Here is a 576716-nt window from a genome sequence, read left to right as displayed (position 1 = left end):
AAAACATCATTTCGTACATATTTTTCATTGATAGTACACCCTCACGCCTGAGCTCGCAATGACTACTAAAATAATAAACCAATGCTGAATGTACTTACGTGGCAGAAAGGAGGTAAATAAACGCACAACTGTCACGAAATACGCATTGTAGGATCTTATGTAAATTGAAATTACCTGACTGGCACTTTCCGAATTTTCATCGTAACACGAAAAGTTCACAGAAGCGCCACGCAAATTTCTATTACGTATGAGCAGTGTTTGTAAAGCAATCTAGTTGAGTGATTTTATCCGACAACCTCAATGCTGTAGTGTCTAACACACTGGTAGTGTTAAATATTTTGGCAGAAAACGAGCGAATAAATAAGCGTCCTAAATGCGGAATGCAGACTAGCTCTAAGAAATAGTCTCAGTGAAAAGAGTTCCAAGTAAAGGCGCCCTTGTAATTGATTCAAGTTGAAATTTCATCTACGTTCATGCTGTCATGCCCGTATAATACGGTCGCAAGTATAATGTGCGTATCAAAAGTTGTGTAAGCGTAAAAGAAGCACTACATGCTAAGTGCTGTTAGATATTACAGTGAGGTGGTTGTGCTTAGTCGCGTAACTGGGATGGTGGGGCTATTTGTGAGATATTCAAGATGTGTGTGCCGGCCTCGTACCGGCATGATCAATCTTTAGTTGGTAGACCGAAGTGTGATTAGACAGCGCCTGCGGCACGCAATATTGGCGTATATGTCGTTCAGTGGATGAATCAAAAACACGCGCGCCAACAACGTCCTTCTGAATTTCCACGTCACGCTGTAAAGAGCAGGTTGCCACGAATAGAACTTGGCTAATAGCTCAATTGTTCCTTTTATTTATGCTATAGACGAAGGGTTGTCGAATGTATATTAAAGTGGAAATGTTTTCTGTTATCCCAGCTGTAAGGATTTCCCGGTACAGCGGCTTCAATGAGATGTTATTCTATGTAAGGTGCACCACAAAGGTGAAATTTTAACACTGCATTCCCCCGGTCTGCGTGTTCAGAAAAAAGCCCCTTTTGTAACGACTGTAGGGGTGCTGTTTCTTTATTATGCGTGTTTCGTAGACTACTCCCACGCAATTCCATATATTCTGCACAGAATATCATTTTTACCAATCAATATTCTATGCTACTCACAATAAAACAGACTTCAATTAACATTTCTTCATAGCTTCTTTCGGTCTCGAATATGTTACGGAAGTGAGAAAACACTGAGTATCTCTAGAGTCCTGTTTCGAGCATCTGGCACTTGTGTAGTCCATTCAGACGGTTACCAAAGATGGCCTGCGCTCTGCGTGGATATATCGGACACTTCACATATGCCGTACGCGTGTTGCCACACTTCGAGCAATTTTTCTGTCAGCAACGATTTGTCTTCCCGCATGCATGTTTTCCTCTGATGCGACTGGGTCCGCAATCACTCTGAAGACTCGCAGTACGGCGGCCGACAAAATGCTCCGGTGGAATCCACGACACATAATGGATGACAATAATGCTCTAGATGGATGAATCGTTGGGGTAGTTGGTGTTGTATTTCGACGAGGAATATAAGTGTGTGCAAAAACAACTCACAGAGGAAACAAATATACAGACTACGCTTATATTACTAAGCGCTACCCTTATAATAATAAAAAATACAATATAATAAAAATACAAAGTGCCACTCTTATAATGTGATTTGCCAAAGAGTAACGGTTGCCTTTGTCTTATCTTGCCGTGCCAGTTGCCATTATTTTGTTTGCGTTATTTTTCCTGGTAAGCGGTCATACAAATGGCCAGGAATAAGCCATAGGCTTAGGCCATGTCGAACGTGCCTTCATTTATTCCGTTCATCTTCAAACATCATCGATGTCACTTTCCTGGTTTATGAGATGATTCACGTAGAAGCTTACGGGTGCCGCCCGCGCTAAGCACAGAGTCCTATATATGGTGCCCTAACCTAATAACATTGAAACAGGTAACTGCCACTTCCGCTAGAGGTGAGGTATGTGATGGCGAACGTGAAGCGGTGGTTGAACGTCTGAACGAAAGGACTGTGCATTGAGTACCGGTGTATACAGATGGATCGTATACTGAATAATCTTAAGCTTCTACTCTGTTCAACCTGGAAGTTGGCGAAAAGCGATTTCGAGAACAGTCACGTTAACTTGTTCAAGAAAATTGCAGTTACACGCTATTTGGATGTTGTTTATGTAGGAAATAACACAAGCAAACCATTGGGTCATTTGTTCTGAGAGCAAATTGGCATTTCGAATAGTCGTGAATGCAGGATGATGATGAAAACGGTTTATTGAAAAGGGGAGGGGAGTGAAGAGAAGGATGGTCGGATTCTTATTCCGGAATTCTGTTGGCTAAGGCCGCCGTCCTGGCTATTTCCGCAAAGGCTCGCTGGTCCGCGAGGTATGCGCTGGACAGGGCTGCCGCCCATCCTTCGCACGTTGGCTGTTGTATAGTGTCTAAGGCACTGATAGCCTGGCAGGCCCATACCATATGGTACAAATCTGCTTTCTGCCCGCAGAAATTACACTCGGCCGAAGAAAGCAGGTACAACTTTCAAAATAGTAGCAATAGTTCACTCCATTGCTGAACTTTTGAAGGTGGCTAGCCTTTCAGAGGATGCTCAGTCACATATAAATAAAGGGTAGTACACCAATACACTTGCCGAAAAAGCGACCGTCGTTCCACGAGGTTAACCCGAATTTACACCAGCGTGCTTTCTCTCATATTTGCCGTTGTTGTTTATCTAATTATTCTGTTATTGTTTAACAAATTTTTTATACTATAGTTTGTCTAATTAGTCTTCTTTTGCTTAGCCCACCTCAAGACAGCAAAATTCCGTACACTGTTAAATGACTCTTTTATTTTCCACCTCATTAATTAAGATCGGTAGCTGTTCTTGTTTCTTCGTGTTCATCTTCAATCCACAGCGATGATTTCAGGATCCGCAGACTCACGTTGTTCTAGACGGTACTTCCGTGTTACCTCGGTCCTTCTAGCTCGCCGTTCAGCTACAAGACCATGTGAAGGACCGGCTCCATCCATACGACTTCACAGCGGCAAAGGGCCAACTGTTCTATCCAAGCACCGATACAGAACTGATTACGTGTCCCTGCGAGCCCCGAGTTACGTCGAGCTCTGAAGCCACCTGCTCCGCGCCACGCCGCACTGCTTATGCTTGTTGGCACTGCGCCAGCTGTGCTAATAACGTCATCCGCTGCACCTCTCGCCTATCCTTATCTAAGTCATTCATTATCCGCCGTCATAGCTGCGCCGATGACCTCCTGTATGGCGCTGTGGCGACTGTTATCGCCGAGCTTCATACACTCGCATCACAAATTTTTAAGGTTTGGTCCCATCCTCGTCCTGTATGTTTCTAGTCTGTGTCCGTGTCCCTTCGCGCTGCAACCCAAGACACATACGCTCACGCGTAAAAAGGCTCTCAACGAATAAAACTATTGAATGATATTCAAGTCCACCTAGTCGAATACCCGGAATATTCTGTCCGCCTACTATTCTTAGGAGGAGTTAGTTACTCGACAGTGGGAAAGCAAAATAGTCAAAGGTATATCAAATTGAGAAACCAAAAAAAAAAATTAAACATTATAGCAGATATCCCGCGACATGTAGCATAATTCAATGGCTTCGACTGGAAGTGGAATACACAAATGGCTTACTGTGCAGAATAAACCGGTCTACAACTCCTGAGTGCCCCTGTGAATAAACGAAGAACGTTTGCCGCGTTCTTCTAGATTCTTCAAAATGCATAGCCGCAAGAAAAATATTAGTGAAACTTAGGAAGTTTTGGGCAAGCGCTTGTTTACAATGCAAATATTTCTTGAACTGAGGCGAACAAGTCATTTTTGCCAGAGAGCAAATATATTTCTAAACACCTTCAAGAAGCATGTAATTAGAAGAGCGTTTGTGAGAAGTGGTACTGTTCAGATATATGTAAAGTGATGTGGTTACGCTCTGTACTGTGCACAGAACCGGTGCGGAGGCCTGCGTTCAGCCGTACCATCCATTTAATACGTGAAAGAATTTTGTGCAAATGTATATACGATCTACAATGTGTCTATAATACTCGGGAGGCAATATGGTCAGGCGCCAGTGAACTCCCTGTTGCAATAGTACATTTACCTGTTTAATTTTTATGTAATATATTTATTATTTGAGCATTATCATATGTTCCAATAATTTCTTCTGACATAATATGAAGAAAAGGAGCGGCTGAGGCATTTCTTACCTCAATTCCTCCGCGGCAACAACTGTAGTACACCAAAACAGAATAAACTGATGAAGCTTTATGTCTGGTTATGGGAAGAAAATGAGAACTTCTTGCACCAAGTTTCCACAGACCTACATATCTCCTGGCATGACAAAACATTGAGAAACTAAGAAAAACGTCGCAGTTTCCGCCGAAAGGCGAAGCATCGATTGTGATAGCAAGTTATTAGATAGCTACATGAAGCAAGAATAGTAGTTTTATATTTATAGTTAGAGTTACATAAACTTGTAAACATTCCCTCACTAAATAAACTAACAAGTATGGTGCCACGCGCGCATAAGCCAACATAAACACACCACACTCAATGACCGCGGAACCTGGCTGTCAAAACGCTGGCATGAAGAAGCGTGGCACCCACAGTGATCGAAGTGACCTTCGTGCATCCTATCGATTCAACGTAAACTAAGTGGCGAGAACAGAGCGCACACGAAGCTACAAGCTGTCGGCGGACCTAGAATCTGTCGCAATAGCAGATCGCTTTCAATATAGTGACTGCACCATACTTAGTTACCGTCGGAGTGGAACGCCGCCCCCCTCTCCTCCTCCGGATCCTTGGCGTGACCGAAGACAGCGTGATTCCTCCCCGCTTTCCTCCCTGGCGCGCGCAAGATTAAGCCACCATCGCTGACTCACCCTTACAAGCTTTCACTCGCACATACAGCATATGGCGCACAGCGACAATGTTATAGCCATTTGACTTTATAGGGCACATCACTGCGACGTCGACAGTGACGACGATGGCATCAACGTAAAACAAGTCAAGACTAGCATCGCCTTCCCGCTTCGATCGTCACTATCAGAGATCATGACGTGTTTAAGTCGGCTATCTGTGACCGTGTGCTGCCTCAATAGCCATTTTTCTTGTTTTTCTATTGTCATTCCTCTCTGTAATGCGTGTACGGTATTGAGTGTAAATAAAGGAAATGAAATGAAATCCACCCGCAGTGTGCGTATAATTGCTGTCGCAATAAATATCGTTGCTGTTAGAGAAAACAAAAAACAAGAAATAAGACAGTGCCACCTGAACCATATGGTTCACTCCTAGCCTTGCAGTCTCCAACGACAGCTGGAAGCATTGACCTGGCTTCCTAGAAAGACTCGAGAATGTGAGAGACTTACTTGCAAAGAGTAAAAAAGGAGACAAAATGAAGCTTCAATAGAGAAAACAATTTTACCTCCCCAATAACACACCGGCTGATAGAAACCATGTCGTCTAGTTTTACTGCAGGTGACACCGTAAAAGTGGAGTTGCCGCCAGCTGTGAGACTCTGAACTTTCTCCTTTCTTTCGCTGTTGTTATAAGCTCTCCTATTCTCTCTTTACTTTGGTATCAATATGAAGCTATGTTGTCACTGGTTGCAGTATTCACCCTACCTCTTTATTGCTAGCAAGATAAAAGGCAAAATATCAATTCTAGTGTGTGCCGTGCGACCTTACGTATTCTTTTACTCAAGAACATGGAAAATGTTCCTGAGGTTTCAAAGAGTCCGCAATAGTGAGAAGTAATTCTGCTGTCAGTGCCAATATATGAAACTAATAACTTGGAGAAGGGTCACGTGCATAAAGCTTTAGATGTTCTGGACACCTACGCACGTGGTCCACGTGTGTTAATGATCGTCCAAATTATGCGATACCCAGGTTGCCAGAAAATCTGCTAAAACATCTGTATAAAGTTAATTTACAGCTTTGTTTTGAGATATGCTTGCTGTCGTCATTGTCGAAAGCGGTCTCAGAGAAGGTTCTTGGTCTTGGTACTTAGCGATACGAAGTCGATACAAAACGTCTTCACCTCATAATTAGAACTGTCTAGGAATTCATAAATGTATATATTAAACAGCCCGTGGCTTCCCCAGTTGGCACTTAAGATAGGATATTCTACCAGATTCGATTTCACTGGCTCGTCAGTGCGATAATGAGACCAAATTGATATAAATGTTTGAGACGACAATTACATGCAGCACACTTTGACTAGCACCTTTTCAACAAGAATTAGTAAAGATTTGCCCATATTTGTCACACCAATATAAAACACCATTAGTGTTTTTTCACGACATTGAAGGCCTGTTTTTTTTAGCACATGTTATTTCTAAGTGTATTCTGTCTGACAATATATAGTTACGGGAAGGCTGACAAAAAGAGAAAACGTAGTTACAATATGTTTACAAAGCGATCAAGCGCTGAACCATATGATCAAAAGTGCGCGCAGATCATAAGTGTCTTCTTCGTTGGCGCTCCTCTAGAGGAATAGTACGAGAATTCGGTTTCGTAATATTTTCCAGTGGTCCCATCTACAAAATTAAACCTCTCATACTCTTAGAAAGGGAAGCCCTACGATTATGCGTTGGACTACCTAGATTTGTTGCCAACACTGTTTTACATCAGGAAGCTCACATACCCACCATACATTGCAGATTCCGCATGATTACGGTTCAGACATTTTTAATAATCTTTGACTTTTTAAAAAGACGTAATGTTTATTTATAACTGAACCGTCTTAGTTTTTTCAAGCATCGCGGTCGAGATTACACAGTCCTCAGATAATATTTGTGCAAGCACAGTTACAAAAATTGGATGTGTCCATACGCGAAATTTGCCATTAAATGATGCCTTACAAGACCTCAAAACTGAGTTCGAGACATATTTCCAAATTATGCTAAACTATTACCAGGCAGACATTTAATTAATATCTTACACGGCCACCTGCACTAGCAAACCACTGACAATGTAATAGCTACTGAGGCTTCTGTGTGCAATGAGAAGGCAGGAGTGGGGATCTTCTCTGAATCTCTTCAACGGTCTTACTCCCTTCGCCTTCCCGACTTCACATCCATGTTTCACGCAAAATTCTGAGCAATTAAATTAGCATCACAAAACTCCCCGAAAATGAGCCATTAGCTGTTATTGTGACCGAATCCTTATGTGTATGCACAACACTTACTGCCTCTTTAAATTCAAGAATTCAACGAGCATTTCATTCGATGGTACCTCCGTACTTAGCGAAAATATGTTTGCTTTGGTTACCGGGACATCGGGGATTAAACTTGAACAGTATGGCTGATTCACTCGCACGAGCATCCCTCAATGGCCCTATCATATCTGTTTTGCCAACATCAGCTTATGTCACCGCGGCTAGGTGCAGAAATTTCTCTATATCGCAAAAATCCGCAATATATAGGCTAACACCACCCAACTCCGGGCTGTCCAGAGTGCCCGTGTGACGGCAGAGGGGCTCGGCCTGTCTGTACCGACGTGGGAGCGGCATGCATCAGTCCCATACTGATCCCTCAGGACCTAAATAAAGTTCTTCATACCATACCGCCTTCTGAATTGCACCATCTTGGCTTCCCATGGAATAATAATTGGTGTCCTTCAAGGCCATTGGAAGTTTCCTTTACAAAATTCAGGTGCCGTATACCGCCTCTTAATTTTTACTTACACAGGTTTGGTCTCTATGTTCCTTTTGCATTGTACCTGAATCCATCGAACATTACTTTCTCTCGTGCCGCCGCTTTCATAGACAATGAAAACTCTTAGAAAACTATTTTAGCAAACATGTGCTATCGCTCACCTTCCCAATCAATCTTTCTTTTGGGGCGAATTCAAAGGGATCCAGCCACAGCGATGCTTTTCTTTCAGTTTACAAGTTTATTAGAAAGAGAAAAAATTACCTTGCTGAATTTCTAAAATCATCAATTATTTCTATTATTTCGTCTCTTAACGTTAACTTTATTTTATCAGAATTCTTAGCAATCTTTTATTACACTTATAAAGTACAGTTCTTTAGTCCCATGCTCCACTGTTCAAATCTAGTTTTCCTTTAATTCTAACCATACGGAAACTGCCTGCTCCTTGGCCAATCCCCCATAGTGGGCATGCGCCAGTGTTTGGAAGACGAGACAAAATGAGTACCGTGCCCTAACACACTGGTGCTGAAGTACCGTTACGGTGCCTACTAGGGTGTGGGCGAGCGGTAAGGTTTTAGGTGGGATACGTGAAAAACATCTGTCGGTGGCGAAACGGAAGGGCAGGAAGACTCGAGCGGGTCAATCTCGTGCGTGATGTCGGCTACACGTATTATTTCATGGTAGCGTCAGCAAGTGCTGGGAAGACAGTTTTTCAGAGTCAAACACGCCGAATCTGAGTGCACAGAAGCAGAAGCGCACGTGGGGTATAGGTAACGTCGCGATGATGGAAGCTATTGCGGTGCTTCTGGTGGTCTTGCGATATAGTAAGGCGATGGCACGCAATCTGGCGTGCCTCGTCAGTAACGTTGAGTCCCGGCCAAACAGAAGTTAAAGGGGTGAAAAACAAGCGGCACCTTAACGGCAAGAATTCAAGGCAAATGTAACGAAGAGCAATACAACGTCTCAGTCTTGATGATGAGAAGAGACATACGTAGAAAGCATGTCAGTTAATGTTCGGTTGAATTGTTCAGTGAAGCCACTGGTTTGCAGGGGGTAAGCAGTCGTAAAATTGTATTTTGTCTCGCAGAAGCGTGCAGGTCATCGATAACTCCAGGAAAAAAGTAGCGGCCATGGTCGGTAATCAGCAATGTACATAGCGCAGCTGGTAGCGAGAGTGCGCACGATGCTATGAGCCAGCGGCGACTCTGTCGCCATCAACTTTCTCCCCATCGACCCTGCACCATCTGCATCCCCATCGCAGACTCTGTACCTATCGCTGATCCGTCTGGCCGCCTAACGCGATGGGTCCCACGTCTACAGGAATACGACATAACAATTCTCCACCGTTCCGGGCGCGAACATTCGGATGCCGAAGCTTTATCACGTTCGCCGATTTGAACCGACGTAGACAGCGTTTCGTACCTGACGCCCACTTTGTTACGTTTCCGCATCGCCGTCTTGCCTTGAGAACAGCAAAATGAGTCATGGAGAGCCGCCTTTCTAAACCTGCTAAAGAACCCTGTGGGACTACCGGTGTCTCTGGCACCCCGCCATCAAGCATCACATTTCGCAGTTCGATATGCACTTCCTGATAGCCGAAATTACCATTGCGATGGCCGCGCGTGCCTTCTAGTGGTCCCGCGGCAACTCAGTAGCATTATGCGATTCATTACGCCGACGCACAGTGCGGCCATGGCGGCGTGTCCAAGACCTACAGGTGACTTTGACTTCGAGTTTACAGACGGGGCATTACATTTACGTCAGCAAATACTTCCGCTCGTGCCCCGATTGCCACCGTCGCAAATTCGCTGTTCATCCAGTCGCTCCGTTGCAACCACATAAATGCCCGGTCCGCCCCTTTGACCGTCTCAGGGTTAATTTGCATGGTCCTCTCGCATCTACGGCTGCTCGCAACCACTGGGTCATAGTCGGTGTCGGTAACTGATGCGACATGCGGAAACCACTGCCCTCCCAGCGGCCGCAGCGCACGACGTCGCTTCCTTCATCCTCCATCACCTCGTTCTACGTCACGGTGGTCCTCATGAAGTCTTGAGTGACCAAGGGGCGTGTTTCAAGTAGTGAAGTGTCTACTTCACAAATTCAACATTATACATCGCAGCACCACCGCCTATCAACCCCACGGGCATGGTCTGACGAAGCAGTTTGACTGTACTCTCGGCGACATGCCGTCCATGTATATCGCCTATAGGATAATTCCAATGGTACATTGTTCTGCCGTTCGTACCATACGCCTACAAGACCGCCAAACAAGATATAACCGGATTCCCTCCGTTTGTCTTTTGTATGGCCGTGAACGTTCCTGTATCATCGACACAATTTTTCCCTGTCATCGAAAGGCTTCAGAGTGCCCTCCTGTTTCAACCATCGTTAAGCGTGCCGAGGAATGCCGGCAGCTAGCCTGCTCACTCACTGCCACAGAGCCATCCCGCCAAAATCTTCGACGTGATGACGGCCGACCTACTCCTGCCTTCCCGACCGAATCCCTTGTGTCGCTCTGGGTTCCACCTACGGGTCCCAGCCTCTCTTCCAAACTACTACCGAAGTTTGATGGCCCTTACCACGCAATAACCAAACTTCGCCCGTTAAATACATAGCCGAGCCACTGACGCCCCTAAGTGACCACCGCCGCCGGGGACGGGAAATTGTTCATGTAGACAGGCTCAAGCATTATTATGAGTCCATACTTTCGGCGTCGCCGTAGGTCACCGGGATGACTCCTTTCACTGCCCGGTGGCGATTTCAAGGAAGAAGAATGGCATTGCAAAGTCCCGTTGCCATCGCGTCTCGTAGACTGAAGAAAACGCTATAGAAGTGCTGGCGCCATCCCGTGTCGCGCGCCCAGTTAGCCCATTTGGCCGACCAATCGTTCCTGCCGCTGTGTTTCTGGCTGCCGCTTGACGAGTGCAGTAAACCTCGTCACACTCTGAATTATCTCAGCTCTATAGATATCACTCTATATATAGCTCAGAAATGGAGATAACATTGAAGTTCGCCCTTACTCTTTGTACACAGAGCACATAAACACGCAAAAGCAACAGGTTCTCATACAAGGGCGCAGTCTTGTTGTTGTGGCCATAATTTCGATAATATCCTCCGTGGATGCCGATAACATATTACTGTGAAATAAATCTTCAGCGGCTTCGGTGTGGTTATAGCACCGATTCTCAACCAATGCACAATCCCCCCAAAACATGTAGCATTGCAAAAGTGTTGATCGACGTGAGATCAGAAGGCCAGGTTTGTTGGGACTTGGTGGATCATATGCCGTAGTTGAACTGTCACAGTGTCCGCATATGTACCTCAAACGGGGACTGACTATAAAATTTGGCATTTTTTTTCTACACGAGAGGACGTGAACAGCTTGAAAGATATAACAAAATTTTCTGATGAGGATCCAATACGCGCTTCTGTAGGACTTATACTAAAGTTTCAAAACTTCCCACAGATTTTACTAAGCTTACTATTATAAAAGCTCCGGCTCAGTGCTGCTTCAGTTGCGTTAAAAGAGAACCAACGCTTCTCACATATGTATTCTAGAACATTCCTCCACTGCACAATCGAACTCCACTCGAAGAAGTTCATAGCCGCAGCACCCCTTAACAGGCCCCTCAACAGGTCGAGCCATTTTGAGCTAACAAGTGACGAACATACTGTTATATTCAGTTTCGTTATTCATTTCAGTTCTTTATTCCCCAGGGGGCGCTTCTGTTCTTCATTATATATATTGGTTGTATATGTTAAATAAACAGCTTTTTACTTCGGGACGGCTGGAGTTTAACTTCCACCTTCGGTCAATACCACACATACATTGTGTGATAACAATCGTGTCTGCAAAGTATTACATCGCTACGCTCTGCAGAAAGAGCTCAAGTTTCAAACCGAATGCCGTTTTTCCTTCTCGTCGCGGCCGCCGCGCTTCAAGTAGGAGAATGACGTAGTCGCATCCCTGCGTCTACGTACTCGAGTCCGCAGTGTGACGTCGCTCGTGGTGACTTCGAGAATTATTCAAGGTACCATCTGTCATTTGTGTGATCTGTTGCTTGAATTGATGAATTGAAGTTTAGAGATATAAAAAAAACGCAAACAGAATGTATGCCTGTTTTTTCTTTACTTTGCCCCGAAGCAAGATATATGTATTTCTGCTTCGTCTGCTTGTTCCCATGGTCATGCGCAGGTAAAGAAACTATGTCATTGTTTACGTGTTTCCGCACATGATCATGCTCTGCGATCCGCTTGTTAAAGATTAAATTATGGGGTTTTACGTGCCAAAACTACTTTCTTATAATGAGGCACGCCGTAGTGGGGGACTCCGGAAATTTTGAGCCCCTGGGGTTCTTTAACGTGCACCTAAATCTAAGTACATGGGTGTTTTCGCATTTCGCCCCCATCGAAATGCGGCCGCCGTGGCCGGGATCCGATCCCGCGACTTCGAGCGCAGCAGCCCAACACCATAGCCACTGAGAAACCACGGCGAGTGATCCGCTTGTTCTGCCTCAGTATTCGTGTAGCATTGAATTATGCCCCTAGTCATGTGTTCTTGTGCACAGCGCGCAAAATCGTGCGCTGCGCGAAACGATAACAGCTCACGGGCAACGCCGCCAACGAAAATGCGCATCGCCAAAAAAAAAAAAAAAGCAGGAGAAAAAGAAAAGCGAAGGCGGAGCCCATAACGTATGCGTCACGCGATCCTAGAGGTCTGGTGTTGGCGAACGCAGAGAAGGAATTTCGCTTGCGAAGGCTACATGAGCGAGTGGAAAGGGAGTCTCGCTATGCAGTGGAGCCCACCTGCTGAAATCATGGGTTCGCGGCACTGAAATATTTCTATCTCGGCTATTAATGAGCCGACTTGACAAAGTTTTGCAGCAGAACGCTCCCTATAGAGGACACGTAATAGCTTCCAGCGTATAACCAATATTTTATTTGGGGCCTGGTGAAGGGCCCTTTAACAGAAGTGGTCACTGCGCTTGAATGACGAGAAACTCCACAGTAATTCGTGAGAGCCACGGCGTCTTCCTCAGTCGAGGAATCGCACTGTGCTCAACTCAATAGAGATGATGAACCGATTCCACTCGGGGATCGCTTGACAACATGGAAGGTAACGTAACACGACATACATTCCTTGGCAGAACCTCTAAAAAAAAACTGTAGCAAAAATTGATTGCGATGTGGACGGACAGGGATCCTTTATATTTTTTTCTACCGGGTTGCAAAAATAATGTTTCTAGACAAAAAACGTGATAAATTACTCTTGCCCGGCCCCTTTGTCTGTCATCCAAGCTCCCTTTATCTGCTCTAGTTTCTCATTAGTGCAATGAATGACAGGGGGGTGTTTCATCTGGGCCGCTCCATGATCTCTTACAGTGAGTATAATGGGCTAGCGGGCTTCGCATATGCATTTATACTATGATTGGTGCGGCACAGAGAAGTTTCACCGAAAGGAACGCTCACAAAGCACCAGACGACATACGCGATGATCTTCAGTGATGGGAGGCTGGCACGATAACATAGGATGTATACGGAAAGAAATGTGAGGAATGTATTTTTGTTACCTATAGAAACATCGGTATTTTGTTATAAAATCCGGCTTTCGCATTTGGTTGCCACTTTGGTTTATAATTTGCAGTTTGCCACGGATATATTTATTTCAGGTCACATACGTGAAAATATTTTTTGAAGTGGAGGAAACCAGCAGCTAGCCGCCTAGCGAGTTGCTAAGAATATGATTTCCTCATTCTTCTGGAAAAATGTTCGCTACGTCGTATGCCAGACCATCTATTTAAAAACTGACGTCACCGTTGTTTGAATAAGCGTATAAAAGAAAAAGTGAGAGATATGGACGCTTGACTATGGCGATGTTCCTTGTGTTCTTCTCGTCAAAACATATCATGAATTAACAACGAGGTATCGATCTTAGTTCTTCCCTGATCGGCAATCATTTATGCGCTGCTAGCGTGTTTGCCGTGGGACGTGATGTTCAAAGTAAGCAGGCTCTCGTGAGGAAATGCAAAGTAATGGGTATTTGGTCCCTTGAGTGCTTTAAGCGTAAACAATATAGGATAGACGAGCACGAATGAAGTCCTTTTGGAGCTAACCAACGGGCATGTCTATTTTTAGCACGGTTGCATACACTGTCCGTACTCTGCAGTATTAAGAAAGCTTTTTTCTATATGCAGAAGCATACTGACGTCATTCATTTGAACGCCTGGTTTGGGGTTTTAATAGAAAGCATATTGTTGACGACAGATCAAAGAGAAAATGTGTGCCTGTTAACTGTTATATATTTATTGGTATATGCCACTCAAAACTAAGTTACTCTACATATATTATATCAATTGACTTATGTCGACTCAATCGCTTGCACAACTTGAAGGGGAATGCGACTTGCCCTTCTGCATAATTCTCAACAGCAACACAATAAGCAGTGGGTAGGCTGCTTGAAGGTATCCCGCACTTACCAGTATAGCACACAGCTGATGTGATGTTATCCAAAAAGTGTATATAACATCCCAAACTGCCGTATTGTGTCCAACCAGGAACGCTGTATCAGTCTTTAGTGCATTGCGAGGAAAGTTACAATTTAATGCAACATAGATTGTAAGCGTCAGAAATCGGTTGTGCTTCCCTCCTGCAATGCTGGGCCCATTTTAAGCACGGAAGGGTTTTAGAGGAGTACCTTGGAAGTTTTCGTTAGGCCAGCTGCGATATATAGTCACACCTTATCTTTTTACTTCAATGAAGCAATTTCATTCAAGTAGTTTGAGCCTTTTTTTTTCTGAAGCACAAACATCACGTAAACTTGGGACATTCCGCATATTTAGGGCTGCTATAGCTTATGTCTAAAAAGTTTATATTACTGAAATTATATATTATTACATGTCAACAACAAGATGTGATTACGAGGCACGCCGTAGTAGGGGATTCCGGAAATTCTGACCACCTGGGGTTCTTTAATGTGCATCTAAATTTAAGTTCACGGATGTATTTTGCATTTCGCCCCCATCGAAATGCGGCCGCCGTGGCCGCGATATATTATGTTTTACTATTATGCGTTGTGTCATTTTGCCCACCGAGCATGCGAGCGTCACGGCCGAACATAAAAGAATGTAGTGTTTCAAAGGCAAAAAAGAAAAACGTGGGGATGCGCCAATATAGCGACTAGACAGTAAACTCCATAGCGAAATGTGGCTGCGTCCTTTTCGTCAGGCGAGCAAATCTAATGTGCTGTAGTAATAATGTTGGAAAAAATGATAAAACCATCCGCATAAGCCCGTGCACACACTCGTAAACTCTTGTGGTGGTCTCTTCAGACAAGTTAAAAGGGCCCTGAAGCACATTTTGCTGAAGTCGACAAATACATTTGAAGTTAAAATAGACTATTGAAAGAATACTTTGGTGTGGAGCGCGCTTCAATGCGTGCTGTAGACGCGGAGTCGTTGGCATGCAAAGAGAGAGAGAGAGAGAAAAAAGTTTAATGGTATGAATTGGCATGCAAAGGTCACCTATGAGCCCCTTCCTGGGGCTCCCGCTCCTTCTTCAATGCCTTGTAGTGCGAAGGCTACGGTAGAACACGACGTGGCCAAAGCGCACCGCCTACTGAACGTCACCGTGGCGCGCAGGTCAAAGTTCATTTGGGATGTTCACGCAGACGTCCCACTACTTCCGATTTTGGTGCCTACACCCCTCCAAACGCCAAACGCAGTCGTACTGAGCGAGCGGACACGTGGCGGCACACCGCGGCGGCTGCAGTGTTTACGCTACATAGTAGAACGTAGCTACATGCAACTCTAATGCGCATGCGCAGCGTTTGATTGTGCGCGACAAATACGAGTGGGCGCCCAAGCTCATGTCCTAAAGTTTGGCCGCTTAACGTGGTGCGTACCGGGTTTGTCCTGCACCTGCTCGACCGACGGATGCTAGCCACGTCCAGCTTGCGCACTCTCAAGCGCCGTCAGTAGTTCACCACAAAGCCAAGTCTACCAAGGCGCCTTAGCAAGAGTGGCCAGGAGTGAGTGCTCGCTGGCAAGTGTGGCTGTGGTCTGACGCGAGGTCGCGCGTGATTAAAATCTAATTACATGTTCGAAAGTAATCAACATTAGCGAGACGCGACAGCTACGACAACAATAAGCAGTGTGGCGAAAGTGTAGTCCCTACGCTGGCGGCCGCCGTCGAGCGTGCGCTGATTGTAGTAGGCGTCTTCCGGAAGTCGGTAATTCTCATCGAAATTCGAAAGCTGGTGTTTACGTACGTCAGCCTGTCTATTGAAGGGCGTCAATAATGCCTATATGGCGACCACTGAGCTCTCAAAAATGATTGATATCGATACATCATTACGATGGTGCAAAACACATTGTGATCGTTATATAACCTTCAACGCCACCTAGAACAAAAAAAATTCAAAGTCGAATTTTAGAGTGACGCTGCATATGGCTAGGTTCTGGAAAAAATGTGTGCGTCTATCGAGCCGTGTAGCTAATGCAGTACCATATATATATATATATATATATATATATATATATATATATATATATATATATATATGTATGTATATATATATTCCTTAACCTGCATTATTTCAATTCAATCTTTCTTCTACTTGTGTATGTCTATGAAGACTCACCCCCTGCTTATGTAAAGGGTCCATAAGGGTCCAATAAATGACCGTGGTGATGATGATGATGATGATGACATGGCGTGTCGCCAACGCCAAGTGTATGCAATGCACCCATCAGGACCCCGAGTACCGCGAGTTGGAAAACACAAGGCCACGACGTGGCTACAATCCGTCGGAACATTTCCGGGGGGACGGCGAGGTTCGAGCGAGAGTTTGTAGCAAACCCGTTTGCTGCCGCGTGCGCGGTGTGTGCAATGTCAAACCACGAAGTAACGTGTATGTGTCTTTATTCATTCTATATAGCAATACCAACATAAATCAATATAGTTATCAATATAGTCATACCAATAAGGATTCACAGGTAGGCTAGTTAATAACGCATATTATTACAACAATAGAGCGCTAAAAACACGAAAGACGCGGAGAAAGAAACGCGCACCACGTGCGCTCACTCACAATTTTTGTTTAATGCACGTATGGGAAAATAAATATACTGAAAGTGGACGCTCCATGCATGTCAAGACGAGGCATAAAAACAGCATGCATCTAATATATATCAAAACGTTTATTTAAAAGAAAAAAAATTCAGAAAGCGAGTGGGTGGAGCCCCTAGTCCAGGGCCCCACTGGCTTGAGCGGTCCGCCGTGCTTGGTCGAGGAGCGCTAGTTGCATCTCCCGATCCTCGCTGGCGAGCCAAGTCTCCCACTGCTCTCTTCCGGAAAGTTTGCCGGCTATTTTTGGTGTATTAATTTTGGGTGGCCTGTTCTGGCAGTCCCACGTAATGTGGGCGAGAGTTGGCCGGCCTCCGCACCAAGGACAGCGAGCGCTGTACAGCGTTGGATGAATGGCATTTTGCAAATAAAGGTTTGGAAATGTGTGCGTCTGTATTCGGCGCCAGTCATAAGAGTCCTGCCTGGATAGGTCAGGGTGTGGTGGACTGTACTTTCTTCGCTCGCGCCGCTGGTGCTCAAGGATGTCTCGTGGTAAAAAGGGGTTTTCGTCAGAGTGGTCGGCCGCTCGGTTGACAAAAGCACGAGCTGCGCCGTCCGCTCTCTCATTGCCCTCGAGTCCTGCGTGACTCGGGCACCAGATGATCATGTGTTTCTGCGTTAGGTTGGATCCTAATAGGTGAATGGTGCTGTGTGGTAGCCTCCCGGTGAGGAATCAATTTTATTAATCAATATTCACACGTACCTTAGATGCATGCTACAGATTCCCAAGTCGCATGTAGCATGCATCTAAGGTACGTGTGAATATTGATTAAAAAAATTGATTTCTTTGTCACGCAGTAATATGTATGGTTGGTTTACACACAGCGCTGCATTATTGGTGATATGATATAGGCATCCGAGATTTCTCCTGTGGTTTGGTTAGGGTGACAGAACAAAATGACTGTGCTTTCGAAGATGGGTTTACACAGACATGATTTACAATGTACGGCGAGATAAGAGGATGGTGCGCCATTTAATGAAATTCTGTGTTCACTTAGGCGTATGTTGACATACGGCGTATGTTGACACATCTGCCTGTTTGGCCAACGTACGTATGACCATAGCGTAGGGGAATTCTGTGTACTACTCCTGAGACACAATCGATAAAACGATTAACATGTCTCTCACTGCACCGGCTATCACCCATACGTTGGCGTGGCCTGTGCCCTTCTGCGCACAATGGAGCAAATGCAAACTAAGCCTGTGTGGTGCAGAAAATGTCACCCGAACGCGACAATGCTTCGCCACAAATTTCAGGTGGTGTAAAAGTTTATGTACATAACGGATAACTGCCAATTTTTCGTTTCCTTCATTTTGAATACAAGGATGACGCCCGCAATTTTCTTGCTTTACAATGCGCACCAGCTTTTCACAAACTGATGTGATGAGGTACATAGGGCAACCCGCGGCCTTCAGACGTTCCACTTGCATTCGGAAAGCCGTGCTCAACTTGTGCACGCAAGTCAAACAGGCAGATTGGCTAATGGTCAATCAGGCACGTTGACCCAACAGGCAGATTTGTCTACATACGCCTAAGTGAACACAGAACTTCATTAAATGGCGCGCCATCCTCTTATCTCGCCGTACATTGTAAATCATGTCTGTGCAAACCTATCTTCAAAAGCACAGTCATTTTGTTCTGTCACCCTAACCAAACCTCACGAAAAATCTCGGGAGCCTATATCATATCACCAAGAATGCCACTCTGTGTGTGAGCCAACAATTCATATTACTACATGGTAAAGAAATCAATTTTATTAATCGATATTCACACGTGCCCTAAATAGATGCTGTTTTTATACCTCCTTTTGACATGCGCAAAGCGTCCACTTTCTATATATGTATTTTTCCATACGTGCAATAAACATAGATTGTGAGTGAGCGCATGTGGTGTGCGTTTCTTTCTCTACGTCTTTCCTGTTTTTAGCGCTCTACGTTTTTATTAATAGTCATATCAATACAGCTGCAATGGTTTTCTTTCTTCATGCACAGAGTGGAAGGACGCCTTTTTGTTTTTGCAAGGTGCAAATACACCAGTGTGGCCCTTTTTTCTTGCGCTATATATGATTTTGTTTTCTTCACAAGAGCTACACATATATCTGCAAGATTGTCCTGGTACCGTATGACAAAGTCAGCTGGTGATAATATTGCTGAAATTTTGTCAATTCCTTATCATCTGTCATCTGATATGGCGGTGCAATGCCGGGCGATTGAGTGTAAAATTCGTAAAATTTTGCAAAGCCCGGTTTCTATTGGATCATCTTATATTGAATCAAAATAGCCCGAACTCTTTAATGAAGACATGAAGCAACTGCATTTTGTTATTACATTAATTAGTAGTGGCACTTATGTTTCCGCGTATAGTAGGAAAAAGTGCCCCACACAGTAGTTCTGCAAGGTGGACCAACAAAGAGGCGAACAAATTTTTGTAATATGAAATCATTATCTACGATATAGTCGCGGTGCCGTTACATCATCATCATCATCATCAGCCTGATTACGCCCACTGCAGGGCAAAGGCCTCTCCCATATTTCTCCAACAACCCCGGTCATGTACTAATTGTGGCCACGCCGTCCCTGCAAACTTCTTAATCTCATCCGCCCACCAAACTTTCTGCCGCCCCCTGCTACGCTTCACTTCCCTTGGGATCCAGTCCCTAACCCTTAATGACCATCGGTTATCTTCCCTCCTCATTACATGTCCTGCCCATGCCCATTTCTTTTTCTTGATTTCAACTAAGATGTCATTAACTCGCGTTTGTTCCCTCACCCAATCTGCTCTTTTCTTATCCCTTAACGTTACACCTATCATTCTTCTTTCCATAGCTCGTTGCGTCGTCCTCAATTTGAGTAGAACTCTTTTCGTAAGCCTCCAGGTTTCTGCCCCGTAGGTAAGTACTGGTAAGACACAGCTATTATATACTTTTCTCTTGAGGGATAATGGCAACCTGCTGTTCATGATCTGAGAATGCCTGCCAAACGCACCCCAGCCCATTCTTATTCTCCTAATTATTTCCGTCTCATGATCCGGATCCGCCGTCACTACCTGCCCCAAGTAGGTGTATTCCCTTACGACTTCCAGTGCCTCGCTGCCTATCGTGAATTGCTGTTCTCTTCTGAGACTGTTAAACATTACTTTAGTTTTCTGCAGATTAATTTTTAGACCCACTCTTCTGCTTTGCCTCTCCAGGTCAGTGAGCATGCATTGCAATTGGTCCCCTGAGTTACTAAGTAAGGCAATATCATCAGCGAATCGCAAGTGACTAAGGTACTCTCCATTAACTTTTATCCCCAATTCTTCCCAATCCAGGTCTCTGAATACCTCCTGTAAACATGCTGTGAATAGCATTGGAGAGATCGTATCTCCCTGCCTAACGCCTTTCTTTATTGGAATTTTGTTGCTTGCTTTATGGAGGACTACGGTGGCTGTGGAGCCGCTATAGACATCATTCAGTATTTTTACATACGGCTCGTCTACACCCTGATTCCGTAATGCCTCCATGACTGCTGAGGTTTCGACAGAATCAAACGCTTTCTCGTAATCAATGAAAGCTATATATACGGGGTGGTTATATTCCGCACATTTATCTATCACCTGATTGATTGATATCACCTGGTGCCGTTACGGGTGTGCCCAATCCGTGATTTTCTCCACCCACCGTCCCCCTAATTGCCGCAGTAATCGAGAGTCAGCCTCTGCCGGAGCCGGCCCCTCCCGCAAATAGGGTGTGTGCCGTAACCAGTTCTCGGACCGTCCTTATTGACACCGGAGAGAAATGAGTCTCAAGTGGACAAACATTAATCACAAGCTGTTTTTTCTGAATAATCAGCTTACGAATCAGCGAAGAATCAGCTTATGATGAGTAGAAACAGTAAAAGTTTAAACCTTCTATATGCCCTTTACTTATATTATTCCGGAATTCAGAAAGGTAGATGGTTGAACCAGTCGGCTTGTGTGTTGTTAACTTTTCCTCGCGGGCAATTTTGTTTAGTTGTTAGAATAAGGATTATCTTTATTACTTTGTTAGCATTGAATGCAGTTTATTGCAGCGAAAAAAAAGGTGTAGCACTAAAGTACTTCGACGTAGGCACTCACAACATGTTCACGTGCTCGCATTCACTAGGAAATTAGGTAAATGTGGCGTTTCGTATGCGCAAGTTCTAAAAAAACACCTGCCGCATAGCAGTACGCGTTCAACTTTGACCGCATTCAAAGCTTCAACTACATCAATGTTAAACTGCATCAGTGTTTTCAATGTGAAGAATTCTGTCACTCATTCCAAGCACTTCACGGTAGTTAGCGTTCACGTTCCTGTCAGACCTTATTTTGGTCCTATCTAATAACAATGAATAAAAATACGTTTCGGACTGTATAGTCGGACTTCCATTTCCCCTTACACCAGTGCGATGCTGTAACTATACTTCGTTGTTCGTCCTAAACATTGTGTTTGTGCCGACAGATGCTCGTCATATCTTCGCCTATTCCCTACTCCTCTGTTCTGCCGTTTCCCCCACCTCCCAGTGCAGAGTGTGCGACCAGACAATCTGGTTATCCTTTCTTTCATAACCTATTTTATTTCTCTCATTCCTTGCTCTCTCTCTCTCCCTCCCTCCTGCCACCGCCACAGCGACTAGCTTTTTGAGAGGATTCGCGCGTGCGCCGCGCCACAGCCCCATCACGAGATAGAGCACGTGTGTTCGCGGCTCTTTTTATTCATCCATGGACTAAATGTCCCTACTGTGTGTAATATGCGGGAACGCCCAAATTGCTTTCAGTCTTGCTTCCTAGCAGCTAGCGCTTTGTGATTATACGTTAGACAGCACCGCTGTTGGGATCAGCCCGTAATTTCCGGTCGTTTTCTTGTAGCAGATAGCCCTACGAAAAACGCAGTGCAACATTGTATGCAGGTCGTCCACGAACAGGATGTAACGTTTGTGTGCTGGATTAACGAAAACGTCACCAGACCGCACCATGATTACACAGAGTAGAATGTTCAGCGCCTGTATGCCACCGCCAAGTTCTTTTCTTACGATAATGATGTCGACGATGATGATGGTGTGAGCGTTGCCTGGGGAGTGCGGGCCACAGCGCGTTTGCGCTTGTGAGGCGTCCGAGGTGGCGGGATCCAGGAGCGGTGCGACCGTCTTGTCGTGTCAACAGGCCAGTAAGTGTGCCTTCTTTAACCCTATCACACTTCAGCTGGCAAAAATATACCGCGCAGGTAATTCGGCGAGAGCACTCTGCAGCAGTGTCTGCTTCGACAGAGCTGAAACGTCGTGCAGGTGACATAGCTTTTTCGGTTAGATCTGCGCATTTGTGCATGTTTTTGTGAGTGAGGCAGCAAAATGGAGTAGAAGACTTATACTTGATATTTATCAAATATACCTACCGTATTTTCGCGATTCTAAGCACCCCCTGATTCTAAGCACCCCCCCCCCCCCCTCTATATTCGCGAAAAAAGTAGGAAAAAAATGGCTGTGGCTTAGCTAAGGTTAAGCCCAGGATGCGAAGCATACTAGCCTTTATTTTAGTTGTTGAACCACTGTTTAGCCTGGTGAACTGCTGTTGCTTGGCTATATTTGGTTCGGCTAGACGAAGAAACAACTCATGCGTTACTCTGCTTCGCCTTCAAGAGTGGAACGCGACAGCGTTCCCGTCGACCCGCTAAAGGGTGTAAGACAATGGGCTACGGCGCAGCGACTAAGCGCCCCGCATTGGACCCGGTGAGCGTCGAGCAACGCAGCGTTCGGCGCGGCAACGAAATGTGCGCCTGAGCAAGCGACGCACGCCTGAGCCTTAGAAACAGCTCGTTTCTAAGGCAACACTTCATTCACTAGAGGCGCTTTTGTACCGCTTCGAAGCATCGTACTCGTGGCTCAGTGGTAGCGTCTCCGTCTCACACTCCGGAGACCCTGGTTCGATTCCCACCCAGCCCATCTTGCAAGAGTTGAGCCAAAGCCACCTAGAAACAAGCGCAGCTGTTTACATACCGCCGCGACGCCGCGAGCGACGGTGCGAGTTGGAGCCCCGTTTCTCCTCTGTCGTGACGTCACGGTGTCACGTGGTATGGCATGGGGTCAAAGGTCATTGAAGGCGACACCACCGCGCCTGAGGAGCTGGGATGAGCTCTCGTAATATGCTTCACATAAAAAGTTTGCATGCGAATCTAAGCAACCCCATATTTCTTGGAAGAGAGCCTAGCCAAGGCCGCCAAACGCACTTGCTCACTCTGGAATCATTGCTCGGCGGACCTGCAGGCACGCGGTCGATGCTTCTGTTGGACGCGTTTCGCGGCCATCTGACCCCGGAGATAAAGACAAAGCCTCGGAACATCAATAGCGACGTGGTTGTGATTTCGGGTGGCATGACGCCAGTGCTGCAACCCCTCGACGCTTCAGTCAACAAGCCCTTCAAAGCCAATCTCCGACAGGAGTACAAATGCGGGTGCGAAACCCTGACCGGAAGAAGACGCCGACGGGAAAGCTGCAGAAAGCGTCCCCATCAGCCATAGCAAAGTGGATTTCGGACGCGTGGAAGAGGGTCCACGTGGACGTTGTGGTCAAATCATGTAAGAAGTGCTCGATCACAAACAACCTCGACGGAACGGAACACGACCTGCTGTGGGATATCCAGAGCAGCGGTTCAAGCGGTGCGACGAACTCGAGTGGCAGTGATAGTGATTCAGCATCCTACACAAACGGTGGGTACACTGTCTGCAGCGATTTTTATTTTGAATGTTTGCAAAATAAAATGTTATTTCTCGCAGCCATCTCGTCGTGACGTCGCAGCGAAAAGGGGGGGGGGTCATTCTAGATTTTTTGAATCTAAGCACCCACCCTCACTTTGGGCATCGCGATCGTGAAAAAAAGGTGGTGCTTAGAATCGAGTAAATATGGTATGTACATATATTGTTACGGTGGAAAAAGAGGACAAGGTTGTCGACGGTGAAGACGACGAAGTTGAAACAGCCTCTCGGCATTCTGGGCTGCTCTATATATACGCATCGGGTAAATACGTCGTGTAAATAGTTTTATACCCGTGACATTTTGGTGGAGGTGAGGGGTATTTCCCCGGTTACTTACCCTTCGGTCGTGACACTGTATTACCATTGGACACTTCACTTCCCTTGGTGCAGGAGTCGAGGACAGAGTGTGCTTGCGACGCCATCGCCAACACTGACCATGCGCGCCAGCTTGCCCGTACTCGTCTGTTGGCATCGCAGTTATCTCAACAGCACACTTACAATCGCCGCCATTGTGACATGTTTTTCACCAGGCTCTCTCGTGCTACTTTGGTCTCCTTGCCGACGAGTAGGGCTCTCCGAGAAACTCCTTCCGTGCTACAAAGGCCCTCACCGTGTTCTACGCGAAGTGACCAATGTCACGAGATAATCCCCGTGACTTCCGTCATGCCACCTGGTGCCACACCACCTGACATGGTACACGTTTCTCCGCTTAAGTCTTACTATGCCCTTACCGATGGCCCCGTCTGAAGCACAGGGATGGTGCTTTTTCTGCCAGGGGTCGTGTTACGGTGAAAAAAGAGGACAAAGTAGTCGATGGTGAAGACGACAAAGTAGAAACAACCTCTCGGGATTCTGGGCTGCTGTATATATACGCATCGTGTAAATACATCGTGTAAATAGTTTTATACCCGTGGCATATCATACCTGTGACATATCAATATCATACACATGATATTCTATAAAGGCTATACCTTAATATTTAAAAGGCGAGTAACTCTTCTGTTTGCCCGATACCACCATACCTTGCGACGCATTTAATCCCTGCATTGTCATATCGATCGTGCTTAGCTTTAACCATGACACGATCGAGGGGAGTACAATAAAGCTATTTTTTATCCTTTAGCATGGTTCACGCAGTCGCAGGGAATATTCTATCACCTAAGAGTGTACGTAAGGCCTTGGACATGAAGCGAAAAGGAGCAGCATGAGCTGTATAGTCTGTACTCACGCTCAAAACCAACACACTCAACAACATAACCAATAAGTGGGCCAGTGGAGTGTTCATAAAACCGAAGCATTACAATATAATCTGCGTGCGCTGCCAGAGACAGACGTTTTATTGTTTTTTGCTTCGCGCTCAATACGGAACGAAATTTGTGTGCTCACGTAAGACATAGCGGAAGGGGGCTGCAACTCTCTTATCAACTCTCTTAAAGCTATCTTATATGCTTCTCGTATAGCTGAGTGTGAGCGGCGCACAAATATAGAAAACCATGTACTTAAGCATTGCAAAAAACGAAATTCTAGTGGCGCATTACATCGCGTGTGGCCCTGCTTTTGTGCATGCAGTAATTAGCTGATTTATCGCTTCGTGGTCACGAGTGTCCGAATGCGGATCATCCATACACATGAAAAACAGAGGATAAAAAATCTGTCTAGTTCCACGAATACTTGTTGCACTTGCCGCAAGAGAACAATTCCTGCGCAAGTTACATATTAAACATGCACACCCGATCGCTTTCTGGTAACCTTTCTTTCGTATCGAAAATGCAGAGTTTACTGTACCGGTAGACCTCCGTGGTCTTTCCTTCTGAAGAAAGAACCGAGAAGAGCAAAACAAGACTGGCCTAAAGGCTCAAGTGGCACTATCACAGCTAGTGGGCACCACCGGAAAGCAGGACGTGTAGTTTCCGGAAGCAAAACGAATACACACGTGGGCACACTTTCTGGAAACGAAGACTTTCCGGTTTAAATTCACTATCTAATGGCGTTCTTCAGGTGCTGCGAGTAGTTCATGCAGCTAATATACCACGTAAGGACAAGCTTCCCATGTGTCTGCCTACGTTGCAAGTTTGTTGCATATGCGGATTCCCCTTTCTATGGTTGGCGGTGCAGCCAATGACTGTAAAGGGTCACCGCAGATGAAATTTTAACAAATTTCATCTGCGAATGTTCGATAAATTAGCTGCTCCGCAGGTGCAGCGGGAACAGTTTTGAAAACACAAATGCAAGCAAATACCCACCACCAGTACCGCCATTTTCTCTTGTCTCCCGCAGTTCGTGTTGGAAAGTAGTACCTGGTGCCGAGAATAGGGCATGGCTAGAGCTCTCACTCCGAGGCTAGCAAATGTCATTTTATTCATCTCCATTGGCGTCGTCTTGCTAACGTCGTCATAGGCAAAAATTTTTAAATGCACAGACAAGCTGGCCCATTTGGCAGCTCTTTGAACAAAACAAAATGATGCTGGATATAGCCAGGTACCTGAGAAATGCGTCGCACATCGCTTATTGCTTAAGAGCGTGGTATCTACATATTTTTTTTTTTTGCAGTTAGCATTCTTTGGGAACCTTACACAGTTCAGGGTGCACCTGTTTGTAGCTAGTATCTTTCGCTCTATGACCAAAGTTGTCTACTAGTTTCGGCCAGATGGTGTGTGCTGACTGCCGTCTTGCCAAGCAGACAACGTGAGCTATTATGTGGCTGAACAGACAACATACTTCCAAGTGCCGTTGGTTTAGTAGACAACCTGGGTCACTGGTTGTGTGCCATTGTTTACGTGACCTAACAGACAACGTTGGCCCTGCGCATGCGATACTGGCAGGTGCCCTTCCTGGCTGTTTCGTCAGAATAAGAGCGCCACGGTGATGCAGGATAGCCTAAAATATGTTAAAGCTATAGCGCCTCATCGATAACACAAACCTCCACGTTGTCTACTAGCTTCGGCCACAAGGTGTATGTGCTGATTGCTGCCATGCCAAACAGACAACATGAGCTATTATGTGGCTGAACAGACAACTTACTTTTGATTGCCGTCGGGCTTGGTAGACAACCTGGGACACTGGTTATGTGCGATTGTTTACGTAAACAAACAAACAACATCGGCACTGCGTATGCGATAATGTTATATGCGCATTCTTGGCGAATTCCTCAGAATGAAAGCGCCACGGTGATGCAGGATGTAGCCTAAAATATATTAAAGCTATAGCGCCTCATCGATAACACAACCTCCACGTGGTCTACTAGCTTCAGCCACAAGGTGTGCGTGGTGACTGCTGTCTCGCCAAGCAGACAATATGAGCTGTTGTGTATGTGGCTGAACAGACAGCTTACTTCCGGTTGTCGTCTTGCTTAGTAAACAACCTGGGTCAGTGGTCACGTGCAATTGTTTACGTTACCAAACAGACAACGTGGGCACTACGTATGCGACACTGATTGGTGCCAATTCTTGGAATTCCTCAGAACGAGTCTGCCAAGGGGAAGCAAGGGGTATGCAACCTAAAACATATTAAAACTATAGCGCCTCATCGATAACACACACCGCCACGTCAAGCGCAAACATTTGATGCAACTGGTGTTTTGCAGCTAAGTTGCCGCCAAAATACTAAGCATACGGAGCTTCAACCGGCGGGCAGCGCCTACAAGATATGCTGTGTCGCGTTATGACTGGATGTTGTGGTTAGCACCAAGATTGTCACTTCGTGAATCTGCTGATGGGCTCATACGGTTCAGTGACTCGCGAATGCCTGTGAATATGAAACAGAGTTACAATAATTATTATAAAAATCCCAAATAGTAAATATATCATGACCAAATATACACCCATCATAAGAAAGACTTTATTCACAGTGTCGTCATCAATTATCTCCAAAATATGGATGCATGGCCATTGTTAAATTCTTTTTCGCTGGAAGGACGTATTACAATGGCAAAATTTTAGCCAGTTTTAAGCTTGCCTGCTGAGTAGGGGGTTGCTTATTTTATCTAGTAATTTGCAACCATTTATTCATTTACATGCAACGTCATCAACGGTAAAAAAGAAATCGGACGAATATATTATCTAGACAAAAGTAATTTATTGAACTGAAAGTTCAAGTGGGGAGAATTAGCTGAAGTAAGCTTGCCATCCTCTCCTAGTGAGTGTGCTGACACCAGCAGAATTTCAGATGCCTCCGCTTGCCAGCAATGCGCACGTCTGTACATGATGAACAATACAAATGCATGCAATTGTGCGCAAATTACAACGTCACTGCTGTTTACCAGGAACTGCCTCGTCAGATACTGGCCAGGAAAACAAGCAAAACAAAAAACCATACATTCTTTTAGAAACCGCAGCCTGCAGGCATAAAGAAACTAGGGTTTCCTGCTAGGATATCGCCCGTTAGGCAAAGGCTTACAGTTTACGTTTTTTAATTTTTTTGGCAGCCAGCCTACAGGCAGTTTGTCACGAAGCTTTCACGAGCAAGAGTGAAAAAAGTGAAGGCGAGTTCGAAATAAACCTTTGTGCCCCTTGGAGGCCACAGGAGGAAGCCGCGAGAACGATTTATGATCCCTTGACGAAGATTGGAGCCTCGTCTTCCATGCTTCGCTTGAACTTGTCATAACATCTTGCTACTCTTCATACTCCACAGCAGGCACTTATCCCGATTGCCTGCAAGCACAGTGTCTTCTAAAGGATCCAAACTTCGAGCGAATGTTCAACACCCCGAGAAATGTATGCCATGACATCACAGCACCTTGTTGGAAGAGAAAACTTAAGAAACTATCCGTCGTTCAAAATTTCAGAAACCAGGAATTTGCACAGAGTTCCTTCGGGAGCGCAAGAGAAATGCAAAAAGAAATACAGAACTAATACGTTGCAGAAAACTCTTGCTCAGTCTTGCTTTCTTTTTTTCTCATGTTTGGTGAAATTGTATTTTGGCAATTACGCTGGTTACACGACGACTTTAACTTGAAACTACAAAGAGGGCAACGCAGCCCAACGTACGTTATACCACGAAGGAATACTTTTGTCTCGTCTGCATTTAGGTAGCCGATAGCAATGTACTTTGAAACGTAAGCTGCTTTGACTAGTAACTAACCCTAACTAAGGCCCTAAAGAATCTCCACGACCTTTCATGCAGCGGGCTTACACTTCCAGGGGCTCGCTTTAATACGTATATACAAAGTTCTAGTGAAACGGGCTAAGATAGCGATGGCCGCCACCACGTGGTACATCGCAGGCGTCAAATGGAAGTCGTGGGTTCTGTTCCCGCTCGTGGCAATTGAGTTCACTTGAAGCGGATTTATGACACGAATTTTATGTTGGACCTCTGTTATACTTTACAATAAAAGAAACAGCTCACTGATTATGGATTAGGCAATTTCAATGAAGAAGTCCTTCGTTTCCATTGAGTTTCCTTAGCTTCATTTTGTCAGCAGGCTTCGTGTTGTTGTCCCCAAAGAATCACGTGTGTCCTTGCTCACGTATATAAGAACAGCAGGATGCTAGACAAAAATATTGAGCATTCTTTGTTCATTCTTCATACGAGCTGCATAGCATAGGGGACAGGCGGCTGGACGGGGATGTTTGAAAGAGGAAGAAACTACTTTAACCCAATTTGTGTTTGACAGTTGAAAAAACAACAATAACATATACCGTCGTCTTACGATAGTGTCCATCGTAATCCAGGGCCGTTTCACCATGGTAAGTGTGGATGAAAGGAAAATTGACTTTCTCTAGTCCAAAAGTAGCCAACGGGTTCGGTATTACCACTCTATGGCAAAAAACTGCCAGAGGGATGGGCCGATAAATAAAGTGTCGAGAACGCCCATGTCTGGAGCATATTCTGCCGGTATGTTCTTAAGTATAAGAGACGACTAGAGTGGACATGTAGTGGGAAACAATGTTCCACCTAAGTGCCAGCGAAATTTTTATGGCCTTCTATGGCCTGAAAATGCGCGTGCTTATATATATATATAAGCCTGAAGCAGCCAGTCGCGCGGCAGTATTGCTTCGTTCGCACTCATAAAAGCACGTTTAGGTAGCACGTATCGAGAAACAGAAAGCTGGGGCACTAAAACGTAAAGCTATTGCAAACTTTTCTATTCCAATTCTGCTATCAGCCCTCCACGATTGCTCAAAAACTTTTTCGACCATGCCCACTTCCCCTTTCTGTCACGCGACGTCACGAAAACTGTGATACCTCCCCATCTGATATGATGTGTACACACTAATTATGTATGATTTGACGGAAAAAAAAAACAGTTATTTCTGATTCGACCCCTTTTCGCCATTAGCCCTCGGCTATTGGTAAAAAGTTTTCGGGCTCCACCCACTTCACCTGCCTGTCACGCGGCGTCACAAAACAGCACAAACTCACCGCGTCAAAGTGACGTGTACGCGATAAAGATGCATTAATATGCCGAAAAAAACGGAATTTTCTTCTGAATAGCTGCAGGCTGCCCCGTTCCGAAAGGAATAGAAGATGGCTGCCGCCGATCGCTGAGACGCTGGCTACTCGCACCTTTCGGAGAGTATGGGTGTATTTGCGTATAATAAAACTTCTTGCGTGGCCGTGTAACATTTTCGATCCCTTTCGGCACGTTTACCACCTCATTCTGCGAACTCTTCTTTGCTGAGGGTTAGTTTTAGTGTCATTCTTAAGCTTCCGTTGCATGCCGCCGTTATTTACGGTCAGCCACCACAAGCTACGTAAGGGAAAGCCGACCAATCGCAGACGTCGGCACCACCCTCTTCATCCGGTTATCGATTTTCAGTGCACTGGCTCTGCCCCAGTGAATCCCTCTCCACTTGTGCGTTCACCTCGCCTCTTGTCAGCCAATTAGATACGACAAGCCACTCAGTGCAGGCAATGTTATTCGTTTTTCAAGCAAACAAAAGTGACCTCCTATGAACGAGCAGAGCGTTTGATTGGTCTGTTCAGACAACCCTGCGGGTGACCGCCCAGTGCTTGCGTCGGTGGTTACGCAAATTTGACGCCAGGAGATTGGAATAGAAGCATATTGGAATAGTTTTACGTTATAGGGCCCCTGCATCGGCAGTTTTTCATGTTGCCTGCAGTTTTATCATTGACGCTTCTCATCTATTTACAATATTTCAGAAGTTGATTATTTATTAAGGCTATTAATGGAATTAGGCGGAATGCAAGAAATAATCTGAGTATCTCCAAGTGACAGCAAACAACATTACCTCGTTTCTGCCATGCTAGGTGGCATTTGCATCTTTTTTTTTTTTGAAGTCTTGGTGCGTGATAGTTAGGACACCCCGCATAATGTACAGTCAACAGCAAAAGTTTACGGGATTCGGTTTCCTCTTCAAATGTGAATTCCTGCACTGTTAAGGCATGACACATCGTATTTAATGAATAACTGCGTAGGTGGAGAAGGCTACTACATGAACATTTAATTCGAGGCTGTGTGACCACGCTTTGCGAGAATTCAGCTTCTTGGCAGATCCTCCGGCCCGTAAACCTTTGCGGTTGACTGTACATGTCACTTAAGCAAGTATAGCGAACGCGCTATGTTATATACCTCCTACGATAACATGTTAGCAATACGATCTTCGAATATTATGGAAACCAAGGAGGAGCGTCCTGAGATCCGTAATGGCCTCCACGTGTCGTCCCCATTTCTGAAGTAGCTGTACGAGATTCACCTGATTCCGAGCCCTGACAGAAATAGCCGTAGCTGGACATTATTTTTAGTGCGGCCCCGTTGCCATTAATGAATGAGAGAAACAACTTATCTAGAGCCCTGTCAGAGGGAGAACGGGACTGTTCTGCATGTAAGAGCTATAGCGAAAACCAGGTGCACAGTGAACATTACGCCGTCTTCTGATACTTGGTGGAACTAGTATCATATAGGATCTCTCCTTGAAATGTCAATTAGCGTTTGCCTTGCCGTATTAATTTAGCTCCCAGAAGCACTCGCTGTCGCTGGCGGCAAGGGTACTGATGCTTGTGAATGGTATCCCTTCGTACAAGTAAATGATTTGAATTTCAATAATGATAATGACCTTCAAGCAGCAAACACCACCGAAGATAGTGCAGGAGAAGCCAACCGCAAGGGGCCGGCCAGAGGTGACGACCCTTGTAGCGAAGAGGAGGAAGCGGCGAAGAGATGTCGAAGTGCTATATCGAAAGCTTAATGGCTACTCAATTTGTGTGGATTGGTTGCGATGACACTACCCGTCTGGTCATTGTCGATGGATTCAATGTAGATGTGTCGGGGCCGAAAAGGGAGTGTTTACACGTTTTGTTCTGGAGACATTTTGCTTGCGATGCCACACCGATCCGGCCCAACTGACCCCCCCAATGGCGTACGTGCATCGATATTACATTATCGAACAATCTGTCTGCAGTTGCGAGTATGTCCATCAGTGTTTAATATAGCGACCCCGAAGTCATTGTGGCCGTCATTGCTAAGTGACAATGAGTGATGCAATAAAGTCATCATAACAAGTTTTTTTACCACAATGATTACAGCTCCGCTGGTCATCCGCCTTCACAAGGAGAAATGCCCTTAAATTGTTTTCAGGCATGCTAGTATTTGCAGTACAATGTTAATTACACGTTACTCTGTTCGTCTAAAGTGTTATGGTACGTGTGAGGAACTTTAACATTGTCATTGTTAATAGTTTGTAATTACTATTGATAGTTTGTATTGTTTAAATCATTCTTCGAAGCAAACTCATTCCATCACAGCCCCTCTGCCTTCATTTCATCAAGTTATCTTTGCTATAAACAACACTGCGTAAACGCGAAAACAAATCGGGATTGCTGGAACTAGTGTAAGTCTTCGGAATGTGGTTCGGCTTCATAAAAAAAAATTTAACTGACCAATTCTTGATACCGTTTCTGCTATTCGCACCGCGTGGTTCACACTGTAATCGACCTAATGGTACCGTATGGTAACCCTTAAGGGAGCTCCGCCAATGCATACTTTGTGGAATCTAACGATGCTTACGAATGCTCACGTTGTCCACTTTCACGCTTTTGCAATCTGTAGGTAGAGAGCGAATGATGGGGAGGCTTGCATGCAGGACATTCAGTGCTTTCTCTTTTCAAGGTTGTTCACTTAAGCGCTTTGCACATGGTGACCCAGCACTGGCAAGCACTAACGAAAGAGTCCTTCCTCCGCAGAATACGACAGCTGTAGCAAGGGACAAGCATTATCATTACACCGGCGTCGCCTGGCTTTGGTACGGTGAGCTCTTGCGTCAATAGGCCCACTCCCTTCGGAACCGTCCACAACCCGGACGTGATTCCACTGCACAATCTTGCTCTACGAGGGCCTTTCCATGGTGTAGAGGAACAAGCTGTGAGAGCCAGCCAATAATCACTGCTGTGCAGCCAGGTTTTTAGGTTTGTACTCGGGAAACAATGAGCCACTATTTAGGTACATAATAACGTTTCGCCATCATTCTTTACTGTTTACTCTCCGAGGTAACATGTCTCCAGACACAAGTTCTCTTTTTAATCAAAACCCGAGCAAATACGTCTTTAAACTCTGTCATATGCGCACGAGTATAGAAGTTCTCTACGTAAAAGAAGCACGACCAATGATCGAGTAAGATGGTGGTTCATCGTTGCCCATGACAGCCATAGTGCCCCCTTCTTATGCATGATTTCATAAACGAAGCTGCTAACGACACTTGCCGCGCCATTCCACAGCGATTCTCCTTCCAACAACGCAGAGTAGTAGTGCATTGGATAGTTCTTCATTCTTGAATAGTAGATTGCGAAAGAAGCGACGTGAAGAGTGTTAAATGCTAACGTCCGAGCATCAGTAATTAAATAAATGATGCGTATTCATTTTATAAATTATTCTGGTACTTATGCAAAATGCATGGTACTAGCTTGAAAGGAATGTTCCTATCCACAGCTGCGTAACACAAAGCCACGCGTGTACCACAACGGATAAAGTGCAAGCAAAGCTTCGTTAAGAAAAAAAATTTTTTCCACAACTTCGAAGCTTTCTTTGTGAAGGTGCCCTACGTAATTTATGGAAACCCCATTTCTCTAATCGGGTCAACGCCCTACCTTTTGTTTCATAAATCCTTTCTCACTTTCCGGGTTCATTAATACTTTGCGTCATTATGTGATTGCTAGCAGTTCTCTATAATGTAGAGTCAGTAAGTCGGCATATGCACTACCATTGCGCTTTCGTAAACTGTCATCTGGCATTCATATAAGCTCTCCTGTTTGTTTCTTTCTTTCTTTATTGTACCGGTAATGAAACAGCTCATAATTACAACCAATATTTGCATTAGTGCAATAAGCACAGCGTCTTATACTGCCACTGAAAAGCCAGACCGACAGCGTTCAATGGTCATAGTGTTCTGTCAATGAACAGAAGCGTTCATGGACATGTAATAAAAAAACACAGGCACCCCTTCACATTTAGAGCCTTGAAGATAGCTTGGCCAGGGCGTTTCTGCTGTGGCGTTATCACACCACCCTTCACAAAAGTAGAGGCATTTTGGGCTTTCGACAGTCCCGTTTAATTTCAACACCGTAACATCGTGTTGACCATTTCGTACCTTGATATAAATATTTTTACGTAGTTACCATGACCTTGTATCAATTTGCGCCGCTACTAGCAGTTAAGCTCCGCCAGGAGAAATTAGCATGTTAAGTCGAACATACATTTTTATAATCTAATCTTGGACACTCGTCTAAGAAATATCAAATGTCCCCAGCGCAACATTTTAAAGTTTATTGCCCTATAAGTGGTCACAAAGAGCCTTCACGGTAACTCATTTTTGAATTTGTGAAAGTAAAAAAAAATACATGTCTCTTTTAAAATACTTTCTGCGGAAAGTGCTAATCAATGAATTAGGAAACTGCTCGACCCGGCACACTACGACCAGTTTTTACTGCTCGCGAGGCCTCGAGCAACAGCCATTCCAAACATACTCCTCGGCAATGCATCTGAAACTGACACCAAGTGAATTGTTATGACATGTAACAAACGAAAGTTACACTTCTCAACACCAAAGTTCTCACTTTCATGGCACAGTTCTGCTTTTGCGTTCATCCGGGTCACGTGGTTCTATGCGAGTTGCCCCCTCACGCTAGTTACATAAATCCTCCAAGAAAAGCTTCGAGGGAGCACCGAGCAATGCCTCATTAAGAGCAAGTACTGCTCCACGGTAAGGGTCAATCGTCCGTGTTGACGCAAAACAGGTTTTGTGCCCTTTCAGATTGTCTTAAAGTACTGTTTGCAAAAAAGGAGGTTATAAGAAGGCATTAAGTTAATTAGAGCGCAGTTTATTGAACTTGTGTTTGTACTGAACGATGTGGTGCGGGTAGCGGCCAACTCTTGGCCACGTCACCTGTACATGTAAACTATGGCCTCCAAATTCCAATTAGCCCCTTACGGCGCAAATGCCAAGTAACACGCAGTGGGAAGTTCAGATTGCTAGCGAAGATCTATAGAGAGAGCCAGAGAACTCTTCTCGACAAAGCCCAGCGAACCGCTGGGACCAGCGGAGCCCCGTACTGAGGGACCCATCTACCGCCCCAAACTCCTATCATAAAGTTTATAGTGGCGAATGTGCCTGGTGACGGTGGAATGGTGACGGGGGACCGTTCGAGCATCATCGCTTGGCTATTGCTGTTCAAATGGAGGCTGGAAATGAGTGAATGAAACCACGTTTATTCCACATTAAAATGCGCCGAAGACGCTGCGGTGGAAAGGGGAGGGGTATTATTGCAAAAGGGGAAGGGTAAGGCTTCCTCCGGTTTATTAGCGAACGTCCTGGAGGCAGCTAAGTGGGGGCCACATGACGCTTGTGGCTGTCGCCTCGTGCTCTGTTCGCAGCGATAACTGGCAAATGGCGGTCGTAGAGGCAGGAGATAATATGATTACATGTTCAAGGGAATGTGTTCACGCGGCATGTTTACGCTGCAGGCAAGATTCTGTTCTTAAAGTAGGCGATAGACAAGCCGATCGACTTCGCCCGGGCGAAGCCCGCGGCCTCCCCAATCGCGCGGTTCAGGATGGGAAGTGTACACCGGTGAAACATAGCCTTCCGTGTTGGAGACGGAAGGTGTTGTTGTCGTGTTGGGGCAAGAGCGGCGGCCGCGATATCCCGGACAGGCGCAGTGGCGCCGTCTTGCATTGAAGCTTGCTGGCCTTCATGGCTTAGTTCAGCGTCGGGTTGCAGAGGTGACGTGGTGCTTACTTTGGACAAGCGCCCATGCACAGCCGTCCTCGCTGGATCGGGAAGTTTTGTCACTAGTCGTGGTCGCGGCCAGAATCCTACCCATAGTCGCTGCAGCTGTCACAAGCACAGCGTCGGTAACAACTTTCTCGGACGGAGCGGCCTCCACCAGGAAATGGCGGGTACGATCAGAAAAAAAATCACGCAGAGAAAAATCGTTAAAACAGATTGGATCGTGCTTGAAAGAAAGACGTTCTCATTCTATGCGACGCAGATTGTGCAGATTGGTCAAAAATGCATCACTGTGCTCAGTCAGAGTTCCCGGAGATCGCCGTCGGCAGGCGTGAGCTTCGACCACGCTTAGGCTTAGCGATTACGTTAGGCGGCTGAGGCTGCAGTGACCTCCAAGAGCTGGGGGAATTCAGACAGACAACAAACGGTGAAAATGTCTCTCACTGGGGCCGAGGGTGGTCTCAAAATGATTCCGGTAACTTGCCGCGTCGACTGAAGGCAACGGCCAGGATACCGGAAAGGCTCGGCCTCAGAAAATGAGTTGGAAAACGAGATCTCATACCGAGCACGTCCCACAACTTCGGAGGAACACCACGTCCCCTCTAAAGAAGAGGAGGCACCGTTTCCTGCAAACCCTTAAAAAGCACAATTAACAAAGGTGTGATCGTGTCCTCGGTATGACTTGCACTCTCCACGTTCGACTACACGACTGTATGCATCGACAAGAGGCAGTTTCTCTTAAAAATTCCCTTAGGAATTCCTCAGGCGATGCGAACACCTTGAAACGCAAGGCGCGTTTGGACTTGGCTTTACCTAGGCGCGGATAGAACGTAGGCGAGAGCTTACGTTCGAAGGAACGCGCGGAGCATGCAAGCAACCAGTGTACTGCGTCTGCAACAACAGGAAGCCGCTTCTCAAGAGGACGCGTTAGAACGCAGGCAAGCATGTCGGCGGGCAAATTGTGCGAGAGAAAAAGCACAACATCTATTTCATTTATCAGGCACAAGATTGTTGGTTAAAAAAAGCGGAATGCGCCCAGTGTACGTGGTATTACTTGGCTTTTCTTATCTCTGAATTTACGGCAGTCTTGGTTTTAAGGGTAGAATATATAGGCTTCATTAGTAAATTTTACAAGAATGCTACGTGCTATAAGACAATTCACCAGCGGAAAATATCTGCCCTAATTTTTTTCGCTGTTTTTCTAAGGTAACCGAAAATTCCTAGAACCTCATTGCAGTAAACCACTTAAATCACGCACTCACTACAGTCTAGATATTTTTTTACATTTCTTGCGGCTGTTTTCAACGTGATTACAGTATCGAACTTGTTAGTAATTTTTCTAATCAATGCTACACAACCTTGCTTGTGAAACGTTTAGAATTTCTTGCACTTTATAGGGTGGCCATACTTTACTAGCTTGATGCAGCGTTTAAATTGGCTCAAATCCTGCGTATCTCATGAACGAGCATGGCACTTTATACCAAACGCCACTTTTAACTGACAAACTTTTAATTTGACTGCTCACCACCTGCGCCTTACTTTCGTCGGACTTAACGTGTCCTAATTATTGCACAGTAGACACCGGGTGAATGATGTATCATGCCTGAAAATAGCCAAAAAAGGTGGTTTCAGGAATTATTTGTAATGCGTATAATAAAGCCAGAAACAATAAAATTGGGCTGCACATTACATTAAGGATGGCAGCTGTTTAGACTAACCATAAAATTTGTGTCACGCGAAGTTCTTTTGAGACTTCGGAAAACAAAGCTGATGACCTCGGCGAAAAACTTGTGTAAACACTGATTTAAAGAGATTTTGCTGAAACTTTATTTCAACCACAAGCATTTAACTTCAGACATAAGTTTATCATAATCGAATTGAGTTCTGGTGTTTTATGTGCCAAAACTACGATTTGATTATGAGGCACGCAGTAGTGGGTGGACTCGGGATATATTTTGACCACCTGAAGATTTTTTACATGCCCTCAACGCACGGGACATGGACGTTTTTTGCATTTCGGCCACATCGAGATGTGGTCTCGCCACGATTTGATCCTGCAGCGTCATGCTTAGCAGCGCGGTAATAGCCTGTAAGCCACCGCGGTCGTCGGGATTGACCATAGAGGTCCACCCACTTTCAATAGGTTTCATCCTGGAGGCATATGTATACTTTACGGCGCGGGCAGATGGGGTAAACTTTGCGCCCCTCGAAAAGCCCTCATATTGCTCTGGATTACTTATCAACCTAATTTATCGTGAAGGACGCAACCAGGGCTCACATTTAAAATATTGCGCGAATATTGCTAATAAACTGGCTTTCATTTTTACAAAATACCAACAAGGTACCTTGTCTAGTTTACCGAAGTCAATGGAGAGACGAAGTTGAAGCCTACACGAAAACAAAATAAAAAGAATGAGTGTTCATTAATTTTATGCTATGGTTTTAGTTTAAACCGGCACGAGAAAGATTCAGCATACATTGGGCTTAAGAAAAACTGTAGTTGTCGCATAAATAGAAGATGGTGTGATTGCAGTTTTCTTAGCAATTTGGGAAATATAGCGAGCGATGGTGGTAGAGCACTCTTGAACGCTTGAAGTGGTAGCCTTCTAGAAAGAGTGTAACGTAGATCAAACATTTAGCGTTCATCACGCGCAGAATACTTCCTACTGCAGTTAAATTCAAACACCGTGCCTCGCATAGTTAATCAAGGAAAACAGAAAACACCAACTGTATGCTCTGTATAGAGTATAAGAAATAAGGGAAGGTGATTACTGCGTAATTATTTCAAACACGGGATTAATATAGGCACTTCAAACTTTCGGGGTGGGATTATGCATAGAGTGGTCCCTATATATCCTCCAAATATGGCACCTATCACGTTTACGAGCATGTCATAGAAAAGAGCAAGCATTTTATGTCTATCATGTGACGCTTCTGAAGAATTTTTATTTATCCCGAAATCGACACAGACATTCTGAAATTTGCCTGTATATTACCCTTGAAAATTACAAAATTTTCTCAAAACAGTGTCTTTAAAAGTTTTTGAATTTTCTGTAAAACTTTTAAAACTGCTACATAATGTTTAGGAGTGCTTGTAGTTCACAGCGTCGCTTTACTGTACGAAAGTATTTTCAATAGGTTTTACGCAGGATGCCTAGCCGGTGCAAACAATTAGCTTTACTTTATTTCGTCGTTCTTGATGTTTCCATCATGCTAAGACGAAGGTTAACAAGGGGCTAGGTGTTTATTTGATTACGGGGGTTCTAAGTTTTCAAGATGAAACTGTTACAACAGGGCCTAGCTTTGCGCTGTGGTCTGCCGATATTGAAATGCCGTGCCTGTGTTTAGGCTGCACTGTTCTAAATTTTTTATTGTAGACATCAAAATGAAAATCATGTTGCGCATGCCTGGTTACTGTAGCTTCAATGTTTCTTTTTTCTTTAGGTTTCCACAATGCAGCGTTGAACCCGTTTGCAATAACTTAAACGACCGTACCTAAGTGTGGGTAACTCAAAAGGAGTACAGAAGGCCGTCTCAATGCAACACAATCTGCTATTCAAGCCGCTCGCAGATATGCAATCGATTTTCCCGAACCTTCGTTGTTTTCGTTATTTATTCGGCTATACACGATGCGATAGAAACCCTTGTCAGCCTGCTAACATCAACGAAGCCCACGTCTATACTGACAGCCTAAGCGCAGTTAAGCATCTCAAAGAAGCTGCAGAAATTTCGCAATTCTGCACGAGTGAACATTACTGTCCAATGGGTGCAGGTACGTATGTTGTCGTGACCAAAACAATGACCTTGCGGACTTATAACTCGACATCCGTAACTCCTCCTATTTCCCTGACCTCTGACCACTGCTCTGTGTTCATTGCCCGAAAATCCATCCTCGTGAGTGACACGCGTACCCTGATCCCCCACGTGGCTTCCCCCTTTCCCACAATCATTCTCGAGTGGAGGAAGGCTCTCTGTCCAGAGTCTTCAGGCCGGGGCGAGCCTTACACCAGTCGTCATTTGTGTTTGTAGTTAGCTATTCGCAGACACTGTCAAGTGTCTTCTGCCTCAGCATCGGATGCCGGCCCTGTTCATTGGATGCGACCTGGGACAAGCACGATTAGCGAAAGTGTACTTAAATATGAAATTGAGCTGTGATTAAGCTAAAAGCTATGAAAGATGGATTATGGACAACACATTTTATAAGTCAATATTGCAGTACCTCCATGAAATGGGCCTGCGTATACTTATGTGTAGTTTCATACTGAGATTATGCCCCGTGGCAACACAAACAGAAAAGAAATCGCCTTCATGGCATAAGGTTGAAGAGAAAAAAGAATAACGTGGTAGGAGAATATGCCGTTAAATCTACGGGTTATCTGTTTGTGTATGATTTTGTAAATTCGAACAAAGATTTTATAGGACAATTTTCGCGATTTTAGGGTGCGCTTTTTCAAGACACACTTTTGGCATGGGCCAAAGATAAGGAATTTAGCTGCCTCTTAGAGAGATCGCAAGGCGCACGGGCCTTGCCATAATACCCGGACGAATGTTTTCTGATCTTCGAATCTTTTTACAGCGAAGCTGTTAAGGGCTACTTTCCCCATTATCGTGTGCGCATGTAGGAAATAATCCCGAAGATATTACAATGCCGGGCCGACCCACGGCGTAGGTGAAGTAGGCGTTAAGCACTTCCCATACGTGGGCCGATTCCGAAGATGGTGCAGTGCCAGGCCGACCCACGGTGGAGGTGCAGTTCACCATTAAGAGGCCCACCTACCCAGCTTCGCTAGTCATCCTTCTTCAGAGAGTAGAAGGGCACTGAGTTTTTGTGAGAAATCCGTATGGGTATTCTTAGTATAGGTTCGTACTATATTCGAGTAAATTACAGTTTTCCCTGTCACACTATGACAATTCGTATCTCTAAATATCTAGCACTCTGTGTTAAACAAATAGGAACTCAAAAACGCTCAACCACTCCTAACTTATCGTTAGTGTCAAAAAGCAGAGAAAGTCATCACAGAATGGAATAGTATCTTGTGAAAGCTTCTTCCTGATAGCCTTCATTCTATGATGCTTTCACATTTGTTATCGACGTTTTCTGTAGATTACCCTTTCGTGTGGTCGCTATTCAACATCGAAATGAGACGACATCTGGGCTGCTCCTGCCGACCAGGTAACATTACTGTCACCTGAACGCCAGAAGATCGATGCTCCAAGCTCTGATTTACGATGGCCAACCAGAGGAAGCGCAATCTGCGGGAAAGAAATTCTGCCCGGTTGCTGGCTTTCTCTTATTTTTGCTGGCTACACGGAATGCGGTAGAGCCATGCAGAAGACCATAAGTCTAAAGTATCCTCGCGCGCCTTCTGAGGATGTCTATGTTTATCGTGTTCGCGAAGTTTCTAACTCTTGAGAAGTCACATTTTTGATAAATTATTAGCCCATCTAGGTGGGCCGGCTCGACGCATGGCCATTACAGGAAGGTTAGAAAGGATTCCATCCAAAATGCATGCCCTGCGCTTATGGACGTCTAGTCTTGCTTCATCGTTGCATTTTAGGCGCGCCAGGGAAGCCAAGTCGTGTATACAGAAGGCGCCACCTCCGAGAGTCTCCAAGAATTTCTGATTCGACCGTCCGTGTTCGTGCATATTTCATTTTAAAATAACCGACGTCCGTCCACACTCTTCGCGATCACTCAGCTGGAGTCAGTGGTGTTACTAGCTCCAGCTATTTTAAAAACCTATTTCAGAAAGATGTACCCCAGCGTGCATATTTTTGCATATTTGCCTTTCGATGGTACGAAGTGTTTGTTGCAATAAAACCTAACTTTCATTTTCGCTCACATACCGAGCAAAATATGGGGACCTAACCAATGTACTGAAATTTTCTTAGTGGTTTCACTTTATTTTATGTCCCATTTCAATTTTTTGTGGAAAAATTGCAAGTTCAAATGATTGTACATGTGATATTTAAGATTCAAGCTAACAAGTTAAATTTTGCGGAACACGTAAGCACGTGCAGGATGCACATGGGCTCTAATTTACCGTTCTATACCACTGTCTTCCCCGCCGTTTTGTATAAAATTTTTTATGAAAGTGCTATGCTAGACCTTCTAATAAACATGATACTTGCATGATTTCATCATGGCATAGCACGAAACAGATACATGACTCAGAAAAAGCGCGGCCCCGTTGAATGGGAGGGCACATACGTCCTATAAATTGCTAAGACCTAAAAACAACTCGGCGACCTAAGCGCTTTTCAAGATGATGCTTATTACAGACTATAGCATGTTAAGAACTTGAAAAACATTTCCCTGAATACCACCGTTAGATGCCAGAAAAAGCACAATCAGGTACGTGAATAGTATAACAGCCTCGTCATGTTTCAAATTGTAAGCAGTGCTTTTCTTTGGCCCTAACAAGAGATAGATAGGTAGCATTGTGTGGTACTGTCCGGAATGTTTCGTATGCATCCTCAATGCCATTGTTATATTGCCACTTTCTAAACGATTTTATGGTTCCTCTTGGTTATCTGTGAAGACACAGTACCCTACAGACGTAGTTAGTGCCAATTTTGTCTGTCGCTGGCACCAAATCACCTCTAAGCAGTTAGGCATGCTTAGATAAGGCATCCTATCAGGGGTGAACATTTTACAAAATCTCTTCCAAGTAAATTTCCTGACGGGTCGGAAGCAATATGAAAAATAAATAATGAAAACATTTTTTTTGTTAAGCTCCCTGTATTCATCACATGTATGTATTCATCACCTCACACATTCATCATCGTATGTCACTGCAGGTACAACGACATCTCGGTTTAATCCACAAAAAGCCTTTGATAGTCCGACTACGCAACGTAAATATATGAAATAGTTATGTGGAGAAATGAGGGATGAAACGTGTAACTGGAAATATTGCAGCACTAACGCAGAAATCGGCTGTGATGTATGGGGTCCACGAAGGTGCCAACAATATGTTGCCATGAAACCTACGTTAGTAATTACGATTCAGCGACAACCAGTTCATGTGCTCATGACGTCATCACCCTTGTGGCCATCGCACGCATGGTAGCCCGCAATCGGTTCTCTTCATCGCAGGCTGCACAAAAGTCCCCTTATGATCGTCCACGCAGAAATTCCCATTTCCCTCCGGGTGCTCTCGTCCTGCTCTGGCTCCCATCTAGTCGCTTTGGCCGTTTCGAGAAGCTCCTACCATGTCTGGTTCGACCTGGAGTCCTGCGCTAAGTGACACCTGAAACCTATGAAATATATCTGCTGACACTGAAGTTATCGATTCCCGCACAACAGAAACACGCCATACACGCTTCCCGCCTCATGCTTTATGACGCCGATACGCCGTCTCAACTATAGCAAGCATCGCCACGGGGCTTTGTCCCCCGGGGGTTATGTCACGGTTGAGCAATGCAGAAAACAAGGATGTGGGCATGACTGAACGCGCGAAGCTAGGCGGAAGCCAGTGTTTATTGTGCTGTGTAGCTTGATACCACAAGCTACTGCCGATTAAATATTCCTCGTAACCCTGTGATCAAAATAAGCGTCAGAACTGGAGTCCAGTTCTCTTGTTTTCTTTTTTATGACCTGATTATATTCAATATCAATTGAAACTATTTTTGCAATACTTTTTATTCAACTCTCCCATTGAAAAAAATAAAAAAATAAATTATAAGCTTTGTCAGTGTATTACTATAAGACGTGCTCAGTAGCGCGTTTTTTTACAGTATATTAAGGCGACAAGAGCACAACTTTGGAAGCAGGGCGGTGTTGTGAAAAAAAATTCAGAAACAATTCTTCAGTAACGTTAATACACGATTTCCCAGCCTGAGTGTGTCTGCAGTACCTTGTTGCTAGGTACTTCGCTCTTTTAATCCAGTCGCCACTGTTGTTTACCTTGTCATAAATTCGAAAAGATCAAATAAGCACACCGGCATTCATGGCTGCTCAAGTAAAATTTATTTCATGAAGGCGGCCCTAGCTAGCTGTCGCTCCGTGTATGCAATGAGATAAGGCGTTGATGCCTTATTTTAATGTATTCATCGAGCTCTGCAAAGCATGGTTCGCCTATTTTGAAAGGCTGTGTGCCGGACTCTTATCTCTTGCGTTAACGGTACAGTAAGCTCTCTAACCGATCGGTGATCCTTCTTCCAACCAAATATAAGCGTTCTGTTGCACGAACGCGAAGCGCGCTATAGCGGCCTTTCATGTTATTACTGACTTTGAAATGGCAAGGCCACTGTACCATGGTAGATTAACAAACTTTAAGTCAATTAAACTAAAACAGGCCCAACCTACTATTCTTTATGTGAACTGAACGAGGGAAAGTGGCGTCTACTGTGCATAGGTACTGCAATAGGCTGCGCTACTAAATACATTATGGAACTAAAGATAAGCTTCTGGTACGCTTCCAAGAGTTCATAAGGCAGATCGTTGCCTACGTTAACTTCCTGTATAGCGGGGGCATGGAATTTTGTTCCTTCGTGAACCGTAATAGAGAAGTATGTCCCCATGGACTTGGGCGGGCCGTGACAGAATGACTCGCTGCAGATTCAGTGGAAGTCGTCAAGCTCAATGTGTGCTATACTGCGTAAATTCACTGCGAGACTGTAGGCGCGGTCTTTCACAAAGTTATGCTTCTTTGGTTACATGCTTGGAGCAACAGATAAAACCTCATTCAAGCAACCGTAATCAGTACCCACGCTCAAGCATGACGAAAAATTAAGATAAACAAAAAAACGAAAAGCATACTGTAGACGCGGCTAAGCAGTGTTCCGACAGGTGACGACGGTGCCATCACCATCTTCAGCGGGTTTTTGGTGCTTTGTTGACTGACCGGTTTCATGTTCGTTTACAACCAGACTACTAAAATCGATACTGGTGCCACCTCTATTTGCGGCAGACGTGCTGAATGACACCTCCTGCTACCAAGAATTGCTAAACCTAACGAGTGATTCTTATTTTTGTAATGGCCGGTGTAGTAACGTATTGCGCGCGGCGTCATCACCATGCCCATGCTGCAGATGTGGCGCACTGACCAACTACGCCTGCGTCTGGTTTTTGAGGAGAAACCGGTGCAGAAAGGCACTTTCCTGACGGAAGCCGGCGCTGTGTCAATGGGACGGAGAGAATGACGGCTGTATGAATGAGGTATGATGAGTGTACTAACTATGGCGTAAGCAGTACAAAGTATGAAGAAATTTCGCACTGCCACCACCAAAGCTTATAAACATTGCCACCTGGAATAAGGTTGTCATCTAACGGCAGTTGTCACATTATCAGTCAGAATTATATATTTGGGGCAGACAGATAAAAATGGAAATGTTTACAGCAATTTCACCCAAGATACACAACAGTAGTTAAATTACCAACAGTAACTCCTAAAATCCCCGCGTAATATTTCTCTTGCTAAGGCCTGACTTCGTCTAAGCTGATATGCCTGCAATGCCGCAGCATGGACGTCCTGTCTACGAAATTAACGACCGCGCGCCAATTGGGAGTTGCACAAAAGGTCCACGACTTGACGCACAATGCGTAGACGACAATGGAGATGGCAAGACTTAATAGCAACCTGCGGCGGTATTTTCTGTGGTGCGTCATTCACTTGTCACAGGCCTTGGTAAAGGCCGGCATACCGCGAAAGTAGCCTGTCTCAAAGGCCACCAGAGCATAAGGAGAAGTTTCTATCGATAACATGGTGTCTCTAGCGAAGTAACCGTTTGTTTTCTCAGTACACTACTACGCAAAAAAAAAAAGAACAGGCGGCGCTTAAGCTCTGTCTTTAAGAGCGGAACACGATAGCATTCAAAGATCCCTGACTGCTTTTCACGCTTCCCGGCAAATGCAGCTTCTGTCCCCGTAATGTTTGCCAGAATGTGCTGGCGGCGAACACTATGTACGATGGCGAGCTTTCTGGTAGAAAGGCGGCCTGTTACCTCGGCTGATCCCGGAGAGAGTGCACAACCGCGCCAAACTATTACATCATTTTTCAGACTTCTGTTATTGTTTCGCACTTCTTAATATTTCAGACTGAGATTTACCATCAAGTACATTCACTGTCGGTGTTTCCGTTCATGGCACTTGGTGGGCTGTCATTCTCATAAGTCGCAGGAATACCTTTGTGGAGAATGGAGAACAAGGAATGAACACCTTTAGTGGTGGAATGGTGTGGTAATATAACCCGCATATAGCGCATGTTAGATAGCAAGGCGTGGCATATATACACAGCAATATATAGGGCAGATTTCGCTCACAGGACGCCAACGCCAGCTGCAACGCCGACACAGGATTTTCTGTGACACGGGACCTTTAACGCTATCGCGTTAAAATGCTTCTGTCCGGGCACCAAATTCAAGTACAGCTGACAGTGTTTCTATAATGTATGCGTGGCAATGGAGTGACATGTATCGTCTCAGTAGTCATGAAAATTAAATTATGGTGTTTTTCATGTCAAAACCAAGATATGATTACGAGGCAAGTCGTAGTGGTGGACTCCGAAGAAATTTTTGCCACCTTGCGTACGCGCTTGCATTTTGCCCCCATCGGAATGCCATCATCACTGCCGGGTTTAAATCCCGTGCCCTCATGCTTAGCAGCATAGCGCCAAGGTCATTACGCCACCAAAGCGGGTCTTATTGGTCCTTTCTATTTCATGTTAGAACGAAAAATTCCTGCCAAGGCAGAAATACTTCAAGATTACGTGGCTTGAGGATAATAATGTATTCCTTTTCGGCGCTACACGCAACGCATGTATCAACAACGCACAAAAATGGGGAGCTCTCACCCACTGAATTACTGAACTTGTGAACACACTTGGGAGATTCTCTCATTGTGTATTTACACATTTCCTTAAAGATACTACTGTGTGCTAAACATTAAAATTGTGAAGAAGAATCTTTAGCTCGAGACCAACTTCAATTACTTGGTTCAAATGCCTTAAAACGCAGAAGTGCTCTGACTACACAGCAGCTGAACCATTTCGAAGTATATGTGCGCCATTGTATGAACGATGCTTCATTCCACCAATTAAAAAATAGAAAATCAGGGATGCGCCTCTCTAAGCCATTCACCAAATTTTTGTACAACATTTTAACCAAAAGTTCAAGAATTCGCAGTTCCGATCCAAAAACAGATATTACCGTAACTAATGCAGCATATGCTAGAACAACTGTAGCGAACAAATTTGAAATATGAATGCACAGCATAAGCGAGACGTTTACAATGTTCATGAAGGTCTTAATAAAGGTCCTGTTCACAATTCAATCGTATATTTCAGGGTTCTGTGTAATAAAATTCCACTTCAGAAGTTTCGTAAGCACAGCTTACAGAATTGTGGTATTGTTTTTTTATTGCTGTGAGGAAAATTCACAACTTGATTGTTCAGTTTATTTTTAACCTCACAATTTTGAAGAATTTGTGCTCTAGTTAGATTGTAACTTAATCTAACTAAAGAAAACTTAAAAATTGTGAGGCCAGTACTGAGCAATACAATTTCTACTTTCTTAATTATTCAGACAGGCGCTTCATAAAGTAAAACTTTCTGTTAAGTTCAAACTGGAGAATGCTGCATGCGGGCTAGACTCTTCCTCTGTGTACTTTAACGTCTTCCACAAGTGCTGCCCTACAGATGTACGTGTTGTATGAACTAAAATACTTCATTTCCCTAGCGGTACACTCCTGCTCGTTCCCCAATAACTTTGTTATTCTTAAGCAGATTAACCATTTCTTGGCTCCGACCGCCCATGTTCCCTGGACAGCTTCCGGGTCGTATTTATCAAATTACGCAATATTTTATTCTTAGGCGAGCTTTCGTTTTTACTGCACTAGCATTGGGTCAATAGTCCTTTGCTTGAGTGACTTCTCGCTGTCGTCGAATGTATAATGGTATTCCTCTGTGCTCTCATCGCTGACTTTATACGGACTTCTCAATAACTCAACGATACCCTTCCCACGACAAAGGTGGTCTCACGTTCGGCAGTAGAACCAGATAGAAATCACTTACAAGAACCCGCATGTGAAATCAAATTATGGTAATATAGCTTCCTATAGTTGTGTGTTCTCTCTCTATTTCGAAACATCCGAAGTTTTGGCTCACTTTCCCTGGAATCTCTTTTTTAGTTCACTTCTGATCGGTATGTTTTGCTGTGCTTTTGCTGGTTGCGGTTTTATCCAAAAAAGGTTAGGAAAACTGAGATCTAACTTTGAGGGCCATATATAAACGTAATAAAACGAGAATTGAGAACCAATCCAGCTAATAAATTTTATTTTTCTTTGTAAAATATGAACGTGTAATCTAAAAATTCGCAGTTTCTATCTGTGTGTTCTTTTCTCATTCTTCTTAAAGATATTTGTTTTGGCAAAACGGTAAAGAATACCTGGAATGATAATTCCAGGACAAACTTTTATTGAGGCGTATGGGATGCAGAGCTGCAGCGGTAGTTTATAGTATATTATCTGATAGGTGGTGTGCTCAGTGGGCCCACCCACCTACTAGTTCAAATTTCATTATCTTCATGGAAGCAGATTTTGTGAAATGAATGCTTAAAATATTATATTTATGATTAAAAAAAGGGGCAAGTTGAAATTAATAATTCTTTCAGAGATGCCAAGATATTGCCTGTTGAATACAAAGAATGTCGCACTGCCTCCAAATATCGTAAGGCGGGTCCAAAAGTAGACAAAAATGGTTAGGTCAGTGGACAGGAGGTATAAACAAACGCTTGCGTAAGAACATTTCGAATGGTTTTCCACAGGAAAAGATAATGCAAAGTCGAACTCACGATCACTGTCGACGGAATTAGGTGTAGCATCGATTAAATATTGCTACACAACGCATTGCCACCGACGAAATGAACTATGTATGAGGTGTGTACTGCAGCGGGACTCTTCTTCTGCGCTTCGACGATGATGATTATTATTAAGTGGCATCCTCTTTGAAATTGAACGGCGGCAAATGGGCACCTTGCCTACATGGTTTATTCATGTATGGTATAAAAGTTTATTTTAATCTAGCACATTTCGTATATATCACCTCAATCTTTTTTTTTTCAAAATCTACCTTGTACCGTTAGCTATGACTGTAAGAGATCCGGTCGTATCAATCTCTTCCCTGCATTTTTCCACCAATGCTCTAAACGTCTCCTGCTTATCTGGACTGCTGACCGGTTAACGCTTCCGTCCACATTAAACCGAAGCGCTTCTGGAAGGTGTACGTTAACTATGGCTATCACTAGACGAATTCCTTCGCTTTCCAGTATTATTTTACAATACTGCAGACTCTCTTAAGTCCAGGCAGGAGTGAGCGGATACAATGAAAAAAAAAAGAGTGTTGAGTACGCATTCACTATAAAGATATGAAGAGAATATGAAGAGATAAAAAAACGATGCATCATTCAGACATAGTTCTCAATTTTGTGTGGAACACTTCAACATCGCAGACCATTCAACACATGACGACGCATTGAGTGGTCTGCGAGTTTTCGCCTGCAGCGTACGCATGCGCCATCTAGTTTCGAAGATTTTCTCCGGTACGTCTTAGTTCTTAAGCAACCGGCTCGAGCCTCAAGTAGCAAAGCACTGCTCTTTGTGTTATCATACAGATTTTCTCTTCTAGTTTCTTTTTTCTCAATCTTGTAAATCTCCATGATCCTTCTTGTTTCTAATCCGTGCATTCAATTATTTGTCTCTGTTTCTGTCACTTTGTGATGACTGTTGATTGTCTATTTACAGTTTTGATTAGCCTGTACTTGGCTGCACACTATCTTGACCTCTTCATTCATTCTGTGTCCACGCTTTTCAAGTACAGACGCTTGTGCACTTTAGCTGTCCCTTTTTTCTCGCTCATGTTTCTGAGTCTTTCTATAAAACTAATTTTGCTCTGTGCTTCTCTGTATTCAACAGAGGCCGAACTTATGCACCCTGCCCTCCCTAATTTGTGGTTTTACAGTGGGCTCCCAAAGCTAACCAGCCTACGGATCTTTGGTTAACTTCCAACCCCAAAAATATATCTGATTTGAAGCATGGAATGGCATTTGCGAACATTAGCGCTGGCACCATTACTCTTTTCTATACTTCATGTGGCTCCACTGTGCTCTGTGTTTCATTATTGGAGCTGTGCGCTTGCCTTTATTTTCATATCATCTTGATGGGTGCTTGAGTTAAGTCTTTCCTTCGTTTATGTATACGCCGAGTCATTTATATCGCTTGACTATGGGCATGACTAGCTGTTGAATTGACACCCCGTAATTACTCATCTCTTCATTCAAAATCAGCATTCAAGATTTCTCCGTGCTAAACTTGAGACCTAGATTTGTTGCTACGTTTCCAAAGATTTTCGCAAGCGGCTGTATATCCCTTTTATTGTCCGCTGACAGCAGTATGTCGCTGCAATACATCATCAGTCAAGGAAGCTTCCGTTGCATCATTTGTCCATTACACACGCAGGAATAATGAAGCCTTTAATTTGCTGTTTTCCAGCCACCTTTCTATGCTCTTTACAAAAAGCGTGAACAACAATGGAAACAGAGGACATGCTTGCTTCAGTTCTTGGTGAATGTCCAACATTTCATTACTTTTCCGACCTTCCCATGCAACTTGTACTCGGTTGTCTCTGTATATGTCGCTCAGCAGCTATATCAGACCGTCCTCTATGCCTTCTTGCTTAAGAACACCCTATAACACTTCCCTGTCTACGTTGTCATAGCCTCGTTTAATGCCTATATAGAAATGTTGTCGCTAGACGTCTATTCGGAGTTACTAAGTCTCTACGCACGGAGTTATACAAACATATGCTCTAAGCACCTGCCTGGCCTGAACCCATTCAGCATTACCACCCAGTGCATCATTTTTCGCCCGTCACTTCGACAGTTCCTACTAGTGTTCCTATATATGCTCCCGGAGGGAGCAGAGTTGCGCATAGGTCCCACAATATGTTCCAGCTATGCAGTGAACCACTCCTCGCGCGCGCAGAAGGCACATGCCGTGCAGGGTACCTTTGCTTCTTTTTTTTTGTCTGCTGGTTGCGAGCTACATGCGCGCCAATTGTTGGGAAGTGCTGAGCAATATGACATTTTTTGATGCAAGCTATACTGACAACGCCGGTGGCTCAACAGCTCAAAAGTTCGCATGCAAAAACGCAGTACCTTACAACAGAAAGCGGTGCAACGTTCTTTCAGCAGGCATATGAAGTTTTTTGCCGAGGACAGAAGGCGAGAAATGTTTTAAAGTGTATTTAAAGAAAACTTTACACACCTAATGTATACAATTAGGTGAGTGGAGTTTGGCTGCCGAAACCAGCTGATTATTGATCGTCGGGAAGCGAACCATCGTGCCTACAGTTACGTCAGCGACCGTTAACCGAGCGTCGTTTATCACTAACCGTCGTTCACAGCAGCTGCACGTTTTCGATATATGCGGTGCAGACACGTAGATTTAAATGCATTTCAGATGTTCACATCAGCACATTTAATACAAAGCTTGCTTCTACAATTCATTCATACAACGAACTAAGCAGATGATTCGTAACAGCAAATCTGCAAGTGGAAAAAAATTCGACATGCAGGGGCTTCTACAGATCAAATTTATTTCACACAAAGCAATGAATATCGAATCGCTGCTGGCAGCAGGGCAAAAGTGCCGGTTCTTGGAGCCTTGGGGGGCAGAATTTAAAGCAACTGGAGAGGCAACAAGCTATTAGGAGTAACAATAGGTTATTTTTTTTTTGCACTAATCAAATCAATATGGCAAACTTGCAAAGTAATTATTCACAAATTACTCACTGTAATATGACAACACATTTCTCTTGATCTCTTCGTACTACTCAGGTCAGTTTACTATAACATTGCGCTTCTTAAACATACAGGCAGAATCTCACATTCCTCATGTCGACTAAGGCTGTACTAACTAGAAAGATATTGCGGGCGGTAAATGCTCAAGCTATCCCAGCTGTCTCTTAAGCGGGAGCAGGCAAGGTTTTATTACAAAAAAATGAACAGGAGCACATTAATCGCCGTGACATGAAAACTAAAATGCAAAAATATTAAAATAAACTACAGAGGAGAGAAAGACCAGGGTGCAAGGAGAAAATTGTATCTTCTGGTATTTACTCTGCTTTGAATGCACTGCCTAGATCCGCTTAGTCAGAACAATCGCAAAAGCAACGCAAAGAATTTGGCGTATCTGTAAGTTAACTTTCTTGGCGTATGTTTGCAGCACGACACAAACGTGTCGTTCATTCTTTGTCCCGCGTCTGTGTCGCGCTGCACATATAACCCCAAAATAGCACAAGGGAACAAGCTCTCATGCCAGGGGTACGCATCTCAGCGTTTACAGGGGTGTTACTCGAGATAAATGTTGCTTTAGTGCAAACAAGGCGAACACTCCTCACACATCGTGGTTCCTTTCGGAGCCGACCGGTGTCGGTCTATACGCAGTAGTCATACCAGTCGCCGGCACACATCTGCTGCATTGCTACCACCCATGCGCTTTGTGCAATTTGGCGCGCTGCACCGCATCATGTCGGAACACAAGTGTCAATATAATATGTTTCGTATCACTTCACCAAGCTTCTTCGCTTAATATCGTCGAATTCCACAGCTGCAACTCGGAGCCAATGAATGCAACGCACGCTTGACCGTTCGTTGACTGCAATGTCCATAGCACTGACGGGAACGACGAGTCGGTACCGCGCCCGTAAAGCTGACTTCGCAGCGGCGCGGTTGAACATTTGACATCATTTTGCACCACGTGATAGCGCTCGGTGAATAGCGGTACCAGTGGCGCGGGAATAGTTACGCGCAATTCTGCTCCCTGCAGGAGCATGTACAGAAAAACTGGTTCCTACGAACACTTAGCGCCTTCTAGCAGCGCCGCCACGAAGCCTTTGCTTGGCCTCCGATATAGAAGGCACACTGTTGCGTGCGAAAGCTGAGAAACACACCACGAGTAAACCGGGTTCCTCTCGCGCGCTTCCTTGTGAACTCACTGCGCTATGCGTGGCGCTGCCGAGAAGTCAGCGCATGGCCACCTAAACGAGAAGCGTGGCGCGCCGGGACGTGAGAACGCTAAGCACCATTCCCTCGCTTGCTGCGCACGCAGTGGCACATACTCATTGACCCAAAATGGCAGGATGCTCATTGAAGATGTGCATTCATGATGCAGATCACCAAAGCATTCATTTGAAAGTCGTTCGTAGAAAAGTGGCACATAACCAATGCACTTGAGGCGCAGCCTGCTAAAGCCTCTGGTTCGGGTCCTTGAGGAAGCCTTGTAACACGAGTTCAATTCCCCCCAGCATCAGAGAAACCAAAAGGAAACTATTTTTTTTTGTCATTGTAGGGCGGCACATCCCAGTGGCACATACATAGTTACTCATGTTGGCATCAAAGAAGTTCGTTGAAGAGTGGCACAAGACTACTTGCACAAACCCGGTCACCAAAGTTGCGTGGTTGCATGAAACAGGTTCACTAAACACCAGCACAGACCGAGGGGCACATGTACAGCACCCCAAGTCGGCCTCAAGGTTTCATTGAACAACAGCACCTACCCATGCCCCATCTACAGGGACCCTCGCCGGCGTGTAAGAAGTTCGTTGCAGAGCGGAAACTTTGTAAACAATGCCACATACTCAGTGACCCAAGTTGGTCCAGCGGTTCATATAAAACCATCTTCCTACAACACAACAGCTAGATTTGCTACCCCAGCTATCACAGCCTACCCAGTCATACAATGAATGCAGTGACGACTGAGGTTTTACGTCCAAAACCATTATTTGCCTATGAGGTACGCCATATTGAGGGACTCCGGATTAATTTTGACCAGGAGGGGATTTTTAACGAGGCCCTAATGCACGCAACACAGGCGTTGTTGCATTTCACCACCACCGAAATGCGGCCGTCGCGGCCAGGATTTGATACCGTGGAAGCTATTTGGATGGACGAATGGATGGACGGACGGACGGACGGACGGACGGACGGATGGACGGACGGACGGATGGATGGATGAATGGATGGATGGATGGATGGATGGATGGATGGATGGATGGATGGATGGATGGATGGATGGATGGATGGATGGATGGATGGATGGATGGATGGATGGATGGATGGATGGATGGATGGATGGATGGATGGATGGATTGATGGATGGATGCATGCCAGAAATTTTTGTGAAATAGGCTAAGAATGCTCACGCATTAAAATAACGATGTTTCTTTATGAACAGGTAGAAGTCATACTTTCTACTCGTGTAGTCCGTGCAATTTCGCTCTCCATTGTTTTATTGCTTACTACATTAACGCTGGTATTCATTAACGGCGGAATTTGCTGAATGGTTTACAACAACGACGACCGCGCAACTATAGATACGGGTGCCTCAGGTTTCACATACATGGCCATACTTGTATGATTGGTGTGCCCAAACTTCATTCTAAACGCGACAGTGCAGAGTGGCGCTTGAAGCAGCAGTAGATATACTTGGCATTTGTTCCTCTGTGTCCGAAAAACGCAAGTTCAGCCTAAAAAGTACATGTGTTTACACAGTTGAGAAAACTAACTTCTCGCCACGAAAGCAGACATACGCACTAACAAATAGCTCGTTTCTGCGCCATTGACGCTTGGCGAAAGGGGGGCCGCATAACTGCCCACATGTTTGGTTGCCTTCCTCAACATAGGAATACAACTTTTCGGGAGACGAAAGCGAAGCCGTCCAGACCCGGGGTGTCATTCTAGACATCGGCCAATACCGCCATAATGTCAAATTTTGTTGCGATGGAACTTTGAGCAAATCAGAAAGAGAGATAAAAAGTAAGGCGGGGAAAGCCAGGGAGGTCCACCATACAAGCAACCGGTTCGCCTTCTTTCACTGGAGGTAAGATACGGTCACAGCAGCCTTCTAGGCTAATAACGCCAATCAGAGTTGACAAGATAGCAGACTCGACAATAGTTATTTTACAAAACTGCATGAGACTCCGTGCTTTCTTCTTCCTCCTCGCTAGCAGCTTTCAAGTTGGTAGTGAAATCAGGCGCCAGCGTCATCGCCTTGGAAACGCTGGTGGGGTTTGACCAGCATGTCGTTGATGACATCTCGACGGCTGCAAATTACGATGAGGTGACAAGTGCACGACGACAATGTGAAGACCGCATAGTGGAAATGGAGTGCCGATGATGAATTGGCATGTGACGATTAAAAAAACGACAAAAAAGTCACGATGATATATTGATGATGATGCAGTAAGCGACGACCATATACATCCGGTTTGTGCTGCGCATTATATCGCAAAACTGAGTATTTGAAATCACGTCGGGGCTTGCGTATATCACACATATTATATAGTGTACGTCAGGCCATATCCACCCCGACCACCTCGCTTTGCGCAATATTTGATGCTTGCTCTCCAATATACCCCAAACGGAAATTATGCAAGCCAGGAGCCAGCACCGACACATTACCAGTGGCGTATAACCAGTGGCCCGATTTGTATAATTGGCTACAAAGCAGCAGTCAGCACCCGAAAAGTGGGCAGGAGAGCCGAAGAAACCTTCACTTTAAATTTCACAGGGTAACCGCAGGAGAAGGCACGGGAACGCAGCACACAAGTTGAGCCATTCGAGAAACGAGACATGCTTAAAGAAAAGAAGGAATGCCGAGAACAGTCGAAAGATAGGCAATCTAGCCTTCGCGCGGCGTATTCGTGGAAGTTTGACCTTGAAAATAAACATGTAACGTACCCAGCAAGTGTTTCAGTGAAAAGTCTCACATCTGAATAAAGCATGAGACGTATATGACTGCAAAATTATCCAAGTAATACAATATTTGTAACTGAAAATAAAATTGGACTAGGTATAAAAGTGAGAAAGAACAGTCCAGTATACCGAAGTGTAAACGAAAGGTCTAAATAACAGGTTCAATACGGACGATGAACCACCATGCCAAACAACCATAACAACGTGCTCCATAGAGACTTTATTTGACTGCAAATTCATTTCCCACGTAAAACTAGTTCCCTCGAAACCTTGAGCTGGATTACCCACATCTGCTGTCACCTTGACTTGATCATTCAGGACAGGCAAACCTCAATAGTGTTATCAGTGCCCAGCTTCTAAAAAAATAGTTATGGAGTTTTACGTGCCAAAACCACTTTCTGATTATGAGGCACGCCGTAGTGGAGGACTCTGAAAATTTCTACCACCTGGGGTTATTTAACGTGCACCTAAATCCAAGTACACGGGTGTTTTCGCATTTCGCCCCCATCGATATACGGCCGCCCGTGGCCGGGATTCGATCCCGCGGCATCGCGCTCAGCAGCCAAACACCATAGCCACTGAGCAAGCATGGCGGGTGCCCAGCTCCTACGTCTCTGGCGGATATTCACCACCATGTAAATATCCGACTGCACCCTAGTACTCAGGGCATTAGTCCCAAGATATTATAGGATGTCAAACTGAAATCACACGTTCCTTGAGACTAATTACCGTATTCAAGAACGTTCCTCTAGTCAGTGCTTCCTGTCGACCCGAGAAACTAAATGACAGTGCCACCCCTTCAAGAAAGTATACAGTATGCGGTGTTTTCTTTGCACTATATCCGGACAAAAAAGGAATGACGCGACAGTGTGTGAAATGAATTAAGCGTCGTAACTAGAGGGGTGGTTACGGTGCTTCACTGACACTCAACGAAAGTTCTTAGAAACTGCACGGACTGTACGCGTACACTGCTCAATAATCTAACTGATTTGAACTTGTGGATAAAGAAAAGTGCCTTGCTTAATGTCTTTGTGACAGCAAGAAGAGGAGTACGTGATTTCCGATCATAAGCACTATAGAAGTCGTTGTTGTATAATTCTTACAGGTATATTAGTCGAGTTTTGCAACTCCTGAAGTGTGCGTATTACTCGATTAATCTTCTGCAGGGATACGTCAACATAACAACCTCTCCGTCAAAAAAGTCGTTCACCACACAGCTTTTCCGAGGCACTGAAAGTTGCGCGTGGAATGGTCTTGTGCAGATCCAATAAACGGCACGCGTCATAAAGTGGACGTACAGTAAGCATTTGTATCGCTAATACAGCAAAACCTTATTCGTGTGCCATCCTGGATTTCCCGGGTTATCGCTGCTGACTCTTGCTACCATACCCAACAACTCACACTCTAAAAAATGCGTTACGTGCCCAATGGTCTGCTTGAAACTTCGGCCTCATTGCACAGATTGCACACTATCCCGGTGCTGTAGCTATTATTCTATAATCACTCGCATACTTTTCGTGTATCAATGGAAACTAGCTCTTTGAGATTATCGCCCCCATGCTACATTTCGAGTAGCATGGGCGCACTAGAGCCAGTTTCCTTTATGCAGAGACAAAAAAATTGATAGCGTTTCGTTTGCCGCTCCACACAGAGTCTACCTGTTGAGGCTGCATAATCATTTTTAACTACAACACAAAGGTTGCGTTGTGAAATAGGCACGCACTTCAGTCTATACAGAGAATTACGTTGGCATCGTCCGGCTCTCATAGAATGGCAGGCGTATTGAAAACACTTATTCCAACTATATTTATTATAGAACTACAAGATAAAGCCTAACTGGCTGCTGAGTTTCAAATGACGCTTCGCGCATCTAAGGCGGTCAATGAACTCCGAACATTATAAAAAGCACAGATCGATCATTCGCCTCCTCCAAACGTATGCAACTGTAGAAACTATTAAAAACCACAGAGACGACCGCTCTCCGAGTTTCAATTTGTTTTTCATCATTTCTTTATCCGGTAAATTCTGAATATCTGTCAGAATACGGCTGAACATGAGCGCATTAGGCCAACGCTCGCCGTGTCGCATCAAGAGAGGCTTGCTGCCGGTGTTTGTATCACCTGTCTCCTGTAGGAGAATAATACCGGATAAAACCCAAATACCATAGGTTGTTCATATGTCAAGTGAAATTAATTTCGATAGATGCATTTACCTAGTGATACCCCGTCAAGGCTATATTTGCGTACTGCACATCTACCAAGATCCAAAGGTCATTGTGTAGTTCAACGACTGTGCTACAAATTTCGCGCTGATTTTTATACCAGCAGCTTGAGCGTGGACCTTGTCTTGTTCGTAACCTCCGCGAAGTTTTGGGCCAAACGTGCAATGTACGTGCATATTTACAAAACAACCCGCCGTGGTGCCGTAGTGGCTATAGTGTTGTGCTACTAAGCCAGAGGGTGTGGGTTCGGAGCCCGGCGACGGCGGTCGCAGTTCGATGGGGGGGAAATGCAGAAACGCCCCTGTAGCGTGTACTCGGTGCATTTTAAAGAACCACAGGATGTCAAAATTAACCCGAAGTCATCCCGAACTACTTCGTTCTTAATAATCAAATCATAGTTTTGACGCGCAAAACCTCAGGATTTGGTGTTATTTTGTTTACAAAACAACAAAATGTGGCACAAGTGGTCATATCTTTACTAGAATCTTTTTCATATTACGTCGGAAGGCCTGAATAGAGTATTTCTGAGCTCTGCCTATCAAGGTAGCTTTCCTGTGGCCTCTACATATTTTTTTTTCTCAAAACACGTATTTTACTTGGTATCACTGTTTTTTTTTTTTGCTAGGCCATGTTGTGACAAGTTGTGTTGCATCTGTGAGGTAAATGGCTGCAGGCTTTATTTATGCAGAAGCTCGAGAAATAGCGTACCATAGGGAATGTCGAAGAACAATGGTACAATGTTTTGAAATTTGCCTGGCCCTATCCTTAGGGCTCCAAAGAATTTTAGGGGTAATTCTTGACCTTAATGATCGGCGTTTACTTTCATATGAAGAAAACCGACAGAAAGTAAAGGCAAGAAATACCGTATGAGTTTTCACATAATTTCTTAAGTATTAAAATTTGATCAAGAGCAAAGCAGAGAAGTTCCTTATTCGCCTAATTTACAACTGAAGCCACTTTGTTACACTGTTCCCCAACCCACTTTTGCAAGTATTATCGGTGCAAATGTACGTGCGAAGCCTTTTCTTCCTGGTATTCCTTTGCTTTGCTACACTCAAAGCGGATGTACAAATCAAGCAATAACAGTGGCACGAGGCCGCGCGAACGCACACCAAAGGGCAATGGGAATTTAATTAAAGTAATCGAAAATTCTGCTCACTCAGTTTAGGCAAAATACTTCCCAGAAAAGAGTTGAACCACTTCCTTTGCAGTTTTACGTTACATTTAAACGTCTACGCTGAATTTCCTGGACACTGCTGCTGCGTTCATGCGGAAAGGAAAATAGAAGTTTCTTTTCACGGAAGGTACCGTAATTCAGGCGTTCTGCAAATGAGTTTCACGACGTGAAAGAAAAAAAAACAACAACACCGCACCAAAGAGAACAGCTGTGTGGGTGTGCACCACAGTCCAGCTTAAGGTGGGCTCGCAGAGTGATTTAGCGTGATTACCGGAACAGTAATTGCCTCCAGTGACCATCGGGCAGTGTTACTCCACGCTGCGCTCCACCCACGGCCTGCATACGACCGACACCAATTCGCCGACGGTCGTCGTTTGTGCCAGCATGACATTAGTGTCAGCTCGACTGGCTCTAATCGCCCTCGCTGTGCAAGTTCTGGGCGAGTACAGCGCGTGTCTTGCGCTGCTTCGACGGCCGCCTAGACGCAATATGGCGAGAGTTTTCGAAGGCCTTCTATATAAGCTGGTTTCGCGCTGTATCACTTGCGTCTGTTGAACAACTTCAAGAGTGAATCAGATGTTTACCATCCAAATACTTGCGTTAGTTTCTCGGAAACCAGTTGGCATATGCATGTACACTATATCTAGAAATACAGTTTGACGGTCAATAGAGTTAGCAAAACAACTGCAGTTACCTTTTTTTTTGGTAGTGACTCATTATACTATCCTTTTATCCACCAAAATAATTCCGTGAATGAGCACTAAGCTTTCAAATTTTTCATGTGGTCATGAATATCGATTCCGAAAATACATTACTTCATTCTTGATACCTGATTACATGTTCATTCCCCAAAGCAAATCACTGACCATAACTCGTCTTTGACAGTTAGAGTAGCATATATTTAGGCTTAACGAATGTGATTCGTCATTCATTACACTGGTACAGCTTCCGATGACGAGTACAGCTCGGTATTGGGGGCTAAAGGGCGATCTAAAGTATAATTATAAGTAACTGACATGACAGTATCAGAAATCCCAGATTATTCATGAAAAAGGCATTAGAGCTCTTGGAATTCAAGTATCCGTTTTTACCGCTTTTTATTTTGTGTATTTCCATTATATGCGTTATAAGCGGTATAGGAAATATTGAAAAACAGAAAGTAAGCAATGAACAGTAAAACGCGAGAACGTAAGAATATTATTTTTTTGCGTGTCCAAGCATGGTGACCAAAGTAAAAGTCATACTTTGAATCTGCCTCACAATTTATTAACTCATTCGAATATCTTTATAGCTGAACTTGGTCCACCTCGTTAATTCAATGTCTATTGTGAGCAAATTGGACTAGAGTAATAATACTCCCTTGATAATACCTAATAGCCTGACCCTCCTTCTACTTGGCCTTAGTGTTTTAACCTGTACAAGTAAATATCCACTATAACATACCAAGCGTTTTTTACAGCGAAGCCGTATACATCGACTGTAGAAGGAAATTTCGGTGTCGTTGGCGTGGTAAGCAAGAAACTCCCCATACGTGGACCGATCCCGGAGATAGTGCAATGCCGGGCCGACCCATGGCGGAGCTGCAGTTCGCCATTAATAGGCCCACATACACAGCTTCGAATGGTCATCCTTCTTCACAGAGTGGAAGGGTATTCAGTTTTTCATATATACACTATGACAAAAACTTAGTGACGTGACGCGATTTGACAGTTATTCCAGCTGTTAAGGATGCAACTCCTTTTGTCCTTAATAATATACTAGCGTATTTGTTTCGTCTATGTGCGCTCGCACACTATTCTGGTCTGGAGGTGTAGGCGAACTCCCGCAAAGATTCTGGCGTTGGCTCGCGAAATGAAAAGCGCAAACACCGCTAGCATATAAGATATTGCGTATAGCGACTGCCGGGGACATGTTGGAACCACACTCGGTACGTCTTCTACAATAAGGAACTAGCTGTTTGGCAAAATTCGAACCATCCCATATTCCGTTCTGCAGCACACCACACTGAGTAAAGGGCAGAAAATCATCGGTCACCTTTACCACACGTTCTTCTTTCTAAAACTACAGGTACTATTGAATGCGCTTCATCAGCACATGAAAACCACGCTCCACCTTCCATTAAGGGTACAAGCCAGCACTTAAACCTCTATTTAGAAAGATTTTCCTGGGAGTGGACGTCTACTTGGTGATCAGTACAGCTGTTTTACCTTCATTTTCCTTCGCGTCTTTATTAAATATTTATTTCATCTGAGCTCCATGCTCAGTTTCATGCCGTTGGCGATTCCGCAACGAAAGACGTAATCGAGATAGCTGCTACAGGCGAAAAAGGCGCGTCCTCCATAGAGAGAGGACAGTTCGGTCACGTGACGCGAAGCTCAGTTGCCTGCAACACTAGCAGATGGCGTTACCCTCCGCACACATGTAAAGGCTCGGAAAAATAAGTTTATATTTCAAGGAATTCACGCATAACGGACGACAAAACCCAGTGATTGCGCCCGCAGTATCACCGAAGTTCTCCTTCTAAAGTTTTGCGCGTCGCGTTGACGCCTCGCATCTCCCTTCGTAAAAAGGTGACGTTGCAGCGTTCGCCACTGCGTCACTTTAACCAGGTAGCACCTAACCTACCGGCAGCTGGGACTGCTGGAAGTGGTACTTTGCTCGGCACGGCATTGCACCAGCGTATGCCAATGCCTAGGAAGGCGGCGACAGCTTGAACAATAGAGATGAGCGTAGTAGGTTGAACTATAACGTTGTAAAAACGTCGTGTAGACTGAATGGTCCTGGAGGAAGCAGGTCCTCTCGGTCCCCATGTTATTCGGCGAGCTCGAGATTGTGAGAAAAAGGTGCTTAGTCCTTACCACAGCCTACGCATAAACATACGTGCTCTACACTCGTAAACGTATGGTAAGGTTGATTACCCTGAAATCTTGCGGTCTATAGCTATATACATACTCATTTTTTTAATATTCGGGCGACTTGTGTGAACTGTTAGCAGCTAGTACGATCCTAGCGCAGTCTTCACTTTTCTGTTTTCATCTGTATTACCCAACTACAGAGAAAAAACATATGTTTGTGTTACATTGCAAATCATACAACGAAATTCCTCGAATACACTGCAATCATTCTACTGCAATAAAAAGTAGCACGCCCATAGGACATGCATCTTAACAGAAATGTATCTTTGGAACAAAATATTAATTTGAAAACTCGCTTTGTCGAATTCTCCTAACCCTCTTCTGCCCAAGACCAAATGAAGAGGAACGCCTATAGATTTCTCGATGAAAGAGCCAATGTGCGTCTTCCTTGTAGTCCTTTCAATTCAGAGCCCCCACCCCCCGTCGCTTTCCCAGTTCGTCATTTCCGGAGAGTGCAAGGCTGTCCGAAAATAGACAGCTTGCTACCATTGTTGCAGAGGGAGTTGTCTCTTCCGCACAATGGAAGATACATGTAAGAGAACATGATACAAAGGGACCCGCATTGCGGTTTTCTCCTCACCCTTACGCATCGCTTCGTTCATTGTCCCATTCGGTGTTGTGCTCAGGAATGTACCAGATTGATAGGAATCCTTTCGAGACGAGATATGCTTTCTCTCGGCGTGTGACTGGAAGCGGTAATGATTACTCACATCAAGGACACATCCCAACTTCAGTACATTTCGTCCCCAACACAATAGAAACGTGATAGGTGACGCCGTCTTCGTTGTCCAATAATTTATGTCCTTCTGGAAAATTAAAGCTTAGTGCTTGACAAAATGAATAAACTAAAATCACTGTACAAAACTTATTCTTGCAGCTGAAGTATCTGTTGTTTGTGTGATTTATTGTGCGAGGAAGTGACGTCGATCACGCAATTACTCTTTGACCGTAGGAGTACTAACGCGACTTGATTTATATTTATGCAGATAACTTTTTATTTGAAAACAAACAAGTAAAAATAACTCATAACTCATCTCATACAAATAACATAACTCAGATCATAACTAACCATTCCTGTAGTACGTAGCTCCAACATGATCCTGATCATGATCCTTATCAGCAGCAGCAACAGCACATTGCCTATATCCACTGCAGGACAAAAGCCTCTGAATCAGGGCTTGGGTTCTGTGTTTGACGGTTGTAGGCAAGCTGGGAAAAGCCTCTACCCGCGATCTCCAGTTGCCCCTTTCTGTCCTGAACTGACCCAATTTTATGGCTGCTGAATTCCTAATTTGACGGTGCCACCTACTTCGCTGCTGTACGCAACGGCGCTTCCCTACTTTTGGAAGCCACTTTGTATGTCTAATTGATCACCAGTTATCCGCCGCTCACACTACATCACCTGAAAAGCTCCATTTCTTCCTCTTAGTGTAAACTAAAATACCGGCTACCCACCCACGCATAATTTCTATTACTAAGCGTTGTCTTCCTTTCTCACAGCGCTAGGCCTAATATTTTTATTCCATCACTCATTGCGTGAACCTTCACTTCTAAAATTTTATTGTGAATTGCAAATTTCGGCCCCATAGGTTAACCGCAGCTGAATGCAATGATTGCGCGCTTTGCTTTTCACGTGCATTGGTAAGCTGCCGGTAAAAAACTTGATAACATCTGCAGTTTGTGCTCCAGCTCATTTTTATTCTGCTGTGAATGGTATTTTGATGACCATGGTCCTCTGAGTGATTTACCTAGAGAAACCAACAGATTCTAGGCTGCAGGCTGACTGCCAATCGTAAATATCCGTGCTCTTATCAATCCATCGAACGTTACTTCGGTGCATAGCCTCCTCCATTTGATTTTGTGAGCACAAATGGAGTGTATTTCCGCTGAACTTCTCCTCTTATATCTGTTCTAGATATTGACGTGCATCTTAATATCATGATATTGCTTTATTTTGCTGCAATATAGTAATTCCTCAGACCCCCTAACCTTCACTGGTGGTTACAATAGAGTCTGTGAGTTTGGGACTTTCTTGCGTATTTCATATCTATGGAATCCTATAACCATATTGAAGCAATCAGCTTACTTTAAACCTTCTAAACCTACTTCTAAGCGTTTTTGCATATTACAATTCGCCGCTCCAACCACTCGGTAATTAAACAGTTACAGAATACTGCTCAAAACGTGTTGTGAAAGAAGTATTTACACACAGCTCACACTTAGTTGATGAGACCATCCAAAGAATTTTCCGCCTTACATAGTTAATGCCTGATAGATACAACCTTCAGGTCATGATACTATGCCTATGAACTGTAAAGCTGACATGTAATGTAGCACAAAAAGAGCACGAGTCAAAAATATATGCCGCTGTGTATTGGAGTAACCAGCACTATACAAGATAACCGGCCTAATGGGCAGCTTTATACCTTATTCACGAGCCTAAATCTGCTCAATCACTCAATTCTAAAGGCACGGAGTTGTCATGCATAGACATGTATGTCAGCAAAAGAAAGGCTGGAAAAAATTAAGGGCAGGGGAATGACGGCTGCAGAGAAAACAATTATGCCAAAATATTTCCTGTTGCCTGGAGAGAGCAATCACTGAGGCGCATATATCGACGGCACCTACAGGAGGTCGAAGGAGGTGGCCTTTGCATCTGGTGATGATGACGTTGATTGCAAGCGCCAGACTTTCTACGCCAACGATGAAATTATTCATTTCTCGTATACTATCATTGTCATGCAGCGCACTATCCTAGCATTCATTCGAGCCAAGAAAGAGAAGACATGAAATCTTCGAGGGGCATTACCACTCTAAGAAAACTTGCAATCCTTTTGCATTACACTCTAAGAAAAGTCTACACCCTTTGAGGTGTATATTTGCCACACAACAACAATCGCCATCTGTCTTGCCCGCATGTTTGTGCCGTGTTATGTGCTCCCCCTATCTCTTCTCCCCACCTTTCATCCACCCCAATCCCACTCCCACGTGTAAGGTAGCAAACCAGTTAAGCTAACTAGTTAACCTCCCTGTCTTTCCTTCTCCACTTTTTCCTTCCTTCCTTCCTTTCTTGAAAACGCTGCGCTCGTTACTTTCCTGTCGAGAATGCTCTGTCATGCTCATAACGCGCATGCCGCTCGTGACTTGAAGTACCGGGCTTTCAGCGTTAAAGAAAGGAAATGTGGGCAAGACAAATGACGATTATTGGTGTGTCGCAAATATACACCCCAAAGGGTGCAACTGTATGTCTTATTGTAAGGGGAAATACCTCATTTTTTTCATTGGGGGGACCGCAAAGTGTGTGAACGTTGATCCTCAGTTTTTCGGGGTAGGCGTAACGTATAGGCGTACTGCAAACGAAAAACGGTAGTCTCCGCACATTCTACGATTGCAGGCTGTGACTGGTTCAGGACCACAGGACACAGCGCTGAGTAGCAACGAAACACTTTATTTCCAGGAGTGGCATAATAACATGGCGGAAATAATTTTTCATTTACATTTATTGAGATTGGCCATGTGTACCCCTTCGGGAAAGAGTTTGTTTGCTTATCAAGGCTCTTTTCTGTGTTTCTTTTATTTTGTCCAGTGTCGCGCTGTTTAAAGCTGCCCTTTACCTAAATGCGTTAGTTCAGTTTACTGCATTCTTCCCGGTATGCCCCGTCTTGAATTGTGCAAATTGAAATCTTAACCTAACCTGCATATGTTGACTTAAAGAACCTCGGCAGATGCCACTTAGCGCGCTTAGCCATGACATGTCTACTTGCATTCTAAAGCAAGTAATTTACAAGAAATGTTTGTGCAGTTCAGAAGCCAGATTTACATGAAAAAAAAGCTGGGTGAGCCTAGTTAAACTACGGTTCTGCCCTTCACGTGAAGCATTTTTTTTAGAGAAACTCCATGAAACTGCGTACCTATAGCATGCAGAAGAGTATAGGCTTGGGCTGGTTGGTGCCTTTGTTGGCGTTTGGTGCAGAAGAGTATAGTCTTGGGCTGGTTCGTGCTTTTATTGGCGTTTGGTTGGCAGGTTACTGCATTTTGCGTGCTTCCATATATGCCTAGTGTACATTTGAATTACAGCATTGGACGGTTTCCTGAAACAAACCATAGTTTGTTCACTTCAGCAACACTGTCCTTATATGATAGTATATGGTAAGGAAGAAAACAGCGCGAAGAGCTTTCTTGTCCCGTTTCTTGAGCAATTTTCGTCCTTAACTCTATGTATCAACTATATCCCAAAAGGAAGCTGTCCTGTTTAAATTGGATAGAATTTACTACAAGCTAGCGTAAGAAATCAATAGTGTCCATTTCTTGATGGGTGCTTTATTATACCTTCTTCTTGCAAGTGCTACGGCACAACCTATGGAAAAGAAAGTTATCTTGGTGCAGTTCAAACCGACGGCCATGCGTTTTTGAGCGATTCTACAGCGAAACTGGCGATCCCTACTTGGCCGTGATTCTTTGTGTCTGCGTGCGTGGTGCTAAAACTCAAGAAAATGGCAGCGGGAAGTCTTTGTGTTTGAGTTTCCGAGTAACAGAGGTTTTGTGGCATATTCTGAGTACAATTCGATGCTACTATGATTGTAGGTTTTTCGTAAGTCGTAGCTTAAGACATTTTATGACGCATTTTACTTTGAGAATTTCAATAATTTCAGTAGCCTACTTACGCTAGGTGGTGGGCCTAGAAGAATGACGATGCATGCTGCAATTTCGCCCACGTACGCGTGCGCGTTACGTACGTGGCATGTAGTTGTAGTGCTTGTGGAACGCCGTCTGATGTCGGCAACAACTTTGCCGTACATCCAATTTCACAGGCTGAAATACAGGCGATTTTTTTCTTCTTTTCTATTTGCTTTTACAAGCGAACAGATATTATTGATCGTACCCTTCGGACTTATTTCTTGCACTGTACTTTTATACAGCTTTATACACGTTACGTTGTTGTGTTTGCCCTAAACCTAATATGTGGCAACAAGCTCGATGAAAGGCACTTTTGCGTTGAAGCGCACCTAGCTCAGCACAGCGTTGACATGGATCTGGAGCTTGAAACGCTGGTGCATGTTTATTGCGTCAGGATGTGTATTACTTCCAGCTCTGTTGACTTTGCGCGGAATGTGCGTTTTGGGAAAGCGTTTCTAAAGCAAATTCATAGAAGAAAGGTGAAGAGCAAAGGTAAACTTCGTAAGAGTCCCCTCGAGGAGGCGTATCTGAAGAGGATGACTTTTACATGTCCTATGTGCCAATGCACAACGCCTACGGCTGCTGGGGCATAAAGGCTGCGTGTTTGTCGAGATTGCCAAAGAGCTTGACATTGTCCATGGGTATACAGAAACCCCTAAGGTGGTAATGTAGCCCTTTCCAAGGTTTAGGAATTTACTAAGGTTCTTTTTATTATATCTTGCGATTCCCGAAACGCACACCAAGAATCTTAGGTACTGAATTGCAGAACAAAATAATTGATTTAGAGGAATCGGAGTCACTGAGTCTGGGTGTTTTCGTTTTTTCCCCTAATAAGTTACGTTTGTAATCGCATTCACTGCTTTTGCGTGCTTCTAAGAGTGCAAGCCTGTAAACAACTCGGATAGTTGCCGGTTGCTTATTTTCGATGCAAGCCAAACTTGTACTATTACTGAATGTAACTGCTGGACATATGAAATTTTTGGAGGATAATAGGCCGAACTAAGACGCACACATAGTCAAACGATTGAAGAGACATTTTTTCTTATCAGCAAAATATATAGCTGAAGCAACACAGGAGATTGTATTGTGTTCAGTATGGTCACCGTGACGCATTGTCACAGGAACATTGCCATAATTTGTTACCTCCTATAAAAATGGTTTGAAAGCAATATATGGGTAATATTTCGTGTATCTTCAGTGTAACTTTGCTGATGTTCTAACTGCGGTTTGGTAGCAGCAATAACAACCATATATACATTTTTACAGCATGCGCCATTGCCACCAGGCTTAAGAGTTGAATGCAAATCTTGAAGGTCATTACCTTCAAGATTTGCATTCAACTCTTAAGTGCATTCAGAAACATAGCACTTGGCCATTGTCTCACCTATTAAAATAAACATCCTTGATTGTGGGCGAAAAGGAAGGAAATAAGCCGAAGTCATAAAATCAAAGCGCTCATCAACTGCTATTATTTAAAAAAAAGTACAAGTCGAAAGCAACTGTAGACGGCGTGAATTGCATACCTGCAAAAAAAAAAAAGTTCTTTATGCAATGTCTTTTTTTGCCTTTGCAGAAAACAATGCTATATACACAAAAATTACGGTCCATTAAAAGCAATTTTAGTACATTGCGCTTCTAGTGTTTTATCTGGAAAGTATAACACTGCGTATCTGCCAGAACTGAGGGAACAAATGTATTAACCTCTTGTGAAGCTGCAATCTATACGCACCCCAGGGGATACAACTGCTATAATACTTGTGTCATTTCGCTCATATCGCTGGAGCCCTCAATGGTAATGGCAGCACAGTTCTTCCGAGTACAATAGCCGTACAAGGCAGCTCCTACGTCCTACTCGAGAGCGGTACTCTTCGTAGTAAACGTCCTGGAAACTGCCTGGTCCCTGGAAGTGGCTATAGTGTTGCAATATTTTTAAGGTAACCGAGGGTCGCAATTCCTGGATATCAAGTGGCTGGGTAAATTGCCCATCTGAGCTGCTTGTCCATCCCGAAACCATTACTTCAAGTGGGCCACAAATCATAGGCACTAGGTAAAATTGCCGAAAAAAGAAATAGCGCATTCTTTGTGAACCTTTTGTCTGTGAGAGCGAAAACGTGGTGCGGAAAGATTTCTTAGAAATGCCCTATACCCATAGCAACAAGATTTAGAGCAAAAATATTTAAACACAAACCTGTGTTTTCTTTTTCTAAAGCATTGCTCTAAGGGTAATGTTCTGTCTTCTTTTCCGTATAGAGAAAATCACGCTCTGTTTCTTTTCTTTCTTCAAAGGCTTTTCAATCAACCACCTTTTACCTTGCCGGCTTTGAATTTCCATAGGAACTGACTTTTAAGATCAAACTAATTTTAAACGCAAACACTTTTAAGACTGTTCAACATCAAACACAGACGACTGAATGAAAATATTACCAGGAATGGTGCCGCAGCGCCACAGGAACGTAGGCGCCACATAGAGGCACTGCATATGAACTAAAATTTTAACGCTTGCCAGCTATATTGCTGACTAAAAGTAGTGCCTCTTCACTGGTTTTCTATTCCTTGCACTTCACCAGAACTATGCTGCGCTAGGCGTAGCCTAGAGAGAGTGACTGTTCATGTGCCCACCATTGTTTCGCGCAGTAAAATTGTTCTCCATGGCACAGTTGCTTTCTGATTAGATATATTGAAGGGTTATATTAGCAACAGCGTGTATATGGGGAGGCTGCTACTCCAGCTGTCATAGAGCTGCAGCACTAGTAGATTAAAGGACATCACAACTATGTGGCTCATCCTGGCCGCGTCGATTAAAGGTCTGAATTATTTTGTTTCTCTTGGATGAGCATCTTCCGTAATGTACACCGCGTTCCAAGTAATTACTTTGTGCTTTCTCCCAGTGTATAATGAATGCTGGTTGTGGCATAGGTAGTGAAGGAAAGTGCAGCAAGTAATTCGTTACTGACACGTCCAGCTGAAGCGCTTTACTGACAGGGCGTTCGACGTCAGGCTTGTTCAAATCTGCGATGTTCCATTTGTTTTCTAACTCTGCCCAGGCAAGGAACTGGGGAAAAACAAAAACGGCTTCCGCCGCTTCATTTCTTTTTGTCCACGACTCTGCTTCTTTGACTGCTCTCGCACTCTGTGCTTGGTAGTGCCGCAGGACTATATTTTTGTTCTTTGATGTAAATTGCGCGGACGCACCAGCTACGACGACAAAGCTCAACTTGAAGTCGGGTAGGGTTGTGCGAGAACGTAACATAGGAACCAAACTTACAATGACGCTCTGAAGGCAAATCTTCCCCTTCCTATTCTTTTTTTACTTTCTCCTAGTTCTTACCATTTCGAAAAAAGTTCGCCTGATTATTAGGCATCACTCTTTAAAAGTGCTCCTCAACGTGCCTTAATTGCACGAGTACATCAGCCTGCCATCTATATTGGGGAATTTTCGCTGTTGCTAAAATATTGTTACTGTGAATTACAGGGGCACACCGGGACAAGGAGATTAACCTACTTTACTAGCGTTACTACGTTACTTGCGCGGTATATTAAATAGTCTCAACTCAGTGCTCGTCTCGCCAATTCCTGTCCGAATACCAACTAGCACGTTCTCAAACCTTATCGCCTAAATTTTGGTCACTACGTATGGGCGGAGAATATTATCCTGGACTCTGCCATTGCTATAGATTGCCGTTCGAGATTTAGTGTTACCTCGTTTCATACTAATTCACATCCTCTAATTTACTGATGGAAACGCCTAGATATACTTTACTGCACTTTTTAAATTTTGTTGCGCAATAGACAACAAAAATAAATATGTACTGTTGATATGCATATATACACGTATACCGGCATGCAGAGAGGTGTACATATATATGCAATATATGAATATATTGAAATCAAGCGATGAATTTCGGCCCTGCATTTAACCTAACTGATTGGGACAGCACATCGGCAAAATGTAGCAGCTTTTTATTAAACAGTTTCAAGGAAACGTGGTTTCTTGTTTGAAACAACGGCTAGTCTGTTTCTAATATAGGCAGCAGGAAGTCCGAATGTTATTCAAAAAAGTTCGCATATCCTACAAGTTCGCTTGAACGAAACTCTCAAACTGCTTTATCACTTGGAGTGGCAAAGTTTGTTCCATCACGCCTAAAGAAATCCTGCATACGTTAGATTGCCTTCTTATACTCCTCCATATAAAACACACTGTGCAACACTCTTAACAAACAGCTTCATGAGCCATATGAGCACATCGAAAGAAAGGCCTGAATGATAGAAAATGAAGAAAAGGCAGGCTAGGAAACACCGGTCGCAGGCCCTTTGATCGCTCGGTGCGCAGGACTGCGAAAGGATTACGAAGAGCGCTTCCTCCACAGAGTCCACGGAAGCGTTAAATCCTGGGTATCATTTAGCGAAGTGGCGAACTGTTACTCGGTGCTTTGGTTTTGATCCCCGGCTGTCAGAAGCGATCGTACTTCAACTATCCAGTGAAAGCAGCAGGTAATCTCGACCCGGCATTCCCTCAGATCTGTGCCTAGTTCTTTGAATCCGCCTGCCACATATGGCTGCTCGAGTTTTTTTATCCGGACGTTTACTCTGATCTGTAGTATGTCGTGACAAAAGCGGTGGCTTGAGACACTACCAAACGGCTACTCTCTTGCCGAGTTCGTATCTAGTCTTTTTCTGACTTTTAGTCGCGGGGTGCAGTTTTATTTAAGCCTGAAACTGTCTTTATCACAGCCATTTTGCTTCAGCAGTTAGGCAACCTAGTGACCATAATGGCAGCGGAGTGAGGTGTCTTACAGTACTCTAAGAGGCATGAAATTGCACAAAATGAGAATGGGTTTTACCATAAAATTTGAAACGTTTACTGACTAATTTTCTCTAAAATGTCTGTGTTCTTACTAGAACTCTGCAGTGGCATAATGTAATATTTTTGTAAAGTTACTCACATTACAGAACAAGCACCACATTTCTTAATACCACTACAAACCTTTAGCCCAATTTGCTAACTGTGCGGAACATTACCGGGATGCCATAAATTTAGACAACGCCACAGTATGCGCTGCAAGCAAGTTACAGGCTACTTCAAGATATATACGATATTTGAAAACATTCCTTCAGGCCCCATCTCACGAGGATTATCGACATTGAGACATTGTGTCGCTGAAGATTCTTTTATTTAGAATCTGTTGTGGCCATTTGAGATTTCTATTGCTTCGGCAATATCTACCTCAAGCTGCATGCGTGGTCTCCGCACTTTACAATGACACTCGCCTGCCAAGGTTGTCAAAGACTATGAGAGCATGACGATGACGCCATCACAGGAGAATCTGCGATGACAAATAGAAAATAACGAGAATGAATTGACAAGTACAGCATCAATAGGACGGCATAATGGCAATGGCGTAAGGGTTCTGAAATGCTGAGAAGCGTAAAATGAGATGGCGTGATGCCGATGGTGCGAGTAGAAAGGCATGACGACGAATGGATGAGTACGATGACGTGATGGTGAAAAAATAAATACAATTGTATGACAAAACTCGCTAAACGATGATAAAATGACCATGACAGCATCAAGAGAATGATGTGACAGTGGATTCATTGCCACAACAGTATGACGGCGTCAAAATTGTGGCTGTGACAATGCAGTGGTAGCATAATTTCAAATAATGACGATAAAAAGATGACGCTTGGGTGATGAGAATAGGGCGCCGATGGTATCACGAAGTAGGTATTACAGGAACCGGTTGACAAAACTGAAATCGCGGTGATGGAACGACGACGATATCATCACTACGACGGTGTGGCAAGGAATACATCACAGCGACTGTAACACGACGTCGAAATGACCAAGGTGGCATAGCAGTGGTGGCATAATCGCAGCTCAATAACGACGGCATGGTTACGATAAAGTGACGAGGGAAGAACGTTGTCGATGGAATGACAAAAGTAATGTGATAAAGATGGTATGAAAACCATCGGATTAAGTTTTTAAAATCATTGCGACGGTACACCACAGCAAAATGACGACCGCGACATGTTAATAAGAGAGTGAGGACTCTAGTACAATGTCCGTGTAATAGCTACCGCATGACGAGAGCCGGATGACGAAGCTGAAATGATGGAAATAAATGACTACCATGGCATCACGGCGATAAGCATAAACGTTGTGGCCGAAGCCCGTAGACTACTTTGACCACTGGACGGGAAAACGATTAGAGAAATCACAAGGAAGTCAGCGCTTCCAGCGACATATCGCTTCAGCAGCAGAAGAAAGGAACCGTTTCCTAAGAAACCTACAGGCTGCAAGAAAGAGCCGTAAGGGCAGTTTGTAACCTACGCGTTCTTGCACACACTAAACCGTTTTTTGATAAGCTTGGCATACTCCATATCGACCACCTATTTTTGCATAAACTGTCGCTCGAGGCGTTTCGTCTCCCTCAAGCTGATTACATACAGTTTATTCAGACCTTTGCCACCAAAGAAACTCCGTATAATCTCAGACATGACGCAATCTCTATACCGCTTACTCGCACAAACTACGGGAAACAGGCATTACACTTCCAAATATCAACCTTACTAAACAATCCCACAATCCTGGAACAATTACAAACCTCGAAATCAAGCTTGAGGTTCAAGAAAACTGTTAAAACGTATTTTCTTTGCTGCTTTATTGCATAACTTCCTTATGTACCACAATGCCATTGTTTTGTTTTCATTTTTAACATGTTCTGATTGAGATTCGAATTGTCAATCGTTTTTTATATGTTATCATATTTCGAAAATTGTAACACTTGTTGTGCTGTTTTTTGCTTCAGAGTGCCAACATGCTTTGGGTGCTGCAGCCTTTGTTAGGCAAGCATACCGCCTTTTGCTGCAGCACCTGAGACAGCTGTATGTCTCAAACAACAAATAAATGAAAATGAAATGAAACATGTCCACTAGGCGCGGACAATAACTGAAACCCACCCCTACAGGTATGTGTCATTCGTGAATGGGTGTCTTTGACGCCAACACAGGTAATTAGCTCCTGAGCATGGCCCGGTCTACGAAGACGAAAAAAACCCTTTGAAATTAATCGATCCTGAGTGGGATCAAATCCACGTGGGATCAAATCCTGGACTCCTCGAGGCCAACCCGACGCGTTAGCAGGCTACAGCGGCACAGGTAAGGTAAGCGCCACTTTTGCAGAAACGCTTTTTACGCCAACGCTTTCTGAAGCTGCTCAATAAATTTCACTGGGTATCTGCCCCTCTCTATGAACCTTTTGCCAACTTGAGTTACTACTGAATATGTGCCACTTAGTGGGTGAGACAAAATTCTGAGCATTCACAGACACCGACGTGCCATGTTTCTCTTCTCCAAACCTACGCGCGTACTTCTCTGCGGTGCCACAAGATGGCATCGCGTGTCCAGAACGGAGTGCGAGAGAGGAGACCAGCTACCGCATGACGCGTTTGTCATCGTTCGCACATACAGGTGAAGCATGTATTTCGTAGAACACGACAGGCTTCATGGCGGCGGCGTCAGATGGGACTGAGTGTTAGGGAAGCGCTAAAGAGCAGTCCCGCTGCAGCACTCTCCTCATGCTGAAAATCGTTTCAACGATGAAAATGCGTTGTGTCGCTACACTGATTCAATACTAAAGCATTGCCGTGGACAGTCTTCATCAGACGGGTTCTGCCACAATTTTCTTTTCATATACCTCTGGTCTTTATTGACAAAATTCTTCTTTCGGCCTCCCTCTTTGACAATCTCTTATAGATTTGTGCCTGTGAATATTTTATTGCGATTAACATTGTTGGCATGATTCACGCACTTTCCTGTGTCTATGTTTGAGCTTGTTTGCCTGGTTGAGCTGCTCACACACAAGTTCATGGTCTAATGGGCAGAGCATTGGGTCTGTTGTAACTGGGTCAGTGCCACAGGATATGGGCCACTCCTAAATGATGCTCTTTTTCCCTAATTTAGATCACTGGGTGTGTGTCAGTCTTCAATGACAAATAATTTAAACTTGGTCTTGGGCTGGGGGAACTGAAGTCGCGCCATATATATTCAGGCATTCATCTGAATAGCACCGCGCAAGCACCGCCATCCAGCGGAGCCAACGTGTCCAGATGGAAACGCGAGAGAGAAGGCAGGCTGCCATACACGCTTCACATATGTCGCGCCTACGTGGCGGCAATACGGCTGGTTGCTGTGTTGTTTCAGGGTTATTCGCATTAACGTGGACGTTAATCCTGAGATGGATTCTGCCGATCTTTTATTCAGGAATCATTGAACAAGAGTGAGTGTTATTGGAAACATTAAAACAGCCAGCAGAAAACATTATTTGCATGGCACTCCATCAGCAAAATGGAAATAGAATTTTTGGACACAATAGATGTGCCTTATTATGTTGTACACTTTCATACGTATGCAATAAATAATAACCTCTTCCCAATGAAAACTCCATAGACAGTCTGCAAGTTTATTTTTCAACATCAACGAAATTCGTTTATTCGCCGCTAAAATACAATCGCATCCCCAGAAAACACCATTCATAGCTTCATGCGCAGGTCTCGTCAACTGTCTAACGCAACCTTGAACAACTTAGGATGACAAAAGAGATAACTGACAGTTCGCAATGTAAGAAAATGACAATTTAGACGTACACGACCCGCAGTGCACATCATCATCATCATCATCAGCCTGGTTACGCCCACTGCAGGGCAAAGGCCCCTCCCATATTTCTCCAACAACCCCGGTGATGTACTAATTGGGGCCATGCCGTCCCTGCAAACTTCTTAATCTCATCCGCCCTCCTAACTTTCTGCCGCCCCCTGCTACACTTCTCTTCCCCTGGAATCCAGTCCGTAACCCTTAATGACCATCGGTTATCTTCCCTCCTCATTACATGTCCTGCCCATGCCCATTTCTTTTTCTTGATTTCAACTAAGATGTCATTAACTCGCCTTTGTTCCCTCACCCAATCTGCTCTTTTCTTATCCCTTAACGTTACACCTATCATTCTTCTTTCCATAGCTCGTTGCGTCGTCCTCAAATTGAGTATCGTCCTCAATCTTTGTGCATCTTGCGCAGTGCACAAGATGCACAAAATAAAGGGTGAGTGCAACGTTTTCATGTAAAAAAATTCCAACCTTATTTTTGCGATCTACATTGTTGTTCCTTTCAACGATAATTGTTCATTAGTCTTTTCGAGACAATGGAGTGTACCCTATTTTCCCCGTGCGAAAATACGTTTGTACTGCCCAACGCCAAATTGACATTAGTATTTTTGACAACAGTCTTCGCCATTTCATTGTTTATGTTTGGACGATACGCTACCGTTGAGTTCGAGTAGCAATAGAAAGTTTGGTTTTCCCAGCGATGGCTATGGGGCCTGAAAGAATCTCAGAAGATATGGGACAAAAAAAAATTGCTCTGACCTTTCTAAAGAAAGTTTTTTAATTTGCCTATCACAGCAACGCAGGTTCAATTTGTTTCACGCGCTTTGCTTTTGAGCTGGTTTTCAACGCTGTTCCTAATGCGGTCAGTTCGAGAGTGGACGTTTAGCAATAAATCTTCGAGACCGACGTGCGATTTCTTGATCGTTTCATATAATTTTAAAAATCTATATTTTAATGTGCCACAGAGCAGTTCAGGCCATATTGAGCTGACAAGCGGAGTGAATACAATGCGCGCTAACGACCATGCTTGCGAAGTGTTACACTTCACTGCGCCCCGAAAACAGCTGAAATTTCAAACTAAATACGATGCGCTCTTCCAGCGGGTGGCACGTTCCCTGCCGAAGAGAAGTGAGTCTACGTAATTCGCAGTGCTTTGTCGTCACTCACAATGACAAGTAACTTTGGGGATTATTCAAGGCTACAGCAGTTATGTGTTCAGTCGGTTGCTTCAATACCTCAATTAATTTTTAGAGAAATAATAAAACGTAAGAACCGAACATTCTGCGCGTGTTTGTTTTACTTTGTTGCGTAGTAAGCGTGATGTAGTCCCGTTTTTTCTGTTTGTTACCACGTCGTGCAGTCGCGAGCACAGAGGACGAAACTCATTTTCTACCATGTTCCAACGCTCGATCATGCTCTTTGATCCGCTTGCGGATCAAAGAGCATGTTTGCATGTTCATGTGGCGCTGACTTATCATACCGTTATATAGTCTTGTTCAAAGCGCTGCAACGACGCAATGTATCACAGTAAGGATCCGTGAGCCGGATCAGCCTCTCCAAACGTGTGCGCATTGAGGGATTCATTTCGCGGAAGCAGCAAGAGAACAACTTGGGTGCCCTCGTGTACAGCTAGCAAAACATTGCAAGGACTTCAAGTCTGCTGGGAGAGAGAGAGAGACAAAGAGGAGGAAAGACAGAAGTCTGCTGGGAGCTTTTGCCGAGATGAGGCAGATCATTGGAATCTATTTTTCGACTGCAATAACTTCTGACTAATTTTATAATGCGCCAAACAAGAACTATTCTCAAGGTAATGGATCCGGAAGAAGGGCGGGGGGGGGGGGGGAGACCACTTACGCAAATCTGCATCTGCTCTGTTCTAGTACACCGGCTGGATGATGATGATGATGATGTGTGGTTTTTTTGTGGCGCAAGGGCCAGGTTTGGCCAAAGAGCGCCATGACAAGTGGTAATGTTGACGATGTATTATGGAACATGTAACTTGGCTGTAAAGTGGCCTAAAAATATTCGCTGTAAAGTGCGTAAAATTAACTTGTTATAAAATTATGGCGATGACAGATGACGAATACTACGAACATTAAAATCCATCGCAAAAGAATGATGCAGAATAGAAAATATATGAGATGGTAAAAATGCCTGGAGCACTGTTGCCTCGCCAGAGCCCTTGGAACATAAGGGCCTAGAGGCACGTGCTACACGAAAAAACTATCGCAGCGCCATCCTCTGAAGAGAGGAGACGCTACGAACATGTTGGGCTAACAACATGCAACACAACATCTTTCAGATAACTTAGGACTGCGTTAGTGTCGAAGAGCGGTTCTGGGCCGAGTAACATTACAGGATGAAGGGGAATATGCTGCCGGTATGCTAACGGAAAATGTTTCTTTCTGTCAGATTCGGCTTTCCGACACTCCAGGAGGACATGGAGGACGGTCAGCCTCTCTCCGCATCTCCCACAGGCTGGAGGCTCACTTCCGGTGAGTAGGAAATTGTGGGTGCCAAACGTGTGTCCTATTCTGAGACGACAGAACAGGACATCCGTTCGGCGCGATTTTGTAGTAGACGGCCAAAATCCTAACTGTGGTTTTATCAGGTGGAGCTTATTATCCGTTTCCGCATCCCACATGTGTTGCCAGTGATCTCGCAGCCTCCTTCGCAAGAAAGGCCTCAGATCTGTGACAGGCCCTGCAGCGGTAGGGTTAACGGCTTGCAATGTGATTGACGTGGCCATCTCGTCCGCCAGAACGTTACCTTTGATTCCCCTATGGCCAGGGACCCAGCATATTATTATGTTCTGGTTAGTTGAGCACGCTTTGCACAAGACCGAATATAGTTCATTAAATACGGGATTTTTATGTTTGCTGAGTGACATTAAGGCCTTCACGACGCTGAGAGAGTCTGTATAGATCGCTGCTTTCGGAAGTTTCGATTTTCTTATGTGCTTTACAGCAGAGAGTAGTGCGTAGGCCTCGGCCGTAAAGATACTTGTTTCCGGATGCAGTACATCGGATTCCGAAAACGATGGGCCGACGGCTGCATAGGATACCCCGGCATTTGACTTCGAAGCATCTGTGTAAAACTCTGCGCAGGAGTGCTTGTGCTGGAGCTCTAGGAAATGCATTCGGATTTCGGCCTCAGGAGCGTGCTTTGTAACTTTTATAAAGGATATGTCACACTGTATCACCTGCCACTCTCAAGGAGGTAAGAGCTTGGTTAGGTGCATTAATCGATGCTCGAGGAGTGGGACATGCATTTCCTCGCTAAGCTCCTTCACACGCAGCGAGAAAGGCTGTCTTATAGAGGGACGATTGCTGAAAAGTGTAGCGCACGTCATATCGGTAACGTTATGAAAACATGGATGTTCAGGATTGGAGCGTATTTTAAGGAAATATGTAAAGCTGATGTATGATCTCTGTAGGTGGAGAGACCATTCATTTGATTCTACATATAGACTTTGTATGGGACTCGTTCTGATAGCGCCAGTGGCCAGCCGGATTCCTAGATGGTGCACTGGGTCTAGCATCTTTAGTGCGCTCGGGGCGGCAGAGTGATAAATCACGGCACCATAGTCTAGTCGCGATCGAATGAGGCTTTTATATACATTCATCAAACACTTTCTGTCACTACCCCACGTAGTCTGGGATAGAAGTTTCATTATATTCATTGTTTTCAGACATTTTTCTCTAAGATGTTTAATGTGGGAGACGAAAGTGAGTCTGTAGTCAAGTATGATACCTAGGAATTTGTGCTCTTTGCTGATAGGTATTCGTTGTCCACACAGTTCTAAGGAAGGGTCCGGAACCAGGCCTCTCTTTCTTGTAAAAAGAACGCAAGAGCTTTTGTTAGGATTTATCTTAAATCCATTCTTGTCTGCCCACACTGAGACTTTGTTCAGGCCATGCTGTACCTGTCTCTCGCAGACTGCGAGGTTACAAGATTTGAAAGGTATTTGAATGTCGTCCACGTAGACAGAGTAAAAGATGGCGGGTGGTAATGAAGCACGAAGCGTGTTCATCTTCACTATAAAGAGCGTGCAGCTGAGCACGCCTCCTTGGGGTACACCCGTTTCTTGCGTAAAAGGGCGTGAAAGTGCATTGCCGACTTTTACTCGGAAGGTACGATTTGACAGATAGCTTTCTATTATATTATGCATATTACCGTGGATGCCCATTTCTGACAAGTCTCTTAAGATTCCGTAACGCCACGTCGTATCGTACGCCTTCTCCATATCGAGGAATATGGATAAGAAGAATTGTTTGTGTACAAATGCGTCCCGGATATTTGCTTCTACACGTACAAGTTGGTCAGTTGTGGAGCGTCCTTCTCGGAAGCCGCACTGATAAGGATCAAGAATTTTGCTCTGTTTAAGGAAAAAGATGAGTCGCCGATTTATCATTTTTTCGAACACCTTACAAATGCAACTTGTGAGGGATATCGGGCGGTAACTTGCCACTGAGGAAGGGTCCTTGCCTTGTTTCAAAACAGGGATCACAATGGCTTCCTTCCATGCAGCTGGAAGGTACCCTGCATCCCAAATGGTGTTGAAAAGTGTGAGTAGTGTAACCTGCGTGTCATTGTGTAAGTGTTTGAGCATTTCATACATGATTCTATCAGATCCTGGTGCGGAGCTGTTGCATGCGCTCAAGGCAGCTCTCAATTCGGCAATACTAAAAGGACGGTTGTAAGGCTCATTCTCTCGACCTTTTCTTGTAAATGGCTTACGTTCTTCTATTTGTTTATATTTTAGGAAGGATTGCGTATAATGATTTGAGCTTGATACACTCTCAAAGTGCTCTCCGAGTGAGTTGGCCTGATCTTGCAGTGTATCTCCCTGTGTGTTTACTAGGGGGAGTGAATGTGTTTGCCGCCCTCTAATCCTATTTACTCTGTTCCAGGCTTTGGCCTCATCCCTAAACGAGTTAATACTTGATAAGAACTTGTGCCAACTTTCTCGTCTGGCCTGTCGGCGGGTTCGCCTGCCTTCGGATTTTACTTTTTTAAAGTTGACTAGATTCTCTGCGGTGGGAGAAGCACGTAGCAACCCCCACGCCCTGTTCTGTTTTTTACGAGCGATCCTACAATCGTCGTTCCACCATGGGACACGCCGTTTGCAGGCCAAGCCTTTTACTTCTGATATGCATATAAATGCGACATCTATTATGAATGCTGTAAAAAACTCGACTGCAGCGTCAATTCCTAACGAAGACAGCTCAGCCCATGAGATACTAGTTAGAGATCGAAATTTCTCCCAATCAGCTGTCTCAATCTTCCACCTAGGAGCGTATGGTGGATATTCGTTTTCTTTATATGATCTTAGGAGTATAGGGAAGTGGTCGCTACCGTAAGGGTTGTCGGTAACTTCCCATTCAAGTTCAGGCAGTACAGACGGGGAGACTATACTGAGATCTATTGAAGAAAAGGATCGGTTTGCAAGAGAGTAATATGTGGGCTCTTTTTTATTGAGAAGGCACGCTCCAGAAGAGAAAAGGAACTGTTCAACAAGGCGACCTCGCGCATCTATACGAGAGTCGCCCCACAGGGAGCTGTGCGCATTGAAATCGCCAAGAACAGCATAAGGTTCTGGCAATTGATCGATCAAGGAGTGAAATTCATGTTTGTTCAGTTGGTAATGCGGGGGTATGTAAAGGGAGCAAATGGTGATGAGTTTGTTTAGTAAGAGAACTCGAACCGCCACTGCTTCAACGGGCGTTTGTAGCTGTAAAGGTTGACACGCAATACTTTTATGAGTAAGAATCGCAACACCACCCGATGATGCGACGGCATCATCGCGATCTTTGCGAAACGTAGCATATGTACGGAGAAAGTTTGTGTGTTTAGATTTTAAGTGAGTTTCCTGTAAACACAGCACTTTTGGATTATGTTTGTGGATGAGTTCTTGCAAATCATCAAGGTTTCTAAGGAGACCTCTGATGTTCCATTGGATGATTTGTGTATCCATGTTTAAGGTGAATTGGTGCTGTGTTTACGGAGACGGAGTGGATGCCTTATATTACAGAGCCCTTTCGAGGCCCTGTAATAGGTGTTTTGTTCTTTCTGAAGCGTTCGAGCGATTCTCGACGCTCCTTAGGCGTTTGGTGCGCCTTGGGGTCAGGTGTAGTGTCCATTGCCTCGTGTGAGGCGCCGGACAAGCGCTCTTGCGAGCGAGAGGTTTTCAGAGGGAGTCCCGCCTTGGAGGGCAAGACCCCTGCGCCCACCAGCCCGGAGGTCGATGGGGTTCCCTGAGGGATTTGGCTGCGCTGGACGTTGCCAGCGCTGGAAGGGGCCTCGGAGGTTGGGGCAGCCTCGGCTGCACCCACCTTTGGGGTGGATGGTCCCTTCTCCTCGGTTGACGGAGCAGCGCTAGCTGCAACCGCCGCGGGGGCATATGGCGTAACTGCCGACTCACTGCCTGTGGGTCTGACAGCCGCCGGAGGCCGTTGCGACGCTGCCCCCTTACGCGCCACATCGGCAAAGCTGCTCTTAGACAGGTATGACACCCGCCTACGTGCCTCCTTGAAAGATATATTTTCTTTGACTTTGATTGTCACAATCTATTTTTCTCTTTTCCAGGACGGGCAGGCGCACGAGTATGCGGCGTGCTCGCCATCACAGTTGACACAATGTGGAGTCTTCTGGCATGTTTCGGAGGAATGTTCAGTGTCACTACACTTGGCACATGTCAGCCGGCCTCGGCAGTTCTGTGAACTGTGGCCGAACCTTTGGCACTTAAAGCATCTGAGAGGATTTGGCACGTATGGCCTAACACGAAGCTTGAAATAACCGGCCTCGATGGACTCGGGGAGGACACTTGAACCGAACGTGAGTATCAGGTGTTTCGTGTTGATCTCTTTACCGTCTCGCCTGATCTTAATTCGCTTAACATTTATTACATTCTGTTCACTGAAGCCCTCCAAGAGCTCAGCCTCAGCGAGCTCCAGCAAGTCATCGTCTGACACAACGCCGCGGGTGGTGTTCATTGTACGGTGCGGGGTAACTGTTATGGGGGTCTCTCCAAATGACACTAGTTGCGGTAGTTTTTCATATTGTTTTACATCGCGGAGCTCCAAGAGGAGGTCGCCGCTTGCCATCCTCGACACCTTGTATCCTGGACCAAAAACATCAGTCAGGGACTTTGAAACAAGGAATGGTGAAATGTTTCGCACTGCTTTGTTTGGCTTTTCGGAATGAATAACATGGAAGCGGGGAAAATTCTGAGTTTGGCGTCCAAAAAACTTGAAAACATCTTCGGTGCGCCCTCGTTTCTGAGGGCGATCAGCAAGGGAGGGGAAAGAAGTTTCCATGAAAAATGTATACATTCGGCAACAGCGCCGACCGCCCACCACGGAGCCCAACGAGGGGACGCGGCAGAGCTTGCATACAAGTCTGCACGACGCCAGTCGTACGCTGTCACTATAACCGAATATGGTGTACCCAAGGTTGGATAGCCACACAGGGTTAACCCTTGCCGCCAGGAGAAAGGAAGTAAATGGAAAAGAGGAGAAGACAGGAAAGGCGGAAAGTGAGAGAAAGACGAAGGCTGGAGGGAGAGAGAGATAGGAAAAGGCGACTGCCGATTTCCCCCGGGTGGGTCAGTCCGGGGGTGCCGTCTACGTGAAGCAGAGGCCAAAGAGGTGTGTTGCCTCCGCCGGGGGGCCTTAAAGGTCCGAACACCCAGCATCGGCTCAACCCCCAGGATCCCCCTTTCCCCGGACACGGCTAAGCCGCGCACGGCTACACGCGGGAGGGGCCAACCCTCGTGTGCTCGGGTCCGTGGTGACGCAACGCACCAAACGCCTGCTGACGCAGACGCCCCTGCGGGGACCGGCTGGATTGATGTACGCAGGGCATACATTCGTCGGCTGCTTTTGTTTGTGTTCTACAGCAAATAATAATAATAATAATAATAATAATAATAATAATAATAATAATAATAATAATAATAATAATAATAATAATAATAATAATAAGAATAAGAATAAGAATAAGAATAATAATAATAATAATAATAATAAATATAGTAATGTATATAGCAATTATAACAACAATAATCTAAAGACAAAGGGACACAGAACAATAATAACATTAATTATTTGGAGAAAACTGAAACTTTCCAGCCTGTTCTTTCACTTTCCAATTTTTCCGCGTATTTTAGTTCATTAAATTCAGTTGGTTCAGTCAATTTCTTGCGTCATGTGGAAGGCCTGGATGTAGTTGGTGTGAAAATATTCCTGCCGTAATGACGTCCGACACCTTACGTTCTACGCCGGACGCTGGCGCCGATTCTCTGCGGCACGGGTTTCTTAACGCTACTGCGTTAAAACATCGACCCTGCTCCTCCTCCCACTTCCTGCATGAAGCAAACTTGGGCAAGAACGAAAAGAGGATCGTGTTCTCCACTACAGCCATGGAGGAGCGGGCGCGTGACTGAAATGTGAGACGAGAACGTGGCGCCACCAACACTGCAAAAAAAAAAGAAAACCCACACACACACGTGTCCAACTTTCAGTGTTGCTACACATGCCAGTGCCCGTCGACTGCAATAATAACGTTTGGTGTTCTCACATATCAAACATGTTAAAAAATTTCTGCCTTGCGCTGTGTCATGCTGCCGCCACAGCCGCAATATCCGGCGAAAACGCAATCATCGGCACGAGCAGCCCGATGGCTAACGCACAAGAAAGTACACACAATGGGAAACACAAAACGTTTATTCCCAAGCGTTGGGCCACCGATTATCCTGCAGTAAAGACAAAGGGCTACGTAATGTCACTTTCGCTAAATTTGATGTAAACGAGCAATAGATGGCACTGAAGAAACCTTGCTTAAACCGCAGGGCTGTGAATCGTAAATTGTAAATTGTTGTCTGTCTCGCTAGCAGCCGTTAAACAAAACCAAAACAGACGGCGCGCGCATTTGTTGGCGAATGTCTATGACGCAGGTCCCTGCACGTTGCCACAAAAATATTGCAGTGCACCACAAGCAGCCCGGGGCGCCTTCTAATCTTGTAGGTCATGCCTAGCAGCCGCGCTTTTTGATTCATACGTCACTTCTAGCAAGCGGTAATGACGGCATATTTCTTTTTCAAAATTTTATCAAAAACAAATTTTTGAGACCTTCTTGTTGCACTTCCTGTGGCTTTTCAAACGCAAATTTTCCATATTTAAATATATTTAAATATTTAAACACAGGCTTGTATGTGAGTCAATATTTTATTGAAGTTAGCTTTTTTCTTGAGGTGGCCCAATATTATTTTCTTCATAGAAATCAAGCACAAATAGCAAGCACGAAACATCAAATCAAATGTTGAAAAGTCAAACGCAGACACAACATTGTAGTAGGCACAACATTAGACACATTAGCAGACACAACATTAAAAGTTCTCATTCGAAAACAAGACAGAGAGAGAGAGAGAGAGGAAGCAAGGATAGGCAGGGTGGTTAACCAGAGTTTGTTCAGTTTGCTAGACTACGTGCGACCAGGAGGATGGGGGAGTGAAAGAGAGAGAGATGACACGAATCAATCGCATTTTCACTTACACTAAGCCTGGTGCAGCATAGCTAAAGTCTCGCAGTCAAGTCTGTCGCCTTCAGGTACATTCAAAGAGGTCGAACAGTTCTCTGGACTGATTAGCTGCGAGGCCAGGCTCTTAAGGCCTTTGCATCCCTAAATGGCCTATCATCCACTCTATTCAAGGCACAGATAGCCTTTCGACTGTTTTAAAGCCTGGTTACAAGCAATTATTCTGACAATCACTGAATGTTGTGTGAGTAGCTTTCGAAAAAACTGTAAGTTGTTGACGCAAGAAGTTGACATGTCATGGAAGGAGAAAAATAAAATAAAACGCTGTTGATGGACTTGTGTACGACAGAGACGTGAAACAGGGCCGGCTGCAAGGAAAACCCCGCGGGCTTCTGCGTACAAGATAAAACTGCTACATTGCTTAAGTACTAAACACACAAAATGACAGACTGCAAAAAAAGATCACAGGTTTCCATGCACACTTGCGACATAAGATCGACAACAGAGCTTCTATTAACCTTTCTTTTTTCTGTATTAATTCCAAAACTTTTGTCGTTGTTTCACTTCCGAAAACTTGCGACACTCGATTTAAGATACCCAGAAGGGTAACAATAATTTACTGGTTGTACTTTTGCAAAATATTTCATAAATTTTGAATATTCGGACAAATTTCCGAATGCAAATTTTCACCCACCCCTGCATTTATCACAGATTCCGAAATTGAGCAATAACTGTACAATTTCTTGCAAAATGCGCGTTCTGCAAGTTAGGATGAAAAAATAAATAGCACCGCAAATGTGATAAATCGTTTTTGTCAACGGTTACAGAGTCTGTATAGTGACGAAGAATATTTTTTTATGCTTACAAACCTCACGCACACAGGAGCGAATCAAAACTTACAGCGCTAAGGTTCGGTGTTCATAGCAAGAAAGACTATGACAATAACTTTTTTTAAAAGAGAGGGCCAATAAGTCTATTTAGTCGTATCTACAATCCTTCAGTCTCAATAACTGTTTATGTTCAAATGTTTTCATGCTCGTGTTCTTCTGAATCATGCAGTGTCAGAAATCTTTCAATTGCCCATCTTATGAGAGGTAGAATTGTTGCTTTATAAAAATAAAGCATGCTATATTTCCAACTTACTGACGAGAAATAAAACTTCTATCGGGGGCCCTATAACGCGAAACTATTCCAGTATGTTTTTATTCCAGTCTCCTGACGTCAAATTTGCGTAACCGCCGACGCAAGCATCGGGCAGTCACAAGCAGCATTGTCTAAACATACCCATCAAATGCTCTCCTCGTTTAAAGGAGGCAGGTTTAGTTTGCTTTAAAAACAAATATCATTGCCTACAGTGAGCGGCTGTGTTATCTAATTGGCTGATAAAAGGAGAGGAGCCCGCTCAAGTGAAGAAGAATACGGTGGGACCAAGCCTGTGCACTGAAAATCGATAACGGGATGAATAGGGCGGTGCCAGCGTCCGTGATTTGTCCGTTTTACCTTACTTAGCTTGCGGTGACTGGTCGAACATCGCGGCGGCATGCAACGGAAGGTTAAGAATGCCGCTAAAAAGGATCCTCAGCAAAGTTAAAATGACTGAGCGAGGCCGTAAACGTGCCGAAAGTGCTCGAAAAGGTTACACGGCCACGCAAAATGTTTTATTCTACGGAAATAAACCCAAGCTCTCCGCCAGGTGCGAGTAGTCGGTGTCCGACCGATCTGCGGCAGCCATCTTTACTTCCTTTTCAGAATGGGGCAGCCTGCGGCTATTCAGAAAAAAAAAATTTCCTTCGGCATATTAATATAAATATTTAACGCGTACACGTCACTTTGACGCTTTGAGTTTTCGTGGTTTTTGTGACATCACATGACAGGCATGTGAAGTGGGTGCCGCTCGAAAAACTTTGGCCAATATGCGAGGGCTAATGGCGAAAAAGGCGTCGAATCAGAAATAACTATTTTTCTTTTGTTCAGTCCAATCATGCATAATCAGAGGGCGCACGTCTAATCAGAGGGTTGGGCTATCGCGGTTTGCGTGACGTCACGTAACTGATAGGCGAAGTGGGGGGTGGCGCAAAAAGCTTTTGATCAATCGCGGATGGCTGATTGTAGATTTGGAATAGAAAAAGTTTGGAATAGCTTTACGTTATAGCACCCCCTGTTGTTACTTGTGAGGTTCTTCTAATCAAATAATGCGAAAAACAATTTTGATTCGCTTCTTCCGAGAGATATGGTCCAAATATTTTGAATGCACTCGCCGCCTTTAGGCAATGGGTAAGTTTCCCAGCAGCGTCTCAACAAAACCTACATTCATCAGTCATGTGTCAGTTCTATAGTATGTGTTGAGACAATTGAAGGTGTGCTTCTGTGTGCGCTAACATGAAGGATAGTCTCGCTAATTGTAAGAACTGCGAAATGATAGCAGGAAGATATTAGTACAAGTTAGCGTGGAACAAAAAGAAGACTAATGAGAACTGGTGCAGTAGAAGAAAAGATTACATGCACCCGCATTCTAGGGATTCTGCCTGGTTCCTCACGCACAATGGACGTGCAATGAGCTGGAACTGTTTTCTGGAGAAATGCCTGACTGGTCACCGGGAGTATTTGTAAGTCTTGCTTCCGCGTAGCTTCTCGGGATATAGACAGTAAGATTAGTAAGGACGGGTAGAACACAGGAGTCGAGACCGAGTTCCCTAATGGACCACCATCCGATAGTATCTCGCATCAATGAAACAGAGATAAGTTCCGAAGACCTCTGTATAGCGCATTCTTTATCCCTGTACTAATCCTTCCTACCATCATCATGTAAGCTAGACTAATACATGCAAGCTACCGGATAATATTGCCCCCAACATTTGTTTATTTAAGTAATGTCACTATGGGAAGTAAACTATATCTGACAAATGTTTATTGCTCCCAGCCGTAACGCTTTCAGATATATGGTATGCTAGTCAGCGCAGACTCATCATTTAGGCGCATGTGTCAAGGATCTGAGAATGACAAAAAGGAACACGAACGTGCTTACAATTATGTTTACCTGTAGCCCAATGATGTCGATCTCGACTAAAGAAGGACGAAATCACCTCAGTGGTTGCTAAGAGCCCAGAGCGAAACTGGAGCAAACAGTTCAGTCACCTACAACACCACAACCTTGACCGCGCAGAAACAGACTTTGATACAGAAAGCCCTATTCAGTGCCACTTCTGAGCTATGTAGAAAAAAAGGGTTTCACTATAGTATAAGCCATCTTGTGTTAGTATCACTCCTTCCTACCCACTTCGTCAGCCTCCCAATGCTTACGCGTAATTCCCTTTTTAATAACGGCCACAAAAAAGGTATAGCAAGCGTAGCGCAGCATATTGAGAAGATTTCTCGCATTCAGTTGTAAATCAAACCGTCGAGTAGCTGTCTCATCCTTTTGTAGTACCGACATGTTACTATGCCTAAATCAGTTGATAAAAAAGCTGATGCGCTTAACAATAAACTGGGCTGAAGAAAGAACACGGCTTTTAATCCGTCTCTTTGTTCCTTGAACAGTTCTCATGAGGGTCTCGCACCTAATAAAAACGTCAATAAATCATAACATACAAGAACAGGTTGGAAACTAATAAAGAAATCATGCTTTAAGTTATTGAAAGGCTAAGATTTACACAAGTTAGGAGAATGCCGTATTTTAATTAAACTTATCGCATTGCTCACTTACCTGTCACTCAAGGCTGCTGTACCGCAGTATACGTGTTGCGAATACAATGCGAAAACAATGCACCATCTGATTGTACATATTTAGAATCGTTTCCAACGAGGAGATGATCTTTTTCATAAAACGTATTTCATGCCCTATCCACGTAAATTATATTTAATGACAAGGCGCCTCCTGTAGCTTTCGTCAAACAAAAAAACATACATGGGCATGGGCATACACGTGGCAGAGCTGGATGTGTATGATTGTAGTTTGACAAGTTTTTTTGTCTGAATGCGTTGTAAAGAGGAACTACTTCGTTAGACAAACATAGAAAGCATCGAATACCAAATTTTTTACTGTTTAAAGTATTTTATTTCTGCCTTTCCTTACATCGAACGACCTGCTACAGAGTCAGGGAGATTTATAAGTTCTTTAGCTAAACATATCTCACCTTGCGCTCACCTTCGCTGTTTAGCGTACTGCAATGTGGCTGTGCAAAACGCAATGTCTTTATCATAAATATGTTAAGACCCCTCTAAAAAGCAGACAGTAGAATTTCACCTTTCTTTTTCAATTTTTTTTTGTAAATTTCATCGCATTTGTCACCAACTTTAGTAAAATTATGGCACATAATTGATACCGAAATTAACAAAGTCATGTTTTCACATAATCCAAAGCCTTTTATGTAGACGAAAAAAAGTAGTTTAAAGTCCCTTGAACTTTCAGCTTATTTTTTGTTCAACTAAATTGAATTATTTATAAAAAATTAATGCTACACGTGTAGTGGGTACCATTTCAAATCGCGTAAGGGCGGCACCCCAAACTTGGCCGCCCCAAATTAAAAAACAAAAATAAATTTCAATGGAGAAGCAGTCGCTTGGTTCACCAATGCCGCGAGCGCACAACAGCGACTTTTCGCTCGCTTCGTACTTCCGCATGCCGCTACTAGATGGCGAGAGCTGCGTGTTGATCTCTGAGGCAGTGGTACATCCAGGGATCCAGGCTACGCAGAAATCAAGGCGGCGCAAGCACCATTTTGACGCAAAGGTTCAGTCCCGTGTAAGGGCCGCACCTCCCCAAAATCGTGAAGAAAAGGTGTGGCCGTTGCACGAGCATATACGGTATATCTGTGGCCGATAGGAGAATGGTAAGTTCTTAAGCCGATAACCCTATTTTATATACTTGAATGAATGTCCGTCGTTTATGAAAACAGTTCATGCAGCCGTTCATGTGAGGCCCGTAATTTTTGAACAAACTCCGAATAGTCACTCGAAGAGAGTGCCTACGTGTGCAGCCTCGGTCAACAAAGTAAACATAAGTATTGGCGACGTCCCATTCGGTGTCACCAAACGTCAGTGCTCGTAGACCTTTTCTATGAAATATTCAGAGTCAAGAAACAACAAGGATCGATGTGAAAATTTTCACATAGTAAATAGGCACTGTGTAGATTTCGGCGAGGCCCTTCAACAATTTCTCCAGTATTCCGCCGTCTTTCTACGTGGCTTTAAGAGCTGCACAGAAAAAAATCGGCTTTGTTTTTAAGTATTTCTGAGTCATTTCATACGCGTTTTTTCTCACGCACATATTTTCATTTTTTTGTCACGCGTTCTCCCCCAGAATATTTCAAAGGTAGTGTGTGGTGTTCGTCAGAGTATTATCCTTTTCTGTATGCTGTGCAATGCGACTAAATTTATAAACATACTTTGGTAGGCTACTCAAACTTGGTTCTAGCTGAGGTAGCTGGGCCTCCTTTTGATATCGCTAAATAGAAAGAAAATGGCTATGCATTACTGAACTTTCTGTGGGTGGTGGTAACAACTTTATTGGGATTCTGCTCAGTTATGATCTGGCCGGCCCGGGTCCTAGGATTGCCCTTCACGAGGGGCGACCCTTTCGGCACAGGCAACGAGGGCTTTTTCTAGTTTTTGATCCGGCGTTCTGTTTCTGACCCATAGCTTAACACTGGTAGAAGGCAATGAACGTACACTTTCCGTTTCAAGGATAGTGGTATGCACCCAGTCTAGATTTGGTAAAGCCTACCGTATGCACTCTGACCCATTTTTATTCTTCTGTGAAGTTCCTTCTCATCATCAGCGTCCCTTGTTATTAATTGACCTAGATAAGTGTACATTTGCGCGTACTCTAGAGGCTGAGTGGCGATCATAAATTTTTCTTCACTTGCCAGGCTAGTGAACATTACCCCTTTTTTCTGCATATAAATCTTCTACTCCACTCTTAGACTGCCTTCGTTAAGAACCGCAATCGTTTGTTGCAATTCATCCCCAATGTTACTGAACAGGACGTTGTCATTTACTAACCGAAGTTTGTTGAGATATTCGTCATTGACCCTCACTCCTAAGTCTTCCAAGTCCCACAGCTTGGACACTTCTTCTAAGTCTGCGGTGAATACCATGGTAGAGATTGTCTTCTTGTCTTATTCGTTTTTGATAGGTAATATGGTAATTTTCTTGCGGGAAGCAAGGTAGACGTGGGATCTTTTTAGATATTTCCCAAGACATTCAAGGATGCCTCCTATACTCCTTGATTAAGCAGTGCTTTCGTGACTGAAATCTCTACTGAATCAAATGCCTTTGAACAGTCTGTTAAAGACATGAGAGGTTATTTCTAATCTGCCACTTTTCAATTACCTGTTTAAAGATAGACGTGATCCATCGTAAAATATGCCTTTCTGAAGCCATCCTGTTCTCTTGGTTGATTGAAGTCAAGTGTTGCTCTGATTCTACTCAAAATTATCTTCCTAAATATTTTACACACTACGAAAAGCAGGCTAATCTGCCTATATTCCTACGATGATTTAGAGTTTTTTCTTATGAATCAGTATAATGTAGACATTCTTCCAGCTTCCTTGCGTAATACGTGCTGGATCGTATTTTGTATTCGCGGGTAACAAATGACCGCAAATGTTCGGCACGCGTTTGTTGCGATTATGTTTGTTTCGAAGCTGGTCACCACAAAATCTACAACTCATGGTCTCTAAGCGTACGTCTTTCTTTCAAAGGTGAGTGCAGGCTGTTTATTTTACAAAATGTGTGCCCTATTAAACGTGTTTGATTTCTCGACTATGAAAGCGTTCTACCTATTTCCGTGCTGCACAAGCTATCCCTCGCTCGTTTAGTCAGGCGTTTCCACTTGATGATTGCTAGTCGGTATCCTGCTTGACCAAATGCCCAATCCTAGTCTTCGTTTTTTTTTTTTTGCTTCTTCGGTGAACAAAACTACATCAAACTTGTCGAAATTTTATTCAGATATCCAAGTATAGCGACGCTGGTAACTTTTCAATTCGACATACAGACACGCTATTGCGCAGCGTCCATATCCTGTCTTGCATGAACTCGACGCCGTGAAAAATGACTTCATATGCATATAGAAATGGCTTGCGAGGAAGTGAATATCAAGCACACCTTGCAAAGGATGGCAACTCAGTCTAAGCACACACGCAAATATCAGCAAACCTTGTCGGCTCAGCATGCACATTTCCAACTCTGTAAATACTTGCACGTCTCCACGCAAACTTCCAACGCTATGGAATAGCATTTTCCTAGCACAGTTTACTAAAAAAATAATATTGTAAATAGTGTTCTGATGCCATTCAGCACGGCTGGACGCCAGTGCAATCTGTCTGCCTTGCATTGCTGGATTGCGAAAAGAAATTGGGCACCACCAGACGGCAACATGCATTTCGAAAATGTAGAAATACTTGAGCATAGCGAAAGCCGATGACAGCCAGTGAAACATGCTGGCTGTCTTACGGCATATCCGAGTCCCTCTATCAAGTGCAGATGAATAACATCTATTTGCGCCGCCATAACAACCCGGAATGTCTTCCCGAGCCTACACCGAAAGGATATGCTGCCACCGTATTTGTCCTGCTGATGTCGTTTCCGCGCGGAGATTCATATGGAAGCGAGGTTGTTGGGAAACATGGATAATGAATTTGAAACTTCCTAACAGTTTGCTTGTTGTACAGTTATACAGGTCCACCCATTACGCCAGTAGGGCACATTTTTTTTACTTGCGCATCTCTGCAATGATTTCAATGCCTTCAGAAGGTATAAAAAAGATACAGATGACAATGCGCCCATACTCGAAGTACAAACACGGACGTCACAGAAGTGACAAGGTAATATATCTACGAGCTTTTATGTCAAAATAAGTCCAAAGCATATTTTGTGCCAAAGCATGTCATTCACGTATGGAGTTTTCGAAAGGCAGGCGGCGTATGTTTGCCTGAGAAGATCAAAATGTTCATTGCGTATTTTATGCATCGAAGATGTAAGAGTGCTGAGTATTATTTTTTCTTGCATTAGGGCTTGGCCAAAAAGATCAATTTTCTAATTTCCCGCATTTTGACAGCCCATTTCTTTAGCCCATAGAATACATTTGACACTTTGCTGTAAGTCACTTCCAAAGTACATATTTGTTTTCGCTAGACTGGAAAGTGAGCAAGCCCCATCGTCTACTATTTATCTGGTATGAAGGTTTCATCAAAGAATTTGTTGTTGCTGGAAGGACGTGTTTTACAGGGAAGTTGTTTATGCGGACCATGTGCCACCGTTGTCGGACTTCACTGAAAAGGGGCCACGTGACCTAGCCTGAGAGGAAAATAGCTCAACAGGGGGAAAGGGGTTGGAGTGAAAACGTTCCCCTTGTGAAATTGCTATCTCATACGCGAATCTTATACAGCTGTCACACGGTGCATTCGCTTGATCGAGCCAGATCGGCATCAAATTTATCAGCGATAGATATGAAAAAAACGTACATTTGTGAAAGAAATAATGATAACTTATGTACGATTTTTCTAAATTATGTGCATTGAGACAGCGCTCTAACTGATATAAAAAATTAAAACCACACACATGTTCATGACTTCTGTGATCGCCATTTTTTCATACCGCCTTTCAAACTCTCACCGCGACTGAATGGCAATAACCTAAAAATTTCCGCCAGCATGATTTCCTTCGTTGCATATGTTTAGTAGCAGCATAGCCCCATATTTACAGTTTCTCCATTACTCTTGAACTTTCAGCTCTCAATTCTGCTATGAACTACATTTCCGATGAGCCGACCCAGAAATGCTTCATGTTTTGTGACTCAAAGCAAGTGAAATTATCGAGCCTGGCGTAAATCACAGAACATACAAGCGGATGACGTAGCACATTAGTAAAATACACCACCATGTCCTAGGAAGAGGGTTCAACATAATCTTTCACTGGATTCCTGCTCACTGTGGCTTTAACGGTAAAATGCACTGATTGCATACCTTTCTTTTCAATAATACTGGCAAGCTTCCAGTAAGGAGCTGGCAGTGTCTGCCTTTCTTCTCTAACTAATTTTTATTCTTCTGTAAATTTCCTTCTTATGAACAGGGTCCCCTGTGAGTAATAGACATAGGTAAACGCACTACTTCACAGACTTGAAAGACTTACTGGCGATCGTTAACGCCTGTTCCCTTGCCAGGCTATTGATCATTATATTTGTTTTCTGCATATTAATCATCAAACCTACTCTAACACGTTCTCGGTTAAGGTCCTCAATTATTTGTTGTAACTCATCCCCAGTGTTGCTGAACAGCACAATGTCATCGGAAAACCATAGGTTGATGAGATATTCGCCGTTGACCCGTACTCCTTAGCCTTCCCAATTTATAGCTTGAATACTTCCAAGCATGAAGTAAATAACATTGGAGAGATTGTGTTTCCTTGTCTGACCCCTTTCTTTATAGGTATTTTTCTACTTTTCCTGTAGAGAATTAAGCTATCTGTGCAATGTTTGTAGCTATTTTCCGAGATATTTACATAGGCCTCCTGCACTCCTTCATTACCAAATGCCTCTATAACCACGGGTATTTCTACTGAACCAATTGCATTTTCGTAATCTATGAAAGACATATAGAAAGGGCGATTGTTCTCCGGATATTTTTCGATTACTTGATCAATGACATGGATGTGATCCATTGCACAGTATTCCTTCCTGAAGCTAGCCGGTTCTCTTGGTTGACTGTAGTGAAGTGTTCCCCTTATTTTATTGGAAATTATCTTGGTGAATATTTTATACAATACTGGAAGTAAACAAATGGGCCTATAATTTTTCAATTCTTTAACAATTCTTTTTTTGTGGAATAGTATACCGTTGGCATTCTTCCAGCTCTGTGGGACCCTTGAAGTCGTGAGACATTTCGAATAAAGGGCCGCAAGCTTTTCAAGCATAATGTCTCCACCATTTTTTAATAAATAGACTGTTTTTCCATCTTCTTCTGCCACTTTTCCTCGTTTCGTGTCTTCTAAAGTCCATCTAAGTTCATCGCAAGTCATATAAGGAGCCTCATTAACCTGTCCATTAAGACTTCGAATGGAGGTATCGTGGCGTATCTGGGTATTGTACAGTTTAGTATAAAATTGCTGATGGTATTACCCTGATATGTTTCAGTGCGTACATTTTAGGTTGTCCTGTGCCAAGTTTTCTTCCCACTTGTTTCCATGGTGCGTCCATTTTTTTACTGCTTGCTCAGCCTTTCTTACGCTATAATTTAAAGTATCCTTCATTTTCTCCGTGTTGATCAGGTTTGACAATGCCGCAAATTATATCTGACCTCTTGAGTTGGGCCCTTTCATTCTTTGTCATTTCTTCATTAGGTCCTTCGTTGCTTGGGAGAGCTACCTATTGGTTGCCTTGTGGCGTTATTTCCCATTTCCGTTCCTGCTTCTGATGCCAGTCAAGTTACGGTTTCATTCCTGACCTCTATGAGTTCTTCATCTCGCTCTCCATAATTGTTTACAAGTACCAGCCTCAATTGGTCTGATTTTACTCTTACTGCATCTTGGTTGGCCTGTTTCTTCTTGATCAATTTTACTCTTTCTTTGTTCCAACTGAAGTGAATCCTAGACCTCACGAACCTATGATCACTGCATTTCATCAAACCTATCACTTCTACATCCTGCGCTATGCTGGGATCGGCAGAAAGTATGAAATCGATGTTATTTTTGTTTCACCATAAGTGATTTCCAGGTCCACTTTATGTTACTACGCTTCTTGAAAAAAATGTTCATTGTTTACAGCTCATTCCTTTTCGCTAATTCTACCAACATCTCTCCTCTAGCGTTTCTAGAATCGACACCATAGTTGCCGATTGCTTGTTCACCACCCTGCTCTTCCCCCATTTTTGCATCGAAGTCGCACATTACTATACTCTACTGAGTTTGCATTTTTCTCATCGCTAATTGCATATCTTCGTACTTCGCCTTCATCATGACTGCAAGTTAGAGCGTAGCCTTGTACTTCCTTTATTCTGTACCTCATATTCAGTTTTATTGTGACTACTGCTACTGTCTCATTAATTCTGTAGAATTCGTCGATGTTACCCGCTATGTCGTTATAGATTAGGAATCCTATTCCGTATTGCTTTTAATCTCAAGGTTCTCTTCTGCAGAGGACGTGGCCATTAGTCAGCACTGCATAATCTTCACCAGTTCTTCTAACCTCCCTAGGGCCGATGATATCCGAAACAATTCCTTATAGTTTCTCAAAGAGGCCTGTTAAGCTAGCCTCGCTAGCGAGAGTTCGGGTGTTAACTGCTGCCAGGGTCAAAACTCTGGTCACGGGCAGGCCGCCAATGGAAACTGAATAATAATGAAAGCAGCCATACTAAAAGGCATATTGCGTGGAAAATTCTCCGTGCCGTCTATTATCCCGACAGGACCAATGAAAAAGCATTTAAGGGGCAACGTGCGCAGCGGGGCTGGATCTTCGTACATATGGAAATGCCGGGGTTTTCTTGTTCAGATCAAATTTTCAAGCTAAAAAGGCGCTTCTTCAGTACCGGGTCCCCATAAAGGACGATCTTGATATTCAATATCATTTTGGTGGCTTCCACGATTATGTATATTCCATAGAGATAGTTGTTTTGATGCATAAGTGATACTGTAAGGTCAAGTCGTAGTGGCTTGATTTCTTCGCTTCGCTACTGCACTCACTGGATTCGCATAGATACAGATTCTTATCACAAAGCTACATCGGCAAGACTTCCAAACATGCTGGCGCTTATTGGACGTGGAGACCACGGTGCGAGGAGGCGCGCACGCTAGCACTGCTTCTCTTCGTGTCTTTTTATTTCAGCAGGGACTGCGAAACTACAGCCTGTGGCACCATCACTAACATCAAGGCGCTTCTAGAAGCTCGTTGCCAAAGTAAATCACGACAGCCTGTGAGTACAAAAAATGTACTCGTGGTTCCGGCCCTGCGATAATGTATGTCTGATGAAGCTGCTGAAAACCACCGCCACAGCTGCTGACGGGGGTATGCAATCCGTTATGGCTTTAGAGTATTTGTAGTAATTTCTTTTAAGGCATAGTGGTAATGGGAGTAATGATAATTTTGACAGGTTGCCGCCGCCCATAGCGGTGCTGCAGCAACTTTGAAATCAGTTGCTAGGCTGGTTATTTTATTTACGATATGCTACGGACATCATTCCTCACGTCGCAAGCTACCACCATGGCAGCTTGTACAACAGTAATCTTTACCGGGAAACGTATGCGGGGAGCGCTGCGTCTTTCGGATTGTTATCAGGAGCACCTTATCATCAATTATGTGGTTCGAATACTTGTTTTGAGCTTGTTGTTTATTGAAACGTATGCTGATCTGTATATTGTACGCGTGATTCCAAGGAATGTATGCACTGTTCGTCTCACTTTGCTTAGTGCTTATAGCTTCTGCATTACGGGCGTATGTGCCATTGCATCTTTGCTTGCTTACGGAGGTACGAGCGTCTGATGAGTCACTTCTTGTAGCCTCCGCCTTACGAGAGTATCAGCCATTGCTCTAAAGCATAAACATTGTACAACATTAAAATTGTAACTTGTGCGATGCGTTAACACAATCATTGCACGAGATGGTCTCATACGATGCGATTAAAACAACTGCATAATTCCCATTCATTCTTATACCAATAATTTAGGCGCTTGTATGCAAAGCACAGGTTACAATGTCTGCGACAGATCCATAATCAGGTTTCTCGTTTTCTCTCTAAACGTATCCGATGTTGCTGCCTCGCTTCTCTCTCGAGTCATTATTTTGACTAGAGCTGTTACCAGCTTTCGTGTCATAATTGATGCCCGTCGTCATTGTCCTCGTAAAAGAGAGCAGCGTTATTCATTTGTCAACGGCGCATTTGAAAGAATAGCTTCCGTTGACAGCTCCAATGGTGGAAGGCTTTCCGCGGGATCTGATGCTCAATTCGCTTTCCCCTTCTGGCGGGACATTTATCTGCGTCACTGAGACCAGGCAGCCGCCTGTTTGCCGGTGCAGACGCCAACAAACGTTCATGCTTCGTTCGATTTCCCACCCTTTCCTGTGTAAAGCGATGTACCTTGCTCGAGTGCACGCACTTGTTTTTCTACTTACCCTTTCTTCTTGTGAATGTTAAGTGTTATGAGCCGCATTGAGTGAAGTATGAGCGACATATTGTGCACGCACAAGGATGAGGCCAATTGAATACAACGCAAGAAATGTGGTTTGTTATGATGCTGTTTCTTGTCCTTTTGATTTGATGTAAAACGTTCACTAGATAAACAGCTTTCATAAAGAATTATTAAGGAATGGGGAAGTATGCGCAATATTGTTTTCTAAAGTATTAAGTAACGCGTGTAGCACTGTGCGCAAGAAAAAGGTAAAGATCAGCAGGTGCCAAAATAACAAAGCTGTCAGCTCCTAACTGCTCTTTGGCATTGAATGGCGGTCTTGGCCTGTAAATTATGAGTCCAGCTTCTGGACCAGCAAGAATTTTTTTCTTACACACAATTCTATCCCGAAATATTTCTGTGACCATGGATCATATTTTTTTATATATATAAATTGTTGTGTATGAGCCAAGCATAGTGCTGCAGACCGCTATAGGCACGCGCCCTGTTACGTCATAGTCTATTTTGCTCCAATCTTCCTCAAAGTGGCATAATGTTTGATCTTCTGAAAGACTAGTCCAATGAGAGTATTTAACTGGTCGTTAAGTTTATAGATGACATAATGCATGCGTGGTAATGGTGCGCATTTTCGTTTACGCTGTTGAATGATTTAATAACGCCACTCTCATAGATCAAGCCTACATCAGTAGCAGCAAGTTTGGTGACGTGTGATAGACCATACTTCAGTATCAATTTGCTGCGAAACACTATCACATTTTTAGAGTATAAGCTTCACTATATAAGAGTATTTATGACAGGATGCCTGAAACGTAACCATTAGTCTTTGTAGACAGTCGTAGTAGACACGATTCCACGTAGCGTTCTATGCATCCAATATCTGTCAGTCTAATAACAATTTTGTAGCATCCTTTGCGATGGTCATAAAGGTGGGAAAAATGCATACAGCATTAAATATGGTGTTCATGTGTCTAGAAATAGATGTGTGTTCTTCGTACATTAGTTGTAGAGCGATTTCAATAGATGTTTTGTATAGCACACGTTTATTCAGCATGACCACTAATGAAAATACAGCAGTAAGTGTGATTGTGATGAGTGGAGAGAAACTATAGCATTCATTGCTCAGCCTCGTAGGAGAGGCTTTTCTTCTAATAAAGAGCTAACATAATTCGCTTGGCGAGAAGGCACCGCCAGTATTGCAAATGCGAGGCTCATTATTGAACATCTTCTCTCCTGGAGAAATGGTGGATGCACATAAGTGCGGTTAGTTCTTCGGCGGCCATATAGAATTTAGTTTGACCTCACCGAGCCTGGTTAGGCTGACTGCAGCGTCGTGCTCATTACACTCGCGCGTCATACAAAGGCGTCTTTATTGGTTTCAGAAATGTCTGCTACAAAAAGAATATTCCAGCACAGACGATCGGTTAGCGTATACTCGAGCCCCTGACCACATACTATGTCAGCACATTTTTTACATTTAAATTTATTTACTATCAAATAATGTGGATTACTTGAGGCGGTGCTGATGCGCTCGGTACATCCTCACAGAAAGGGCTCTCATTTTTACATAGCCAGAAAAGAGAAATTTACAACAACCAATATGTGAGCACATACGTAGGAAACCTTATAAGTAATGCTTTAAGTACACTTTATTGAACATTGCGCTTCAAAGACCACTCGTGAGTCTTGCAGTGGAGTTAAGTGCTGCAGCTCGGACAAGTGATGGTAGGTAACGAGAACATATATGCTAAAATTGTTAACGTCATCTAGTACAAGGCTGTGTCTTCATACTAAGTGGATGTAGGGGGGGGGGGGGCGGCGATAGTGTGAGAGGGACAGGGCGGAGTGCAGACTCTTGAACGCATCGAATAAGCCGTGCACTTTGATATGCGTGACAATGGTTGAGCTAGTTCTGGTAGATCTCACGCAAGGGCGCTGCGTCTGTCAAGCACGACAGCTCTGCCGAGATACAAGCGTTATCGCTTGACCCGCGTCGCCGGGTCTGGCCTCCGGCTTTGCTGTGCTTAGAAGGGCGCGTTCTCTACGCTTGCGTAAAGGACTCGGACGTGATTCGAGTAAGAATGCGCGTGGCGGTGTGTTACCATTGAAGGAATGCGCGTGTGGAGAGCACCAGCGAACGATCAGTGTGGCGTAGTCGGCCTTGTGTAGCTGTATTTGGTGGCACTACGAGCCTGTAGTAGGGGATAACGTGGCAAGTAAGTTTCCTTTAGAATTTGTCGCCCCAACTTGTGCGCCAATGTGAATTAGTTACTTCTCACTTGCTTGATATATTCGTGTGTTGTCTGCAGGCAGCATCTGCAATTATTCTCTTGTGCGAAGCAATAGCGGAACGCGTGCTTCAAATGAATGCGTAACATCATTCAGAGCACTTTTCGCAATATTACAATGGCAGAAATTCACTTAATAAAGCAGATGAATCAAGTACACTTTCTTATTTTGCTTAACGGAGGTATGGTGTATTTGCACCGAAAAATGACCTTGATATGCGAGCAATCTGTATATACCATAGTGAACCAAAAGATATTGTGCTTTTGGGCCCCGTGAGCTGAACTGCTGATAATTTTGGTGCTGCCGTTTGCCAGAGTGATAGCTTATGCCAACGAACTCCAGAATACGAGCTGCCATGTTACGTTACTCATACCGCATAGTCCACCTCCTGTTCGCACATGCTGGGCATTCTGAGAACGTATGACACTGAAATTGAATACATCAGAGAGTATGTCAAGAAAGGTAAGCGCTGATGAGTAACATTTCAATGAGAGCTGGAGAGGGTGAGCCAAACAAAATTATTGTCATGGTACTACTGTCCTAATGTGTGAGAAGAGATCAAACGAAGAGAGAAAAGAAAAGAAGAAACCACGCGCGAATCATAATGCACATCAGCTTGGAAATGGGCGCAGTGGGCTCCATGAAATTAACGAACTGGATAGCGGAGTTTTACGGCACTGTCAATAAGTAAAGTATCATAAAGATTTGTGGTGCAGCCACAGGGACAGAGATGGATAATGATCGCGCAACCATGTCATTCTTGATCACTATTGTGTCGAAGCCGCAACTTTCGTCTCCTACGCCAGCTTCTTATAGAGCACACGTGGACACATCAAAAACGCATAGATAAAGCAACCCCTGGAGTTGAACGTGGCTCACAAAGCAATGCACAGCTAGCGTTGCCCAACCGTAGCGACAAGGCGACAAAGAGAACACCATATTCCAAACCACACATTCGTGACACTCGCCAACAAAAGCCACCAAATTCCAGAGAAAGGGAAATACACAGAAAGGAATTTAAAAAAAAGAAGTCACTGCGACATAAAAGAGATATGTTTCAGATGAAATGAGCACTGGAGGCACCCGAGCATGACGACGCTCTCCTAGGAAACGTGCTCTGAATGAAATGTTTCATGGCACCATTGTCTCTTTCTAGTTTTTCCTCTGTTTTGTTTCTTAATGCGAAATCGAGATCGCAACATCCTTTTTTTTTTGCCTTTTAAGTGGAACGCTGTTGTTTAGTTCAGGGTCCCTGAAGCGTGACAGCCACTGTCAAAGTAATTATATTGTCACGTGGTAGTGACGGCGAAGAAAGGAGCAGTACGGTGGAATACAAAACTAGCTTTTATTGGGCGAACTGTGCCCACAAAACAGGCTACACTTATAGCACAACGAAAGCGGCGAACACAGTCGGCGATCGTCGAAAATCTGATCAGCGGGTCAAGCGCGTCGGCTTTTATAGAGCAGTCGTCGAATGTTCCAGACTAATCGTTCGGACCCGCGTTCCTTCCACAAAGTTCTACACCATTCACGTTACGCGATGAAATCAGATAACCCAAGGTTCGGCGACAACAAACAGCGGATAGAAGCATTGATAACTTTCCAGAAACTTCGGATACATGCAGACGCGTCCCACGCTGTGCGATAACAATTGCTAGACGGCAAAACGTGTCGCCCGATAAAGACAAGTACACGTGTCAATATGTCTGGGCGCCACACTCTACATGTCGGAGCCTTTGTGCGAAGAGAAGTCAGCAAAGTTGGGGCACTGATCGGTGTAAAACTGCATTCCACGCTTAACCACCAGACACGTGCGAAAATTCAGCATCAAAACTGCATCTTGTCACTTGTAAGTGATTGCTCTCATAATACGTTCAGGCAAAGGTGGTGGAAAACTATGTATGCACCCTAGTTTGACGGCTACTGTTGAAACTTCAACCTGTTTAAATACATATGAACAAGCCAAAGAAAGAGCTCTTGAAGATTCAACTATCTTATGTGCTCGAGCTATGCAAAAGTTTATAAAGACGAAAACAAGACGGAAAAAATTGACAGACAGCTATTGACTTGTGTAGCCATAAACATCCATTGGCTAATTGCATAGACTGTCAGAAGCATAGAAGTCTTATGTTAAGAGGATATATAGCCGACTGGTGAATAGATAATTCGGTTTTCATTGTTTCTACATCCGTAGTGGGCAAATTGTGTTTCCTTGCCTGAATAACTTAAGTGGGCAAGGTGTCTATTTGTCACCACCCCCTTGTAAACGGAATGCCAATAAACCATCCTTATCATAACCATCACTTGCAGGTTAGCCTTTCGCAACCAGATGTCTTTCGAGTCTCACATTCCTTCCGTGCACCCTCAAGTCTAATTTTCCGGTCGGGTTCTACTGCATCCTGCCGCTTGAATGGGCGATGCATCAAGACTTGGAACAGAGTCTATATGGGGCGTTATGTTTCAAGCATGAAAAATTGGGCGCTGCTAGGTAATAGGAATGTCGTCTCCGACATGGACTTGAAACCGAAGCCTGAGGCTGGGGAGATTGTATTATTTTTGCCTAATTGTGTTATTGTCTCCATTCAACGCTCAGCCACTTCAGGTACACGTAGTGGCACTTGTAACAAATATCATTATTAAATGAAGCAGCTTGAACTACCTAATCAAACTTTTCAGAAACAACGTAGAGTGAGCCAAGACGTTAAGAAGCTAACAGCGCCATTGATTTAGGACATATATCGGAAGGCGTGCCTATTTGGCAGCACCAAGTTTCACTGCCACAAGCCTGTGCTGTCTACTTAAGAAAGAATTTGTTTCGTTAGAATGCCAAGCGGCGGCGTCGGTGTCTGTCCTCGTTTAGAGCACAGTTCCTAGGCGCCGTTCCTACGTTGAGCGTCGGCGTGCCTCGGCGTAAACAAGCGAACGATGACAGTGAAAGATGAAGGCGAAGGCGGAGTGCAGCCGGAGATGAAAGATGAGAGGGAAGAGGAAAGTGGAGGGGAAGGTCGAAGTGAAAGCAAGAGGCGGAAAGCGCCGGAGAGGAGAATGTCGAAACAGGTGAGAAGGAAAGCAGAGTGGCACCTGAGACTACGAGATGGGGCCATAGTATTTGTAGTCTGATTGTATGCGTGACGCGAACTGTGTAGTACATTCTGGAAGCCACGCGGGCACCAGGGAATACACTGGAATCTTCGACGATTCGTGTATGAAAGCTGACGCGCTTTCCCGCAGGTGGGATTTTCTACAATCTACGACTTTGCTCGCCCCTATCGTTGTACTTGATTGTCATTTGTTTTGCAGCGCGTCGCTCCGTTTGTGACGTGCCGCACGAGGCAGATTGTCGGCACCACCCAATATATTGCGAAATGAACACACGTCTAGCCCTGCGCTCAAATTTCACATTAGATAGTATAGTAATCGTCGGTGGATTTTTCTTGAAGTGCCTTTTACTTATGCTAAACGTGCCGTCATGCGACGCTGTTTATCGGATGTCTATTCTGAAGCGAAAAAATAAAGAAAACAAACGGGCACACTTGGCAGAAGATGCGACGTGCTAAACGGAAGCACGGTGAAATACCTCCGGCGCTGAGAATCTCTTGTCAGCATGAAGGAAGCATCACTGCGTCGGGTCACAAGTTCTCAGGGTCGTGAGACAACAGCAGGAACTGTTCGAGGTGAGCAGCCCTACAGTATGGTCCCCGTAAAGTGTTGTAGCTTCCATCAAATTCGTGTTATTAACAACGCACTTTTGCGCCAGTGGTGGCGGTGCCCCAATTCTTTCGACTTTCATCTTTCATTATGTAATATGCCTGAACTTATGAATTTCCACTTCTTTTTTTTTCTTTTAACGAAACTGCTGTTGAGGGCATGTGTGCAGCACTACTAAGGGATGGGCGGACTTGTCAGTTTTGTGGGCGCTGATGGCGTCAAACGCGTAATTCGTGATTAACGCGAATGCGTTGGCGATCGCATGAACTCAATCAAAGGCACTGTTGTGCCTCGGAATATCAAGATAGAATTGAAGAAATAAGCTCCAATTTTTAGTCGACAGAGCATATCGAGTCACCCAAAGGCACTCGATATGCCTTTGGGTGACTCGATATGCTCTGTCGACTAAACATTGGAGCTTATTGTTGCCTTCGTGTACGCTTACCTTTTCGTTGTAAATAAAATGCGTATAAAGTATTCGTTTGCGCACCATAGGCGTTTATGCGACTGCCGTGTGCAAAACAATAATCTGTCACAATAAGGCATTCGGTTAATATCTTTATGTGATGTCTATGGGAAGAGTCTACGCGAAAATAATGCCGCTTCATCTATAAACCAACTTCGATGCAATGTCAAATGCTATTCGCAGTAAAAGTGAAATATCGCTTACGGCGGAGGTAATGGGCGCGAAGCGCAAATAATTTCGCGAAGCACGATGTAAGAGATACTACTTATGAACCAAAGGCGAGTATGTGTGTCCGCCTTTCTAGCTGACTGAAAGAGCCAGTGCCTAGAGGTTGCATACGACCTGATTCCTGGTACGCGGAGATTTGAGTACCAGTCTATATACGTTGAAAAGAAAACCTAAAAAAAAAACCTAGATCACATGGACATAGTGTCTGGTGCCTCGTTTTTAAATAGAAGATGATCAACCAAATCTGTAGTTACGCGCACCTTAATAAACGGGTCGTTTAGTTTATGCCCTATAGCACAGGGTCACAGTATTATCCCCATGGGGGTGGACTGATCCCGCTAAATTGATTGCTTTCTCGCCAGACACGTCCAAATTTGCGCAATGCAATTTTCAGTCTGAGCAGGTGTAATACATTTGGTTTTATTTAACTCATGCCAGCTCATCGATAACGTGTCTCAAAATAAGGTATAATAAACTTCCAGCAGATGGCATATTATGGTTCGCACGTCTAAGCAGACATTCAAGCACGCTTTGTCATTATGGAAAGCATGTGCAAGCGCCGTTGGATCTGCCGTGCAACGCTCACATATTGCATGTTTTGCGCACAAAAACGTTCCGCAGGCTCAACCTCCCACCCTCAGACCCAGTAAAGGACTCTACTTACCAGCTCTAGTTCAGTACACTCAGCTACCTAACCAGCGCAAGTTCTACGAACGACCCGGTGATCACCGATTCAATGTTCATGATATCTCTTAGCTTAAACGCGACGCTGCTTCCTGCCTTTGCAAGAAAACAAATTATTTCATGATTTCGCGGCACAGCTTACCAGTCACACTATCTCGGAAACGCTATAATAGATAACATGCAGGGAGAGCAACAATGCTGGCCCTTATTCCAGGATATCAGTTTGAACGAAACCAGTGTTCGTGTACGCTGTGTGCTCTCTACGTATGAGTGTAAGAGGGAGGTGGGGGGGGGGGTGCACGTATGGTGTCAAAAATCTGGGGGCTACGTGGCGGTTAAGTGGCTCTGGAGCTCTGCTGCCGAACACGAAGTCGCGAATTTTTGTTTCCTGCCACTACAGGGAATTCCGATGGCGATGAAACGCAAAAGCGCTCGTATACTTAGGTCTAAGTGTACGTCATCGAACCGCACATGGTCAAAGTTAAGTTAGATCATTAAAGTTTTTCCTAACCCACGATGTAGTTTCAGGACGTTCAGCCCCCAAATTTAATTTCCTGAAGCTGTGAGAGTGAAGAACAGGCTAACACTAATGAGCATGCTAAGCTTTGTGGTTCTCGCAAGGCGGATCTGGTGGAAGTCTTGTTTGGTTAACAGTAATTTTGAGGATTAACTTTCATCACGAAAGGAGGCACTGCACATAGCGGTATAGCGCCTGTGTCACAGCTTCGAGACATTTGTTTCTAAGCAAGATAATCTGCAGGATTTTTGTCTTTTTTACAATAACACGGCATTGAAGCTTGGCCTTTCCTAATATTAGAGAGACAACCGGATTCCGCGTCCATAACTTACAGCAGCAAAGGATGGGTAGAGGCACAAAATAAAGAGCACGTGGACACGTGCTCGTCTTATTATTTATAAAATTAGTCACAAACGGTCACAACGATGGGTGTACCTTAAAAAACGCAGCAGTGCTTTTGTGTCTTAGCATCGTAGCCACACGAGACCACGGTGCCAGAATCTTCTCCTCTGGTAGATGCATTTCATCCTATCACCCTAAAACGGCACGAAGGGCAAACCTTTACACGCTGCATGATGAACAACATTAAAACAGCTACATTAGTGTTTCTTATGTAGAATGTGTTACAAATTACCAGAGTGCTCCTCTTCACTTAGAAATGACCTAATGCATCTAAGGGCACTGTAGGCTTTTTGATACGGTAAGCTTTTTAAATTCCTAGAAACGATTGATAAATGTCATATCTCTAGTCGCCGCGACGGTTCATTAACAATGGCGTTCTGCGTCTGGGCACAATGTGGAAGGTTCAGTTCATAACCCAAGCGCACCCATTTTAGAATGGCGCTCTCAGGCACCCATTCCTGGGTTGAGCGTCGGCGTCCCTGGGTGTAACCTTGCGAACGCGCTCGTGCTAGCGCTCGCGCGTTCACCGTCGTTTTCTACCACACAGCTGGCTGCGATGCGGCTCATCATAGCGCCAGTCCCATGCTGCCCCTCGCACTCGTGCCACTGCTCACGCCTTCGTCGTCGTCGTCTTCCACAATTCGCTCCGATGTCGCTCTTTATGCCAGCGTTCCCATCCTTTCTTTACCTAATTTTTACTTATATCTGTGATAAAAGATATTGAGGCCATTGGCAAAGTTTATGATGTGTCCTAAAAGGTAGCATTTGTGTGCATGAAATCAGCCTGCCTTTTTTTATAGAAAATGCACCAATTATGTGTGTAGATGGTGCTTCAGATAAGTGTCAGCTCCCATTCAATGCAGTCATGCTAATGAAACATTTGCATGAGCAGTTGCTCAAACCTGTAACGTACACGCATGCTTCACAACATATCGAGACTGTCCAAAATGGCTGCACGCCATCTGATGTAGCCTCAAACAGCACTTTTGAAAATGAAAAAAATACGTTTGCTCAGTAATGCGGCATTACCGCGACTCGGACGATAGGAGCCCCCCAGTATATCTATACATACAAAAGGAGCAATCTCTATGACAAATGCACAGAGAGCACTCGTTAGAAGTACAAGATCGTATTCTTGTAGAGTTTTGAAACAGACAGCACTGAACTTTTTTATATATACAGCAAGGCTCAACATAGTTTCTCCACAATCCGTGGAATGCTGTGGTTATGACATCAGATCCCAAGCTTTCCGTTTCCGGAGAGGGCCTTGCCTTCACAATATAGCTCGATTTTGTCATTGCTGCAATATGAGTTGAGAATTGGGCACAATAGAGGAGTATATATAACGGACATCTTACAAAAGGGAAAAGTTGTGCCCTTGCTTTGCTTTTTCGCATCACTTATTTCGCCCCATCCATTACGGTGCCGTGAGATGTGACAAGGCACAGGAAATTACTTCCAGCACACCACAAATTTTTATATCAGTATTTTTGCCGGGTGATAGGGCATTATCTAATGCCAGGACATGTTGTCGAAAGTTTATTGCACTCCTTTTTCATTGGAAAAATATCTCGATGATGGGACGTTCTTGAGCTCAAGCTGTCTGGTTATTTCTTATAATAAAAAAGTATTGCAATGTTACTCTAAGTATTCTGGTGTAAACAGGCGCCTTCTTCTATACAATTTTGCTATGCTCAATTATTTCGCACAACCAAGCTCAAACTGGTATGCAATTCGTATTATTGCACTTGAGTGCAGTTCCTCTCTGCAATCGAAAAGAAGCTCACTTATTTATATCAGTTGGATGTATATGGTTGCAGCTGTAATGCGTTTCGCTGGCATAAACCCCTCGACAAGAGGCTCCAAATTTCGAAACGTTTCCATATAGCTGTGTGGTTCAGACGGTTGGCATTGCTTCCTGCTCTCCATGCGTATAATCGCCAGACGATCTTTAGGAAGAAATAAAGAAAGATCTCCACAAAGAAGCACAATTTCCTTCGGGATGGCATTATAGCTCTCGAGTGACACCAGATTTTACGTCCTTCAAGCTTTCGGTAAAAGACGCGTTATAACATGGCAGAAATTTTTCGTTTCATCCACTTTAATTCAATTTAATTATTCACTTTAATACAAAATGCGCAAGTGCGTTAGAGTATATTTATGGAAGAATAAGCACGAAATAAAGTGTATGGGTCATTCCACGCAAACTGCTCGAGAAAAATCACCGCTCTCAAAAAATAAAAATGAACAATGACAAGTAGATAAGCATTACTTGCACAGTATTTTCCAAACATATTTTGAGCGAAAAAAAAAAGAGAAATTCTCCCAAAATCGACAGTTTTGCACAAGCTTTCTAAGTTTGGGTTATTGCGTTGTCTCACAATGCTCTTTCATTATAAACAGTTTTACAAAATGACTATGTTTTTACCCCTTAGCACCAAGGTGTAAATGCTTCATTTATGGCCTTTTTTGGGAAAGTACTCACGAAAAATGATCAGGGGAGAAAACGTAAAATTCCATCTATAGAGCTTTTCCTGAAACGTGCTGCCTTCTGAAACGTTATTTTCGCCTATGTGCTGCGCAAAGACTCTAAAATAAAAGCCTGAATTCGAAAAAAAAATGCTGCCTTGGGCTATGTTTATGCGTTAGTAACATACTAAGGTGATCTATGAAAAAATAAACAGAAAAGCGGATATAATTAATAAGCATCGCAACTTTCTCGATGGAAATAATAATGAAGGTGATTTGCGTTTTTATTGAGAATTTTTTTAATGAATTTGAATCCCATCATTGCCCTATTATTCATGATTCGCAGTTCGACTTCACCTGATAGCTAGTTGGCGGTAAATACAAACGAAGGAGGTGCAGACGGGGGCCTGTGCGGTGAAGAATTGAAGCTGAATTACCAGATGTTCGTAGCAATTTGAATCTTGACAGTACGCTTACTTAAGGTAGTTCTACATTGCGCACTTCCATGCTACTGGAAGAATACAAATTCGCGAAAATATACTTAAAAGTATGAAATAGAACAGTGATGAACCTGAAGACTAGGGCGGATGGATTACAGACAGCACATTTTATAAACCACTGTTGCAGTATCTCTATGAAGAGGGCTTGCATGCTAATATTTTGTTCCATTATGCCGTAGTGACGCGTGGCAACCCAAGCAAAAAAGAAAAAGGAGCTCATAAGTGCTTAGGTGCCCTGAGTCTTTTTTTTTCATAGTTACCATTCAATTCTGTCAAATCACTCCATAGCCGTAAGCAACAATTAGGAACACGTTGTTTTCGTAGCACGCTGACTAATACCAGAAGATATTGAATTCTGGGGACTTAGACAAGCAACAAACGGAACATTGAGCAATCGTCACTGCTAAGTGGTGCCCCCCCCCCTTTTTTTTTGCGATGAAGGGTTAATGTCGGTCGCACGCGTTGCAGCCTTTCTGAGCCTTAGTCGATTTAGCATAGATGTACATTTAAAGATACACTTTCGCCAGTAAAGTAAAGTAGGGACGTGATAGCCAGTCAAATATAATGCGCGGTAAGTCTTTGCGGATTCGTGCGATGTTGTATAGCAAACATGTGGGTCCTTTTGCTGCGAATAATTCCTCTGATATGTTTTTGTCCTTAGTCAACCAGCTCGAGCCTCAAGTATCATGACACTACCCTTTGTGTTATTCTACAAATTTACGTTTCTAATATTTTTTCTTCCCATTCTTGTAAATCTCCATAGTCATTTTTGTTTCCATTATTTGCATCCAATTTACTGTCCCTCTTTCTCTCACGTATTTCTGATGACTTCTTGTCGTCTATTTACACTTTAATTACCCCATGCTTGGTTAACGACTTTCTTGACCTCTGTGGTGGAGGTGAATTGTAGCAACAGGTGGGTTTAGCCTGGCGATCAAGGCAGGCAATTGCTCCGCCCGACCTCTTCTTCAATTCTGTGTCCACGCTTCTCAGATACAGATACTTGATCTCTTTAGCCACCTGTTTATTTTCATGTTCGCAAGACTTTCTTCAAACAAATTTTGCTACGTGTTTTTGGACTTCAAAGAGGCCCAACCCATGTCATCCTGCCCTGCCTCATTTGTGCTTTTGCCGTGGGCTCCTTAAGCCAACCAGCCTACCTATCTTTGGGTAACTTCCAATTTCGACAACATATCTGCATTTAGGCACAGACTGACCTTAGCGAACGTTGGTGCTGGCAACAATACTTCTTACCAGATTCCACGCACCACCTCATATACGCGTATATTGTGGCCCCAAATAGCTATTTGTTTCGGTATTGCGGCACTCCGATTCCCCTTTTTTTTTTCGGATTCTCTTGATGGGAGCTAGAGTAAGCCTTTCCTTCGCTAAGTATACGCTGACGTATTTGTATTGCTTAACTATGGTTATCACTTAATGTTGAATTGATACCACTAATAACTCGTCTCATCATAAAGACCACATTTCCCAATTTCACTGCGCTAAACCTAAGGCTTAAACTTGCCGATGCGATTTCACACATATTCACAAGTCATTGTAAATGTCCAGCATTGTCCGCTAGTAAAACTATGTCGTCAGCATACATAATTTCAGTCGCCTTGTGTTACACCACTCGCCTGTTTCACCTGCGGGTAATTCAATGTAATTCAGTGTTCTCTAGTCGTCTTTCTCTGCCCTTAAGATGAAGTGTGAACATCATTGCAAGCAAAAGACATCCTTGCTGGAGTCCTTGGTAAATTTCCACCCCTTCTATACATTTTCAGCCAATTTGTATGCGGTTGTCTCTATATATTCTCAGAAGCTCCACAACATCGCCATCTACGCCTTTGTGTATGATAATATTCCATGACAATTCCCTGTATACGTTGTCGTAGGCTTCCTTAGTACCCAGAAATGGTATACACAGATGTGTATTCTTTCCTATTGAAATCTCTATGCACTCTGCGAGTATAAACATCTTATCCCATAAACGTATGGCTCGTCTAAACACCGAGGGCGGCGTTTTTATCCAGCCACGTTATTAGTTCTCCACCCCCGTTTGTTTGCGGTAGTAGCGCCTAGGCAAAAGTAAAAGGCAAACTCCGATTTTTTTTATTTCTGGTTTTACTTATTAGAACTTAAGAACTGATCGCTACTAAAGCAACCCTTTGGGTTGCTACTGCTGAACCTTTTAGGCTTTTTTTCAAATTGATGTTGGGCTTCCTAATTACAAGGCCTCACACTGTGCTAAAAAAACAAGAATAAATCCATCCGGTAAACATGAGAAGAAGCTAAGCCATAGAAGAAGGCTAATGATAAAGCCGAGATGCTGTATAATTGTCATTGCACGTAGAAGTAGAAAACCTAACTTAAGTCCGCCTCCGTGACAGAGAAAGCGAATTTCTACAACACGCAGAATGTGTGGCGCACTGTGGCTTTACAGTACCACGCCTATCGAACGTAGCACTAACACAGGATTCCTATTTCACTCGCGTGTAGCCACGATAGTACACAGGCGTTAAGTAGTCGTTAGCAAAAAATGACAGAATCCTGCAGTGCCAATTTGTTGGGCATCACTTCAAATGTTCGAGCCCAAATTGGATGGTTTCCTTTTTTTCGCAATCAATTTTGGGACTCCAGTGACGGCATCGGCGGACATCAACACGAATGGAGGAATGAGCGCATAATTTCTATCGCTATAAGAAACACTGTGAACACGGGGCTCTGAATGTGTTTATTCTTAGATTGACAAGCCTGCTTAGCGTGTGTGCTTTAATAGATGGATAACTTTCAGCGAGAGGCTCTGCATACGTAGGCAGAACAAAAAAAAAATGAATCACTCGCGCTGTCCTTCTAACCAGAGAAATTACTGACGTACACTCTAATTTCTAAAGCTCTCGCTTTACCACTGAGCGTATATAATCGTATTCGAAATTTATACCGATATATCAGATAACAAGTGTGGTCGCCACGAGGCCGTACTTCTGGAAATGGCGAGGAAATTTCGTACCCTTTTGGCAAAGTTCTGGTATGGAAATTGAAGGGTTAAAACGACAAGTAATCCATGGCTTGTAGATTACAAATATTGAGTTAAGGCGAAACTGAGAGTGCTCGACATGTGAGATGTCTGCCGTACTGTAGTTTCACTTCCGTGAGTGCCACGCCGCCCCCCGCCCCCCCCCCCCCCTGCTTGTTTGGCGTGCCACCACCATTACTGGAGTGCTCATAGCATGGTTTGTGAGAGGTATAGATCCAGTGCTACGTCTAATTCAGGTCGCCTAAACACTGCAGCACTGTGCTAAACGGACCTGTTCCCACCTAGGACATGCTATGATAATATCATAGCAGCTCCACTGGAAGAAATCATGGGAAAACCGCACCGTCTTTCAGAGCCTTAGGTTGGAAGCAGCATGCTTTTGTTCGGATGTTCCATAAAAAAATAAACAATAAACTATATCTGATGAGATTTGGAAAATGCAGATTTTCAGCACGGCAAGAGTGATATACAACTGCTATTCGCCAACATTATTCCGAACTGTTGAACACATAAAGTCGCAGATCATTTTTATCTCTTTAAAAAGGAACTGACCTTCCCTAATTATTAGTACAGACGTGTCCCCAACAGATAATGGTTCCTTTCATTTAGAAAGCATCTTAAGCGCCTGCTCAAAAAATTAAAAAAAAACATATTTATTTCTGCAAGCTAGAAGAATGATTATTAGTATAGGTAATTCGCCGAAGTAAGTAGATCGCCGAAGTGGAATGTTCCGGACGAATTTTGACTTTTTGAGGTATACTTACATGCACCCTAAGCACTACACACGAGTGCTTTTGCAATCTGCTCCCGGCGGAATCCGTCTGCCGTCGACGTGGGATTGAACCTGCAACGTCTTGCTTAGCACCGCAACTGCACAACCAGAGAGCCATTGAGGCGGATACTAGGGTCATTGAGGTTGGTGTGGTAGTACCCGTATACATGAGTGCTCCCATTATAAAAATGCTTGTCGATAGGACAACAAGTTACAAGGTAATTGAAAGTATGATATTAAACATATATGTTTCATACTATAGTACTCTGCGTGTGATGTTTGCGGATGCGAGGAGAACATTGGCCCCTTATTGTGCCACTGCCCTCAATTTCAAGCACAACGACCATCTTTGTCCAACACATTGAGGAAACTTGATGATCGTCTTCTGAGTGAACAGACAGTACTAAAGCACCGTGCCCACCGATCACTGGCTCAGTCGGCAGTGAAGGCACTTTTGCGCTTTCTGAGAGCATCTGGTTTGCACGAGCGGCTTGGACTTAAGTACTGTCCGCGCACCGCTCTATATCCTCTCTCTCAACCTTCCCTATTTGCCCCTTCTCCCTTTCCCCTGCGTACGATAGTCAACTGGACTCTTGACTGGTTACCATCCCTGCCTTCTTTATAGCCATCTCTCTCTCTCTCTCTCTCTTTACGTATTTACGGCAATATGAGGTGGCAGTGCATTTTTCCTCGGTTACAGTTTTTTTTCTATAGTGCTCATGCGTCGAGGCCTACCTCTCACTTAAGACATACCGTAAAATTGAAATATCTAGAGCACACAAGTCGGCCAGTGACTTTTTGAAACGTGACTGATCCTAAAATGTAGTCGCCTGCATTGCCAAAGATACGGTGATGCCACCTATTGGTCCTTGTACCTGCAAGCTTTCCAGACATTAATTTGCTTCGCTTGTGTATGAGTATGAGAGTATGATGTAGTATCGTTCTTTCTATCAATATATTTGCAAACGTTCCCGCGTGTATTTCTATTTGTACCGACAACAAAGGGAATTGGCGTCACAGAGAATCATACACATAATAACGGGATTCTGAAAAACGTTGCTCTCATTACGAGAAAAGCATGGTAAGCAACCGACAGACACAGGCCACCTGATGCGACAGGCGTAACCAGGGGATATCACTAGGAAATTTTACTGGGATTCCCCCCTCCCCCCTTTTGGGCCTCACAAAATATGTTGCTGCAGTGATATACTGCTCCGCACCGCATATTTCCGCAAAATCTGGCGTTTGTTGTTTTAACACACACTTCTAACCGAACCTTAAGCATCTATTTGTTGCCTCAGCCAGGCTTTAAATTTCGAGAGTTCAAAAATAAACCCCATTTATGAAAGTCTTTATGATGCTTATGCCTTCGAGCTTCGATTTCTTCTTAAGATATAGTTATCTCATGTATCGATAATTACATACAAATTGGGTAAATAAACACATGCTTCTATTGTTATTGTAGTTCACTTTATTTGTGATTAGGCTTTCATATATGTAATTTTTGGTGAAGTAAAACTACTTTAAATGTGCTAGTCAGCTATTATATATCAGCGATGTGCCTGATTCACGCCACAACATAACTCAATATAAAATGTTTTGCAATGGCCGTCCTGTGTTCTCGCATGATCTGACATACGCCAATATTAAGGATTACAAAAGTGGGGAAGAAAATGTGACCGGGCAATCTAGTCATCCAGGAAAAGAAATTATGCCATAAACTGCGCCAGTCTACACTCAAAGAAACAAGAGCCTCCCGATAACCGGGTGCATGCTCAATTCATGACATATAGGTTTGTTCACTGTTTGGTCACTCGGATATCTTTTCTCGCCATCTGCTAATCAGGCAACCGAACAACAATAGGCAAGGCAGTCTTTCCCGCTTGGATCGCTCAGGTACACCATGAAAATTTGAAGCGTTCTTATTGTGCAATGATACACGAGACTTCACGAGGCTTGTAACGCCCCTACTTTTGTTCCTGGTTCAACAGCGGTAGCACAATGACACTTTGTTTTACCGTGTACGAGTCTGGCCAGCAAAGAAATGGCCAGCACGGCTCGCCGTCATCAAACAGCCAAAGCCGCCATCCCAAAAGCAGTGCCTCGGACAGGGACAAGAGAACGAACGGCCGAGGTGGACAAATGAGAACTCTGCGCGCACCTAGATGGGCTCAGAATGAGCGGCTCGAGGATAATACCCCCCCGTGCTCGTCGCAAGACGTCGTCGGCGTAATAAAAATGATATCTCGGCAGCACACTCATGCCTTCTCTTGGGCGCAGATATAGCGGAACAAGAGCACGCCGGGACGGCGGTGGTGGAGAATGCCATAGGATTGACCGAGATCAGTGGCATCGCGCTGTCAGCCAGAGTGGCCTGCTATGGGGGGAGCAGGCGAAAGAAAGCGAAGAAAGGTAAGGGCCTAACCAACGAGGGCTTCAGAAGAGGCCGCAGTGATGCATCATGCGGGAACACGCGGCGCTCCCACCCATTGGAGGCTGGCCTGCCTCTGGAGGCCCTATTGGGGCCAGAGCGAGTGCTTTCGTATCTGTGGGAAAGCTTTGCTCGTTTTTGTTTGTGTGTGTGTGTTTTTTTTCTCCCCCCCCCCCGCGCTCAACCACGCTTGATGAGAGAGCGCAACGAGCGAGTATGATTAACGGTGCGGCACCTTTCATTGCTCGGAAATCTTTGTGCCGAAAAAAAGTGAGGCCGGGAAGAAGTATCGAGGTACAGGGCGCAAAAAAAAAGAAAAACGGAGAAACAAGCACGGTGCCGTCAAGTGGAGCGCTGCTAAGTTTGTGATAGGTACTACGCGAATGCAAACTTTTCACTACATTAAGACAAAAATGCGCCAAAGTTTAGGTACCAAATGGCATGCCCTCGGGTTATTTGGTTGGTTCGCGCTTTTACAACTTCAAAAACTAGCAAAGTTGTGGAGATGTGATATGAAATACCACGCACACACCACTTTACCGGATCGTCAAAGTAAGCGGCCGGATATTTTAACGGAACCTAATGAATTGGAGCATTCTGAAGGGCTGATCCCAGCTTTTAAATTTCTCGAGAGCGAAGCGCGCTTAGAGCGACTGAATACTATTACAGAACCTAACTGCAAAAATTGGGAATACAGTGAACATATATAAGTGTACAGCTTAATGATATTGAAAGAATACGAAAAGAATAAAGACTCATGCGCAAAAACCGAAAATTCCTATTCTACATGCCACACCGTTCCGCATTCACACACAGTCAACGCGTTTGTCAGTTTAAAAGATACTGTAGTTATTTTTCTGTTAATGCGATCGATGGATGTCTGATGAATCTGTATTGTGCTTTGTGAATGTGATAAGTTTCAATAATCATGTGGGTTAAGTAATCTTTATGTCTCGCGGTTAGGTTAGTCTTACTCCAGTTCGGCATACGGTCGCATACACGGCAGTGTAGGTTAAGCTGGGTCGGTTCGTTATTGTTTTTTCTATTTATATGTACAAGACAGATCCACCAGTCATTCATCAATAGTATAGAGAGAAAAAGAAATGCACTATCTCGAGAAGCGCGAAACGCGTTGATTTTATTTGCACGTGGGGCTGTGTGGCAGGTGCAAAAGGAAAATTTTCTGTTATTGCGCATTAGTTCTTATTCTTCAAATCTTTGTTTTTTTCCTTATATATGTCAGTACGTATACAATAAACATTTAATTGCAAGTTCAGCTTTTATGCGCGCCTTCCCTTCCTTTGTCTGCCTAAATGCTGCGCTGTTTATTTCCATCATGTACCTCTATTCTGATTCATTCCCTATCGAACATCAATATTGTTACGTAGGAAGACGCAGACGAAAACCTATGTACAAATATATTTACAAGGAAAATACGCTGCGCTTGGCCAAGAGGCGACAGCCCGCGCAAGCTTCTAACCGTCGTCGTCGTCTTCACACTGCTGGCCTTTCATGATCGCACATATTGTGCCGTAGCACTACCCCCGGCTGCAAAAGCGCCGTCCCGGAGCGACTAAATATCGGACTCGGAAGCAGTGTAGTAGGCCTTGAGCCTACTGACGTGTACGACATCACTAGATGCCACAGGAGAGGACGAGGTTGAGCCCACAGGAGCAATTTCGTAAGTCACAGGCGTCACCTGGCGCAGCACGCGGTAGGGCCCTGTGTATCGCGAAAGAAGCTTCTCTGAAAGTCCGACGTGACGAGAGGGCGACCACAGGAGCACGAGCGCACCAGGTGAAAACTGTACGTCACGATGGCGGGCGTTGTAGTGACACTGCTGAGTGGTCTGTGAGGCCGTAAGTCGAGCACGGGCAAGTTGGCGTGCATGGTCGGCGAGGGCGATGGCGTCGCGCGCATACTCGCTTGTTGAGACCGCAGCAGGAGGAAGTGCCGTGTCTAGGGGCAAGGTAGGTTCGCGACCGTACAGTAGATAAAAGGGAGAAAATCCGGCGGTGTCGTGCCGGGAAGAATTGTACGCAAATGTTACGTAAGGAAGGGCAATGTCCCAGTCGTGGTGGTCCTTGGAAACGTACTTGGCCAGCATATCGGTAAGAGTGCGGTTTAACCGCTCTGTCAGGCCATTGGTTTGAGGATGGTATGAAGTAGTCAGTTTGTGTTGAATGGAACAGGAACGCACAATGTCAGCGATAACTTTCGAGAAGAAGTTTCGACCACGGTCAGTAAGCAGCTGTCGCGGGGCGCCATGAAGCAAGATAATGTCACGCAAGAGAAAGTCCGCGACGTCAGTGGCGCAGCTGGTAGGGAGAGCCCGAGTGATAGCGTATCGGGTGGCGTAATCAGTCGCGACGGCTACCCATTTGTTCCCAGAGGATGACGTGGGAAAGGGACCGAGCAGGTCTAATCCAACACGAAAGAACGGTTCCACAGGGACGGTGATCGGCTGGAGATGACCGGCAGGTAGCACCTGAGGTGTCTTCCGACGCTGGCAGGGATCACAGGCAGCAACATAGCGTCGAACGGAGCGAGCGCGACCAGGCCAATAGAAGCGGCGGCGGACGCGGTCGTACGTGCGGGTTACCCCAAGATGTCCTGCAGTGGGTGCGTCATGCATCTCAAAGAGCACAGTCTGTCGTAGATGTTGTGGCACGACAAGAAGAAGTTCAGGGCCATCAGGGAGGAAGCTCCTTCGGTACAGAATGCCGCCCTGGAGGACATATCGGCGAACGGATGCGTCGGTAGGTGTAGAGCGCAGACGCTCGATGAGTACTCGCAGCGATAGGTCTCGGTACTGCTCCTCGGCGATGTTAGCGAAGGCAGACACAGAGAAAATGCCGTCGGCGGTACTACTGTCGGCGTCGTCAGGCTCGTCTACCGGGTAGCGAGACAGGCAGTCAGCGTCCTTGTGTAGTCGGCCAGATTTGTAGGTGACAGAGAACGAATATTCTTGGAGGCGTAAGGCCCAGCGACCAAGTCTTCCTGAAGGGTCTTTCAATGAGCATAACCAACAAAGCGCGTGATGGTCTGTGACAACGGAAAAGGATCGGCCATATAAGTATGGGCGGAATTTCGCAACCGCCCAAACTAGGGCCAGACACTCACGCTCAGTGATGGAATAGTTGCGCTCGGCGGGTGAGAGGAGCCTGCTGGCGTAAGCGATAACACGGTCGTGGCCACGCTGGCGTTGTGCCAGTACTGCTCCAATTCCGTGACCGCTGGCATCAGTACGGACTTCGGTAGGCGCAGAAGGATCGAAATGGGCCAGAACGGAAGGCGTTGTGAGAATGTCGATTAGGTGAAAGAATGCAGAGGCCTCGTTATCGCCCCACTGGAAAGGAGCGTCTTTTTTCAAAAGGTCGGTTAGTGGTCGTGCTATGGCGGCGAAATTCCTCACGAAACGGCGGAAGTACGAACAAAGGCCGATGAAGCTGCGCACATCCTTGACACACTTCGGAACAGGGAAGTGCGCAACAGCATGGATCTTGCCTGGGTCCGGTTGCACTCCGTTCGCGTCAACGAGATGTCCAAGGACGGTAATCTGGCGACGGCCGAAGTGGCACTTCGATGCGTTGAGTTGCAGACCCGCTCGCCGAAAAACGTCCAGGACTGCTGAGAGGCGCTCGAGGTGCGTAGCGAACGTTGGGGAGAATACGATAACGTCGTCCAAGTAGCACAAGCACGTGGACCATTTGAAACCGTGAAGAAGGGAGTCCATCATGCGTTCAAAAGTGGCAGGAGCGTTACAGAGGCGGAACGGCATCACCTTGAATTGATAAAGACCGTCGGGTGTTACAAAGGCAGTCTTCTCGCGGTCGAGATCGTCCACGGCAATCTGCCAATAGCCGGAGCGAAGGTCAATAGAGGAGAAATAGCGAGCACCGTGGAGGCAGTCAAGGGCGTCATCAATCCGAGGTAGGGGATACACGTCCTTTTTGGGAACCCTGTTAAGGTGCCGATAATCCACGCAAAAGCGCCATGAGCCATCCTTCTTTTTTACCAGCACAACCGGTGACGCCCAAGGACTACATGACGGTTCAATAATGTTCTTGGCAAGCATTTTGCGAACTTCTGCGTGAATAACTTGACGCTCAGCTGGGGACACTCGATACGGGCGGCGATGAATAGGAGGGGCGTCGCCGGTATTAATGCGATGTTTGACAGCTGTAGTTTGGGCCAAAGGACGATCGTTAAAGTCAAAAATATCGTGGTAGGAAAACAGAACGCGGTAGAGACAAAGACAGCCCACGTGGCAGCACTTGTGGCGTCAAGCCAAAGTTGGCCACTGGCAGGCAGACGCAATTCGCCGTAATAGATAAAACTGTATGGGGTACTGTGATCCCGTGTGTAAGGAGGACGTCTTGCATAGGAGCCGCGATGTAGTGACCGTCGGGGACTGGTGGGGATGACACTAGGTCAACGTAGGTCAGTGCCGAAGGTGGCAAGCGAACGAAGTCGGCGGAACTGAGGCGACTGGGGTGGGGTTCAGCAGGATCCAGAACATGCAGGTCAAGGCGGAGAGTACTGGCGGAACAGTCGATGAGAGCAGAATGTGCGGAGAGGAAGTCTAAGCCGAGGATGATGTCGTGGGGACAGTGGGCGATGACTGTGAATAGCACGATTGTTGAGCGATCGGCGAAGGAGACGCGGGCGGTACACAGGGAACGTCCACCTCCACCAGATATGTTACGTAGGAAGACGCAGACGAAAACCTATGTACAAATATATTTACAAGGAAAATACGCTGCGCTTGGCCAAGAGGCGACAGCCCGCGCAAGCTTCTAACCGTCGTCGTCGTCTTCACACTGCTGGCCTTTCATGATCGCACATATTGTGCCGTAGCAACATTATATTTTCACCTTTGGGTATTGTGACGACGACGGTCTCAGAAGGAGATATGTTTCTCTCTTGCTTCCTTTTTGTCACTGTTAATAGTTTATTGCGAAACGTTTTCAGCCAAAGCATACTGAGGAAGCCGATTGATCCTTGAAGTATATGTATCCGTCCAATTGCTACTTCACGTTTTTTTAAAAGAAATTTACAAGTACTTTTGTTATCTGTTCTTCTGAGGACCATTTTCAGATCACCGGTATCACTTTACAAGAACCTGTATTAATATTGTCACCAGTAAATGCAGAGGTTAAGCAGGGTTCTGAGTTGAAGCACAGCTTCTGAACCTTATTGCGCTTGTGCGCTTATTCGTTTTTGATAATACACGGGGAAGAGAATTGATTGATTGATTGAATAACTTTATTGAGTGGTCCTGCGAGCTACGGGACGCAAGGTCCCATAGAGCGGGCTACTCCCACGTTGGGACCGGGAGTTGTAACTCCCTGGCCGCATCGTGGGCTCGCTGGATGGCCCAAAGCTGCTCCGCCAGGTCCGTGCTGCGTAATGCTTCTTGTAGCCTGGCGGAGTCTTGATCCTTGTTTGCGTGGGTCCGACCACACGGCCAGAGCAAGTGATGTACGTCTAGTGTGCTATGGCAATTTTCGCAATATGATGTTTTGTATAGGTCAGTCATGTAGTGAGATAGTCTGTTCTGCGTGGGGTACGTGTTTGTTTGAAGCATTCTGAACGTGAGGGCTTGAGGGGAAGAGAAAAGCTTTTGGTAAAGGGATAGTCGGGTGCGGAAAGACACAGTTGGCAGGAAAACAAATTTTGGTAAAGGGATAGTCGGTAGCGGAAAGACACAGTTGGCAGGAAAACAAATTTTTGAACCGTCATCACGGTGTTATTTCGTCATAGGATCGACGGCTCGAACTGCTCTCGTTCGATCGTGCAATGAAGCCTATTGCAATGTCTTTCAACAATTTTATTCCAGGCGACTTCAGTGGGAATGGGTTTCCATCTACAGGACTGCGTTCAGGAAAGGTTCTTTCGAACGCAATAAGTCATGCCTCCGGTTTTGAAAGCCAATATCATCTAATACATTCTCCCAGTGAATAATGATATTATGCAATCATTAATATACAAGACAAACGATGTCGCAGAAAAACAATGTTTGTGCACGATACATAAACTGGAATAGCTGTATTTTTATTGAGCTACTCAACTTACTGCCGCCTGAAGAAAGCGAAAACTGAAGCACACAAAGTAGTAATTTGAGAGAGATTTAATAACGCTGTAGTAAACATGGTTCACTTGCGTAAAAAAAAAAGCAAAGGCATTGCATATCACCTCCCTGATTCGTATCCCAAGCCTTCCAGAAGCCTTCAGACCTAATACTCAAGAAATATAGAAGCAGGAATTTCGGCTTTTTAAAACGAACATTTCTTCGGCATGCCCTCACATACCGAAGCAAAAGAGGCGCTGGCGTTTCGATGGTCTAATGCGCTGAAAGGAGACAGCCTCGCGACAGTAATATTGCAAAAGCACGCAACTTTTTCGCTAGGCCATTTGAAGTGTCTCGCTACACTATAGCCAAGCCGTCACGTGTTCGCACTTACTACTACCAGAGCCTAAAGAACTCTCAGGTACGCGCAAATGTTTTAGCTACAACATCGTTCAAATGTCTCATCGCATACCCAAAGCTTACTGGGGAAGAATCAAGAATCTCTTGCGAGATACATGGCGGCATATTTCTAACAAAACTGGTATCAGAAAAAATCAGTAGACCAAAGAAAAACATTAACACGCTTAAATCTACTTAGGTGTGGCAATGCGAAAACCTTATAGTCGCTTTATTGAAATAAATATTTTTTTTCTGCACATTCTTTGTCCTTGCAAGCTCTGGCCTGCGTTTAAACTGCGCCTTCGTAAGGCCAGATGAAAACGCCCCAAGCATCTCAACGCGCTCGCTTGCCTGCGAGGAGTTCATAACTGGAAGGACCGCTCAGCGGCGGCGTTCAATTGGCACATTACTGCTTTTTATTTTACACACTCAGTTTATACATTCATGACGTGTCGCCGCCGCCTACCCATTGGCTGCACCATCACAAGCCCAACGACAGCACGTACTCAGCGAGATGGCTTACCCGTGACGTCTGCAATGACGCACGCGCTAGCTTTAGTCAGCCAGAACCATGGAGCCCACGAAGCTTAGGAGAAGCCTGCTCGTCTGGCAGCCCGAACGCCCAGGTTTTATTTCCACCCAGACATAGGCTTACATAATAGTCCTTTCAGAGGCATTAATTTAATTTGTTTACGGGAACCTCCCGAGGAACTTAGACGGCGATTCGAGTATTTTTTGATGTGCCTTTACTCCTTACCGTCGGCCATTTTTGGTACCATCATGGGGTCACGCCGCAGCCTACAACGCCGGATTTTGGCATAACGGAGCATTCGATGCTTTTGCACTAAAAGAAACCTACAGGGATAAGTTTTTGAGAACACTGAACGCAACACAAGCAGAAAAGCACACGACTGTGCCCCTTCGCCGGTGACTTGCCCCGCTGAAGCCAATTTTGGTAAAGGACTGCACGATTTAAGTACGGTTCGTTGTTAAGGGAACCTCTAACACCTATGAATAATATTATAAATGGAGCATTATTTTGTCGGAAATTAATTGCTAATGAAAGCGATTTCACTTTCCTTGGCGGTCATAAAAGATGAGTCGGTGGGTCTTTGTCATATTTAAGCAACAAACAATGACAAAGTTCTAACTGGTGCAATTCCTTATTAGTGCACCATAGTGAGCACACTTCTCACTTTATTTAAGGACATAGTCCTGGTTTCATCACCGTGCGTCATAAAACCAGGAGCACTAAGTTTAGCGTCAGGAAACCTTATGTTTTGCTAAGACAACACCACTAAACTTAGCTGAATGAATGATTCCCTATTATTTCTGCTCAAAAGAAACCCGGAAAGTTGCAGGGAAGATGTTGATATCCTCCTCCGAACGACCGAACGTACGTAAAGAAAAACAAAGTTTTGTCCCACCGGAGGAAGGCACGTAATTCAACGCCGCTACACTTATTGATGTTCAAAAAAATAATGAAAAGAAAGATAGCTGAGTTACCAATTCACCAGACACGCTTTAATCTGGTCATTGGCAAGTACTCCTCAGCAATTGCGATGATATTTTTTTTATGTCGGTGATTATGTTGTCTTTCGGATTCTTGTCCCTTGATGGCACTTTCTGTTTTTGTTTCGGCCCACCAGCAAGCTTCTTCGCGCCCTAATGGATGATGGCCGTGGTGGCAGAAATGAAAGGGAGAAGGGCTGGCCGTTCATCACAGCCGCATTGAAGGCAAGGGCTTCTGCTGACAGCGCGATCGACATGGGGCTCGCCCCGGGCCTTGAAGCACAATTTGTTTTCGCCGTCAGCATGAGCCCTCGTCTTGCCTCACAGGGACCACAGGCGCCGCAGCTTTGTCGCCGGCGAACGAATGAGCGCCCCTCACTTCGCTCAATTTCTCATGCCTTCGAGTGCGCATTGGCGCAATAGGCGAACGACAGTCCTTTTTTTTTTCTTGTTCGTATCACCATGAAAGCGACAGCGCCTGGGCATTCGCGCAACTTCAAAGAGAAAAGCAAGAATATGCAGAGTAATGAGAGCACTAGAGGGTAAGCCACATGCTTGAGAATTGCCGGTATTACGATATTATATTTGTTAGAAATGAAATCCCTTTTTACTACCCGCCGTGGTTGCTCAGTGGCTATGGTGTTGGGCTGCTGAGCACGAGGTCGTGGGATCGAATCCCGGCCACGGAAGCCGCATTTAGATGGGGGCGAAAACACCCATGTGCTTAGATTTAGGTGCACGTTAAAGAACCCCAGGTGGTCAAAATTTCCGGAGTCCTCCACTACGGCGTGCCTCATAATCAGAAAGTGGTTTTGGCACGTAAAAACCCAAATATTATTATTATTTTTACTAGCATAAGTTGGAAGATTGGAAAGAAACAAAAAATCGCCCCAAAAGTGTGTAAAAAGTGTCGAAGGTACCCTCCACGAAGATACGAGTGTAACGCGACGCACTAACATACACGCAGATAAAAATTATCGCAGGCTGCCACCTATGAGCGAAAGAAACTTTGTTGAGCCTTTGTTTCAGTGGAATAGCATGCAATTAAGCTCGTGCTATTACGGTTATTAAAGCTACCTACGCAAAAACGTGGCACAATACATTTGGCTCTTTTTAGCAGCAACGAATCATGCCAGTACCTTAGTTTTCTTTGCAGGTAGGAAATCTGTTCCTCTATATGGCGTTTTCCTGCTACCAAAAGACATGGTTACCCACTCCCCAATGCAGTGCATGGCTTCCTATTTCCTGGAAAATAACGGATGAGCAGTGAACTCCGGCGGAATTTCATATGTGATAGCCATTTTATTTATCAGAAGCTGTGTTTGCTTGCCTGCCCAGTTTTTCTGAATCTCGTGTCATGGAAGAGTAAACTAAGCAATTCCTGAAGACAGCAATCAGATATGGTGATCGTAGCCCATTCCTGGCACTAAGGCCTGACCTATGTCTTCTGAAGCGTTTTAGACTGATGAGTTCCGTGGGCTGATCAGGAGGTAGTGCAACAAAGGTTCGTGGATAGGGCAATCCATGAAGTACTATCGCGTTGCAATCACTTCGGTGCTACGTGCGATAGTGTTATTTTAACCATCTCTGGAGCAATGCCTCCTATATCGCCCCTGCAATAAAATTGGTAATTTCGAGGGCGCGGCCAAGTTCCTATTCTGTCTAAGCGCGCAGGCGCAGACGAAAAGATGAGATTCAACCGAGACGCAGAATGAAAGCAATCTTGAGTCTATCTTAGCTGTTGGCGCCATCTACTTCTGGTGACTACATGCTCATACTTTTACGCACCATAAATCTGACACCCTAATTTCATATTTAGCCAGTGGATCTTTAAACATATACATACAAGGAATGACCGCTGCACATGCACATTACGAAAATGCACGTGCAAATGCTTGTTTTGGCATCATGTTTTCAATATATTTAGCGTTACAGAAGGTAAGGTAGAAATAAGGCACTCCTTTAGCAGCTGCCACATTTTTTTAAAATTTTTTGGTCCAGTTCTCTTTTTATATTCTCTATGTGCCATGCGGTACCCAACTTTCCAGCCTATTTCACCGGGCTTGTCATCTATATCTCGCAGGGCTAGCAGAACTAGCAGAGAGGTCTCTGGGAAAGTCAACAGTGAACGGTGATAAAGCTGGCATGAAAGGAGTTTGGAGAGGAATCACTTGTGTGGTGGCTGTTCTTTAATACGTCGGAAATGGCGCTGGTGTAGCTTAGTGGGGTTCTAAAGGACATTTATCGACCTTTCGGATTGGAGGTGCCAGCGATTGTCAACTATGATGCAATGATTCGGAATAAGTTTGCTCGACGGATATTGAAGTCAGCTTGACTTATTCGCGCGTAAACATGAAACGGAATCATTATAATCAAATGCATAGCGTTAACATACCACAAATTGCGCACAATGAGAACTGCGTAACGTCACGTAGGTTACCGTAAAATATCAGTGTCAACGTATTTACCCGTAATACAAGCAACTACTAAAGATATGTTCAGGTCCCCCGATCGTCACGAGGCATATGTTCCTCGTAATTTTTTAAGCGAATATTCTTGGCCCTTTCGCTCGCTTTCTTGGTTGATGATTGGTTAGTGGTCGGATGTCGGACTTAAACTACATTCGCAGCTGTCATACTATGGCACGCGCTCGTCTCCGCACGCCTACATCTATAGTGCTATCAGAAGCCCACGCCGTCCATCTATAAAGCCGCTACAGTTAAGCTGCTTGTCGGCTCAGTTTTCTACCAGGTATTAATCTATAAAACAACAGACGGTGCCGAATTATTCTCGCTAGGACATATAGGCACCATCAAGTGCATGATTCCTTCAATAAAGCTAATAGCCTTCATGAATCATATGGTTATTCGCTTTCGCCCAAAATCCTCATCGATGGTTACAGCAACAAATATTTTTGTGAGAAATATGCCAGCACGCTAGCAAAGGTAAAATTATCGATACAGGTGTTGAAGTAATGACAGAGGGTCTACTTATTGTTCATTATGTGCTGTGTTTATGGAAGGAAATTCATTTACTATAAAAACCTTTATGCTTGTTTTCCACATTTCTTAAGCAAAGATTCACCGGAGGAACGCACACATAAGTACCTAATTACACGACGAGCTATCACACTCGACGCTCACTCAGGACATGAGTTCGCTGTGAATTCCGCTCGTACGACACTATATTGCTTTGTCCATTGTGTTCGATAATTCGACAGACCCTATACTTGTTTTTATAACAAGCTCTGTCGCAGAGAAATTGCAGGGCGAGTGCACAGTTTATGTGCACCTGCCAAGTTACGCCTAACAGTACGCGCAATAATCATAATCATTGTGCATAAATTTAGTATACTGGTTTGAAAACTGCATAGCTGCGTGGTGACGGCATCGTCACCATTTATTCAGTGTATTTCTCCAGCAGTAATCGTGTTATATTGAAGTACTTCTAATTTTTGCACTCTTATACAAAAAGTAGAAGATCCGGTTGACGTACTACGTGATCACATATATCAAGACAGAAAGCACTGCTGCATCTCGCCATAGAGCACCTTCAGCATTTCCTAATATACCATTACTAACGGTCCATATTTTAGGAAACTCTGGCGCAAGTCTCCTGCCACACGAAGCCAAATTTCAGCTTACAAAAGGCTTTTCTGCTGTTGCATATAAATTGACGAGAGAGCAAAGCCTTTTCTTTGATGTTTTATATATTTTCTGACTTACGCCCCATAGTGCTTACGCAACAACGCTTTGAGTAAGAAACACGACAGCTGCAGCAGGGTGCAAGCATCGTCGTTTGACCGGCGTCGCCAGATTGGACTCCGTTTAACTGCGCGCGGAACATAGCGTTCCCTCCGCAGACATAAATGGCCTGGACGTGATCCGAGTAGCAATCCGCCTGGTAGCACGAAGACATTGGTTGGAGGCGGTGTTGAGAGGGTAAGCAAGTGATCGATGTGGTGTAGCTGCCATTCTACCAGTGTTCTTGAGGAAAAGCAAGAGAAGCTGGAACACGCTGAGGAAACAAAATGCCTTGCCTTTCAGTTTGTATGTCGCACACGAGCAGGTTCCCGACGCAGATCGACAAGTACTTCACAAACACCAACTTTTCTTAGCTTACAATATCTACATGCTCGAGCCGAGCGAATGTTTCAAAATGTCCACCTCGTTCTCTCTGTTTCAGTCCGAAACAAACAGTCTCAAAATACATTTGCAGGCTGGCTGGCATGTGCGCAGTAAAAATAAAATCTGCTCGAAAGACTATTGTCGTAGTCATGGCAAAACCCGCGCTTTCTATGTTTTAGTTGCAGCTGATTGGTGAATGCAAGGGCTGAATTCTGCGTGTGCATATACCTGTAATAGCACATGTAATTTTTAGTGTAATATTTTTAGCTAGCGCTCTTCAACATGGTTTGCCTTTTAGGCTCAAAATGACAGCTTTATACCCGTCGATATTTCTCTGGACTGCAAATTGCAACCAATGTTTTGTCATCACTATGTGATATAGTCACGTTACTACATATATGACCAAAACTATTAAGTTTAATCTAATGGAAGAAGACAGGTCCCGTTCAACACCTTCACTGAGAATGCGTCTTCGTTGACGTCAGCCTCGGCTTTTCCAGAAGCGGCAAGCCCACTACACAGCCAACTGTTATGCTCGCGGCATTACCCCCCTTCCAGAAAGCACCGTCTCGATGCTTTAAAGGCAAAACACTGGGAAAAAAAAACATATTCACAGCAGCACTTATAAAGTTTGTGAATAGGAAAGTGTCACGCAAGCGGGACGAAGGCGAGTGCAAGTGAGAGTGGCCTCGTCAAGGTGAGTGGTACAGTTTCATCCTGGAAACATGGACGACATCCGTAGGCTGCACGCGACGGCATCACCGACTTGTGTCTTCGGGGAGAACTTCGTTGTTCACCTCGCCGAGGCGATGGAGGAATTTGTAGGGGCCAAAGTAGCGGCGCAGTAACTTTTCCGACCAGCCGCGTTAATGAAGTGGGATCCATACCCAAACTTGATCACCAGGTTGGAAGACAAGCTCGCGATGGCGAGGATTATATGTCAGGGAGTCTATGAATTGCTGATTCTGCATTCGCTCACATGAAGGATAGCGAACTGAGTCTTCGAGCCGGGTAATTTCCTCTGCGTCAATGGTAATGCATTGCTCAGGGAGGAGCATGGCGTCCAGCATGGTGTTTGCCTCGTGGTCGTGGAGCAGACGGAAAGGAGCGAGCCCAGTAGTTTCTTGAACGGCAGCGTTGTACGCGAATATAACGTGAGGCAAAAGTTCGCCCCAGTTCTTGTGTTCGCTGCCGACATACATGGAAAGCATGCCGGCGATTGCGTTATTTAACCTCATCGTGAGACCGTTGTTGGTCTGAGGATAGTATGCAGGGGCTTGGCGATGAGCTGTATCACTAAGCATCATGACGTCTTGCATGAGCTGAGCTGCGAAAGCTGTACCACGATCTGTAATTACTAATGCTCGTGCACCATGCCGGAGGGCTATGTTGTGGATAAAAAATTGCGCAACGTCACTGGTAGTGGCTCGCTGGAAGGCACCAGTTTCGGAGTATCGCGTCATGTAATCAATCGAAACCACGATCCAGCGGCTGCCAGCAAAAGGCTTAGGGAAGGGCCCGAGCAAGTTCATGCCGATTTCTTGAAATGGTTGTGTTCGTGGTGTAACAGGCTGCCGGAAACCGGCTGGCCAGGGTGCTGAGGTGGAGCCTTTCGGCGCTGGCAGTAGCGGCAAGTTTTCACGTAATGCTTGACTTCCTCGCCAAGCTTAGGGCAGTAGTACCGTTGGCAAATCGGGCCAAGGTGCGCGCGAATCTCAAATGGCCTGAAGTGGGCTAATCGTGGCAGGTGGACCGAATATCTGCGCGCAGCGCGGATGAAACGACATAGAGATGTCCAGTCGCTGACAGGTAGAAATTCATTTTATACAAGACATTGTTGCTGAGACAGAATGAAGATGGTAAACACGTGAATGCCCGTGGAGGAGGCGAACTTCCACCCTCGAGAAAGTCGATAAGTTATCCGACTTCTAAATCGTCCCGCTGTTGCCGAGCCAAGTCAGATATATTGACAGCGCAAAGGAAACGAGCGTATTCATGAGCATCATTTGACACCGCTGCAAAAGGAGCACGCGAATGACAGTCAGCGTCAATGTGCCTCCGTCCAGATTGTAGACGATTGTTACATCAAATTCTTGAAGACAAAGGCTCCACCTGGCAAGACGTCCTGAAGGGTCTTTGAGATCGGCAAGCCAACAAAAGGGAATGATGGTCGGTAACCACTCTGAACGGACGAGTGTGTAAATGTGGCCGAAACTTCTCTGTCGCCCAGACGACAGCTAAGCATTCCTTTTCAGTGGTAGAATAGTTCATTTCTGCAGAGGTTAAGGTGCGGCTAGAGTAAGCAATAACTGCTTCAACGCCATCTTGCCACTACACCAGGACTGCCCCGAGGCCGATGTTGCTGGCATCAGCGTGCAGTTGAATGTCGGCATCTTCATGCAAGCGTCCAAGCTAAGGCGGTGTCTGGATGGACCAACTGTTATGCTCGTGGCAATATTTATGCTTGTTATACATTTGCTCGATACGTATCATTTGTTTCAGAGAATAAACGTAAAAAAAACATCAATACCGATACGATGTTACTGAGGAACATGTGTCTTGTACTTGAGGCAAAACGAGATTGAAAGCAACAACTTTTTTGAGGGAAACGTCTTCAGTTTTGTAAATTGGGAATGTCCTTTAGTAACTCATGGCGGCTTTCACATATCGCATAGTATGCTTAAATCTCAATTATATGCACGAAAATAATAACGCATTACGTTGCGGATTCACTAGAACTGGCGATGCGCCTAATTAGACGGGCGGATGCTGCATAATAAAGAGGAATGCTGGTACATGCACACGTAACTCCCACGCCTAGCCTGACGCAACACGCGACTATTAAAAGGGGACTCTTATGCATGCAATAAAGCGGACCGCAGCGCAGGTCTCAAACACGCTAGCAAGCACTTTCTCTTTCAAAACCTATCACGCAGACGAACTTTCTTTTGTTTTTTTCGATGGCTAACGTTAGGAAAAAGGACACACCGCAAAAAAGGCAAGCATGCGAGATAGCGACTTGCAAACAGCGCTGACTTACAACAGTTTATTCATGAATCCACGATGGAATAAATACATAGGGTGCCAGCTTAAATGCGCAATATGTGAACGATCAGTAAAAAAACCTGGAACATCCTTTGCAATGCTGATAGTGATAGCCACGTTCCTACAGAGCACACGGAATGCTTACCATTCAAACCCTGTCAAGATACGGCATTTCCAAAGATGAAGGTGCAATCGAAGGAGAATTGATACACGAGCTGCCAAACCACCTAATGAAATCTGCCTAAACGATTGCACGCGTCAACTGTGAACTTTGTTTAGCCAGCATTTCGCTTTTTTGAAAGTAGAGCTTACGCCCATGGTCGCACCAATGAATACCCAGATGGCCCTGTACCGTGTTGTACACATTGTTATGGTGCTCCCTGAGACGATTATTTAAGCCCCTTCCTCTCTGTCCCACGAACTTTCTTCCCCATATGAGAGGAATCACATGCACCACGCCAGTGATGCAGGGCTCTAAGCCCTTTCTGTGTTTCACAATGGCTACGCCTGGCTTGTGAAACAAACTTCGAAAGCTTTCCTAGTTTTTCTCGAGCGAAAAAAAACGCTACAACACCGTTACATTGCCGTCGCAGTGTGCCGAGCTCCGTCTTTAGCATACTGCATCCGTGTTACAATCTTGCCACCTAAGCTGAAATTTCTGTGCGCTGGCTTCATACCCTCCATAGGGAATAGAGTGAGGATATGCAAGATCCTACGTTCAGAATGACAACGCCAAGCTCGTCTATACCGTGGCAACTTTTACCTTCAGCTTTAAGGTTTCGAGAGACTGTCCACGGCGAAAAAGAAATGGCGTGAGTTGCGCGCGCTATCCGACAGAACGACTGAGTTCCTCTGGCAGCGGACGCACACCACATTACGAGACATCACTCCGAAGAAGTCGCCGCAGTCAAGTAACTGTGTGCACATTGTAGGTGACGTGGAATTGCTAAATAAAGTGACACGGCTTCTAAATCTTAGACCGAAACTCGCTTTGGAACCTCGGAAAACACCGCATGAGCTACTCACGCTTGTTAGACAAATTTCTCCACGCATTCCGGAAGGCGAATCAAATAGGTGTGTATCTGAAGGTGTAGACGTTTCGTTGCGACAAAAACCACCCTGCAATGCTCGGCCGACTAAACATGTAGCTTCCTTTTTGAAGATGCGATGCCTGATGCGTTTACCTTCGGAAATGAAGGCGGCTTGGCTTTGTTGCCTTCCCGTAACTTCAATACCAAGGCCACTCTAGATATTGAATCCGTTTTTCGACGAGAGGATATTTGTCTCACTAAAGTAAATCCGAAGTCAAGAGGCTTTGCAATGCACTTGGCCTTGGCAAACTTGCAAAGTCTGTCGAAAAATGAGCAAAGCTGTACGGACTTCCTTTTTACCCCTAAAACTCAAAAGAATGACTGCGCTCTACGACTAATTGTAATCTAAAAAGGGATTTGGCAGAAATCTGTCACCATATTTCTTCAGGATAAGCTTATTCTACTGAACATTGACCACCCCTATCAGGTAAGAGACTCGGACGCTGTCATGAGGTTTTTAAAAGGAAGCATTAATGGTCTGAGGGCTTTTTCGATCGATGTAAAAGACATGTGTTATTCTCTCCCACATGATGAAATGCTAAAATGTGCAGATGAATGCATAGACAACTTTGGATCGACAGCATTCCAGAACGAGACAGGAATTGCGGTTAGTAGGTATTTGGAATTGTTGTCGGTTTATGTTAAATATACCTTTGCCTCTTGGGACGAAAGCCAGTACATTCAAAAAAGTGTAATTTGCATAGGTTCATGGCGTGAGCCTCTCCTCAGTGATATTTACCACGCGCATGACCACATTATTTAATCTCTTCTTCATATGACCCTGCTTGCAAAAGTGTGCGGATATGTGGGCGATTTTTAGTTCTCGTTGAATGTCCGGAAGAGGTGTTTGGATGCTCAGGTTGACCGCTTGTTGCCTGCCGGATACACGAAAGCTTTAGTGTCAGTTGTCGCGGGAAGTCTTTCTAAGCAAATCAAGAATGACGAAGCTGATCGAGCACCATGTCCGCCAGTGGGGAAAAAAAAACTTGCAGTACTTCCGTATATACATGTGTCCCCAAAACTGAAGAAAATAGGGCAACACGATGGCGTTGCGGTGGTTTTCTCCGTTCCAGAATGACTAGCAAAGCTTTGCAAGCTTGCTTCACAAGCCAGGCGTGGTCATTGTATTGTTAAACACAAAAAGGTTTTAGTGCCCTGCATTACTGACGTAGTGTATGGGATTCTTCTCTTCGATGAAATAAAAAAGTACGTGAGACAGACAGGAAGGTGCTTAAATGATCGTCTCAGGTAGCACCATGGGTGTAAGCCCTACTTTGAAAAAAGTGAAGTGCTGCCTAAACAGAATTCACAGCTGACACTTGAAACTATTGAGGCAGATTTCGTGAGGAAGTTTGACAGCTCGTGCGTCAGTACTCCTTCGCTTGCACCTTCATCTTTGGAAATAGCGTATCTTGACGTGGCTATCATTATCAGCATCGCAAATGATGTTCCAGGTTTCTTGCCGATCATTCACATATTGCGCATGGTAGCACCCTATATGTTTATTCCTTCATTAATTAAGTCAGCGCTGTGCGTGTGTCGCTCTCTAGTGTCCTTGTCTTTTTTACGCTGTGTCCTTTTTCCAGTGAATCACCAACAAGCCCAAGCTTCCACGCTAAGCGTAGCGCTTGTTCTAGCGTATTTGACGTAAATTACGAATTCACTAATGAAGAGCTGTGGCACACAATACTTAAGCACTGACACTGGTATGAAATGCGTAAATTTTATTGGCGTATAACACTCACGAAATGCTAACCATGTCAGTAGTGGCGTTCTTGCTCGAGTATACACCCTAAACGTAACGGCAATCGAAACCTACGGTGTCGTGATTTCCTTGCGTTACCTCTACAATTTTGTATAGATGGCAAAACCTGTACGTACGACCCTATGACAAATTACGACGTTGGACATATTTCTCTTAGTGAAGAGTAGATTATAGCAATTCACAATAATAAAAGATGGCCTCATTTTGCCTCTCACAAGATAGCGCCCTAAATTAGAGAACACCGCTTCTGTTATTGCATTTCTTCAGGCAACGGGGCTATTGGCAGGTCAGTTACCGGCGTAATTTTATTAATTGCTTCAATAACTGCTGCGTAATCTGTTGGAGAAACACATGCGCAACCTATTTAAGCTAACGGCAGATCCCGCAGTGTCAGGCTATCAGCATAAATACATTTACCCATAGAAGTCCTACGCTTTACATCTTTTACAAAGTAATCACATTCTCTCACTCGTAAAAATCTGCAAATATAGCCTTGCAAACTTTTCTGTGAATTACACACGTTGTGATATAGCATTATACCCCTATATTACCTAATAAATGCCAATTTTACCAAGATGCAATAAATAGAAAATTAATTTGACGGAAATTGTATACTAGTTATGCTAATCAGAAGACTGTTTTTGATCCGCAGCTTTCTGGAAGATAGTACCATTAGCCATAAAAATGTTTAAGGTTCACGTACTGAATAACCAAGAGAATATATTCTGTCCCATGCTGATGCTTAGTTGGTACTCATAAACGTTCTTTCAGCGCTTCTTTATTTAGTTTTAATTGTGACACCCTACTATTGCTGTTTGATGGGCTTCTTTGGGCATATGTATTCGAGTTCGCCATTCAGGCTATTTACGTATTGTCATCTATACGGTTAGCTTATAATATTGTCTAACGAGATTAAGCGACAGTGCTCTTTCCTATGCCTCTTTTTCATGGACGTTATTTTTTTTTTAATATGCTATGTATGTTTTATACCTCTAATTGTTCCTTGTTCACGATTTGTTGCTATTACTTTAATGAGTGCGCTATTATGTTTAATTTGGAAAGCTGGTCCTATTGCAGTCTTTACCTTGGGGACACCCTTCTGTACATTAACATCTTTTAATCTTTCTAATCATTCCAATAAAACCGTTTCTGATTCCGTGACAATGCTTAATTCGTTGCGACGCATTGTGCGAGATTGAATTCAGATTATGGGGTTTTACGTGCCAAAACCACTTTCTGATTATGAGGCACGCCGTAAATTTCGACTATCTGGGGTTCTCTAACGTGCACCTAAATCTAAGCACACGGGTGTTTTCGCATTTCGCCCCCATCAAAATGCGGCTGCCGTGGCCGGGATTCGATCCCGCGGCCTCGAGCTCAGTAGCCCAACACCATAGCCACTGAGCAACCACGGCGGGTCGAGATTGAACCTTAGTTATAAATGTATCACAGGCTATCGAAGTATTTGTGCACATTTGCAGCGTTTGGTAGACGCTAATTACTGCCATGACGAAGAAACATATTGTTCTTTTTTTGCATAAAAGAGTGCACATTTTAGACGTAGAGAGCGCATTGTGTGAGAGTTTGAAATTCTCTCAGTGGCAGTTGGTTATGACAAATAGGTTACATAAAGCACCTAAAGGCATTGCTCCTCACAAGGAGCGCTGGCTGTGATTACTGTTCTTAGACATCAGCGTATTGTATAGAACGTGCATACTAAATCGCCACCACATTTTTTTAATACTTAGAAAATAATTAGACATTCGGATCTTGCAATTACCTATACTCCACCTTATATCGTTACTATATATTTATAGAGCAATATGCCGGACAGCGTATAAATATGACTATCATAGTTAAGACCGAATGCTCAGCTATTTTGTTGCATAATTAATAAGACACGTCTGCAGAGCTCAGTATATAACAAAATAGGAAATAGAGGAAACTGCCCTCATCCATTATATGCAATGTTCCATTTTCAGAGCTACCGATACGACAAACAATGAATAGTGCAATTCATCTGCCACTTCCAGCCTAAATGCTGCGCCTGAAGAAAGACCAAAAGAAAGGCTAATGTACTACATGTCAATGAGTGGAGGGGCGTAGCTCTGCTCTGTGCTCGACCAACCCGAGTTTAAAGCGTCCTGAAGTAACGCATTTATTTACCAGGTCCATTACACACACGAGAAATGGTACAAGTCCGTTTCCATATAGCTCTCAGCACCACTGTCATCTCGTGGTCACTATGTTCGTTTCCTCAGGCTCAGAGAAAAACAGTTTCAGCTTCTTTACGCTCATACCGCGTAGGACATGTTATCGCAGAATATATTGTGCGTCCTTGTGCAGTGGATACCGCCCTTCGTCGTACGGAAGGGCTGCATCCAATCTCAAGAAAGACGCTCACAACAACAAAAAACTGAATAAGAACTACCGGATTTCAGAGGCATCTTGCTGCTCGATCACTCCGTGTGCAGAGCATCACCACACTACGAGGCACTCCTCCCCGGCCGTCCACGGAACCGTCCAAGCCCAGGATTATTTTACTAGGTGGAAATGCAATGCTCAAAACGTTGCTTTTATCCCTAGCTGTCAAGGTTGATCATCCTTCATCTGGCCAGCGGGAAAGACAGCAAAACTCGACGCTGCCCTCTCGGACATCGATGGGTTGGTCCTCGAAGACGCCAGCTAAAGACGTGATCTATACGGCAGCAAGGCAACTGGGTACCTCCTTCAAGGCACAGCGCATCGCCGCAGGGATTTTGATGGAGAGCGCAGACAGAATAAGTCACTTGCTCAGACGTTCCTGCAAATTTTGCCTCACCCAGAAAGTTGTGGTGCACTGTGTTTGAGTTACTTTCATTTCCCCAACATTTGTTTCGTCATGTATGCTTACTTGAACCCCATTCTGGATTTTGATAGTGCTGTCGTACAAAATAAGCAGGAGTCTTGTTTCTCTCACTAACAAGTTGATTTGGTGGTCCTAAAATTATTTCTATAAATAGTCTGGCGAATTTTAAACGGGATGCGGATTATCATGTCTTCATTTGTTTTATTAGTCATGGTTTATTGTTATTTCTCGCAACATTAAAATGCCTCTATATGTTGCACAATAAATTGGCACCTCTGGCTGCGTCCATTAAAAATCGAGAGTAATTGCTTTTCTACTCGTTAAGTTAAGCCTCAGTGTGGTTAGTAGCTTAGTAACAAAAATGATAAAGCTACAAGTGTTTATACTCCCCGAAGAGTAAGGCATAACATAAGTGAAATTTGCTGTAGGTCGCCAACACAGTAATTATTTGACGTGACTACGTTTCCCGTCTGAGTCCCTTCCGGATCGAGTGTAAAACTGACCAGTCCTAGATTCGGCGTAATGAGTTGCAGCCAGCTCCCAATGTAGCGAAAAAAGAACGTCCTTCAATGTGACGCCTAACTGCATTCAGAAAGATGTCGAATGGGAAGTCCCAATGGTGATCCACACGCGGGCAGTTAGAGGATGTCCAAGTGCGCATTCTGTGCATCCACATGTGCGTTGCGAGCCACAGGTTGGAACACGCAAGTCATGGCGCATAACCGGCTCGCACTCGGTATTTCGCGAAGCGATATATTGAAACGCTAGTACTCCCCCCCCCCCCCCGAGCTTGTATACAGGAATAAATTATTCGATCTTCACCAAAACCTTGTTTCACGAAGATTCAAGAATACTCGTTGCATCTGCACACTGTTTAATGACTATTCATAGGAACTCCACTCCAATGATAAAAGCCGTGATTGTTCCTGATGCGCTTTTCTAAGCATCCGGAAATGATGTCTACGAATCCACCAATAATATTTATTGGCACCATTTGATTACACAACCAAATTGTAGGTTACCGCGGAAACTGTGACCACTAATACCATGGGATAAGTGGAAGTAATTACTAGCAGGTTTAGTAAAGTTTGTTTTAATCATGGAAGCAGATCACATTTCATAAGTATGGGCCAGTGATCAACATACCATTTAGAGCCGTGAAAAAGTGACCCAGCGCCGGTGCTGATTACAGCAGTCAAACAAACCATGTCACAATTTCAATGTTGACTCGTGTCAATACAACTCCGAACTGCTAGCAAGACAACATGCGATCAATGAATAGGACAGTCGTAACGCCAGCGAGCGGCAGCACTGCACCTCGGATTATATTTGCGATATAGATAATAGAAGAAAGTGCAACATAAGAAAAATGAACGCTACGTTATAGTGACAATAATACTGAGCCAGCGCATGGGATTCTTTCTTTGCTTATAAAGGAAGTGCACGTGGCTCTGGTAAATTTTTTCCAAGTTATGCTTTCTTCCTAGGCATTCCCAAGTTAGGCAACAACATTCGCCCACAACAATAAGCCGGCGATGTGCATAGCAAAATAAACATCACTCTCGCTTAAGTTCAACGATACAGCTAGTATACATTGAAGAGCTCTTTCTGTGGTATCGCGACAGGAAACAAACGTTCATATCTAGTGAACCATATGCCCTGCTAGGAAAAATCGCGGCGCAAGAAACTTGGCAATCAGAAAAACAGACCCTAAGAGTTGAGCAGACTGAAAAAAACTTTTTTTCCTTCAGCAAACTAAGCAACCAGGTCTATTCGGCAGTTTTATCGAAAGAGTGCTTTTCATATTTTCCTCTCTTTCTTTCAGCCCTTAATGAGAATTTCACATCATTACCTTTCAGCGTTGGGACACTGCTCTTCAGGATGCTAATACGACTTTAATTTGGCCACTTCGTTCCAGCAGTAATTAAACGTTCACTAATTTGTTCTGACGTCTCTCTTATCACCCTATGGCGCTCCGCTCGTCAGACTGCGACCCGCCTAATCTGTCTGAACAAACACGGGGCAGGTGGCAGAAAAGAAGGGGGATCGTTATCTATGCGCGAAAGTGATTCCAGCCTTTACCAAGGGGTGCATGAAAAATAAATTGTCGCGTGTGCAGCAATAAATCTAAAAAAGCGGGGATCACAAAGCAAATGCAAGCCAGTAGAAACCCCTATCGGTTCTCAACCTTTCGAGCACATCTCTAGAATCAGGCAATAAATAAAAAAGGCATGAAAAGTTTTACACTGGCACGCACTAGAGCAATAAATCTAGTATTTTTAAGTCCGTCTAATACACTGATTTTGAGAGTATTAACTTTTTATGGTATAGAGGCGTTGATCTTTACTTGATATAGGAAATTTGTCTTGTGCACAACGGGACGGTTCTCAGCACATGGGCAAAAGACGTGAACATAGGCCGGAAAAACTTACACACGTTTATAACCTGAAACGAAAATGCAACAGGCTAACGAAGGTAACTATAATCTGCCATGAAATTATATCCCATCTGTCGTGACATAATTTTCAGGCAGTATCATTTTTGACAAATCACCAATTAGTCTTTCTTGTCAAGCAGATGTCCTGCTTGTTACTGCAGACTAGATCTTCGTTGAGCGTTGCCGTCGCCTAGGATGAGGTTGTCCCCATTGCATACGACGGGGCTGCTGTAGTTGAAACAAGACTTCGCTGGAGACCACTGCGCACAGCCGCAGGAGGGGACATAGGATCAAGCCATACCAGTGCAGTGCCATTGGCGTCCCACTCGCACCCAGGTCATCGGTTCCGGGACAACCTGGTCGCCTCGTCCCACCAAGTGCTATGCCGCACCTCTTGCCCGTTCTTAGGTCACGTTGAGTCCGCTTTTCCTTCTTTTCCCTTCTTTTCCTTTTGCTGCTGCAGCATATATATATATATATATATATATATATATATATATATATATATATATATATATATATATATATATATATATATATATATATATCATAAGCGAGAAACACTGACACCAAGGACAACATAGGGGAAATTACTTGTGCTTCATAAATGAAACAAACTAACGATAAATTAATGGAAATGAAAGTGGATGAAAAAACAACTTGCCGCAGGTGCGGCATGATCCCACAACCATCTGACGCGATGAAGGCAGTCCTTGCGCGATCCCGATCGTCGACTTCTATTTGCCAGTAGCCAGTCTTGAGATCCATCGATGAAAAGTATTTAGCGTTGCAGAGCCGACCCAATGCGTCGTCTTTCCATGGAAACGGATATACGTCTTTCTTCGTAATCTTGTTCAATCGACGATAATCGACGCAGAAACGAAAGGTTCCATCTTTCTTCTGCTGGATGATGTGGTGTTGTGCTGTGATGTTTTCTGGCTGGATGATGTTGTCGCACAACATTTCTTCGACTTGTTGCCGTGTAGCATCACATTCTCGCGTTGAAACTATTTATGGGCTCTGGTGGAATGGTAGACCATACGCTTGGGTTATTATGAGATGCTTTGCAAGTGGTTCTTGTCGAAAAGCAGTCTTTTTTTCATCGGAGAACACCTTTGAGCTGTTCCTGCTTACTGAAAGAGAGACCTGGATTTATATCCAAGTCTGATTCCGGGACTGCGGTCGACGAGATGGATGCCGCAGAATCCGAGAGGACAAACGCATTGCTGGTTTCCTGACTTTCCTCAATGTATGCGACCATGTTGATGTGCTTGAACTCCTGACTCAAGATTGTCAGCAACATTTTCCGCGTTTCCTCCGTCCAGTCGAGCGATCGCCCTTGCAACGAAAATTTCACGGTGGAACAGTAGACATTGGTTACCCTCGATAACGCCTTCTACGTCTGTAGGTGTTTCGGTGCCGATGAAAATGACAATGCTGAGCGGTGCGGATGCCGGCTTGATTTTTGAGCAAACTCAAGGCGCGGTGACTACAAGAGCTCTCCAGCGTCACCACTTGACCTTCGGATAGCGTTACCGATTTCGACTTCAGGTCTAAGACTGCACCGTGTTCGTTCAGGAAGTCCATGCGGAGAATTACGCCTCGTGAACACTGTTGGAGGACAACGAAGGTGGCAGGGTAGGTGTGATCATGAACGGTAATTCGGGCCATGCAGATTCTTGTCGGCGTTATAAGGTGTCCTCCAGCTGTCCAGATTTGAAGGCCTTTCCATGCCTGCGGCTACCTCGCTGGTTCTTGACGACGTTGGTCTTGTCTTCCGCATTCGGGCTTGGGTTACGGCTTTGTGGGGCGTCTGGTACATGAGCACAAAGCACCCCCCCACCAGATTTCACGTTGTAGTGACGGTAAAAAACACAGTAGCAATATTGTGGATACCGAAACTAACTTTTATTGGGCGAACCTGTGCCCACAAAAACAGGCTACACTTGAGGCACAACGATAGCAGCGAAAACAGTCGGCGATCGTCGAAATCTGATCAGCGTTTCAAGCGCGTCGGCTTTTATACATCAGTCATCGAAGGTTGCAGAGTAATCGCTGGCAGTCACAATGTCCTCTATAGTTCCCTTGGCAACGCCACAATAATCCCCCTAAGGATGTAATCATCTGTAACTCCTCGTATAGTGACTACTCGAAACCATGAGGTCAATAAACGAGTGAATAATGTCCTTGCCACTGTTCACTCGCACTTCCCATACATGGGAGAGGGCCGGAGAGGGAAAGCGGGACTTAAGAAGGCAAGGAAACGCTACAGTATCCAGTTTGTGGGGAAACTGGATGAATTTACGTTCAAGATGTGGTATGGTAGGCTTCTTATATTTCTAAAAAATGAACACAGTGCAAGCTTGTAAAGCGGACAACCGATGCAGGGCGTGCTGACACACTGCCGCATTAAAGCACCGTAGCGTCTAGGTGACACCACGGAAGCCGCCGCACATCGAATCAGCACTTCGGAGCCTAGCGCGGTAGTTTGCAGCTACTGCGCTGTCAACGTCCCGGGTTAAATCATGACCACGGCAGTCGCATTTCAACGGAGCGGAAATGCAAACACACTCGCAACCACGTCCGCAGCGGGTGCCCAGACCCACTAAAAAAACGCCGGGCTCAAATGTCGTTGATTTGAAAACAAAAGTTTACGCTCTCTCGTATACTGAGATTTAGGTGCACATTAAAGGGTTCTAGGGGTCAAAATTATTCCGTGGTCTGCAACCACGACTTGCCTCGTAATCCGATTCTGCTTTTGGCGAGACACAGACCCACATTGAAAATAAAGTTTAACACTTCTGCCACGATGCGATGCGCTATGAGTGGCAATTAAAATTATAATCTTCTCGAACCTTATGAACAATAGCGCACAACGCCTCAAGCAAACCCGTCTCGCTGTGTGTTCTGCGTACTATATAAAACAAACAGCCAAGTGCACGCAAGGTAAGTTTAGCATGAACTCACCCCGCTCATACGCTTGTTTCTTTACTCTCTGTGTTCGCAGCATGCGATACTTTCTGACCTTTCACATGACGCAACAGCAGTGATGACGGTTGCACTACAAATTTTTTATTCTCACTTTGGGTCAATCAGCTCATCTTCTAACTCGTCACAATAAGTACAACCATAAATATTGAGTAACTTGCATGTAGGATATGGGTCCCTTCGCGCTGGTGCGCTGAGATTCGCATGTGGCAAGACTTAAAACAGAAATAAAATGCTGCATACATTTACATACATTCACGCTGCCATTATCACAATAATCCCAATAGCACCTGTAGCACAGGCTTTCCCTTCAGGTTTACACAAATACATTGTCTTTTTTGCATTAACCTCCCCCTGTGTTTTTCATTATAAGGATACCTAATGCTAGAGAGTAGCAATGTTTGTTATCCGCGACGTAACGAATAATAGTTTAGGCTCTTCGGGCGTTTTAAATGCATTTGGCATGCCGAAATGCGACGAATATTAAGGAGAGTGATGCTTGAAGTACTTTTTCATCAAAGGCAAGTTTAACAAAAGCTGTTCAAGATCTTTCATACGCCAAAGACAAGGTCACTTCTACCTACAAAGAATCAGGATCCTCTGTTAGAATCAGTATAGACGAAATTTACTTTGAAATATATCTCCAACGCTGACAAGCATGACGCAGACTGAGCCTTAGTTTACGAATCATTGTATGGTGCTTAAGAGAGTAACGTCCGAAATAAAAATAAAATAAATCGAGAAATTTTGATGTTGTCTTATGTAATGTACCTAATATAGGTCGAGTTGTGCTTTTTGCCTTCGACCACACTTTCCATTTCGATCATTTCTCGTCTTCTCCTTAAAACAAACCATTTCTTCGTCCATTACACCCTTGTTACCTTACTACGCCTAGTAGTCTTTTCAAGTACCGTCTTTCTTTTCGACCTTTATGCTGCAATAAAGCAACCAATAAAGGTGAACCAAAATTTGCTCCTTAGCAACTGCCTAGGTTCTATCTTTCATAAGGCTCGTAAAGAAGCCTTAAATTATTGCACTTTTTTGATAATGCAAGGCTCATGCATAAGATTGCGAACGTCAGTTTCAAACGCAGTCTGTAACTAATTGCTCGCGACATTAACTCCTTACAAGTCATTCCAGACTGCGTGCCATCGGGACAAATGTTACTGTTTCAAATTATGCAGATGCTACGACACTGAACAAAATATTTGAAAGCCAATTTCGTGTCAACCCTCCAGCACTTCCGAGAAACATTCAAAGGAAAGACCATTGAAATGTTGGCCGAACTATGTCCACTGTGTGAGCTCCTACGCGATAGTCAATGCGGCTCATATTTTATTTGTATTATCTTCAACTATCTTTGAAATTGTACATGCTACAGGGGTATACAACAAGATGTTTGTAAGCGCACAGTTAGAGTGCTGGGTGAATGATTCCATTAATACTGTATTTATGTGCTATCTGTTTTAAGCTAACATATTACAAAACGGATCGTCATACATTTCGCTGTTTTATTAGTGGTCCTCTCAGTCGATATTGGTATGCTGTCGGGGAGCTTACTCAATGCAATATGTGCTACGATAAAGGCAGCACACAAGATAAGAAAGCTTAAAAAGTACTACTATGCTGCCCACACAAAACATTTTTGTTTATATTTTTGGTGGTGCAGTGAACGGATCACGCGAATGAAAAATGTTGTGATTCATGAGTAGGAAACACAATTTTATCCTAAAGTAGTTATCAGAAAAAGCAGTTTCAAAAAATCGACGCCAAGCGAAGGAGAAAATTAAGACCAGGAAATTATAAAGAGAGGTGACAGCTTATCTAGAACAGTTGAATTCAATAATGAGGGCTCACATGTAAAGCTTCATATTTTCCATAAAAAGTAATATATAAAAAGAAAGCTTTTACATATCTTCCTAAATAAGAAACATACAAGAAAAATTTTGGACCGAACCATTCACGCGGTGTTGGGTCAGCCAGCAAAGCTGTCGATCGCAGACCGATCAACTACGAACAAGTTCCGCGTCCAGATACATTGTCGTGAATTTGGTATTCGCCCCGATGAAACTCGAAGCAGGTGGCGACTCGCGCTTCTGGCGCTTGGATGCAGACTAGAACTACCTAGCTTGACGCTTACGAGCGGCCTCTAGAGCGCGATCTTTATCGGTAGCTTGCGTTTGACGCCGACGATTAGACTATCGCTTCTTCTCTCGCTGATGTTCTTCGGAGGCAAAGTAACTGGCCGTAATCTCCGCTTTCTCAAGGGCGCGTCGTCGTTGATTATAGTCGATATTCTGCTGTCGATGCCACTACTCGTACTCGGCTTGTTCTTCGGCCGTGCGCGCAATGCGTGCTCTTCCCACTTTTCCCATTTTTGTTGAAGTTGCAACTGTCGCAACGGTATACCTCCGCAATGTACAGTCCGGTTCTTACGCACCACGGCGCCTACCGGGGCGCGCATCCCTCAGTTTTTCCCGCCACAACTACCGCGTCGTTCTACTGAACGCAGACGAAAGCAGACATGGCCGGCAGCGACGGCGGCCAGGGTGGGTTCATTCCCCTACTGCGCATGTGCGGCACGCGGATAAATCAGGTGTAATTTCTTTCTTCTGAGCCGTACTATCGTTTGTTATCTTTTTCTTTGTTAGCTTTACAGGCGTCAGTCAGCCCAGATGCTGTGACGCCCCTACGAGATCACGCAGCACCGCCATCTTTTTTGTTCACTTTCCGGACGTTATAAGACAGCCTAGATACCTCCTCCGAGACCATGCATATGGCTCATTCATACAGGTCCGTCAGGTAAACAGCTTCGCTGTAAAAATGACTTGCCATCCCGGCCACGCGAAAGCGAGTGTCCAGTGAAGCTGTTGAAAACCACCACTACAACTGCTGAGCGGGGTATGCAATGCGTTATTGCTCAATTTCTTCTCCGGCGGATTATTCATCCACAGGACAATGTTGACAAGCGGACTTACCCTATTCTAACGTTACAGCGCGATGTGACTAGCGCCAGCGCTGTGCCGCTGGCCGTATTGCCGCTTCTTTTCGAAACCGTGCCGCCTCTAGTGTTCACGTTGCTCCTCAGGAGTTCTAAGTATGCGTTGCCTACTCATAGCGAAGCGGCAGCAACCATAAGATTAGTTCCTAGGCTGGTTCTGCTATATACGAAATGGGAGCAACGTCACTCCTCACGACTCAAGCTGCCGTCGCCGCGTCAACTTCCGCACCAATAATCTCTACCGGAAAGCGTATGCGGGAAGCGCCACGCCCTTCGCATTGTTAGCAGTGGCACCTCATCATCAATTATATGCTCTGGATGCTTGTTTTGTGCTTGTTTTTTATTCAAATTAGTGCTGTGGAGTATGTTGTATGCGTGATATCAAAGAATTTGTGCACTTTTCGCTTCAATCAGTGAAGCTTTTTCTGTTTTTTCTCCCGAGGACGACGCCGTGCAAAATCCCGAACAAGTAGAGGCTAATAACTTCACTGTAAAAACTCGGAGCCGGTAGAAATCTACCCAGCAACCTCCATAGGCGCATGCGATGCTCTACATCGATCGAGCTATGGCTCCACCGTACGCCGTCTGGGGCGTTCATGTGTCTGCATAAGACGTACTCCTGGGAGTCTTAGCTAGCACCACTGCCAGCAAGATGCAGGTGTCCGGTAGTATACGTAAACTTAAGTGCACGCACCTCACCAATACAGAATAATACGGTGCCTCAAGGCATCTAGATTGCGAGAGTCAACTCTGGTTATTGAATATCCGAAAGCGGAAGAATAAATGGTTGCTGCTTTTTTTTCACTGTGCCTCTCCTAATTTACTGTAAAAATAAAGAAAAGCACTTGTACAATATTCACGCTGTAGACTTTTTCGACAGTGGGTACATGTTTCGGCAATGTACCTGCCTTGTTAAAGTTTGCATGACCTCACGTGGTGCCATGTCCTGAGGTCCTCTAAGCGACACGTGGGAGCGAACAAATAAGGCAGATAACTTTTTTATGCAAATGTGCCATACGCTTGGCATACAGCGCTAGCATGGACTAAAGTACACAAGTCATTACCTAGTCGTCCTGAACACTGACTTTCCGCATATGTCAATACTCTTTCCCGCCTAAGTTCACCTGTAGAGCTCACCTGAACAAGGCCTAAATATGGCAGCTATGCAGGTAGTAAGTTTTGCTACCATTAATCATGTGAGTTTAGTGCCTGTGCTATTCTAGATCATACATGCCACAAACCACTCGTTGTGGCTGCTTTTTTTTTCTATCGCGATTCGAGTTCCACGTAGCGAAAGAAATATTTTGAGGCATCTTGGAAGGAATTCAGAGCCCATTCAAAAACCGTGTTCTCACTCTAACTTGGGGAATATTATTCTGCTGCATTTCTCATCGGCCATGGGGAAGCTGAACGCACGGAATATACCTGTAGAACGCTGAACTCACTTCCAAATGGTCACTTGTTTACTAAGATTCTCTTGATGCGAAATCTTCAAATTGTCATTTGAGCGAAAGTGCCGATGTCTGTCCTCTGTAGCAGCGAAATGGCAGGTAAATTCTCATCGGCTGTGACATCACGTTACGAGCGCACCTCGACGGAGCGGAGCGGGCGAACTCGATCACCTGATGCAACGTTAGCGCGCCAGGCGTTGCGTGAGGAGAGAAGCCATTCGCGCAACGCCACGTCACCCTCGCTATCGCTGTTGGAAGCCCGTGTTATCCGCGCGTTCCTTGACCGCGGAAGCTCTCGTCTGCTTTCTAACTGCGCTTCGGTTTCAACGCGCCAAGAGTCTCAAACGCACTCGACTGTCCGCGAGGAGCTCATTAAACGAAGGACCGCTTAGCAGTGTTGACTTGGAGACAATGCTTTCGCAATCGGAATTCGTAAGAAGTGCTTAGGTGTCCTCGCACTTTTATCGAGAAGCTTCCCCCTGCAACATAGATATCCCTAATATATGGAGGTTACATTGCTAGGTGGATATCTGCAATCACCTGCCTCCGTGTGCGTCTATGCACGCTTGTGCGCGCGCATGTGTGTTTGTGCGTCTGTCTTCGGCGTGCGTGTGTACAGATTAGTAGCGTTCTTGCTTTCCAAACGTGCCAGTGACAGCACTGTGCAAGGTAAGACATCGAGGTGCTCCACGAAATTGCCTGACACGCTGTATGGGCGAAAAACAATTTTTTTCTCAGAGACTCTGACGGCAGAGTCACTTGTCTGACTTACTGCGCACTGGTTTACATGAACCTCTGAACGATGAACCAACCTCCGCAGACATGAAATTTATGGCCGATTTTAAGAAGCGGATGGATAATTTGTATATTTGTTTATCTTAGCGTTGCAGTCATAGAAAAACTTCTGAATTGAGAAAAGCCCCATGGCACTGAAAATAACACATTTTCGTGGTTGAATTGGGCACCTCTAAAACCACCTGAAAAGTTTTTATTGGCTAGCAAAAATGGTTCTGGGGATATTTGAAGAAAACGCTTACTGAGCGCAGACTTCCAAAAAGAAAATTAGGATCAAATTGAACTAATGAGAGCTGGTATTCACAAATACCTAGATATTTTCGTAAGAACAAACCGCCAGTCAATCCTGATGCTAAAGGTATTTTCACCGATGGTGGCTGGCCTATGAATTACACTGGCGAAGTAAAACCGCCATTGTAACGCGTTATCCAGCCGCCACTGAAAATAGGTGCCGAAAATACTGTAAGCGATTACTTCGGGCTGCAAAGCAGCACAATACAAAAGTCATAGGGATAGGCGTCGAATACTGTGGTATGATCGCTATAGCATCAAATAGGAAAATAATTTCACAAATAGCTTTATTCCTGCATCCACAACAGCGCCCAGCTCCCGTTTCAAGGAATATGCGCTTTAAATATGAACATCGAAATATTCAATGCTGTTACACCTACAACATTCGCAAACTACACTTTTCCGATATGCCTGGCTATTCCGCTGTGTATTTCCTAATATCTTGTTCAGCACAAGAAATCTCCCTAAAAGGCTTTGCATTTGTCAGTTCACGGCTTATATTCAGCAACAGTATTATGCGACCTAAATGTGCTAATAAATAGCTGTTGGTTCATCACCTGTTGCCCATATACTCAACAGCACATGCACGCTATGTGACGTACGGCATCGTTCCTAAAAGAAAAACAATGCGCACAGTAGGGACCCTGAAAAAATGGCAATTAATGAACATATACAACTTATTCGCAGATAGAAATTCTAATTGTCTGAGTTAAAGGAATTGGCACGCTGGCTGATCGCAAAGTGTACTCAGGAAAAAACAGCACCCAGTGAACAAATACAAAGATTTTCCTTGGCGAGGTCCCTTTATCATCAGTTGGATGCATTCTCTAATAATACTTCAAGCACAAGGACAGCCTCTAAATTTTGCTTGCTATATAGAGACCCAGTTATGTAAACTTGCAATGCCAAGAAAGACAGAGTAAGGTGAGAGAGCTAACGGCGGGAAACAGAAAGGAAAAATAAAGAAATTTCGAAAAAGCTTTGTTTCTCTTTGTTAAAGTGGAGTTTCCCCTCGTTTCCTTTTATTTATTTATCCTTAAGCTTCTCCAGCCTTCTTTTATGGGGCGGAATTGGCAAAGGTTTCATTCGTAAGCATTTTTTTCTGGCTGGTTGGTAGCCTTCGCTAATAATGCGCCGCTGTGCGTATTGTAAGGTTTCTGGTCTTAAGAACTTTACTAGCGTAAGAACTTTTTTTTAATGCGGGCGCAGATTCTTTCCGCGAGTTTATATTGTTACCGGCGTGACATACGAGTGAAAAGCCATTAAAATTGATTTCTAATAATAATATTTTGGGGTTTTACGTGCCAAAACCACTTTCTGATTATGAGGCACGCCGTAGTGGAGGACTCCGGAAATTTTGACCACCTGGGGTTCTTTAACGTGCACCTAAATCTAAGCACACAGGTGTTTTCGCATTTCGCCCCCATCGAAATGCGGCCGCCGTGGCCGGGATTCGATCCCGCGACCTCGTGCTCAGCAGCCCAACACCATAGCCACTGAGCACAAAAAATTGATTTCTGTGGATTATTATTATCCTGTCCTAATGCTGCTTGTCACGAAGAAGATTACTAAAGCATAAATTACCCTCTTTGTTAGTTTGCGCTTATAGTATCGCTGCTTACTTTCGCTATATATATACACCGGGGCATGCCTCACGTTTAATGCCACACATGCTTCCTCATAACAATCTATCTAAAGGAAATTAAAAATTGTGAAGTCTAATTAAAAAAAAACCACTCACACATTCAAGGGCACCTGTAGCTAGAAAACAAAACACCTATTGGCCACTTATTGATCTTTAATGTAGATCCAAAAAAGGATAGACGAGTTATTTTTCTGCACTCCATAGAAATCAGCTCGCCATGGTCGGCAACGCGAACCATGACACAAGCATCAAAACGCCATGTATATCCTGAGGTATCGCTGTATACTTTCATCAGGATATCTGCCCTATTAACTAGCTTCTAACACTCACCATATTTAAAAACAAATCCATCAAGATTTAGTTTAATGGGGTCCAAGGCAAAGCTCTTACGAAACTCACTGCCCGAGCATTCCGCACAGATGGTAAATCAGCAAATCTGAAACGTGTGGCCCCACTGTTTATCACTGGGTTAATCCCAATGGTTCATTAAACGACGGCCTGGTAGGCTGCCGGATCCTCGGAACGCAGCATGTGCTTGCGCTCAGCTGCACGAGCCTCTTCTTGTGCCCGGGCTGCAGCATCGGTACGGCGTAGACGAGTTCATTCCCGGTTCTCCTCTACGGCGTTGCTGATCCACAGCAGCTTGCTCCTCAGGAGTACGTATGACACGTAGCCTACCCATTTCGGAGCCGGAAAGAAACTTCTGTGTGCGCACTCGGCTGCGGCGGAGAGCAACGACGTCAGTAATGACGCAGCTAATCCAACACCACCTAGATAGCATAAGTCCTTTTCACTCCGATCCATGACGCCATGTCACCTCGGGCAACTGCCATAGAATCTAATGGGGATGCTCCCAAGTAGGCAACAGTGATTTTGACGTCACTGCTTTCATCACGCCTGCCTTGTCAATGGAAATTTCTGGTCCGGTAGCATGACGTCATGAATAGGGCTTGGGCTATCTAGGGTGTTGGCTAATCGCGTGCCTCCCTTTCTCTCTCTTTTTTTTTCCGCGCATGCCGATGGGGTGGCTCCGGAGGGGTTTTTGGCGTGCAGGCGACCGACAGATGGACGGACGAACGGACCTACGAATCGGCTTCGCGGTAATATGTTTCTATTCTACATGTGTGCCAATGGATAATTCTCATACTAGGTACTCCGAGCTGCTGGGCAGAACAAATTGCTTTCCATATAATAAGTGTTTTGTAGTTGCAGTAGAACTTTGTTGAGCCCTTTTGGCAAGTACAGGAAATCACTCCGCCAATTCTTCTTCGCACAGATTGTGTTTTAGCGGCGTTTTTAAACTCCCGATTGAACGCCGTCGCGATGGTATGGTCACTAGATGAGTAGGTGTGTCGACCGACCATAGACGCCCACTTCTCACCATGACGCAAAAATAGCGCTGCTGTCAGTAGGTGCGCCTGCACGCGTCATCGTCCACACGCAGCGAAGAGTACGGTGTAGACAAGACGCGTGTTTGAGGATATTACTGCTGCTGACTACAGCTATGTGTACGCTTAGAATACTGTTCTGAGACGTGCAAGCGGAGCCTAATGGGAAAGTTTATAATTGTAAATCCAGGAAATATTTCTCCAACTTCTCCACAAGAACTCGGCACCGCATTTCTAGCGGCTTTGAACAAGTGCGGAGTTGTTTTGAAGTTTTAGGCTGTGAATTCGTTCATAGTATTTTTGTAGATTTGGTTAAGCCAAGTATTGTTTGAATCAAATAACGTCTGGGTTTCAACGAAAACAATCAACTAATACAAGGGCTATCAGACACACCGCGGTGGAGTACTCCGGATTGCTTTTTCACCACCTGAAGCCGTTTAACGCGGGCCTAAACCTAAATATGAAAGCGTTTTGCATTCCAACACAATCAGAATGCGCCCGCCAAGGCAGGTGAACGAGCCACGACCTTATCATCAGCAGCACAACCATGACCACCAAGCCATCGTGGCGGGTAAGAATTCCGTTTGGAGGAAGGATGATACACTTGGTGCTTAATTTAGAGTTCCCTCGCAATTAGGCCTTGCTTTCGTTCGCCTGTTCTAAAGCTTAGTGAAAGTTATTTACAGCCGTTGACGCCGCAGCTGGCAACATTTTGTCTATTTCAGCAACAAGTTTCGGTAGCAAGCAACAACAATGTTTCCGGCAGAGATATAGGGTGCAGTCGTCGTATCCTTGCATGCAAATTCATACACTTCCAATCGAACTTTGTTCAAAGTGATGTTCGTAACTAATTTCGCACAAAGAGAAAATGTGGCAGCCGTGGAACCTTCCACTCTAAAATCCGGTGACCGAGCATGAGGCAACACGTACGTGATTACAAGCCCCACAAGTGCCGGCACAGCAAGCTTGACGTAGTAATTTGTACACGTTTCACTGACAGCTTGTTGCTTTCATCTCCCGGAGTGTTTGCAGTCATAATCACTTTGTGTGATCACAGTACAAAATATTATTCAATCCTATGTTTTCGGGCGTCATATTAGTACCACATGACTTGACTGTTCCTAAAAGCGTCCTTCGTCCACAAGTGGTTTCTTCTGCGGCCCTTGTCGGGGCTGAAAACAATGCTACATTAGGCTCCCCTGTCCTAAAGTTTGGAGCAAGTAAATTAGTTAGCATGTTGATCTTCTTTGAAGCAAAAATACCACTGCTGTTTGCTGAAGAATCTGCTCATTCGGCCCCGAAGATAACCTTGCACTAACCATATGGCACTCACCTTTTAATCGTAGCAGCTGCAATGTCTTCTAGCAACTTGCAAACACGCAATAACGGAAAGCCGTATCTCCTCACTACTCAAACTGACAGCTACAGTTGACACTTTTTCCCTCTGCGTGTTCTATTGATTGCGCGCCGTCAGACACAAGTACCAGAAGACATGGGCCGCTGAACACCGTTGTACTGATCGCAGTGTCACTTGCCTCATGAAGCTGAGAAGGGCTGAACTATGCTTCAGAGGGGTCGGTCGCCGCACCTACTTTTCCAGCCACCATAGCAATGGGATGCAGACCAATCGCAGACGCCGGCACCACCATCTTCCCCTGAATGTCTACTTTCACTGCGCTAGCCGAGGCCCACAGTCAACTCGTTCACTTTTTTCATGCTTCTGGCCTCTTATTAGTTATGAAACGTCTGTCAAGGTAGTCAATGCTACTTTCTGTCAAAGCAAACAAAAGTTACCTCGTGCAAGGGTGGCTATGTGGGCTTGTTGGTGCTTCTTAGCGACTGTACACATAATGTGGCTTCCCTTGTCCTTGCGTTTCCCTGCGTTCAACCAGATTTGCCTCCTTCAAACGAGGAAAGCGTTTGAGTAGGCAGTTCAAACAACGATGCTGGTCCCCGCATCGTTGTTTACATAACGGCCTGCGTCTGCACTTACGTAATTCGACATCGTGAGATTGGAATGAAGTCAGAATGGAATAGTTTTACGTTATATGGCCCCTGCATGTTAAATTGAAGTACGAAACCAGTATATGTAACGACAGTAAGAAGTTATTGTCATTGGCTATAAAGTTTTGTGTAATGTATAAGGTATTTGGTCTGTCTGAAATGTCACTGGCCATACACATTTCCGTAATGCAATTTCTTTAATGCAACCCAGATGAAGTAGCGGGTTTAGCTTGGTGCCCGCGCTCTAAGTTACTTAGGCCATCTTGACCTGCAAGGTGTTTAAGAAATGCGATATCTGAAAAGCCATGGGTGGCATCAAATATGCTGGGCTGTTGAGAGCGTTAGGAGGCATGATAGTAATGAGTAAATAGAATATTGGTTGTTGACGGTGAAGGAAACTTTTAAAATGCCAACAAAAAAAAGAAACAACAGAATTTTTTGTAACCTAAGTTACCCGAATGAGAACGTTTAAATTGGGACGCAAAGCAGGTCGCATATGCATGCCTATTTGTTTATGTTTTGTGTTTAATATTTATACGAGGAAAAGGAAGTGTTTACCGTTCTGTTTTTGAAGCCCTTAGCACCAAACAGTAATACTGACGGCAAAGGGTGTTAGCGTTTGAGAACGAAGTAATAATTAGGTTTTCAGTCTTGTAATTTTTTTTTACCTAGCGAATGTTGATTTTTCTGGCCTTGCCAATAAATAACTTTGTTTTATGAATCTGTTGGGTCTGGCATATGTATTAATTATTTTATTGCAGATGTGGCCAGCTTCTTTTCAACGCTAAGTATTGTTACAGTGCATGGTGTTACGGGCAGGACCATGCGTGCAACAGGAAGAGGAAGATGAAGTGGTAGGCTGTCTCCTGGAGCCGTGACATTTGTAGCAGCCTGCGCGATTACCGCTAGCTTTCCCCATGTAAATAGTTGTACGTACATTTGTGCATGGGGTTTCCCCTTTGTAACATCTTGTGCAGGTGCGGGGTACATAGTTGAGGGACGCATGGCTTCCGGCTCACGGCGCACGATCTTCGTCAGCTGCTCTGAAGGCTACTGCTGCGGCGAAGGAGAGTCCTATCGGGATTCACAAGACGATGTTGCAGCCGTATTAGGAAGCCGCGCCAATGACTGATGGATACGACGGCTTTTCATTTGCTCGAAACGCTTGCACTCCGCGATAATGTCATCCTTATAAATGTCATCCTTACAGTCCTTACAAATGCGTAAATTGAAGTCGTCATCGGCGCTACCTTTTAAGACACGCCCGACTTTTTCAGACTCCGGCATTTCAGACTCCACCTCGCGGCAGAGTGCCAGCACGTCTTGTATATAGGCGACGTAGCTTTCGGTGGACATCTGAACACGTGATGCCAACTTTATGGATAAAACAAACGCGAAGTAACCCGTGCAGGTATTAGGCTGTTCACTACCACACAAAGGTCAGCCATTTGGAACAGAAATGGAAAAGAAATATCCGCCTCCATTCAACTCTCTGAAAGAGGATGTACAGGTCGGTCCATTGCTGGAGGGAACACGCGAGCTCGGGGCTCATGGTCCACGTAGCGCCATGTAAACGAAGCGATGAAAACCAAGCACATGCGTGACACGGAGCAGAGGTGGCGCACGCCGCGCGTCTTCAGCAACTAAAATAGCCCTTGGCGTTGCTTGCGTGTGGTCACCCTGCCGTGTAATCGCGCGTCAAGAGGCTCCCCTCCAAGGAGAACTATTTATTTGCGTGCGCTGCCACCCGTGCGACTTAGAATGCACATGAGTGCACTAATTTCTACTGAAGTTACGTTGGGTGCGAATAATTAGGGGCAGAGCTATGCTTTGGAGAACTGTATTTTTGGACAGGACAAAGGATTGGCGCTGCACTCCATCTCGTGCGAGCATTCCGATCACGGCAGCATATCCACAACACCGTCCGTAACTGCAAATTCTTCTGCATGTATTCGCATATATACGTTAGTGTCACTCCCTCTCTATCGTTTCGGAAGAGGGATACATTCGAATGACTATATACATGTTCAGGTTACCTGATTCGCCAATGGTAGTTTTACACAGGGTTTTGTATCTTTCAACAACTCAACAGACTGAGTGCGCCGTCGTATCCAGACATCACTGAAACATGCCGCGCGTAACGGTGCCAAAAACAAACTACGGTGTTACTCGTTTCGTTGAGTCAATCGCCACGCTCCATCCACGAAGTGAATGTGTTTCGATCTGTCATGCGATAACGTCCGAACACGAAGCTTCCTCCACAAAAACAGCGCTTCATCTCGCCTGTAACAGGTCTTTACAGTAGCTCCTCACGATTAAATAAAGTTTGTTGTTTGGCTGTATGTCTGTCTGTCCATCATTTCTATGCTCTTGCATCCGGATGGCTGGCAAGTGAAGATGGCGTTCATCGCAACAGCACCACAAGACGTGTGATTGCACAGCCGCACGCCGCGAGCAGGCGAAGCAACAGGGGGGTTACCAAGCGCTGTGCCGTTTCGCGCATGCGCTTGGTTGTCTCCGCTTCCCGGACATGGCGCTGTGCTGAGCAGGAGCCACGCGCTTGCGTGTTCCCTCTTACAGCGAACCGACCTGTACAGCGAAACTGGTGTGTACGTTAGGCTTCGTTACACATGCACCACCATCACCACAAGCAACGCACTACGTCACGCACGCACGCATGTGTGCGGAAGCGCAGCGTGCATCCTTATTCAGCTAAGCCATCCGCCATGCGTGAGTACCTTACTTAAGTAAATGAATATTTAAAAGTTATTTGCGTCAGAAAATGCGTAACGTGCGACATACACACAAGCTGCAGACATGGTAGCTTCGGATTGTTATACGAATATACAACAAAACATAAATATGTTACACGGAAAATGAAAGACAGAGCCCTTTTCGATCTATATGCGATTTGAGGCCTGTCTGAGTATAGCCGCTGCCGTTGCGTGGCGATACTGTTAGTTCAGCGTACATCCCCATTCTCGAAGGTCCTCCACGTAGTGCAAGTGCGTTTTTATGTAAGTGAATGTCTTAAAGTAAAATGTGTCAGAAAATTTGTAAAGTACCACTTACATACAACCTGCAAACGCTATAGCGTCGCATTGTTATTCGAATATACAAGAAAGCCTAATTCTGTTGGGTGGAAACACAAACCAAACCCTTTGTCCAGCTGACGTTTCTTGGGTCAGCTGGACACTTCAATCTCGCACTAGAAGTTAACTGCTTTGCTGTAATAAAAGTTAGCTTAAAACATTACAGCATCTTTTTAAAGGCTGTTATAGAGACAGTAGAGAAGGGGCGTCTAGAAAAAGATTGTCACTCGCAACTTTATATAGATAAAACAGGAAAAAGATGCTTGCGCAATGATTTGCAATATGCCATGAAAAGCGTCAGTCTCATTAACAAGATCAAATACAAGAATTCACACACAATGGAGATATAACCGTATTTACTTCCGTTTACTGCAAATTGAAGAACTTTTCATTTCAATCAGATTGAAATAACTATTTCTGCGAAGTTCAGTTAAGGTACCACATTTTTTCAAGGCAAAACCACTCAATCAATATTTTTTTATGAAAACACCGGTGAAAAGCCAGTAAAACGTTTTGACGATATAATGGCTTTGGCAATTACACGTGAAAGTACAGAGCAGAAATCCCTGTACATCCAATGATACAGAGACATGTCTTAACGGCTGCGCATAATAACAGAAGTTACAGAAGGCATAGCTGACAATCAAACGTTTCTATCAACTGTGAAAGATGGTAGCTGAACTTCATTTTTCATAGTTAACGATACACACGTTCGAGACCCTATTTGAGAGTGCTCATCATTCTTTAATGTAACGTTGAAAAAATACTTGAAAATAAAAGCATTATCGTTTTAAAAATTTCATCTATAAAACATCGATACTGTAGCAATAGATGAAATACTTTAAGTAAGGTCCGATTTCAAGAAATAGAGAGTTCTCAAATAGTTTCTGTGTACCTGGCTACCTCGCAGGTTATAGGAAATCATTCAGCGAATAAAACATCCAGGTTGATAGCAAATCATGAAGGAATAAAAAGCAGAGTATTTGCATAGTCACTTCACTTTTGCATTAAGTTTGGATGGCTGACAGGAAGAAGTCGGAAAATAGTGTCTGTAGATCACATACATTCCGAAGCAAACGGGCTGCTGTCCAAAGGCAGGGGCACGCCGCGGGGCTCATAAGCTGTACGTACGACGCAAGGAACGGCAGTTCAAAGCTGTCATTTCTCACGGGTCTTCCAGTGCTCTCGTACACAAAGCTCATGCAGCCCGAGATGCCCCAGTGGAACGGCACAAGCCTATATTTGTTCAGGGTATTCTTTGTATGCCTGCTAAACGCGTCCTCTTTCGAGGTCGTTTGTCAGGTGGCCGCGCAGACATTTATAGGAAGGAAGCGGCTAGAAAGAAACATCACACCAAAGAAACGTGACCCATGATGACCTGATATATGGCCCAATATCTTGCCGTGTGGGCTACTAGCTGCAGCCGATGGTCGCTGTGGCCGGGTGTCTCGACATAGCGGCATGAGAGGACATCTGATGGGGGTGGCCTCGGCAACTCGTAGTGACGTATTGTTCTCTCATACCAATGCGCACCATAGAGGGCAGTCTAGTGTTTACGTTTGCTAGGATATATTCAGGTTTCCTCCATATCCCGAGGCTTCAGAAATTGATTTTGGACCCTACGGTAATCTGTGTGTGTGGGGGTGGGGGGGGGGGGGAGGAGATAGCCATGTATTCTACGTGGCTGCTCATCTTTCATGCATGTCGCTACTGCTTTTTTGTGGTTAATGAACGATTTAGTGTGTTTGTTTTTGCCAGAAAACCTGCAGGATCGTTTATTATGGGGGAGAGAAAGATTCCTTCGAGAAAATCTTTAATCATTAAGAACTATATTATAGTGACCCGCTGCAGGGTAAAGACATCGATGTTCGATGCGACAAGCTTAGCAATAGAGGCATCACCAATGCTAATCTAAGAGCACGATGCCCATGGTCCAATAGGAATCCTATTTAATCATCTAAAAATATCAAGCCTGTGATTAATAGGCGTATAAGTTGTTATATTTTAGTATTGTAATATTATTTATCATTAGACAGCAAAATCTGCGCCTTCTGCGAACCCTTCACCAGTGAACACACAATGACGTATAAAGGAAAACAAATACGCTAGCTTTACGGGTCAAAACCACGATCTGATTATGATGCACTCCGTAATAGAAGTCTCCGGATTATATTCCGGTGGCATGGAGTTTCATACCGGGCAGCTAAATCTAAGCACATGAATGTTTTCGTATTTCCCTTTCCCCTGCGAGAATGTAGGGTAGCCAACAGGGCACGTCCTTGGTTAACCTCCGTACCTTTCCCTCTTCGTTTTTCTCCCTGGCTCCACCCCCATCGCAATGCGGCCGCAGTGGCCGGTAACGAACCCTCAACCTCGACCTAAGCAGCGCAATGCCATTGCCGAACAACGCGCTACGAAACTCTGAACAGTCAGACACGTGAATAGTGCGCTGACATTGAAAATCCATGGTGACGCAGTGTGCTGGCCCGGGGACTTCCACGTAACGTCGGGCAAGCATATATTATAGTGTCACATTATATTACATTATACATTATGTCATTACATTATATCACATATATTATAGTGTCTCCGCTCGCAAAAAGGCTTACCTTCCTGACAACAACAAAAAAATTCATTTTATATTTTCGCCATTTATTATGCATTTACTAATGCCGCTTTACATAGCGCTCTCTATATGTGTCTCTGTAATTAAAGTGATTATTTTCGCACGTTAACAGAATTCATAGGTTTGAGTAATCAGTTCGCATTTTGTTTCCCTTATCGAAACGCCTCAAAATGCCTTTCGGATGCACTATCAAGGAGCGTGAAAACGCCGCACTAGTGTGTGCAAGAAACGGTTTAAAATAGTGACAGCATGTTTTATACTTCTCAGTTTAATTATGGCGGGCGCATTACGTGCTCACTTGCAAATTAGGCACAATTTACTGCCTCCCAAAGTGCTTGCGGAGGTTATTCAGCTGCGAATTATTGCAGAAGTCTCCAGGCTTGAAAAGAATGTTTCGCCATAAATTAGCCGGAATTGAATAGGCACTATCTCAGATAACTAAACTAACATCCTCGTGCATCTTCACTTTTACACAGACGTCAAGAAGCTTGTTTGCGGCGCTTTCTGCCTCCATGCGTTAGCAGCCGAGCCTGTTTCCAGCTCCAGCCCGAAGTGAATTACGGCAATCTAACTGCTACGAACAGCCGTCACCAGACAATCAAGTATATGCAGGAGAGGGGATTAACCGGCCAGTGAGTACATATTCATGGTTGAGCGGAAGGGCAAACACACACAACGAAGAAAGAAGGAGACACAAGAAGCGCACAATAGAACGAACTTTCATTCAGACGCGGAATAAACACGTGACAAAAACATGAAGAAAGGAGGAAACAAAAGGGAAGCGAAAATTGAACTAGAAACACGTGTCGTCAGGAAATTAAATTTCACACGCTGACAGACATCGAAGGCAAACTCAGAAAAGTGTCCCTCTGGGTGTGTTCAGGAGTTGTCGTGCACTTTAGATTTGTGCCACAATAGGGACTCGCAAACTAGGGAGATAGCGGCAGCTTTCTTTATAAAAAATGCACTTACACTTGCGTGAGGTAACAGGTAACCTTCAGTGCCACTGTTAGCGTGTGAAATTTCATTTCTTGACGGCGCGTGATTTTAGTGCAATATTTCACGGCCCCTTTGTTTCCTCAACTCTTAAAGCTTTTTTTCATGCATTTATTCCTTGCGGAAATGAAATATATTTCCAATCAGCATTCGTTGTGTCTCATTATTTCTTCGTTGTGTGTTTTGGCGCTTCCGGTCAACGATGCATCAAGTATATCTAGGCTATCTAGAATTATTTTGAACATTATTCAAACCAGCTATGTCGAAGTGCTTGTAACATCTTATGAGGTTTCCAAAAATTAAATAGCTATATAATTGTTCTGCGCACTAGAAGGACCGCGATAGAGTTGGATTCTACGGTGTGGAATTCTATTAATACCAATACATGTAACGTAACAGAAGCCGTCCATTGTCGATTCGTTCGCAGCTACTTCGGCAGACATATTCCCCCAACGCCGACTATGACTACTCAGTCTTTGCTAGTAAACTTATGTATGATTTTTTGTGTGACAGGAGACTCGCGCTTGGCTTAAAGTTCTTACAACAAGCGGGCCGGGGCCTGATTGATTGTCATATGTTACTAGCATCGTTGTGGTTTTGGTTTGCGTCACCGAAAATCAGCTAATGTTCTGGCATGTTTTACCCCACTCTTTCTGTAACTGTCCCGTCACATGGTTGCAGCAGGTGCGCAATGCCAGTTTACCTCACATCAATATTTTCAATTGAGCGTCGGGCAAAGAGCTTCGTCCACAGGTGCCACAGAGATTCATTGAAGAGCGGCGAGTAACCATTTTCTCGTAGCTAGTGACCCAAGTCGAAATAACGGGCTTCCTTCGTTATTTTTCATTGAAAAGCGGCGAATACGCCGATACAAATACACAGTGAGCCAAGTTGTTGTTTTTTTTCTTTTTGGTGGGGTTTTAGGTGCGAAAACCACAATTATGAAGCACGAAACAGTGGGGGAGTGAGTGAAAACGTTATTCTAAATGTCCGGCAATTTGGAGGGGGTGGGGCCTTAAGCACCCCAGCCTATGCAAAGGCCTCGAGTCCTTGGACACGGGCGGATTCCTGGGCATTCAGGACGGCACACAGCCGATCAGCGAGGTCATTGCTGAGCAGGGCCGCCCCCCAACGCGCCCCTTGGTTCGAGAGTGCCATGCCTACCACGTCCGTCGGGGACTCCTGGTGCACGCTACCAGTGTATGGATTCATTTCGACCAGCTGGGGTCCTTTAACGCTCACCGAATGCACGGCACCTGGGCTTTTTTGCAATTCGCCCCCATTGAAGTACGGTCGGCGTGGCCAGGATTCAACCCCGAGCCCGACCCAAGTTGGTGCGACAGAGATTCATTAAAGAGCGGCACGTATACTTTGAGGCCCAAGCACCGTCACGCATAGCCAGTGACCTGAGTTTGTGTAAGAGGGGCTCATTCAAGAATTACATATAAGCGGTGGCGCAAAACCAGCGACTCAAATCGACATCAAAAGATATTCATTTAATGCGGCGAAATGCTAGCTCCCGATACTCAATGACTCAATTTGGGTTGAAAGAGATTCGTTGAAAGCCAGCACATAGGCACTGATGCACACAAAGTAACACGAGTTGAATTGAAAAGGGTTAACCCATGAGTGTTACATGCCCAATGTCACATACCCGTGACCAAAGTTGGCCTGACGACTGGTTACGAACACGGTTCCGTCATCGCAGTAGCTCGGTGTCCCAAATCAATAGACCGTAGAAAACGCACTGAACGAAATTGACTGGAATACGGCTAGATACACCCACAGACAGAAATAGAGAGGTCGGAAAGTGTGTGAAGTACCCTAATAATGCTAATCAGCTCAAAGTTTACGACAGGACAGGGTTAGTTGCGACTATGTGACCTAATAATGCGATGGTCCCTGAAATACGTCTGTCGATTTATGTATCCACTTCAGCAGCAACAAACTGCGGTTTCAAAAAATACTTTGATTATCAATCGTTACAATATGACCCGAGGTTGCCATTAGGGTCATTTGCTGTGAATACTTATTTTAGCTCTCGAAACACTGTTCGCTCTTCAAATGAAGCATCTCATCCGGCTTACATGTCGAAAGTGCCAATTTTCGGCTACAGTGTTACGACGTCAACACAACGATTCTGCTAAACAGCTTAATTTGACAGATCCACCAGCCCAAGTAGTTCCAGGTTTCGTGCATGGATATAACAAAAAGAAGAAAAGAAGAAAAAAACGTGAAGGCCGGAGTTTCAGTTTGCGAGTGAGTCCCCGTAGTGCATAGTGGGAAATGCGGCCGCACACAATAACGCCAAGGGGATGTAGCGTGGCGGAGTTTACTGGCGCGCTTCGCTCGTGATTTAGGGCGCTCAGCGACGCCCTAATTGCACTTTCCCTCTGGTGACGAGCGGACATCCACGGCGCACAGCGGCGGCGAATGCCCACTCAGACCAGTTGGCAGGCGAATCCAATTCTCGGAGGCGCTCCGTTTGCGATGGCGTGGCATTAGTTTCAGATAGACCAATGGCAACGGCTTTCGCGAGTAGTGTTTGCCACTCTCCACTGACGCCCACAGCGTTGTATTCTCTATGCGCTTCGCCATGATTTGGTAGACAGGGCTCCCTTATTTTCCAGTTGGCTTTAATTGGAGAGTGAGATTGCAAGAAAAAAAAGGAACTAAAATGCCCTTATTTTATGAGGTGGCCGAATAGCAAAAGTAAAATATAGTCAAATCATAGTAAGCGAATGACGACATGAAGGAGAGCATAGGGGAAATTATTTGTAATTCGTAATTGGCACATATATTAACATCTATATATATATATATATATATATATATATATATATATATATATATATATACGCAGGAAAGAGACGACGAACTTTTTGGAAGCCTTCTTTTACTTAACGTTTTCGGCTGGTGGACCAGCCTTCGTCAGAGTACAGACGAAGGCTGGTCCACCAGCCGAAAACGTTAAGTAAAAGAAGGCTTCCAAAAAGTTCGTCGTCTCTTTCCTGCGTATGCTACGTCGGGTCCTGCGTGCTGAACTTTGAAGAAAACCCCTATATATATATATATATATATATATATATATATATATATATATATATATATATATATATATATATATATATATATATATAGTGCTGAACTTTGAAGAAAACCCCTATATATATATATATATATATATATATATATATATATATATATATATATATATATATATATATATATATATATATATATATATATTGGAGAAGTAAGGAAACCTGGAGGCCTGAGTTCTATTCGCTATACCGTAAAACGCTAACAAACACTCGCTCCAAGGACAGCATAGGGGAAGTTATCAGCAGTTCTGAGTTAAATAGATGATATAAATAAATAGTAATCAAAGCGGGTAAAGAAACAACTAGCCGCAGGTGCGATACGAACCCCCGTCTTTGCATAACACGTGCGATGCTTTTATCAATTGTGCTAACGCAGCGCTGTTTTCACGTCTACTTTCCGGGGCATTTATCTTTATCTTCTAGAACTATCCCTGGCAATGCTAGCCAGCGCCACCACTCAAAGCCTTGGCGGTGGATGTGCAACGTCCTCTCTGCCGCAGATGTCACGTCTACGTCAACTTTTTGGGCGAAGGCAACAAGCGAATAAATCCACACACGCTAACCGAAACTATCAAAGCTGCCTCATTCGTGAGACGGATTCTAATTCTAGTAGATAAGCATAAGTACACCAGGAAGTACATGGAAATGCGGCGCCGCGGTTGACGAATTCCTAAGTGCATCGCACGCGCAGTGCGAAGCCATGGGTCCGTGTTCCCCCTGCGGCCAGTTTTTTCATCCACTTTCATTTCCATGTGCTAATGCGAAAGCATTATATGCCCAATTGAGCCGAAAATCCGTCGCAGACGGTGGGACCGAGAGATGGTACCAAAAATGGCTGACGGCGCAAGAAGAAAAAAACACGCAAAAAATGCTCGGACTCTCGTGGAATTCGTTAAGGTCGTTCCTGCAGACAAAGTATATTTATAAAAGAAACTTTTGCAAATTTTGTTTAGATTTAGAATTTAACGCGGGCCCCCGGCGTGCGAGATGAGTGCGCTTCCTCGACGCCACGGTGGCGTCACGGGTCTTTTTGACCAAAGCTGTGTTTATGGTGTATGCGTCATTGCATACGTCACGTCGCAGCCATCTGGCTCACGAAAGGTGTAACCCAGTTCGTACGTCATTGGGCACGTGACGGCGTATTTAATGGTGTGGAGGTAGAGCTACGTCTCGAGTGTGTAAAATGAGCCGGTTCATGGTGTTACGAGGTTTACAAGCAGTATAATGCTTTCTCATTCTTCTCACGTAAGCAGTCTTAAGTGTATGTGCCAAAATTTTCTCGGTTATTTTTAAATTGGCAACAGCTGATAATTTCCCCTGTGCAGTTCTTGGCGTCATTATTTGTTGGATTCCAATGATATGACTAAAATATGCAGCGTGCGCCAACTATGCTGCACGAAGATTTAAAAATATGCGAATGTTACGTATCGGACAAAACCAAGGTAATGTTCTTTGAAGTCGCTCGGAGATACTCAGATAATTTTTTTTTAAATTTCATTCCGCCTAATTACACAATTAGTCATAATGAATTATTAAACTTCTCAAATGTTACAGTGAGATGAAAAGGGTCAATGATAAAATTGCAGAGCAACGTGAAAAGCTGCAGATACACCTTTCTGTTGCCCAATAGATGCGACACAAAAGGGTTTTTCCGAGCGTGAAAGAAGCCTGCGAGTACACGCAGCATTGTCGCTCGATTGGCCACTCAAAGAATATACGGGTATTCGGGGCCTTCTTTCACGCTCGGAAAAAACATTTTTGATTTATTAACTAAGGCTAATTATGTAATTAAGCTGAATGCAGGAAAAAAAAAAAGAAATTCGAAGCCATCCAGCCCTGCTAAGGTAGTTGGCCAAGCGTAGCTGTAAACATCGCGGTTAGAAAACTTGTGGTAAAGACGGCACTTCATTTCTCGTTGGCACTTAGTAACGATGGTGACAGTGGCTTCGTAGTCGTTATGATATACACTTATCGGCACACTCGCAACTGCATACACATTATTTGATAATGTCAAATCAGTCCACGTACGGCGCTGGGTGGTCGGCTGGGCCGGCTCGGTGTGGCATCGCAAGCGACATATCTCCAACACGATACGCGTAAACCACTCCATTTTCGGTCCCGACACACCCACATTGAAATCAGCGACAACGACCAGAGGGGTATAGCGTCATCGCAACTAACCCACGCAAGATGAGTAGCCATGGAGCTTTCGACATTTAATTTCGACATCGAATATACTTTTTTACGTTTCTCTGCTGCATTCTCCGACTCGCGACACCTGTCGTCCCGTCTGGCCTGCCCCTTGCGGTCGAGCACGATGGTCGGTGGTGTGTGCGGCATGCCGTCGTGGTATGCTGGTCCTAATTTCGCGCCGTTGCGCTTCGTAAGCGAGCTGCTCGTTCGGAGTACTAACCAGGCATAGCCTCCCCATCGCAACTCATATTCAACACTACCCAACTAGTTTTCTCCGAGGCAGCCGAGGACAGTTTTCGACGTGCTGTTCTGTATGTTGTTCTGTGATTCCAAAGAATGTAAGCACTGTTCACTACACTTTGCCGAATGCTTGTAGTATCTTCCTTACGGGGCTATGAGCCATTGCATTTTTTTGCTTGCCCACGGGGGTATGAGTGCTTACGCGAGTATGATCTTTGAAGATGATAGTCTTTGCGTGCGGACATAATATTTTGATGGTACCATAGGCATGCAAAAAATGCAAAAATAGCGTGACGCACAAAATACAAAATTAAGCGAAATGCATTTGGTCTTGTCGTCTTAGAGTGCATCGGCATATTTTTAAACTCTGGCTAAAGTCAGCTGAAACACCCTGTACATTGTCACATCGTAAGAGGCCAACCAAGACACCAAGGACAACATATGTGAAATTAGTTCTTCATACTAATTGGATTAAAGAAATGAAAATTATTGGAAATTAAAGTGGATGAAAAAACAACTTGCCGCAGCTATAATACGGACCCACGTCTTTACATTACGCGCCCGATGATCTTACCAACTGAGTAACCGCCAGCACCGTTTTCCTATTCCCTTTCTTGGGAATTAATTTTGATCTACTAGAACTAACCTTGGAAGTGTTAGCCTGTGCTACCACTCAGAAATATATACAAATATATATTTTGGGGGGGCATTAGTATTCTCTATCGTGGGATTTTGCTCCCATTTTTTTCCTTAGGGCCTTCAGGCTGCTACTACTACTTCATGCAGTAGATCTAGGTTGATGCAGAATGACAATTCACTGATCTGAAAACTCACTGTTATATATAAACGCGGATCATTGTACGTGGAAATGTGTGACTGTGTGACTGGCGCTGTTATGAGATGCCTGTGAAAATACAAATACCTAATAAAGTGCGTAAACCGACTTTGAACTGCACCAACATCAACCCGGCCTTGGCGAAACGCGTGATACTATGCATCAGATCAATAGAGCCCTGGGATGTGGGATTGGACGGTGCTCAGTCCGTCATTCCAATTAGCCACTGAACTACTGAGCCAGTTTGGTTGTTTCCCTTGCGCACCCGTAATTAGCGTCCTCACATTCAATAGTTTTGTGACTGTGATAGGTTTTGAGGAGTTTCAGAAAGCATCCCACCTCTGAGATTATCTGACGTACGGCTTGCGGGCCATTCTTGTGCATAAATGCACATTTAGCAGGAGCGCTCACTTTTGAGAAATATAGGGGTGGAATGGTTATGACTTAAATTATTCCATGGCCTATTTTTGAACATGCCGTTGCCTAATATGGTAAGTGAATTACTTGCCCGGCAAATACAGCATTTTCGGTATGTAACCCAATAAATGCTTAAAAACAATTGCCTATCAACGAAAATTTGACTAAATTGTAGGCATTCATTTATGGCCCTGGAGAGTACATATGCAGCAAAAAAAGAAAAACTAGTTGTTTTTAGTTTTAAGGCTAATAACTGAACTAATTAATAATAATTCGTTCGTTAGACTTGCCACAGCTGAAAATTTGCTGCAGCGTATCAAAATGTAGCTATTGTTTTTAAAACAAGTATATCTGACACTTCAGTCAGCATTTTCAGGCATCAAACAGCACAGCATATATGATACGTTGTGTCCCCCATAAAGGATTACGAAGCACCACATTATAAAGTGTTTATATCAGTATTTGTTACTTCTAAATTCATACTGAATCTAGTATGAAATCTTGTAGTATGGCTCAGCGTACCATATTGCATGGAGCCGCGTTCACTTTCGCGCTAACCGCGAACGTCGGGGAAATTTGTGCAAGGTGTTAGTGACCTAACAAACTAAACCAATTACACAAACCTTAACTATTGCTTTGAACAGCGGCATGATCTACCCAATAGTAGTAAGGACATCTATAGTATTGACCCTAGTTCAACACTAAGTCCATCAGTAATATTGTAAAGAGTCAGCTATATCATGACAAGAATAAAACCAGAGAAAAGGAACATAAAAGAAACGCCTAGAACGATGAACCTGTTAACATAGCAATGAATGCGCACAAAAATGCCGCAGTCAGCATGCACGAAAACAAAATTTAGTTTTAGAATGGAAGAAAACGAAAACAAAACATGGAAGCCACACTTGTTGAGTCAATTTGTAATGGTTGGTTAGCGTACTCTGCATAGACAAGCTATCTGTTTTGTTGTACAGCAGCCCAATAATATGGTTGCTTGTGTTCGGCTTTTTTAAAAATTACTTTTACATTTCGGTTCTATCACAGATTCATGCTCCCCATACAAATCCTACTATTGTTAGCACCTGTGTCCCGTTGGCTTTCAATTTCGGGTGTCAAAATATTGCGTCTTATTCAACGCTTATACCACATGAACTCCACATATCTATGTTGCTTTGAACGCTTTCATGCTTCTGCTTTTCCACAAAATAAGCAGGTCGTGCAGAGATTTCTAACTGTATTTTGATGAATGAGAATATGTTCCTTGAGGTATTACATTTTCAATGTTTCATCCTGGCTCAGTAAAGCACGGTGTTCGTTGTCTTCTTTTAATCAGAACCGATAGCTTGCGTATCCGGGCTGCAATAGGCGAGCGAAACCGCGTAAAAAGATATCTACACACACAAAAACATTATCTGCGGAGGTTGTAAAAACATAAGATATGATCAATGATGCACCTACCTTGAACCAATGCCGGAAGTTGTGCATTCCACGTAGAAAATAAGCGAATAGGTCACGTGAGGTTGTCAGGAACCTGCGCAAAACAGGTGCCAGCCCCGTAGTTACGGGCCTCCATCAGGATCCCATCAGCATTTCGCGTGTCACTCGGCTGCCTAGCCTGCTCTTAGCCTGATTGCTCAGAGGCGTCGTCTCCCCAGGGGAAACCCGCTACTGTCATGTCTCCTACACTTCGCGCCAATAATTTTGTGCAGTGAGTGAGGCACTGCAGCCACCCTCTTCTTATCTGAAAAGAAATTGTAACTACGACAGCGTTACAACCGCTAGGTTGTTCGCGCCTCCTCCCGAGCCGTTGAGCGGCTGGTTACCGTAACTACTTAGCTCAAGAGCCATCAACGAATAAGACCTCTGTGCTGGCGTCGCTGCAAACTATACGCCCCCTTATACTGGCTAGTAGACACTTTCCGTTTCTAGAGCACTGCACGCGTTTACAGAGACCTTACGTAAAAGTAGTGCACGCAAAAGAACCAATCTCTTGTTTGCGTCATTTAGCGCGCACACGCTTCAGTATTCACGATGGAACGCCATCTATAGTTATATACAGTGCGAGCTTCTTTTTGCTTCAATAAGATACTACAAGAAAAAAACGAGAGAGCTTGAAAACATTTTATCGTGTACTTCCCTAGCATCAAAGCCAGTCCTTTCGGCGTAGTGCAGTAGTAATGAAGGAAGGATAATCATAGAAAAAAGAGAGAGATAGGAACGTGATTCTAGCAGCCGCAGTAGCAGCAGGGTAATATCAGCGACAAACCGAAGTGTTTTTTTTTTTATGGAGCGAATTACACAGTTCATTTATTCTGGCTTTCGTACTCGCTTTTTATTGTAGTTTATCAATTCTATTCCTTCCCCAAATCAATGCATTTACTCAAGAACAGTGCGCAGCTCAAAGCAATGTGGATCCGAGGAATGCGGTTTTCTTTGTATAAACCAACAGTTTAAGAAATGTAAAAAAAAAAGAAGAGTGACAGCAGGTTTGTAAACGGCTAGAGTTCTGTATCTCATCAATACCACATCAGCAATTATGCGTGGATGTCATGTGTAAATCAGCATATCGCACCAAATACATACTCACACCAAATTATCTCTAAGAAAAGCTAAATAAAACAAAATTTAAGCATCCCCTTTCTGAGCTGTTGACATTGCCCTAAAGTAATACGTCTGGTCTCTAGGCCTACATGTAAACGTAACAAATTGGTTCTTCAAGGCGAGGAAAGATTTATAAAATGGAAATATGTCATCCACCTGAGAGTGGCATGCGTCTACGAAGAATGGAATGAAAAAATAAGGTTCAGCTATACACGTCGACAAACGTGTGGTGAGACAATTATGCGCGTCAATTACCCGTGCATTTTGCAACAGTCTAGTCTGCTTTGCTATCCACCTGACTGCTTTGTGCGACAGCGAAAAACGTAATTGGGCCTGTGTGTAGACAGATTTCTCGTGTGGAAAGTAATGAGGTCGAAATATCAAAGGGGACCAAGTTAGTGACCAGCCTCTACAGCCAAATTTACGGTTGGGACAGCTTAAGCGACATTATACTGTAAAATAGAAAACATGAAAGAATGCAGACAAGTGTGTTCAGGTTAATATGGCATGCGCCTTAAAGTGGCCAATATGGCGCAAGATCTTGCCACTTCATTTTGCTAGCCTGTGTTTCTTCGCGCACATTAGTTTACCGTATACGAGTAATATCTATAAATATTTTAAGAGAGGGGTCAGTGTGAGTAATATTAGTGTGTCGAGAACCACCTGCGCAAACAAATTTTTAGAAGATGCGTGAGCTCATCTGCTGTGCTGCCGTAATGGCTTTGGTGTTGCACTGCTAAGCCCGAATGCAAAGGATCAAATCCCAGCCGTGGTGGCGGCATTTCTATAGGGGCGTAATGGGGACAACGTCCGTGTACCGCGTAATGGGTGCACGTGAAAGGGTGCCAAGTGGTCAGAATTAATCTAGAGCCCCCCACTATGGTGTGCCTTCTGATGATGTAGTGGTTTTGGTGCCTCAAACCCCGAAAATCTCTTTAACTTTTTATGGGAGTTCATTTTGATCATTGTTTACACATCTCATCCGCATTCAAAAGAAGTGAGTGTCAGATCTGAGAGTTCCGAGAGTATATTCCGTAGGCCCCTTTCTCTCTATATATGAAGTCAACAAAAGGAATTATCCCACAGGGTGGGTTTAAACTTACGCGAAAGATTATGTGTTTCACGTTACATTCCATCTTCCTAAGGCAATTGATTTGCAGATGAAACAGGTAGAACATCAGATTCAAAGAGTCGGTGCATTACAATCATACATAAAGGATGGACTTTGCTAGTCGATTTTGTCGCAATGCGCATCGTTATAACTAGATTATTGGAATCGCCCAAGTTTCACTAGCACCAAAGAGTGCACGCTCTGAAATCGTCACTAACAGCGTTGACCTCCAGCCGAACTTCTTCGTCACGAGGCCACTCGCCTGTGTAGGCTGTGGAATGGAGTTGCGTTTACAAAAGCATTCTACACTCCCTTTGGAGGGGCCGACAGTATGGCGGTTGTTATCTACTATTGTGTCAAGAATAACAGCTGTCTGGGATTCGATGAATAAGAGCAGTTGCTTTCCTACGCATTAGCACAAATGGATGATCGTCTATTATCAAACAGCATTATAGCGGTGCACAAGGTTCAAAATTATCTCTAATGCACTGGCAGTCTGAGTCAGCCTACACCTAAAGAAGCTGCGACTTTGTTTGCCTTCGTTACTCTTTCTACTTTCTCCACCCTTCTCTTCTTTGCAGTTTTGCACAGCCTCCTTGCCGCGCAAAAAACTAGAAATTTTCATCTGGTCGTGGAAGGGCAAATGAAGTGCCAACATTGACGTTATATTTCGACAGACTTGCTATTGTGTTTTTAAATTGTCGCTTTATTTATTGTACCTGGAATGCATGTTAAAACTGTTATATTACCTGTTTCCTTGCGTTCCTCCTACTACACCTTAATGCCTGGTTCTTTTAGCTTTTCTTTTTAATATACTCTTCTTTTCTGTTAGGACCTTTGCAATGCAAGCATTATCTTGTTTTTATTCATAGCATCTTAGGTCACGGGCCTATCTCCAACGGTAAACAGAATATATTGCCCACTACATATAAGCCCCCAAAGCTCAAAACGATCTGCTTTCCGCAAACTGTTGCTGGGCAACAGGCATTGGGACACCGAGAAAACTAACAACCTAGGTGGATAAGCGTGGACTTTCAGCGCGCCTACTCGTACGCCGTATGAGTTGGATGGCATACTGCTGAGCTTTCTGGAGGACATCGCCATACCTGCAATAAAAGTGTTATCTTTGCAGGACACTCGTGTATTTTCTGTTCATAGATGCAGAAGAAAAAAAAAAAGGGGGGGGGGGGAGCCAAAGGACGCTAACGCCACAGGACTGACCGAGGGCGGTAGTATCTCGCCGTCAGGCCGAGCGGCTTACATGGAGCGAGAACCAAAGAAAAGGAAAGTGTGGCTATCAGCCAATGCTTCCATCGTTAGTGGATGCAGCGATACGTCAAGTTGGAACACAGGCGGTACTAGCAACTCTAAGCTACATCCTGAGACGATCCTATTGGAGCTAGACGAATACATTCATAACTTGTTTGGGGTATTTACTTTTTCACGGGCTTGCTGCGACCCATGACGCCTGAAAGCGTAATCAGTATGATTTATGGGGGAAGTTTCTCAGCCCCTTGGTAACTTTAGCGCTAGACAGGAGAGAGGCCGACAGCAACAAAAAACATGATGAAGCTCGCACGAAAGTTAAAGTGACTGGAGAAAAAAAGGTGGGCGGTGTGGTGGGGGCATCAAGATAGGCACAGCGCCGTCAGTGCTAGATAGTAAACGAATAGACACATCTTGTACAGGCAGAGATGGAATGAGAACATTGAAGTAAGGTTAGCCTCTTCGCCCCCCCAAGCACTCATTTATACGACTATGCATGGCAGGTATGCATGGCTCTTCATGCGAACGGCATGGAAAGTGCGTGACTGAAACGTTCATCCTCGATCAGTTATTAAATTGCATTCACTGTGTTTTTCAGCTGATTATTTGACGATACCGATTGAAAGTGTAAAAAAAATATTCTTCCTCTTGGTCAGTTGTCGTGGCGTGTAGCTAACATATCGGACAATTGTTACAAAGCTTTTCATGTTAATCTTATAATTAGCTCGGATACGGAGCTTCGTGGCTTTATTATTTTTTTCTTTCACTGCATCAGCACACTTTTCAGCTTTAGTCTTGTACATACTAATGTTACGTTTATGTTATAGTAAAGCGTATGAGTTCCGCTGTAAAGTTCGTCACCGATAAAAATATAATTACGGGGTTTTACGTGCAAGAACCACGGTCTGATTACAATGCGCGCCGTATTCCGAGACTGCGGATTTATTTTCACTATTTGGGGTCCTTTACCGTGCACCTAAATATAAGTACACGTGCGTTTTTGAATTTCGCCTTCATCGAAATGCGGGCACTGCGGCCGGGATTCCATCCTACGACCATTTCTTATCATGAAACCCTAAGAATTAAAACAGGACAAGTTCCTGTACTGACATCTAGACATCTCTTGGAATTAAAGAAAGATTAAACACAAAATTTCACTATCTGTGCGCACTTGAATACAAGCTTTGTGGAATAACTATTTCGAAAATATTTTTCAGAAAATAACCTCGCTCTCTACAACACAAGTTGAGTTCAATCCATGGAGTCATGATCATCGGCTAAAGCAGTTTTCCTGAGCCTTACCTCTAGTGGTGACAAACCACCTCCCCTCCCCCAATTGTGTTCTCATGTATACTTCCAATAACTGCTGCAATCAACTTAGTGGTCCAGTCAACGCCTGGCGTATGCTTTTTCTCTTGATTGTGGATAGCACCGATGTACTACAACAGAGACATACTTGGGATGTTCCTGTTGCACAAGGTGACGATTGTAATTTCACGAGAATTGTTGCACATGAAGCATTTTGTTTTAGAACGCAGCTCTTATGCGCCCGTTCCTGCATTGAGCGTCGACGTAACCGAGCGAACAAGCACAGCAAAAGAAAGCGAACGCGGAGGGCAACTGCGGATGGTCTGCGATAGCGAAGAGAGTGCGAAGAGAAAAGCGGGGGAGGAGGGCGCGCGCAAAACTATGGGGCAGAAACTGGAGGAGGAGGGTATGGTGAAAGCATAAGTAATATGTAGAAAAATTTCTGAGTGTCTAGGTTAATTGTGACTTTTGCAATAAATTATGTATGCAACTCCTCCAGGAGACTTAAGAGTGTATTCTACGAGCGGCGTTATACTGAGCACGCTGCCCTAGCAGAAATTAGAATTTCCACCAAAATAACATTTAGCGAACACAGAAATGATGCTCTGAGAAAGTTGTATACAAATCTAAATGCGTGTGGATTGCATACAGCCTTTGTAGAACGATTCCTTTCGCAAGGTGGTTATACGGTTATTTCAGTTTGTTCTGAGAGAACTATGTACTAAAGAATACATCTCATTTGAGAAGAATAATGTGCACGTAGCGAGTTGTGCGTAGGCAAACTTGAAAGTGTTGCGAGCGATTATGGCCTAGGAAATTAATTACTATCGCAACCAATTTGACGCGGTTTCTATGCAGACTCCTAAAAATTGGTGTAGATAATACACTGTCTTTGAAAACAATTTATTAGACAAGTGTTTGAAAGCGTTGAGCTACTGTTAACTGCAATGTTTATTCCAGTCTTAAAACAGCTCTACAAGCCATCAACTCCAAAATGAGTGAACATAGACGATATTCAGAGCTTAATTTGTTTCGAAACTAGCACGATCTTGGCCAAATTTGAAGTGTTGGAAATAATTATAAACACCCTCGTTTCCTCCTTTTTTTTTGTAGTTTCGTGCGCCATATGAAGTTTGTAGTTGTTTTCCTGTTTTCCGTCGCCTGTACTTAATTTGACTATCGGTGAAACATTGGCAAGAAAAAATGGAGAAATCAATTCAGATCGCCAGTTAGAACAGACAAGAAACATTGAGGCTATCTTCTCCTTCCATAACATTTCTCACAGGTTTAACAGAGTCTCCCCAAAATTTTTATTAACTTGATGTTTTGAGCTCCACGCAAGCTTTCCAGCCTCTGCACCCGCATCTCCGGTTGTGAATGAGATTCAGCCTGCAAAACCCAGCACCAAACAGACTTCACTTAAGTACGCTGCGGGGGAGGTTTATGTAATTTCTGCGCCTTGTGGAAAAGTATCTGTCGGCCAGACGAGGCAGTGTAGAAATGAACGCCTCAGAGAACACGACTACACGCTTCGATCGGGCACGGGGAGCAACCTGCGTTTGCATGTGTAAGATTGTAACTGCTTCAGGCCTTTGTTTCACCAGACTGGCATCATCGGCAGTAGGAAATCAAAGCACAAGCGCGAACTGCTTGAAGTGTTTCACATCAAAAAGAACGAGCAGGTTTGCATGAGAGATCCATCTGTGTTTCTCAAAGAGAAAGAGTGGCTCTTTTTATCGTGGTTTGTATGACATCTTCAATGTGTTCGATTCGTCTTTGATGTGCGCTTGCGCAGGAGAAACGATGTTTAAAAGTCCGTGCGCCTTTCAGTAAATCAGTGGTAAGTTCGGCGACTGTGTGTGTGCGTGTGTGCGTGTGCGTGTGTGTGTGTGTGTGTGCGTGTGTGTGTGTGCGTGTGTGCGTGTGTGTGTGTGTGTGCGCGCGTGTGTGTGCGTGTGTGTGTGTATGTGTATGTGCGTGTGCGTGTGCGTGTGCGTGTGCGTGCGCGTGTTTGTGTTTGTGTTTGTGTTTGTGTTTGTGTTTGTGTTTGTGTGTGTGTGTGTGTGCGTGCGTGCGTGTGTGTGTGTGTGTGTGTGTGTGTGTGTGTGTGTGTGTGTGTGTGTGTGTGTGTGTGTGTGTGTGTGTGTGTGTGTGTGTGTGTGTGTGTGTGTGTGTGTGTGTGTGTGTGTGTGTGTGTGTGTGTGTGTGTGTGTGTGTGTGTGTGTGTGTGTGTGTGTGTGTGTGTGTGTGTGTGTGTGTGTGTGTGTGTGTGTGTGTGTGTGTGTGTGTGTGTGTGTGCCTCTTTCTGGTTCTGCGTTTTGGTTTATGGTATTTTTTCCCCGCTTTAAACATGAATCAACTGGCCCAACAATTCGCGTTTCTTTCCCTATGGTATTCTCTTTTTGTCTTTCTATTCCCCCTTTCTATTGCCCACAATGCAGGTTAGCAAACCGGACGCTCGTCTGGTTGACCTGCCTGCGTTTTCTCCGTCTTGCTTCCTCTCTCTTTTCTCACTCTCCCTTCGTGAACTAAACAACTCACCTTATTTGTATTTAGCAAAAATAAGGCATAGTATGAGCAATTTTTCGGAAAAGTTTGAAGTGCGTGGGTTCATTGGGACTTTTTCATTAAATTGCGTGTGCCGGTATCCAGGAGCGTATAGCAGTGTAATAAAGAGCGTTAAGAGATCATTGCTCAAGGGGCACAACATTGAGTGCGCTGCCCTAGCATAATGATAAATTTTGTCAAGATCCAACTTTGAAAAACGGGGCTGATCACTTAGACAAATCTGTTTTCGAATTTGAATTTCTGTGAATCTCGTACCGATTTTGCGCGAAATTCTTTAACCAAGCGTTAGAAAGTGTCACGCTGCCATTTTCAAATGCGTTTCACAATGTTCCGAGATAAATCTGTGACTTCTACATTTTATAAAGAGTCAAACTGGGGTCCATCTCACGTGCGATATATCGCGAAAGCTAAACGTTTCTGGCTCATATGGGCGTGTAACAAACACCTAATGAACATTTCGGTGCTTTGCTTTTTCGACGTAGTATATGGGCTCCTCCCGGCATCCTCGCTGATATGAATGAGGCACCTTGTTTAACTTTCCTAAACGTCAAGTCCATGTAAACGCAGATGAGTGGGAAACATTTCAAGTAAGTAAATAAAGTGCATCCTTTGCAAGAAATTGGGTATGCAAGCTCTCCTGAGCGTTATGAGTGCGTCGCACCAGCCACGCAGAGTTGAGGTCGTTTCTCTAGCAGAACGCCAAAGAGCGGCAATATCAAATTAAGCAGATATGGAGCAATTTTTTTTTTACGAATTTCTGTGCAAACTTAAAAGTATGTGTGTGCACCACTGTAGCCTGGCAGCGAAATTCTTAATCATATGTTCTTTCGTTTGCTTGTAAATGTCCCTTGATAACTCTACATTATACCATGTTTATACTTTGTGAAAATGAAGGCCTTCTTAGGTGCATTGCGTGGGAAACGTTAGCGTGACTGGTTTGCTGGAAGCATTGTAAGAAATTACTAAACCCTTGATTTCTTTCACTCTGCATGCTACCTTCCTAGTAGGTTATCCAGTGGCCTCGGTGAACAAAACAGCGCAATTTGTTTAAATGAGTTTAGATTTAGGAACAGGCTATGAATAATATCTAGGTGAAGTTCCAGGTGTGTTGACTAATTAGGTCACTACTAGTAAAGTACATATGCAAATGATACGGAAAGTTGCAGGGGTTTTACGAAAAACGCAGACTTTATGGTGCTAACCGACAGGATGTAGCGCGAAGGTCCCATTACAATGAAGAGTCACAGAACACGCCACAGGCGTTTCTTCCGCTAGCCTGGTAAAAGTATGAATGCCACCAAGACCTGATCTAGCGAAACATATGTTCGGATGCGTGGAGCTTATGGCTAATGTTTTGTTGATGTAAATGTTTTGGGTGGCTGAATAGCTGCTGTTGTAAAAATTTCTTAGAACTGCCCGAAAGTATTACGTGCGGCCGTAGTTTCAACGGACAAGTCATATACGGGCAACATTTTAAATTATGTGGTTTATTTACAGGTGATTGGAATTATAATGGCTACAATGGGTAAGAAAGATCTGCTCTAAAAAAACGCATTGTGATACTGCAGTGTCACACAGGCCCACTGCACAATTTCTTTTGCTATAGATTTCTTTTGCATAAAAATACTGCATCGCTGCATTCGTTGAACTCTCTCTAGGCATATGTAAATAACGTTGCAAGGTCGGGAATAGCGTACGGCAGGTTATATTTATATGTTGTATTTTGTTACTTCTTATTACACGTAGACAGCATCCAAACAATTCAACCAGAAACTTTTGTTACTCCACTTTCAGTGAACGTTTACCATCTCAGACATACACACTACTGTAACACATTGCAGCTCGCCAAGAAATTAGGTAAAGTTCTGTAATAATTTCGGGTGCTTCTTGTCACCACTGGCTCGTTCACAGTATTTCTCGAACGGGTTTCAGCCGGTCGACCAGGTATTATATACATGTGGATATTGAACTCTCAACCACAAAAGCTGAGTGTGCTGCAATTTTTTATAAACCTTCTACAGTGTCATGGCTTCGTAACTTTCTTTCATTCCGCCAACAGTTTACGACAGTTTACTACAGATCACAATTTTACTTGATCACTCTGTGACGTACTCCTACACGTGTACCTCAAGGCAGCATTCTTGCGCCTTTATTCTTTCTCATATGCTGACACTAGGACATGTTTATATTTTGCTTACGGTGAGTGCTTTTCACCGTCTAACGAATCTTTGTCGCTCAGCGCGGGACGCTCCTGCATGTATCGGAAGTTTCTCGAATGTTACTGCTGGCTCTGTTGTCACCGAAGCTTATGTAATCTGACTGCATGCGCGAATGGTGTATAACTTTCTGGAAGACGCGCGGGCACCACGGATCACTCTGGGACCTTCGATGACTCGTGTATAAAAGACGAAGCACTTGACCGGCAGATGAGATTTTCGACGATCGCCAACTATGTTCGCCGCTGTCGCCGTTCTTTGAGTGTTGCCTGTTTTGACAAAGTTCGCCCAATAAAACGCTATAGTTTAGTAATTCTCAGTTTTGCTGCTTTCTTCACCGTCACTACTACGTAAGAACACAATAACGACCAGCCTGCTAGCATATCTGCTCGCTTACGATTATTTGCTGACGGCTGCGTCCTTTACCTCTCCATTAATTCCATGGATGATCATATCGCCCTAGAAAGGGACCTTAACATCATTTCCGGCTGGTGTAATAACTGGCAAATGATACTTGACTCGAATAAATGCAAGGTTATTTCTTTCAGCCGCTAACGCACCAATTCTAACTCCTCCTATCTCATAGATAGCACGGTAGTGCCTGAGGCAGCTTCATGCAAGTATTTAGGTATTCATCTCAGACGTAATCTTTCGCAAACCACGCATATCAATGCCATTTGTGCCAAAGCTTCCAGGACACTAGGGTATTTGCGCCGCAACTTGCGGAGTTTCCCTAAGAATGTGACAAAACTGGCCTACCTAACACTTGTGCGACCTCAACTATAACACGCAGCCTCGACATGGTCCCCACATCAAAACTACTTAATAAACCTGCCAGAATCGTTACAAAGTAGAGCCACTCGGTTTATCAGACGTAACTATAGAGTCACCATTTGAGCATCAAACAAATTGAGTTTGACATTTCTCTTGAACCATCCTATATTCGTCGTTCCGTCACTCTTTACGCTTATTTCATAAATATCGCCACAGCATCCGGCCACCTCCATTACCACTTGAAGTGCCCTCACGCACTTCGCGCAGTTTAAATAACCAGTACAGCATCAAGCGCATACACTGAAGAGCACAAGCCTGCAATTCATCCTTCCACGTGCCATTGTTCTTTGGAATGATCTTCCCGATATTACTGCATCCATATGGAAACATCGATCATTTCCTTATCAGCTACGCGAGTACTTACAAATGACATCGTGGCGTTAAATATCCTTGTCTTAAATATAATATTGTGTTTTTGGCTATAGTGATTTTTTAAAGCCCTGCTTTTTTTCCCCTTTAGACCTCTATCTGCCATTTGTGCTGCATTCCTACGCTTCTTCAATTATAATTTTTGTTTACATTGCACTTTTGTCTGTTACTGCTCTATAATCTGATCCCTGTGCGATATTTTCCCTTTCCCTTTTTTGCGCTGCATGTTTTGCATTTCTTTATGATATCCCGGTTCGTCCCTCTTACTCAATCACATATGGGTCACGTGAGGTATAACAAATAAGTAAATAAATAAATAATTAAATAAATAAATAAATCACCAAGCACGTAGCCATGTTGCACTGACGTTCTGATGGCAACCGCGATGTCGCTGATTCATTTACCGAACACTGTGGCCACACTCCAATGCGGAAGAAACCGAAAAATAGAGGGTACCATACCATGAGTAAAGGTTGATCATCATCATCAGCCTACTGTTATGCTCACTGCCGGACTTCACTGAAGTCCTGCCTTAGCGATCTCCAATAACCCCTGTGTTGCGCTACCTGATTCTACCTCGTGCCTGCAAACTTTTTGGTTTCATCTCATCACCTTACCTGATTTTCTGCCATCATCGACTGCGCTTCCCTTCCCTCGGCAGCGATTCTGTAACTCCAATGATCCACCGGTTATCTGCCCTATGCACTACACGGCCTGCCCAGCTGAATATTTTTTCTCTCCTACTGTCAACTAGAATATCGGCTATCCCTGTTTCCTCTCTCATCCACGCCGCTCTCTTCCTCTCTCATCCACGCCGCTCATAGTGCATTTCTTAAATCGTTCTCTAGCTTCTTTTTTAACTCCATAAGTCTGTGCTAAAGTGTACGTTTACCTACGTGCATTGCTCACAGGGTATTCTGAGCATGAGCAGAAAACTTACAGAAGAATAAAAGTGTGTCGGAGTGCATGCTACAGGCATTGCCAAATACTGACTGGGGGGCCTTACCAGTGTAGTTGAAAAAAAAAGCATACAATCATTGCATTGTACCGGTGCAAACACATCGGGCCGTAGTGCAGGTTAACAATCCTCATGCCGTCGAAATAACCGGCATGCTTCGACTGTAGCAACTCCAATAGCTCTCGCGTTTATAGGGGCAGCTCAGCGACATCAGTAATGAATCTTTTATAGATCGATGGTACGGTTCTTTGCTATACGAGGTGCTTTTTAAACATCGGTGATAATTTTATTTCTATTTGCTCGAATTTATTCCCCCCAAGTTTATTTATATTACAAAAAAACACTCTGTGCATAGGCTCTCGCGCTAAGCCATATTTTTGCAGCAAAGATTCCATTTTCCTACACCGATACTTGTGTGTGCCGCAATCATTTTAAATACCTGTGCGATTTAAATAAGAAGGAACCCATAAGTATTATGAAGCACATCATACGAGTTCATACTGTATTACAGCAATATTTATTCACCTTCTTTCGGCTTTTCACATGAAACGATGTCGTCTGCGCATATAATGCTCCATAATTCTTATCCCGTCTAACGCTCTCGCGAAAAATTCATTACTACCATCTCTAACAGGAAAGGGTATAGCGGAGGGCAACTGGGGAGCCTGAGTGCTGCTTCAACTTTCAGTTTCAGAGCCTCCTATCTTTTTCGTTGCTGTAAATTTCTTTCATTTAACAGGCGCACCATCTATTCTGCAAGTTTGCACATCGAACAGCACGTCGACGAATTGTACATTAAGCTATGCAGGATGTAACATAGCTACGCTGAGATCGCCTAAAAAACGTTAACTTGCCTTCAATTCCTTCATGTCAAAACCAAGCACAGTGAAGACACTTCCCAGCCTTAATCGCATCCATAACTAACGCTAAAGCATTGAATACTGTTGATTGTGATTACTTTGGCTTAGAATGTTGGTTCGTTTGTCAGTCTCATGCTTTATACACGCTCTCCCTTTATTTTAATCTTATGCAGTTTTATAACTACCACCAATTTCTGTAACCCGTCAGACTTGAGATTAACTTATTAAAACAAAAAGCTAATTTAAATCCGTCACCACTAACCTGCAGGTACAATATCGATTATATAAGATGCCGCTACCGCTTGCCCCTTTTGTAACTTCTGTTCTCATTAAACTGACAATAACCCTCTACAACCGACAATAAATAACTAAAAGAAGTACCCCCTTTACTCGAGTGGCAGATGATGAGGTGCAACTTTGCCGCTGCCTTCTTTCGTGAAGCGGAGCTTAAGGTCAATATTTGTTCATCGCTTGTCGCGACGGCCGGGTTCAATGTGTTGTCGCATCTCTCGCAGCACTGAATGCTGTGAAACCACCATCTGCAGCAGCCTTACCTGCTCATACAGTAAAGCACACAAGGAGGTTCAAAAGCAACACAGTTTCTAGACTCGCAGTTAACAACAAAGTGAGGAAACTTGCGTCCCCCGCCGGAAAACCATAATTCGCAAACTGTCATCTACGTTCCGAAGGATCTTTGCCTTGCGAAGACGGTTGGTCTGCTTCACTGACGGCTACCGTGTTGCCTTTTGACTTTATTTCCTTATTTTGTTTTTATCCTGGTCTTTTATTCTCCGCCTAGAGAAGTGATGCGCCTTTAACGAGGATACGCCCATAAATGAAAAGGCAGACGTACAGCGACATAGAGAGGTAAACGAAACAGGTTTCTATTCTTTCTTTTTTTAGTGCACCTTCAGATCATAGAGGTTAATGCTCTAGCTACTCTGTCAGGAAGCAGATGATCTTCCTTGTAGCGTTCCTACTTAAAGGACACAGTAAACGTAAAGCATTGCTGTGGAACTGGCGTCCATCTTGTCTACATTTTATTCTCACTTCCTTCTTCTCTTCTCCTGAACCCAGACTCCTGCGCTTCTTCATCTTCTATTCCAAGGCTCATACCGCTTCACCCTTCCAGGTTTCTTTTGCTAACCCCTCCTGGGGTAATACTTGAAAACGTTTCCAATCGAAGCACATTCAACTGAGCCACGTTCGCCAATGTACCACACAGTCTTCAATATTCCTTTCTGAGTGGCCGTCTTTGTCACAGAGTAAGGACCATAAAATTTGGCATTGGATTCTCTTACTCCTTTCCTAACTAGAATGAGGTCGGTGACTTGAATGTCTGGAATATCTGAGCAATGTCTCTTGTCAAAATTTTTTTTCATTCGTTTACGGTACCTCTCCTCCTGCGATTTCTGTTTCCTTTCCTCGACGATCCGGAGATTTTCTAACAGCCCAAGTTCACGGTCCGCCTGAAGAATAGGGGTTTCTCCTGAAGAAGCGAATTGCGGGCTGCATCCCAAGCCGCTGGTGTAGGAGCGATTGTGATGTCTTACAGCTGCTTCTAAAGAGCATTTCCAACCACCAGGGAAACTATCGTACATCCTGATGTATTGTTTAACATCTCGTATAGCACGCTCTGCAAGCCCATTCGCTGCGGGATGGTATGGCGCACAGAACTGGATTGATATATTATGGTCTCGAGCCCATCTTGCTAGCTTTTCGCTCTTGAACGCTGGACCGTTGTCACATACAATTGTCTTGGTTGTCCTAAACATATCCCGTTCGAGAAGGGCGATGACACTATTCGCATCTTCTTTTCCTGCCCGTGCCGCGACCATCCTGGTGCATTCATCTATGGCCAGAAGAAAAGCTTGCGTTTTTCGGACTCCTTCTCGTTTCTTATTTAGCTCGGCGAAATCCAGGTGTATAACTTCAAAAGGCACGTTTGAGTGGCAAGGTATTATCATGGCGTCCGTAGGCTGCTTATATTTCACTTTGTTGATTTGACAAATGTGGCATGAACGAACGTATCGATTGACGTCGTCTTTCATGTGAGGCCACGTAAATCTCTTGACTAGCTTGTTGTAGGTGCGCCAAAATCCGTCGTGTCCTCCAGATTCTGGGCTATCGTGGTACAAATAAAGCACCCTGGAAACCAGCGTTGGCGGGACTTGATAGCGACCTTCCCTAAAAATCAATTGTTCAGTGCCTTCCCACAATTTAATTTCATTGATTTCTGCCGATTGTTCGTTGTTGGCCTGTATCATCAGTCTAGACAATGCATCTGCATCAGTCAAAAGGGGTCCAGGTCTGTGGGAGATGGTGAAATCGAACTGCTGCAAATAGTTCACCCATCTGGCGATACGTCCCTTAGGTTGGGTCATATTCAAGAGATGAGTGAGGGCTTGGTGATCGGTGAACAAAGTAAACTTCGCACCTTCTAGGTACGTACGGAAGTACTGAATTGCTTTGAGGACTGCAAGAGCTTCCTTTTCAGTAGTGGTGTAGTTGACTTCAGGTGGCTTGAGGGTGTAGCTGTAGTAACCTACTACGTGTCGCTTTTCTCGGCCGGATGCTTCTGGACATTTCTGGTACAAGACTGCACCTGTCCCATAGTGTGAGGCGTCGGTATTCAGTTCAAAGGGTAAAGTGAAATCTGGTATGCGTAGAATAGGGTCAGCAGATATTCTGTGCACCAGATCACGGTAGACTCTCTCACATTCCTCATTCCACTCAAATGGAACTTCTTTCTGTGTTAGGCGCGTGAGGCATCTTGTTTTGATGGCAAAGTCTTTTATGAAGGGCCTGAAATGTCCTGCTAATTCCAAAAATACACGCAATGAGTGTACGTCATATGGTTTTACCAGTTGGGATATCCTCTCGACGGACTCTTGTTTCGTGCTTTTGGTAGTCCCATCAAAGACTCTTCCAAGAAACATCACTTTTCTTTGAAAGAACGCACTTTTCTTAAAATTAACCTTGAGGTGTGCCAAGCTCAAGGCATTTAATACCTGGGACAGGTGTGCCTGATGCTCCGTCTCTGTTTTGGAGAAGACGATAATATCGTCTATGTACACGTTACAAAAGACACCTAGGAAAGGCTTCAGGACTTCGTTCATAATCTTCTGGAACCATGCTGGTGAGTTTTTCCAGCCGAAAGGAAGCCGGTTATACTCGTACAGGTCGAAGGGCGTGATAAAAGCAGTGTACATTTTTGTTTCTTCGGTTAGCGGGATCTGCCAGAAACCTTTGCACAAGTCAATACGTGAAAAACATCGGCAACCACCTGTCTCATCTATAATCGTGTCTATCTTCGGCATGGGAAATGGTATAAGTTCTGTCTGTCGGTTGAGAACCCTGTAATCTGTGCACAGTCTGAAAGTTCCATCTTCTTTCGGCGCAATAGTTATGGGAGAGGCGAAGGGTGACACCGAAGGCCGGATTATATTGGCGTCTAGCATCTCCTGCAATTCCTTCTTCAACCATATCTTGCACTCTCTTGACATGTTGTAAGGTGATTTTCGGATGACGGTCTTGTCGGTGAGTTCGAAAGGCACCTTGTGTGACGTCATCGCCGGTGGATAGCTTCCTATGCATACTAGTTCAGGATAGGTCGTTGCAATATCCTCCGCGCAATTGACAACTCGCAGGTTATCCTTTCTATCCGGCTGTGTCTCTTGCCTTGATAGTCCTTCCACTAAAACCGCATCGTCCCAGTATACATTGATTTTTAGTTTCTTTATATCTGGTCTGGATAGCAGAAAGTCATACGTCACCCCCTCAATCACCAGTACTTCACTCGCTATTTCATGACCTTGGAACTCTATGTTTACTGAGGCCCACTGATTATGCATTGTCACTTTTCCATCGTAGCCTTGCACCCGCAGTACTCTTCCACTATGCAGGTGACTTGCATCTACCAGCTTGGCATTTATTATAGACACAGAAGCACCGCTGTCAACCAAAGCCATCATGTGTCTGTTTCCCACTTTCACAGGGATGTGAAGTAGGCTGGAGCAAGTTAAATAAACAGTCTCAGTTGTGGTCATCGGGTCGGACTGATCACCCTTGTTTATCAGTTTTTTGTCGTCGGAGCCTCTTCAGCGTCCGAAAGTAGGGGAACAGGGTCGCTGTCGATGTTATGCACCCGACCTCTGGGAGCGCGCCAACCCAAGCTCTCTGTGCCGCCTGCAAGGCGGCGCGGTTCTCGCTGATTACGGCTTGACCAATCCGTGCCGGACCGTGTGAAGTGACCGCTTGAGCTAGCGTTTATATTTTCTTCTGAAGTAAATAATATGTCGTGAAGGCACTCCAGGAGCCCGTCCATAGTTTTAGGTGACCGTAGTTGCACTTGCTTCAGGACTTGCGCGTGCAGTCCGTGCATTATTAGTGCTACTACGGCAGACGGAGGAAGCATAGGCTCGGCCAGCTTTAAAAGGCGGCATTTGTCAAAGAAATACTCTACGAGGGAGCCTTGCTTGAATTTGAAATTAAGCGCGGCGTCCCACCTTTGCACTGGGTTGCTTCGGAATGTCGTCAAGAATTTTTCTTTCCACTGATTCCAAGAGTTGCCAGCCTCTTCAATAATGTGCAAATCATACCACTTCCGTGCAACACCGCTTAAGTAACTACGCATGTTAGTAATCTTGTCCTCATTAGAGTGCCAGTTGTTCTTTCCAGCGGCATATTCATAGAATTCAAGCCAACCTTCTGGACTTGATGACATGCCGTCGAATGCATCAGGTTCTACAAATTTAGTCACTGGCTTCTCAGCGTTTAAAGAGCTTATAAGCGATGTCACCAGCTGGTTTTGTTGCGAAATCTGTTCTTGTTGTAGCCGAAGTGCTTTCAAAACGAGGCTCACCTCTTCCGTCGACGACTGTGATCCAGAGTCCTTCTGACGCATCGGTTGAAGAACTAATTCGTCGAAGATCACCAGAGGCAAGTTCACGTTCACAGCACCCTTCCGACGTAGTTCATCAGGGTCCATGGAAGCCTTCTCTAAAACCAGGTTCATGAGTTCTGCCGAGTTGAGTTCGCGAGGTAGTTCCACCGCTGGTTCATCTTCAGCTTGGTATCTCGAAAAGATGATCTTGTCCGCGGAGGTCTCCTCAAGGAAAAATCTCACCCACATGTTGGAGTTCGCTGTCGGCTGCGCCAAAATAATGTAGCGTTCCTACTTAAAGGACACAGTAAACGTAAAGCATTGCTGTGGAACTGGCGTCCATCTTGTCTACATTTTATTCTCACTTCCTTCTTCTCTTCTCCTGAACCCAGACTCCTGCGCTTCTTCATCTTCTATTCCAAGGCTCATACCGCTTCTTACGCTGGCTTAATATAGATTACATATGCCGTTAACGATCCACTGCAGTGTACCATTAATGAGCTCACAAGTACAGGCTAACTATTCTACATTTCGTTGAATATTATGCCTATCTCTGCCTGCACTTCTCTCTCCCTCACTATATTTTATTATCAATTTCGATGTCTAATTTAAGATTGTTAGCCGTCATGAGTATACAGGGCCATTTTTCAGCTGCACAAAATTTTTTAAAAATTCTCTGTGGCGGTTAACACAGTTATAACGCTTCATATAAATTATTCCATTCATTGGCCATTGCATCAACGAGAAATCAATACGATTAATCAGTTTAACATAATTAGGCCTAATAAATTGGTAATTATTAACTTTACGGCTCGTTTATCAATCTACCAATTCTCAGGGCTACGCCAATTTAGAGATACTAATGTTAAAAGTGTCCGCCGTTATGCATTCCTGTTCTAGTTACTTATGTGCTTCAATGCACACAAACGCGTTGTTTGGAGAGCAAATGGAACAACAGTGCTTTTTTACCTATACTTTGGCCGTGCGTATCTCTAAACCTGTGCCATCCTCAGAATTCGTTCCAAGTCGACCTGCTTTGCATACTGACTACCTGCAATTGGTGGATTGATATATATGCCATAAAGATATCAATCAAATCGTTACTAGCCTTATTGTTTGAATTATTCAATTAGATATTTTTTTTACGAGTAGAAGTAATGGCAGCCTCATCGAGTAATATAGATCAAGGGTTAGAATTGTGCTGACAAAGGAACTTTTTTTTTAAAATTTGGTACAGCCTAAAAACCCCCTGTGTGAACAGATATGCATGTGTGCCTTCCATATACCGTTGAGCCCATATGCATCAGCCTGTATATGAATAATGAAGCCGCCAGATAGCCAATATTCTACTTGAATTTGGGGGGGAAATGGAGCTGGGCACCATTAGAGTTAAAGAATGGGTACCAAGGGAAGAGAAGCGTCATCGAGGATGGCAGAAAATTAGGTGGGACTGACGAAATCCTGAAATTCACCGACGCAACTAAGTTGGAGTCCGTTGTGCGAGACCAGAGTAATTGGAGATGGGTGGGCTTGGCCTTCACCCTGCAGTGGAATAGCTTACTGCTATTGCTGTTGCTGCTGCTGATGATGATGACATTTGCAAGTACCATGTCGTAATTTATTGTTTGAGGCCACAAAATGTACATGTGTTCACTTGCACGAATGTTTGGGGTGAAATTGCACTTTTAAATTAGGTGGTTCACTGGCGCTTAGGTCATCTGCAACGTGACCGAGGGGGGGGGGGGGGGTTCTTTACGCCCTGTAGTGTTATGGGGAAGACATAAAGACATACACATGACGTTACAAAGTGCATTATCCTGCATCTTGTGTTCGCATCACGACTTTCTGCAGCGGGTGAGCTTATTCGTCTTTCTCCGTTATTTGCACACAGTGTGTCATATTTTTACAGAATTATCCAAGAACAATATGGTAGTAAGCTAGGTCCCATGTAATGGCGCACAGTCGTCTTCTCTTGCTGCACAACAGCGTCAGTAGCACGGGGTCTGAATCGCTTGCCTTGAATGAACATTCCAACAACGATGCAGTGACGAGAATAAGTCTGAGGACCGGACATCAACCATATAGATATATATATATACATATATATATATATATACATATATATATATATATATATATATATATATATATATATATATATATATATATATATATATATATATATATATATATATATATATATATATATATATATATATATATATATATATATATAGTAGGCAAAGAGGGTTTCTTCAGGCTACCTTTCTTCAAGTCTTTCTACAAGTTGCCGCTCTTCTGTCTTCCTTCTGGGCCCCTTCTCTATTGTGCCCCCCGCCACCCGCTCCCGCTACAACGGCAGCCCACGCACTGGAGCTGCGGAGCGACCGCTTTCTCCCTCCTTGCCTCGGGTGCACGGGAACCTAGCTGCCGCTACTTCCCGTCCCCCTCCCTCTCCGTCTTACGTTTCCCTCCTCCTGAGTGCTTTTTTCTTTTCCTTTCCGTTTTCTTTCTCTCTTCCTTTTTCCTTTTTTTTCTTTTTTTTTCCTCCTCACACACCTCCTTGCTCTAGATACATGTGACTCCGCCTTCCTCTTGCCCTGCATAGCTGCCAAAGGCCGCTGTAAATCTGCCAAGGCGCCGAAAATCAATCACTGTCACAACTGTTCCTCTCGGATTGATGTATGTAAGAACGACCGGGTACCCGGTCTGGTGTCTTCCCTACCACGGCCGAACTGCCATTTTTTTGTAAACCCTGACGAAGATCGGTCCACCGATCGAAACTGTCGAAATTAAATACTTGTTCTGTTTACCTTGTAGCACCACTCAAGTTCTATATATATATATATAATGTTACTCTTTCGAAGCATTGCAAACGTCCATTGCACAAGCTCAGGCTAAACCAATTTATTTGAGCCCCGTCTGCGAACTAAACAATAAAAAAAAAGGTTTCCGGCCCCATTTCTCTCGAAAATTTTGCTTGCGACTTCATATTGTCAAAAATATTTATAAATATGCCGTCTGGTATCTAGAACCTCTAGTAGCAATGAATAAAGTTTCTAAACAGGGATAAGGTGCCTGAGAAAGGCTGGCCAACGTTTCGATAGGAGGACCTATCATCGTCAAAGGCGGCCTCGTCATCCTCGCCATGTTACCTTTAAAGGGTTAGTGAACTAACATGCCAAGCATGACGAGGCCTCCTTTGGCGAAGATAGGTCCTCCTATCGAAACGTTGGCCAGCCTTTCTAAGGCGCCTTATCCCTGTTCATAAACTTTATACCACAGTGTGCTATTCCATCTGGCAACCCCTTTCTTGATTTTAGTACATACGAATTTATTTCTTCCATCTCATCGATGTATTCTCTTCGCCCAGCACTTCTTTTTCATCGTGCTCGCCGCTTCCACTGCGGCCACGAGCGGCCTCTTTCTGCCTTAATGTACGCTGGTCCTGGTGGTCGAAGGGAAAAGCAGAGCGCGCGCAGTCATTCATCACTGCCGGATTGAAGGGGAGGGCTTCTGCTGTCAGCGCATTCGATATGGGGCTCACCCCGGGCTATGATGCGCAATTTGTTTTCCCCCTATAGTGCTGCTGCCGTCTCACGCGTCAAAGGGGACCCCAATGTCCCGAGCGCTGGCATGGCCGCCCGCTTAATGCGAACGCCTGCGTCAGCGGTCGATTTCTCTCGCTCTTTCTTGCGATGACTCTAGCATGCACTTCCAAGATGTTTTCTACTTTCATTCCTTTACCCAAGACTGAGCTTTCTTACAGTATATGAGCAGCAATGAAACAACGAAAGCGTAATGAATAATCAACGCGTTACGACCTGGCCGAAATTCACAGCTAGAGCAGAAGCGTCGTGATACAATATGCCAACTTACGTTTGCCTTCGGTGTGATTAGGAGAACACCACATTGTGTCGTGATGCGAATGTCGATGCACCGTTACTTTTGAAAAAAAAACTTGCGGTTCACCCAAAAAAGCGAAGCATCGACAGTGATAGCAAAGTATTAGTTATTTACAAAAAGTAGCGTTCTTAGCGTATCCGTGGTGTAAACTGAAGCCAACATTTGCTTACTAATGAAATTGTCGAGCACGGTGTCACGCCCGCACAAAACACTTCTGCAGAACCAATCTCGTGATGACTGTCGACGGTAATCGGTTTGCTATTGAAGCACTGTAGCGACACATAGTATTGGCACCATCGAAACGCCTTATTTATGATGCGTTTACTGACGTGCGACTCCCTCTCTCGGGCTTCCCTATGCACACTCAGCGCTATCAGCGCAGAGCCTGCACGTTACCTCCAAAATGCATGGCGCGCCAGTACGTGTCGCTGAGAAGCGCATCACGCGGCCGCCGGGCTCTATTCTCGCGCTCTTTTCTGCGCAAGTTGCGGCACCGATTGGCACTGCCGAGAAGTCCACGCGCGGCTTCCGAGGCGAGACACGTGCAGATTCTGAGAGTCATTCTGTCGCTAGGCGCAGACCTAGTGGCACGTACGCAGTGACAGAAGTTGGCGGCAGGTTCATTGAAGAACGGCACATACCAACTGCATTGCAGCCGCAGCTCGGTAAAGCGTTGCCGTGACAGAATTCATTGAAATGAGGCACATACCGATTGCATTTGGGGCGCGGCTTCGTAAAGCGTCGGACTGCTGGCTTTAAAGGACGCGTGTGCGGTGGGCTCGATTCTGCCTAGCACGGAAGTTCAAAGGTTTTCTAATTGTACGTTCGGCTTGCCGAAATCACTCATAGCAAAATTGGCTCGTCCAAATGCCTCTTCTCCAGCTGCACAGCTGCTAATGCACACTTCTGCCCACTGCACACGCAGCGCCGCCTACCTGCGCCACCGTTAACGTCTCCTCTCGGCACGGGTTAGATTCCGCAGATCATCGAAGGAATTTAAAGGATCTTTATTTGTCGTTATAAAGTTGCACATTCTCAGAGGCAGCTACCTAGTTACCGAAGTTGGCGTCAAAGACGTTCACTGAAACGTGGCCCACATCTGCCTAGTGACTACTCCACTCGCCTACTCAAGTTGCTATAAAATATTGCGGTGGAACCCAGCTCACGATGACTGTCAATGTTAATGCGTTAGCACTCCTTCAATATAGTTACACGACGATGTGACCTCACTGAAACGAATCATGTGAGAGGCGCTTACTGCAGCGGGGCTCCTGTTTCGCGCTTCCCCAGTCACCGGGGCTCGTGCGCGTAGCGTCCGAAATGCATGGCGTGCAGGTACGTGCGAACTTTGAGAAACGCACCATGCGCCAACTGGTCAAGTCTCCCTTGCTGCGCCATCTAGTGGCACTGCCGAGAAGTTCATGCATGGCCTCTGAGACGAGAAGCATGTAGCACCGGTGCCTGCTAACGCAGAGAATTTTCCCCCCGCTTGCCGCACATCCAGTGGCACATACTCAGTGACTCAAATTGGCGAGAGGTTCATTGAAGAGCGGCACATACACAGTGCATTCATGACGCAGCTCGCTAGAGTGTTGATATGAAAAGTATTCTTTGAAAAAATGGTAGAAGCCCAGTGAATCTGTGGAGATGCTTGCTAATGCATTAGATTCATGTCCTTGAGAAACTCTTTAGACATGTGTTCGGTTCCGTTCTTCCTCGGCGCAAGTTAAAGGCATGTCTTGCGTCACCGTAGACGGGCACATTGCCACTGGTACATACCTAGTTCCCGAATTTGGCGTCAAGGACATTATTTGAAGAGCGGCACGCATCTACAGGTACGTACCAAGCGACATAAGTTCATATCAAAGAGGTTCACTGAAGACCAGCACAAACCGGGTGGCACGTATCCAGTGTTCCAAGTCGGTGCAAAACAGTTTCGTGCAATGGAGGCACCTACCTAGTTCCAGATCTCAGCAGTGACCGATATCAGCGTAAAAGAGGTTGAATAGCGGCACGTATGTCCTCATAGCCACATAGCCAATGATCCAAGCTGGTACGATTGTTGGTGTCGAAACCTGCTACCTCAGCGCAGCGACTCGATGGGCTACCCACTTAACCATGGACTGCCCAGGGATACATGTGGGAGGGGAAAATGGTTAGACAGAGACTTACATATATAGACAAATGGCCCCTGAGAGTGCGTGAAGTACTCTAAGAGTGTCAACGTATTAAATGTTCATTAAAGAGCAGCACAGACTGTGTGACAACTTAATTACACAGCGCTTCAAGTAAGTGGGACAGAAATTAATTCCAGTGACCCATGTCGGCACATGGATATACAGTGACAAATACCCAGTGACTCTATTTTGTCCAACAGATGGATTCGAACAAAGTTCCTTCCGCACAGCAAGCTAACGCTCCACTCATTCGACCATAAACAACCCACACACTTATGCAGGTTTACTGGAAATTGGTGGACGGACGGATGGACGGACGGAGGGACCACAAGTGCGTGACGTACCGAACGAATGCTAATCGCATTGAACACAGCAACAGCTCTTATCAACTGTCTGAGAGCAGTCATGTTCGAAACTCGGGCGTGATGAGTGCCGGTAGAGGGGAAAAAAGACTTTTTGTTCCCGCTCGCTTCACCACGTCCTGCGAAATTACGCGACCTCCATCACTAAACGCACGGGACGACAGCGCGCATGAAGCCACCAATCATCTAGGCTAGCAATTAAGCTTAGCACACGTCACAGATAACCTGCGATCACAAAGCAAAAAATATTTACGCCCCTAGGGCCGTGTATTAAGGTGATCGCGCTCAGCCGTGCGGACAAACGCGTGCAGCCTCGGCCGGGCTATATGAGAACACGCGCACTCACTTGCTTCCCCCCCCCTCCTCTCCCTAACGCGTAATTTATAAGGTGACCAAAAACACTTGGAGCATGGGAAGACAGCGCTCAGTCTCTGCTCGCCCTCGCACGCTTTCCCTCGCGCTCACAGCACACAGCTCGAGGACAAATCCTTCTGATCTACGAATCTAGGATTATACGGAAAATCAAGGTGACGGTGACAGCGACTACAACAACACAATCACTGCAGTGCCAATACAATTGATATCGCACAAATATTCGACAGCTTTAGTACGGCGTACGTTGCGTGCGCAATGTCACTGCCTACGACGTGAGATCAATACGTTCTGCACAGGGCGCTTGTGCGGAACCGCACACGAATGGCACGGTGATGCGTACATGGCCACCGAGTACGCACGCATCCCATGCTTGCTCACGCACTTGCGGGGCCTCGGGTGCTGCTCCCTCCAAATAGCTTTTGTTCAACCGGTACAGCGCCAGACTCTTCGTTTACGCAAAATGTCGGCCACTGTACCACAACCTGGCTAAGGATACGGCTTTGGCGTTTAGATAAGCTCGGCTTCACTGTACACATCACATCACATCACATCACTTTATTACCTTAAAGACCCCGGTTAGGGGGTCTTTAAGGTAATAAAGGTATTAAGGCATACAACAAGTGCATTAATTTTTATCTCACAGATTACGCAGCAGGTTTACGTACATTTACGTTCGCGAGCACCGAGTGATGGCAAGTAATCTCAGAATTCACTGAATCATAGGGCGAATGGATCGTCTTGTCACGGGATTAGGCACCCATACGGACTCTTGATATAGACTCTAAAATCTTCCTAGACCGCCTTGTCCGCTATGACGGTACTGCATGGTGCCCTCCATCCGCGCTGCGTTGATAAGAGGGGGTTGGAAATTTTATACGCCACCTCGCTTCGCGTATGCAAACTTAGACAATTCCTCCGAAGGAAGATGCTGTTCTTAAGCAAGCATAGTGGCTGTGGGTAGCGCTCCCAGTAAAATATATTAATTGGGTTCACTTTGTCTCAAATCGTATTCATGAATCGCCCGGAACGCCCTCGCCAACTTGTTGTGGATGTCGATGCGTAGCAGCATTTCGTTTGTATGTCACGCTCTCCCTGTCTCATGGGCAACCGCACGCTATGGAGGATTCACGTGGTCTCTCGTGACCGGAATAATTAGCTGCGCCACCTCCAAACAAGCGTTGATGTTGAGTCACATTTCCGACAAACAAACCTTTTATGGAGCATTGCAGGGTTCCTCCACCACCTGTTGCGGTGATGCCTTCCAGACTTGACCTTCGGAATAATAACTAGCGGCTTGTGGTCCCTGAGCTTGCGCTAGCCCCGAGCACGTGCAATCACTTCGCGCGCACTGGGGCGCCAAACTAGTCCTTCAGAGATGTGGCTCTTGTCATTCTCTTCGGGGCGATAGGCTTGCGTAACTGCTAAAGTGTCTGCATGAAGAGCTTCCACGCATCAGTAAGCTTTAGCTCCTTAGTTACCTTCTGCAGCTCCCTCAGGTGATGAGTGCTTCCCCTTAGAACCGGTCACCCACTGAAGTTGCCTATCAGGACCAAAGGTACCGACTCTTGAAGAAGGGATCACGCCTATCTTAACACTTATTCCAAGGGTAAGTTTTACTGACACCAAACACGACCTTACTACCGGTATACACAGTAGCCAGAGGTTGAACTCAAGAAAGAAGTTGCTAAAAAGGGAAAGTATTATTGAAGTTTAAATCGTTTGTGTAACAAGGACTGCTGCAAACTCACATTTTTCTACACTTGGCCTGTTCACATATAGGCACTATGCGCACAGTGATATCCCACTACTGTGACCTGCAGGACAGCACTAACACATCTGTATACCAACAACATTAACAAGAGAGAAAAGACGACAATAAAACAAAAATGGCCAAGAGCAGGAGGGACGGAGAGGCTGATTTATTGGCCCTCAGCATTTGCCTGACGAGAGCATAAATAAGGTAGCACGGGCAACGGCAATTTTCTTCTAAAAGCGAAGCTTGTGTTTACAAAGTATTTTAACAGAAACGGATTATATATATACATTACAAAACTATTTCGTGCTTTTTTCTAATACTACAAATTTTCCTGCTAGCTTTAATCTAAGCGCCATAGAAAGAATCAGTGCGCCACGCTATTCAGTCTAAATGACAAATTATTTAATCCTAGCGCCAGCGCAAGTATTTGCAGCGCCAACACAAATAGGCCTCACGCAAGTGACTTTACTGCAAACGCCAGCATTTTTAATTAAAACGCAAATAGCTTTAAACAAAGTGCCAGTCAGTTTAAGCCGGGCGAAAAAAGGACGGCCAGATTTCGAGTAAAAATGGCACGAATGTCGAAATGAAATTCCTGGAAGCCAATAGCATTAATTTTTGTGGTCGCTCCTAACGTTTATGAAATGAATGACTGTGGTATTATGATTCGGGCCGACACATCGTAAACCAAGCAGTACACTTCTATAAAAACAATATTCACGCAAAAATTTAAAGATTCCATTACGAATCTCAATCTTGGAACTGGAATTAATTGCCAGTGTGCAATTATTAAAAAAAAGGAACGGTGCTAATTTTTATTGGGTAAAAACTTTATACGTTAGGATGGTTGGTTGTCTATCCTACGACGTGTCAACGGAAGGGAAGCACAGTGCTGTTACGTAACATGAACGGAACACTACTTTGCGTACTCCAATTTGCTTGTATTAAGAAAGACAACAACTCACAAAGGTGAATAGTATTAAATTATTCACTTAATTAATGACGGCATGAGGACAACGAGATGACGATACTTAAAGGGACACTAAAGTGAAAAGTGATTTCTTCCGCATCAGTAAATCACCGTTCTACAACACCAAAAACACCCCTCTTACAACGATAAGACGTTTGGTAAGCCAGAAAAAGCGCAAGAACGAAATACGGGTGGCGACGCCTACTTGAGTTCCCGCACGTGGGGGCTGTGACGTCTTGGATTTTGATGGCATCTTCTAGGGCCTACTAATTATATATAGCTGTACAGATTGACTACATTGTGTTCTAAAGGAACCAAATATTAAACATGCCAAGTTTCGGGAACCTTTATTCAGCCAACGCGGCCCAAATGCGAAAACAAACTTTGGAATCCCTGACGTCACGCTGACGTACCGGCGCTGGCGTTTCGGCGCGAAATTCAAATACTGATACTTGGACCTTCATTTTCTCATCTAATATTCAAACTATTTTCTTGAAATGACTGCCTGCAGGCTTCTCAAACAATGCTTTATTAGTCTAAACTGATTTATTGTTTTCCTTTAGTGTCCCTTTAAATGATGACAAACAATGGCACGACTGTAACAGCGTAACAACTACGACATGACGACTACAGAATGAGCAGAAGTGTACCGCGACGATGGCGTGACGACTGTTCGATCGCAACCGAACGACGACGGTGCCCCGACACCGATGGCATGAAGCCGACAGTATGACAACGGGTGCGTGATAGCGACAGTATGAAAAAAACGCAGTGATGACGATGCATGACAACAGCGTGACAGTTGTGACTGAATGACGACGTCATAATCACAATTCATTGATAGCGTAATTATGATAAAGCGGCGAAGAAAGGATGTCGATGCATTGACGAATGGGGGGTAACGACGACGGCATGAGTATAATAGGACGACGTTAGTCACGTCATGACGCTGGTAAAACGACAGCATGAAGGACGGGAGGAAGGAATAAAATGAGGAAGGAAGGAAGGAAGGAAGGAAGGAAGGAAGGAAGGAAGGAAGGAAGGAAGGAAGGAAGGAAGGAAGGAAGGAAGGAAGGAAGGAAGGAAGGAAGGAAGGAAGGAAGGAAGGAAGGAAGGAAGGAAGGAAGGGTGGATGGGTGGACGGGTGGACGGGTGGATGGGCGCAAAATTGCTGAAGTAGGCAATGATCACCACATGAATATGTTGAACTGAACAGGTTGAACTTGCATATGATGCGACTTGCTCCCCAAAACGGAAGCTGTTGAATAAGCATGTCTTAATATTTACCTTATTCTTCCGCGCCCAAAAGACGGCAGACATTTTTAAAATGTACAAGTCATATTGGAGTTCAAGTTATTTTTGAATTTCGACTCGGGGTGTCGCTTCACGAGAGTGCCCATTTTACCTATACGTGTTTTTATGGTAGCTTAAGTGCCATGATACCACATTTGAGTTAAGGTTCTCCGCTATCGCAATCGACTTAGAGTTTGAGGAAAAGCGCCGTATGCCGAAAGTAAAGCGTAACCCACTGGTGCATTCACAAATATAGTGAATTTTTATATTGATTATTGTATTTTAGTGATATTTGCGCGGGATGCACGTGCAGATTTCTTTTTATTTTGGAGATTTTGTAACTGCGGTTGCGGCTTATACGCAGAAATTTACGTATGTTCGTTCGTTTACAATACCTCGATAATTTCGATAGGAAAATTCAAGCCCAATGAAATATCGAATAGCGTAAGATTCGAACGATCAATCGAAATTGTCTATCACTCGCAGAAGCCTAGAAATTTGAAATAATATCACGTTGACGACAAATTATTATATCAGTGCATGCACACAGGAGCTCAGCAGAAACGCTAGTGTGCTTCTTGTAAGGCCGCGCACAATGGACGTGCCTGTAACGGATGATTAGACGATGTCATCGTTCCATCACCGTGGCGATTGAGCACAGCGTTGAGACTGCTTCAACTTCGCGATTTTGCAGCCAGATGTACTCCACGTTTGGGGACCCTGCAGACCTCCTCATGCGACCTGTGCGTGTACCGTCGATATCAGTGGAGCGCGACAGTACCGGCGCCGGTGACCCTGATTACTCGCCTATATGGCCTGTACAATTACTGTCGGAATGCAACTTTAAAGGAATATGATCATTCACATGTGTATGCCTATCTGGCAGGCGATCCATCAAAGAAGGCGAAGCTAGAAAGCAGGCAGCGTCACCTTTCGGCAACACTAGTGAACTGCTTCCTGGCTAACGCTCTTGCTAGAATATAGCATCAACGCACTGTTGCTACTGCGCTCCAGCCAAGGAGGGCGTAAATATAGGCTCCGATCCACGCTGTGAAGGTGTGAAGGCTAGAGAAGCTGTGGTATCACCTGATCCGATAGACCAATGTGACGTAGCTTTGAACTGCATGGGTCCTGACGAGCCTGAGCAAGACGTCCTTCTGCATTTTAACGTTGCTATTCCTTTCGCAGTTCATCGTATATACGCCACTCTTCAGGCGTTCTAACTGTGCGTGACTTGCTTTGGGCAGGAACCGCTGCGTCCTACCAAGCCTGAGCACGACGTTGTTGTGCACATTGGCGTTGTTGTTTCAGTCTCCTCTCACCGTGTTCACGCTGCTATTCGGGAGTCTTAACTGTGCGTGGATATTGCCCAGGAGGAGTTGCGTGCGGTGCCGAGCCAACATGCCCCACCCGTGTACAACTATTAGAAGATCGCCCCAAGAGTTCAAGTCCAATGGAAAATCTTGCTAACGCTGCCACTGCCTTCGACGAAGCTAACTTTCCCTTCATCTTTTTTTTTTTCTTTTTTTGAAAGGACGATGTTAGGCCAGCATTTTTTATAGTAGTTATGTACGTTTATGTGTGCAATTAGGAAATTTTGTTCTGTAATATGGAAGAGACTTCAACTGACATGTTTGTTTGCACTTAACTTCCATTTAATATAAGCTGGAGGACGGTGGGAACAAATTGTAAGACAAAAGAGTTTAATTTTTTAATCGGTTAGCAGCATGGACAGACCTCCAGCGAACTTGTTATTTTTGGCAGCTCTATTCGCATATCGTTACAGTATCTATTTTTGTTATTGTCATTTGTTTCCTTATATTTACCGTATAACATAAAGAAATAAAGTAGTTGAAGTGATCTCTACATCAATCCTCCACAACATTGTACTAGAAAACAGGATAAGCTTTTTTTTTATAGATGGTACAGAATAAATGGTACGAGGTTAGCATACTTCAAGGCCTGTATTAAAAAAAGTATTTTATGACGTAATTGTTTGAGAGAGCTATAATTCCAGCCAATCGTGACGCTAGGCTTATTATCAGCTAAGGTGGCCAGTGATTGGCAAAGAGTACTTATGAACGATGAGCCTTGTGAATTCGGCCTCACAAGCACCTGGTATTCAGTGCCAGAAATAATTAAAATAAATTATGGGGTTTTACGTGCCTAAACAGCGGTCTGACTATAGGGCACGCCGTAGAGGGGGATTCCGGAAATTTGGACCACCCGGTGTTCTTTAACGTGAACTTAAATCTAAGTACATGGTTGTTTTCGCATTGTCCACCAGTTCACCTAAAAATAGAGATGAATCTGTTATTCAAAGCACAGATTAGGATTAGTTACGTGCCTAAATATTGTCAAAAGATCACGTGTTTTATGCCCGCTTTCTGCACATGCTTCCTGTGCTTTTATTGCCATGATTTGTTTTCTCATTTTCCTGTCAGTAAACGAAAATTTCATAGAAGTGGTCGCATGTGCCAAGTTATCAACCCCGCCCTTACCCGTTTCGCTCTCACTTTTATCCACACTTCTGTTTTGATTTTTTTTTGTGGCGGGATATCTGCTCAGTGCAAATGACAGCTTTTCCTTCTTCTGTGGCGCGCCGACATATTGAAGTATGTGCTTCTCTCTTATCATGATTGCTTGCGTGTCTATTCACTCTATAATTCGCTGTCTTTCGCTACCCAAGCAACAAGAACTTGATCTTGAATTAGAAGTCAAAAAGCTGTACTTACTTCGACATTTGAGCATCTTTACATAATCTCCATACCCTTTTTGTCATGATAAAAACGTTTGGCGGCCAGAAGCTCAGCGAAAAAAACGCCAAGGGCGGATGCCACTTTTTCGCAGCTACCCAAAGCATGCTGAATGGAATGACGCCTGACATATTTATTTCATTCATAACCCCTTTGCTGCAAATTCACCTGTTGGCTTACCAGAAAGTTCAATTTCGCAGTCTTTTATGAGCTGATAAGAACGCGTCTCCAGCTTCCGTTTAAACGGTCCACATATTACAGCTTTTCCATGCGACTGCACCATGATTAAGGCACCTACACCCACTAGTTCCACTATGCGATGTTGCGGTGCCACTTCGCAAGTAATGATTACAAAGGCATTCACACCATCACCTTACCTCTAAAGCATGGTAAACGAGCGTTTTCAAGTTTAGCTGGTGTTCAGAATTCTTTGCCACCCCCAGAACTCAACTCCGCGACGTGGTTCTCACAAATATGATGTCGTCCTCAGTGAGAGTGCCTGCGCGCTCCGTAAAAAGCACTTTTGCATCAATGAAGCACAGAAAGTAAAATTTGGATTTGTATGTAGTGACAAACAAACCTGTCATTCCATCCGCGTTTTTTCTTCGTTCATACTCTGAGCCAGGGGCTCCCGTTCACGCAGATTCTCACATAAATAGGGGCATAGCTGGGGAAAGAATGCTGGTTTGCAAAATGGGTCAGCTGATCCAACTAAAGAAAGGACCATCCTCTTAGGCGAAGTACTCAAAGGTACGTTTTGCTGGGGCTAGTTGGTTGACGTCTTGAAGCTTAACTTAACTGACGCTTTGAATCAAGACGAACGTCCTTGTCTTCGCTGAGTCTTTCTATTCGTCACTGCTCAAAATACGTGATTTGGTAATCCTATAGTCCTGAACAGCCGACAATTCCCCTAAGCCGTTACTCTATGTAATTGATCAATAAAAGCATGAACAAATCGGTCATGTTTTATTGCTGGCTTATTTTATCGTGCAGCAGCTCCCGTTGCCGAAATGAATTTACAAGAACTTGGGAAATAGTTTCTATTTTCTGTCAGAAGACGCTATTTATCGCCGACATTTTTTTACACACCTTTATCTATAGAAAGAATTCGACACCGATCTACTCTACGCGCGTTTTTTACACGACGGAAACATCAAACTTTTTGTCACGCACAGCGTTTTGTAAGCGAATCGCCTTCTTACCAGCGCACATTTGAGGACCAGCCGTAAATACAGGCACAGCGTGACGGTAGATCGCATGTCAAAGGACACGCACGCCCACTGGCGTGAATATAATGTCCGCGTGGAATGGGAAACCCGTGCTCCGGCCACAGTCGAGGGAGCCCACGCAACGAGCACCTGTCACGCCATGCTGAATCCAGGCAACGCTCTCATACGTGCACGGCAACGCTTTCATACCAAATAAGCGAATGGCATGAAAGGGAGGGCCTTGCGTGCAGGACCTTCGACATTTCTTCCACGCCTTCCCCCACGTGACGCGTGTTCCATTCGCTGACTTAGATCCGGAACAGTTGAAGCCAGTTCAAGCAGTACTAGAGCTCCGGGTCTGCAGAACCGCGACGGGTGTGCTGCGCGACACGCATTATCGTTTGACCCGCGCCGCTGGGCTTGGCACCGGGCTTCGTTGTGCGTCGATCAGCACACTGCCTTCGCAGGCGCAAATGACGCGGACGTGATTCGAGTAACAATGCTCTCGGTGGCGCTGCGTCACTGGGTCCAGCCATGGTCCCAGCGCGCCGTCGAATGATCAATGTTGCGTAGCAAGCCTTTTTTGCATCGGCCCTCGGAAATAGCCCAACCACTTGGTACGCTGTGGCGTGGCAGCATCTGGCAGCGTTTGCTTTATAATTTGCGTGCTCGATCTTTCCCTGATAGCTTGTACTCTCTCTCTCTCTCTCTCTCACTTTGTTCACGTTGCTTGGCGAAGTGCATGTGCCCAGAAACTGAAACTTAACGTCTTTGCTGATCATGTTGATCTTGCAATACATGCTTGGTTCGAATTCCTGAGGCAGCTTATAAGGGGGTCTGTGCTACTAGTTCAGAGTACTGCGATCGCTTCCTAAGCTCAGGATTGAGAAAGGCGCAGTGTCAAGTTAAAGGCAAAGCCCGATAAAGAAGATCCATGAAATTTGCTCTAATGCTATAAAATGATGCTACGAAAGCTTACTTTATTTATTTATTTATTTGTTTATTTATTTACTCTCATACCCACAGCGCCAATTAGGCATTACAGTGGTTACGTACATCAATGTAAACAGCTTAAGCCATTGAATAAACAGCATTATACTATACAATACAATGAAAGAGAAAAAGAAAAAAAAACGCAAAAATGACATGACAGAAATGGTACATCAGGATGTCAATGTACAGCACGCAGGAAACGGCATCATACAATTAAGTAATTAAGCACTATATAATGATAGCAAACTCTGCAATTACTACGGCAGCAGGCAGTCGATTCCATTCTAAAATGGTTTTGGGGAAAAAAGGTGCTTATGAAAAGTTTAGTTATACAAGTGTGTTCCCTAACCTTGAGCTCGTGATCTGTTCGTCTGGATATATAATGTGGCTGAAGAATATACTTATTACGGTCTATTCCAATTTGGCCATAAAATATATTGTGAAAAAGTTTCAAGCGTAATGCCTGCTTTCTCTTTTCTAAGGTGTCCCATTTTAATTTTCGTTTTACACTAGTAATACTAAGGTTTCTGTCATAGTTGCCGATTACGGTTAAATAGGCATTGGTGTTTTTCACGTTCGTGCAACTTCTTCGAGCCTGTTGTCATGATTTCTCTACCTATAAAATCTGAGCTCGTAAATCATAGCGTGACGCTTAAGCGAGAACATTCCTAATTTTGACGCCACGTGCAGCCATCCACAAAAACTATGTTGGCGTGTTGCCAACCGTTACTAAAAAAAAAAGAACAGTACTCGGCACAGAGGGATCCCAACGACATCAGTAAGTGTCGTCAATGACACCAAACAATGGTCATCACTCTCTATGAGATATTGTTTACAAGTTGATACACCGTGCGAGATGGTTGACCTGCCAAATCTTAGTTTGTGTTGTGCGAAACTTGCGAATATAAAGGAGATTCCGTTGCGCCAAACACCCATTTCCCTTTTTCTGAACATGCTGGGAAACTTCACCGACGGGTGGCAAATGCTGCAACTGAAATGTATTTCCTCAGGAAAAAGATTTGTGTTGTAAGAGGTTTGCTTAAGAGGAAGCTTTAGCTCGGGTCCAACTCCGACGCGGCCTATTCAAATACATGTAAAAACGCAAAAACGTTTTTCTGAGATAACCCCTGGACCGATTTTAATGAAATTTGTTGCATTTGAAAGATAAAGTTAAATTCTAGTGACTGTTGGAAGCGGAATTTTGACTTAGGGCTTGAATTTTGTTAAAAAGATTTTCAAAAATTCAGAAGTTTGAAAAAAATAGAAGCACGAAGTTTACAAACTAATAGCTCTGCATCAAGAACAGATATCGCGGTTCTACAAACGGCATCCATTAGATCATTCAAAGCGGACAAATTTCATACGTTATTTTACATCTTACGTGAATTTGTTACGTTGTTTACGAGGGTTCTGCAAAAGTTGTAGCTACGTATTAATAAATTTCTTGAGATTCATGTGTAAGATGTCCAATTTGTCCGCTTTAGATGTGCTATAGGTACAATTCACAGAACTGCGATATCATTTTTTCTTGCTGAGTTACAGAGTTGTAAACTTGATAGTTTCGTTTTCTGAATATTTGCGATTTTTGCAAATTTTTGATAAGACATTGACGACCTCAATCGAAAATTCGAAACAAACAGTCACTAGATTTCAAGTTTCTCTTTTAACTGCAACAAACCCCGTTAAATTTGGTGCAGTGGTTGCCGAGAAAAACGAATTCTCCTTTTACATGTATTTAGATAGGAGCACCCGAGCTAAAGCTTCCTCTTAAGGACAAATCTAGTTTAGCCAAAAAAGTAACACACTTTAACCTGGCATTATATGTCATTTCTGTGCGGCTTCGGCCTTCTTGTCCTACTGCCATTCGCGTACTAAGCTGAGATAAATATGCTAAGAGCAAAACCACAAATCAGCATGATAATTTATGCGCAATCATAAACAACATGCGACAAGTCTAAGGAGGCACCTGAAAGCACAGATATTTAATCGAAATCTGGCGTCACCGCCATTAAATATTCGTCTGCAAGAATTCACACTCGGAGCATCAGCTTCTTTAAGATGACTGAAGCCTACTTAACTATGCCACAAGGTCATCGGGGGTATTGCGGAGTGACCTTTCCCTCACGTTATTCACGCTGTGGTTTTACCATCGTCATCACGTCAATAACGTCGTCCTATAATTGTCATACGGTTGTCGTTACACCACCTTCAGTGGTCCATCGACATCATTCCTTCTTCGTCAGTTTATCGTAATTATGCCGTCATCGTTCAATTGCGATTGTGCTTTCGTCATTCAGTCATAAGTGACTCTAAATCTAGAAAATTAGACACAAATGACTCTAATTTGAAATTTAAAGTTAAGGGGACCCGAATTATTCTGCACGAGGACTTCTGTAAAGCTACAAGACATTCGCGCAGCAAATAGCCTGACTTAGGTAAGAAAAGCGGACAGAAATTTGCTGTAAAGTACAATAAACCCTACATAAACAAACATGCCCGCTATGGTTGCTTAGTGGCTTAGATTTAGTAGGCGCACGTTAAAACACCCCAGGTGGTCTAACTTTCCGAAGTCACCCACCACGGCGTGCCTTATAATCAGAAAGTGGTTTCGGCACGTCAAACCCCATATTTTTTTTAATAAACAAACAATGTTAAGTGTACTTTTTACTCACAGACATGATTTGTGAAATTGAAACACAGAATACTACGGCTGTAAGTGGTGGGCATCGTGCCTTTTGAGGGCAGTCTTCTAGCTCTGCCTAGGAACCCGCAGCCACTGAGGTGACACGTAGCCGTGACTTCCGTATTTGCAAATATGAGAAGTATCACAAAAATAACGCGAGGCCCTTTGCTCACTTAGTGACACTTCCTGCGCTTAGTCATCGTCTTGACCGAAACGTGTCTATCTGACAAGATCAACAGCTGCGAGCTGTTTCGTTGCGCAAACGACTATAGAGTTTATAGGCACGACCATCGCGATCGTCCTGGTGGCGGCATTTTGACAGCAGTATCTCGTGATTTACAGTCTTATGAATTTCCCGATCAATAACCCATTGAACTGATTTGTACGCCTATTCGGCTCTATCATAAACATAAGATTTTTGGGGGCTTATTATCGACCGCCAAATTCTTCTACTCCTCTTTTTCGATGACTTGTATGGCTGCCTAAACAAAATTTGTGTCCGGCTAACGAATCTACCACTGTTCCTTCTAGGTAATTTTTATCTTCCTGGAATTTCGTGGTCCAGCTCCATTCATACAACTACTACAGGTTTATCAAAGAGTTATGCTGTGGTTGTTTTGTGTGCCACATTTAATCTTACAAAAACGGTTAGCAAATCCACTCGTGCTACATGATTATTAGCAAACATACTTCATCTCGTACTAACCGCGTCTCCGCATGCCATTTTGCCTTTAGCGGTTTTACCAGGGTGAAGGAACTCTTAAGTGATACATTTCACTATGCTATCGTGTTCACCTCGCCGCTAGGAATAGCAGAGGAGAGTTATTAGTAGAGTTTGCAGAATAGAATTATATGCGGATAATGAATACCTTCTTCCGCAAGCGGTATAGCCGAAAGTGGACGTGGAGGAGCCCGAATGGCGAGACTAGAAATGAAATAGATCTTATACTCTGCGCTAACCCTGGCATCCTACAAGATGGGGACGTGTTCGGCAAGGTGTGCTGCAGTGACCACAGAATGGTAAGAACTCGAATTAGCCTAGACCTGAGGAGGGAACGGAACAAACTGGTACATAACAAGCCCATCAATGAGTTTGCGGTAAGAGGGAAAATAGAAGAATTCCGGATCAAGCTACAGAACAAGTATTCGGCTTTAACCCAGGAACATGACGTTAGTGTTGAAGCAATCAACGACACTGTCACGGGAATCATTAAGGAGTGTGCAATAGAAGTCAGTGGTAACGCCGTTAGACAGGAAACCAGTAAGCTATCGCAGGAGGCGAAAGATCTGATCAAGAAACGCCAATGCATGAAAGCCTCTAACCGTACAGCTAGAATAGAACTGGCAGAATTTCCTAAGTTAATCAACAAGCGTAAGACCGCTGACATAAGGAAGTATAATATGGATAGAATTGAACATGCTCTCAGGAACGAAGCAAGCCTAAAAGCAGTGACGAAGAAACTAGGAATAGGCAAGAATCAGATGTGTGCGTTAAAAGACAAAGCCGGCAATATCATTACTAATATGGATGAGATAGTTCAAGTGGCAGAGGAGTTCTATAGAGATTTATACAGTACCAGTGGCACCCACGACGATAATAGAAGAGAGAATAGTCTAGAGTAATTTGAAATCGCACAAGTAACGTCGGAAGAAGTAAAGAAAACCTTGGGAGCTATGCAAAGGGGGAAGGCAGCTGGGGAGGATCAGGTAACAACAGATTTGTTGAAGGATGGTGGGCAGATTGTCCTAGAGAAATTGGCCACCATGTATACGTTTTGTCTCATGACCTCAAGCGTACTGGAACCTTGCAAGAACGCTAACGTAATCCTAATCCATAAGAGAGTGGACGCCAAAGACTTGAAAAATTATAGGCCGATCAGCTTACTATCTGTTGCCTACAAAGTATTTACTAAGATAATCGCAAATAGAATCAGGAACATCTCGGGCTTCTGTCAACCAAAGGACCAGGCAGGATTCCGTAAAGGCTGCTCACCAATACACCATGTTCACACTATCAATCAGGTGATAGGGAAATACCAACCCTTATATATAGCTTTCATTGATTACGAGAAAGCGTTTGATTCAGTCAAAACCTCACCAGTCATGCAGGCATTACGGAATCAGGGTGTAGACGAGATGTGTGTAAAGATACTGAAAGATATCTATAGCGGCTCCACAGACACCGTAGTCCTCCATAAAGAAAGCAACGAAATCCCAATAAAGAAAGGCGTCAGGCAGGGAGATGCGATCGCCCCAATGCTATTCACAGCATGTTTACCGGAGGTATTCAGAGACCTCGATTGGGAAGAACTGGGGATGGAGTTAACGGAGAATACCTTAGTAACTTGCGATTCGCTGATGATAATGTATTCCTTAGTAACTCAGCGGACCAAGTGCAATGCATGCTCACTGACCTTGAGAGGCAAAGCAGAACGGTGGGTCTAAAAATTAATCTGCAGAAAACTAAATTAATGTTTTACAGCCTCGGTGAAGAGAACAGCTGTTTACGATAGGTATCGAGGCACTGGAAGTGGTAAGGGAATACATATACTTAGGGCAGGTAGTGACCGCGGAACCGGATCCTGAGACTGAAATAATCAGAATAATAAGAATGGGCTGGGGTGCGTTTGGCAGGCATTATCACATCACTAACACCATGTTGCCATTATCCCTCAAGAGAAAAGTGTATAACAGCTGTGTCTTACCAGTACTCAAGTACGGGGCAGAAACCTATAGGCTTACAAAAAGGGCTCTACTTAAATTTAGGACGACGCAACGAGCTATGGAAAGAAGAATGATGGGTGTAACGTTAAGGGATAAGAAAAGAGCAGATTGGGTGAGGCAACAAACGCGAGTTAAGGACATCTTAGTTGAAATCGAGAGTAAGAAATGGGCATGGGCAGGACATGTAATGAGGAGGGAAGATAACCGATGATTATTAAGGGTTGCGGACTGGATTCCAAGGGAAGGGAAGCGTAGAAGGGGGCGGCAGAAAGTTAGGTGGGCGGATGAAATTAAGAAGTTTGCAGGGACGACATGGCCAGATTAGTACATGACCGGGGTAGTTGGGGAAGTATGGGAGAGGCCTTTGCCCTGCAGTGGGCGTTACTAGGTTGATGATGATGATGATGATGGTGATGATGGTGATGATGATAATGATGATGATATTGTCCTCTTTCTTGACTCAGCTTTTACAGTTGAACATGCCACTGGGTCACTGGAAGGTGGGCAATGTGATACCGGTGCACAAGTCATGTGACGTCTTATCGCCCTTAAACTCCAGACCCATATCTATAACATCAATACCTTGTAAACTAATAGAGCACGTAGTTTATTGCCATCTAGCCACTTTTCCAGAGACCAACCAGATTTTTTTGTTTGTTTCAGCATGGTTTTTGAAAACACCATTCCTGTGAAGTACAATTGATAGCATTTACTAACGACTTGTTAGCAGCTTTAGACTGCTCACTAGATGTCAAGTGCATGTTTTTAGACTTTGCCAAAGCCTTTGACGCTGTGTCCCATAAACTACTGCTCCTCAAACTTAAAACGCTTAATATTGATCTCAACGTTATTTAATGAATAGAGTGTTTTTACACAATTGTGCACAATATGTGATAGCTGAAGAAAATAATTCACATTATTGTCCAGAGGCGTCAGAGCTTCTTCAGGGTTCCGTGCTCGGTTTCCTTCTTTTATTCGTTTTCATCAACAATCACCCCACCTACGTTTTCTCTAATATAAGATTACTTGCTGATGACTGCGTAGTGTACAGAAAAATTACAAACTTATCTGATGCCTGCATATTGCTATCTGATCCCAATGGCATTTGTCGGTGTGACACGAGGGAAATGAAACTGAACACTAACAAGTGTAAATTAATGAAAATAACATGGTCTGCTATCAATTCTAGCCCCAATTCTTACATTATAATGGTTCCTTCAAACCACGATAATTTTGTGCAAGCACCTAGGCGTACACATCATTTATAATATTTCGTGGTACGCGCATGTCCAATACAATAAGAAACGTGCAATCGCATGCTTAGGTTCCTTCGCAGGAACTTTTCTGAAGCCCCAGTATCCTTACAACTGCCACTATACAAGACCCTATTCCAATCCAAGGTAGAACATGCCTCGTCTGTCTAGGATCGTCCAACTAAATCACGTCCCTAGAATCACTTCTAAATCGTTGTGCCCGCTTCATTATCTTTAACTATTTGCGCTGTTTCAGTGTTTCACTGATGAAAAAAAAAAAAACTTTAGCTCTTCCTGACATTCCTGCACGACGCCGCCAAGCTCGACTGTGCGTATTTCACAAAATTTATTACTTCAATGAAAACTTGCAACAACTTCTGTTCACCACTCCTCATTACGTATTATCGCACGTTGACGATCATGCCAAAACTGGGGTGCCGAATTGGAGTACTAAACATAATCGCGAATGCTCCGACTTCTGTCGTTTCCTTCGATGCAGCGGCGTCCATCAAAACTGCAAACGAAACAAATTTGTAATCAACTGTATTTGCCCCTATTTACTTTGTTCTATACTTGTACCTGCTCTGATATATATATATATATATATATATACACTCATATGTTCTGTTTGCTCACACTATACCACTCCTCTCTGTTATGCCTCACACCCTTGAGAGTATACCTGGAAAACCGAAATAATAACTAAACAAACGAATAAATAAATATTACGTCTGCTGTCATGCCATCGTCATCACTGCGTTGCTGTCAGACAGTCGCTATCATGCATCCATTGTTATACCGTCGCCATCAGTCCATCGTGACTGTGACATCGCAGGGATTCCGTTGCAATCATACTGTCATAGTTAAACCATTGGCACCATACAGTTGTCCTCATTCCATAGCTCTCATGTCCTCGTCGTCACGATGTAATCGTCATACCATCGTCATCATTTAGGTATCGCCATCTGATTGTACTAAAGCTGTCACGAATTAGGTGAATGATGTTTACACTACTCAACTGCATAGGTTGTCGTTCTTAGAGCGAATTGGGGTACGCAAAATAATGTTCCCTGCAAGTTACGTAGCACCACCGTGCTTCCCTTCCGTTGACACGTCGTTGAAAAAAAAAAAACTTCTTCCCAGCAAGCTTAGCACCGTTTCTTTTTAGGAATTGCACGTTGATAATCCCAGTTGAAACTTTGGGATAATTGATGAAATCTTTAAATTTTTTGCGTGAATATTGTTTTTATAGAAGCATACATGTTTCGTGCACCATGTATCGGCCATAAGCAAAATACCGTAGGCCTTCATTTCATAAACGTTAGCAACGACCATAAAAATAATGCTGTTGTCTCCCGGAAACTTTATTTCGAATTGTGTGCCGTTTGTTTCGAAATGTAGCTGTTTTTTTTTCGCGTGGAATAAATATACTCGCACTTCTATTAAAGCTACTTGCTCTTGAACTAAACATGTTTTCACTTGGAGTAAACTCGCTGGCGCGAGGGTTATTTGTCATGGCGCTTTGCACACTTGCGCTTGCGCTAGGATTAAATAATTTGTCATTTAGACTAAATAGTATGGCGCATGGATTCTTTCTTTGGCGCTTCCATTAAAATTACCAGAAAAATGTGTAGTATTCGAAAAACAAGCATGAAACAGTTTGTAATATCTATGTAATCTGTTTCTGTTAAAGCACGTTTGTAAAAACAAGCTTCCCTTTTAGAATAAGATTACCGTTGCCAGTGCTACCTTACTTATGCCCTCGTCAAGTAAACAGCGAGGGTGAATACATCTTGCCTTCGTTCCGGCTCATGGTAATTTTTTCTTTTTTTTTCGTCCTTTCTCTCTTGCTTATGTTATTGGCATACAGGTGTGTTAGTGCTGTCCTGTAGGTCACAACAGTGATGTATCACTCTGTGCTCATATTGCCTACATGTGAACTGGCCAACTGTAGAAAGAATCGGAGTTTCTGCATCAGTTTTTGTTACACAACGATTTAATGTTCAATAATACTTTCTTTCTCTAACAACTTCTTTCTTGAGTTCAACCTTTGAGAACTCTGTATTCTGGTATTACATTCGTGTCTGGTGCCAATCAAACTTCCCCTTGCAATACGTATTAAGACAGGTGTGATCCCTCCTTCAAGGGTCGTTACCTTTCGTCTTGGTTGGCTGCTCCAGCTGCGTGCTGGACTCCAATTGTAACGTCCAGGGCGCAGGACAAGGGGAAGCGCGCATCACGTGAAGGAGCTGCAGAAGGCAACTTAGGAGCTAAAGTTTACTGATGCGTGGACAGCTCTTCATGCAGACACTTTAGCAGTTACGCAAGCCTATCGCCCCAAAGAGAGCGGGAATGACAGGAGCAAGATCTCTAAAGCACTAGTCTACAGCCCCAGTGCGTGCGAAGTGATTGCACGTGCTCGGGACTAGCCCAAGCTCGGCGGCCACAAGCCCCCGGTTATTATTCCGAAGGTGAAGCCTGGAAGGCGTCACCGTAGCTAGGTATTTATCGGAAATGCGAGTCAACATCAACACTTCTTTGGATGAGGAGAAGCTAATTATTTCGGTCACGAGAGACCATCTGAATGTTCGATGGTGTGCGATTACCCAGAAGGAAGGAAGGGCGCGACATACAAACGATATGCAGCTGCGCATCAAGATCCACAACAAGTTAGCGAGGATGGTAGGCTCGATTCGTGAATATGCTGAGACTGAATAAAGCCAATTATAATTTTTTACTGCGAGAGCGATCCACAACCCCTAGACTTTCCGAAGAACTGCGCGTTTGCACAGTGAGCTGATGTACGGAATCTCACACCTCCTCTTATCAGCGCAGCGTGGTTGGAGGGCACCAGTATCAACACAAAGGACAAGGCGGTCTATGGAGATTTTAGAGCGTACTTCAAGAGCGTGTATGCGCTGCATATTCACGTGCACAAGGCAATCAATTCGCCGAAGTATTCAAAGCATCCTAAGATGACTTGTCCTCATTCTGTGCTGTTCGAGCTCCATCCTATTAAGCTAACATGGGAATTCTTATGGTAAATGTTAAGCGAGCAAGCATTTCTGTTGAATACCTACTGAGTGATTACTGCGCTCCAAACCACTAAAGAATAAAAAATAAGCATGTTTAAGTGGGTTCTATCGTCACAGAACCTAAATTTTCTTTTTATGTATTCACCACATACAATGACGTGTAGAATTCACATGCTTGCACAGCTCGATTCTAAATTATCGCACTGAAACTGTTTGAGCGTCCCGGCGTTGCAGTACAGAATTTCGCGAATTACCTATTGGCCACTGTAAATGGTATGAAGCGTGGGAACGAGACTGGTAAGCGGCCAGCAAGAAGTTTTAAATTCTCCTTCAGCGATAAACTGCATAGTTTTTACAGAACTAGAGCATTCGTTCCTTCGTAAACAACCACGTCAGCTTATATAGAGTGCAGGCACGACTTTCACCTTGGAGAGCTCAAGTTGGTTTCTGTGCACGTGGAGATACGGACCGTCCTTTGGACCGCTTTCTTCGAAACCTTGTAAGCTTAACGCAAAAGGAAGTCCCCGTTCTGTTGCAGAGCATGCAGTTGCGGCGGCAAAAGTAGCTAAAAAAACACCTCGAACAACAAAAGCAAAATAACATGTAAAAACACGATATAAAAAAAGCCATACTGCGACCGGCCGATACCCGGTTCCCCTATTGCTCACTTGTAGAAGATGGCCCTAGGATTAGGAAGTGCGCCTCCTCGACGATTCCTAGGAGCGTTAAATCCCGGGATTATTTATCGAGGTGGCAATGTGGTGCTCCAACGCCTCCTTCATCCCGCCTCCTCTTCTGTCAGAGACGATCATCCTTCAACTGGGCAAAGGAAAAAAAAAAAGACAGCTTGCACGACGAAGCTTTGCGGAACATGAATGGCCTGGTCTTTGAAGACGTCACCCCGGGATTCCTTCTGCTTCAACTTCTCTACCGGATGCCCGGATTCCGCCGGCCAGATACAGCGCGTCAGGCAAGTTACGCTGATGGACCACCTCCGGAAGCACCAGTCCGCTGCTTTGGGTCGCACCCGAACCTTCTTGCTTGCTCGAACCCGTCACATTTATCTTGTGTTCCGTGTTACGTTCCATCAGCGCATTTTTTATTTATTTTTTTGCCAGCCACATGCACTGGATACTGTCATAGACATCCGCTCCGTCGTCGTCTCCACTGAGGCGCAATATTGTCGCTTTCTTTAGCAGGCTCGTGTCTGGAGCTTAGCCTTTTGTACTAAATGTACAGAATAGATAAGCCCTAGCCGAACCAGTCTTGTGCAGCCTACACTAAACCTTTTCAGCTTTATTGGTACTGTGTAATTGGAGTTCACTGAATTCATTAAGTACCGCCCACTGTACATCCGTTAAGTTGCGGTCTGACCATTGCGCGGTGTTTACGACGAGTGATGCTCGAGTTGTTGTTTCTCGAAAGAGTAGTAACCCAGGCAAATAGGTCTTGTGTTTTTATATATTGAAGACGTCAGTGCCACTCGTCAATCATTAATTATCCTTGTTGTATTTCTGTGTCTTCTTTAGTTGAGCCACCAAACCTTCTATGTCACTTCTAGACAGCGAACGTCACTGGAAATAATTCGATATCGCCTTAACTTAATCACTGATGATTCTAATACAGGCTTGTTATAGTTACTTTTGCATACCAAAAGCTGTGCTGCGCATCTCTCGTGGATCTCTCGCTAAAATATGCGCGCTATATATAGTGCCGATGAGTGCTTGAGTACTTCAGTGTGCTCTAGCACGACATTTGCAATGAATGAACCATTCAATTATCATCGAATGGTCACAGCAGCTATATCGACTCCTAGCGCATGACGCATAGATGAGTGCAACTATAAATTTATAAATAATATAAATTTTAAATTTTAGATATTACATTTTTGCTGCTATGGCGCAAGTTTTCTGTATTATGCGGACTCCTTGATTTCGGTATTCGAAGAATGTCTCCTTGAAAGCCGCGGTTACACCCGATGTACACACATGCTGCAGCTTAAAATAAGAGTCCTATTTCCGTGCATTGCATCCTAAGTATATTGCATTTCTTTGTTCGTTTTCTGCAAACTGTCCTCCCAATTTTAGCACGCCTAGTGCATCTCCTTTCGCAAATTAATCGGATGAAAGCATTATATTTTACTTAAACACAATAACACAATTTCTCAAAGTCTTAAGCCTAATCAATGATGTGGCTGTAAGGGTGTGAGGGTAGGACATGACAAAATCTTTAAGCGCACAGCCAGAGAAGGACGGTGAAAGAAGACAAGAGACACATGAGCGCTAACTTAATACAATTTAATTCGCCCCGCAAAGCGGAATATAAAGGCGTGTCGTGGCCGAACATCATGGAAGCCCAGCCAGAAAAAAATTAGGGACGATGCAAGTATTGTAATTCATCCCAAGATAAAGCAATCGACGGCTTGGACGCACAGTTATCCCCAAACCCCCAAACTGTAGGAAGGGTGAATCTAATGATGATCCTAACGCTGTTTCCAGTTCCGGTCAACGTGAAGACTCCGGTGTAAAATGTAGCTGCGGACCAATGTAGCAAGAATGCGCCATGATCACGAGAAGCAGCTGCCAACGGATGGGTGAAATTAGCGAGGCGGTGACGATGGTTGATAGTTTAGGGGATAACTGGGTGTCCAAGCCGTCGATCGCTTCATCTTCGATGGAATTACAATAATTGCGTCGTCACTGATTTTTTTGCTGTCAGCGCCTGATCTTATTTGCTGTCAGCGACATGATCTTATATTATGCTTTGGGGGTCGTAATAAATTGTCTCGAGTTAGCGCTCATCTGTCTCCCGTCTCCTTTTACCGTCCTCGTCTAGTCGTGTGCTTAAAGTTTTTGTCTTAATGAATTTTCTATTCTTCTGATTATTTCCGTCTCATGACGGCGGATCCGGATCATGAGACGGAAATAGTTAGAAGTTTAAGAATGGGCTGGGATGCGTTTGGCAGGCATTCTCAGATCATGAACAGCAGGTTGTCATTATCCCTAAGGAGAAAAGTGTATAACAGCTGTGTCTTACCAGTACTCACCTACGGGGCAGAAACCTGGAGGCTTACGAAAGGGATTCTACTTAAATTGAGGACGACGCAACGAGCGATGGAAAGAAGAATGATGGGTGTGACGTGAAGGAATAAGAAAAGAGCAGATTGGGTGAGGGAACAAACGCGATTTAATGACATCTTAGTTGAAATCAAGAAAAAGAAATGGGGCATGGGCAGGTCATGTAATGAGGAGGGAAGATAACCGATGGTCATTAAGGGTTACGGACTGAATTTCAAGGGAAGGGAAGTGTAGCAGGATGCGGCAGAGAGTTAGGTGGGTGGATGAGATTAAGAAGCTTGCAGGGACGACATGGCCACAATTAGTACATGATCGGGGTTGTTGGAGGAGTATGGGAGAGGCCTTTGCCCTGCAGTGGGCGCAACCAGGATGATGATGATGATGATGATGATGATGATGATGATGATGATGATGATGATGCATTTTCTGTAGCATGGTAGCACTCTGCTGTTTCTCACATTGAATAGGTTAAGAATTTTATCTCTTCTCTCTATAGGGGATGAAATGGGCTGGTGGCTTAAGCTACATATCATGTTTTTTTTATTTACTAGAATGTAACTCGTTCATTATTGTTCATAAATTGTCTCATCTCTGATCACTACACAAATTTAGATATGTGTTGAACTGAAAAACTGATTGCTGCATGACAAGAAGCAACAGCGTCAAGGAGTGATAGATGATAGGTGACAAAGGCACATGACTTGCATCGTATGTGAGTTAGCCATCTGTCCTGTAATATTGCCATTCCTCGCATTTAGTTCCTTTCTTGTTACATTTCTTTTTTTCAAATGAAGTTCTGGTTACTTTGCAAAGAATATATGCTTTCTAAATTAACTTAGTGCTCCACTTTGCCGATATCATTGCAAAAAGTCGCATGAGAAGTAACATAGCATGCACCACACCGTTATATACGAGCTGTCTCCCCACAATGATTTGTTTTAGAAGGCCGAGTAGAAATAATATCTGGATGCACCCACAGAGTGCACACATCTTGCCTATGAAGAGGGAAGGCACAAAGCCGTAATTTATTAATTACACATGTTAGAACTTACGCTTGGAAAATTAGGTTGATTGTCATATAACAGATTCCAAGCTCATTTTGCCACAATAAGTTATGGTTTCGTGCGCCAAATAAATGTTTCATTCTATCGCAGAGTCATTTTTCGCTTCTCGGTGCTTTGCATGCTATCTCGCTACACCTGCGGAAGTGCGAAAGAACGTGCTCTACAAATGAAGCTGCATGTTGCAGTCTGTCGCGTCGTATATATTACCTTGACCTACAGATATAACACTTGTGTGAGACCCCATGACGTTGCTTGCAGGGGATGGCATATAATACTGCACGCTTTCACTGTACTACTTTCTTTGATACTTTCAGTGAGATGCGCACTAAACAATATTCAGCACTACTACCCAATGCTACATTAACAGAAGGCAATGAGAAATCAGGCATGTTACGTCATCCCCTTAACTGTTTGCTGTGGACGCTTACTAAAGAAGTTGCAAGGTGCAATAGTGACAATGATACTTTTATTCAAAAGGACAAAAAAAAAGATATGAAATATACACCTGAAGTAAAAATAGCGAGACTAAGCGTCTTGCCAACAACAGCTCTTTTCCAAAATATATTCATCTAATAAAAACAAATGATCAAGTGTAAGAAAGCGTTACCACTGAGCCAAGAATGAGCTCCGGTATTACTTAGCACAAGTAAATTGTTTTTCATTGCCTTCTACACGAGACAAGAATCAAGGGATACCTGCGTTTCCTATTTCCATATGAAACTTTTATTGTGCAAAAAAATTATATTTTGTTTACGTGAACGGTGGAGAAGATGCGAGTTCTTTTTGCTGGTGCTTCTATTACGCCCACAATGTCGAGGCCGATTATCAGTTCACAGGACAGGAAGTAGCCAGCGCCCCTTATACGCAGCACCTTTTTAATACAGTTTATAGATATCGCATCGTGGCGTGGGCTTTCAGACGCTCTGAGGCCGACATTAGCTGACACCATTTTAATGAGCATGCATTCAATTTCTGGTGATCGATTTTCTAGCGCGGCCAGCTATAACGACGCTTTAATTTGATTGACTGTTGGCGGCGGTGCTTGAAATCTAATTAATTCGTTTTGAGTTCCGTCTTATCACCCACGCTTGCTCCGCGAACACATCAGGAAGTATGACAGCCTGCACAAAAACAACACAAGTGATAAAAGAAGAGCGTACTTGCTTTGAGTTAGGCTTTTCTGCAATAAATACTGACTGTTAAAACCTTCAGGAGGCTAATTTAAAACATATGTGTAATGCCTTTAAGCAGCGGGTTGAAATTGCTTGAAAAATAACAATAGCGGTGTTGGTATAGGGCCTCTCACCCGCCCGAATTTCTGAACTAATGCCTATTACGTGCAATTTTCTCTTCTATTGCCTTTTTACAATGCATTCATTTGAATGCGTAAGCTGAAAACTTCCTGCATGAGGTAGTCGACTCAAACAATTATACACAGAAAAAGCGGAAGTATTCGCAGTTGGATTCCAGCTAACAAGCTCGAATCAAGTTTCCTGCAATTCATAGAAACTAAATTCTAGAGACACTCGGTACCGCACATTTTATTCAAGCGCGTACTTATTAAAACGCTTGTATTATTAACGAAAGTTGGTTGAAGTAATGCTCTATAGTCACGCATTTTACCTTATTATAATTTTGTTACGTATGTTTTGTGGTCATAGGATATATCACTAGTCATTTTCATTATTTCAATTCTGAAATATTTTACGCACTTTACAGCGACTAATATCTTAGGCCCCTTTACAGCATAATACTTTTACCGATTATAGTAAGACATTTATTTATTGGCAGCATATGACAACTCGCTCGGCGCTCTTTGACCCTCCTTCGCTTTTGCGCCACTAAACACCACCAATAATCATTATCACAATAATGAACGTTGCAACTGTCAAACCTTTCTACATTAACGAATAAACGCAATCAAAGTTCAAACGCATGTATTTATTAAAGCTAGTAAAGTCCACCTATACGTGACTGACGTGAAACTCGTACTTCGTTTACGCCATTCTTTACACAGCTTAGGATGTCCAAAAACAAGAAAGGGGCTGGCAGATGGAATGGCACACTGTGGTATAAACTTTTTTAAAACAGGGTTGAAGTGCCTCAGACAGGCTGGCCAACGTTTCGATAGGTGGACCTATCTTCGTCAAAGGCGGCCTCGTCATCCTCGGCGTGTTAGTTTTAAAGGGTTAGTGTAGTGACGTCACGTGCGGGTGTTGTCGCTGGCGGCTGGTTTTAAAGAGAGAGATTACAAGAGGGAACAGGCGTTCTCGTCCGACGTCTGTGAGCCTCATTCTCAAGACGAAGGGACAAGAGTGTGAGAGTGGGCACGCGGGGAGGAAAGAAAGGAAATAGAAGCGGACAAAAGGGGGGAAAAAAGGAGAAAAAAAAAAGCAGGGGCAGCCAGGGCCGTGCCAAGACACAACAAAGGGGGGGGGGGGGGGGGTGAAAGAAAAAGAAAGAGAAAAATGAAATCTTTAAGAAATACGGGGGCTTGGGAGCGTGTTGGGGATGCGAAGGGTTAGGAGGTATTCTGGGGAGTCGTTGGCGGCATGTTTTTGAGGCATTAGAACGGCCGGTCAAGCAATAGGTCGAGTAATTTTGAAATAGTTAAGGTGGCGACGCGGAGTCTGCGGTGCAATGTGCGGGGTGCCTGAAAGGCAGCGGCATGGTCTTTCAAGGGGCACTGCCCCACGCGCTTAACGTAGGTGTCGTTACGGCGGCATCCAGAAGGCGATACTCCGGGTTGAGGCGCCGAAAAAGGCATATTGACTTCGGAATGTGTTGTCGAGGGGGTTTCAAAAAAAACAGACTAAAAAAAAAAGGGGGGGGCAGGGGGAAGGGGGGGGGCGAAATCGGTATAGGAAACAGGAGGGTGGCGCGTGCAGAAGCGGGCGCGGGCAAATGTACATGGAAGAAGGGGATCGTTCACTTGGTGTAGACGTAAAATCCTGAAAGAGTACATTTAAATTGAGTAGTAAGCATTCCTCCGAAATGAAAGAGTAGGTGACTACTCAATTTAAATGTACTCTTTCAGGATTTTACGTCTACACCAAGTGAACGATCCCCTTCTTCCATGTACATTTGCCCGCGCCCGCTTCTGCACGCGCCACCCTCCTGTTTCCTATACCGATTTCGCCCCCCCCCCCTTCCCCCTGCCCCCCCTTTTTTTTTTTAGTCTGTTTTTTTTGAAACCCCCTCGACAACACATTCCGAAGTCAATATGCCTTTTTCGGCGCCTCAACCCGGAGTATCGCCTTCTGGATGCCGCCGTAACGACACCTACGTTAAGCGCGTGGGGCAGTGCCCCTTGAAAGACCATGCCGCTGCCTTTCAGGCACCCCGCACATTGCACCGCAGACTCCGCGTCGCCACCTTAACTATTTCAAAATTACTCGACCTATTGCTTGACCGGCCGTTCTAATGCCTCAAAAACATGCCGCCAACGACTCCCCAGAATACCTCCTAACCCTTCGCATCCCCAACACGCTCCCAAGCCCCCGTATTTCTTAAAGATTTCATTTTTCTCTTTCTTTTTCTTTCACCCCCCCCCCTTTGTTGTGTCTTGGCACGGCCCTGGCTGCCCCTGCTTTTTTTTTTCTCCTTTTTTCCCCCCTTTTGTCCGCTTCTATTTCCTTTCTTTCCTCCCCGCGTGCCCACTCTCACACTCTTGTCCCTTCGTCTTGAGAATGAGGCTCACAGACGTCGGACGAGAACGCCTGTTCCCTCTTGTAATCTCTCTCTTTAAAACCAGCCGCCAGCGACAACACCCGCACGTGACGTCACTACACTAACCCTTTAAAACTAACACGCCGAGGATGACGAGGCCGCCTTTGACGAAGATAGGTCCACCTATCGAAACGTTGGCCAGCCTGTCTGAGGCACTTCAACCCTGTTTTAAAAAAGTTTATAGCTTAGGATAAGAAATAACTGGTATATTATAAGGGCATGATGCATGACGGTTGAGCGGTTGCAGTGGCGGCCGACTACCGGATCCCCATCCATCGCTTGACTAAGTTCTCAAAACAGGGCACTGTGCATCAGATTCGTCCCAAGGTACCACAAAGGACAGTCTCTTGAGTGGCCTAGGTATGGTATGTAGTAATATTGCATTACCTACAAAAGTCGTTTTTGTGATACACAGCTGGAAAAGTTGGCGCATTTATTACCGCCCCACTGCCAACCTACGACCATTGTCAGAAACAGGCTTCTAGAAAAACCCAAACGCCTGTTTACGTTACACAGTGTAGCACAAGTAGATATCTTAAACCTCTACTATATGCTCAATTTCATTTCGAAAAGCTAAATTTCAAGAGAAAGCACCCTCAAAGTACTGCAACATCACTACTTAGCTGCCACAAAGTGCCTTGCCCCAATGTAAGCTTAACAATGGATGCATCGACTGCGCACGTAACCAAGAAAGCAATGAACATGTTTTTTTTTTATTGCGATAGCAATTAGGTCGACATTCTGGGCACATTTTTGCCGTCGCCGCTGGCGTCGCCGTAATGTTCCGTATGAAGTCCAAGTGCGATAACATCGTTTCCGCGCGACGTATACTGTAAGTGCGAGTGAAAGCATACGAGGGTGAGTCGCTGACGGCGGGTTAATCTCGCCGCTCAAGGGAGGCGTGTATGAAGGAAGTGGGCTGTCTTGCGTCACCTGTAAGGCACCGGGGGGAGGGGGGCGGGCTTCTATTGGGCTGGGAGTTCAACGGTTGAGCGGTTGCAGTAGCGGCCGACTACCGGATCCCCATCCATCGCTTGACTAAGTTCTCAAAACATGACGCCGCGCATCAGATTCGTCCCAAGGTACCATAAAGGACAGTCTCTTCAGTAAGTGGTCAATGTGAATCTGACAATGTGATTTTGGATATTATGTTAGCCTTGAATTTGGATCAAATAGTGAAAGTGTCTACTCATGAAAGTGCTGCTCTAGATTTGTTTTTTGTTAGTGAAATTTTTTCGCATGGATTTTTGAGCGTTGAACGTGGTATTTCTGATAACGAATTGCTGTCATTTTGTTCGTCGCTTAAGAGTGAAGAGTTTTCTCGAAATGTGCCACCTGTAAGTATTCGATGTGGTAATCGTGCAGATTACACGGATATAATTGACTATCTAGCAACAACCCTAATTAGTAACGACAGCGGCAGTAGTCGCGTTCTTTGGAATATGTTTTAAAAGCAATTATACTTGCTATTGCCAGTTTTCTCCCTCTGAGAAAAATGCAACCGTATCGAAGAAATCCTTGGGTTGGCCAGGATATTATTCACCTTAAATGGAAAATAAAACAACATCGTAGGCTACACAAAGCACCAACGGCATCCTTTGAAGAAATAAAATAAGTGTTAGTACGAAAGCTGACAGTGGCAAAAGCCAGTACAACAAACTTACACTTCCTTCATTAGATTCTGGCGCCATCCTAGTGAGAGGAAGGAAGCGATAGAAAAAGTAAACATAAATGGGACCATGGTAGTTGAACACCAGGAAATCGCTAATTCTTTTAATCGCTATTTTCGAAGCGTATTCACTCGGAAACCGCTTCTTAATAAAACAGGAACAATGTCTAGGTTGCAGGAATATTCCTACCACCTCAGCTGAAGGTGTCTTATCATTGCTATGTCAGCTTGACATCAAGAAAGTTTGCGGAGCTGACGGTGTTCCAAACACGTCTCTAAGACATTTCTTTACAGATAGCGGGGTATTTAGCCAACATGTTGGCAGTTTCTCTGCGTTCTAGTGATCTACCTTTAGAATTAAAAGTGGCCACCGTAGTACCCACTCAAAAATTAGGCGATCAAATAAATATTATCGGTCAGTATCAATAATTAACAGTTGTAAAATTTTACAGTACATACTGGCGGGTGTATTTAGAGACTTTTTGAGTACCGAAAGGACACTATCTCCTTTCGAAGATGGATTGGTGACTATCGTTCATGACTTATCATGTGTACTTGACACTTCGGGACAAGTTGATATATTCTTTTTAGATTTCGCCAAGGCCGCCTATATCGTCCCACACAAGAAACTTAATATTAAATTAGAGCTGATTGGTCTTCCCTAATAGATACGTCAATGGATTGCTGCGCACTTAAAGACAGGAGCCAATTTGTAGAGGTGAATGGTGCTGTTTGCGAGAGTCTGGGTGTCACTTCTTGTGTAGTGCTGGAAAGCGTACTGGGTCACATACGGTTTTTTATTTATATTAACGATTTATCTGATGTTATCCCCAACTCTGTATGCATACAATTATTTGCAGATGATTGCTTATTGCCTAAACAGATAAAGGAATCCACCTCCCCCCCCCCCCCCCCCCATCTGAGAATAGTATTCTCAAAGATTCTTTGACCGCTATTTGCTGATAGTGTGTGGGATATGGCATGTCTTAGCATCAAGAAAACCGTGTTCCTACGTGCAACGAGATAAAAACACACAATAGTTTGTTTCATTCCTCTTTAAAAGGTTCTGGTATTCAGGAAGTAACCGCACTTAAATATACAGGGTTGACACTTACCAGTCAAATAAACTAGACCGCACACATCGCACAAATTTGCTCTGCAGCCTTCTCGACATTATGTTTCTTAAAACGTAAACTAAGTCATTCCCCTTCCACTAATACACTCTTGGCCTGTAACACATTACTTCGTACTAAGCTCTAGCGCATCTCTGTCATTTGGGACCCGCATACAAAGAGCATAAACTCTCTTGAAGTAATTTAAAGGAAGGCAGTAAGGTTTATTTTCCACAGATACAGCAGATTTGATTCTCCTACAAAACTAAACATTGAAAATAACATTCCGCTTCTTTAACAATGCCGCAAAATAAATCGAATTTTTTTTCCTGTGCACGATTCTCTCACAAGAAGTAAATATTCCAATACCTGAGTCTATTCAACCCTCATCTGCCAGACTAACGCGACACGGCATGCAAACCACTTACAGCCAATTTTTGCCTGAACAAATTCATTCAAGCACATTTTCCCCAAATTATCTCAGATTAGAATTCGCGTCCAGAATCACTTTTTCAGTCTGGTAACTTCAGCAAAGTTCAGCAAGCCATCGGAACGTCATTTGCTTGGCTATGTTGTCTGATGTCGTACAGTTATTAGAAATTTTTATTCGCTTATCCTCGCGGAGTTGTGTTGTCTGTTGTATTTTTCTTTCTTTTTATTATGATTCTTATGTTGTATGCCCCTCCAGATTGGGTCACTGGACCTGCGCTATGTTGAAATGAATAAATAAATAAATTCTGGCAGCTGCGGCCTATGGCGCGGCTGAGCGAGCCCGCATGGGCATTATCTTGAGAGCAATCTGCGATTACTACAGAGTCTAGGTTCGCCGGGAGCTCATAGCTTTGTACGCGCTGTGTTCTTGCCACTTACTTCGCGTTGAAGCGAGAGGCAGCACAAGAGTAAATTTTCTTCCTGCTGCAGTAGCTATTCCTCACGCCAGCGCTTTGACAGCGACTGTCTGCGCTCATCAAATGTAATGTTTTTGTTTGCCTGTGCATACGTGACACCATGCTTGGTAATTACGTTCGTAAGCGAATGTTTTTGAGTTTATGCGGCAGAAAAAATTACCGTGTCTATTAATTTGCAACCGCAATCGATGCTTCACCTTTCGGGCCAAACAGCAAATTTATTTTTATTTACTTAAGAGCCCTCTGCAATACCACTCACGAAAGAAAAGCATCTAGAAAGGATGTTATCAGGCCAGCATTGAAAAAATGGTCGGCTCTCCCGTAATCAAGATTAGATGTAAGCATGAAATGGCAACCGGCAAAGCAGTTGGTTGGAGATGATACTAGCCACAATCTTATGATGGGTGTAGTGCATGTTCACAACGGCACGCCCTGCCACACCACCGCGCACCACGCCATACTGTGCACTGGTTCACATAAACGCTGTCCACCTAGAAAAAAAAAAAAAGATGGCAGTGGCTTAGCTCGGCTATGCCAGAGTATACGTAGGGAAAGCTAGGACATAGCATGGTTAGCCTTTGTTAATCTTGTTTGCAAGTCCAGGTTAGTCTGGTTGTCTAGATATGTTGCGCCGTTTAGCCAGTCGTTCGGCGCGCTGATCATCTGTTTCATGGGCGATTCGTTTCCTCTTCATCTCGTTCCGATGACGATTCCAGGCTTCCTCCTGCTTATCAGAATTTGCGCCGTCCATACAGCCGCCTCAACTGTGGTTGCGGCGCATGCGAGCTCTCCTTTTCAATCTTCCGACATGTTATCAGGCATGCGACGCATCTGGCGAAGCGAGCGGAGGCGAACGCAACGACACTAGGAACGCGATGTGACGTCATGTGCCTCCTCGGAGCATGCCCATGGCGAAATCACAAGTTCGCGGTCAGTAAAGTTTTCGCTTTAAAAAGAGACTCGGATGAAGCAGGGGTCACGCTGCACGTCGCCATCTCTCGAGGCGGCGCAAAACCCGTGCCGTGGAACCCACGGACCGCTGCCGTTCGATAAAGCATAGACAACCCGGTATCAGCGCCAAGAGATCACGATGAATTGTATGGTGCCCTTATCTGTCTTTTGAACGTCGCCCCCTATTTGAAATGAGAAATAAAACTTCAGCGTACTAGAAGTTACAGCTTGAGTGATATTGTGAACAAAAAAGAGAGAGAGAGAAAGATTTATTTACAGAAAGGCAGAGTGGTTGGCCTGAGCTATCTCTTGCTCTGGCCTGCTACTCTACACTGGGGAAAAGGGACGGGGAGGGAAAGTGCTGATGAATGATGATGGTATAAGGAAGAGATGCGTATGTACAAATTCACAGAGTTGTGGCATCTCTAAAACCGTGCGTCCAGCCCAGTGGCTTCGAGAAAAGCTATAGCGGCTGTTGTTACCAAGGCTGCGCTGTTTGCATTAGGCCAAGGACCTAAAAAAAACTCGTCTGATAGCGGTCTCTCATGGACCTTTGCAATGGATGAGACAAGTTGCTGTCGTTCTTGCGCGTACGCGGGACACACACTAAATATATGTTTAAGCGTTTCTGGCACCTCACAACATTCGCAGTTTGGGCTACTATCACTGGCACCTATCATATGTCTATAACGATTGGTGAATGCGACACCAAGGCGAATCCGGTGCACCATGCTCGTGTGGCTTTTTTTGAGCTTGTGAGGTACACGAAATTTGAGAACAAGCATTAGGAAGAACTCCGAAGCAATTTTTTTTTTTGTAATTTCTGTGGGCAGCAACTAGCAAATGTAATGCGTACCTCACAAAACTTTGGAGCACAGAGACCAATTTTTCTTAAGTTTTGACTGGTTGCCCGGATTATCTCATTTTGTTTTCGCAACCTGCCCGGATGTTCTCGCATCCATCCGATGTTCTCGCACAAACACGCATCTTCCAATCTCTTACGCCGTAATGGGCTGTCTGCATTGTCCACTACAGCAAAGCTACGTAGCTTGAAATATTTATATACGTAATGTTGCTAAATGGCCGTTTCTTGATAAATAGCGCTGCATTGGGAGAATTAGCTCGTACAAGAGAACTGCATCATAAGCACGCTTTGGCAGTTGAATAATTTTACGATTTTGTACTTCTTTCTTTTTTTTCAATAATCAATAAGTTCGAATGCGATAAATTGGTTTGCCATCGTTAAGGTAACTGGGGACAAGTTTTTGCGGAAGCCTGAAAGTGAGTATTGTCAGCACCACAACGCTAGTGTCGTATATATTGTGTGCACCACCTATCTTCTGTTTTTTTTTTTCCGTAAACCTTAATACGTAAGACTTTTATACATGTCCTGCATTTCTGTAACGCTCACTCCTGTAAAATAACTGCATGAGATTAACAGCATCCTGAAATCGCAAATAAAAAGATATCTTGTATTTTGAATGATAGCTAGTTCACGTGGTTGTTATGGGGAAAATATTTATGACCTGTTATTGTCCCTGGAGTTAGAACTTGCGTGGAGGGATATATGCCGGTGATCACTTGACGACGATGACCACAACAATGCACCATATGCAATTTTGTGCTTTTAATCACTCTATTATACAGCGGCCACGCAATTCAAGAGAAGGAGCACGTGAATAACTTTACCACCCCTGATCACTTTGCTTTCTGCCAGCTTAACCAGACACGACTTGAGCATTTACACTTCCCTGCCCTTTGTGAGTGTGTCTTTGTTTTGCCAGGTCCTTCCACTTCTTATCACCAGAAAAGCCTGTTTTCATCGCCATCTTTGACGCCACTCAATGCACTAGGGATTTGTTGGATGCCCAGAAAATTTGCGGGAGCCCTGCGAAGCGTAGAAAATTTCCATTCTGTGAAATACGTGCCGGAACTAAAGCAACAGGCTCCTATTGATGCAATTATTCCACATTTTCACCTCACACGAAGCTTCAGTTTAGGATCTAGGTTAAAGTTGTTTTAGTGGAGACATACAGGGCATTTGTCGGGAGCAGATTACACGACACCGTGTGCCTCGTCTACGTGGTCATATGTTGTTTTATTTTAGTAGCCTTTTTTAAAGTGCAACTGCACGCAAAATTCTCTAGAAGAATTGAAAAAAAAAGGAACTGGGTGTTCTATAAGCTACCCGCAATTTGTTCTTTATATGAAAGGAAGCTTCTGTAGGGTAGAATTTACTCATGATATGTGACCCCCCCTCCCCATAAAGTGAAAATTTTAATGATGCGGATAGACTTTGGCACGCAGATTTTAACTTCGAGGACTAGCCTCATATATGAACTTAATCTTTTGGCTGTGCCTAAGAACACCGTCCTCCTCATGAAACGATTTCACACAATTTGAATTCTGAACGCACCATAGACGCTTACACGGCAGTGGTGTAGAAAAACTCAGACGGGAGCCATGGCGCAGCAACTGCGCATCCCGTCTTAAAACTGAAACCTAGACTGTCTCCTTTGTCTCCAGAATAATTACCCAGAGTTTCCAAACTTTCCTCGCTATCTGCTAACCGTACAATATCGTCCGCATACATCAAACCCGGCTGCCTATGCATGTAACGGATCCGATCACGTCAATCTCTCCTGCTTTTTTTTCCATCAATACTCTAAATGTTTCTTGGTTATCTCGACTGCTGATCTGCTTCCGTCCACTTCAGATCCTAGCGCTTCTGGAAGGTGCACGTTACCTACGGGTCTCCGTCTTCTTTCTTTTCTTTTCTTATGCTGACTTACCGCGTTTATTTGACTTCTTCCTTTTCTACGTTATTTCCCACCCAAGAAGCACTGTGCAGCTCCAGTTGATGCAGAACTAGAACTAGTCACTGAAAACTTTGCCGCATTCCGTGTTCATGCAGCAAGCCCGCAACAATCTATCATCGCAGGGATATGCTTGCTTTGTTCGAGTCCAGTGACCAAACGCGTCGAGAAATTCTGCCGTCTGGCTGTGGTACGACGTCGCGCATTTTCCACCGTTCCCATGGTTTCCACAGGTGATCAATAATTTGACGGTAGTGAAACCTGCGGATACGATCTCTACGAGTGGCCTGCGGCCACTTCGAGGTGATGCAAGAAGTGGGGTCGGGATAGGCGATGATCGAATTGCCCACCTGAGAGTTGGCCGGGTGTACTGAGAGTGGCTCTCCTACTTTTAAATAGGCACAGGTAAAAATGTGGCAGTTCGACGTAGCCTTCACTTGTAGGCGTAAAGTCTTCTACTTCTCAACCTATGTCTACTCGTTTGAGTTCAGTCCTCACACATTGTTAAACCTGGGTCGTCCTGTAATCTGCTACTTCAGTGCACCACTCCCTCAAGTTTGTTTACAGTTTCTTCTGGCTTTTAGAATCCTATGAGATTGCCAGATGCCATAACATTTGCTATAGAAGCTTTGAAGTTGCAGTAACAAGCGCGAGAATGCCAAGGGGATAGAATAACTCGAATGGTCTTCTGAGTGAGATGATCTTCGAGTTAGTCTTGGCCGAAGCTAGAAACTGCATGGTTCACTGTGTAGAGTATCGATGCTTAGACGGCAAGGAATTGGAAAAACTCATTCGGGAGCCATGGCGTAAAACCAACGTGTTCTCTCTTCTTTCGTTGCTTTACCTATACGCTGGTTGGCAGCGTTTATTTAACTTCATCTTTTTCTACAACCACAGTATTTTGATCAGTCTATCACTACAGACTGATTTTCAAAATCAATAATGATATCACAGTATTGTTATCCTAAAACAAAATTGTAGGTCACAAGAACGTTATTTGTTACTTCGAAAGTCCTTATTATACGTCCAGAAAAGACGGGTTTTCGTCCCGTACGCTCTAGCCCTCGCGTGGTGGTGCATGTCTAAAGACTCATTCACAGAGAAGGGATCGATCCCGTCTAGTCACCGTCACGGCGCCTTTTCCTGTCCCGGCAGAGCATTTCCTTGACGGTTTTTCCCCGAAAGCACCATGTGCGGACGTTGCTTCCAACATCACCAGTGTCCTATTTTTTTTTTTCAGGAGAAACCGCCGAGAAGGCGCTTTCTCCTAACCAACTACGTTGTCGCGATTGTGACGAGACGGGGAGGACGACGTATGCGTGAATTAGGTCTAATGCTATGGCCGCCCGATCAGACTGCGTCCAGCATCGGTGCCGTTCTTCTTGATCGCAATATCAAATTCACCGTGAATTTTCAGTGTGGCTTTACCGCGTTCTAAGATTCGCGTTTTATGTTTACTATCGGTTTCAAAGGAAACATGAGCATAGGAGCGCGTGCCCAAAATTCCCAAAGCACAGATGATGATATTGTGCGGGCCATCGGACACTCATAACCATTCACAAGGGTGCACATCCGGTTAGGCCACACTGTGCAATGATTCTCGCCCTATACTACGACATTTTCGTTTTCGTTTTGTTTCTCTTTAATTTGGCATCGAGAAAACAAAAAAAACGAAGAACACAGAAGTAAGAATATTGTGTTACATGTGAAGATTATTTAACAGTGCAGTCAGAGCGGATGTCACTGGTAGTGACTACGGACGACGTGCGCTATACCTTCAGTTATGTTTAGGCCAGGCGCTCAGCGCGAAAAAAGAAAAGAGTACCGAAAAAAGAGTATCTATTTATTTATGTACATTCTCGAGCAGGAGCTCACGTACGTATGCTCTGTCAGTAACTGAGCCACGCACTTGGAAACCTTTCCGAAGTGCTGGCGGCTGCTGAGTACTTAAGAATTTATTCCTAAGTGACAAGGCTCTCCAAAAATAAATCCTTAATATATTTTGTTGCATTTCCTCCAACCTGTCTGCTAATATAGGTGAGCTTGAGGTGTTCGCACTGAGTTGTTTTTAGATTTTCTATTACTTAAGTGTTAAAATTAAGCAGAGTTCGTCGTTCTTGAAAATTGGTAATCATATGTAAAAACACGCAGTTGACCATGCAGGACAACCTGTAACTTCAAATAAAACGGCAAATGAAGCGAGGTATAGGAGAATGTTTCGGTGAATAATAAGGTAGTATTCTAAAAGGATGCGTAAACGCTTGTGTTGCACCATAAACGGTATGATGTGAGATGTAGAACACATGAGAGAGACAACGGAATGTTGTTCCAGGACCGAAGAACAATCTCCACTGATATTTTTTGTCATTTCTTCCGTGCCCAGCGCCAGCTAAGCTCCCGGGTCGCTCGTGGCATCGCCTGACTTTGTCCTCTTTCCTAGGTCGATTGCGTTGATGCCGCTGGCGCGATAAGAGATTCTTGTCACGCGACTGAATTATTTTCTTATCGTACGCTGTTGCCGATGGACGAATGCCGGTGATTACTTGGGCTAGGCAGGAATTTATGGAGAAAGCGTGATAAGGATTACCATAGTAATAGATTAATCTGTTTATCGCTGTTTGTGAATCACCAAACACCAACTCGAGCAAACTCATTTTACAGCGAATCTGTTTACCTCTAGACCCCTTGTGCATCCCCCGCATGCGTTCCCAAGGGGGGTGCCCTGGCCGGCTTACGGTCGCATAGCGGCGCTGGGAGAGGAATACGTTGGTCAATCCCGGAGATAATGCAATACCGGGCGCCGACCCGTGGTGGATGTAAAGCAGGCTTTAAGCCCTCCACCAAGTTCCAGAATTGACATTATACATATATATATATATATATATATATATATATATATATATATATATATATATATATAAATGCACCTTGGTGTAGCAGGTTGGCCTTTATGCTCTTTATTTGAGTTGAATACTGTCTGCAGAATAATAACAGGGAGAAAGAGTGTGGCGAGGGCACCTGTGCATGTGGCCTGCGCGGCTGCAGCAACGCTTGCGATAGATGCATGGGAATTGCGGTGACCGCGGTGGCACTCGTGTCGGCGTAGTGTGGCGTCGTATGAAAAAAAAAATGCCTGATTTCATAATGCATGCAGCCAAAACAGGTTTGCTGGTAATCTGTCCCCATATGAAGTTGCGGCCGCACGAATTTGCAAGATATGGCCACAGGGCAGAATTTGTGAAGCGTAGGTGTATTTACAGTCTATTTACAAACCGAATCATCTCTACATACAGAGGATGGCTGCTCGAACCTGCCGCAGGCTCTTCACGCCAAATCGTGTTCCTTTTTAATACTCGCACCATGCCTCACTGCTCCATTACAACACGCCCCGGTCGGAAAGCCGTCATCTCTGCGCTCCTATTTATGGGGGAGAGATCACGGTGAATTCAGAATTCAGAAGGAAGAATTCAGCCTAGACACATCGACAACCTCAGTGGGCCCAGTGGCAGACCATGGGTGATATTCCAGTGGGCATACTTCATAGTTTACTTCGCCGAGCTTGTGCAGGATCCTGTGCAGTGTAGCACGAGAGAAGTGTTTTATGTATGGTTTCCATAGAATGTTGTCACGCAGGCGAGAAATGAACTTCCCGGTGGCGGCTGTCATACCTCATTGTCTTAGCAACCTGTGAGGCAGTGAGCCGTGAGCGTGTAATCTGGTGAGCTGTCTGAGCCCAGACGAAAATGGGTGGATGGATGGATGGATGCAAAAACTTTACTGAGGTCCATTAGGCCACGCTGGTTGCCTAGCCCGAAGAGAGGCGCTCCCACGTTGGGACTGAAAGGCCGGGCGAAGATTTCGGAGGCATATTCAGTTAAAATGTTGATCCCGAGTGGAAATTGCGTGCCGAAGGGCAAGATTGGGAGGCAGCCGAGCAGCACATAAATTGTAGAACAACCAGTTGTATTATGACGGGAATGAAATATATGTAAACCTTGTGTAGGTAACGTGTCATCCCAGTCACTGGGATCAGGAGAAACGTAAACGGATAGCATAGCCGTCCACGTCCGATTGAGCCGCTTAATTAGTCCATTGGTTTACGCGTGACATGCGGTGAAAAGTTCGTGCGTGGCAGAACAGCAACGAAGAATATCTTCGACAACGCGAGACAGGAAGGTGCAACGATGGTCAGTAAGCAGCTTCCCTGGTACGCCGTGGTGTAACATGTAGACGTCATACAGAAGGAAGTTCGCAACATCAGTACCGACAGTGACCCACTTGTTGCCAATTTTACACGTAGGAAATGGGCCTCTAAGACCGATGCCGACGCGAAAAAAGGATTCGGAGGGGACCTCGATGGGGTGTTGACGTCCAACGGGTAATACATAGGTCATTTGCGGCGCTCGCATAGCTCGCAGGCACAACGTAGGGGCGCACGGAGCGATACAAGCCACGCCCGTAGAAGCGGCGTGCTACATGGTCGTAGGTACGGGAGGCACAGAGGTGGCCGGCGTTGGGTGCGTCATGTAGCTGCTCAAGCACATGTATCCAAAGATGTCGTGGTAGAACGAGCAAAAGTTCCGAGCGTTCAGGCCGAAAATTGCGTCGGTACAGGACGCACGGGTTCACGGTGCGCTGAAGCTACGCGACCGACGCTGAGACGTAAAAGTCATCTCGGCATTGTTCATTCCGAATGTAACGCAAGCATGAATTGGCTAGGACGCAAGCATCGCTGTCGTGGGCGTCATGGTCTGAATTGTCGGCCTGGTGACGGGTGAGACAGTCGGCATCCTTCTGTAAATGGGCATATTTGGGCAGAGTAGTAAATGTCTATTTTTGCTGTCAATTTTTGCTCACCAACCCAGTCGTTCTGTTGGGTCTTTCAGCGACGAGAGCCACGCAGGGCATGGTGATCAGTGATAACAAAAAATGGTAGGCTAAATAAGTAAGGGTGGAACTTGGCTACTGCCCAAACCAATGCCAGGCACTCACACTCCTTGACAGAAAACTTCCGTTCTGCGGACGCGAGAAGATGGCTAGCGTATGCAATTACGCGCTGCGCGTGGTACTGCTGTTGAACGAGGACAGCTCCTATTTCATGGCCACTGGCATCTTTGTGTATTTCAGTCGTAGGAGGAGGAATAGGAACGAAGGAAAGGTAGGGAGGTCAACAAGACGCACGTCTGGTTTCCCATGCACCCAACACCAGGGAAGGAGTTTAAGGGAACAAAAGAAAGGAGAGGGAGGGAAGAAGGCACTATCGGTGTGAATACGTGCGGATGTCCATAACTTCCCGCCTATAATCAGTCCATGAGGCCAGTCGCTTTCATGAAACGTAGCAGTGTCCAGATCTCTTTGTAAGCCTACGACGCGTGGGGCATGGTCCGAGGATCTTTATCTCTGAAAATGGTCTGTTATCTAATCGTTTTAACACCCTCCGAAGAACGTCGTGTTCGTTGTCATAGAGATTACAAAAACACAACAAGTTCTCGACCATCTCTTCACATTTGCACGACCCACAAATCGGTCTGTCGGACATTCCAACAAGGAATGAGTAGGTTTTTGTAAAATCCACCCCTAATCAGAGGCGGCCGAGTATAATTGCATCACGGCTGATAAGTGCGATGGAATCTGCAATTTCAATGTAGGATCCAACCGGTGGAGATGGCAGTTGGAGAAAATCGGGGTGTTCCACAAAGTTTCCGTCTCGGTTTGAGAAAGTAAACGAAGACCTTTGCAGAATCTGTCCTTAATAAGGGTATAGGAAATGTCAGGCTTTCTTTATAGGTGGACAGGGCGGCACCATCAGCAAGGTCATTTCCGACGATGCCACAGTGCTCCGGAAGCCATTGAAAGACGATGTTATATCCGTTTATGAGGGTATGATGGAGAATCTCGCTGATCTCAAACAGTAGTTCATATGGATCTTGCATCGCAGGGCTGAGCGCAGACTCTGAAGAGCTGCCTTGTAGTCACAAAAAACGACTCAGTTTGGCTTGTACGACATAATTAACAGCGGCACGTAGAGCGGCACGTTCTGTTGCCGTAGAGGTCATTATATTGGACACTTTGACATTATTTGTAACTTGTAAGTTCGGGAAGAGCCCCTGTGGAGCTGGTGGCTGGGACCATCGGTGTAAATGTGCGTTCTTTGTTCATATGCCCCGTTCAGCAATGGCAGTGTGAAGTGACGTAGAGCCACTGTTGAATGACGGGTCTTCTTCGTAACGGCCGGGATTGTCAGGCGTACTTGCGGTTGTCGTAGGAACCACAGGGGTAAGAGTTGTCTTGCTGCTGGTGTAAGGCCCGACGGAAGGTAGCCTTGATGTATAGCAACAAGTAGGAAAATGTGGCTTGACGTCTTTCTGCTGGCAAATCAGCAATTTAGTGACTGGGTACGAGACACAGATGTCGAATGTGTGCTCTAAGGTTGCCAATCGTTATATACATGGTGTTTCAGCGAACACATTCAAAAGTTTTTAAAGGTTGCCTTTGGCAGATAGCTCAATTCTAGTTAATGAGCTGGTCTACTCAAAGCGGCGGACACTGCTTGCATAAAAATTGACATACAAAATCGACTAATTAACACGAATTCACTAATTACATTCTTAGCTAATTATATTATGACCCATTTGCAAGGTACAAATTCGAGCAGTGAACTACGCAAGGCGGATCCACTTGGAACGAATTCTCAGGACGGCACCAGTTTCGAGATATAAATTGCCGAACTTTGCGGAGAAATGCATTGGCGTTCCAGTTACTTGTGTGCTTCAGTGCATGAAACTACGTTTTGTTAACAAATTAACTGGAACGCAAGGAAGGCGTACACTATCGCTAAACCGCTCTGTAATGTGCGCGGTTAGTTCTTGCTTGTCCCTATTTTCTCTGTCTCATCCTGCCGCTCCCTTTCTCTTTTAATCCCCCTTCACCCTTCCCCCGTGCAGGGTAGCCAACCGGAACTGCCTCTGGTTAACTTCCGTGCCTTTCTATGCATCCTTTTCCCTATATCGCTCCCTGATCACATGAGTAATCTCCTTGATCACTATTTTTTTGTTTTCAAACGTTGCTTATCACTTCCTTATCAATCTACCAGTCAACAACATTTACACTATTATAACAATTAAATGTCTTAAACTAGCAAATTACGCATTTTGATGCAGACACAAGGCATTACACTTCACGTGTGACGGACAGATTTCGCTGGGCTACTCGCCAAAGAATCATTACGCATTATTACAATTGTCTTGATGTCTCAAATTAAAATTTACGATATTCGTCATTGCAAAAGAAAGTTGTTTGAATTTTTGTTAACATTTTTTCGATGGCTCTAATTGTTCGGGAAAATGGAGTCTGCGATAAAAGGGGAGAAACCGCATAAATCCGTTATGCAAGCAGATATTTTGAAGTTAGAATAGCGTTTTTATTGTGATAGCAACTATATGGACCCTCGAGGCGCACTTTCGCGGTCGTCGTCACCGTCACCGTGGTGTTCTGTTTAAAGTCCAAAGGCGATAACATCTTTGCCGCCCACCGCATGTTGTATGTGCGAGTGAAAGCGTGCGAGGGTGAGCCGACGACGGTGGCTCAATCACGCGAGCGCAAGGGAGTAAAGCTGGGAGGAAGCACGCCGTTTTCCGTCACACGAAAGGCACCAGGGAGAAAGGAGGGAGGGGGGCATCTACTGGCAGAGGCTGCTGCGTATAGCCCGGCCGCCCGGGCCCTATCTAGAGAGCGAACCACAATGTGTAGAATCTGCGACGAGTAGGATGCGCGCCGTCTTTCGTCACACGCAAGCCACCAGAGGGCGGCAGCGTTCTACTCGGGTGGCTAATGGGTATACCACCGCCGCCCGGGCCGGATCTTGAAAGTGCTCTGCAATGTGGATAGAGTGTGAGTGCTGATAGCTTCGTGTGCACTGTGTTCTCAACGCTTAGTTCGCGTTAAAGCGCGAGGCAGCACGAATGCGAGTTCGCTCGCTGCTGCTGCCACGCTTCCTCACTCACTCCAGCACTTTGACAGTGAGTTTCCGCGGTCATCGTGTGAGATGTGTCCATCTTTGGTAGTATCCACGATACACCTGGGTTCAGAAGTACTTCAGTTTGGCCTAGTTGGTGTTTACTGCATAGCATATCATACCGCCCGAGTCGTTTTTGTGTTCTCCTCCGCTGTCCCCGTCTTTATTTGCGGTGAATATGATCTACACCTTGCTTGTTAATTTAGTTAGTAAGCGAATGTTTGCAAATTTAGAGAACCAATGAAACTACTGTCCCTACTTCGTACAGGTGTCTACTCGTTTGCTATCGCAGTCGATGCTTCGGTTTGGGCGAAACTGCCTCTTTCATTTTTCTTTTCTTTTTTGCTAACATTAGTATTTGCTTACCTTAAAGACCTTGTATAAGTAGTGCTCGTCCTGTTCATCAAACAACAACGGGAGAAGTTCGAGGATATACATGAAGCCCTCCTATTTTCTGGGAAGCTCTTGCCGATTGTTGAGTCAGTCATTTGTCCCGCCCTCATATCGACTTGTGTAGGGCCGATTATTACATCCCATTTAACCCGTCTCTATGCTGGATGTCCTTTCTTCTACTAGGCACAATATTTGCAGGCTTACTGAGGATCAAATTATTATTACCACGAGTTTCATGACGTTCACTTCCCAGCTCCACTCTTTGTATGTAAATGAGACATCATTCGCAGCTTTTCTTCTGGTTCGTTTTATATTTTAATTTTATATATTTCGATCAATACTCCTTTAACCAAAACCTCGCTTTCTCGTATGAACTTCTACTTTACTTGAATATTTTTTGTTCTTTTTTTTCTTGACAAGAACACTGTCGGTGGTTAGCGTAACATCGCACTCTCAATTAGCGCAAGGGCTGAATAATTAGCGCAGATCAGCGTCGAAAAACTAATTGCGTGGCAGTGGCTGCCTGATGTTATGGCCCACTTTTGTTTTTTTCCTATCTGAACTTCCCTTATATTGCAGGGACTTTTGCTTCCACGCCAATTGGGATCTCACTACAGCCCCTTATTTTTGGTTGATGGTTCGTTGGCTGCCTGTCAGGGGCAGTAAATTTCGTTAGTGGCACTGAAGCCGGATAGGATGAAGAAAGAAAGAAACAAAAATGTGCATCTCATCAACTTTGTTGTTGTCTGCCAGCGACCACGTCCGTAACAGCAATTAAAAGCTAAGGACGTTGTATCTTCGAGTTTTTTCTTGTTGGATCCATCTCGTGCCTTATAAGAAAGTATGTAGTTTAACGAGCGGAAACCACGATCTGATTATGAAGCACGCCTTAGTGGGGAACTCGGGAAATTTTGACCGCCTAGGGTTTCTGAACGGACATCTTTATGTAAGTACCACGGGTGTTTACGCATTTCACCCCCACCGAAATGCGGCCGCCATGGCCGACGATTCAATCCCGCGACCTCGTGCTTATCCTTGGATCGTATAAGCATAGGCCAAGTGTCCAAATTTAAGTTTTTAGTTTTTTGTCTGCTACCTTTATGGTAGAATCTCCTGCTCTGTAGTAATGAACAAGCTTAAGTGGAAAAAAAAACTTGGCGGCTAAAATTTTTTGTGGCACTAATAGATGCATCGACATCATTTAGGCTGCTATTTTGCGTATGATAGCCGTCATCTACTTAAAGGTACTCTGCGGTAGTTTGCTTTTGATTTGACTCGAACGCGTTGTCTCGGAACCTGAGCTGGGAAATGATGGAGTCGGCGGAAGGCACACGTGGATAGAACCTGAAGTGGCGGATCTAAAGTTCTCGACAGAAAACGAATCCACACAAACCATAGGGGATGGTAATTGTTACGCTTACTATCAATGTAGAAATCACAAGATAGAGAGCAATGAAACTGGACTAAAAAAATACATTGACGAAGGTGGAAGCCGAACCCATAACCTGCGCATTACGCGCACGGTGAATTACCAATAAGGCTACCGCGGCGCTATTTTATGCACTGTGTTGTTTCAGCGAGTAAGTGCAGCTGCACATAGGTGGCTTGTGTGACAGCGTTAAGTGTATTCGTCTAGCGAAGTAGTTTATTCTGAGCTCTTCGGGGCAGCGCTGTAAAGGAAACAACGAGCACATTGACGAATGCCGCGATTACTGCTCGAATATTTCAGCCATACCACGTGAACTACAGAGGCTGAAAATTTCAGGAATAAATTACTCTCGTGGCGCATTCAGTGTGCAATAATCAAGTTATTGGTCCTTTCTGTCGTTACAATTCGCCCTTGGCATCGCCTACTCAGACCCTCGAAGAGAGACAGCCGCAGTGACGTGGAAATCCCAGCGCGTGAGAAACTCGCCATTCCAAGCACAACAAATAGTGGTTTTCACTCAAGGCTGTGCGTATAAATTAAAGGTGACAAAGCTTGTCTTCGCTGTATTGTTTTAGTTCATTTCGCTTGTTTCATATACGCGTGACGCTAATTTCAATAAGTACAGTTAGAAGATGCTGCTAATGTCTATTACGCTCGTTTTCGTCCTCGCTAGCTTGTAAGCTCTATTGTTCAATTGACGTATTCAAGCACATGACCTCTCAACACATCCTAGCTCCCATAGATGCCGGCTTGCATGGGGAAAAGAAAACATCGCAAATCACCGGAGCTACCTACAGTGAATATAAAAGAGCATTAACTCATTCAAGGATGTGAAAATAAGCTTTTGAATCACAGCTATGTAGCCTGCAGGAGCACTACCGTGAAGACAAATCACGGGTCTACTATTTTCGCTTAGAAATTCAGAGCGGTCTTCTGGACCACACTTGAAACTCGAAACGACAGGCAAAGACCCAAACTTTCAACTTAAGTTCTGTGTCATACACTTTATATAATATACAGACCAACACAAGTAAAAAGGAAAAAGAAGAATTAAAGAAACGAAACCAGCCCATCTAACGGTACCGCCACAACGTGTGCATTGCCAACAATTACTGAACTGTCACCAGTGGCCATCTATAAAGTCCATTCCCTTATAAATAATATAGACGGCGAGCTCACGCACTCATAATCGCCAGTCATCAATGACGTTGCCTGGACAACCTAGTGCTGCTTGCAGCAGTTGAGCTATGGATTCTGGAATGTAAGAGCTATGTGCTACCAACAAGCCCAAAGTAACGCCTTGACAAGCTATGACACTGCTCAGCGTGCTTTCCATTTATTTAGGAAGAGCGTGGTTTCCAACAAACTTTGAGCCATTTCGTTCAATACTATTCAGCCCAAGAGAAAGCACTTAGTGAGCTGGAGTTCCTCTGTTAGCCTAGTAATAGTAAACAAAATCATCTGAACCATACCATTTTAAAAATGCCCTCGCATGCAATAACAGGGATAAAGAGAAGTTAAAGTAAGTCTGTTGCATGTACAAAAGGGTGTCATAACCACATTTTGTGTCATAATGGTCAAAGTCACTCGAATCTATGTCGCACTAACTCCGTAGAAATGACAAAAAAATTTAACAAGTCCATTCAAAAGTTTATAAAATAATAGTCCTAATAAGAATAAAGTAAGGTCCCTTGTGGGGAACAACATAGAAAATTAAAAGCGCGAATATCTGTTCAGACGAAGAATGGCTACGAAACGTAGAGGAAGCGCCATACCAATAAACCGTGACTATGTGTTCTTGGAAATGTTCCTCAGAATAGAATTCTTGCACATCCTTGCGCTGCATTACTTTTTATGCCTTTGATACTGCTATTCGTATTTTTTTTTCTCTTTAAATGAACGTGACATCGTTATCGTCGTACGTGGTATTAAAGTGAAAGAAGAAATATAGCCTTTCAAATTGGAATTCCTTGTGCGATATAGAGTGCACTCATATTCTCGTTTTCCTGGAAAAGAAAAAGAACAGTTGCTAGCTGGCGCTTTGTGTCCTGTGTGTTTGTACTCGCTTCCGTCTGTCGATTCGTTATACTTGCGTGAAAACTGGAGTATATACCATACTATTGGCTGATGGCAAAAACTATTCGGACTAAATTGAGCAAAATAAATATACACGAGCATGCAGCAACCAGCTTCATCAGCGATAAGAGACACGTTGCTCTAATGAAGCGGAACTTTTTTACCGCAAGCAAAAGCGAGACTCATGACCTATGAGTGCAAAGTTCAGTAATCAACAGGGGAAAAATAGAGTGGTAGGCATCGAGAATGAGATCAAAAGACACCTAAACAAATACAGCGATTAAAAAATTGACAAAGTAGATAAAAGTGAAACAATTACAAAGAGAAAAATGAAATACAATGCGATAGGAAGGCATTCAACAAAGTTAGCAAGGAAAAAAAAAACACTAAAGAGGCCATTAGGGCTAGATCTATTGCCTCGAAAAAACAGCGTAAGGCCAAACATACTATAGCGCCAGAAGAACCAACGGAGAAAAGAAGACATAGTGCAGAACAGTTATAAGTGGAACAGAACAGTAGGTCAAAGGTGTCCGTGAAAGGACTAAGCGAACACAATGAAAATTCTGGAACTCGAACAAAAGAATATACGGGGCAGATATAAGTAGCAAACGTTGAACACAATAAGCTCACAGGTTACGAGGAGGGCACATTGCAACAATAATAGCAGGTACTTAAAGGTACAGCTGCACACTTTGGAGCCATTTACGTCATCCTTTTGCATACGTGACCAGCACGCTGTTGACGCACCAGCTCCAAGCGCTTTCTTCAGGCTATGGACGATTGTAAGGTGTACACTATCACAGTACAACTCCCGACCCTCACAGGCAAGCACCGGCATTCTTGTCGAGTAGGAAAGCAAGCACAGCACGTCCCATACGCACTAACTACGCATCCCAGCCCGCGGCAGCACCAGTCTGGATGCGCCATCTGGTGCTATTGCAAGAAACCCAGCGACACACGTGGAAAGACCATTGCATCAGCGCCCAAAAACTAGGGGGAAAGGCAAAGAAAGCTTCGCCACTCTCTATGGCTTCGCTCTAAAACAGATAAGCAAGATATTTGATCCGTGCAGGCTGGCGCGCGGCTACGAGTGGTGTTTTTGTCGAAGTCAAAGTCTCACCAGCGCCTCGTTTGCCGCCAGCGTTCCAAACGATGTGCAATGTCCCAACAAAAGATAATCGCGCTGTGATAAGCGCAGCTGACTGGCGCATTTCTTTCCAGCATTTGCTGAACTTGTCCTGAGCAGCGACGCGTAATATAACACCGGATTGCCATGGAGTGCAAGGCGTGGCTGGCATCTCTGGCCGCGCTTTCACGCATTATTAGCAGCTGTGAGGTATACGCAGGAGACATGTCAGGAGACGCAGTCAATGCCGATATAAGCTCTTGTAACTATACACTATGCAAATTACCAACGCAAGAGCGCATCAACTACATTCTGTGAGCGGCTAGACGAACTGCCTAGCAAGCACCGGCCAGGCAATTCGGCGATAAATTTTAATTTCCCAAAGGCGATAGAGTGAGCTACGCCGTTCATTTGCATGCCCGGAAAGAATGGCGACAGCTGAACGTCACATAAGCACTCGCATGAGGTCTAGAATATTAACCCACAGCAAGGAAGCATGCCATTAGAAAGGCGGGCGCACTGGAAGGTGGTGGATCAGTGATTCGTAGATCAACAGCTTTCTGACACAACGAATAATTCAACTTCATTCGAACTTACCGTGCAACCCTTTCACAGGAGCCGGAGAATCGACAACGCTGTATGGTCGGACCTTACAGCAGTGCGAAACGCGGGAAATGCTGAAACCCGGGACGAAACTGCCGCTGCTCGCTCGTCCGAAACCATCACGGAAACCATGTCTGCGTGCGCTTGGCCGTGTTATTCCGCGCGGTAGCGTAGTCGCGCAAGTTCCGAGCGAAAAGTTAGTTCGATTGAAGTTTTAATGCTGCCTTAGCAAAACGGTTGTAGCATTGGCTTCCTGGCAATCGCCGACAATAACGGTACTCACCACGTCAGTCGCACTAAACGTAACTGCTTATGATGCCCCAAAATAAAGTTCCATTGTGAAATGGATTCCGAGCCGTTGAAGCCCGTTAGAGGACGCGGCAGGTACGGCGTTCGTACGGCTGCAGTCGCGTAGGATGTTCCTGTAGTTTTATGTTTTTTGAAACAGTATGTGATATTTTTTTTATATTGGTGAACCAGCGAATATTGCTAATATTTGGGACAAAAAGGTTACGCTTTCTAAGAAATGCTTCAAGAATAAGCAAATTTGAGCAATCTGATGCACAGAATGGGATGAGAGAGCAGCTGTGACATGTGACTATGAGATAAATTTAGAAGTCTCTCACTGAAAAATTAATGTTTAGAAACAATGAATAGCAGAGCACTAAGCGTCGCAAATGTCCCCTCAATAACACGTGTGCTCGATTTCTTCTCGCATTACCCTAAGCTCAAAGCGCGCAATCCTTATGTGATTAGACGGTGCAGAAATATTGCGCGAGAGAATTGCCGATGATCTATACCACATCCAGTCAACTTTTCCATATATGCTGACGACATATGCATATGGGCCTTAGAAGTTACACGTCCCCAGCTGCGTGCACGGCTCAAAAAAGCAGTGACAATAACATAGTTGAACCTGCGTGCTCAAGGTCTCAGCATTTCAACCAAGAAGTGCGCCTCAGTCGCTTTCACCCAAAGCCTGTATACTGGTACCCCATTTCTATTGACCACCAATTTTATACGCGAAATCTCACCGATTCCTACGCGTTATTATCGACAGAGACCTCTCATGGAGCCCCCACATGTCATACTTGAATAGGCATACCTCTATCGCTCATATACTAAGGTTTCTTGCCGGTAAAATATGACGCACATCCGTGGCATCTATGCTTCAACTATACAGGGCGCTCTTCCTAGGATACTTGCGATGTAGCACATCAGTGAGTTCCAATGCTAACAATATTAACATACATGTCTTACTGAGCATTAAAGGCCATGCCCTTCGAACTTGTGTGGGGCTACCTCGATGTGCTTTAACCGTGGCAACAATTGCCACCGTGAGAGACTACCCAATAAGGACCTATATAGATATCCACGCACTCCGGGCGCATGTTCGCCATATATCCAGAGACCCTGACCACCATCTCGCTCGCTTGCTTGAGAAAAGACCCAAGGCGGCGTTCTCCAGATCAGTTGCTGCTAACCAGCACTCTTTGCCATTGAGATACTCGCCAGCAACAAGAACGCCATCCCCTCTGTGGTGCTTGAAAAAGCTTCCAGTGTACCTTGTTGTTCCAGGAGCTGCGAAGAAGGCTAGCCTGCCCACCGCAGCTCTGAAGCAGATCTCATTGGAACTTTTGCATTGTTCGTACGCTAATCAAATTCATGTTTACGCTGACGGCTTGGTCTCGGGAAGTTCGACGGGTGCCATTGTTATACCATCTCAATCGGTCGTCATCAAGTGTCAGACTTCACACGTAACGACATCTGCAGGTTCCGAACTGGCCGCTCTTCGCGCTGCTGTCGAATACATTGAAAAAGAACCGCCCAACAAATGGGCAATATTTTGGGACTCGAAAGCAGGCCTCCAGAACTTGCGAGGTTTACGACGTGGTAATTATGAACAGCTGGTGTCCCAGATCAACGAAATTTGCCATTGCACCTCTGAAGTAAGACATGATATAATAGTTCAGTGGCTGCCGGGACATTGTGGCATTGTTGGTATTCACATCGCCGATGACGCTGCCCGACGTGCCTAGGCTGGAGCACCGACACTCCTTGTACATTTATCGAGAGTAGCTGCTGCAAGAGAGCTTCGCAGTCTCGCTCGTACTATCTCGCTCAGTTATTGGCATACACCACAGAACTCTAACTGTTGTTTATACAGCCTCGATGTATCACCGAAACTGAAATTAGCAGCAAGCCTTTCACGATGTGACGCAACGCTGCTGTGTCTTCTGTGGCTAGGAGTAGCCTTCGCTAACTCCCACAGCTATCATATCAGAATGGCGGACTCACCAATGTGCGCTAAGTGCAAGGTTTAAGAGACCATCAGTCATCTTCTGTGCCACGGTTCTCGCTTTGAGAACCAACCTCAGGCTCTCCAGTGTGCTTTGAATAGACTGCACGATAGGCCATTCAGAGAAACAACGATCTTGGGAGCCAGGCCTTAAAGTTTGTTAGCCCAGAAAGTCATTCGAGCACTTCTTCACTACCTGAAGACAACAGACTTGAGTGCCCGACTGTAGATATCCCGCACTTTACTTAGTGCATGTGAAAGTGCGATGTACACTCATGTTTTCTCTTTCTCTCTTTGACTCCCCTGTCCCCCTCCCACGTGTAGGGTAGCAAAGTGGATTGAGTCAGGTTCTCTCCTACTGTCCCCGTCTTTATTTGGGGTCAATATTATATGCAGTAAACACCAACTAGGCCAAACTGAAGTTCTTCTGAACCACTACTCATGCTTCACATACGGACAATATCGTATAGCGCATTTCCAGCCATGTCACTTTTAGTAAAATGTTTTTTCAGTAATTTTGAAATTCCTTATGGTTTCATCCGACTATGTATTTTCTACTACTTCGTGCACTTCACGCTCATATACAAGTGCATTTCGCTTGTTCTCTTCATTGCCACATGATATTATATTCTGTAAAATTGACAATTTGTATTCGAATTGATCGTTTTTTAAGCAAATGACCGTATAAATTTATTCGTCTCTCCTTCACGCTGTCATTTCCATGGTGCAGTCATTTTATTATAATATGTATTTTACTTGACAATGAACGTTATTACGTTTTACGTAGAAATATTGTTTCTAAAATCTCAACCCTTCAATTTCCTGCCAGCAGTAATAACAGTCCTACTTTGCTTTCAGCTATAGAAGAAGTCATGACGCTTGAGTGGACTCGCAATAAGAAATATGGTAATAACTTTACTTTCATTTTCATTTAGCACTTGAGATATATAATAACACAACAAAAAAGCCCAGGCAAGAAGCGCTCAAAAGCGCTGACAGTCTCTCCTGAGCTACAAGCAAAATGAATCTCAACCACCTCGAACAGCTGTCTGTGTTGAAACCTTTCATTTCTTTTCCTGGACAGTAATATATAAGCGCCAACTTTTATGTTTATTACAGCAGTGCTCAAACCTCTTGTTTTGAGAGCCGCGAAAATGTAAGTTGCGCTACCCAAATATTGTCTGTTTGCGTGGATTTCGAGCTCCATTCTTCAGTTTTCATTTGCATTCACACGTCATTATGGTGCGCCTTGGGACTGCAGTATACTACACCATAGGATGAAAAATAAAGAAGCGCATTCACTTGCAGCACAATGGAATTGTATACGAAGCGCCGTGATGAATTGGAGCATATGTGTTCCTCTTAACGCCCATGCAGCTCTCTCATCATTATCTTTGTTTCTTACTTTCTGGAAGATCATTGTCCCGCACTTTGCTGCTTTGAGGCGCTCTCAAAACATTGCGGCTGCAACGAGGCATCATTATGTAGCGAGCATAATGGACTTAGAGGTTATCTGGGTGCACTCGTGTCATAACTTTTGGAACAAATGAAGAGGCCGATGCCAAAACAACCATCACAAAGAGGACGGGAGAGAATGCAAATGTATCATTTACTAAAACTTTCTAAACGTAAGTACTGCCATGGGATTAAGGGCATGACGCGTAAAACTAAATAGTTATTGCGACCTGTTCGTTAGAGAGAGCGGAGCAAGTAGCACTAGAAGAAGGTTTTATTCATTTGAAAGATATTTACAGTGGAGTTCAACACTTCATGTTGAACTTTCAGTTTATGTTAAAGGAAGATGCGGCTCAGGGCATGTTTGCTTCTAGGAGCCTAATCATTTTTTTTCTATGTTTGTGCATTGTAACTAATTGCTGTCTGGGAGCTTACCACTCCAGTTGAAAAAAAAAAAACTGGGCAATCATTGCATACTACGGTTACTAACTCATGGGGCAGGACTTTGAAGGTTATAATGGAAGCTCCAGAACAAGTTAAGGACCCCGCAAAGAGTGATGAAACAAAAAATGTTACGCGTATCGTCAAGAGACAGGAAGACAGCAGTGGCGGATCGGAGAGCAGATGGAGATAGCCGATGTTATAGTCGACATTAACAGAAAATAATGGAGATGTGCACGCCATGTAATACGTAGGGTAGATAACCGGTGGATCATTAGTTACAGAGTGAGCGCCAAAAGAAGGGAAGCGCAGTCAGGGACGGCAGGAAATTAGGTGGGGTGGTGAAACCGGGAACCTTGCAGGCAGAAATTGGACTCAGCTAGTGCATGGCAGGTGACTGGTAATCACTGCGAGAAGCCTACGTCCTGCAGTGGAAATAAAAATGTGCTGCTGCTGATGATGATTGTCTCAACGACTTCAGAGTGCTTCGCGGTCGGACTATAGAGACTCTAATATGCGCATCGCTTTCTACATGATCGTGTGTGTATTTTCAAGCTCGTGGTCACATTGAACTTTACGCACTAAAGTGTACTGAATCGGAAGCAGGCCGTAAGAAATTATCTGATGAACTCAAGTGCAAAACGGCTCCACAATGGAATGGGGGTGATATTTTGTTCCCCTGATGGCATTATATAATTAGAAGGTAGGTGCTACGATTCCTTCTTATGCTCCTCCGTGATACAGGATTTGGATGTAAATGGTGAACCGTATGAGTCGTCGTGGTTCGGGAAACGCGTACTTTATCTGTCTCCGAGTGAACTTGTTTCTGATGGTTGGTGATGTTAGTTGTGTTGCGAAGTTTGTTAGGCCCTTTGATGGTTGACAGGCGTGTAGGCGGAGCAACTACCGGCCACCTTTGCAAGGTTCGCTCCACCTGCCGCAAGAAACAGCCGTCCTCTTCCTTCTCTTACAAAGTAAACCCATCGTTCGCTCCAAATTATTGATTCAGTAATGACTAAAACACTCATCTCCAGGTGCCTGCAAAGAGTGGGGAAGTTTAACAATATATGAAAGGAGGAACACAACACTGTCAGACAAGTAATACCAGCTAGGTTGCTCAATCGGTCGCGTAAGTTTGTTGTGCCTAGACATCGCGGAGCAGCCAATTTATCAATGAGGGCGCCAATATACGAAAGCTCAATGAAGCGTGAAAGTGAGATGTCACACTGATATGACGTCTGTGAATTGCGTGTTAAGTATATGGGAGGGGCTGCTTACAGTTTTCAGTGTCTTAGTCAATCTTTAGTAGCAAGTGTGGAAAAAAATTATTGACTGGAAGTCATGCCAATTCTTTCTTTTTTTCTTGTTGATAAGCAACAGTGACCGACGAAGAGAGGTCTACGGCCAACGTTTTTGCAAGGCATTTCTCTTTGTCGGGCAGCCGCTGCTATCTTTGGCAGCTTTGTAAGTTCACTCTCCCTCACCCAGACTGGAGTCGAGGGAGGGTGAACTAGCTACGTAAAGTCACATCAGGGAAGTTAGACAGATAGTGGTGAAAGAGTGAGAGGAGTGGGCAAGAGCGTGACCGCGTTTTTATGGCTCACTCTGCCAAAGGTGGAAGGGCGACGGGTGGGATGAGCGACATAAACGCTGCCAAAGAAAGTAGTTGTTCCAGCAGTTGACAAGCCGCCTTGTCGAAACGGTCACTCCAGAGACACCTGTTTTTCGACACTCGTTGCTCATTCTCATTCTCCATCTTTCTGTGAACTTCAGGCCTGTTTATATTTTGCTTTAAAGAGAAAGACGCGACGTGGTATTAGAAAGAATAATGCATTCAGGTGGCACCTGCCGCCACTAAGTTTTCACAGTTATGCTCGTATTATTTCTTACGCCCCTACATGACACTTTTCTGAAGACAACTTGTTCACAATACGGAAACCTACAGTTAAAGATTATCTAAACACAACCAGCCTACAAGAAATGCAGCCCACCGTATAAAGAAATTTGCAGAGTTATTCCTATAAAGATTCGCATTAACAGCCGTGGATTACATGCCTCAGAGTGGTTATCGCTATCCTTACAACAGCTATTCACAGGCCCGAATTCCGAAGTCGTTTGAAGAGCTGTTCCTTGAGTGAAAACCTATGGCTTTACCCGCACTGTTTTCATGAGAAATTTCCTAGGTAGTCTTTGACAGCATCAGTGTGTTGTAATAGCTTCATCTAAAGAGAACAAGGGCATTAAATTACACTGCCACCGACAAGATATACGCAACTATACTCTTCAAGTAAGGTAGCTGACTTGGATTCCTTTCAAACCATACCTTCGTTTTCTTTTTTTTTCTTTTTGTCCCCTTAATGCGAAAGCATAATATGCCTCATTATGCAAAAATCTGGCGTTGTAATCGAATGATGGTACCAAAGATGGCCGACGGTAAAGACTGAAACCACATTGAAACATTCTCGAATTGACGTCAAATTTCTCAGGGAGGTTCCCGTAAACAAAGCAAATTAATGCCTTTCAAAAGAATATTACGTAAATTTCGATCTGGGTGGGAATCAAACACGGTCCTCCGGGGTGCGAGACAAGCATGCTTCCCCGACGCCATGGCCATTCCACGGCTCTGGTTGACTAAACGTGTGGCCTAGACCGTGCGTCGTTGGCCACCTGACGGGGCAGCCAATTTGTAGGGTGTGGTGCCACGCCATGAGTGTATGAAACGAATGCGTAAAATAAAATGCATGAATGTCCCATTGGATGCCGCTGAGCGGTCCTTCGAGTTTTGAACTCCAGCGGGCAAGTGACCGTGTGGAGACACTCGGCACGTTTTAATTTGACTTTACAGAGGCGCAGTTAAAACGCAGGTGAGAGCTCACGCGGACAAGGACCACGCAAGAAAGAAAAAGCATTTTCCCAAAGCAACTATAATGCTTTCGCACACGTAAGCAGCCTTAGATATCTATGTCGATTTTTTTTTCATTTTTATTTGTATCCGCTAACCTAGGATCGTTCTATGTCCTCCTCGCCCGCCGTTCCGTGGAGTGGCGGGCGAGGAAGACATCCAGGCTCTTTAGGTTACACCTTTCCTCCATATCATGGTATACAACAATGCGTCGGTCTTGTGCCTGCCTTCCCCCTCTCTCTGCCATGTATTCAAGCTTTCAAGTCACAACAGCAATTTGCGCGTGCGTCAATCATTTAGCAATCAGCACCAACCAAGAAAAGCAGGACGCATATTTTTTCGGTAACATTATCGACCTTCACAGCTGCTAGCCCTTGAACATGGACAAGCCGTTCTTAGCGTGCTCGGTGTGGTTATGCAAGTAAGTTAGAGATTAGCACAGCGCAAATTCCTCCCCAAAGAAGAACGGTGTGCAAATCCGTTGTGATGCAGCTTCGCCCGCGCTTCTCGCAGTGATTTAGCGCGCTCGCCGACGCACTAATTGCCCCCGGTGACCGGCGGGCAGCCATCCCAGAAGCGGTCACGCACACCCCAGACCACGGTGCGGGCGAAGCCAATTCCCGGACCGACCTCGTTTGCGCCAGCGCGGAATTAGTTTCAGCAGGACTAATTGTGATCCCCATTCAGCGCACGCTTGGCGCCTCTCGTTGCTCCACCGGCCTTGTGTCTCGGAGTTTCGGCGCCTCGCTTTCCGTAGTCGCGAAGAATATTTTTTGCTTTTCGCATGTTTCCCTTCTCTCCTATGCATTAAGAAAGGGTAAAGCATTCTTTCATTGCTCTGCGGTTGGTTGAGAGATTTCGCAGTAGCGTTAGTATTTTCCAGAGCTTTAAAGCGATGCAATATAATCGCGATGAGATGTTCGCCCTTCTATTGCAATGAACAGCTTTTATGTGAAGTTTCAAGTTCCGTTTCCAATAGGCCATCATAGGCCTTTGTTGCAGTTTCCTGGTAAATATCCATGCTAGCCATCACATAAAAAGAATAGAAAGACACTCTTATAAAAGAAAGCACCTCAACTGGATTCCAAAGAGAGGTCTGCACATCCATTAATTTATTATCCAATGATGTGCGCCGCAGCGACATCTGTTAAGTGAGATACCTATGAAGCAATGTCCTGCGGCACCATGTTGGCGTTGCCCGCTGGTGTGGCACCAGTACGTAATCAATCAACTCAAATTTACAAAAGAATGAGAACAGAATATGCAGCAATACGAAGCGAAGGACGGAACTGGAATGATAAGTCCAGATTTTCTGATGAGCATTCGTTTTTCTTCGCTGCAAATAACCTGCCCTCTTCGTCAGCGAGCAATAAAATGGCATCTGGAACAACCAGTGGGTAGAAAACGTTTGTCTGTCCAATAGGACGAGACAACGGCGAGCTTTCGCAAAAGTAGTAATTTTGCGTACGCTGGAATACCTGAGTATGCAAGCGCGGCTATTTATGGGAGAACAATGCAATACATCAAACTGGGCGATACACACAGACAAAAGAATTACATTATGGGGCTTTATGTGCCAAAATCACTTTCTGATTGTGAGGCACGCCGTAGTGGGGGAATGCGGAAATTTCAACCACCTGGGGTTCTTTGACCTGCACCTAAATCTAAGCACACGGGTGTTTTCGCATTCCGCCCTCATCGATATGCGGCCGCCGTGGCCGGGATTCGATCCCACGAACTGGTGGTCAGCAGCCCAACACCATAGCCACTGAGCAACCACGGCGGGTTCTGGGTGATACATAGCATGTCTCTTGGGAAATTGACTATGGCCATAAAAGCAGGTTTGTCTACGGCATAAACATTCGGAAATTGCAAACTGACAATGGCCCAGATTTATTCGCTCTCTAAGCATGCAGCTCGAGAGTGTGAAATGTTTGGCCGCTATGGTGTACTTTTGAGTGGCGTGACACTTCATACTTAAATTGAATCCATCGGCCTTCTTTTCATATATTACTGCAAATTATTAAAGAATCCCAGCGTTTCAATGCAGAGAATGAGGTTAGTGCTAAAGGGTGAAATTTAGTTAAAACTTAATACGCAGGAGAACGCCATTTTGATTTTTGTTTGTAATTATTATCGTTGCACAAGCAGCATTACATATAGAGCTCTAAACATTTTCTATGTATTGGTTGTCTTCAATTGTAGTTTGACTGCGTATTTGTCGGAGAATAGAAAGGGTATAATATTTGTACTGGCTAAGGATACTGACGCCGTAGCTCTGTGCTTCTTTCGTTGCCCGCGGCTTGCAAAAATCCTACCCGTGCGAAGTCGATGGTTCAATCCTGGACACAGCGGCAGCATTTCGATGGGAGGTGACAGGAAAAAACTCCTCGTGCAATGTAGATTGGGCGGACGGTAAAGAACTCCAGGTGGTCAAAATAATCCCGAGTCCCCTACTACAGTGTGTCACATAATCACCACCGTTTATAGTGTCCCTGTGTATAGTGTCCCTCCCAAAGGGAGAGAGCAAGAACTCGGCGCCTACTCTCTCCCTTTTTTTCTCTTTCTATTCCCCTGCCCCCCCCTTCCCCCCCCCCCAGTGTAGGGCAGCAAAGCGGGTGCTCGTCTGGTGGCCTCCCTGCCTTTCCTGTCCTTGCTTTCTCTCTCTATAATCACCACCTGGTTATGGCACGTAAAACCCCAGGATCTAAATCATAATTATTATTTGCTTCGGGTTATACGGGCATTTATTTATCACTGAAAGTTGTAGTCTACGCAAACCATTTTTTCTTCATTTGTACTGAAATAGAGAAGTGCAATGTGCGAAAAAAATGCAGGCTGGACAGTGTCGCAAGCTACGAGCCCTTTCAATGCTTCAGAAATTTGAAAAAAATATATTTGCTACAAAATCACTATAAAACATATCGTGCTGCTCTCTTGGAACTATTCCTATAAGCTTAGCGGAAAATATTCATGGAAATGATGGATGAATACTGATACACAAGAGAAGCATTCACAACACTTACAGCCTAGTAAACCAGAACAAGAAATGCGCGAACAGAAGTTTCATTATCTATAAATATGTAATTGGCAGTTGTTGATAGGTAGGTTGTGATAGGTAGGTACATAGTAGGTTGCTGATAGGTTGTTGATAGGTAACGGTGAATAAGTGAAAATGGGGACGCTAGAGAACCGATTGCAAAAAGCCACTGCTTACCAAGATTTAAATAAACTGACGGTACAACTCAGCTTTTCCCGTGTTGTGTAGTGGAACTTTAAACGGTGTTTTGTTAATAAGGTACCATACGGAAGGTATTTACGTTATCCTTGCTCAATGTTTTTAGATTTGATACTACAATCATACTTTACAAATGATGTATGCAACTAATCTGTAGTTGAAGATCTATGATTGCATTATCAATAAAGCCAACGAATTTTTTTTCACACCTTGTGACCGCGTTGTAGATTTGAGTAAGGTGCAGTCGCCCACACAAGATGACCATCATTTATGCGCGAACAGAACAAAAAGGCATAGAACAGCTTTTTAGCTTTTGTAGAAAGCAAGTGTCGGGGACAACTAATTACACCAGTCACCAAGACTATTTTGTTATTGTTGTTTTTGTTGTTGTTGAAGGAGAAGAGGTAGGAGGGGGTAAATACTGGTTGTTTTTGTTTTCATGTTCACCAAAGTTTTAAAATTTCCTGGGGAAATCCACACAATACTAGCACTTGATACAAATTCTCAATAAGGCGGCCACCACCTTCACAAGAAATCTGAATCCTTAATTGAAAAATTAGCAAAATTACGATAATTCACTTTTTATGGAATTACCTTACAGCCCATACTTCAATCTACGAATTGTAGCTACTGGGTTTACTAGGAATATCGACTTGGAACGTATCTTGAGAATGATATTAGTTTCGAAATAGGCGCTGTTTACGAGAGTTGCTGTAAGAATGCGCTGTTGTTCCAGTTAACTTTTTAAGAAAATGGCTCTTTTCTACATTGAAGCACAAAGGCAACTAGAAGATCAATGCATATCACCGAAAATTTTGAAAATTAATATCTCGGAACTGGTCGTGTCCTAAGAATCCATTCCAAGTTCATAAGCCTTGCGAGCTCACTGCCTACGCTTTGATGATTGCAATATGTGCCGTAACATATTTAATTGAAAAGTTAATCAGCGTAATTATTCTAATAATTTAATGAGGTATTTTGATTTCTCGTAAAGATTATGGCCCCCTAATGAACTAAGATCAGGGGTCAGAATTGTGCTCCCACAGGCAATTTTTAAAAATTTGGTCCAGCTAAAAGAAATACACCCTGTATATAGAATATCTGACTTTATAACTTTTTTTATACGAGAAAGAACAATGCCAAGGCATATAAATTCTTTCATATTTCAACAATATTTATTTTACAGGAGTTGGTGATTATGGTATCACGTGGCGAAATGAATGTGTTCTTTTGTCTAAATAGAACAGGCTCTCCCTTCGCACTAATCCGCATGCTATTCGAGGCAGACAATTTTGCTTTATTCAATAACGTGTTTTTACAACAGTTCTATACCGTTGGTAACAAAATTGTTACAATCGTCAGTATATAATATATGTACAGATATGGCGCCCAGCTAATTGTTTACCATGTCAGTTATATATTTTTTGAATAGCACGCTGTCTACTAAACTGCCCTGTGGTACTCACTCTCCGCGTAAAGGTGTTTCTCCATACCAAGTACTCCCCACAGGCTTCCCGAAAGGGACAGCCTGTAAAAAAGAACGAAGTATACGCAAAATAACGGTGCAGATACGTGCATAGATCTTGTTTTTATGTTCGCATCTATAGGAAACACTGCTCAAAGTACTGCCATGTGCAATTAGAGTTACCATGTTACAAAGCTCTGGAGAAGAGCGAGCAATTGTACACGACAATTCCTTGAGGGTAACCCGGCAGAGCAAAGGCTTGGAGCGCAGCCTTTGCTGCAGTGAAAGCAAAGGCTCGAGAATATATCAATGCATGCTGAATTTTTGGCACAGACAAAGTCAAACAATTCGCGGGAATTGGAAAACAGTTTGGCAGAACCTCGTCTGCCTGTATACATTGTTGCTTTACCACAGACTTGTAGCAAAGCGATCTTTATGTTTTGTCCTAATGCAGCACAGGCACTATTAGAGCAGGACACTGGCCGCTGTGAGAAAACAAATTTTGAAGTTTCGAGATGTATGCAGGTCTCTTGTTCAGAATGAGCCGGTCAACACAGCATGGCTCACTTAGGTAACCACAAGATTCCTTCTTCTCTGCTTGAGCACTTGTCCCTGCGCTCCAGAATACACGTGGTCGAGATTGGTTTGCGTCCTGCCTAGCATGCTTTCTGTGGTTTGGACAACCAGCGATTCAATGCGTAGTCTTGGTGAAACGTTTCTTTCCATCAAGTTTGTGTTATACGACATTGGAAAGTGATCTGTTCTGCTAATAAAAACACGGGAAGTCGGAAGATGGAAATTCAAGACGATGAGCAATACGAGAACAAGGTGAAAGCAGGAATCAACGTTTCGACAAGTGGACTTCTTCAAGGCGACATATGCTTTCCTCACCACAGTGTATATAAGTGGGGTTCTTCTAAACAAGAGAGGGCGTAAAGTGGTAGGGTGAGGCAATGAGCGAAGGTGTTGACACACCTTCGCTCATTGCCTCCATTTAGGCCCCGTATACTTTTGAAGAACCCCATCTATATATACTGCGGCGAGGAAAGCATATGTCGCCTTGAAGAAGACAAGTATACTTGTCGAAACGTTGGCTCCTGCTTTCACCTTGTCCTCATTTTCCTCACTGTTCTACAAATGGTGCCTTTACTTGATCGTGTGATGTTCCCTAGAACTGTTCTTCTGTGACCTAACCTCACAGAAGAAGGCCGTGCAAGCACTATAGTGCTCGCACGGCCGACACACACACACGCCTTTGTGCGTGTGTGTGTCTAAGTGTGTGCATATTTTTTAACACTTTCCTCTCTGTCCTCTTTCTAACCCCTATCACCCATCCCCAGTGTAGGGTAGCAAACCGGAGACTGATATCTGGTTAACCTCCCTGCCTTTCCTCTTCATCTCTCTCTCCCTCTCTATTGCATCAACAGTACAACATAGGAAAAATTCATCCGCCGCTCATCCTGAAGAGTTTTGGGCGTATACTCAAGCATGGCACATAAAAAAAAAACTACTACATTCTATTTACTAACACGTAGAGCGCTAGCATGTTAGAGGACTCAGAGTAAGAAAAACTTAGCTGGATCAGAAAAAAGCGCATTGATGCGGAAAATGATCAAGGGAAGATATAAAAACATCTATTTTCCTAACGACATCAGCTGTAGCACTAACCAACAAAAATCATTGACTGCTGTTTGCTCGCACATCTGGGTGATTCTGTTCTGTTGGCCGTGCACAATAGAGGACCGCCAAAGGAAGGTCGTTTTTCTTTTCTTGTGAAGAGTGCTTGACCACGTCCCTAGAAACATCCTCGCACTCGTCTCATGCAACTCTAAAGCCTACCCGGAGAGAGATTAGGAAGAATAGAAAGATTCCGGAGGGCGAGCGGTAGGTCCCCTAATGACCGCCACCCGATAGCAACTAGCATCGAGAAACCTGTGGCCTAAGCTCTCGGCGCGGCTGCAGACACCGCTTTGTTTCCCGGTACTAAATCCACTTGGTGTCGTGACGTACGCACCGGGCCTTGGCACGCCGTCAGGCTCTAATGTGCGTACTTTGCAGAAGCTGAGTGTCTCCCGCTTTCCCGCATCTCTTTATTACTGCGGAGTAATTAGATTTTCTGTACAATAGTGGCAGCTATTTTGGAGAAACACGTCTCGTTGCAGAGTGAAATGTATGTATACGTCTGCTGTGTATATTACAGCGGACGCCTGAAGACAAGCTCTTCGAATCATTACCCTCCCCACCGCTCTCTTCGCAATAGAATGAGGTGCTATTTAGGATGGAAAGTGATAATGTAGCATTATGTTTTTTAAATCTCTTAAACACTCAGACATGATATTCTTTGTTCTATTTCATGCGCTAGTTCATTCATTTATATATTTATGGTCTTAGCCAAATGATTAGTTTACACGTACCAATGAGTACAGACAAGAACATTGCTCAAGGTGTTACCAATTTACTAAAGAAATATTTAAAAAGCTAACCTAAAGTAGCAGACGCAACAGATTAGAAGGTTATGGAGTAATAGGGGCATAAGTTTTTCTGACTTACCTTTCATTTGTTTTACTAAATTCCGTTAACGCATTAAGGACAATTGCAGAGGCCGACAAAAGTGATGGAGATTATTATCTCCTATATGATGATTACACAGAATCCCATATTTAGCACAAGGAGTTCCAACGAAACTAAGAACAGAAAATATCCCGCGTATACGCATTTGGTAATATAGCTAACGACCCCCTAGGCAATAAATAAGGTAACACTTGTAACGTGGTATTGAAACTAGCAGATGCCGTTTATATAGTCTGGCACTTCACGAGTTATGAACTTCACGAGCTATGAAAGCTTCTAATCTGCGATACTAAAGTGGTCACAACATGAAGGAAAATTTCAATCTTTTATTTATTTCTACTTGGCAGTAATAGGTTTTGTAAGTATCATTAAGGGTTTCATTTATATACGTGCCACAAAGGATGTTACTAGCTGTAATTAATGTAGCTAGTTGATTAGTGAATGAACTGCTTTGGTTTTTCTTGCAAATGATGCCAGCCTGGGCAGATAATTTACCTGTAGTTACGTAGCCTGAGCACAGCCAGCTAGTATTTTTCTTTAATTGTCGAAGGGAAAAATTGTATGGAACCTCCATCCATGGGAACTGTACAAGATATGTGCAGCAGTATATGGTGGTCGACATGGTGCGGAATGTGTTATGCGGGGAAATGATGAGTCTAGGGGTTAGGCCGATGTAGTATGCGTTATGTATGTATGCGTGAGGAGTACGAGCCGGGAGATCCCATATTCATATTACCGAACATATCCATTCGACACCACGACGACCGCCATTATATTGCTACGCATGTCTTCGACATTTCCCGTTCAGTGAGGTCCCGCTTAATTAGTTTGCGCGATGCATAGGGCGGCATACCCAACGCGTTAATACCGTCATAGGCAGAAAGGGGGGGGGGGAGGGGAGGTGATGGCGCGTGAATACTGAAGTAACGCGCGAGAGGCGTAACCTCTCATTATGGGTTCCCGTTAGTCACCAGTCACCATTGCTTGCTGTCACCCATTTCGTATAAGCTTGAGCACTTGAGGCCTAGGTTTAAGGTCGCGTTTCCAGTACGGCGTATAGGAAGCGTCGAAAGAGGACGGGCTCGTTGAATGTGTAAACATCGCGTATAATGGGCCGTTTGTTACTGTACTCCCGATAGCAGCTGTGACGCAACACAGCGGGTTTAAACTGGACACTTTCGCACTCTATTGAGGATGGGGTTTTTTTTTTTTTGGAATCGCATGTAGTTTCTTGACCAACTCGCCATATAATGCTACGAATTAAAGATTATGCGGACCCCACGCACTGCGGGAATCGATGTAAGCGACGCTTTCTTTTCTGTTTGCTTCGAATGACGATAATTGGCGGTGATGTAGGTGGCGAGTCTGTAATTTCTTCAGCGTTTAGTCCAATACGAGCGCGGTGAGTTGATGTTCGACGTTACCGTGCGTGCACCGTTGCCGTTTGTCCGCGTAGTCAGGCTGTCCTCGGCGCCAAGTGCACGCTTTGGAGCCATTTTGCTGGTGCGTGTTTGCGTGCTCCTTCCGCATACGTGGCCAGCACGCTGTCGAGACGCCAGCTGCAAGCGCTCTATGAAATCTGGGGACGATTGTAATGTTTGCGCTGTCACAGTCCAGCACGCGATCACCACAGCCCGGTACCTGCATTTTTCTCGCATAGGAAATTAAGCACAGCACGTTCCATACGCATAAACTGTGAAACGCTGTCACGGCGATGCCAGCCGGGATGCATGGTGGCGAACGCCATCTGGTGGTGTTTGCGAAACCCCCTTAACCTGCCTGTCACGTGGCGTCACAAGACCAAGGTGACGTGTACGCGTTTAACATTCATTAATATGCCAGTGAAAACTGAATTTTTTTTCTGAATAGCCGCAGGCTGCCCCGTTCCAAAAGAAATAAAATATGGCTGCCGCCGACCACTCAGCCACTGGCTACTCGCACCTGCCGGTGAGCATGGGTTTGTTCACGTACAATAAAACTTTTTGCGGTGCCGCGTAATGTTGAGGAGCATTTTCGGCATGTTTATGACCACGCTATGCCAACTCTTCTTTGCTGACGATCCGCTTTAGCAGCATTCTTAACCTTCCGTTGCATGCCGCCGAAATTTGCAACCAGCCACATTAAGCTAAGTAAGTAAAAGCGTAACCGATCGCTGATGCCGACCCTCTTCATGCGGTTTCAGTTTCAGTTTGTTATTCTCTAACTACAATGAACGAGTAAAAGACAATATACAGACGAGGTTCCCAAAGTCAAAGACTGCAACGGGATCCTCGATTTTCAGTACACTGGCTCGGCCCTAACGAATCCCTCTCCACTGGAGCGTTCTCCTCGCCTCTTGCTTGGCAATTGGATAAGACAAGCCGCTCAATGTACGCAATGTCATTCGTATTTAACGCAAACAACAGTGACATCCTATAAACGAGGATAGCGTTTAGCGTCCGGTCACCACCCGATGCTTGCGTCGGTGGTTATGCAAATTTGACGTCAGGAGATTGAAGTAAAAACATACTTAAATGGTTCTACGTTATAGGGCCAATTGAGTGCGTGTTGCCAACGCCCGCACCTATATTCTTTAAATTTCTTACGGTAGTTAGCACTTCTCCAGCTGTACAAGGCCGTAGGAAGCTAGATTGTGGCTGCCTTACCAGCTGTGGAGGCCACAAGTTGGATTCCGAAGAGGTAGAAAACTTACGAAACACATTATTCATCTCCTCCGTCTTTTGTATGACCCAGTTTTCGATAGTGATAGCCTTCACGATAGTTGTCCTCTTGTCTCGATTTAGGATATGATTAATAACATCTCATATCTGTTTAATGTTTGTGCACGCGATGATATTGCGTTCAAAATATATATATATTTTGCTTGCTTCTGAGCACTGTCTAATTGCGCAGAAACAGTCGCGTAACGTGCTTTGAGTTGTGTGTTAAACGGTTGCCTTTTCGTTTTTCGATAGAGATTATCATTCTTGCGCAAGCAATCTATGAGACATGTAGAAACGTACGGGCAACGTGGTGCATCGTACTTCTTGATAGAAAATTCATCTTTTGTGCATGCTATAACCGCATATGTAATTGAGAAGCGAAATTCGCGTAACGCCAGTTCCCGATCACAAAAAGATCGAATGTTAGAAAAGTCGGTACGCTCTCTTTTCTCAACGTAATCGGAGAGATTGAATTTCGTCCTGTGTAGTCGTATTTGGGAAGGATTTTAGGTAAATCAAAATAAAGAAATACCGGGTAATGATCCGTAACATCTACTTGTAGAATTGATGTATGTGGGCATATATCGAGATTGGAAAGTATGTTATCGATTAAGAATTTAGAACTTTGCGTTGAACATCGATTTGGGGCATTAATCAATGCTTCAAAGCTTAAACCCATAAATCAACTGGTGAAGCCTACATAGCCACTGCAATGATTGTCTAATAAACTAGTGTTAAAACAACGTAAAATAAGCACATTTTCGATTTCTCGTCAAATTTTCTTTAGCGATGCTGATAATGCTGGACAAAATTATTTCATTGATGGGGACGGTGGGTGGTAAATTGTGCCAATGTACGTTTGTTTTCCTGTATTGTGGAAAAAGATGTTTTCTATTTCGAGCCATACGGATTCACATTTCGAAACATTGGTACCGAGATCGGCACATCTTTTGTAAGGTAAAGACGGTGATATGAAAATAGCAACGCCGCAATATGGGCTATCAGCGTGGTGACAGTATTCTGACACGTATTGTTGAAAAGAGTGTGATGTTTTATCCCCAACCGAAAGCCAAGTTTTGGTTCCGCAAATGAGTTTTTAATGATGACCTGTGCTAGGTAGTAATATATTAAAATAATCAAAAATGCATTTTTAAGCTTCGGGCATTAACATTATAGCAAAAGGGAGTTCACGTGAATTTATTTGAATTACTAATTCTTGCGGAGAGAAATATTCTGTGCTGCTATTGTTCAATTAGCATGAAAGATTTGCAAGTCATCTTTGCTAACAAATTGAAAGACCCTGCCGTCCGCATTTTCCCTAGGTTTAATTACATAGTTTTCTGTCGACAAGTAAAACCACCCTTCTTGCATTTTTCATGCGCCAGTGCCATAGCAAACAGTTTCTTTTTTGATGGCGTCAAGTGTTCCTTGACATATATTCCAGTGTGAGTGCTGCTTGATAAACCAAGCCTCCCTGTTGTCAAATGTGTATTTCATGCTTTTCGCAGAAAGTCTGTTCGCTTAGCACGAGAGCAAAAGCGGAAGACAGGGTTTCTCTTTCCAGCATCTCACGTAGGGACACGGTGAACAATGTCTACATAGGTCCTCCAGTTTCACAGACCTACCAATCCTGTCACCAATATTCTGAATTATTTGGAAGCAGTCTTTGCCTTGAGTTTGAGGGATGTCACTTATCTCACGGTTTTTCAGACGGAACACTCGTACAATTCTTGCGCTTGAAGAAAAAGTAGCTCATTTTTCGTCTTTAGTATTTTGCTTTCGGTTGCGAGGGTGGTATGAGCTGATTTGGGGTCACCGAAAGAATTGCTGATGATTCACCTGCTCTTTTTGAGGCTGTCAAGCTCTTGTTGCAGCGTTGTAAAATCTGCCTTATTTTCCTGCACCAGTTCTTTTTTTTTTTAGAATTAGTGATCACCATCAGCAACTCTTTTGTTTTCGATTCAAAAGTACTACTCAATGTTTCTAGGTCTTTTGCAAGTGAAGCAACCGTTGAAACCATACTGCACAGGCGATCGGTAGACAGTGATGAGCGGAAAGTCTGCAAAGAGACAAACGGTACCTGCGGATAGAAGCGGTATTATATCGTTGCCAGGGGCAGTCTGCTGTCTCAGATCGCCCATGCAGTAATAGTGCGTGGATTTATGCGGCGGTGGTTTATATGGCCAGGGCCGTTGATAGGTGTCACTGGAACTGGTCATCAGGGCGCAGGCGTACACGACAACGTACTTCACGCAAGTGTCATGCTCGCACAGCATGTGTGAGCATGACAGCATGACATGGATGCACATGAGCATGATATGGGTGCGCATGAGCATGATGCACAGCATGGGTGCACAGCATGATAAGAGATGGATGCACAACAAGAGCATGACATGGATGCACATGGATGCACAGCATGTGCATCGATGTGCGGAGCCAGACAGCAGTCGATTTCCAACGATGTGGCTTGCATATAGGAACAGTATTAGATCATTGCCAGGAACAGCCTGCTGTGTCTGATCACCCGTGCAGTATCGTGTAATGGGCAAGCACAGCCGACCAGAGTGTCTCATTGGGCCAAGGTGGTGTGAACTGTACAGGGAAGAGGCAGCACATTTCTATAACCAGTGCTTCAAGAACCATTGCAATCTTTAAGGGCACCTTCATGAAGTCATTGCCCTCCTTACGTGCCTCAATATAGCCCAACCATCTTCTTTGAAGCAGTTGAAACCGTTGAGCGGGTGGGAACAACCAATATCAATGTGTGACAGGGCGCCACTCGTCAGAAGCCTTGTCACTCCGGCTAAACTCTGTAAGGACTCTGTAAGGATTTATTGCGGCATGGGACTGCAGAGTCCGATAATAGTAAAAGTCGCCAGCCCGGGCAATAATTGGACCACTCCTTTTTTGTGTGTGTGTGTGGGAGGGGGGGGGGGTGCTACCCACACCTGTGGCCGCCGAAATTGCTGTCAGCGACGCCTCCGTCGAAGGAGGTAGCGCCGCATAAAAGGTCCTTTGTGTCGCTTCTTCTTTATTCACAAATATATCTTGCCCACAAGCGAGGTAAGCAAGCCCTCAACCAAAAAGTGGGATGTGAACAATCAATTTCGTTCACCCATTGCTATTACCTGGACTTGCGTGGGTGTCATGTTTACAACAGACTGCTGCTGGGAATAAGAAGGCCAAGCGAAGGAAATAAACAAATGAAAATGAAAAAAAATAAACATTGCTTTGACCAGCTGCTAGCTCTCGGCTGCTAGATAAGGCACTGTGAGGAGTACGGGATGCGGGTAACTCGCACGAACTCGATGGCCGGCGTGCGCATTTCATTTAATCTAAGTATTCACTTATAACTCTTGCAAATGTTAGAGGTGCTTAACCTTTCGGTACAGATTCGGCATCCAGGAGCACAAGACTTCGTTAATTTTACGCATTGTGCGGATTTGTTCTTAGAGCTCGCCAGTAAGGTTATTCAAAAGTTTATGCTTTACATCACAGTAACTTTTCACATCCTCTATTTTTGCTCTTACAATGCAACTGCGATGCAAAAAGAAAATCGAAATGGGGTAATCTCAAGATTGAAGAAGTTTCCAGCACCGGTAGGCAGACAAGCGAGGCGCTATAGCTACAGCGCCTCCCTGAATAGAGGCGAAAGCTTTCATCAACATTAAATTATAAATGATGTGTAGATGGCTTTTGGAATACGCAGAAACCCTGGTGTAATGGTGGCGTGCCTCTATTGAACGTTTCTTATTAATGACTTCGATGCCACCGTGGTGCCCTTGAAGGTATTGCTGTTCTTTAGGAACTGGTAGTATTTAGCTCACCCCTGAGTTTTCAAAAATTCGAGAAATATTGCCATCACGCAAGTACGGTGGTGTGTTGAACGCGTCCAGTGCTCTAAACTAATTCGTATTTGGCGTAAAACTGACCAAAAATGCAGAAACAAACAAAGAACTCGTCAGCTGAATAGCAGTTACAATTTATTATCGAAGCGCTAGTTGGCTGAGCGGTTGATTGACCCTAAGACATGCGGGAGTAAACGCATGAATAAGAAATCGCGCATATAAACTCGACGACCGCCATAGCTTAATATAAATCTTCATTATATCAGAAATGGTTTCCATCGGTAACATTGTGATATATTACTTACTCAATGTTCACTTTCGGCCGCCACATTTATGAGGGGGAAGAAGATGGCGGCGGCTACAGGTGGATATAGCCCTGCAGACGCATGCCCGCAAATGCTCTTCCCGACAGTCTTCTTTTGTAGTTGGGGAATAAACATGCCACAGTTTAGCGCAACATGAGCAACTTTAACGCTACAAAGATAGATGAAGGCGACTATAAGGAGCCCAGGAAGAATGCTTCCACTCCACCCAGTTCATACCGCAGCCAATGAGGACATCGTCCTTGTCAAGTTTCTAACGCTCGTCCTGTTTTTAACTGCGCCGTTTTCAGTAATTGCCGCATCAAGCAATCGGTGACATGTACCCTTACTTGCCTGACGTCGCCATTCAGTGAGTAGACCGGCATAATAAGGAACCTTACACATCTTCTTCCCAAAAGCCGTGCATTGTACCTGCGAGAGGATTAAATGCACCGTGCTAGCCTGCATATTGACCCTATGTTTTAGCCTCTCATTAAGTGTAACATTCTTTAACGATTTCTGATCATTCTAGCAAGAAGGTCGCAATATGGGTGGCAGGACGACTTGCTAGAATTCGTTTCCAACGTTCTTTGTATTATCGGAAAATATAAATATAAGGTTTCTCTTGTTTTGTCTGTTTTTCCTCCTCAACAACGTTATCAATGCATCTTCCTGAGTGAATTTCTGATGACAGATGATGTTGCTGCTGTTATTTCCAGGGATAAAAATTTTCCCTCGTGCACCAACAGCGCTGGTTCTAACTCCCGCTATAATCAAATTCTTTGCGCTCGTAACTGTACCGCCTTTTCCTTGAGAATATCTATGGGCGAAAAAAAGTTTATTTTAGAAAATCACTTTTACTGTTACGAGCTGAGACACGGGTGAAACTTACCTTTTCTTAAACTTAAGTTATTATTAGTCTATTTACCATCCGTAATCTGTAAGTGAAGTTAAAGATGCAGCGTCAGTGAGAAATGCTGGAAGCCAAATATCGCATTAAGTTGCACAGCGCGAAACTCGATCGAAGACGAGTAGAACAGACGCGAGTCGAAGAAAACGAAAAATAGCGCACGTAACAGCCTAATCACGCAGTAAAGACCGCTTCTACATTTGATTGAGGATACCGCAGCGTTAACATCAATACAACGAAAGAAGAGCACTGGGTTCGCATTTACGAGAAAGAAGGGAAACGTCGACCAGGGTTGAAGCATAAAACCCTCAATGATTCAAAGGAGCCGCTGCAAGCCATATATGTATTACATTGTTTGCGGACGCCAAACACAATATACCGGCGGAAAAAAAAAGAAACTTCATTGATTGGCACTCGTGACCAAAACATAATGTTTAGAACTATGGAAGTCCAAGCAGAGCAGTCACGTGTGATATTCGTTAGCGTTTAACGATGCACCGCTGAAAGAGACATAAATAAAAAAAAATTAAGGGTGGCGCGTTGCGAGAAAAGAAACAACAGTAATGAGTCATATCGAACCCGCAAAACGCTGCAGTGCACCAATAGCGACGAGCTTCTCTTGATTACTTTGCAACACGTGCGGCGGAAACTATATCGTCAGTTTTACTACCGGCGGCACCGGAAAGCAGGAACCGTGAAACGTGTAGGAGCCAGTCCGTTCTCACGTTTCCTCGCAGTAATTGCGGGCCGGTTTGAACGGTGTTCCGTTTACTGGCAATGTAGGGAGGACGATGTCGCAGTGACTGCAGCGCGTGTGATGGGTCGTGGCGAATTTGTTCCCCCTTTATTCTCACTGAGACAAGACAGCCGTTTGTACTTGAAAGCAATGTCGATCGCGCTTGCGATAGAATATATATGCAAACCTAACGCACATTTTGCAATTTATGCGAAGTGCAGCTTTTGTGAAGCGGTAAATAAAAAAAAGCTGTAAATTTGCTCATTTTATTCATGCGTCGTAGGCGTTAAAGAATCTGGCGCGCGCACATGTGCCGTCGCACACCCGTAGAACTCTTCTTTATGTTTGTATATTCATTTTTATCACCTATTTTAAATGAAGTAGCCGCTTCTTGGGCGATGTCTTGCTGTGGGAATGTGTAATATCATGGAAATCATCGTCATAATGAAGTAGCGGCGATAATCCGAAAGTGCTAGATGGTGTTGGCACCATAGAAGTATATGTGCGATTTGTAGCTTAATTAAGATCAATTCTGGTTGAGGCAAACAGTCTGGCGCAGTTGTTTGCGAGTTTTGTTCTTCCACAAACCTGTGGACACTTTCTTTCAATTATAATCGCTCAATGTTATCGACTGAATACGAGCATGTTATAAATCATGAGGTATAGACAAAAAATTATTCTTGAGGTTCCTCTGTTGAATATCCCACGAACATACTGGATCCCACCATTCTAGAAGCACATGCCCTCAGTTGTTCTATGTGATTTTTTTTTAGAATTACGTTCTCTAACTTGGGAGAAACTTTTTAGGACTTTACTATACTTGTTATGTTTTTTTTCTGTGTATCTTGAAATTGGTTATAAAGAAAATTAAATCGATTGTAGCCGAAATGACTAAGGCATTGGGCTGTTCTACGCGGGGCCGAGGTTCCAATTCCGCCGTCGGGCACGCTTGTTTTTCTCTAGGGCGCTGGAGTAATCTACTTGGCGAGAACCCGACCATCGATCAATAGACCACTCTAGACGAAAGCAAGGGATGGAAGTCAAAGAAAGCATCGCTTTAAATTTCAAATATGCACACCGTCTTTCCACTTCTAAACACTTCGCCCTGTTCCCGCGTGTTGTTTATCGCATACAGTATCTCTAGCCAAAGTATGCACGTTTTAAGAATTTGTACAAAAGGAAACATTAGTTTCTAGTGGTGCTTTCTAATCAAGTTGCAATTATTTTAACTAATAACCCTGGTTTTGCATTCATGCCGTCAATGTAAATCAATGCAGCATACTACGGTGTGGCTTTAATAAGTTTCACAAATACTTTATGGTCGCTGACCTATCAACGTTACCGGAGTTACGGAAAAGTCTATCATTTTGGCTAATACAGCGCAAACAGCAAGTACAACTCATGCTAGCACCATTGTCTAGGAGCTTCCTGTGATATCTAGCGCAAATGTTATTAAAAGTAGCAAGAAATATTGTTTGCACAGATGGGGCATCTGTTAGTTTAAAATATGCAAGCTAAAATTTTCTTTGCTATTCCTTGAAATGACAACAGCTCAGTGTGCCAACACTGTTATATTTCATACTTAGGAAAGGTAGTGCTGCACGCTATCCGAAATTAAGTTGGAAGATCGACGACATAGAATACCTCCATCCGCGAGTTTTCATATCTTTTGCTGAACGGCATGTATATCACCCACCAATAAATCAACCAAAATACTGACATTGAAGAAGTGCCGCAAGAAGTTTACTCCCTAACGGGAAATGAAATGTACGAGAAGGCGGAACTGGCTTATTTAGAACATCTTCGTGACGTGGAACCGCATGAAATTGTCATAGCAGAGAAAAAAAGAGATGATACAAACGCGGCCTTCAAGTAGGGTGGAAAAACACAACATTAGTACGCAAAGTGGTATTCAACAAAGAAAAAGAAGACGCGAAATTGATGAAAAACCGCATTGCAAATTGGAACGAACTCCACCGCGCGAGGTTGACCTACCCTTAAGCAATCACCTATGCGTGGAGATAGATTGTTGGCTGACATATGCCTGCGTATGCATGTGAATATGAAAAGCTTCAGCAATATCACCGCTGTGACGTTGCTTGTTTGATATGATGGGCGAAACTTCTGGTTCGCCCCCGTATACAGGCAGTAAGTTGGTAAATGGAAGCTGGCGGTACCTTCGAATACTTTACTGTATTTTTTCTCGTCCCTCTCCGTTTCTTGCACTGCTACATCCCAAAGTAAGAGTAATTATTGATAGAGTTGCTTATTTATGAAAAGTAAACAAATTTGTGTAAATCCTTTGCGTGCGGTGTGTGTGTGTAAGCGCGCACATGTACAGTTTAAATGCAAACATTTCATAACAACCAGATTGCGGCGGCACGATCAGCACATGCTTCAAACTTGTCTGCACTGTCTTTCAGATTGCCGCTTGCACCAAATCCAGATGTCCTCAGGAATGTGCTGCCTCTGAGCATGATCCCTCTGGCCCATCCTTCAAAACGTTAATCGGAACCGTCAGATCGTATAATGTGATACAACCATTGCATCATCGTTGGATTGAATCACCAGATCTGCATGGCTCAACCTTTGGCAAGCCCTTCTGTGCATGGAGTACTACTACAGCGTCACCTGGTCGTTTCTACAGTGCTATAAAGCCGAGGACAGACGCTACCCGCTTCAGTGGGTTTTGTGGCGGCACAATCAGCATATGGTTCAAATGTATCTGCACTGTCTTTCAGGTAGGCCCGAAGTACGATTTTCCCTGTTATAGAAGTGACAATCGATGTGTAGTGCTGCTGCCTGGCCCACTGATGAGAGCGTTATCTGTTTTTTTCTGTCCGTAGAATGTTGTTGATGTTACCTGGTGACGTCGAGACCAATCCTGGTCCCAATATGTTACAAGAAACACTATCGCAATTGCTCGCAGGGCAGGAAAAAATTTGTTCCGAAATATCTTCTCGGATAGCCAAGTTTACTTCCATCGAAGAAAGGGTAAATAGGCTTGAGACGTCAGTACTACAAGTCACGAAAGTGATTCCGTGCGTTCAGGAACTTGAAAAAGCTGTCGCTCATCTTGCAAACCTGATATTGAAGCTGGACAGTCGGTCTGACGATCTTGAAAACAGGTCGCGCAAAAATAACCTTGTTGTCTACGGACTACCTGAACCCCATACTGAGCCCTGCGGGCAACCACTTGATGCGTTTCCAAACTTAATATGCAGACATTGAACGTTGGAAGAGGCGTGGGGCGCGTAGAGGTGATAAACCACGTCCTGCTATCTTCAAGTTTTTGGACTACAGGCCAAAGCTTGCAATAATAAAGAATGCCCGAAAGCTTAAAAGTACAGAAATATATATAAATGAAGAGTTCTCTGAACGAGTTCGAAAGATACGCAAAGCTCTTTGCAGACTTTCTGTAAATAAAAGGAAGAATGCCCCTACGGTTCGTCTGCAATATGATTCCTTGCTGATAGACAATTTATGTACGCTATATGCTGAATGAAGCAGGTGATTCAATCATCAAAACAAAAAGCGAACCGCTTCAGAACATGAAACTTGACTGCATTCCGATACTAACTTCTTGCTGGTAATTGTTAATGCCAGCAGTCTTCTTAACAAAATTCAAGACTTTCAACACTTCGTTGCATTTTATGATCCGTCTGTGATTTGCGTGACTGAAACGTGGCTTGGTGAACACATCTTAGATTCCGAAATTTTACCACCAGGTTAGAGCGTCCTCAGGAAAGATAGAAGTTGCCGGCGCGGTGGCGGTGTGGCACTCTTTGTGAATCAAGATATTGAGTTTGCAGTATTGCCTGACGTTCCAAACTGCGAATCTGTACGGTGAAAAATCAGGCTTTGTGGTCTCACTTTGGCTGAAGGGGCTGTTTACCGACACCCTGACACGGATTTTAGTGTGTTTTCTCACCTTACCGATTATATAACAAAACACAAACTTAACTGTTGTAAAATGTTACTTGCTGGTGATTTCAACACCCCTGGCATAGAGCAGCCAACGCTATCTGCAAGTGGCCGTCACTAAGTCATTTGTGATTACCTGATTAACATGACTATTTCTTTCGATGTGACGCAAATTGTAAATTCCGCAACCTGCGAAAGCTCAATTTTAGATCTTGTTTTCATAAAAGAGCAACTTGGACAAAATGGTTACGATTGCAATATTGTTGATGGCCTGTCGGACCATAAGGGGGTCATTGTTTATTTGAAATTAGCAACTATTGCCTCAGCTTCCTTCACATCAGACAGTATTGAATTTTGAGCGTGCCTATGACAACTCCATAACTGAGTTACTCGCATGCTCTTTTCATGAGTTTTTGAGCTGCCCGAACCGTTCCTCTGTTAACGTGTTAGTGAACCCTTTTTGCTCAATTGTCAATCAATGTATAACTGATTATATTCCAACCAAGTGTGCAAAGCGCAATCCCACGCACCCATGGTAAACACGGGAAATTATACACGTGATTCGTCGCATCAAGCGTCTCCGCAAACAACCCTAAGCAAACAATCCAATGAAAGCTTCAGTATTGTCCAAACTTAAAAACAACTTAATATCTGCTATGTCAAGTGCGAAAAGCTTATATTTTAATAGCATTTTGCCAAACTTCTTAAAAAACAAACTATCAAAATACTGGCGAACCATCAGTCCACCAAGTCAGAGCTCTCCTTTATTCATTATTGCCAATCAACCATACTCAGATAATCTTAGCATCACTGAAGCCTTTATTATTTACTTTAAATCAGCGTTCACGTGTAAAGATGGACTTACCCCCACGTTTTGCACTGTTCTTTTGTCATCACCTTTTCCTCGTGAGGTAATCACTTCAGCTGGTGTACATTATGTTATACTCAAGATCGATACTATGAAAAGTACTGGTCCAGACAATGTACCAGATATAATTTTACGGCTATATCCTGAATGGAGCTGTCGGTATTTATCCCTAATTTTTCAGTCTGTGAATCATGTAATGTTCCACTACTAAGTATGTAAAATCATCTACTGTTACAGTACTCTGGAAATATGCTAAAGTTTTTCCCATTCACAAAGACGACAATAAGCAGGTAATGTCTTACTACAGACTTAATTCTTTAATATCAACATCTTGCAAACTATCCAAACACATTATTCATAAATATATATTTGAGTACTTATCTGAACATAATGTTCTCTCGCATGCTCAACATGGCTTCCGATCTGGATTCTCGACGGGAACACAACTTCTAGAATTTCCCCATGATATTGCATCCACGCTTAAACCTTAGAGGACATTTGATGGCATTTTCATTGATTACAGCAAAGCTTTTGACACAGTGTGTCAATAAAGCTTCTCATTAAACTCAAGGCAATAATTCATGATTTTAAACAACTAGGTTGGATACAGGACTACCTAAGTACAAGAAACCAGTTTATTACATTTAACCATGTTCACTCATCTCGTGTCAATGTTACATCCTCTGTACCACAGGGGTCTGTCTTAGGTGCTTTGCTGTTTGTTGTCTATGTAAATGATGTCATTGAAATAATTGCGGGCACGTCTGTCAAAATGAGACTATATGCTGATGAGTGCGTCTTTATTCTACTATAACTAGTAATCATGATCAGTTGGAGCTGAATGAAGCTTTCGCCCGTTTTTGCGAATGTAGCAGAACATGGCAAATGTCACTTACTTTTAAGAAAACCATATCAACGACTTTTTCGAATAAAAAACAACCATTAAACTTTACACATTTTAATGAAGCGCACAAGCTTGCAAGCGCCCACACGTTTAAATATCTTGGTGTTACTTTCTCCCCTGATCTGAAATGGCATGCTCACATTAAATGTATAGCCAAAAAGGCGTTGAGAAAATTGGGTTTTCTTAAAAGAAACCTACGGACATGCAAGTAAAAAATGTAAATTAATGGCATACAGATCACTAATAAGGCCCCTACTTGAATCTACTCCACGGTAGTATGGTCGCCGCATCATTCCAAAGGTATAGACATGCTCGGGTATACTCATAAAAAAGCCATAAGGTTTATATATAATCATTATGATTGCCATTTCTGACCGACATCACATGGTAGTAAGCCGCTACTAAAGCCTCTGGCCCATACACGTACTTGTGGCCGTGTTGTTCTGCTACATAAAATGCTCATGGGAAAACTTATGTCAATGCACTTTTTGTTTTCACTAACCCTTCTTCTCGGCCCACCAGAAGAAGTCATCGTCTTAACATTGTTCCTTTAACTGCATCATCAATTGTTCTAGGTTTTCCTTTCCACATACAATTACGATTTGGAATGGCCTTTAGGGGTCCTTGCGCGAGTTATCGAGTGATGAATTCGCCGACCTATTGCCTAATTATGTTCATTAATCAACTAGCTCTTCCTGACATTGTTCTTTATATTGTTTCTTTTATTTTTGCCACTAGAGTGCACTCACTCCTGCAATATCTTGCTATACAAGATGGCAGTGTATATAAATAAATAAACAAATAAATAAATAAATGTCCTGCTTGTCAGGAAGCAGGAAGCACCACGTCCGCATCGCGCCAACGTCACTCCGCGTATTGTCAGAAAGTAGGCCGAGCAGCTCCTATGAAACGCAGATTGCACTGAAGCAATAAAGGTCCGCACGCGCGCCAAGATCACTCAGTACTCCCCAAGCAGGAACAACGTGCAGCTGCGGGTGCGGCACAGGCTGCAACTGCACGGTGCAAGCGCCTAGACGCGGCGTTGCGGAAACAGGAGGCCAAGGCTGAGCGACGACTTCGACAAAATTCTCTACGTCAAAAGCGCCAAGCGGACGAACATCGTGTCTGCCTTGAGCCTGTCGCATTACGGGAAGGCGAGGTCGACGCAAAGCGGCAGCGCCGACAAGGCCCTTTAGCCAACGCTGCTCGTGGTCGTCGAGTCGTCTCCGTTCACGCGTAGCCACACCACGTCTGTTTACTTAGTCGGCATATGTTTACTGTAGTCCATACTGCAACTAAAGCTACGAGCATTACTTCGTGTAATATTCTAACATGTTGCTATCACATTCATCACTTCGCTTTAAATAGCGTAAATGTGATTTTTATTTCACAGAAGCCCCATCCTGTTCCCATTGCACCTCGGACACTTTTCATCCAAAATGGTGTGCCTCATAATGATATCGTAGTTTTTGGCATGTGAAACCCTAGTAATCATTTGAAATAACGATCACGTCATCATACGCCAAAATGTGGGTCGATCTGGGAAATAGCGCACTATAAACGCGTAAACCATTCCCGAAGATAGTGCAGTCAAAGAATGTCTGCCGATTCCGAAAGGAGGAGTAAAAAAGTAATTAAGAGTATGACACCCCTCCTCCCCCCTACCCCCCTACCCTGCCCCCTTTACATGAGGAGGGACGCCACTGAGTGCCGTGGCCAGTGACTCCGGGCCTACTTCACCCATAACTCGCACAGGGAGACATTGTCCTTTTTTGACTTCAACTGGAGGTTGAATCGCTTTCCAGGTTTTCATTCTTTTGGTGAAGCTGCCACGTTTTCTTAGCTCGCACTACCTAGGGCATTGCATAAATAAACTGCGACATGTCCGAAAGGGGGTAACAGTGATTTTCCGAATTTCTCAAGTACACAATAAACCTAATATTTTACCAGCGAATGTCAGTATAATAAGGGTCGCTTGAATACTATTGGTGCAATAATCGCAAATGTTTCCAATGATTCTTTCTTTTATACTTAGTCAAAATATATTTACCAAATCTTCAAAATCGCGCATTTTTATTTTTTCCTCGCGACCCTTAATTGATTACATTTTTATATCTATATTAGTATTTTACATCACCCCGCCTGATTACACCAGCACATTGCCCTACTTAAATGTATCTAATAATTTTATGATGTTGGCGGTCATGAAAATGAATACTACTAAAATAAATCATTATTTCGCCCTGCGTATAATATCAGGGGTTTATTCGCAGTGCAGTGAAAAACAATCAAGAATTAATGCTCGCAACTTAATTCCGTAATTGTCCGCTAGAAATACATTTACTTAACGATTATTGCTTCTAGTTGCGTTACTCGTATCGTAATTAAATTATTTTATGAAATAAATTTCAGTGCCTCACTTCGTGTCACTCATAATTAAAGCAAGTTCTCATTTGTAACTCCGAAGTTTCATCCTTACGCTGTGGTATCGTATGTTGTCTTGAAACATTGGGCTTGACTATGCGATGACTTGTTCACGCCATGCAAGTAAGGACCAGTTACTACTGTCCGCTATCCATTACCAAAAACCCTACAGTACGTTTTAGCCAAACAGAGCTTTTCCCCAACAGAGAAAATCCGGGCTATCATTTCTTAATATCCCCGACAGAAAGACCAATTTAGAAGAGCGCGCAGATCATACATATGAAACTGTCAAATCTCCTAATACCTCCATTATATAAATCATATATATAATGCGTCGCAGATAAAACATAAATTCGGCTTTGGAGGATATTGTCACGTGGTAGTGACGGTAAAGAGAGAACACAGTAGCAGTACTGTGAAAGACAGACCTAGCTTTTATTGGGCGAACCTGTGCCCACAAAACAGGCTACACTTAAAGCACAACGATAGCGGCGAACACAGTCGGCGATCGTCGAAAATCTGATCAGCGGATCAAGCGCGTCGGCTTTTATACAGCAATCATCGAATGTTCCAGATTAAACGTTGGGACCCGCATGCCTTCTAAAATGTTCTACACCATTCGTGTCAAGCGATGAAATCAGATAACACAACGTTCGGCGACAACAGACAGCGGATAGAAGCATCGATAACTTTCCAGAAACTTCGGACACATGCAGGCGCGTCCCGCGCTGTGCGATAACATTTGTTTAGGCGACAATACTTGTCGCCCGATAAAGACAAGTACACGTGTCAATACCCCCCTCTTAAAAAGCATCGACCCGATGCTGCAAACAAACGAAAGTAATAAGTAAGCACTCATAGCAAAGAAAAAAGCAAAATAAGGAAAGTTCGTTAGCGTCCGTAAAATGGTTTAAGACGCACCACGTGGACCACTTCAGGTCGTGCGCGACGTCGCTGTGAATGCGAAATGCCGTCTGGCACAACCTCATAGTCCAGAGCGCCAATACGTCGGATGACCTTGTAGGGTCCGAAATAGCGTCGGAGTAGTTTCTCACTGAGTCCTCGTCGGCGTATCGGTGTCCAAACCCAAACACGGTCGCCGGGCTGGTACTCAACAAAGCGTCGTCGGAGGTTGTAGTGTCGGCTGTCGGTTCTCTGTTGGTTCTTGATCCGTAGGCGGGCGAGCTGTCGGGCTTCTTCGGCGCGCTGGAGATAGCTAGCGACGTCAACATTCTCTTCGTCAGTGACGTGGGGCAGCATGGCGTCGAGCGTCGTCGTCGGGTTCCTGCCGTAAACCAGCTTAAACGGCGTGATCTGTGTTATTTCTTGCACCGCCGTGTTGTAAGCGAATGTCACGTACGGCAGGACGGCATCCCAGGTCTTGTGTTCGACGTCGACGTACATCGCTAGCATGTCGGCGAGGGTCTTATTCAGCCGCTCCGTAAGACCATTCGTCTGCGGGTGGTAGGCCGTGGTCCTCCTGTGCCTTGTCTGACTGTATTTCAGAATGGCTTGGGTGAGCTCTGCTGTAAAGGCCGTTCCTCTGTCGGTGATGAGGACTTCTGGGGCGCCGTGTCGAAGCAGGATGTTTTCGACAAAGAATTTTGCCACTTCGGCTGCGCTACCTTTCGGCAGTGCTTTAGTTTCAGCGAAGCGGGTAAGGTAGTCTGTCGCCACGACGATCCACTTATTTCCGGTTGTTGACGTCGGAAAGGGTCCCAGCAAGTCCATCCCGATCTGCTGGAATGGTCGGCAAGGAGGCTCGATTGGCTGTAGTAATCCGGCTGGCCTTGTTGGCGGTGTCTTGCGTCGCTGACAGTCTCGGCATGTTCTGACATAACGGGCGACGTCGGCGGTCAGGCGCGGCCAATAATACTTTTCTTGTATCCTCGATAGTGTCCGGGAAAAACCGAGGTGTCCAGCGGTCGGATCGTCATGTAGGGCGTGCAATACTTCTGGACGAAGTCCTGACGGGACAACAAGAAGGTAGTTGGCGCGGACTGGTGAAAAGTTCTTCTTCACGAGGAGATTGTTTTGAAGCGTGAAGGAAGATAATCCGCGCTTAAATGCCCTGGGGACAACGTCGGTGTGCCCTTCCAAATATTCCACCAGGCCTTTTAGCTCCGGGTCTGCCCGTTGCTGTTCAGCGAAGTCTTCCGCGCTTATCATGCCAAGGAAGGCGTCGTCATCTTCGTCATCTTGCGGCGGCGGGTCAATGGGGGCGCGTGATAGGCAATCGGCATCGGAGTGTTTTCGTCCGGACTTGTAGGTTACAGTGATGTCGTATTCTTGTAGTCTGAGGCTCCACCGCGCCAGTCGTCCTGAAGGATCCTTTATACTCGCTAGCCAACACAACGCGTGATGGTCACTGACGACTTTGAATGGCCTGCCATAAAGATAAGGGCGAAATTTAGCTGTAGCCCAAACGATGGCGAGGCATTCCTTTTCGGTCGTAGAATAGTTGCCTTCCGCTTTTGACAGCGACCGGCTAGCGTAAGCTATCACCTGTTCTACCCCGTTTCTCCTCTGGACTAGAACGGCACCGAGGCCTAGGCTACTGGCGTCAGTATGGATTTCTGTATCGGCGTACTCGTCGAAGTGCGCAAGTACAGGCGGCGACTGCATGCGTCGTTTGAGTTCTTCAAATGCGTCGGCCTGCGGCGTTTCCCACTTGAACTCAACATCACATTTAGTTAGACGTGTCAACGGCTCGGCGATGCGTGAAAAGTCCTTGACAAAGCGCCTGTAGTAGGCACACATGCCAAGGAATCTACGCACTGCCTTCTTGTCGGTGGGCTGCGGGAACTTTGCGATGGCAGCTGTTTTCTGGGGGTCGGGGCGTACTCCGGATTTACTGATGACGTGGCCTAGGAACAGAAGCTCGTCGTAAGCGAAGCGGCATTTTTCTGGCTTCAGAGTGAGCCCTGATGACTTGATGGCCTCTAGTACTGTCGTAAGCCGCCTAAGGTGATCGTCGAAATTTTCGGCGAAGACGACGACGTCATCCAAGTAAACAAGGCAGGTCTGCCACTTCAATCCTGCTAACACCGTGTCCATGACGCGCTGGAAAGTTGCAGGTGCCGAGCAGAGTCCGAATGGCATGACCTTGAACTCGTAGAGGCCGTCTGGCGTGATGAAGGCGGTCTTTTCGCGATCTCTCTCTCGTCGACTTCTATTTGCCAGTAGCCAGACTTGAGATCCATCGACGAGAAGTACTTAGCATTGCAGAGGCGATCCAATGCGTCGTCTATCCGTGGAAGGGGGTATACGTCCTTCTTCGTGATCTTGTTCAGACGACGATAATCGACGCAGAAACGTAGGGTTCCGTCCTTTTTCTTCACCAGGACAACAGGGGATGCCCACGGGCTTTTCGACGGCTGGATGATGTCGTCGCGCAGCATTTCGTCGACTTGTTCTCTTATAGCTTCGCGTTCTCGCAGCGAAACTCGGTAAGGGCTTTGGCGGAGTGGTCGAGCGTACTCCTCGGTGATTATGCGATGCTTGGCGACTGGTGTTTGTCGAATCCTCGATGTCGTCGAAAAGCAGTCTTTGTATCGTCGGAGCAGACTTCTGAGCTGCTGTTGCTTAATCACTGGGAGACTTGGATTAATGTCGTAGTCTGGTTCGGGAACCATGGTCGTCGGAGTAGATGCGGCGGAATCCGAGAGGACAAACGCATTAGCGGTTTCCACAATTTCCTCGATGTACGCGATTGTCGTGCCCTTGCTGATGTGCTTGAACTCCTGGCTGAAGTTTGTCAGCAACACTTCAGTTTTCCCTCCATGCAGTCGAGCGATCCCTCTTGCGACGCAAATTTCACGGTCTAGGAGGAGACGTTGGTCGCCTTCGATGACACCTTCTACGTCAGCGGGTATTTCGGTGCCGACCGAAATAACAATGCTGGAGCGGGGCGGGATGCTCACTTGGTCTTCGAGCACACTCAAGGCGTGGTGACTACGAGGGCTCTCCGGCGGTATCGCTTTATCTTCCGACAGCGTTATTGACTTCGACTTCAGGTCGATGACTGCGCCGTGTTGGTTCAGGAAGTCCATACCGAGAATGACGTCTCGTGAACACTGTTGGAGGATAACGAAGGTGGCAGGGTAAGTCCGGTCATGAACGGTAATTCTTGCCGTGCAGACTCCAGACGGCGTGATGAGGTGTCCTCCAGCGGTTCGAATTTGAGGGCCTTCCCACGTAGTCTTAACTTTCTTCAACTGGGCGGCGATGTGTCCACTCATGACGGAGTAATCAGCCCCTGTGTCGACTAAGGCAGTGACTGCGTGGCCGTCGAGAAGCACGCCGAGGTCGGTGGTTCTTTGTCTGGCGTTGCAGTTAGGTCGTGGCGTCGGATCACGGCTGCGTCGTGTTGAACTGAAGTTGGAACGTCGCGTCGTCAAGTCGTCGTTCGTCGGTGTAGTCTTGCCTTCCTGACTTCGTCGCGGCGGCGGCGTGTCGTTGTTATGTCGTCGAGATCGTTTCGTCGTCGTCTTCGTCGGCGGCGGAGGATCTTCGTCAGTTCGACGAACAGCAACCGCACCTCCATCGGTTGCTGCTTTTAGTTTTCCGGATATGGGCTCGCTGACCGGCCCCGGGCTGGGCCAGTGTATGGTCGGCGCTGCGGCGACAGGTAGCGTCCTGGTGACGGCGAACGGGATGGCCGTCGAGAGCTCCACTGAGTAGCGGCGAGGTAATCGGCGATGTCACGTGGGCGCTCTCCAAGCTGTGGACGCGGCGCGTTGACGGCGAAACCTCGCAGTCCCATCTCCCGGTATGGGCATCGGCGGTACACATGCCCGGCTTCCCCGCAGTGGTAGCAGAGCGGGCGGTGGTCAGGAGCGCGCCAAACGTCTGTCTTCCTCGGGTAGGTGCGCTGGGCGACGGGTGGTCGTGCTGGCGGCGGCGGCGGCGGCGGACGACGAAACTGCGGCGTGACAGGGCCCTGGCGCGGTCGCGGAGGGGGGCCTTGACGGCGTGCGACGGCGGCGTAGGTCATTGCTTGGGGCTCGGGCTGCGGCGATTCAGGGGCTACTCCAAGTTGTTGGAGTTCCTCACGCACGACATCGGCAATCGAAGCCACCTGAGGCTGTGATGATGGGAACAGCTTTTGTAGCTCCTCCCGCACGACAGCTCGGATAGTCTCGCGCAGGTCGTCGGTGGCCAGTGACTGAAGTCCGGCGTAGTTTGTAGCGTTGGTGCGGCGGTCGAATTGCCGGTTTCGCATCTCGAGTGTCTTCTCGATGCTAGTGGCCTCGCGAAGAAACTCGTCGACAGTCTTCGGCGGGTTTCGTACCATACCGGCGAAAAGTTCCTCCTTAACACCACGCATTAGTAGCCGGACTTTCTTTTCCTCGGACATTTCCGGGTCGGCGTGGCGGAATAGGCGGCTCATTTCTTCTGTAAAAATCGCCGTGGTCTCGTTGGGCAGCTGCACTCGGGTTTCCAGTAGTGCTTGGGCTCGTTCTCGGCGAACGACGCTTGTGAATGTCTTCAGGAAGGCGCTTCGGAAAAGGTCCCAGGTCGTTAACGTGGCTTCTCTGTTCTCGAACCACGTCCTCGCAGCGTCTTCCAATGCGAAGAAGACATGTCGCAGTTTGTCGTCGCTGTTCCAGCTGTTAAATGCAGCGACCCTCTCGTAAGTCTCGAGCCAGGTTCCCGGGTCCTCGAATGTTGAACCGCGGAACGTGGGGGGCTCCCTGGTCTGCTGCAGCACGACGGGGGACGCTGGGGCTGCCATTGGGGAGGACTTGGTGGCAATCTTCCTGCTCGTCTCAGGTACGAGTCCGTGCTCTGGGGGCAGTCCTTGCAGCCGGCGGCTAGCTCGCTGGTCTTGGTTGGCTGGTGGCTGGTCTTGGTCGACGTTGGTTTTGTCCTCGGGCTTCGGACTTGGATCGCGGCTTTGCGGGGGCGTTCGGTACATGAACGCACCCGCACCTCCACCAGATGTCACGTGGTAGTGACGGTAAAGAGAGAACACAGTAGCAGTACTGTGAAAGACAGAACTAGCTTTTATTGGGCGAACCTGTGCCCACAAAACAGGCTACACTTAAAGCACAACGATAGCGGCGAACACAGTCGGCGATCGTCGAAAATCTGATCAGCGGATCAAGCGCGTCGGCTTTTATACAGCAATCATCGAATGTTCCAGATTAAACGTTGGGACCCGCATGCCTTCTAAAATGTTCTACACCATTCGTGTCAAGCGATGAAATCAGATAACACAACGTTCGGCGACAACAGACAGCGGATAGAAGCATCGATAACTTTCCAGAAACTTCGGACACATGCAGGCGCGTCCCGCGCTGTGCGATAACATTTGTTTAGGCGACAATACTTGTCGCCCGATAAAGACAAGTACACGTGTCAATATAGCATGTCCTCCGCACCCGAATTGATAACGTTCTCTTCAAATGTACTCCGGAGGCTGCCAAAGGATAAATTTTTGAAGGAGCGCTTGGAATGAGAGTATATAGCATATAGGGTTTTCATATTGAACTATCGGAAGTAAGAATACGCCCCCTGGGCAAAGTCTACAAAGAAATGCGCTGGTTCGCACTACTCGCCTGGGTCTCTAAAGATATTGTTTCTTGGATCGCAGGAGCAAGGCATATCCGTATATTTCACATCACTATACCTTTTGGGATAATATGACGGGCAGCTATATTTAGAGAGAAACCGAACAGCCCATATTTCAAGATAGAAGTTCATGCCGCTGTTTATTTTTGACAAAGGCGGACGTTAGCATTTGGGCGTATTGTAGTACTTGTTCTGCGCCTGCGAAATTTCTGTCATACGTGGTTGCTATGTCTCAAAGACGTGACCAACTGTCAAGAAGAGAGAGAGAGAAAGGCAAAGGAAAGACAGGGAGGTTAACCAGAGATTATCTCCGGTTGGCTACCCTGTACTGAGGGAGGGGAAAGGGGAAGCGATAGGTGAGAGGGAGAAGGATTAAAAAAAAAGAAACTACACACACACGCACGTACACACAAACTGTTTCTGTGGGCACTGTCACGCAGCTCGCAAAGGCGTTCCTACTGTGATGCAGTGCACCGTACAATCCTGAGTCACACAGTGAAGTCACAATCTGTCAGAAAGTCCAGTGTCTTTTAAATACCGCAGCAGCGCCTTCATAGCCGATCGCGCTGATGTTCGCGTAGGCCAGTGTCCAAGGATCTTGTTTTCTGACAGTGGGCGCTTGTCCAGTTTGTCTAGGGTGGCTGAGAGGACTGCTCTTTGCGGGTTGAAACGAGAGCACTCACAAAGAAGGTGCGCGATTGTTTCATTGCACCCGCAGAAGTCACAAAGTGGGTTGTCGGACATTCCGATAAGAAAGGAGTACGCATTTGAAAATGCTACTCCAAGCCATAGACGAACTAGAAGGGTACAGTCACGTCGTGGAAGCTCGGGCGGAATACGGAGTTGTAAAGTAGGGTCCAGGGTATGAAGTCGTGCACTTGTGAAATCGGATGAATTCCACTGAGCTAATGTCAGGTCGTTTGCCAGTACGGCAAGTTTTTTCGCTGCGTCGGCTCTCGAAAGAGGAATGGCAACGCACCTGACGCCGTCATGGGCAGATCGGGCAGCTGCGTCTGCTCGATCATTGCCGTGTATGCCACAGTGACTAGGCAACCACTGATATATGATATCGTGTCCTTCGTCAACTATGCGATGGTGTACTTCCCTGATCTCTGCGACGAGCTGTTCATGTGATCCATGGCGCAGTGCTGAGAGTACACTCTGTAGGGCTGCCTTGGAATCACAGAAGACTGACCATGCATGCGGTGGTTCCTCCTGAATGAAATGGAGAGCCGCACGCAAGGCTACCAGTTCAGCAGCTGTCGTTGATGATACATGCGACGTTTTTAGCTGTATTTCTATGGATCTTGTTGGTATCACCACAGCAGCAGCTGAACTTGCAGATGTGACTGAGCCATCGATGTAAACGTGTACGCGGCCGCTGTGCACCTCATGTATAAGTTGTAATGTGGCCTGCTTCAGGGCAAACGACGGCATGTTAGCCTTTTTAGTGATTCCTGGGATGGTGAGGCGTACTTCAGGTCTGTGCAGGCACCATAAAGGTGTGGATGGTCTTGCTGCAGGCATGTAGTTCATTGGCAATGAGGTGCGATTGGCAACAATCATACGACTGAAAGCTGCGTGTGGCCTTTCTGCGGGTAGAGCGGCAAGGTGGTGAGAAGGTAGTCGGGCAACGTGGCGAATATGCGCTCTGAGAGCGTCGGTTACCAAGTACGTTGTTATTGGGTGATCTCGAGCTATGACAATCGTTGCCGCTGTAGACGCACACCTCGGAAGGCCAAGACACGTCCTTAGGGCTTGAGCTTGTAGTCCCTGGAGTACACGCAGGTTTGTTTTGCAGGTGTTTCCAAGCACAGGGAGGCTGTATCTTGCGAAGCCGAGGAACAAGGCGTTATAGAGCTGCAGCATTGATCGCACCGATGTGCCCCATGACTTTCCGCCGAGAAACTTGAGGAGATGTATTATTGTCAGCAACCTCTTCTTTAGGTAGGAAACGTGCGGGCTCCATGATAGGTCGCGGTCGATAATTACCCCTAAAAAGCGGTGTTTACGTGCATGTGCAACTGCTTGTCCGTTGACACTTACAGAATAACGCTTCATTGCCTTCCGAGTGAAAGTAACAAGGCAGCATTTCTCTGAAGACAGCTCTAAGTTCTGTTTTCGGAAGTACAGTGATGTTAAGGTAGCTGCCTTTTGTAGCCGTGCTCGTACCTGCAGTCGTGTTACAGCAGACGCCCAAATGCAGATGTCGTTGGCATAGATGGATACTTGAATAGTGTTGGGCAAGCATCTGACTAGGCCAACGAGCACTAGGTTGAATAGCGTCGGGCTCAACACTCCGCCTTGCGGTACTCCACAGAACGTTTGGTGTTGAGTAGTGGCGCCTTCCTCGGTCATCACGAAGAAATGCCTGTCAGTCAAATAACTGCACAGCCACTGAAAAGTGCGGCCACCGATTCCTGCTTTAATCAGAGCCTCTATAATGGCATAATGTGCTACATTGTCATAGGCGCCTTTTATGTCAAGGAATAATGCCGCAGTGAGTGGTTTCATCCGTTTATGATGTTGAACATACGCGACCAAATCGATGACATTATCGATGGATGAGCGCCCACGCCGGAAGCCAGCCATAGCATCTGGGTACACGTTGTAACTTTCCAGGTACCATTGCAGGCGCGTCAAAATCATTCGTTCCATTATTTTCCCTATGCAGCTGGCCAGAGCGATGGGGCGGTACGATGACAAGCTTAACGGTGATTTACCAGGTTTGAGAAGTGGAACCAAGCGGCTGCATTTCCATTCACGTGGAACCAAACCGTTGCGCCAAGACTCATTGTAAAGGTTTAGCAGCATGAGGCGTGCATTCTGCCCAAGATTGGCGAGCGCCGCATAGGTAACGCCGTCCGGCCCAGGTGATGAAGAGCGCCTGCAAGTCGCTAGTGCCGCTTCAAGCTCCTCCACCGAAAACATTACATCCATGCGGGAGTCCCGTGGCACAGGAGTGGCACAAGGTGTAAGGGCGCGTTGTGGCTGCGAGCTGCGAGCTGCGAGCTGTCAAGAAACAAAGCAACGGGTCCTTCGAATTGACGCGGCGTGTTAGAGCACATCTTCTTCCAATGTTGTAAATCCATCCAGTAAAGGTCGTCAAATGCAGTTGCTAGCATATCGGTAGGACGCCATTAAATCCCCATTGAGGGCTATTTCTTCATTTCACCTTGCAGGCATCAGCGTGTGTTACGTTGCGAAATAACGTATTTGTGACCATTATTTCCTATAATAATTTACGGTAATAGGGTGTGCTATAGTGCAGATATAGCGTGACGCTTCTTTATTTTATTATCCGAAATATATGTTGGCATCAACGGCTTGGCAATCTTACGAAGGAACCTGGCTCAATTTGCGTTGCTTTAGTTGGCGACTCTGGGAGAAGGGAAAATTAGGGCAGGAGAACTCAACGCAATAGCAACAAAAAAGAAAGGTGAAAGTGATGAGAAAAACAAATGGAGTCCTTGCATCTGCCGTGTCTTGCCAGGCCGGATGATAGAATGTTGTTTTCAAAATTAAAACATGCCATCACATTTTGCCATGAAAATGAGTCAGGATTTCAAAACGAAGCACCGCTATTGTCGTTAGGAACGCCGTAAAAATAGCGGGGCTCTCAAGTTTATCTGCGTAGGAAAATGATAGGTGCACCTCGTTCTACCCTGGTAAAACGTAATATTGTACACATAAGAAATATTCACACAATCCAAAAAGTTGAGCGATTCTGAGTCAATATTTGTCAACTAATGTCTCCATCGCCTGAGTAATATAACAGTGAAGCAAAATCGAACCATCAATAAAGTGCCCCAGTGCTTCATGCATAAAATATTCCGCGTGTTTTAAATGATCATGAAATGCTAAAAGTCAATTGCGTATTTCCAATATAAAAAAATAGGTAGACATCGGGTGACGTCACTTTATGCAACATTAAGGAGAGCTTTGCAGAAAAATCTGAATAAAATACCTATAATAATAAAATAAACATTGCGGAGTGTGACCAGCCAACGGGAAGCGTTGCCATTTATGTTTATATGAGCACATGCTAAAACGCACTAAAATTGTAATTTAATTCGTTCATCTTATTTGCGGGCATCGTAAATACAATAATATCTCGGTATAGTTCGTTTTTTTTTACTGTTTGAATCAAACGCACTTTCTTTCTGCAACTTGAGTCGAATGGCCCAGCCACATGCAATATAATTTATGAAACCAGCTAGAAACAAAAATAGTGAGAATTTTTTTTCATGTTGTCAGGGACGACTAAAATGTTCGAGAATCAGAAAGCACGGCTCTTGTCTTTAGAAAGGTGTTAAATGAAATATTCACAGAAACAGTCTAAAAGAACATGGGAAACTGCACCGCTCTTAGAGCATTGTAACAGTGCATGCTGCATTCAACAGAAGCATTAATGAAATTTATTACGAAGCTGGCGCTAAAAAAGATAACTCAGCAAAATCAGGTAAGTTAATTTAAATTCTACAGTGCCACAGTCCTTTGACTCTTGTCTGGCAAGATTAGGTTTACTCCGCTTTTAGACATTAAGGTTGATATTCAAGATTTCGACAGTGCTAGTAAAATAGCTAATCTTGATTGAGAATTGCTGTTGTTTCTATGATTAGTAAGTATTTTCCAACAGAACTAAATGCTTATCTTCTTCCCAAGATGCTGGGTCTAGTGGTACACGCTTTGGATAAAATGGCGCAATAAAGCTTGGTGTTTCTATATTATGTCGCAGAGGACACATGATAATATACAGAATGGTTAATGTTTCTGGCCGAGTAAAAGCATACGGCTAGTTGCTTTTCAACTGAAGAAAACTGCACGCTTGTTTTGTGTATGACTCTAAGGTGATTAGGGACGACTTTGCAGAGGTGGTCGCTGTGTATACCTGCAGCGATTCCATCCTCGTAACACTGGCTTCGCAGAGTGCAGAGCTTGTTAGTTGTTTCTTCAAACCAGTTGACCTCACAAAATTCACGGATATTAGCCTCGGAGTTTAATCTGTGGCTGTGTGGTTACCGGAAATTTCTGATCGGCAAGCAAAAGTACCGAAAGGTTGAGAGACTATGAGCTCCTGTTTCGTGTACGACTCTTCTCTGAATTTTGCCAAAGGTGAGTAGCAAATGCAATTTGTGTGAGCGTGCATCTACTCGCTAGTGAGCGCAGCCTTCAATGCTTTTGAAATAAAGAAATCGAGTAAGGTCGACCTAAGAAGCAAGAACGAGCCCTATTAAAAGAAACATCTGTGCTGTCTGGTCTTTCCAAACTTAGAGTAATAAGCGTGGGGTGCATAGCAAAATATTGACCATGACAGGCACATTTCTAGGTGACAATATTTGTTGTGGTTGACTAAATTAAAGTAACGTTTCCTTTTTTTTTGAAGCAAGCAGCTTTTTTGCCAAGAAAATAGATGAAAGATTAGGGAAGACTTTCTTGCGCACTCAGATTGGAAAGGCTTCATAAGGAGAGATTAATTAAATTTACGTGAAGGAGGGGGATGAAAAGGAAGGAAGGAAAGGTAGGGAGGTCAACCACACGCACGTCCAGTTTGCTACCCTACACAGGGGAAGAGGCTTAAGGGAAGAAAAGAAAGGAGAGGGAGAGAAGAAGGCACTATCGGTTTGAGTACATGCGGATGTCCATATATTCACGCCTATAATCGGTCAGTGAGGTCAGTCGCTTTCATAAAATGTAGCAGCGCCCGCGTCACTTTCTAAGCCTGCGACGCATGGGGCCATGGTCCCAGATTCTTAGTTTCTGAAAATAGAAAATAGCAATGGCCTGCGAACTGTAGTTCCATTCTCTAGACCGGACATCACATGCCTCCTGTCGGAATTATTGAGGAGTGCGACGAGGAGATACTGGGCCTAGCCAGACGCTCATCACGTCCGCCTTAAATGGATAGATCTCGATAGGAAATTTCCTATTCTGCGTGGAATTTCACGCCCTCATACATGCCTGATACACAGACTGCGATTAGGCGTCGCCTTCACGCGCAAATATTTGCACATTATTGGACGGACAGACTCCCCGGCCTGTTCAGTGTGTGGCGCTGTAGAGACTATAGAACATGTGCTCATGGTGTGCCCTGAGTATGCGCGCGAAAGACTGACAATGGCAGATACATTGAGACATTCACACAATGGACCACTGTCGGAGGACCTCTTGCTAGGCGCATGGCCACAGAGTTGGCAGACGACAGAGACAATGCGTGCATTTTCACGTTTCCTAGGTGACACGGGCCTGGACTCACGCCTGTGATACCAGTTGTGTAATGTGTCCTTCACCTCGTTCCCCCCATTATCATCCCCATTGTGACCCTTTTTCTTCCCCTCTTCCCCTTCCCTTACGTAGAGTAGCAGGCCAGATGCTCCATTGTCCGGCCATTTTCCAATCATTAAAATACTTCTTCTTGATGAGATCAGAGCTTTTTCGGTGCGATCGGTCGTTTCGGAGCGTATTTAAGCTATTGTTTAGTGTTTCTGTCTATATTTAACTCCTACAACTACAATGTTTTCAACGAATCCTCTTGCAGTGGCTTCCTCTAAACCGCTCGATGGCATCTCACAATGCTATCCCCATGTAGAGCAAATGAAACAAAGAGAACGCACAACAAATACACATAACCGGCATACCAGAAAATATGCTCAGAATCGGTATCTTCACACAATAGTCATTTTCTGCGAGGGGAACGTCTGCTTTCCTAATCGGAGTGGCGTATTTACACTTCGTGTGCGGAAGCATAGTTAGACTCTTTGGGTGATGCGCCAGTGATGGCGAGCACGTCATTATACTTTCCATGACTTATTGCACGCCAGATGCTATCAATCTTGACCCTCGGCACATTGAAGCGGTCCAAAATAAATAAAGCGGAACGAATCGTTCGCCTCATCCGCATTTCGGGCTTTTCATCGCCGGTGTTGTCGCAAGCAGAATGGTGATTTTCGCTTTTTATTCTTTCTTTTTTACCGCTATTATATTGCTTTCACCCTTCACTTCCGCCTCCAAGACTAGCGAAAAGGCAGGCAAAAGTTTTCGAGCCCGTTGTCCTTTGTTCGAAACCATGTTGCCAGGAAAAAAAAAAGCGCCACCACGTTTCGTTTATCTCCATCCGCTCTGCTTTGCCGTTTCAGATTTGACGCATTTACTTCGCGAATTCGCGACCTCTGAGAAAGCAGCAACTCTGTAGTGGTGCTTTGTGTTTTTGTGTACATCTTCGCCTGCGTGAGAATGTCTGTGTGTGACTGTGTATGATCTGGGCAGGTTGTGGTCGTTGTTCGAACGCCTTCCGGCCGGCCAATACACATGTGCGCCAAGATGACGCCGCCGCAGCAACCGGAACAATGCGGCCGGAATTCTAGAGAGGCCGGACTGGGGTTATTGTGTTGTTGCCACTCTTTAGGTTGCTACGTTGTTCTATAAGCGCAAGTCGGGTTTCTTTTTTTTCGTTTTTTCTTTCTGTGTGTGCGTTGTGCGCTGCAGCTTCCCCTGCCGCCTCTCTGCTATCACTCTTGCATGGTCACCATGGTACTAGATCAAAATATTTTGAAAATAAGGAAAGAAATGGTGTGAGATCTGTTAAAAAAAATTGCCTGTGTGGGGTGAGACGCAGGAAGGAGAAGTGTCAAGGTTTCAAAATTCAGATAGCTTATCGTAGGTGGTGACTTTTTTCTGATATATTTCTTTTTTTTTATTATTCAACTCCTGCTGGCCGCTTCAGCTCGTGGCATCCACCAGTGTTTGTCGCTGACGATATGGTATCACATTGGAAAGTGGAATTCTTTATCCGTAAATTACCTTTCGGCATCACAATTCTTTAGTATTTTGACCCCGAAGGCCACTTTTCTCTACTATATTCGCTGTTACAAACATGGGAATATATTTTGTTCATAGCACACAGTGACAAAAATAATTATTTATGGGAAACATCACTTTGAAGAACGAAGTTGCGCATCCAAAAAAGACAACCGCAGGAAGAGGCGAAGGAAACGGAAAGAGCGCATTACCTAACAATACAGTTAACTTTACCTAACCACTTTTTTCTGAGTGCTAAAGCCCTATTGATACCTTGTTTCTGTAAGGCGTTTGCACGCGAAGTAGGATTACAGTGGCTTCAGTTGGAATTTCACACCTCCAAAAATAAAATACAGCGGTTGCTTCGCGCTTTAGTTTTTTTATATAACGGCCGCGCTCATTACAGCACCTAGGTTTCTCACTTGCAGTGAGAGAGACACTTTCTTATAACGACAAAGCTTCGTTGTTGTAAGAATATTCGCAGGTGCAGTTCCCCTATGATGATGACACGTGCGGGAGGCGTTTTCCTGAAGAGGGCACGTAGAAGGGGGTGAGCTCCAATCGGGTCGATGTCGAGACTTCGTCACCAGCTTGCGACATATATTCTGCGTCATCATCCAGGAATAGCCATGGCTCATCACTTACTGAAAAGCCAGCGTGCCCGGCATAAGTGTAGCGATGTACTGAGGAGCCTTTTTGCGAAGACAAGAAACAGCAATAAAGAGTCACGGGGAGTACAAGTGAAGAATGAAATATGTTGAATGTCGTCTGCTCAGTGGCGTCAATGCTGTGGTAACGTCTCACATGAAGGGGGTTCCAAAATCAATAAAGAGGCTGACAGATGGAACAGCACACTGTGGTATAAAGGTTATAAAAGGGATAAGGTGACTCAGGATGGCCAGCCTTTCTGGGGCACCTTATACCTTTTTATAACCTTTGTACCATAAAGGGGGTTAGCGCTCATGTCTTATTTAGGACCTATGTGCCTCCCATAATAGATATTGGCCTTCTGCAGTCTCCTAGAAAGACAATAATTTGTAAATTGCTCTGAGAATGCATGCACATTTATGAGAACTTGCAATACCCTGTGCTTTATTCTTTGTCATGTGCAAAGTTATTTTTTACTTTATTTCTCGTGTTGTCAGTGTGCACAGATATTCACTATATTGACATCGCACGCTGTGGCGCGACGTACTCATGTCGCCGATAGAGCGCCCTCTGACTATGCATACTGTAAAGCGTGCTACGCCTTTATGGGCACAGTCATCATCTTTGCCAATGCCTCCGCCCCGTTGTCTGACTAAATACCGCCCGCAACAGCCGCGTCACATCAGGGGGAGCATTGTGCCGATCCCAACTATTTTGGATGCGTAATCATGCGAACGGCAATTAAAATTTGTGGTCGGATATCTTGGAGCACCGACAAGCTAGAAGAATTCTTCCAACTGATACTGTGTAGAAGCACCACTGCTTCTAACTTTTCAACACAAACACACCCACTTACTATAGTCAACAAAAAAGTTAAAATTATTCCATTTTGGTTAATTGGGTTGCGGACAGCAGTAAATGTCATCTCACTTTGTGTCCCCTTGGCCACATGACTTACTTGCACAGGTGGTCTTCATGTGTCTCCCAGTAGCTAATTTTAAGAAAATCATAAAGCTTAATTTTGAACACACTGTATAATCTCTTGGCAAAGTTCCACTGGTGGTTTATCCTCATATTTGATAGGCATGACCTATATAGATTTATATCCGTGTTTCACTGAAAACACATGGAAGACGTTAATTAAAAACTACAGATCTTCGCAGGAACACGGACGCTTGAAGTGTGCAACAGTGGTGGAACAAGAAATGTTGCTGGAGTGTTATAGGCTGACTTATGGGGCCCCTAAACAAGGAGACGCATGTTAAACAAGGAGACGCATGCTCACCTGCACGCCCTCCCTCTCCCGCACACACCACTAGGCGACTGGCAAGAAAGAGGGCGCCAAGTCACGATCCTTCTAGAGCTCACTCTCGCACTCTTTCTCTTACACCTAGAACATACGGCACGCGGGCTGCGATATGATCTTATGGTACTTGGACTTTATACGGAGCATCCTACCGACGACGAAAACCGTGGCGGCGGAACTTCTGCGTCATTGTCGCTATATATTATATCGCAATGAAGTTTCATCTCTCTTGAATTCCGTATAATATCTGACACTTCATGACGGCTTTTAACGTGACAGCGTTAAGGAGCTCGTGTCGCAGAAAAGCAGACATCTGCGGCGTTGGCCGTGAGCGAAAAAATGTATGAAGGTAATTCACAAATAAAAACTGCTTGCAAAATGGGCTGGGTTGGAATCGAACCAGGGTTTCCGGAGTGTGAGACGGAGACGCAACCACTCAGCCATGAGTTCGATGGTTCAAAGCGCGACAAAGGCGCCTCTAGTGAATGCGTTGTTGCCTTAGAAACGTGTCGTAGAAAGTTATACTGCGGTGTATATCTGTAATTATGAGCATGTAAATTACAGAAGTCGCAGTTAAACGAGTAGCGTAGTACATTTCCGCTACATTTCTTCTGCGCTTGACGCACGTGCAGAGCCTTCTTCCGGCAAACACAGAAGACTCCCTCCTCGCAATGTACGGCGCGGCCCCGATAGAGGGAGCGCCACTCGCCCGCTTCTCCCTTTCGTCTCGTTTGAGCGCATTGGGGACGTGCGGAGACCGGTGCGAGGATGCCCCAGTACCCTTGCGTTTAATAAGTTTTCTTGCTCTCTCCCTTCCAACTTCCAGCATGCGTCACTCGAGCCCTCGTGTTTAGGCGACGCGGCTCCTCTTTCCGCTCACAGCGCGATTCCTAGGTGCTGCGTCCGATGCGGGACGCCTCTGACGTGATCGCTGCGCCGTAGCGTGTCTGGTGGGAAACCATCCCCTGCGATGTGTGCCGTGCTGCTGGCGAGGAGTCATGCGTCTTCGTGGTGCTCCCAAGCAAGATAGAGGACGATACCATCGAGGCATCAGCCCCATGATCGCGTCCGCCTTCATGGCACGTTGCGGCCCGGCTGTCCGTGCCGATCACGATGTTTGGCTCGCGTATATCGTTTCTCCCTCCGAGACACGGAGTTCTTTGGTTCGTTCCGCTTGCTCAGGCGCACGTTTCTTTGTGTGACTCAAGCGCATGCCGAGCGAATGAGTGGGTGGTGCGAACGGGGTGTGATAACGCTATCGCGTTCCACTCTTGAAGGCGAAGCTTAAGCGTCCTCGAATTTGTTTAGCCTAATACCTCATTAAAGAAACAACATTTAGAGGATGCATAAGCTCTGCCTTTAAGAATGGAATGCGATAGCATTCAAAGACTAATTGCTGCTTCTCATGCTTCCCGGCAACTGCGGCTTACGTAACCCTAACATTTACCGGGAAACGCTTGCTGTAAACGCTATGCACGAACGTGAGCCTTCTGGTAGAAACGCGTCTTCTTGCGTGGGTCTATCTCCCGTTATTGTTTCACACTTTTAAGTCTGAGAAGAGCTAGCACAAAGGACATGCGATGTCAGTGTTTTTTTTTTTTTCATTAGCTCGTTTGTGGGCGCCGTTCTCAAAATTCCGAAGAATAACTTTGTAAAGAATAAAATGCAAGGTGTGAGCAACTTTGATGGTAGAGAAGTGCTTGGGTATGCCTCGTTTGGAATTTTTTTCAAAATTCTTCTTGCCAAAGCGACGCCCAATGCCGACGCGGGGACGCCAGCACGGGATGCCAACGCTGGATTTTCTGCGACAAGGGCTTCTTAACGCTATCGCGCTAATATTTTACCCTTGTCAGGCGCTTCACTGCAGTTGTGATCGCAAGGTGGATTGTTCTCTGTTAGCAGAATTTACGTGTTTCAAGAGCAATAGGTGTGGCGAAAATACACTAAACAACGCCCTCGTCAAGGAAAAAAGAAGTATGTGCGTTGTTGGGGAAACACAAGTACTTCTTTGATGAGCAAAACCTTGTTCACCTTGTTCTTGTTTTACTCATCGTCTTGAATTTCCATCTCCCGCATTCCTCGTGTTTTCCCTCAACTACTTTCTTAAAATTATGAAGACAACTGGGCACAGGGAAAAGGCAGAAGGCTATGCACTACAATGCTCTTAAGACGATATGTCCAAAAGTTCATCCAAGGAAGTTTAATGAGGAGTGCTTTACTTGAAACTAACTGTAAAGCATGTTAGGCTTTCAATTTTTATAGCAAGTTAATGCTCATGGATGCACCTCTGCGAAGTACACATCCTTGACTTACATGAAGAAACTGACGCAGAAGAAGTGAAGACGTGGAACGAAGTTGAGCAATGACATTTACCTGACATTACGTGTGGTCCTACTGCTGACTGTGGAACATAAGGAAATTTCTTTTTCAGGTTATATACTTCAGTGTATCCACGTTGCAGTAGTCTTTATTTTTCGGGGCGGGGAGAGGAGAGCGGAGAGGGGAGAAGCAGTGGACTCATGACGCCATTGTTACTCATCACAGCTCTTCTCACATAGCTCTTCTGACAGAGCAATTATGTGGACACTCCAGGTGCATTTTTGCCGTCGGCGTTGGCCTTGGCGCCGGCGTCACCGTGACGCTTCGTACAATGTACTAAGTCGATAACGCCGTCGCCAGGCGCCGTATGCTGAGGCTAAAAGCGCGCCAGGGGAGCCGGTGATCGCGGCTGCATTTGACGCGCGGGAGAGATGAGAGGAAACGCGCAGTCTTCCATCGCGCGAAAGGCCATGGGGGCATGGGAGGATGAGAGAGTGGCGGCGTTGTTCTGCAGCAGCAACTGCGTATTTAGCGACCATGCGCAAAGAGAATCGACGATGGCGGCTCAAGCTCGCCAGCGCTAGGGTGGAAAGCGGAAAAGCATTGCGAGAGCGAGGGGGGGGGGGGAGCGGTGGTATACTCCGACAGCAAATGCGTATTTGGAGCGGCCGCACGCGGTCCCGCGCGCCTTATCTCCAAAGCGTTCTGCAAAAGGCGCGTACCTCTTTGCGTGCTGTGTTCACGACGCTCAGTTGGCGTTGAATCGACAGACAGCACGAAGGTCACTTCACCCACTGCTGCTACCGCGCTTCCTCATGACAGCGTTTTGCCAGCGCGTCTCCGCCGTCATCGAGGATGCTGTGTTCATGTTTTCTGGTGCGCCCTGACAGCATGCATGTTAATTTATTTGATGAGCGTAATCTGTACAACTTTTTAGGGCCGGTAAAACTACTCTTCCGTTCGTATAGGTGTCTACTAATTTGCTATCGCAATCGATGCTTCACATCTGGGGCGAAAGTGCGATATTTCAAGCCGCTTTATACTAGCCATTTATAGGATCACTCTGCAGGCTTTCGAGAGGGCCTTTGTCAGCTTCAAGCTCAAGAATCAGCAACGGCTGGTCGCGAAGGCCCAGGGAGACGGCCGGAGCTTCAAGTATTCTGGAATGAGGACGCCTCTTCAAAGGTACATTTTCGTATTAAGATGTTTATTCTCTCTCTCTCATAGAGTTTTTACGAGTAGGGCGTCCAGCCCGATAATTTCAATCACACAATATTGCAAGGGTCTCAAAACAAACAGAAGCATAGCTACGACCTGCATTAGCATGGTGTCCATTTTTCGCCTCGAACTCTTGTGTTGCTTTGGTCACCATTTCCTAAAGTTTGCTTTTGTAAAAAAGTGATCTCCTGTTGTCACCTGCAGATATTGCGTGCTCCACCAAATGACAGATTTGTCTTATGGAATCATTTAGCCACTCCCACTACGTCCTCCGTTGTGACAACCTGTGACATGGTCCACGTCGCCAGGCTTAAAGCACTACAGCTCACCGCGCGCCATAGATCTTTAACAGCACCAGGACAGCGCTGTTGCCGTAGGTGGGGGGGGAGGGGGAGGAGCGGAGTAGTATTACGATAACATCAGCAGATACTCAAGAGACGAGCTGCTGCGGAAAAGACGCTGAAGTGTCTGGGCTCTTGGCGAGAGCGTGTGTCTGCCTGGTGACCTGGTTCTAGTGTAAATACAGTGCCAATAGTCTCTTTTGCCCGTGTCTTTCCACACGTAACAATATTATATAAATTTCGTGTCTAGTGGCAGGATCTGGACAAGGATCCATAAGAGGAGAAGTCCGATGTTCTACCCGTTAACCCACAGACACGATAATGAAGGAATGAATAAATGAATGAATGGACCTTTATTTGAAACAGGGAATTGTCATTTGAGGGGAGAGGGTCCCTTATTCCAGGAACCCTCTGGACTGGACCGACCGCCTGGCCAATACAAAACTTAATGCTCCCCGCACAGTACAGTAGAACTGTGCTGTGCGAGGAGCACAGTATGCGACGACAGTTACCGACTGTGATTGTATGTCTATGCTCCTTTCTTTCTTTCTTTCTTTCTTTCTTTCTTTCTTTCTTTCTTTCTTTCTTTCTTTCTTTCTTTCTTTCTTTCTTTCTTTCTACTTTGTCATCCCGTTACTTCCCCCTCCCCTTTCTTCTCAGCGTAGGATAGCAAACCGGATCTTCCCCTTTGGTTAACCTCCCTGCCAGTCCCCTTTCCTCTGTCTCTCTCTAGTGCTCCCCGCGCACGAGTTACTGCTTTGAGACCCATGGCGCGCTCGCCGCTTCATACAGCAACAATTTAGTTTAAAAACCCGAGAGCACGCTAGTTTTGCGCCATACTTCCCTTTGTGGAAACTAGCGCTTTGGGGCACTCCGTAGCATTGCGCCGCCTCCGCTATGATCTATGGCCGACGGTAGAAAGGAACCGCCTGGCGCCGGAGTTGCGTGTAGAATAACACTCCACAACAAAAGCGACACACACGCCTGAAGCGCAGCTAATGCACAGCCCTGCGTCTCGCTGTGATGCATGCGTTGAACTGCGTGATGCAGCCGTGCAAGTGCCGCACAATACGACGATACTTCGATGTTCGGTACCAGCGAGCACATAACGGCGCCAGACCAAGTTAGCAAAGGATATTGAATTCCACATGAACGGCTATCAAAAAAGAGATACGAACGATGCGTCTTCTTGCTATTAGGCAATGGTTGGCATAACGTTTATTGGCATAAAGCGAGATATCTGCGTAAATTGATTTGTTTATGGAATCGTTTACCAAGAAATTTTAGCTACGTAGACCACGCCAGCAATTTGTGAATGTAATTTGAACCATGTTCTTTGTCTCTCTTTCGTACAGTGCTAACAAGATAGTATACTTGGGCTTAAAATTTTATCTTCTTTCTCTTTGGTATGGTTGCAGTATGCTTATAATTCAGTATCTTCCCTTAAAAACTGTATAAGCAATGGGGAGATGATGAAATGAGTGCCCGGCAGAATGTCGTTCAAGTAAGTGTTGCCTTTATTGCGGAAATACACCTCCGGGGTGCGCTTATCTCTTAGTCCGCAATGGACGGCCACCAACTCGAGCATCTGCTAGGTTCGCTGACGTCGGCAACATCCACGTCCGGAGACCCGACCGGCCTTAGCGGTGACTCTGGCAGCGACGACACCCGTGTTTAGCCAATGAGCAGCGACATGGGTTTCAACGATGGCTTCGCACTCGTAACCATCCGTGAAGGGCTGAACGAAAGAGCGCAAGAAAGCCCTGTGACTAACGACATAAATTCTGTTACTACGGTCCCAAACGACAACTTGAAGCGCCTCAACAGGCAATCTGTTTTTGCTGTTGCCGGAAGAATGGCTGTCAAATGAAATTACCGACATAAGTTTGCATATGCCCAAGGACGTCCTGACGAATTGATGTTCCGCACACAGCCACGCTGACCGCACTACTCAACGTCACAGACTTGGATGTATTGAACATCCGCTCGCCTAACCCTGCTGGGCTCAGACGTAATAGCCAGTGTCATAAAGATGTACACACTGCTATACTGCCGCCTTCAACTTAGAGTAGTGCTCAAGTCTCCTAGTGAACTTGCCATTATCGCGAATATTGGCCGTGTGGGCAAACCACGCTGTTTATATATATATATATATATATATATATATATATATATATATATATATATATATATATATATATATATATATATACGATTTTCTGACAAGCGTCCATGGGGAGACACGTCTTCTTAGTTAAAAACCCTGGCAATCCTGACCATTGGTTCTATTTCTGTTTTATTCCAGACGCGACATCTACAGTTTAAATTTACTGCCGGAATTACATTATCTAATGCAGGCCACATATTGAATGCAAGTCAACGCAACAAACAAACTGTACAGAAATGCTGTGAAACCAAGCTCATATTCGCGTGGCAGTCGTCGTAACCGCTTATTTCTTGACGTAGCTCTTATAGATCTTCGAAATTGCGGAAATAAATCACACAAAAGGAATTAATGTAAATCAATAAAAAATGAATCATCGCTGTGCCACAAGGAAGGTAAGGTCAAAAGGGGGATCCTTCAATATTAACGAGCTGGCGTCCGACTTCGAGGACACAGAGAGAGAGAGAGAGAGAAAGGCAAAGGAAAGACAGGGAGGTTAACCAGAGATTATCTCCGGTTGGCTACCCTGTTCTGGGGGAAGGGAAAGGGGATGCAATAGGTGAGAAAGAAAGAAGGATAAAAAAAGGAAAAAAAACCTAAGCACACACACGCACGTACACACGAACTATTTCTGTGGGCACTGTCACGCAACCCGCAAAGGCATTCCTAGTCTTACGCAGTGTCACCGTACAGTCCTGCGCCACACAGTGTACTGTCACAATTTGTCAGAAAGTCCCGTGTCTTTCAAGTATCGCAGCAGCGCCTTCATAGCGGATCGCGCTGATGTTCGCGTAGGCCAGGTTCCAAGGATCTTGTCTTCTGTCATTGGGCGCTTGTCCAGTTTGTCTAAGGCGGCTGAGAGGACAGTTCTTTGTAGGTTAAAACGAGAGCACTGACAAAGAAGATGCTCAATCGTTTCGTTGCACCCGCAGAAGTCACACAGTGGGCTGTTGGCCATTCCGATAAGGAAAGAGTAGGCATTTGAAAATGCTACTCCAAGCCATAGACGGATAAGAAGGGTGCAGTCACGTCGTGGAAGCTCGGACGGAATATGGAGCCGTAAATTAGGGTCCAGAGTATGGAGGCGTGCACTTGTGAAATCGGATGAATTCCACTGGGCTAATGTCAGGTCACGCGCAAGTGTGGCAAGTTTTTTCGCTGCGTCGGCTCTCGAAAGAGGAATGGCAACGCAGTTGACGCCGTCATGGGCAGATCGGGCAGCTGCGTCTGCTCGATCATTGCCATGTATGCCACAGTGACTAGGCAACCACTGATATATTATATCGTGTCCTTCGTCAACTAGTCGATGGTGGACTTCTCTGATCTCTGCGGCGAGCTGCTCATGTGATCCATGGCGCAGTGCTGAGAGTACACTCTGTAGGGCTGCCTTGGAATCACAGAAGATTGACCATGCCTGGGATGGTTCCTCCTTAATAAAATGAAGAGCCGCACGCAGGGCTACGAGTTCAGCAGCTGTCGTTGATGATACATGTGACGTCTTTAGCTGTATCTTGACGGACCTTCTTGGTATCAGCACAGCGGCAGCTGCGCTTGCAGATGTAACTGAACCGTCGATGTAAACATGTACGCGGCCACTGTGCACCTCATTTAAATGTTCTAACGTGGCCTGCTTAAGGGCAAACGAGGACATGTTGGCTTTCTTCATGATTCCTGGGATGGTGAGGCGTATGCCAGGTCTGTGCAGGCACCATAAAGGTAAGGATGGTCTTGCTGCAGGCATGTAGTTCGATGGCAATGAGGGGCGATTGGCATCAATTAAACGACTGAAAGTTGTGTGTGGCCTTTCTGTGGGTAGAGCGGCAAGATGGTGAGAAGGTAATCGGGCAACGTGCCGAATATGCGCCCTGAGAGCGTCGGTTGCCAAGTACGTTGATATTGGGTGATCTCGAGCTATGACGATCGTTGCCGCTGTAGACGCACACCTCGGAAGACCGAGACACGTCCTTAGGGCCTGAGCTTGTAGTCCCTGGAGTACACGCAGGTTTGTTTTGCAGGTGTTGCCAATCACAGGGAGGCTGTATCTTGCGAAGCCGAGGAACAAGGCGTTATACAGCTGCAGCATTGACCGCACCGAAGTGCCCCATGACTTTCCGCCGAGAAATTTGAGGAGATGTACTATTGTCAATAATCTCTTCTTCAGGTATGAAACATGCGGGCTCCATGATAGGTCTCGGTCAATAATTACCCCTAAAAAGCGGTGTTTTCGTGCATTTGCTACTGCTTGCCCATTGACCTTTACACTGTAACGCTTCATTTCCTTCCGAGTGAATGTAACAAGGCAGCATTTCTCTGAAGACAGCTCTAAGTTCTGTTTTCGCAAGTACAGAGATGTTATCGTAGCTGCCTTTTGCAGCCGTGCTCGTACCTGCAGCCGTGTTACGGCAGACGCCCAAATGCAGATATCGTCGGCATATATTGATACCTGAACTGTGTTGGGCAAGGATCGGACTAGGCCAACGAGCACTAGGTTGAAAAGCGTCGGGCTTAACACTCCGCCTTGTGGTACTCCACGGCACGTTTGGTGTTGAGCCGTGGCGCCATCCTCGGTCATCACGAAGAAATGCCTGTCGGTCAGATAACTGCACAGCCACTGAAAAGTGCGGCCACCGATTCCGGCTTCAGTAAGAGCATTTATAATGGCATAATGTGCTATATTATCATAGGCGCCTTTTATGTCTAGGAATAATGCAGCAGTGAGTCGTTTCCGGCGTTTCTGATGCTGAACGAATGTAACCAAATCGATGACATTATCTATGGATGAGCGCCCACGCCGGAAGCCAGCCATAGCATCTGGGTACACGTTGTAACTTTCCAGGTACCATTCCAGGCGAGTCAAAATCATTCGTTCCATTATTTTCCCTATGCAGCTGGCCAGAGCGATGGGGCGGTACGATGACAAGTTTAACGGTGATTTGCCAGGTTTGAGAAGTGGAACCAAGCGGTTGCATTTCCAGTCACGTGGAACCAAACCGTTGCGCCAAGACTCGTTGTAATGGTTTAGTAGCATGAGTCGTGCTGTCTGCCCAAGATTGGCGAGCGCCGCATAGGTAACCCCGTCCGGGCCAGGTGACGAAGAGCGCCTGCAAGTCGCCAGTGCCGCTTCAAGCTCCTCCAGCGAAAAAATTACATCCATGCGGGAATCCCGTGGCACAGGAGTAGCACATGGTGTAATTGCGCGTTGGGACTGCAAGCTGGAAAGTCTTGAGCAAAATTCTTCAGCAATGTCAATTTCGCTGCGACCTTGGTGCAAAGCGAGGGCTTTGAAAGGGACACGCTGTTGTGGTGATACGCGAAGCCCACGCACGGTTCTCCATATTTGAGATAATCGCTGACGTGGATCCAAGGACTCACAGAAACGTTTCCATCTTTGAGATTGTAGTGCATCGATGCGACGTTGAATCTTCTTTTGCATCCGCCTTGCCTCTCGGAGATCATGGATGGATTTAGTTCTCCTGTATCTTCGTTCAGCCCGCCGGCGAATTGCTCGTAGTCGCTGCAGTTCTGCTTCAAATTCTGCATATTTCGGGAAAGGCTGGAAACTACGCGTAGCCTCTTGCATGGCTTTTTGAATTTCGTGTTCCGGACTTGAAGGGTTCCCTTGCTGACATACTCCCTCCATGTGCGACCGAAACGCCGACCAGTCAATTCGCCGGAGCGTCATGGAGGAGTATTTCGATAGTCCCTTGATCTTCAGGTACGTAGGAATATGGTCGCTTCCATGTGTTTCAATGTCTGTAAACCATTGCACGTTTCTTTCAAGAAGCCGAGAAACCAGGGTCAAGTCTAGGCAGCTGCTGTAGGTAGGCCCGCGTAAATATGTCGGACTACCATCGTTGAGGCAGTAAAGGTCGTGCTGTGTGGCAAAGGATGCTATTCGCCTTCCCCTGGAGTCCATCTTCAGGCTCCCCCAAAGCGGATGGTGAGCATTAAAATCTCCTGTGAGAATCGTAGGGCCGGGTGTCGCTGATAGCACGTCGTGTAGTCGTTTAGAGTCGAAGCCACTTGAAGGAGCAATATACACAGCAACGAGTGTGAACGTAAGCTTATTCGATTTCACGATTAAACAAACGTACTGGTTGTCGTCGTGAGGCGGAACTGGGTGCAACACGTAAGTCAGATCACTTCTAATATATACAATTACCTTGCTTACATCACCACAGGTAGAGGACATGAATGCCTCATAGCCAGAAATACGTATAACATTCTGCACGTTCGGTTCGCAAATTACAAGGATGGGAAAACGGTTTTCGAAAACAAAATGTCTAAAATCTGAAATTCTTGATTTGAGACCATGGGCATTCCACTGCAGTAAAGATGCTTTCTTGACTTCCTTGTGGAAGGGCAGCGAGGGGCGGGCCATGGTGCTATGCGATGCTTTCAAGTACTGGAGTCAGCGCGTCCAATACTTGCAGTGCGCTACGAGCAGCTGGAGTGTCCATGTTCGTCAGTAGCAGACGCATGACATTCGTGAGCGATTTGAGCATGGCAATCACTTGTGAGTCCTTGTCTCGCATTTGGTCAACTGTAGTGACATTTGACTGAAAATGGCGAGTCATTTGCTGTGGCTCTGGCGCGTGGCATGTTCTCGGCAGTGCCGGCCACGCATCACTTGATGAAGCATGGCCACTTCTTTCGTTGACATTCGTGCTCTTACTCGAGACAGATGGAACAGCAGGTGGCGTTGCCGGAAGAGACATTTCCCTTGAACCGGAAGAGGGTTTCATGGACTTTCGTTTCCGGGAGCGATGTCGCCTTATCGCTTCAGAAGCATCTCTGTGTGACGATCCGTCTCTGGCCATTTTTCTCAAGATTTTCTGCTCTTTCTTTAGGCGTGGACAGTCTTTTGAGGACGCAGCGTGCGATCCTTGACAATTTGGGCACTTGAGCTCTGTTGCACGGCAAGTGTCGGTGTCGTGATGTTCGGAACATCGTGGGCATATCGTTGTATTTCGGCAGACAGCACTCACATGTCCAATTCTTTGGCACCTTCTGCACTGAAGTGGTTTTGGTACGAAAGGTCGTACCACATGACGAAAGTGGCCGACCTTTACATGTGATGGTAGGCAGTCACCTTTAAACACGAACCTTACACAGGTCGACTTGCCAAGGCGCCGGGCTTGTAGTAAGGCAACACCATCTGTCGCAGGTTTGATTAAAATTGGCAGGTCGCTGTCGTTAATGGATGTGTCAATGTCATAAACAACACCGGCCGTTGTTTCGTTGTCTTGCGGAATGAGGTAGTGGACATTAATGTTGCCCAGGAGCTTGACTACCATCAAAGCATTGATTGCGCTTCGGTTGTGGACGTCAATAGCCAGGATGTTCTTTCGAGTATTAATTCTGATATCTTTGATTTCTCCTGGGACAAGAGCCTCCAGAGAAACGGAAATAGCTTGTCGATTAAGGCGGTTGAGGTTGTCGGCGGGTGCGTCCGGCACAAAGAGAATTGTGTGCGCCGATGGCCTGCGCTGTGGAATGACGGTAGACTTACTTGACGAAGACCGTCCGCTGATGTTTCTTCTCTTGGCCTTCCGGAGTACCACTCTTTCGAAGCCTTCGTCATCTGAGGCGTCATCGCTTGAGTAGGAGTACAGCGCAGTGTCCTCGCTGTCAGCTTGACTCGGTGGGCAATTTCTCTTCCTCGGGCCGGTACCTGACGAAGCAGTCACGTCGCGTCGGCATTCTGCCGACTCCACTTCCATTGCCGTGGCAATGAGAGCGGCGTCTCCCAGTAAAACACGGGAAAAAGCCGAAAATACTGCAGCGCGAAGGAATAGTGGTCTCTACGAGAATCACTTCGTCTTCCTCATTCGAGGAAGACAGAGAAGACATTCGAGGACACAGAGACCTCAAAAAGGAGCCATAGGCTGAGCCGCTCACCAAAATCAAGGGTATGCGGGAGAAAAAAGAATATATATATGGATATATGGCCCATAGAAAAGGGGATGGCGTACAACCTTCGTGCGTTCTTTACTCCAGTTTCACCGCTTCTGTTGCGGCCGAAAGAGGAGAAAGGCAGTGGAGCCCTGCAGGAAAGAACGAAGCGTGGGAAAAAAGGGAGGAAACAAGAAGGTAAACGAGGGAGAGAAGCAATTCGGCGCATGCGCACCGCCCGCTCTCCGAAGCCCGGTGGCCGGAGTTGCGCGCGGGTGCCGCTTCGTGGCTCCACCGCGTTCAGTCGCGAGCGTGCCTCGGCGTGATGGGCACAGCCGGGGAGTTACTGTCGCGACGGTGCCACGCTGGCCGCGAGGTCCTTCACGCCGGCGGAGTTTCCCACGCCGGTGACAGCAGTGCCATCACCAGTGCTGCCTAGGAACTGGGTCCCACGGAACTATGATCCGGCAGCGTTGTTTCGTGGATAACTGTATTCCATTTCGATTAAACGTGCGCGGACTACCGCCAGTAGGGTCGCGTAAAGAAAGCACGTGCCACATCTGATTTCGGATTGTCGTGATTGTCGTCCCTCCATGGTCACTCTCAGCTCTTGTGACGGTCACCGGTTGGTGGAGTGTACTGCGAGTGTATGGGAGGCCATGAGTTAGGCACGATATCGTCCCGTGGTGAAACGTGGTTTCGAATGACTGGATCCGTTGTGTAAGAGCGACATTTTTGCAGGTACTTGGAGTGTCTCACAGGTGCGTGGAACGCCGCTAGCACCAAAGTCTTGCATGTGCTCGAAGTGACAAAGTTGCCAGTGACTACCGTACCCGTCTGCAAGCCTCTGTCTCTGTACAGGAGCCTTTGCGGTCTTCGAGCGTCGCCGTGTCTGTGTGTTGCAACTGGTCAATGATGGAAACTTTACAATCGCGCCACTGTCCGGCGTGGACGTCCTGCCCTATTAGCTGCTTAAACTTCGTCGGAGTATGGACGGTGTTGGTTTCCCTGCTCAGCAGGAGCGTGAACGGACAACACGGTAAGTATAGGCGGCTTTTCGAGCGCACCTCTTTTGTTAACTTCATCCACCTGACGATCAGGCAGCGTTACAACACTGCTGGAGTGTTGTCAGACACCGCTGTGATATATTCTAGCTAAACAAAGTCAAGCCTCCACGATGAAGCCCATACATAGAGAAGAAAGTGAGTCATACTTAGACTAAGGAATATATATTTTCAAATGTTTTTTTTTCTACGATAATAGCAGCGAAACCTATCAGTGGTTTAGCACAATTGAGAACGAAGAAGGGAAGCACACACCAAACAATATCAGGAAAATTGATGGTTTTTTTTTACAAACGTAGTAATTTCACTCTAATATGATTAGACGGTTGCGTCGATACACTACACTCTTGGTGTGTTATGTGTAATGCGAGTGTAATGGACACAGCTGACGGCAACGCATATAGTGTGTACCAAGACCCCAATTTCTGACGACAGTGCCACGTTTAATGCAAAGGCCTTCAGCGTAATTTTAGTTAAGATATTTGGTAGTCAATGTTACTTAACAGAATAACTGTTCTCTATTGATCACCAATATTTGCGCGTATATGCTTTGAAACAACCATTAAAAATACATAAGTTATTTCCTCAGATATCAGTCCAGTCCTTAAGTACCTTACTCATTAATATTTTCGTCCATAATGTGAAGCCTCAAATTGCTTGAGCGTCTGTTGTCATTAAACTTCCGCCTGTATTTGTAGTGGTACACATGCGAAACTTCAATGCCCAATGTCTGTGCGAAGGAACCAAGCTCCGCGCAGTGTGGTGATATTCTTTAAAAATGAAACGTGAAACCTTGAAACAGTGTGGCCCTATTAGCTGTTTAGTGCGGTTGTATATTGAAACTAGGATACGTATACAAAACATATTCTATATGATAACAGAAAGAAGTGGAAAGGAGACTATTGTAACAGCCAGAAATGTTCACTATTCCCCGGTGCAATTGATGTGGTGCTTTAGACCGACACCCTTTCTGATATCGTTGCCAAGTGCGGAATTCGTATTCTTTAAACTGAGAGAATGGGAACACATATTTGGAATTGGTCGCCACTAATATTTTGCGACGTATTTCTTGGTTTCCGCTGTCTACTGAGAAGAATGCAAAGTGAGAATACAGCTTATGGTTAAAGTTGTTGAGAAGTTTTACAAGTTGAAATCTAGACAAATAAAAGAAAACCTACCTCGAAACTTCCCATGAGGCATTTTGTTGGTTTTCAGTTTCCTCTGTGGAGAAGCACGAATGTTTACTTAGCACCAACGGCTTTTCGGTTACGTTTTACGAGCAGGCGTCATTTTGCAGTTTTGCATTGGTATTTTCAAATCCGTTGTTTGCAGCTTTACGGTACGCGGAGAAGCGAAACGCGCGTTTAAAAGCCCGTCATCGGCAAGAAGGCTCATTTGTCCTCGCTTAGCGTCAGACAATACAAACCTCAAAACTCTTTTCGAGCTAATGCGCAATCGAAGAGATCCCAGGGACCAAAAACCCTTTGCAAGAAACACACAATCAGCCGCAAATACACACACACGCAAAGAAAAAAAAAAGGATCCTAAATGCTGGTGAAGCCGGAAGAAGTGGTTATTTTGTAGTTATTACTTTCTTTGCGACTTATTTCATGGAGATTCAGTGCAATACAAGATATCAATCAAGGAATAGTGGTCATGGAAGGGCAATTTTCCCGCTTTTCTTTACTTAGATTTGTTTGGTTTTTTCTTTTTGCGAAATTAATGTCGGCGCCTCTTTTGAAGCATAATTTCGATAGAATTGCAACGAGGTGACATCAATGTACCCGAGTGAATACTGCGTACTGCGTTTTTTATTCTTATAAAGAAGTTTTTGGCGTTACCATGCTTATTGCGAAATTTTAACTACGTTGTCTAGGAAACAACGGGCGGAGTTTTCATTTTCGGGATGTTTTCATAATGGCGCCAATAGTATTTGAAGGAATGGGGAGGGCATTACAGAGTGACGCCCTCCTTGCACAAGCTCGTAAGTGTATGTGCTGCGGCTCTACGTAATCATTGAAGCGCAGGTTCCTGTTTACCTGTTTCACACAATGGGAGCAAGGGGCAATCAAAATTAGTGCATAACTTCACCGCTAACTCTGCAGTTCCTTGCCTAGGCATGGCAGCAAAAGATGCTTGAAGTGAACACTGGTGCGTGGTGATTTTCACGTGAGCGTTGCGAGCATGTCCCTTTAATGTGCGCAGAACTGCAATTCTAGCGTGAAAACGTGCACATGCTATTTGCACCTCCAGGACGTTTAACGTTTGACATCATTTGAACGGCGGTTGCTTTCAATTATACTATGTCCATGTGGTTGCGTTTCGAAATCAAAACACGTGTTAATCATGATCCAAAGTAAGAGCACTTCGCTTGTTTTTACGGCCACGCATATTTGGACGTAGGGCTCTGCGAAGAGCCGTTAGCTGTCACTTGGTCCAGAGCGGTTCCATCTTCCGCTCGTACTTTGGCATCCTACGGTGGCTAGTCACAATCAGCTGCAGGGTCGGCAACTTATTCATGGATTTATTCTCACTTCAGAGAAGCATTTGGTATCAGGGTGAACGTTCTGCCACAGGCACACGCTGCAACGCATCTCAAACATTGAGCCCTGTAGTGTACGGAAAAGCTTTATTTCCTTTGTCAGGGCAGTTATGGTAGAAGTCCGTGAATACTTCTTCTTTCTCTACTTAGAAGTCTTATACACTTACCATCAGGATTCACAAATGTTAGCGCTAATCATGTCCCCATTATATACTTGTATGCTTTCGCTAGCTTGAGAGAAACCGGGCGGAAACTGCATGGCCACGTTTAATTGCGAGGTGTTTTAAGTAGGCTTAAGCCCTTACGTAATGTTCTCGGAAATGTACGTCTTGTGCGAGTGTCCGTTGCACCGTCTCCTTTGTCGCTAATACAATGCTGGAGGTCGGCTTCGCTGTGAGCAAACATAAAACGCTCTTGATTCCTCGTTCTTATAACGCATAACATCGTCTTCGTCGTTCTCTTCATCGAAATTTCTCTTGTACTGCAACGAAAACTTATAGAACTGCCTCGTCACCCTGCTGTTTCCTTATCACTAGGAGGACACGCCTTCCCTTAACTTACTGCGCAAGCTCCGTACGTGGCAGTCTGTTTGGGAGAGCAAACGATAGCGCTTACTAGCGAATCCCCCGCAGTGGTAAAGTGGCCTGCGAAACTTGACATGATCGCCTGCCGAGCACAAAATCAGAGCACAAAATCTTCAGCTTCATAGTTACCTAACCTACAGCACGTTTACACGTGCTCGTGGGTAAGGGCATGCCAAGAAGGTACGGGCACCGTGCCTCGGTGAAGAGGAATTGGGGTGATTGCGCGGTGACAGCTGATTTAGCTTTATGTTACTCAGGGGCAGGAGTTTCAAGTCTTTGTAAGAAAACGACAAAGCTTCCACGTCTAGATGGGCTCCTGTACATCCGGGCTGAAAAGGTATGAGGTTTTGCCTGCCAAAACCACGATTTTATTATGAGGTACCCCGTAGCGGGGGCCCACGGAAATTTGGACCACGTGGGGATCTTTAACGTGCACCTAAATCTAAGTATTCGGGTGTTTTTGCATTTCGCCCCCATCGAAATGCGGCCGCCACGGCCGGGATTCGATCCCGCGGCATTGTGCTTAGCAGCCGAACACCATAGCTACTAAGCAACCACGACGAGTGTGTGGGCTGATACAGTGACTTTTAGAAATTTCCGACTAGCTTTCTTAACGGCAAAAGTGCGCATGCAACGGCCGGAAAAGCATGGACAAGTTCCGTTTCCGCTCAAGAGATGGCGCTACGGCCGCGCTGGCAGCCGCCTCGCGAAAACGCCGTATAGCGCATTTCAGCGATGCACATAGCTTGTGCTATATAGTAAGTTAGCGACAGTTAACAGTTCAGTCGCAAGGACAATACAATTATGGTTCCGTCTGCGCCATTCCAGATGAAAACGTCTTCACATTATACAGGATTCCCCACTGAGGCAAAATACGAATGAACGACTCTTTGCACATTTTTTGTCACTTAAGGAAGGCAGGAAGGAAAAAGTGGAGAAGGAGAGGCAGGGAGGTTAACCAGTTTAGCCTAATCGGTTTGCTACCCTACACATGGGAGAGGGATCGGGACGATGAATGATGAGGAAGGGAGAGAGAGAGCTTAAGATGTTCTTCATCAGTTGTGAAGCAGTGGTTCTATTGAGGCTGGCATGCTTAGCCATCTGAAATATCGACAGATTGATTTATACATATGATTCATTTCATTATATGTTGCCACAGTAATGGCGATTTTGAAGTAAGTAATGTGCATATTTTCGGACAAGAATAAGTACTTAGAAATTTACAGCTCTATTTGACCACTTCACCTTCCCACCTACGAATAGGAGCCCTTGCTTATGCGCAGTGTTATTTAATTGCATTATTGCAAAGCTGAAACTAATGTTTCAGAAAAGAAAATCACAGAGCGACGTGTCTCATTAAGAGAAACAGCGTAGTTTGTTAACCTGGAGGCAATAAAAAAAAGTAATGCCACAATACAGTTATGATAATATTATCAACATTAGGTAAATATTATATAGTAAATATGTGATATATATATATATATCAGAGTATATATATATATATATATATATTCGAAGGCTCATACCGCTTATATATATATATATATATATATATATATATATATATATATATATATATATATATATATGAAGCGGTATGAGCCTTCGAATAGAAGATGAAGAAGCGCGAGAACCGGGAGACAGGAGAAGAGAAGAAGGAAGTGGGAATAAAAATGTAGACAAGATGGACGCCAGTTCCACAGCAATGCTTTACGTCTACTGTGTCCTTTAAATAGGAACGCTACATTATTTTGGCGCAGCCGACAGCGAACTCCAACATGTGGGTGAGATTTTTCCTTGAGGAGACCTCCGCGGACAAGATCATCTTTTCGAGATACCAAGCTGAAGATGAACCAGCGGTGGAACTACCTCGCGAACTCAACTCGGCAAAACTCATGAACCTGGTTTTAGAGAAGGCTTCCATGGACCCTGATGAACTACGTCGGAAGGGTGCTGTGAACGTGAACTTGCCTCTGGTGATCTTCGACGAATTAGTTCTTCAACCGATGCGTCGACAGGACTCTGGATCACAGTCGTCGACGGAAGAGGTGAGCCTAGTTTTGAAAGCACTTCGGCTACAACAAGAACAGATTTCGCAACAAAACCAGCTGGTGACATCGCTTATAAGCTCTTTAAACGCTGAGAAGCCAGTGACTAAATTTGTAGAACCCGATGCATTCGACGGCATGTCATCAAGTCCAGAAGGTTGGCTTGAATTCTATGACTATGCTGCTGGGAAGAACAACTGGCACTCTAATGAGGACAAGATTACTAACATGCGTAGTTACTTAAGCGGTGTTGCACGGAAGTGGTATGATTTGCACGTTATTGAAGAGGCTGGCAACTCTTGGAATCAGTGGAAAGAAAAATTCTTGACGACATTCCGAAGCAACCCAGTGCAAAGGTGGGACGCCGCGCTTAATTTCAAATTCAAGCAAGGCTCCCTCGTCGAGTATTTCTTTGACAAATGCCGCCTTTTAAAGCTGGCCGAGCCTCTGCTTCCTCCATCTGCCGTAGTAGCACTAATAATGCACGGACTGCACGCGCAAGTCCTGAAGCAAGTGCAAATACGGTCACCTAAAACTATGGACGGGCTCCTGGAGTGCCTTCACGACATATCATTTACTTCAGAAGAAAATATAAACGCTAGCTCAAGCGGTCGCTTCACACGGTCCGGCGCGGATTGGTCAAGCCGTAATCAGCGAGAACCGCGCCGCGTTGCAGGCGGCACAGAGAACTTGGGTTGGCGCGCTCCCAGAGGTCGGGTGCATAACGTCGACAGCGACCCCGTTCCCCTCCTTTCGGACGCTGAAGAGGCTCCGACGACAACAAAACTGATAAACAAGGGTGATCAGTCCGACCCGATGACCACAACTGAGACTGTTTATTTAACTTGCTCTAGCCTACTTCACATCCCTGTCAAAGTGGGAAACAGACATATGATGGCTTTGGTTGACAGCGGTGCCTCTGTGTCTATAATTAATGCCAAGCTGGTAGATGCAAGTCACCTGCATAGTGGAAGAGTACTACGGGTGCAAGGCTACGACGGAAAAGTGACAATGCATAATCAATGGGCCTCAGTAAACATCGAGTTCCAAGGTCATCAAATAGAGAGTGAAGTACTGGTGATTGAGGGGGTGACGTATGACTTTCTGCTATCCAGACCAGATATAAAGAAACTAAAAATCAACGTTTACTGGGACGATGCTGTTTTAGTGGAAGGACTATCAAGGCAAGAGACACAGCCTGATAGAAAAGATAACCTGCGAGTTGTCAAGTGCGCGAGGGATATTGCAACGACCTATCCTGAACTGGTATGCATAGGAAGCTACCCACCAGCGATGACGTCACACAAGGTGCCTTTCGAACTAACCGACAAGACTGTCATCCGAAAATCGCCTTATAACATGTCAAGAGAGCGCAAGATTTGGTTGAAGAAGGAATTGCAGGAGATGCTAGACGCGAATATAATCCGGCCTTCGGTGTCACCCTTCGCCTCTCCCATAACTATTGCGCCGAAAGAAGATGGAACTTTCAGACTGTGCACAGATTACAGGGTTCTCAACCGCCAGACAGAGCTTATACCATTTCCCATGCCGAAGATAGACACGATTATAGATGAGACAGGTGGTTGCCGATGTTTTTCACGTATTGACTTGTGCAAAGGTTTCTGGCAGATCCCGCTAACCGAAGAAACAAAAATGTACACTGCTTTTATCACGCCCTTCGACCTGTACGAGTATAACCGGCTTCCTTTCGGCTGGAAAAACTCACCAGCATGGTTCCAGAAGATAATGAACGAAGTTCTGAAGCCTTTCCTAGGTGTCTTTTGTAACGTGTACATCGACGATATTATCGTCTTCTCCAAAACAGAGGCAGAGCATCAGGAACACCTGTCCCAGGTATTAAATGCCTTGAGCTTGGCACACCTCAAGGTTAATTTTAAGAAAAGTGCGTTCTTTCAAAGAAAAGTTGTGTTTCTTGGAAGAGTCTTTGATGGGACTACCAAAAGCACGAAACAAGAGTCCGTTGAGAGGATATCCCAACTGGTAAAACCATATGACGTCCACTCATTGCGTGTGTTTTTGGGATTAGCAGGACATTTCAGACCTTTCATAAAAGACTTTGCCATAAAAACAAGATGCCTCACGCGCCTAACGCAGAAAGCAGTTCCATTTGAGTGGGATGAGGAATGTGAGAGAGTCTACCGTGATCTGGTGCACAGAATCTCTGCTGACCCTATTCTACGCATACCAGATTTCACCTTACGCTTTGAACTGAATACCGACGCCTCACATTATGGAACAGGTGCAGTCTTGTACCAGAAATGTCCAGAAGCATCCGGCCGAGAAAAGCGACACGTAGTAGGCTACTACAGCTACACCCTCAAGCCACCTGAAGTCAACTACACCACTACTGAAAAGGAAGCGCTTGCAGTCCTTAAAGCAATTCAGTACTTCCGTACGTACCTAGAAGGTGCGAAGTTTACTTTGTTCACCGATCACCAGGCCCTCACTCATCTCTTGAATATGACTCAACCTAAGGGACGTATCGCCAGATGGGTGAACTATTTGCAGCAATTTGATTTCACCATCTCCCACAGACCTGGACCCCTTTTGACTGATGCAGATGCATTGTCTAGACTGATGATACAGGCCGAACAATCTGAAGAAATCAATGAAGTAAAATTGTGGGAAGGCACTGAACAATTGATGTTTATGGAAGGTCGCTATCAAGTCCCGCCAACGCTGATTTCAAAGGTTCTTTATTTGTACCACGATAGCCCAGAATCTGGAGGACACGACGGATTTTGGCGCACCTACAACAAGCTAGTCAAGAGATTTACGTGGCCTCACATGAAAGAAGACGTCAAGCAATACGTTCGTTCATGCCACCTTTGTCAGGTCAACAAAGTGAAATATAAGCAGCCTACGGACGCCATGATAATACCTTGCCACTCGAACGTGCCTTTTGAAGTTATACACCTTGATTTTGCCGAGCTGAATAAGAAACGAGAAGGAGTCCGAAAAACGCAAGCTTTTCTTCTGGCCATAGATGAATGCACCAGGATGGTCGCGGCACGGGCAGGAAAAGAAGATGCGAATAGTGTCATCGCCCTTCTCGAACGGGAAATGTTTAGGACAACCAGGACGATTGTATGTGACAACGGTCCAGCGTTCAAGAGTGAAAAGCTTGCAAGATGGGCTCGAGACCATAATATATCAATCAAATTCTGTGCGCCATACCATCCCGCAGCGAATGGGCTTGCAGAGCGTGCTATACGAGATGTAAAACAATACATCAGGATGTACGATAGTTTCCCTGGTGGTTGGAAATGCTCTTTAGAAGCAGCTGTACGACATCACAATCGCTCCTACACCAGTGGCTTGGGATGTAGCCCGCAGTTCGCGTCTTCAGGAGAGACCCCTATTCTTCAGGCGGACCGTGAATTGGGGCTGTTAGAAAATCTCAAGATCGTCGAGGAGAGGAAACAAAAATCGCAGGAGGAGAGGTACCGTAAACGAATGAAACAAAATTTTGACAAGAGACATTGCGTAGATATCCCAGACATTCAAGTCACCGACCTCATTCTAGTTAGGAAAGGAGTAAGAGAATCCAGTGCCAAATTTTATGGTCCTTACTCTGTGACAAAGACAGCCACTCAGAAAGGAATATTGAAGACTGTGTGGTACATTGGTGAACGGGGCACAGTTGAATGTGCTTCGATTGGAAACGTTTTCAAGTATTACCCCAGGAGGGGTTAGCAAAAGAAACCTGGAAGGGTGAAGCGGTATGAGCCTTCGAATAGAAGATGAAGAAGCGCGAGAACCGGGAGACAGGAGAAGAGAAGAAGGAAGTGGGAATAAAAATGTAGACAAGATGGACGCCAGTTCCACAGCAATGCTTTACGTCTACTGTGTCCTTTAAATAGGAACGCTACAATATATATATATATATATATATATATATATATATATATATATATATATATATATATATATATATATATATATATATATATATATTATTAACCTGCTATAACGCGGTAATAAATTGGGACCTCTCAGTCGTTTTCATTGCCGCAATCCCCACTACTGTTGCAGAATTTGGACAAATTTCTCAGTCTGCTTCCAGCATTCGATCCCGTAGGTGAAGCACAGAAAGCAGCATCTGCTATGCATCATATCTGGATTATTGCGATGTACCGCAAAATATTACGCGCAGTACAATATTGGCAGACTTCCTAACGGTGCGCAATATGAAAAGCCAGAAAATGCTTGTGCGGGACCATCTTCCTTCCTTTGACGGCAGGTTTGCGTATTCTTCTCTCTGTCGTCCCGTTTTTGAAGCATTTTGGAAAAACACCTAATCAACCAGAACACGAACCAGGCTTGCGGAGAAAAAGGAAAGTAATTTAATCATCCCTTCATTCAAGAGGAACGTCGTTAACCGTTTGTACATTCGCATTAATTTCCTCGGCAGTACCGGAAGTGCTTATCGCTTTAATCTCATCCCTGTCCTCAAGAAACGTTCTATCGCTATACTCCAAGTGCAATGTGAACGCAGCGCCTGTACGCAGCTCCCGTATTGCCAGGCACAACCTGTATACGCTACGTCATCCTGACCCTCATGCTTGACCTCATGCTCAAAATTAATCTCCAGTCTTCCACTATGGCATGCCTCATAATCAAATTGAGGTTTTGGCAGGTAAAACCCCGAAAATCAACCTCTGAAGACAAAACAAGCTTTAAAATGTTTGCACTGTTACATGTGACTATAGCCTACGCGAAAAAATTTGCCCCTTATCTCTAAACAATGCCGAAACGCAAGCTATTTTAGACTGCGTAATCTAGTGGGATAACTTACGCGTGATTGTCGTCAAAACCGTATCAGGAGTTTGAGCAGTGATGGCTGAATGAAGCCCTAGCATAAGCCAGGTAGTTTACCGAATACATCCACACTAACAGGCTAACTTTTTGAGTCTGCACGTGCCTGCATGAAAAGCAAAAAAAATTTGGTGCAAATGTGTAGCAGATATATGATTGTCGCACAGGCACCATGCATCTTGCGTCCTGTGCTATTGCTAACCACACTGCGGCCGCTCTTTCGGTTAGTTTCTGCAGTTACCATTTATTTGTAGAGTTTGTAAATTAAACCCATGGCAACAACAGTCTGACTCAATAATTTGTCCAGGAAGTAGTATGGCTTACGGGCATCAGCAGCTTTCAACGTTCGGTGAAGCTGGTATAGCTGCGACAAGGTTATGTCGCTCCCCATCTAACGTTGTTAAACCTCCAACACATTGCTGGGGAAATTTGTCCATTTCCTATAGTGATACTTCGCTGTGACTGACGCATTTCTGCTCAGTTTTAGCCACACATACGCTATTTTTGTTTACTTAACGTGGCTTTCGACAGAGCGTGCTCCAAATAGCTACAGTCGTGTTCACATTCAGCACAAAGGGGCGCTTGCTTCATAGACACCGACCACGACTGGGACGAAAAAGATTATGCAACACAGTTCCACAACCCGGACGGTGATGGTGCAAATTCGTCGAGAAAAACACGGGAACTTCAAGCAGAAGTAAGGTGGCATTAACCTTGATTATTGCAGTTTGCGGCTTCGAACAGAGAACAAAAGTCCCCGCTATTCTTTTTTTGAAGGAGATCTGCAGTTGCTTTTGTTTGCCACAGATGTTTCGGTTTTAGTTGCTTGGTTCTAGTTATTCGTTCTGACAGAACAAAAACAAAGAACGCTATACAATAACTCCGGAGGATCTCGCAATGAAATACCCCTAGCAGAGACTACTTATTTAGACCTCCCAGACTTTAACATTCCTATTGCCGGTTTCTAAAAAGAAATGAGGTTGAAACTATCCCGAAATATTCCTTTATGCTAAGCTCAATACACCTCCTTATCCACAGCGATAAATGTACGACCCTTCTCCACTTTTCGTTAGAGAGACGACAGAATTACTACATTCCCGTTTCTCCCTTGCAGTAAAAGGCACATCCAACCCACTTGTCTTGCTGTTTTTCACGGTCGACTTATTCAGCCTGTGGTTTGCAGATGAATTTACATTCAATCCTGTTTCGAATGAGCACAGACACGCACATACACACACAAATGAGAGCCAGTCCTTCGTTTGCGATCATAATGAGGCTCGGTGCGACAAGTTATTACGATGGATTTGCACCGGGAAAGCGTCAACGACAATTCAAAGTTAACTCTCTCTCAAACACCTACAAAATAAACTTCTGGTTCTCGAGCACGCGCATTTCTCTCTCTCCCTCTCTATTTCTCTCCACCCCGTCGACAATAACGGGCAAAACCATCGCAAGGCGCCGCACTTCAGCCTACGTCTCCCAGAAGACTAATCCTCTCATCTCGACGTTGCCGCCGCCGAAGGGGACATCTTCTCTTTTTGATCCCACTTCGTATGGCGCGCAATAGAAGCGAGCCAACACCGAAAGCAAAACTCAATTACGCTTTTTTCTTTTGTCGCGCTTATAACCAGTAGCCCCACGACGCTCCCAACGCCACCGCTATTATGGCGAATGCCGCGCCTTTCTAAATCTCCCGCCAGTTTGCTTAGGGCGTTTGAATTTGTGGTGGCATGGCTCAGCAAATAGGACATTCTAGCAATCCCGTTTTTTTCCCTCGCATCTTGCTCTCTTTTTCGCTTTGTTTTCCCTTTTCCTGGCTCCCTAAACTTGCTTGGAAAGCAGCTTTCCTTCGCACCCGCTTGTCTAATTGCAGCGATCCATTGCTTACGCGGCCCGCGTCGGCGGCTTTAACCTAAGGCGGGCATTGCCTACGGCAGTGTAATAGAGTCGGCTGCATCGGCGTGGCACAAAGAAGGGACGACAGAAAGAACACTCGGCTCGTAGAGTGTTGGAAACCCTCCCTACGACCGTGCACGGCCTCCCTGGCGGGAAACCGCAGCTCTCTAAACCTTGGGGCTTTCGCATCTCTTTGCCACTGTCGCGTCGCAGGGAAACCGGAAACAAGAGAGGAATATCTTGATTTTGCCTCGGAAGTTCGTGCTCGGTAAAGTTTTGAGCAGAGAGCAGTGAAACCAATCGCGAGAGTTTGTCACTGGAGACTGGTCGCGTGAAAGATGGTTTAGCTTTCATTCAGTACGGCAAGTATGCCAGTTCCTCTGGAACTTGACAATTAAATCCCTACACATTTTAATATTTTGCGCAAGCATAAGGAATATATTTTCAAAAAATATGCGTGGTCGCTGGTAAACATAAAAGGAAATAGTGCGAGTGTTGCTCAAGACTCCGGGAAATATTTCTCTCAGCGAGTGAATCAATGGGCGAAGAACGTGACGGTGTTAGAAAATAATTTATGCATAACTTATTAGTGGCACGAGTACCGAGTGAGGCTCTTGATACTCTTCCGGTTCACCTCCTGGGACGAGCGGGGACGAAATTCAAAATAAATAAGCAAAAACAGAAAACTTGTACAGTACAAACTTCATGGTTTTCACTATAGATATGATATCAGAGCATAACTTTAGTTACAATTTGAGTTATTGAAATGTCTGGAATAATTATAATTATTTGAAATCACTGATTACCGCACACCAAAGCACAGAATGGTAGACCTTAGAGAGCCGCCACGTGCGCACGACTTTGATGAAATTCCTGAAAACCCGGAACTAGAAAGCGGTAGAAATGAAGTCACTAACGAAGTCACACGCTAGAAGGTGGCATGATATTTACCCGGCTAATTTTGAGAAAAGAGTTGCCTAGCATAAACTGAATATCTGTCCAGCAGAGCGGATGTGACGTCACCCCTTCCTTTCTCGCTTCTCCACTGCCGGCGCTCACCTGCTCGCTGGCTTGCTCGCAACAGCTGCGCACGTGCGCTGGTTACGTGCTCTGACGTCAGCACCGGAGAGAGCAACGTTACTAGACTAGCTTCAGTTGTAGAACTCCCCGCCCGCTCGCTTACAGTCACTGTCGCCAGTTCTGTGACAGCCGCCAGAGGGCAACGCTGTTCCATCGGGCTCCACGGCAGACGCCTCGTCACAGCCTTGAGCTCGTGCGGACGGGCAGTTTGCGCGTGTTTCACGCTCGCTGGCGTTTTACCTTGTCCGAATTAGTGATACCACGAGAAAGCGGTATCCACCTACAGCATTAAGAGTTATCGCGCCAGTTCGTTAATACTGAAAGAACTGCACGAAAGGAAGAAACGCAGACAGCGAAGCGCAGAAGCTGCGTTTCTAAATGTCGTGTGTTTCTTCCTGTCGTCTTAACGTTTCGCGCAGTTTAGAGCTCACGAGCCTGAATATCTGGCCAAAGTGTGCGATTGTAGGATGATCTTCATCCCCACCGAAGCTTCTCACCACGCCAAAGAAGCGCTACAAGAAGAAAGATGAGGTCGGTCTTTGTACACACAAGCCACAAAAAAAAAAGAAGAAAGATGTCTGATTTTTCATTCCGTGAAGCTGCTTAATCAGCGAAGCTGAAACTTGCGGCCCCTGTGTTTATCACTGGGTTAATCCCGAGGCTTCATTAAAGTATTTCTCAGTTATGAGGTTACACACACAGTCGGCTGCGAGAAAGAACGACGTCACTGACGGATATATGCCCGCAGTCCGCAGTTGTCGCTTGCGTTCGATGTCTCGAGTTTGCTCGGCGGCGTGGTTAGCAGCCATCGCCTGCGATTTGCCACTTGTGATTCTTTGAAATTACATTTCTTCAAAATTAAATATTTCCGTTACGTAAGACCATGAGTGGCTCATACTCCCTTAAGCAATGGCTTATACCCCCGTAGAAGCAGCCTCCCGATTACGACGACAGAAGTGAAGTGAAATTCTACGCTGGAAAGATGAACGGCCACGCAGCCAGCTGTGGAAGACGACGACGAACGCGGGAGCAGTGGCACGAGCGCGTGCCGTTGATTTCGCAGAGAGATCCCGGTCGGCACGAGGAATCGCTCTGTTTCACGCCGATCGAAGCGTCGCATTGCTGGGAGCACAGAAAAAGTGGTGTGCCGAACTGTTGACATCGTTCCGATAGCGGCCTATTCGATAGCGGCCTATTCCGAATTTGCTGTCAACAACGAACCACAGAATACACCAACACTGCACCGCGTGCTTAGTCCGGCCCGCCCGCGTAGCCGGCTAGTGAGGAAGTGAAGCCGGGTGCGACTGCAGCACCACGAAGGCGCGGGTGGGTGACGGTTCCGTGCAACGGCACCGAGTTTTAAAACTAAAGCTAGTATAGTAACGTTGGGAGAGAGTGCCTAAGGTGCGCTTCGTGCGCCACTCGCTAAAGCGCATGCCACCCCGCCAGGTGGCATGCGCTGCGCTTCCTCTTCGCCCTCCCTCACCCGCATATCGCGCCAGGAGAAAGGCGTTCACTTGCTTAACCTAAAGAACACCAACACAGAGGTGCGCGTGCCATTAAGAGACGCCAAAGTCAAACCTTAGCGTCGCCTGCCAATTCTGCATGAACCAGTCAAATTAAAACATAAAGAACTTATAATTTGTGTTTAAGCATAATTTTAGTCGGTTGCTTCTGATACTGAATATTCAAATGTTCGAGAGCTTTCCATTCGCCAAGACACACCATAAAAATTATTCTTGGGTGTATAGTTAGAATGATATGCATGTTTGCCAGACACCACAATGAAAAGTTGTGCCTGGCTCTGCTATCGCAAACACCAGAGACCAGTGGTGCTGGTGCAAGACCAGTAAAGTAGTGCTAAACCGCACACTTAGCCTAACTTCTGCTGGGATTCCCCAAGCTCCGCTGGTCTCTGGTGTCTCCGACAGCAGAGCCACGCATATTTTTATTTCACTGCAAGAAAGAGGACCGCTAAAGCGAGCGCGCGGGTTTTTATCGGAGAGAAATGACGTCATATCACCTGTGTCACCGCCGCGCCGCTCCTTCTCCCCCTAGGCTTCACACACCGTCACCACGTCACTATGCTGCGCGATGCTATTTTTATACTCTGCTTTCACTCTCTCTCAGCTGTCTCTCCCCCAGCTTATCGAAGCTGCGGACGTCAACAGAAACCCAGAGAGGTTCTAAGAGCTCCACTGTAAAATAGAGGAATAGGTGCATGAATGGCCAGCTGGTCAAGCAGGCGTTCGTTGAGTTTGCCACCCTACGCGTGGGCAAGAAGGTTAAAAGAAAGAAAGAAAGAAAGAAAGAAAGAAAGAAAGAAAGAAAGAAAGAAAGAAAGAAAGAAAGGAAGAAAGAAAGAAAGAAAGAAAGAAAGAAAGAAAGAAAGAAAGAAAGAAAGAAAGAAAGAACACAAGTGATGCAGGCCGGGTGTGCCGTTGTCCACAGGTGCACAATAAAATGTATTTCTCACTGAGGTCAATCGACTTCAGGAATGAAATGACGCACAGGATATGTAGCTCCATTTCACTATTATTGGGCTGTAAGCCGAATATAAACCCAAAAGATTATTTGTGTAGACATTCAAAACCCCTGAGGGATTTAGAAAACCGTGGGAACTAAACTCCGATGCCATTAGAAGTGCTGGTGAGGAATTTCATTATAACTGAGAAAACGGAGAAGCCTTGTTGGCTACCTGAATATGTACAAATAATTGCGTGAGCAATGACTGTATGAAGGCTGTAATTTTATATGGAAGCGCACGAGTGATTATTCTGAATTTTTACAATGTGGAGACGAGAAAATTATGAAGATAAAGATGGCACAGGCAAAGTCAAAGGAAACCAAGAAGAACGAACGTCATAAAACAGGTACTGACTCGAATCATATCTACAAATTCGCTAAAATATTTACCTAGCAGCAAGCCAAATCAAGCGGATCGTAGAAATCAATTGCAAATGGAGCTGATGGTCGGAGTAATGAAAAAACTAGGAAGAAACTAAAAATTTGAAAATTGTTTGGAATAGTGCTGATTGTAGAAAGAGAACGTCGGTGCTGCGGTAATGCATTCTCTAATGCAAACTATCCCAGATTATCATGTAGAGAAAGCGTGACAAATCGAGCTTATATCACACGCAACGCAGATTGCCAAAAACAGCACAGGAGAAAGAAGTATGTAATCGCAGCAACCTTTATTCATGGATGTTGGGTAAACTTACATGCACCTTTTGGCCTGGTACCAGTGTCTGAAATGTAAGTTGCACGGAATTGCAAATTCTAGGAGGATTCTGCTGGGCTGAATACGATATGGCTTCGCAAGATGTCTACAACAGCACTACTCTCCCCAACTGCCAAAACATACAGAATCTCACTAACCATCTAGACGCTCAAGCTATATTATAACGCTCTGTAGCCGCTTTTCTTGTTTTCAGCTATACGAAAATAGGGATCGCCTACAATATCATTCAGCGCAGAACTGCTAAATAAGACGCATGAGCCTAAAGCAAGCAAAAAAAAAGTCCCTTTGTCAAGTGTATGATCGCCCCGCTTTGTGACATGTGACTTGCGGTATGTGGAGTTTGCACCGTCCCCCCATCATAGCAGTTCTCTAACCAAGCTTCACTTGGCATTCATTTAAAGCTATACCAAAGTGAGAGCCACCGAAAATAGTATTCGCTTTAAGAGTGGATCGAACTGTACATTTCGAGTGAGCCGATCGTGCAGGAATGAGCGTGGTGGTGTAAGGCCTATAACGATCGCCTGACCTTTCGACAGCGTCATCAGTTTTGTTGAGTGCGGGACCATTACGGCGATTGCAGCGTTTAAATGCGTTGCTAAGCATAAAAATACCGCGCCGTGCTCTGCAATGAATTGCTTTCCTCGTAACGCCACTAAATTAAGACGAGGAGATATTCGAGCACACAGGCAAGAGCAGAACTACCAACGGAACATGTGCTGAATCGATTCGCGAGAGAGTGCCCGTTCTTCCATGTTAAGCTTAGGTTGGCAACGTAAGCTGCAATCGGCAGGGCATTTCCATGGTACGCGCATTCTAAGAAAAGGCAAAGCGACTACAATTGATGATACCTATCTGCTTGTTCAGCGCGCTCACGCATTAAGATCGACCCCCGTTCAGTGAGTGCGTCATTTTCCTTTCCTCGCATCACTCTTCAATTTTTTTTTATTAGTTTTATTTTGGAGGGCTGTCGTCTCTACTGCACGAAGCATCACATCACATTAGCCAGTCTGTTATTGAGGTCTGCACTCCACAAGCGCAGCTGAAACATTGATCGTTCAGCAACTGCGGCGAGCGTTCACGTGTTTATTCTCCAACTTTGCCTTCCTCCACAACGAGCCAGGGCGAGAACTTGAAAAGTTCTGGCAGCTTACTTAAGAAGATCTGTATATAGATCAAACCAGAAGAGCCCCACTAAGAAGCATATGAAGTTATCGAGATCAGGGTCGCGAAAAGTACCGTTTTTTCGTCCTGCGCACTTTGTCGGTAAGTTGCCATGCATAATGATCTTATTGAACAATAGGTGCAAGCCGCCCAGTATCAAATCTAAGCAGGCAACACTTGCCCGACACGCGAAATAACTAAAGATACCCTTTCGTGACATTCTATGCTTTATATTTATTTTACAAAGATTTGACCTGCTGATGAGCGCACCTTTCTCAATGACGGGGTGTTGTCACACGTGCCAATTTGCCCTCACGGCAGTCACCACTCGTAACATTCAGAGACTACAGCTTCGCGCCATTTAGTTCTCGAGCACAAAACTTGCAATTAGCCTCATTCGAAAATAAACTGTATAAGACAGATGCTGTTTTCTCTATTTCGCATGTGTTATATTGGCTCGAGAAGACATAGATGAGCACCATGCTGACGTAATGGCGCACATGTGTCTACGGCATTGTTCGGAATTGTACGAACTGATTAAGTGTAGATTATATGGTGACCCGCAAAATGACGCAAATCGCAGTTTCGAACCGATACTTTTTCTTTTTGTTCATGTTTCCCCCCTTCCGGTTCTGCCAAAACTGTTGAGTTCTGGTTCAACTGCCGAGCGAGAAAATAACACTTCAAACCAGTTTGGACCGGTTCAAGTTCATTTCCATTGCATAACGCAAGAACAATTATAGGGAAACAGCTTAACAATTTTATTGTGTAAAAAAGTTCTAAGCTTCACGGAAAGATTGCGCGAGTCATTACTCAGGCCACGCCTATATTAAGTAGCTACAAAATAATTTTTGCAGATCCAACAAAAATGCTGGAATCTATGCGTAGCCATCATTTAGTTAGACTGAAATAGGGCACTCTAATGAGAAAACACAGAGAAGACCTTAGACTGCCACTTTTTTTTTGAGGAGAGAAGGGGAAGAGGAAGAAAAAGAGGGATAAGAGGTGTACTAACAAGGATAGGCTGTAAGATGCCGCTGTACGTGTGTTCTTATCCAAAAGGCCCGCTCACTGCCTTGAATATTGGCATTGTGTACGTGCCTTGTATTCACATGTGTACATGTGTACCGCTTCCTAACCGGCTAATAAATGATAAATGCAGCTGCTCGGCGCAGGAAACGCCTGCATGTATCAGACGTTTGTCCGAACGTTATTGATGGTTCTACCCGTTGTTTGTCGTCACCGAACCTTGAGTAGTCTGACCGTATTGCGCCATGCAAATTGTGTAGGTACTTTCTGGTAGGCACGCGGGCACCAGCGATTACGCTTATACCTTCGATGAGTCATGTATAAAAGCCGGCGCACTTGACCCGCTGATCAGATTTTTCACGATCGCCCACTGTGCTCGCGGAACACAGGAATAGGATCCTGGACTGTCGTTGAATTTTCGTGCGAGTTATTAGTGTCCAGTCAATTTTAACTTAGCCTATACCCTATGCTAGTCTCTCTCTCTCTCTCTCTCTCTCTCTCTCTCTGATTTCTCCCCCGAGCACCACTAACAAGAGGGCAGGTCATACACATTAGGTATAAATAAACCATTTTGCAACAATCCCGGGAAGTAGGAAAAGAAAACTTTCAGTGAAAAATCACGTGGCGGAACCACATGTCAGAAGCCATGTGTCATTTCTGTGGCATCTATGTCAATTTGTGCGATTAAAAGCCACCACCCTGCTAGAAATAGCTTCCTTATTTCGACGGTAACACGGTTTGCTACTAAAATTCTCATTATGAAATTTTAGCATGCCAAAACCACGATATGATTATAAGACACGCCGAGGTGGGAGACTACGTAATTATTTGGCCCATCTGCGTGGATTCTTTCACGTGCACCCAATGCACTGTAGACGGCCGTCCTTTGCATCTCGCGCCCATCGAAACGCGGCCTTCGCGGCGGAGTTTTAATCCCGCACCTTCGAGCTTAGCAGCGCAACGCAAATCCATTACGCCGCCACGGCGGGTGAGGTCTCCAACTATCGGAAAATTCTTTGAAGATCCTTAATTTCAAAAACTTACGTCTGCATAACACCTCTGCCCGCGACGCAATACGCCGAAAACCATACTAATGGGGCTGGTATTTATCAAATCATGCTAAGATTATGAGTATATGCAAGCGAGGTAGCATAATTAAGCCTCAAGTGGAGGCAATGCATGAATGAAAACCTCCAGAAAAGGTAGCCAGCATTAACCAAATACCGTTATTGTTTTATTTTTGGTTTCACTCCAGAGTGAAACAAATTTTACCTTCAAATTCAGCTTCACTTTGAGCAATAGCAATGGTTTTCTGTAGTTTTTCGTTCTGTTTCAGTTTGATACTCTAGTCAAAACACTGCCACTGCAGTTGCAGAAGAATTACGCACAGTTCAATCAACGGGAAGACATTGTAAATAATTATCAAAATTTTGAACCGTTGATGTAGTCATTGGCATGGTTCAAGCAGCGTTACACTCTTCTCTTAACCGTTCCCATGGCCCACTTCTTAATCAGCAATAGCTCTTCTATTCCAATCTGGTTTGAAAACGCTACACGTGTTCCTGTACAAAACAGTGGTCGAAAGTGTGTTCTATTTACCTAGCTAATTGTACCTTTGATGCTTCTCTATAGGTCTTTGCAGCGAGCGAGGATGAAAGGGTGCGCCGTTACCTTTTTCTCCTCTCTGGCTTGCGAGAGCCGTTGCGGAGCTGCTTGAATGGTGTCGCAGCCACGGGCTGTATAACGGTCTTCTCATTACGTGTGCTCGTTCTCGGAGAAAAGCACGTGCTGTCAATTCACACAAGGTCGTCGGGGAACCAGTGCGTCGCCTTTGGGTGCAGCAGTGACGTTATTACACATAAATTTCTCTTGGCTGCGCAAGCGTCCGACGAGCATCACTGTAGTAGGGACGCAATCATGCAACGAATTTTTTGAAATACAAAAACTGATCTACGAAGCCGATTGTGTAGGCTCGATCGAAAACGCGCAGATACATCGAGACACATCGTCCGCGTCACTGGCTGTAGAAACAAAGGTGATGCCAAGGTAAATGAGTTCAGTACGTCTCACATAGCCGTTTCAGACGTAGATGCCGCTACGCCATACTAAGTAAGCCAGGCGAACCCCAAAAACCAACCACCAGAAGTCACCGCCGAGCGTACTTATACCTGGCATACAGCATGGTGCGTTCACCCGAGTTAGCGTGGCGACTGCTCATGGATGGTACCACTGCCTACGCAATACGGCGACACACGTGAAAAAAAAGCGGTCTATACTTTTCGAAGAACAAAGCTAGCAGCGCCGCATTTTAAGCGCAAATGATAATGTCCACAATTCCTAATGGCTAGGAAACCTAAGTCAGTGATTAAGAAGGGAAGCACCTAGCAGGTGACCTAAATGGGTTCTCCACTAGGTGAGAAGCAGATAAACATAACTCAAAGGTTACCTGCAAAACATCAATGCATGTTTCTGGCTAGCAATGGAAGAAACAAAAACAAAACAAATTGAATAAACAGCACCTGTCATCAATAACTACACGTAGACGCTGATCTACGAAGCCATGCAGCGCCTCATCTGTGCTCAAGCAAACAGTCTCATTTTTTCCTCACGCAGCCTAATCGTCTATGCAGTGTCAAACAAAGACAATATGGCCGGATTATGTGTCTAACTGGCGCGCTCACACAAGTATTCAAGACTGTGTTGCCTAATGGCTACGTTGCCACAATAAAATATAACCTACGGGTGCCACTTTCAGCCCTGCCCAACACACGCGACAGAACACGCCTTCCGATCACTGCCTGCTAGTGGAACGCCCCAGCGACATTCCTCGGAGGAGATACGCAATGTCATTTTTATTTCGTTTACCCTTACGGCAGCTCTTTGCGTGTCGTTCGTGGCTGGGCACAAGCTTGTTGCTACGCGATTTTGCACCTCGTCATCCTCTTTACTACCTTTATCTTCCCCCACTCCCCTTGAAACAAAACTAAAACAAATAAGAACAAAAAAGAAGCTCAAAGGCGCCGTTAGTGCAATTCTTGCACCTCTTGCTCCTGGTCCGAACTGCGACGTGGCCGGCTCTCCCCTTCATTATCTCCTTGTTTCATTTCCGGTCACCCTTCTCACGTCCACTCGCTCTGCTGTCAATCTCTTTCACGCTGTTCGGCCACCAACGGGAGACAAGGGAGCTGAAAAAGGAAGGGTCACCCATTTGGAACTAGCTTAGTCACGTGGTTACGGGTCATTCTCCAGGACGGCTCCACTCTCCACGCAAGCCGCGGTGGCCGGCGGTCCATGCACGCTCCGGAAAGTCTGTGATCGCTTCGACCTTTCTTTTTTTTTTCTCCCCGTCTTCTTTTCATGCGTGGCTCTTACATTTTCCTTTCAAGTGCCGACCCTGTGCAGCCAACCAAACTCGGTCCTTTTTTTTTTTGTTCTTTGATTACTTCAAACAGATGGCACCACCTTACTTTACACTCAATAATTACAGTCAACCGTAGCATTGCCACTTCCATTATTCGGTCACTTCCTCGCTCTCTTCCATTTCTCCGGCCCACATCCACTTGGTCTTCTTCTCCAGCCTACCTCTGATTTTCCTTCAACGTGCTTCCGTTTATACGGAACACTTCCGCTCCACCGACCTCCGAATTTTTTGTTTAGTAGCTCATTTCGTCGACGAAGTGCGCGCTTCCCAAGCGCTATCGCACAACCCAGCTTTCTAGAGCGGCAAGAAACCTTGGTGCCGTCAATGGCATTTATAACAGCTGAGCACTTTCATTGCGCGCATCAGCAGTCACCATTCAACTCCTGAGGAAACAAGAGGAGTTTCGGGGGGAAAGAGCACTGTCGCGGGAGACTGCAACCTCGAGAGATACGGAAGCGAAAACCCGGAGAGGGCAAAAGTGGAAGCAGTGTTGGCACTGGGAAAGGGGAAAGATGGGGAGCATCCACGACACGTAATGAGATCAGTATAGAAAAGCGGGAAAAAAAGGTGCTGAGGCTCACAAAGACTCCCTAACCAACCAAGTGCAGATAATGGTGTGACTTTCGAAATATGTGTCTTGAGTAAAGCAGCGCTTTTCGCGGCATTGTTTCTTTATCTGTGGTAGTCGAGGTCATTGCGGTAGACTGAGGCTGGTAATGACAGTGGGTTGTGTGCGGTAGACGCAGGTTGATGAAACGCACTGTTCCCTTCGCGTTTAAAAAACGAGGAGACTAGAACACAACCTCTCGGGGGAGTAGAAATTTAAAAAGTAAATCATAGGGTTTTACGTGCCAGCACCATGATCTGATTATGATGCACGCTGTAGTGGGGGACACCAGAAATTAGGACTACCTGGAGTTTTTTAACGTGCACCTAAATCTAAGTACACGGGTGCTTTCGCATTTCACCTCCATCGCTCGTTGAGGTAAACGTAGGGCTCCGGCCGAACTTCGCCTGGGTGCCTTCGTGGCAGTGTAATCTTTGACTTGTCAGTTTCCTCATTTCGTATTCCGGCGAATACGGCAAATAATTATTGAGCGCGTCTCTTGTGGAGAGGGAAGTACTTCTAAATAAATTTTATGCTTCTATTTGAGAGCTATATAACAACTACAAGACAGCCCCCTTCTATACCGAAGTTTTGCTGATGTGGGACAGTGCCACCTCTACTTATAAACTTATATATAAAGGTAAATTTTATGAGTGATTACGGAAATTGTTTATTTCCTATTGTTTCCGTGTTACGCAGCTGAACGCGCATTCTTACACTTAGAAGTTGCGCGTTCTGCCGGAATAAAGCCAAATTTGTGCGTAAATTTTAATGCCACGATCCGATTAATAGCTTTAAATATGATTCCATTGTGAGTAAACGATACGGCTAGAAAATCACAAATTTTCGGGTGTTGGGTCGCGAGGCGATCTCTGCTAGAAGAGAACAAGACCAGTGTAAGTTGGAATAACCTGTTACAGCGCACAGACCAAAACAGAGCGTGTTGCTGGTGAGTGAACTGTACTACAATAAAACAAAATGAACAAAACTAAACCTACTATAATGCTGCATATTAAGTAAACGTTGTGTAAAATATTTTTCCTATGGATTAGGGAAAAAAAAGATAAATGCGCTCATTTGCCGTGATTGGTCTTCCAGTACTCAATATTCTCAATCAATGAAGAAGTTTATTTGACTTGAGCATGCGAAAAGCTGCGTATTTTTTGTGCGCAGAGCTCCATTTTGGCCTCTCAGCTGGTGCTCAACATCTGTCGGGCAAGCAACTGCGCAGAAGCTTTAAAGAGCTAAAGGAAACAACCAAAGGAAAAGAAGCTAGAGCACAAGTAAACACAACATCTCGGGACAAATTCGCGCTGCAATTGAAGGAACCAAGAAAAAAAAACAGCGCTCGAAGAGCGAACACGGCCTCGCCACGCTATTCCGGAGGCGCCACAAAGTACACAGAAGACGGAACAGCGGCTCACTCAACGGAGGCGTCGCACAATAGAACGCCGCTGGCCTTTGGCCAGCTCTCACTTTACAATGACGAGGGACTTAACGATGCGCTCGCCGTCCAATTACAGATGCGTGCTCAGCATCGTCGTCGCCGCGTTGTTCGCGATGATAGCATCCTTCTATTCTCCTGATGACACAACTACTCGAGCCAGAGGGGACAAGAGGCTTTGAGGGCTCCCTCTCGCGCGGGAACAAGGGAAAGTAGGGAAGGAAGGAAGAGCGGCGTCGCGCTTAAGGCGACCGCCGCTCGAGTAGAGCGCGCACGTGTGGTGCCGGCTGCGGCATAGGCGGCGGTTCCCCTATTGAGCAAATGCGAGCCCGCGGCATATATGCGCCGCGCAGGAAGGAGCCAGCTGTCGATGCCGCCCAAAGAACCAGCAAGCGAGCCAGTGATATGCGGCGAGACAGACGTAATGAACTCGGCGACAGTCCCACAATGGGAAGGAGAAATTGCTCGATTGAAACCGCCCCTCCCCATATGCCGAAGCGATGCATTGTTGGCGCTATCTTTGCGAAATGGAAGCGCGCTGTCTTTTCCATTGGCGGAGACGAGTGTCGCACGCTTGTGCTTGCTTGTGAAACAGAAGGGGCTTACTACTGGATAAACCCTCGAGCCTTTTATTCGTCTTCTCTTTTTGTCCATGTCTTAGTGTTTCGTGAAGTTTACTTTTAATTGTGCGTACGCGAAAAGAAGAACAAGAGAATGAATATTTCTGGTCGGACGAAGAGCTTTGTTGATGAGGGCCCGAGGCGAGGAGTAGAACTATTGAAATCTGTCCCCAAGTGAGACGGCTAAGAGCAGCGCCTTTCATTTGATTTAAAGAAGCGCTTCAGGGAATTCCTACGAGCTTCAGTGGATACAGAGAAAAGTTCATAGCCGGCTGCTGTCTGAACGCTTCAGGTCTTTCAGCTGGTAGCGTCCAAGGCATTTTAATCACTGTGGTAAACGTTTCTTGACGATAGGCATGTCTCCTAGTTCGTCCATTGTGTTTTTGTATGTGGCATCGAAACACGTTCCCCATTTTTTGCGCTTGCGAGCGCTGAACAGTGAGTGTTCTAAGACGCACCAATTCCACGTTTGCACGAGTAAGATCAAGAAATTTTGAGCACCACAAAGGCACTCACAATTTACACTTAGCAGCTTTTACTGCTTCATGAAATACTAATTTTTCTTTGTACAAATAATATTATCTGTTTGTCAGTCATTGCATTCAACATGCTTGGGGGATTCAGCTACCGCTTTAAAGAGCTATGAAATGCTTCAGCACTCGTCCTTCGATGCACACTTCCGGCTGAACGTCGCCAACTGTCGTGTTTGTTGAAAGTGTTATATTTGTCCAGTGCACCTAGAGTTTCTTTTTTTTTTCTCTCAAGTATTAAAACGTGAGTATTGCCGATTACTTTCTTGCATAGGGCACTCGAGTGCATACAGAGGTTGGCTGAGACATTTAAACTTACTTTGGAGGCAGAGACACACACACTCCTTCCACTAAGCCCGTATGAGTGTTGCACAATAGAACGCTATCCAGTCGGCGAGTTAGAAGTCCCATTTTCGCATGGTGTTGAACGCACAGGTGTTGCTAGCGAAATGTTTGTTTGCTTATTTATGGACATCTAACGGCAACTGCCCGAGGGTCAAGAAACACTTTGTAATCGCTTTTCGCACAGGTACTAAAAGATGCCTCCCAGTGCAACTTCGTCTCACTTTTAAAGCTCAGTGCACAAATTGCCTTCCACAAGCGCTTGTTTGATTATGGCGTAAGCCAGCATTCTTAATTGCGAGTGTGCAAGCTCCATAACTATAACTCATCGTACCAAGATTGCAATACCAACCAGACCAAGGAGGTAACATTGTTCAATTTTGTAACATACACATTCTCCTAGGCTGACACTAGAACAATACTTCCTGAAAACAGCATGACAAATGGGCTAGTTAGTGAACTTGAACCATGTTTTAAGTCAGCGCAGCCATAAGACCGGAACAAGAAAGGCCATGCATCCGTCGCCATTCTTTGTTTCTTTGTGTTTGTCCTGAGTTGACGCTCAGGTCAAACGTGATTTTTATAAGGAATATCAGCCCAGGTGTGCACCTTTCAAACTGTCACGATGGATCGCAAAAATATTTACTGGCCACAGAAACGTTATACGAGACCCACAAAAATGCTTTCGGGCTAGGTACAGATGCCTTCCGCTTTTCCCCCGTATGCTGTTTTTTCGGAGGTTCACAGCTTTGAGCTTAATTTAATTTATTGCGGAAACGGAGAGTTCTTGCATTGGGATTATATTCATAACACAAAAAGTTTGAGTGACGTTTCACTTCGTGAACGCGGGTGACGCGCAAGCGGATGAGTGCTACAGCGCACACGACGCCGTCGGCCCTTGGTGCGCATAAATGGCTACACTGTCTGCCTCGCAGATCGTATTCAAGACAGGGCTCGCGCGGCCGGACGATACGCAGCAGCCGCCGGAGTAGAACGCATCCTTGTAGACATTCGCTTACTAACCAAAATAACTAGCATGGTGTCAGCGCGCACACGCAAACATAAACATTTCACACTCGATGACCGCGGACACTCGCTGTCAAAACGCTGGCGTGAGGAATCGCGGCAGCAGCCGCGAGCGAAGTTACCTTCGTGCTGCGTATCGCTTCAACGCAAACTGAGCGGTGAGAACACAGCGCATGCAAAGCTACGAGCCGTCGGCCCACCTAGGCTGTGCCTCCAAAGCAGATCGCTTTCAAGATGAAGACCGCGCGCGGCCGAAGTACCTCGTCCCCCACCCCTCTCTCCCCTCCGCTGGTGCCATTCGCGCGACGGATGAGAGCGCGCTTCCTTCCTTGCGCACGCGAGATTGAGTCGCGATCGTTGACTCACCGTCGCACGCTTTCACTCGCGGACGCAGCGGACGGCGCGCTAGCATGATGTTATCACGAGACGCATCAAAACCTGAAGCAACTGCCCGAGGAGGTCAACCTGGCGAGCCTCTGCCTACCTTCGTCCTCCGCAATCCTTAGCCTCGTTTCTCCTTGACCTCTTCGCTCAACGTTACCTACACTTTGGTTGCGCAATTTTGCCGTGCACTCGCGCTCCTTCGTACTTTCGCCGGCACGTAGTTTTCGTCACCTCCAGGCGCGTTCTTCGTTCGTTTGCTATGTGGCTTCGTTCTCGGCTTCAGACAGACACCCTGTATTGCGCTAGCTGGCCAGTTACACTTGCGCGTAAAGATTGAGTAGGTGAGATGGCTCGTAAGTGCGAAATAAAGAGAGTCCCAGCTTGTTTTATTCTTGCGTGCTGCTTTAACTTTATACCTTGCTTTAAATTACAGCAGCTGAAATAAAATACGACATAAACACATAGAGATGAAGGTGGTGTCATTACAATCACATCATTAAGTTAATGCTAAGAATAATTGCACTGTCACAATGTATGCAATGCTCGCGCTCCCGACCAACAATGTTCTCTTTAGGGTTTTACCGACAGCGATAGCTGCCGTTGGGATTTCGACTGCACAAGTGCTTTTATTTGTGAAAGCGGCCCTGAAAAAGTGGTTCAAATGAAGGTATCAACGACGATGTGCTCAGGCTTTTCGAGGAGAGTAAGTTCTGGTGATCTCTTTGCTTGTTCTTTTAACATGGGATTCAGCCGTTATGCTTAAATCCTGGATAACGGATAGAATCGTGCACCACCTTATAAAAGCAGAGCCGCCGAGCCGCCGAGCCGAAGTCCTCTATTTGATTGTTCGTTTCTTTGTTTGTTATTGTTAATGTTTTCTTAGTTTTATATGGAAGCCAGCTTCTTCAGAAAAAGATAGCAGGTGTCATTCGTACAAGAGCATTCCAATCTTCCCCAGACTTAGAGGCCACCGTTTATTTTTATTGGTGCTTGCGACGGGGCATAGCCTACAACAGTGAACCTTTATATGTGCATGTTTTGTTTTGGGCACACTTGCCTTTACAATATTAACGGGAGCAGGATATTTCAAGAACGAAGAAATCGGCATTAGCGTGTAGTGAGAGCTCCATTGGTAAAAGTTTGGCATTTCCAATCTACTTCTCCTATAGAAGCAAGAGCGGTTTCCTTAAACATTGCGTGAAACTCTTTTTTCGTGTGCAGGAAAGATATATCGTGTCTTTCAATCTCTATTTGAGTCACTGCCACGCTCAAGAAAGACGGTACTGAAAGTCATCACGCCAAGTTTCCGACGGATAGCGAACTCGTTTGCTTCCTTACGCTAAGACTCGAAAACGACTGTTGCTAAATCCTCGTCCAAAACACCGAGCTGAAAACGAAATGGCCCCCGCACAAGATTTTGTGCACGCAACATCTTTGCTCACTCGCACAGTAAGAAAAGGCGAATTTAGATGAGATAAAAAGAATGAAAAGCTAGGGCGGGCACCTTCCTGAAATGGGTGCGAGATAAAGCGCTTGTAAACGACTTTCACCACCACCCGCGGGCTCCAAGTGGGAAGGAATTGCTCACTTTGAGAAAGGAAATAGCACACAGAACTTACTACAGGGGGAATGTAGGATGTACGCCTTTGAATGAGAGGATTATAGTTCGCTGTTCCAGTCTTTGTTAAATGTTTCATGGCTCTTCGAAATCTGCTCTTGTTTTGGTCTTGCGTTTTGGAGTTCACGCAATTTGTCATTCCGGTAAATTCTGCCCTGGACACTGTCACTGTTTCTTTTATTTCTTTTCCCGGCAGAAGTTGATATAAATATATTTTATTTGCGTTGACGTGGTTGTTACTACCTCGAAGACGGTACCAAAAAATAAGTCACCGTTTCGTCCGAAAGACAAAGCATAGGTGGTGTTCGTAATCCCGTACTGACTTAGTAGCTGTGGTGTTGCGGTACTAAGCACAAGGTCGCGGGATCAAATCCCATCTGCGGTGGCCGCACTTCTATGGGGAAGAAGTGCAAAAATGCACACATCCCGTGCACTGGGGGCACGTGGCCAAAATTAGTCCGTGGTCTCCACTACGCCGGGCGTCGTAATACAATCACGGTTTTGTCACGTAGAGAACCCCAGAACTCATCGATGGCGATACCACATTATTAGACAGCTATTTGCAGTAATGTTAGTAGTTTTATTAGCTGCATAACCTGCTGTGCATCCGCTTAATTACTAAATTGACAACATGGGTTTACGCGTGGAATCACTACAGTGCCACACCAAGCCCTTATGTTTCTCGGCTACCCTCGTACGCATTATGCCTTTATCGCGTACTGACGCAGCCCAACACTTAGGCAAGCTAGCGCACCGTATGACATTGGAGAAGTGGCACACACCTGGCTTCACTGAACATCGATTGCATTCCCTCGATCCATCTATGCAACTGCGGCTGTTACCAGGGCTTCCGCGTAATGAGGAAACAATGCTGTGCCGCTTACGCTTGGGCGTCGCATTAACGAATGCATATACGTTTTTGATTGGAATAGCTGATAGCGCCGAGTGCAATGCCTGCGGTGTCGAAGAAACTATAGACCATCTACTGTGCTACTGCCCATCATTTGAGAATGAAAGACAAAATCTCTTCACAGCTCTCAACCAGTTAGACAGAAAACCGTTCACCTTGAACAAGATCTTGGGGCCATGGCCTCGCATATCGCAGCTACAAATGGCCACAAAAGCGCTGCTGCGATATTTGAAAGATACAGGATTGAGTCAGCTTCTGTAATCCGGACTGAGTGACTGAACGATATCCTCGGTGGACTTTCTCTTCTTTCTTTAATCTTTCCGTCCCCGTTTCCCTTTCCCCAATGTAGGGTAGCCAACCGGGTTCAGTCCTGGTTAACCTTCCTACCTTTCATTTATCATTTGCTCACTCTCTCTCGTACGCATTCTCTCGCCGCTGCCACATCAGGTGCGCGGGCGCGATCTTTTCGCACTTGGACTTCATACAAAATTCGCGCACGGAGCTTTCCCGCTGCGTTTGTTCTTGACAGCTGAATAGTAACGCAAACGGCACTGTTATGTTGGGGATGCACACTGAAGTATATGCAGTGTTACGTGCATCGTTATCCACGTGTCCGTAAGTTCACGGATCACATTCATTTCGCAATGGCATTTCGGAAAAGTTAAAGTTTCCCGATGGACGTAACGAAAGAGGCACTATGTTCAATACCCTTTCTATCGGACACTTTGTTAAGTGCGAACATTCATGCTTTCCGCAAAGTAGCGAAGCCTAATCTGTATGGCGACATTCCCTAAGAAATCGGCCAGGTCGCACGACAAATGAAGACGCATCCCAGTACATATTAGCCTGCGATACGATGCGTTCAGCGCCCTGCGCAGTTTGCATAACTGAGTACACGTCCACTGTTGTTTGCCGGCAGGACAAATGACTCTCAAGTAACTACGGCCGATATGCTCCTTATAAAGTTGACGGGTAATAGTTGGCGCACTTGAATTATCGCACGTCGTCTCAAGCTGTAAATTGGCCGTGAGCTTCTGCAACCGTAATTCACGCAGCGCTCTTCACGAGGTAAAACGCGCTAGCGGCACTCTTGCAGAATGCGACGCTTTGTTGCAGCTCGACGGCATTTACGCCGAGTTAAGGTCATTTCTCACAAGAAATTACCAGACAGCGGGAGCCATTGCCGGCTCGTGCCATAAGACACCCGGAGCGGAGTTGGGTTCTTCGCCGGCAGTCAGAGCTTCTGAAAAAGCAATCTTTTTTTTTTTTTCCTCCATCGAGTAGAATTCTTGGAAGCAGGATTCGCTTCGAAGCGAGACTAACGAGATGTCTAAATAACGCCAGTTACGTGTTCCTGTATCATTTTAGAAAATGGGCTGCACAACACAGCTAGACAAGTAAATCTTGATAAAATGCCGGCAACGCAAGACAGAGGCAAATAAAGGACATTTATGAGTATAGCAAGGGCTTTTTGGGGAAACGACCGTCGAGCTTCAAAACGCCAGTCCATCACGAGAGACCGTAGCTTTCCTTCACGGTACGCCCAGGGCCGCCTGCTAACATTGCCGCCTGACGCGCTCGTTAATGCATAGTGTTAAACGACGGTAATAACACGGCGTCCGGCGCCTAGGCCGATAATCTCGACCCCCTTCTCGTGAAGACGTCGTCTCCGCCTAGCCGTCATAACGCTTCCCAGAAGATGGGCCGTCCGGCGTTTCGCGGGGCCCGGCATCCTCCTGTACCACGTTGCTGCTGCTGCTGCTGCTGCTGGTGCAGTCGCTAGGCGGCGCGTGGTGGAGCTCCTTACCAAGACAAATTGCCGCCGCCGTGGCCCTGATCGTTCGCCCCTTCATCCTTCGCCGTGGCGCCCTCTACCCTCCTTGCGAGAACCACCACTCTCCGATGTTCCCTGCATACGTCATTCTAGGAACCCTCCCACTCGCCCTCAGCCCGTTCTACTTTGCTGCCCATATAGGCGGTATTCCTCCACGGGAGACGCACTTTCTACCGCGCGTTCATTGTGCTTTTCGGTTTTATTGGGCCTCGTTCAGCGCACACGGCTCTTAGTTTATGGGGAGTCGCTTGGTGAGGCGAGGATGCTCGCCCTAGCGCTGTAAGAAGGGGGGGGGGGGGGCGTAAGGGGACGCCGAGGGCTTTAGCCCGTGAACCGCGGTCACTTTCGCTTCCTTCTTTTGCATATGAAATTTGAGCCCCGTTCTCGGCCAACTTGCTTTCGCCTTTACTGGCCGCTCTTTTGTTTTCGCCTCGCGTCGATGGCGCCTTAAGTCTTCGAAAATTGGTTGTCGCGCCGCAAAAAAAAAAGGGGGAGTCATTTTCTTTTTTGTTCTTTCTCGCCTAAGCACTTTTTATTTTTTTCAGCCAGCGAGGCCGACTTGGATTCTCGTTGCACTTTGCGCAGTGGATAAAATATTGTTGATCGTTGTACTTGCTTTGCTTTTGTTCGTCTAATAAAATGGCATACTTTGCGACACACGAGGGGAACAAACAGGAACGTAGAAAGAAATGTAACTTAGTTACTTCGTGATTTCTTTCGAGCAATACCTAGAGCATGGGTCGCCTTACTGAACTGTTATTATTATTAACGCTGACTGTATACGTGCTCAACCTCCGCACAAAATCCGTCTATTTCAGAAATAAAACAACACGTTAATCGCAGAGAATAATTTAGTTTCGAGTTTTTGTTTGCCTGTGTGCATTGATAACCTGTTTATCATACTCAGAGTTCTGTCTGATTTCATTCAAAGGGAGATTATGCGAAGTACATAAAATTACGCCATATTTTACTGCAATTTGTTATATAATAACTTATACGTCTAATATCCATAGTGATTATTATTATTATTATTTTTAGCTTGTGATCGCTGGTAGTTTGTCTTTCCAGTTAATGTGCGTATCATAAGTTACTTTTTCTTTCCCAGACGTCCAACTTTACTTTCTTTTAAACTTGATTCCCAGTCCTACTATGCTTAACACGGCGTACGGTTGCAGACAGATATTTTCAGAGCAGCGCAGCGGTGGCGTAGAGGTAGAACACCCGCCTCGCGTGCAAGAGGTGCGTGGTTCGAATCCCGGTGCTGCGCAATTTTCCACCGGAAAAAGGAAAATCCGCATGTTGAAAAAATTGCATAAACAGGCCTGGAGTGTGGCCTGATCTCGGTGACCAGAACCGGTAGCGCACTTCCTCACCAGGGCAGGATTGGCCACCCTGGTGCAGTACTTGGCCACAACAACCTCCTATATGAACACAACAATCAAACCCTCAGTCTCCAGCAGCTGCAAAGCAACTCACCACGGCGGCGGTTAGACCTGCGACGCAGCAGAGGGTGCTAAGAATCATACATGACCGGGGTTGTAGGAAAAGTATGGGAGAGGCCTTTGCCCTGCAGTGGGCGTAACCAGGCTGATGATGATGATTTTCTGAGCGTGTGAATGGTTCGCTAACAAAAAAGTATCCTTGCGCCATCTAGTATATATAGGCCTCCTGGTTCGATCCAATAACTTTCTTTCAGAAGGCTTTGCTGGATGGTGCCACGCCAGTGCTCGGCCTTCTTGCGCTGCGTTTAGCATTAACAGCCCTCTTTTATCATCCCATCGTCCTACTGCAGACGGGGGTCAATAGATGTCAGGTTGCAAAGCGAAGGCGAGTCTTATGACCTTATGATAATAGTGGTTCACCGAAGTGAGTGTCTCCGGATCCTGGGGTAAATAGTAAGTTTGTTACCGGCTGCACGAGGTTTGACTGACCGTGCGCTGGGTAAGGCATCCGGCAGAGGCGCAGAGGCGCGTCCGGCAGAGGCGGAGCCCCACAGGACATGCTCGAAGTCCGCATAATTACCAGACAGCGGGCCAGTCCAGGCTTCGGAACCGTTCGGGGTACATTGTGTGCTGTGCCGTGGGGCTCGCGTAAGTGCTTGTTTGCAGAAGTCTGAGAGTGACTGCCTGGGCCCTGCACAGCGACGAGTCCGGCAACGGAAGTAGTCTTCATAAGAGATAATTATGTTTGCAAATCTCGTTGTACGAGCAGAGGGGCTCGGGTCGCCCAGGTGAGGACGCGTTACCCAGCGCACGGTCAGTCAAACCTCGTGCAGCCGGTAACAAACTTACTGTTTACCCCAGGATCCGGAGACACTCACTTCGGTGAACCACTATTATCATAAGGTCATAAGACTCGCCTTCGCTTTGCAACTTGACATCTATTGAACCCCGTCTGCAATAGGACGATGGGATGATAAAAGAGGGCTGTTAGTGCTAAACGCAGCGCAAGAAGGCCGAGCACTGGCGCGGCACCATCCAGCAAAGCCTTCTGAAAGAAAGTTATTGGATCGAACCAGGAGGCCTATATATACTAGATGGCGCAAGGATACTTTTTTGTTAGCGAACCATTCACACGCTCTGAAAATCATCATCATCAGCCTGGTTACGCCCACTGCAGGGCAAAGGCCTCTCCCATACTTCTCCTACAACCCCGGTCATGTATGATTCTTAGCACCCTCTCCTGCGTCGCAGGTATGACCGCCGCCGTGGTGAGTTGCTTCGCAGCTGCTGAAGACTGAGGGTTTAATTGTTGTGTTCATATAGGAGGTTGTTGTGGCCAAGTACTGCACTAGGATGGCCACTCCTGTCCTGGTGAAGGAGTGCGCTACCGGTTCTGGTCACCGGGATCAGGCCACACTCCAGGCATGTACGCCAAGACTGAAGCGGTCAAAGACTTATTTTTGCATGATCGTATAAGCGCGCCTGAACGAGGATGTAGAAAGAAACAGATACACAGAGACAGTGCCTAAAGCCTGCATCACCTCCGCCGCGAGTTGGCCCGGTATTTCGCTATCTTCGTGAACAGCCCACATATGGAGAGAAATTATTCATCTACACGGCTCGATAGGCGCACGCAATTTTTTCCAGAACCTATACCTACATACAGCTTCGCTGGTAATGAAACAGATGACAAAGAATGCTGGGGATATTGAGCTCGAAGCAGAGATTCTGGCGAATATTCAGCAAGCAGCACTCGCGGGCATCTAACGAAAAACACATCTCTCTTACAAGAAAATCTAGGAATTAACTTACACAGGAATTACTGTTAACAGAACGTTATTCATATCTCGTCGTCGTCGTCGTCATCGTCATCATCATCATCACATTTTATGTCTACTGGAGGATGAAGGCCTCCCCCTGCGATCTCCAATTACCTCTGTCCTGCGCCAACTAGCGCCCGCGAATTTTCTAACTTCATCGCCCCACCTAGTCTTCTGCCGTCTTTGACTGCGCTTCCCTCCTCTTGGCACCCATTCTGTAAGACTAATCGTCCACCGCTTATCTGACCTACGCATTACTTCACCTGTGGGCTCCATTTTTTTCTGTTAATGTCAATTAGAATATCGGCCACACCCGTTTGCTCTCTGATACAAACCGTTCTCTTCCTGTCTCTTAACGTGATGCCACCATTCTTCGTTCCAGCGCTCTTTGCGTGGCCCTTAACTTTTTCTCAAGCTTCTTTGTCAGTCTCGAAGTTTCTGCCCCATATATCAGCACCGGCAAAATGCATCGATTGCACACCTTTTTTTTCACTGATAATGGGAAGCTTTCGGTCAGGAGCTGACAGCGTTTGCCGTATGCACTCCAACCCATTTTTATTCTTCTGTAAATTTCCTTTTAGTGAACAGGGTCCTCTGTGAATAATTGACCTAGGTAAACGTATTCCTTCACAGACTCTAGAGGCTTACTGGCGATCCTGAAGTCTTGTTCCCTTGCCAGGCTATTGATCATTATCTTTGTTTTCTGCTTATTATATTCAGCCCCACTCTCTAAACTCTCTCTGTTAAGGTCCTCGATCATTTGTTGTAACTCATCCCCAGTGTTGCAAAACAGGACAATGTCATCTGCAAACCGAAGGTTGCTGAGATATTCGCCGTCTATCCTTATTCCTAAGCCTTGCCAGTTTAATAGCTAGAATACTTTTTCCAAGCACGCTGTGAACAGCATTGGAGAGATTGTGTTTCCTTGTCTGACTTCTCGCTTTATAGGTATGTTCCTACATTTCTTGTATAGAGATAAGATTTGTGTGAAATTGCTGTAGATATTTGCCAAGATCTTTAGGTAAGTTGCCTGTACTCCTTGATTACGTAATGCCTCTAGGAGTGCTGGTATCTCTACTGAACCCAATGCTTTTCGTAATCTATGAAAGCCATATAGAGAGGCTGATTGTATTCTGCGGATTTCTCGATTGCCTGATTAATGACATTGATGTGATCCATTGCAGAGCATCCCTTCCTGAAGCCAACCTGTTCCCTTGGTTGACAGTCCAGTGTTGCCCTTATTCTATTGCAAGTTATCTTGGTGAATATTTTATGCAATACTGGGAGTAATCTAATGGGCCTATAATTTTTCAATTCTTTAAGGTCTCCCTTTATGTTGATTAGTACAATGTTTGCATTCTTGCAGTTTTGTGGGACCCTTGAAGTTGATAGACACTTCGTATAGAGAGCCGCCAGTTTTTCAAGTATGCATAGAGTAGTAGAATATTTGTGCAAGAGGGGCAAGCATGTAAGCAACAATTTTGACTTGATACCGTGGTATACATAAATTTTCGTCATAAAGACGGAAGAAAAAAATGCTTCGCAAGGTAATTTTTTACTTCTAGGTGCACTACGAGCAATGCCCGCTCCTGGGCTCTTGGAGCCTTACATATGGTAGCAACACCAATTGGCTAAACGGAATAATCTCCCGCCAACACGCTTGTCATTGCAAATAATGTCATCGTTGCAAGCTTGCGTGGAGTGACAACACACGATATTTATACACGTATATAATGTGTTATTATGCTTGTCCCGTAATTTCGATGTGCGCAATTCGAAAGTCGCCGGACAATAGGGAAAAAAGAAGGTATCTCCACTGGAAAAGAGAGAAATGTACAAAATGAACACGCGGAAGCAACATGCAGCAAAAGTACTGATTCTATCCATATTCAAAAATTTCGGGTTCTTTTACCAGTGACTTTATTTCTTTTGGCATCAGTATTCGAAGGGGCACACATTTACTCACACATTTAATCAGTTCTTGTTAATGAATTTGAACTGTGTACCCTTCAGTTCAATGATTGGAAACGGCAATCACGAAAGTGAGCTCATACGGCGCTCACGCAGAAGAGCCTCCTTTGATGCACTGCGAAGAGCCGCGATTCTCTACCGTTAGCAAGCAGATTGGAGGGCTCTTATTTTCCATTCAATGAGCTCACTCTCAAATCAATAGTCTACGCTTCACTATTCACAAGAAGATACACCTCTGATAGCACTTTCGTTCCCATAAAGGTGTCGGTACTTCATTTCACTCTTGTTTCTCAAAACTGTTCGTTGTAGATTGTTTTTTTTTTCTACTCTAAGCTATTCTCTGCTAGTCTCGAAGCTCATCTCAGCGACTGAGGGCTCTGATAAGAAATTAGTGTTCTGTTATTTAGTCAATTTGCACTCTTCTTTTTTAAATGCAATATAATTTGTTTTATGCTCGCAAATGTTAATTTCTAGTTTTTGTTTCTTTGTATCTACAACGATAGGACCAAGAATAATATTTATAGCAGATAGCTATGTAGTTTCCAGTATTCATTTTTTTCATATATTGAAGTATGCTATACGGAACAGAAAGATAATTGAACTCATAAGCATCAAAAGTGCTCTCAGAGGCCTTGTATTTGCGTTACCTTAGAAGTGAATTTTAGGACTACTTTTACCGACTGAGTGAGCGAGCTGTTTCTCAGAAGCACGCTTACGCGTAAACTCAAAACAATGGCCGACATTGCAGCTGTGCCACTCAGTGACACTAAAAGTTGTTAAAAGATATTTACTTGGTTAGCTTCAAACGATGATAATTCGTGCTATTTATAACAAGTTTCCAACCCCACATCAGTTCTATACAGCAGAAAAAACTAGAAAAAAAGGTGGAACAAAATTTGTATGCAGGGTTCCTAGTTTGTCATTGCATAGTTATAACCTGTGGCGAACCATAACTGGCCTTATTGCGGGGGAGAGGGCCTCACAATTTTTGTCCATATAATCTCGTAAAGTATATTCAATACTATACAACACTGAACAACATTCTGAGGCTCGCTTTTTTTTTTGCACCTGATTTTCCATGGCAATACAGCGCTCTCGTATGCGGACAACCAAGCCCATGTACGGCTTCGGAAAGTCTAAAACAATGGCATTAAAAAAAACGCTCAATAATCACTCTTAGAACCCACAATGATCGCAATCTCTAAGTTGAAGGGCTTCGGCAAACGGAATAGATCGACCGTAGTCACTGACCAGTCTTTTTCAGGATCCAAAGCTTTGACGTAACAATGGCAAGAGACCACACGACAACCCTCTATTTCAATGACGTGGAGTAGCCCCCACCCCCCTCCTTTTTTTTCTTCATTCGTTCCTGTCTACATGTACAGGTGTATTTGCACTTCTCGTACGGCGTCACTGACACCAATTCCGGGCTTTATAATATACTTCTGTGTTTTTCTTTAATGGGAACTGCTTCCTAGAAAAAAAAAAAAACAGTTGCAAAGGTGCAAACATGAAGGCAGGCAAGGGGATTGTGCGCACAGTTTACGAAAGGCCTAGCAGCATGACGTAGCCCGAGCACCATTCCTCGACCGTGGCCACGTAATTGGTTTTTGCAACTCATCGTTCCAAGCCGTTCTGGGCCTCAACGCTCTCATTGTTTTGTTTTTGTTTTTCGCTAAGAAGTATCGCCACCGGTAGGCCCCTCGGTCACCCATAATCTCCCGTAATCGCCAAAGAGATTGGAGTCACTGAGGCAAAATTGAAAATCGACCGCCTTCCTGTCCTTGCTCATACTGCAGAACGCTCCCCTTTCCCCTCTCCCCCATTCTATGTTCTTTTTTCTTCTTTCGCACCTCAGGTTGTTGTTCACTTCTCTTTCTTTTTTTTTCTTTCATGCTCAACCAAAAACTATTTCATCTGCTTTGATTTCTTCGTTTCGGTGGTGTCCACAATTTTCCGAAGGGCCTATTCTTACGAGAGAATATCTCATATCGCTGAACACTACTATTTGATTTCATGCGATTAACTTTCGCACTGGTAGAGCGCTAATCAGGAGGAAGGAAGTTTAGTTGTCAATGCGTACTTTCACTATTTCATTGTGCAGAAGCCTTGCGAATACCTAAATGAATATTTACTTATTGTTGATTTTTTATGATAAGCAGCAGCAGCAGCAGCTTTTCATTTGTGTGGGTAGCTTTTACTCTAGGAAATACTGCCTTTAATGTGCACACCCTCTCTCAGAGAACATTTAGTTGCTTAAGATGTAGCCTTGTATATGCGCTTACATTATTTGCATAGAAAATAACGCTATATGAGATGTAGCCGCATCTGTTGCGCACAGCAAGGCAGTCAGTCGGTCATGTAAGATAGCGCCAGCCTTAATATTCACGTTGTTGATTATGCAAATGGTTTGCACCTTCTGGCAGTGTAGTCATCAAAACCACATAAATTGACGAGAATCCCCATTGCATCGGTCATCGTAATTGCTGCCTGGCTCTTCCACGTTCATCGTAGTTAAAACTAAAATTATTCGATTTCAGCATATTGCAGTATTTAGTTTATTTTAGTGTGATCTCAAACTTTGTCAGAATGCCTCATGATCCTACAAAATTGGATACCAGTGCAAGCGGGGTATAAGAAGGGCACAATGGGTTTAAACTTTTACTTACCTTTAAAAAAACGCCGTATACGTCGTAAACCAGATTCGTAACTAAGAGTTCAATTTACAGAAATGCCGCAACTCCTGTATAGTGCATGTACCCTACCTTTGTGCGTGTATACGATGGTAGGATGTTTCCGTGTCCCACGAAAAGAATTCTTACAGCGCGATAACGTTCTGAAGAAGCTTCTCCGGAAAACTAGCGTCCCATTACGACCGCATAACGATGTGCATTCTCTTTGCCATAATTTCTTATGACGAATGTAGGCACTACCAACGATGAAAACACTGTGTTCAAAAAGGAGAAACGAATAAAGCTAACGCTACGCTACTCAAAGGGTAACACAGGCAGACCGACCACCTTCAGTCTTTGCATCGTGCGTTTTGTAGCATAGAGACTATATAAAATATAAGTGCCTTCCTCTCCGTTTCGCTAGCTCAGCATTCAACGAAATGGCTGGACGCTTGCTGCTCAAGCAATGGAAGAGACGAAGGAAAAAAAATTGCATGAGAAGGAGCAGCAAGCACTTTTGGCACAAATATGAGAGCAGGGTCTTCCCGCTGATTGTGGTAGTAACGAGACCACTGGGTGTGGTGCCGCCCAGGGAACGCGCCTCTTTCCTGTATCTTCGCTTTCTAGTGCTCTCGAGCGATCAGAGAGGCTGGCGCGATAGCTGCCACTGCGCTGGAGCCAGGCAGGACGAGGCGCGCTTTCCCTTGTTCCCTCGCGCGATATATCAAAAGGAGCCGGGAGGAGATAAAAGCAGTGGACCGGCTTCCACAAAGGGCTACGACAGAAGCCTGCGACGGCTGCTGTGATCCCGCAGTGCCATTGGGGCTGTGCCTTACGGTTGCTGTTGGCTTATTTCACTATCGGTTTGCGAAGTTCACTACAGCGAAACCATATCACGGTCTGCTGGCGACATTTCCCTCAACTGTGGCACTGGACGTTCTTTATATTTCATTTCTTGGAAGATGAATACGAATTTTCAGTTAGCGATAAGAAACTAATGTGTTATAAGTTTGTATTCTGTCAAATCTTCTCATGAGCGTCGATATGGTGACGGCACGATGGTGTTGATGCTCTATGGACCTACCGTTGGCACGCATACCCTGCCCCTGCCCAAGGGTTGGCGCGTGGCCAAATATAGGTACTCGCTGATCATGCTGCTGGTCTGAGTTTCGTTCATCGGAAGGCTTAGATAACATTTCTATGCGGTCATTGTATCGAGGCCACATAGACGGGCCATGGCGAGCTAGAGTAGCTCTAGAAATATTTTTTCATGTGGAAAAAGTGATGGAAGTTACAAAACATTCTAAAAACAAGTATATCGGCTGAAGTTACATCCTCCATGTCTTTTTGCATATTTTTGCTTTCACGTGCGTATTATCTGGAAGATCTAAGGGTGTCATTCCATCTTGCTTGTAGAATAAATAGTCTAGCAGCGTTCTGTTCGAAAGTTGGTACTGGTACCAGCCTCTTGAACAACTACAATGAAAACCATGGAACCAGGCACGTGAAAGTTGATCTCTATATAGCATTCTTTAATAAAAGCGAATAGCGGTTTGGTCAGTTTCTTTCTTTGTTTCGTTTACAGACCGAACAGTGACAGAACACTTGGACATCGTTCGATCATATGTCTTTCAGAGCGCCATGTGGACGCAACCCCCAAGTTTCTTGTCATGTTCGCCACCATAAATGACAGCAGCCATCAGTCTCTTCTTATCAGGGAGCAGATGCCACGAAGATGACACTTTGCTTGGGTGCCGGATTCGCTTGGGCTGGTCCGAGAGAAGAAAAAAACACGCGCACCTACAAAACTCTTTCCTCGCTGTCTGCCAGTTACACTTGTGCTCGGTAATAGAAGAAAAATAAGGAGGACATGGGAGGCAGAAGCAGCAGGTGTCCATCCGACTCGCTTCTGCCAAGTCCATTCAAACCAAGCTTGCTTGGCGAGTGCAGTGCAAGTCTCAGCCCATTCGCTGTCTTTTTCACTCACTGCCCCTTTTCTGCCTTTTGAAAATCGGGACGTTGCATGACAGAGAACGACGAGCTTTCGTTCTCCGAGATTACATTTCAGAAAAGTGCCCGAGGCTCCGCCTATAGTGCGCGACGATCCACCGCTGGCTCTGCCCGCCCCGCCAGAAGCTCTCTTGCGGTGTGGAATATAAACTCTTCCTCTTCTTTTTACCGCAGTCCCGCCTAACCGCACTCTTTTCAACGATTCTTCAATGCATCTTCGAGTCGGCTGACTCTGTACCCTTTCCGTTCTTTCACTTACAGTTCTTCCTTTTTTTATTACTACATTTTAAGCGCGACATAGTGACGACGGTGAAAACTTTCGCGTTCGTGTAGACACTGTGCTTTTCTCTCTTCGTTCGCGCGCCTCGTCATGGGATTCGTTTTGTGCAGTCTACCGCGGCAGCCAGGGCTTTCCGCGCACACTAAACATTTTTACGCCCTTATGGGTGTGAATAGGGGTGCTTTCGGCATTTACACCCATGCCCACACCCTTGTAGCACCCTTTTCGGCCAAAGCACCCTATCACAAGGGTGGATACCACATATAAGGTGTGACTTTGCTCAAAGAAGGGTGTTAAATCGACGCCTGAAGGGTGTTGAACGTATTGATGCATAAATCTGAGTAACGTGTACACGTCCACGCATTAAGCAATGTGTGTATGTATTGCATTTTTAATGCGAAAGCGTTTCATGGCCTTTCAGGTAGGAAAGGTGGCGTTCTCCGCAACAACAATCCATACGGGACCCTGCTCATGCCAATCTTGCCATTTCCCTTGAAAGCATTCAGAACCGCGCCGCCCGCTTTATTCTCTCAAATTATTCACTTCATTCAAGCGTCACGTCCATGAAAAGAACACTAGGTGAACCTGATCTTTGGTTACGTCGCAAATACTTTCGTCTCTGTCTTTTTCATAGAATATGCTAATTTAACCCTTCTCGTAAAGAAAATTTTTTCACCACACCAAGTTCTCGTCTCGCATCGACCATCAACACAAAATTGATGTGCCATTCTTCCTTTTTGCCAAGAACAGCCACTGAACGCAACCGCCTTCCCGCCTCCACAGTCTCAATTTGTGACACCACTAATTCAAGGTCGCCGTTCAAATTATCGTATGGTTTGATTTTCTATTTTTGCGCTGCATTGCAATTATTGCATATTTTCACCACTTCTTTCTGTTGTGCCTACTAGGCCTTGAATGTATATAATAAATAAATAAAATGTGAAGTCATCACCGTCTTTTATGACGTCAGTAGTGATACAGAAGGTAGTAAATACAACAACGTTAAGTATGAGCAATTATGGGTAAATAATGTGAAATAATGTGAATAAGGGTGGAATAAATTGCATTAAGGTTCGTACAAACTATAGCACGGTGGATTACGGGAGATTAAGGTAGAATTGTGAAGAACACGTGACAATGTATGAACTAACGTATCATGGTCACGTGACAATTGCAAGTGTAGATGCGTGAAGCGATTAAGTTTTCCCATTCCTAAGTGACTGTCGATATTTCTTCAAGTATTGTGATGTTACTGGCATGACGGCCACTCCAAAAATGTATCATCCAGAAAAACAACGCCCTTTCACTTACAATTCCATTATCATTATTTTTCATGCTCACAGGAATATTAACATGCAATTAAACACTTCTAGAAAAACTGCAGTAGCAGAGCGAAAACACGAGAGCAACTTGCGCAATTCTGCACTAATATTTCGGTGCCCTTAATAGTCCAACAAAAAGTGGTGAAATGGAAGAAGCTGTTTGGATACATTGCTGAACAAACAGGGACGTGCTGTTGGACGAGCCTCTGCTGTACAATGGCATTAACGTACAATTTGCATGGTGAATCCATAAAGAAGACTTATAGAGGCGAGATCACGTTGGAAGTTCTCAAACCCGAATTTCCACGTACCTTGCCTAATTCATTCAGAGGTTTACTAAGCTACTGATCTGCTTTCTAAGTGCACCCTCAAATACAGCTTGTAAGGCTGAGCCGATATATTAAGGGCTGGTGTCGTCAACGCTGTAATTTCTTATCCAGAGCATACGCACTTGCAAACGCAGTCTTCAGTCTCCTCATGAATGTTTACGCGTCGCTGTCACACGACCAAGATGTGAGCGTCTTTATCGAGCCATGATATCGCTGAAACTACGCTGTGACCTCGCAAAGTTGCTTCGTTCGGACGCAGCGAATAATCTAATCGCACCAGCAGAAGAGCGCCGATCGTCTCGCTCACGGTCCCGATTTGTGTACTGTACCCTCAGTGATGCAGCACAGACTGCGCCCCCCACCCCAAAATAAAATGCCCGGCACAAAACGTAGTAGCAACTACCCGCCTCACCGCTCTAGTTAGAGACCACAACGAAGCAGCAGCAAACAGGCAGCCATGCGAGCAAGCAAACCTGTCAGAATAAACGTTCAATTTGCGCGGCCGCCCCATGCCCAATGAAAAGCGACCGGAAGTGACGGCCGACGCTGTACCATCACTTCGGCGCGCGGCAGGACGGGAAGGCGGAAGCTGCGCCATCATGCTCGTTTTCGCGTGCGTTCGCGTCGCGCGCTGTGCGAAGTAATTTTAAACGTGTGATTAGTTTTGCGCGCGGGGTAGAAAAATATGTGGCCCATGCTTTGTGTATTACTCGTGCCCCACTTCAAAGCAAAGCGTTCGTACGCACTGGGAGATGGATCCACGAAGGCTGAAACGAGAAGTTGCAACGTGCCCGGTCGGTAGTACTGGCATGATGGAAACTTTCAGGCAAGTGCCCGTTTATTTGGTATTTGTTTTGTTCGCTTTAGAATTATCTCACTGTGATCTCGTAGCATAATTCATAATTCGCTAATGTAAGAGCAAGAGCAGCTGCACTCCTACTAGGCCAAGTTAACTACCTCGATCCCGTCCCGTGTGACTAATGTTTGTCAAATTTACATCGGGTGTGGTGCGCCTGCATAGTTACGCTTTGTTTCTCAGCGCTTGAATGTTCATTGATGTGATTCTCTTGTGCGTTCAGCGCGGCTGCTTGTAATGCGGTCGTTCGCGCTTCAGTTAAATGTGGTCGACCACTTTTGCGTCGCGTAGAAAAGGACTGGCTTAGCCACCTTTCGAAGGAACCGGCGCGGTATTGGTTCTCCCTGAATCGGTCGCGTGCGGCTGTTGCTGCTTGCCGGACGCCTTCGGCATTTTCTTCGGCTCGCTTTGTCTGTGCGTGTGCGCGTGCTCGCGCTCGGCTTGATTTGTGTGTGCGCTCAGCTCTGCTCGCTTTGTGTGTGTGTGCGTGCGTGCGCTCGGCTCGCTGTGTGTGTGTGTGTGTGTGCGTGCGTGCGTGCGTGCGTGCGTGCGTCCAGTACATGCCGGTTTGTATGGGCCGGCGTGTTTGCGCGTGTCTAGTGCGTACGTGTTTTGTGAGTGTGTTGTCTGTGGGTCGATGTGTGTGCGTGCACGTGTTAGCGTGTCTGCCTGCATGCATGTATGTATGTGTGCTTGTTTGTGTTCATCAATGTGCGCGTGCGCGCTTTTGTGTCTGCGCTTTGAGAGTGCGTATACTTGTGTGTGCGTATGGATGCGTTTTGTGTGCGTGCGTATGTATTGCATGAGGCCGGTAGAGTTTTACTCGCAATAAAACTCTTCCGATTTGGTGCAGCGAGTGTTCCCGCCTGAAAGCCGAGTTTGGTTTCAAGCCACCCTGGACAACTGCTGTATGAGGCGCCGTTTCTCGGGAGGACCAGTGGGAAGGCGCCAAGTATACGCTTCGTCCTTTTTCCTCCCATGCCCTAATGAATCGATATCCTTGTTTTTTATTGTGAAAGGAACGTTACATCCAGAGCATAAATAAATGATTAGGAAATCTGGTAGTGTGTTTCGCCATTACAATAATTCTGATCTTAAAGACGTGGATTTCCCATTAGCCCACATTTTTGATGCAGACAACCGCTGAAATTGTTAGCGGCAGGTTATTCGAGACGTTCTACGTATATAGCAATTGTCTTCAGGAGCTTTAATGAATATTGAAAATTTGAAGTGTTGTGCTTTAGAGGTATCATATATAAGCTTTAGGTCTCCGGGTAATTTGCATGCCCTTCAAGAGCTGTCGCCTATAACCCTATTGAAATTCGTAACTACAGTTTGGAGCACTGGGGAAGCTAGAAGGCTTGTCCTGGCTCTCGAGAAAGTGTTTAAGCTGGAGGTGTAGGTTGAGGAGTTTGGGGTTGGTAACACAAAGGATTTTTTATGCCTTAGCAGTAGGAGTGACACAGGATAAAAAAAATGTATGTGTGTCAAGCACAGGAAGCTGCTCATGTGGTAGAAGCATGTGTGCGTGTGTGTGTGCGTGTGTGTGTGCGCCCATGCATGCGTGCGTGTGTGTGAATTCTCTCCTCAAAAGGGAGTATGTGTGTGAGCTATTTCATTGCTGGTCTGTTTGCCAAGAATTGGAAGAAAACACAATAATCAATTTAACTTGAAATAATAAACTTCAAAGCCTACTGGCGTACTGGCGACAGCAGCATACAAGCATGCAGCTGTGTGACAATCTTAATGCATGACTGCAACATCTGGAAGGAGGCTTGCTTCTTCAGTAAGCAGCACAAAGTCCATATTCTTGGCTTTTCTCGTGCAAACCAAAACGACGCTCATTGCCAATGATCTTGTCTTTTGCTCTAATAGCATTTGTTTATCTTGTACTTAGAGCGTTGTTTCTCGCAGGTCATGCAGATGGTAGCAGCGATTTCACAATGCCCAGCCTTGGCGCCCCCCATCAAGAGCAAGCCACTTGCTTTCGCCTTCAGACAGATGGTTAACGTCTTCTTGAAAGCGGTTGAGAAGACAACATTGTAAGTAGATATAGTTGTGTAGTGTAATATAATAAGTCAAGTTATAATTTAAAACTCGGGCTCCTTGGCCGCCTAAGCTTGATATGATGTGCAGTTGTCGGTGGTTGTAAATATTGCCGATGGTACAGTGCATACTGCAGGTATGACTGCTGATCCAAAGTATACATTTGCATTTTCTTGATGGTCTTTCATAATGAGGATTTTCTTTGTGCAAGAATATTCACAGAATGCCGGGGCATTGTAGCATCATATTCTTTATTGTGCATTAACTGCTAATTTCGTATGACCTTCCTGCTACCAATTTATTTGCAGGAAAGGAATATTTGTTTACTCTCTGCAATGAGCTTGTTATTTGCTCATTGCATTACACTCTTCTACCTTTAATTTATTCCCATACAATTATCAAAACCTTAAAATTTCAGCTGTTTTTATTTTGAATACAATATCAAAATCAAAATGCACCGGATTGCAATCTAGACTGCACGGGATTTGAAGAAATTACAAGAAACCAGGACCTCTCGGGAGCGTTAAAAAAACGTTTCCGCAGGTAATGTGCCTAATTATACTGAGCTAGCTGCTCACGAAAATTGCAAGCATATTTCATTTCACATAGTTTTGCAGGATATAGCAGGCCTATCATAGTCTCTGAGCACAACCTTACCTCATTTGCATCATGAAAATGTCTCATGCTTAATTTGGGACAAGTTTTGAAAAATGAATGTATCATAATTTTGAAACTACACAAAGTATTGGTTGAGGCTAGACAGTTTTCAAACAACTTGACCATGTTGAACTTAGCCATTACAGACGGAAAAAAAAACATGCACAGGAGCACTCATTCAATGAAATGTGATGCTTGTGGTTATTTTTCACATGCAAAATGTACTTTTAAGCGAGAGAGGGCAGGTAGCCAATTTACAACCATTGTGACTCATGCGGATAGTAGCAACACAGGATGAGAAATGGTTGTCTCTGAGGTTCATTGAATATGTGAAAACTCATATACAGTACCCTCCCCCCTATGAGGGGTAACCGTGCAATATGTTTTGGGCAAGAAAGACGATTGTTCTAGGAGACAAGAAATTTCAGGCTCTAGTTGAGAGGCTACAGAAAGAAGGACCATGTAAATAGTCACAGATTAACATAAGCTGCATCGGAGTGGCATCACAGTTTAGAGCATGAAGTGGGAGCATGAGGAAGGATCATAAGCTTAAATAAGGGAATACTACTTGTCAGTGCATTGCCAAGCTAACCCATTGAAAGAAGGGGGCGTGCTCTAAGAAAAATAGTTAACAACACATGCTAAGTTTTCGAGGAAAGTATGCCAAAATGCCCATTCTTACTAAATTAGTAAATAAGAAATACACGATAAATTTTAGGATTCAGAAAGTGTCTAATAAACCGCATTGGAGAGTTGGATATTGTTGGGCTGGATGCATGTATTGCAGGGCAAATGAGAATGCCAGTGGGGATTCCCTCATTTTCATTTTGTGTGCACTCTCTGTAAAACAGTTCTCTTTGTCTCCTAGTGTAATAATGTTGTGTAAAAACAGTCATTTTTTAATGCCTCGTGCATTTCACTCTTAATGTGCAATATCCCGTAAGCTTCTCACCTGCAGTACTTATAAAGTGTAATGCAGATATATTGCAGATTTCATAATGTCAATTTTGTATTAAGGTAACATACACACTCTTGGACAAATGTCTATTGTTGAGAGATGTCATTGGTAGTCTTTAAACTTTATTCACTCTTATTTTCTATGGTGAAAAGGCTACTGTAAATTTATGTTTTTGCTGCTGTATGTGCCTTGTGTTCACAATGACACAGTGGTTTAGCATTCACAGTAACATGCAATTCCTTAATTTGCAAAATAGAAACTTCTCCTACCTTTCACTTGTCTTGCCCAGTTGCCTGAGCGGTGCATTCTGCCCAGTCACATTAAGTTTGTTACTTTGAGGAGCTTGTGGCTTTATCAAATTTTCCGCAAAGTACATGTGTAATTGCACGGACTGAATTCTCATGATTCTCTTCTTATTTTGCTAATGCAGGCTGCAAGATTCCAGCAATGCCATGCGCTGCATTTATTGGTCAAGATGCTCAGAGAATGGAGTCCCTGCACCTCGTGATTAACCGTGAACATTTCTTTTTCTTTTGGAAAGCTAAAGGCCATTTGCTGCATCACTTGCATTTTTGCAGCTCAGATGTGTACTATATTTTTCTAATTTTGAATCAATATTGGCTATTCAGTATAAAAAATGACGTACAGCGTGAAGGACAAGGACTGCGAGAGACACACTCCACTGACTTTCAACAATATTTTATTGCGTTGCCACATCGTATGTGTATACACAGAGGGGTCATGCGCAGAAAATGAAAGCCAGACACAAGGGGTGTTCTAACAGCAAGTCATTGTAAAAAGAACATGGTCACTTGAAAAAAAAAACATCACAATTTCTATCTGTTTGATACAAAATTTCACTAGGGGTCAGCGTGATAGAGGGGGCACTAACGCACACACTACCCAGTTTTCTGGTGAAATCAGCTTCAATAATTTACCGGGTGAGCTGTGTCTCGCTAAAACTTCGGTATCTTAAAGAGGGGCATGCAGCCGCAGTCCCGGCAATGAATGCCCAAGTGGCCTTGAACAGTGTTATGGATGTTGTTATAGTGCTCTCTTAAACGATCATTTAGGCGCATGCCTATCTGTCCAATATATTTACTGCCTCAAAATGGGAATTTGGGAAACCACATTCATTGCACACATCGCAAAACGTTTTCTGTGCTCGGCAGAGCAACAACTCTGACGTGATTTAGGCGCGTTTACACACTTACAGAGCCTTGCCAGCTTTTCCGGGGCTGAGAAAAGGACTGTGATTTCTGCAGGTCCCCTAATCTTTTTTAGCCTATGGGAGACATCATGAACATACGGTAGCACTGCAAACCTGTGTCTTTCAACCGGCTGGTTCCTTGACCGAGCGTGCTCATCATGTTTTGTGCCCTTCAGAAGCTGTTCCGCTATGGCTGAAATTAAGGCCAAAGGGTAGCCAACCCAAGAAAGGCAATCAGCCTGTGCAGCAACGCTATGTTGCATCTCTTGTGAGCAAGATTTATTGAGGCTGTTAAGGAGGCAAAGCTTCACAATATCTCATTTGACTTTGTTGGACAGACAGGCAGGCGCCTAAACAATCATTTAGGAGAGCACGATAACAACGTCCATAACACTGTTCAAGGCCACTTCGGCATCCATTGCTGGGACTGCGGCTGCATGCCCCTCTTTGAAGGTACGGAAGCTTTAGTGAGACAGGTCATCCAGGAAACTATAGAAGCAGATTTCACTAGAAAACTGGTTAGTGGGTGCGTTAGTGACCCCTCTATCGTGCTGACCCCTAGTGAAGTCTTGTATCTCAACAGATAGAAATTCTAATGTTTATTTTTTTCAAAGGACGATGTTCTTAGTACAGTCACTTGCTGTTAGACACCCCTTGTGACTCATATTCTGCGCATGCCCGCTTTTGTGCAAATATACTCGATGTGGCAACGTAATTAAATATTGTTTGAAGTCAGCGCAGTCTGTCATCTCTCGCAGTTCTTGTCATTCAAGCTGTACGTAATTTTATCTCATTAATTGCAAACTATCCCAAGGAACTACCCTTGTTCAGTATAATTATAATGTTTGATATGACCATTTGCTGGCAAATGTTAACAGTGTGATATTTAACTTGAACTTTTGCATGACTGCCTATGCCTGTGTTCTTTTAGTAACCAGAGTATGGCTAATTTATTAAACCATATTTGCTAATTTGCATGCTCACATGCTATAGCATGCCTTAATCTTGAATTACTGCATCTAAGTGCAAATAATTTAGAAATTTACTATGTATTTTAAAACACTGTCCACATTTTGTGCTCAGCAAAATCGTTTAATCAACAGTGGTTTGTTTTTATCAGGCCTCCTGCTGCACTTTGCACCCAGGCACTAGTAGATGTGGAATATGCACTCTTTTGATTTATAGTAAGCAAAGAACCTATTTTCAAACTACATATTGTATATGTACCAGTGCCTTAGAGTTACAAAACAAAAGTTTATAGAAACTGGTATTGTAGTTAGAAAAACCGCTGCACAGCACCTTTAGCCCAGAGAACTCTCATTTCACAAAAGAGGACAAACTATGTAGGCGCTAAAAAATTCTACGTATTTTTTGTGCTCAAGTAATCTTGTTGGAAATAGAAAATTAGCAATAAGGCTCCTGGCATAAACCTCACTTAAAGCATGTCTATGCTTGGAAAGTATTCTTTCAGTCTGAAAAATGTTGGCCAGTTATGCTTTACATCGACTTTCCAAACTTTTCATAATGCTTTGCGATTACATTAGTGTACAAAATAACAGGTGTCTTTCTTGTGCGTTTGCTCTGCATTTCAATTGCTTCCCTAATTCACCTTTGCAATATGCCTTTTTTTAAGGCATCAAAACTTGAATTTTTGTTCACTGGAGCCTAATACTAAAAATTTATTCCTTTATGTGGCCCAAAACACTGCGAATCAACCCAGGCTCTTTCAGTGCCGCTATACATAGTTTCTTCTCTAATAACAGATTTGATCAATACATATATTTTAGGTACCTTTGTGGGGAATGTACATGTTCTTGTACTTACCGATGTGTTTGGTGATTGTGCATGATTATATTTCATGTGATTTATGTATATGTTGTACTCTGTATTGCAGCATGCAATAAATATATTTGCATTTTCTTGAAAATGCAGCATATATCTTACCAGTCTGTGTTGCATGTTATTTGGATATGGAAATCGTGATAACCTTGGTGTTGATATACATGCTCAAAAGTGTCCAAGTTTGCTAGGTTGTATTTGTGCAGCGAAGACAGGTTTTCCAATATACACCATGAATTACTAATATGTAATGTGATCCACACGTATAGGTGTTGTGTATGCCCATCGAAGCTTCAAGGCCGGCTGTTCGACAGTGCGTTTTGTAGCCGAACTTGAACCTTCTGGCACACGCAGTAGTTGCGCGTGGATCGCTGTACATAGTAGTAATTGAAGGCGTGTACTGCCGAATCTGCCTTCCATACACGCTAGAAATAAAAGGGTCTACACCCTTCCAACACCCACACAGATGGGTGTTAATTTGGATGAGCAGCCTTACACCCTAAATTTATTTTGCTGGACACCCTTCCTTTAGGGTGCTATAGTGGCACCCCAACTGTAGGGTGTAGACAACAGCACCCTTAGGGTGTTCGTCTGGCGACAAACTGATTTACACCCTTAAGGGTGTTAAAATGTTTAGTGTGCGCCGCTAACGCGCACGTATAAACGGGTGCCGGAACTGACGACAGCACTGGAAGGAGGCGTTTTTCAAAGAGACGTTGAAAGACCGCGTTTCTGCTTTGAAAGCCTCCTATCCGTGAAGGCACGGATGCGAGGCGGCAACGTGAGCGCCTTTTTCTTCCTTCCGTTCTTGCTTTTCGCTGCGCTGGCAACCGTGAGCGGACATCATGCAACTAGCGACGCGACATGCTCCCGCCCCCGACGGTGTTGACAAGAGAGAATTGGTACGTGCTCTTCCCTGGCCGTCATTACCAAGAACCCTGCACTTGGGGGTTTATGCCGTTACTTTTGATTGCAGGTTGTTCGCTTTCTTTGAGTGACCGTGCGTCATCAGTGCGTGCGCTCTGGCGTGCTAGTGTCTAATCGCCACAAGCTGCTTTAAGAGATCTTGTTTTACCTTTTATTTTATTTTGTAAATACCCTATACAAAGGAACTTAGAGTTAGTACCCAACAGCCAGTGAGTAGTCGCTAAGGAAGTAGCAAGAAATATATACGATAGTTCCATAACATTAGCACATGACTTTTACGTTTCGGTAATCTAGCCCCTTCTTTAATGCACACTTTCTTCTCTGTTCGGACGTTAGCTCTACACAATCGGTGCTTTTACTACAGAACTTTGCTAACTGCAGTAGAGCTAGGTTCTTATTTACAACCTTGGTTCTCATACGCCATGAAATGTTTGCGATAGTACACGCACTGCATGGACTGGATTCTTTAGCATGTCACTCTTTCACTCAAACATGTCTGCATGCATAAAACAGCATAAAATTGTTTAGCGATGCGCTTTTTCAAACGTACAAACAATATTCAAGCCAACGGCAAAAAGGTGCAGACGAACACAGCGAACCGGGGAAATAGAAATGGATATGTATAAAACAAAAGCATTTCAAGAATCACACAATGACCTGCCTGAATGGTAGACAGCAACATGGTGCTTCGTTAAATCACGCATAAGTAGGATGCCATTTATGCACCACAAAAGCGGAGCTGAACATCAGTGGTATTAGCATTACGAAAATTCTTTCGACTGAGCCATCGCGTGCCTTAATTCGTAGGGCCGAATCGCAAACGAATGAGATATTGTGCCAATTCATTTAGCTTTACATGCTCAAGGAGGGATTCCCTGAAAATGTTTAGGACTTGGCGAGGTATTTTCGACGACTGGTTTGATTCATTCATATTAGACGCAACCAGCACAATTTATTGCAGTCTAAATAGAGCATCGCGCGCATAGCAGTCACACACGCAGAGTCAGAAAAATATTCAAGGGTACTTAGGTATCCCTAAGTGTATGAAAAAAAAATCTTTTCATTCTGTAACAAATTACATCAAGTCGGAGAGTGGAGTATCTGGCTTGGTGCGATTTGTTATTTCGCCAGTTAGATTTCTTGCCCAGGGCCCCGCTCTTTCGGTACTGACAAAAAGAAAGTAATTGTTCATCCCAGGAAAGTGGAAAGCAAAATTGTTCTCAAAGGAGTTATAACTCCGTGTGCAACCCTTTTCTACCTCAATGTGTCTTCCTTCATCACTACGCTCATATCTCGCTTCAAGTTCTCTCACATTTCATATCTCTTATCCCTTCAATGCCTCACAGTTTGCAGCTTCTCACTTGCTAGACTGCTCCAATTCGACATGATAGAGAGCCTGTAAGACTTGCTGCAAGAAGAGCCTTTCCCGGCTTAAACGATTACGAGGGTCTTGGCTTTTCTTGTCTTCTTTTTTATTGCCCAGTTTCTTCATTTTTACTGGTATTACCCCCATGTATTGTGCATTCCAAGTTCAACGTGCGTTTGCAATCCTGCACACACAAATGAATACGTAATCGGGACAATTCAATTTGTTAAAATGAAACTTTAAAGGAGCAATTCTTTCTTGGTAAACGCTGTTATTGCGAACGAAGATGACTCATTACCTTGACCTTTCGTGAAAGCCTTAGTGGTAGGGACCCACTGTTGGGTTATAGGGCATCTGAACAGAACACATGCTCCTCGACGCTAGCGTTCATCCACGGCTAGTCCCTCGTTAGCCACACGAGTGCTAGGCTTTTAGTTTACCCTAATTGTTGCTCGCCGTAGCAATTGCACTCTGCTCAGGTGTTTGAAATCGGGTTGAGCTGACCACACAGGCAACAGTTCAGTAAAGTGAGAAATTGGATTATATTTGGGCGTTTGTTCTTACACACAAGAACAGAAGAGAACCGATTCCGCTTTGTTGTCCTTGATTGGTGTGCACCATCGCGATGATTAGGTTTACTTTGTCGCGCTCCGCGAATCCCAAAATAAGCGAGCAACATGGCAGGCGCATGTGCTCACTTTTCCTAGCCTTGTCATCGGCGCCACTGGCCATGTTATTCTAGGTCCGAGAACTCACGCAGCGTTAGCACAAGAAACATCGCTAATTTCGTCCAGGACTACCTCTGTCATCCCAGTAAGTGCTTCCTCTTTTTCAACGCTACGTTCATGTTCTAAGCTCACCGCTTGCTACCACCGTACGTGTGCTTGCTCCCGTACAACAAGCATTCTTTCTCACAGCAGCCTTTGTGTGTGTGTGTGTGTGTGTGTGTGTGTGTGTATGTGTGTGTGCGTGCGTGCGTGTGCGTGCGTGTGCGTGCGTGTGTGTGCGTGTGTGTGTGTGCGTGCGTGTGTGTGTGTGTGTGTGTGTGTGTGTGTGTGTGTGTGTGGTGTGTGTGTGGGTGTGGGTGTGGGTGTGTGTGTGTGTGTGTTTCTTTTTTTTGCGGTCCCGATATTTGCATGATTCGCAAGTTCACTTTCTGCAGGTAACGCCTGTCTTCGGCGTTTTGCTGCTTTCTTTGTTACCGAACTTTTCCTCGAACAGCAAGCGAGAAACCCTTTATTGAATTCTTTTTTGCGACCAAACACGCTGATATATTCCTAAGCAATATAAGATGAACCCCTGATTTGCGCTTTTTTTTTTCTTTCTTTCTACTTTTCTGAAAACATCGCGTAAGTAGCTTCTTGTCGCCATCATTCTCAGAAGGATGTTTCTGCGGCACTGAGTACCTTTGCCACAAAGTTAAAAAAAAGTCCTTCGACCTGCGATCGTTGTCTCAAAGTTTATTTTGTTTTGCTTCATCAAACCAGGCCTGCTTTCCTACTCGCCTATGCCGGCGTCTTTTACCAAACCTTTTGTTCGAAATCTTTTTTCGTTTTCCTGGCAGTTATATTGAGAACACGGGTAGCACAGGGTTGCCAGTGCTTGTATTTGCATGTATGCTTCCTCCGCTCATCTTCTTCGTGCTCCTGCAACGCGCTTATTGAACATTCCTCGAACCTGTTCAACGTAACGAGAAATCTCGGTTTCTCCGAGAAGACTGCTGTACGAGCTGCTTTCTTGCTTTGTGATTACCGTATTTCTTTCACACGCGTAGTGTTCGCCTCTAGCTGTCTTGCAATTTCTTAGTCTCGCGTTGTAAGAAATCTTAAATTGCTACTACCGTTCCTGTTGCTGGGAGCCCTTCTGCACATTTGTTTCTTGCGTGCTTGTCGTATCTCCCAGCGTTAATGATTCATCGCGCCGCCAGATTATGCGCGTGCCCGCGTTCTACGCGGATACCTTGATGCACGTGTATTCACGTCCCAAGCGCGAAAGGCTAATGCAATATTTCCAGCAGTCCCCCTATCTCTTCGTTCCTTGTTACACCCTAATTTCTATGCAGATTCTCAACCTCTTATCAGTTTCTGCTTGCTATTTTGTGGTAGCGACAATTTTCGCCTGAGTTTGCGCAAGTTGTCAGGAGAAACATGCACCGTGTTCGCGAAATTAATCTCGGCAGCTGGAAGAAATCGCTGCGAGAAAGTAAGAAAACGCGCAATCTAAGCCGCGCTGAGAACTTGCAGGAACTCGAAGTTTTCTCAAGCGCGTTGCATAGTGCGAGATACTTCACAACAAAGTTAGATGAGCAACGAAGCTTTAGGCGAAACACTAGCGTGATAATAAATAAAATAAAGCGGTATCTGTAACTTTTGAGATGATTTAAGACAGGAAGTTGTACGAATACGGAATACGGAACTTGTACGAATACGTGCATTCTTTAGGGCTTATCCCTGAGCTAGCCTAGGAAGTGTGTTTTGTTTCCTCTGTGCTTCCGGAATCTAGGTATAGCGGGTGTCATAAAAATTATACGAGACAATGTTCAGTGTCAGGCCCTGTCTTCTGCATCCACTTACGGTCAGCAACGTCAGCAAAATACGGCAGCATAAAATGACCGTCGGTTTCACGTCCGAATTCACTGCAATGCTACTGAGTGGAACTTGAGCCTGGAACTCGAAAAAAAAAGTGTGGCATGAATGTTTGACGTTACTGATGAGAAAAAAATAAACGCGGAAGAGACAGCGAAGCTGACAGCTCTGCATCTTCATTTCAAATGATGCCGTGTGTTACAAATGAATTTTTTTTCTTTCATACATCTATTGTTAACGAGATGGACCAATAAAACAAATGTTTAATATTTATGTAGATATAGGAGTATACAGAAATTCTGTGTTTGTCCGCCGATTCCTCGATCATTTTTTTTAGGGAAAGATGGTGATTAAAAGAAAATGCCAAGGAGAAAGTGGTTGATTTGCTTTGCGCAGGGCAGCTTCTGAATTGAAAAAAGGGTTATGGCACCGACTACGCCACTTTATTGATATGTTACGCACCATCACATACTAGAGCTCAACTCTTCATAAGAAGATAGGACGCATCCGCTTTTTTCGTGTGAGTGTGGTCAGCGCATCTTTTACACGAAGGAATTATTTGGCTTCGCAGCTACAATAATAACTCATTGCATTGATGATCTGATAGTTGGTAAACAGGTAATTTGTAAACAGGTACGTAAACAGATATGTAAACAGGGGCCCTATAACATAAAACTATTCCAATATGTTCTTATTCCAATCTCCTGAAATCAAACTTCCGTAACCGCCGACGCAAGCATCGGGATGTGATCCGCAGGGTTGTCTCAACAGACCAATAAAACCCTCTCCTCGTTTGTAGGAGGTCACTTTTGTTTGCTTTCAAAACGAATAACATTTTCTATACTGAGCGGCTTGGCTCATCTACTCGGCTGACAAGATGCGATGATGCACGGTCAAGTGGCGAGAGAATCAATGGGACCGAGCCAGTGCACTGAAAATTTATAACTGGATGAATAGGGTGGCGCTGGTGTCTGTGATTGGTCCTTTTTCCCTTACTTATCTTGCGGTGGCTGGTCGAAAATCGCGACGGCATGCAGCGGAAGGCTAAGAATGCTGCTAAAACGGATCCTCAGAAAATAATAGTTAGCAGATTGAGGTTGTAATCATGCCGAAAGTGCTCGAAAACATTACATGGCCACGTCAAAAGCTCATGCAAATAAACCGATGCTCTCCGGCAGGTGCGACTAGCCAGTGGCTGAGTAGCCATCTTTTATTCCTTTCGGAATGGAGCAGCCTGCGGCTATTCAGAAAAAAAACTCAGTTTTGTTCGGCATATTGCTGCATCTTTAACGCGTAGACGTCACTTTGACGTGGTGAGTTCGCGCGGTTTTGCGACATCGCGTGACAGGCAGGTGAAGTCGGTGTCGCCGGAAAACTTTTGACCAATAGCCGAGCGCTGACGTCGAAAAGGCATCGAATAATAAATAACTATTTTTTTTCTTTCCAATCATGCATAATTAGTGTGAACTGATGATCGGGAACTATCGCGGTTTTCGTGACGTCGCCTGACCGACAGGAGAAGGGGGGGGGGGTTCAAAAACGTTTTTGACCAATGGCGGAGCGCTGATAGCAGAAGGGTAATAGAAAAGTGGAATAGCGTTACGTTAGAGCACCCTAGGTACTTTATATTGATTTGTGCTAATTTTTGGAGCTTATGCAGAAGGCGTTCTCATAATCGCGACCTATTGCGCAGGCTACAAGATTCATAGAATCCAAGCCATACAAACCCACTGAAGCTCTGCCGAAATCCTTCGTATCACCAACACATCACAGCAACCGGAATAACATGATTCCATTTCTGTCCCATTTCGAAACTTTACATCTCCTGCCTTCCAAGCAGTCCAGTTGGCCCGATGCGGCCCCTCCGGGTTTGAATATATATTTCGGCTACCGGCAACAATAGAGTCGTATCGGCAGCAACGAACCGCTGTTGTAACCTGCCGTCAGCTTCTTGGGTTCTTGGGCAAAGCAAACGCTGGTTCTATAGGAGCCCGAACGACGAACATGGTACATAAAACCGATTTCGATCAACGCTGTGGCGTTAGCCGCATCAACATCGAGAATATGGCCACAAAAAAAAATTATAAAAAAGATGAAGGCTGCTTTGGCGGGGGACACCTGCGCAGTGTTACTTGACTCCCAAAAGATCACAACCAGAGCCCACTGCCGTTGGCAGCAAGAAACCATCGAGCAAAGCACCGACCACCGCTCTTGGTGCGGTGGTTGGCTGTGTGTCACCGCAAGCCGCTATAGCTCAGCTTACTCCTAGTGTGTCGTTTCCCCCTAATAAAGAGTTCTCATACTGCGTCCCACGGCTTCTTCTTGCAGTTAATGTTTCCTGCCCAAACGACAGCCGAGTGTCCAAGAAACGGCCGCAGTGCTTAACAGGACTTCGAGCTACCAACAAGCCGCTGTATCTCACTACGCAACGTGCCACTGGCATTTCCAACCTTCGCATTACTCCCTCTCTCTCGCTCGTTCATAGCCGGTCTGCTAGCTCAACGCCTGCTTCTTTCAGTTGTCCGTAGCCTAGTTCACGCTTGCGATCATATTTCTAGGTTACTGCGTTTTTGTGGTGACTTACTTAGATACAATAAGTGAACTAGTTAATGTTGAGATAACTAGCGAAACTTCCTAGCCTCGCTTACGCGTAGCGCTACTTCTGCGAGATGAGAGGCACCCACTTTCGATCAATTTAAAGTTGTTCAAAACCCACCACACTTGACTGATTACAGTCATCAAGGGAGAATCACGCCCTACAAAATAAGGTGCTCGGTATTGGAGTGGTGATTTACTATGACATCGTAGTAACACTCGCAGAAAAAACATGCGCGAGCCTCTGTACGTGTACGTTTAAATTTTTAATCTTTTCAAGCACATTTACAATTCTTCAATCTTTGATGGCCTTATTCTGAACAACTTTGTCCGTCTGCATGTATTTATGCAGGATATATTATTTAAATTCCGGAATAGACTAAATATATGGGTCTTTTTTGTAAAATGCTGAACTTTAGTGCGCGTTAACTTTAACCTAAACTAAGGCCCGTAGATTTGTTGCTCAAATAGTGCGACAAATGCTTCGGCATCTTAGTGTTTTTTGAAAGTCAGGAAAGAAGCGACATATTGTTCTTCTCTGTCGCGATATGAGCTTTTTTTTATTTGTACAGAAAGCAGAGGGGGTAGGCGCCGCAATACGGAACATATATTAGGTCACGTATAAAGATGTGAAGTTATCATTCTGTACTGTAAAACATGCTGCCTAAATTAATTGGAAAATATGTTAGCAGATGTACAGGCTCCTCCTAGCAGTTCTTTGTATGATTCGATAACATAAAAGCCTGCACTCTGTAAGTTATCGCTCCAATACAGGCTTCCAATACAGGTATGCTTCAATAGAGGCTTCGCAGTTAGCCATCGATGACGCGGGTCGTTAAGCAATCATGCAGATCCGACGAACTGTGGGAGTTGGTCCAAGCGACGCTGCGATGAGGTTGGAAAACATTAATCGGCGCATCTCGACGAGAGACGCTCAGCGGATATCGGTTACGAATGCGTCCCGGAATATTGTTGGCAAAAGTATACAGGGTGTCCCGGCTCATTTTCCCACTGTCGGGCTCACTGTCCCGGCTCAGTTTAAAAATATGCAAATGTCATGTAGGGGGACATAACAAAGATGCATGATGGAGTTTGCCGCTACTTGGAGATACTCAAATTATCTTTTTCATTCAGCCTAAATACATAATTATTTTTAATTATTTAATCAACTTCTCAAGTATTATTAGATGAAAAGTGTCAATGATCAAATTGTAGAGCGACATGAAAGACTCCCGATACAGCTTACTGTTGCTCAATACGCGCTACGTTATTTTTCCGAGCGTGAAAGAAGCCCGCAAATGCAGGCAAAATTGTCCCGCAACTAGCCGCTCGAGGCACTTTGCGTCTATTCGCGGCCTTCTCTCACGCTCGGAAAAACACTTTTATGTAGCACGTATTGAGCAACATTAATCTGTATCGGGAGTTTCTCATGGAGCTCTACAATCTCATCATTGACACTTTTAACCTAAATATAACATTTGAGAAATTGATTAATTAATTAAAACTAGCTATCTAGTCATGCGGAATGAAAAGATCATTTGATTATCTCCCAGCGACGGCGAAGATCTTTACCTTTGTTCTGTCAAGTTACGCGGCATTTGCACATTTTTCAACTCTGGCTGAAGTAAGCAGAGACACCCTGTGTAACCGCATGTTAGAGGTTATATACCATTAAGGCAAGCACATCACCTTCGCGATACACTAAGTAAAGTGCATTCTGCATTAGCTGAGTGCAAACTTCAACGAGATAAAGCAAGAATCTCTCAAAGTTAACAGCAAGAACGGCGTCCCAAACCATAGTAATCTCACATGAAACGAGAAAAGACACATTTTTCATCGGCCTGTGTCATTCTTCGAGTGATATTTTATAAAACGGCATGTAAAAGTATTACATCTACAGGTACAACCATGATATATTCGAATCTAGCAGGTGACCCTCGTACTATTACACCAGCGCTCGCGCTATAACGCATTTTACACTTTCTCGAAGAACATACTTAGACAGCTCTCCTTAATTTAAAACACCAGAAAACGCTTAAGTTTATAGGTTTCCACGTTTCTTGTTTGTGGGGCATCGAACAGATGCCCTATTTCTTCCCACGAAATGACCCGATCGGCTCATTCCGCTCAGCGAAATAGTTTCGCGCTGAGCCTTTTTGCACAACTGTTTCACTGAGCCGTTTATTGAAGAGGGGATTACGCCCCGTTCCATGCTGCTCCGGACCGTTTTATTCGCACCATGGAAAACAACCAGTCTAGTTCTCGTTATAGGAGCTTTTTGTGTATGCCTTCAACAGTCCTTATTAACTTTATTCACTTGGAAGATCCTATGGGCATGCATGTTGGAGGCGCAGAATGCCTATATGCAAGGACCTAGGTAAATAATAAAAGTTATTATGCAGCGCTTTTATACTGGTCAATCTACTCTACTTTTTTTCATCCTCGGAACCAGTTTCCTCCTTACCCATTATAGGATAGGCTACAGTAAATATCCTATGCTAAACGTCCATGTATTTTTTTCTCTCAGCTCTCTTTCTTTCTTGATATGCAGCAACAGTTTTAAATATTTCGATGATAAAGGCTCAGCTTTACTTGGAAAGCAATGACTTCTGCATATCAGTTTTTGAAAATTTACCGGCTGCTGGCGCTTCCTGAAACGCTATACAAACATTGCAGAGCGTACAAAAAATTGTATGACAAAACTGGAATTTCCATGCACTGTAGAGACAGCGCCAATTAAGAACCATCAATTATGTTTGCTTAGCGGTGCATAAAACTTGCACACTTGGCAATTTCTGTTGAACGAATTGGAGCGTTAAGCGCAGTGCGATTCAAGGTAAGCATTAGACTAAAATTAGCCGTGTGAATTTTTTTTTCTTTTTTCCTCTTACGACTGTGCGTTTTCCTTGTCACTAGATAATTCATTTGTGCGCGGTTTTTCTCAGCAGTCAACTCCATTTCCACATTTGTTTCCGATATTTTATAAGGCTCTCGCTTTACACTTTGACGGCCGCTTATTAACACAAGAGGGTTCTCTTGGTATTCATACCCATTCTTGATATTTTTCGCATATACTGTGTTGTTCTCGGGAATTCCATGACGCTTTGCTGCTCCATTTCTTTCAGTTTAGATTAAGAATTTAGTAACGCAGGCTACCGTCCGCATGCCCATCGCGGTTATTTAACATACACAATGTTTGTTTGCTAACTTTTTGTAAGCGCGCAACTAACCAACACGTTTAGTAATCTCGGCTGCATGTCACACATAACCCATTCCGTACTTGAGAAGCTCCGCCATGATCCGTCTGTTTGTTGTTTTGCACTGAGTGCGGAAGTTAGCCACTAACTCGTTACCCATGAAATTGTCCTCACGCTCTTGTCGAATTCAGGTGCGCTCAACAGCTTCACTGGAAAAAAAAATCGTGGCAAGTTTTTTGAAAGTTGTGTGGAACATTGTAAACACGAGGTACTATATAATGGCCTTCATCCTGCATTTCTAGCAGCAAAGCTGTCTATTGTTACGATCCCTGGATTTTCTCGCGTTTTTCACGTCGACAGAAAGCCCAGTGCGCCAATCCCGGCTGCAGTTGAGGGCCAAGAGCAATGGCTCGTACCCTTGTTAGGTAGAGACGTGAAACGAACATACAGCACGGCTTTCGTTTCAATACGAAACATACAAAAAGAAGGAAGCGTTTAAACCACATGATTGAATGCGAGGCGCGCGCACTTCCGCGTTGATCGGCATACGTTTCCACCATTACCTAGCCGTTTATTGTTATCGGAGGCTTTAGCGTAGCCATCTCAAAATCCGAAACAAAGCAGTGGTTCACCCACTGGCGTGGAATACTTTGGCCTCGGTTGCTTCAACTATCTGATTCAATCAGCTACGACACACGGTTCATACATTCATTCAACTTTGACCCCGAAAAATTCTCAAAGAAGAACGGAAAACACCTGTGTGTATCATAACGACCACAAAGCAGTTATGGCACTAATTTCAAAGTAAGAAATAAAATAAAGGTTTTTATAAACTGCATTCAAACGTGTGTTTGTGTCCTATGTCACATTGAGGAAACATGTGCGTAATGGGTGCGCATCATGGAAAACATGATGCGCGAATGGAAAACAAGTTCACGGTTATTGCGTACATACAACAGGTGTGCAAGGTTAACTTGGTGAATTACTAGCGATCGTGTGGAATCACACGATCACGTTAATAGGGGAATAGCCAACAAAGTGGCTTCCCACACCTGATGTGTTGTAGGCGGTCATACTTTATTCCCTTTACCTTTACTTTCTTCCCCACCAAAGCGCTTGCATATATATATATTTACGAATACAAGCGATAGGTCTTGATTTGTAGATTGCATTGTCTAAAATATTTGATAACCACATCTAAACCATAAACTTCCAAAATTAAGTGTCATTGCCTTGTGCTTATCGGCACTATCCGATCAAATGAACGCACGCGTAATGAGGTATGCGTATGAAGACGCACGTGCACAATTATCATTTGAATCGAAGATGAATTACAGTTACCTACATTTATCGATGACTCTGCGAAGCACGCCTATTTTCGAACATAAATGATAGTCTACTTGGAAAAAGCTGTTTTCCGACTGTGTTGCTTTTCATATACTTTTTTGTAACATTGTTTTGCTTTGCGATGCCATAGAATAACCTTTGTATTGTATAGCTTTCCTTTTTTAATTTTATCGAGAGAAGCCTGCTTTTTTAGAGGGAGGGGGGAGGGCAGTCATTACTTCCAGGTAATTACGCTCAGAAGGCTTATATCGACCATAAAAGCTAATTTCGCTGTTCTCAGTAGCCCTCTCTTGACTTCTCTATGAGCGCCAGAACGCGAAATTATATCTTCCAGGCTTTATATCTGTATGGTGTTGAGCTAGCGAATCTTCATTGACTTATCCTCGCGACTATTTCCGCTCTGTCACACACACACACACAAAAAAAAAAATCAATCAGACTTGTTGGTACTTCCGTACCATATTCTTGAGAATCCCGTTATTATCATAGCTGCATCGAATGTTACATTGTTACAATAAGAATGCCAGGTTCTCAGGAAGCGCAAAACGAATGAAAGTGTTGTTTTGTATTTCATCATTTAAACCGTAAGCAAAACAAATTAACAGTGGATTTTGTCGCATTAACATTGAGCTGACCATCATGGGTCCCTGTTTTCACTGACGAAAACATTAGGAAATGCCGCTCTCTCAATTCATCACGTATCTAGCTCGTGAGGTTATGAAATTACTAAGAGAACAAACAAAATCTAAAAACAGTTGTAGGAGCTAGAGAAGTTAACCAAAGTCAGTACCTAAATTTTTCAACGAAGCTAAACACAAGCCGTAGAGCCGCATGAAGGAAACAAAAATTATAACGACTTACAAACAAGGAGCATTGAACTGAGCTGCCCCATACCAGTAATCTGTACAAAGTACAACATGCAGCCACACAGCCTCTTTAAGGTCAGACAACAAAGTGGACGTCGATAGACAGTAAAGCTATCTCTCATTTCAGCAGCAACATGGTGAAGCACAAATACACTGCTTTTTGTTTTAACGTGTGCATCCATTTGAAGGCGATAACTATCAGTCAGGTAGTGGTACGAGTGAAACCATGCAACTTAGAACATTTCAGTTATCAGTAAAATTCCTTTTTTTTGTAAAGTTCATAAATATTATACATACATTTTTTCCATGTCGGATGAAAATATTGTTTCCTGCTCTCGTGCGTCTTCTAACTACGCTTTTTAGTTTCATCGAGCTGTTCGCGACAGGATTCTGTCTATCGCAAATCGTCTAGATGATACACTTCACGATTAATAGTTACGTATTACATATCAGACAGAAACTTTGGTGCTCGTTCAGAAGCTTTAACATAACCTAAAATCTGCGCAATGAGCAACAGCACGAAAAAAATTATAGGCGTATCGTTCAGAGACCAGAAAACAGCTTTGCGGATTAGATATCAAACGCGAATAGCCGATATTCTAGCTGAGATTAATAGGACGAAATGAAGCTCGGCAGGCAATGAAATGCATAGGTATAGGAGGTAGTACGATGTACTAGAAGTATAGAATGTAGTAAGCTGGTGGCGCAAGTCAGTGGCAGTTGGAGACAAATGGGAAATGCTTTTGCCTGCAGTCAACATATAATGAACTGGTCATGAAGATAATAACAGTGATTGTGAGGACTGACGGGTCCGGGACACTGGTGGTCAATAGGTCAGTGTGCGAGTGGCTTCCCTGACTCCGCTCCACAGTTTCAGCACATTGGGCTCTTGTGGTAGTTAATAATGGTTGCTGCGCGTGCAGTTTCTTAGTGTTTCTCCTTGCTATCTTTTCCGCCTTTTAATTCTACACTTAGTCAGGTCACTTGAACGGTAATACAGCAGAGTTTTGTTTTTTGAGGCTGTGTAAATATCTCCAATTGTCCTGACTTATCAGCGTCGACTCTCTAGCCATTACCTTTCTTGTGGTTTTACTTGACAGCAGTTAGGCATTATGGCCTTGGAGTGTTCTGTTGTGGTCAGTGCGACCTGCGTTCAAAATTTGCGAAGAGCCCTGTGTTATTCTTTCTTTAAGTATTTGGCAACTAAGAGGATCCGTTCTATGTAATCGCACCTCTAGTTTGAAGCAATGCTATTTCATGTCTATCAGTTCTAGGGGCCACTCTAGGACTAAACCTACGAGAGCGATAAATCAAGTACAAACCAGTTGTACCTTGAATGTTGTGTGTTTAACTAAATACGCGTCGCCATTCACTTGTTTTAGATATGCACAGTTGGCACATCGTAGCCAAATTTTCCTGTAGATCAAGAACAAAAAAATATGGCATAAACCATCCTCAATGATTATCTAAGTCATTGCGAAGAATTTCTCCCCTAGAAATGGGCCACAGGCCAAGCATACTGACGTACACCCGGGGAATCACTTTCTTGAGCACTGCCGCATGCGCGGGGGGCATGACACCCTCACGACGTGCGATTGGAACCAGAGGCGATCACGGATGCATACATGCATGCTACACAAAATCCGTCGTCGCTAAAGTGCTTTCGAAAGTGCGCGTGCACGTTTTGAAAGTGCCGGTACTCCAATCGAAACAGTTTGGTCTCGGCGGCCGTCCGTTTGGTTTGTCGCTATTCTTCGGTTGCGCCTGGCTTCTTGACAGCGCAGCTGGCGGAGGTGCTGTTTCATGGCCGCGCGCATCTCGTCGGCTCGTCGCTTCGCCTCCTGTCTCACCGCCCTCGGCGCTTTGACACGCATTCAGTACCTGCGTCGCAACAATCCTGGAGTAGCATGTCAGGCGAACAGCCAAGCTAACATCTCCCGCATGTCATAAAATGCGCGGATCCGACGCACTGTGGGAATGGGTGTAGGCGAAGCATTGTATGCTGTTTGTTGTGACTGATGGTAATTAGCGGTCATGTTGGTGGCGAATATGTAATTTACTCAGCGATTAGTGCAATACGAGAGTAGTGGGCTACTGTTAAACGTTATCTTGCGTGCTCCACTGATGTTTGCCTGCGTAGTCCACAGAACACACAGGGGGGACGTGTTTGCTTGTGGAGATGTTGTCCGTCACTTTTCAATATCTCTGAGAAGGCTGAGCAGTATCATTGACTCATGTGACACATCGCATCGTGGCATAAGTGTTAATTTTTATTTGAATTGTGGAGCGGTACCTAATTCAATTATTTATTATATTTATATGTATGCATCGTATTTGCGGACTGCACCACGTCTCGATGCTTAGCGAAGACCCCTCTGTTCCACGCGACGCTCCTTTCGTGCCTCGATGTGCTCAACGCTGAGTGCACGCTTTGGAGCCATCTTGCTGGCACATTTTTACGGGCTCCTTCGGCATACGTGGCCAGCACACTGTTGAGACGCCAACTCCAAGCGCTCTCTTCAGCCTGTGAACTATTGTAATGCTTACACTATCACAGCCCGCCACGTGACCTCCACAGCATATCACCTGCATTTTTGTCGCATAACAAAGGAAACACAGTGCGTGCCATAGGCATGAACTGTAAAACGCTGGCGCGGCGGCGGCGGCCGGGATGTGCCGAGGCGAGCGCCATCTGATGGGGGTGCAAGAAACCCAGCGGCGCGTGCGAGCAAGACCATTCCAGCGACAGCTGCGTCCGGAAAGTCGGGAAAAGAGGCAAAGCAAACTTCGCTTTAAAAGCTCGTATCTATATCTCTCTCTGCTCTGCAATGCCTCTTCTGCAGAGCCTTTACACTCTTCCGTCTCTCCTCCGCTTGATTATCTCGAAGGCCCCTTGTTGTATCTGCAAGTAGACGCCTGCACGCAACATAGCGTAGCTAGCGCAACTGAGCAACGTGTGTTGGTAGCGCGCACACGCGCACCGGCGAGTGCAGCAAGGAGGCGCCGAGCCAACAGCGGCGATCGGGCGGGCACACCGCCACACGAGCGCTCTCGCGTTTGACTTTGGCTCCGCCTAGGCAAAGAAATGCTTCGCAATTAAAACGCGGTGTGGGAATTCAGAACGCTTTACTTGCATCGAAGGGCACGCAACAGCAATATGCAACGACTGCGCCAACAAGCACGTGGTTTGTACGCATCTGATAGTAGCCTGGAAACATGTTTTCTAAACAATTATTTCCCTTTGATTCGGCTCACTTATTATCATCCGCTCCACTGAGTGACCAGTTCTGGCAATAGGGAGATGTAGTAGCTTCGGTGTGCCAAAGGAAAGCGAGCAGACATATTTGAAAACAAGAATGGTTACAATTTATGTTCCTGCATCAATTATTCTCTCATGAGCGCGCGCGAGGCTGCTTAAATAATGATGTTCTAAAGCTACTTAAGAGTCATCTAGGCACCCACTTCCTTATAGACTAGAATTTTAGCACTAGCCTTGATGCGTTATTTAGTGGGACCATTTCTGCCAACGTCGCTGTAACGAAGCACCGTGACTAAAGAAAGCCTACGAAATATCTTTCCTGAGACGCTTTGTAAAGTGAAGGTTTCTTTGCTTACCCAATCGTGGTTTCCATTCCGTTGGTCCACCTCTCTCAGGGAGTGTTTGTTGATGTTCTATATATTTGATGCACGATGATCGTCAAAGTAGTTCGAGTCAGCGTTTCTGTTCTCTTCGTAATCAAACAATATATCACGACATAACACCTCCATGTAAAATTTAGCCTTGTATTTATCTTTAATGCAAACATACCTCATAATGCAAGAGCGCTATAAAGGGATTATTTCATTTTTGTAATTTGGGCTAACCCATTCATTAAAGCTGTATATGAACCATCGGACGCTCCAGCGTTTACAGCATGGAATAAGCAACAAAGTAGTCTCAGTTAGCGCACTTAGGTTCTGCATTTTCCGACAATAAACCCGTACATAACACCGGAAAGTATGTCGGGTAATGGGTACCTTGGAAGAGCACACACATCTTCCTAGAATACACACGACTTTTCAGCAGCTTGTTTGCTTTTCGTATAGTTCATATATTTGTGCTACCAGATTTTTGGAACACTCGGTTTGCGCCACTATGATACAAGGGGAGATGACAGCCTTAAATGTATTTCTTATGGATCAAGTTTCTCCCAGCTCCAATCTCCCCTCACCCCTCTTCCCTTCAGAAACACTACACATCACTTCGTTCTCTTAACATATCTGCGTCGATGACTCACATTGTCCATCTGAATCAACAGCTGTGTGAATTCTGGCATAGATTCCGAACGTCATAGTGCATAAACACAAACATTACAAGACATTAGAAGTTGCACTTCTGCTCTAAGTAAATGCTGCATAAGATTGTACATTGCACTGCATTAAAATAACGTTTCCCTTAACCTAACGAGAGAGATAGAGAGAAAGAGAGTGATTAATGCGATATCAAAGGCCGGGAAATTAAGCGGATTATCGATATGCAGTTTGCTACCTTGCACTGGGGAAGGAGTAAGGGGAGGCAGAAAGATAAATACAAATGCACAGACATAGAAAGTGAGGGATATTACAGAAAAAAGCGGAAACACACGCGCGCACACACACACACACACACACACACACACACACACACACACACACACACACACACACACACACACACACACACGCACGTGTGTGGACTCAGGAGTGTCACAGCTGTCACAGTCGTTTGAACAGGTCGCTTGTCCGCAAAAACTTCAGTAGTGCCTTCATCGCTTTTTGTATCGCATTAGCCGGCACTATAACATTGTCTGCTCAGAAAGCGGCTGGTCGTCGAGGCGTGCTAACTCCGTCACGAGCGACTGTCTCTAGGAGCTGTAGCGGGGACAATAGCCGAGGATATGTTCGATCGTTTCCTCGCCGACGCAACTATCACAGGCAGCACCGCTAGCCATTCCGATGCGGCAAGCAAATGTATTCGTAAAAGGCCCTCCAAGCCACAGTACTCAGAGTTCCAGAGAAGTGCGTTTGATCCAGACAATTTGCATACATCAAGTGTTTCTTCGCAGTAGATTCGTATTAGATGCTTCAAGACACCTTGCGTTAACGTTGGTTTCTACAAGCGCGTTATATCTACCTTTATTTTTTTAAATAGCACTATTACGAAAGATTAGCATTGCTAAAGAAAGAACACGTGCTAGAAAGAAAAGCAGCAACGGCAAAAGCAAAAAAGAACTATCGAGCTCGAAGCAGTAATGCACCAAATTTCGTTGTGTTTAACTAAAAGGCGAAAACTATGTCAGGCGCGCAAAATTGGCAAAAGAAATCAAGATGGTCCAAAACTTGCGAGGGTGGCGGGTGGGGGGGGGGGGCGGGCACAACGTTATGCTCATCCATTAGTTACATGTTTCCGCACCGTCAGGCTGTAACTACCCGCTTTTAGCAACTTCCACTACACACGCTGCAGTACGCGCATCCTTGGCGATGCAGCTCCTTTATTAAGTCGGCCCAGATTGTAAACAGGCCAGTAAACATTCGCGGCGAGAGCCAGCATACCATCCCTTTGGCGACCAACCGCGTCTCCGCCGCTGCATGGTTGTGGCCAAGTGTTCCGGCAGGGGTCGCTTAGGCGTCTTGGGCGATTTCCACTGGGCCGCAGGAAGGAAGCAAGGCGAGAAGAATGCAGACAGTTGAGAAAGAGAAATGGACCCACGGAGGAGGAGGGCACAAATTATCAGTGGTATAGCCACGGGACGGGAGTCGCGACCGGCGCTTGGCAGGCCGTTTCCTGTCCGTCCCGGAAGAGAACCGGAAGTGCCACGCACTGAGGAAGCGGAAATTAATCCCGCCGAAGGAGAAGCCAAGGGCAGCGAGATAAGCGTGGCAAGTCGTCGGTTGCCGCCGGAACGAGGGCGACATTGCGGAACAGAAAACAGCGCCCGAATTGCTGTCCCTGGTTTTTGGAATTCAAAGCGAGACGTGTACTTTTCGTATGGAATGCGGCGCCTGAAAGACCTTCATTTTTCTTCTTTTCTGCGATCTTGTTGGTATCCCATACGTAGAATTCCGGACTGAAATTGCCCTGAGTGGCGTAATGGACTCATGCTTTAGGTTTTTAAGCTTTCCTAGCATCGGACGTATATGTTCTGTTTGACGCGTTTTATAATCATCTCTTAGAACGATTTTTGCCTCCTTCACCTTTAAGTCATCTCGGTTCGTGCTCCCAGCAGCCGTGGACCTATTACTGTAGATTAGGATTCGTTTTTTTTTTTGTAAGAACATTGCCCTGCAACTCCTCTGAAGTTTCACTTCTCCGTGCATTTAGAACGAACGTGCTAAGAAATTATATGATGCTAAGCATAACTTAAATTTGTTTGCATAACAAAGTTTGCCTCATGACAAAACCAAAATGACGTGTAGACGCCTTCAACTGTTTAAAATCGACAGTTTCATTTTATGCGAAGCATATTACGAGGGCTCAACCCAGCTCCTCAGGCGCGGCGGTGACCATGAAATCACGTGACACCGTGACGTCACGACAGAGGAGAACGAGGGCTCAACCCAGCTCCTCAGGCGCGGCGGTGACCATGAAATCACGTGACACCGTGACGTCACGACAGAGGAGAAGTGGCTTTGGCTCAACTCTTGCAAGACGGGCTGGGTGGGAATCGAACCAGGGTCTCCGGAGTGTGGGACGGAGACGCTACCACTGAGCCACGAGTACAACGCTTCAAAGCGGTACAAAAGCGCCTCTAGTGAATGCGGTGTTGCCTTAGAAACGCGCTGTTTCTAAGGCGTGCGTCTCTTGCTCAGGCGCACATTTCGTTGCCGCGCCGAACGCTGCTTTGCTCGACGCTCACCGCGTCCAATGCGGGGCGCGTAGTCGCTGCCCTGTAGCCCATTGTCTTACACCCCTTGGCGGGTCGACGGGAACGCTGTCGCGTTCCACTCTTGAAGGCGAAGAAGTAATGCATGAGTTGTTTCTTCGTCTAGCCGAACCAAATATAGCCAAGCAACAGCAGTTCACCAGGCTAAACAGTGGTTCAACAACTAAAATAAAGGCTAGTATGCTTCGCATCCTGGGTTTAACCTTACCTAAGCCACAGCCATTTTTTCTTTTTCTTTTGCGTGAGCACCGTTCTTTATTTTTTATACCGTGCATTGATTAATGCACTTGCACAAGTACTCTCTTGGTTGCAAAGAGCGCCTTAATAAGCACGGTGGCACAAACGCCACTTATCGTTCGTATTACATTTATGTGCGTAGACGCAGGGGTCATTTTTATATAGGGATTAATTCAGCCTATACGAAGCTGATACAACACTCAGTAACCTTCGTATGAAAAATGCGCCTTGAAACGGACGGGTTGTTCCCATGAACCCTCTCGAACAGTAGATTCAACTCTCAACCAGCATTCACCGCTTGATTAGTTATTCGAAATGATTTTGTCCTTGAACATGCGCGCTTTACCGCAGTCAGCATTATTCGTTGCGCCGGCTCAGTTATCAAGTACATAGAGGTGAAAGCATGCAGAACTAGATGTAGGGGAAGAGAAGGGAAGGCAACAGCGGACACTGAAAGCAAGCAAGAAACGTCGAAGGCAACAAGTACTGCTTGATACAACAGAGGCAATGTAAATCCAGAATTTTACATATGTTGAAAAACACATATATCCCGTTTCACCTCGTCGTAACAGGTTACTGTTACGTTCTACTTGATCCTGCATTCCCAAGTAAACCCATATGTTACTATGGCATCAGAGCGAACGAGTCCTAAATAGACTTTTAGCAGCAGGGATGCTACGGGGGCAAACATTAGCGCAGCCTTCCCGTCTCATCTTTGTATTGTTCAACAAAAACAGACACTTCATTATTTTGGCATTTGTAACGTCAGCAAGCACTTTCTTGTACGTAGGCCTCATTTTTTCCTTTTTCTTTTTCATAATTATGCTAAGAAGTGTCAACAAAATATTGTAGTCGACCAGCGTCGAGAACACATGCGCTATTACACCCGCAGTGAAGACAGGCAGTAGTCGCTATATGTCTCACGCAGAATATTTCCTCAAATGAGGTACCGGAAATTCAGCTCTACAAACAATTCTGCTGCAGTTCTATGTGAACGTGGTTTATTTTAACGCGATAGCGTTAAGGAGCTCGTGTCGCAGAAAAGCCGGTGTCGTCGGCGTCGGTGTCGGCGTCGGGTGTCGGCGTCGGTGTCGGCGTCGGCGTCAGCGTTTTAACGCGATAGCGTTAAGGAGCTCGTGTCGCAGAAAAGCCGGTGTCGTCGGCGTCGGTGTCGGCGTCGGGTGTCGGCGTCGGGTGTCGGCGTCGGCGTCAGCGTTTTAACGCGATAGCGTTAAGGAGCTCGTGTCGCAGAAAAGCCGGTGTCGTCGGCGTCGGTGTCGGCGTCGGGTGTCGGCGTCGGCGTCAGCGTTTTTAACGCGATAGCGTTAAGGAGCTCGTGTCGCAGAAAAGCCGGTGTCGTCGGCGTCGGTGTCGGCGTCGGGTGTCGGCGACGGGTGTCGGCGTCGGTGTCGGCGTCGGCGTCAGCGTTTTAACGCGATAGCGTAAAGGAGCTCGTGTCGCAGAAAAGCCGGTGTCGTCGGCGTCGGTGTCGGTGTCGGCGTCGGGTGTCGGCGTCGGCGTCAGCGTTTTAACGCGATAGCGTTAAGGAGCTCGTGTCGCAGAAAAGCCGGTGTCGTCGGCGTCGGTGTCGGCGTCGGGTGTCGGCGTCGGGTGTCGGCGTCGGCGTCAGCGTTTTAACGCGATAGCGTTAAGGAGCTCGTGTCGCAGAAAAGCCGGTGTCGTCGGCGTCGGTGTCGGCGTCGGGTGTCGGCGTCGGGTGTCGGCGTCGGTGCCGGCGTCAGCGTTTTTGCGGCGTTGACCGTGAGCGATAAATCACGGCAGGCACTCCATAAATAAAAAGCAACTTCCAAGATGGTCTGGGTGGGAATCGAACCAGGGTCTCCGGAGTGTGAGACGGAGACGCTACCACTCAGCCACGATTTCGATGCTTCCAAAAGGTACAAACGCGCCTCTAGTGAATGCGGTGTTGCCTTCGAAACGAGCCGTGGAAAGTTATACTGTGGTGTATATAGGTAATTATGAACATGTAACTTACAGAAGTCGCAATTACACGAGTAGCGAAGTGCGTTTCGCTGCATTTCTTCTGCGCTTTCCGCACACGGAGAGCCATCTTGCGGCAAACACAGAAGAGCCCCTCCTCTCCATGTACGGCGCTGCCCCGACAGATGGCGCGCCACGCGCGCATTGGAGCTGTCGCGGTTCGGACTCTCTCCCCTGACAACGCTTCGCCTCGCTCCCTCCGCAGAATCAAGCGTCCTTCCTTTCTTTAGATCACTATCTCTCTATCTCTCTGCCCGTGCCGATCACGGCGTTTGGCTGGCGTGCATCATTTCCCCCTCCGGGATACCGAGTTCTTTGGTTCGCTCCGCTTGCTCAGGCGCACGTTTCATTGCTGCGCCGAACGCCGCGTTGCTCGACCATATGGCTCGACGCTCACCGCGTCTGATGCGGGGCGCCTCGTAAGTGATGGCTGCCCTGTAGTCCATTGTCTTACACCCATTGGCGGGTCGACGGGAACGCTATCGCGTTCCACTCTTGAAGGCGAAGCTTAAGCGTCCTCCAATTTTTAAGCCATCTTTGTAAAGTTCATAGCTCGTTTAACCCAAACTCTTTAATCTTCAGAATTAGGCGAGATGTTTACACTTGTGAAAGTGACCTGATTGCTTGAGGTAATCCCCCTTGTAACTAACGCGTTAATCTTTGCTCTTCAAGGAAACATAAATGCCAGCAGCATGGAAAGATTTCTCCTTGCATCGTCGTCGTGAACGGACAGCCTTCTTTACTTCATTGTCTATGGTGAACTGCAGGTCTCTCAGGAATATTTCAGTGCTGCGAACAATTGAAAACGGCTTGCAGCGAGGTCTGCACTGCATGGCACATACGGAAGTACCTCCCAACTGAGATCCCGGAAGGTGCACATTGTGCGGTGCGCTGTATTCCGGCGTGCATTGTACAACGGTGGAGATAACGCCCATAGTAATCAAGCAAGGCCTTTTGTTCCTCACAGTGCGCCATCTACACACGTTGCAAAACCTCACAGCAGTACCTCTTGCCGATAATCATAAAGGCTAGGAGGAAACCAGCATAAAAATTCCCGCATTTTTTCGCAAAAGATCATGGTCTTGTGTTTCACTGCCAACGAGCCGTGTCTTCCGAGATCATATTCCACAGACGCCCGACCATTTCTAAACCGCTTACATCACTCAAATACTGTGCTGCGACTTGCTATCTCGACACGACGCTGAGCTCGAAACGTAACACGAACCTGCTTAGTTTTCAACCTTCCATTTGTGAATAACTTGGTTACAATGCTTTATTCTACAAACGCACGTACGTTCTCAGGCTGCCCAACCACATTGGTTGACACGTCATTTCCAGCGCCAAGCGAGATGAGCGCACGCCGACTTGATTGGCTACGTGGGTCTCGGGTAATGCACTCAAAGAAGATGCGCGTGTTGTAATTGTAAGCGCATACTACGGGAAATTCGGTGTTCTCATGAGCGATCGTAAATCAGCATTTTCCTACACCCTAAGGGTTTTATTATTCGTTGCTTGATAAGTGTAGACGTAGATAACGTAACAATTTCCTCAGGAGTACCAAGAAAATGAAAGTTTTTGCGAATAGCTATCGCAGTAGAAGGCAATAGTGCTTGCACACTCATTTTGAAACCAAAATGATCTGCATGGTCGCACAAATTAGCTCTCCCTCTTGGTCGAGGAGCTTGTTCCAGCAGCGCAATAAAGCAAGAAAATGGCGCATAACAAGTTGACTATTTATAGCTATTGTTTATTCTATAAGTCATTTTTTTTCCTGACAGCTTTCTCTCCTGCAGAACAGCGTACCCCACCAGTACACTCCTAAAAAGCTATGCCTTCACAATTTCGAATCCATGTAACAAAAGCTACTTATACATTTTATAAGGGGCGCTGGTATATGACAGGATAAAACCACTCGCAAATGTATGCAAATTCTCAGGCCGCTAGGGCACCTACCTACGCTGTATAAGAGAGTTCCTAGGCACTTCAGTCTTAGGTGTATGGTTTACGGATGCCCGAAGACCCAAGACACTGCAAATTCTTTGCTATATTCATTCCAGTTCCTTGTAAGAACGGGATATTTTCAAACTCTTACTACATCTAAGCTAAGGTCTTCCATGCTTCCTGCTGTATATTCTGCGCATGTTTCCATATGCTACGTCCGCTCCACTCTCTGAATGTACCTAGGCATCCTCCATTATGACTACGTCACCGGCCCCACAAGAAAAGCGTTGGAAAACTCCCCTAGAGAGCATCGCTCAAAAAAGCACGACATCACGTAACTACAGGCAGTGCTTGTGTACCACCTGTCGGGTTCACTACCTGCTCTATTATAAGCATCATAATCGGACACTCGTAACTTACCATCTTGTCAGCTGACAAGGCTTAATGCCGCTTAGTTAGGCTTCTATGACCTTCCTATGTTGCAAAACACTTGAAATAGAAAGAAATCGCCCTTCACTTAGCTGTTTACCTGCAAGCATTCATGCATTCAATCTCCAGAACTCAAGTGTTATGCAGGTGTCCCTACCAAGACAGCTAAAAGGTGCCCTCGTTTTTTTTCTCCTCACAGCGTTTCTTTCGTGTAGGGAGTTTTCGTTTCTCTCGACTGGACTTCTTCCGGACGACGGCAAAGGTTCGCTTTTACGACGACGCTTAACACGGCGTGGCTGACCGGAAGAATTGGTGACACGGCGTGCGGTTTATGCCGTCAAAACCAACGTGCAATCCCGATTACTCCGTTACGTTACTCAGTTTCGATGTGGGGAGTGGAAAGAAATGACGTACGATTACGCTGTCTCAACCTGATGGGCGAGGGAAGGAAATCATGGATTAGTCTTGTTCGCACAGCGTTTCAAGGCACATGTGGTCGGAGTATCCCATTTACATCAAACCTTATCCGATGCGCTAGCCCAGTGGCCATCGCATTCAGCTACTGGTTTCGAGTCCGTGCCACGATGCGGCGTGTTTAGATTCCGGCGTAACACTAAAACGCTCGTATACCTAGATTTAGTTGCGCGTAAGAAAAAGAAGTAGCAGGTGGTCAAGACTAACACTGAGTCCCTCACTGCGGTTTGTTTCAAAGCCACATCACTGCTTTGTGACGTAAAGTCAACCACAAAATTTCTCTGAGAAAAAACTGAGTATCTGTGCAACCCAGCATTCGCATTTACAGCCCAGCATTGGGACTCTCGGTTTTACTGACTGCTGTTACTGGCTGCACAGAAAGGGAAAGCTTTCTAGGGTCCACTGTTTATCTATCTATCTATCTATCTATCTATCTATCTATCTATCTATCTATCTATCTATCTATCTATCTATCTATCTATCTATCTATCTATCTATCTGTCTATCTGTCTATCTGTCTATCTATCTATCTATCTATCTATCTATCTATCTATCTATCTGTCTGTCTGTCTGTCTGTCTGTCTGTCTGTCTGTCTGTCTGTCTGTCTGTCTGTCTGTCTGTCTGTCTGTCTGTCTGTCTGTCTGTCGGTCTGTCTGTCTGTCTGTCTGTCTGTCTGTCTGTCTGTCTGTCGGTCGGTCGGTCGGTCGGTCGGTCGGTCGGTCGGTCTGTCTGTCTGTCTGTCTGTCTGTCTGTCTGTCTGTCTGTCTGTCTGTCTGTCTGTCTGTCTGTCTGTCTGTCTGTCTGTCTGTCTGTCTGTCTGTCTGTCTGTCTGTCTGTCTGTCTGTCTGTCTGTCTGTCTGTCTGTCTGTCTGTCTGTCTGTCTGTCTGTCTGTCTGTCTGTCTGTCTGTCTGTCTGTCTGTCTGTCTGTCTGTCTGTCTGTCTGTCTGTCTGTCTGTCTGTCTGTCTGTCTGTCTGTCTGTCTGTCTGTCTGTCTGTCTGTCTGTCTGTCTGTCTGTCTGTCTGTCTGTCTGTCTGTCTGTCTGTCTGTCTGTCTGTCTGTCTGTCTGTCTGTCTGTCTGTCTGTCTGTCTGTCTGTCTGTCTGTCTGTCTGTCTGTCTGTCTGTCTGTCGTTCTGTCTGTCTGTCTGTCTGTCTGTCTGTCTGTCTGTCTGTCTGTCTGTCTGTCTGTCTGTCTGTCTGTCTGTCTGTCTGTCTGTCTGTCTGTCTGTCTGTCTGTCTGTCTGTCTGTCTGTCTGTCTGTCTGTCTGTCTGTCTGTCTGTCTGTCTGTCTGTCTGTCTGTCTGTCTGTCTGTCTGTCTGTCTGTCTGTCTGTCTGTCTGTCTAGGATACACAGACCTAACGTAATGTTGAACTCTAAATGACGCGAAGGTTGTTTGAGTTAACGAGGCGACTAACTCGCTAACTCAAACACGAGCCTGAGCGCATTCACTTGAAATACTCTGTAGGACCAGAAAGCCTGATGGAAATGCAGGCTCGGTTACTGCGTGGTCGTAGCAAGGAAGGCAAGAGTTAGCAAACGAGAGACGAAAAAGTAACAGTTTCACCATACGGCACTGCCAATAACATCCAGTCCCGCTCACATCTCCCTGCTACCACGACCTACCTTACTTTCAGTTTTCTTAGGTTCCTCAGATGTTAAACAAACCGCATTCGCTCTGTTCATCTAACTGGTGCTACCTCCTTACGTTTTGAGATAAAAAGGCTTAGAAAAGGCAACGATTCTTCATCTTGCCATAAAAGAAGTGTGCCACGGTTCCAAGTTTGCAAGTAAAGCAACTCCTATACCTATCGGTTTCCAAATATCACGACAACAACCAAATAGCCGTTGCTGATTCTATAGCTCAACTTCTTGTTTCTGTCGGATAGCGTCTATTTCCTAAGGCTATACCTCTACTCCCAAAGGCTTTCGCGTTGCGTACACCGGCAAGGCAATTTTTTTTGTAGAGTAATTTTTTTGTGTGTGTGTTCCATTTCCTTGTACACATTGTCTCTTGGGAGCATTCCGGACAGGCTCACAAAAAAGGGAACAAAAAGAAAGTAGACGCATTGTTGAGAAAGGTCGTAGCTCTAAGACCAGCGGCATCCATCACGCAGCTGGGAAGCATCACGTGCATTCCGCAGATTTTTGTCCCGTTGACTGTCGGAATGCTGGGCACGCGAAAACTCCACTTGAGGGAGGAGCTTACTTGCAAAGTAGCAGGCTTTCCATGAATCAGGTTGCTGTCGTTGCTGTCTCTGCGGTTTCTATTCGAACCTACATAGATGACAACGTCCTTACAACTCCTGCAGTTTCTTAAAGGGAGAAACTGAAGTGATTTTTAAACTGTGCCGTTTTCAATAGTTTGTGTTTATTTTACGCTAAACTCTTCCCCTCAATCCTCGGGACCAGCTTTTCTTGCGCGCTGGAAACTTTCGTGAACTTTATGGTCGCTCAGGCAATCGGCAGCAGGGAAGTAAGCATAAGCACCAATGATGAAGAACAAAATGAGGTAGTTGACACATAATTACTCAAAGCAATCTATTAATAATAATTTTACATCAAATACAGGCGCACAGATATTTCATTGGGGCATACTGTGTCGTTACACGACATGGTTCACATCAGCGGAATCATGACTTGGCCAGCTTCGGACACAAGCCTTTAAATAAGTTTTCTTTTTTTTTTTTGCACCTAGGTTTATGTAACAATGGCGCATTTCCAACACACATTGCTTGGTCACGTTGCTTACAGAGTATCTTAAAGGCAAAAGCGTGGTTTTGAATTATTTAAATATAAACAATGCAAACGGCAAGATGCCCAGTAAGTGAGCTTTTCTACAGTACGTTAGTCAGGTAAAGTAGATATTCCCAATGAATATATATTAAAATATATTGCCGGCTCTTCGAGGCATTGTGTGAGGGGGAGACTACACTAAAAGATTATAATATAGAATAATTAGCATACATATGTACGTACAGATAGAAATGATACAATGTAAGAAATGCGCTAACATACAGTACTGGGGTGGTAAAATTGTACAATAGACAATTATATGTGGACAATATATACATATATATATATATATATATATATATATATATATATATATATATATATATATATATATATATATATATATATATATATATATAGTAGGAAAACTGGACAAACATGTCGTCACCACTAGGAGGAAGAGCCCACTCGCAACCGGCGCGGCAAAATATTCGATTGCGATTATCTTCCCTGATGACACTCAGTGCAACAAATAGTGGGTGTTTCAGCGAACACTTTCACAATTTTTTAAAGGTTGCCAGCGGCAAATAACCCAATTCTAGCGCATGAGCTGGTGTACTCGAAAAGGCGGACATGACTTGCATAAAAAATAGAGATGCATAATCAACTAAATAATTGAAATTCTCTAATTAAGTTTTCACCTGGTTACCGTAAGGCAAATATTGCAATTAACAAATTCTAGACGTGAAGTTCACAAGTTGGTTTCACTTAGGACGAAGCCGCAGGATGATACCAGTTTTGCGATATTCTCCAACTGGCGAATCTAACTTTCGGACTTTGGGTCTAGAATTTGTAAATTACAATATATATCCTTTTATTACTACTGAAATATGACCTTTACTAGCCATGAACAAATTACTGTACGTGACTTGATTTTACAGTTCAGGTAAAGTAGCGACAAATAAAAACTTTCCGGTATTGAGGGATGGTCCTTCTTTATCCTTCTAATTACTCATTGTGGATTCTATTCCCTTCTACGTGTTGAGAATGACTAAACAAGACAGCTTTACAGGAGAAATGATCGTGTTTGGCGTTATCTTCGACCTCCCGCCTTACGTCAGCAGTGGCGAAGAATTAAAAGTTTTATTTTCTGGATCTGCCCGACTCTACCTGCGACAAGTGGCAGAAGACCATACGAAGCCTGCTCCTACAACACAAGCAATGGGCCGTCCAGCAGGCTCGCGCAGCGGCCGCCATGTACTCCCTGTCGCTCCCTGCGTGGGAGACGCCCACTGCGCGCTGAAGGGCGTCCAGCAGGACCTTTATTAAAGTTCTTGCAATCCAATCCAATCTCAAAGCGAACAATTTATTTGTAAATGCGCTTTGAGCCAATATTTCAATGTTTTAATGAAACGAAATTCTTCGTATGACGGCCCGTATAGACTAAATAAGTGATAACTCGGCAATTACCAAGACCGATTGAGAATTGTATCGCTGACCATTCCAGCAGCTCAAATTTTTACATTAGAGTACGAAGTGCATTGAAACGTTCACACAGCTGTGTAACACATTTAAGCGCAGCAACGCCTCGTTTGTTATTTAAGCGTGTACGACGCTTGTATGCCACTCGAATAAACCATTCTGAGGCACATCCTCATCAAGCACAACGCGTATCTTTCTTTTTTAACATGTTATTCTTCAAGGTGTCGACAGACTGAAGGCGGCATTTCAATGAGCGAAGGCGACCGTTCCAGAACGTACAGTAAAAGCGCTCCTGCTTGCCTTTTTATAGGAAATAACCATGTCGTGCAATTTGCGCATGTTTTGTGCCTGCGCATTCGTACATGCTCGCGTGCGCCAGCTTCTATTTGAGCAGCGGCGGCCAACGAACCCCTCGTCCCCCGCATTTGGACGCGTCAAACGCACGCTCCCGATGCCTCTGCGTGGGACGCGCGTCGCTAATGAGCCGATGCCGTCGTCGCCTCAGAGGTTGCGGCGTCTCCAATGGGCGTCAGCGCGCTTGCCGATTTGCGTATAAGGATAATAAAAAGAAAAAAAAAGGTCACGAAGTCAATGGCGATCCCGCGCCGCCTTTGCAATTTCAAGCGCTCGCCTCCACGCCTGACTGCCTCTGCGAGAGAGCAGTGCTTTTGCCCTGCGCGCGCACGTATTCTTTTGACCCGCGTTTCGCAGAAACGTCGCGAAATCCGTCGTTCGGCTCTCAAATGGTCGCGGACAACGAGCGACCGACCGACCGAAGGCGCTTTGAGACGCGCAAATGACGACGCCAGCCTGTCAGGATTGGGGGCTCAATCCCTTCGTCCGTGGTCCTTTGCCAAGATTGGAGTACGGCATGAATTCGAAGGTAGCTGGCCCATGCCGTCGTCCAACTTATTTACGCTGAGATCGTTGATGAAGTGAAGAACTGCTTCTCATCGAGAACGAGGAAAAAGGGGTTTATTTACAGAAAATTAACTCAGTCTAACATGACTGTTTGAGAAAAATAGTATTAGTCCAACAGGACTGCATGAGAGAAGTGAACCAGTCTAACATGACTGCTCAAGAGAAGTGCTTCCAACAATCGCACAACCACAGTTTTTATACACTCGATCCGCCCGTCCACGACGCGGCGGATACACTCGATCCGCCCGTCCACGACGCGGCGGCTGTTCGTTTACACACCACCAACTCGCAGCTGCTCTGAAGACCAGTTTACAGACACAAAGGCACACACATTCCGAAGCCCAAGCGACGGCGTTGAAGGTGGTGCCGTTCCGGAAAATCGACGTTGTCGATCGCGCGTCGCTCATTGTTCCGAGCCACTCCAAACCGTGAGAAGCACAAAAATAAGTCTTCCCGCGGTAGCTTCTCCAGGCGTGTCAAATCAGCCCCGCGTTGAGGAACTCTGGAATCATTGTCCACCCACCGAATTCGTCCCGTCACCATGTCGAAGGGGCTGGAGGAAGGCGGCGGGTTCCAGCGCAAAGGTCGCTTCTTTGAACGCCTCGCAGCTGCAGCACGGAGAGGTGCAGGTGCGCGTCTTGCACCCCTTGTCGTAATCAGGTGGCAAGGTGGCAGTCTTGTTGTGCAACCCGCCGTTCTTTACAGCGCCTCCATGGCCCCAAAAGTCTCGACTGTCTAGCGCTGACAACCGCTAGGCAGGAAGAGAATGGCTGCTGGTCAGGGGGGGATTGATGTCTTGGCTCGCAGCGACCACCTGTGCATTGATGTCACCGCCCCAAAACATCCAACAAGGACAGGCAACTGCAAAATGAACCCCACAACACGGCTCTGCGCCGAGATGACGTGCATTGGCTCTCACTTTAGACTCGCTAGGCTTCAAAAAAACAACAACAACATAAGTGCAGAAACAAAAAAAATGCGGCATTTCACTATGCCAATTTCTGAAGCAAATTCCTGCTGACAAATTCAGCAATCATGGAGGGAATCCTGCTAAACGAGAGGGGATCTTCTTCGCTTAATAAAATTAACACTAGTAACCCTAAAATTTAGGCGGGACCCCCAAACGCAGAATTCAAATTAGCCTGCTCAAACCATCCGCATTGCTATGCAACTTTCCCTTTTTATATCTAACGGAGAAGTTGTACTCTTGGAGAGTGAGGCTCCATCGGAGCAAGCGGCCGTTTTTGTGTGACATTTGATTGAGCCACGTCAGAGGACAGTGGTCGGTCTCGAAGATGAACTTCGCTCCGTACAAATAACACGACAACTTCTGGGCGGCCCAAACCAAACAAGCGCATTCCTTCTCTGAAGCGCTGTAGGCTTCCTCTCTTACATTTAGTTTACGGCTGGCGTAGAGGATAGGATGCTCCTCGTTATCGTCGCCGACCTGACTAAGTACCACGCCCATACCTCTGTCGCTTGCGTCGCATTGAACTATGAATTCCTTTGTGTAGTCTGGCGCGCGAAGCACAGGGCGAGAAACCAATAGCGTTTTCAAACTTTGGAAAGCGTTCTCTTTGTCCTTATCCCAGAGTACGTTACTCGGTGCTCCCTTTCGGAGGGCGTCTGTTAATGGACTTGCCAATTGCGAGTAATTCGGAATGTACCGTTGATAGTACCCCACAAGTCCCAAAAATGAACGAACGTCCGTTTTCGTGCGCGGCTGAGAAAAATCTCTAATCGTAGCTATTTTCAGCTCAGCCGGCCGTCTCATGCCCTGACCAACAACATGGCCCAGATAAGTAACCTGCGAACAACCAAACCTACACTTTTCCGCTTTCATCGTTAAGCCGGCTTCCCTCAACCGTGAGAACACCTGTTTGAGGTGCGATACGTGTTGTTCCCAGCTGTCCGAAAAAATGGCCACATCATCAAGATAAGGTAAGGCGAACTCCTGCAAGTCCTTTAGGACAATATCCATTAACTTAGAGAAGCTAAACGGCGCGTTCTTCAGCCCGAAGCTGAGTGCGAGAGGGCGAAAAGTGCCTACAGGCGAGATGAATGCGGCATAGCGGCTGGCACTTTCTGAAAGGGGAACTTGCCAGTACCCCCGCACGAGATCTATAGTTGAAATGTATTTAGCAGCGCTAACTCTTTCAATTCGTTCCTCAATGTTGGGTATCGGGTACAGCTGATCCCTAGTGATCGCATTTAACTTCCTGTAGTCAACACACGGACGAGGGTCCTTGTTAGGGGTTTCTACGAGTATTAGCGGTGACGTGTAGTCACTCTCAGCGGGCTCAATAACTCCCAACTCTAGCATGCGCTGTATCTCTGCCTCCATAATCTCTCTCTGTCTTGGAGACACCCTGTAAGGTTTTGATCTTACTGGTTCGGCAGAGGTCAGCTCAATTTCATGCGTTATCAGTTCGGTTCTACCCGGCCGATCGCTAAATCTGTCGATATATTCCCCTAACACCCCTTTTAGCTCATCTAGTTGCTCGGGTCTTAGAGCATGCGAGCTTACCGAGTGTTCTACTACTTCTTCTAGGCCGATTTCAGAGTTGGATGTCGTCCTATACTCCTTAAACTGGGTACCAATGCCATCCGGCTCTTTGACAGTATAGTTAACGACTCCGCTCCGCTCTACATACGGCTTCATCAAATTACAGTGATATATCCTCACTTCCTTCCTGCGACCGGGCATTCTCAAAGCATAGTTAGTTTCTGAAAGTTTGTGCAACACTTTAACGGGCCCGTCCCAGTGAACTTCAAGCTTGTTCTTTCTTGAAGGTTTGAGGATCATTACCTGGTCTCCGGCGTTAAACGTACGAAGCCTCGCATTCCTGTCGTAATAGAATTTGGCGTTCTTTTGAGCTAGTGCCATGTTCTTTCCGACTAGTTCTTGGGTTGCGCTTAGCCGTTCCAGTAAATTCAGCACGTATTCAACCACGGTTGGACTCTCCCCACTTTCCTCCCACATCTCTCTTAACATTCTCAGTGGAGAACGGAGTGTCCTCCCATACACTAGTTCTGCTGGAGAGAACCCTGTCGCTTCATGTGGAACCGTTCGCAAAGCAAACAAAGTTGCCGGCAGACAGTTCTCCCAGTCCTCCTTGTGCTCGTAACAGAGCGCACGCAAAACTCGCTTAAGCACCGAATGCCACCTCTCTACACTGTTTGACTGAGGGTGATAGACAGAACTGTGTATTAACTTTACCCCGCACTTTTGCAAGAATGTGGAAGTCAGTGCGCTCGTGAATACTGACCCTTGATCTGCCTGAATTTCGGCTGGAAACCCAACTCGTGCAAACACTGTCAAAAGCGCGTCTACTACTTCAGTGGAGCTGAGCTCTTTCAAAGGGATTGCTTCTGGAAACTTGGTGGCCGGACACAGCATGGTAAACAAGTACCTGTAGCCTGATTTTGTTTTTGGAAGAGGCCCTACCGTGTCTATTACAAGTCGTCTGAAAGGCTCTGTTATTAAGGGCACTACCTTCAGTGGGGCTTTCCAAGTCTCTCCTGGTTTACCAGAACGCTGGCAGGCGTCGCATGATCTTACAAAGTTTTCTACATCTTTGAAACAGCCAGGCCAGTAGTATTCCATAAGCAATCTTTCCTTTGATTTGTTTATGCCTAGGTGGCCGGACCACCCATTTCCATGACAAAGACTCAAAAGGTCCTCCCTATACTTAGTAGGTATGACTAACTGATCTAAAATCCTACCCTTTCGATCTCTGTAATGCCGATACAACAAACCTCCTTTCTCATGTATCGTTACGTTGCGCCTAGCAATGCCTTCTTTAGCTGTGTTACGTAATTTAGCTAAGCTCTCATCATTCTTTTGCTCAGCTGCCAGTGACTCTCTATCCACGCGTAAGAGTTGATCAAAGTTCTTTGAGGCCGGTGATAATAACGACCCTGTCTCGCTTGGGAGCGCGTCTGCATGCTCTTCCTGCAGGCTAGAACTCTGACACTCTAGTGCTACGCTCTCATTGAGCTGGTCAACTGGCAGGCTCTCCTCAACTGTTCTTTTGTCCCTCGGGCCTAGCTCGGATTCGAGGATTGAAGCTATCCCCTTTTCTGCTTCAGCTGGAGGAGCTTGAGCATTTTCAGCCGAAAGCGCCGAGATCTTACGAGCTTGGCCTCTGGTCAATGCCTGTACTATGCCCTCTCCTAGTTTGAGCCCTCTGTCACGCAGTAACTGATTCGAACGATTCGAAAAGATGTAGGGATACTGCAGTGACAAAAATTTGGAAACTGCAGCCTCAGTCTCTAGCTCCCCGAATGGTCCACTGATTTTGACTTTGGCCATGGGCAGACATACGCTGTGTTCTTCTACAACCTGTTTTATCCATGCTACTTCTCCGGTGAAGTCCTCTACGATCACGTAAGACGGATGGACAATGTCCAGCGTGGCGGCACTGTCTCTTAGCACTCGGCATGGTTTTCCATTAACTTGCAGGTTGTGGAGATACGGACTTAAAAGTTCCATATTCTCATCTTTTTCCTCCACGTAGGAAAAAACTACGCTAGGCTTCTCGCAGTTTACAGCTATATGTCCCAGTTTGTGGCATTTGTAACAGCGAATTGGTCTAACAGATTCGAATTTTCTTTTCTGTTCTTTTTGTGCGGTTTCTCCGTTAAGTTTCTCCTCGCTCTTTTCTGTGGGCTTTTCCGCCAGGTCTACAGGCTCTGATCGTCTAGTTTGCGCACCCTTTTTGAACGGAAATGGTTTCCGCGGTCCATTTCGACCGTCCCAGTTTCCCTCCTCGGCGTTCAACTTTCTACGGGTTGCGTACTCTTCGGCTAATTCAGCCGCCCTTTCCACAGTGTTTACATTACCTCTGTCTTGCACCCACAGTTTCACAGCTTGGGGGATGGTTTTGTAAAACTGCTCTAGACACATGCATTCAATGATCATGTCTCTGCTGTCGTACGCTTCCGCGCTTTTAAGCCACTCGACTAGGTTGGCCTTTAAGCTATATGCAAACTCCGGATAGCCCTCGCTATCTTTCTTGCCTGTGCTCCTAAACCTTTGCCGAAAAGCTTCGGCTGAAAGGCGGTATTTCTTCAGGAGACTAGCCTTAACTTTTGCATAATCATATGCATCCTGCACACTCAGTCTGGCGATTACTTCCGCCGCCTCACACGGCAACATAGACAGCAACCGCTGTGGCCATGTACTCGGGCCGAAGTTCATCTTTTCGCAAGTCCTTTCAAAATTGCTTAGGAACAAGCCTATGTCGGTCCCGACCTCAAATGGCTTTAATAGCCTGTCCATGCGGTACGATTCTGCCTCACTTGATCGACCCAGAGCGCCTTCACTTCCTTGAGGCAACTCCAAACGTTTGCTTTCAAGTTCAAGTTGCATTTTCCGTAACTGAAACTCGCGATCTTTATCGCGTTCCTCTCTCTCTTGCTTTTCTCTGTCCCTTTCTTCTCTTTCTTTTTCCCGTTTCTCTCTCTTTTTGAGAAGTTCCAATCCCATTTCAATATCTTGCTCACTGGCCTGATTGGAAATTAGCTCCAATAATTCCGATTTGAGCATTTCCTTGCGTACATTTAGGCCCAGTTCCTCACCAACAATCAACAACTCGTCTCTCAGCAATGTCCTTAACTCCATGACTGCTGCTTTACTGCCTTGATTCTGCTCTCTAAATCTAGCTAGTAAAACACAACCTAGCTAACACACAACAATCTAGCTTCCCTACTGTTCTAAACAGAACAACCACAAAATGAAGCCTAGAGAGTCAAAGCAAAAACCAAGCACTCACCGCAGATACAGCACCATGTCGCAAAGTCCATCCTACCGCTGTCAGCCAGTTGTCAGGATTGGGGGCTCAATCCCTTCGTCCGTGGTCCTTTGCCAAGATTGGAGTACGGCATGAATTCGAAGGTAGCTGGCCCATGCCGTCGTCCAACTTATTTACGCTGAGATCGTTGATGAAGTGAAGAACTGCTTCTCATCGAGAACGAGGAAAAAGGGGTTTATTTACAGAAAATTAACTCAGTCTAACATGACTGTTTGAGAAAAATAGTATTAGTCCAACAGGACTGCATGAGAGAAGTGAACCAGTCTAACATGACTGCTCAAGAGAAGTGCTTCCAACAATCGCACAACCACAGTTTTTATACACTCGATCCGCCCGTCCACGACGCGGCGGATACACTCGATCCGCCCGTCCACGACGCGGCGGCTGTTCGTTTACACACCACCAACTCGCAGCTGCTCTGAAGACCAGTTTACAGACACAAAGGCACACACATTCCGAAGCCCAAGCGACGGCGTTGAAGGTGGTGCCGTTCCGGAAAATCGACGTTGTCGATCGCGCGTCGCTCATTGTTCCGAGCCACTCCAAACCGTGAGAAGCACAAAAATAAGTCTTCCCGCGGTAGCTTCTCCAGGCGTGTCAAATCAGCCCCGCGTTGAGGAACTCTGGAATCATTGTCCACCCACCGAATTCGTCCCGTCACCATGTCGAAGGGGCTGGAGGAAGGCGGCGGGTTCCAGCGCAAAGGTCGCTTCTTTGAACGCCTCGCAGCTGCAGCACGGAGAGGTGCAGGTGCGCGTCTTGCACCCCTTGTCGTAATCAGGTGGCAAGGTGGCAGTCTTGTTGTGCAACCCGCCGTTCTTTACAAGCCGTCGAAGGGAACTCGTTGTTACGTCACCCTCCTTTCCTTCCGCAGATGTCCTTCAGTCGCATTCGGAGCCGTCCAATCGTTAGCGCGAGGCAATATTTGCGCAGTTTGCTAGAGCAGGGCGTCGGACGGGTCGCTTAGCGGCAGCGCGGGCAAGAACGAAGGGGGGCCGACGCGAGGGTGGACCGAGCGGGGTAATCTGCCCAGCGAATCGTTTGCCGAGGATTAGTTTCGTACACACGCGCCGGGCGAGTGGGCAGAAGCCGCGCGGTGAACACGAGTGACGCTTTGATTGCCGCTCTGGGCGCAAAGTGTTCGCCGTCGGAGGCGTAACGTTCAACTTGCGTTCTTGTTTTTCTGCCGCAAAACGCTGTTCTTTTACTACTCACATCATGTGTAGAAGCGCTAATTTTGAACAGCGAAGTCGTTCATAGCTGATGGCAACTTGTGCGAGTGATTGGCTCTGTCACCAGTCACAATTTGGTAGGGGTGTGCGAATATTCGAAACGTTGCAATAGCGGATTGAATAGGGTCCTATCTGATTCGGTCTTTCAATCGAATAGTCACTATTCGAAAATGCGAACATTTTTTGAATGTTTTTAGTATATTGCATAATGTACACGGCGCGAAAAAAAGAAAACGATAATTGGAGCATCCTCGCGGTAAACGTGCACCGCCTCCTCCCCCCGGCTATAGTATGGACATCAAACATGAGAACTTCCGTAGTGGAGCAGGCTACGTCGCATAGGTAGCCGTACTTTATCAGCTTACAGCGATCGTTCGCGCTCTCTGAAGAGTCATGTACATGTGAACAAACTGCCTGTTTGCTCCTAATGGCTCCATTTGTTCTTTTAATGAACATTGCTTTGTAACGTGCCATGTAATGTCATAAACTTGTGAACTTTATCAATACTGGGATGTGAACGAGCTTTTGCATTAATTGTGATAACGGCTGTTCATTATTCGAAAACTATTCGAAAACTATTCATTACTCGCTTCTCATCGATCCGCGTCTGCAATTATTGAACTTGTGTTCGATTACGTCTCCAAAATCATCATTTGCAAAACCATACAATTTGCATACAAAATTTATGTTCACTCTGCGTCGTCACACTGTGTACCATTCTTTTATTTTTTCGCAAATGTCGATAAAAAGAACCGCGGTTGTTTCTTTCATCTCCACGAATTTCAAATCGCTCTTTCCTGCGGCACTGGAAACAGACTGACTTGTGTGCTAGACGGCACCCGTCGTGAGAAAAGAAGTGATGTTAACGAATTGCGACAAGCAGCGTTATCTAGCGAAACACTTTTTGAACCACTGCAGTTATTGTTCGCGAGTGGCATTCTACATACTTTACGTAGGAGTTCTCAGTTTTGCAATTAAAGTTGTCAAAGCTTCATTGAAACTGTATGAATATACTGTTTTAGCGACTGTGAGGGCGAAACACGAAGTTTGTGCCAAACTCGTACATCTCAGCCTCTTCTGTTTTTGATCATTTGCGATAAGAATATATAAAAAATTTATTAGAGTGTTCCGTGGTCCCGACTTTGCAACTTCAATTTATTCAAAATACTCACAAACCATCCTTCCACGCTTTGAACTGTTTTGTACATTTCGCGCGGAAAGTTACTGTCCTGTGATGTCACGTATCACCTAACACTCGGCACCCATGCAGGTCGACGTAAAAAGTGCAAGTGGCAGAGTCACATCTTAAACTGGCACTAAGGAGAAATCAAACCAGGCTAGTAAATAATTCTTTCGAAACTATTTTTTTTTACTTTGACACTTAGCGGCTCGTCATACGATGAGAAACTAACGATCAAACTTCTACTCATTAGAGAACGCTCAGCAACCTCAGCGCTGGCACATTAGGGTGATGTCTAGGATTTCAATGTTTCTTACTGTATATTGCCCGCTGTCATGCCCTAAAGGTTCTCTAAATATGGTAATTTTAGTACTTGGTAGTTTAATATACAATGTGGGTCACCTTAGCCGAGAAAAATTAAACTACCCTTCTGCAGACGTCGTCAAATTGTGATGTTATTGGGCCGGATCACTCCAGAAAAAGGGAGAAGCAGCACGCCAAAGCAAAAACACACATCAGACATGTATTGACGTACACAACACGGATACGGTACACACGCGTCACGATGTCCCAAAATGCCTCATAGGCGACATGCACTCTATGTATCGGTGGATTACGATCGGCCTACAGTTCCGGCGGCAGCTTGTGTCGCCGTGTCTTAGACCTCGTTGAACCGATGCCGGCCAGTGGGGTTGGACAACAGTGTAGGACGGCCGGGTCGGACAGCTGCGTCGGACGGCCGGGACGGTCGGCTGGGTCGGACAGCCGGGTTGGATGGCCGGGTCGGACAGCTGGGTCGGACGGCCGGGACGGTCGGCCGGGTCGGACGGCTGGGTTGGACGGCCGGGTCGGACCGCCTCGCGGCGCTCAGGTAGCCGGCCGCAGTCACCGGGTCGCGTCCACAGCTGGCGGGGTAGCCCTGTGGCCGCTCACCCGAACGCTCGAGTGCCCTGGTTCCGGACCGCCAGCCCTCCTGGACCAGTGCCCAGCGGAAGAGCGGGGCGAGGTAGCCTCCCAGCGGGCGACAGTGTTGCTTCAGGTGTGGCGTATTGGCGTGGTCGGCGATAGCTCCTATGGGCCAGACGCCCAGCGAGGAAGCTACTTTTCGACGACCGCCGAATCTCGCGCACTGCTCACGCCACGGGCCACGGGCCACACTCTCGCGCCACGCTTTTTGAGGCGCCACTGCCGGCGCTCCCAAATCGGTGTCGATGATGATGATGGTCCTCTTCGCCACCGCACGGCGCACCGTCTTCATATGTTTAGGCTTCGCACTCCCGCGTACCATATATTATGACAATACCCCCCTTTTCGAGAAAGTTGTTCGCAACTATTCTAACACAAGGACGCGGGATGAGAAACAGAAAAAAAGGAAAATTGTCATGTACGTCTGTCCGATTGTTCATATGAGTACACGACACATCTTGCTCACAGGGCATTGCACCCAGTCAAAGAACGAACGCACAAGTCTGTTCGCTTTCAACTAAATACTAAGCACTTGAGATGTCGCAATGTCTAATCACATTTTGATATATAAACAGGTGATTACGCGCGACTCGACTCAAGTAGTCGGCTCCCACATTGTCACAATCTTTTATGTAGTTAACAGTAAAAGAATACTCCTGGAAAAGGAGACTCCAAGGCAACACTCTGTTGACGTGCCTGGCGTGCTCCTCTGTGGGCTTGTTTCCGCTGGCCTGGTCCTCGGCGCTTTCTCGACTTCGGAGGGTCTTGTGTCGGCGCTTCTAAGACTTCAGGACCGAACGAACTTGTCGCATTCTTGCACGCACACACAAGCACACATTGACGAGGAAGTGGAGCGGCCTGTATTTTCCCTTTAGCTGTTGTCCTTTGGCACTTGTCGCACGACTTCACAAAGCGTTTTACGTCTTTGTGTACATCTGGCCAATAATATTCTTGTAGGATACGATTGGTTGTTCTCCTGATACCTTTATGCCCTTCTATGATGTTTCCATGTGCCCCTTCTAATATGCCAGATCTAAATGCTTTTGGTATGACCACCTGCTTAAAGGTTCTGCCAGTGGCCCGGTGGTAAAGGCGATACAACAATCCTTTTTCTTCCACGAATTCGTAGCCGTGGCCCTTTCCCGAGTTAAACGACTTGCTTATTTTCGCAAAAATATGTTTCAGCGTCGGGTCTTTCCGCTGTTCTTCAATGAGTTGTCCTTTTGTCACGTCACGTAAGGCGATTGTCGGAACGCACAAGGGACGAATCTTGCCTTGGTCTTCAGTTCTGGCTTCAGCCACGCTCGATACATGCTGAGGCTTCCTAGGCGCCTTATTCAGCTTCATTTCTATCGGCGACGACTCCAGGTTGGGAGCATCGTGGTGCTTCCAGTCAGAGTCCGGATCGTATGGTCCTCTGACGCCTGGAAGATTTCCCAGAACAAGGTCGTAGAGGGGCTCGTCCATACATGCCACTGTTAACGTGCCTGTAAAATACGGCGTGTTCACTGGCACGACAGCCTCAGGCAGGTAGCTTGTTGAGCCATCCAGAAGAACAACGTTCCTCTTTCTTCCTGTCATATATACCTCTGGAACGAGTTCCCGTCTGACAATTGCGGTATTACAACCGGTGTATCGTAATACACGAACACTTCTTCCCAGCAGCCGGCCTTCAACCACTGGCATCCCGTCGATGGGAAAAGTTACAGCAGTCCCAGGGTTCTTGTCGTCGCTGTCGCTTGATCGGCGAGTCTTCTTTCCTGGACGCTTTGATTCATTCACTCGACGAGTTCGGACTGGTTGAGATTTGGCGAGTGCACACGCTGAACTTGGTTTGTTGTCCCCGTACCCAGTTCGGCAATTTTCAGCTGTGTGCCTCCCTGTCTTTCCTCCTCTTTGTCTCTCTCTCTTTTCAGCTGTGTGTCCCGTTCTGTCGCACAATTCACACTTCAGCATACGCTTAGGTGGGGCACGGCAGTCAGGAGCCAAATGTCCAAACCGATGACAAAGGGTGCACATAAGTTGCGGTTTCCTGGGAGCTTCAATGTTTTTTCCATCAAAATCCTTTGCGTTATCGGGACCCTTTCCTAGGTTTGTCCAGTTCTGCGCTTCAAGAAAGCGATCCGTCAAGCTAGCAAATTCGTCAAGGGATTTGCACTCTCGCTCCTTCAAGAAAATGACTAGCTTTGGCTCACAACAACGCAGAAACTGTTCAGAGATCATGTGATCTCGTAGACCTTCATATGTTTTAGGCACATTAGCCATCTCAATCCAATGGTCAAAATAGGCTGAAATTCTTGCTGCTAACTGTCTTCCAGTTTCGCCCTCTACTGCTCGTGCTTTACGAAACTTCTCTTGGTAGCCTTGAGCCGTGAATTGAAACCTTTGTAGCAAAGCTTTCTTTGCCTTCGGGTAATCTAATGAATCGGTGGCAGTCATCCGACCGATCACAGTTAACGCTTCCCCAGACAGACACATGCTCAAAGCAAGAGCCCATTTTTCTTGTGGCCAGTCCTGCCCTGTTGCTACGCGCTCAAATCGCTGTATATACGCGTGTAAGTCATCGCGTTTCTCGTCGAACAAAGGAAGTAACTTCTGTGGATTGAGGGATGACGAGGAGGTGCTGGGCGCAGTCAAAAGTTCAGAAGCCGCTGCCGGCACATTCCGAGCTCCTTCCTGAAGCTGCAGCTTTAGCTGGAGGATCTCACGCTGCCTCTCGTCAGCTAAGCGCGCTAACTCAGCAGCTTCCTTCGCTGCCTCTCGCTCCGCAGCTCTCTCGTCCTTTTGTTTTGCCTGTTCGGCCTCAATCCATCTGCGAAGTTCTGCGCCTGACAATCCTATTTGGAGTCCTATAGCCGTGATTTTCTCTAAATCCATGGTGCCGTCTACTAATGTGTGTCTGCGCTCAAGCGAAACTGCCCCCTTTCACTGTATTTACGAGTGGATCCTGGCAGGCTCGCCAGTTTGTGATGTTATTGGGCCGGATCACTCCAGAAAAAGGGAGAAGCAGCACGCCAAAGCAAAAACACACATCAGACATGTATTGACGTACACAACACGGATACGGTACACACGCGTCACGATGTCCCAAAATGCCTCATAGGCGACATGCACTCTATGTATCGGTGGATTACGATCGGCCTACAGTTCCGGCGGCAGCTTGTGTCGCCGTGTCTTAGACCTCGTTGAACCGATGCCGGCCAGTGGGGTTGGACAACAGTGTAGGACGGCCGGGTCGGACAGCTGCGTCGGACGGCCGGGACGGTCGGCTGGGTCGGACAGCCGGGTTGGATGGCCGGGTCGGACAGCTGGGTCGGACGGCCGGGACGGTCGGCCGGGTCGGACGGCTGGGTTGGACGGCCGGGTCGGACCGCCTCGCGGCGCTCAGGTAGCCGGCCGCAGTCACCGGGTCGCGTCCACAGCTGGCGGGGTAGCCCTGTGGCCGCTCACCCGAACGCTCGAGTGCCCTGGTTCCGGACCGCCAGCCCTCCTGGACCAGTGCCCAGCGGAAGAGCGGGGCGAGGTAGCCTCCCAGCGGGCGACAGTGTTGCTTCAGGTGTGGCGTATTGGCGTGGTCGGCGATAGCTCCTATGGGCCAGACGCCCAGCGAGGAAGCTACTTTTCGACGACCGCCGAATCTCGCGCACTGCTCACGCCACGGGCCACGGGCCACACTCTCGCGCCACGCTTTTTGAGGCGCCACTGCCGGCGCTCCCAAATCGGTGTCGATGATGATGATGGTCCTCTTCGCCACCGCACGGCGCACCGTCTTCATATGTTTAGGCTTCGCACTCCCGCGTACCATATATTATGACACAAATTTTATGACTCCACGAAGAGCTCGCGCGGAATGTTCAAGGAGGTTTCGCGGAGCCACCCGTCTTTCGTTTTTTCGTCTTTGCTGGCTTACCAAACTTTTGATTTATCGAGCAATGCAAGCCGTATAATGCAAGCCGTACATACTAGTGTGAGCTCTAAGCTCATTGTTGTTTACTAAATTTGTCATAAACTGAGGCACAGCGTGTGCGACTTGCTATCAGGCAGCGAAAGCTGCCTTTAATCTTTTTTAATCTCTGGACAGTCTTCATGCCAAGCAAGAGATTGCATACGCTCTTATTCTTGTTTGACGTAGTTTTCGCTAAAGAAGGGTGTAAATTAAATTATAGGCTTTTGAGTGCCAAAACCACTCTTTTATTATGAGGCACGCCGTAGTGGACGACTCCGGAAATTTCGACCACTTGGGGTTCTTTAACGTGCACATAAATCTAAGTACACGGGTGTTTTCGCATTTCACCTTCATGGAAATGCGACCACCGTGGCCGGGATTCGATCCCGCGACCTCGTGCTCAGCAGCCCAACACCGTAGCCACTGAGCAACCACGGCGGGTAAGGGTGGAAGACTCCTACAAATATGTTCCACTCAGTTGGTGGGACTTATGTGAAAAGAGATTAAGTGCTTTCACTGGCATATCGATCTTATGCGGAACAATATTAAGAGTTACGTGTAGTATTTGGTGGCACGAGACATGACCGAAGAAAAAGCGGACGCTATTTGGTTCCGATATGTCTCACTTGGCGTGATGAACATTTTCGCAAGCATGTTCCATTTTCTAAACATGTTCCAGTTACAGTAACAATGCACCCGACTGTTCGATACGGTGCTTCAACCCGGTTTGATGCGATGCGGTGCCCTCTCGCGATGTGAGCCAGAGAAATGCCTGCTCCAGCCGAACGTGCCATACGCGCTTCCAGAGCGGTACGAGTAACCACGTGGTCTAGTTTCTGTCACGGAATCTATCTAGTTTCTATCTGTCGCAATCTCAGGTTGAAGGCGGCAGCGAGTCCGAGAGCTCTAAGCTGCAGCATGGAACTGTGAGTAAACCGGGCCGATGTGTTCCAAGCACTCGTTATCGACCAGTCCAATGTAAACCGCGCCGCTAGAGCGCTTAGGAGCGCTCGAAAGCGACCATTAAGATTTACGGGAAGAATGTAGGTCGCGCAAATTTGTTTAGATTGTTGTTGCTGTTGTTTTCAATTTTTGTCTCTGATGTCTGCATCCACCCACAACCATTACCTTCGAATAGAAAAGTACACATTTCCTGCGCTGACTACCACTAAAAATGCAGTAACGCTGTGACCCGCGACACACTTGGAAAGGGCTCACTATGCGTAGGGCTTTACTTTTATTTGAAAGAGAATTCCTTCCTAATTACAACACTCTATTTTTTTCCCACTACTACACGAAAAAGAAAAAAAAAAGTCCACTCCTACACTATCGGAGGGCGCGTGTATTGCGGCAACTCGCAGTTTCAGTCTCTCAGCGCTGGAATAATCCTCATTTATCTTGCCAACACGTCGTGCTATCATTTACAGCTATATATTTTTTTACCCTTCTGTTTCTCCTTTTCTCCCGGATTACGCAGTAATTTGCATAACTCCTACGCCCATCGTGTTTCTGTGCCAGCTTTTTCCCCCCCAATCTTTTTATTACTCAGCCACAGAAAGGTGTTTCTATATACTTCTTTCTCCTTGGTTCCCTCATCGGTGCGTACGTGCTTAAGACCTACTTTGGGTGCGGATAGAGAGACGTACTAGAAAAGGTGTGCTTTTCTACACTTTTTCTGTTCACACCTCTTTCGCTGCTTCTGCGATTACGTGCTGTTATCGTTATTCCGCTGGCTGCGCAAATCCATTCTCCAGAAGCAACCCACGTCTCTGGCTCATCGTGTATTCCGTGTAAATCGCGAACGCCTGCCGCAACTCCGTTTTGATATCGGGCGTTTCCAATTTTCTTCTTTGTTTACTTGCATCGTGGCTGTTTCTTAACTTCTCTTCCCGAACCGTGTCTCGTAATTTTCTTTCTGGCTCTCTGCAAGACGAGCCTCCTCTCGGTGGCGAAAGAAGGAACAAGGGAAACGCCGCGTGCCCACAGCTGGCAGAGATTGCGGTAACCTTCTCAGAGAGTCACACTGGGACAGTCGCCGAAAATATCCCCCATCGCTCAACCTTCGCCTGCAGCGAAAGCGGCTTCAACGCAGAAGTGAATAATAACAGACATTAAAGGAACCAGCAAAACAAAAAATATATTCTCGGTGTTTCTCTTTCATATTTCATTTTTTTATTCAAATATATTCGCTATCAAGTATGTTCAGGAAACGTGCTTTATCAATGGAATTTCTCATTTTTGTTTCATCTTATGTTATCCTTTCACATTGTAACTATTCGCTATGTGCGGGAAAGCTGGGGCAGCACCAATTGTGGCAAACACTTCCTATTTCATCCGAGTAAGTATCTCACTCACTTCATTACAATGATCGGCTCCTTTTCTAACCTGGGCTCTTTCCGTTGTTGCGTGCACATCTGCTCACAGCGACAGTTGTAGTTGCATTCTTTTTCTCAATTGGTCGCGTTTGCTCGTTTTCATGCATAACAATAATGATAGTAATAATAGCAAAAAAGAACGTTCAACGTTGTTGCTGTAGAAGTATGTGCACGAACATATATATATATATATATATATATATATATATATATATATATATATATATATATATATATATATATATATATATAAGAAGCTGCGTCGTTACTGGAGAAGACGAAGCGGCAGGGCGTTCTTTATGTCATCGGCAGCGCTTGGCCAACAGCACGCATTTTCGCCGTCATCCGACAGGAGCCGACCTTGTTCGCTGAACGCACGCTTGAGAGCAGCACGATACCACTGCGCAAGCGCTGCGTCGTGCAGCTTTTTCATATTTCCTGTGCTTTCTTTGCAAATCAAAAAAAGAACTACTTGAGACGTATCGTAAAGGAAACAACTCCATGGATGGTTTCTGAAGGTGCTCTGCAAATCTGCATATCATACTTGAGGATCTCAGGCAATAAATCAACAGCTGGGTAATTAACGTAATTAATTAATGAGTTATGGAGAAAACAAAAAACAAAACACTGTCTGAGTATAGTTCTATTGAGAATAGTACGCATTGGGTTCAATTCGTTTCCGACGCGCCTTTCATATTTAAATTCCTGGCTCAAGTTATGCGGCACATCCTGCATAGAACTCGGCTGTAATACTAGTGCTAAGAAATTCAAATCAAGTATAGTGCATGGCGAAAAAAAAAGAAAGCATATATATGTCTGTTCATGCAAAATAAGGCGTTCTTATCACGGTATCCTCAGATATGTCTGGTAGCTAGGGGTGATAGAACTTGGGAGGGTTCAATTGCTAGGTCGTCAATAATAAGCATAGGAAGAAACCGTAACCTCAAATGCTTCCTTCGTACTTCGAGTGGCAGTATTTTACTCTACTGCATTACTTCACTAGGAGAGTCCGATACAGAAGAAAGTTGTTAAACATAACCCTCACAGCCAATCTTAGGATTCATTTTATTTTGTTAATATTTACTTTAGTGTAAGGGTGACAAACGATACATGCATATTCTAGTTTAGGTCTGATCAGTGAGTAGTGTCCGAGTAGTTTATTAGTGAAGGCTTCTTTAAGCCTATGCCTTAAAAACCTAGTTTTCAAAAGGAAGATAGATATATGAATGTTCCTAGACAAGTTGTTAGTAAGTGTCAATTCAAAATATTTGTAGTTAGTAATTGATGAAGTGGTAAGGAACCGAGCATGTAGGTTTATGCAAACGGTTGTATTTTTTCTACCACTCGGAAGGAACAAACATTTCTTTGTGTTATGTTTCACACCCCATTAATTGCAGCATTTGGCTACGTTATAGACACTATCACTTATATCATCTTGGCCAATTGGGGAATGTTCTTTGTTCAATGCACAATCGTCGGCATGCAGTCGAATTTTTTCTCCAGGACAGATTATGTTACCAAGATCATAGAGAAAAAATAACCAGGAATCGGTGGGACCTTTGGCCCCACCTATTTTTGATCGCCTTCCGAGGTGACTGTAGTTGTAGCTGATGGAATATAGTCAAGAATCAGAAGTTGTGTGCGATGTCATAGAACATTTGTTATCCATTCAGAAATAGGTCAATTTTTGAATGCAATTGTCAGTTTCGTTAACAGTATTTAATGGCGAACGGCATAGAAGGCTTTAGTAAAATCAAGCGATATCCTGTCTGTCTGGCCCCGATTCCTTTTGCAAGAACCACGTTGGGACGTACCTGTAATAATTAAATTTCAGTTGAGAATATGCTACGTAAACAATGCTTTTCAGGTACAGAAATGCTTCCATGAAAAAGAAAATACCCTTATTTCCTTCAGCATAATATACTTTTTTGATTTTGCGTAGCGTTCTGATAAGTGAAATAGGGCGAAAGTTGGAAGCTATATTCTTCTTGTCTCCGCTCCTACGGTTTCACACAACTGTTGCCTTATTCTACACGTCACTAAGCTGTGTAAAAGGAATTGACTTGGAATATCTAGGCCAAAGCAACCCGCTGCACCATAATTCATGTGGAACAGTGATAATTCTGTCAGGGGCCACATTCTTTACCATGAAGTTTAATGGATTACGAGCACCCTAATCGGTTAAGTTTATTGGATGAACATGGGCTACATGTGCTGCTTCAATAAGCGTAACAGATAACCACAACAAAAATCTTGATGCAATTTCTTGCTAATGAAAGGAGCTGAACCAGGAGTTTTCTGTTACCACATACTTTCTAACACCCTCCGTGGTGCCTAAAAACACTTCAATCAACCCGCTTTTCAGTGGTCTGTGTTAAGCGAAAAAATCGCCTGCTCTTAGCGAAGGTGGTACGGTTACCAGAGGGGCACTCACACTGCACAATGTCAGCTTCCCCAGCCGCGTTTCCCAGATAATTTAGCGGAGGCGGTGCTGTTCAGACAATTTCAAACTGGTTCCGTACCCACCCCAGTGTTTATGAATCATGTGTACCCGAAATTATATGTGAGTGATATGTGCCACGTGCGCCAGCGGGAGAGGGCCACCCTGACACGCACCAAGTTTCCCGACGAAGCTTCGACAAGTACAACGAGTCCGCCGCGACTCGCGGCTGCGGCGGAATGCTACGACCACGAACGCCAAACCTGGGCCGTCCAGCAGGTCTGGCGGCTCTTGAAAGACAAAGGCCGAGCGAAACTGACGGAACGTTGCCCCTCAGGGTGACCGACCGCGGGAGTAACACGCGCTGGAGTTGAGTAGAGACCACCCGCTGAGAAGACGTCAGGGCCTGCGTCGCGGCGCCATGTAATCATGGTGTCGTTCTGCAGGCGACTAAATAAAGTTTTTTCTCTCTCTCTCTCTCTCCAAACAATTACATCTTGCTTCGTGATGGCATGCACAGAAGTGCCCACTAAAAATATAGCCTACTTTTTGTGGACGACACCCAAACCTTTACCATTCCACGGAGAAATTCCCTTAACCACACGTCCAACCTGCAGCACCAAGCGTCACCCCCTCATATTGGCAAGCCGCTCCTTCCAGCACACTCATGGACGACCAGCCAAAACTGATCGACCAGGCCAGACGGATCGCACCAGCACACGGGGCACTGTAGTAAGGTCCGCACCCTTTGGGAATAAACTAAATAAATACTGCATGACCTTTTCTACTACTACTCCAACTACTTACTACTTTTGTAGAGCGAAGCTGTGAAAGGCGGTTGTGTAACGGTTCTCGCGTGGCGGTGAACGCAGGCGTGTGACTTCATAGTCGATATTGAATGTAAATGTGAGGCAACGTCTCGAGTTTCAATATAAACTGGAGTCTCGAGTTTGTGTTGAAATGTACTAAGAAATAGTTATATTATAACAGTTTTCTATAAAATAACTAATAAATAACTTATATGCGCGGCTTTCCTTGTTTTTTTTATACCGTATAACCTGTTAATATCGCTTATCACGTCAAGTTATCGGTACTCAAGGCTGGTGGTCAGATATGAGTTTTTATGGCTGCGGTGGTGAAAGCTGATGCCGCGGCACTGTAGCGCATAGGTCATGAAGTGCGGGAAGGGGGGGGGGGGGAGGTGTCATCACCAGGAATTTGCTTTAAAACCTAAACATTATTTATTGTAAAAAAATTAACTCATGCATACTTCGCTCCAATACACCACAATGTGTTTGCGCGGCTTTTTTAGCCAGTAATTCGGAATTGTTGCTCCTCGCTTAGCCTTTTGCCATTTTCACGTTGGAGGCCAGTTAGGAGTTAGTACGCTGCGTCAGTGAAACGTGAGGGCGTTGGCGACGGCACCGGCGTTCCAGGCCCGGCGAGGCTGTATGTCCAGGGCGTCGGTGAGGACGCGTCGGCGATGAATCATCACAAGCGCCGCTGCTTAGCACTTCCGAAAACTGTTAGATGTCATACAGCTCTGCTTAGAGTTACTGTATATGGCTGCCGCAGCCCTAAGGGAGCCATGCACAATAACTCTAGCTGTGATGTGTAGGTGTGAGCAGGGAACCAGTAGATAGACTACAAACAATGGATGCGTGCAAAAAGAGATCCCAAGAGTGATTCAGAAAGTTTAGTGATCGGAATTTTTTTGTGCGTGTCTGTCTATCTCTGTGTGTGTGTGTGTGTGTGCGCGCGCGCGCTTGTGCGTGTGTGTGTGTGTGTGTGCGTGTGCGTGTATGTGGGTGTGTGTTTGTGTGTGCGTGTATGTGTGTGTGTGTGTGCGTGTGTGTGCGTGTGTGTGCGTGTGTGTGTGGCTATGTGTGTGTATGTGTGCACGTGTGTGTGTGTGTGTGAGTGTGTGTGTGTGTGTGTGTGTATGTGTGTGTGTGTGTTTGTGTGTGTGTGTGTGTTTGTGTGTGTTTGCGCGCGTGTGTGTGTGCGTGGGTGGGTGTGGGTGTGTGGGTGTGTGTGTGTGTGTGTCTGTGTGTCTCTTTTTTAAAGAGATAGGTATGACATTAGGCTAAATAAGAACAAGAGCTTCGTGGCACAACCCACCGCCCCGTTTCAAAAGGGGCGCTCATAGTATCCATGCATCCATCCATTCATCCAACTGTATTTGGCGCATCAGTCACCCCTTTTGGCATACATCTGCGAAAATTTCTCTTTCTTATATGTCTAAGCAAAGTGTTCAACACTTTGAGTCACTTCGCACTGCACAACTAAAATATGGGTCGTCCTCTTATCAGACACTGTGTTAAACCAAATACCCAATGTGCCGTGCTTCCGTAAGTGCTTTCAAGCGCCTCAGATGTCACGAAGCCGTTTTTGTTTTTCTCTTACTGCGTATACACAGCGTAAAGCCGACAAACTTGGGAGGCGTACACTCCGTGCTCCAGAATCCCGTCCTGACGACATGTCCCTTGCCTGTGCCTTCAACAGTTTGCCTAAGCCAGGCAAACAAGTCGGCGCAAAGTGTGCTCTACTTTGAGAGGACACGGACCCTTCACTTCCCTTCGGGGCCTCCGCGCACCTCATTTCGTTTGGCAGGGCTCTGCGCTCTTGGTGAACATGTCTGCGACCCGTGTAGTCGTTAATCCTCTTCCAGCGACTATACTCGTAAGCGTTCTGCCCGCTCCATTGACTGTTTCATTGGGGATTTCTTAAATGATATGTACGTGCGTTCACTTCTTCAATGCTGCTTCGTGGCGAATGGCCTGTTTTCCGTGTATGCGTCCATGTAGAGAAAGAAGTGTACTCAATAATTAATTATGGCTCGTGTCATTGCATTAGCCTATCTAAGCATCAGCTTATGAGCGCGCGCACTGCAGTATGCATGCTGTGCAAGTGTACGCGATTCCTGCTACAGTATTAAATATGTTGAGCACAGAGAAGATACACAAGCCTGAAACTCGTACGAGAACAGCCGCTCTCTCAGGGATGTCTTGTGTACCTATTAGGGCACATAAAATGTTAGAAGCATTCGTATATAGTACGGCCCTCCTAATCCTAAACGTAGTACAAATTTGGATGTTAAGGGTGTTTCGGAGCGCTGTAGACCGCTCTCGCGTTGTCTTCGGCTGGCTGAAAGAGGGTGCGCGCCTTTCGTTCGGCTGGTTCTTTTCGATCGCTCTCCATCGTCGAACGTCCTGAGCCGTGCTTCAAGCCCCGTCGTCGGAGCAGTCATCCAGACTGACAGCGTGTCCAGCAACGTCATCACAACATAGCGTCGGGGCTATTGGCAGCGGTCCACCGTAACCGCGGAAACCCAGACCCGTGCATGCTGGCGTCTCAACCAACGCTCATCCCATTGGCGCGCCGCCGGTTTTCCTGGTAGCGGGGGGAACTTTGGATAGGCAAAACATCTGCCGTTGACCGTAGGTACATTGTTTCGCATGTGCCATATTCTCCTGCGAGAGCGAGTCACGCCTTGGGCTTGCTCACTTGTCCTCTACCTCTGAATTCGGGGAACGCCTGACCTGCCCGACTCTGCTTCGGGGAATGGAGGGGACAAGTCGAAGATACCATAAATGTTGTGCCTTGCGTTTACACAAGCCTATCTTTGGCAATTGAAGTAGAAATGTAGCGCACTGTTGGTGAACACAGCTGTTGAGAATCTGTGCATCCGCGGCCGCTATATTAGATCGATCATAGAAAAAAAATCAATAAAAGCGCAAGTTTATATCGAACAAGTCTTGCGTGGAAGTTAAAGAAACATTAACGTTATTTGAGTGAAAGACAAAAAAAGAGGCGGTCGAAATCACTCCAGATCTTCCCAGAACGTATTCTTTATATCCCGCCAATTTATTTTCTCTCTATACTTGATAATTAATTTTTTCTGGAACAAATACAGACGGATAGTGCTAAAAGGACAAGATAAGCGCTTAGCGCATGAGGTGCCCTAAGTATTGCTGCCGGCTGTCCGTCTTCTGTCAAGTACACTAAAGACTTCCATATGTTTACTTCTTATATTTTTTTTGTGGAGGATTTACGGGCACTTCCCTTCGTGCCAAAAGACTGTCAATGCACTTTCCCCCTTTTTTCATCATCTCTGTTCCTTTTTTATTGCGATAGCAATTGTATGGACCCTCCCAGTGCATTTCTGCCGACGTTCTGCCGTGAGGTTCCGCATAAATACCAAGGGCCGCAAAATCGTCGCCGCTCGTCGTATGCTATATGTGCGAGTGAAAGCCTGCGAGAGCGAGCCAGCGATTGCGGCTCAATCTCGCGCACGAGAGGGAGGAAAGCAGAGAGGAACCGTGCCGTCTTCCGTCCCGCGCAAGGCTCGGGGGGAGGGGAGGGAAGGGGGCGCAGGACGCCCGGGCGGCCGCGCGTGCCCGCCCGGGCCACTGTATCTTGAAGGCCAACTGCGACAGAGTCCGCCGTTCGCCGTGTTTTTTGCGGTTTAGCTCACGCTGATGCGAGAGGCAGCGCGAATGTCCATTCGCTCTCTGATGCTCCCGCGCTTCCTCACTCCAGCATACTGACAGCGAGTTTCTGCGGTCATCGAATGAGATGTGATAATGTTTTCTTGCACGCGCGTGAAACCGTGCTTGTTCATTTAGTTAGTATGCCTAAGTCTACAGGCTTATACGGCCGATCAAACTACTATCCTTAATTGGTATAGCTGTCCACTAATTTGTAAAACGCAATCAATGCCTCGCCTTTCAGGTGAAACTGAAGCTTTTTATCGCTACACACAGTGCACTCCGTTGCAGCAAGAACTGAAAGACAGCGACTGGCACTAAGCTTTCGCATGTCGTGACCGCAGCGTGTGGTGGCTGGTAAGCTCGAGCAAGCGACAAGCGCAAAGGGTACGAGTAACTGCTTTCAGTTTTGGTTTTCCGCCGCGCCATCCTCCATCTTGGTCTTCTGCACCCTATTTCAACAGCTATGTCGACACGACTGTTCTTGGGGACGTTTTCTTCGTCTGCGTCGCCTTCACTTGCTGTTTTTCTCTCGTGGATATTGGAGTTCCTAGCTTCTGTCCTATATTTACATGCTTGCCCACTTTCAGCGCACTTACACAAAATACCCTTCGCAATAACACCTTGAAATTCCTGACATCATCGCTTTTTTCCGATACCATGTGATTCTATACAGGGTGGTTCACGTAACTTGTAAGAAGAATTTAAGAAAAAGTATTTAACCGCAGCTGAATGAAACCAACGACATTCATTTCTTATATTCCGCTTAATTACTTAATTAACAAAGATCAATTATACGAGATACTTATTATTCCATTTAGAGCCAAGTGCGTTTCGTTACGTTGTAGAGGGGATTCAGAAACGACCGATCCAATTTTTTTGTCAACGTACATGCTGCATGGTGATTTTTTCGGCAATTAAAGAAAGCCCTCAAAATATGAAATAAAGCCACGTGACTGCGCTCATGCGCTATCACATTGCAGCGCTCTCAGCTGTGCTTCGAGCGATAGAACCGCCATGCTTATTTATTCGTGGTAATGTTCCTATCTATAGCCATTCGCTTTCTACGAAACACATGGTGCATTTTTTCCCCTCAAACGTTAGTTAATGGCTGCCTGCCTACTTGTTCAGGCGTTAATATTCTTCACACCCTCACATAACATTTTCGTACAGCACCTTCAATATATGTCATTTCATCCTTTATTACCACACAGACACGAAGTGTCTTAGACAAATGTAAAGCATTCTGCAACAGAAATGTTACCAGCTTTAATTCCTTTGTCGCATTGCTTCTTCACATCTTATCAGTGTTGCAACTGATGTCATTGCCATTTAGTTTTCACTGCGCTTTTTTTTCCTTCTTCAGAAACCTTAGTACACCCTCTTTCTATAGCATCAGAGTGGAAATCAACAAAAATAACGAAAAATTGAGGCAATAGTACGGGTCATATTGCGCACTCTCCAAAATAATGACAAGTTGCGGTGAGTTGCGCAACCTCTTGCACAGAAGCGTTCCTTTGCAATGTCATCTTTCTAGCGATCAATCATGGCGACGACCTCACGCACTGAATTGAGCTTGAGAGAATCGTACGCATGGTTGCACATGTGTGCAGCAACGATACACTAGGTAAAAAAAAAGCATACGTAAGAAATAATCTCTTCCTGCTTTTCATATCGGTTTGTGGTTTACTCGTCTAGAAGAACGAGAGATCTGTAGCGTCAGTCGTTATTGCTTTTTGCACGTTCGTGATTCCAGAAAACCCTGTTTTACACGGTATGCGTGGCTGTACGAAATACGTACTTGCAGTTTATATACGCGTATGACGGGTTCTTGCGTAAGTACGTCAGAGAGAGAGAGAGAGGAAAGGGGAAAGGCAGGGAGGTTAACCAGAGAAAAAAAAATCCGGTTGGCTACCCTACGCTGGGGAGAGAGGGGAGGGGGAGGTAAAGTGGAAACAAAGTAGAGATAAGGAAAGGAACGAGCATAGACACACAATCACAATCGGTCACTGTCACCGAACACTGTCATCGCACAGCACACTGACACTTGTAGCAACATTAACATCTGTTCAGGCTACAGTCGCCTGTCCAGTTCTGTCGCCCTCAAGAACCGCAACAGTGCCCTCGTCGCCCTCTGCTGCGATGGCTTATGATGGCGGTATCTGAAAATGAGTTCCTCTGTGAGAGGTCTGTGGTCAAAACGCGCTATCGCGGTTGCAAGTGATTGTCTCTGTAAATTATATCGAGGACAGTCACAAAGAATGCGTTGAAAAGTCTCTTCGTTACCACAGTCCTCACATGAGGCGTCGTCGGCCCATCCAATTCGGTAAGCGAAAGACTTGGTGAAAGCCACCCCTAGCCATAGGCGACAAAGCAGGGTAGCTTCGCGACGACAGAGCCCAGCTGGAATACAAAGGCGTAGGGAGGAGTCAAGCTGGTGGAGTCGGTAGTTGTGAAAACTTCCAGCGTTCCACAAGGATAACGTGATGTGACGGCTGATCATTCGAAGTTTTCGAGCGGCATCGGTCCTTGATAACGGTATCGGCTCCTCTTCGTCCCCTTGAAGAGCCGACCGAGCAGCGTTATCAGCGTGTTCGTTCCCTACGACTCCGCAGTGACTTGGAAGCCACTGAAATGTCACGTGGTGTCATTTCTCAGTTAAGGTATGAATGAGTTCTCTAATCTCAAATACCAGTTGTTCGTGTGGTCCGCGCCGCAGGGCCGATAGCAAAGATTGCAGTGCAGCCTTGGAGTCACTGAATATAGACCACCTTCGAGGTTGTTCTTGGTTGACGAGACGAAGTGCAGCGCGAAGGGCTGCAAGTTCCGCGGCCATCGGTGTCGTTGGGTGACATGTCTTGAAACTGATGGTGGTGGCTTTCGCTGGGAAGACCACGGCTCCAGAGGAACACTGGAGAGTTGCCGATCCATCAGTATAAATATGTACGTGTTCGGCGTACCTCTCGTGCAAAAGAAGCAGAGTTAGTTGTTTAAGAGCTGGTGATGACAGCTCAGATTTTTTCCTGATTCCTGGTACGGTGAGGTGCACTGCGGGTCGAGCCAAACACCATGGAGGAATCGATGGCTTAGTTGCGGGGGTGTAGCCTGATGGGAGGCAGGTGTAATACTCCGAAATCGTAGTACAAAAGGCTGCCTGCGGCCTTTCTGATGGTAGTGTTGCCAGATGGTGGGAACAGGCACGGGCAACGTGCCTAATGTGCACTCTCAACACTTCTACCGCAATGTGTGTTTGTATAGGTTGGTCCTGAGCAATCGCAATAGTCGCTGCTGTCGATGTGCATTTTGGCAAACCAAGACACACCCTGAGAGCCCGAGCTTGAATAGCCTGTAGAGCACGAAGATTTGTCTGGCAGGTGTTGGTCAGTACAACTGTATCTCAAGAAGCCCAGAAAAAGAGCCCTGTACAATTCCAACATTGCGTGCACTGACATTCCCCAAGTCTTTCCTCCCAGAAACTTGAAAAGTTGGGAGATTGCTGTCAGACGCTTTTTCAAGTAGGTAACGTGCGGGCTCCATGAGAGATCTCTATCAATGATTATGCCAAGAAATTTGTGAGTCTTCTCATAAGAAATTATCTGGCCATTTATTGATATGGCGTAGGGTGTCATTGGTTTGCGAGTGAACGCCATCAGTGCACATTTGTCTGATGAGATTTCAAGACCTCGGTTGCGGAGGTATAGAGCTGTTAGAGTAGCAGCTTTTTGAAGTCTTGCACGTATCTGAGGACGTGTCACACCTGAGGTCCATATACATATGTCGTCGGCGTACATTGATATCTTGATCGCTGCTGGCAGATGATCAACGAGACCAATGAGTGTGAGGTTGAATAGGGTAGGGCTTAGTACACCGCCTTGAGGTACACCTCGGTACGTGTAGTGTAGTGCGGTTTTACCATCACCGGTACAGACAAAGAACGATCTCATAAAAAGGTAATGAGAGATCCATTGGAAAACTCGACCACCTAGGCCAACCATCTCAAGAGCATCGAGGATAGCCTCGTGAGATACGTTATCGCATGCCCCCTTGACATCCAAGAAGAGAGCTGCAGATAATCTTTTGCGTGACTTTTGAAGCTGGACGTACGTAGCGAGATCAACAACACTGTCTATGGAAGAGCGATCTCGACGAAAACCAGCCATGCAATTCGGTAGCATGTTGTAGTGCTCCAGGTACCACTCCAAGCGGGCAAGGATCATCTTTTCCATTATCTTTCCCACACAGCTGGCCAGCGCTATAGGGCGGTATGAGGTGGTTTCAAGTGGGGACTTGCCTTGCTTCAGGAGAGGGACCAAGCGGCTTATCTTCCATTCTTCGGGAACCATGCCATCCTGCCAAGATAAGTTGTAGAGATGTAACAGTTCTCTTCGTGCGCCATCACTCAGGTTGTTCAAGGCGCGGTAGGATATTCCATCTGGTCCCGCGGATGAAGAACGCCTGCATAGAGCAAGAGCCGCTTCTAGTTCCTCCATTATGAATGGAAGATCCATGCGGCCGTCACGTGAAACAGGGATGCGACTGGGAGCTGGAAAACCTGGACCGGTTGCTTGGCCAGCGATCCTTGCACAAAAGTCTTCTGCAACATCAGCCTCTAGCCGCCCCTGGAAGAGCGCCAGCGCCTTGAATGGGAAGCGTTGTTCAGGGAAGGAACGTAGACCACGTATGGTTCTCCAGATGTGGGAAAGTGGCTTTCGGGGGTCTAGTGACTGGCAAAATCTTGCCCAACGTCGAGATGCCAATCTATCCATGCGACGTTGAAGTTTCTTTTGTAGTCGTCTGGCTGTCCTAAGGTCTTCGATGGACTTTGTACGCCGGTAACGCCGCTCCGCACGACGACGGAGCGCACGAAGTCGCTCCAACTCTATATCGAATTCCGTGTGCTTCGACGAAACCAGGACCGTGCGCGTGGCGTGTAGCATTGCAGACTTGATTGCTTCCTCTAATCCAGAGGACAAGCCCTCTCGACAAGCATCCTCCATGGTGGAAGTAAAAGTGGTCCAATCAATTAATCGAATGGTGTTCCGTGGGGTGGGACTGGACATTCCTTTGATGACAAGGTATGTGGGAATATGATCACTCCCGTGTGTCTCGATATCCGAAAACCATTTAACATATCTTGTGAAAGTGCTGGAGACGAAAGCTAGGTCAAGACAGCTGCCATAATTCACGCCTCGTATAAACGTTGGGCTGCCGTCATTCAGGAGTGAAAGGCCGTGGTTACAGGCGAAGTTTGCAAGTCTTTGCCCTCTTGCATTTGTTCTTGCGCTTCCCCATGCTATATGGTGCGCATTAAAATCTCCAATGATGACATATGGGGCAGGGCACACAGACAAGATGTTCGTTAATCGTTTGGGATCAAAGATACTTGAAGGCGATATATAAACGCCTACAAGTGTAAACATGAGTTTGCCCTTTTTAATGATGAGGCAAACGTATTGATTTTCATCATGAGGCGGAATCGGCTGGCGAACATAGGTCAGTTCTCGACGAATAAAAACGATGACTTTGCTGCATGCATTAGTTGTTGCGGATATAACAGCTTCGTATCCCGATAATCTGACTGGTTTTGACACATTAGGCTCACATATGACAATGATTGGGAACAAATTAGTATATATATACTGACGAAAGTCCGAAAGGCGTGATTTTAGTCCTCTTGCGTTCCACTGTATGATTGACGCTGCCTTGACTTCCTCTCGAAACGATGGGCGATGGCTGGCCATGTCTCTATTCGAGGGACTCAAGTACTGGGCTCAAGGCGTCCAGTACTTTCAGCGCATTTTGAGCTGACGTAGTTTGAAGGTTCGACAGAATCACTCGAATGGCATCTATGAGGGGACGCAGCATTGAAAGGACTTGATCTGCTTTGGGCGTGGCATCAGCGGCAGAAGTAGGCTCCCGAGCGGGCTTGACAATCTGTAGTTCTGTGGGAGATTGCTGGCTCGGAAGCGCAGGCCATTCTTCTTGAGACAAATTCCTTTCAGGCGACTTCCATGTGCTGTTCAGCCCCTTTTTGGCCTGATTGGAGAATGTGGGTGCTACACTGGAAGTGGCCCTCTCCTTTCGCGGCTCTGTCTTTTTTGAGGAGGTTCGGTGACGCCGACGCCGACGCCGGATCGTTGCAGCAGCCTCCCTGTGTGTCGAATTGTCCCGAACCATTTGCTTGAGAACAGCGACCTCTTTCTTGATGCGAGGGCAGTCCCTAGACGAGGCAGCATGGGAACCATTACAGTTGCCGCACTTTAGGACAGTAGCCCGGCACGTCTCCTCCGCGTGAGGTTCAGCATAACGGGGACACAGTATCGAGTTTGGGCAGACACCCTTGACATGTCCTAGCCTAAAGCACTGATGGCATTGAAGAGGCCTTTGTACGAATGGTCGAACAAGGTGTCGGAAGTGACCGACTTTGACGTGTGTTGGTAAGGAATCTCCTTTGAAGATTAGTTTGACGCAGCGCGATGTTCCAAGGCGGCTCACTCGCGTGATGACAACACCCTCACTGGCTGGTTTGACGAGGATAGGCAAGTCCGCGTTGGGAATGGCGACATCGATGTCATAAATGACACCTGCTGTGGATGCGTCATCCATCGGGATATATGAACGCACTTTGATGCGCCCTAGCACCGAGATTTGCTTCAGTTTTTCGAGCGCACTCCCGTTGGTAACATCGATTGCGAGGACATTTTTGCGAGTATTTATCCGAATGTCCATAATTGCATTCGGCACGACCCCTTCCAAGAAAACAGATAGTTCTTGCCTGTTTAGCAGTCGGAGGTTGTTTGAGGGCTCCTCGGGCACGAACACGATGGCGTGAGGCCAGCGTTCAGGCCTTGACTTCAGAGTCGCCGTGCTCGCTTGCGTTGATGGGTTCGCGTTGACAGTCCTCCTTTTGGCCCTCTTTCTGCGGACAGTGATGAAGCTATCATCCGATGAGTCTTCATCCGACATCGAGTATAACTCAGTGTCCTCGGTGTCACTGAGCACGCTTCCTCTCTTCCTCGTGAGGGACGGCCTTGATGACCTCTGGCCAGGAGGGCCTCTGGAAGGCTCCGCGTCCATGGCCACAAAACCGGGAGCCGAGGCACCAGGAAATTCCGAAGAATTCGTCGGAAACCAGAGAACACAGATAGAAGCGTTCTAAGAAGAAGGCACTTCGTCGTCGTCCGCCAAGTACGTCAGCAGCGACAGATCGATTGCTTGCTGGCACCGACTGAGAGGCGCAATGCCATGCAGCATGCGCGAATCATAAAAATTCATAGGCCAGGTTATGTATATATATATATATATATATATATATATATATATATATATATATATATATATATATATATATATATATATATATATATATATATATATATATACTTGTTTTACCTGCATAGAAATATATTTTTTGGTAGTGCCGACAAAACGGCAATGAGCAACAGATTGCTCTTGCGTTAGTCATCGCTGAGTTTTCCATGTTCATGGTGCATGTTCGTCTGCATTTGATTTTAAAAGATCGAAGTACAAAGTTGCAGGTTGTCTGGGACGCGTGTGTTGAGCTATTGCGTAAGGACGTGAATACCAGCCAAGGAAATCACGTGGTACGAAAGAGGCGTACGCACGCCACTTATTACAGGTTACTAGAATGCGCTTCTTTTTTTATTACTCCTCGTTGAGACAAAACTTTGGCGGCAAATTATTGATTGAAAAATAACGAAGTGAACAACACACATCACCTGAGCGATGCGCTGTCATAAAGCATTCAAAGGTGCGCGTGGAGAGAAATGTTTCAGGTCTGGTGCTTTCGTTGTCCTTAAAATTTCGCACGACATCTTTTAACAACTCACTTGAAGGAAACAAGAAAACAGCACAAGATGGTGTTCGCAAACGCCATTCACGGAGAAGAGCGCACATTAACATTAGAATTATTGACGAGGTGACTTCATTCTAAGAACTAATTAGAAAGAAAATAAAGCTAATTGAATGAATAAATTCGTCAATACATGGAATCAGGAGGCTGCCATTATACTAATCCTTGCAAATCTCGCATGTAAATGTGTCGCATCGAGAAAGCAATTTGTGCATAAGTTCTTATGCACCTCCAAATCATTTAAAGCTTTCTTTGTACTTGGGCGTCAGAAAGAATTCAAACATGAAATTTAAAAAAAATTCATTGGTGAAAACTATTCTTTACCAATTTTAGTGGCCTTCATGTCTGCTCTAGCTCACTTGTGTTTTATAATCAAATTTCAAAAATTCGCCTACCCCAGATCGCACAACCCTTGAGCGCACTGGATCCACAATTGGATCCATACCGGATCATGCGTAAGTCGTATGTGCTTTGAATGGTAAATATGCCTGATAGTGAAGCTTTCGTAGACACCCATACGTTCAAAACAAGGCGCTTCATCGGCGGTCCGTGGGGTTTAGTTCATCTGAGTATTTCGGGGAATCACTTCTAGCAGAACCAATACTCTACTATATATATATATATATATATATATATATATATATATATATATATATATATATATATATATATATATATATATATATATATATATATATATATATTGTGACGCCATATCTGTTGAAAACAGAAGCTACGTAACTTTTGCTCTCAAAGGCGCGAAGTTCGTATTCGAGGCCTGACATTAGAGCTCTAATTTCAATTGCGCCGCCACTTCTGTCGATGCGCATGTCGAAATTTTAGCACAGAACGCCATTCAGCACAACGTCGGCCGTTTGGGTGTTCAAATGGCACCCGTGCATTTTTTTTATTTTGAGGGCGAACAAAAGCTTTAGGATTTAAGTACTGGTCGCATTATCGGAGGCCAAGCCCGCCGGCCAATGATGCCACAAGAAGGCAGCTAAAGTAAATAATTACCTCGTGGTCTTAGCTAACCGATTTTCACTGAACGGCTTCAACAGCACTGAAGCGCATACTGGCGAGCATCGCATCACCCAAATTCAAACATACGTTGACAGCCTAATCAACACAATGAGGGACGGGGGCGGTATTAGACCAGGTGAGCCTTAAGCAAGCGCCATTCTGGACATATCAACAGCGGCAGCGTATCGCAATTGATAGCGGCGTAAACACCCCCTTCTATATCGGGCTCTGAAAAAGAGGCTTTTATTGTGAATTATGATGTAACAGAGGGTGGTCTTTTCCTTCCTCTCCACACTTTTGTAAGATTCATAAGTCGTTTTATTTTAACCGAATGAAATCAAGCTATATTGTTCTAAATAAAAAAGTAAAAAAAATAAAACGTCCGTGTCGTTTTTATGTCGCGCAATATCATTTAAGCAATGGATTACCAACTTGCCCGAAATGCTGCTCTCATTTGTTCTCTGCTTACTTAGTCGCGTATGAAAGTCATTAACGCAGAAAATTTTTGCGTCGGCGTTTTTTTTAAGTGCTTTTGTTTATTTATTTTTCATCAGTCAGCTGGACACGCCCCTGTTCTATAGCCAAGTCAGTCGCCACTTTACGTATCTCCATTACTGTGAAAGCTTAGCTGATGTCGGAAAAAAAGAAACGCACGAATGATGGACGGAGCGACCAAGAGAATATGAGTATTTCCATGCTATCCTAGAACCATGGCATACATCTTTCGATCACAGTGGGGTGATCGCGGGGAGTAGCCACCTACATTTATTTCGTTACGCACAAAATGTTGGCACCCACTTTCCTTGGGATACTGTCTGGATTCCGTGTCATGAATTTTGTCTGGCGGATAAGCGCAACGAAAGCTCACCAAGTCTAGCATAACGCAAGCGCGACGTATCCTTTAGTGAACTGTATGCTTTAGGTTCTTCAAGATCGAGATGACGTGATTCACATGTTTTTTTTGTTTTTTTAAAGCAATACATATGGTTTCTTTCTGCAATTTCAGGGACCTCCCAGAACCACAGCGCTTTTCGTAGCACGGTTGCCCAACAGTGTAAAAGACACGACGAAACGCATCGGAGTTTCACAATCCGAGTATCCAAAGTCGTGTTTCGTGACACATATCGCCATCACTGCACGGCTACTTGTCTGTATAGCCACTCTATATTTTACTATTTTTGCTATTTAGCTGCATTTCCCCTATTGCGCAATACAGACAATAGTGAGGCGTTGCGCCAACGGCCTGAGGAAATCGCCTAGGCCAACAACTCAAGGTCGGTAGCTTTCAATCTGCTGATGTCATTCGTAGGGTGCTGGGGTTAATCAGTGCAAATACTTGAAGAGCGCTACCTTGGCTTTAAGTAAACTGCGGCTTTAGCGCAATTGAAATGCTTTGAATGCAAGCTTTGCTGGTTCTTTAACATCTGATTTGTGAAGGCACAAAATATTCTTGCTTTTTTCAGAGAAAGTGGGGCAGCCAAGTTACGCCGCCTCAAAAGATAAGCATCAGAGCGCAAATAACAATGCCGCTGGCTTTGATTGCAGCACTGGTTAAGCGAACTCTCGATTCAAACTCGCACTTGAAGTGCACAATAAAACACCACCACGGTCGTCAGAACCATGTGGGAAAAAACTAGATATACCTTGGATGTCATTTCAGGCTTTTGGTGGAGCCAAGTTACCAACTAAGGAAAACCATACCATCGTGGGTAGATTGGATGTCTTAATACTCTTTTGCTTAATACTTTTTTTGCTTACATTCTCTGGAAATTTTGAAAGTGGGTGCATTTTTTACAGAACACCTAAGCTCAATGCCCTCCATCATTATTTTAGGGTGCTAAATGGGTGTTTTTTGTGCAACATAGACCTTGCAAAGATTAAGCGTGCTCGGGCAGTTCAACAATATTAAACCAGAAAAAGGCCATATGGGTCGATTCCCCAGCGGTTCGCTCCAAGTCATTGTTGGAGCACGTCATACGGTCACAGTAGACTATGGCTGTCAACCTGCTACTTCATCTACATGGCGTTTCCGGTGGTGAAGAGAGAGACGTAGCTCTTTTTCTTCTTTTTGCTGTGCCGAGTTTTATTATTTATTTATTATTGCCCGCAGTGCCATTCTTGACAATACTGCGCACGGCATAAAGCATCAAAAAACCAATCAACAGTATTGCGGCCAACCACATCTGCTGTCAAGTTATTCCACTGGTCTATGGCTCGCGCGGAAAAAAAAAAATTAGTGCCTAAAAAATGTGTCCTGGAAGCGTGATGCCGGACCTCCACGTCGTGGATCATATGTGAAGGCCGGTACTGCGGAGGCGGGAGAAATTTGGAGGAATTATTTCCGGTTTTGTTGTTGCAAATTGAATAAAACAGCTTAAGCCATCGCAAATTTTGCCTTCTTTCACTAAGCATCGTCGTTCGAGGTCTCGCTTAATTTTGCGGGCACTTGCAAATCGGTCTCACGTTCCCGGTCATTTCTTTTTACCACGGACTTCGTACGAATTGTTTAATCTCTGCGTTGTTTTATAGATAAACTAAATCACTGAAGAACATGGCGTCAGCCCATCAAAAACGCTACAAGCCATACGGCCCTCTAAAGATGCAGGCTTATAGTGGCTGTGTCGGCAGAGTGGTGAACAGGGCCGGTATTTTGTAGCGATGCCTTATGCGATTCTATGCTTTTCGCGCTTGGCCACTGGTCAGAGCGACGGCTTGCCCACATTATCAACGCGATCAGGCAGCCGTGTGTGGTGGATGATAAGAATAGCATAGAATAAGGCATAAGGCATCGCTACAAAATAGCGGCCCAGGTGACCCTTCCGACAGGCAATATACAGGGCGTTTCTGCGAAAACTTTTAAAGTTTTTTTAAAGGTTACCTTTGGCAGATAGCTCAATTCTAGTTTATCAGCCAGTCTACATGAAGCGGCGGACACTACTTGCACAAAAAATTGCAATACGAAATCGACTGATTGACAAGAATTCACTAATGAATTTTTAGCTAATTATCTTATGACCCGTACTGCAATTTACAAACTATAGCAGTGAAGTTCGCAGGGCGGATCCACTTGGAACGAACTCCAAGGGCGACACGAATTTTGAGATATAAATTCGCGAACTTTGCCAATAAATGCATTGGCGTTCCAGTTACTTGTGCGCTTCAGTGCATGAAACGACGTTTTCTTAACAAATTAACTGTAACGACAACGCATTTCTCCGCAAATTTCGGGAATTTATATAACGAAACTGGTGTCATCTTGAAAATTCGTCCCGAGTGTATCCACCTTGCGAACTCCACGGCTAGGATCTATAATTTGCAATACGGGCTCTAATGTAGTTAGTTAAAAACCTAACTAAGGAATTTTTATAAATTGTGGATTTTGAATCTAAATTTCTTGCGCAGGTATTGACCGCTGCTTCGAGTAGACCAGCTCATGAACTAGAATTGTGATATATGCCACAGGCAACCTTTAAGGATTTTTGAAAGTTTTCGCTGAAACATCCTGTATAAGTCCGTCTTTTAAATCGAGGCAGCAGATAGATTTTTTCGTCTTTTTATTTCCTTCGTTTTTATGCGAAGCATATTACGAGGGCTCAACCCAGCTCCTCAGGCGCGGCGGTGACCATGAAATCACGTGACACCGTGACGTCACGACAGAGGAGAAGTGGCTTTGGCTCAACTCTTGCAAGACGGGCTGGGTGGGAATCGAACCAGGGTCTCCGGAGTGTGGGACAGAGACGCTACCACTGAGCCACGAGTACAACGCTTGAAAGCGGTACAAAAGCGCCTCTAGTGAATGCGGTGTTGCCTTAGAAACGCGCTGTTTCTAAGGCGTGCGTCTCTTGCTCAGGCGCACATTTCGTTGCCGCGCCGAACGCTGCTTTGCTCGACGCTCACCGCGTCTAATGCGGGGCGCGTAGTCGCTGCCCTGTAGCCCATTGTCTTACACCCCTTGGCGGGTCGACGGGAACGCTGTCGCGTTCCACTCTTGAAGGCGAAGAAGTAATGCATGAGTTGTTTCTTCGTCTAGCCGAACCAAATATAGCCAAGCAACAGCAGTTCACCAGGCTAAACAGTGGTTCAACAACTAAAATAAAGGCTAGTATGCTTCGCATCCTGGGCTTAACCTTACCTAAGCCACAGCCATTTTTTTTATAAAGGTTTCGGAAAGTACTTTGGTATTACTTCAGCGGACGTCCGAAAGACCAGCGTAGTGATAGAATAGAGGGTATCGCTGTAAAAATAAAGTGTCCTGTGCATCTCGGCAAAACAGATTGGGAGAAAGGGTGCAACTAAATAAAGGCAGCCTTTGAAATGAATTTATGAGTTCGCCTAAACACCCTTATTTATGGGTATAGAAAATGAGCTATAAACACGACAAAACGTCCTTGAGGACGCAACACTTCTTAGTGTGTAGTTTTCGAGAGCATGAAAGACACATCCAAAAGGATTGTCAATACATAATTTTTATACTTCTCAAGTTGTTAGCAAAACGATTTGAATGTGTGCGCTAAGACCAAAAGAGCGTTTAATCCGCGCATTCTTCTTATGCAAGAAGTTAACGCCATTGCGGAATCGTCATGGTGCTAAACGTTCATCGCTAATATCAGTTTAAACTTACACGAGAGAAATGTCATACTTTTCGTTCCTATGTAAATTAGCTGTTTCACATACATTTTATATTTTCATCAAATAAAGAAAGAGCTTTCTATGTGGTATATTCTATAATGTGTCTCGCGGGGTAATGAATTTTTTTCTGTTTCTTTTCTATTTTCCAGCTCTGGAAGCAGGTGAGTGTAGTGTCCCTGCTATGAGAAAACTATTAACTTGCTTTCCTTTCTCTTGGGGGCTGTGTTCCTATGTTTTGCAAAAGTACTAATAATACCTGTATTTCCAATAATAATATTAACAAAGTGAATGGTCATGCGAAATCAGTACGATTAAATACGAACAACTACTTTAGCAGTTGTTCATATGCTTCATATGCCTCAGTACTTGTTCATTATACGGGCCTGAGAGATGAACATAACACTTTCCCCACATCATCGTTAACTTAGATTTTGCATTGAATCTTCGTAAATAGCGCATTTTCTTCGTTGTGTTTCCTACCTATGTAGCCTTTTGTTATTCAAAATATATTTGCTATGCAAGTCAAACTGTTTCAGTGTAGTAAAACTTGAGTAATCCTGATTTCTTTTGGCTTTTCTTCTCAATTGAGTTCTTTTTATTATTACATATGACCGCTGATGATGAAACATTAATCCTTACCTGAAAGGTAGCTTGACGTTAATGACGCGCTAAGGGTTGAGCATAAAACTTTCATCATAACATCCTTAACTTAGATTTCGCATTCATACTTCGCATACAGCGCATTTTCCTCAGTTTGTTTTCTACTTTATATCCTTTAGTTATTCATTACATGTATAGTTGTTATGCAAATTGGACTGTTTCGGGGTGGTATTACTTGAGCAATCGTGTTTTTTTTTTGTATGGTTCTTTATATTAATTGAGTTCTTTTTATTATTACATATGAGCGCTGATGACGAAACGATAAGCCCTACGTGAAAGATAATCTGGCGCTAATGAGAAGCTAAGGGTTGACTGGGCTAGCTCATCACAAAGGATGTTAGTTAAGATGCCGGGTGGCCGAGAAACGCTAGAAATCCACCCCGATCGCACAAACATCGCAAAGGTGGCACCTTGGTTGTGGCATTCTTTTGTGTAGCATCCGCCGGTTCAATCCCTGACAGGGGGGTTCGCATTTCGATCGGGGAGAAATGCAAAAACGCTCCTGGTACCTAAATTTCGGTGCGTGGTGAAGAACTCCAAGCGAAGCCCTCGACTACGGTGTCCATTAAAATGACACCGACTGCTCCTTTAGAACTGTAGACCTTATGAATCCATCACATGAACATGGCTTGTAATCGTCGAGGCCTATTCAAATTTATAGCGAAGTTGCGGAAGGCTAGGGTTCCGCGTACTTTTCGTGTCCGTCCACAAATCTGCGTGTGCGAAAAACTTAGCTCCCGAAGTTGATGCGAAATTGCATCATTATATGTAAAAGCTCATACGTCCCATCACTTGGATATGCATTTTCAGTATAATAAGTAGGCACTATTTTCAAGATCAGTAAACTCTCAGGTAGGTGATTTTCTTTTGCTTGCTTAGATTCACTGTATTACGTGACGGACAAATCTCTCGTTGATTATGCACAGAAATTCTTATGCACTTCAGAACATAGGTGATACGAGAATGCCTGTGCGTACCTATCGACCCGATGACCACCGATCAGGACAATAAATGTGTTCGTACCTTTGTTCAAAATTCTATGTAACCTCTGTGTCGCGTACCAAACAGCTTCGCTGATCATCCACCTTCACAGAGTGGAATAGCTCATGATTTTATGTTGACATTCATCACTGACTTCAACCTTGCACTCTTTAGATGATATCTTGTGCGGATAAACCGAAAGCGCACGTGATAAGCATGTCAATATTAATATATTCGTGAAAAGCACGCAGGTGGCCGCTGCAACCCCATTGTTCTCACACAAAGCGTTGCGATGGAGCCATCCTCGCGTGGTAGCACCAGTAAACAAAACTCGGGAACAGAAGCAGGAGTCCTGTCTAGTGTCACGCTCCGCGTTTCTAGGTTATAGCGCTACATAACAAGTAACATTTGCTTGCTCAGATTATCGTCCTCATAGAGGTCCGATAGATGGCGATGAGTTTCTTATTAGGAAGGTACTAACGAAGGAGTACACCTAATGCAACATGCTGCAGAAATTCTCTGCTTAACTTTAGCGCTCGTTCATAGAACGAAATTGAACCACATCATTGTAATAGCTCCTAAACATGCTCGCTTGCTAAAAGAGAAAGCCGAGTGAAGCAGCCTAGGTTCGAGGTGCTAATTGTTCTTCTTAAGCGGCACTTATTCTGGAACAGAGACTGTGCCTACTGCCTGACAATTTGCACGGGTTGAAGCGTTGGTATGAAGCAGGTTCAATATGGTATTGCTCTATATTGCTTCGTTCCGCATGCAAAAAAGGAAGGATTGAATAACCAGATAAAAAGGGTGACAGATGTTGTTTGAAATTATAAGAAATCTGTAAATTACGTATTAACAGGCTCTGTACGTCTCTTGAATATTGGGGCGAAGCAACAGAAGAAATGCGTTCCAATAAGTGCGAGTGATCTTATTGGATAATTACACTAGGTTTTCTTGGTCAAAACGAACCGCAAATGTAGCCTTACGGAGACGTAATGTCTATAAAGGTATTTTATTCAGTCCCATAAAAGTAGCTAAAACGACAGAATAAATATGTTCTGAATAAATATCTATTACTTAGCCACTTACAAATTGCTTATTTTTCATGCAATTACCAACTTGTGAGTCACTGCAACTCAATGAACAAGATTGCAGCAGAATAGTGCCACTACATTATAGCGCTATCAAAAATTTATTGCTCGTGAATGTTACAGAAGAAAAATCATTAGCAGGAGCTCCCTCAGATAAAGAAATTACGTTATCAGAAATAACACTCTCGATACATTAAGAGCGGTACCCTAATGTTCTCGGTGTAATGGACGCAATATGCAACCTTATCTGCCCAAAGTTATACGCCGCATAAATGTCATCCACCGACCGTGATGACGGCCAGTTGGTTAGGTTAACATAATGACAACCAGCGAATCCATTAGTGTTACGTGTGGTCAGTTTCGTCTATTTCATGCCTGATCGCTGTATTAGGCAAAGCGAAATATCATGTTACACTCTAGCAACCACAGTCTTGCTACATTATTACAATATCTGATCCCAGACGATCTGTTTTTGTTTGCCATTTTAGCCGATATGCAATTGGTTTGTAGCCTTGCTGATATGTCGTGTGTCAAGAATAGCTAACAATTTCGGCTGGCGACTGACTCTACGTGCATTAATAATGACAAGCAAAATTGAGTGCGATACCACAGAGAGCCTTGACGGCAAACATGAAGACTCACCTGCAAATATTTACGCCATGCGGGTTCTCCCATATCGCATCACGACAATCATTATTGTTTCTTTTTTCGCGCTATGAACCTTCAAGCGATAGTGGCTGCTTCATGGCAATTTAGTGGACATTATCCGTATTAGCATGGTGACGTTGAAGCTAACATAGTTGTCCTATACTACAACTATGATTATATTTGCATATTCAACACCCCTGCTCGCATGTCACGTCAATTCAAATGAGGGGGACTCCACCTACGAAAGCACTTCTCAAGTAATCAAATTCAGAAGTTAATGCAATAAATCAAATTTATTTTGCTACTACTAACACTAAAAATACTATATAGGCATTTGCATGGCTTTTGCGCGGTCATCATCTATGAGGTATGACAATTATCTCAGCATGCTGCTGTTTTCACGGTTCAATCTACGCGTTTAGAATGTCACCTACAGTCAAACGAAGCAGAAGAGTACAAGTGCTTTTTTACTGTTGCTCTTCAGCTTTTTTACTGTGGGCCTTTAACAATATTCACTCTTATAACATGATGCGTCTGTGATTGCGGCCATGTCAGATAATTCAAGGTCAAGTGGATACCACTGTGCCGTATTAGGCTGCAAAAAATAACGTTTGGAAGCGAATAAGAAGTGCATTTTTAGTTGTGGAAACTCCATAGACTCCATCACTGCGGTTGCTGACAAAGGTCGGCTTTGGATTGCCAGCATAAACAGAAAGCGCATGACGCCATCAGTTCGTCGCGTGTGCGTTCAGAAGACTTTCTTTCCAGTGAGCGTACGGTGACGAACTCTGCACCCATGATCAAACGTGGATATGAACCAGAGGTGGGCACTCATGTCGGTCGACTAGTGCCAGTGGACGAAGACAAATGTTTCTTTGTGCAAGTTCGGGGAAGTTGAGGGAGGACATATAATGAAAACAGTACGTGCCGATGAATGAAATGAAGGTGTGTTCTTTTTTGTTCTGCAAATAAAGCCATGATTACTGAGTGCCGGCCGCCGCTAGATGCGATAGGCTCTCTAGTGCTTTCAAATATCACCAGCAAGCTGTCGAAACTAGGCCGGCATTACGCACTGCATTAAATAAGGTTGTTGATGCTTAAAGCAGTTGTTCGTTTTTCAGCTCTCTCGAGTCACGGTGGTGCCCTTTCAAAGGCACCACTCGAGACCTAAGAGTGCGTACATTTTTTCAATGCATCGCGTGCACCGAGTCGATTGGTGCCTATTGGCAACCGGTGTGACAAGGTCGTTTTATCGAGTACTGTATGTCGACGGCCCTTCCGGCCAAATTAGTTTACAGCCGTTTATTTTGTAAAACTAGATGCCCGGACGTCAAGTATACACAATATACAGGAAATCGTACCGCGAAACTTTTTGGAGCACGGAAGCGAGCAAAACGTGTTTCCAGGGATATTCGCTAGCTACGCCTGAAGTGGAGTGTACGCTGGTGCGGCTCACCGCATGCCACACGGAGACATCTCTGATTGTTGTCTCCTGAGCGATACATAACAGAGTTCGTTAACATAACAAAATACCAACACGTGGCGGGTATCTTACATATCGATAGTATTCAGACTTGACTCGCCGCCTATTTCGATTGGGGGCAGAGCTTGGCAAATGCCTTTCGATATTACCGCTGCTGCATATCAAAGTCTAGAGCGTATAGTAACGACTGGCTGGGACGCTTCCCAATCCCAGAAACTTGTTGAGACTACTCAGGAAGACGCAAGACCTTGCCACTGGTTGTGAACAGCACGTTTGCTGTGTACCTTCCAACGCCATTTCACATACGCAGCAGGGCGGCGGACAATAGACGGCGCTGTGATAGCGAAATCGCGGCACTTTTGATTTAACGATCGATACTACAATGTACAATGCAGCTACTACGAATGGCAATCTACCCGAGCTTGCTGGAATGCCATCATCACGGTCGCTATGGAACTTCTTACACACTCAAAATGCAGATTGCTACACAGTGAAGCACACTTGCATGCACAGCCAAACTCGAATATAATGAACCCGAATAAAGCAAATTCTCCTGTATTTTGAACACGCGAAAGTTACTGACTGATGCTAATGTCAAATTCATTCATTCATAACGAAGTGAAGGCTGGAAATGCCAAACTGGACGCGTCAGCTACCAGCGTTGTAAATCTCCTTGCACGCCATAAACGCAGCTTTAATTACGAGAGATTATTATTACATATTAAATACTTTCTCAAATCGACTTGTCTAGGTCTACATAACTAATCGCGTCTAAACACCCGTTTTATTGGCGCTGAGAAACAGTTGGGGGAAGAATCGGTGCCTACTAGACGTAGTTTTTTTTTTGTGCAATAAATGGATTCCTTTCCTTCTCCTTTTTTCCACTCTATACGATAGTCTAGCAGTCGTATACAAAGAACATATCACAATAATTTGTTTATGTTCGCTATAGGCGGGTTTGGGAGTCTATAATTACTTCTCATATCAAACTATTTTTAGCGCATAAGCCTGTTTGTTATAGACAGGTTTGACTTAATCATAAAAACAATAAAAGCCTAATCCAGCGTGCCTATCAGACACCCGCACAGCCGTTGCCACTCCACCTATCACCAACTGGTGCTACATCACACAACACCGTAGCTCCCCCGTCCTCGCTCGCTCTTTATCACCCCACCATTTGCTCCATCGTCAAAATAAATGCATACATCACCGAAGACAAATCCGGCGCCCTTGTAATAGTCTTGCAATAAAACCCTGTCGAGCAGGCATATGACAGAGAATTGCCACGATCAGCACAGGCATGCCTTTGCTTACTCCGACGCTGGCTCGAGAGCTGCGAACCCGGCTGGAACGGCTACGGCCCAGTTTTGATCGTTCATATTACTATCGTGTTAAAACACACACGCACTTAACAATTCACCACATCTATAGGGGTATAAAGGTAGTTTGGCTGTGTTCTGTCTATATAAGAGATAAGATCATATCATTGGTGCAGACCAATAAGGTTATCTTCTTTGTCGACTTTTTCTGGCAACTAAGCATGATAGTGGCTACAACAGACGACTCTAAAAGTGCGTTCAGTAAACTTCGAGAGCTATCACTGTCAAATTATCTTGTGAAATATTTCTATGTGCCCAAGCCTGTCAGAATGACTACGCAGTTTTAAACCACATTTTTCTTCTCAATACATGCCTAGTTAGGACTATACGCTATAAAATAAACGCAAAAGAAATTGAAAGCCCTCAGGTTAGGGGCGTTAGAATGGCGCCAAGCCAACGCCTTTCCAAGTAGATGTTTTTCATAATTTATAATACTTCCAAAATTTTCGCGGAACTGTTTCGAATGAAGCAATATTTTAAAATGCAGTAAATGTACCTTTACGCTTACCTTTGAACACTTTGCTTTTTTTAGACAGCACTCAGTGCACTAAAATTCACACTTTTTTCATCCGGAAGTGTATCATCACTTTTATTTCCTTGCCTCACTCTATGACGTTAAGTTTGGGTTTGAACTGCTATGTCCGAGCTACTGTTATGTATACGCCCACAAAGAAAGTCCACCGTGTCGGCAAATTTTAAGGGAACAACCGCACTTCGTTTCTAGCTCTCGTTAAGAACAGGAAGTGAAGCGTTTCCCTGTGGGCGGCCTAAGGAGACCATGGTAACCGCAAATGACGTGAGCACTTTAAATGCGGTGCCACCGCGTCGCCTTGTTTTTCCTGCGTGTCACTCACCCTCGCTCAGTGTAAGCACTCGGCGCCCGCCTCGGCACGAGCGCTGACATGCTCCGACGTGTACGGCGGCTGGCGAACCATCGAGAGCGTGGCTTCGTGGCGCGCTGTCTGATTCGGCCGGCAAATGGCGGTGCCGCTAACGAGGTTAAGTCACGTAGCAGTGCCGCCGCGGCTCGACGCGTACCCGCCGGGGGGAGTTGGGTTCGTGAGTGCAGCATACGCGAGCCCCGCATGAGTAAGTGGTATATATAAGGCCGAAGCGCAGTTTTCTTCGCCCGGTATTGGAAGCTCGTGCAGCGACCGTCCCAGTATGCTGCCGTCGGGGAAACTGCGCTCTTTGAAAACTCTCGCTCACCGTTTCCCCCCCTCCGAGCCGAGACGGCAGTCGAAAGGCGCCCTCTCTGAGTTCCGAATTTCGAGGAGCACTTACTTGTGCTTTTATTTCAAATGGGCCGATACGGTGGAAAACTGACTCGACTGAGATCGGGGCACCGTGTTCTCGTAGGAATTGGGCGACAGAAACAAAGGGGCACTGGGTATTATCGCTGCATCGTCTAACGTTCTTATGAGCTGCATTTTTAACATGATGTGAGGTCTGAAGCGTCGTTCTAGGTTATTTAAATTAACTTCATGCAGTAATTATGCCGTGCACCTGGCGCTTAAGCATTCCCCAGAAAACTAAAATTTCGTATAATGTACTGTTTGTAGTGAGTACAACTTCCATATTTTTTTCTTCTTGCCAACAGTTGCTAAGTAGAGCGACAACAGTCAGGTTAACTTTGCTACCATTCGCTATATATAGCGCTTCGTTATTGTTGTTGATGGTGTTGTTTCTCGAGTTATGCCTTGGGCATAACAGGGATCTGGCATTTGCACTGCACCATGGATACGGGATCCACCATGCGCTATATTGCATTACGCGGCTGCCGTTCCAATGTAAGCGCACTCGATGTTTCGCAACGCTGTTTCCGTTTATGCTTTACCATAGAGGCCATTACAGACGACACTCGAGAAACATGGTTCTCTTTCCCACAGGGCTATGCCGGCTAGTGCAGAAGCAGACACACGTACACATACATACACACACACACACACACACACACACACACACACACACACACACACACACACACACACACACACACACACACACACACACACACACACACACACACACACGCGCACACGCACGCACGCACGCACGCACGCACGCACAAAAGAATAGCCCATGGCGTGAGCGGCAGCGCATGCCAACACGCCTGCTGCGATAAATCCACGGAGTGTTACTTATCTATTTTTTGTTCCTAATCTCTCTCAATTCTATTTCATTGTAGCGATTATAAGAATTGAAATAACCGGCAGCTGTGAAGTACAAAATTTTTTTGTTGTAGAGATTTGCATTCAACACAACACTGCGATAAGTGAAACGTAAGAAGAAGTTAACGAAACTACAAGGACACTGTGATACGCCGCCGTGATTCACTGATCATGACATACTGTTCTTGAGCCCGAAGTCACTCGTGCGATTCCGCTGTGTCGGCAGCCACAACTCGGTGTGGGCAACGTGTAACAAAAAAAGTCTTCGCTCGAGTACGTTGGTTTACGTGCACCTTATAGAGCGTCAGGTGGGCAAAATGAATCCGGAGCCCTCTACTAGAGCGTCCCTCACTGCGAGCTTACGCGACCGTAAACTACACAATTTAATTTATTTTTTTCCGAGGACTATGTAAATCACAGTGTGCGCCATCAAACATTCCACTACATGTAGCTTACGTCGTGCGCAGTGATGCTAGAACATATGTGGTAGAACTAGTGTTATTCTTCATATTGCTTGTTCGTGAACTGTCTATAGCTTATAAATACAACAGTAATCACTACACAGCCGGGAAAAACTGCTCGAAAAGTCAGGTCGGCTAAACCATACTCAGAAGCTTTAAAAACTTGGACTTTGACAAGCCGAGAAGGCATCGCTTTGTTCTAGTTTACAGGGGCTTCTTATCTTACTTGCCCGATCCGCCAGGGCGTAGGCAGGCGCAGCCGCGGGTATTGATCCGCGGTGCGCCAGTATAATGCGCATCACGTGCGCGGTCCAGGCCGTCCAGAAGTTGTTATGGCAATTGTTTCATAGATTGAACAGTAGATACGCTATGACTTCGATGTCCCCTTATTAACTATAGGAAGAACAGGAGCCTACCTGAAAAACAGATCGCGAGGCAGGCTATATAGTTTGATCATTGTACTGATTAAAGCTGGAAAGTTATGGAACAAAACGATAACATAAAAATAAACTACTATAGCCTGTCTCTAATAGCACACTGTTGAGAACGCGATAGGTGGCTTCAGGATGTCAAAGAACGAATGCGAAAGCACATTGGAAGGTCCGAGAAGTTGGTGACTAGGCGACTTACCAACGGACAAGTCGGACCATTATTCACGAAGTTCTTCTGGTGTTATAAGATATTTGTCGATATAATCCGTCAATCGCTTATGCCAGTACGAGAGAGTCTAAAGACGAGGAAAAACAAGGGGGTAAGCCCGTGTAAGTACCGGCTGGTTACCTTGTGCTGGAGAAAGGAGGTAAAGCGAGTAAAAGAAGAAAGAAAAAAAGAATTTGAGAAAAATTCACACAATAACGCGATGCTGCATGCTACAACATTCAAAGCCGTTCGCTCGAGGTATACGACAAGCCTGCACGGTTTTAGTGAGACGAGGGTAAAGCTGGAGCTCATCAAGTAATAAAGGAGTTCCCTGCGGGACGTACCGGCAAATGATCGAGCAGCGATGGTGCGTGAGTGAACTTTTGTTAGAGCTGCGGCGACGTGCTTTTAATCGCTGTCCCAAGGCGCGCACGAAACGATATGATGAATGGGACATCAAAGCATCGTTCTTTAGCCCAATTTTTTTTTTTGTGTGTGTGGTCGTAGTATGCTTAAAAGCAGAAAGAAATAGATTAGCGAGCGCATTTATTGCTTCGAGGCAAATGGTGCACCTACGTCTATTGAGTGTTTTATTTTAAGTGGGCGGTTCAGAAGCCCATAGGCTTCTAAAAAGGAACTTTTGTTAGTAGCTTTAATGCGTATGTGCGTGTCTGTATGTAAGGCTTTTGCGTTTAAGTGCTCGCTCTGTATACTATAGTTATCACCCAGCACCTAAAGTAGCAAGCCAGGCGATGAGCCATCCTAGCAGCATTAGATGATCATTAAATTTTGCATATCTATATCACATTTTAATAACGCTTGGAAGCGCAAAGCTTATCGATTACCTTGCATATCCGTAGCAAACCACTATGATTTATTGCAAAGCAATACACTCTCAGATTTCGCCTCGCAGTTGCACCAAGCTTATTCAGTGCGATCCAGTGATTGCATGCAAGCTTCTCTGCTTGCCTTCCTTTATTTCATGACTCACTCAAATCCCGCTTATAGTTCAAGAATTTCCGAGTGCTGTACGCTTCATCTGTCCCTGATTCCATGTAGGAGAGCACTCTGACAACGAAAAGCTAATCTCACGCACTATTGCTGATTATAGTAATGCGCTGTAATACTCGCTATCCTTTTATTTACTCCACATATAAAACCCCTTCACCAACAAAAATATTTTCTATCTAAATGTGCGGATCACCTTAAGAATAAGGATAACCAGGGAAAATAAATAAATATTTTGCGAAAACCTCTTCGCCAATAGCGAGAAACACCATGCAGAAATATTACGGCAGAGCTCGTGTCCCGATGACTGTCGACGGTAATGCGATCAAAGTCTTCACTCCCAAACCCCTTATGCCTTTCTTTGAAATTTTTACAGACAGCGCTCGTCTTATCTGAATGATCGGTGTACATTTAGTTTACATTACATGATGTGTCAGACACCAGTGCAACCGGAGATCTTGCATCAGTCTGTGTCCTGTGACCGTGTTTTAGAAAGAAAATCAGCCGCACGCCAAACTCCTTCCTTTTCTGGTATTCCTGGGGCCCTACAACGTAAAACTATTCCATTATGTTTTTATTCGAATCTCCTGATGTCAGATTTACGTAAACGCCGACGCAAGCATCGGGCGGTGACCCGCAGGTGACCAATGAAACGCTCCACTCGTTTATAGGAGGACAGTTTTGTTTGCTTTGAAATCGAATAGCATTGCCTACATTGAGCAGTTTTCCTCATCTAATTGGCTGACAAGAAGCGAGAAACACGCTGAATTGGAGAGGGTTTCGATGGAGCCGAGCCAGCCATGGAAAATAGGTAACTGGATGAAGAGCAAGGTGCCGGCGTGTGCGATTAGTCCGCTTCCCTTACTTAGCTTGTGGTGGTTTGTCTTAAATCATGCCAGCGTGTAACGGAAGGTTAAGAATGCCGCTAAAAAGTATCTTCAGAAAAGAAGAGTTGGCAGAGTGATGTCATATACGTGCCGAAAGGATTCGGTAACGTTATACGGCCACGCAAAAAGTTTTGTTGTGCGGAAATAAACCCATAGTCTCCGGCAAGTGCGAGTATCCGGTGCCTGAGCGATCGGCGGGCCGCCATCTTCTTTTCCTTCCGGAGCGGGGAAATCTCCGGCTATTCAGAAAAAAAGATCCAGTTTTGTTCGGCATATTAATACATCTTTAACGTATACATGTCACTTTTACGCAATGAGTTTTCGCGGTTTCGCGACGTCGCGTGACAGACAGGTGAAGTGGATGTAGCCTGAGACCTTTTGACCAATAGCAAAGGGCTAATGGCGAAAACGCTTCGGATAAGAAATAATTATTTTTTCGTTTGTTGGGTCCAATCATGCATAATCAGTCTGTACACGATATGTCAGATTGGGCGCTACCGCGGTTTTCGTGATGTCGCATGACAGACAGGCGAAGTTCAGGTGGGGCAAAAAATATTTTGACCGATCGCAGAGGGCTGAGTGCAGAATTGGAATAGAAAACTTTGGAATAGCTTTACGTTATAGCGCTCCTGCTTTAAACGAGCAATCGACGCTTGCTGCTTGTCATTCAGTGTTGGCTGGAAACATTTAGTGAGAAACTTGCCGTCAATAGCGAAAGTGAGCAAGAAAAAAATCATTTTTTTTTTTGGTGTGTTGCCTGTAGGCAGCGCTCGTCAATAAAATGGTATAGAAATCCTATACACTACTTCCTCCAGCCATTCACACAATTTCTATTTATGTCTTCACACGAACACGTAGAAACAATCCACGTGTACATGTGTGGATGCACGTAATTAGGCGACGTTCAAAAAACGCGTCCCGAAATCATACACTGTGTTCTACAACAATGGAAGAACATTTCGCTAAGTAACTACTCAGTCAGCCCTTATTTCTTGTGTAAGAGATTGTCAAGTTGTTGTTGCGTAAACAAAAGGCACAGCGTCCTCTATGCGGTCATGACCACATTGACAAGCGGACGTTCATTCTCTAAAAGCAAGGCCGTCAAGCTGAGCATGCTTCATTGCGTACTGAACGAATGCAGCAGAAACGGCTACGTTAGCAAATATACATATAGACAGTAGGAAACATAGGCGACTCCATAGATGCCGAACTAATAAATGAATGTATATCGATAGCATTGAAAGTCAAAATGCAGTAGTGAAACACTCGGGGTGAATGACACCATATTTTTCTGCATATTCCACTTCTAAATTCTATGACGAGACACGAGGCTTCATGACACGTACAACTGACTTTAAAATAATCAGCTACTGCAATCTCAAGGGCAGTTTCCTTTTTTTTTTGAATAGACAGTTCTTTTGTATCTGGCCACACACTAGTGGCCAGCTTTCTTTCCTATATATAGAGCGAAGTGTGTGGCCAGTGGCATCTCAACTAAATTTTAGGGCAGCGTTCAGGGCTCGTTCTGTTGGCTGTGGCAGATCCAGTGTTTAGTTGTTTTTGTCTGAATCAGGATTAAACCACTTTCCAAGCATGAGGAGCACTTCCTGCACACGTGACAGGTCGCGCGTAGAGCCGTCTTTTTGCGTTGGCAGCACCGTTTCTGTTGCTTGTCATTTCAGTGCCTGAAGTTGCCTTTCTTACTTATGCCTTGCTTGTATTGCACTGTAATGATTAAGCGTTCAATTATCTTTCATCCCTCTTTCCTGCATGGCATAATTCAGTCTCTTTGCTGCACTAAGCTTTAATGATCGGCTGCAGTATTCATCCAGACGCACTAAGCATGTTTTAGAACACAAGTACAGAAACAAAAATAAACAAGCAGGCATGCGAGTTTGTCCAATCGTGGTACATTTTGAACAAGATCTAATGATTCTCTGTATTCGTACAGAGTTATTTAAAGGGGCGCGCGCGTGAATATCATTATGACTGTGGGGCATATATATTGATCATTTTATCTATCGCATGCATGCTATTTTGTGAGCGAAAAACAAAAACAAACAGAACCTAACTATTAATTTATCTAAACCGTATCCTACGGGTAGTTTACTGCCAAGCCACGAGAGCAACGCGCTGACATCTGGTGCCATGAGGCAACTTTAGGACGGAGTACTTGCGAGTTTCACAAAGCGCGTTTTATTCTAATGAAAGAATAGTTTAAATTGATTTCTACCCCAACGACCACTGAATCCTACAGCCGCATAATTCAATGTTCGACAAAGACCTAGTCAGGCGAGCATGGTGCACATTCAAAATAAAACGAGCATTGGCGTAATTTTGAAAGACAGAATTACCGATCCGGGGCCGCTACGGGTGCCCTGTTTGCAATGAGGGGTAATCGAACCCTCTCGCGCTGCTACGTTAAGGGACCATTAAGGGACTCGTAAAGACCGTAAAATGCTCATTTTTAAGTGATTCTTTCAACCTTAGACGAGTTCGCCGTTTATTTTGATCATAATCCTGCAAATGTTTCTATCTTGATGCGCATCACTTGCGAAGAAGCCCGTTGCAGAGCAAAGCAGAGTCGTGTAGACAGCCCTCGCTTTCCCTACGGAAGAAAACCCACAAAATGACGACACTCGACGCAACCAAGCCCCCGACGGTGACTGAGGACCACGTGGCGCTTGCAGACCGTGCGCAAGCCACCGCTACTCCTGTCGGTCGTCGAGGTTCGCCGATTGCCCGGGGCGTATTGACTCGGCGTGTTACCCTCACAGCTCCAGCACCCAAGAGTGCATGTAGCGGTCGCTCGCCTGGGGGGTTTCGGACGCGCGCGGTACACCTATCTCTCCCCACCCTCTCGGATCTTGTCTGATTGGCCTGCAGCAACCGCTCCGCTGCCGCCGTCAGTGACGGGAAAGAGGCGCATAGGTTCTCGGGATACGGGTTCGGGATGAGAGGGTTCGAAAGAACCCTTCTACGAAACACATAAATCGCAGTCCGCTTCTCTCTGTGCAAACAGGCAAGCTTTTCTTTTATTGTGGTCTATCAAGCCATTGCCGGTTCGGTGGCCGGTATGGTCTTCTGCCGGATGCCCGCCTCAGACGCATGGCTAGTCGTCTTACACAAACACGTTGGTTCACCTGGTAACATTTTGCGTAATCCCAAAGAACGCTGCAGGTAGCCAGCCACCAGCACAGTGCTTCGCATAACATCGATTCCCGAATCGCTTGTGATCTGCTTCATTTTTTTTTTCTCCTTGTCTCGCTTTTCTGCGTTATGTAGTGTGCGGGCTAACCTGTACCGCCTTTCTGACTATGTACTTGACATCAAGGCTCACAAGTGCAGGAGCAGGTCTTCGGCCATGACCGAAGCGCTACAATATAATATTCATGTCTTTTCTTAGCATAAATACACATGCAACACTAGATAAAACAACGATCCTCCTTAGCTTTCCTCGAAGTGGTGTCCTAATATGATGAATTATCCATTCATAAAGAGTTGACGATGCAAGCTTTAATCATACGCTCACGATGTTAATCTGGCTGATCACCTGACATCGTGCTCCCGGTGCTGTGTGATAATTATGATATGATACACAGTGATGTCGTAAGCAGCACACACCGTTACACACACAGACACTGTCAATCCACTACGCGTCGAATGACAGCCTTTCTTTTCTGTTGAGGTAGCGCTCCTCACTTTATTTTAGTATCGCTTGGCGTTTTAACTGCTTTGCAACGAATTGTCGCAGCCTCCGTGACTTAAGCTCCAGGAGTCCTGAGAGTTAAAGCTTCTTGAGAGCGTGCTGCTGACGAACCACAGGACGCACAAGCGGTCAATGTTACTACTGCTCACGTGTTTCTTTGTGCGTACCGATGATTTATAAAGTTACACCACGATTTAGTGTACATTAATGAATATTATTCACTGAATTTAAGAAATCATTGACGTATGCCCGGGAAAGTCGAACTGTTTGCATTTGCTGTCTCGATACTGCTAAAAAAAATACACCAAGAATGCTGGGGGCGTGTAGGTGTTCACATTGTCTCGTACAGATCCCACAGAGCACAGGTATTGCGTCACCTGCCGTGTACGTTGGCTTAGCGGCTATGACGCAGCTAAGCACAGGGTAGCGGGTTCAAATCCTTCTGCGGTGGCCGCATTCCGATGGGGGCCGTAGGCGCCAACACTATTGTACTTATATTTAGGTGCTCGTTATAGACTCCAGGTGGTTTAAATTTTTCCGGAGGCCCCCACAATGGCGTGCCTCATGATGAGATCGTTGTTTCGCCATGTAAAACACCAGAAATTATTTTAGCAGGAATTGTGCAGAAAACATTTGTTTGCGCTAGAATACAGAGAACTAGTAAATACACGGAAACATTCTGTGAGTGGTAACTTTACTCTTCCCGCTGTCAAGTGTGGCCAAGTGTGACCATCTATCTGAATGCAAGATACTAAGTGCACTGTTTGTTCGCAAGCCAACTTAAAATGCTTCGGGCTTCTATACCATTCCTACATTTGCTGACTTATTTGCTGTTTATTTTTTTCCCACAGGATTACTTTCCCCGTCTCTGGGCTTCGAGGAGGAACCCCCCGAGCGGTACCACTTTCTCAACACCCTGGGCGGATCCTTGCGCTGCCGGGGTCACGGCTCACCCTCGCCCTCGCTCTGGTGGATCCACGGGGACGACCTGAACGGCTCGTTATCCTCGTCGTCGTGGACGGGCAGCGTCGGCGTCATGCTGTCCACTCCCGCCGCGTTGTCCGAAGTGCCCGGCCTGCGCCACACGAGCGCCGACGGATCGACGCTCCTCTTCCCGGCGTTCGGGGCCTCCGAGTACCGCGCCCACGTCCACTCCACGTCGTACCGCTGCGTCCTCAGCAACGCGCTCGGAAAGATGGCCAGCCGCGCCGTGAGGGTGCGAGCAGGTGAGTTACAGAGGCGCAAATTTTTGTCCCCTCTCGGGTACTAGTTTGCCCTATTGTTGCGAGAGACAGCCGAAACGATGGTACACTTGTTATCGTACCATTGTGCTAGTCCGATGCCAGCTCTTGTCACTGAGACTATTGAAACTGCGAAAAAAGAAAGAAAGATTGGATCGCAGTGGGCTAATCGCCATAGCCAGCTTCACAGGCCTGCACCTACTAGGCCTTTTCAAGTGGCACATAGCATCCAGCGATGTCGGGCGCACAGTGCTCATGGGCTGTATACGATTACGTGTGGCATTTGCAAACATTAAATTCATTCGCTTCAATGTGCCAACTACCCCAGCCCTAAGCAGTGCATCGCGTCTTTGCTGTATGCCCCCAATACGCGCGTGAACACTTGATGTCGGATCGTTCTTTATCTAAAATTGGCTTGCTGAATAAAAAAAAATCGCTACTGCAGAACAGCTACTACAGGGATATTGACCAGTCCACAAATTCAGTTGCGGAACAATCGTTTCAATCATTGCAGTACTGCACAGCACGAGGCTTTACTAGAGGACGTTAAAGTCCATTTGACAAGCAATTCCCACCTTTCTGTCCACATCGTCTCCGAAACAATGCGCTAGAGAAGTTCACTAGGGTTGAGGATTGGGCGAGTTGGTATTGCATTCTAAAACTGCTACAGCGCAACATAGAAAGGAAGGAACAAGCCGAGCCGGTCAGATAAAGGAACAGAGCTCTGACTTCCAACTGGTTTGTTGGCAAGTTGCACGAAATGCATAGCTACAAGACAGCATCCGGACTTGTCGTCGCAATACTTCACAAAGCGTCACATCGACCTGGCTGGCTTGGCTTGTTCCTTCCTTTCTATGTTGCGCTGTACCAGTTTTAGCGCCAAAAAAGTCAACCATAGGCCGACCTATAGCCCTCTGATATTATTTAATAAGCCTTCTGTCTGTCTCCCCATCGCTAACACGCTGAAGCATCCCCTGAAAGGGTAGATGTAAATTGTTGATAGGCATAGATCCCGTCTTCTTTTTGTGGCGATTTTTTGTGGCAAGTAAACACGATGAGGGCTGCAGCAGAGGCGACAGGAAAACTTCAATAAATGAACTTTATTAGCAATCACACTCAAACATCCGCGGCAGATACTTTGGTGAGCCCCAAGGGGTCAGAGTTATTAAATAGTTTTCTGCTACAGATTCTGTCACCGCAGGTGTACTTTGAGCTCGTACTTGTATAAAAGAAATTTTCTTATAGCCTTGACGTCAAGTGTGTTAGCCAAGAAACAAACCTGCACCTTTAAAGCTCTAAACGTTTTAAGCAGTGGTGGTCGCGAATAGGTGGCCGTTCCCGCTATTCTGTGTTCAGTAACAAAGCCGCACCGATGGCGTTCATGCAGTCTCTTGTACAACGCACCGTTGCAACATAAACAACCGATATAGAGTGGTTTCATCGAATATTGACCGAACTGAGTATTGGAGCAGTTTTCGATGACTAAGGACGTGGGAATGCTGAACCTTCTTTACACGAATCAATTAGTGAGTGCTATTCCATTTCAGAATGCAGTATTCGAATTTGTCGAATATCTGTTTCCTTCCAATATATTAAGGCTGGTTGCACAAACTTGTGTCTCGAAAGATGTGAGGCCTATTTAGGCTAATAGGCCTATGTGAGGCCTATTAGCTGAGTGTGGACCTTTCCACCAGATATTCCACCCCTCTCCCCAGCTATCCTTCTGTTGACGGACCAGATTGCCGTGTTGCCAATTTCTGCGGAACTGATTTTTTGAACTCGTATCTTTACTGTTTGTATACCGTATGTGACAGTCAGTGTTCATAACGTGATGAAATGTCTTTCCAGTGCGAACAAATGCTGCTATGGTCGAGCCACCGAAAACAATAGGCGGCCCACACACCACTTCATTTTACGGCTTGTACTCAAAGTCTGAGATAGAGACCATTCAGTGCTCCTAACTGAATGTATAAATAGCCGATGGTATTTGGATTGAAGGAGAAGAATTTTTGGTAATAGGGCCAAGCTGGATAGCTACGATGAGGTTGAGTCAATCGATTCGGGTTTCGTAGAGAATGTGCGTTAACCTTTATTCATGCAGAAATTAGCTAAAAGATGCAGCACTCTGGAGTATGCTGTCGATGTTTGGCGTCGCAATTTATAATAGTACGCTCGGGACACAGGGAATCTGAATGACGTGAAGACGTCAGGTTCATATTCTGTGTTTTTTTATTTGTCTGTCAGTAGAATACTGGGCAGGCAACAACTCTTGACTAACACTGGGACTTGGCTTGCCGCACATAACAAGGTCATATTGGTCGTATTTCTGATGTTTTAGATGGTCTCATCATTTAAGAATAACATCCTTTTGTTCTTTACTATAGACGTGCGTCGTGATCATTGTGGCCGCAATCAGCACTGCGCTTTGGCATTTAGTTATAATATGTATATTTGGCACTTTGTACACGTTGGGCGTGCTCCTATAGGGACGAATATAGAATCAGGGATTTCCTAGAAGGCGAAATTTTCTATAGCTGGCATCAACTCCTAGAAAGTACCAAACGAGCAAACTCGTGTTCGCGTAATTGTTCTAATCAAGCTGCTACATACAAGAGGTCATCACAAACCGTCTGTAGCATGGGTGATTCTTGTCGCGGTCGGGTCTGCATCTAAGCATCCACCCTTTGTATGACGATGTTTTGGAACATAGTAAATACCGAGCTGGAGTTCGATATTTTTAGCGGCGCGTTTCTTTTTATTTAAATCAGGGTATCGAAGTATAATCAATACTGTCTTCGGCTGTATGCAATGCATGATTAAAAATACTTTCTCGCAATGCATTTGATCTCACGGGAACTTCAGTTTTTCCATATTCGCGATTTGTGGGCTGAAAATATTTAATGATATAATGTGCCGCTGCATGGGTGACCCGCAGCTACAAAAGAAAGTGTACTTCCTTGTATCAATTCTACTTCATCGATTTTTTTTGGTTTGATATTTTGGAAATAATTTGTTCGGCTCATTTATCAAGAAATCAAACATTTATGAAGACGCGATAGCTGTAGCTTGCAAATCTATAAATAATATATTACCATTACACGTCTGAAAAGTTGCTCTCAAAATTAAGTCTGCCAGGGAACGTATATCTCAAGAATTGAAACATGTCCTCGAAATAAGTCTATGTGCTCACGTGCAGAAAAGAAGTCCTTAGGAGTCGCAAGCCAATCGTGATGCTGGATGCACCAATAGGAAAGGTGGCCGGTAAATTGCAAACAGGGATAACTATGACAAAGAGGTTTGTGAAGTCAGTCCCAAAAGCACCCTAGAATGATTCCTGTTAACTTCGAAACAATTCCAGTTCAGGATTTGTTGGTTCCAATAAGCTTCTCATGAGGGAGGGAGGGAGGGAAAACTTTTGAGTCTTTCGAGAGTTTCGCGGTTATGAGGTCTCCGTCGTCTTCATCTTCTTGGCGCTGGCGACTGGAGACTTCTCTTCAGCAAGGGTGGGCCCCTATTCCAGGGCTCCACTGAGTCGCGCTGCATCGCTCGCGTGCTGCACTAGGGCCCTTTGGGCCGTGAGCTCGCTGCTGGTGAGCCGACTCTCCCATTGCTCCGCACTCGGGTGTTCGTGTTTGTGGAATGCTTTGTTGCGTTCGCACTCCCAGGTGATGTGGTAATGTGTAGGTTTGGCACCGCACCAAGGGCAGGTGGCCCTGTATTGCGTCGGAAACATCTTATTAAGCACGTGTAAGTTGGGGAAGGAGTTTGTCTGTAGTCTGCGCCAGCTGGTCGCTTCCTCCTTTGAGAGGTCTTTGTGTGGTGGCGGATATTCTCATGAGAAAAATTTTTTTGACGCAGGTATGTACATTACTGAGTGACATAATTTTGCTGCACATCTTCACAAGCGTGACTTGCAAATTTGCCTTTCCGATATCAAGCCGTATTTTTCGATTTAACGACGCTTTCCTTTAGTACATTACGCATATTCCTTTCGTAAAAGGTAACAGCGAAATATAAAATAAATGCATTTATCAGTGCCTTTCCTAACACTGTCAGGTCAAACATCTAGACAAGTTATCTAACTGATTCTCGGAGACGCATGGCGACGCGGGGCCGCATTCACAAAGATTTTCGTTCGTAAATGCTGTTTTTCATTGGCTCATCGCCCTCGCTAATAATATGTCCGACCTCACTATTGGCTGGCGCGACCGCTTCCAGCGTAAGAACGTTTCGTGAAGTCGGGCCGCGGTTTGCTGCTGCACAGTGGACATTCATTCAGGCTAAGCAGTCCTGTCACCTTCGTGTGAACAGTTTCCGTCAGGAAAGGAGTGTGCCGGTGCGTAGACGCAAATACCCGAGAGCATTTGGCGCGCGGATTGTGGCGGTAACCGTGTGCTGTGTTTGGCCCATAATCCGATCATCCGGATGATCCCACGCGTGGATAACTCGGGGTTTCAGGGCGGTTCTGCGTTTGCCTAATTAAGACACTAAAGCCAAACGCGCCTACTTTTGGTGCCTGCCTTGGTGTGCTCTCGACGAAAAGCTAAAGGTATTTGCACTTCATTTGACCCGCGCGTTAATCCTACAGCATGGGTTGCAAGTAAAACCCAAAATGCGTGCTAAGCTTTCTGAGTGTTTTTTGTGTGTGTTTGAGTGTGTGTTTATGTGTGTGTGTTTGCATGTGTGTTGACAAATTGCGCAACATTTTGACTAATCGCCTTTTCTACTGATTGCTTTAGCGCAAGTATTGTATTACGCGAACCGACGCCAGTCGTTTCTCAAGGCGCAACCACTTGAAACGCATTTCGAAACTCGCACCACTTTTGAAATAAAGGTTCCCAAACGTGCAAAAGACTGCAGATTTGTCCTACTTACTCGCCTAACAAAAACGCCTTTGCTTGCATGAAAGCAAAATATATTTCACGCATTTCATTGCAAATATTTGTAACGCATTTCTCAAAGTAGATGTCATTCTCAGAATATATTCTGAGTGGACATGACATTCGCAGCCACGAGATACTATTGGCATAGTTAAAATGAACCCCAAAGTAATTAGTTCAAATAATTCATTTGAAGAACTTGGTTCCATAGGGAAATATTTCCTTTTATTTGCCGCAGAAATATGGTCAATCATGCACCCAGCTCGAGAAGTATAATTCTTCTTTTAAAGTATAAACTTCTTCTTTTTTGGAAGAAGAAGTTTGGTTCGACACAGTCGCACTGCTGTCTCGCTCCCGAGTGTTTTTGAATTTTTTCGACGTTTTGCCAAACAGATTTGTCGAAGACGTCGGACGACTTGCCAAGGTACCTTCCCTACCGGAGGCGGGGGGACCTTCGCCTCCCGCCGCTTCGATAGGAGCCTGCAGAAGAGCCCGATCTGGTAGCGGTGAGAGCTCCGTCATGACTACGCCTGACCTGACACCGGGCCAGAGGCCACCGACTGACCCTGAGAGCAACCGTGGCTGTAAGCGATACAAGGCTACAGAAACAGACGACGAGTCTACGCTTATTGACGATTGTGACATAGCTGACATCACAGATTTGGACGATGAAGGCTTCAGGCTTGTGCCTCACCGCAAGAAGAGGACCGTCGGAATCCCAGTGATTATTACCCCTGCCACAGAAGGAGCCGACCTGAAGAAAGCAAATCCCATTGTTCTGTCTACGGAAATTGAAAAATTCTTGGCACATCGCCAGTTAGGAGCCGATTTACAGCTCAAGGAGCCCTGCTTCTAGATGTACAGACAGAAGAGCATGTGAATTCCCTTCTCAGCTGCAAGTCAATCTCAGGGACTGCAATATCAGCACGAGTGCCCAATTCGTACATGCAAAACACGTGCATTATTAGAGGAGTACCGAAGTGGTACACTGACGAGGAACTGCTGCTATGCCTAAAACCACAAGGTGTACACCATGCAAGGAGAGTCACGCGACGCGTCCAAATTTCCGAAACCAATTGGGAGTTCAGGCGAACCAGCTCCGTGGTCCTTACGTTCGCTCCAAATACAGACCGTCCAGAGAAGATCAACTTGGGCTTCACAAGACGCGAGACCATTGACTACGTTGAGACACCACCTCGGTGCTTCAAGTGTCAGCGCTATGGACATGTGGCCAAGTACTGCCGTGGTGAGCAGCGGTGTAAGAGATGTGGGGGACCGCACGATTTCAAAACATGCGCGTGCAGCGAGAACTTTCTATGTGCAAACTGCAGTGGGGATCACCCAGCTAGTTATAGCAAGTGTCCTACGCGTACAGCGGCACTAAAGCGTAAGAAAACATTTATCTTGGGGCCAACAGGAAACGCTGAGAAAAATGCGACGAAGAAAAAGACAGAAAGTCACAGAGAGTCGGACGAAATCAAATGGAGCTCAAAGAGTGAAACTGATTTTCCAAGCCTGAAGCCTTCTCCAGGAATCCAGGACACAGTGGTGCCATCGCACGGCGGACCGGCTAAAGCAGTCAAATCAGTAAACAGAAGCCCCGTAGAAGACAAGACTGCTGAACAACCGGAGCAGCGAAGTTATGTGTCTGCATTGCAGCGACCCGAATCGCGCTGCAATGAAAAAAATCAACAGGAGGACTGTCAGCAGGTGCTACGTGCTCTCTTCAAGGCCTTGCGATCGCACATAGAGAAGATGCCGGTGAGCTCGATGAAAGAAATGCTCGAAGTAGTCCTGGCTCTCGAGTCAGTGATTGTAAGCTCTGCCTCTTCTTAAAGCACCAAGCAATATGGATGCGGTCAGGACACAATGTTCACCATCTCGTCCACAAGTGCCACTTATTATGCAATGGAACTGTGCGGGTCTTGCGTGCCACTTACCTGAACTGTCGCTTTTCTTACGCAACATGCCTGTGCCAATATTGGCCCTGTCCGAGGCTGGTCTTCCAAGTTCCAGATCAATTGCTGGTTATGTCGCACATGGAAACCAAAGTATTCCGACATTTCCGAACGGAAGCGCCATGCTATATGTGAGACGGGAAATACCACATTACGTTCTACCAGTTCAAGACCATTGCAGCAGTGCATTGGAAGTCACTGCTGTACAAGTGCGGCTGGGAAAACGAAGTCTCAGCGTGGCCTCCGTATATGTGAGCTCTCGTCAGAAGGTCCCGATGGGAGAAATTATAAGAGACCTCTGCAGCCGCTGCCCAGCTCCGAGGATTATATGTGGGGACTTTAACGCGCACCATACTCTCTGGGGCGACAAGACGACTGATGCACGTGGAAAGCAAATTGTTAGAGCTTTAAACACCGAGGGACTCTGCGTGGCAAATGACAAACAGCCGACGTTTTTTCGACCACCGGCCTCTTACAGTGTCATTGACTTGACGTTACATTCAACGGACATCCTCGCATCGTCAACGACTAGCAAAGATAGAATGGGCAGTGATCATTTTCCTGTCTTAGTTAACATTGCTGGATATAGAACCAACGGCCGAAGATCCTGTCCTGTGACGCATTGGGATACGTACAGGTACGGCCTAAGCGAATCATCTGGAGACCTGTTCGCGGACATGCTACGTAGCAAGAGATTGGCTACCGCTGAGCTGAAGCTACCCGACCACTTCCCCGCTCCGGATCTAAAGCTCAAAAATCTATGCGCTGCCCGTGGAAGAGCGGAACGGAGGCTGATGAGGACGAAGGGTGACCCACCAATGAAGACTATATACAACAGGATTAACGCAGTGATTCGGCGGTATACAAGGAAACTAAGAAGAGATCAATGGGCATCATTTTGTGCAAGCCTATCGGTCTTCACACCAGTTCCAAGGATATGGTGGGTCGTTAATAACCTTGCTGGAAACTTTCGACCACACAAGCCATTTGAAGCCCTAGCATTGAAGCTAGGCAAGACACTCGCTTGTCTTGCGAATGCGTTCGCTGAAATATACTCTTCTGGCAGGTCAGCCAGCACAACCGACCCGCCTCCGCCGCTATCCTCGTCCCTAATGGATGCTCCTTTTACACTCAGAGAGCTGGAACTAGCCATGAGCAGCCTCCGACGTCGCTGTGCGGTGGGACCTGACCTTATCAGTAATCAGATGCTGACTAACCTACCGCTTGAGAGGCGGCGTGATTTGCTGGCATTTTTCAACCAAGTCTGGGCCAGTGGGGCTATCCCACATTTATGGAAGGTAGCATGGGTGGTACCGGTTCTGAAGCCTGGAAAGAATCCTGCAGCTCTGGACTCATACAGACCGGTATCACTGACCTCGTGTACAGCGAAGCTAATGGAGAAGATGACATGCACAAGACTCACATGGTATGTCGAGCAGGGTCGAAAACTACCATCGTGCATGACTGGGTTTCGGCAGCGTCTAAGCGCTCAAAACAATGTGCTGGACCTGCTAAGCCACATAGAACATTACAGTGCGGACGGCCTGTCGACACTTGCTGTTTTTATGGATGTCTCTAAGGCTTACGACTACGTGTCTCAAAGAGCCATCATCAGCCAGTTACAAGCTATAGGCGTCACGGGTCATCTCTTGCACTTCATACATACGTTCCTTAATGATCGTCGCATCAGAGTTCGTCTTGGCGACACTTTGAGCGATGAAATACGTATATTTCATGGTGTGCCACAGGGGAGTGTTTTATCTCCCTTATTATTCAACATTGCCCTGAGTAGCCTCCCAACAGTACTAAACCATCGAGCACCAGTGAAGATATCTATATATGCCGATGATATCTGCATATGGGTCTCCGGCTACCAGCATCGCCGCCTCGCACGAATAGCCCAGGGAGCAGTAAAAGCAATTCAGGGTCACTTGGCAACGCTTGGATTAACACTATCAGCAGAGAAATCATCATTGGTACTATTTCCTGGAGTGAAAAGAAAATCTACACGCTTGACGCTGACTTTGGACGGATACCAGATTCGACAGGTCACCAACGTCCGATTTCTGGGCGTTACCTTAGACCACAGGCTACTCTGGCGCCGCGGTGTTGACCACGTTGTGGCGTCATCGTCACCCAGGCTACATGTGCTCAAGCGAGTCGCTGGCATACGCTGGGGCAACCACCCGACGTCAATGCTACGGCTACATACAGCGTATGTAGTCCTGTATACAGCGTATGAGTGCATACAGCGTATGAGTCCTGTATCAGCTACCTCTGATGTCACCCTCAGACAGCCAATACGAGCGCTTAGAAGCCATCCACAGAAAAGGTATCCGACTTTGCCTTGGAGTCCCTCAGCCAGCGTCAAACAAGAAAGTGCTCTACGAAGCTGAGTCACGCCCTCTACGACTTCAGGCTTCCGAGGCTCTGATGATCCAGCTTCTACGATTGAGTGAGTCTACGCCCGGTAGAGCCCTCTTACGACGTATAGCTAACAGGCCGCGCTCACATTTTTATGCAGCATTGAACACGCTTCGCGTATTAGGATTGCGCTGCTCGAGACCGAGAGAAAGGATAGAACCACCCTGGACATTCGAGGACATCACATGCAACTTAAGTGTACCACGATTGCAATCAAAGAGCTGCATTCCATCTGCAGAAGCCAAGTCATTAGTCCTGGAACACCTGAACACGACTTACCCGAATCACCTACAAGTATACACAGATGGCTCTGTCAAGGCAGACGAAGAGCGCTGTGCAGCTGCATACTACATTCCCTCTCTAAGATATACGTGGTCTGGGCGTCTGGACTGTATAGCCTCGTCGACAGTTGTGGAAGCCGTAGCGATAGCTTCTGCTCTTCGCAAATTAAAGACTTTGCCTCCGCAGAATGTGGTTGTCCTTACGGACTCAAAGGCCGCATTACAACAAGTATACCGTGGTTTGCCATCCCTCAAGTTCCCACGCAAATCCCTAGCCATCGTGAAAGACCTCAACAAGAAAGGCTTCACAGTAAAGTTTCAGTGGATTCCCTCCCACATTGGTATCTCAGGAAACGAAAAAGCTGATGCGCTTGCATACGCAGCGCTATATCATCCTCCCAAAGTCAAGGCTCCAAAGAGTAACCAAGTGCAAAAATCTGAAATTCGAAATCACTTTGCGTCGCTTTGCGTTCCACCGCATATGCCCTGCGTAACCAAGAGATTGCACCGAGAGGAAGCCTCACTTCTACATCGTATAAGGACAGGATCTGCTAACACAGCGGCCTGGTTATTTAAAACGGGGCGAATAAATTCCCCGAACTGTACGGCATGCAACGAGACAGGAGACATTGAGCACTTTTTGTGGTCCTGCCAGCAATTCCAAGATGCCAGAGACACTCTCCTGAAGAATTTGCAAAACAAGGACCTTCCGCATGCGCGCCTGCAACACCTTATATTTCCCGAGGGATCAGTGATGGCTCGCAAAGAAACTTCACGTCTCCTGATCGAATTCTTAAGAGAGACTGGGTTGATGGACATATGGTGAAACCCATCAGCGGTATTGTGCGAGACGCTTGGGCGGAGCAATTGCCGGCCTTGTTCGCCAGGCTAAACCCGCCCGTTGCTACAATTCACCACCACCAAGTATAATTTTGCAAAATGTCATAAGCTACGTTTGACGATTCATATAACGGTGTAAAAAGACAAAAAAAAACAGCAGAAGGCATCGTATATTACATAGTTTAATACCTAGTAACGAAGCGCTCCGGATAATACATGGCCACCCGTGACTTGTCTACGCGATGCATCCGCAGTGTAGCACCGCGAGCGTTTTTGCACTCCGCCCCTATTAAGACGCAACCTCAGTGGCCAGGAATCGAACCCTAGACCTCGTGATCAGCAGCAACACGTGCACATAATTGCCACTGAGCCAACAGCGCTTGTTCCCAGTTTGCAAGTTAAACATCGTGCTTTATTTGTTCTTTCTCTCTACATCGAACACTGGCGCTTTGCACGTTCTTACTCTTTGTCGACTATTGTCGGTTTTCAGTCTGCATACAATAATTTTTTTCCGAGCACTTTCAAACAAACAGGGTAACCATTTCACGACACGTAATCCATGCCACGGGGCCGTACGCAAACCTCTGGACAACTGCGCCGATCGCCGAAAGAGTGTTCTCTATTAAATCGTCATTAACGTCTTTTCGTGTCATTTATTTATTCTCTCGCCTCATTACGCCAATGTTTTTTTTTTCCTACGTCAAGGCACTGAACAGAGAATCGCGTTGAAAGCGGCACTGATATGCACCGTGTGTTCCACTGAAATTTTGCTCTTTGATTCTGCTAGCGGCGATATAAAGCTATGCTCTCAATTTATCTTCTACGTCGCAAATTGGCACATTTAGCTTACATTTGTAAATTTTTACTTGCCTTTCGCGCTGCCTCTTGTGAACTACAAAGTAATTTGCATAGCTCCAGTACAAGTCGCGTCTCGACACAATCGCCCTTGTGCGTTTATTCTTTCTTTTTCGTCTCCATTATTCAGCCATTGTAAGTGATACACCGTCGTCAATCTGTTGATAACCTGATAGTTTCTAGGAACATTTTTTTTCTTTTCGTGCACTTGTTGACCACGTGCTTGTTAGTTTCCACTGAACACAAAAGGGAGTGAGCCTTGTGCTTTGTGGAGTTTGTTTCTAAATATTTCGCTTTTTTTTCGTTGTCGCAGCCGTTTTTCTTGTTACTGAGCTATAGCTGTGTAATTTACTTCTCCCGTAACCATCTCGCGTTGCTTGGCTCATCGCGTATTCCGAGTAAATCACCAACGCCCGCAGCGCACATTTATACTTCCGCCCTCCTTTCATGGTCTTTTAACTTTCGTGCCAGCTTCGCCTACTTTGCTCCCTTGATTCTGCTACTGTTGGCGGCGTTTCACGTTCTTTCTATGCGTGCGCCTTGTTTCGTGGCACGAACCAGCTGGCTGCCGCAAAATGAGGAGGGAGGAAGAGCTCGTGCGGCGACAGCAGGCACAGATTGCGGTATTGTTCTCGGCGGGTGGCGCTTTGCAGCGCTGCTTCCAGTTGCCTAAACCGGCCCCATCCTCCCTCCCCCTTTCCCGCCGTCGCCATCACCTCGGGCTCATACGAAAACGAGGCACGGACAGCAGGGATGGAACTCGGGCAGCGAAGGCAAGAAGCGCAGTTTTTTAAACTAGAGTAAAAAGTTGCGAAACATTCGAATGTACCTTTCCTGGCTTATCCTATCGGCTGCACTCCGTGCCCCTGACAATGTCCTGTCGTTCGAAGTTTTGTTGCGCATGAAAATGGGCGCCTTTCGTAAAAGAACAGAGAAGGACGCATGTTTATTTTTTATATGGGAATGTTTAAAAAATTATATCTATACATATTCTTTTTTTGCAGCATGAGCTTCCTTTCTCTAAAGAATGCGCAGACAGCGGAATGCAAGAATAAGCGGAAGTGGGTGCGTACGCACGCCGCGTTAATAATAATAATAGGTAATAAAATTGACCGCCCTTGCACTACTATGAAGTGGGGAGCGAGCGAAGCTCGGGATCCGCACCTCTTCGTTGTCGTAACGCCTCAACTTTGCGTACCCTCGCGGCGAGGTCGGCACGTCGACGACGAGCACTTTTACGAGCATGTTCCCGGCGGCGTTCATCAAACACCGCCTGTTCTTCAGCCGAACTCACGATGCAGGGCCCGCTCCCGCGACCGTTCCTTCAATGTCAGCCTGCTTTTCGGCAGAACGAACCAAACGCGGCTTCCCCGTCTGACTGTCGGGCCTGAACTGGCGGGAAACGGCGCGTGCGAGGTGAGCGAACACGCGATCACACCCTTTTCCTCCTCCGGAGGGAGGGGACGCCTGTGAATAGCTCGCGGTTTGCGCTGCTTCTACTTCTTCGTGCATATAAAACTCATCATTAAAGTACACGTATGATGCACCGACTGTGGCTGAATCGGTTAACGTGGCGGCCTCGCAACCCGACAAGCAATCCTTTTTTTGGGCGCGGCTTGAGTTTTACCGTACGGCAATACCAACACCGACGCCGAAACGAGTGAGGCATTACAAGCTTCGCTTGGAAAAGAAGCAACGTTCGTAGAGCAGCTTTCATCTGGGAAAAGTGTGCGTCCATAACGTGGTGCTTTTTCTTCACCGGTGCAAAAAAAAAAAATGCCTCTGGCAGATAGCCCTTCTATTCCTTGATCTAAAAACTCAATAAGCCGGCCACAGCTTCTGCGATAAACCAGCATACATAAATGAATAATTAACACAGTTACGCCAAGAACCTTTTTAAACATTTACTTTATCGCACATATATCGATCTACGAATTGTAGGTAAGGTGTATGGAAGCCATACCGACTTCGAACGAATTCTCACGACAGCGCCAGTTTCACGATCTTAATTTTCAAGGGCGTCCGATGAACTGCGAAGCAATGGTCGCCTCATTTCAGTTACTTTTGTGCTTCCATGCATAAAACAGCGTTTTCTGACATAATTCAAGGCCACTCCGTCCTACGAATGGGGATGACCAGCGGAGCTGCAAGCTTCGTGGTCAGAAAAGTTGTGCTAAAGGCTTTATTGGCCTGACTCATTGTGACTTCGTAACGACGGTCACAATGGCTTCGCGGTCGCCATGATATACATTGATCGGCATACTCGCGACTGCAAACACATTCTTTGATGATGTCAAATCGATACGCCACTGGGTGGTCGGTTGGGCCGGATCGGTGTAGCATCGCAAACGATATGTCTGCAACACGAAACGCGTAAACCACTCCCTTTTCGGTCACGACACATCCACATTAAAACCATCGACATCGACCACAGGGGTAGTGTCATCGCAACTAACCCACGCGAAGTGAGTAGCCAGGGATCTTACGGGGCTGTGAGCCATCTTATCTTTTGCTTGCTATGAGCCACTGATTATGACAGTTTTCGACATGCTGTAGTGTATGTTGTATGCATAATTAGCAAGAATCTTGAGAATGCTGAGTTCTTGTGGCCCCTGCCTTATAGGACTATGAGCCATTGCATTTTTTCGTTGTTTACAGGGGCATGAGCCATTGATGATGATAGTTTTTGAGCGCAGAAACAAAACTCTATCGTACCCTAGACATTGAAATATGGATCATAAAGTAAATAATCAAGAAGTAAGTTCGACCAATTATGGTAATTATAAATTAAACATCTTGACTTCTCGTAGAAGCAATGGTCGCCTCATCAAGAAAATTAGATCAAAGCTAGAATTGTGCTATCGGCCGCAGGCAATTTTGAAACATTTGTCTCAGCTATATGAAAGCAGCCTGCAGGAGACATAGACGTGTACACGAAAATGCTAACGCACCCCATTCAAGACCCGCGTGCCATCAACACCACTAAACAGCGAAATACACAATGACCTACATATACGCTCGACACACTACCCACAGGGCTTAGGCCGCCTTCGCTTGTTGGAACACGTTACTGAAAATGCTCTTCGCGGTCTTCCCTTGGGGTCGATCGATCGCCTTCCGATTCACCCATTTTCGCTTCCTTCCGTCGTGCTTTTCCTCTAGAACCATGCAACGCTGCATAAGCTTGAGCTCCGGTGTAAAGCGATCGTAGCTGAACCCTTTACTACCATTGGTTCTATCTTTGTTGGAGTAAGGGCGCCGAGTAATCGCAGGACGTTTCAGCGTATATACCGACAGGCTTCCGAAAGTGATCTCCAAGCTCAGTGTTTGACCGCGCTGCACGCTTCTTCGACAGAAGGCACATAAATGTAGACGGCCGTATTTGCGCTCAAGGAGCGGACACCATAGTGAGAAAAGCCGTTAGAAGCTGCAGATCCGTGCTTGCTGCGCATCGCTATAGGCACAACTGCCGTAATGCGCCATAGTCTTGCTAGGTGAATGGCGTTGTTAAAGCCGACACTCAGCGCCTGCTTTCGCCGACTCAGCTGCGGACGCTCTCGTTTTTTATTCCCGAACACCAGCGTCATCACCGCTGGGTTAAAAAGAGTTAAAGTGAAGCCCGCGATCTGTGGGCATTCAGGGTCGCAGATGATGGCCGATTTCTCGCTATATGTTTTTGCTATGTCGTTACCGTCTTCTTACTTGATAGCGAAGCTGTTAGCCTCTACACTCTTAAGCAAAATTACACCCTTTTGCCACACAATAGTAATCGTAATCCTTCTTGCCCGCATTTCCTTTCCTTAACGCGTCAAGTCCGGTACTTTCCAGTGACGAACGGCATGCGCGTTATCAGCATGGCATAGCATTCCCGACAGGAAAATAGCGGGTGCGGCGTTTTAAAGAAAGGACACGCAAGCAAAGCAGATGAGGATTATTGTTGTGTGGCAGAGATACACCCCAACGAGTGTAACTTTGCCTAAGAGTGTAGTTGGTCGGGATTTCTCGTGTCCGTCATCAAAAAAAACCAGAACAAAGTGCATATCCCGTTTAGAATCTGGCATGCAACAAAGCTGAAAATTTTGATTGAAGAAAAGTACAAAACAAGCATCAAAACCTCATGATGGATGATAAGGCGCCTGTGAACAATGCCAAGCCCTTTCCTTCTCCCCGCGTGTTTTTTCCGGTAAAGATGACGGTTGCATAAGCTGTTTCGGTGGGAAAGGGGTGACAGCATCGTTAGAATCAGTGGGTGACGTCACCAAACTTCACATGTAGAAGGAAGACGTGCCTAGCAACTCATTCAGTTCATTGCAAGACCGCTATCTACACAAAGGTAAGACTACCGAAGAGCAGCGTGAATACGATGAGAGTTGGAGAGTGCAAAATCGTAATGATCAACAGCTGTGTCGTGGTAAGACTAGTCAGAACAATACGTTTCATATATCCATCGAAGGCATTTAAATGCTTTTCTAACAGCTTCACTGGCCATCCGCATTCGCAGGGTCGGGAAGGCGAGTCAATTTTTTTTCTTTTTGCTACTGGCGGCGCTACTGTTTATAGTCCTCGTGTGGCAAAATTTCTCTTTTGTTCTTCCGCTGCTATGCATACATGTTTATTCACAATACTTGTTCATTCGTTTATCGTGTGCGCTGTTTTGCGTAGGTGACATCCCCGTTCGCAACCTCTATCAACGCATGCTCCCGTCTCTTGAAGCTTCGCACCTGCTTAGAGTGACTGTGCTTGTTTTTGAGCTACTTTCTGCCAATGGTTTCCACAAGGTACCTTGGCTGCTGTTAAGCGTTCGCTTTGTCATTGCATGCGTTCGTTCTGGTCCGGGACGAATTTTTCTTCACCTGCAAGGATTTTCTTTCCAGGAACCCGTAGGGGTTTCCTTTGTAGCAACTGGTACAAATGGGTGTATGTCTCATTTTTCCCTTAATTAATTACTTCTCTCAACCTTGCGAGTTTCCGCACAAGTATTACGTCAAAAATATAGATGTTACAAATGGGAAGATACCTTGTGCACTATATATGTAACAGATGAATTCCAGTTACAAACATGGAGCTATTTTCGACACGAGTAACCCCTAATAAAGATATATTGCAAACTAAATTTAACCATCACCTAAGTAACCTGCTGTTCCAAATTTTAAGGAAAACGAAGCAGCATAAGTCCATGGCTGATGTCTTAAACTCCGTGCCCGCCATCGAAGCATATAAAAGAGATTAGTATTTGAAAACCTATGGTTATTTCAATCAATAGCGTTGCATTCACACCATAAATATAATTGCCAAAGTACAAAGCACATCGTTGCTGATATAGACTGCATGTTTGTTGTTGTATTTTGCTAACTGTCGCGGAACTTGAAGGTCGCCTACATCAGAGCTGGCTGTCCTAATACACAGGTAGTTGAAGCTGCCTCTTGCTTTATGCACAACGCACACACATTCCATATATAATCACAGCAGCGTACAATGTTTACGGGGAAGAAATACTAAGGGTATGAACAACTAAAAAAGAAATAAAGAAATGAACTAAACAAATGAAGAAGCATCCCATATGCACTCGCGTTAATTAATAAATGCCCATTACCCTGTGTTAAATAAAACCTTATTATAAGGGTAAACACGATTGTCATATTGTTCAGGTAGGGCTACACTGCCGCAGTGTGGCATCTTCTTATTCACACAAAAGAGCACACCAGAAACTTTAAAGGCTGAACACGTTTGTTAGCATGAGTATTTCTCGCAGATCAGGCGCTCCTTTCTGTGTATACGCTGAAATTATTTCGCACAAGGACGGAAACGGAAGCTGTAATAATTTCGAAAACTCCGTTAGCGCTTTTTGAAAGATAATCAAGTTTACGTAAGCGTGTTGTATTCAACTTTACTTTCACACAGAGGTTTAAACTCTCCTCCTGATTTTCGCGTGTGCGGCAAGTGTTAGCGAAATAATACACCCAGACCGGCTGAGGCAACGCCCTATATTTTTTCTCCTCCGTAATCTTTCTGTCTGAAATAGTTCTTTTTTTTTTTGCGGGGGGATGGGGTATGGCGGGGGGGGGGGGGGGGGTCAAGTTTTCGGGATATGTCAGACTGGGCTAAATAATGTAAGCCACCAACGCATAGCAAAAAAAACAACACAAGAAATCGATACGTCTTTGCAAGAAGTCTTTGCTGGGGAGCGATTCCGTTTCAAATACTTGACGCAATCTATCTCCTCTTCCATTTTTTATATTTTTCTTGCACGCCTGGCTTCGCTTTGTTCTCCAGATTTGTTTTTATCTCTTACACTTCCTTAAGGAACCTATGAGTTTTATTTTTTCTTATCAAATAATATATTGTTAGAATGGTTCAATTTGTGTTCGTACGTTTCCAAGACTTCTGGCGCGATCAATGAACCAAACTTTAGCTTTTAATCTTTTATTCTGTTATTTCTTCGATGCACGAACTCGAAGTCGCAGATGGTCCTTTAAATTCACTTTGGGAGAGAAAGCTCTTCCGAATTCTTTAGATCGTGCTCTCGGAAGCATGCATCCCTTGATAAGAGCAGGCGGCCCGAAGGTCTGTGAAGCAAACCCGGAAGATCGTTTCAAGTCACCTCCACGTTTTGCCAACTTTCAGACTCTTCTTATCGAGTTTTTAGCGTCTTTCTTTTTTCTTTTATATCGATTTTCCTCACTTATTGACACTGCTCCCTTTATCTTAGTTTCAAACCTCTCCTAACTGTCAAATACTTGTTTATTTTTTTTTTGGCGTGGATACCATGGCTGTGTTTGTTTGCCATAGTGGTCACCGACCGTTTTCATAGTTTTGAAGAGTCAAGCTCAATCGTATTCCGCATTCACTATTACATTACAGACTCGAACAAATGTAAACATACGATATTGCTGAAAGCAAAACCTTGTTTGTCGTGTCATACGTTTCCGGTGCTTCCGAATATAAAGCGTAGACGGGCTTCTAGCTGCCCTCTTTGGGCTCGGACAGAGTGTGCACGGGAGAAAAGGACAAAAAAAAACAAGGTGCAGTCAGCCGCAAAGTTTCACTGGACAGGGGACTTGCGGAATAGCGCAATTCCGGCCTCGGCAGGTAGCTTCCTATTCGAAGTTCGAGTATGTAGTAGTCTTTGTGACATAGCCAGTGATACATTAAGTTCGAAGCACCATCCTTCAACAGAAATATGACTTTAGCCGCACCAGTACGTCACCCTTCCCCAATACCAAAACAGACACTCTTACTGCAAGAAGACGCTGCGTAAGCCGAGAAAAGACGGAAAAAACGATAGGTGGTCGGCGACGCCAACTCGAAGTTCCCGCGACGACTCATCAAGACGTCATGGATACGGATGGCCTCTGATAAGAACCAGTTAGTGTTTTACCGGTAAAGATAGACTGCATTGTATTAAATCTATCCCAAAGAATCAACATAGCATATTTCAAAAAATGTTTTGTAGCCAAAACGGCCGGAATACTTGATAGTACTTTGAAATCTATGACGTCAAACTTATCTAATAGAGGTAGGGGTGCGGGTAGGTGATTTACATATAAATTTAAAAATTTGAACCTCGACCTTCATTTTCCCTTTAGCTGATCAACTTATTGACACCGGATATCGAAAATATATTTTTGCAAGAAAACTTCATCAGTCCGAACTGTTTTACTGTTTCCCTTTCATGTCCCTTTAACACAGCAGAAGGTGAAATTTGTCGCGGAACCTTAAAAAATTAAAAAACGTTGCCGCACCATATGGCGTTAATGTTGTTCTTTTATTTCCGGTGTTAAGAAAGCTGGTAGTGTGTGGGCTGCGATAGTAAGCATGGTATTAAGTACACTGATTGCTCTTCAGGAGGGGTGTAGAAAATACCTTGCACGTGTGGCAACGTCTACGTAAGACGAACTGGCCGGTGTGTAAATATCAAGCCACGTGAACATGCCAATTCCTTAACGACGGCACCCTTAAAGGGTTTCCGTCGCATTTTGCCAGCCATTGTCATGATTGCGGCCTGGCACCTTCTTTTGAGGATGCCTCAATGATTATGAAACATCACGATCAGCGCACGCGTGAGATTGCTGAGGCACTCAACATAGCTAAAAACAATAACATTTGTACAAGTCAGCTGCCAGTTTCCCTGCCAAACGAAGAGGCCTCGTTCATTGATCACTCGGGAGTGTATGATGACTTTTCACGTGTTGTCCACGCAACTTCTTCACGACCTTTCAGTTGTTAGACCAGCGCTTGCACTGTCTTCTTTCTGTTGTTTCATTTGTGTGTGCGCTGCCAAAGGATTGATAAGTTTAAACCGGCCCACTTTTCAATCCTTCTGTAGTTATGATTTAGCCGTGTCCAATAAGACCGACTGACATGGCTTTCCTTATGACGGCGTGCAAGCACAGTCATTGGGCCGCACATGTGCTTGCATATCGTGTTGTGCATTCAATGCAAATAGATTCATATCTTTCGAAGCTTTCACTGTGAGTATGCCCATTACCAATACCTATCGTTACGTATATTTATTAACTATATACCCAGCTTACTGATATCTTAGTTTGACTTCCGTGCCCTAGCAGTAACAAAAGGAAAAAAAACACTCACTTTATGCATTCAAATTGCAATGCGAAAAACAACAGCTGACCTAGCTCAGCAGACCTTTAATTCATTTTGCCATCGTCGGCAACATTCAAATCACAATTAAGCAGCTAATTGGAGGATCTCTTGGTGGGCTCACCATGAAGGTTAAGCACTGATCGAGACTACATGCAAGCAGCCTTCTTTGTACGCGCAGTACCCAGAGAAACATATAAACAAGCGCACCTTTTCTGTGCGAAATTCAACGCATGGTCAGAAGCTCGAGTAAGCAGAAGAACAAGACCCGCGACTTCTTTTCGTTTCCCTTGTGGCGGCAGACCAGAGTCCGATGGAAAACAAAGCAGAGCTCGGAGCTCAAACCTCAGAAGTGCGCCGCGGTATGCAGGTCACGTCCGCAAACGCTTTCCCAGCACTCCTGGTGCGCTGTCCTTGCGCCGTATGGCGCGTGAGCCGCTTCCCTGTGTTGCAGGCCTGGAATGACTGGTGACGCGATTTTCTTATTTTGTTTTTCCTCTCGATTATATTTGTACCACTCCTAGTTTTTTTTCTTTTCTGCTTAGCACTCGAAGCTCGAATCAGGACGTGCGCAACCTCCAAACTTGTTTCGAACCAAACACAATTTCTTCTCGCACCTCATTGTATTGTTATATTGTTGGTCTGTCTGCAGTTTTCTGAATCGCCAGCATGAGGTCTTGCTTGGCGGTCTGGAGATCGCAACTTCGCTTACATCTGCGGCCAGTGATGAAGCTGGGGTCCTGATGTCCAGGGAACATTTTATCTCTTCTTCTGCATGTCGCTACCATCGCTTTCTTGTGAGGTCATACTATATATACTATACCGTATAATATATATATATATATATATATATATATATATATATATATATATATATATATATATATATATATATATATATATATATATATATATATATATATAAGTATTTATTTACAAAATGCGCCCTTGTGTGCAATAAATGGCCGCTTCTGAAACCGAACCATTCTCAGTGAAACTTTGCATTATGAGGGTGAAAGACAAGGCGTAGTACCAATACTAATCACATTCTCAATTACTATGTTGGAGGAAATAATGTGTAGCCGAATGAATGCTCAGAATGAACCCCACATAATTCAAGAAGTTTCTACTCAGTATGCTGCTATCCTTAAGAATCCCCACAGTTAGGTGCTTACGATTTTAAATATTAAGGGTTACTGGCTTTTTCAGTTGTGATCTGGCGAGAAGGTTATGGCGATTGTTAATTTTTTATCAGTTGAACATAAACTCATTCCTTAATCCCGCACATATTGTTTGGCTTTGAGATGCCACCGCCACCGTACGACTAAGTTTGGTACGAGCGTAGGAGAGTGCGCAAAGTTACTTGGAACTACAATCTTCAAATTTAACCTTCCAATTTCATCTATAGCTAACAGCGCACGCGTAAATAAATCCAAGTTACGTCGAATTATGACGTTGATTTACATAAAGTATGAGCAAAAGTATCACGAATATAGAGTATATTCTGTAAACTTGGTGAAACGAATCATCTCTCTGTGCACCTTTGCAGCTGGGTGGGACAGTTTTACGAGAAGGTCCGCTGGCTAATGGAAAAATGTGCCATTCATAAACTCAAACCAATCAAGCGAAGTTGTAGTAAACGTTGTGAGCAAGTTTGAGCGATGTAGGTCAACATGTAACACATTGTAAACCGAGAGCGCACTATAGTCGCAGTTTGACCACGAACTCTCGAGCATGCAGCATCCGCTGCACGGGGTGACAGCAGAGACATGCTCGGGCGCGCACACGCTTAGCCAAATTACATACGTCACCGATAAGAATCGACAGTCGTGTTCAGTCGCGTTTGAAACCCGTCCCCGCATAATGAGCGGCGAGAGCTATAGGCAAGGTGACTTCTTGGCGCTCCATCTTCTAACTGAAAAAGTGAATCTGCACCACGCGAGCCTTTTTCGCAGAGGGCCTTATCGTTCTGCAATTATAATTGAAGCATGCTTAGGCATGTTGGATGATGACCGCAGTACTTGAACGTGGTTAATAGGTATAAATGTGTGGAACACAGCTCTTGATAACAGTCGCTAATTCATTGGGACACCAGTTCGGGTATCTCTTGTTACAGTGGAATCTCGTTAAACGAAAAGTCAAGGGACCGAATGAATATGTTCCACCTAAAAGGAGTTCCATTTACTGAAAGACATATGAACAAGGGTGTAACACTGTATGTTATACACCGTCTTAACACAGTTAGAAATGTTAGGTATCAAGGGGTGAATGTAGCCGTTGGGTTGTCTCGTGGTCTGGGTTCGGTTGGCGACTTCTGGTTTCACTAGTGTTCGATGGTTTCGTTTTATAGAATGCACCGGTGACATACCACAGCAACAACATCGCTCTTATGACGGCCTCACACCGAGGAACATTCTGTTGCGCGAGGAACCGCGCGATTTTGGGCAACAAAATGGGTGCATTCAGACTGGATCTTCCGTCGTACGCGACGATGTGCTCGTTGCCGCCCGCTAGTTCTCACGAGAGGTGGTTAAACACGCTAGGCCAGTTCTCGCAGGTTTGTTCTGAATTCATGGTTAATGCAAGAGTATGTTGTATGACGTAACACTTCAACGTAAGCTGAGGAGTGCTGGGACTCGCGGTAGCGTTTAGGTCTGGTATCCTACAGGTATAGTGATGAATACGTCTGGGAGTAGGAGTGAAAGATAAAAAATTAATTTGACATTATTTATATATTCAAAGAAGTAGTCAGATTGTAGTAAGGACACACAGGTCTGTGGACGTCATCACGCACATGTCTGCACACGTCAGGACACGTAGAACTCAAGGCGTCCGCTTTTTAAGCTTTCTTCTTCCCTAGTTCCCTGCACAAGGGAAGTCTATGACCCAGTTGCGGCCACTCAGAAGGGTCGTACAGTTCACAGAACTCAGCCTCTGATATCGAACCTTCGAAGCAAGGACGAGGCAATCTGGAAACAGATTTAGTTCAAGCTCCTTCGACAAAACAGTTCACGCTTCTTCCATAAATGTCGTCGACTAGGTTCCTTGCACTCCGTGATGGTAATCTTGTCAGGGTCAGCAAATTACTCTTCGCGCTCGGTACCGCTTCCGCGGAGGGAGGCGGATGCTGTCGCTTCCAAGTGATGCACTTGTTTGCCCGTCACGTTTGGTGTCGGGTCCCGTCGCCAGGTAGGCGGGCCCTGATGAAGGGGGCTGCCTCGGGAAGGGAAGCACTCAAGGAGTTCGCACTGCCGATTTGGGACGCTTGTTTGCCCATCACAGTCGGTGTCGAGCACTGTCGCTGTATGGCCGAGTCCATGCCTCTGGGTAAACACCCAAACAATGCACACGGCTGATTCGAGGTGCAACAGCGCTGAGAACACAAGGCACGCAAAGCTACGAGCCGTCGGTCCACCTAGACTCTACCCCCCAAAGTAGATGGCTTTCAAGATAAAGCCTTTGCGATCGCGCGCGGCTGAAGTACTACGCCCCACCTCCCTCCCCTGCCCCGGTTTTATGCGCGTTAAGGAGTACGGAGCATTTCCTGCCTTGCGCAAGCGACACTGATCCGCCATCGTGGGCTTACCGTCATACGATCCCTCTTGCGTACACAGCGTATTGCGCACGAGGATGATGTTATTCCAGTACGTCTGTGTGGCAAACAATACCTGCAGCAACTGCCAGCGGGACAACCTGGCTCGCCTCTGCCTATCTTCGTCCTCCGCGACACTTCGCCTCGTTTGTCCTTCCCGCCTTCACTCAAGGTTACCTACCCTTTCCTCTAAATGGCGCTACTTTGCTCCGCGCTCGCGCTCCTTCATGTACTTTCCCCAGCACGTGATTTCCTTCACCTCCAGGCGTCTTCCTCGTTCGCTTGCTTCGCGGCTTTATAACAACACCACCGATTTGAAGACCTGTATAGTTACGTTTGCGCGTAAAATTATATTCTGCCTGTTTCCTTAAAAGAAAAAAAAAACGCTTTGATGCTTGCTTTCGTGGCACCTTTTACTGAGAGTGGCAAGCGTTTCAGTTCCAATTTACAATACTTTTTCTTCTGCAATATTCAGAAAGAAAACTTGTCAATTTAGAGGCTTATGTCCCATTTGACGAGCGATTCCGTAAAGCGGGTTCTATTTTCAAAGTTTCGACGGGATTTGTCTCCAAACACTAAAAAGTCCAATATGTAGAACGCCGCTTTACATATTTTGGAATTTCTATATGGAATGCCGTTTCATTGAGGCGAGTGCAAATCAATTGCGAAAATTCTTCGCCTGAAGCTGCAGCTTAAGTAGAACAATAATTGTCGTGACGCTGATGCCGGTTGATTAAGTTCTAATGTTATTTTGTCCTCAGAATACTCTACCGTCCAGTCGGTTCAAAGTACCATGCAAACTTTGTTTTTCGTGCGTCGCTCTGTATGTCTTGTTTCTTTTCTTTAGATAGTGTTAGGAAGCACGTCCGCTGGGTGATACTCTAGGGGCTGGAGGTGGTTGGGTGATCGCGAGTGAACTGCACTACTTTGGTTCGACAGTGTGCACATGTACTGTTACACGAAACGTTATTCATAAAGACGTCGGTGATTGGCGAGAGGCACACATTACTCGTTGCTAGTCACGCACAAACATATGCTCTCGTCACCTAGCTGTATTCACTAAACAGCGCGAAGTAGTAAGCTAGTGACAAGTGGACCTACAGGGAAATGTGAACATGGGAGGAGAGAGCTGGAGAGTTAGCGACCTAATAAATAACCATATACAATAACACCAATTAGTAAACAAGCTCCCGAGCTAGCTGCTGCGCATGGCCAACCGAGTAGGTTACGGCCTGCCATTTCTGCAATGTACTATAAGGCTTCAGCAATTTCAAAACCAACGGTTAACAGTGGAGATACCTGAACGAGTCATGGCAGTAACAAACAGGATAGTAGCAGCAGGTACTGTGAATTGTACAAAAACATCTAAAAGTCATCTCAGATTTGAAACGAGAAAATTCATCTTTCTGTATGATGGTAGATATGGGCTTTGTAAGAGTGTAGGTAGAAGATCAGATCGAAAAAATAACTTCCCCATTGTAACGGGCATACTCCAACCACGTAAACAAAGCGACACGCACACTTTAACAATAGTAAGCTCAACAAGAAACAAGGCTTCATCCTGTAAAAGGTGCTTTGAGCCTTAAAACCATAACTTTTTTTTTTGGAACAGAACAAACGCCTACAACATTTACATTTGATCTATGCATAAAATCCTGTAACTTTCCATAACCTTCTACTTCTCATCATTTCCCTCGCATTTCTTAAGGAGCGAACCTTTGATTGATCACACTAGCATTCGCGCTTTCTAGCGCCAATTTTCCCGGCGCAACAGCGGGATAACGAATCCGGGACAGGTGTTGTGGCGCTTGCTTTCCAGTTTACTTTTTATTCAAGACCTTCGTCCAACTTTCGCGAAGCGTAACGAATTCTCCGCCATGAGGACGGTTGTATTGTTGCCGTGTTTGGGATCTGTCCGCGAATTCCGGATGAGGCGGCAAACGAGGGTGCTGAGAATTCAATTTTCTCGGGAGCCGCAGAGGGGCTCCCGACAACAAGCCTCGACGAATAGTGCGCAGGAAATCTTGGGCTGCGAACTTCAGAAAAAGAAATAGCACTGCGCATTTTTTTTTTTTTGCCTGTCAGTTACCCGGCAGCCGGGGAAAAAGGGCTTCCTGGAGTACGGCTGGATGAGAGTGTTTAAAAAAATGAATGGAATAATATGATAACTTGCAAGAACGTGTTTCTGAGAGCATTCCGTTTTCCTCTGGTTTCGCAGATGGCGATGCTGGGTACGGGAAAAAAAATACTGCGAATGGATTCTGCGCAGCTTCTCTACGCTACACTCTGAAAAGAAACGCAGAGCGCAAAAGTTGCACCATGCGGTGAAGCATCTTCTCAGGCAAACGCGCCGCTAGAAAGTTTTGCATGAGGGTCTAAACTATATGCTGGTGTCAGACATACACGCAAAGACAAATTAGGTTTTTGGAGATAAAAAAAAATAAGATACAGCGACAGCTTTTGTGGAGTTTCCTCTGAATGCCAAGATTAAATTTATTGTTTTGCCCCTACCAAGGGCAAATAGAGAACCAAGCTGTCGTAAACCCATTTACTAAATCCTCGGTTCGGTTGACATTGTGTACATTTTTTTACAGATTTTCCTAGATGTAAGCAGTTGTAGCAGAGGAACTTCGTCCTGAGCGTTAGTGCCTACGGGGTGTGCTGTGACGGGAGTCTGGATCTACCTCAAGGAATAAGTGATACAATTGCCGAAATCTTTTCCAAGGCTAGCTGCGCCTGGATCAACCAACACCCTTGGTCAGGTTAAATGAGATGCACTGGATGAATAGAATATAGCCTTGCCGGTCTCCTTAAACATGCTATGCTTTCAAAAATTTTCTGTCATTTCATTTCTGATAAGGTTTTGGGCCTTACAGTGTCTGCAGGGTGCCTTCTTGCACCCATAAGATTGTGCGGGGGTTGTGCACCGAATTGTATTAAAAACCGATGTGCCTGCTACGGGGAAACAGAACCCTTCGAGCCTTTCTTTATGTCCATACTTTTACGTGTGATGCTCAGACTGAAATATTTAGAGCAGCTGCGTAAAAATGGTTGTAATTGTTCCTTTATGATAGCATAACAGTATTTTCCGTTAAACAAACGCAAGAGCTTTAAAGCGTTTCAGAGTGGGTTTTACTTGGAAGTAAGTTCAACGTCCCACAAATGTCGAAAATAATCCGGCGTAGCTTTTACTGTGGTGTTGCATGAAATCATGTAGCATGGTCACTTATCACAAGGTACTAACCACGAAACCAGTGAGCACCATCTTATTCCTGCAGGTGATAATGCAGGGGCTTTCTGAACGACCTTAGATAGGAAGGCTTAACTGGGGTTGCAGGGAAAAAGCTAGGAAGCGACAGGTTTATGGCTACACTTCGCGGTTAAGCATAGTGTTCTATTGCATTTCTTTTTGAATGAATGGCGTAATATCATTGCGATTACGCCCGTAAATATATGACGTTGCCGAAAGTAGAATGTCGGCAACTCCACTTTTGTGGGGGTGTTTGGCCATGCTAAGCACCCATCTTTAGAGATTTGAGGTTGTGACACCTAGGCGCTTAAAACAACCATTTTTGGTTTGGAGTGGGGTTTATTTATGCTCTACCCCCAATAGATAGTGGCTTGATGTAGAAGTGGTAACATCGCTTCACTAAGGCATAAAATTAATTTTGACTAGTATAGTTCTCGCTGTAGGGGCAGTTTGCGGAATTTCCAAGATATAATGTTCTTTATTGCTTGAAATATGTAGACTGCTTAAGAAGGCTTGCCTAAACGCCTGCGCACAAATTATTGAATATTTGAGAAAGACGTAATATTAATTAATTTTGACCGCATTAGATCTCCCTGTAGGGGAAGTCTAGAGAATTTGAAATATTTAGTCTCTGTTGTAGCGCCTCTATATTGTAATGTTGCCAACTCCACTTTTGCTGAGGGTGTTTGGCCATGATAAGCACCCGTCTTAAGGGGTGCGAGTGTGTGATACCTAGGTACTTAAAACGACCCTTTTGGACTTGCAGCGTAGCTTATTTACCTTCTACCTCAAAAAAAAAAAAAAAAATGCTGGCTGGATGTCGAAGTGGCAACATCGGACTCTGCATCAAAACAGTATATCGACTGAATGATTGTGATGAGCTCGAATAGGTAATTTTACCTCCAAGCGAGCTTCAATTTTATGAATCAAAGAAATGCTAACAGCAGAAATGGTCACATAAAGCAATAACTGAAGTGTCTTAAATGAAATTTGTTGTATTTGAGAGGAAGCTGAATGCCAGTAGAAGTTATCTTTAACACCTTGCCTCTTAAAAAAAAAATTATGGAGTTTTACGTGTCAAAACCACGATATGATTATGAGGCATGCCGTAGCACGAGACTCTGGAAATTTGGACCACCTAGGGTTCTTTAAACTGCACCTAAATCTAAGTACATGGGTGTTTACGCATTCCGCCCCCGCGTAAATGCGGCGGTCGTGACCGGGATTCGATCCCACGACCTCGTGCTTAGCAGCCCAACCCTATAGTCACTAAGCAACCAGGGCGTGTACCTCACTATTTTACAGGAAATTCCAGAAATTTAAGCAAACGCAAAATCTGCATCTCTTTCAGAATCTCAGCGAACAAATGGCATATAATGCTACTGATAGTTTAAAAGTTGTTGACTGTTTACGAGGGCTTAGCAAAACGCCTGCACATAAATTATTGAGCATTAATTAATTTTGACCGCTTTAGTTCTCCCTGCAGGGGCAGTTTGCCAAATTAGCAGTACCTATTTTTTTGTTGTAGCGTTGTTATATCGCTGAATAACAAAGACTTGATGCCTCATCTTTTTTTGTGATTTTCGCATACATTTGAAAATAATTGTGGCTTATATAATAATCTAAATAATACAAACGGTAGAGTCTAACACCTTTATTTTTTTAAATATAGGATACATAATGTCAGACGCAGAAGACCCCAAGACGAAAACGATTTGTCCTTTCTCGCGCATTTAGGCAGGAACTCCTGAGGTTACTTGCAAGCCTGCTTTCATGGACTTCCAATTAAGACACGTTTGTCGTCAACGGGATCTTGAGCATCAATAAAGAATCTGTATGCATGTAGCTTTTTTCCCACTTTCCGAACCCCATATCATGTGCAATTTTTTTGTACTTTGTGTATGGTAAAACAAAATCAATCAATCAAATAGATATACGGGAAAGGGCACCCCGTGAGGTTCAGTATATTTCATGGCAGTGATATATCGGTACACCAACAGGCTTTCCTTTGTAGAGAGACAATGTCAGAGGCACTGATTGAAACACCATGAAATCAGGAATCGCTAGCGCCATCTAAGGCTGCAGCTGATTAGTAATAGCAAGTGATTTTGTTTACACTACATTCTGTGTAAAGAAACGAGCGAATGGAGTCGTTATATTGCACGGCAAAAATGAGAGCTAGGGGACCATGATTTGATGTACTGATGATTATGAGTGCTGGACAAGCATTAAATTAAGCACAATAGAGGTGTGATACACCCTTGGAGAGGAAACTATCTTTTACAATCCATACTAAAACATGTGTGAAACAACTCCACACATGCTTAAAAAATGCTCCATAGCTACGAAACCGCTTAGCTGATGTGGTATTTGTGCCCATGAAGATAATATGCTACATTCCTAAGTCCCATAGAAGCGGAAGTATAGGTCAGGCTGCAATTTTTTGTCAAACATTACGAATACCGGAATATATATATATAAAGATTTTCACATTAAAAGAAGGAAAAAGCGAAGAAGGAAAGGCAGGGAGGCTAACCAGTTTAGCTTAACCGGTTTGCTACCTTACACATGGGAGTGGGATGGGGGGGAAGGAAGATGGGGAGGAGAGAGAGAGAGCACATAACACAGCACACACATAGTCAGTTACAGTCCGTCACTCCTGCGTGGTATGTGACATCACTGTCACAGCCGCTTGTCCAAGGCAGTCTCTTTCGAAAACCGAAGTAGTCTCTACGTCGCCTTCAGCTGTGATGTTTTCTGTCAGCGATATGTTAAAATTGTTGCAACTGGCAATGGTCTATTGTCAAGGTGCGCTCAAATGGACGCCAGGGACTGTCTCTGAGCATTATATTCAGGACAGCCGCACAGAATGTGTTCTAGCGTCTCCTCGCAAAGACAGGCATTGCAGAGCGTTGTCGGCCATTCCAATGCGAAATGAGTAAGATTTCGTGGAGGCCACCCCTAGTCATAAGCGATAAAGCAGAGTGGCCTCTCTTCGGCGGAGTCCAGTTATCATACAGAGATGCATCAAAGAAGGCAGGTCGTATTGACGAATGCTCCGGTTCGTCCGGCTGCTTGGTGTGCACCACGGAGAGAGCGTGATCTCCTGTCCAAGCACTCGAAATCTGCTGGCTGCATCGGATGATGAAAATGGTTCTATGACGCCGCAGGGACTTGGTAGCCACTGAAACGTCACGTGGTGCCTTCTCATTTGATGTAGTAGGAAGGAAGGAAGGAAAAAGTGGAGAAGGAAAGGTAGGGAGGTTAACCAGTATGGCTTAACCGGTTTGCTACCCTACACATGGGAGAGGGATGGGGGAGATAAAAGATGGGGAAGGGGGAGAGGGAGGGAGAGCACATATCACAGCACACACACATGGTCCGTTGGAGTCCATCATTCTGGCATGGTACGCGACGTCACTCTCACAGCCGCTTGTCCAATCCCGTCTCTTTCAAAAACCGAAGTAGTGCCTTTGTCGCCTTCACCTGCGATATCTTCTGTCGGCGGCATGTGAAAATCGTGTCGAGCGACAATGGTCTACTGTCAAGGCGCGCTAGAACAGATGCCAGGGACTGTCGCTGAACGTTATAGTCAGGACAGTCGCACAGAACATGTTCCAGCGTCTCCTCGCAAAGGCAGGTATTACAGAGATCGTTGTCGGCCATTCCAATGCGGAAGGAGTAAGATTTGGTGAAAGCCACCCCCAGCCATAAGCGATAAAGCAGGGTCGCCTCTCTTCGACGCAGTCCAGTTGGCATATAGAGATGCATCAAAGAGGGCAGGTGGTATTGACGGTTGCTCTGGGTGGTCTGGCTGTTTGGTGTGCACCATAGAGATAGCGTGACCTCATGTGCAAGCACTCGAAGTCTGCTAGCTGCGTCGGATCGTGAAAGCGGTATGGCCTCTTCTTGTGCGTCCTCACGAGCTGCCCGAGCGGCACTATCGGCGTCTTCATTTCCAGTGACGCCGCAGTGACTTGGCAGCCACTGAAACGTCACATGGTGTCCTTTCTCCTGTGTTGTATGGAGTAGGCATCTAATAGCGAATAGGGGCTTTTCGAATGGCCCTCGACGCAGATCTGATAGCACAAACTGTAGGGCTGCCTTTGAGTCACTGAAGATTGACCATTGTCAAGGTGGTTCCCGATTGACGAAACAAAGTGCAGCGCGAAGAGCAGCTAGTTCCGCAGATGTCGATGTCGTTGGGTGGTCAGCCCTAAAGCTGATGTTAATAGCTCTTGCTGGGACAACCACAGCACCGGACGAACACTGGATGTTTGTGGAACCATCAGTATAGATATGTACACGGTCCGTGCAAAAGAAGCAGAGACAGTTGTTTCAGCACAGGCGATGACAGCTCAGACTTTCTTTCAATTCCTGGTACACTGAGATGGAGTGTGGGGCTGATAAGACACCAAGGGGGTATCGATGGTTTATATGCAGCGGTGAAGCCCGAGGGAAGTTTGTCGTCGTACTTGACGATAGATTTAGAGAGTGATGCTTGGTGGCTGCCTGTAGGTAGTGTTGCAAGGTGGTGATAGGAGGCACGTGCAAAATGTCTGATGTGCGTTCTCAGGGAATCTGAGTTTGCATTGGATGATCCCGAGAAATCGCAATAGTTGCCTCTGTTGACGCGCATCTGGCCAAACCAAGGCAAACGCTGAGTGATTGAGCTTGACATGCCTGAAGAACACGAATATTTGTCTTGCAGGTGTTGTTCGGTACAGGTAGACTATATCCTAAAAAACCGAAAAAGAGATCTTCGTTGAGTTTCAGCATTGCATCTACTGACATCCCCCCCTCGTCTTTCCTGTCAAGTATTTAAACAACTGGGAAGTTGTGGTCAGGCGCTGTTTCATGTAGGCCACACGCGAGCCTCCAACATAGGTCTCGGTCAATAATTACGGCAAGAAATCTGCAAGAAATCGGCAAGAAATCGGTAAGGTTCTGACATAGGAAATGGTCCACCCAATGATTGAGATGACATAAAGTGTTATTGTATTGCGAGTAAGTGCCACTAGTGGGAATTTTCCTGGTGATAGGCTGAGACCTTGTTTACACAAGTAGCTCGCTGTCAAAGTTGCCGCTCTTTGAAGCCGCGCACGTATCTGAAGACGTATGACTGCCGAAGTCCGGACACTATAGTATACAGTGCACATGCGAGAGTATCTAAAGCAAGCAGATGATGGGTGATTCATTGTATATAATAAGTTGCATGCTTTTGTGAATTCGATTTCTCGGGAACTTGCGTACAGACACGGAACAGTTCGGCGAAAGGGGTAAAATAATGAGTCAAGTTCATTACAGACCCTACATTACTAGTAGTTTATAGCATGGCGATATTTATTCCACTTTCTGCTTGGCAAATTTGCGGAAACTACTCCCTCCACAATAACTTAAATTTGAACTCTTTTCAAGCAAGAAACGTGGTTAAAGTCTTATCAGTAGCTGATCCAGGTGACTTCTGCTTTTCACGTGTATTCAGAAAGCTTTTCCGAAAGCTTTTCCGGTATATTTGGCCTTTGTCTCGGCCCCATTAGAAATTTTGGCTATACATTGGAAATTATGAAACGCCGCTCAGATACGAGGCATTATGCTGCAAGACTTGTAGTAAAGGCTCTAGTAATACTTTAGATACAAACAAACGAAATTTTGTCAAGCCATAGAAAGAAGAGACAGGTTACCCTCTTCGCAGCAGGGCTACCCTCTCGTCACTTCGTCCAGCGCACACGAGCGACATTGCTGCCCTGCCTTCGCCCGTATTGGTACGTGAGGACCCATGCAGACATTTACGTCACGACTTCCGTTTCCTCGATCTTGTTTTCTTGCTGATCGGATCATTTTCGAAGACGGCGCTTCGAGTGCTTAGTTTCACGGGAATACGAGAGCTGGTTCGCGCTGCAGTTCACTCTTTGTGCTCCACAGGCGGTACGCATGTCTCGCCCATGCTCCACGCGTGCAACGTCATTCGGCTGGTGCACTCAGTGACTCCCCTTAGAAACAAGGCGAGTGGGTTTTGATTGGGTTGTCACCTGCGTCTGCTGCGCACATGAATGTGTAACTTTGGAGACATGATTGCAGTTATGAGATTCTCTTGGCACCACTGCTCTCTCTCTCTCTCTCTCTCTCTCTCTCTCTCTATATATATATATATATATATATATATATATATATATATATATATATATATATATATATATATATATATATATATATATATATATATATATAAACCCATGCAGACTAAGTTTTAAAGAGCACGCAGTCCATGTTCAAGCACCGAAGTAAAGATGAACTCGACTGCTATTCAACGAATGTCGTGTATCTCTTGGTATGTGGAGCACGTAGCATTCAATACGTAGGGCAGACGGACAGACCACTGATAATTCGGTTCAACAGTCATCGTTATCACGTACATTCACTCCCCGGCATTGCCCTTTCTAAACATATAACGTCGAAAGGTCACAGAATTACATGAACGCCACTTTCGCTCTTTTGGAGTGCGTCAAGAATGCAAATCTAATTTCATCTACAAATTTCACACACTGCAAAACGAAAGAAACGAACACCCTGCTGCCCTCTCAGCATGAGGATCCTTATACGGTGGACGCACCTCTATACCTCAGTACTTCGCCTCTACTTCCTGCTATTATATTTAGATAAAAAGAAAGCCTTTTCTACATATACGTTTTATGCTACAACAAACTACCCTTAACTTCCAACTTTTGCATCTATAATTGGCTTATGCATACACGCCACTCTCGGGTGCTCCACCCGTAACCCGCAGATTGCCCGGCCACACTCTTAGACAAATGTACACCCTTTGGCGTGTACATTTGCCACACAACGATAATCGTCATCTGCCTTGCTTGCGTTTCCTTTCTTGAAAACGCTGCTCTCGCTACTTTCCTGTCGAGAATGTTCTACCGTACAGATAACGCGCGTGTCGTTCGTGACTTGGAAGTACCGGGCTCGCCGTGATAAAGAAAGGAAATGCGGGCAAGACAGATGACGATTATTGTTATGCGGCAAGATACGACCGAAAGGGGGCAATTTGTTTAAGAGTCCAGCATGCAGATGGCTCCGCTGATCATATTATATGGTGACTTACTGCTTGCATAGTTCTTTTAATGTTTTCATGTTCTTATTTCGTACACTTTTTTCATTTTCCTTTCGTCTACCTTCTTTCTTCTCTCTTTCTTTTTTTCTTTTTTTCTAGCTCTCTCTTTCTTTATCACTTAAGTACAGCTCAGTTGTAAGAACCTGTCTTGCAGTCTACTCACACGGGCGCTGTGCAAAATGACTTCGCGTATGTCAGCGCGTCACCCTCTTCCTCGCCGCTCCCTCGAAACCCTCTCTTTTGACTGCTGGAACGAGGCCCATTAGGGTGTAGGCGAACAAACAAGCAGCACACGGCAGGGTCAACTGTAGCTGGCTTAGGGTGATCACACCTCTCTCACGGGCGCCGAACTGGGACGATGTCAACCACGGCAGACAACAAACGCCACTACGTGCACTGACCCCGTCCAAGTTTTGACCTGGAACCGCTTCTCGTTCTGCGTCTGCTCGCTTAGGCGAAATGGTGGCCCTCGTAAACCGCGCACTCGTTAAAGTAAGCGCTTCCTACACAAACTCTTCACTAGGCTATTGACATAAATCTTTGTCTTTACTCTCTCTATCCTTCACACAAACACTAATTCTTTCCTTTGTCTCTTTCTTTTTTTTCTGCACATATTGATTTAAGCAGTTATTTTTCAAGAGGTGCATCGACTTCTCAAATAGTTATGTATATGCAACAGGAAGCTGTACAACCTACGAAATTTTAGCAATCTTTAAATAAAATTTTCCCTTTAATTAACGGAACACGAGACACGAGTAGACGCTGCAAATTTTAACAGGATACAGCGCACTTTCACGAACGCATGTTGTACAGCAGGCTTTGTTGCGATGAAGAAACAGGTTTTGCAACATACAGTCAATAATATATATATATATATATATATATATATATATATATATATATATATATATATATATATATATATATGTTATATATATATATATATATATATATATATATATATATATATATATATATATATATATATATATATATATATATATATATATATATAACATGTAGGACGATAGCTGCTCCATAACGAGCCCTAGACTACAGCCGAAGAAACGGAGGCAACTGATTAGACGTGGTAAGGTTTCCCAACGAGAAGTTCATTTAGGCAGTCGTTTTATTAGTCCTTATTGACGAACTGCTGTGTACACTGTGACATGCGGTGCTCCTTTTGAACAACATTATTAAGCAGTGATGCAGTTATGTACGTTATACGAACGGCCTGCGCTGATGCTATTGCACAGATTAGCTGATATGTTGATAATCTCCGTTCTCATACTTTGTCTGCTGCGGCCAATATTTTGAAGTACGAGTATGAAATGCGTTGATCGCCTTCATCCTAAATTTTTACCATAACAAACGTAAGTGTAGCCATATTTTAGCAAAATATGTCAGCTTAGACGTACAACTGGCGGTTGTATCGAAAAGCGTGCCTATACAAAACGCCTCCATTGTAAACTATACAGATGTGGGAAGTGTTGCCGTCTCGAGTAACGGGATAACAGTACTCTCCGATAACACTTCTCACTTATAAGTTAACTATAGGTTATTACCCAACATGACTCTTTTAGCGTCGACTAAAGATAGTGTGTGAGTATTTATTTTTATAGAAATCATTAATAAAAGGGGTTGCCGCCTTTATGGCGGCAACGACTAGCCCTTTTCACTTGGCAAAAATGCAATTAGGCGCAAAAAGAGTGAAAAATGTCACAAATAAGGCACTCAGTAGAACACCATATGTATAAAAGCAATACAGTCCAACAGTACATGAATCTCAAAGATTTGTGTGTGAGTTCAGTACAGATACGCATATATAGAGTGAAATATTATGAATGTCCAAAATTCAAAATACTGGTAAATACACCACAAAATACAGAACACAAGTAATTAAACATAGGTTAAAAAATATGATCACCACACAAATCAATATTAAGCACATTTATATCACTCATTTAGCTTATTAGGATAAAATGGAATTTATTATTTCTCCTAACTGTTTGTGTCTTCGAAAAACTTTTTCAAAGCAAGAAGTGATCTTTTAAGAATGCTTGCTATTGGCCTAGTACGAAGTATCTTTTTTAGAGGTAACGGTCTTCTATCTAAAAACAACAAATTTACTTGCAATGCCTTTCGTGGTGAATCATATTAAGTGCACTCGAGGACTAAATGATGCACATCTTCGCCTGGATGGCCGCAAGGACACTGTGGATTAGAGGCACGTTTTATCCTGTATAAGAAGTGGCGCGTAGATGCAGCCTCAAGCCGCAGGCGGTGCACTAATGTTTAGAATTTACTGTTTTTTCTAACAGTCAACGGATAGGTCTATACATGAATGTGTAAGGTATAACTACGTGTTCTTAGATTGCTGAACAAACCAGTTAGTTTTGCTGACACGACCGGATATATGTCTCAGGCGCAGACAGTGTACTTCGCGAAAGAGACGGATTAATTGCCTCTGCGTGCCCGATTCGGATCATCATCCCCTGCAGTGTTACCAGCAAAATTTAGGTGCCCGCGTATCCACTGAAATGCAATTATGTGATTCATTGCGCTGGCTTTTATGTGTTCTTTGAGCGTCCCACACAATAGCAATGTATTCGAATAATTTTTCTTATTGCTTTGTAGTAATGCGGGAGCGGCATGCGAATCGCTAAAAATAACCAATTTTTCCTAACTTTTTGCTGATGTTGCGAAACGCAAAGTAAACAGGATTGAGAACAGCTCTGCCACAGTGGAAGATGTCTGGAATTCCAGAAGAAATCTGGAATGACGAATGCTGAAGGCAAGGACTCTTTATGACACGAAGCGTCTGTATACACGTGGATGTACTAGGGATATAATGAGTAATTTTGGACGATTGCCAGTTGCTGTGCGGCTACCATAAACATGTCTCTCTTGGAAATAATCCCGTCGACCGATAATTCTATTTTAGGACTTGATACCATCCAGGGAGGGTAAGTAACATACACTTTGCATAATTCAAATCTTGGTAATAATGCTTTATGCTCTTGAACGACATCGGGAATTTCGCTTTTGTTTAATTCACTTAGCGCGAGGTTTAAAGGATGCTTCTCGTATTGAGTTAAGATGCAATAATTATGTCGGCATGTTACAATCGTTCGTATGACCGAAAATGGTGGATGACGAGCTTCAGCAATTACTAGAGAAGCTGAGGTAGCCATGGGAACCCCACGACATATTCGCAGCCCCCGTGACAGTGAACGTTCAAGACGTTCCTCAGCTCTCTGCGATAAATCATGGAAGATATGTGCCAACTAAGCAATTATTATGATTTACGCGTGCGTTATAAATTTGCAATAGGGAAGAGACTGATCCCCCAACATGTGCCAATGAGTCGGTGAAGTACGAGTGTTTATCAGCATGAAAAAACTGCTAGCGTCAGCTGTTGTAAAGATGTGGTAATACGTATGCATACGCTCAGCGGGCCATGGTTTGTATTTAAGCCACAACTTGTTAGTTTGAGAAAAACACATGACGTCAGTTCGTGTCATTCAAGTCGAGACATTTCGCACTGTCGGCTGTCGTATACCCAGACAAGTCCTTTCAACCGACTTCATCTTCACGACATCGCAAGTGAACCAAAACGCATGTCAACAATATCGCATGTTGACAATAGCCTAAGAAAAATCTAATTCCTTTTATGTAGCTTCTTACTCGCATACTCGCTTCTGCCAGCATCGGCGGTTCCGCCATCATCGGAGTGGTCATTACAGCCAATGAATTTGTGTTCTGGTTCAAATGGCATTGAGACTCTTCAAACTTACTATATTCAACAAAATATCGCATTATAAATGCAGAAATTAGCAGTGATTATGCATAAGGGCAGAGTCGCATTGCCTTATGCATTTAGAATATTAGGATTCATGAAACAATTAAGCCCAACAAGGAAGATAAAGCACAGTAAACAAAGCCACAAGAACGTCGGAAGCAGGAGGCTAAGACAAACCATTCTACGAATAACCATTCTCATGCTATCTCAACTATTGCAGTGCCCCAGTTCTCGCTAATTATTTAGGTAGGGGACTCCGTGTTTGGAACGTGGCACCGTGTGCCGCCTGCTTTTACTCGTGTTGTTGGTTGGGATAATGTAGAAGAATTTAGTCTTGGTTGATGCAGGGAAAATGCTTCTTATCCGTCTCGGCTATTTTGTGCGGTGTTCCAGTTGCAGGTTATGGTGTCTGGTTTGTATTGTTACTTCTTGCAAGGAACACACAGCAGGGAGCATCCAAAGTCCGCAACCACCTAGATTTGGGCTGGTAGCACTGGCACCGTAGTTCTATACACAATTCTACAATGCACTGACATTGTTTTCGCAGCCACTAGCAGCAAGGACACTGAAGAAAGCGATAGCCACAGACGTCTCTGCTCCCTTTGACTGTGAACTGCATTGTATATCTTGCGGTAACACTATAGTCAAAGAACGCTAAAGAGGAGCAATAGCCCTTGAAAATTTATATGATTTTCAGGGGCTACAAGCATCTCTATTAATCTGACATAAACGTGGCGACCGTATTACTCCAACTGTCCGGTTGTCCTGACTGGAGCTACGGAAGCACTGTCAGGGCTTTTGCATGGCATGGATACCACTTCTGATGTCCCTCTGCAGAACCTGATTTTGTGCTTTCTTTGCCATACAGGGTGCCCCAATTATCACGCATCAAGATTTTTAAAAAATATGCAAATGCAACGGAGCTGAGCAGAGCCAAGGTAATATTGTTTGGCGTCACTTGGAGATACTAAAGTTATTTCTCGCATACCGCCTAATTACATAATTGTTATTATCTATTATTTATAAAATTCTTAATTATTACAATTAGTTAAAAAGTGTTAATGAGAAAATTGTAGTGCGACATGAAAAACTGTTGATGCAGCTTTCTGTTCCTCGACTGTGATACAAAAATATGTTTTTCCCTAACGTCAAAGAAGCCCGCGAATACACGCAATATTAGATCTATTAGAACTTCTAGGACTGCGTACGCTGCGTACGTAATGGCGTTGCGTGCGCAAGATTGCTACGTCCTGCAAAGTGCGCATGTGCAGAACGCAACACGAACGGTGCGGGATGCGTACGCACGCATCCGATTTTGGCATGCGTATACGTTGGGACCCTTGCGTGCTGCTCTCGTGGTTCTCGTTTGTTCGGGAGTGCACGAGACAAAAGAGTTTCACAAAATGGCGTCGTCGAAGGCGACCTACGGAAGCCGGTACTTTTGAATGGCGTGTGATTTGACTTTGCTGCGTGAAGTGAACGCGCCGAAGCCATTCCTGGCTCCTGCATGGTGGGAACTCACAGCAAAAAAATAAATAAGAAAAATATGAACTTTGTTTTTAAAAAAGTGTTCGGTGTACGCTGTTCGCGTGAAAGGCTCGACCTTCTGTTGGCGCAGTTCATCGCAAATGACTGTGCCAGCCTCGGAAAGCGAGTACTCGGTTTTTATTTTTCTCGACATGATTCGTGTATTGCATCCTTATAAAAAGTAGAGTTTCTTAAAGGCCTAAATATACGTCGACGTTGCGTGAACGCGCCCACACGTAACGTCACGTTGGCGCGAACAACAGCGTCTGTAGTTCGACCGATGGTTCGACGTACGGGCGTACGTGTCCAACGCGTTCCGACGCGCCCGGCGTCTAAGCTCGCCCGCTTACCTACGTAGGCAGTAATTTCGCATGACTAAACGCCCTGACGTGACACACGCTCCTACTTTCCGCAAAGCGCTTGCGTGTTGCGTAGATATCGTCGTGGCGCAGTACTAAAACTATTACCGCGCGACTGGCCGCTCGACGCACTTTGCGTGTATTCGCGGGCTTCTTTGACGCTAGGAAAAAGAATTTTATGTAACACTTATTGAGCAACACAAAGCTGTATCAAGGTTTTTCATGTTGCTATACAATTCTTTCTCATTACTGCTTTTAATCTAGCTACAGTATTCCAGAAGTTCATTAATTAATGAAGACTCATTAGGTAATTAGGCGGAATGCAAAACGAAAATTTGAGTACTTCCAAGTGACAGCAAACAACATGACCTTGGTACCAGGTGCGTGGCATTTGCCTATTTTTAAAATCTTCGTGCATGATAGTTGGGACACCCCCTTGATTCTTTTTTCAGCGCTACCGCGATTTTCTACACCTTACCATCGTCGGCTTCCCTAATTTTGCGTTATATACTAGTCCCAGTGTAGGCATTAAATGTCCAGTCAGTAAGAACGCCGTTGCTGTGTGGGCTGCTGCTGGCGCAGTCCGAAATATTTAACAAAATTATAGGTTCTCTTAAGATCTCGCTTAAGAAGTGAACGGCGAAAGCCCACTCTTTCTCGTCTTATTATTCGCGTCTTTCTCTTTGCCTCTTCTCTTTTTCTTCTTTCTTTAATCATTACTGCGCACTACTAAGCATTTTTACACATTTGTAATGAATCGTGGTCATTACAAGGCGTCATTAGCCATGTTGGTAATTTCGTAGTCATTGCTGCTCATTACTAAAAATTTTTAGTCATTTCTAATAAATTGTAGTCGTTACAAGTTGTTGTCAGACATATTGGTCATTTCACATTCATTCGTAGTCATTACAAGTCATTTCAGTCATTATTAGTCATTACTGGTCACTAGTAAGCGTTTTAGTCATTTATAATCAACTGTGGTCATTACAAGCGTTTGTTAGACATATCGGTAATTTCGTAGTCATTAGTAGTCATTACAAGTCATTTGAGTCATTATTAGTCATTACTGGTCATTGCTAAGCATTTCAGTCATTTCTAAACAATTATAGTCGTTACAAGTTGTCGTTAGACATATTAGTAATTTAGTAGTCATTACTAGTCATTACAAGGCATTTCAGTAATTATTACTCATTACTACTCACTACTAAGCATTTTTAGTAATTTCTAATCCACTATGGTTATTACAAACCATCGTTACGCATGTTGGTCATATCATAGTGATCAGTAGTCATTACAAGTCATTATTAGTCATTTACAATCAATTGTAGTCGTTAAAAGTCATCGTTAGACATATTGGTTATATTGTAGTCATTACTGGGTCATTACTAAATATTTTTACTCATTTTTAATCAATTGTAGTCGTCCCAAGTTGTAGTTAGACATATATTGGTCATTTCAGAGTCATTACAAGTCATTTCAGTCATTATTATTCAGTACTGCTCACTAGAAAGCATATTTACTGATTTGTAATCAATTGTGGTCATTACAAGCCGTCGTTAGGCATATTGGTCAATTTATAGTCATTAGTAGTCATTTCAAGTCATTAGTAGCGATTTTAGTCATTACTGCTCATTACTAGTCATTTCTAGCCATTTCTAATCAATTGTGGTTATTACAAGCCGTCGTTGACATATTGGTCAATCCGGAGTCATTAGCAGTCATTAGAAGTCATTATTAGTCATTATTAGTCATTAGTAGTCATTATTATGCTCTATCAATCACTATTATAACGTTATCATTCATTAAATGTCACTATCAATTACTTTTTATTCTTTAATTTGTCTTTAGTCTGTCTTCATATGGCGTGATGACGCTTCGGCGAGCACTCTGGCGGTCAGGTCTGCTGACATAAACTTCACCATGAGCCAAGAAAGGCTTTCGTCTTAAAATTGTTGCATTGGAAAAAGTCCTTCTTGTGAGCGTTCGTGATCTTTTCTTGTCTGTTTGCTTGTTAATTTTTGGGGTTGTAAATAAATAGTATGCCAAACCAACAGCCCAGCATTATCCCCACCACGAGCGTATATAATCCGCACGCTGAAATCAATGTAAAAACATGGCGCATGTAGTGTTTGCTTACGCGACAATAAGTTACGCCATACACGAGAAGCGAAACCTCATAGATTTTTCATCTTCTTTTACAGCAAAGCTGTGAAGGGCTAGTTCCCCCAGAATCGTGCACGTGTGTAGACACAAAACTCCCCGTACATGGGCCGATCCCGAAGATAGTGCAATGACGGGCCGACCCGCGGCGGAGTTGCCGTTCGCCATTAAGCGGCCCACATGCAAAGCTGCGCTGGTCATCCTTATTCGCAGAGTGGAAGTGCACTGCGCTTCTATTTAGTTTCGCCCACATCCCGCCAAGGTGATACCATATAAATTATTGGCCTAGCTGAAACTACAGCGGTTTTCCTGACAGCTTCTTTCTGGTCATCCATTCTTGTTAAAATGGGTTATCTCCGTTTTTTCCTTGTCTCTTCCTTTCCCTGAAATGGGCAAGTGCAAGCTAAAGTGCAGGTGTCTTTTAACGCAGGAGCTCTCATCTTCCATCCCCGAATCTCACACTGCTGGCTTCACTGCCGTTCAGAGGTCTCTTATCTTTTGTCCTGTCGTCAGCCAGCGTGACTCCTACCTCGATTCTCATTGGAATCATGAAGGTGCTTGCCTCTCTTCGTGCAGAAGCTACACGTACACACACCAACATGGGTTGACGATAAGCGAGTCCATGCCAGAGAGCTTCTTTCTAGCCAATCTATAATGAAGGCGGCGCAACAAACGCTGATGAAAACGAGAAAAAAAGTTGTTCGATCAGCACTCTCACTTCTAGGCGTCGCGAACTTCATGTTTAATGCATGCGTGCTCCTAGCAAGGCAGTGCATTTGATAAGTCGTAAGTGCGCGCGATCGTTACTCGTGCTCCTCCAAACCTTTGCCATCTCGCCTTTTTGCATTGCAGAACCAATCCGTACGATATTTGCTTGTTGTGTTTTTTGCACCGAGTGTTTCGCAGCGCCGTGCTATGCCGCTCTTATTTCTTTTGTTTCGTTCTTGGATCTCTGTCTAGGCTGCACCCAGATTATTACATACCACAGTAAAATATTGAATACGTGTCTACTGTTGTCAGATCACCATTTTCGCTGCAAGATTTCGTTGCACGCAAGTTGCGTTTGTTCCTGCATGTTAGTCACGAATTTCTTTTTTACACTTTGTGTTGCGTGCCAATGTGCTATTCGATGCTCCTGCCATATTTCTTTTTTTTCTAACAACAACGAAGATTCAATTCCCCGCATCGAGACAAAGTGCAAAGGGAAACCTGTAAGATAAAACAAAAGAAGCAACGCTCATCTTCAATGAAAATCACAGTGAAAACGTATTGGGGGTGACATGAAGTAAGGGAGGTGTGGCGCGACCGTGCGAAAAATAAAACAAAGAGAAAAAGCCGAACGGCGCCAAAAAATGCAAAGCTCAGCAAAAGAGGCGTGAAAATAAGCAAAAAGCACCAGCTGAGCTCGAATTTCTCTCCGAGTTATGTAAATGAACTCGTCGACTCGTCGATTTCCTTGCCTTCGCGATGCATCAGGGACCGGCGGCTCGTTGCAAAGCATGGAACAGAAATCGTTAACTTGCCTTCGAACTTATTCTTTGCTCTACGCTCTCCCATTTCGAACAAAGGTTTCTTGCGCTCCAATTTATTTTTCTGTTCACCATTTCGTGAAAATGTTTCACTCTGAGTGCACTCATCGCCATTGTGAGCTTATTTTCTAGTTATCTGCCCTAGTTTGCTCTCGCCGCCGTCAACAGCGCGGGGCACTGAGCATAAGATGAACAAAGCAGGAATTTGGGTGTCACTGTCGTTCGCGGCTTTGTTTGCGCATTAGGAACATTCTCCTACGCGCTTTCTCTCTAGGTAACGTTTTCCCCGCACAGATATCTCATGGGCACCAGGGCACCAACAGTATACCATTAGCGATAGTACACAATGCAACCGTGGAAGTCACATAGCGAAACGAAAAACAGGCCGAAAACGCCATATTGAAAGACCACCTTCCGCCAGAAGCGATACGGAAAGTTTATATGGCTGGCGAGTATCAGCGAACGTGTTGCTTTATTATTATTCTTTTTTTATCTCTCGCTTTTCTTTGGGGCCTTTTAGTGAGCTTTTCTTTCTTTTCTTCTTTTTTTTTTGTCCTCGCTGTGCTCACTGATCTGTCTTTGCCCGTCTGACTCCGCTTTTTTCGTTCCTCCTTCTGGGCTGCGTTGGTTTCTCACGGCGACCGTTATGTCGGGCGTTCATTGTCTCGGGCTATAAACACCCACGCGTTCGTATAACGAGCGTAGTTCAAGCATCGGAGATTGCTGAATACAATTCCTGCTCCTTCCCGCGGATAACGCCAAGTCAACCAAAACGAAGGAGGGAGTGCGACGCATCGACGTTCTCTCACTGTTTTCCTGCCCCACCCAACCCTCTCTTACTGCATGCCTACCGGAAGGGACGAAGAAAGGCGGAAATCTCGCCTTTCAATCAACGCGCGAATGATCCGAGTCAGCAAGCCGTCCCCGCATCGTTCTTTTTTTTTGTCTTGCGTATGTTTTTTCTTCCGTACGTTTTGCCATAACTGTTGTCCAACGCGGCCGTAAATCCACCACGTTCGATGGGCGTCGAATGCGTAGTCGCATTTGGCGACCAATGCATTCAGTATTGTTCTCTCCTGCATCTTGCACTCGTGTGCTATCTGCAGGGGCGTACAAAGCACACCCGGTCCATTTTTTTCTTTTTCTTTGTTTTCGTATGGAAACCGGGGGGCTCAAACCGGCGTAGCATGCAGGGCGATAGACGCTGCATCTAGATGCAGAACGTTCGCGTAGATCAATGTTGATGCATTGTTGTCTTGCGCATACATATTCAGCGCGCAGTATAAGAATGCGGAAAGGCAGAACGATGGCATCTCAATGGGAGAGCGCTTGGCTGACCAGCGCAGTTTTGGCATAGAAAGAGAAAGGGAAGATGGCCGTCTGTCTTTTGTTCCGATAGGAAGATGGCTGGGCTCTTTTCGCATAGCCGACTGCTGTGAGTAGCGCCCTGATCGCAATGGATAAAAGGAAGGACACCATAGAATACGCGTCAGAATAACGGCAGTGACGGAACCTGGTGCGGTCGAATCATGACGGTAATTCCTTGGTGCGACTGTACCAAAGTAACAACGCGATATGCTCTTTTGTGAGTGTTTGTGCCATTTCTGGTGTGAGCTCAAATCCGTCATTGTATGTAAGCAAGCTTTTTTTTTTTACTGGTAAAACGTGCTGCACGATGCTTCATTCAAAAAACACGGGTGTTTACCTCTACACCCACGTAACTGTCATGAAATTTGATTCAGTCGAATAGTCGCCAGTTCCTCGAGGCAAGTTACGCCGTAGCTTCCTAATTATTTAAATTGGCGGTTTAACCTACCAAAACTGCATAGTATGCCACGACCGACACCGTGGTGAAGGATGCTGTAATAATTTAGGGTACCCGTAGTTTTTTGAACGCGTACCAAATACAAGACGTACGAGCGTTTTCACATTCCACGTCCACCCAAATGCGGCTGCTGCAGCTAGGAATCAAAACAGAAATCACGTGTCCAGTAGCCAATCGCCGTAGCCACTGAGCCATACCGGCGAGTAATGGCTTCATACTCCTAGATGTAAGCTTAGCTTAACTAATTCCGCGTGAAAGTGCAGGAAGAAAAGATGCAATAAACGAAACAAAATGCACCCTTACGTGTTTATGTTCAGTAAATATTAGGTCATGTAGTAAACTAAGCCTACAGTGGTCCATTCAAATTCAAATTTCATTTGTCTTTTATCGGGCAAGGTCACTGGCCATCATAGCCACTTGCTGCTGTTAGTAGGAAACGCACAAGTGGGGAGAAAACAAGGATTCGATGCTTGTTACTCTTCGTGGTTCCCGCTCATTTCTCATCCACTCAGTGCTCTTGCTTGATATGTGTATGCTGCTCTTACACCATGTGTTTCCTTCGCTGTGCCGACATCAAATAGTCAGACAGACGCAGTGTTGCACATGTTGCTGTTTTCAGCCGCATGAAAAATCGGAACCTGTGTCATGGTAGGCTCTTTTATTTTCGGCCATGGGGAACTTCAGTAGCAATATGGAAGCAATGTTTACGTAGTCTTCGTTGGACGGCCCAAACTCCATCAACTAATGGCTCTCAGTTGATCGGCGTTTAACCTGTTCTCTCAGCTCATGCGCGAAATTTTCCTTTCATCACTAATAACTGCTTTTTCTTAGAAAGCCCCAACACCACTTGGACATCACAGCAGGTATCGTGCACGTTCAGTCTTTATCACTATCGAAGCGTATACAGAAGTGCGAATTGTGTTCACATCGGGCGTACCTGCAGTGAAAGCTGTATTCTCCTTCCCTAACTTATCTTGTGTTTAAACTGTTTCACATGCTGGGATTCTAAACACTCTCACAACTAGCGGGGAGCCGTTGTCACGTCTGGCGTAAATAATTTCTTCTGACTTTCGATAATCCGCTTCCCGCAGAAAGCGTGAACTCCTGCCGACACTTCGGCGCAGCGCGAAAGTTTCCACTAAACCGGAACTTGGCAGCCACAGCAGCCGCTAAGCAGGGGAGGCCCCTGCGACGAGTGCGTGGGAAATAAAGATTAGCCCCTCGTGCTCTTGAGAGTAACAAGTGAGGCCTCCTACTTTCTCTTATTTCTTCCGAATGCTATAGCCTTCGTATATGCAGAAATTAACGCCCAGGTCATTAAATTAAGCCCGACGTGTAGAGCTAAAGCTAGATATTCACCCGATTTACCTGTTTTCGATGAGCTATATAAAAAAATTCGTGAAAGATTAATGTCTTTTTCTGCAGAAAACATTACACGTGCACTTTAGAGAGAGAGAAAACAAGGGTAGGAAAGGCAGGAAGGTCAACCAGAACAGCATCCTGTTTGCTACCCTACACTGGGGGTGGGGGAAAGGGGAATAGAAAGAGGAAGAAGCACTGTAAGAGAGTGCACTATAGATAATTACTAAAAGCCGACTAGGTGATCCCATATAACTCCCGTGTGTTGGCGCATTCCTCTACAGGCGCCGGTATCTCCCCTTCTAGCCCGTAGCACCAAATTTTAAAGCACATTGAAAGAAACAACAAGTGAACGTTGAACAACAAATGAACAACATGACAACCAATTTGTAGATGGGGAAGGATTATACTTTTAACAATTTGACTGGCGCCTTCTCTGCCCTCGTCGCGCGAACGCAAGTCCGCGTGTCGGCGTTTATAAAATTAGCTTGCGTTAAACAGGTACAGTTCAACCATTTTAATACGTAGTGCATGTTCAGAATGTGCAAAAAAAGAAAGGTAATGAAAAGGAACCAATAGCGGTAGACCTCTCGTCACGTCGCCCAGCTGTTTTGCCGAGTCCGCGGTAATTCGCGTCGTAGCAACAGGAATTTTTCATGCGTGGGGAAGCGGAAAAAAGGGCCTGTCTAATTCAGATTCCGTCCACGCGTCAGCGAACAAGGGGACGCGCGCTTTGCAAAACTTCTCGCAATGTCGGTCACGCCCTTTCGCCTTGCTGTGAAAGCCGCTGCTGGCGCCGGAAGAATGAGCGTCCATAAATGGTGAGCTAGCACGTGAGGTGTAGCTGTCTCCTCCCTTCTGAAGAGTAGGCAGGCGCTGTGCCCCTTCCGATGGCAGTTTCCAGCCTGCTCCTCGCTGTCCCTTTCCTGTTAATTGTATATATGTGTTCAAAACAAATAATAATAATAATAATAATAATAATAATAATAATAATAATAATAATAATAATAATAATAATAATAATAATAATAATAATAATAATAATAATAATAATAATAACGTGAGAAAAATCGCACCAAAACAGGCAATACAAATCAAAAGGATGGATGGATGGATGGATGGATGGATGGATGGATGGATGGATGGATGGATGGATGGATGGATGGATGGATGGATGGATGGATGGATGGATGGATGGATGTTATGAGCCTCCCCTTTGGAATCGGACTGTGGGTTGCGCCATCAAGTTCTTGCTACTACACTGCCTAATGTCTTCCCCAGGGTAAACAAGAAAAAAAAAGCACTATGAACTCCCACAACCAAATTTTCCCATCCCCTATTGCGAACTGTGCTTTTGTACGTCTCCGTTTTATGACGTTTCCCTACTTTTATTCCCCCAATTCGCCATTCGCCTCTTACAAATCCCGATTGCGGACACGTTTACTTTTACACTACTCTTGCTAAACCCAAGGGCTTCAAGGAGGCCAGTGGTGCCTAAATCGACCGCTGGGCAGACGTCTTCACATTCTAATAAAACATGTTCCATAGTTTCCCTAGCTTTACCCTAGCAAGTACATGCTTCTTCTTCGTTCTTATATCTCGCTGTATAGGTGCGTATTCATAGGCATCCCGATCTCGCTTCGAAAAGTAATGAGCTTCCATTTGAGTTATCAGACATTGTTTCTTTCCTGATTTAGTTTTTTTTTCCTTTTACGTAGTTACTCATGCCAGATTTCTTTTCCATCTCCAAAGGCTGCAATGCAGTGAGCGCCCCCTGTTGGCTAGGCTAGTTAGCGGGCGCAAACCAAACATTTTTAACACGAAGGAGAGAAAGCACTCAATTATACTTTGGCTTCGATAAAATTGCAGTTCGTAAAAACTGTTATACTTATGTAAGAAATACAAGTACAGATGACATTATGTGCGTGAATAGGTGATAACTGTTGGCTACCACGTACCACGTGTCGGCGTGATTTCCCCCCCCCCAAAAGAAAGAGAGAAAAAGACCAGCTTGTTGACCATGAAGTAATTTAACCAAAACAGTTGGGCAATTTCTTAGCATTAAGGCAAGCGCAGGAAAGCAGGCAGCCTTCTTAATACGGCAATGAGGCCTACAGAAATATCAGTACAAAGCTCGCCTGTTCGTACTGGGTTGATGTGGTTCAATCTTTTCTTTCGTCCAACCCGACGCTTAACTTTGCGCGTTAGAAAGAAAGGGAATCCCATGTGACTGACGCCCATAAAAACTTGCTTTCATATTTGGATTATTCTTCAACACCAAACAAAACCAATCAATAAATGCCTTTTTAAGCTATAAACACTTTTTTAAAAAGGCGAATGGCAAATGGCTTAAGTCTAATAATAAAACTGTATGACTTGAAGAGGTGGGCATTAAAGGCACGAGAAATTTAGATGTATCATCAACAACTTTAAAGAAACCACTGGACCAGTTTTTTAACTTGTTCCTTTACAGCAACAATTGCTACTTCCGAATTGTAGCTGATGCGCTTGTAGGACATATTCACTTAAACAACCTTCTGAGGATGGCACCGGTTTTGAGATGGGCGCCATCAAACTTGCGGTAAAAAGTCACTGTTTTTCTAATTATTTTTTTGACGAAACGCCGTTTTATGCAACACAATAAGAACAACAACAACAAAAAAAACCAGGACACCGAAGCATTTTTTATGAGTCGTGAATCCGAAAGCACTAATGTCCGTTTGGACGCCGCTGAGTGGTTGTCAGAGTTATGAACCCCTAGCAGGCAAGCAAGCGCATTTATACGCCTGTCCAATGCCTCCGAGATAGCACAAGGCCGGTGCACTCTGATCTCTGACGTCATGCTGCCCGACTTGCATAAAATCAAATGGGGACGCTTCGTGTAAGTCGCGGTGATATGGAACTCTCCGTTTTCGTCACACCGGACTTGGCAGTCGAACTTTCGGTCCAAGTAGCATGATGGCATAAAGCCGCACAGGCCTGCTATGTAGGAGGGGCTGGTTCAGCCCAGTGCATGGTTAACGCGTTCGGCTTCTGAGCGGGGCGTCGTAGGTTCGAAACTCACTACTGCCTTCGTTGTAGCTTTTAAATTTATTGTTTATTATGCTTAATAGTTTATTTATAGAGATTACCGAGGCGACGTTAGAACTCATGCGAGAGCCTGCGCGAACAGAGAACGCGCGTATAACACAGGCTACCGAGAGTGAGGTGACGTGGCGTCGCGTTGATGCACTCTCCCCTCACGCAACGCCTGGCGCGATATGGGGCAGAAGGGGTACCCTTTCACCCGCTCTGCTCCGTCGAGACGCTCACATGACGTGTCGTCACAGCCAATGGAAATTCATGTGCCGTTTGTCGGCTACAGGCGCCTGCTTGTTATCTCAATGGGTCATTGGATGCTGTCGGACCAGTAAGTAGAACGCCCAGGTATTTCGGGGCATAGTTAGCTATGGATGTCTCGAAATTTGTGTCAACTACAATATTCGTTCCAAGTCGATACTTCGTACGCATTCACTACCTACAATTTGTAAATTGCAAAGCGCGGTTAAAGTAAATAATTAATATTTCATTTAGTTAATTGTGAAAATCAGTCTGATACGCATCTTCATTTCGATTTGTTGTACAATATGTGTTCGCCTTATTGCGTAATCCAGCTGAAGCACCAGAATCATTCTACCTGCTAAGCATGATTTGTAGAAATTCTGTATAGCATAAATAAAACGCGCACACGAGGTATAAAGAGCGTGATGCTGTAAAGGACATTTACTATGGGCTTGGAAACCTTGGCTTTCTCTAACAAAAAGCAATGTGCGAAGTAACTGCGACTCCATCGAGAAGCTTGACATGAAATCATTTTTCTTCATTGCCTTGCGTCCGCATCTGATTACAGCTTGTAAGTGAAATCTCGCTGAGTCAGCGTTGCCGTTTGGCGTCGTCGAAGTCTCGCATTGCGTGTGGACCTCATGAATATTTGAAAGCGCATGCTTTCTCAAGAGACGAGCGTTCCGTTCGCAGAAGAAGCCGTTGGAGAGTTCATCGACGCCAGGCTTTACTACGGTGGTCCAAGACAAAAATGTGTGGCGTGAGCGTGGGGAATCACTAAAATTTCAAAAGTCGTGCCACATCGTGCAACGTTCAGAGGAAGGCGCGCACGCATGCGCATTCACGCAAACGTGATCGCGTCGCTAGCTGACCAGCCGGCCGGAAAGCTTACAGTAAAAATTCAATGCACTTGCAAGAAATGTGGGCAATGGCGAAGGAAGCCTGCTATTCATACTCAAAGTGGGTGTCGACGCTGGCACAGCGGGGTATACGTTTTGTCATCTCTGCTACAAGATGAATGGTAGCTGCGTTGGACGCCATGGCAACTGCGGGCTGACTTGAGATAGCAGCAACGTGACCCTGCCCTCTTCTAATATTCAGGGGTGACGAGGTATTCTTGATAGCTTCTTCTCGCTTTATTTGAGTGTGCAATATCTTCCCGCGCTATGTCGGCGATGTTCACTTGAATACGGCCCTAGCCTTATGGGCGAAAATAAATTGGGAGACGGGTGCTTGTGAAGTTTTGCCATGCACTCGACGCAAGTGAATTAGGTCAAGAAGCATCACCGCGCTCCTTATGTGTCCTCAATTTTGAGTTTTTGTTTTCCTGGAGCAGCTCCATTCCTTCGACAGACCGTCCACTTGAGGGAGCCCACTTCTTTAATTTCCACGACGAACCTCTAAAGCTCCTTTGAAAACCACCCTCCAGAGCCATTGTTTTAAATCGCATGCAATAGGAATGCCTCTAACGTTCAGGGTGTAGCGATAGACACATCTTTTGAATGCAGTAGTACCGCACTTCCCGGGTTACATAACGAGGCCTCGCGAGCAGATAAATTTCTCGGACGAAATCGATGACTCTCTAGTTTCTCAAAGAACAATGTTCGTGTGTTGCAAACGAGACTATATATACAAAAGTCATCTTCGTGCAGTGTGATATCCACTGTCGCTGTAATTCCCTTTTCCAGACCCACGAGACTCTCTTCGTCGGATGCGTACTGTCGACTCATTTTCACGGTTATTAAAAGTCTTGTTGTAAGATTCACTCCTCGCTAAGGCCTCATTTATTCGGTTTCCATATGAAGTGATCTTGTTGTGCTCATTACGTTCAAGTAAGTCATGCTTGTGCATTCGGGGAAAATTGGCCGAATTCTTACCCACTACAAGATTCAATGATCTGCTCGCGTTAGCAGATACTCCTTGCAGTGCGTCCAAATGCTGTTGCATAACAAAGGTAATGGATGTCTCACAAAGAGACATGAAAACACGTGCTGATGGTGCAATCGTAGCGAATGTCTTGAAATACGTACCCGTATTTCATGCAACCAATTCGCAGCATTGTTCTCTCATTGTAAGTGATACTAAGGACACAGAAACTATATCCGAAGAAACGTCTCAAGGGAAAGACAACATGTCTGTTTTTATTAAGGAGAGCTATACTAAATGTCTCTTTTGAGCTGCTTTTTTTTTTCGCCTGCTTTATCGACAGTGACTTCGGGCATTGCGCACCAGTGTTCTTTACCCATGCATGCTTTATGTCAGATATAATGCACGTCTTCATGACAGAAATGAAAAAGTCAACTGTCCTATAGCTGTCACTTTAAAGAAGTGCTTGTCCGGAGAAGCAGGGAAAGCACCGGCATACGCGATAAACATAAGAACATGATAATAAAAAATAACAAAATAACGAAATTGCGGGCTTTAATGTTCGAGTGCCACAAATTTGCTATGAGAAACGCCGTTAGTTTAGGGCCACAGCTTGAGTTCAGCAACATGAGGCTGCTGAAGGTTGTACCTATAGATTTTAAGCACACGAGTGTGTTTTCTATTACGCCCATATCGGAATGGCGGCCACTAAGGCCGGAAAGCAAGCCCTTACGGCCTCGTACTCCACTGCGAATTAGCATAACAACTAAGCCAACATGACGGCTGAGAAGAATTTACAACGTTGAGTGGATTATTGGACTAAGTCGTACTTTCCTAAAGAGAACCTTATGTAGGAGCAGAATAACGTACAATTACTTGGTGGATGACATCTTCCAAAACAGCGCTAAAACGTGAATTACGAATGGTGACGACGAGGTACTTTTCTGCAAAAGCTGTCATGGCACGGTGTGTGTTTTTATTAATCCTTGATTTTATCACTCAAAGTCTACCTGTATTTTCTGGTTCGAGAAATTGTATGATTTAAACATTAAGTGTGTCTGTAGGTTAGTATAACGAGCTGTTTCTTAACATAAGTTGCCATTCATTGAAAAAGTATAAGAACGAACAAGTGAAAAGTCACTGAAGTAAATTACTGCTGACCGCACTGTAACTGTTTGCCGCAGCGTGATAGTGCCTGGAAAACACTAAGCCCCGGAATGTAGAGAAGGAAAGTAACACGAAGAGTAGTTTTTTTTTTCATAACAAGTGTACACGTAAGTGCAAGGGTATTGAACGCAACAGTCTGAATGCCTGTTGATTGACTGGCGTGCGTCATTGTTCTTGACCGACCATAACTCCATATTTTGTCTAATAGCTACAGCGAATTTTTCATTCCGGAGACAAGGAAAGAATGGAACCACGCTCCCGTTTTCATCGCCGCCATCACCGACACCGACAGCTTCAAGACTCCCAATAATGATTCCTTTCGTTAACATGCTTTCTTTACTTGCTCTAAATGTATTTTTTTACAGTGCTAAAATAATTTGTAATTTACCACTCCTGCCTGTAATGCCCTCGAGCCTTGGAAGTATGTTAAATGATTAAAAGTAAAGAAATAAATAAAGAAATAAATAGGTAAATAAAAGGCAATTAATGAATTAGCTGTTGACGTGATCATAGAGAGCGAGTACGTTTTCATCCAGTAAAACATTATGAGAATTATACAGCTAGTATAAGAACTATACTCCTCACAGGTGTGCTATATCGAGAAGATTTAAAAACAATGTAAACCTCCTTGTGCTGAATGCACTCAAGAAACTTCTCTTTCACCATTTCTGAACTTATGACTGAAAGGACACAATTCTGTTGAACCTGCTGTTTAGAGAAATGTATGCAGTCTAGAAAGCCATTATTATGGTTTAAAAATGAAGTCTCCGCTACTTGAGGAAAAGAATACCACGTTAAGCAGTTTTATATATTATTCCCACAGATTGAATGCACTCAAGCGATTGTACTTTTGGAGCAATGTTTTTTTATCATCGTTGCGGTGCAAATCCACCAATTAATGATCCATCTTGCTTGCGGCTGCTAACTATGCAAGAAGATGTTCCGGCTGGAGCAGAACTTGCGGCGGCTGCCTTGTCCAGCTTTTCTTGCAGAGTATCCTGAGTGGAGCTCCACGGAAGTGCTTCAGGGGACGGTTGAGAGTGCACAAGAATTACGGACTGCCATCTCTACCACGTATGAGGCTAACGGTGAGGCCTCGGGTGACCTTCATTTCAGCAAGCATGCCACCTAATACAAGCGTCGCCCTCCCTCCCCCAATGATGATAATGAGTATGTACGAACTAGGTTGGCAAAATGCACACGCAACACTCATAATACTAATTTGTTGCTAATATCAGTATAATGACAATGCTATGTTCTATGCCAGAGTGTTTTATTATTTTTTATGTTGAGAACACAGCCCGCTGAACAAAAGCGCACATTATCTTCGTAGCAAACAACGGTGGCCTGATTCCTGTACTAGATAGAAATCGTCGCAGATCGTATGGACTAGCAGCGCATGTATACGGCTCTGAACAAGGCCACTATACTACTGGCTATACGAGCGCAGTGAAGAACTACGTGCGCAGTGCGCTATTTTTCTGGAAACGCGACATGCTTGATGCTAATTTTGACCGAACAGTGAATTTTGATGGCAGCAAACACAGCCGCCATTGTTTAAGTTGCTACTAGAGTGAACAGGAGTTCCGGTTATCCCTACTCATTTTATATTCTGACTTGTTTCGTGCGGACAAACAACTGATGGCGTCTGTGCAGTACTCAAGTAATAAGAACCAGCGATGGCCGGGACAGAAATAATTGTATATAGTTGATATGTACAAAGGAGCACACACAGCAGTAGTCATTAGCAAACCTAAGCTTGTGTGCATTCTGAATCTCAACATAAATCAAGGCCAGGCGGCAGTAGCTGGCTATGCCAGCTTGTTTTTAGCTTCTGTCGACGGGGTGTACGTGACCAGGACAAAAATTAAGCTCTACTATTTTGCCTCCGCGCTTATGTTTACCTCGCTTCATATGCCTATGAAGATAGTGTATGTTGGTCCTTCCAGAAAAGGCACGCACTTTCGATTCTTAGCACGAGACAGCTAAATTATCTCCCTGTCGTATACGTAGGCTCGTGAGGCCATGCTCATATATATTGCCCCCAACGTCACTCTATGCAAATGCTACATAACCGACCGACTGTCTACCTGACTGGTGCGCTATCAGGAAAGCATGTTTGCTGCTACGGGGGTACGCTCAGCCGAGACTCGGAGCTTTGGAGCCGAAGGCAAATGAAAAACAAGCGACAAATGACCGGCAGTTTGCAAGTCCCCGTTACGGCGTCTCGATCAAGGAGCGCAAGAAAATGAGCCAGCTAAGTAAAGAAACAAAACGACAAGGGGGACGAGCGCTCCAACTCCGTTAAGGTATACCTATGCAGCTAACGATTCTCGGTCGATCGGTTCGGGTAAGGGCGTTGGGGAAGGGAAGGGAGGTGTGTTCGTCGTGCTATACGTACGCGCAAAAGCAATGACCACGCGTTCACGGCGACTATATACGACGGCGACACGGAGGAAATAAAGGCTGCTGGGGTTGGTGCGCGTAGGGGCCTCCTTTCCTTCCCTGCGCCACATCTCTCGGTGCCATCCTGTGCCGGGGGATTGCAGCTGCTCGCGCGATAAGGCCTAATGAACTGGTGCCGAAGAGTCCCTGACCGGTGCACAGAGTGTGCGCTCCTCCGAGGGCCCCCCCCCGCTGCGGTCCCGTCGTTAAACAGAATCACGTCCCTTGAATGACCGGCGCGGTAGTCACCGTCACAGATAGGAAAATGCGGCCTGCTGCAACGGTGTATAGCACCGGCACTCTGACCTTCTTAGTCCTGCAGGAAAGGTGTGCAATGCTTGTACGTGCGTTTTTTTGCTTGTGTATGCGTTTGTTCCTTTGAAGGACTCGGGTCGACCAGACCAAACTTTATAGGGAGGCAGATATTGGACTTCTTTAGTTTCTTTCTGGCGAGATTGTCACGGCTCCATAGAGCGTAACGGCAGGAATGGAACGCTTTGTTAGGTAATTAAATGATCTAAATAATGCAAAGCTTCGCAAAACAAAAACCGACGCGATCAGAACCAATTTCCGAACGACGGGGAATGTTTCTGCCCACAAATCTCCACATCTTTCGCGTTTTGAAACAAATGTGCTTTTTTGCTACCATCAGCAAACGTCTGTAGCATTATTAGAAGCTGCACCTCACAAATTAGGCCTCTCCTGCAGCTTAATCATAACTGCAATTAATCTTTGCTTAGTTGTACCATCAACTCGTCACTTTTCATCAGCTCCATTCTTAACATAATGTATCTCGCCTAATAGAGTTTTAAGGAACGCTACGCTGGCCAGGCTGTATGTTAGTACTGTACACCGTGTCAAACATCCTCCTCCCCCCTTCTTCCGAAGAAAGAAAGAAAGAGAAATCATGAGCCACTCCACTCTGTGAATACGGATGACCCGCGAAGCTGTGTAACACGCGACAAAGAGGTGACACTGAAATTTGGGCAAAGCTACTAACGCGTTTATTGCTTTGATAGGTGGTCATGGTGACGAAAGTTACGCACACACTTTTATTTTTATACATCCGCATTCACTCATGTTATACATTCCTGATATACATTGTTGTTTTCATTTCTAGATATATTGAGGCAAATAATTCAAGACCGAAATCACCACACCGAGTGGCAGTGGGTCAGTGTCGTCGGTGCCTTTGCAGAGGGAGGGATAATACGGGAACGCTGGCATGATGAGCGGCAACTCAGCCAGCTGTGGTAGAATACGACGACGAACGCGCGAGCAGTGGCACGAGCCATTACTGGTGATGACAGTTTTTGCTCACATAGATTTGTTGACGGACACGAAAAATACGCGGAATCCTAGCAATAAACAGCTCCGCTGTAAAAAAAAAACAAGAAAAAAAAACAGAAATGCCAGTGGCCTATTACGGGCGTGACTGAGTTGCGATTATTTTCTCTCCCTCTTTCTCTCTATCTCTCTTTCATTTGTGCAATAGGCTGCCCTGACCTTTCCTATGAAGAATATGGGTGCAATAAATGAACAGAAAGCCCATATACTAGGCGCTCAGAGGGCACCAGTTTCATTGCCGAATCGGAAAAATTTCGGTCACAATCAGATTGAAAGTTAAGCACATTTCAGCAAGATTGCAAGTTTTGGTTCATAATTTGGTGATTTATGAGTTGGTCCGTTAGCTTGGCTAGTTAGAAAATTTACTCCTAACCAGTGACACGGTCAGTGACGATAATCATTTATATTACTTTTGGCTTGACTCTTCGTTGCGTTATCAGATCTTAAGTTCCCCGTTGGATCAGTCACATGGCCCGCTGAACTTTGATGGCACATACTCCAGTTACACTGCCGCTTGCCCCCTTTCTCTAATTTACATTGCCCACTTTATACAAGAAACGTGTTAATAGCACCATTTGTGGTCATAATCACCCAGAGTGAAATTATCGCGAAATGTGAGCACAATGAAAGCGTGCGCCCTTTGTGTAAGAGATCATACAGTTGGGTCGGGATTAAAATATGCAGATATTTCAAAGATGCCGCATGTAGTATACAAAATAGGTTATGAACGTGCCGGCATCTTGAGAGCGTCGCGCGATATTACCTGATTGTGGCCAACTAAGCACTAACTAATTTTAAAAAGACGTCCGTAAGAAAAGAAAGAAGGTTAACAAGTAAATGCAGTATAGTATTTTGCCAGTATAGAAAAAAACGCAATAATGTGGAATAATGGGCGACGATATGAGACAGTAACAAATTGATGCTAACTGCACAATGCCGCAATAATTGCGCGGAGATTTACGGAAGAAATCGAACATGGTTAAAACGAAAACGACAAATGGACGGGAAAGTTGGAGTGGACTAACAGCTACTTAAGGCCGCGTGACAAGATAGCGCATGCCATGTCTATTTACCACTTTTTCGTCTTTTCAGGCTGCCTAGTGTAACTTAGAACTAATAATAGCATTATAGTGGGACTGGTATAAGACATCTAGGGTAAAAATTCCAAGTGGTTCAAGCAGAACAGTAACAAATAGTAAATAATACTGAGAACGGGAACTGGAAATGTCTTCGGCCAACACTGAATGACAGGTAGCAAGCGTCATTTGGTGGTTTAGAGCAGGAACACTGGACGAGGAAGTAGAAGTTTGGCACGCGACTCACTGTCTTGTGCAAGCAAGTTCAGAGGAGACAGGCCAATGCAACATATGCAGCTGCAGTGGTGTCGCACATCTGGGGCGCTATAACGTAAAACTATTCCAAACTTTTCTATTCCAATTCTGCTATCAGCCCTCCGCGATTGGTCAAAAACTTTTTTCGACCACCCCCCATTTTACCTGTCTGTCACGCGACGTTACAAAAACCGCAATACCTCCCCATCTGATATGATGCGTGCACACTGATTATGCATGATTTGACAGAAAAAAGAAAAACAGTTATTTCTGATTCGATCCCTTTTCGCCATTAGCCCTCGGCTATTGGTAAAATGCTTTCGGGCTCCACCCACTTCACTTGCCTGTCACGCGACGTCACAAAACCGCACGAACTCACCGCGTCAAAGTGACGTGTACGCGATAAAGATGCATTAATATGCCGAACAAAACTGAATTTTTTTCGGAATAGCCGCAGGCTGCCCCGTTCCGAAAGGAATAAAAATTGGAGGACGCTTAAGCTTCGCCTTCAAGAGTGGGACGCGACAGCGTTCCCGTCGACCCGCCAAGGGGTATAAGACAATGCGCTACGGCACAGCAATCACTTACGATGCGCCCCGCATCGGACTTAGCGCCCACCTATCACGCGGTGAACGTCGAGCAACGCAGCGTTCGGCGCGACAACGAAACGTGCGCCTGAGCGAACGAAACGAACCAAAGAACTCGGTGTCTCGGAGGGAAAACGATCTACGCCAGCCAAACGTCGTGATCGGCACGGGCAGAGAGATAGATAGTAATCTAAACCGGAAGCACGGCGAAGCGTCGTCAGGGGAGAGGGAGTCCCGCGACGCGCCTGGCAGCGGTCCCAATGCGCGCGCGGCGCGCCTCCTGTCGGGGCAGCGCCGTACATTGAGAGGAGGGGGTCTTCTGTGTTTGCCGCAAGATGGCTCTGCGTGTGCGGAAAGCGCAAAAGAAATGCAGCGGAAACGCACTTCGCAACTCGTGTAATTGTGACTTCTGTACGTTACATGTTCATAATTACCGATATACACCGCAGTATAACTTTCCACGGCTGGTTTCGAAGGCAACACCGCATTCACTAGAGGCGCGTTTGCACCGCTTTGAAGCATCGAACTCGTGGCTGAGTGGTAGCGTCTCTGTCTCACACTCCGGAGACCCGGGTTCGATTCCCACCGGGCCAATCTTGGAAGTTGCTTTTTATTTATGAAGCGCCTGCCGTGATTTATCGCTCACGGTCAACGCCGCCGACGCCGACACCCGACGCCGACGACACCGGCTTTTCTGCGACACGAGCTCCTTAACGCTATCGCGTTAAAAGATAGCTGCCGCCGATCGCTGAGACGCTGGCTACTCGCACATGCCGGAGAGCATGGGTGTATTTGCGTATAATAAGACTTCTTGCGTGACCGTGTAACGTTTTTAAGCACTTTCGACACGTTTACTACCTCATTCTGCCAACTCTTCTTTGCTGAGGGTCAATTTTAGCGCCATTCTTAAGCTTCCGTTGCATGCCGCCGCGATTTTCGACCAGCCACCACAAGCTAAGTAAGGGAAAGCCGACCAATCGCAGACGCCGGCACTACCCTCTTCATCCGGTTATCGGTTTTCAGTGCACTGGCTCTGCCCTAGTGAATCCCTCTCCACTTGAGCGTTCTCCTCGCCTCTTGTCAGCCAATTAGATACAACAAGCCGCTCAGTGTAGGCAATGTTATTCGTTTTTCAAGCAAACAAAAGGGACCTCCTATGAACGAGGAGAGCGTTTGATTGGTCTGTTCAGACAACCCTATGGGTGACCGCCCGGTGCTTGCGTCGGTGGTTACGCAAATTTGACGTCAGGAAATTGGAATAGAAACATATTGGAATAGTTTTACGTTATAGGGCCCCTGATGTAAAGCAAATGAAATGGGCACCTATGGTTCACATATGATAAGAGCTGTCTGTACAAATTGAAGATAAAGCTAGGTGGCTTCATTGGCGTGAAGCCCACTTCCAGGGGCCCTATAACGTAAAACTATTCCAATATGTTTCTATTCCAATTTCCTGACGTCAAATTTGCGTAACCACCGACGCAAGCACTGGGCGGTCACCCATAGGGTTGTCTGAAGAGACCAATCAAACGCTCTCCTCGTTCATAGGAGGTCCCTTTTGTTTGCTTGAAAAACGAATAACATTGCCTGCACTGAGCGGCTTGTTGTATCTAATTGGCTGACAAGAGGCGAGGAGAACGCTCAAGTGGAGAGGGATTCACTAGGGCAGAGCTAGTGCACTGAAAACCGATAACCGGATGAAGAGGGTGGTGCCGGCGTCTGCGATTGGTCGGCTTTCCCTTACTTAGATTGTGGTGGCTGGTCGAAAATCGCGGCGGAATGCAACGGAAGCTTAAGAATGACGCTAAAATTGACCCTCAGCAAAGAAGAGTTGGTAGAATGAGGTAGTAAACGTGTCGAAAGTGCTTAAAAACGTTACACGGTAACGCAAGAAGTTTTATTGTACGCAAATACACCCATGCTCTCCGGCAGGTATGAGTAGCCAGCGTCTCAGCGATCGGCGGCAGCTATCTTTTATTCCTTTCGGAACGGGGCAGCCTGCGGCTATTCCGAAAAAAAAATCAGTTTTGTTCGGCATATTAATGTATCTTTATCGCGTACACGTCACTTTGACGCAGTGAGTTCGTGCGGTTTTGTGACGTCGTGTGACACGCAGGTGAAGTGGGTGCAGCCCGAAAACTTTTTACCAATAGCCGAGGGTTAATGTCGAAAAGGGGTCGAATCAGAAATAACTGTTTTTCTTTTTTCTGTCAAATCATGCATAATCAGTGTGCACACATCATATCAGATGGGGAGGTATTGCGGTTTTTGTACGTCAGGTGACAGACAGGTGAAATGGGGGGTGGTCGAAAAAAGTTTTTGACCAATCGCGGAGGGCTGATAGCAGAATTGGAATAGAAAACTTTGGAATAGTTTTACGTTATAGCGCCCCAGTTTCCTGCCTGGGGTTTTCCCTCTATTGCTGAAAAATTTCTGCAAGATATTTTTTCTTTTTGATGATTATGCTTACTCTTGACGTGTTTTGCATATTTAGATAATCATGTTTCTCGGTATTTATATGTCTTGTCATTAAAGGGTTAAAAGAGCATGCAAGTAGTGGTGAATTGGTCGCGGTAAGTACGCGAATAAGTATTTATAACGGGAATAATAAACAAGTATATACTTGAATTCATCTAGAAGGCATAAAATTCATAAGAAAAATCTGAAATTCTAATTTTGAAGAGCCACTTAGGCCAGAATACACTTTGAAGTCGCGGATTTCTTTGTTCGTAACGTCATACCGTTGCTCTAGATGCAAATCACAAAGCGCACTAGCTGCCGGACAGCTTCGAACATGGGATCGGGAATCTACGTTAAGGCTATCATTACGTCTATTGTGCATATTGCAAAGCCAGTGTAGAGCCGCGTGGGTGCCCACTTCCGGAAATCTACGAAACGACTTTAGAAAAAGCTTCAGCAACAGAAAAACAAATGTATAAGCAAAACCACAGCACTTAGGAAGTGGGACGGTCGGAGCTGTTTTAATGACATAGGCCCTTTAACCGACGCGAAATATAAAATGCAGAAAAAAAAAATTTGTTAGGCGCCCCGCCCAGCGCCGCGCACTCGTCGCGCAGCATCGACCTGGTGCTGTTCCGCGAGCACGTTTCAGAAGGAAGCTTCCGGTTGCTTCTGTGCACGAACGAACAACCTCACTCTTGAACCGCGGTCGATAGTCGGCCGTGACAGACTAATTCGTCCAAAAGTGCGCCCGCGGAAGGTGAAGTGAACGCAAACAAGCAAATATTGGTCAATACGGGTACGCGAACGCTTTCAAGTGGGAGTTCAGCGAACGTTTCTTTCCTATGTCTCGGAGAGCCTATGGCACGCGGCTTTTCCAAGGAAAGCGGCAGTTTCCTATCTCACTAAAAGAAATGGATGCGGGGAAGGCAGGGGCTGGGACAAATGAAAGCACGTGGACCCTATGAAAGAGCTGGAGTTACCTGGCCAATGTGCGGAGGGCAGCAAGTATAGAGAAATCACAGGCTTACTTTGCGCGCATGCGCATTGGGCGGAAAGCAATCGTTTCCCCTTTCAGTAGTTGGGATTTTTTTTTCTTCTTGTACTCGAGGGCGAAAACCGCAAGTCGCGGAACTCAACTCGTACCAGAAGTCACGTCAACCCCATTAAGCATGACGCTCCAGATAACTTTCTACTTCTGCCGTTTCAGCTTCGAGCACTTTCGCCATTTTCAGCGCCTCTTCAGTTTCGGATCAAACGTATTCTTCTTTTTTCCTTCTGCGTGTGAGACTGGCGCTGCTTTTCGTGCTTTTGCGTACCTTCTCCGTCAACGCGCCTTCACCGATTTCGTATTGCGCCGCAGGTATTTCGGGAGCATGATTGGCTTCGTCAAAAGCGCCTCCCTTCCCCTCGCCCCCTTTCCTACATATCGAAATGGGAGCCTTTCGCATTCAACGGGGGAAATGTTTAAGCTCTTGGACAGGTGCCAAGTTGTCTGTACCGTGAATTCTGTTTGATGAGAGGAAGGAAGCAAGATCACTGAGAAAACTTTTCGTACTCGTAATATAGCTTATGAAAACGATGAAGTAGCCTGCGTACCATTTGACGATAAGCGCGCAAATTAGCACGGAACGACAATTACCGCATGCATTTTATAAGATTGCTGAAGGTGTGCTACAGAAAAGGGCGTTAAATGGCTGGTGCATTTTAGAAGGACCTTTGTTGCCTCAGATACGACTTTAATAAAGCTGGTATGTTCTAATGCAACCTATATAGGCGCGTCTGGTATAACATAGTGCTTTTGTATGCAGGAAGCCACTGTGGTAGTCGCTGCGGCATATCTTTTGGAAAAAGCATAGACGTGAAAGGGACGCCTCTTTCAATAGATCTAACATCATCGTGAAGCACAAAGGCGAAAAACCTAGTGGACTCGCCTTTCACATGTACAAATTATGTCAGATGATTGCGCATCGGAGCCGTCTGTCCGTATGGTAGACTGCGAGATGCAAATGCTTGGTGATTTATTCCATGTGACCTATTCAGATGCGCGTGCACATGGTGCCTTCCTTTTTGGGTATTTCCTAATAAACTTCGGTTCTTAGACAGCACTCGTCGTGTGTCCTGCCTGTTTTGTGTTGCTGTCGTTTTCCGTGCTGTCTAAAAGAATGCATCAATTTGAACTCACTCAGTTTTCTACATTACCCCTATGGTGCTGTCATTAAGCTCGGTTCCTTTGCAAATGCTTACACTTTTCAAATCAAACATTGTTAACGTTTCACGCGGCGGCAGAATACAACATATTCTGTTGAGTCGCTGTTTTAGGCATTCTCACAATACATGTGAATTTGAAGGTCTCGACTTGCTAATAATTGATGGGATTTTTTTATACACGCAGTGGCAAGGGGTACAGTAGGATACGCCACTGAAAGCCATGGTTGTCCTGTAACGTTTGGCAAAAAGAAACTAAAAGAACGAGAAAGCAACAAGCAAAGTTAACAAGATGGCTGAACACTAGCAAATTACATACATAGAATAAGAAGAATAAAAAGCAAAGAAAAGAAATCACCCATGATTACATTACTCCTTCATGTAAAATTTCAGCGCAGCTCTGCACGTGTTTTCATTTTGCGATGTATTGAGGCTAACAATTTGAGAAAGACGTGTAGCAGAGCCGGCGACCATGGAAAATATGATCCGCGGGTCAAACACGTCGGTAATATGCATGGCTGGTAGGAGGTTCCAGTGTAATCGTTGTTGCCCTCATGGCTTCCAGAACGTACTTCGCAATTCGCGTTGCTCATACAATCAGATTACGAGAAGCTTTGGTGAAAACAGCCAAGGGATGGAACTGTCGCTAACATTCGAGAAACTCCTGATACATGCAGGCGCGTTATCCGTCGAGGAAGAATGTTTAGCATTTGTTAGTCCGTGAAAAACAGTGACCGAAGAAAGATGAAGGAGTCATCGGCGAACAGAGGATGGCGCGCTACTCTGGGGAAATCTCGTAGCAGTCGTCGCCGCAGAGCGCCTCGGGCGGCACTGCGCTTTTTTTTTTCTCACGCTTTTGGCATATCCTCCTCCTCCGCTTTCCTCCTTACGCTCCCTTCGCTCTCGCCGCTTTTTTTCGTTCCCCCAACGTTAGGCGTTCGCCCATTCATCCACTGCGCTCGTTCGTTTGCTTACGCGGGCGACATGGACGCTCGACGCAGGAATGGGCGTTTAAGAGCTGAACTCTAAAACGAAAATAAGTTGCTGCTTTACGACATTATCTGTTGCCCGCGTTACACGACCGAGATAACATGTCAGTGATGAACTCAACGAAATATGTATTCCCTACACTTCTTGAATGATTGCAGAAAAAGCATTCATGTAGCGGTTCACTGGACACTCACAAGCGCACGAAATGCTATTTTTGGAACCAGCACTACGGAACGGGACTAAGCGAACATTAACCCGCACGTTCTTTTCTAATTCACGAATTTCTGCGTAACTGCAGGGGAAGGTGAAATTAAGAAGAAAACAAATGCAAATACAGAACCTGTTTGCAAATTTTACGCAGAGGTACCACGCCACAAAAGAGTAAGTCGGAGCGAACTTCGACTCTGGAATGATATATATGCTTGAGTTATTAGGGCTGATACGCAGTTAAATTGCATATTACCGCTTTCAAGTGGAAGGAAACTTTAGTTGACTTCATGCCTTTCTTATCTACGTCACTCTTTCTTCACTGCAGATGCCTGGGCGTAATTCATTCGATTTCAGAGCTCGTCACTACTGCTGACGCCATACCGATAGCATTCAAATATAACAGATGCTTGTTAAAATAAAGGCATATCTTTAATATTTCTAGGAACAGGTGCGACCATTTGTTTAAAAATTTACATTTGCCCCTACAACTGAAAAGTTCGGCCGCTAATTTCGAAATATGCACGGGAAAAGTGTGAAACTAAATGAACTTTAACCTCATGGATCAAATGTCTTTTTGATTGCGCAGGAGCCCTTACAATAGAAATATTAAAGAAAACCCACACTGACGACGGGAAAAAAGTTTTCTTCTCGAACTCCCTTTATGCAGCTGCCTTTATTTGCAAGTACCAGTTGGAACTCTTTGAAAGTGTCAGCTGGTGCTTCTTTGCTTCCGGCCCGCGTCTACTGGCCCGCGACAAAAGGGGATTACGGATTCTGTGCAGTGGAGCGTAGCTGCAGAAACAATAACTCCAGAGAAACTGCAATTAGCGTAAAGAGATAAAATTGAGTCTGAGTCGATCGGGCAAACACGGGATGATGAAAAACAGAAATATTTTTCTTTTTTTCTTAGTTTCGAAGGAAGACTTTTGCTCCTTTCATGCCGTTCTCCCCGCCTCTTCCTTTTACCCACTGTTCCTCTTTTCGAGGAAGCGAAGGCTTTCACTTGAATCGTCATTATGGAATGGCATCATAGAACTGACTGAATCGTAATGGTAAGCGCAATAATAAGTGGATATTAGGACAAGAGATAAGCTTCCAGAGTTGTATTCATAGGGATTCACCACTCAGACCAACAGGAGCTCGCAGGGAGAGGGCCGATACAGTCGTTATTAGATAAACGTTGCACTCCTCCTCACAGAAAACGAGAATAGGTGTGGGCTGATTCTAAGGGATAACAGCAAAAAAAAAAAGAAATGGAATGCTGCAGGTTTTTCTGGATTGTAGTTGGTGATTGTAGAGCGTCCTTATAGTTCGCACGCTTTACTTAAAATGACGGCTTTCACATCTTATAAACAGTGCCGCCGCTTCCTATATAGGGTGCCCCAGCCAACGTTAACCAAATACGTTTAAAAGAAAGACAATAAAAATGCACGGTGAAAGATACTGTTATAAGGTATATGGGGTTCGGTCGCCCGACCTGTGACGAACGCACGATGTGTTTAATGCACAACGTGTCTAAAATTTTGTCTGCCACTATGTTTTTTCTTGATTTTTTTTTCTTTTATCAGCTTGGCTAACGTTACCTGGGATGCGCGATATGCAGGGCTACCGTACCGCGTGAACACATTATAATTCTGTCCATTGAATTTTTTAAGCAAGAAAAGAAGGGGGGGGGTGGCATTACCATTTCCTCTTTCGTATTCATTACATTCATTTCGCCATAAATACCCAACCAGATGAAGAATACAGTTTCATATCGATTTCCTTGGAATCTGCAAGCGTTTGAGTAAAAAAGAGCAGCTTATTTTTTCTTTGAAACCTCTGAACTTGGTAACATGCGGCAGAGGATAAAATAGGCAGTTGATAACAGTTACGTAGCCCTCAAGACAAGTCGTAGCTCCAGCTTTTACAAAAAAGAAAAGAAGGTAATCTTAAAGAGACCGATTGCTAGGGCCGAGACGGCAGCCAGTAAAGAAAAAAACAGAACATCACACCCAAAAACCCCTTACAAGTGTATCAGTTAATACCAAACATTCCGAGACCGCAGAGGAGGTAGCCATTGCACTAGCATTGGTCTCCACGAATGCTCAATACATCATAAGCGATTCTCAAGCGGCCATTAGAAATTATGCAAAAGGTAGGATCTCTCCTGAGGCATGGCACATCATCAGAGTCAATGAAGCGAAGTTCTCCGATGCAGAGAAGAACGGCAGGCAATTGCTCTGGTTCCCAGCGCATACGACTCCAGACATTCCCGCAGTCAACCTCAACGAGGTAGCACACTGCGAAGCTCGAGGTCTTACTCGCCGAGCTGAGCAAAGAGTGACTTCCATCGGTCAGGAGAACGCGGAGGAGGAAATTTGGAGAGAAAAAGATATATTAACAAGATTTAGTGATATTACCAAATTCTATCAAAATCGGAGGCGAGTATTACCACCGCCTCACACTAAACTGAACAGAGCTGAGTCCGTTACTTGGAGGCGACTACAAACAGAAACTTATACGAGTCCCGTGCAGCTAAAAACTTTCTACCCCGATATATACGAGAGCGATATGTGCAAGCTATGCAAGTCTGTTAGAGCCACCCTTCAACACATGTTGTGGGGATGTGAAATATACCAAAATAAAATGGCAGCCTCCCCAGACAATCTACGGGCGCGGTGGTCGGCCGTGCTGCTCAGCTCAGAACTCCAAGACCAACTTTGGGCCGTCCAGCGAGCCAAGGAAGCCGCACGGGAGCAGCAGCTCCCAGTGGCCATCTAGGCGGCCCCAGGCCCGGGCCTCCCAATCGCCGGATTCCAAATAAAGTTATCACATCACATCATCAAAAAAGGCAAGGGGTGCTGTCCTGCCCTGAGACAATGCAGGTCGATCGCAGAGCGCACCCTACCGTAATGAGAATTGGTTGTCCACCCACTGTTTCCAGGGGGTCTCACGGTCAAGTGGCCATGCCTATCCTTAGAGCAATAACGCAAAAAAAAAGAAGGCATCCAAGGACTACAGCAATCGCATTGCGCGATAGTATTCCCCCCCCCCCCCCAAAAAAAAAAAAAGACATCTCGCCAGTTCACATTCGTTCTTCTAGCAGTCGGACGCGCCGAGGTTGTAGATTGAGGGAAAAGATTGCACCACCGAGGCGAGGGCGACGACAAAGACGAAGGGTGGACCGACACGGCATCGAGGTGCAGTGTGCGTGTGCGTGTTTCACAAGTGATTTTTTTTCGGAGTAGCTTTCACCAATCTGCGAGCTCGGCTCCACCGCTGTCACAACCCTGGCCTAGCGTCCGATACTTCTGGCGACAAATCGAACGCTTTTCCTCTTGCAGGCGTGTACTACACAAGCACGGTCACATTAAGGACGCCTGAAATGTTTCACGATAAATATATCCTCTTTCTTGTCTCCCAGGTGGTAACACGCGCAGTTCTTTTGTGTCCATTCAGGACGTTTTATTTCTCTTCTTCTTTATCGCTTTCGGTAGATTCGTTTTCTGCCTTCAAGATGTTGTTTTATGTATACTGCCACAAAGCACAAGTCTACATATTTTATGTGCATGCTTGTCTGAGATTAACTGAATAATCCAAAGGTGATGAATAGAACAAAAAGAAATAGAAGCCTCCACTGGGGTTTACGTGAAGATTAAAAATCAAATTTGGTTCTGGGGTTTTTCACAGGTTTTTCACACTGAACCTCGTATTATAAGACACGCAGTAGCGAGGCATGCAGGAATAATTTTGACCACCTGAGCTTCTTTACCATGCAACCAATGCACGGTGAAGGAGCGTTTTCGCATTTCACCCCCATCGAATTGTGGCCACTGTGGTCGGGAATGAACCTCTAAACGCAAGCTCAGTAGCTCAACGACATAGCCAGTGAGGTACCACAGCGGGTGTTCTAAAGAAAGAAATACGCACGACAGTTCTGTTTTGATTGCTTTATTGAGGTGCCGTATAACCGAATCAAATCAGTATTGCTTTCCCGTATACGCGCAGGATGGGAATTTTGGGCTAAGAGCTACATAATTACTTTGATCTTCCACCAAGACGTGTACAAAGCAACAGAAGCATGAATAGCCTGTGCACAGTTATAAGACTACATATTGGAACGAGAAAAGGAAAACAAAATAGAACAATAAACCAACGAACTATGTGTGTGTTGAAATTAAGAGCAGACATCAGAGCCGAGCAGAGCCCTTTTACAAGTGTGTACACGTAATTTGACTCTTGGAACTGTCTCACTGTCACACCTGAGAACAGAGGGCATCAAATAGTCGAATAAAAAAAAGCGAGAATAATGCTTGACTCTCATCTTATAGGTGTTGCAAGATGTATACATAATTGATAATCGATAATTGGTAATGACATCCAGGTTAACACTGCGCAGCTAAAATAGGGATGGATGACTCGATCTAGGTTGCTAGAATGCCACGTGGGAGGAATAGCAAGAAGAGGTGGACAAGGCTAGGAGGACTAATGGACGAGGAAGTTTGGCAAATGCTACTACGATTCGAATGATATGTGATGTGCATGTCGCGGTACACTTTTGCAGTAACCAAGCAGAAACGGCTTCTAGCATTCAAGAGGGCGCATCTTTATTCAAAGCCTAGCCTGAAAAGGTGCGTTTCGCGTACCACAGAAGCACTCGGTCTAGGGCAGGGGTTTCTAAACTGGGTTTCGCGGAACTCTAGAGTGCAGCGAAGAGCTTTTTAAGGTTCCAGCGGCCAAAACAAATCTGACCCAATCCAAACTTGGGTGGATTATTACTCTGTTTGAATCATTCAATAATTTATGCACTTTTTTTTAAGCGGCTAACTGATTCAGCGCTACAAATATCGCGAGGACCGTAATATGCACCTCAGGGAAAAAAAAAAGAAAAAAAAAGGGGGGGGGGGTTTCATGCACCTTGGGAACGCACTTGATGTTCCAAACGATCTTAAAATTTCAGAACTCCTGCTTTAGGGTATGCAGTCCTTGGACCTGCTTCTGTTTATTGTTTTCAATGTTAGCGAAAAAGCAAATGTTGCCTTATGTTTTGCTGCGCTGTTTGGAATATCTTCGTAACTGTGTGTGACAAAAACCGGAAGAACAGCAATGGCGACGATGAAAACAGTGCAACAACAACAACAAATCACTAACTCTTCAACCAAAATCTAATTAAAATGCTTATTGCTTCACCACCTTCGCAGGCAGAGCACGCAGGTGACTAGCATATTGTTATTAGGTGAATAGTTGCAATTTATATGTTAGAATGCTGAAATATTAATTGAAAATGGTGCATTCTCTTCTCCATTGCAATATTATCCTCAATGCAATAGTTATTTTGCACCAACAGCTTTTCTTTTTCTTTTGCCCATTGGCACCAATTCTACCTTCTATGATCTCCATTATCAGTCTAAACATTAGCTAATTAACTGAGGTTAGCCTTCAAATACTCGCGTTGTTGCTTCCTCACACTTCGTCTCTAATGTCTGGACCCAACTTGAAGTGACGCGCAGAGCGTGTTCAGGAAACTGATGTGCCTGGTTAACGTCTCCAAGATATCACAAGGCCTGTGCACTTCAATCCATGACGTCATGCGTCATGCTACCTTGTCCGATTGCCATAGAATTCAAATAGGATGCTCCTGACTAAGCCGCGGTGATTTTGACGGCACCGCTTTCGTCACGCCAGGCTTTGCAGCCGAAATTTTGGTTCAGGTAGCATCACTTCATAAATCCGAGTGCATAGAAGACCTGTTATCTAGGAGGTGTTAGACTGTTCCCACGAACCACGTGTAGTACTAATGAACTCATAGCCGCATCGATGCAGCAGCGGTCTCGAGATATAGACGGACTGTTGGGCTGCCTGGTCTACTTCTTGCGAATTATGTTTTCCTTTTTCATTTCTTTATTACCTTACGACCGGCGTACGTGATGTTATAGAAGCCAGCTGAGAATGAAAACCAAAGAACATCTATGCGAGCAAGACTCCGATTTTGCTGGCGCCGGCAACGAGCATTTTAATGCTTGAGATGGGTGATTGAGCTGAAGGACACTAACTGCGTCGAAAAATACATCCTGCACTACATATTACTGTATATGTTCGGTTGAGCAAGCTCGTAATGTTAGGTTGCGGATGCGCACAGTTTTACATCTTGAGAATATTTCGATTGTGGTAAGCGCTTACCATAGATTGCTTATCTTTCGTACATATACATGTGTCATTCTTTAATGTATTGAAATGAACTGAGGATGCGACGTATTTTGCTTTCGTGGGCTCTCACTACACATCCACAATTAGCGCACGGTCAGATGTAGTTGAGTACTGTTGGAATATTCCAAACAAGAGGGACTTCCACTGATTTCACTAACTTCTGGAAAACCCTATAATGGACAGATGAGGCGACCAACGCTATCTTGGGAGTGAAGATCAAAGAGTGTCAAAACACCGGCCAGCGCGCGTCGCATGATGTTGCAATGCGTTTGTAATAGTAATGCTATGTAATGCATTTTCTTAATTCGTCACACCTGACGGAAAGCAGCATAATCACAGACATGCACCACAGGTATTAGTAATTGCACATGGCAGCAAAGTAAAAGACTATTTGCAAATTCGTGCACACCAGTTTAAATGCGTAGGATGCCGCTTGTACGAATATTTTTTAGGAGTAACATAAATAAATTTGGGGCGGAATGTATGATTTACGCATCCGCGCGTACCTTCATACTCTCCGTATGCTCATATTCTTCATTATCCCTGCAACACAAGTAGCAGAGAAGGCCATTTATATGAATCACTACGAACGTACGCGTCATCTGTGTATGCATATGTATATTGTGCTTCTGAAAAGTAAGAAAAAAAGTAGTACATAGCCGTACTCATCTCCGATCTAGTTCAATAAGTCTTTTTGTTATTATTTTTTTAATTAGGTAGTTGGAATCAATCTGTCACCCTGAGTAACGTTACCTCTACTGACTCGATGATTTGAGTCACATTTTGTGGACAACTGTCGCGTACAAATGGCCTTATGAACAGCAAGCTCGCCGTAGCTTATTGAGTGCCTGCCCTACTAATGTCGGTAGTTATAATAATTATTTACGAACTAAATATTCTTACATTGCAATTTGAGGGTGCGACGGGATAGTTTTTTCTTTTTTTCAGAGAAACACACCGCTTTATACATGTTAGCAAACTCCGAATCAAAGGTGCTCGCGCTTTATTAACATATTTCCATGAGCCATAACCGTCCATCCCACAGCGCTTCAGAGTGCCCCATAAAATTTCTCGCCTATGAAAACATGGCACCAATTTTGTGCGCACTATAGCCGTAAGGAAGACCTTAATACTTCTGTTATGTTTTGATTGGATGTTGCTTTTCTTCCCAGTCGTCATTGGCGTCATGATTCACGTTACGTCGCTCGTGCTTCTTTCCTGCTTATACACCGTCTATCGACTGAGTTCATATAGCGTTTTGCCCATGATTCTCGCTAAGGTGCTTAGGAACAAATGCTCCACAGACCATGGCCGATCTCTATATTTCAAAGTAGTATCCCCGAAGCGCACCATAACTTCCGAGAAACCTAGAAGAAATATGACACTAATGCTTTTTCGCGCTATAGTTGTTCATCGTATATGCTCGGTAGTTCGTGAAAGGTTCCCGTTGTTTGATGTTCATAACAACTACTTTAAAGCCAACATTTTTGACATATGCTGCCTGTTTTTTTTCTGACCAAAAAGTTCTTGCATCTCCAGTTTCCTGGGCCAAAATCCCTAACCAGTTAGGATTTTGCTTTTGCAGACGTGCTTTCTATGACTGCTTTGACTGTTGCTTCTCGGCTCACAATGTATACTACGACAGCGGTAGCTCACGTTAAACTTTCAGGGCACGCTTGCCGTTCGGCTTACGGCTGTCAGACGAACGGCTCCTATCTCGAACGCGCCAGGCGCTTCGTACACATGGAGCGCATACAGTGTTCCCGATTGCTTTATTTTTGGCTCATTTACGCCGCCTTTTCTTGCCTTAATTTATGGTATTTTCTTTCATTTTGTCTCCTAAATGCCACACGCATTCTCTGCCACCCTGCACCTCTTGGTCTTTTCGTACTGCTGACTTGCCGTCTTATGACGTCGTCTCCTGTAAGATGTTGCTGGGGTTCCGTAATCCCTCATGTCCACTGTGCGGTCATGTTTACTTTCAGACTACAGACTAGAAGCGTTACACTATTGCCTGTATGCCTTGTTTATTTTTTTTTCACCCCTGACTTCCGTATTTGCGCTTTTAGAAGAAAGAGAGACAGGCGGCTCAAACTTGCACTTGAACGCTACTGTGTGTACATTGGAGACCACGAGATACCTAAACACTTTTTGATCAGCCTAAAGTTTCGACTTTTTTTTTCGGAATAAAGCTTACTACTTTAGCTCCATAATTTATAACGCCTTTAGCCTAGCACAACTCGTAAGTAGGACGTTATTCGCGCAAGAAGTTTTGTGGCAATGCAGCAGAAACAAGTAAGGGGGGAGGGAGATTGAGGGTATGTGGGCAGCCCGGCAGGGTTTGAAAGTGCTTTCTATTTCGTGAACAAGATACGGAATCTGCATATTTTCATGTGGGATGGTTTCGCATTTGCCCAAATGAGGAGCAGAAAAACAAAGAGATAAGTCTCATTCACCACCTGGTGGTATATTAAATACCCCCTTTTATTGTAAGCTCAGCACGAAATACCGTACTTGCATGATTCTACCGCACCCCCGTTTATAACGCGCCGGTATAATAGCGCCCAAATATAAAAAGAAAATTAACTTGGTGCCAATTCTACCGCGCACATCAAGTAACGTAACCTCAGTTGACAAGTACCGTGTCAAAACAACTTTATGAAACTTTATACAAGGACACAGACAGGCTCACAGTTGAATCGTAGTGGCTAGTTGCTATCGGAGTCCGATGACACCTGCCTTTCACTGCCTACAGACCGCAAAAAAGTCATCTTCAGTTCCATCCGATGCATTAGAAATGCCACAGTCACAGCAAACTGGAAAATGATTGCCGTAAACCAAGGCATAAAAACGAAAAAAAAACGTCCGTTCGATGGAAGTCCGGCTATAGCCACCTTCAAATCAGCTTTCTTTTAGCAAAAAGTGGGTTCCTTTCTTATTTTGAGTTGAATTAGTTACTTTTGTAACGCGCATGCAAAGTTGAACGCAATTTTTATTTTAAAACACGCGTGCTAGAATCGTACAAATACGGTAAGCCATTTAGTGTTTCCGTTCGCCAGCTTAACCTACCAGAAATGAGAACAGAGGATCATTTTCAGGATTGCTGTTATGCATGCGCGTTCAACCTCCGTAGCTCTCCCGTCATTGTCACTGAAAGCTCTCCACGATCGTATTGATGTCGCCGTGGTTCCACTGTATAGCTTTTCATTACGCGTTGGTGTGAGGTTGCGCTGGCCTTGAATTCATGGTTACTTGCCCGATTCGTGAAGCAAAGCGCTATTGCTCCATGGTTTGGGTCGCTGGAGAGCACTTCGGCCTCATTAGGAAGAGCTCACCTACGTATATTTCTTGTATATACCTAAGCTAATCATTTGTAGAAAAACTAGCATCGTATATATTTTATGCAAGCAGGCAGCGAAAGTAAGTCCAAATAATATGATCATTATTCCGGATAGTATTGTTAACCTGTATCTTTTTGTGTTTATTGGGATGCTTTGAAGACACTTTGCAAAGCATTCATGCGTATTAGAAAATATCTGCAGCCTTTCTGTGACGATTATTCGGCCAAAATTCTGTAGCATCCTGCTATACTCAAGGAAATTGGTCTTTCTCCTGGGACACAATGTTCGCGACAGCCGTCGAGCTTCTGCGAACGCAGTGACATGGCAGAGAACAATTCCTGTTTTTTAAAGCTTCTCATTCGTCCCAATTACTTTTAAGCGAATGTATTTTACAACTACACTGCAACTGTAAAACCCAAGTCGCAAACGAAGAGTATCGCAGTCGGTGGAACGTTAGTTGCAGCAACGCGAAGTTCAGACCGCTTTTGAAAAGCAGTTCGATGAATGGGAAAAGTTTAAAAGGAAGATTTTTATATGCTGGACAATACATAATGGGATGAGCTCTCGGGTTATTTCCTGTGAACTATGCTGTGCCACTTCAAAAATAATTGATAATATTGGCTCATATTCTATTCACATCGTAGAAGGAGTTATGCGTGAAAAAATATCACGCCGGATACTCCTCAGATCCGGAGCGTGTCGCTCAGGTACATATTTAACTGTGTACTGTATAATATAGTTTTGTCGGATCAAGAGCTACAAGACAGGTAATGGACACACAACGGCGTGATACCGTAGAAGTCAAAACAGCCTCACCTTATTACAACGAAATTTTCAAAGAAACAATACGAACAACAGTGTCACGTTACACAGTCGCATCAGAAAAAGAAACGCTGAAAGCAAGAATGCAAGTCACAATATCAGATGTCATACATATATAGCGAAAGTATAAATGAAGAATACTCTTACAAATGATATGCTTTTCTGTAGGCGTAGAAGAAAACGATAAAGTACAAAAAGGCGGAATCATATCTTCATCCTCATACATCTTATATGAGAGATGAGTAAGTTCACAGTAATAATAGAAAAAAAGAACTTCTCCTCAAGCTGTCTGGTGTAGCTCAAATAGGGGACTTCACGTTCTGACAAAAATTGCTGCGTGATCCCTTGCAAGGAAAAATCATTCTTGCCGTGTTTCATCTTTAACCTGTTATACTTAGCAAAAACTCGTCTAGCACCAGCTTAATCAAGCCTCTAATGCCACAGGAAGCAACTTTCGTCTAGCTCTTTTTTTTTGCGATACCTCTCACCGTTAAGAACGTGCAATAATTCTTCTAACTTCACTTGGCTCCTCGCTCGCGTTCAAGTCTCTTCTGTCTGTCTGAACTTCCAAACTGATGCCGAGAAAAGCGTTCCCCAATCCTTTTCTGCATTTTTTTTATTGGTCACGTTCAAGCGGCGCTCCTTTGCACACTCCGCCGACACTACTGAAGCGGAAACGGCCGTACTCCGCAAAGTCATAAATATTAACTAAACTCGTTATGTCCACCCAGCTCAAAAGCAGTCCTGCACTGCGCAAACTTTAACGAAGAATTATACGGCCGCTCTCCACGCGTCGTCGCCTTCCCGTGAAGGGGGCGCCGCCTATAATCAACGTCACAATGATCCGTAGTCGACCCAAGCTGTCCTCCTTCCTGTTCACTCCGCCCATTTTCGCACATATCGGAAATAACGTAAAAGAAAATGGCAAAGCGCGAACACTTCATTATTTCGAGTCACCCTCGCACACAGGCCACATTATTCGCTTTTCTTTTTTCCTTTCCCTCCAGGAGCGCGAAGCTAGACGGGGCAAACGAGACTTTAAAAAAAGAAAAGAAAAGCACACAATCGTGCGATCGATAGACTAATGCACACGACAGCTTAGCCGCTCGATGAAGTTGCAGAGATATTGATGGGCGGTACTCTGCATAATTGCGCTGATGGCGAAAACGTGTTTTATCTTGCTTTTCCGTGTAATTTTATTACCTTTCCCTAAAAACCTCGCGAAGGCCTCAATCTTCGAGTTTTGTTGCTAGAGTTTTGTTGCCAGAGGTTGCTGTGCTGAAATTGTTTTTTCCTTGTCTTCAGCTCTGTTGCTCCTCGTTGATTCGAAACTACACAATGACAGTGCGACTATTTGCTAAGCATTCATAATATTATCTAATATATTCATTCATGGAGATGCAATAGGGGCTGTAAACTTTATCTATGTATCTTGTAATTATCGCTTTAATATCGTGGGACACGCGTGTGGAAGTGGATGGTTTATTTTTCGAGTCTAGAATCCTCGATATTTTTTAGCTGCAATTTTCCTGATTTGGTGTCCTTGCTTTTAGGGATGTCAGCACCTGAGCTTTCCTTTATCAGAAGCAATGATATGCAAAGCAGAGATAAAAGTGATGATCAATCAGTTCCTACGGGGCAGTTTCTTCCGTTGCTAAAAAGCTCACGAACGCATAAAAAGGCCATTGTGTAAAGCGAACTCAAAAACTGCATACTACATGCACTGCAGTCCAGCAGGCTATTTTTGCAACTGACTTTATGTGTGTAGTGCCGTTACGGCGCATAAATTTTTAGCCATGCTTGCTGGTGAGTGCCACACTGTGTGTGAACTTCGAACTCCTTGATGTGTGCAAAACTCAGAGCAAAAGCAATCAAGAACTATTGTCGCAAGCGTACCGCCGTGTGTGGTGAGACATATCAAACACAACCTTATGGTACGTTGATCTGAAGTATTCACCAGTGTTCTCCATGTAATAAATAGCAGTGTTCTTGCCGAGGCGTTTCATTTTGGAAGCCAGTAACCGCTCGAGGCAACTGAAGCATTGTGCTAGCACGTATGCTGTGCCATACTAATAAACCCATCCATCCATCCATCGCCGGCTCTGAAGCAACTTACGCTCCTATTACTACACCAGACGTATCATGACCGCATACATATATATACCGATGGTTCGACCTCACCGACCAGCTCAACTGCCGCATTCGTCCTTCCAGCCAAGGGCGTTACAGTTAAATTCAAGTTGTCGCATACGACTACATCTACATCGGCAGAACTTGCAGGTCTCCATGCCGCTATGATGTACATCACCGAAGAGCCAACAGAGAAATGGGTCGTATTTTGGGACTCTAAGGCAGCCCTTCACAGCATCATGTCCGCATTACGTCACAGAACTTACGAGCAAATGACATCTGAAATCAGGAAACTGCACCACCATGCTCTGGAAAGAGGACACCACATTATATTTCAGTGGATTCCTGCTCACTGTGGCATCGTCGGCAACAACCTAGCAGACAAGGCTGCCCAGTGTGCCCACGAAGATACCAAGACGCGTCCAACACCTTTGGCGAGGTCGGACGCTGCCAGAGAACTTCGCCTCAACTCAACTCAGCTCAACTGCCGCATTCGTCGTTCCAGCCAAGGGCGTTACAGTTAAATTCAAGTTGTCGCATACGACTACATCTACATCGGCAGAACTTGCAGCTCTCCATGCCGCTATGATGTACATCACCGAAGAGCCAACAGAGAAATGGGTCGTATTTTGTGACTCTAAGGCAGCCCTTCACAGCATCAAGTCCGCATTACGTCACAGAACTTACGAGCAAATGACATCTGAAATCAGGGAACTGCACCACCATGCTCTGGAAAGAGGACACCACATTATATTTCAGTGGATTCCTGCTCACTGTGGCATCGTCGGCAACAACCTAGCAGACAAGGCTGCCCAGTGTGCCCACGAAGATACCAAGACGCGTCCAACACCTTTGGCGAGGTCGGACGCTGCCAGAGAACTTCGCCTCAACTCAACTCAGCTCAACTGCCGCATTCGTCGTTCCAGCCAAGGGCGTTACAGTTAAATTCAAGTTGTCGCATACGACTACATCTACATCGGCAGAACTTGCAGCTCTCCATGCCGCTATGATGTACATCACCGAAGAGCCAACAGAGAAATGGGTCGTATTTTGGGACTCTAAGGCAGCCCTTCACAGCATCATGTCCGCATTACGTCACAGAACTTACGAGCAAATGACATCTGAAATCAGGAAACTGCACCACCATGCTCTGGAAAGAGGACACCACATTATATTTCAGTGGATTCCTGCTCACTGTGGCATCGTCGGCAACAACCTAGCAGACAAGGCTGCCCAGTGTGCCCACGAAGATACCAAGACGCGTCCAACACCTTTGGCGAGGTCGGACGCTGCCAGAGAACTTCGCCTCAACTCAACTCAGCTCAACTGCCGCATTCGTCGTTCCAGCCAAGGGCGTTACAGTTAAATTCAAGTTGTCGCATACGACTACATCTACATCGGCAGAACTTGCAGCTCTCCATGCCGCTATGATGTACATCACCGAAGAGCCAACAGAGAAATGGGTCGTATTTTGTGACTCTAAGGCAGCCCTTCACAGCATCAAGTCCGCATTACGTCACAGAACTTACGAGCAAATGACATCTGAAATCAGGGAACTGCACCACCATGCTCTGGAAAGAGGACACCACATTATATTTCAGTGGATTCCTGCTCACTGTGGCATCGTCGGCAACAACCTAGCAGACAAGGCTGCCCAGTGTGCCCACGAAGATACCAAGACGCGTCCAACACCTTTGGCGAGGTCGGACGCTGCCAGAGAACTTCTCCTACTTGCGCGCAAGAAGTCCCAAGATCTCTGGATTTCAAGTGGCTTCAAATGCAGATTACGTAAACTGGACCCCACGCTACGGCTACAACTGCCATCTAGCCTTTCCCGCGGCGGAGCAACCTTGTTGTGTCGCTTGTGGCTGGGAGTGGCGTTCACGAACGCATACTCCTACCATGTGGAAATGGCCGAGAGCCCGATGTGCGACTCCTGTGGGTGCGAGGAGACCATTGAGTACCTATTGTGTACCTGCCCTCGCTACGATGTCCAACGCCTCTCTCTGCGGGAAACTTTACGCAGACTGGACTCGAGACCGTTCGCCGAGTCAAAGATACTTGGACCGTGGCCACACCCGTCACTGGCTCGAAAAGCGATTCGTGCACTAGTGCGGTACTTGAAGTGCGCGGGCTTAACAGACCGTTTATAGTGTCATTGTGTAAGGTGTCCCTCCCACATGTACTCAGTGCTGACTCTCTCCCTTTCTTCCTCTTTCTATTCCCCTTTCCCCCACCCCCAGTGTAGGGTAGCAAACCGGATGCTGTTCTGGTTGACCTCCCTGCCTTTCCTATCTTTGTTTTCTCTCTCTCTAATAAACCCGTCATCTTCTTTATATAAAACTTCACGCACTGCTAGAATTCCAATTTTCTTGCTGTTGAATGAACAGTACGCCTATGTTCAGCCATTCTTGCTTTGCGCGCTGAAGGTATTTCTGTTTCTTTCTTTAACAGTCTTCTTACCTGAATTTACAGGGGTTTTGCATATCTCGGATTTGTCTATAGAGAAACCTCTCAACGATAGCAACAATTTCAATACTTTATGGTGTTGCAGGAACCTGAAAATGTATCGAAATGTAGGTCTCAACGTTAGAAAAAGTGAGAATTAATAGCAGGATACGTAAAATTAACGCTACATGCACAATTAGCACCAATTTATTTGAAAATGAACCACATTGCCCTGTACTACTGTAAAGGGCGCACTGCCGTAGATAGAGTCAGGCTGAGGCAAAGTAACCGTGTGGCAAACTTTTTGGAAGTTGAGCTAGTTTGCTTGGACAAAGCAAGGATTGCGCGAGGCTATAATGTCTGGACGCTGGCTTCGGTAGTCAGTCACCATAGGAGGCGAGAATTTAGCTATGCAAGTGCAATCAGCGCCAATGTAACAAAAAAAGGTCGCAGTTTCGCCTGAAAAGCGAAGCATCGGTTGCGATAGCAAATTACCAGGCAGCTATACGAAGTAAGGATGTACTTTGATTGGCCATATCAACTTGTAAACATTTGCTTGTTAATTAAATCAACAAGCATGGTAGAGGCGCACACAACGAACATGAACACATCACAATCGATGAGCGTGGACACTCGCTGTCAAAACGCCGGCACGAGGAAACGTGGCAGCATTAGCGAGAGAAGTCGCCTTTTTGCGTTCTACATATCTATGCTGTCTATCGCTTCAACGCAAAGTCAGCGCCGAGAGCACGCAGCACGCACAATGCTATGAGCCGTTGACGCAACAAGACTGTGCCCTCAGCGAAGATCGCTCTCAAGATTCGGCCGCGCGATCGCGCGCGACCGCCACATGCGCAGTTCAAGCCGGAATAGGAAGCCGCGCCTCCTCGCTCCACTTCCCCCAGTGCCTCGCAACGCTGGGTGCATCACGCGTCATGAAGACGGCACGCATCCTCTTCGTTTTCGTCCCTTTCGCGCAGGCGAGATTGATCCGCGATCGTCTGCTTCCTTCACATGCAAAGTGAATGCAAGTTCGCACTCGCACATACAGCGTATCGCACGCGGCGACGGTGTTATCGCCCTCGGACTTTACACGGAACCTCACGTCGATGCCGATGGCAGAAATTCCCTTGGAGTGCCCATATAATTGCTATCGCAATACAATGGGCATTGTGCTGCGCCCCTGTAAAGGGTGCAGTGCCGTAGATATCGGCATGTTGAGGCAAAGCCACCGTACAAAGCACTATTAGGAAATGGAGAGAGTTCGCTTGGACTAAGGAGGCTTCGCGCGAGTCAAGGGTATCTGCAAAGCGGCTTCGGTAGTCACCACTAGATGCAAAAATTAGTCGCAGAGTTGACAACATTAACTGTACAGGTGTAATTAGCGTCAATGTAAGAAAAATAGGCGTTGCACTGTATCCCTGTAAAGGGTGCACTGCCATAGATATAGATGCGCTAAGGCAAAGCAACAATACAGCGCACTTTTGGGAACAGGAGTGAGTTTACTTGGACTAAGGAGGGTTCGCGCGAGCCAATGGTGTCTGAAAGACAGCTTCGGTGGTGCCCATATGCAGGGATAATTAGTCGCATAGTTGGTAAAATTCACGGTAATGGATTTTTTAGCGGTTATATAGTACAGAATTTACTGTAATGCACCATAACCTGCATTATTCCTAGGATCGACGCACTGGCCTCTTGGCAAAATAAAATTCTAGGAAGTATCAGCCAAGTGCCCACTCTAAGGACGAGGGGAGCGCAATTGCGCCTGAAATATGACACGAATAAGCTTCGAAATGAGCGAATAATGACAATGAAAACTGGACAAAGGAGAGGAATTAGAGATAAAAATTCAACATTTTTTTCGTGAAATCATTTAAATCAAGAGGTATACAGACATTCTCTTCTTTAGCGTTGTCACTAGGCGGACCCTCTCAATTTTTTTTTGTCTTTACTTGGCGCAAGCCTTGTTTTCTAAATAACTGTCGTTGAAAAGAAACGCAGTGGTTGAAGGTGACAGAAAACACATACACACACACGCAACAACCTCGCTATTCTCTGCCAAGAATACGGATGCTTTCCAGAGTCAAGTGATACAGCCATTCCAAGAAAGTATTGAAAGCAAAGGGCACGTGAAATCTATGAAGCATACAAAATAGCGAGGTAAGAAATGGTCCATGTGAGCACACCGTCAAATATTCTGCTTGATGAAGAGGGGACATTTCTGGATGGTTGTTCCCATGCTTGACTTCGCGGCGGCCATTTTATTTATTTATATATTCGGAATAGCCCCAAGGATCCTCATGGGAGGAAATTACATGGAGATGATGCATGAGGTGATGAAATAGTGGTTCACAAATGAAACAAAAGGTAACAAAATATAGCAAGATTATTACAGGTTATAAGGGCTGCAGCGAAAGAGAAAGTTACGGGATAATATATCTATATGTAGTTATAAAATGGATAGCATACATGAGAACCGTATAATAACATAAATGACGACAAACGTAAGTACGACGAAAATCTATATGCATAACATGGGCTAAAATGGAAGGATACATTGCACAACTGCGCCGCATTTCCGGATATTCAGTAAGATATTGCTATGTTGCGATGTGCAATGGCACATCGCAACAATCCAGTGCCAATTGCAATGGCAATTTTTCTAGTGAATTGGGGTTTGAGGTATGAATAAATGGGCGCACAACTAGGTGCGAATGATTTGTTTGACTTTACATAAATAATTGTAGCACGAAAAATAGTTGAGGGTGGCATAGCAAAGCCATCGCACAGAAATGAATGCCAGTATACTTAAGGAAGACCGAAAGGCGAGTAATTTCACAGTGGTATCATACAGCTTGGCACAAGCTGTTATCAATTGATACAAACTGAAACGAATTGTCTTCCACTGCCATCGTGATTTCCTTTTTCTTTTCAGTATTTATATTCCATCTAGAGCATGAAATATACTTTGGTTGATGGTCAGCACCGCGTCGTTTGCGTTCTTTCTCGATGGCCCTTTCCTTCGCGCTGTTTTTTGTGCCGTTCAGCACGCGTCAGCACTCTGGTTCCCAGTCAAGGAATTTCTTGCAGGAATCCTAGAGTTGGTATGCCAACGAAATAAACAAGCAAAAATATATGCTGCATCAGGAGGTATTAAATACCAACGTGAGAGAAATGCACTTTCATGCCGCATGAAATACAACACTATTGCTAAAACAGGCTTGCGACAACCTATGTTTACAGTTCTTGGTTTTCTTTCCTCATACACCTGGGATCATCGGCATCTTTCTTGTTTTTTTGTCATTTTTTCTATCTCAATATATTTGTGTAAGCTTCATTGTTCACCTTTCTTTGTTTACTCTGTTAACATATAGCTTGGGTTACATTCTAGATCAGTCGGAACCAACTTGCTGCTTTTCACACATAGCAGCCTGCGCAAAAAGCGAATGTGACTGCGAGAAAGAGACGGGACGCTGTTTGGGAGAAATGTGAACCGTAGCTCAAAGGAGTGACCCACTGATGTTTGACAGCCGCCTTTCGTGCGGCCCTTTAAGCTTGTTTTTCTTGCAGATCATTCCCCGGTCAGGAATGTTGTGTCGCATTTTTGTAGCCGCTCTGAAAGGTGATTGTGCTCGAACAACAGTATGAGCGCAGCTGCCATGTTGCATGTACTTCTTTCCTTTTTGCCTTGAAGGAATACCGTCTATAACCACTGCTGTTTGCTGCGGACCTTGCTTTGTTCCTTTTTCTTTCTGAACTGATATTCATCCGTGTGAGAACACATGCATGTACTGGAGAAACGGAATACTGTTACATCCTTCCGCAGTGTCAACCATGGAATGAAGGAAAGTGTTCAAGATGTGTCGACACGCTTGATATTGAAAGTCAGTAAATAGGGAAGGCTAGTGGGATTTTAGCTTGATCGCGTTTCAAACGGTAATTTTCTTAAAGTTAAAAATTAAATTATGGGTACTACGCGCCAGAAACTCGGTCTGATATTGAGGCACACCGTAGGGTACGGACTCCGTGTCAATTTTGACCAGCAGGGGCTCTTGCACTTACGTGCACCCATATTAAGGTAGAAGAGCGCTTTTAAATTCTACGCGCCTCGAAATTCAGCCGCCATGGCCGGGATTTGAACCCGCTACCTCGTGCTTAGTAGCGCAACGTGATATCTACTAAGCTTCCGCAGTGGGTGACTGTAATAAATGTCCCTTTTTGTTGGTTGTTCTTCCAATTGGATGAGTGTATTCGGAAGTGACCGCTAAACACTGGCCAGAGTAGCATCATGGTGTCTTTCGATGTAAGTACCCGCACAGTGCGGGCCTTTGTCAACAGCGCACTGAACTCCCATGTCAGCATATTCTGGTGTTAAGTAAATATTATATGCCTTAAAAACAAAAAAAAGGAAGCTAGAAAAGGTATCACGTACGAGTCTCATCAGAATGGCTTCCTTTTCTCTTGCCTTTGCAGTTATCCAGCAAGAGTACGAAGTGAACGTGCACGATGGCTTTGCTACAAGGGGGAGCACTGCCGTGCTGACCTGCCAGATACAGCCGGCTGCGGCCAAGGACTACACGAGTGTGCTTTCATGGCTCAGAGACGACAAGTACCTCATCACGGCCGAAAGCCAGACACAAGGTCAGATTCACATAAAACCTGGATTTTTTTACGTAAGTTAAAATCAACCGCCCAAATTCATCTGCATCAACAAATCACTTGCCAGAATAATTTCATTTGAGCTGAGGCTTCTTCGTCCTGTTACGACACGTTTTAATTTCCCAGGTCTGTAGAATAATTGACATTTGGGCGATCTGGTACTGGTTCAACATCTTGAAGGGGCAGCGTAAGACGGCAAAGACAAAAGTCAGGAATGTTGTCGTACAGTTGTTGGCAGGTTTTTTGTACAGTTGTGCCTACTGCTACATGTGTCACGCATAGTCTTAGGTGTGACTGTTGATCCCGTGCGAATTCTGCTCTCAAGCCAGTGTAAAACTGCACGACTTTGCAGTAGATGACATGCTTGGTGGCCCTGGCACTGTTATACACCGGTGCCAGGCACCGACCCCGGTCATTAATGTCAGACGGCACGTACGACTAGGACAGCAGCAAACTGAAATTCGTTGCTCGCTTTATTAGTGAGCTGCATTGTACGCAGTTGTATAACTCACAACGACCTATCTGCTTTGATGCTCACATAATACAAATTGAAAACACCCCTACGTTGACGTAAGCGCCAGACAGAAGAAAATAAGTAATGTGCAGAACAGTGTATACCTCATAACCCTAAAGCAAGGAACAAAGAATAAGTACCATCGAATAAAGATTGTCAGTCAAGGGATAAGTTCCCAGTAAAGCTGGCGAAATGTGCTGTGGTGACACTTATTCGTTATCTCAATTGGTATAAACTATGATACGGGTAGTTACCATGATTTTCACTGCCTCAGGAACCGGCCGAAGTTACAACTAACATTAAAACTCTTTTAAAGACGCATACTGTACCTGCATTGGTAACAGAGTTGGCTTGTCTATGATTACACTGCCTCCGGGATCGGTAGAGTTTAATAGGTCAGATAGGTGTATAGGCAAAGTGGAAGGGAGAAGTGAGAGAATGTTTTAATAAGTCAGATAGGTGTATAGGCAAAGTGGAAGGGAGAAGTGAGAGAATGTACTGCTTTAAAAAAGCGCCAAGTGTTACAGCAACGGTCAGCGCAGTCTTCGAGTGCAGGTAGATTGATCTTCGCGGCAGGGGAAAGAGTCATTCATGGAGAATGACAAAGGCGGCAATTAGGCACAGGGACATGTTTCATAGACACACAATGTTTCGTGGGCGTAGCTACACCGCGTTCGGAAAGTGGTAAACCTTCTATGACGATAACGCATTATGTAACCGCATGTATGTATCGAAAGAAGTAATGACACTGTTGACTTAACGGAAACATACGCATACTCGCTCTTCCCATCGCTACACTTACTGAGTGGACACTGCGGCAGGTATAGTACAAGAGACGCGAATCGTTATTTTGTACTTCGTGCAAGGGGATTACAGATACTGTAATTAGTAATTTGACACATAGCTGGTAACCGCAATGTCCAACCAACAAGTTCGTGTGCTGAAGTGCGTCAGACTTTACTGAAATAACACGTTAACACCAAATAAAAACAGAACTTAGTGAACGAGTACAATCTCTTTCCCACAGCGTATGCAATTCAGCTGTCATTGGCATTAATCAAATGTAAGCGTCCTCAATTAAGATCTAGCACCTTAAACAATACTGGAAGCGATAGCCAGCAACGTTACACACCCGAAGGCAGGTTACCATCTTGAATATTTACCGCTAATATATGATACTGCAAGACCTTATCGCACGATTAACAGGGTTGCTAAAGTCGTCCGACTTCCTGTTTTGCGTTCTACTGCGGAAGCCATTAAAAGCTTCAATCAGCGTTTGTGGCACCGGTTCTTTCAAGGCCGCTCCCTTATCCTTCCAATGCGCGGAAGAATAAGAGCGCCTTAGCCCTCACAGGGTATCGTACTCTTGCTTCGAGTGCAATGTGCAGTTGGGAGCCGTACACACTGAGCGCTACCCTATTTCATTTACATTTAGTTGGGCAAATTGTGCTGCTTTCGACAGTTTTGAGTGGTGCAGACTGAAAGTGTTCTGCTCGCATTTCTTGTGGGCTATTGTTCGTGGCGTATTTTATGCTGGCGTCCTTGATTTCGCAGAATGCAATTATCTATGCTAAGTGACCATGATATCGAAAAACCAAGGGCTTGTCTCTTTCTATACGACGTTAGCAGTGACTTTACTATCGCAAGGATCAGCTTGCAGTCTTCGACAGCAGCAGCGTAGTTACCCGATCCACTGAGCTAGAACACACACAAATCGAATTTACGTTTTTCGCGCTACTACCCGCATGCTAAAGCAAATGCGAGGCCTTTTTTCTCGCTTATAACGAGCCGCCTTGAAGACTAAGCTGAGCACTGTGGAATTACTATGTTCATTTCTCTCTGTGCTTCTCGTAATTAAGAATATAGAAGAAAAAAAATACACAGACGCGCTTGAAAACTTCAACGCAAGAGCATTAATCAAGCGGAAAGTAATTCAGCAACGAGCAGAAGAAGGCGGTTCCTGTGCATTGGGAAACCTAAAGTGAAACACAAAAGAAGCGTGCCGTCCACTGCAGATGTTTGAGCCGGCGTCGAGTGCACGTACGGTCCGCACGCGTCGCCGACAGAGCCAGTCGGAAAGAAATAAAAGCAAGTTGGGAGGAAGAGCCACGCAAAGGAGATTAAGCCGGAAGAAGCGCGAGAATGCGAAAAGGAAAACGAGAAGAAGGGGGGGGGGGGAGGAGCAGCGTTGATGAAGGGTTAAAAGTAGCGCGCAGAGGAATGAGAAGAAAGCGGGAAGGGGAAGAGATTAGCTCGGCATCGCACCGGTTGTCTCTCATCGTGCTTCAGCGGCTCTCTGCAGAAGCGGCGAAAGGCTGGAGCCACTTAAGCGGATACACGATGGGGCGTGTACGTGACGCGCTTCGAAGAAAGCAAGAAACGCGCTGCGAAATTACGCTTCCGCGAGCGCACTCGCACATGCGCGAGTGAGAGAGCCAGCGGAAAAAAAAATTTTTCGAGTGAACCGGGAAAGTTTGATATTTCCAAATTGTGGTACATAACGTTTCCTCTTCCGCGCTTTGAGTACATTTCTTTGCTTGGCGAGATTAGAGGACAGAAGCGTGCGAGTTGGAGCGGTTGTCACGTTTCAAATATGTTAATGTATACGTATCTTGTTCTCGTTTTTTTTTCCTTTTCGAAATGTCCTTTGTAGACGAAAATGTGAGAAAGCCGAAGTTAAATTCCATCTGCCTCGTACTCGCTACTGCGCAAGGTACAGGGATAAAATGTGCACGTCAGTCGCGACCTTGGTAAAGACGCGTGGTACGCCTAACACTGTCTCAGAAATCGTTAGGCATAATCATAAATCAACTCTGCAGCACTCATTGATATTTTTGTTTCAGATGCATTTACTGCGCAATAATTCCGGTGAAAGTTGGTAAGATGATGTGCTTGAGTTCTCACGTGCCAAAACACCGATCTGACTATTAGTCACGCCCCAGACAAGGACGTTGGTTTAGCTTAGACTACCCGGGGGCTCCTCAACGTGCAGCGTAATATAAATACGCCACAGCTATTGCATTTCGCGCTCATTCAGATGCGGCTACGACAGTCAGCATCGAACCTGCGACCTTGAACTCAATGGCGCAAAGCTGTGGTCGAAAGTTGGCTAACATTAAACATTTGTCAGAAAGCGATATATACCTTAATGCCGTGAATAAGTAATATAATGCAAGTAAGAGAATGGAGTCTGTATGAAAGACTATCTAATTGAACGATTACTTCTATCCCGATTAGATGGCCTTGCCGGTTCTAAGGTAGCTGAAATTTCCTGCAATTTGTGATGAAATAAGGAGGAAAGGGGATTACATTCTTTTGATATGCTTGGTAGCGGTAACTGAGGCTGAAGGAAACCTGATTTAAATGGAGTCTTAAGCCTCAAAAATTTCATCTATTGCTAAGTGAGACAAGACGTCGCCAGGGATAAGGCTCCTTCGTAATAAAGTACCTTATTGTGAAGAGGGTTAATATTAACCTGCATTCGGCACATGCAGGTTCAGAAAAAAGCTCTAAGTTTCGTCAGAAACGTCAACCATGCGTGTAAGTAGTTTTGTCCTTCTTTCGTATAAGCATAATAAAGATGAAATTCAAAATTTAATTTTGATATAACGTATGTCGCTCTCGATCATACCATAAGCACGGAAGCACATTTTAGTTACCGCTCCTTCTTTTTTTTCGTTTTCTGAACGCCACTGTTACAGATTACACGAAGTTCCTCTGAAATGGGGCAATATGAAGCTTCACTTCGTGTTATTAAGTTCGTTGCGTGGCATAATACTAGCATACTGTAATAAAATTATAGAAATCAAACCAACAAGCGCTCTCATTGCCAGCTACACTGTTCCAGTGGTACTGAACCTAATAAATGTACTGCATGTCAAAAAGCATTGGTAACGTAGTAAAACGCTAGTAAATTGGCACACATTATAGCCGGATAAAAAATTTATTGCTTGCTTTCAAGAGCTTGCAATGACCTAACCTATAAATGAGTTAGAGAAAGAGGGAGAGAGAGTTGCAACAGAGTTTAATGGGAGGGCACACAGATAAGTTGGCCTGAGGAGCGTGAATCTGGCCTTCTATTGGACCAGGAATAAATGTTCAAGGAAAAACACAGAGTGTGGTAACCATCCGCTGTCTCGGCAACTGCACAAGAACACAAACACTATACGCATGCTATATGCCAGATGCTTTCTTTAACTGTACCAAATTAAAAAAAAAATGCCTGTGGCAGATCACACAATTCTAACCCTTGAGCTAAAAAAACTGGATGACCATTGCATATTCGAAAATTGAAATTGCATAACTATATTAAATAACCTTTTTTGAATACTTTAAGGCAGATATGTCAATTTACGAATTCTAGTAGGCGAGCTCGGATGGAGTATCCACTTGGAAAGCATTCTCAGGACTACACTAGTTTTGAGATAACTTTCAAAGTTTCCTACGAAATGCATCGACATTCCCGATAATTTTGTGCTTGAACAAAGTGTTTTCTTTAAAAAGCAAGGGAAACAACAATGCAGTTTTGCCGCTATTTCGACGGCGCATATCTCCAAACCAGTGCCATCTTTAGAATTAATTTCACGTTGATGTGGCTCTTAAACTCGCCAGCTGAAATCTGTACGTTGTGATAGGTGCCGTGAACTATATATAAAGATAATTAATATTAGTGTATTAATTATTCAATACGGCATTTGGATTTTTCGTAGTGTTAATTTCAACCTCATCGAGTAACTTTGCTCAAGGGTTAAGAATGTGCTATCCACCATAGGCTATTTTTGAAAATCTGGAGAGGCAATACAAAAAAATCAATTATACGCTACCCTAATCTTTGACTTCGGTGTCTCTTAGTGGCACTGTCACCTCGGTGTTGGTGTTATTTAGGTGAACTTTCTACTTCGGGGTTTCCAGGAATTTTGCCAAAGTCGTCATCGCGTGGCGGGTCGTAAAGTATACGATTCTGTGCTTTGTTGGGTGGTAATCAGTGACTTCTAATTAGTTCTAATTATTTCAAACCATTCAGTAACTCAGCTTGTAACTAAGCTGATATCATATTTATAACGAAACCTTTGAATTTGGTACTGTAGTATCTTTTATCTCCACATTTTCTGATTTATATTGCATTTCGTTCACGTCAGCTCAGTGATTTCTTATTAATTCTAATTTTTTCAGACGCTTCAGTACCTGAACCCACGAATTTTGCACTGTACTATTTTTTTCAATTATTTTCTGATTTATATTGAATTTCTTCAACGGTTGTCTCGTTAGGGGAACCGCAAGTGCTGCGCAAGAAACTAGAGTGTCGCTATATGCTCGCGCCCCTAAACAAAGAACAAAATAAAAGACCTTGTATACACACTAGTACATGAGATCATGTACATGGGTTGGTTATTTTTAAGCTTTCCGCAATATTGAGAAATTGCCTATTGCAAATAAGATATTTCTATTTCTTGAGCTCACTTATTCAGAGAAATGTACATTACTTGTACGAGAAATTGATACACAAATTCGACGAATTATAAAAAAAGTCACAAACTACTATTTTAATTATTTATTTCACTGCACATATTATAATTGACGAATTGTAGCCGGTGAGATTGTAAGGTGTGTCCACTTCGAATGAATTTCCAGAGTGACAGCAGTTTCGAGATATGCGCCATCTAGCTCTCTCTAAAAATGCAATGTTATTTCACTTGTTAAATTAAATGCTATTTCATCCATTGAAGCATAAAATAAATTGGAATGCTTATGTATTTCGTCCTACACTTCAAGAAATATTATTCCGAAACGGGTGTTAACCTGGAGATTAACTTCAAGTGAACACGTCTTGAAAACTCGGCGACTGCAATTTCTAAATTAAATTCGTGCCATAAAGTAATTACTTGAGAAGTGAAATAGTATTTGTCTGTTGACTGAATGAATATGTGTTTCGATTTCTAGTACTAGTAATGTCCAACTCCTGGAATAATCCAACTCAAGGAGTCGAATTGTGCTATCAGCATCACGCGATTTATAAAAATTCTGGAAAACTTGGAAATTCTGGAAGCGCCATGTTTCTCCGTCGCAAAAAAAAAAACAGTGCATAATAATGAATGAACGACATCAGACGAGCAATAGCTCTACAAAGGACCTGACGTTGCAGTGCGAAAGTAAGGCTTATTTTTCATTTCTCTAAATGACAAGTGCATGCGCCAAAATGATTTGATCACCAATTTCGTTACCATAGTAAAGCTGTAGACCGATGCTCATTAAGGTATATAAGAAATAGCTCATGTGAGATTGCGCAATGGAAAAACCTAAGGATCGCGGAATAAAAGAAACGTTGCGAATGGGCGACAACACGCACATGAGCAAGATTGGGATAGAAGGAAAGAAGGATTCCGAGCAAGCGAAAGGGGACAGCAAACGTTGCTGCTCCCTTGGCGACGACTCCATTGGACTGCAGGACGGTATGAGCTCCGGTATTGAAAACTCGGCGCCCCATCTCTGAGCCGCCAGAGCACACGAAATAAGAGTACGTGAAATGCATGACACTAGGATGGAGGACTTCAGACATGGAGACGGTGCCACGCAGAGCAAATTTTCTCAGGATGGCTAGTCCTAGAAAAGTTGTGAATGTATAGGAGATCATTGTGTGGAAGTGCTGAAAAGGCTGAAGCACAAAGAGCTAATCTAGCCAAATAAGTTTGGAAGGCAACGTAAACTACGTTTCGCACGACGTACTTCAGCGAACAGAGGAAGCGAACATGAAATGGCTTCACTCGCATCATACCTGAAATTAATTAAGAATTGGTTGTAATGCTTAATAATAACTAAGTATACACGAGCTCCTTCTCATGGGTACCCTCATTTTAATGGAGGCTCGGGCCGACGCTCTGCTTAAGATTCTGTACGATTTATGAGTGATCTTCAAAATTACTGGCGCAGAGAATTTGCTCGATGCGCCCTCTATGTCGATGGTTAGAAGACTCATAACCATTTTGACTGCAAGATTGCTTTTGTGGGCTCATACGCACTTGTTTCAGTGAGGAAATCTTTATTCTCTGCAAGCAAGTATATGGACGCCCTATTGGAAAGAGATCGTCTCATATACGCGTGTTAGGGCAAAATTACGACAAACCTTGCACAGCACTTAGTGTACACGTTAAAAACAGTGCGCAATGTTTCTGTTGTGGCAGCGCAGTGTACTGGACAGCTTGCTTTCTACATAAGGTACCTATACCACGTGACTTTTTGAATACGATGGTAGAGTTATGGTCAACGCCGAATATCCTATCCTAATTTCAGAACATGTTTATCTTACATTGCGATTACTTTAATATTCCATGTTCTACTCTACGATAGATTTTACTTACATGGGAACGTTAAGGCTGGCAGACATTATGTAGGACGTACTTGGGCGTGAATTGGCTTATTTACATAAACAATAGCGGCTTTTAAGCATAATTAATTCCGTGGTGCCACTATGGTTTAAAATAGGGCTCTGCAAAGTCTGACTAAACGTTTCTGATCATTGGCCCTGCGTAGTCGAACAAACAAGCTTTTTCTGCTGCTGGAAAGACCAAGAACCACATTCGAAACTTCCTGATTTGGAGCATGGCGCTACACATAGAAACGGTTCAGTGATGACTTTAGTTGCAAGAAGAAGGCATATGTTTTTCGATCATGGTGACACCATTTTAAATTGAAGGCATGAGGGAGAGAACGAATTACTAATATGGATGCAGTTGCACAAAGTACGCATCATCGGAGTCTGCTTCAGAATTCGTAAGCTGAAGCCCTCAGGCATTCACACCATTGGACACACCTCAGAAGTTGCTGGCGAGTATGGTGCCAAAAGTTTCGGTGCGTAACATCTATTTCCGAGTGCTCCATGGGCATCCAGTATTTTTTGTCTGCATTATAAGCGTGAGTGTAACCACAATGAATACGCGATAATGTTCTATTCACTAAGCTCACTGACGTATTCATTGCTGTGCAGGGAAGTACGCACTGTACCCAAGTGGTGAGCTTTACATCCACGATGTGGATGAACGCGACGCCGAGCGCTCTTACCGGTGCCAAGTGCTGGATCACACCACGAACGCAACGAAAGCCAACACGAGGCCTGCCAGGATTATATTGCAAGGTCAGTGACCTCTGTCTGCCTGTCCAGAGTCCTAGCATTTGATACATTGCACTGAGTGGTAACAGATGTAGGCTGCACAATATGTATTCCACATAGAGGGGTAGAACTCGAAGCTACCTCTTAAGTGCATGTTTAAATTGCGATGTGGTTGAGCCTGTCACTGGATGCTGTATTAATTAAATAAACCATCAGCAGCGAATGTTTTCGAGAAAATGTCCATAATAAGAAGCCGAACAATTCAGAATCCCGAGTGCCCATGGTTCGATTACGAGTTCAAGTCAGCACCTTAATGAAACCAATTCAACAAGAGCGGACACTCCCATACAGCCCAGCAGCCGAATTAACTGTAGCGCACCAAACGGTTGATGTGAACATCTGAACCACACTTCCGATTTCGGTTTTGTCGCACGTGTTTGAACGTTGGCCAGTAAGTGCTACGCCGGATGCACTGATTGGCGCAGCATTTGATTTTGCTTCTACTGCTCGACCGCTCGCTGTCTTGAAGCGGAAGCGTTTTTTTTTTACACATAGCAGAGTAAATATGATTGCGAGCTTTTTTTGCAAACCTCAATCGAACCTGTGCGACGCGCAATTTCATAAACTAGACGCAACAGGTCTTGTGATATGAGGAAATGTTTATATTTCTCTATGAAAATGCTCGTTTCAAGCTTCTTTTTTTTTGCGTTCATCCAATGTTGCGGCACCAGGTCAGCAGCAGTAGTCCTCGTACGAACCTCCATCAGACGGGTTCGGCTGAAAGCATTTAATTGCAGCGTCGCCTTGGTATTTACACCTTCTAGAAAACGGCGTCTTGACGCGCAACGTGCAAAATTTCTGGATCACATATATTACGAACAAATACAATTTGCTTTTACAAGCATGGCGCAGAAAACAGCTGACTCGTCTGAGACAATGCCCTACATAAGATATGGCAAAAACATCTTATTTACGAGCAGTTACCTCTTCTGAGGTCGTATTTCCTGCGCTTTAAGAACACGAATACACGGGCGACTGCACGCTTTTCACACAACTAGGCTTCAGCCGCTGCGATGTCACGCCACGTACACAGAGGTGGCCACAACACAGGCTCGCAGCCAGTCCATGATTGACGCTTGCAGAATGCCTTCTACGCGCACTCAACACAAATGCGTGGGTGCAAAGCCTGTTTCCAGTCAATCAGAAGACAGAATATTTGAGTTTCAAGTTCCTAGTTTTTGAGCGCCTCAGCGTTATATTTAGAGCGTTCAGCCGCCACAAGCAACCTACTCCCGTGTTATAACTCTTGGCAACTGCTCCTCACGTTTTAAACAAGTGTGAGTACCCAAAGAAGATATATGTTGGGTGTGTGTGGGGAAGAGCGGGGACATTAAAAGCGTCATAAGCTTTGCCCCGTTAGGTTAAGTCAACGCGAAACTAACCAACGATAAGCTAACTGTGCTACAGCGCCGACCTGCCTTTTGGTAACTGCGTCACAAGACCTTGTGCGGCCGACGTTCCGAAAAAGTACTGCAATAAGTTACAATAATGCAGGGGCCCATAGAAAGCGCCGCAAAGATGTTTTAGTAAGATTCAAAACACGCCCAATTCGGTGCACCAGAATGGCGGAGCTGACTTTTGCTGACTGCACCACTACGCCCGATATGGCCAGCGTGCCAAAAAGTGCCCCAAAAAGTACCTAAAAAGGTTACAATAATGTTGGGGCCCATAGAAAGCGTCGTAAACGCGTCTGAGTACGATTTATTACACGCCAAACGAACTCACAAACACGGCCGAACTGTTTTTCGATAACTACGTCACAACCTCCCGTGCCATGCCCTAGATTTATATAGGCGATATGAATGAAGCTATTGGAAAAAGTGATACTGAGTTGAGTGTTATGAAAAATTGCTTGAAATGCAGCGCAGACAAACAAAATTTCCCACTTTGATGGGCTCCAACAGCGCAGAAGTGTTGTGTGGAAGCGCCACAGGAACGCAGCAATACGCCGGGACTACAGCTACATTAAAAAAAAAAAACGCAGCGGTGAAGTGGCGTGTGTACATTAAACTTTCGCAAAATCGGAATTTTCCTAATGTGTGCACTGTTTGAAATCAGGCCTACATGTTGTCCTAGAGGTTGCTTTTATTGCGCCATCATCAAGTCTTTCAAGAAAGCCCTCGTAGAAACTGTTCTCCTTTTACACTTGCTGAGTATCGATCGTACAACACATTCATGTGTTTCCGGTATATTCACCTTCTGCAAACGTGGCTGTTTCGCGCCATGAACGAGTCATTCGGCTTCACAGCGAGAGGTCACAGGTTCCAAACTCACCACCGCAAACGTTTTAGAGCGCGTTCCTCCAGCGAGCGTCGGCGTTGTCGCTCGTCACCGAGCGAACGAGCACAGCGAAGGATGAAAGCGAACACGGAGCAAAGCGGAAGACGAAAGAGGGCGATAGCGAAGAGAGCGGGAGCAGGAAAGTGGAGGAAGAGGGTATGGCGAAAGCGTGAGAAGAAAACCGTAGTGCCGCGCAAGGAGGGTTTTGCGCTGACAATTGCTACGAGATGGCGCCTGAGTAGCGCGCGTCATCTGTCTGGAAACAAAGCGCTGCATGAGCGGAGGTCTGTCTGCGGCGGTTGCTGTGAATCGCGAACACGCGTCACCCATGCGCCGCCTCTCGCGATCTCTCGACTTGCGAGGCAGTCACGCGACATTTCGCTCCGTTCGCAACGTGCCGCATGGGACAGTTGCAGCTAATACATCGCGAAAAGGAAACACGTATACAGCTGCGCACATATTTCGCATTAGGGAGTATCGTAATTGTCTGTGAATTTATTTCCTTTCGAATTCATTCTGTTTTTTATACATTAATCTGTTGATAGCAATTCGTCTTACGTGACAGACGCGTGGGTTTCCTCGCTGGGTAGGCATAGAGATGTTTAGGTGATTAAAAAAGACAAATGGGACGCCGAACAGGCGAATGCTCACATGCGCAGCAGGCCTTGCTTGCTTCGGTGGGCTGTCTTGCACATTACGCATGCGTGATAAGGCGACTGGCCTGCCATTGGCTTGTTGCTAGGTGATGTACGAAAAATAGGTCACAAAATACTTCATTTATACGCAGAACTCTCTATTCGGAGAGGGGAAAAATAACAAAAAAGTAAGAACTGCTAGTTAATTTGATTTCGCATTCTTTTTCTTCGATTCTCGCGTCAGCTAACGGTTGATTCGAGCACTTGCTGCTGCCCGTTTTACCTGAGTGTCGGCTCTTGTTGCATTTCTTTCTCAATGTAAGCGTCAGTAAGCCGATCCAACACAGTCCTTCATTTCTTACAAGTCGCATGCCTTAAGTGCACAAAATGCATATTAATTATTACTGAGCATCATTTATTCACGCCGATATTCGGTTTCTCAAACGTGTACCAACGTGCCAGCGCCGCTCACCTAAATCGTGTTCCACATGCAATTTATGAAACCAAAGTGTTGAAGTTCTTGTTTTTTATAACAATAAGCCGTGCAGTCGCTGCACAGATTGCATACTCTGAATAAAGTGGCGGCGCTAACTGACACGTATAGGTAGCAATGTCAAGAGGACGAATCCAATGTACGATGCTTTTCGAGGGAAGGATTACGATAGCAGTTGCATGCAGAATGAATTACGACACACATCTAGCCGCATTTAACCATTCTGTTCTACTGGTGTCACAGTTCCACATAGCTATTCCGGAGGATTTGCCAAAAATGGGTGCACGAGCCGTGAAATGCACTCAGTGGCTCAACAAAAGAGAATTCAGTAAATGTTGCAAAAGTGCGTTAAATAACATTTATTACTTCATTAGAAAGTCGGTGTAAATTACAGACACCTATGAGCTGGCAAGAGCCTTCAGTAAGGCATCAAACAGGCGTTAACACTATTGCGATTCTAAATCATTGGCCCAGATGCAAGTGCATGTTAGATCATTCGGCTGCCCAGAATATGTCCAGCACAAATATACTCTTGCGGATGTTGATATCATATATAAATGCTCATTCGCGTTTGAAGTAGTTGTGTTCAATTTTAAATCTGATAGTGCAGTGAGAACCTATCATCGTTGCAATACTGTCTCGACATAGTCTTCAGCAAAAGAAAAAAAAATCGAGAACAAGGCTGTGTTCCTCCGTGATAAGTGCTCGTGGAAAGCACCGAAAGTTCGAAACTTCGCTTCCCGAAAGATGATGGTGTTGTCGACGCTTTCCTTACAATGGGTGAGCGAAGAATTGAAAGAGCGGTCTACATGATTGCGCCCGGTCCAGCGAGTGATGTATGACCTGCCTGGTGGTTCAAGCAGGAACTAAAAATAACTCAGGTATTTAGATATAAAACGGAGAGGGAAAGAAATAGCGTCGGGTAGCGGGAGGCGTCGAGCGTCGCACCTATCGACCGACGACTCTTCGACCGCGCCAAGAGAGACGGCGTTTGTGAGCCGAAGGACAGCGATCGGTGCTGTATAGTCAGGCGCCACTGCTCTTTCGGCCGCAAATGTTTCCGGGGCGAGGAGGCTGTGGAGGTGTGAGGAAGCGCCGAGAGACCACGCTGATCACGGTCTTCCGCGCATCCACCTTTCACTTACAACGCATTCGCTGGCTTTATATGTGGACTCTGCAGAGGCGAACGATCGAAATCGCTCGCCTATACTCTACCGCACGATCTTATTTTTCTGTTTCCGCCCTTCTGTCCGTCCTTCCCCACCGGCGCTCTCCGCGCTGAAACTCGTACTCGTCGTTGCAGCCGCAGCGAAATCGCTTCAAATTCGACGCGGTTCGCGCGACGTACTCTCCCTTTCTCAAACACCAAACGCCGCTGCGTCGGCTCAACGCTGACGTTCGGGAAAAAAAAAAGCAAGCGAACCGGAACACGGGCGGTCAGATGCGACAGAATCGAACGACACGGGTGACAACGACGACATTCACCCGTCCTTCCATCGCTCTCCAGCTTTCGTCCGTTGTCGTCTCTTCCATTCCATCCCCACCCCTCCTTTCTTTTTCATTTCTCACGTCTCCTTTCCGGCCAGCGCTTCCTGAAACTTTTTCGGGTACGCTGCGGTGCGCTGTTCACGGTTCACTGTCCGGTGTCGCGGAAGAGGGCATGAGCGTTACGACCCTTTGATGGTTCGTTTCAGTGTTCGTTTTATCTTCCCTGTTGCTCGCAGCAAAGGGACTGCGTTTTCCTGAGGCAATCGAGTGAAACGCAGCCATTCGCCATCCCTCTTCCCATTGGATTCGCTTGCCAGCTAACTATAGGGGCTTGTTCCCAATCCCTATCCCGTATTTTTTGTTTAATTTATCTTTGATTCCTTTCCTTTAGCGTTGTCTCTTCCACGTCGTTCTCCTTTGCCGAACGACTCTGTGTGCATGATTGCTGCTAGTGCAAGACCATCTTACTTTTTTCACTTCCTCGAAGCAAGCTCTTCGTTATTATTATTATTATTATTATTATTATTATTATTATTATTATTATTATTATTATTATTATTATTATTATTATTATTATTATTATTATAAATTAGCCTGCGCTGCGTTCTTACAGAATTTTTTTCCTTGCGCTATGCACTGTTTCTAACAAACAGAATAATTACGGAGCTCCGAGCTGTGTCTGCCTGTGTAGTCCGTATTGATGGGTCAAGCGTGAACAGCGCAGGCGAGAAAGTGGGCGTGCCACTGGGCATTATCGGATTATCGAAGGATATAAAATTGCCTCGTAATTAGTGCGCGCGTATGTAGGGGAGGGCTGCCGAGGGCGAGGAGCATGCAACTCCACAACGTTGTTCCCTCATTCCTCTTTCTGCATTAGCTATATGCAGAGCATTCCCAGCTGACCCTCTTCTTTGGCCTCCGATTTTTTGCGAGTGCCATTCAGAGTACAGCGGCTGCATTACGCGTGGGACTCTACGTTCTCCGCACGCTCATTGTTTCGCATCTCTTACACCGCTTTGCCTGTCGACAATCGCTACGCTTCCCTGCTTCTTGCAGAGGCGCAAGTGCGCTCCTGGCACTTCCTTTCATTTTTCTTTCTCCCTTCGGACTGCGTGTAGCGGCAATCGTCGCAAAGCACTAGGCTCGTTAATTGGTTTTTCGCGAGGTTCGCTGCGCTGTCGTGTAGCGACGCTGTTCTTCGCCCCCCCGTAATTAAATTACATCCGCCTTGCTCGTCTCTCTATGCGCAGGGAAAGTATCTCTGCAATATTTCGCTTTCCACCTCCGCACGTTGTCGCACTGAGATGTTGTTGTCGAGGCAGGAAGCGATATTGCAGACGGGGCGTTTGTGCCTGATAATGAGCCTATTGAGAGCGCCGCGGTTCGAGTCATTAGATGCACTTGGGAAGCTTAGGGTTGCCAGCCATCGACATTTTTCTGCACTCGGGCAAAGAACTTGCCGAGCTCTTGAACGGCGCACTTGCAATGCCTTATATACGAATCCTGGGATAAGCCAAATTTTACGTGTTTTTTAATTTTTTTCCGTTGTGTATGAATTGCGGTGCATTACATTTAGTTGTACATTAAAGGTAAGTAAACTGTTACATAAAACTTGGGGACTGGCAGGTCAAGTATGTAGGAACCTGAGTGGTAGGTCTGCGGCCGTTGCCTGAAATACATAGGGATGTCTCAGTCCTTTGTCCACTGGATCAAAACTATTGATATGCTACTGATGTCCTGCCCAATAGCTCACCCACAGGACAGCACTCGGCTTATATGTATCCCCTCCTGTACCACCGCTGCACATGTGCCTGCGGCCGGCTCTATGTTCTAAGGAATTGCACAACGCCACAGAAAACTGTACTTAAATAGTCCCAGTCAGACTAATGTACGCTTTCATAGGCATAGTTCCATTATTATAGCGAGGCTTTGTGTGCTTTTTACCCGAGATTTGGCGCATCTGCACAATCTGCTTGTTGCTGAGTAAGGTGAGCCGGCCCTATAGTAAGTAATAGTAAGCGGCGCAGATCCCAGAAATGGCATAATGAAAAGCGGGTCGATTTCGGAGACTATAATCCAGGGATGCCTCGATTGCGAGGGTCGCGGGGTGATTGTTTCCGTGTAACGCTAATTTGCGGAAGTGGAACGTCAACGCTGTCCTGCAAGGCGCATTGCAGAGGATTAATAGTATTATAGCTATATGTACCTGCTTCCTGAGAAAGAGAGATAAAGCAAGGAAAGTCAGGGATGTTAGCCGGACGAGCATCTGGTTTGCTACCCTACACAGGAGGTAAGGAAAAGCGCCAATGGATAAGGACAAGACATGGAGAGGGTGAACTCTGCGCGCCTCCTGGAGGACGCGCAGGAGGACTACAAACGGTCATTCAGGTCGGTGTGCTTAAACGGCTGCACTAATGGAAGGATGGCTTTTTGAGCCATGGTCCGACTGTCTTTGACTCACAAAATGGTCACGAGTCTAGCCGGTTCAAAGGTTTCTGGAGAGAGATGCGTTGCACGTCCTAGCCAGAACGGATACGGAGAGGTTTCCGCGCCCCTGCAGGAGTCGGCCTCTCGCATTATCACTTGTTCCGATACGGTATGAGCAATCGTTCGTAAACGCTACTCTCAGCCATAAGCAGTACAGCAACGTTTCCTGTCAGCGCGGAAGGCTAGCAGGTACTTGTCGAAGCGAGGGGCCCACCTTTAGCAGTCGGTAACCGAATACACACGCAGAACTACAGAAAGCTTGTCTCATTTGGCGGACGAGCAGCTCAAGTTCACTGGCAGAGCCTTCAAAGTGTCCGGTTGTCTTCGCGAGCAGACCGGGCAGCCTAGTCAGCATGGTTGTTGCAGACAGTGCCACAGTGAAACGGAAACGACGGAAAGATAATCTCGTGCCCTGTTTCTATAGCATGCTGGTGTATTTCGCGAATGTCGGATACTATCTGCTTGTATGTTTTGGGACGTAAAGCAACCGTTTCCAAAAAGCTACACTATACCCCTGTTTTAGAAAGTGCTTTGCACCTGCATTAATTTATATTCCGAAGCGCTTCTCCTTACCCGTCGCTCTAAGAATTGTGACGGGCCTTGTATCTTCGTCTTTTTCAAAGCAGCAGTTACCACAACCGAAACGTACTATACTTATTCGCAGGGCCCCGGAAGTCTGAGTCTCCCCGAGTCATATCGTGGACGAAGGAGGTGACAGTTGAAGAAGGACAGCCCGTAACACTAAGTTGTGCGGCACGCGGAGTGCCACTGCCGGCTTACCACTGGTTTAGGCAGTCCGGTGCGGACATGCGGCCTTTGCTGGCCACTTCGACACGCGGTTCCCAGTCTTCCACCTCAGCTGCGGGACATCAGCAGGGACCTGCGTCCTCGTCCCGAGGCACGCTGGCACTCGGACCAGCGCACGCTCAAGACGCGGGTCGCTACGTGTGCCTCGTAAACAACACCTACGGCGAGGACAGAGTTTACGTCACGGTTAACGTCAGGGGTAAGTGTGCTCTATATTTGAGACCATACCTCTTAGCAGTATCATCCCCCTTAACAATCTTCCAGATCGCAAATAATGTTATGATTGAAAATGTGGTGGCCTTTTTAACGCGTTAGCAATAGGAATGTCAGAGTGGCAGTGTGTGTATGCGCGCACGCACGCACACACACACACACACACACACACACACACACACACACACACACACACACACACACACACGCACGCACGCACGCACACGCACACGCTAAAGTTGCGCGCTCAATTTCCACCGGCCCCCAGTTCTATTTTGCTCCACTGTCATTTCCCCTTTTCTTCATTATTTGCAATATTTCAATTTCAACCACAGCTAATTACTCATATGCTTGCCTTAGCAGCATGACCTGCTGGCTTTCTACGGCTGTGATTAAGAAAAGTTGAATTTCTCTGTTTCCCTTCTCCACGTTCATTCATACCGCGGGTCTCGAATCTGGCAGCCTTGGTACGATTAGCTAACATACGAGTGTTTATTAATCAAGTGCCTGCTTTCGTAAGTTTACGTGTTACGTGACATGACCTCCCGCCATAGCTCAGAGCGGCGCTGGCTCACACTCCGAGCGCTAGATCCAGTAGGCATGAATACCCACGTCAGTGGGCACATTGATGGCCGTCGCCATCAGGGTGACGTTTTGAGACAATACAAATGTTTTATAAGAAGGCTCTGACTGTGACACAACCGTCGTCATTGTATACGAGCTCTATGACGAGGTACCCTTATACCTCGTCTGCTTACATTATACCCCTGCTTACATTACTCTGAAAAAAGCTAATTACCAAAGTATATTAATTAACTGAGTCTTATTACCATGAGGGCAGTTGTTTAAAAGAAAAACTAGTAGGACGCCACAATTTACTGCATACTCATATTTGTTTTTGTAGAAATCCACAAAGCCACACGCAATTTCAGATATTCATAATCAAAATTGAGGGCCATATCTCGGCAATATCGATACTGAGCGCTTACTCGCTGTGTGTTCGGCGAGAACGACTCGGCAAGAAGAGTGGGGCGCTTTTCGAATGGTAGCATGCAGCGAAAATTCTGACACGACACACACCAGCAGACGCTTGCCAGGCAAAGCGTGCCGCATCAGTAGATGCCACGACACTTGCCGAGACGTTCGGTTCCCAGCTTCCTCGCGTTTGTCGCCACGGGGCCTTTCGGTCTTGCATGATAGCGGGGCTGCCTTCACAGCGATCTCGGTATACGCTCTCTTGCGATATCGCCTTTATTTAGCGTTGGAATTCGATGATAAATATCTCGAATCAGGTGCGACTTTCATAATGTTAAAAAAAATGTGGGTGCAATAAAAAAATGCGACTGCCTTCAATTTGACTATTTAAACAACTGCCCCTAAGGCGCTAACAAAAGATACACTAATATTTTTGATAATTATTCTTCCTAAGCTCACGTTATTTGCGTCTAAGTGCGTCCACCTGGCCTACGAACTCGTTGGCGAAAAAACGTCACGTTCGCTGGGCTTGTAGCCTTGTTTATAAAAAAATCTATATTTTCTAAAAAAAGAGAACCCCGCATATACCGGGAGTTTCCTTCTAGAAGGTCAAAAATATTTAAAAATTGCCTGTGACTGATAGCACATTGTAACCCTTAATCTAAATTACTCGATGACGTGGCCATTGCAAGAAAAATGTAAAGGCCTAATTAAACGATTATTATGATTACCCTAACTCATTTCTATTTAATAATTTTAAGGCACATATTTAAATTTACGAATTATATCCGGTGAGTTCGCAAGGCGCATGCTCTTGGTACGAATTCTCTGGACTGCACCACTTCGATATTAATTTTCGAAGTGTCCGGCGACATGCATTACTGTTCTAGCTACGTTTGCGCTTCAAAGCATAAAATAGTGTTTCCGTAAAAGAAGTAAGTGGAACGCCAATGCATTTCGTCGGACATATTGAACATCATTACCTCGAACCTGGTGCAGTACAAAGAATTGGTTCCAAGAAGACACCCCTTGCGAACTCACCGGCTATAATTCGTAGATATAAATATGTTTCATAAAGCAATTATTTAAAGATAATAATTAGGGCAGTTGGGTTAATCATTTAGTGGTGCATTTTGATTTCTCGAAGAACTAACGGCCGCCTGATGGAGTAATTTAAACCAAAGGTTACAATTCTGCTATCTGCCACAGGCAACTTCAAAAAATATCGGACCTTCTAAAAAGAAGAACGTCACAGGCCTGCGGCCAACACGCAGCATAGTAACAGCGTAAGCTCGAAGAGCGACGCCATAAGCTTCATTTTCGGCAGCACGCACTAGAGGGCCTTCGCGGCGAAGTCTCATTTCACGTCGTTTTCGCGAGAACCATCTGAGCTGTTCACCCGGCGTCGGCGGCAAGTCGCGGCTTGTGACGCTCTCTGCGCGGTGGTCTGCTGAGCCCGACGTTGCCTGGTTGCAGCCGCGCGCAAAGACATTCGCGGTCGTTTATCCTTCAACCCATATGCAAAAACAAATCTATAAAAAAATATTACGCGTGAACATATAAATGTCGTGCAATTGTTTCCTCACGCTACTTACATTAAGCACCGCCTCGCATATCGCAGCTACAAAAGGTCACTGGTGCGATATTTGAAAGCTATCGGATTGAGTCGGCGTCTGTTATCCGGACTGAGTGACCGAATGATATCCGCAGTGGACTTTCTCTTCTTCTTGTAATCTTTCCGTCCCCTTTTCCCTTTTCCCAGTGTAGGGTAGCCAACCGGGCTCAGTCCTGGTTAACCTCCCTACCTTTCATTTATCATTTGCTCTCTCTCACTCTCTCTTCTTCTCATTGCCAACGTGCAGGTGCACCTCTCGTAAGCGTGCAGCCCCGATTTCAGCGAGTTCCCCTGGGCGCGTCTGTGACGCTGACGTGCAACGCCACGGGAGGCGGGGCCGGCGTGCTCGCCCGGGAGCTTCGCTGGTACCGCAACCTCGTGCCCGTCCAGCCCTCGGCTGCTGACAGGGTTCGCTTGTTGGGCTCCTCGGTGCTGCAGCTGGGATCCGTCAAGGACGGCCAGGAAGGCATCTACCAGTGCCTGCTCGACAGCACGAGGGAGTCGGCCCAGTCGTCCGCATTCGTCCTGCTCATGGGTACGCAGCACTTGGATGTATTCATGCAGCGGTGTCTCCATACGTGCTAGTGAATATATTCTTATTAGCTTGTAGAACATATTTATGTTCAGATAAATGAAGTTGCTTGAAATGCTTCGCAAGAAAAGGCAAGCGCGTGTTATTTTTCACATTTCCCATCACGGCTCCGCGGGCGCGTGTCACTAACGCGAACATAAGCTACTTGTTTCCTCTTCTTCTCCGTGGACGTGAGAGCGGGTGTCACGAACGCTAAAAATGGTAGCCAGTTGTGGCTCTTATAGGCGGCATCACGATATGACATCTATGGAATAGCTTGTTCAGACCAGTGTGTGACATCGAAAATTCGTCGCGTCCGCTGTCTAAATTGATTTGCGTCAGAAAACCGCGCGTACGCAGGCGCAGGTTCTGATGGCTTCAGAATTAACGCAGGCGTTGCCTCGATAAAGCTGCGTTTGTTGAAATGAGCGGAAGCAGGTGTTGGGGGTGATTAATCAACAAAGGCTCTTACGTGAGCCATGCGTGAAGCACATGTGTTGCGTACAGGTTAAAGGTTATTCTCCAGGGCAACCACACTGCCCTACAAGCTGCAAAACTGATTACACTGCCTCCTACGCACCCGCTCCTTTTAGCGTCAAGTATGAAACGTAACAACATTGCACTAAGAAAGCTAATATGCTTAGCCTTTGCTTTCGTATTTAAAGGCGTTGTACCCGAGAGGTGAAAGTACACGCGCAAGAGTATTCATCACTCGATCGAGATCATTCTGTGATTGACGGTTACGTAACAGAGCGCCCAATTATTTCTTTGTGCGTGCTCAGTTACCAAGCCCGAGCTGACAGTGACCTTCACCGAGCAGAACACGTACCCGGGCAGCTTCGTGTCACTCAAGTGCGCCGCGCGCGGTCACCCCATGCCTCGTGTGACGTGGACATTGGACGGCGGGCCCGTGCCGTCCTCGCGGCGCGTGCTACGAGGAGATTTCGTCACCGAGGACCACGTGGTGCACAGCTTCGTCAACCTGACGTCGGCCAACGTGACGCACGGCGGGGAGTACGCCTGCCAGGCCGAGAACGAGGCCGGCCGCGTCGCCCACGCGGCCTGGCTGAACGTGCTCGGGCCGCCCACGCCGCTCCCGCCGCGCAACCTCACCGTGCTGTCGGGCGAGACGCTGAGCCTCGCGTGCCCCGTCAAGGGACACCCGTTCGCCTCCTTCACGTGGTACAAGGGCGCCCACGGTGAGTGCGGCACAGCGTTCAGTTAGGTGGCCGCACAGGTTGCCCCTCCACCCTCCCCCCAAAGAAGTAACGAATGGCGATGTGCGTTTGATATTTCGATTTCTCGGTGCTTCTGGCCGTCTTCTTGCGGGTATATCGCGGGTATGCTTCTCGGCTGTGGCGAGTGCACTCCGAGGCATAGACGTCATTTTGTCTGAAGTCTGTCAATTACTGGGGGAGTGACATGTTCGATGTCAACATTGTCCGATGCCGTCGACTAAGGCGTTTCTCAGAGCTCAGATGTAAATGTGAAATGTGAATTTCAGAAGTTCACCGCAATCAGGCAATCAATCAGTAATATTTCAGTCGTTGGTATGTTGAAAGTGAGCGAATTTTGTCAAATGCTAGTACATATTAGCCAATCATTTTAGTAGCTTTATAAGCACAATGACGCTGCTTGTCAGCGTCATCTTTTATATCGTGTTGGTAGCACTATAGCACTTTCCGTGCTCCACCGCAGCTAGTGGAAATGCACCTTTCTCCCTTGTTTGGTCTCAAAAACGCACGTGGCAGTGGCATAATGACGCTCAGTCTTGGCCAATTTGTGATTCCTAAAACAACAGCGCTCAAAATTTTTTTTCTAACTGTGAAATACGAGGACACCATAAAGAAATAGCGGAACAAAAGCTTAACAAAATCAAGCTCGTGGACGGCAGTAACAACAACAGCAAAAGGAGAACTGGAGTTCGTAAATCGGGCCTGTGTCAAGTTACTGACGCAAAGTGAGCGATAGCAAGTACAATGTAATCAGCGCAATTTGACATAATGACATTGTCCTAGATGAACTCGCCAGCAGCACCAGAAGATATACGAAACTGGCCGGCAATATAGACACATTTCAGGCAACACATACAACATCGAGGTCTCATGCTCGCGTTTTATGGGACACTGCGACATAAAGCCCAATGTCACAGTGTTCTACGGCAATGCCTAATTTATAGTCTGGATTTGACGGAAGCGCGGAGAACAAAAAAACATTGAAAACTAATGTGCCATAAGTTTCTAGGAAGCTCTTCGCTTTTCGAACGTAATGGTATGCTTCGCGGCGTATATTTGATGTCGAGAGTCCATTAGAAAGCACTTCCTGTTTCGCAGCGCACTTGCTTAGTGAACGTAACCATTAATTAACCTGCGCAAATGTAGATGCCGCATATATAGATGGCTATACATGCACGCCCACACTTCCAATATGTGCAGTCCGCTTCGGCCTCAGTGCCGGCGCAGAAGACGACTACAATCCTCCTCTCCCGCAGCCGTCATAGACGAAGAAGGTGGCGAGAGAACAGGGTGGTGGTGCTTCCCGAGAGCAGCTCCACCGGCTCTGTCCCCGCACGTAAATGCTCAGAGCCCCCAAAATGTCTCGCGTGGGAACACATGCGTCCTAATAAATGAAGTTCGGTGATGAACGCGCCTCGCAACTCATTTACGTGAGAGCACGCGCCCTTTGCATCGACGCCTTCCTAGCGGTGCTGTAAGACTTACCACCCCGAAAATAGACGGAGCCCGATAAAAAAAAAATTTGCGTTAACACCTGACTTACTCATTTCTTTACTTTTTTTTGCAGCGAATCGAACCCTGGTCGACGGCCAGCGGTACCGGATGAACACCCATGGGCGTTTAACGATCCACGACGTCGACCGAAAAACTGACGATGGTGTCGTAGTTTGCTCGGCCACTAGTCCCGATGGTCGCACAGCAGAGGCCCAAGTGAACCTCCACGTTGCTGGTAAGGCCACGTGATGCAGCCTCTTCTTATTTGCTCAGACGATGCGCTGATGCGCTATGCAGAATAACGGGAAGTTGTTGACTTCGTAGTTGGTACTTGGACAAAAGACTGATCGTAAAACCTGCTAAGCTGCCTATATTACGGCCTAAGGGCGATATTCACTGGCGTTCAAGCAGCCCAATCCTTACTCGCAATATTGAGCAAAATTGCGCATATTTGTAGTGAACCAGGAATATCATGTTGAAAGCTCAAGAAGAAAGAACGCGCTACATACCGCATCTCTAAAAAGTATTTGAGCTGGTTTGCCCTAATGTAGTCATTGCGGACGCGCATGTAACCATTTGAGTCTCACATACTTCCTGCAGTGCATATAATGAGATGAAAAGCATCCTTATAGAGCAAGAGCGTAAATAAGTGAGATCTCAAACTGTAGGATAATCGACAAAAGAGAAATACGTTAAATGTGCAATGTATAGGCAATGCCTGTCTCAGGAGGCTCATAAAAACATCCGAGGTAAGACAGAGATACTGGTGCACGAGCACATGCACACATTTTTTTATATAGAAATACCGATTTCGTCTTGTAGGAAACCAGAAACAACGAATCGCCTTGTATTTTTAGTATTCAGGTTTGCAGAGCTGCTTTGTAGCGAGGTTTAATGAACGCCACAAGTGGCGCAGTAACCTAGCATCTATAGCCTATCATACCCATGTAGATTGTGGTAATTCTTCCTTTCGCTACAGGAATGCAATGCTCAACACTGTTACAAGAGAGGGCAGTCCGAGACGGTTAAATGTAAACGCTAGCGTATTGCACTGAGGGCGAGACAAAAAGTGAGGCGCCGGACACCTTGAGCTATTTTCCGCTCCTCGATAGAACGCAAATCACCAGACGAAGGAGAATGCGCCACATACAAAAACTATTTAATGAGCATTATAATACTCCTATAATGCACCAAACGTGCTCACACGCAGTACACGCTATAGAGTTTTGAGCTGAGCAATATACTATGCTGCTGTCAGCAATCAAATAAACGATGTTTTATTGCGATAGTAAATATAGGGCCACTCCAGCCCCATTTCTGCCGTCGCCGTCGCCGTGAGTTTCATCACGCTCAATCTCGCGTGCGCGAGCAAGGAACGCCGCCCAGATGCGTGTCCTCTCATGTGGCGCGCAATGCAGGGGGCGAGGCGAGACAGGAGGGGCCTTCTCCGTCAGCTGCTAGGGTGCCTCGATGTACTCCTCGTCCGCCGCTCGGTACAGAGAGGAGACAACCGCGGCGTCTACTACTGCGTTGACCACGCGAATAGTGGACGCCGTAGTAGACGCCTTTGGCGGATGCCATAGGGTCGCGTTGCCAGCGATTTGTCACGTGGCCAAAGTGCGCGATAGCGCGGGCTCATATTCAACGCGATCTACGTTGTGTGCAAAGTTCGCGTAGTACCGGTAGCTTCGTATGCGCTGCGCTTTCTACATTTCATTCGCGTTGAAGCGAAAGATGCATGAAGGTTAATTCGGTTGCTGCTGCCGCGATTCCTAACTCCAGGGTTTTCCAGACAGTTTTCGCTGTCATCGAGCGATGTGTGTTCATGCTTACGTGGGCGCGCGGGACACTGTGCTGGTTAATTTAGTTAAAACATGTTGACGGGCTAGTTGGTTGAATGCACGATAGAATGTATAAGCGCGACTGAAGAAGGATGTAGAAAGAAGCAGACGAACAAAGACAGCGCGGTCTCTGTGTGTCTGTTTCTTTCTACGTGCTCGTTGAGTCACGCTTGCATATTTTATCATTGTTAATACAGTTAGTAAGGGAATGTTTAGAAGCTTATACCGCCGATAAAACTAATATCATTACTTTGTACAGCTATCTACTAATTTGATATCGCAATCGGTACTTCGCCTTTCGGGCGGAACTGCTAGTTTTTTAGCCCGTCTCGTGTACACACTGGCTTCTCCATCTGTGTGCCTTCGCAGTGCCCCCTACAATCGCCCCATTCTCGTTCCCTGCCTCGGTGCGTGAGGGGGAGCGTGCGAGTGCCCACTGCTTCGTGTCTTCGGGCGACCGACCGGTGTCACTATGGTGGCTCAAGGACGGCCACCCCCTGCAGCCTGGCCTGCTAGACGTCAAGCCGCAGCTTATGAACGAGTTTCTCTCAGTTCTCTACTTCGAGAGCATTGCCGAAGAACACAACGGCTCCTACACCTGCGTCGCTAGCAACCCGTACGCTCGCACAAACGCCTCCGCTCAGCTAGTGGTGCAGGGTGAGTGAGACAGCTTTCTCACGCGTATTGCGTCGGCCATCATCATCATCTGCATCATCATCATCACCAACCCCACCATTACCACTAAGAAAAGTGTTACAGGAGGTAGCTTTAAATGAGGGCAGTGCTTTTAAACAAGAATATATATTTTTGCGGCTACTGTTATGGTAGCTTAAACATGCGTCTGCAATTGGGGAGCTTTAAATATACGTCTTTCACATTTGCCTTTGAATTCTTTTGCTTATGCAGTTGCCCCCAAGTGGGTGTATACACCATCGAGCACCAACGCCCTCAAGGGAAGCACCATGCGATTCGACTGCCAGGCTGACGGCTTCCCGACGCCAGTGATCCGCTGGAAGATGTCAACAGGTAACAGCTTGTGGGCTTCCCAGTAAACTTTGCTATAAATGTGGTCTTTGCACCTAAATGTCTGTTCGACAAGGTTTCGTGCGAGGTCAGCCGACGTCCTGCGTCTAAGGAGAAATGAGTCCAAAAACTCGACGACGGCTTCCATCAGGCCGCGGTCGTAGATATAGAATTGAAGCGGAGAAATACTGAAGTCACATTCACTTGATCAAATCCCGTGCCTAACACCACTTTCGAGAGATGCAACTCTAAGATCTGTGGCCATAGCCATCGAAGTTGTGCATGTTTGAGAACTTCGTGTTCTTCGAGTGGTGTGCCACACGTACCGTGTAGCGCAGAAAAAAACCCCGTTCGAAACAGACTGCGTCAGATGCTTCTGAATATGCGCTTCCGAACAGGCACCTTACTGCTGTGCGTGCCTTTTTCCTTTCGATGTTTTGAGAAATTCCACCTTATCAGAGCAGCATTGCAGATGCTATTTGGGCTTCTGCTGTCACTAGGTAAAGCGATATGCAGGCGGGCTTTTGCTGTCGTGTGTGAGCAGTCATTCATTGCTCCAGCTTTATTTCGGGGCCAGAAGAGCAACCTTGTGGGGCTTCCTTATTTGGTAGCACGCGCTAAGGAATAAGATCACTCCCGAACCAGCGGCGCCTCAGGCGGAAGACGCAAATGCATACAAAAGCCCCACGTCCGCACTCTAAGTAGTAGTAATGGAGGCTGTTGCATCGTATATTGCGTAAACAGCGTGCGTGTGTTGCAATATCAGACAATATGCTTGTAATTTGTTCCTTAAACTTTCTCACCCGTGAGATGTGAAAGCGATAACTGCTGTCGAATTCTTTCACCCACGGTAACTTCTAAGGATGCGCTTATCTGGTCATATGTGTTGTAGTGCGCATTTGCAGTCGGCATCATTCCCCCGTGCCCACGACGGGACGCACCCGAGGCGGGAGAGAGTTGTGAAGTTCCCTAGCCTTCCTCGCTCAGGGCGACGCCCCATTCTCCCTTTTGTTCTTTCCCCATTTTCATCCCGCCCACTCTCTCATTTTTATCGAGCGGGCGGGAGCGCGCGTTTGCATGAGAGCGGCGCTGTCCGCTTAGCTGCCTCCTCCTGCCTGCGCTGCTAGGCCAGCTGCTTTCGCACGCTGACATGGAAAGTACTGCCCCCCCCACCTCCTCCCCGCCCCCGTATAACTCCGCGCAAACAATCGGTCGCGTTACAATACGCCGCGTCGTCAGCGTACATGCGAGGTCGTGAACTAGCGAAGGATAAATCGTCCACTGCTAAAACACCGATTATAGAAAAAAAAAAACTACGTTAGCCTCGAGATCCTACACGCAGCATTGGTTTAAAGCATTTCCTTGCTTTTTCATGCCTAACCCTTCGTGCCTGTATTACCGCACTCCAGAGAAGATGTGAAGGTTTATTTATATATTTATTTATTTATTTATTTATTTATTTACTCCTTCATTTATTGATTTATTTATCGATCTACTTCACAGGCTCCAGAACTACTGCGTGACAGAGCGTCATATACGTAATAACAAACAAGGAATAGAGGTGATCTGACAAGTGAGGAATAAACGAGGGCAGTCATATCCTGTGTATTTTGTAAGATTTTTTGGAATTCTCTACGTTTGTGCGGTAGAAGAAATATTTTCCCTAAATGTAGACGAGCCCCGCGCCCCCAGCGCTCCTGGACTGATGGAATGCGGTAAGCGCTAAGCCAATGTGCAATTCGGTTGGCACACCGACCATGCGCGCAAAACACGCTCACGCGGTCGCGTACTCAAACATCAACTTGCCGTGCTCGGGGCAGTTGCAGAAATTGCTGCCTTGCTTTTTTTACCTAGGAGGGGTCTCCAGTGGTTTTGTGACCATACGGAGCAACGCCAAACTGCAAGTGCTGGAAAACGGCTCCCTTGTCCTGCAACACGTGGACGCTTCTGACGCTGGCGTCTACCTCTGCCAAGCCACCAATGGCGTGGGGCCAGAGCTCACGCACGAGGCCAAGCTAACAGTTTCCGGTGAGGCACACAAGAGCATTAGATGTAGCAGCTTCGTACAAAGAATACCCGAAGGAAATCAGAGTATTAGAGTCTGCAGGAATGCCGTAAGCGGGTTTGTTGTCCGAATAGGACAGATGGAAATTATACGCATTTTATGAACTTCTGCCTAGTGGCTTTATTTTTATTGAACTTGCCTTCACAAGTATATTTGATTTGAAAGAGCGCTACAATTGCAGCCATGCGTGCTACCTGTGTGTTTTAACGGATTTCGGAGGAAGCAAGTAATCTGTGAGCCATAAAAAATATTCTGCGAATGCCTGCACCGTTTAACATGCATACCCTAAACTTTAGATGTCATCATTGCATCAAATAAAAATGCTTAGCAGACTGCGGATAGTTCACATACTTCTCAACGCGCAAACAAAGGAATCCGAAGACTGAATAAGTTCGTCACTCAAGAACACAAATAGAAAGAAAGTGCTTAAGTACCTTCGCAATGAAGCTCATACAAGGGTAGAAACCATTACGCACCATATGTCTTCCTGTCATTGAGGTGAACGTTAAAGAAAACCAGCTGTTCAGAATTAATCCGAACTACCCCGCTACAGCGTGTGTCATAAAGGGGTCGTGGTTATAGGCACGTAAAACCACTGAATTTAGGTAACTAGTATTTATTTTTTCTTGTGCTCTTGTTCCCGGCTATAATATATAAAGAAATCCTTTTTGCCGCAGTTTTTTTTATGATGGGCTGCAACCCCCTCCCCCCTTTCTTTTTGGCCGACGCAGTTTCCGACGCATCTCTGCACCATATTAAATGCTAGCGCTAACTTTCATGCAGGTTAATAAAACGCCGTTGATTACTCCACCGCCACAAATGATCTTTCTCTCCTTTTCACTCCTGTTTGGAACGCCAGTCCCTGCCACCTTTATCACCAGCTCAATGTCGGTGACATCCCGTAAGGGAGACAAAGTGCACCTGCAGTGCGACTCCATTGGCGACCCTCCACTCACCATCACGTGGTACCGTGACAACGTGCTCCTTGACATGGACAGACACCCGAGGTAATTAGCGCCGCCGCTCTCGCTTTTCAGAACTCCTGCGGGGTACCGACGTTCAGACACGGTGGCTCATTTAGCAGAGACTGGGTTGTTCGCGTGCTTATGTCATTAATCAAGAACGCTGCGAAGCTGAGGGTGTCGGACCGGTAAAGCTGTTATAAACACTACATGCCGAAGCTAACACGGCCAAGATATTGAGGCGCACTCTACGTCCTGGATATATTTGCAGAACCGTTTTTCATCTTTACCTCAGTTTAAATTTGTACACAAGGTGACCGCTGATTTAAACTGTTGCGCTCTTCTGACTCGTCCTTGTAGCAGAGCAAGTCACCTAGGGAGGTGTGAATCTTCATATTATATTCATATATATGGCTAGCTTGCAATACCACAAAAATAATGATTGAATTTTGTCCTTCTTATTAGTTACATTTGTTACGTAATAATGATAAGATTAGCGCTTAAACGGATCAACATGCAAAGAGACTTGGGAAGGAATGCGACAAAAATACGCAAAGATATCGCGAACAAACTTACGCATCCATAAAGATTATTAGCTTTCTGGTCTATAAGAAACTATCTAAGAAACTTTCTATAAGAAACGTTTTCCGTCTTTTCATTAGTTTGTATCAGCGCTGAGTTTCTTGCCAATCCGCCTTCACAAAGCGCAGGTACACAGTCAACGATCACGAACGGGAGGACGGCATGGCGTCTCAGCTACTGCTCCGTGACGTCAGGACAAACGACACTGGAACTTACGCCTGCAAGGTTGCCAACAGCCATGGCAAGGACGAAATGTTCATCAAGCTCACCGTACAAGGTAAACGGATGACCCTGTACTCCTAGTGTACTCTTACGAAAGGATAGCACGAAAATTTTCATTCGTAATAGCTACTGTAAATACTAGGGGTGTGCGAAAAGAGATTATTGAGACCGAGTCGAATACGAACTGAATAGTTCCAGAAGCGAACCAAATCGTAGCAGATATCGAATACGTTTCGAATAGTTTTCGAATAAGGAACAGCTTTTATCACAATTAATACAAAAGGATTTTAACATCCCGGTATTGTTAAAGTTAGTAATTTTCTGTCATTACATAGTACGTTATGAAGCGTTGCTTATAAAAAGCCCAAATTGGGTGTTTGCAGCAAACAAGTAGTTTCTTCGCACACCCAGGGTTCTTCAGAGAATGCGAATGATTGCTGTACAAACTGTAAAGTATAGCTAATTAAGTGGTGTATCCGGTTCTACTACGCAAGTCCCTGATGTTTTATTTCTATACAATGCCAGCACGGGGGAAAAGTTGCTGTAGCTCTGCTGCAATTTTATGTTTATTTGGGTGCAGTTGACGTTTTTAAGTTTTCTAAAAGTATTCGAAAACTATTCGCATTTACCAATACTGACTATTTGATTGGAAGACAGAATCGAATATGACACTATTCTGTTTTTTATTCGAAGGTTTCAAACATTTGCACACCCCTAATACATATTCTACAAGCAGCCGTAATGAGCAGTTCAGCCGTTCGCTTGTTCACCCGCTCAGCACGGAAGGCAGTTCATCTGCTGAGGTTAGATATACGTGCACCTCCACGCCATTGCTATTACCCCTTGGGAAGGTCGGGCTCTTAAGGCTGGTGCCTTCGCTTCATCTCCCAAACACTGCTCTGTGCTGCGTTCTACGTGCACTGAGCACGTAGCCACCTGTGGGGACACAACGTTTACAGAGAACAGCCAGCTACTGTGCCAGAAAATATCTTCAATGTGCGTTAGCAGCAATGATCACCTGTGCTGGTCCACCTGGGATCGCGAATCTCCGCTTCTGGCGTCATTGTGGTACCGTCACAGTGACGGCAGTATGCACAGATTTATGCATAGTAGCCGCAGAACGTAAAGCGCCCACGCATGGTGTATGCGCCGCAGAGTCAAATATGTAACCTAGAAAACAGGCGTTTTGCAGAATCTCGGGAAGAAGAGGAATAATATAGGCAGTTTCAACAATTTCAGCCGTGGTATCTGCAAATAGCACTACGTTATCCTGCTCGTCTATAAAACTGATTAGTTTACATTTCCGTTATGGCTACCTGAAATGGTAGAAAATGCAAAGCAGTAACAAGACAATCTTGAAGCTAACATGAGGAACTTGAGAAAGTTATTTGATTGATCGCTGAGCCGCATTTTGTAACGATTAGTTCTATCTGATTCTGTGTATTTTTATTAAGCGCTGCGCCCAGCGGACGACATTTATGATTATTACGGAGCGACTTCAAAAGAGCCATTGACAAAGCGCATGAAATTCGAAAAAAGAGGTCTTAGAAAAAAAAAAAACGATCCTGGAACAGCCCATTCCCTGCCTATTTTTATTACTCCTGAAGACTGCTTGTTTGCTAACCAAATCTGCCGCCTCGTTTCATTCTTCAGTTGCACCTATACCCAAACTGTAGCCCTTACCTGCGTAGAATAGCGATCGCGTGGGAAGGAAACCGAAGCACTTGGTTAAAATTCCATGTACTTGCAGAGGCGCCCTCTCCACCGACCAACGTCCACGTAAGCCATCTAGCCAGTCGGTCGGTTTCTATACGTTGGAGCGTACCTTTCGACGGAAACTCACCCATCACGCAGTATGACCTCAAGATACACTCTTCAAGAGGTACGCACTTCTCACCTTTGGCTAAGCGGGCAGTCTGAAATCTGAATATGTAAACCAAACTCTCGCGCCGTGATTCTCACTGTCGTTAACGTGTCATCAAAATTAATACGAAAATGTTGTGTGGTAATTTTACTGTTTCCTTCTGGCAACAATACCACCTTTTATCATTGGTTGTAAAACTGGCTAACAGAAGTCCAAAGCTTGAGCACGCAATCTAAGACGCAGTGTTTTTGTTGCTTTCCATAATGAAATAAAAGCGTGTTGAAATCTAGAAAGCATTTGCCATGGAAAATAACCCATATAGCGGCGCACCGTATTTTTTAACGTTGGTTACCTTTGTCTTAACATAACAAATCTAAAATTGTGTACCTATGCTCTGTGAAATGCACTTTGGCGCAGACAATGTGGTCTTTTTATGCGTTGAGTGCCCACATATCCACTTTGGCAGACAAGCGATGTAATTGCTTACTTGCGTTGCGGAGACAAAATACGTTCATTTTTCTCGATCAACCAGAGTCACTGTGGTCAGCATGTTCGCTTTTCTCTCATATATTTCTGTGTACACTTCTACCACATGTTTCTATTGTATACATATTTTGTTTGCTTTCGCAGCTTTTCACTTGATATGAAGAGAAAGACACAACAGCAAAACAAAATTTAAATTTAGCTACTATTTTATTCCGCATCTCCAGCAGAGCGACGTTAGAAGCTCTCTCTCCGGTACTGTTAATATTGTCTGCAATACAAATAATTTAACAAAAGGCGCAAAGCAGAGTGCAAACGCAACACACTGGTCGCAGTAACAATGAAAGCGCTTTTCTCCCGCTTGCTTTTCGGTATGAAGACGGCACTTCACGTGTGATACCTATTCCTGGAACCCAGCTAGAAATGACACTGGACAGCCTGAGCCCAAACTCTGCGTACAGAGTCGAAGTGGTCGCTGTCAACGGTATTGGTACGGGCACTCCCAGCGAGCCTCTCTTCTTTACCACCGACACCGAAGGTAATTATCCGGACAATGTTCGGCCAATAAAAGGGGAATCTTCCATCCATTAAACTTGCGGGGTGTCGTCAGATGCGTTTTAATATGGTGGAGCAAATACCGTAATGGGCTCTTTTGTTTCGGTTTGCCATTTCATTGTCTCTTTCTAATACAGAACGAAAGAGATTCGTTCGCCAGGGACATAGTTCTTTTACATGTTATTCTTGGTTAGTTTGCTAATTTATTTTCATTTCCTCTTCAGTTACTCCGTTTTTTAGTTTAGGTAGTTCCCCATTCTCAATACAGCATAGGCGGGCAGTCAAAAATCTGCCTATGGCAACCAAAGGCAATGTGTGCAAGTTACATGAGTGTATTTACTAGCATAAGAACAGAATTGTGTGTGTAAATGTGCATACCACTCTGGTGCTCCTATTTTTTTGAACTAGTTATAATTATATTAACAGCACTGTCTTTCAAACACTCCACAATTAGTAATCCTTTTAATTGACTGCGACCGACCGTAGTGCCGTTTTAAGTGCTCCTTGTGTCCAAATGTTCAAATAAAAGCCTGTGCAGATCTTGAACTAAGTTTCTTGAACCTCTTCTTGCCTTTTCTCGCGTTTTTATGAACAAAAAGAAACAAAGCCTTTCAATTGGAACACCGTCTCTGACATTATTGCTTACCCGTTTCATTTCCTACAGCACCATCCACGAAGCCGATTGATCTGAAAGTCATTCCGCTCAACGCATCTAGCCTTCGCGTAACTTGGAAGGTCAGTACACGCTTTCTTTTCCAGAAGTATCACCCGCACAAGTGAGATGGTGTACAAACAGCATAGATATATGAAACTCTCTACCGGATCATATAAGACTCTGAAGGCAGTTTTCTTACCTATCAACCGTACATGTTGGTTGTTCCACGATTCTTAACGCTGCGGGTACATAACCAGCGTCTTATGCGCATTACTTCTGTTTAAATAAACTCGGTGTGCGCTAAAAAATAATTATTATCGAGAAAAGGCAGGAAATGTGCGGGGAACATTTAACATAAACACAAATTCTCTTCCCGGAAAACATCTTCAGAGCTTCATATTGTTGGCATTACCGAGAAATCTTATAAACATGGCAATTAATGTTACACTTCCGACAAATACAGCGCAGTGGTTTCACTTACCTACGTAGCTATTTGCTAAAGTACTGCGCTCATGGCTGTATATGAACGTACAGTCGCGGACAGAATAAAATGGACCACGGGATCTCCGAAAACGTTCAATTCCCGAGCAGCCTGTTGCAGTAACCAGTAAAATTGCCCACGACAACTTTGTTAGCATATTCTAGTCGAGGTCCAAAATGCAAATACCAGATTGTGTTGTGAGGTTGCGGAGATATTTAGCTTTTTCTTAGATTTCATGGACCTTAACATTCTGTCCGCGACTGTGCGTACTGAGAATCGGTTAGAAGCACAGCTATTCTGTGGTATGCATACATTCCTACTCGCTAGCTAGCGTATATCCGAGCACAACGGCAACAAAATACTCACCTTCCCTGTTTATCTATGCTTATTTGTTTTCGCTCATCGATGTGTAACTTCAACCGATAGTCATTAGTGAGTGAGTGAGTGAGTGAGTGAGTGAGTGAGTGAGTGAGTGAGTGAGTGAGTGAGTGAGTGAGTGAGTGAGTGAGTGAGTGAGTGATTGAGTGAGTGAGTGAGTGAGTGAGTGAGTGAGTGAGTGAGTGAGTGAGTGAGTGAGTGAGTGAGTGAGTGAGTGAGTGAGTGAGTGAGTGAGTGAGTGAGTGACGAGTCAGAAGTGAGTGAACCAGTAACTGAGTTAATGAATGAATGAGTGACGAGTCAGAAGTGAGTGAACCAGTAACTGAGTTAATGAATGAATGAGCGACCAGTCAGAAGTGAGTGAACCAGTAACTGAGTTAATGAATGAATGAGCGACCAGTCAGAAGTGAGTGAACCAGTAACTGAGTTAATGAATGAATGAGCGACCAGTCAGAAGTGAGTGAACCAGTAACTGAGTTAATGAATGAATGAGCGACCAGTCAGAAGTGAGTGAACCAGTAACTGAGTTAATGAATGAATGAATTATAAAGCGGATCCTCAGACTTGTGAGAGAAGTCCGACATCATTCCGTAACTTTGTCATGTGATTAGCGCTACAATTAATTCGTTCATAGGCACTGATGCAGTGAATAAGAAGAGATCTTGCGATTGCTCCTTGGGAGCAACATAGTTATCATCAATAGGGTAGCTTGGACAAAGCACGACACTTACATGTGTACTCAATACCACATGAACACAGATAATCTTCGCTTAACCTTTGCTACACCGTAAACCGATTTGCACTTTTAGGGGTGCTTTTTGTGTATAACTCAAATGAGTGTTAACTTCTCATTTCCAGACCTCTTTGCACCGTTAAAAAGCTCTAAGAGTGCAAATTTATTTACAGTGTAATTTCGTCATGCTAGCCTGAAGTAGGCTGAGAAACTTCTGCCTTTTGCGGGAACAAAAACTGCGTCAATGCACAGTGTCTATGTATCTACCGGGTTTTGGTGTCAAAATGCACCAAGAATCCCCGACTATATGCACGTGGTTATCTATAGAGTGCTTGCGTATTGCCTTCAACGGTACGCCAACTCACACATTGTACGGCGTCGAAACGCAGATGCAGCAAGGTGACAGCAAAATCACAGGCTACTATGTTGGATACAAGGCAGAAGCTGACGGAAGAGCGGAATCATTTGTCTACAAGACGGTCGAGTCTCGTCCAGGGAAGAGCCAAGAGTGCGACATAAAAGACCTGCGTCCGGGTACTAAGTACACGGTTGTCGTTCAGGCCTATAATGGGAAGGGACCCGGACCTACGTCGGAGGAGACTGTCGGAGAGACTCAAACATCTGGTAATTGTTCTATTATTATCTGCGCACAGTTTCTCTTTCCCCGTCTCTGTCGTGTATATTTCCTCGCCCCTGTTTTATCACATACTGTCCTGGAGCAGATCGGAACTGTCTGTGCTAATTACAAATGTAGGTCATGTCCATAACGCAACTGTGTATGTCAGTGCCTTACCGAAGACATTAATTACAGTAATTTGGTCCCCTTTCCCTTTTTCGCAGTTCAGCGTAGATAACTAGTGCGCTAACTTCAGTGTAGCTAACTTCCCGCAAACACAATCTCTGTCTAAAAAAAGGACCTGTATTGAGCGGAAATGAAGACACCCTTCATTTTCCCCTCGAAAATTATGGCAATGCTATATAACTGACAGCATTCTTTAATTCACGCTAAGCCTTAGTTCTAATACTTCAGTATTTCATAATCATGTAGACTCTTATGATGTTTGTTGGACAAACGTAATTATTAGCAAGTGCAACACTTACTTATACATTCTCACTTGTTGCGATTTGTCTAGATATGGCTTCGCTTTTTCGTGTGACCGTCAACTACACGTCGTCAACGGAAATACGTGTAATTTGGCACGACATCATCGGGTCACGGCATGGTAAGGAAATTTATGTTCCCTCGCGTAGGCCTCGTGGAACGCGTGGACAGATCTGTTAGCTGTTAGCTGTTAGCTGTTAATAGAAACATACACAAGCGCCGTGCCTCTCGCATGTCTATACGCAGGTTACAAGCTCTTTCTTCGACCAAACGCCAGTGACTGGGAAGCATACAAGGTACCAGGAACCACGAATGGGTACACATTCAACAACCTGCGCTGCGGGACGCGCTATGAAATCTACGTCGAAGCGGTCGGCGACAGCAGGCCTAGGATGACCTCCATTATCACTGCCAGTACTAAAGGCTCCGGTAAGAACTCGGTGCCTCATAAGATGGTAACCATTGCTGTGCTCCTTTGTCCGCTAATGACGCAATAGTCGATGATGCCTCTTTTTGAGTGACACGCGGCCCATTTCCTAAGCAACCGGCGTCTTGGAATGACGATCGTAACGTCATCCTGCAGTAAACCAACGCATGTGCTTTCCAGAGAATTCAAAGTTCTCCTTGAGAGCTACTGCTACTAGTAAAGCAAAGAGGATATTATTTGATGTGGTTTAGCTATAGCTCTAGTCCAGATACTATTGTCCAGTTTTTAGAGTTGTCTTGTGACGACTGGCGGGCTACGTAAACAAAGGCAAAATGCAACGATTATTCAGCCCGATGTAAGAATATGATGACCAACCAAAGATAATGCGGAAAGGTAGTAACGCTGCAGTACTTGTTAAACAGCCTAGTCAATCGGTTTGTTTGGCTCAAACAGGCGATAAAATGGATGGAGATGTCTATATATCTCAAAAAGAAAAGCACCAGCAACATTTACGAACTCGGAAAAGCTCTGCTTTTTTTTTTCTTTTGCACAAGACGCCCATGAATTAAAGGAACTAGAAGTTAACGAACACACAATTTTTGCAGGATAAAATTGCTCACCCGTTGTATCTGTTCAGGTGCACCTAAGCCACCGCATAAAAGTGGATTTGCTTCAAGGAGCTTACGTTCTTAAACATTTGAATGCGGAGGATAGTGGCTACGTAACGCGTGGCCCTGTTGCCATGCGCTGCACAGTGCCAGTAGCCCCGGCGCACCAGCAGCCGCTGCTGGTGGACAGCGAGAACGTGCCGCTCGACCTTGAGGCTTTCGGAGACGGTGGCTGCCCCATCGGTCACTACGTGGTCAAGTATCGGGCGCTGGACGACACCGAGTGGACGGTCGTGTCCAAGGAGGGCAGCAAGGGACACGTGGTGGCACTGAACAACCTGGAGAGAGGACGTCGCTACAAGCTGCTCCTCGGGGCAGCCAACTCGGCTGGATACACGGAACGGCTGTACGACATGCACGTGGCGCCCGCCGCCAGCAAAGGTGCGTCAGCTGTCCCACGCCAGCTTATTCACGGACGCATAGTCCTGTGAGTGACGAAGACGGCTTCCTATGAAAGTTTCGTAGCCTGCGACTGTTCCTTATCCCGTTAGTACCCTTTTATAACTTTCGTCACGCGTGTGGTACGGAGGCACTGACGTCGTTCATAGCCTCCTACGCCCGAAGTGCTCGATGCAATGAATAAACAAAATAAATATTCGCAGCAAGACAACCTTACAGACAAGGTGAGTACCTCATCTGCAGCTGTTACTCCCGAATAATAATAATAATAATAATAATAATAATAATATTATTATTATTATTATTATTATTATTATTATTATTATTATTATTATTATTATTATTATTATTATTATTATTATTATTATTATTATTATTACTATTATTATTATTATTATTATTATTATTATTATTATTATTATTATTGCCATCTTGAGTTTATACATTGAAATACAGAGAGGCTTGCGTGGCAGGATCCCGCTACATCGACAACCGAAATACTGTAAAAGACATTGAACAGGATTGAAAAGTGCCTCGAGCAGCCATTCGCGAGGCAATATTGCGTGTAGTCGCGGGCTTCTTTCACGCTCGGAAAAACGCTTTTACGTAGCACGTATTGAGCAGTGCAAATCTTATCGGGGGTTTTTCATGTTACTGTACACTTTTATCATTGACTCTTTTAATCTAATTATTGTGTTTGACAAATTTATTTAATAATAATACTAATCATATAGTTACGTCGAACGCAAAAAATTATGTTATTATCTCCAAGAGATGTTAACCAACATTACCTTAGTTTGGTACAGCTACGTGCCCTTTATATATTATAAAATCTTGGTGCACAACAGTTGGGACGCCCTGTATATGACTCCATTAGGTTGCACAACTCGCTGGTTCGTCAACGACTTTCGTGTCGTTGTGGCGTAGCATTTCACTTCATTTCATTCAAGTTCCTTTATTTAGTCTGAAGGCCACAACATTACAGAGAAGAAGGGCCGGGGGGTTATAAAAGTACGCAAGTATATATAAAGAAAACAGAGCAAAGTGAACATAATACAGGCCACTAAGAAAACGAACTTAAATTGTATATTATAACCAGAAAGAGCAGTCTTGAAGGCATTAGTATCACTTACGAAGGCGACGGAGTCTAGAAGGTGGTTCCAGTCCGTGCATTTTTTTTTTTTTTTTTGGGGGGGGGACGAAGGAATTAAATTTCACGTTGGTGCACCTCTTGGGGGCACATCAGCCATGAGCTGATGAACACCAAAATATGACATGTATTTTTATTAAAAATAGATCATTCGATGTATACCTGTACCTGTAGCAGCGTATCACAAGTTTTACTGCAAATGTTGCAGTGACACGATCCACCAAGCAATTGTAACTGTTTTAGCGGGCGACACGAAGTTTGGAAATATCACAACATATGGCTCCTGCCTATGGCTGAATACTGTTGTTTTTGACCAAAAGCATATTGCAAAATATTTGCTATAAGAATTATAATTAGGCATCTAACCTTGTATTTGTTTGTATCAAGACTGGAAATAACCAACTTTATTCAGTTATAGGCATCGTTAAATTATTGCCAATACCGAACATAGTCTTATAAACACGAGATTAAGCAAATCAATACACAAAAAACACATCCTGATGCCTTCGTAAGAGTTTGTCATTATAAGAATGTTTCCGTATTAGTTATTTGAGCGAGACGTTGATATTCGCCGTTATGAAGCGCGAATGATACCGTGTAGAATGCCTGCCTGTTGATCGTTCTGATCTCAAAACAGAGACAGAAATTCTGTTAACCAAAGGTACAAGGGTTACTTACACAACAGGAGGACTCATTAGAATGCACAAACGCTGATCCGCCGACAAATGTAGTCGTACGAACAATTATGCGACACGCGCTAATCCTGGATACATTTATCAAACAACGTGAGATCCCATATATGATTGCGCTTAGAAAGAGCCCCTCCGCCCTTTTTTTTTCTTATTCCGTTTACAGTGAGTGCTGTTATGGGCTTAGTCCCCTAGTCCTTTTAATGCCCGCCCGTGCCAGTGGTGTCTGTCGCTGGCATCGAAAAGGGCTCTGCCAGACCATTTATTAAAAAGAAAGTAGCATTGCCCAGCGGCGATTTGAACGCCATATTCACCGATTGCCACTCGAAGGTTGTACCTCTCCGCCACTGTCGCTTCTTCGCTACCGGAGGCCCCAAATGCACAAATAAGCATGGCTCGAACGAGTGCAATTGTGGGCGAAACTGCACTCTTTCTCTTTTAACCACAGCGCCTTTCCATATGCATAAGTCGTCAATAAGTACAGTCTTTCATTTTCAGACTTTCTAGATTATTGTGTCCACTTATGTGACCGGTGTATTGTGTGCCCAATAACGAACCCTAAGTGGTCAAAACTGATCCGCCGTCACCCACTACGGCATGCCTCACAATCTTATGGTGGTTTATGTGGGTAAAACATCGGAATGCTTTTTTATGTGACAAGCCTAGCTATTTATAGAGAACGACAACACTATCGAGCTCTATAGCTATATACGGACATCTCTTTTCTGACATGAGCACGCACAAGAATAAACATAGCGAAAAGGACACTGTCCCTTCGCAATTTCAAGGGTTCCGCGCAAGTGGTTAGTTACAAAGCAATCACCAATATTTAGCTTTGTCCAACCATGCGGCTGTCTTCTACGCACCACGCAACTGCACATAAGCTTGCAGAAATTTAAATTTTTACCTGTTAATTTGCGCGAGGTTTAGCTAAATTACGCTTAATTGTTCCTGCTTTTGCGAGGTCTTTTGCAAAATTCCTATCGGCATTATAGTGGTGCAAACAAAATTAGCCATATTAGCAAATGCACTATTTACAATTTTACAGTTTCCGATTTCCAATACCGCCCTATCAGCTGTAATGTCGATAGGTGCTCTGGTTATGCGACAAATGAGTACACCAATTCTGCCCGGTTCAGACGGCTCAGTAGGCGCAATGTACAGAATCGTGATGTTTTCCTTTATCGTGGAGTTATTAGAATTGTAATTTTTATGGTTCACTTTTCTTTGCTTTAGTTATTTTCAAGAATTCTTGTAAGCGAATTGAAGACCTAACTAAACAATCAACTGCTTACCTTCGGTAGATTTTTTTTTCTTTGAACTTCAACAAACATCATGAAATTTGGTCTGGTTCTGTCCCCGTGCCCTTATCTGGGCGCATGAAGCATCTTTACGGTGGCTTCAGGCTGGAGTGGCCGTTACGTCATCAATGACCTCGGCTTGGGGATCGGTAAAGGTCAACCAAGGAACGTGTCCAAAGTATTCGGCTCCTATGGCAATGACAGACGCTCAACATCGGCGTTCACTTTGCCCTGGAATGCAGGCAATCAGATGCGACATATTAAGAAACACTATACTGAAGCCAGCTGTAGCTGAAAGCTACAAAGGTTGGATGACGGACAATAAGTTGGCAGATACATCGCTGCAGTTCTGCACAATGCAGAACTTACATCTATTATGAAATTTGTTTTTATTCGCCGTATGCCTTGCCACAAATACACCCCGAAGAATAAGTTTGGTGCAGTGCGAGCCCCGACGAATGATTTGTCCATTTTCACGCATTCATTTAGAAGCTCGTGAGGTTAATAGTCTGCTAAGTTGACTCCCCATGTGGACGAAAACTTATCCGTAGAACTTTCTTGAGTGCAAGAAAAAAAACTAAAATAAATAATGTTGGCAGGTGAGGCATCTACCACTGCCGGATCCTCGGGACTTGTTATCTATCTTACCCGCCAACGTTAATGCATTATTCCGTACAGGCATGTCTGTGCTTCTCCCGACCATTGTTCATGAACAACCAACAAACGTTTGCAGAAAAGCGGAAAGTATGTGCCTAAACTTTCACTGCGCTTTGAAAGAATCACAGACAGTTTGGTGTATATCTTGTCCCCCTACATTAATGGTCATCAATCATGCCTGCACATCCCTTTCTTTGCACTCTGTGCTCGCCATTTTCTTTTGAAGAAAGTAGTTTCAAAGAATGTGAGCTTGGGCGTGTTGTCGTTTGAATTTAGCCTTTAGCGCACAAAAGGCACAGGGACAGTGCACACAGTCGTGGACGAAGCGGCCACTTCCAACAATCGTTTATTTTCACTAGTATCACACTTCCATATAGGGGACAATCAGCCAGTATGCGCAAGCGCATTTGTACAATTGCATAAATCATCACACGAAGCATGAAATATATGCGAGCAACAAATGATAATAAAGATGGAGGTGAAATGCGAAAACACCCGTGTACTTAGATTTAGGTGCACGTTAAAGATCCTCAGGTGGTCGAAATTGCCGGTGTCCTCCACTACGGCTTGCCTCACAATCAGAAAGTGGTTTTGGCACGTAAAACCCTATAATTTTTTTTAAATGATAATAAAAACAGGCGCTTCGTGTACGTTTGTCGACATTTCCCTGCGTATTTTGTGCGCTAAAAGCTACAGATAGAAAGCAATGTTACGCTAACACGCCTATGTGCTCTGTGACCTGAAGATTTCCTAAGTGCGCGGGTGGGAAAAATAAATACACTCAAGATAGATGGCGATCATTATTAGGAGACAAGATAAGCACCAAACGGTGCAAACTTTTTTTATGACAAAATGCGTGGCATGAAGCATTTGCCGCTTTCTTTTTTCTTTTATTTTAACAGGCGTATCGGAGACTTCTACGAGTGCGGCATCTCAGCAAGAGATGCACCGCAAGCTGGCTGTGGTGACTTCAATTGTATGCTCTGTGGTGGTGCTCATTGTCATCATTGTGGCCGCTTGCGTAGAGCTGGGGCGCAGGAGAAGAAGAGAGCGTGCTGAAGCTGCCGCCTCAGAAATATACGGTATGTTTTCCACTGCCCCCATTTCGCCTATCTCGACATGATTCAACCTGTTCCACTTTGAACCCAAATATTTGCGAAGTCGCGCCTCTTCCCGCACTCCTATGCTGAAAGCCATATATATGTATATATATATATATATATATATATATATATATATATATATATATATATATATATATATATATATATATATATATATATATATATATATATACATATATATATATATATATATATATATATATATATATATATATATATATATATATATATATATATATATATATATATACAGTGAAAGCTCGTTAATTCGAACTTCAATAATTCGAATTTATGGATAATTCGAACTGTACGATTTGGTCCGCCCAAGCTCCACAGAAGTCTATGTATAAAAAAGTCCGGTAATTCGAACACGAGGAGAAGGTTCCCTCACGGATAATTCGAACTACGCTCACCTGGCACACGGCCAGAGAAAAGCTCCTGCTGCCTACACACAAGGCTGTATTGCCTCCGAAACGGAGAGAACGGCGAGAGAAGGCAAAATCGGAAAAAAATCTAACCGACGCGGGGTCAGCCAGAAGGCAGTGGCGGCTGCCGCCTCTCCATTCTACGTAACCTCCAAGACTTCTTGCCCGTTGCGAATCTCGGAGGCTTTGCAAATCTTGTACAGCTGCTAATGTTGTGCGGACATGGCACGGCAAGCGCCAAAACACAGCGAATCAAGTACGTCGCAGCTGCGCTTGCAATCAAGAACCAACGAATGAGGGCCTTCGCCACCTTCACATGTTCAGCGTCTTTGTCTCGGCAGTCTTCATCGGTTGTGCACCCCTGTTTTCAGCTTAGGAGGTATCGGCCGTCGCGAATCATTGTGATAGTGTTAAGCCTCGGCTAACGTTCATTTCGGTGGACATCGGTGGTGTGGCACAGTCGGACCCAGAGCTTCGACTTGAAGATGGCATGTGCCCGCGCCATCACTTTCTGACACGCCAAATTTCTGACGTGCCCTACTGCTTCCAAATCGCAGTGTACTGTTGCTCTCCTTCACTTTCGTTATTTCGAACTTTCGTTAATTCGAACTGAAGCGGCTTCCCCTTGCGGTTCGAATTAACGAGCTTTTACTGTGTATATATATATATATATATATATATATATATATATTCGCATAAACGTTAACACAGTGAAAAAAGGAGTCCACACGTTTCCGACGCACATTCAGCATTGTTTACTCACAATTATTTGTCCTGAATGTTCCAAGCCAATCAATAATCGCATAGACTGGACATGGCGAGAAGGCATTAATTGGCATTACTTGAGCATAGCCTTGCAACAAGGGTTGCAACCAAGCATTTATCGTAGTGCACGTTGTCACCGGCCTAATATTGCTACATAAGATAGACTCGCCAGGTGGTGTCACTAAGACACCTTTCCTGACTAAACGCAGCCGAACCCCGCCTGAAACCCGCTTCCAAGTGCGAGGAGGTTGCGCTGGCCACTTGGGACAAACAGAAGGAGCCGCTGCCGACACCAGCTCGCAACGGCGAACTCCCGCATCATCATCAGCAGCAGCAGCAACAGTTGCAGCAGCAGCAGCTGTACGCACCCTGTCCGTACGGCACCTCGTCGGCCCGAATGCGGCCGCACGTCGCCGAGGGCACTCTAGGAAGGCGCCAGCACACTAGGGCAGACATCGTCGAGGAATTCTACGATATGCCGCTGCCGCCGGTGAGTGCAGAGACTGCCACTTCGAAACGGAAGCCCCTAAATCATTATGTATTTATTGCATAAACGCCAGTAGGAGTAACCAGGCATGTTTTTTCCCGCCAACTGCGTAATTCACGGAAGTCAGTGGTCTAGCGTACTTAACGTATGTGTAGAGATGGCAGCTCGCTTAGCACAGTCTAGATTTCTTTGCTCAGAATCAATTTTTGAGGGTAGGACTCGTATGTAAAACGATCAACGCATGATGAAGCTGTTGTGAAGGCAAAAATAAAGGAAAAGAAATGGCTTAGTACACATTGGATGATGGGCTCGGATACTTGCTAAGGGTTCTCTGCTGGACTTTTGAAATTTTTATGTCACTAGGTCTGAAAGTAAGCAGGAAAATAAAACGCTATGCTTTTTGATTGGACACCTTTTATGTGAGCGAAACAACTTCTGATAAGATAATCTTGGTATCATTGTTGATAAGATTCTCATGTTAACTAAGTGACCTTTTCGTCGGAAAGTCATTGAGTCATCAGCTCGTAGTACTTCACTTGCAGCTCCTCACATTCGTGGACTAATTGTTAATGTGCCACACACGCAGTCCCACGTTCAACATTTAATCTATACGAATGAAGTTTAAGCGAATAGGCGGAGTTCAATCTCTCTAGCACCTGAAATCCAAACTAAGTAATCCCTAGATGGTTTCCAGTTTACGTTCCAAATACAGAAGTATGACTACGCAATAAATAGCTTTTGCCACGTTTTTTCGAAGGAAATAGTACTAATTTCCTTTCTCAATGAACAAATATGAACCCCTCTTCTTCCTATGGCTTGTGTAGGCTACAACCATATTGCTACACTGTTTTCTAAAGACAGGGCCCCTACGGGTATTTATTTTACAATTACAGTTACAGTATCTTTTGAACTTGGCAATAATGCATACAATTGACTCGATCTCCATTTGGATTTCAGTATGCCGTCCACCGACACTTCATCCGGCTGGAGTCTTTACCGGTTCATTGTCTCGACAAAGAGTCTCGCCTGTAACTAAAAACAACACACTGCTCAAAAAGGTACACAAAAGGTCTTACACATTAGAAAAATATACTTCACTCAACGCCTCTGGAAAGCACTCAAGTTATGCACATCCACCGCAAAACGCACTCTGCTTCATAATACCAAGAGCTTTGTTTTCAATCTGCACCGCTTCGCGACATCTTATAATATGGGACATATACTCTTATTACATCAAATGACGCTTTGTATATAAGCAGCCCATAAATCGATTTCTTTGTGGCAATTCAGTAAATAGCGGTTATCAATCGTAGGCCTTATTCAGTGATGCCCAAAATGTTTTTCATGTGGCACAACGTTGACAGTTTTAAGTACGCTTGCGACTAACAATACTGAAAGCTCAATCTATGGGAATGCACATCCGACTTCCCTCCTTCTTCATAGTACATGATGTTGTAAAAATACGCTGAAAAGCAACCAATTTCTTCATTAAATCTGATTGTTTTCATGCCTGTTTCCGTTGCTTGCGAATAGTTCACTGCGCATGCATTTATGGCATCCCTTTCTTTTCCTTGCTTTATTCTGGCGGCTCGAATACTTCACTGTCGCACAAACCTGTATTTCAGCTAACAGGACAAAAAAAAAATAATAAGAGGGCACAGCAGCCTTGGTGCAGGAACGGCCAACTCTTAATTTCCGTGTGCTTCTACCTTTCCCAAGCAACACGGGGCATCTGCTCCGACCACGATGTTGGGACTCATGGTACAGATATTCCTGCCAGTAAAGCACAAATATGCAATGTAAACTAAGGAAACGGAGGCGCGACGCTTCTGTATACGCTGCGCTCTCGGGTATATAAATACCTGCACTCTTCGTTGATACTTGCCTTTCATGAAGCCTGACTGCAGCATTCTTATGGTGATTAAGCATATCTCACTCTGATTTACCTTCATCAGTCGGTTTTTCTTATAGATTTTCTTCGTTCTTATTGCCTTCGAACGTTTGCATTTTTCGGTTCAAGCACGTAAGCTCACTGAAAGCGCAACTGGGCACGCTGTTGTTTATTTCCACGAAATACTTTGAATTGGGTTTCGTTGTGTTTCCCTCACTTTCAATTGTCTTTTTTTTTCTTTCAGGGATTTCGGTGCTAATAGTAATTAATTTGGCATGGTAGTACCAAATCACGTGCATCTCCGTGAAACGTGTGGGACCGAGGACCATCCCGTGAATCCGTCACTTCGAGGATATTGAAACCGAGGAATTTCTTCGAGGCGCTGGAAGCCGCCCACTCTCGCAGAGCCGGGAGAACCAAAAATACCTGCTTTTGTGTAAGTGAAAAGTGTGTCTGTGTGTGCCAGAACAACTACGGCGTCTTTGACTTGCGTGCTGAAGCAAAACTGAAGAAGATATGAAGAGAAAGAACTGTGTCGGTTGTTTCGCGCCTGAGACGTACGACAGTGATCAAGCGAGACTCGAGAGGTGGACAACGTCCTGCAGTGAACGCAGCTTGGCTGCCGCCGTGTGTGCTCATAGTATAGTGTGCATTTTCAACTTGCGGGTCGTCTGTATAGGTTCAAGCAAGAACGCTCCCCAACCCTTCATTGCGCGTAGACTCGATTGTGATATGACGGACGCTATCTGTGGTGCAGCGTAGTGTAGGTGGCCGGTTGGAAGCGGCCTTAATTACTTTGGTCGCCCGACACCTGACTTTGACAGTCACGAAGCGTGACTGCAACATTTCTTGGACTCAACATTTCGACTGTGGTTCATGCGTAAAAGATGCTGTTCGTAGATGTCCACTATAATCGATCGCTTTAAAGTATGTTGTTCCAGGCGCGTTGTTGCAGGCAGCACCTAAAAAAACTATAACAGAGACTGAATTTATTAACCGTCAGCGTCATTAACCTCCTTGTTTAGTGTTGATTGTTTGTTATAAAGCACTCTGAAGAGCAAAAGTTGTAAAAGTTCACGTGTTCATGCGCTACTTGCTTGAAGCAAGCGCTCTCTCGTCGAACTAAAACAAAACCACCGATATATTGTTTCTTGTTTTAAATGTCACTGGCCCGTATTATATGGTTAATTTGCTTTGTCAAAGAGTTGCTGGGAATGAGCTTACTTTTGTTGAGCGCATCTTGATCACAGTGCTTTGCCTCCTTATAAAATTACTGCTCACCGCAGTGAAACAATAACTATAGTGATCATGCCGTTTTGTTCTCTTGGTTCGCTTGGATCGATGTGAGTTGTGTTAACGACGTCTGGGCCGATTCCGCTTATCTGGAGAGGCATACCTGCGATTACGACGTGGCCTATTCGTGGATACGCTACCTGTGCTGAGGCCCTGGTTACGTCCTGTCCTGAGAAGCCGTCGCTTGATCGATGGCTCTGTTATGACGCAAGGACAGTCGCAGTATTCTACACAGTGTAAAATGGAAACATGCGTTATCACAAAAGCACTCAAACGCCCGCTGTGGTGCCTTCATTACGTGAGAATCCCGAGAAACAAAGGGCTGCGCCTGAGGTAGTGCATTCGCACAAAATCTGAAAAAAACATTTTAACTTAAATGCGAAAAAGTACGACGTTAACGCTGCGCACAATTAATGGCTTGTAATGGAAGCATGCCTCTCGCGTTTCTTTTCAATTCTAGTTACAGCAAATCTGCGTGACGCATTTTGGCATGTGCTAAACTCTGTGCGACTTCTTGTACAGCAAGTTAGCTTTAGCTGTTTGCAATAACTTGGGAAATTTTTCTTGACATTGCCCAATCTCCCGCCATTAGATATTACTATTTCTTCAATATGGGGGTTAATGCCTCAGGTCATACAAGTGTATGGGATGCGGGCAAATAAGGATGATTAAATGAATAAAAAACATTTGCGGATCTAATAAATTCTAGGAGGGATCGATAATGTGGTCCCTGCGTCCATGCAGAGTAATGGCTAGGATTACGCGGCGAAAGTCCCGATGCTGCGAGGTGCTGGAGCCACGTCGGTTTCAACGCAGGGCAAACCCACAAGAAGTGCGTTTGCCCTGCGTTGAAATCGATGAGGTTCCAGCACCTCGCTACAGCGGGACTTTTGTCCGCATTACATATTATGAGTCTGACAGCAAACAGCTAGTAAAACCATACTGCGTACGGAAGGCCTCCAGCCATAAAACGTCCCCAAGCGCATGCTAAGAGGCTAATTCTACGAGCATGCCATCATGGCGAAAATGGTGATCATTTGCGAAGAGCTTTTATTGCCGCGCTTCGCCCCCAAAGCATCCAAACCCCGTCTCCTAGTAAAAAACCCATATCAGTTACCTTCTGCACGTTGTCATGACAAGAATAGCGTGAAACATAAATGCTTCTGTCGAATCAAGCATTTCAAACTGCACCGATATCGGGCGTTCCTTAAAAAATAGAGCTCCATCTGGCTGCGCCATGTTAACCTCGAAAAAAGAAATACGTTAAAGCTACAAGAATCAAAAGACAGTTTTAGAACATCATTACGCGGTCAAACAAAGGTCTTACGCACGTAAAAAAAAACAGTATTCTCACTTAGTATGCTCTGTGCGTTATCATGTTTTTGTGGCTAATGTACGCCGTGTTAAACAACGCTATTTCGCGAGAATAACGTGGTGAAGTGCGTTTGGCAAATACCGCTGTCAAACGTGGCGGCGCTGTCGATCATGCTTCAATGTGGATGTCGTGATGACTGCGCTATCGCTATTGTTCATCGCCAATAAATGGTGATTTAAGGTTATGCTTGTTTTCAACTGGCCTAAATCACTAGTTATACACTTCAATCTGGTCAATTTTTAAGATTGTTCATTGATTCTGACGTCCGTTTAAGCCTGTAGAGATACGTCAGCACAGAAACGAAACGCGCATGCTATGAACACTACTTTTGAAGAGCGTTGACATGAACCAACAAGATGGCACTACCCTCGATGACATTTTTTTGCGTTTGTATTCGCATGCGTTAATCTAAATGTCTTCAATCCATGCACACTTTAACGCTATGTAAACAGCTTGCATTAGACGTACGTAAGGGCCAGTAATTTATTTTAAAAGCGTTTAATTGTTGACAGGGTATACACAATAATTTCCACTGCACTAGGCCGCCCTATATCAGCAATAAATTTTGTCGTTGGACGAGAAAGAATATCTGCAGTGTAGCCGGTGGTTAGAACGAAATACTGAAGGTCCATGGCGAATTGTTTGCAGGTGTAATGTGGGCATGTGTAGAGCCAGCAACAAGAAGTTTTTGACAACGCCAGCAACAGCAGCAAGCCTAAGAAGGCCCGCTTACATGATATTTTAAAAGCAGTCCAGGATAGTGATGTTATCGGTCTAAAACATTTTGATGTCAATATCGTGAGCGATGTGCGATCACTTCAGCTCACGCATTACCAGGTGTTCGCTATGCATTTGGTAAGATGCGGACTAGATCTATTCTGTTTTCAGTTAATGCACGATAACGCTATTTGAAAGTTGCCGAATATTTTTGCTGGTGCATGTACTTGGAACCTTGCTAGAAGGAAATACTCGGACAGCACGGAAGTCAGCACTGATGCCCAAAGGTAAGTTTAAAAGTTAAGAGAGGCCACTTCGCTCTACTGTGTTGATATAAAATAGCATGGTGTATACAGCCTGAAGCGATAAGTTTATTTCTATTATCATCCTTGTTCTTGGCCAATATTCAGTAGCGGGTTAATATTTTTTCCCCGTAGAAAGGGGAGATGAGAGAAACAACATTTAGGGGATTAAATTCCGTAGAAAATGTTCTGTGACAAGTTGCTTTCTTGCGTTACTGTGTGAAATGCTGATAAAAGCATTCACAGGGCGCTTCTACTGCGCACTGTGCTCAAAGTAAAAATATTCATTTGGAGGCTTACATCGGCGTTTATCAACTTCCAGGTAAGAAATTTCACTTGCTGCATGGTCACGAACTTCTAGCCTGCTGTATTGTTTTGACGTGAATAATCCAGAGAGATATCACGACCAACTTTGAGCAGGTTTGTTATTGCTTGTACAAGGTTTTCGACGCCTTCGTCTATGCAGATGCTACTCAGCGCAAGCTTGTCTAGCTGCTTGAGCTAAAAGTGCTAAGGACGATGCCTGCGTAGAAATCGAGAACACGTGCGTGATTACTTGTCAGTCAATTCATAATGAATTACAAATTATGAACCATGCAAGAGGAATGAAAGAGCCAGCGAGGGAATAAGACAGGCGGGCAATCGCTTCTCCACATTGGGAAAAAAAAATTATGGGGTTTTACGTGCCAAAATCACTTTCTGATTATGAGGCACGCCGTAGTGGGGGACTCCGGAAATTTCGACAACCTGGGATTCCTCAACGTGCACCTAAATCTAAGTATATGGGTGTTCTTGCCCCCATCGAAATGCGGCCGCCGTGGCCGGGATTCGATCCCGCGACCTCGTGCTCAGCAGCCCAACACCATAGCCACTGAGGAACCACGCAGGGTTCCACATTGGGAAATTTGGTGCACTGGAAGAAGTGTGGCCATCCAGCGGATCTGCTGACGTTTTCAGTGACGTGATATGCATGTTGGTTATTTTAAACGTTAGCTTCTGTGCTCAAAATCTTGGTGTTTTTCAGGTTCATTACTTATACTGATCCCACGAAAACATTCTGCAACAGAAGACACACGTTGAGAAGAAACCTTTGCTATTGCGATTGATTGGCTTTTCTTTCTTGCACGGCGTCTTGCAGCGTGTCCATGTTTTTGTATTTCCGTCAACGTCTTCGGTTTCCAGAAGCCACGGAGATGTTTTTTTAGATGTGTTCCACGGTGCAAAACTTGTTGCGTATATGTTGCTGGATCGTTTGTCGCTACATGTGCGTCCTTAGAAAACGTGTTGCAGCGAGTGACCGGCAACCTCATAAAGCGATAGAATTCACCTGCATACATTTCATTCGATTGAAGGATTTCGCTTGAATTTAAGTAGTGCAAGATTTCTATTATAAATTACAGAGCTAACAGCGTCACGTCTTTCTTTAGCTCGGAATACTCGCATTGTTGCATTGGGTGTCATTTAATAAATAAATAGATAGGATGGCTACTATGGGCTCGTTTTGGGCTTGCAAGCAAGGTTGTTTCGCTTTTAGCAATCAATTGGTCAAGAAAGCAAGTGACGCTAATTCCACGAAAATTGCCGGTGTCCATTGATAATATATATATATATATATATATATATATATATATATATATATATATATATATATATATATATATATATATATATATATATATATATATATATATATATATATATATATATATATATATATGTGTGTGTGTGTGTGTGTGTGTGTTTGTGTGTGTGTGTGTGTGTGTGTGTGTGTGTGTGAGTGAGAGAGAGACAGAAAGAGAAGACAGAGACGTTCGTTCGTGCCTGATCATACTACTTGAAGGAGGCGCTTCCCATCGGCAGAAGTGGAGAAAAACACGCGTTGTCCAGCTGTTGAGGCGCTGCGCGGAAGGCCTAGGCAAACACGTAGTGCCTGCGCCTGCACGCTCTGAAGTTCTCGAAGATTTGACTTGCATGTTTTAGCAAGCACGGGAGAACTGTAGCGTAGGAATCCGATGAACAGTGCTCTATATAACTGTAGCATGGAGCCCACTGACGATCCCCATGTTTTGCCGGCGATAAACTTGAAAACGTGAACAATAGATGTGAGCTTCTTCTTTAAGTGGGCAACATGAGGGCTCCAAGTGAGGTCTCAGTCTACAATGACGCCCAAAAACCGGTGATTTCTCTTGTAGGAGATAGGCTGACCATTGATGCATACCGGATAAGGCCTCATCGCTTTTCGCGTAAAAGCGACTATCGCACATTTTTCTGTTGAGATGGTAAGGCCTTGTGCGTGAAGGTAGTCAGATGCCTGCGTTGCTGCTTTCTGTAGCCGTGCGCGAACCTGCAGGCGAGTGACCGCTGATGTCCAGATGCAGATGTCGTCGGCGTAGATGGAAACACTCACTGTTTCTGGTAGGGATTTGGCCAGCCCAAGAAGCGCGAGGTTGAAAAGAATAGGGCTTAGAACACCACCTTGGGGAACGCCTCGGCATGTGTAGTGGTCGGTAGTCGGACCATCTTCCGTTCGTACGAACAAGGACCTTTGTGTCAAGTAGTTACTGACCCAACGATATACTCGTCCTCCTAGTTCGATTGTCAAAAGTGCGTCTAGAATGGTTTGATGGAAAACGTTGTCGTAAGCGCCTTTCACGTCAAGAAAGAGTGCTACTGATAATCGCTTCCGATATTTTTGTTGTTCCACAGATGTTACTAGATCGATGACATTGTCAATCGATGAACGACCCCGTCGAAATCCCGCCATAGAGTCAGGGTAAATCTTGTGGTGTTCAAGGTACCATTCGAGACGCATGAGGATTATACGTTCCATGAGCTTCCCGACGCAGCTGGCAAGAGCTATAGGCCGATAGGATGCCAGTTCGAGCGGTGACTTTCCTGCTTTTAGAAGCGGTACCAGGCGGCTGCGTTTCCATTCCTGTGGGACGACACCATCTTGCCATGAACTATTAAAAATGTTGAGGAGTTCTCTTCGTGCTTCTCTGCCTAGGTGGCGCAAAGCAGTATACGTTATGCCATCGGGCCCTGGTGAAGACGAACACTTACAGAGCGCCATAGCAGCTTCTAGCTCTTCCATAGAGAATGGAGCGTCCATGCTTGCATCTCGTGGGCCGGGGATGTTGCCTAGAGCCATGTCAGGGACTAAAACTGCGCCGCCGGCGACGTTCGCACAAAATTCCTCTGCGACGTCTATCTCACAGCGGTTTTGATAGAGAGCAAGGGCGTTGAATGGGTGTCGTTGCTGGGGACTTGAGCAAAGACCCCGTAGGGTACGCCATACACAGGACAATGGCTTGCGGGGGTCTAGTGAGTCGCAAAAACACTTCCATCTTTGATTCGCTAGCTTATCCATACGGCGTTTGATCTTCTTTTGCATGCGCCGAGCTTCTCTGAGGTCAAGAATTGACTTCGTGCGCCTGTACCTCCTTTCAGCTCGGCGACGTAGTGCACGAAGCCTTTCCAATTCAATGTCATTCTCTGTACGCTTTGATGGATGTGTGAAGCAGCGTGTACAATCTTGCATAGCGTCCGCAATTATGTCTTCTAATCTGCGTGCAATATGTGTCTTGCATGTGTCTTCTACGCGATCCTGAAAGACTGACCAGTCGATTTGGCGAGAAACAACCGGTAATGTGGCGTCTAGTCCATCAATTCTCACATAGGTCGGTATATGATCACTTCCATGAGTTTCAATATCAGTGAACCACTGCACGCTCAAAGTCAGGCAACGTGACACCAAAGTCAAGTCAAGGCAGCTACTGTACTTAGTTCCTCGCAGAAATGTCGGGCTTCCGTCATTTAGAAGACACAGGTTGTGGCCTGATGCAAAGGATACTAGTGACCTGCCCCTCGAATTTATCCTGGAGCTTCCCCATATAAGGTGGTGAGCGTTGAAGTCCCCTGTTATTATCCAAGGACCGGGAGTAGCAGCCATAATATATTCCAGTCTTTTTCTATCAAACTGACTTGTTGGGGAAAGGTAGACGCCGATAAGAGTAAAAGACAGCTTCTTCTTTTTCACAGTAACAGAGACGTATTGGCTACCGTCGTGTGGCGCTACTTGTTGGGAAAAATACGTAAGGTCCTTGCGAATGTAGACCAGAACCTTACTGCTACGGACACACGTGTTGGAAACAAAAGATTCATATCCCGACAGTCTTATGGAAGCTGATAAGTTCGGTTCACAGATGACTAGTATAGGAAAATGGTTTGCAAATACGAACTGTCGAAAATCCGAAATACGGGACCTCAGGCCTCTCGCATTCCATTGGAATATGGAGGCATTTCTCACATCATCCCGGAACGATCGTTGGTGGTGTCGATGAGCCATGGTGCTGCTGTAGAAGTTCTCAAGCACTGGACTTCTGAAGGCTCGCCAGAACCGGACTGATGGCATCCAGCACTTGCAATGCACTTCGAGCTGTTGGTGTCTGTAGCTTGTCCAGAAGAACACGAATAGCACTCACCAGAGAGCTGATCATAACAACAATTTGTTGATCTTGGTCCGCCAATTTATCAGGAACAGACGAAGTGTCCCCTGCTGTAGAAGTATCACTCCGCTCAGTAGGGGCATGTAGCTTCGGGAGTGCAGGCCACGCGTCAGCAGCCGTGCTGTTCGATGCACCCGTGTCCTTGGAGCTGACTGCGTTTGGCCTGGGCGGAAGAGTGGGTGGTGATATACGTGTGTGGCGTTCTGCAGAGGCTTTGGAGGGTCTTGATCGACGCCGGCGACGTGATCGTCGTCGCTTAATAGATGCTGCTGCTTCTCGGTGAGACGAGTGGTCTCTAACCATTTTCTTCAATATTTGCATTTCCTTTCGAATCAAAGGGCATTCCTTCGAAGATGCATCGTGAGGGCCGCTGCAGTTTGTGCACTTCAGCACACTGGCCTCGCATGTGTTTGTGGTGTGGGGCCCAGTGCAGCGAGAACAGACGGTAGTGTTATTGCACACACTACTCACATGGCCAAGCTTCATGCACTTCCAGCACTGCAGTGGTTTTGGTATAAAAGGGCGAACTGCGTGTCGGAAGTGGCCCACTTTTACATGCGATGGGAGGGATTCGCCCTTAAATATGATCTTCACACACCGTGACGTGCCTAGACGAAACGCGTTTGTGATGATGGTGTTCTCTGTAGCTGGCTTGATTAAGATTGACAGGTCGGAGTCGACGATGGTCTCGTCAACATCGTAAATTACGCCAGTACGGACTTGTTTGCCCAGCGGAATATAAGGGCGGACTTTCATCCCGCCAAGTTCCGTGATCTTGCGCAAGGAATCCAACGCAGCCGCGTGTTCTACGTCAATCGCTAGCACGTTCTTACGGGTGTTCACTCTGATGTCTTTGATTTCGTTTGGAACCAGCGCTTCTAGATGAGAAGACACGGCTTGCCTGTTGAGGCGTCTCAGGTTGTCAGTGGCGAGAACAGGCGAGAACAGGATGGTGAGCTCCTCGGTATCCCGCGAAGATCTCACGGTGGATTCACTCGAACTCGATGATGCGCTGAGAAATCTGCGCTTTGCTTTACGACTCCGCACCAGCTCGAAGGTGTCGTCACAAGAATCTTCGCCGCTGATATAGTAGTGCATGGTGTCGTCGCTGTCCGTGTCGCTCTCGGTGCCGTTGCGCTTCCTGGAGGCAGCCGCCGCGGGCACTGCCGAGTCCGGTGGACGCGCGTGAGACTCGATCTCCATCGCAGTTAAGGAGGAAATAGCAGTCCACTGGCAAAGTCTAGGAAATTCACAAAATGAGTAGAGCTGGAAGAGCCGGCGTTCTGCCTGAAGACACTTCGTCCGTAAAATGAAGAAATAGTACAAAAGAGTGCATGCGGTGAAATGTGGGTGCTGATAAGCTACAACACTTTAATAATATTTTACAGAAAAATGTGTTTGTTAGCACATAATGTCCGGCGAGACAGCAGTAGTCTGAACAGAGAACAAGTTTTTAAGTGAATGAACACGGTTGTTGTCGTGAAATTACAAGAGAATAAAATATGGTACTATAATTATTTGACACTAGAGGATCGTCACCCTTCTGCACCCCATTTCAAGCTCTTGTAGCTGCTGCCGAGAATGATTAAACAAGGGAGGAAAGGGCAGGGCAGTAAGGCAAGATAAATAGTGGTTGGCTACACTGTGCTGGAGAAAAAGTAACATCGAGTAACGGTGTTAGTGCCCATAAACTATAGTAAATAAGATCAATCTTGCCAAAAATAAGAAATGCATATGCTAGCGCGGTAATTCAGGAATGTATTGTAATGGGTAAAGCGCTTCCCGTCTGAGTAGAGCGGGTGAAATGCCTGCGTCTGCATAGTCTATCTCTTCCCACGGCAAAGTAACACAACGGGCAGCTCACACCCGTCAATTACGGGCGTTTTCGCGGTCGCTTCGTGAGGAAGACGTTCTCGTTATGCTTGGATTACAGAAATATTTGAGCCCCATGTCGACAATATGCTCGGATGTCTTGTGGCGTGCCTAGGTGGGAGACCGGAAAACAGCAAAGACTAAAGCGGAAAGGAAGGCAGACAGATACATTTCGCGTGCATGCGTGTGCCCCAGGCAGAGGCCGCCGTCCAGAAAATGCAGCAACGGCCACACACGCCCCCAGGATCCTGCAATCTGGCTTTGTCGGCGAACGAAAGGGAGTGAGAGAACCGCGGTGGGACGAGCTTAATGGACTCGGTGGCGCTGTCGCACTGGCGATGTCAAATTATTCACACAACCCACACGAACCTTGAAGCGATTGGTGGAAGCCTCAGTAATGGAACTGGTGTCGTTTCCATTTGTGCAGTCCCTGCAGTGAGCGTGTGCGTGCTTGCATGTGTGAGGGCTCAAGCGTGTGTATGTGAGCGTGCTGGTGTGTGTGGTTGTTTTCTTGCATGTGCGTGCGTGTGTGTATGTGCGTGTCTGCGTCCGCGTGTGTGCGTGTGTGCGTGCTTGTGTCTGTGGTTGCGTTCTTGCACGTGCGTTTGTGCGTACGTGTATTTGCGTGTTCATGCGTCACACACAAATACCCACTTTGGCCATTTTCATCTAAGTACTGTAAGGGAACAGCCACAGCAGCTATTGAGCATTCCGTCAAAGTCACAACAGACGGGCCCTAAGCATGCGTATTAAGGAATTTGGTAGTTACTTTACAGGCCTACGTGATTGTAAGAAGGAAGTGAACACATGGATCTATAAGTACACGTGTGCTTCGTCAGAGAAGAAACTGGACGTCGAAATTCTCTGTGTGATCAGAAGAAAAGGAAGCTGGTGGGCACTTAGACAAAAATGGCTATGAGTCATTGTGGCGACCATGTTTTTAAGAGCGCTCCGAAAATGTTCTTCAATTTAACGTATACAACGCAGTTACAACTCATCATAGCTGGAAATGTTCACAACAAGCGCCGTTTTGAGTCATCAAAGCGAGCGGACACAGTTTATCGGCTTACTTTATTTTGTCAGAATTTCGCAAATGCGGTAAAACCACCTACGTATATGGAAAGGATGACTGCTCTTCTATTAGATGATCTCGCGCTGAATTGGCCGACTGCTCCTGCTAGTGAAATGATAACTAGAAGTAGACAAATGTAAGACAGAAATGTTCGCCCATATAACGCAGCTTGTGCACCACAACAACCATCGGACAACTCGGCAAGTACTTTATTTCGGAGGGCACTGAAGACAAATTCTTATTATACAAACAACCAAGAACTGACAAATTAAAAATAGAATGTCAAAATACACGAAATTTAAAAAATAGTTCATGGGCCATGCGGGAAGACTCCACCGAGATTCAGCAACCCATTCTCTCGAACGCGATCGCATTTTTTCCACCATGTGCACTAGCATTCCATTAACGTCGCATGTCGACGCAATTTCAAGAAAGCGTAACACTATTGCAATAACATCGCCAACCACACACTCCACTGATCTTGCCCCTACCTCACAAACGCATTGCCTCTGGGCATTGGCTGTGCTCAGCACCCCTCTGTGGACTGCTGCTCGTTGTTCGAGAGCGTTGAAGCGCTCCTTCTTGGAAGATATATTGCCGCCACCATGACCCTGATCCCTCGTACTTCATCACTGCTATTGAGCATTCTACCACCCGCAACCACCCACATTCTTCCCTGCAGTCTTCAGTTTGCATCTCATTTTGCTCTACAAGTGCTAGGTACAGACAAACGCGCATGTGTTATCTAACGGAATATTTGCTCATAGCTTCACTCTTCGTCGTCCCACACGTAGAGCTCTTTGTTTATAGGGGCCTCTCTAAGATTTTCCGTGAGCTGCATAAGATGTGTAGAGGCGCAAGCTGGAAAAGTGTTTGCTCATAAACCGCGATCAAAGCACGCTTATTCAATTCTACCAGATATTTTAGCCTTAAATTTAATAAATACATGTGGCTCCTCTCTTCCGCATTTTCTTTTTTTCTACAGTTTCAACGACGCTTTGGGATATCACGCAAAGCGTGATCACTGCAGAAAGACTGGGCTTTCGAATGGGCTACTTGCCAGTAACGCTTCTTCTCTCTCTTGCTGTTTTTCCTTCACTATGCCCTGGTAAAATATGAAAGCCTTCACAAGTACGGCTGCTGTAAGCTCACAGATCAGCAGATTATTCTTGCTAGGAGACAATGCGCTGAACATAAGCGCACGTGGTAGGCGCACAATAAACATAAAGTGATGTACGAGGAGAACGAACTGCCTCTGCAATATTTTGACAGCTCGCTCTTTAGCAATACCGGTAATCATTTCTTTCTTAAAACTCTCACTATACTAACAGGTGGGAAGAATCGAGAAGCACACGTTTGATGCGAGTAACTCATTTTTGTGTTACGGTGTGCACAAGAAACAATTGAGCAGTCAGGACTCTCATAAAGAGCGTGCTTCCGTGTTTATATCACACGCTTTGCGACACACACAAGGGTTAGAACATTAAGCTATTCCAATCCATTTGTAGTCCATTTCGGCCACTAGCTTTTCATGACCGGTCTAAAATTGTTCAAGACACCTCCACTTCGCCTATCAGGCGATGTAACCAAAACCTTGAGAACTCCCTATCTGATATGACATGTACGCACCGACATTGTTAGGCCGAACAATAGCAAAGGTAATCTTTCCAAATCTACACCTTTTTCGCAATCAGCCCTCTGCTATTAGTAAAAATTTTGCGTGCTGCGCCCACTTCACCCGTCTGTCAGGCAACGTCTTAAAATTGGGAAAGCTCATAACGTCAGAGGAGCGTGTACGCACTAAGATGCATTATTATGCCGAACAAAAGTGAGGCATCTTTTTTTTCAGAATAGCAGTATACTGCTCTGTTCTGAAAGGTATAAACGTTGGTTGCTTGCCGATCACTCGGGGACTGCTTACTCGCTTTTACCGAGGTAAACGGACTTTTTTTGCATTCACAAAAAAAGAAAAAAAAAGCGTGGCAGTATAACGTTGTCAAGCCGTTTAGTAACACATACAATATCACCCTGCCGAATTTGTTTCGCTGGGGATTCATATCAGCGGCAGTTTTAATCTTTCTTTGCAGCTCATCACAATTTGCGATCACCCACCACAAGCTAATAGGAAACGAACTAATAGCAGACGCTGGCACCACGCTCATCGTTCGGTCATCTACTTTCACTTCTCTAGCTCGGTCCTACTGAAACTTTCTCCACTTCTACGCGCTTCTTGGCTGTTGTGATCCAATCAGATAACGACGGCCTGCAAAGGTAGGCAATGCCATTCTCTTTAAAAATAAACAAAAGTTACCTTCTATGTATGAGGAGAGTACTTGTTTGGGCTGTCGAAACATCACTCTGGGTCGCCGCCCGATGCTTGCGTCGGCAGGTGTGTAAATTTGACGTCAAGGGGTTGGAATAAAATCTTAATGTACACTTTTACGTCATGCAGTCTAAGGTGCTTGATGCATGGCTCAGTTATTTCGGATAGAGTGATATTTTTACCTGATTATTCGACGACATAAATGGTTTAAAGAAAAAAAATACAGCCAAGTGAAACTAACCACACAAAAGACACGTTATCTCTACCATGGTGCGACAGGTGTACGTAGCATATGAATTTAAATACACTACGCGAATTCGGCTAAATTTTAAACCAATCACTTCACTAGTCAGCATATTCACGTTACTGCAACTTTCTTTTGATGTCATTCACACATACGTCCTGACGCTAACATTCTGCGCGTCATCTGTAGGCAAATGTCAATCACTAACTCAGCAACCACGATTGAATACACTAATTCTTGTAAATGCTAGGATTTCTGAAGAAACACAGACGGTAACTTGAACTTCCTATGATCGCCGTGAGCCGCCAATGCATATAAACTATGGGAATCGAAAACAAATTATTTTCCTCATTGTATTTTTTGTTTGTATTTTGCCTGCCGATAATTCTGTTAATCCTGATTTAAGCAAGAGAAACACTTAGGGAGCAGAGCAAGCAGCCTTAGCCAAGAGATCAGGCGTGGATTTATTTCCTTAAAACAATAAGCCTTGCGAAACGAAAGCGCCTATAGTGTGCTCACTGCAGCCGCAAGGCCAATAAGATCTTCATTCTTTTGCCACCTCTCACCCACGTGTTCCCAGGAGTGCTACTAATCTCGGAGCCACCGCACTGCGCAGCGAACTCCGTGGCTTTTCGTGCCTCCTAGACGCAGCAGGCTGAGGCGTCCGTGTATTATCGAAGAAGCGTCTCAAGGGCTTTTGTATCAAGTTCGCAACCTCATACATAAAGTAATTCTATTCATTGCACGGCCTTCTTGTGGTGTTCCTGCCTTCGATGAAAACGTGTCGTACGCCTGATCCCGTTGATGAACAGCAAATTACATTTTTTTTTTCCGGAATGTTTTGTAGTGTTGGAAATTTATAACTCTACCGAGATTTTAAAAGGGTCTCGCTACTTCAG

General features: G+C 45.1%; 1 protein-coding gene, 2 long non-coding RNA genes and 1 other non-coding gene across 5 annotated transcripts in view; 2 read left to right on the top strand and 2 right to left on the bottom strand.

The window, feature by feature from the left end:
- LOC139057477 (uncharacterized) overlaps positions 1 to 239233 on the bottom strand; it is a 346740-nt gene extending 107507 nt beyond the window's left edge. The window contains exons 1-2 of the long non-coding RNA XR_011512816.1: positions 239108 to 239233; positions 167138 to 167210 (exon numbers count right to left, since the gene is read on the bottom strand). This is a non-coding gene — a long non-coding RNA (uncharacterized lncRNA). The remainder of the gene's footprint in view (positions 1 to 167137; positions 167211 to 239107) is intronic.
- Positions 228233 to 228429, bottom strand: LOC135902969 (U2 spliceosomal RNA). Its single transcript, XR_011513320.1, has one exon. It is a non-coding gene; the product is annotated as a U2 spliceosomal RNA (small nuclear RNA).
- Positions 239234 to 298810: 59577 nt separating the features above from the next.
- Positions 298811 to 563174, top strand: LOC135902939 (cell adhesion molecule Dscam2-like). The gene is made up of 24 exons (XM_065433273.2): positions 298811 to 299405; positions 431939 to 432313; positions 516026 to 516193; positions 524707 to 524853; positions 532937 to 533278; positions 536130 to 536417; positions 537236 to 537652; positions 539256 to 539417; positions 541393 to 541680; positions 541930 to 542049; positions 543901 to 544074; positions 544971 to 545118; positions 545784 to 545932; positions 547628 to 547759; positions 548604 to 548762; positions 549444 to 549514; positions 551416 to 551650; positions 552160 to 552249; positions 552375 to 552557; positions 553311 to 553604; positions 558322 to 558501; positions 559943 to 560223; positions 561178 to 561278; positions 562356 to 563174. The coding sequence occupies exons 1-23, from the start codon at positions 299279 to 299281 to the stop codon at positions 561250 to 561252; spliced, it is 4605 nt and encodes a 1534-aa protein (XP_065289345.2). The 5' UTR covers positions 298811 to 299278; the 3' UTR covers positions 561253 to 561278; positions 562356 to 563174.
- On the top strand, positions 343041 to 347757 carry LOC139057870 (uncharacterized). 2 transcript variants are annotated; one of them, XR_011513058.1, is made up of 4 exons: positions 343041 to 343258; positions 344142 to 344240; positions 345203 to 345330; positions 347380 to 347757. It is a non-coding gene; the product is annotated as an uncharacterized lncRNA (long non-coding RNA). The 2 variants fall into 2 exon arrangements; XR_011513057.1 differs by lacking the exon at positions 343041 to 343258 and having other exon boundaries at positions 343425 to 344240.
- Positions 563175 to 576716: the final 13542 nt, after the last annotated feature.

The sequence above is a fragment of the Dermacentor albipictus genome, chromosome 3 (assembly GCF_038994185.2).
Source record: "Dermacentor albipictus isolate Rhodes 1998 colony chromosome 3, USDA_Dalb.pri_finalv2, whole genome shotgun sequence".
NCBI classification, from domain to species: Eukaryota; Metazoa; Arthropoda; class Arachnida; order Ixodida; family Ixodidae; genus Dermacentor; species Dermacentor albipictus.
The sequence above is the reverse complement of the archived record's forward strand: the minus strand, read 5'-3'. Positions and strand labels throughout refer to the sequence as shown.

Coding starts and splice junctions, on each gene's coding strand:
- LOC135902939 (XM_065433273.2), top strand. CDS start 299,279: ATGATGGAAACTTTACAATCGCGCCACTGTCCGGCGTGGACGTCCTGC. Junction 516,194..524,706: donor GGCCGAAAGCCAGACACAAG/GTCAGATTCACA, acceptor ATTGCTGTGCAG/GGAAGTACGCACTGTACCCA. Junction 551,651..552,159: donor CGGAGAGACTCAAACATCTG/GTAATTGTTCTA, acceptor CGATTTGTCTAG/ATATGGCTTCGCTTTTTCGT.